Source organism: Pleurodeles waltl, chromosome 4_1 (genome assembly GCF_031143425.1).
Source record: "Pleurodeles waltl isolate 20211129_DDA chromosome 4_1, aPleWal1.hap1.20221129, whole genome shotgun sequence".
Taxonomy (NCBI): domain Eukaryota; kingdom Metazoa; phylum Chordata; class Amphibia; order Caudata; family Salamandridae; genus Pleurodeles; species Pleurodeles waltl.
Genome location: NC_090442.1, coordinates 277,037,458 through 277,530,306, shown reverse-complemented (window position 1 = coordinate 277,530,306; position 492,849 = coordinate 277,037,458). Strand labels below are relative to the sequence as shown.

The window sequence follows — 492,849 nt, the reverse complement described above, 5'->3', positions numbered from 1 at the left end:
TTACTGGCAACACGCTTCGCTCTCTCTCCGATGCTTCCCATAAACTCTCAGCGTCGCTGGGTGTGTCGTGGCTTATTTTTTTCCAATAGGGGCGCGGCTTTGACCTTAAACACGCCCGCTCCTCGTGTCTCTTCAAATTAACCCTTTATTTACTGGTTTCCTTGTTTTTGTTAGTTTCCTTTTGAAAAATGGATTTTTCAAACTTTTTCCAAGGCAATGACAGCGAGGAAGAGTTCAAATCTAACTTAAATGATTTTATTCAGTTCTCTATTGCAAAAGCCGTTTCTCTATCTATGAACAGGGTCACAAAAAATCTGGAAAGCTCTGTTTTATCCCTTATGTCAAAATCTACATCGGCCCTATCTGCGGGGAATGCAGAAAGCGCAAAGCCTCAGTGGCTTCCAAAATTCAACAAACACCTAAAAAATCTTCGCTTTCGGATGATGAGTCTATCTCACACGAGATTGAGGACGAAGTTCCTCTCAGGCCTCCAAACAAGGAGGGGAACATTTTAGGAGAAAAGAGTAAAAGAAAAGTAAAGCACATTAATAATAGTGCACAAAAGACTGTGATTTCCACCATCCATGATATGGATGATGAAATTGACCCCGATTCAGATAACAATAATTATGATGATGACGATGATCTCTTCGACTCTTGGTCTGGCCCTCCTCCAAAGAGACAAAAGCTGGTGGTCGGCAATGATACCCCATCAGCCAAATCATTTTGGACTCAGAGGGTAATCCTATGTTTGACCCAAATCTTATCCACCACCCTAATTCCACGGAATGGTTTCTGTCATCTCATGTTGGGGATTATATATCGGCAAAGTTACGCACACCTTTAGACAAACAAACCAGATCAAAACTCAAGGAGGAATGCCCTAGGCCTGCTCTCCCTCTTCACATCACTGCTACTCCCTCCATAGACCCCTCTATGTTAACTTTCTTTACAAAATTTGGCAAAGATCCACGTAAAGGAGTGGATAGGGCCTGGTCTGTGTGCCAAGATAACATTTTGGATATTGGTGGGTCCTCTAGCGCGAATCTTTGATTTGGCCCAAACTGCCAGATTAGACAATCTGTCCATCAATTCAGAAGAATTGTATTTATGGGTCCAAAGAGCTTTCTGCTTTTTGGATAATACCAATTCAGCTATGACCCAGGAGAGGCGTAAAGGTTTACTCCTTAAGCTAGATCTTAAACTAGCAAACATAGCTTCAATGGACCCTTGCATTAAAGCTGACGGACTGCTATTTGGTGACTCCTTCATCAAGGAATTGAGTAAATACGTGACAACTTTTGCATCACTGGATAAAGCCCAGCAATCTCTAAAGAAAGTCTTTACCAATCTTGTTTTTGCTTGGGCCGGTAGAGGTAGGAGTCGCTTTACCTGCTGCTACTCAAGATCTCAGGGTTTCAGAGGCTCCTACAATTCCTCCTCACAGGAATTCCACCCCCACTTTTACCCCCAGAGAGCCAGAGGTTTCAGGGGAAGGAATCAACACTTCCAAAGATCCTCACAACCAGCAAGTAAGTGTACCTTTTGGCCATCTTTCCGTTGGGGGTCGTCTAAATTTGTTTCTGCACAAATGGAAATTGATAAGTTCAGACCCATGGGTTCTAAGTACAGTTCAGGGTTATTCTATCGTGTTTGACGACACTCCTTTTCAAACATCACTTCCCCTTCCTTTAAAATTCTCAGCAGAAATAACTTCTCTAGTATCCCAAGAGGTTCAGTCTCTCCTTCAAAAACATGCAATTCAACACACTCTATTACACCCCTCTGGTTTTCTAAGCTCCATCTTCTTAGTTCTGAAGAAAAACAAAAAATTAAGACCAGTCATAAATCTCAGAGGTTTCAACCGTTTTGAAGTTTATCGTCATTTCAAAATGGAGACCATCTTACATCTCAGGGATACTTTCCAGCAAAACGATTGGATGGTTCGTTTGGATCTCCAAGATGCTTACCTCATCATCCCTATTCATCCAGACAACAGGAAATTTCTTCAATTCCAATGGCAAGGTTCAATGTACCAGTTTTCCTCCCTCCCATTCGGTCTCTCTTCAGCTCCTTGCTGTTTTACCAAGTTAATGAAACCCATGGTTTCCTATCTCAGGACTCTGGGTATACGTCTCATCATTTACTTAGACGACATTCTGTTAATCGTTCAGAATCTTCAATCCCTACTTTCCCAAATGCATCTGACTTGTTCTTTTCTTATGGATTTGGGTTTTCCTATAAATAGGGAAAAATCAGTCCTCGTCCCATCTAAAAAAATTGCAGTTCCTCTGCTTTCTCATAAATTCCGCAGAAGCTTCTCTCCAGTTACCTGAATCAAAAATCAAAGCCATAAAATCAGAAATAACCAGCTCTTTAATCCTTCCTTCTATCTCCCTCAGGATTTTTGCAAGGATTGTAGGTCTACTCTCCTCCTCAATTCAAGCGATCTTTTTCGGCCCTCTCCATTATCGTGCTCTCCAGAGACTAAAGATTCGACATCTTCGCAAGGGTCTTGCTTATTCAGAATATATCCTCCTACATCACGAATCCCGTATAGAACTTTAAAGTTGGTTGGATCACCTTGATGCTTGGAACGGAAGGACTATCTTTGCATCAGCCCCAGATCTTGTGTTAGAATCAGATGCAAGTCTGACTAGTTGGGGCGCAAGATGTGGTCAAATATCGTCTGGAGGTACATGGTCTCCTCAGGAGTTTTCATTGCACATCAACTTTGCAATCAAAAGTTTCGCAAAGAACAAAGTCCGATGTTCTATTCTCCTCCGCATGGACAATCTGTCTGCCGTTCGCTACATCAACCATTTGGGAGGTACAAAGTCCAAACCTTTGGCGGAACTAGCCAAAAGTTTCTGGGCATTTTGTCTACGCCAAAAACTATTGGTTAAAGCAGAATACTTGCCGGGAAACCTCGATCGAGTGGCAGATTGGAATTCCCGTTTTCTGACCGATTCCAGCGATTGGTAGCTCCACCCTTTAGTGTTCCAAACTCTACTTCACAAATGGGGACCCTTACACATAGATCTATTGGCATCACGTCTAAATGCACAATTACCTCAGTTCTAAAGTTGGAGACCAGACCCCCTTGCCCTGGCAATGGATGCCTTCTAACAAGATTTGTCCCAATCAATCAATTATGCATATCCACCTATCCTAATGATCAACAGAGTTCTCTCCCAGGTCCGACGTCAACAAGCCTAGCTCATATTAGTAGTTCCCCTATGGCCATCTCAGGTATGGTATCCCCCTCTTCTGGAGCTAACCACAGACTTTCCGATAGTTCTCCCCATGTTCCCAGATCTCCTTCTCAATCCCGAAGGCCAATCTCACAATCTAATTCTCAACAATTCTCTCACCCTCTCAGCTTGGAAGATATCAGGCCTTCCCAACCTTGTTCAACAATTTCAGATTATATCTCTAAAGCATGGGCTCCTGGAACCACAAAGGCTTATAAATCAGCTTGGTCTTTACGGCATAGCTGGTGTGTGTGGGAAAATCTTGTGATCCCTTTTCAGCTTATATTTCTCTAATTGTTAACTTTCTTGCAGCCCAAGCAAATTCAGGTAAGTCCTACAGAACCATTAATCTTTATCGTTCTGCAATTTCTTTCAATCATGACCTTGTCAATGGAAAACCAGTCGGAGAACATCTCCTTATTTGCCGACTTTTAAAGGGAGAAAAATTCTCTAATCCTCCTATTCCCAAATATAGTGAATTATGGGACATCAATGTGGTTTTACAACTGTTGCTCTCCTGTCCAGAAAACACATCTTTATCCCTTAAGATGCTTTCTGCCAAATTGACAATGTTGTTATGTTTAGTTTCTATAAAACAATTATCTGATGTTAAAGCGTTAGACATTTCCGGTCATCATTTCACACCCACAGGTATCCTTTTTAAAATTTACAGATGGACCAAAACTAATATTTCTTCAGTTTTTTATCCTTATTTTCCAAACCAACCTAAATTATGTGTAGGAAATTGTTTAAAAGTATATGAACAAAAGACAGCACATCTTGGAACGTCCTGTTCCTCACAACTTCTCATCTGTTTCAAAAAACCTTACAAGCCGGTTTAATCTCCTACTTTAGCCCGTTGGGTCAAGTGGGTCATGTCCCTGGCTGGGATTGATACTTTCAAATTTGGTGCTCATTCTTCCAGGGGTGCTATGGCTTCTAAAGCTTTTTGGGCCAGATCTCACATAGAGGACATTCTAAGATCTGCAGATTGGTCAAATGACAATATTTTTCGAACCTTCTATTGCAAACCTATTGATTCAGTTGCTTCGGTGGTGATTGATATGCTTTCAAGAAGCATAATAAGACCCTCAGGTCTTGACATAAAATGTAGGTTTTCCTAGTAATTTATGAAGGAAAGTCTTAATTTTATCAAAGACACGGAGGCGAGTATTATCCCACCAAAAAAACTCATACTAATCATTTTCTCTTTCCCACCCGCTGCTTCTTCAGCAAACAACGCATGAAGATTGGAGTATTCCTGAAACCATCTCACGGAATTCCAAAGTTACACCTTTCTTTTCAGAGATCCCCACTTCAAGCCAGCTTCGCTTCTCCAATGAAGTTCTTCATTGGATTCACCTCGTTCAAGACTGTTTTTCTTTGGTTTTGGCCATTCTGATTGTTAGTTCCATTTTCCCAATGTTTTCGTCTTATAACTAGATTTCTTGCTCAAGAAAAGAGGACTGCTCGTGGTTTAGATAGGTATATATTGGTTATGTTGGGCTCTGATTGGCCCATTCTAGTGTGTATTTTTTCCCATTGGCCCAGAACTTTCCTCGGGCCTTTATGGGATTGGTGTTCTTTCGTTTCTTGACTGTGCTGCTATTCAAATTAAAAGCAAGAAATACGTATAATACTCGCCTCTGTGTCTTTAATAGAATTAAGACTTTCCTTCATAAATTATTAGGGAAATCTAAATTTTGAGAGGTTCTCTGCTCTCAGAAGCAGTTCTTTATGTGCCAGTGATAAAAGCTATTGGCCAGCATGCTAAGAAAGTCTCTGAAACTCACCATTTATCTGCTACTAGTGTCTGTAGCCAGGGCAGGTAAGGGGTCAAAAAAGATTAACAGCTGCCATAGTTAAATTACGGCTGTGTATGAGGCTGAGGGTAGGTAGTCCCTGCCCTCTGCAGACACAGGTAACTTTAAATTAAATGGCAATATGTTGTCTCATTGCAAGTACATTTGGACAAAAAAGTAGCACTTTAGCTCTTCATGCGTGGGATCATTTGTAATATTTATGTTTACAGGGATTTTTCTGCACAGTTTTAATTGCAATTATGTTTCACTCAGTGTCACACTTAAACCGTGGTAATGTCACACATAAGCAGTATGAAACTTGCAGCTATGGTCACCACGAAGTTGAAGTGGTGTTCAGAGAGCAGAACCCATGACATAGGGACTCGTGGTTGATTCATATGATGTAATGACAAGGTGATAAAGGTGCCTGGGTTTCTGACCTCATGGCTTGTTCTACCATCTACAGCCTGGTGTCACATCTGTGCTTCCCCATGTCCTCACCTCGTCTGACCTACCGATGCTCCATCCATTTCACCCTGAGGGCCGCTGTGTGCCTCACAGCTACCAATGCTCCTGGCCGCCTACCCTGCGAGCTGCCACCTGTCCTGCGGCCCCCGCATACCGGTCTATGGTTTCCGCTGGCGGTATGCCCATACCGTCACCACTGCACTGAGTCAGCTCCCCCACGCAAGGAGAACTCTGTTCCACAGCCAGCACATCCAGCTTATTACTCAGCGGTGGCCTTCTGCTGCCCCCTAGAGGTGCTCTAGCGATACCGCACCTCCTGCCAGCCCAGCAAATGATATATGTGTCTGCCTGCCCTTATCGGCCTCAACTATCTGCCTGTGTCACTCTGCTTTTGACGGGGGGATAATTCCGCTCAAGGATTTGGGAGGGGGCACATATTTCTCTGCCCACTGGTCCATGGGTGAGTGTGTGATGACGCGTATGCTGCTGCTGTGCCTCCTGTCTGATAAACACTGCCTCTTCTCATGTGCATGCTGCCACTGAACATCATCTTATCGTCTCTTGCCTGATTTGTCTCTGCCTGCCTGTCGGAAAATCCATTCTGCAGTTCATGTGGGGCAACGTATTTGTGGCATTCCCGAAATTGGTGGTTGGTGGGGGAGAAGAGCACATACCTGTTTGCTCCCCATCACAGTACAAGCACACATCAAAGTCAACCTCAACCACCATCCTGTAACACAATGCCGGAGTCAAGAGAACAGGTACTATTACCATGACCACCCATAGAGCCATTCGTAGTCGACGGTCCCCCATCTGCTCAAGCCGTGAAATGGAAAGACTGGGTTGAATGCCTAGAAACATACTTTGCAGCCATACCGCTAGACAATGACTGGCAGTGTCCCATGCTTCTGCAATTGGGAGGTGCAGCCATTTATAAACTGGGAAAGTCTGTCACTGAAACAGGTCCACCATTCACACAGGGCTTGCTGAAACTGGCCCTCCCTGCACATTCGGAGCCACTGGCTAACCCGGACTATGAGTGCTTTTTATTGTGCCAAGCTCTACAAATTCCTGACAAATCAGTAGATGCATTCTACACATGTCTGAAAGTTTTGGCCAGCCCTTGCACGCTACCTGATGTGAATGATGCAATCCGGGCTGAGTTCACCCAAGGGTGCCTATCAGTCAAGTTGCATGAAACATCCTCCAATTCTCCACCATGTCCATGGTGGCTATACTGACGATGGGCAGATCTAAAGAACTGTCCAAAGTGCACACTGCACATGTGGAAACAGTGCTGCAATGTCAAGTAAAAACGGAACCAGTCAAAGCAGTTGCAACAGGTCCAGTTGAAAGGAAGAAGATGCAATCCAAGCCCAACCCAGTGCCCAAGATGCTGGGCCATGTCCAGCACATGGAAAGCGATGTTCGGTGTGCAACAAGTTGAACCACTTTGCAAAGGTATGTCCATTCTTAGCATCTCCGTGAAGAACCAAGTCGAAACCCGTCAACGCCATACAAACACCGCTCGCTACAGAAGACGAAGAGGACATGGACAATGACAAAATCGGAGGGGCCATCCACATCATACATGTCATGTGGCCAGGTGGACATCCCATAAAACAAATTCCAACATGCAACATACTCCTTGCTGGTCATCAAGTACAATCGCTGATTGACACTAGGGCTTCCATTAATATGATGATGCAATCTGTGCTAAAAACACTCCCTCCCCAACTGGTTCTGAGCCCCACTTCCACGCAGGTATTCGCATATGGATCAACAACTCCCCTACAACTGGCCCGAGTATTCCTGACTGAAACTGCCCATGAACCTCACTCCATTTGCACCAAAGTGTGTGTCACCTGAGAGGGCTCAGGGGTGCTGCTAAGTTGCCGGACCACGGAATGCCTCCAACTCATTGCGTTCACCTTCAGTGTGCACCAGCAAAGCATAGAGGATCTGGTGACTGAGTTTGCATCTATGTTTGAAGGCATAGGGTGCCTCAAAGATCACCTTGATCATTCTGTCCAACCAGTCGCTTTTTCAAACATCGCAGAGTGGCCTTCCACGTCATGCCCAAAGTGGAAGATAAGCTAAGACATTGGAGCAAGCAGACATCATAGAGAAGGTCGACCGCCCGATACCATGGGTGTCCATGATCATCGTTGCACAAAAACCCAATTAGCCAGGGGAAGTAAGGATATACATTGCCTGCCCAACATCTCCATTCAGCGCAAACGGCACCTGACACCCATTGTGGATGACACAGTGCCTGAAGTAAGCGGATCCAAGTGGTTCTCCAAGATGGCTCTGCGAGCCAGATACCATCAGTTGCTGCTGTTCTCTGATTCTTCAGCCATCACCACTTTTTCTACCCATGTAGGCCTGAGGAGGAATAAAAGGCTCAGTTTCAGAGTATCAAGTGCAGCCGAAGTGTTTCTGGACATGATCAGCGGTGTGCTGGCTGGACTTGAGGGTGTCCTCAACATCACTGATGACTTTGTGGTGCATGCTCCTACCTTGGAAGAACACCTGGACTGCCTGAGAGTGATGTTTCAATAGCTGCAGGAAAATGGCCTCACACTTCATCAAGAAAAGTGTACCTTCCTCCAAAGGGAGGTAGCCTTCCTTGGGTATCGCTTTTCCCACACCAGAGTAATGCCAGACCCAGCGAAAGTGCCTGACATCCAGTTGGCACTGGCTCCCACCACAGTCACCGGGTTGCTAAGTTTTCTAGGCATGGTCACATACTGTGAACGTTTCATTCGAAATCTGACCGACCTCACGGCCGCACTGAGGGAACTAACCAAAACCAACACTGTCTGGAGCTGGAGACCTGAACAGGAAAAGTTGTTTCAAGCAATGAAACAGGCCTGGTTGGCAGGCACCACCTTAGTCTACTTTGATCCCAACCAAAAGTCAGAATTGTCCATTGATGCAAGACCAACTGGATTGGGAGCTATGCTATTCCAAAAACATAACAATGGAGAATAGGCTCCAGTGGCGTACGCAATTCGTGCGTTAAGGGAGACTGAACAGAGCTACTCCCACATTGAAAAGGAGGCCATCACCATGCACTAGGGCTGCTGTCACTTTCACATCTATCTCTATGGTCAGCCGTTTGTCGTCCACATGGACCACAAACCGTTGATCCAATTGTTCATGGGTTCAGTCTCGAAGTCCCCGCTGAGGACTGAAAAGTGGATTTTACAACTGCAAGAGTACCGGTTCACACATACCCCCCTGGAACCTAAAATCCCATGGACTACCTATTGAGGCATACATGGCTGGCTATGGTGAAAGAAGAGTCAGAGGCTGATGAAACAGAAGAGTATGTTCGACTGGTGGTGAAACGATCTAGACAGCTACCCATATCCCTCGCTTAGATCATTGAAGCCATGACTAATGATGACTGCCTCCAAATGACCATCTCTGACATAGTGTCAGGAAACTGGTACACGCTGAAGAGTAGAACACCTCCTTGGACCCAGGATGTGCGATTGACGTTGGATTCCCTGCACAACACCCATTCTGAACGAGCAGTGTTTCCCAAAGGATATTTGATGAGAGGGTCTTGGTTAGTGATCCCCAGAACTTTACAACAGTGAGTAGTTGATCTGGCTCATCTAGCTCACCAAGGAATCATTAAAACTACGGCTTGATTGAGATGCAAGGTGTGGTTCCCTAGTCTCAATGACCTAGTGGAATGGACTGTATGTCAGTGCGTGCTACGTTCTCACGGATGCCATTCCTCCCACCCCCTAGCCAAGATCCAGCTCAGACTTTGGAAGCCTTCCAAATGGCCGACAGATGTTGATTGTCATAGACGTCTTCTCTACATACCCAGGAATTGAAATAATGGATTTCACAACCACCAGCCAGATAATACCCTGGCTGGAGAAGATTATGGCCATTCACGGAGTACTTAAGGAGTTGTGCACTGATAATGGTCCTCCATTCTCAAGCCAGGAGTTTGTAGAATATCTGCATTCCCAGGGTATCTGTGATTTGAAAATCACCTCCCACTGGCGGCAGTCCAGTGGTGACGCAGAAAGATTTCTGTGCATGCTTAACAAAATACTTTGCATCGCAATGGCGATTGGACAGAACATGAAATGTGCTCTCTATGATTTCCTAAGGGAGTACCGTCTAACACCCTACTCAACAAAGCGAGTCACCCCCAGTGCTCTATTTTTAAATTGAACAGTGGAAGATGTCATTCCCCAGAGTGAAGAACCGTCAACGCTCTGGAGTCAAACTGCTGAAGTTCTAGGCCGGTGCAAAATATTAAATGACAAAATGTCCAAAGCCAGACGAGACAAACAAAGTTTGATCAAGGTTGGTAAAGCAAAGACATCCCGCAGCAAGTTCTTGTTGTTGTTTGAAGTTGACCCATGGGGAGTACAGTCAGCGAAAGGGACCATGATAACTGTTAAGAGAGCAGAAGAGGCCATCACAAAGAACGTATCCTTATTCAAGCCTTTACAGGTCGACAGTGAAAGAGTAAGAAGGAAACCACAACACAAGCCAAAAGGAGGAAAAAGGGAGTGAGAAGAAAAACAGATTAGGCGACCAGAGCTGCCTCCTGCAATGGCTTGTTCCCAAGAAGCAGGGTCTGGCACACCTCTGGGTGAACACACTTGTGTGTCATTTGATCCTGATCATTGTTTGCAGTCCACACAAGGCAGGTCGGATACACCAAGGGACAGAGAGATATCTTCGCTGAACTTGTCCAGCAAGATCATTTTGTCTGAAAGGTTTTGTAATAAATTGAACTCTGTTTTTGTTCTTGTGTCTTCCCACTTCTTTTTCCCCTGTGTTCTCTCTCTCTCTCTCTCTTTCTTTCTTTGTTGTGGGTACAGAAAATGGGGAAAATGTTATTTTCATCACATGGACGAGCCCATGTCACCTTGAAGTTGCAGGGGCATTCCAACGGTGGAACCCGTGACATAGAGACTGGTGGTTGATTTGTATGATGTTATGACAAAAAGGTAATAAACGTGCCTGGGTTTTTGATCTTGTGGCTTGATCTACCAACTACAGACTGGTGTCATATCTGTGCTTCTCTATGTCACGCTGTGCACATCTCACACCATACAACACCTGTAATCGTCATTAATATGTGTAGTTCTTCCTCAAAGTCCTAAAAAATGAGGACCCACCCTTGTCACAGACTATCACTGGTAAGAAAGTGCTAAAAATAAACTATTCCTCTTCTAATTAAGCCTATTTATGTCCCTCTCACAGTAAGCTACTCCTCCTGCAATTGACAATAAACAACTCAGCTAGGGGTTGCCACCTGTCTGTTTTTTAGAGGCATGACAAATATTATGTCAGTGTCCCAACAGGTACAAAAAATAGTAAAAAGAGCCAAAAGCTTGTATGTTTTTTACCCTTATCATTCTATAATTTAAACAGACATGTTACATACCTTCAGTAACACTCTTTCTGGTGGAAGCTTTGTCTAAACATAGATTCCTCACCATGTGAATATCCCCAGGCGCCAGACTTGATCCGAAGATTTTCTCAGATTTGCTCCTGCATGCCAGCAGATGGTGTCTTGCAGATCCATATCAACTCTATCCCTCCCCAGAAGTGACGCCAGAATCACATACTGGCACCAACCCTGCACACTTATATTAGTTTCTTTCTTGACTCTGTCAATGCCATTGGATTTGGAGCTTAACAACTGATCAGATCTGACAGCGTGCAGATCTCTAAATTGGGACCTTTATAAAGATGAAGAAAAGAGTCCATTCCACAGGACGAGGAGGAAGGTGAGGGATCTGCTCTTAGAGCATCCACCTGGCAGAGAATTACCAAAAGTAAGTAACTTGTTCTTCTGAATGATACTTCTAACTGCAAATTTCTTACCTTGTGAATAAATACAAAAGCAGCACCTCCTAAGGTGGTGGGTTTGTGGAATGGCTCCAACAAAAAAGTCCTGCAGGACTGAATGGGCAACATGCCCTTCCAAATGGACCTGAATATCAAGGCAGTAGTGCTTTGTGAATGTGTGGATTGATGCCTATGCTATAGCCGGATACCTGTCTAGAACCGGCACTCCACGTGTCACCATAGTGGTGATAGCCTTGCCTTTGGTTGAAAGAGCCTTAGGATTTTCTGGGGGCTGCTTCTTGGCCAAAGTGTCACAGGTCTTAATGCAAAGGACTAGCCATGTCAATATGATCCTTTTCTGCACCACCTTACTATTCTTTGCTCCAGTGAACCCCACAAGGAGCTGAGCGTCCACCCATTGGCCCATGGTAGGATCAATGTAAACGCTCAAGGTTCTTTTGGGTCTAAATGGTAAAGCCTATCTTTCTGTTTTAATGGTGAGGTGTGGCAAAGAATGCCAGAAGGGTGACTGAAAGTCCAACATGAAAAGGCGCCACAGCCTTTGGCAGGAATGCCACCCTAGAAAGCAACTTCAGTTTGTCTGGGAAAAAAGTGGTGTACAGTGGATGAATGGACAGAGCTTGTAGCTCATTCAGGCGAGGAGCTGAATTATTCAGTATGAGAAAGATTGTTGTGAGAGTCGGTAGGCGCAAATGACAGCTGTGCATCAGCTAAAATGGGGCATACATAAGGAATGTGGGGACCAAATTAAATAAAGGTCTCCACTGCTGCACCACAAAAGGCATGGGTGGTAATAAATGAACCAGACATTAAAGAAAACACATCACAACAGATGACTGGACGTTTGGTCCAGTAAATGCACAAAGGCCAACACATACCATTTAACAGTGCCTACAGCAAATCCTTGCTGGGCTAAAGACAGCACAAAAAGCAAAACATCTGACGACTTTGCTTGTCCTGGATCTGTATGACAAGATGTACACCAGACGACAAACCTATTCCATCGTTCAGCAGGAACAGTTTTTGTTGATGGATGCCTGGTTGCTAGAATGACATCAAATACTTTGACAGAAAGTCAACTGTTGCCATTCATTTTCCATGCAATGAGGTGTAGATTGTGCAGGCCTGGGTGCAGGACCTAGCCCTGCTGCTCAAAGGCAGACCCTTCCAAAGCATCAACCTGGTCAGAGGACAGATGGTCATTCCCAGAAGTTCCAGGTACCACACACTCAGACCACTAGGATGACTTGGGCCCAGTCATTCCTGATCTTCTTTAGAACTCGGGGCAGAGGCAGGAAGGCATACAGGCATCCAAAGATTCATCCGTGGCAGAACATATCTGAGAGAGAGAGAGTTTTTTTGAGAACAGCAAAACACAAAAGCTTTGAAATTGTGCATTCTCAGCAGTGGCAAACCATTAGAGCCAGGGCTCTCCCCATTGCTGGCGGATGCCCTGCTCCACCTCCAGGTGTAGCAGCTATTTGTGATCGAGTAGGTGTCCCTCTCTGAGTTTGTCTACCCTGACATTTAAGAATACCCAAGTCAACATGTCTGTCAGTACTATCAGCTCTGGGTGATGTAGGGAGAGGGGTCTGCAGCCAGTCCAATTGCAGTTGGATAGGCACCACTTCAGGTATTTTGGAGTCTCTTTTGAAACCTGGAAGGAATCAGGCAAGTTCCCTAGCTACTGTCCCCACTGAGACTTCAGATCACACTGCAAAACCCACATGTGTCATTTGGCATAATCCACCACCAGGATGCAGGAGGCCAAGAACCTAAGAAGTCTATCACACGGCGGGGGCACGAGGATGGAGAAGAGTTACCTGATGCCTGCTCATGTCAGCATTCTCCACAGTGCATACAGCAAAATAATCCAAGATCGCTTTCTCTTTACAGGACTTCAATCCACACATCGGCATAGAAAAAGGACAAGGTCAGGCAAGTGTAGAGATGGACAGAAGAGGAAGTGACGAGCTCATGAGGATATGGTGGGAAGAGCCAACCTCCATGAAAGCATCACCTCCACGACTGGAGCAGCATGCCTGGAGAAGAACAAACCCCAGAGGTGACCAGGAAAAGACAAGTCCAGGAGCAGAAGAGCCAAGCCTACCCACATCAGGAGTCGGAGGAAGTTGCTAGGTGGAGAGCGGTTGCATTTCCCATGAAGGCCACTGGCAGGACGCTTTGCCCAGCCACACTCCTGGAGGAGCGTGTCTAGCACAGGTGCATAATTGCTTCTGGTTTTGCAAAGGGGGAGTATGGGCAGGAAAGAGTAGGCTGGGGAATACGTTAATGAGGTCAGTCCCATTCAGGCTAAAGTAGCACCAATTACAGCATGTTGGGAGAGAAGGGAACTCCTCAACTTTGGAGTATTCTCTCAACCACTTCTTCTGAGCACCATGCACCCGCATATTTTATTTTGGTGGCTTGACAAAACACGCACAGTCGATAAGGCATTATTTGACCACAGCACTTTTGTTTATGTTTAGTATTTGTCACCTATCCCTGTACAACAGGACGTATCTGGGCACAGATATAAGGAGTACCAGTATTTATTAAACTTGGGTGAAAATGATAGCCATAAAAGGGAGAAGAAAACAAAACACTAATTGTAACCAAATAATAAGGGAAAGAGAGCAAGAATTTGCCTCTGTCTCTCTCCTTCTGTCGTGGGTGCCAGTAAGCCAATTTCCATCAGACAAACCTGCATACGTCAAGGAGAGAAGGAAGGAGTGATGATATAACTGATTCCATTGAACTTTATGAATATAAAGACAACATTACGAAAACAATGATAAGCACCGTGTCTTACTGGCATGCCAAGTTGCAGTCTTAGAGCCACTCTCACTAAGACCCAACACATAGGCTGAAACGTCAAGATTATAGACTGAATGTCTTGGACTCATTGAACCATAGGGAAGGCTCAAAGCTGCACCCTATCTAGAACGACTCTGATAAATGGGAAATTCTGCAGAGTCAGGCATGACTTAGGCACGTTGATTGAGACACCTAAAGATGTTAGGAGGTTGTCTGGGGGTGGCCTAGGACTGACTTTGGCAAGCCTGCCTTCAACAGTCACTACCATCATCACTTTTGTGAACACCCAAAGGGCACTGGTAAGGTCGAAGGGATGCACAGAGAACTGAAAATGCTTCTGGCCCACACTGAACAATAGGTACCGCCTGTAGGACTGCAGGGCAGAAATGTGAAAATAGGCATCCTGCAAGTCCAGCGCTACCAACCAATGTTCTGGATCCAGGACATATAGAACTTGGGCATAAGCATCATGAATTTGTTTTTTTCTGGCAGAAATTAAAAGGGCGTAGATCTAAAATAGGCCTTCTTGGGCTCCAGGAAATAATGGGTATACCATCCAATCCTCTTCCCTGATGCCAGGACTCTCTCTATGACTCCCTTGTCCAAAACAGCCTGTACTTCTTGGCACAAAGTGGACACATGGTCCTCTGACAGCCACTCTGATATAGGTGGACTATGAAGTGATTCGAAGACCAGTGGTAGGGCATATCCTTGTTGGGCTATCTGAAACACTGAAATGTCGGATGTCACCCGTGGAGGTAAAACCTTATCCTGCCTCAAACGATATGGAAAATGGTTTGGTGGCAGTGGGAGTGTGGGTAATTCTGTGCAGTGCATGCTCTCTGAGAGCCTGGATGTTGTTGGTTGCATCCCCGACCTTGGCCTTCAAAAGGGCTAGGGTGTTTGTTGCTGTAGAGGAGGATATTGGCGTTGTCTTTAAGTCTAGCCCCATTTGCAACCTTCAAAGGGGCAAAACAGGGAAGAACACTGTGGCACATGCACAGAAAGGCCAAGAGGGTGAGTTGCAATCATAGTTTATTTTATGTACGCCAGGTCTATATAATTGCCAGAGACAAGTGCCACCAAAGGTATATCCATTAACGACACCTGAATATCACCCGAAAAGCCTGTAAACCTCATCCAAGCATAGAGCCAAAGGTACCAATTGCCAGCCCAAGCTATCATGGTGTTCTGACCATCCTGGGTGGTCTGAACCAGATTAGCCCTGGACTTCTCTGGGACTGTCAGCAATATATCAGTGATAGAGTCCCGTCATTAATAGGATAAGTGTTCTTGCAAGTAGCTGGCCAAATCCCTCCATCCTCTTTGACTCCTTATCTGTCGGGGATGGAGGGAGGAAATTAGGATTGACTCTGTTAGTGGAAACTTGTATCACCAGACTCTCCAAATTAGGGTGATACATAAGGATAGCTGGCTTATGGCAATGTGCCACTTTATTCACTGGTGGGCACGAACATGCTTTTGCCCAAGTGACCATAAGGGTATCAGTAATTACATCATTAAATGGTAATAGTCAGTCTTCACTTCAGTAGAAGGGAGTTGTAGATGGACTCAGAGCTGAACCTGCAGCAGTTTCAGAGTGCATAGCCAGCGCCATGGGTGGGCACGCCAGCGGTAACCCGGCTGGAGATCTCCATGGGAATTGAAAGGAGCATCAGAGGGAACTGGTAATGTGCCCAGATGTGATGCATGGCATCTTTGAATGCCTCAGTTGTCTGTGGCATCACCGACAGACCAAGAAACTTGAGGTGCATCAAAATTAGGTGTGGAATCAATTCCTTGGCAGGGGACTGGGAGCGAGACCACAGGGCCCTTGATGTCCTTGCAACTCCTCAGAAGGAGAGTGGTGAGATTGGGACGAGACCTGCTTGGACTTCTTGTGTTTCATCTTTGATGTAGAATTACCAAGACCTGGAATGTGATGAGGACCAGTTGTGGAAGAGGAATGAGTCTGAGACCTTGACTTCGAGTGGGAGTGACCTTTTCGTGATTTACAAAGATATTTGTCCACCTAGATCCTGACTTCTTGGTCCTGGATCACCCTTAGATTCATCAGGGCACACTCCCTGCACATCTTGGTGTCATGATGCGTCACTAGAACACCTGACGCACACCTCATGAGGATCTACCAAAGACATTTGTTTGCAACAATCAATACAAGGTTTAAAGCCTGTGGATTTTGCAGTGTTAGGTGGTGATGTTTCCCTTGCACACTGGTAGAAAGAATTTTTGGAAGAAAGAACTCATCAACTGATAAGGAAAGTGGTGCTTGCTCTGGATCCATGTTGGAAGGCATGAAAAGACAGGAACTGTGCCTTATATGTGGCTTCAGCGTCACTTCAAAGCCATGATGGAGACGTTGCGGACCCACACAATGTCACATGCTGGTGTGCAGGAGCAGTGCTGAGAAAAGACTATGGATCCAGCCTGAGGGATTGTCCCCTCCGTCTCCCTGAGGCCTTTGTTTTATGTATTAAAACATTCTGCCCTCTAGTGGTGGAATGTTCTAATAGCCTAATAGCCCTTTGTAGGTGAGCCATACCGGCCATTAAAGAACCTGCTCCCTTGTTAAAGTCCCTCTCCTTCAGCTCGGGCCTTTAACCCTGGAGCAGGCGCTTTAAGGCTATATTAACCCACCAATCCTGCCTCTGCTTTAAACTGATACAGGATGTGTTGCTTTAAGTTAATATTTAATTGTGAACAAAATGATGACTTTTGATGGATTTCCCTGTTTTGTTTTAACTGTCTTGGAGTAGAAATACTGAACAAGCCAGTAAAAGACAGGGAAACACTAGTCAGTTGGCAGCCCTATCTCCAAGGAATTCTGTACTTATTTCAAAGTGGAGAATCAATATTTCCTTGGAAGGTCCTCAACCGTTTTTAACATACATAGTGAAGACAGTAAAGGCAATTTAGACTGCATCCAGGCATTTGCAGTCCAAGAGCAGGCTTTTCCTTGATCAGTCAGGTTCTGACAGGGATACGCCATGGTATATCAAGGTGAGTCAACACCCTGTTCAGGCTGACTGAAAATTAACCCAAGACCACTACTTTAAATGGAAATACAGAAGTGCAGGCACTCACTGATTTCTCCGAGAAATGCTAGTACTCTCCTCAAATGTATTGCAGGAGTGGTGAGAGAACAGGCACTCTTACTCTTAAAGATTAAGGCTCATATTTAAGAAAAATGACCCACAACTGCACTACTGCAGTTGTGCTTAAAAAAAATGACAGCAAGCTAACGCCATTACCTAGAACCATTTGTGTGCCATATTTATAAAATGATGCACAATGGCGCTAAGGAATGGTTACTGTGAAAAAAATGACGCTAACCACTGCGACATGTCATAAGCAAAAATGACGCGAATGCTGCAAAAGTGGCGTTAGAACGTTTTGCGGCACGTTTTTTGTGATGCAAAACGGGTTAGCACCATATTTAACAGTATTAGCGTAAAAAAGTAAATGCGTGAGCGGGCGGACAAGATGGAGAATGCAGGCTAGGAGAGACCCCAGGGAGATCTCAATCAGCCAAGTACCAGCCAGGAGGGTCCAGCAAAGTCACAGGGGAAGGAAAAGAGGAAGCAGAAGTGTCACTTTAGTAAGGAGAATGACATCTTGGTCGGAGAGGTGACGGAGCATCAACACAAGCTCTTCGTCACCTCCAAATTGGCAATAGGTAGGAAAAGGCTATATGGCAGGTAATAATAGATAAAGTCAACCGCGTGGCAGAGGTGAAGAGGACTGTCAGTGATTGCAAGAAGTGCTGGCACAATTGCAAGTGTAGTACTAAGGAGTACCAGGAACCGAAAGGCAGCACTGCAGACTGGAGGTGGAAGTCCTGCACCCCAGGAAGACCTGGATGAGCTGGAGGAGATAGTGGCAGCAGTCATCCCGGGGGAGCTAGTCACTGGAATTGCAGGACAGCACAGACTACCAAGAACTACCATAAATGCAGAGTAAGTTGCAGGGGGGACTATCTGGAATCACACAAATGGCAAAAGGGGGAGGCACATAGGACACACTGAGTGCATGCAAAAGAGTCGCATCGGGACATATAGGGCCAGAATCAAAAGGCCCCATCGGCACCCAAGCCTCACTTTTAGTGACACTCTGGTGGTGCTATGCACTCCAACATATACACAACGTGTTCGTAAGCCACTTACTGTGGCTTAACACCACCTTGTAAATATGGCCCCTACATAAGCAGCACTTTTCCTGGAAGGGGCGTGCAATCAGTGTGACTGTAGCTGTGCCACAACAATGTTCATTGTATATTGTTTTTGCCCCGGATCCAAGACAAAATGTTCACCAGAGACTGTGACTAAAGTCAACACCACCCCAGGGGTGGTGTCTGGATGGCACAACAAGGCAAAATGTTTTCCATCCTCCTCGTGTCATTGCCATTCTTATGTGTGCTGCATCCTGCAGCACACATAGAAATGCTACCTTGCCATAATAGATTGTTTATGTGCAGGAAGGCACACCTTCATGCACAAACAATCTATCCCCTCAACGCAGGCACACTTGCACTATGTTGCAGCGGTGTGGAGAAATCAGCAGTTCCTCCCTGCTGCAGTGATGCCTTATGTGATCCCACAAATGGCAGCTGCCGGGACCTTTGATTCCACATCTCTATCCCCTGATGTGTGTGTGGCCCTCTCAATTTCAAGAACAGCACCACCCATGACACAGGAGGTACCACACACATCAGAGGATGAAGATGTGGAAGGAACAACATTCACAAGGAAAACCACCCGGTAGCACCAGTCTGTGCCACATGGACAGTATCTCTTTAGTTCTGTGCTTAAGATCATGCCAGTGTTGTGACAGCTGACAATGTGCCCTCTTCACTCAACCACTGTGGACTCATCTGCTAGTGACTGTCATTATCTCAATTCCTACCTATTTCCAATTTCGACACCTCCTCACTAATGTAGACTTCTCTTACTCATGTCTCCTGACATGTCCCTCACCCTTGGACTCTGAATGTACAAAAATAGCTCAGGATCTCTCATGGGGTCTGTGAACTGGAGATTGTATTGCACTGGAAAATATACTTGCACATGTAAATAAATCTCCACATTCACATGTATCATGTCAACTTTTACTGTGATCCATCAACTCATCTAAATGTATGCATTGTGTGAAGCTATGTCAATGAGAACAGAACATAATTACATTTGTGGCTTACTGTCAGACACAAAGCCACACACTAGGACTCAAACATAAAAAAGTGACCAATGGTGTTGTGGGCTACAACCAACTCACAGAGCCTTAAAAGTATGTATTGAACAGATATCCATGCAAGTTGACGTATGGCATTTATGGGCCAGAACCAAGTGTCTTAAATTTTCCCTGTTGAGAGCACCAGTACAACTAATATGTGCAGAACGGAAGAGACAAATTTGATCAGTGACGGGCAGCTGTCAGTGTGCCAGTACACATACCCCAAATAAGTTTAAGTAATATGTGCCACACTTTACAAGTTTATTTCTGACAGACCTCAGCGATGACAGTTGAAGTTCTATACTTACCTGTCAAAGATTCTGTATACATACACAATATGAATGTCAGGCAGTGGGGATATTGCAGCCAATATGATATTCCCTTGGTCATAGGGGATACACGTAGTCATACATGTAAATCAATACAGAAAGCATACCCTAAGGCATTCCTCTTAGCTTGGCCAGTGCACACATGAGAACACCCAGACACTCACTTGACATGGAGAGCTAAGTATCTAAAACTAACAGGATTTATTGAAACATTATAACAGCACCTTATTAAAACCTAATCTAGACACTATCCTACACTAAACTTACCAATACTAACCTAGCTGAACTTACCCCTACAGCTATCTATCCTAATCTAAACTTATCTTAAACCTTTCACGCCACACACTAAACATTGTCCCCCAAAACCCCCTTAAGAGACAAGATATGAGTAGAGCAACATAAACTAAGGCTACCCATATACTAACTTAACCTATATCCTAAACAAATATCTATTGTTTTGTAAAATTGTTTTATGGATTTTTTTTTTATTTTTGATTTTTTTATAAACATAGAACCCCATACATAACCCCCCACTCAACCTCAGCAAAACAAAACAAAACTACTAAAACTCACCCCCAACTATATTTATCCATCCTACAACTACCCTAATCTATTTAACTAACCTTTCACTACCCACCTAAAACTGATAACAATATACAACGGGTGAAGGGCATGAACTGGGAGGCTGTGCATCAACATGTTTAGAGCTTCTTCAGCTTTTTATTTTTATTTTTACAAAACTTCAGCAACTTTTAATTCCTATCATTGTCCTTCTCAGGTTGGCCCAAACTTGCCATTATGGCTGCCATGTCTGTCCTCATGTCTGCCTCAAAGTTTGAGGATGTGGCTGTTGCAGTGGCTGAGTAGGCATAGGTGTTCATGATGTGGAGGGGGTTGGACCAGCTGAGGCCAACCTGACCCCAGATGTTGTGCCCAATGTACCCTGCACAGTTGCGGCCTGTTTCGGAGATTCCCCATGTCAAAAGGCAACCCAAGCCCGAAGATTTTTCATGGCAATACTTCCTGGCCATCTTTCGGTACCCTGCCTGTACCTCCATGATGTGGCGGTAATGCTCTGCCCTCTTTTCAAAAACACGCTTCCGTGCTGTGGTCATAGTGGCAGCTAAAACATGAGGAGAACATGGCACTGAATACTTCATTGGGTAGAGGAAGAACAAACATGGAATGTACACAGCATCCTCACATGACACATGCTGTCTACCAGACATTCCACAGTAATGTCAATCTCCATTTCAAGACTAACATTCCTACCAGCCATCTACAATATCATGTACATTAACATCTCCTAAGTACCATATATACACTCAGCATCCACATTGTATACACATGTGATGTGACTAAGCTCACTCACAGTTATCATGATGGGTAGATCATGCTGGTAAATCTGCACACATCTAGTTTGCTACAATCCATAGATATGTCCCACATCCATCTGGAGCAGAGGTGTATTCTCATTGAGTACTTAACTGACTGTTGGCCAGCACAATAAGGCTGCTTGTACGGCCACCGCCTCACTTAATTTCTGAAGAGTAGTGAGGCACTGGTGGTGCAAGTGTCTTCTATAGAAGACCCCTAGAGACCTCAACACATGTACATCATCTGTACCACTTCCTGATTAACTTAAAGCAAAGTGTGGCACACAGTGCTGTAAAAAGTGCAGTGACAAATATGTTGGCAACAGGCATGCTAATCAGATAAACAGCACCTCTGACACATATCATGACTGACATCACTCTATATGTGGCCATGTTTTCCTTTTCCTAACACCCACAATTCCATAGGTGCACACAGTAGAAAATGCCATGGATGTTTGCTCATGTGCACGTAGGTGTCACTTCCTGCACATTAACAAAATAATATAACTGATGTCTTGACACTACTACGTGGGCTGCATTCTGCAGCACACATAGAAGTGGCATTTTACATTGTAGACTATTTAGGTCTAGTAAGGCATACCTACCTGCACATAGACACTCTCTTCAAAACAGACACACTTCCACTGTGGTCCAAGTATGCCAGTGTTGGCACAGGCTGCTGAGTTATGTGCTAGTGCATGTGCAGACGCAGGTCTGCCCCATACCCTCGGTAATACGGGGCAGGCCTGTGTTACAAATTCAGCGCAGCACAGTGCTGCTGATGTTGGCATAGCACTGTGCTGCACCTGTTTCACACATATGAGGCTCACAGTAATCACACAAGAACATGCACAGATTTGGATGGCAGACATATGTATATGTTGCACATACATATGTATAATAATATATAGGGACAGGATACTGGCCATTGGCTAAAATGTTGTAGTTGATCTATGTGAAGAAGCAGCCAACTACTCAAATGCTTGCCTGTTTTCATACACATAGCACCAACACATACCTCCATCATGTGCATGCCATATGTAACATATGGCTCACCATGGTTTATGTCAGGACACTCATGTTGGGAACAGTGCCTACCGCCATGGTTTTCGTGGCGGTAAGAATGGCATGAAAACCATGGCGGTAGGCTGGGTCGTAATCCTGAGGGTGGGATTGTGACGGCTGCCGGGCTGGAGACCAAAGTCTCCAGCCCAGTGGCCGTTACCACCCTGGCAGTCGGTGTGTTAAAATGGCGGTCTTAGATGGCGATTACCACCACTTCCCGCTGTTGCTCCAGCTGGGCGCCAGACAGCCCCCTTAGTCAGGTCTGCTGGAATGTAGATGCCTGGACCTTGAGAGACCAAGAGGTATTGGAAACTCTTAGAAAAGACACCAAAGTAAACTTTGGAGGAGAACAAGAGGCCGGTGTCCTCTCTGGTTACCCTGTGGAAGGCATACAAGATGGTACTCAGGGGTATAGCTCAGAACATCATCACTACCAGGAAGAAACAGAGGGAGGAGAAAGTGCTGGAACGCTGCTTCCTACAGTTGAAAACAACCTGGATAACCTGGGTGTCCAAGGGTGAGGAAGCTACTCATTGCCTCTTGGAGGCAACAAGAGATCAATATCAGAACTTGGTAACCAATGAAGCAGGACAGCATTACCTGGGGACCCAGAGATGCCTACACAGTGTGGGCGATAAGGCAGGCCGACTTCAGGCATGGCTGGGGCAACAGGAGGAAAACGAAGGGTGGGTGTCTGAAATGGTCATGATAGACTGCGATATGGCCCATACCAATGTAGAAATCACCCATGCCTTTGCACGGTACTACAGCAGGCTTTATGAACCTAGAGGAGACTGCACAGATCAGAATGTATCTGAGCTCCTTGCAGAGATACTACTCCCGGCTTTGGACGGGGCAATTAGAGATGCACTGAAAGCAGAACTTACATTAGAGGAAGTGGGAAAGGACATGCAAGCCATGCAGCTGGGTAAGGTACCGGATGGCAATGGTTTTCCAACAGAGCTCTATAAACGATTTGCATCGCTTCTCCACCCCAGGCTGTTGTCCCTGTTCACAGCAGTGAGAGGAGGGGTGTCTACCACTAGATTTTAATTATGGTCATTCCCAAGGAGGGGAAGCCACCCAATCAATGCCCCTCCTGCAGGCCCATCTCCTTGCTGAATACTGAAAGCAAAATCTTGGCCAAAATTCTTTTTGGATTAACAGAGTGAGAACAGGCTTAGTGCATGTTAATCAGACAGGTTTCATGCCTCAGCGGGCCATGAGACTGAACATCTGTCGTCTCTATCTGTAGCTGGACTGCCTGGGAATGAATGAGACTCCCAGGGAGGTAATATCAGTCAACAGAGAGAAAGTGTTTGACTCAATTGAATGGTGATATCTTGCGGAGACCTTGAAGTGGTTCGACTATGGGCTCCGGTTTCAGAGCTGGGTGTCCCTTTTATATCTCTGACCCACGGTGACTGTAAGAGTCAACGGAATGGTCTCAGACACCTTTGCCTTGGGGAGAGGAATGAGGCACAGATACCTGCTCTCACACCTCCTTTTTGTCTTATGCATGAAGGGGCTAGCATGTTGAGTGAGGTGTTGGGAAGATGTTGGGGGCTTCCCCCAGATAATGGCGAAGACGGCGATCTCACTTTATGTGGACGCCTTGCTCTACCTTGAGGATCTGATGCTTTCAATCCCTATGTTCCCGTCGATATTTAGAGTCTTTGAGACCTATTCACGGTTCAGTATCAACTGGGATAAGTCAGTGATCCTCTAGCTGGGGTGAAGGGACAGTTTGAGGAGTGAAGTAGAGAGTGACTGCCACCTGACCTGGTCGAGTTTCAAGTATCTGGGTATCCATATCACCAGGGATCGGAACAGGTTCTTGGAACTGAACCTTGCCAGAGTACTCACTGAGTTCTGTGAAGACGCAGACAGGTGGCGGAACCTGCCCTTGATGATTATGGGTAAGACATCCCTGTTTAAAATGATTATGCTGCCTAAGCTGTTGTATGTCCTGTAGAACACCCCCTTCAATATCCTGGGAGCCTACTTAGATAGAATAGATAGCACACTCTGTACTTTGTTTTGGGAGTGGCCCTAAAAACCTTGTATAGGTCAGTGTACAATGGTGGCCTTCACTCCCGGATATTAGAGCATATCACAGGGCTATCCAGTTGCAGGTGATCAATGACTGGGGGTCACAGCCCCTGCTCTGCATCAACCTATAGGAAGCCGTGGCAGGAGGGACCAACATTCACTATATTTACAGAAAGAAGCACAGAGGTCGACTGCTGGGACCGACCAGGACCACCTTGAGGGCCTGAGATGACACTACAGCTGCCATGCCCTAGAAGGGGAAACTTACCTGGGCTACTCCCCTCTCGAAGAAAACCATGTTGCCCGAGATGAGTGGGCTCATGGGCTTCCAAGGCTAGGAGAAAACTGGGATTGAAACTCTCAGAGATATGGTCATGGTGGAGGGCTGAGACAACTGTTGTTGCCAAAGGATATCTGGCCAGCCACTGGGAAGGGAGTGTGGACACATGGAGGGAAGGCATACATTGTTGCATGGAAGTGGAGAGGGTGATGTATGAAAGTAGGGGCTGTCCAAAGAATTTTTTTAAACATCTGGGGGCTGGAATACGTATCACAGTCGATTTGGATGCCATACTGGGTGATGAGGCTCGAACTTGACACTGACCTTAACGATGGATCCTGTACTGATACATTTGATGGGTGCAGATGGCGGGTTGATGGCCATCCAGGGGGTGGAAGAGAGGATAAGGATCGTTATGTGGTGTTGTAGGGGTCTGTTTGAGCATGTTATGCATGTCCCTCTATTTGTTTGCAAAATAAATAAAATATTTTAAAAACAAAAAAACAAAAAAAGATTGCTGTGACTGGCCTAATAATAGTGGCTTCGGACAGGCCATGCAGACACCTTCGATTTAGAGTTGAGGTGATGTGGGGGTAGGCACACTCACAAATGGTGCCTCCTGTTGCACTGGGGGCTGTTTGCAGCAGACCTTGGAGGCCAGGTGTGGCAGATGCCACTAGAGAACCTGAGGCTGCAGCTGCGAGTCTCCAGCGAGTCAGATGCCACACTTCTTGCCCCAGCAGGGAGTACTCCTTCCCCTCGCTCCCCCAGATCACCAGCTCCTGTGCGGCCCATGGCTGCAGTGGCCCAGACTGCACAGCAGAGAAGACATGCGCAATGGCGGTCTAGAGACAAGGCAGGTACCTGCAGCCCTTCCCAAAAACCACTCCATTTTCCTTGATTGGACAATAACATCCTGCCGTGGAACAGGGAGCCAGATATTGCAGCAGTGGAATGTCTCCTTACCTGAAATACCATCCCTTGTGCTACCTGGAGGAGGGGGTTTGCCCCAGTGACTCACTGGGTCATCTCTCCTGAGACCTAGCCTGAAGAGTAAGTTGAGGTAAAACATTGTGGATACTGTGCACCCCCGTGAGTACAGTGTCACTCCCAGCTACGACTTATGCCATTCATGATGGGTAAGGGGGTTACTAAACAGGACAAGTTGCTCTTTGAGCAGAGGAAGCTCTTCTGCAAGACCGCCTTTACCTCAGACATTGAAGAGGGTGCCCCTGAGGCCTTGCACCTCTGGACAGGTGGAGAGACTGACCCCATATTAATAGAGCTTAGATCTGGCCAGCAAGTCATTGATGTTGAGACAGATTCCAAGTCCTCTAGATTTGATAGGCTGCCTAAAGATTAAATAGGCAAAACGCTAAGTTAGATAGGGCAGAGAGGGAAATCTCAGATTTGGAGGATGACAACTCCCCCTCCTCCACCAGACTTGGTGTGCTGGAAAAGTTGCTCGACTCTACAGTTGGCAAGAATGAGCACCTAGAAGCCCGCTCCTGCTCCAACAACTTTAGAATTGTGGGACTGCCGGACATGTTTGTGGAGAACTTACTTGTAGTCCTTTTTGGCAGATCCACCTTTACTGATCTGTCCTTCGTGGAACGAGCCCACATATTACTGCCCCCCCTCCACAGAACACTCTGAGGCCCAACATCTCAAAACTGCTCCACTATCGCAATCAAGACACCGCTTGAAGGCAGGGGATGGAGAAAGATTCTCTGCAGCACCAGGGAGCCATACTATTCATATGTCCAGACTTAATGCCTGCAGTGAAGGATGCAAGATGTAAATTCCAGGCTGTGAAACAGACTATGGGGGTTATTCCAACTTTGGAGGAGGTGTTAATCCGTCCCAAAAGTGACGGAAAAGTGACGGATTTACCACCAGCCGTATTACGAGTCCATTATATCCTATGGAACTCGTAATACGGCTGGTGGTATATCCGTCACTTTACCGTCACTTTTGGGACGGATTAACACCTCCTCCAAAGTTGGAATAACCCCCTATGTGGGACAAGGGTATACAATACAGAATGCTATACCCTACCCAGTTGAGTCTTCACTAATCCTGTGGAAGCTGCTAAGTACTACAAAACTCAGTATGCAAGGATGGACGGCTCCAGCTCACCTGGAGACATGCAGTCATCTGTGATCCTGAATGATGTAAAATAGACTTGAACTCTTCCTACTTGCTTACTTCTCATGGTCCGGTAGTAGTCTAATTTGTAGAGGACAATACTAAAACTCTCAGTGTAATCTCCCTGAAAGTTTCCTGATGCTACTCAATTTTGTCGGAAATTACCCATAACCGAGGACTGCTGTCTGCTGCAGTTGGGCCGACCTCTCTGCAACTTGGCTGTCCAAACACCACTTGTTGTTCCTCTGTATTCTACATTTCATGTAAAATGCAAGATTGGCCCTGTCACGGAGCGATGCCAACCCTACCTCTTTGATTGTTGGGGACACTGTTATGGGAACATCACTGGAAGGTGAGGGACTCAACATGGTTGTGGAGTTGATGGGAGGGGGAAGGAAGGGTTTTCTTTTTGTTCACACACATGGACCACTAGTACATATTCTGAATGACACAGATGAACCACGTAATTCCCCAGACCTCACGGTACATGCCTGGCAGCCTCCAAGACTAACAGTTTTGACATGGAATATCCAGGGTCTCACCCACCTGTGTAAATGCAGACTGGTACTAACTTATTTGGACAGGTATGGCATTGATGTAACCTGTAACACCTACCACCCATAGATATACAATGCTTCAATTCTAAGTGGGGAAGTAATAGGTTTTTCTTTTCATACAGCTCCTACATATGTGAGGTATGGGTCTTGATACATAACCAAGTAAATTTTAAACTACATCACCAACACTGGGGCCCCCAATTACCAGTTTCTCGTGCTGGATGGAGCTACAGAAGATCAGCAAGAAGCGATAGTGAACACGTGTCACAAATATTGATGTGCCGGATTTTTTTTTATGATACCCTGGCAACTTCTAAACTCCTTAGAGCTGAGAAAATAATATTAAATAATGTATTGGACACCACCTTAGACTATTCCAGTCCCAGAAGTACTGTGAAACCACACTCCCAAAGGCACATTTCCTGAAATACTGGCCCAACATTACTTGATTGATGTAGGAGGCTGGACTGGCTTGTAGTGAGTACCAAGGGGTACTTGCACCTTGCACCAGGCCCAGTTATCCCTTATTAGTGTATAGGGTGTCTAGCAGCATAGGCTGATAGATAATGGTAGCTTAGCAGAGCAGCTTAGGCTGAACTAGGAGACGAGTGAAGCTCCTACAGTACCACAGTCATATGCACAATATCATAAGAAAACACAATACACAGTTATACTAAAAATAAAGGTACTTTATTTTTATGACAATATGCCAAAGTATCCCAGAGTGTACCCTCAGTGAGAGGATAGGAAATATACACAAGATATATATACACAATACCAAAAATATGCAGTATAGTCTTAGAAAACAGTGCAAACAATGTATAGTTACAATAGGATGCAATGAGGACACATAGGGATAGGGGCAACACAAACCATATACTCCAAAAGTGGAATGCGAACCACGAATGGACCTCAAACCTATGTGACCTTGTAGAGGGTCGCTGGGACTATTAGAAAATAGTGAGGGTTAGAAAAATAGCCCACCCCAAGACCCTGAAAAGTGAGTGCAAAGTGCACTAAAGTTCCCCAAAGGACAAAGAAGTCGTGATAGGGGAATAAGGCAGGAAAGACACAAACCAGCAATGCAACAACAATGGATTTCCAGTCGAGGGTACCTGTGGAACAAGGGGACCAAGTCCAAAAGTCACAAGCAAGTCGGAGATGGGCAGATGCCCAGGAAATGCCAGCTGTGGGTGCAAAGAAGCTTCTACTGGACAGAAGAAGCTAAGGTTTCTGCAGGAACGACAAGGGCTAGAGACTTCCCCTTTGGAGGACGGATCCCTCACGCCGCGGAGAGTCGTGCAGAAGTGTTTTCCCGCCGAAAGAACGCCAACAGGCCTTGCTGCAAATCGTGCGGTTAGCGTTTTTGGATGCTGCTGTGGCCCAGGAAGGACCAGGATGTCGCAAATTGCGCCAGGAGGTAGAGGGGACGTCGAGCAAGACAAGGAGCCCTCTTAGCAGCAGGTAGCACCCGGAGAAGTGCCAGAAACAGGCACTACAAGGATGCGTGAAACGGTGCTCACCCGAAGTTACACAAAGGAGTCCCACGTTGCCGGAGACCAACTTAGAAAGTCGTGCAATGCAGGTTAGAGTGCCGTGGACCCAGGCTTGGCTGTGCACAAAGGATTTCCGCCGGAAGTGTACAGGGGCCGGAGTAGCTGCAAAAGTCGCGGTTCCCAGCAATGCAGTCTGGCGTGGGGAGGCAAGGACTTACCTCCACCAAACTTGGACTGAAGAGTCATTGGACTGTGGGAGTCACTTGGACAGAGTTGCTGGATTCGAGGGACCTCGCTCGTCGTGCTGAGAGGAGACCCAAGGGACCGGTAATGCAGCTCTTTGGTGCCTGCAGTTGCAGGGGGAAGATTCCGTCGACCCACAGGAGATTTCTTCGGAGCTTCTAGTGCAGAGAGGAGGCAGACTACCCCCACAGCATGCACCACCAGGAAAACAGTCGAGAAGGCGGCAGGATCAGCGTTACAGAGTTGCAGTAGTCGTCTTAGCTACTATGTTGCAGTTTTGCAGGCTTCCAGCGCGGTCAGCAGTCGATTCATTGGCAGAAGGTGAAGAGAGAGATGCAGAGGAACTCGGATGAGCTCTTGCATTCGTTATCTAAAGTTTCCCCAGAGACAGAGACCCTAAATAGCCAGGAAAGAGGGTTTGGCTAACTAGGAGAGAGGATAGGCTAGCAACACCTGAAGGAGCCTATCAGAAGGAGTCTCTGACGTCACCTGGTGGCACTGGCCACTCAGAGCAGTCCAGTGTGCCAGCAGCACCTCTGTTTCCAAGATGGCAGAGGTCTGGAGCACACTGGAGGAGCTCTGGACACCTCCCAGGGGAGGTGCAGGTCAGGGGAGTGGTCACTTCCCTTTCCTTTGTCCAGTTTCGCGCCAGAGCAGGGCTAAGGGGTCCCCTGAACCGGTGTAGACTGGCTTATGCAGAATTGGGCACATCTGTGCCCAAGAAAGCATTTCCAGAGGCTGGGGGAGGCTACTCCTCCCATGCCTTCACACCATTTTCCAAAGGGAGAGGGTGTAACACCCTCTCTCAGAGGAAGTCCTTTGTTCTGCCATCCTGGGACAAGCCTGGTTTGACCCCAGGAGGGCAGAAACCTGTCTGAGGGGTTGGCAGCAGCTGCAGTGAAACCCCAGGAAAGGCAGTTTGGCAGTACCAGGGTCTGTGCTACAGACCACTGGGATCATGGGATTGTGCCAACTATGCCAGGATGGCATAGAGGGGGCAATTCCATGATCATAGACATGTTACATGGCCATATTCGGAGTTACCATTGTGAAGCTACATATAGGTAGTGACCTATATGTAGTGCACGCATGTAATGGTGACCCCGTACTCACAAAGTCCGGGGAATTGGCCCTGAACAATGTGGGGGCACCTTGGCTAGTGCCAGGGTGCCCTCACACTAAGTAACTTTGCACCTAACCTTTACCAAGTAAAGGTTAGACATATAGGTGACTTATAAGTTACTTAAGTGCAGTGTAAAATGGGGACGTTTTTCACTCAGGCTGCAGTGGCAGGCCTGTGTAAGAATTGTCAGAGCTCCCTATGGGTGGCAAAAGAAATGCTGCAGCCCATTGGGATCTCCTGGAACCCCAATACCCTGGGTACCTCAGTACCATATACTAGGGGATTATAAGGGTGTTCCAGTAAGCCAATGTAAATTGGTAAAATTGGTCACTAGCCTGTTAGTGACAATTTGAAAGAAATGAGAGAGCATAACCACTGAGGTTCTGATTAGCAGAGCCTCAGTGAGACAGTTAGTCACTACACAGGTAACACATTCAGGCACACTTATGAGCACTGGGGCCCTGGAGAACAGGGTCCCAGTGACACATACAACTAAAACAACATATATACAGTGAAAAATGGGGGTAACATGCCAGGCAAGATGGTACTTTCCTACAATTGACACATGGCACTACTGCAACAGCGCACAAAGGGAGTCCACCTTCTTTTTGACACTCCAGGGACTCAATCCATTAGAGACTATTGGTTTTCCTCTGGGGAACTGTACAAATATTACCCACTTGCCATGTACAATCTCAAACCACACACTGATCAAGCGTCAATTAACTAACCATGTACCATAGTCTGTTGCCCCACTTAGAGGTTCCCCAGTGAGACCGTTATGGATCCAGTATCTCGAGGGGAGATACAAGATGCCATATTGGAACACTTCAAACTCAATGCAGGATAAGCCACAACACAGGCAACCTTGTGGTGAGGCTTTCAAAGTTTTTATACGGATCATTGCTACAGCCAGGCAAGGCGTGGTCTTGAGCAATATTTGCATTCAAATGTCTCGATTAGAGTAGACTATCATGGAACTGCAGAGTACTCTGATGCAATGGTCGAGTGGTGAATATTTGCATGAGCAGCATAGACTTCTTCAATCCCGCCATGAATAGGGGGACTAGGAAATAGGGAGCTATTGTAGACAATCAGGAGGAAAATAAATATGTATAGCCCTAAGGTAGGAGCTGTACCGGTAAAAGGGCTAAGGGCCAAGGTGCAAGACCACCGCAAAAGTCACTGAGACAAGAGGGAGGGAACACCCAACAAGGGAGGGCTACAGAGAATAAGTAAAGAAGAGGAGCGATGCATACAGGCTGTCTCACAAGAATGCATAGGCAAAACCAGCAACAAATAGAAAACTCAATGCTGGTAGGAAAAATAAGACAAAAAATAGATAGCACTTCTCCAATGGAGGAGCTGACGAGAAGTGTAACAGAACCATAAAGTGTATAAAAAGGCATGAAAGGAGACACAAGGTATACCATGTGCACGACGGATGATGGACAAACAAAGAAGTCAGAATAGAGGCATGCCGCAATACCGACCTGAACACATATAGATTTAAGTAGGTGTTCGTACAATACAAAGGTATTATACAGATAGAGTCCAGGTAGAGACCGACGTAGATACCAATATAAAGTAATAGATTCCAAACCTAATATATATATATATATATATATATATATATATATATATATATATATATAATACGACATAGTATATGGAAAAAGATGGCCTTACAACATTTTGCTACCAGTGGGGGTAATTGAACCCTGGCATTAGAGGGGCACATGACACCATATGCACATGACCTACCTTTGAGCTATAGCTCCTGTTAATAGAGAAAGAAAGGGGCTAAACAACATAGCCAATCGCCAATTAAAAGGGGGGAGAGCGAGAAAAAAAAATCATACCCCTCAAGGAAGGAAAATGGCCACTAAGCAGAAAAAGGAATGCTAACCAACTAAAACCCAAAAGCAATGCCAATATTAGAAGGCCAAAATAATGGCAAAGAGTAGTCCAGCAGACAGAACAGGATCGCTGAAGGCAGAACCAAAGGATAGTGTAAAGTTGATGTTGACTCCCAGAATGGGATTTGAACAGTGGACCTGCAGGGGGTTCGCAAGGTCAAAGCAAATGTATATATAGAGAGTACCACTCTGTGCAACAAAATGAAATGTGGCTAGAAAGGAAAAATGGCCACTAAAAGGAAGAGACATAACTACCGTCATGTAGCCAAAAGGGAAGGATAAAGTAAGTGCTTGGACAGGAATCCTACGCACAAAATGCTGGAACATTGTAGAGAAAAGACAACCAAGGTCACATAAAAAGAAAGGGAAGGGGCAGAAACAACCTGAGAGGGCAGGGCCAGCAGTATTCAATAAAAACAAGAACCCACAGTCAGAGAAATGAAGCCCCTAACCTTCGCAGAACAGGGTAGGGTACGTCAACCTTGTTGTACAACTGGAGCAGCAAGGTAAGAAAATATTTTTTGAATGTATATATACACACATATATATATATATATACGATCAGCTTGAGGACTACTGTGTCCATGAAGAGATCAAATACTGTGGCATATGGTCAAACAAAAACATGTGGGCCAATGCACAAACAGAAAATAGCAGTCCATGAGAAAATCAGAAATGGAATAGAAGCACCATAAGGCCAACATAGTGTACGCTCTGCGTAGCAGAAAACTAAAAGGACGTAATAACAAGGAATAATGAGGGATACTTTGAAAATGTACCATGAATTTGAAAGCAGAACACCTGCTGCTGCTCATTGGGAAAGGAGAGATCCAAAACCAGCTGCCACCCCCTCCCCCTCCCCCAAAAACAAAAATTGGGAGGAGACCGAACGTACCTGTTGAGTCCATTCTTATGCAAGGAACCATAAAGTAACTACTCTCAGAAGAAGTACCTAACAAGGCCCCCATAGGAAACAGCGAACAAAAAAAGATGGCCAAAAGCCTACAGCAATTGTTCTCATGAGCAGGGAATTGAAAACAACTCTCACACGAGGAAGGATCCCATAGACAACAAATCTCTTAGGCAAAATACCCATAAGCAGAGACAACAGAAAACCCCTCTCTAAGAGGAATGAGACCAAAGCATCTCTAAAGCAGCGAAAGCCGTCTTAGCATGAGCACCAAAAAATGAGTGCTATCAAAAGGCATGTCAAGTAAAGATGTCTGCACAGGTTCCCAAAAAATTGGAGGGATGAAACCAAGCCTGCCGGCGCACAGCCACAGTAGAGGCCATAACTCTTCCAACAGAATCGGTGGTATCCATACCACATCTGATACTAAGCTTGGCAGCTTGCTGACCATCTCGAACTAGTGGAACTAGAACATTCCTAGTCTCCTCAGGTACAGAAGGCAAAATGTGCTCCACTGAGTCCCGCAAGAAGTGGGAGAAGCGATCAAGGACATAGCAAGTGTTGATTGAATGCAAGGAATCCTTTGCATGGATCATGAGGAAGAATGGCATTTAGAATATCAATAGGCACTTTAGATAGGGAAGTAGGACAGTGGTATTTCAGTCCCAACTGTCTGAATTACCTTACTGGTGTTGCATCTAGTAATGATTCAATACTTGGCCCCCAAGAGGAACCCCTCTTTGCTTACAGACAGATATAAGATGGGGAGTGTGGGATATCTGCATTATTTTTACAAAGAACGAACTCTGGTGTTCCCTACAGTGTTGGCGACAGATGGGCTGGAAAGAGAAGACATACTGGAGGGTGGTATTATAAGGGAGGTCAGTGGGCTATAGGATTTTGCCACAGGAAATGCTGATTTCTTTTAGATACCTTCAGCTGCGACATGCATTTAGGAAATATGTGGGAAAAGGGGCTGCATTGCCAGATTATTCTCTTCTAGAGATCCAACTCCTTGCAGAAAGGCTGAAGTTGAAGGATGTCTCAGACATCTACAAAGCACTAACCAATAACGCTTGACAACACTTAGACACATTGAAAGCGAAAAGGGAAAACGTGGTCGTGCTGGCAGAGGAGGAGTGGAGGAAGGCATTGATGCATCCTAGAGAGGTGGAAATAAGGGTGCAATTCAAGTTAATCCAACTAAAAATACTCCCTACAATATACTATTGGAGAAGGCAGATGCAGGAGACTGCGTATACTGCCTTATCCCTTAGGTTTGTAAGGATGTTCACTAGTAGGCACGTTTTGTCATACTTTTTGGTTGTTTCAGGCAACACAGAGTATCAGTGGATAGTAATGGAGAAGGTATGCAGGGTGGTAAATACAACAAGAGTAATGCCACCTTGATCAACACAGCTGGGAATATGGAATGATCTTGAAACTGAAATGTAATTAAAAATAGATTGTTGGTATGGAGCTAGTAATGAGCAATGAAATATAGATCAAAAACTGGGTGCCTCCTACGGCAAAGAAGAGCGCTGGGATCTCAACTAGTTTATGGAGGCAGAAATGGTGACCTACGAAAACCGGGGTTGCTTAGGAAAATTAGAAAACGGTACAGGAAGCCTGGCGCAGCCATTTAATCTCCCACTAGATGTACAGGTTGAATCTCTGCAGTCTCCGGTGTATTCATAATAATGGTGCAATTTAGAAAGTAGTAAGCACAGGACCCTCTCAAAATGTCCTAAGCAACAAATCAGCAGGGGAATTTTTACAGCTAGAATCATCAAAAGCAGCCAAGGCACATATAGCACAAAAACTGTTGCAGAAATCCTTAATATACGCAGACTGAACTGTCCAGCAAACAAAGAGATACATCTCGGACTCGAGGCTTGCTTAAACGAATCACAGTGATTGGTCCTCCATCACCCACCCACAGAAAAAGTGTAATCAGGGGTTTGGTGTTAGCAGTGACAGTGGCATTCTGGTCCTCTTGTGCACCAGGGTTACAACACCAGGCAAAGGGAAAGGTGGCCCATGGGGAACAATCTGTCAGCAGATAGTTCATGAGACCACAAAGCAGGCCCCTCCTCAGACCATCTCACCCTGCCTCTCCTCTTAAAGGGCTGTGGCTTTCTCAATGGCGAGTCTGGCACAAGTAGTTCTGCGGCGTCACCGTGAAGCTTCAAGAGAAAGGTCTGCTTAAGAACCTTCTCCGCCATGGGTGGAGGGGTCGTGTGTGGATAGGGTGCTAAAGCAGATAAGGGTCCCAGGCCCAGCTAACAGGTTGAACGTACAGACTACTCATGAGTGCTGCCAAGCTCTCCTTTGCAGATTAATTTCAAACCCACCAGATATTTTGTTACCGAAGGTAAGTAACTTGTACATCTGTTAGAGACTTCTAGTTGCAGATTCCTTACCTTAGAATAGATACCCAAGCAATGCCATCCTCCATGCTGGGCTGCGAACCAAGATCATACTAGAAAGTCCTGCAGGACCGAACGACCAAAGTATTCGACGGACCTGACTATCCAGGCAGTAATGCTTAGCAAACGTGTGTGGAGATGCCCACGTAGCTGCCTGACAGATATTCAGGACAGGAACTCCGCGTGCCAACGCAGTGGATGCAGCAGTTGCCCTTGTAGAATGAGCCCGCAAGCCTTCAGAAGGTTGATTTTTAGCCAAAGCGTAGCACATTTTGATGCAAAAAAGCACCAATCAAGAGATGGTATGCTTTTGCACCGCCTTCCCTTTCTTCGCACCCACATAGCCAACAAAGAGTTGATCGTCCACCCGGAAATCTTTAGTACGATTGAGGTAGAACGTCCATGCTCTTTTTGGGTCCAGACGGTGGAGTCTCTCCTCCTCATGGGAAGGATGTGGGGGTGCGTAGAAGGTAGGCAAAGTGATGGACTGGCCTACATGAAATGGTGTAACCACCTTAGGAAGGAAGGAAGGAAGCTCTAGTGTGTAATATCAGGGTCAGGGTGTACAGACAAGTACGGAGGCTTTGAAAAAAGGGCCTGAAGCTCACTCACCCTGCAAGCAGAGGTGATAGCGATGAGAAAGACAGTTTTGAAGGTGAGGAGCCGCAAGGGACAATTATGCATTGGCTCAAAGGGGGTACACATCAATTAAGTAAGTAAAAGATTAAGATCCCACTGAGGCATGATGAAGGGATTGGGAGGAAATAAGTGGGTGAGCCCTTTTAAGAACCTACTCACAATAGGAGATTTAAAGAGTGAGGGCTGATCAGGAAGCCTAAGAAAGGCGGAAATGGCAGACAAATACCGTTTAAGGGTGCCCAATGCAATGCTGGGCTAAAGAAAGAATGAACAGAAGAACCTTTGAAAGAGGGGCAGAAAGGGGGGTCAACAGATTTGTTGGTACACCATGCCACAAATTTATTCCAACGACAGGCATATACAGTTTTAGTCGATGGACGCCTGGCTGCCAAGATAACATTACAGACTTCGGGTGGAAGGGCAAACGCTGTCAACTGTTGCCGCTCAATCTCCACGCATGAAGGCGGAGGTTGGACAGGTTCGGGTGGAGGACCGTCCCCTGCTGCTGCGACAGAAGATCCGCCCGAAGAGGCTGTCTGAGTGGAGAATCAATGGACATGCTCAATAGCTCTGGATACTACACTCTTCGAGCCCAGTCCGGAGCCACCAAGATAACTTGGGTCCGGTCGTACTTGATTTTCTTGAGAACTCTGGGCAGAAGAGGGATAGGCGGGAAGGCGTAAAGGAGGCTGAAGCTCCACTCGAGACGAAAAGCGTCTCCGAGCGAGTGCCGCCTTGGAAACTCCAATGTGCAAAATAGCTGACATTGCTCGTTCTCTGCGGAGGCAAACAGATCTAACCAAGGCTCTCCCCACTTGAGAAAGAGACCTTGAACCACCCCCGGATGGAGACGCCATTCGTGATCGACAGTGCGTCGGCGGTTGAGTTTGACTGCTCTGGAGTTGAGAGCCCGCCAGATGTTGAACCATCAGGGTATTACCATCAGGGTAATGTCCTGATGTTCCAGCCATGTCCAGAGCCTCCTGACAAAGGGTCCAGGACCCTACCCCACCTAGTTTGTTGGAGTACCACATGGCGGTAGTGTTGTCTGTGAACACCTGCACCACTTTCCCTTTGAGAGGGGGAAGGAATGCTTTCAATGCAAGCCTGATCCCCTGGAGCTCCAGCATATTTATGTGGAGTCCAGACTCCACCGGAGACCAGAGGCCTCTGATCTCGCCTCTCCCATGTGGCCGCCCCACCCCAGAAGTGACGCATCTGTCACTATAGAGAGATCTGGTTGGGGAATGGAGAGGGATCTGCCGTTGACCCAATCGGGATTCGAAAGCCACCACTGCAGGTCTTTCGCAGTCTCCTCCGAGATCTGGACCATGTCGGAGAGATTTCCTCAATGCTGCGTCCACTGGAACTTCAGGTCCCACTGCGGAGCCCGCATATGCTACCTGGTATGTGTTACTAGCAGGATGCAGGAGGCCCTGAGGCCCAGCAGCCTCAGAGTCAGTCTCACCGAAACCCAAGACCAAGGCTGAAAGATTGGAATCATAGCCTGAATGTCTTGGACTCACTTTTTGGGAGGATAAGCCCGAAACTCACTGTGTCCAGAACAGCTCAGATGAAAGGGAGCGCCTGAGAGGGAGTCAGGTGTGACTTCAGCAGGTTTATAGTGAACCCCAGTTGGGGCAGGAGGTTCACCGTAGTCTGAAGGTGGGAGCCAACTGTCAGGGGTGAAGGCGCCTTTTACAGCCTCATCTAGGTAGGGGAAGACTGAGACCCCTAACCTGCGCAGATGAGCTGCAACCACCGCCATCTCTTTCGTGAACAACAGAGGGGTGCTGGTAAGGCCGAAAGGGAGCACGGTAAACTGAAAGTGCTCGTGAACTACCACAAATCATAGGTAACGTCTGTGGGGAGGCAGGATGGGGATGTGGAAATAAGCGTCCTGCAAGTCCAATGCAACCATCCAGTCTCCTGGGTCCAAGGCAGACAGAACCTGAGCCAGGGTGAGCATTTTGAACTTCACCATCTTGAGGAAGTAGTTCAGGTCCCAAAGATCTAGGATAGTACGTAAGCCCTTGTCCTTCTTTGGTATCAGAAAGTAGCGGGAATAACAACCATAACCTACTTCTGACACAGGGACCCTTTCTATAGCTCCCTTGGCCAAGAGAGCCGCAACTTCCTGGCAGAGAAGCACCAAATGATCCTCCGGAAGATGATGGAAGGATGGTGGCATGTGTGGTGGTGCAGATTCGAAAGGGAGGGAGTAGCCCTTCCGAATGATCTGCAAAACCCACCCGTCCGTGGTGATATGTTCCCAGGGGGCAGGTGATGGCGAATCCTGCCACCAACTGGGTGGGAGTGAAGGGACGGACTAGGAGGGTTTGGGGGTGCAGCGGGGGCAGAGGCGGACTGGACAGATCTCAGGTTCCCTGTCCCACGGCTACGTGGGATTCCACGTCCATGGTCACGCATAGGCTGTCCAGCGTGCATGGCATGGTGGCTGGGTTGAGGACGCGACAGGGCGCCCCTTCCGTGTCCACGAAAGGGACTAAAAGCGGACTGTGGTGGGCGTGTGGCGGAGGAAAGACCAAGGGACCGAGCCGAAGCCCGGGAATCGTTGAATCTCTCCAAGGCCGAGTCCGCTTTGTCTCCGAAGAGACGAGTGCCATCAAAGGGCATGTCTATGAGTGACTGTTGGACATCCCCCAAGAAGCCAGAAGTACGTAACCAGTCGTGGCGCTGTAAGGCCATTGTCGTCGCAACCGATCTGCCCAGAGAATCGGTCGTCTCAAGCCCACAACGGATAGTGAACTTTGCTGAGTCTCTCTCATCTTTCACTGCTTGGGAGATTATAGCACGGGCCTCCTCTGGTATCTGCAGCAGGACTTGCGCAACCGTATCCCACAGTGAGTGGGAATAATGGCCCAAAAGACATGCAGTGTTCACAGACCGCAGTGCTAGGCTGGAGGAAGAAAACAACTTCTCACCAAATTGTTCCAGCCTTTTGGATTCTCTATCCGGGGTTGCGGAAGGGAACGCGCCAGAAGAAGAGGAAGCCTGGATTACAAGACTCTCAGGCGTAGGATGTTGGGACAGGAACTATGGGTCGTTCGGCGCGGGCCGATGGCGGCAAGCGATAGTCCTGTTCACAGGAGCCCCTGTGTTGGGGTTGGAACTTGTGCCCAAAAGGACAGCAGTGAGGGCCTCATTGAATGGGAGAAGGGGTTCAGAAGTAGAAGCCCCAGGCTGAAGAACCTCTGTCAGGAGATTAGAACTGACTTCCACAGTAGGTAGCTCAAGGCCAAGGACCTCAGCAGCCCTACTAACCACCATACTATAAGTAGCTCCCTCCGACGTAGCCACGGTAGGAGGAGACAGCATGCCAGCATCAGAAGTATCCAGACCACTGGCTTCGCCCAAGTCCTGTGCCCAGTCCATAGAAGGGTCATCTTGGTATTCAAAAGGATCCAGGACCCCTCCAATACCTCCCCGTATTCGTACCTATAGGAAAATGGGTCTGAATCCGACCTCGGGCAAATAGGGCCCACTGAAGCCGATGGCGGCGTCGGCCGACGCTGTTTCAACTCCGAGTTGTCGGGGATGGGAATTGGGTCGACGTCGATAGTGGGCACTACCGACATCGGGAGCGTCGATAATCGACCCGGTGCCGGGGAAGGTCACAATGGTGTGACTGGCGTTAGTGCGGATCCGCGCACGAATCCGGAGACAACCTCGGTGGCCAGGGCCAAAGCCATCGGCACGGAACCCGAAGGCCCCTCAGCCGAACCCCTTGGGCCTGAAGGCGCCGTATCGCGGTCGGCCCCCCTAAAGATGAGGGGCATGGCCTCATGAAACTCTTTAAATTGGGTGGGTGTCGCTCAGGATCCAAGAAACTTGGGGAAGCGTGGAGTCGACCCAGGCGTAGGCTCCGAGGACGGAGGCCTAGTGCCTGGATGCTCATCCCGCGTCGCGTCGGCCGGGCGACGGGGTGAAGTCGGAGAACGAGGGGACTTCTCAGACTTTTTCTTATCTTGACCCGAGGACTTCGAAGAAGACAAGTGGTGATGACTCCACGACCGATCTTGATACCTTCCACTTGAGCGAGACCGGGACCTACGTGGAGTCGAGTGCCGGGCCGCCATTAGCTTTAGGGACTGCTTCCTCAAAGCTTTCGGGTGCATGGCCCGACACTCTGAGCACGACTTCAGGTCGTGGTCGCGCTTGAGGCACCACAAACGTAATGAGGATCCGTCACCGTCCGATGACAGTCCTCACAAGGCTTGAACCCAGTCTTTGGGGACATTCTCGACACACCAAAGTCGTACCAAAAAAGCTCGAGAAAATGGTAGAATTTAGCGAACAAAATAGCCTAGGGTAGCTCTCTCCGGATCAGCGCGTGGCGCGGAAAGAAAAGAACTGATGTCACTGCGCGATGGCGGCGTCTATGTACTACTCCTGACGTCATCACGGCGACCACGACGCCTGCGGAGTCGACCGAGGCCACTCGGCAAGGGTATTGCTCGAAGAAAAATCTCCGGATCCAGTCTGACGCCTGGGTGAAAATTCTAAGGTAAGGAATCTGCAACTAGAAGTCTCTATCAGGTACACAGGCAAGAAAGAGCAACACAACAGCGGGTGAGGGGGAGAAGTACATGGGCAAGAAAGAGGACAACATGAAGGGGGAGGAAACCACACAAGTGACACAGCTGGAAAACACACGCACCATCATGGAGTTCTTAAAGAACAAGAAAAAAGTAGTTCCAGAAGAGCTAGCAGAGGAAGCAGAGAGCCCATCAAAGAAATTGTAAAGAGGGTATGCTCCACAGAAGGACAAAACACAAGATGGACATGCTGAAACAAAAAAAGTCATCCAATAGAAAGCAAGCAAATAAGAGTCACAGTATAGCCAAAGAGTGGTAAGCAATGGCCATCGCTGCAAGCCCTATATGTTCTTGGCAAGCTTGCACAAAGTATGTATTTAATAAAAAGACATGTTACCCATTTGCTAGGCTTAGCCTCAAAACTGGATTTTGGCCAGACCCTTGCAAGGTGTGTTTGCACAAGAACTAGCCTTTTGCCAGGCCCCCAGTCCACCCTCAATGCACATAACAAATATAATGCTTATGACCTCACAATTTTTATAATAATATGTAAAAGGTCTTCACACCACTTCTTTAAATTACAACACCTACACAGGGATCATAAAGTATCCATAGGTGTGTCCGTCACAATGTCAAAATGTCAAAATGAAAGTAAGATGTACTTGTCGCGTCATGTGATCATTTATTTGTGATGACATCTGTTACATCGAGTGTGGTAATGAGCATTGCATATGGTGTGTGAGTTATGGCTTGCTTGACACATGTGGAAGCTATGGTTTGTGGAGCTAATCATATAACCAATTTGAGGTTTTTTTTGTTTTATTTTGTAACCGTAACTGCACTTTAACTGTGTTTTTCAGTGAACTCTAGAATATATATATATATACACACACATATATATATATATGGAAAATGTCACTTACCCAGTGTACGTCTGTTCGTGGCATGTTTCGCTGCAGATTCACATGCTATGCATATTCTGCCATTTAGTGTTGGGCTCGGAGTGTTACAAGTTGTTCTTCTTCGAAGAAGTGTTTTCGAGTCACGGGACCGAGTGACTCCTCCTCTTCGGCTCCATTGCGCACGAGCTTCAACTCCATGTTAGATTGTTTTCTTTCCGCCATCAGGTTCGGACGGGTTTCTTTTCTTTCTGATTGTTCGAGTCGGAAAAGTTCTACAACTCGCTAATTCTCATCGGTATTGTTTTGATCGCGTACCATCTTCCATCGACACTGCGGTACCGTCGGGTCGAACATCTTTATTCGCCCTTCGGGGAGCCCGAGCCCGACCGCGTGGAAGCCTCATGGACCGGACCCCATTCCGCTTTTGTCCTCGGTGCCACGCAAAATTTTCCTTCACAGACCAACATCTCATTTGTAATCTCTTGTCTCTCCCCAGACCATCAGGAGAAAAATTGTGAGGCCTGCAGATCCTTCCGTTCGAAGAAAACTCTCTGAGACAGAAGAGCATGAAGACTCAAGATGGCGTTGAAAAGCACTGAACGTCTCGACGTCGAGGAAGAGGAGATCATGCACACTGCAGTGGCAGGGTCGTGATACCGCCGGTGGTGTGGTGACGGATGCCAGGCTGGAGACCGAAGTCTCCAGCCCAGCGGTCGTTACCACCCTGGCGGTCGGAGTGGAGAAGTGACAGTTTTGCATGGCGGTCACTGCCAAGCTTGTAATTTCATTTTTTTTTTACCGCCGGCCTGTTTGCGGTATTACCGCCACTTCTCCACCGACCGCCAGGGTTGTAATGAGGGCCATAGCCTTTACGATTCACACTGTACCTGCAGGCCTTGCATTTTGCACATTTATAGAAACCTTGTTGTTTGTCTAACAAGGTCTCCCTCCTTTTCAATAAATAACTATGTACCAACATATCCCGTAAGGAACTGCTTTTTCTATAGGTTATCCTTGGTTGAGGATTGACTAACTGACCAATCACCTTATCTGCCTTTATCAGATGCCAATATTTAATCAGAATTTTTCTCACGTGAGACAAATACGCATTGAAGGTAGTTATAAATCTCAAGGTATTTGAATTAATTACCTTATTTTTTCGAATCAATAAATCATCTCTCTGAACTCCCGCTGTCTTGCGAAATGCATCCTTGATAACTTTATTCGGGTACCCCCTAGATCTGAACCTGTGAATCATTGTTTCTTGACCCTTTTTGAAACTCTGAGGCATACTACAATTCCTTTTCACTCTAAGGAGTTCCCCATAGGGTATACTCCATTTCAGACTTGGCGGATGGTGACTGTGAGCCTGTAAAATGCTGTTTCCTGCCGTACTCTTTCTGAACAGTCTAGTATGAAGGGTGTCTGCTTCAACCCTGACCTCAACATCTAAACATTCCATAACCTGTTTGTGTGTAAATTTGAGATTAAGGTCATTCATTGGTAACCAATTAAAAAAATCGCATAACATTGATTCAGGACCATCCCAAATTGCAAATATATCGTCAATATATCTTTTCCAAAAAATAATGTGGTTGGACCATTTTTCATTCCTGTCCACCATCACATGCTGCGTTTCCCACCACCCCATAAAAAGGCAGGCATAACTTGGGGCAAAGCAACTTCCCATCGCAGTCCCGGTTATTTGTCTATACCATTGATCTTCATAAAGGAAAAAAATATTTTCCAGGCAAAACCTTAACATTTTCAAAAGCAATTCAGAATGATCAAACAATCTGATGGGTTTGTCCCTAAAAAAGTGCTTACAGGCCTGAATGCCCAAGTCGTGTGGGATAAAGGCATACAACTATACTACATCTATGGTTACCATAATGTAATGAGGTTTCCAAGGAATATGTGGTATTTTAGTTATAAAATATGTGGTGACTCTACAATATAAAGCCAAACTAAATACATAGGGTCTAAATACATTGAAGTATTCTCTAAAAGACTGCCTTTTGCTGATACTATTGGTCTTCCTGGGGGGATTAAGGGTGTCCGTGTGTATTTTAGGCAACAAGTAGAAGCAAGGTGCTAGAGGTTATTTAACCAACAAAAACTTAAACTCATCATCTGAAATAAGACCACTGTCTAAGCTCTCAGAGAGCAGATCATGAAACATGGTTATTGATGCTCGATATGCCGTCACCGTCGATGCTTCATAGCAATTAGAATATACTAATTGTCTCCTAGCTTCCTTTTGATATTTCTGTAAATCCTATAACACCATATTACCCCCCTTATCAGCTGGTTTGATCACAAACGAAGTTGCTTTATTCAGAGAAAATATAGCTGCTCTTTGACCTGGTATAAGATTCTGTGCAAACATATCATGAGAATTGTTCCATAGTCTGGCTAAATCAAAAGTCACTGCTTCATGAAAGGCATCAATATTATCATGCTGAGTGGTGGGATTACATATCGATTTTAATTTGAATTTACTTCCACTCATATCTCCTGTTTCCAAACCCAGTTCTTGCAATAACTCGGTTTCCCTGTCCCACGTTCTTTCCCCTACTTCCAATTCTCTCAAAGTGGCTAGACCCTCAATGTCACTTAAACTCAGTTCTGGAGGTTTGTCTGTATCATCTGCATTCAAATTTACATTCTGCAATGAAAATTGATCTTTCTGTTGTGTAAAGATTTCCATTCACTTCAATTTTCTAACAAATTAAAAAAGATCAATACGTGTCTTAGTGTAACTTAAGTTAGCTGTCAGACAGAAAGATAAACCTAATTCGAGGACTGTTCGTTTATCCTGAGATAGGGAGTGAGAGGAGATGTTGACTATAGTAAGTTTGTTTTCATCACTTATCTTTTTCTCCTTTTCTGTTGTATGTTTCTGCCATCCAATTTTTCGCTTTCTTGCTTCAGTTCTGCCTCTCCTAGTCTTTTTACTTCTCCGCCTTCTCCCCTGCCTCTCGGGGGCTTCCTTTGTGATCTCTGATTCAATTGTAAAAAACGATACTCTTCCATGGTTGTAAATGATTGCCCAGCCATCGTGCTGGAACCTGGTAGCTCCTCAACATCAGATATATATCATAGTTAAAGATTAGCTATAGTTCAACAAACATAAAAAACTGAAATTCACCATTATGATAAACAACAAATCATAACTGATGTCCCTGCCATGCTTACTCCACTGCTTAGAAAGAGGGTGGGAGGGAGAAATCTACCAAGAGAACAATATGTTGAGCATCCAATTAGGAGTTATGCTGTACATTATGTGTTCCAGACGTAAAAGCAAATTTTAGTTTTTTCAGTTTTGTTTTAGTCATAACTAATCGTTAACTTCTTTTCTGTGAATCCCTGTTATTTTTTAACACACTGAATCCACCTTTCCCAACTGCACTGCCACCCCCAATCTGGTGCTGGTGGTAAAATTTGCTTCAAATTGCTTTCAGTTGTGCGCAGCAGAGGTTGGCCACAGGTTTTCTGCAACCAACCAATGTAAGCAGCCACCCCCTGCTGCACACGACCTATGGTGTTGGACGGAGAGTCCCCACTCACTCTCTCCTTTCAGTGGTGCCTTAGGAGCATTCACTTCTTTCTACAAACATTTGCAGGCTTGTGGAAAAACTACATCAGTTTCTGGAGATAAAATGTTAGGGGTCTGTTCATGAACTTTTGTGAATACGCACGTTTAGCATGCACCGCTCACTGGGTGTTCCTTTGCTGTAATTTTTTTCTACAGCACGAGCTTGTGAATTTTTGCCAATTTGGAAACTTCATAATGGCAGAAAAAACAGAATAATTGAAACACTTCATCAGCCGAACATATTTCTTAAAAATCCAAATGTGATTGAGAGAACTCATAAGTTTAAATGACTATGGGCCTTACTAAGAGTTTGGTGGATAGTATACTCCATCACAAAGTGGCAGATGTACCATCCTTCGTACTACAAGTTCATTACAGTCTATGACACTTGTAATATAGTAGATGGATAGCTGTCACATTTTGACAGGTTATTCCATGCACCAAACTATAAATAAGGCCCTTGAAGGCACTTCTTCAATGCCCACCTGATGCATTTTTCAAATGCTAATATCTCAAAAACTGCTAAACAGATTTAGACTATCTCAAAAAAGCAAACTTCTACTTACGTACTGAATTTGGCACAAGTATAGGTATGGTATTATTTTTCTGTTACGGTGAGCATATTTCCGAATGGACGCTTGAATGCGGACTGTGAGATCTTTGACATAGTGAACTTCAGCCAGTTTAATTAACAGTGTGCAAAATGTTATGCAGTTGTTAAATAGTACAAAAATTATTCAAAGAAAGCTTCATGTATTGAAGGCATGGCTGAACCATAACTAGCTATAAACTTGCTATTGCAGTCATATGTGTGTGTGTGTGTGTGTGTGTGTATACATACACACATGCACACTGAAATGTTATATTTTGTAATCATAATAAAGAATTACAATTTGTAGTAAATTAAATATTCATTACCAGTGCTCCTAGTAATTCCTCATTCCTCAGTTGGCCGTTGGGGTCCAACAAGTAATGGGCTAGATTTTCTCCAGCTCTGGGATTACCAGTACCCCGGAAATCGGTAACTGAAGTGGTAGGAAAAGCATAGCCCACTTTCAGGACTACTCATAATGAGGCAATTCATGTAAAAACATAGTGTATAGCATCCAAGCTGAAACAGTGTTTGTGAAATGCTGATTTGGATCAACAAATGGTAAAATAAAAAAAGATATGTGCATTTTAGAAACGGAAACAAAACTGTTGGTTGCTGATAATTCATTGGTTTTACATTTATATTCAAAATGATAGCAACAAAAGAAACACAAGACCATAAGTATATTACCGTTATGTTTATTGCTTTTATAAAGTGAGTTAAAGTTTGAAATTCTTGGATAACCGATTAAATACTAAAATATGCAATTTGGTACACTTCTTAAGGAAACCATATATTTGTACACATTTGTACATTTTCACCATTCTCTTAATATCAGTAAAACTGAACACTTCAGAACTTCAAGGAATTCCTACACTTAATCATACTTGATACTAAAAATATGAACTTTATTGTGACACATATCCATTCAACGTTGCTGTGGTGCATGCAGAGTTTTTGATCTTTCACATCTTCGAAGTAAACAACTTGTCCGATGTTTAAAAAGCATAATGCACATTCACAAAACTGAACTTTTTAGTCTGCACTATATTTTTAACTGTATGTTAGTTGAACAAAAAGGTAGTTCAAGACATATGGGTGATATTTGAAATGCAGCATAAAACCCAGCAAATGGAGCAAGGAAATAATTCCAAATTATTTTGAAAATACAATGGTCCCTGTCAAGCAGGAAATGTTGCCAACCCCCACGAACGTCTTTTTTATCTAGTTTACAGGTGCTTCAAAAAAGCACAATTGATTGGGCAGCCCAACATTACATGCAAGAGAATCACTCATAACATGGATACTTTGATGTTTATACCCAACCCATATGACAAAAAGGAGAGGAAATTGCACACCAAAGATCCCAGGGCTCACCATTATAGTAGTACTGGAATGACAATACCCCCCACCCCAATGAGTCAAATACCAGAGATGGAAATGGTGAAGCAAGACAACGCCAAATGGAAAAAAAAGGAGAGGTTCAATCATTTTTCAAAAACAGACGTGATGAAATTAGAGTCTGGGTGCCTGAAATCAAATATTACTTTATATTTACAGAACTATCCATAACACAGCAAAATAAACATTCCTCGGTTAAAAGTGGGGTAGGGTGGGGCTCCGTCGATCATAAGGAGAACAAAAATACCAGTAAAGCTGCGGAAATATGAAACGAGGAGCAGCTCAAATCAATATTTTTTTCTACAAAACTAGTTCAGTTATTCTCATCTTCAGAGGAACGTGAAGTGATTGTGAAATAAATGGCTCAAAACAATAACTTATCTGTGCATCTATATTCGGAGCAATATAAAAATATAATTTATACATGGCGAAAATGCTACTAAAACTGCTGTCGGAAATTGTGTACTATTTATTACACTATCTGGTTAAGCAAGAAGTTTGTGGAGGAACAACTTTCAGTTCACACTTGCAAACTTTTAACCTTCCATCATTTCTATCCTTCACCTAGAGATTCTAAAACCTACTTAGGAAACAATAGGACTACTTGTTAAAATCATTAAAATACATATGCATTGGCGGTTTAAAGCAGACATTAGCTTTGACCTGATGCGTTTCTCAGAGAGTTATCCAAGCCCCGGGGTGGTGTGACTTAGAAACATTTACAATCTAAGGTACAAAAATGTATTTCAAGCAAGGTGGCCTGGAAGAATCAAGAGGGCTGTGCTATAAAAATCCACAAAATGACCACTAGCTTTCCAGGAGTATTCGTATTCTACAATTAAAGAATTTGTCGCACCATCATGCAATGAAAATATTTTCAGTAACCTTAATCACACAATACTTAAGTACAGCAGACTGTTGGTGAAATTAGTATGCATTCTTAAATAGGATTATAACTTAATAGCATTCAAAGGAGAATCTTTGTTCCACAGCAGACAGGCTCTGTCGGTTTTACGCCTGAATATGATCGTCTCTTTCTCAGTATACATACATGCCTTTAGAACAGCCCTTTTCTGGCCACGTGAGGAGTTAAGTACTTAATCCGTTGGTGGCTAGGAGTACCTTCTCAAAGTTGACATATATATGGCACGGCCGGAGGTGGTGTCCTATATTCAGTTCATTTAAATGATTTGGTTGTATCGATCCCATGCTGGAAGGAGACTACGAGCCCCTTGCTGGCCTTAAAACACAGCAACAAGCAAATTATATGGGCCCCGCATTTATATTACGAGGTAAAATGGAGCAGAATGTGATGGGGAAAATGGAGACAAGATGCTTTGGGTGTGGAGAACATACAGTGATCATTTTTTGAACACACATAGCAAAGAACATATGAAAAACAGGCTTTCTATAAATCATGAAGCATGTGAAAATGTATGCGCTATCTTACGGGAAGAAAAAGGGCAGCAGCACAACATGTAGAAGTGTCATTCTCTGTTGTCCATTGATAGAGGCATGACCAGCCTACTACCATCCATCTACAGGATTGAGAAATATTTTTACTTGGGGACATTTTAAACATCCCCATTTCATGTTGTAGGGTGATCAGTCTGTGTGTGCGAGCGCACACACAGAGATTAATGTGTGTGTGCAACACTGAACTGAAAATTGATATAGACAAAGCGGACTAGATTAGCACGGGCCAATTCCAGGTGAAGTTTACATCGAGGTCCGATTCACCCAGTAGTTCGGACACAGTATCCTCTTTGAGGCAAGACAAAGGAGAACACAACCTGTATCTCTCATCTGTTTAGAAGGAAGGCACATAGGCTAAGAGCTTTAAGTTGAGGAAGGGTCAGATCAGAAATATTCAGGGTCTGGAACCCTGAATAGTTTCGTATAGCCACTCCTTGTGTAAATGAGTTCCATTCAGATTCACTGTGTGTGAGTATATCATATGTGGAGATCCTGAAAGCTTTTGTGTCTGGAACCCTGAATATTTTCACAATAGCTTCATTCTCTTTAGCATACGTTTTACAGCAGACACATGCACGTCCTGCTGCCGTTTCACAACATTGGAGGGATGCACGTTCTTACTTGCGTTACGTCAGTAAGAAAATACCAATGGATGAAACAATAGAACTTATGAGGACCATCATTCAGCGTAATAATTGATTCTCTTTTAGTACTCAAGGGTTGTAGCGGTGATTACGTTGTGAACCACTGGGCGGGTTTATTGCGAACAAGAGCATCAAATATTTCCTCATTCAAGTTCCTCCAAAAGCTGTTCTGGTCCCTCTTCTCCGCACCAGCCCCTTGCCTTGTTCCAGGCAAGCGATCACCACGTTGGCTCGAAAACACAATCTGGAGCATACAAATGCTAGCCCCAACTCTCAAACTCAGGAAAAGGATAAACATTTTATCTGTTTTATATCCATACGATCATGTGAATAAATGATATATTAGATAAATAACACGATCACTAGAGAAATCCAAAGTAGTTATGTCAATTTACAGAACATCAAGTCAAGACTAAAAATAATCGGTATTCCTGGTCAGACTGCGAGTACTTCACAGAGAGTTGTATGCCCATTTATAAAGTGTTTTGAATTTGGTACAGGACTCTGCACACACATTCTCCTCTGAGGGTAAAGGAGCTCTCCAAACATTCACAGTACACAACCTGAAAAAAAAACATGCGCACCCCCCCCCTCAAATCAGTAAATCTATTATTGCTCATACTCAATTATCAAGTGTCATTGACTGGCTCATTATGGAAGCATTGAATTAGTGGTGGAAGTGTGCATGGTAAAATTCTTAACTCAATCTGCTTTTTTTATACACAGACAACATATTAACTTGTTTATGTCGGGGTGGGCCCTTCTATAATCTTGGGGTATTTACCATACTCCCTCCATTTGACGTAGTCTCGCATTTAGCTGAGCCACACCCCTTGGGCCTAAGAATACAGTACTCAGAGTCAGTTTAAGGCATACACAATCTTTCGGATGTACATTCAACAGAGTCAATGAGAACACAGACTTGTTTGCAATACATTAAGAACAGACCTAGTAGAATGCAACCACAAAGTATGAATACAATGCAATGTAGAGTACTTATTGTAACAGTCAATGCATGCTTTCAAGTGTGTGTGTGTTTAATACACATAAATCACACTCTAAAAAATCTACAACATATTCAGTATAGTGACCCATGTACTTCTGGTTCAGGTTGCCATCTTTCCACACTAATGTTTTAGGAGAGGGACAGGAGAACTCTTTTTGCAGGACACAAAGTACCCTTTGGAACCACGAGCACATGTGCATATCCACCTCTGCTGTGCCCCAAACGCACCAACTGGCCTAACCTGTGTTTGTCTCCACCCTTATAGATGACGTAGACAAAGACTAGACACTAGTGATGTCTGGTGTGTCGTCCGCAGGGCCATCGCTACAGTGAATAATTAGCCCTTAACTCCTGTGTTTCAGCACTCTTTCAGAGGAATATGGACATTTTAAGGAAGCATTCAGCAACATTTGATTATGCTGGTCTATAAGGAGGCTAGAGGGTCTAACAAAATATATTATGAAGGACGTCTTGACCAAAATGATAATCAGCTCGCTCTTGGAGCAGGTGTGGGGATTAACTTACATATCTGCTTTGTAAATCATATTCCGGCGTGGTGACCCTGAAACTCCACTGGCACTGCCTTAGCCCTGTTATTATGTGCATTAATAGTACCCGTAGGGCTGGGTAGAAGGGCAACCCAAACCTAAATTGTACTACAGAATGCAAACCCAGTGTACCAAAGCTTCTGGAGCGTTTTGCCACGTGTTTGTGCCTCCATGCAAGAGAAAAATCGGATTTCAAGAGCATGACAAGTCTTCTCCAAATCTTAAGTGAATTTAGAAAGAAAGCTTGAAAGAAAGCTTGAAAGAAGGTTTTCTGGTTCGTGTGAAAATTAAAAATAATGTTCTAAAACAAAAGCATGTCTACTTTCTTTGCAAATGCCACTGAGGATCTAGATTTTTGTCACCACGTTCAATAGGGTGTAGAGGGAAGTTGTACAGATCTTCCAAACAGGACGGTGACAAGAACTCCTTTCCTGTAGGTGTAGGCCTAGGCAGTTTAAGCCACTAGGCATCATGGCATGAATGGCAATCTTCAGAGAAGTAGCCCAACCAATCTTCGGTATAGGTCTATGACTGAGCCTAGAGTTGGGGAGGAGCAGCATTAACTGCCACCCTGATACAGATAAGAAAGGACAGGCACAGGGTCTTTGAAAAAGAGCACCTTATGGTCTCGGGGACCAAGGTTCTGGAGCACCAGCTTTCCAAAGATTCACCTGAGAATGGAGTGACTCAAAGAACTCCCATCAATGTAACTTAGTGAATGTAATAAATGTACAAGGACAGTTGATGTGATGGGGACGGTGAAAAAAAGGTGCAGTAAAGGTTTATGTGGGGCGTGTGGAAGTGCCTGAAGGACTGAAATACTCAATAGTACATATGAGTGAAAAGAGTATCCCATTCTATGAGTTAGACTTGGGTTCAAAGAGGTCAACATTTTAGACTGAAGAAGCTGTAGACGAACTGACAGGCACTCGAAAGAGGGCAACTGGGAAGGCATGGGGGACTTACAAAAGTGGGTTAGAGTCTGTGTCTATCGCTCAGGGCATCACAGAATCGTGAATCCTTGCAGGTACTTATCTGCCAATTTGTCCTTAATCTCCGTTTCAATTATGGTGATCGCTCTTGACAGTTCATCATAATCTGGCGTGGGGTTCAGTCTTCCCCAGAGTTGCCAGAGCAATTGCCCCAAAAGGGATCCTATATGCCTGTTTGTTAAATTCTATGTGGAGGATAGAAACTGCGGGTCTAGAATTGTAAGGTCTGATGTCCGGGGCCAAATCCCACTCAAAGCTAACCTGGTTTCCCCTGTTTAGTGGCAGAAAAGGGAGTATGGTTTGGTAACAACCAGTATAAAACACCATGAGTTAAAATTAGGCAGTAGGAAGTAGAAAACTATTAGCTCAATAAAGCCACCAATATGTTGATAGAAAAAAGCCACAAGCAAAATACCATGCCCTCTGTATAGCTGGTGTCCCGTCCCATTGAGTGTGAGGGGAGGCGGGAGAGGAATAAAGTAATCATATAGGAGCTGGGAGGAGTGATCTTTGTGCTAGGCAGAGAAGCAATGCATGTGCCTTTGCTTTGCGTTTTTTCTCTTGTGCTGTGCAAAAACGTACTCATAGTCCTATTTGAGGTGGTGTCAAGACGGAAATTTTACAGCAGCATTTACATCAATGCCAAGACATCCTGTGCGTGTGTAAATAATACAGATCGATTTAAGGCAATAAACATAATTTGGCAGTTTTCAGTCATTCTGGGAGGAGGATATCGCAAGTGATACATTCTGAAGAACTGTATTTAATGTAAAACACATTGGGCAAAAGCAGCATTGACTAGAAAGGCAAGTCAATATATTGTAGGGGTTCTTGTTTGCTTCAAATTATCTTTCGTAACAGACATTCGCAATTAAATAAAACACTATTTATGAACCCTTCTATCAACCATGCTACCTGTATGGAAGAACTTTAACAGTAAAACATTCTAGAAATCCTGATGGTTGCTTTTCAATAAGGAGTCCTAGTAAAACAAAAGAAATAATACATAAAAATAGCCATCCAGAGAAAAATGCATTAAGCATAAATTTTCAAAATTTAGCTTTTAAATGACAGTGGCAAAGAGAACATGTCAAAATTGTTACACATAATAAACACATGCAATAATGGCACTCATAACATTTTAAAGTCCAATATTAACAAATGTTGCGTAAGGATGACATGTAATTAAACAGAGGTCAAAGGAAGGCACAATCCAAGAATGCAACGGTGTGCTAAAAGAACAAATAATGTGAGAAAGTCCTAAAGGAGGTGTAAATTCTACGATGGAAACAGCAAGCAGATTATTCAGAGGTCCTGTACATCATCACCAAATGGGATCTGTGCTGCAGAGAAGCCACAAATTTAAATCCAAATGATCTGGTGCTACCATGTCTTCCACTGAGTCCCGACAGAGCGTCGACAAAAGCCATAATTGCGTTAGCTTAAAAGAAATATGTACACTATACACCCTGCATCTCCCATTCCACTGAACAGTATTAGAACCACAGTATTGTAGCACACATTGAGTCAGTTCTTTCTGGGTCACTGAATTGGTTCCACGTAATTTGCAGGGTACAATCCAACTTGCCCACTGGACAACCGACCTTTGCACCAGCCTTGCTCATCTTCATCCTCAATTTTTAGTAGCTCCTCTCCTGTGGAAAAAAATGCACTTTGTTGGCATGCTCACTTTCGCTACTTTGTGTACAATTTAAAATTATCAGTACCATAAAGAAATCAGCACTGCTCTGTTGGAACTTCAGCAGTTAGTTGCTGGCTGGCACTTTTGGTCAAATTTGGTAACAAATGAGAAAGTGCACAGTAGAACACAAAATGAAGAAGACTGCCCTTGTTTTAGTTTAGAATGAAACTGGAAGAATTCATTTAAAACTATATAGACAGAGGCAATTATGTGGTTCTTTTTAGTCAGTTTAGTGTCATCAACGTAGTCCGTGAGTTGATTGCCATGAGTAAGAAATGGATAGAAGCTGGAAGAGAAGAGCCCCGAAAAGCTCCAGGAATTTAATCGTTCACAACTCTTCTAACATATCCACTCACTGGAGGCGACGTATTAAGGATTTGTTCCAACTGAGGATTGAGGTTTTTTGGTACAGGCTTTATGTTTCAGCAGTGTGGAGTAAAAGGTTGCTATACACGATGTTGCATGTGAGTTTAAAGCAGGTAACTTGACACATTCCGTGGCATGAAACAAGTCACTGAGGACTTTTGGTACCCCAGTGTGAGCAGAAGACTGACTCAAAATGCATTTAAGTGCAGTGGCAGAGTTCAAACTTGATTGAGAATGTTATCTCAGCGCTCACCAGAAATTGAAGTTTGGACACTGTGTGAAAACCTACTGGTAGATCAAATTAAAGTTTGTCTTTTGACAATAGGGGTGACTAATTAATGTTTAAAATGAGTAAAAAGATGTTTTTAAAGAGAGAGATTGATGGGATGTGAGATGTAACTAGGTTTGTACCTCTTGGATGTCATGATGCTAACGAGCTTAAGGATTTCCTTTCTCTTGATGACAGCAAAGTCTGTGAAGGATTTCCTTACAGTTTTTGACAGCAATGTTTGTGATGGAGTGTACTTGGTCTTTTATTTGCATGATTTAAAGTGTGCAGTTCATGGTGCTATCAGGGATAAAATAACTGAGGGATATTTGCCAGACTGTCAATTGTACAGAGTGAGAGCCTCCAGTGATTCGTGGGCTGGAGTGGCCGTGGATTGCATTAGCTATAACTACCATTAGTCCTAGTGTTTCTGCCCAAGGAGCTCTAAATGCAAGCATGTTTGCCGAAAGACAGCATTTTGCAAAGTGCTTACTTTTGTTTATCTAGACGGCTGCTAGGATAAGTAACTGAAGCTGCCTCTCAGAAACAGTTTGCAAAGAAAAAAAGAGCAGGTGTGCGAGAAAACAACTTAGGCCTCCACTTTAAACATCAATAGAAACAGCACGGTGGTGAGACACTGAGTCACATGCAGTGGGAAAGCCCCCCCAGCCCCCTTCAATTCCCTGATCTCGGAGAGGGCACAATGATGGTTAAAGATCTTCTATTAGGCCTATTTTGCTGCCAAAATGTTAGCGAATATACTACATGACATAGTGGTGAATCTTTCTCTTATGCAGTTTTTGCTCGTGAGAGTCCCCCTGTCATGCTAAGTAAGTGTCGACCCCTCCTCAGACAGAGGTGGACGAAGGACTGAGGATCGGACATCCCTATAAATGGATAAGCTACTTATAATAATAGCCAGACCAAGATACCTCCTCTGGAGAGATTCCTGTTAACAGAATGGAGTCTGAAACACTATACTGCCGGATACAAATATTTAGCCTAGGATTTAGGTACACAGGCATATATCACGCGAGATAAACAACTGTTTATGGACCAGTACTTATAAACTATAGTGACAAACTTTAGACAGGATGCAGTCCTCTGGAGAGCGTTGTCACTCTCCTTGATTGGTATAGGGCAGCTATGTTTAAGATTATCTCCTTACCAAATTCCTGTAGGCTCTACAGAATAAGCTATTCTCAGCTGGGGCATTATACAGCCTGTTGTGGGATGGATGGTACCCAGAATATCGATGGCAACACTATGCACGGGTGTCTGTATGATGGGGGCACTGTATTGCCAGATAGTAGGAGATACTACTGGACTTCCTAACTAATAGTAGTGAATGACCGGGCATTTGCAGTGCAGCAGGAACCACCCATAAGAATAAACAGTGAGACTATGGGCAAAAGAGGATATGTGGGCAGACTGTACGATGGAAAAATCCCTTCTTTATGCTCTCCCAAAATAGCACTCTTGGGCATAAGGAGCAAGGAAATACATACCCAAATATGAAAAAGCATTTTATGACATGGACTTAATGGTGGCAAGGAGGGATGTGGAAAGAAGTTGGGGAGGTCAGGTTCCTCCAGACATACAAAAATTGAAAGAAAATATGAAGTAGTTAATGATGGTGTAGAACAATGTGTACAATAAAAGGGGATCCCCACTCAAGTTTGAACAAATATGGGGTAAGGAGGGACAAAAGCATAGAATGTACTGAAAGGAGGGAGGGCGGACATAGGCGTAACGAAAAAGAATATAAAGCCCTAATGCAGAATGATATGCCCTATATAACTAAGGGTACAGCACTACGGAGGAAATTGGAAGGATTTTTGTTAACGAACATTATCCACGCTACCTGGAAATTTAATCCCCTAGTTAGAATGTCACTGTTTTTCTTAAAAAATGCGAAACGTATTATCTTTCTCTGCAAGACCAATAAAATGTTGTCTAATAAAACACCTATATAGGATTATTGGGTGAGGAAGGAATCTAGGGATTTAGACCTTTCAGCTGGAGCAGCAGAATACTTTATCTGTGGTGGAAGAAGTTTAAATTAAAGTTTACAACGATTTATCAACAAAAAAAAAACTAAAGTGGCGAGACACCCTGTAAGCCGACATTGCATAACTGAACCAGAAGTGGCCACACTCCACAGACGTGCATTTTTGTAAGGCGCAAGAAAGCCTGGCTTTTATCCTTCTGACGTAGATTAAATGTGTACAGCTGAGCTGAATATCTGCATAAAGATGAAACTGTGAAACTGCAAACACTGAAACCGCATGGGTTGTTCAGAAAAAGACAAATTATCATTAAACTATATTACACCACAGGTTCTCTAATTTAAAGAGCGCAAAGGCGAAAATGAGAGTTAGAAGTCAACGATGGATCAACCTTGTATAAACTAGTTACTCCTAATGTTCACTTTGTACGTTAGTAATAAACTCTGGTGCCAAGATTTGTAATAAGCATTGTCCTGTACAAATAGTAAATGCAGAGAACTACATGAATTACTTAGTCAATAAACGTGCATTAAGCGAATACGCTGTGTTTTTACTAAATTCCCATTTGTGTTAGGTTAGGAAAGCATTACACCATATGCGTGAAAGAAGGGATGGTATGTTTATAATCTTCCGGGAGCAAAAAAAACACTTAAGAATGTTGCTTCAAAGCAGTCTGGCTCTTAAAAATACATTATTAAAGGCAACTAACATACAAAATGAGATTCAATATCTTGTATGTGAGATAGGAAAAGCTGAAAATTGTCACTACAAACATTTACTCTGCCAGAATACTACCTTGCTCTATGTATTCAGTTTGAAGTAGAGAACAATCCTTGCCTGCTTTGAAGCTTAGTTCATCATGCTCCTGGCCCTCGTAGTCATACAGAGCTCTAACTCGCACCTCAATCCCAGTAGAAGCTTCTTCGTCAAATGGATTACTGTCTCCATTTGCATCGCTGGAAGTGAACGGATTGTTGGATTCATCATCCGACCATTCATTCGGATAGCTTTGGCTTTTTTCATAGCTACTGACACTGAAAATACAAATGTAAATATTAAAAGAACTGTAATCCAACACTCACGTCTAAAACACATGGCACTCTTAACAATGGTATCTATGACAATCATGTATTGCATTTAAGCAATAGCCCTACAAAATGTGAAAACACTCATTTCTTATATCAAAACGTCTACTGCAAGAGAAGCACAAGTTTTTACATGAAAAAGTTACAGACAAAGTAATTAAAGACAGTAGGAAAAATAAGGCGATATAAAATAAAGTGTAATTTTGTTTCCAACGTATTTGTTTATTTTGCAGCAACATATTTAGCCACCGAACAAGTGCAAACGCTCTCCCACCCCAAAAAACGTGCTTGGAAAATTAGTAAGAGAGATCAAGAAAACATGCTTGTCAGGTGCAAGAGCAGTGAGAAACTGAATAAAAACGCTGATTTTGGCAGGACAGCTCCTCCAATTATGGTAACAGTCACAGTACAGGACAAAAAACAAGATTGGACCAGAGTTAACAAGACAACTGAACGTAATAGGAAAGTTCATCAGCAAGTGGGAAACAGAATGCACAATGGATCAAGGAGTTTCCACCTCATTCTGAGGATAAACAGCAATTCTTTAGTAATTCATTAACAAGTAACACCAAGACAGGCACAACCGGTGAATAAAAATGAAATGTTAGAAAAGCATTTGATTTAGGACACGAGTCAAGGTCCAAGGCTTCTCCTGGGTGAGGATCATGCACGGTGGCCAACCCGGCCTGTGAGTACCCTAGAGCCCCGGGACAGGGGAAAGAAGACGAGGAAAACCAAGAAGTCAAAATGTTCGTTCACCAACTTTTTCTGTCTATTGTCGTCCTTGTCACTGATATTGCTCTTCGTCTCTTCCTCCTCCTCGAAGGGGTTGTAACTGGGCTGGACTGACGGCACTGTGAGATTCTGGGCATTAAGATTGCTAGTTGGGAAAGAAAAAGCGTTAACGTGATCCTGTCCCATTGGTACGGACTTCAACACGACGTCAGATTTTCACGACATCAGTTACCTGTGCGGGTCTGCGGGTCACGATTTACCCCGCAAACGTGTTTCTCAAAGTTTGACTAAACCGTACGCTTTCTTTTTAAACGCAACACATTCCTAAGACTTTAAGGAGTTAACACGCTCCAACCAATCGTTTTAGGTTCATCAGATACAACACACTGACAGCGTTAATGCCCTTCATAATTAAACTGGTTTTAATGTTTCAGACAACTGCGCATTCCGGGATTAACGGGAAAGAGGTGGGTTTGTTTGTTTAAGAAGGGTGGGTCCACATACTGAACCGTACAGGTCATCTTCCGTGCGTCTGGATGCGGCTCGGTGTTTATTTAACCCATTGCTCAATCAGTGAAAAAACATAAAGGCTGCCCCCTTATCAAGAGGCCACTGCAGCCTGCAACACCCACTGCCTCTTCCAGCGCGGGCACTGACAGTACAAACACAGCTACTATCCATCGCAGACCTGTAAGTGCGACAATAAGGAGTATTCCAGGCCCCAAAGCAATCAGAAAGGCTTTCGTGGCAAGTATTAGTCATTTATATTGAATTAATAAACGGCTGTAGTGATACTCTCTAAATTAGACAAACAGCGCCACCGTGTGGCAGACTATCAGAAGTGCTGGTGTAAGGAGCTTTCTTAGGTTTATCTAGACGGCTGTTGGATCAGCAATAATATAATATAGTTGCCTTGTAAAAATAATTGGCTTTGCTATGGTTGTCGTGCAGAGCAAACTTAAATAAATCATACATAGAAAAGTGCTGTATTAAAAGTTAAATGAATAAATATCCTGGAGAAAGACTGATCAACCAATCTTCCAAGTACGGGTGCAGTGGGATGCACACATGGCAGGTCTCTCCCACCACTTTGTTGACTATATGGGTGGCCAGCCTCCGGCCATAGCACAGTACCTCGTCATTATAATGAACTCCCCTTTTAACTTGAAAACTGCCTACGTGGTGTTTGATGTGGAGGGTTGAAGAAAGACCCTTCATATCAATGAACCAAAGTACATTACAGAAGTGGCACAGTAACTGTGCTTGGGTCACCATCATAGGGTAACCGCTATGAACCCTTTGAGGAGAAAAGTTTAAGAAGATGAGCTCTAGAATAGTACAAAGCCAGTCAACTTGTTCCCTGAAAAAGCGGGTGCAGCGTGGGATACTTGACTTGATCCCCGTTCTGGGCTCAGCTGGGTGGTACCCAATCCAGAACCTCTGCACTGCAGGGGGAATTGAATGAAAACAATACAGGAGAAAAGGAATGTCAGGAGAAGAGGAAGGCAGCATGCCTAGTGTTGGAGCCAGCTTCATATATTCACCAAACTCTATTTCCTCGGAGGCGTTTTAAGGCATGGACAAAGTGGCCAATAACTAAGAGCCCCCACCTTCTAAGGGGCCATCTTGGAAAGTAATTTTCCTCTCGATCTAGCTCACCTGTCTTTTTCCATATTTCTACCTCTCTACTCTCTGCCCAACTCTACCTCCGAGTCTTTTTGTTTTCCCCAGTGGCATCATAAAGATGTTTTGGGGCCCTGGAAAGACATATTTCGATTGATTTTGTATGAAGACTGTTTCTGAAAGTTTGTTAAGCATTGTCTGGGCTTATGAGAGGGGTCGGGGGAGGGTGAACTATGTATTGCCTGTGGTCCCAAACAGCTTCAAGAAAATAATGTATTCCCTCAAGTCTGGGTAGTCAAACACAACTGCAAATTTATGACAGGGACTGTATTATCATTATAAGAAAAGCGGTGTGTGGCCAAATGCTCTTCCACTGCACTCCCTAAACGAAAGTCATGCAAATGAAGCATGAAGGTCAGCTCGGTCAGACAGTGGTGGTGACAAATAAGAAATAGAAGCCCATGTTTTGATTTTTAACTAGTTTATTGATTTTTTTTTTTTTTTTTTTTTAGAGTATGACAGCAAATAGGCAATTATAATTTGTGTTAGTATGCCTGTTCGACCCATCAATATTCTTGAATAGTTGGCAAATAAAGAGAGACAGAAATAGAGAAGGGGGAAGTGGGCGGAGGAGGGGAGAAGCCTGGCCTATTCATGCAAGAGATTTTGTTTGGTTTTGGTGTAGGGCTGCTTGTAGTACGTTTCCTCTTCCTTCGCTGCTCGTGATGTGATCTAGTGGGTATCAGCTGGGAATTTCTCTGTACAATGTATGCATCGTGGTGCTTTTATATTTTCTAGATAGATCTAATTTGGACCACAGGTGGCGTGAGGGTTTACTTTTAAAAATTTGGTGATCTATATATTATTATCATAATAACTTCTTAAGAAGCACACCCAGGCCCACCATGTGTGATAGGAGATGTTCTAGTTCTTCTATTCGCAGAGGATGGTTTTCATCGCTGTTAATAGTATATCTAGTTGGAGGAGTTTGAGTACAGTGATGGTAGGACGGGAGTGACCATCCAAGGGCGTAGTGCAAGAGTAACCGAGTGGAGTTGTACGTCAGATTGAAATACCTTATTTACCGTGAACTCAGTGTCTGTCCGGAAAGAGTTTATTCATTTGCAGACGTTAATGTGTTCTAAGATCCCTTTGTATTTTTTTTTTTTTTTTTTACAATTTCAGCAAATTTTTGATTTTAAAAGGCCAGTTTTTGAGAGTTTGTCCGGAGTACAAAAGGCCCTGTGGACTATCCAGAATTTGCATTGGGTTAAAAGAGGTGCTATCTTGGATTTGGTTGTATGTTGTCATACATTTGTCGATTGTAAGACAGTTGGCAGTTTTAAAGTGTTGCAGGAGTCTTCCCACTTTTTAGTACACTCCCAGTTGGTATTATTTTTGTTGGCATTAAAGAGTTTATATTTTCTTTAAAAAAATATATTTTTATTAAATTTTGTCATAAAACAATAGAAATCACTATACAAAACAATTGCCAGCAGGCAGGGTATAAAGGAACGAGAGACAATGTAAAAATGAGAAAGGTACAGTGTTCAGTAGCAACTGTAACAACACGTTAGTCAAGGTAGAGGAAGCACAGTGGGGAGAGCATGGAGACCCCAATAACAAGATTCCCGAGTAACAGCAATGATTCTACGCCACCTCCCCATCCAAAAAAAAAGGGGAAACCAACAGAACAAACCGGCTAGGCACTTCCCCAATGACCAGCATGCCCACAGTGGGAGAAAGGATCAGGGCAAGAATACAGATAGACCCGGAAGCTTGTAGAGGGAGTTTCCAGAGGTAGGCTGGCGCCCTAGTCTCGTGGCTGGAGAAGACCCACCCACAGGGGACTCGCCTACAAACACAGGGCTCCCGCGATCCACACAAGCAACAGAGCATCCCGTGCGGGTAAATCAGCAGTCTCCTCACCCCCAGTCCCCTCTTTGTACATCTTCTCCCTTTCACCAGCTCTAACCACAATTGGTATATACGGGACCACAGACGGGTTCCCAACTCGTAGTCAGTTGTCTGCGGCCAAAGATCAAAGCCAAATCAAAAACCGGGCAATAGTTTCCTTGCCACCGTTCGGTAACAGAGGCCCAGCAGGCATAGCTGGGGACTAAGGGTATAGTCTCTATCCGTGCCACCCTCCCTCCGAACCAGCTGGGGGACCGTTGTCCAGTAAGGTAGTAAAAGTGGACAGGACCAGAGCATGTGGAAGCAGTCCTCGGTAGTACACCGAGGTCACAGCCAGAAACATGGCGTGTATGCACTGGGGGGGTCAGACAGGCCTGATGAAGATAAAATAAATAAATTCGTTTGAAGTGGGGATTTTTCGACATTTTGGCGCCAGAATCTGGTATCTTACACCTGAACTAGTCATTTATAGGCGCCCCCAGATCCTCTTCCCAACGTTACTGGAGGGCCGAGAGCCAACCACAACACACCCAGCACTGCCCTATAAGTAACGTGACTACTTTCGTCTGCCAATAAGAAGGAAAGGATGTAGACATTCATGCTCCGGGACTTCCGAAACACCAGAGCCCCACCACTCACGTATTTTGCGGGTCAAGGCAACATGCAGCAGAAAATGACACATGGCAGATCACAGGATTTCCTGAGGTCAGAAAAAAAAACACTCCAGCAAAAAAACCTGCAAAAAGTTCACCCAGGACAGAAATACCCCCCCCCCCCATCTCACCACCCAGGCACCTCTAACGGCGAATCACCAAAAGAGGGAGTTCTCAGGTGTATGGGGGTCTGTGTCCAGGTCTGCCGCGAGGCTTGGGATATAGCACGCTGTTCTAATCAGTATATTTGAGGTACGTACCCTGGAGACAGACGTCGGCTTCAGCAAGATACCAGTATGTAATTCTTCGGATGGAGAGCCGCACTCACTAGTTCCTACACCATCCCACAGATAAAACTGCCAGCGAGCCACTCACTGGTCTGTGCTGCCAAATAATATAGGTGGAGATGGGGAGCCGCCAGTCCCCTCCTCTCTGCCACCAGCAGGCACAGTTTTCATACGGCCACACAGCAACGTGAAGTGCCCCAGTATAGCGGCAGCAACAAGCCGTCCAATTCCCAAAATAATTTTTGGGGCAGCTCCAGTGGGAGGGCTGCAAGCAAATAAAGGAGATGAGGTAGAATAATCATCTTTGAAACAGCCACCCAGCCACTCACGATAATGGTAATGCAGTCCAGGAGGCAATCGAGCCCAAAGTTTCCCCTGTACAACAATTCCGGGGAAGATGTAAATGGCCACACCTAGGTCTCGAACCATATGGCGCTTCCATCGTAACGTCAGAGCTGTGGGAACAGGGCCGCACTCAGGCATATCACCTCTTAGGGGATGGACACAGGATTCATCCCAATTGACCTACTGTCCTGAGTGAATACCAAATTCCAACAAAGCCACCATTGACTCCCTTAGGTGAGTATCCTTCTCCATCAAGTACAGCAACATATCATCTGCGTACATAGAAAAAAACATGCAGTCAGAAATAAGGCATCAACCGCAAAGGCCTCGGAGATCAGGGTACCAGTGCAGAGCCTAGTGAGCAGGTTAGTGTATAGAAGCTTTGTTCACTTAACAATGGGTAAGCCCATGCCAAACAGGGTAGCATAGAGAAACTCCCAGCAAAGCGAGTCAAATACCTTCCTAAAATCCACGGAGATGACCAGAGCCTCTACTGGCAACTGTTCCCGGCGGTCTCAGGCCAGGAACGACAGCCTAATATTAGGCCTGGTTCTATGCATGGGAATGAAGCCAGTCTGATCAGGATGAACTTAAGAGCACATATGCGGAAGCAAACCAGTCGCCAATTTCTTACTCAAGATCTTGTCGTTGGAACTGAGCATGGAAAGGGGACAGTAAGAACTGAGAAAGAGAGGGTCCTTATCCTTCTTCAGGAGCCAATACAGTAGCAACCTCCCGCAGCGAGGACGGTAGCTGACCATGTTGCAGAGCACCTTTGAAAATACCACAAGTCCAGGGACGCGGTCTGAAGCGAAAGCTGCATAAAATCGGTAAGCTATCAAGGCCAGGGACCTTACCCCTCGCCATTTCCTTAATCGCCCCCAACACCTCCTATTTAGTAATATCTGCGACTAGTTGATCCGCCAGCACCGGGTGAAGGGTCAGTGGGGAAGCAACCCTCAATATAATTCAGCATTTCCTCCTCACTGTTCACCCCAATCTGAGGAGTACAGATTACGACTGTGCTGTAGGAAAACCTCATTGATGTCCTCCTGTGTAAAAACATCTCGCCAGTAAGGATCGCGCAGCTGAAGAACACTGTGACCACCCCTGATGTCCCACAGAAGCCACACAAGCATCCCACCTGATATATCTCTATCCGCGTGGAACATGGCTACATAAGCCTTATAATCAAAGCGGTGAAGGCGCTCAACCAACTCCAACAGCTTTTCCAGCTCCTCCATCAGGCGCCGCCTTCTATCTGGAGTCCCTTCCAGCCCAGACCATTCAAAACCGCCTCCTGCCGCTGGACCTAACGAAGGCAGCTCGGTTTGTACCCCCACTCTACTGGAAATGCAATATCCCCGGATCACCACCATCATTGCCTCCCATTCCACCTCCATCGACAAAGCTGAGCCAGCATTATCACACCAGTATTGTGAGATGTGCTCCCCCCATAAGGCCCGGAAGGCCTGGTCATTCAGTAGTGCCAGATCGAAGCACCAGGTATGCACAATAAGCCTAGGTGAGGACCATTGGAACATACCCAACAATGGAGAATGATCAGAGTACATTTTCGCTAAATACTCCATCCCCACTACCCTACAGTAGAGTGCCCTGCATGTATAAAGTCTATCAAGACAAACCTCGAGATCATGCATAACAGAGCAATATGAGTATACACGAGCCTCCGAGTATCTCACCCATCAACAGTCTACCGAATCCTACTGTCCAGCCCACGAGCGGGTGGCCACTGTCAGCCTGCCCACAGGCACGTCACATAAGGGCAAGTGAGACCTACCCAGGCTCAAATCCACAACACATTTAAACTTGCCCCCCAAGACTTTCCAATAGGAGACCATTAGTGATAGCAGGGGTTGTAAGCTGGTAAGAACAATGGTTGGTCCACATTTGGAGCATATATGTTGAGGAGGGCTATATCCCTGCGATTCAGCCACTATAAAACCAGGACATAACGTTCTTCAGGGTCTGTAATAGCCCTGTGTAATTGGAAGAGGACTTACTGATCCTAATAATAGCGCCCGCAAAAATTCAGAGTAAGTTGTAGCTAGAGCTGGCCCCTCTAGTGCCTCCAAAGAGCACAGCCCCTACCTCTTTACGATGGGTTTCTCGGAGGAACATAATATGCACTCCTCCATGTTTCTAATAAGACAGTACGTCTAGAGGGGGAAGAAAGCCCCCGCACAATCCACCTAAGTAACACCAGGAGACCCCATCATCCATTCCTCCTGAAACGAGGTGTACCCCACGTACCAAACACTCAGCGCCTCCACCTGATGCTCTACGTCACCAACAGACAAAAAAGGGCACAACAAAATAGTGCAATAAACAAATAAATCCCTCAACACCTCCCAAGGACTGAGACATACAACCATCCTGCCAAAACAGCACACCACACAGGGGCCAGCTAGGAGCCAACTATCGGCCATTAGTCCAACTGGGAACATAACAGAAGAGTATGCATGGGGAAGGAGCTGCCAGCAAGAGGTGGAAGACCAACACTCAAGAAATATAACAGTACAATAGGATACCAACTAAATAGAAGTGAAGAAATCACACATGGACAATTAGCCATATAACCAACCTGCCCTCATAATGCAGTAGAGGAACAATATAGAACATCCATTTAGTGCCTGGGTGGGCACCTCAGTCATCCACTGACCCTGGACGGCCCCCATTCCCTGGCAGAGTGTTTGTGACCTGGAGTAACAGAGTCCTCTCAGTCTGGAGCAGAGGAGCACACTCAACGGATGGGTGCCGAAAGGTGTCCTTGCCAGCCCCCAGAGAGGCAGCAGTTTCAACCACCCTCGACTGCTCCGGTGCCACTTGCATCTTAGTAGGGCAAGTTGCCCCCCCACCCCCCAATTGTTGTCACCTGGGACGTAAAGGATGTTTTATCTCAGGCATCTCAGGACACACAGTGCAGTTGTCCCATGCTGCAGACAGATCTGTGAAGAAATGCACCTTATCTGCAGTCTGAACATGCAGCTGAGTGGGGAAAAGCAAAGAGTAAAGCAGACCCAAGTCGAGTAGCTTCATCTTCACTACCAGAAATGACGCCCTCTGTGTTTAAACCTGAAGGGTAAAGTCAGGGTACAGAGCTAGACTGGCATTGTCTAAGGCCATGTGCATGGGCCTGCTGCAGGAGATGATCGCGGTCCCAGAAGTGTAGGAGACGAGCAACCATGGGATGAAGTGGGGCCCCAGGGCGGGGCATTTGTGCTGGCACCCTGTGCGCACATTCAAACACATAGAATCTGGACAGGCCCTCCAGAGCCACTACCTCCTTTAACCAAGTCTCCAAGTAAGCCAGTCACCCTCAGCATGCTTGGACAGCCCTACAATGCAAACGTTATTGCGATGGGCCTGCTCCTCCTGATCACCAAGCCTGACATCGAGTCTGTATCTCAAGAGACATGATGCAATAGTCCACTGACTGCACAGGCATCAGGGTCTGCACAGTGTCTCGAGGGTAGGGACCCACTCTTAGACCTTACGTGTGTGCCCTTGAATAAGGACCAGCTCTATGGACAGGGAGTCAAATCTTACCCTCCAAGCTTTCCACGGAAGTGTCAATAGCAGCTTAAAGTTTTTCAAACTTGTCATCCATGTACATCATATCTTCACCGCCACCGTCCTGCTTGACCCCCTGCCTGGGGGGCGCTTGTGGTCGCATCATGGTTAGTGCATTGAGTGCGCCCCATGACCACACCAAGAAGGGCCAAGGGAGTGTCAGAATCAGGGATGCCACACTCCACTATCCGTCTGCAAGTTCAATCAGGTGTGCCCCAGGTGATAAAAACCCCCATGGGCTGCCCACCTGATGCTGTGGTAGACCAGGAGGGTGTAATTGATCATGTACAGGACAGTAAGCCTCACAATGCAGCTCACTGAGCGTACAAGTGTGATCAGCCAGCCAAATCCCTGTGGTGTCAAAGTAGGGCAGGAGTTTTGCCTCGGCAGGACCTCCCCAAAACCCCCAACAGCTGCCAAGAGTCCAGGATAGTAGCCTGAGAAATCTCTCATCAATGAGAGGAGCCAGTAACACCCGAAACAATCCTTGAATAGTGAACAAGGAGTTGCATTATTGTGGGGCAGAGGCCTCTGTTCAAGGTGTAGTACATGAGGAGCCAATAGTGATAGGTCACCTCTGGGCCAAAACCAAGGTAATGAGGGAAATCTGCATAGTCCAGACACTAGGACCCACACCGTGCCCCATTGTCCAGGTAGCCCCCTCAAGAACAGGGAGGTAAGGCCTCCAGGCCAAAGACGGGCCGGAGATTACTCCAGTGAATTCTTCCCTATGTCAGTATAGCTGCTTCGTGCCTGCACCCCAATTTCAACTCACCTCCACATCCAGACAGGGAGAGGGAGCCAACAGCATGCCGTCTCATAGTGGCAACAAGGGTGTTCACAGCAGCCTCTTTCCGCATGGGTCCGCCAACACGTATAACGCTAATGACTGGGCGCGGGCAACCTCTGCACGCCGGCACCACCCTCTGTGGGGCTGTGGGGGTCCACAGCCTTGCGAAACACCATTCAGCAAGATCAGGTAGGGGGCACCAGCCCCACGAGGCTCCCTGCCATGGTCAAGATTTAGTGTGACCGCCTCTAACAAAGCTGTGACAGCATCTAGTTCAGCTACGGTGCTGGAGACGAGATTTTGCTGTGGCTGCTCGCTTGGGTCCTTCGCTCTGAGTGACATTCGAGCACTACCCTGGGGTCCCAGATGTCTAAGAAGGGCTCCTCGTTGGAGCGGAGAGGAGACACCTGCTGACCATGGCCAGGGGAACTGTGGGTGCATTCTCAAGGCATGTCAGCTGGCTACGTCCCATCAAGAGTTTATATTTTCTTGAGGCTATATGGCCCAATCCGGAGAGGCATCTGATTAGAGTAATTAAATTGCATAGGGGTGGTTTCTTTATTTTACTGAAAAACACTTTAAGTTTGAGGAATTTGTAGAACTCTATGTTTAGTAGGTTAGGTGTTCTGTAGCAACAATGCAAAGCTTGTGATATTGTCAGGGGGCCCTATGTCTTTGATGTATACTATTTCTTTCCAAATCCAATCTATCTAGACAATTGTTTTCCCATCTATTTATTTAGCAGGCTACCCCAAAGGCAGACATGGGTTGATCCTTTTAGATAATTGGCAGATATTTTATCAAGGTATTTGAGTGTCCATATAAATTCAATATGTTGGAGGAGTGATCAGCTTAAGTGTTTGGGCAGGACTTTTCCCAATTTGGACCCACAGTGGAGCAGTTACTGGGGGAGGGGGGGTGCATTCTGTAGCCAGTGTGAAGCTTGTATTATTAAGAATGCTATTTAGAAATCTGAAAAAGTTTTGAAGGCTACAGAAGCTTTGTGTTTCAATAATGCTTGTTATATGCATTGGGATTATAGCTTTGTTCTTTTGCATTATAACTGTAGCAACATTCTTGTCAAGTGTTTTACACACATTTTGGGATAGTTGCAAGGGGAACATGCTTGTGATTAAACTGACTTGCTAGGCATTCATCATTTTAGCGCTTGCCAATCTACCCCACCATGTAATAAAGTTTGTTGACCATGTATGTACATTTTTTTGGATGGATTTTTGTCAGTAGAATTTTTTCCATGGAGCAGGGAGCAGTAAACAAACCGACTTGTGCCCACTAAATTACATCTTTTCCAGATTTAAATCTTCTTGAAACAATGCTGAAATAGGAGATCATTCTTTGGAAGGATTTTACACTTGTCCATGTGAGGATAGCTAATGAACTGGGACCCATTTGGGGACTAGGAGACCTTAATGTCACAGTTGACAGGCATTTGCAGGAACTGAGGCATTTGACTGAAGCCTGATATAGCCTGTCAGGCTTGAAAATCTTGAGAAACTACCACTATGACAGCTGGATGCTGTGTAGGATACAGCTCCTCTCCATGATCCAGATAGTTCACAGAGTGAACAGGCTGTTTGGAGCTTGGAGCCTGAAGATCTTTTCACATGCACTGGATGTGTTTCAGTCCCTCACAGACCTTGTCTGTCCCACAAAAAGTACCTAAAAGGAGACCAGTAAACATGCTTTGCGGCTCTCTCACCCGTACCCAAATAATGTGCAGATCATAGATAAACGCTTGGTATCTGTAGTGTTTTAACAAGAGTAAAGGATGACTGTCTCCAGCAGAAGTGCCTTGCCGATATTGTAGTTTTAGTCGAGATAACTCAATAGGGATCTTGGTGTTATACCGGCATAAAAATAGACAAGACCTCTCTTAAAATGTTTTGCTGAACACAAGACATAATTGGAAGCAAGTTAAAAAATATATGAACCTCTTTAGGCATACCTGGGAGAAATAGGCAGATCAGTCTCTAGCCAGCACATCACTTGCACTGCCAAAGAACAGATCCAAGGAATATGATGATGGATAAGGTCTACTGGAACCATAGTCTGCCCAATCCCCTTTATGGGTAGCGCAAAAGAGAGACTAGGTCAATCTAGCAGTCCTCATCTACTTCCAACCGCCATGGAATTGACTTTAGAAGGTGAAGTGGTTTGAGCTTAAAAGAGAGCAAATGCTAAAGTGCAGTTTAAGTCAATGGAAATGTATGCTGTAACTTGCTTCAAATTAGCTCAAATGATTTTGTATTCACAATTATTTAATTAGGCGATACTTTGAATACAAAGCATAAATCAGTTTGTGAACGTTACTGTTTTACTGGTGTTTAAAATAGAAATCAAAACAATATGCTTCAATTTGTGTCATTATATAAAAATTATTTTCACAAATATTGGAATTTCATTGATTAGAAAATAGCTCTTGTCCCTCCACCCAGCCTCATTGAGAGGTAAGCATAAGGATAGTAAAGGTAATTTCCTCAACCAAATTACTTACAAAATCAACTTCAGATTTAAAGTGGTACGGCACCTTACCTTTTTCTAAGGAAACTGTTTTTTTTCCATTTTGTAGAACTTAAGAAGAATAAAAAATGTATTACAAATATTCTGTATAGTTTTCATAGTTCACCAAAGAAAAGTTATGAAAATTATTTTCTGACAGATAAACATGCGAGGGCTATTTAAGCTGTTTGTCACATATCAAATTTCATAATAAATTTGTTTATATTCTTGAACTTACACATGAACACTGTTGCGAGGTAAGCTCTTTCATTAATATTTTACAAGGGAAACAAGAAGTTCCTGCATTTTGAACTGACAACTCCCATAATCTTAGTTAAATCACTTCTTATTTACATATACAATAGAATACCTCCCAAACACTAGTATATTTAGCTGTAAATTCAAAAACACAAATGTTTCCCATCAGTCCTTCATAACCATTCCTGAACCTTCAAACTACTATTTATTAAATTTTAAACAAGTTTACAGATCTAGAAAAAACAGCACTTTATGCATTTTTCCAGCAGGGAGAAAGCCTGAGTGGATACATCTTGACTGAACTGCATTGGATCAGTCATCAGTGCAATTTAGTTCATGATACCCATATAAGTACATAGCATTAAAATAAGACTTACTATAAACACTGCTCCTCTTTCTATTATTGGTTCATATTGGCCCCAACATCTTATTACCAAATCTCTACAAAAACTTTGGTTGACAAGAAATTTACTGGAAATTTAATTTCTGGGCAACCACTCCTAGCAGGAGGAAACATCCGGTTATCTCTGCTGTATGCCTCTGCCACAATTCAAACCACGGTGCAATGGGAACAGGGCTCACAGCTGAGCAGAAGATGCATCATGGATTGAAGTGGAAGGAGTTTAAGGTTTGATAAACAAAATAATCTTTGTTTACATTCTCTATTTCGGAATACTACTCAGTAAAACAAGATCACAGACCAGAAAATATATTTGCTAGGTGAACCCATGTAGGATCAATGAAAAAACTGCAAACAGAATGCAACCCTGCCAAAGGAGGCATCAACCCAACTGCTAATATCTGGACAGCAACAGGAGCAGAATCCAAGGAATGTGTACAAATGAGACCTTGGTACTGGCGAATCTGAAAAGAAGTGTCTCACGAGTTGATGTTATTAACAGCATACAAAGTGAATTGTCCACAGGGTGTAAGGTTAGAAGGTGGTATCTTGCACTCAGGTACAGTACTCAAAATTTCAAAGCAGAAAGGAGCCAGAAGTTGCAATACATATATTCACACCTTTAGCTTTGATTAGGAATACTGCCTTTTAAATTTTAACAGATAAATCCTCTAGAACTTCTACAATCTCAGCCAAAACAACACCAGGAATACTATGCAGTACCCAGAGGCATAAATAATTGCCTTTTTAAAGTCTCCTCAGCTGACATGATCTGCTGTCTAACTAAGCACCTGATGTGCGGCATCATAGCTAATAACTAAGCTGAAGAAAAGACAAGTTTGAAACACGACTACAGGCACAATTTTGAGTTGTTCTAAAATAGAAGAGGATCTAGAATGTTTATGAAGGAAATGTTCACTTTTTCTCCTTATATGTTCTTTTATGTTCTACTAACCAGCTGTGAAAATATCAAGCAGCTTATGTTTGATGTAGAAACCTGAAAGCTTCCAACCATTCTCAAACTACATAATATAGTCGAGGTGTTTTTGCCAATGACCCAAACGTCCTTGCCACAAACTCCTTGATTACATTGTACCTAGGGTTAAAAATGCTCTTTGACGATTTACAGTATCTGAGTGAGACCACATTTTGTCAATTTTTAACATTCTGTATGTTTAAATCTTTTAACTAGCAGATTCATCACACAAATAAAGGATACACTTAAAGATCATATTAAGCCGTCACCTCTTTAAATGGTCCTGCCAAGAAAGTTCAGTTGGTACCTACAGTCACAATTAGAATAGTACTGTGTCAAATTCAAAATAGGTCCTTCCTCGGTATATAGATAAAGGTGGTATATCACCCTCCCTGGCTCAACTGAAACATTAGGTTAAGGACAGTGGACAAACCATGAAATCAGAATAGTAAAATACTTAAACAAGAACTGACCCTTCCCCCCCTTCTCACCCTTTTAAAAGAGATATTCCCAATGTCCACAACCATCAGATGTGAACAAATGTCTCACTCGCCTGGTGTGCCATAGACCACTTGCATTGTCACCCGGTGTCATCCTCCAGGCTCCACAGAAAGGCACTTGCAACATCCACTTGGGAGAAAATAAATTTCTTCCCTCCACGCGGCACCTTCAATTTCACTTGGGAAAACCTTCAAGTATTTCCCATCCATCCTCACCGGTTTCTCTGCATCAGTAATTCCAAACTACCCTGCAGATCGCACTTCCACTATTACTGCACTTCCTGATGTAGATCCAGGCTTCTACAATTTCAAAGTGAGTCTGTACGTGCCCAAGATCACACCATGTGCTGATCATTCAAACCACAAAATATGGAAGAAGCACTCAGTACACGTCAATCTAAATATTTTATAACCCGAGCAAAATATACAGTAAAACACATAGGTAAATCTTGTGCAAAAGTCCAATTTGTTGGCTATAAATAGGAATTCAATTTGTTGGTTTCAAGATACCACGGACAACTGTATAAGTATATCTTAAAACTTGCAATTTATTTCCTTCTTGTCAAACATAAAAAGAACATGGACACAGACAATGTATTTCGCCCCATAAACAGCGGACGTCTTCAGGGCACAAAAGTTAATTCGTCATTGTTGAAGTGTAGTTCATTTGCTTTTTCCCCATCAATGTGGTAACACGAGTCTCCTCTTATTTCAAAATCCAGGACCAGAGTAAAGAACATGTGTGTAAAGACAGATAGCACCTCACCAATACGCCCTTTGCAGTCACTAGGTGCGGAGGAGAGTGTAGAAATAAGTGTCCTTCAGAGCAGTCATGAAGTTGAATTGGTGCAGCAATGGAATAACGTCCTTATAGGGTTGTCATATGGAAGTGCTCCAACAGGATGTACCCTTTGAAGGGCATAAGATCAAGGGCTGGCCTGGGAGAGCCATCCTTCTTGGGAATGATGAAGTTCTTAGCTTTATAAAGGCATTTGTTCTATGGCACCTTTGAGGAGAAGCGTCGGAACCTTTTCATAAAGAAAGGAGTTGCTCCGGGGTTAGGGTGTGCATGGGGTGGTATGGTTAGTGAAGTTCAGGCAATAACCTTGTTCTATTATTGTGAGGACCCATTTGTCTAATGTGATGTCCTCCTTTGTGGAGAGAAAACTGTGAGCTTCTCTACACCTCTACCCTTGTTGGAATTATAGCCCCTGAAAGATCTCAGTGTTTATCCTCTAGCCCCTTGATAATAGATCTTTTGCTGGCTCTTATATGACTGAGTATGGTCAGGAATGGTGGTCATGAATCCCCCCTCTTTAGTGAACCTTGAGACGACCCTCCTGGTGGATGAAGTCCATCACTGGAGGTCTTTTAGATTTTTTCGAGCACCTCATCAACCTGCGGTCTGAAGAGATGCTCACCATCAAATGGCAGGTTGATAAGATGTTGCTGGACTGGTGGCTTAAAGCCGGTTATGCAAAGCCCCAAGAGTGATGGCGCATGACCAAGATGCTCACCCTCCTGGTAGCAGTGTCAGCGGCATCAAGGGCACGGTACATTGTGGTGTACGAAATTGTTTTTCCTTGTGTCACAATTTCCTCTCCCTGCTTCCTGAACTGCTCAGGGAGATGCTGGATGAGCTCCTACAACTTATTCCACTGAGCCCTTTCATACCTTGCAAAAAGGCTGATAGAATTGGCAATCCGCCAGTGTGTGGCCACCCTGACTCCTATCCTCTTGCCTACTGCGTCTATGCCCTTGCTCTCTATCAGGTGGCGGGACGTTACTTTTGACTTGCATAGAGGCCCGCTAATTGACAGCATTCACCATCAGAAGATCATGGTCCCTCATGTATAAGGGTAGGATGGATTGGGCTTAAAACTCTTCAACCTCTTCTCTAAATGAGATATAAATACCCTGTCATCCCATCTAGAAAAGGAAGTAAATGTATGAAATGCTATTATTTAGAGAACATTTTGAAGACAAAATCCTCCTCTTCGGGGTGGGAGGGGAAAGGGGGGGGTTAATAGGTAGCCATGTCTATTGTGATATGTGATGGTACCATCTTGGAAAAGCCTTGACAGACACATGCTCTAAATGTGGATCCCCTGGTGAATCAATATCTTCCCATGGATCATCTCTAGGTTGAGGGCGGTGAGGATCCCCATACTCGTGTGAAGGGCTGTTTTGGCTCCCCTGCTCTGAATAGGAATGTGACAAATCTGGTGGAGATGAAGAAGAAGGAGGGGGACGAGGTGGAGGAGAAAGTGGAAGAATTGGTGAAGGAGGCAGAGCTGGTGGAGGAGGTGAAGGGGAGCAAAAGGAGGAGGGCTAGCAGCCATGTCCTTATACTTTGTTGGGGTTGGTAAAGTCTCTGAAAGATGTTCGTCCTCAAAGGTGAGTCTCCTCTTCCTTGGAAAGGTGTCTGTAGTCTCTAGTGGAGAGACTTTGGCAGCGATTTTCCCTGTTTGAGGGTAAATAAACAGCATTTTCTGTTTTTTTTGTTGAGTTGTTCCCGAAGTTTCTTGTGAAATGGCCTCTCTGAATAATCAGAGCCAGTTGTAAAAGGAGGTCTTGACACCAGAACTGTTTTCGCGCAGAAGCAGGCACAGTTGTTAATGGTATCTTTGGACAAAGGGTGGCAGTGTTTGTCAATGCAAGAAGGCCTCTTAGGATACGAAAGCTGATGGGGAATCCTATGGCCTTTGGGGGATCCCGTTTCATCTCTGATGCCTTCCAGGTGTGCTGGCTAGAGCCCATGGCTGGTGGAGGGCCTGAGAGTGGCTGTTTCTTCTGCACAGGGCTGGAGGTCCGTTCTTTCTATTGAGAGTTGTGCTCTGGGTCAGGGTCTTTTATGATACTTGCAGTGTGCTTCAGATTCAACCATTCTCACTAGCCTGGTAGTGGTCTGTGTAATTCAGCTTCAGTGGATGAAGCACCCTTGTTCTTCCTCCTCATCAGTGTCTGATGCACCAGAGGCAATGAACTCTGGGCTGGGATGGTGGGTGGGAACACCCAAAGATTTGAAGTCCTTTTCAGCACTGAGGGAGTCCGCTTACCTGAGGAAATTCAGGCTTCTTCAGCCACTTGTCTCTGCATCCTAATATGGGCCCAAATGTTGATACCAAAGACTCCTTTTACACCTATGACGCACACTTGGCGTCCCTATGCCTGTGGAGAGAGGCAAAAGTTGCACAGGCTGTGGAGGTCACCCCAGGGATACTTAGGCCTGCAATGAGGGCAATTCCTTAAGATGGTCTGTTCCATCACCCACCACACATGGGCATTTTCTGACATCGAAGATGGAAGGCCAATAGCACAGGGCCAAAAAAGGGCACCTGAGTGTCAGGGACCCAACATTATGCTACGGTTTCCCAACAAGAAAATACAGATTGATAATGGGACAGCCTTTCTCGGAGCAGGTCGCTGACAGAAAACAATGAGGACCCAAAGCATGAAAGCAGCACAAATCAAATCTAGGATTCCAGTCAGTCCATGTCCAAACCAGACAGAGGAGAAAAACAATCTAACAACTGAGTCAGTGCCCATGTGCATTTCAGCTAAGGGAAGAGTCATACATGACCCTGTAATACAAAAGAACATCTTCGAACAAAAACAACTTGCAATGTTCGCGCCCGATACTACTAGCAGGAGCATGCAGAGCATGTGTATCTACAGCCACACATTACAAACACAAATTAGGCTGTTTCTAATCTGAGAATATTGCCTGTCATTTCAACTGATGTTACACAGGAGCAACATTGTCATTCCTATGCACTTAAGGATGCTGCAAAGTACAATGTCCTAACCTGTTGACATTAATAACTGCTTCTGTTTATGTGGTATATGAGAGTTTAAAAATAACCCTATGAAGTTAATGTGAAGTTTGCTCACCTCCTTTGACCACAAATTATAAATGCAATGGTCTCCGGAGCAATATCCGAAACAGAACACTGGTAGATTGTTAATACAATTACCTAATAAAGAGGCTTTAAAATCAGGATGGAGCAGGCAGCTGTAGTCAATGTGAGTGGATGGCACTAGTGACAGCTGGGTGAGCAGAAGGCGAGAGACAGCAGAAGGCACTTGTAGGCAGTATAGGGAGATGGTACAAGAGTGCTGCAAGAGGCAGCATTGGTGGGTTGCCTAAGGAGGCAACAATGGCATGCAACACGAAGAGAAAACACTGGCGAGAAATATGACAAGCCTGATATTTTAGCGAGTGCAAGCAGCTCGCTTTCTACTTAAATGTAATGTGAACAATCAACACTTCTCGAAAACATAAGAAGCTGGCACTAGCGGGAGAAAAAGGGCAGGCAGAGGTGGGAGATTCAAGAGCACGCACTAGTGACCAGCCTGAGGAAAGGGAGCTGGAAAACTCTGAGAAGAGCTGACACTGACTGGCAATGTGAGGAGTCAGTGATCAGTCCGAGAATCTAGCACTCATGGGTAGTGCGAGGGAGGTAGCAATGGTTGACAGTAAGGATGGGGATGTTAAGAACGCTTTCCTAGAGATTGTCATTTTTGTTAAAGCCAGTCTGACACACAACCCAGTGAGATCGATTAGGAACCATAATGGATGGGTTGATTCCAACCCTAGGAAAGCTTTAAGATATCTGAAGGAGGCTGAGTAAGTAATGAAGTAGCAGCATGTAGGTGGCATATAACAATGCACTGGCAAATAAGAAGCAGGAAATTAAATCAGAGGCTTTGACAGCAATAATTAATGTCAGCAGATGTTAAGGTAGCGGTGCTTTTTGGCAAATTGTTAATAATCAATATTTTAAAGATTCTGCTGCTCCAACAATCGAAGTTGCCACACCCCAGAAGACTGGGTGGCACACTTTTCTAGTATTTATGCCCAGGACTCCATGGGTGCACACAAGTGGAATAGAAAGCAATTTGGAGATAATGTACATGTTAAGGGGAACCTCCCTCCTCTTTCTTTTTACATTAGAGTAAGTCCTGGGTGGTATTAATGGATCACTCAGTGTGAAGGCCTTGGGCCCAGATGGCATGCCAGTCGATCTCTTAAGAGTACTTTGTAACTGTGGGGGCCATTACTGATTAATGTTTTAAAAGTGTTCTATGGAATAGGCCCCTTTGAATCTTGGTCCACCTCCCTGATTTTTCATATCCAACTTGTTATCCACCCACTTCCTTTTTCAACTAATTATTAAAGGTGGCAGAGGAAAACTGTGTTATGGTAACAAATCAATTTGGCGTCAGAAAGAGGGAGAGTACTGTAGAACAGTCTCGTAATTTGAGTTTATTTATTGGTAAATATGCTACAGCAAGGAGAGGGCCTGTCTAAGTAGCATTTATGGACCTCTACAGTACATTTGATTCCATAAATAATGATAAACTACGGCCTTTGATGATTAAGGTGGGTGTTGATTTATATTTAGTGACTTTTTAGGCACATCTATGTGACTGTTAAGGCCAGATTCAGTTTCGGAATTGTCAGAGAATGCACCTGATATTAAAAGGGGAGGGGTATGGCCTGGCATTGTCATTGCCTCCTTTTTTATTCACTCTTTATATTAATAATCTCAGCAGGGTCTTAGAAAAGAAAGGTTATGATGTTCCACAGATCAGCCAAAAAGCCATATGGCTATTCTATTGTATGTGAATGATGCAGTACTTATGGCATGCACCCCAAATGGATTACAGAACTTGCTTCATCATTTTAGGGAATATAGGGCAGAGATAGATCTAAGAGGTAACTTGTCTAGAACTTTCATTACAAAATGTGGGTTTAAGGCCGATACATGTAAGCTTGCAATATCTCCCACCTTCTCTTACCTAGGTTTACTGTTTGATGGTTATGGAAACAGCTTGTTTACATTCATACCCTTACTGATGAACAAATCTACTGCAGGGCTCAACAGATTTGCAGCCAGTTTGCGGATGGGGTCAGTCAAAGGGTTCTGTACTATCTATAAAGCAAAATGTACCTCACTGACAAGATGGGACTGGTGTATGGGGCTATGCTAACACGGAAGCGGAGCAAAAAGGTTTAGAAGTGTCCATCACTAAAAATAAGATATAAAGGGCCATTTTAAAGCTGAATCTGTCCAAGTCCTAAGGCCCGGATCACTTCTTGCCAGGTTTTTACAGTTACTGCTAATTTGAGTGAAACTATTTTATGAAGTTGCCTTCACCAAATCGACTTCTGCCTCAATGAGACGATCCGCCATTTTGATTATATATAACTAAGCCAAGTCACCCAATTCTGCACTGTATAGCACCTCTCACTTCCAGACCTCCAGTGCGGGGGGGGCATGGGTGCCTTCCATCTCATAGTTAATGCCCTCTTGGCTAATAACTGCAAACTTTGTGGCAAATGTACACATCTTAAATTGTGTGTATATCCATAATAACTTATCTTCTATGTTCCCCATTGCGTCGCAGGTGCTGCGTGGCCGATGTAACACAGGGCTGCTCCACAGTATATTCAGCAAATTTCCTGTTTCATCTCTGCAACTGAGGCAGTCAGGAAGAGGCTCTGGGTATTTTTGACCAATCTTGTATGAGGGGAGGTACACCCTGTACAATATGTTGAGCTGGATTAACTAAGGTGGGCAACACAGGACACTTTCACAGAAATGTGCCTTGTTTTGACAATAGCAAGCCTTGGTGGGGGGCAGGGGGGTGGCGGAAGGTCTAGATTTGCCAACGTAGAAAGGCAAAATAGAATGCTGGGCTGCAGTGTTAGTACCACAGTGCCGTGGATAAGCTGAACATGACCAGCACGGCTGCATGCAAAGAAACGGAAATGCTTTTTGGAACATTAATGATATGTGATGCTCACTAACAATCAATGAGAAAAAATAGTGAAGGCTACTCTGTCCAAAGCAATCTCTTATCATGCCTTTCAGGGACTGCAAGAACCTTAGCACCTTCTGGTTAACAACTTTTCTGGCTCTCTCAAAGGTGGTATAACTATGCTCGGAAAAAAAGTTAGTACTCCTGAATCCAAGAAGAAAAGACTCATACACAAGTACATAGCAGAGCAGCTAAACACAACATGAGGCTTGTGGCAACATGAGGAGTATCTGTTTATATAAAATGAGCTATAAACATTGTTCAACTAGTATGAGTTTAGTTAATTTAAAATATCCCATAGTTGTAATCACATTTCTCTAGTGAAGGCTGAAAACACACATAATTGTATGTGAGGTGTAATAATAAGAAAACGTTGTACTGGATAACTAGAATAAATAGGAGACTGCGGCAAAGGTGACAATGTACAAGATGCAGGCCCAACAACAGCAATAGGGAGGCTATAGAAATTAACACTGTGCACCACAGCCACTCAAACACTATCAGAAACAAAGGTGACCAGGACTGGCTTACCTGTTGTGCTTGTTTTGTGATACTTGCTCCCCTGTCTGGTTGATGCCGGTGAGGGTGACCCCGTCTGCAGGCTTCTTCTTCTCCCGCCTACTGAGAGTACGATTTAGATCAGCGGACCACTCCTATAATCAAACCGGAAAATGTGGTAAAGCACAGTTTTACAAAATGTCATTGTTCCATTAGCAGCTCCACTGTGTGGTCACAACTGATGCAAAAACCTGTTGCTATATGCAAATTCATTTTAATGGCGTATAGAACGTCTTTGCAAATCTCCCTCAACAGTTTACAAAGCAGAAGTAGATGGCGAAACTAGTCTGTCATGCTTAAAGAGAATGTGCACAGTGTTAAGCTTTTTTTAAACACACTTTTCTGGTGAACCAGAAAGTATGCAGAAAACAACAACTAGGCACTGCAGCACTAGACTTATATCCATGGGGACACATGAAATGGAGGCTGGCGATGGGTACACAAAGCAAAAACAGTCAAAAGCCAAGAGGTCTTGGAAACACAAAGCACGGAAGCATAAACGGCAGGTGGGATTCAGAAGTACAACACAGGCATTTCTGAAGTGCAGGCTGGTTTGGCGTAGTGGGGCATACAGACCTGGGAGGGTATTAAAAAGACAGTGTGCGCTTTGTAGTAGCACAATGTCAAGGAGTGCACAATGTAAGATGGGCTCAAACACAACGGTTGGGTCCATAAAAAGCTGGTTGAATCTGGGAACGAAGCATGGTCTTGAGGAAACATTGTGTATTGCGCAGAATGCAGAAATGCAAAAGGATGGAAAACATGGCAATAGCACAAGGACATTTCACATATCTCACTGAAGATGGCTTGTGTGGACAAGTGAGGAACAGATTCTGAATGATCACTACACAGCCACAGTATCATTCTTCCTCACAGTGTTGCGCCGCACCGCGCGGCGCGAGCCGAGCGTTCGGCACAAGCCGCGCGTTCGGCTCGGGCCGCGCTTCGCGTCTTTAAAACGCGGCGCGCCCCGAGCCTTTCCTGCACCCTACGAGGCCCCAAGGCTTACTTGGGGCCTCGCTCTGCTCTCTCCCTCCGTTTTGTTGGGGTCTCCTGACCCCTCTTACCTGTTTGGGCTCCTTTTCTTCTTTCTTCTGTCTTCTTTCTTTTTGGGTCTGTTTCTTGCTCTTTCCTTTATGTCTTTTCCCCTTCCCAGGTTACCCTTGTCTTCCCAGCATTCCTCCTTCCCTATTCTCTATGGTTTCTGCTCCAGTCTATTCTATCTACTTTTCCCTATCTAAGATGGTGTCCTTTTCTTCCTGTGGGTCACTTCCTGTTTTATGATATTTAAGGGTGGTGTTTTCTTCTCCTCTTTGCGCTGCAACACTCTCTGTTCAGTTAGTGTCCTCGCTCCTGATTTCCTAGCCTTTGGTTCTGGATTTCGCCATTTCTGTGTTATTACGTCAGTTCTTTTTGATTCCTGTTCCTCTGTTCTTGTTTCAGGAATCCTCTGCGAATCTTCTTTGGAGGTTTTTTCCTCTTCTTCTGAAGGGGTTTTTTCCCTCTGGCGCTACTTTCTCACGGTCACGGTCTGTCCTTGGCGTTCCTTTGCCTACAGCACCGTGGCTACCAGAAAGAGTCGCCCCTTTTTGGGCCAAAGTTGAACTCTCAAGATCCACGCCTCAAGATCTGCAAACTCCAGGCGCAAGCAGCACGTGAGTCGTGACACACAGAGGAGGCTTGGGTAGAATACCCTTAATCAGGATGCAGCGAAAATGCATAATGGAAACTTGTAAAGACAGGAACCAGTGGCACAGACAGACTGGGCAGAGAAAAAAAAAACTTACAGCTTGACTTCGTTGCAAACAGCATTTATCATGCACAGTGGCCCCAGGGCTGACATTACGGTACAATCAGGAGTGCAGAATGCTGCCATTCTGCATATCTACCAATTGAGCCCACCGAGTACCCCCAACGATCAGGACACTATTCTCAATGACTAGTTCCATCTTGAAGAAGGTAAAATCCTAAGGCAAGCCAACATTCATCACTTGCAATTATTCAATGTCTGCCTTCCTCTCCTGTGAGATCTTCTCTTGAAGTTTCACTTCAGTCCAAAGACTGAACACAGTTGCCGCCCTGCGAATATTCGTGTCCATGTTGCCCTAACTGCTTACTCCCTGCAAGTGCACACAGAATCAATGGCCCGTCATGCCACTGAGGTCCATAATTTTGTTGACAACGGCCTTCATGATTTGGATGTGACTGACTGCTACCTCAGAAACTCCTCTTACCCTCCCACTGATGAAGTTATCCATATAATTTTAAACTTTTTAACTCAGTGGCTGTTGGTAATGGAGGTTTGGCTCTGTTTGGATAGCAACATATTCTGATTAGTTGTATAGTAATTAATTCCTAGCACCAGTACGATTGTATTTATAGTTATTGATCATTCTCACAGTATGGGCTGCTTAGGTCTCAAATACTGTGGCTTGCTAAGTCCTTTCTTTGAATCCAGAGTCTTTCTTTCTAGTGTTCCTAAACAATGGACAGAAAATAATTCTGCAGCCCTCTAGGTGGGTTAGTAGAGCAAACTGAAAGTCCTTGGGTCCAAGAAACATATGTAATGTGCCACACAGCCTGAAACCATATCTTTGAGATTGTATTTTCTCTACCAAGTTTCAAGTGTTACATAGACACTACTTTTAATTGGATCAGACTAATTTGCTATATATATATTTTTTAACATTTCTATCTTGTCTCTCTCACGTATTAAGCCTGCTAAATCAACTCCTGAAGTCAAGAACCTCTACCTTCTTAAGACTATGCTTTTTCACTATTCCACGAATGCTGAACCCACACACGAGCTTCTGAAAATGCAGGGTTAAAATGTTGTTCCACTAAAAAAATAAAACTCCAACTATCAATGGTGGTATTAAGGGACTCGATGAGCAGTCCCCGGTTTAGTGTCGACTTCACCGCGTTAGACATTGACAGCTTCCCTATTCTGGATGTGCACACACGGGAGCAAGGCATTATCAAGAACACTGATATTCCCCTCTGTGGCCCATTTAATACCAGCCTTATGTTTAATATCATCGTCCCTAAAATTCAAAAGTGCTGCACTTTTATCAATCATGACGTAACTCTCCCGACTAGCCTGCAGAAATGTACAATACGTGAGGTTAACTAGGTACTCGATGGGACTGTTTCTGATGATCCAGAAAACAGCAGCTCACCTTCTCTGAGCAGCAACTATATTTTATCAACCTCTTTTCTGCAATCCTTGCATTGACTGTTTCTGATCCACAAGTCCTGCTTCAAAGTGCTTTGGTTCAGTATTTAGAACAGTCCAGCACAGTTTGTTTACGTTTCTACCTTTTCTGTTTTGCTTATACCTTAACCCTCCAGTATAATCTGAAAGTGGTTAATCTTAGCACCAATGGCAGTATGGTGGGGGAGAAAGTGTGTTTGGTTGATTTTAGATTGATGGGAATATGGTGTAAATGACTTGGTAAAACGGGAGATTTGGGGGTTTGGGACCCAGGGTCAAGGGACAGTGTTTGGAATTGAGAAACGTCAGTGTTTATATTTTGGGGGTGGGATTCAGATGTTATAAGTTTCGACCCTTTTCAAGCAGAAAGCCTAACTCGTCTGCAGGGGCTATATACCAAATTCCACCTCCAACCAGGCTTTTGATGAAAGGCATGTGATGTAGTTGTACAGGGAAACAAGCATCTCACTCCTATATCTATCCCCCTGTAGATCCCTCACTCCCTGCGTACATTCAGTTATGGAGCGAGCCCCTTCAATTGTTTTTTCAGTGTCAGTCCTAGTGGCAGGTGACTGGGGGAGGGGTGAGACAAAGTGTATGAATTTGCGGACCTTGTTGCAATGTCATTTTAGTACTCACTCCATCCTGTCTGACTACTTCAAATTAAAAAAAGAATGCAAGCTAGAGCTTTATCAACTTTTTGTAGAAAGTCAGTGAAGCCACAACTGATGACAGAAACGTTACTTTTGACCAGTAGTTTTTAAGCTAATGGTGACAGCTACTGTTACTGGCAAACAGTATTTACAAAAAAGAGTTTTTATACTAACGAGTAGAGATGGGGGTTTGTTATTAAACCAATGTTCCTCTTTCTGAAACACAAGACAGTCGATTCTGCGGGTAGGACTCGGACACCAATTCAATAGTGCTCAATCCAGAAATGTATTCTGACGCCAAGGAGAGTTAGGACATTGCTTGCATTATGATTTTCCCAAGTAATCCTGATCCATTTATAATTGTGCTAATAATAAAGCTGCAACCATTAAATGACTTGGTCCTCAAGCAGTATCCTTCCATGCTTCTCCAAAGAATAATTGTTAGGGAAAAGGTGTATCACATTAAGGGGGTCATTCCAACTTCGGCGGGCGGCGGAGGCCGCCCGCCAAAGTTCCCCCGCCAGAAGACCGCACCGCGGTCAAATGACCGCGGCGGTCATTCTGACTTTCCCGCTGGGCGGGCGACCGCCAAAAGGCCGCCCGCCCGCCCAGCGGGAAAGACCCAGCAACGATGAAGCCGGCTCCGAATGGAGCCGGCGGAGTTGCTGGGGTGCGACGGGTGCAGTGGCACCCGTCGCGATTTTCAGTGTCTGCTAAGCAGACACTGAAAATCATTATGGGGCCCTGTTAGGGGGCCCCTGCACTGCCTATGCCAGTGGCATGGGCAGTGCAGGGGCCCCCAGGGGCCCCACGACACCCGTTCCCGCCATCCTGTTCCTGGCAGTAAGAACCGCCAGGAACAGGATGGCGGGAAGGGGGTCGGAATCCCCATGACGGTGCTGCTTGCAGCGCCGCCATGGAGGATTCCTATGGCCAGGGGAAAACCGGCGGGAAACCGCCGGTTTCCCTTTTCTGACCGCGGCTTTACCGCCGCGGTCAGAATTGGCCAGGAAGCACCGCCAGCCTGTTGGCGGTCCTTCCACGGTCGTTGGCCCTGGCGGTCCATGACCACCAGGGTCAGAATGACCCCCTAAGTGTCACTTATCAACACTTTTCCACTAGGATGAGGATTGAGATCGATCTCTATCAAAGAATTGATCAGAGCAAAATAAAAGTAATCTGATAAAACACTAAGGGTCTGATTTAGATATCGGGGGATGGAATACTCAGCCACAAACGTGACGGATATCCTTTCTGCCATATTAAGATCTTCAAAGGATATAATGGAATCGTAACACAGTGGACGAGATATCTGTCACATTTGTGACAGTGGATTCCCCTCCGCCAAGATCTAAATCAGGCCTTAAATGCCTTGGATGATGGACAAGACACGGTGGCAAGTAGTTTGTTTAAAATCTGTGTCGACACCTGGAACTATCACATTTAGCTTAGCGAAACCAGGAGTTGCTACAGAGCCTCCGCTCATGCCAAACCATCTTTGAGCAATCTGAGGCTAGCCACCTTCCCCTCAGAGGACTGTTTAAGGCTTGTGTGTCCTGTGGCGATTTCTTGTCAACAGTACTATTCAATATTATTCTTCCCCCCTCCCAAAGATTATATGAGACTATGACCTAGTCTACCACGTCTCTGCTGACAAAACTCAGCTATGTATAAGCATCAACAAGAAGCAAACCAACACAAAACATTTGGTTTGGAAAGCTTTCTGGCTATCACTTGCTCCTGCACAGCAAAGAGGTTCATAAAATGTACTGGAAGCAAAGTGAGACCTCTATATGCTAAACCAAACACATACATAATAATAATCTCCCATAAACTCTCATCGGACTCTTGAATGACATCAAGCTCTAAAGTCGAAAGCCTAGGAGTCCTTCTTGAATCAAAAACTACCTTTCCCATAATGTGGCCAGTACGTGATACCAGTATATCAACTCACATAAATGTAGTCTCTCTCTTCTTTTTCAGAACCGTCCGGAAGACCTGGGAACCACCATTAGGAGACGTGGCTACCGTAACCCACACACTTACTCACTAATAGCTTCAGTAAACAACAGATCTCCAAAATACACAAAATCTAAAATACTACAGCAACACTAGCAAAATGGTAGAAACCTTGAAAATCACTATGTGACACTGAACTCACTACAGCGGCTTTACACAGCAGCCTACATCAGGTTAAAGACCCTTGGTCTGACGCCCCTATGGTCATCTCTGCAAATTTGGCAAACTCACTGCTGCTTCATGAGTGTCAGGCAACTGGATTCCAAAATTGTCATGGGCATAGGGCCATGTCCAAAGTCAACTATCTCTTTCCTGTTTCTTCCATTTCACCTTTCCTTAAAGACTATACATCACTGGGACAATGCACACCCTCAGCTAGAGCCTGGGGAGACACGGTTGGCCTCCTACAGTAGGCGAGAGGATGCTCAGTTTCTGGCACCACTGGCTACTGGGCGGAACCAGTAACTAAAAAGGGAATGCTACACCTAACAATAATGCTAAAGAACGTGGAAAGGAAAGTCTCAAAAGGCGACACAGAATCCGCTTGTAGGCAGGTGATGGCTACATCCCCAAAGAGGCATAATACTTGGGGACACACCCCCTGCCAATAGCACCCGGATGCAGCTACAGCAGGAATTCCAGTCCATGCTGTATGCAAGGGGAGGAACAGCAAGAGCCACAAGAACAGTCTTCACAAACTTATAAGACACTTGCTGCCCCACAGAAATGCCTATGAATTTCTAAGGAAACAGTGACTGAGAACAGATATCACGTTTCTAAGCATGTACCGGTGTTTGTGCGTCAAGCTGCCTTTTCTTTTTGATCAGCACTTTCGCTTTCCATTCTTTTCTTGCTACAGAAATCCAGAGCACCCAGATAAACTGTGCAGCAAAACAGAATTGGCAACATCTGCGACAAGTTATTCTAAGAGGGCTAAGCCTAAATCTTAGACCACAACTACTGTCATTCAGTATGCTGCAGGTCCCTTACTTTGTGCTTATAATTTCCTCCCCAAATCCTCCTATGTTGCCATCCCTGCCACTGCGGCTTTATGGAATATACGCTCTAGCTGAGTTCACCAGTTAGCACCAGGATTCCTTCTATGATATAAGAGCAATTCTTTTCTACCCGCTCCAGAGAGTCTGCTGATCTCTCCAAGACTGACAAAAGTCATTGACTAAGGCACATGGTCCCCATGAACATCAACAATAAAGCTCAACAAGTACTGGTACAGCCAATAGGTCTGGCTTCAAATGAATGCTGTACGGTAATGTGAAACATCAGAAGTAAATGGCATAGGAATAGGTGTGTACATGCTTGGAAGACAAGAACTGTAGAGTGATATTTGTGTTGGTTAATATGTCAGGTGAAAATTGCACTGTTTAGCCAGACCTAAAAATCCACATAGGTTTATGACTGCCCCCCACCTATCTGTGCTACAGCCAGAGGGAGAAAAAACAAAGTGTCTACTTATCTAAGCTACTCTAATAGCATTACACTGTCATGTGTGTGCCCCTAAAATGCAAAGCTCAGGCATCTGGATAAATAAACAAAATGATCACAGCTGTGTGGTGTGCTGGCGCTTTTTTGTGGGAGCACACAACTTCTGCCCAATCAAAACATGTACTACTGGACATGTGAACTGCCAAGGCAGACCATCAAAACAAACCTTTAGGAAAACAAGACCACAACCGATGTCTTCTGTCACATTCATCATATCTATCGGAAAGAGTGAACAGAGCAGCATGCACAATGGTATGAACTCATCCACTACCCAGTTAGTTTTGCTATTTGACTTAATGCTGGCAGAACTGAACTCTTGTGCTTTAGAATCTCTTTCCACTTTGCAACTGGGAAACTAGTGAATTTGTAACCCAATTAGCTGATCATCCCTTGTTACTTGAAGTGAGATAGTAGCAGTCCTCCACCTGGGATTGGTCCTAGCCATTGTTACTCACTTACGGCTAAGGTGATATTACGATCCCTATATCTTCCCTTTACATAGCAAGATGTCGGCCTAAGACTGCAACTGTGATAACTAAAGTGAAGACAGAACCAGTGATTTCCACAAACCCATTTTGCACACTGTGCACAGGGCTTAAACTGAACCGCAGCAGATATATTTGTACTTTAAAAAGGAGGTTTAGAACACCTCACATTATTTCCCGTGTCTGTACCTGGCTGTGACAAGAACACACAATTCACTGCCAACTTACAATGAAACAGACAATGTGAAAATTATAGGAGCAGAGCTCCTTGCTAATTCAGTTCCAAAATATGGAGATTAAGGTTTCACTTAGTGAACACATTATTACTTCATTGTAGTCCTATTTCTGCACTGTAATGATACTCATTGTAGTCAAATATTAGAATAATCCCCTGCTGTGTGTCGGGACCCTGGGGCACTTAATCTACATAGCATCTCTAAAGAGGGTGTAAAGAGGGAATAAAGATTACCACGTTCAGTGTACTAAAGTACATCCCAACGCAACAGATCATGCTCAATAACAAAGAAACTAGATGCCAGCTAAAGGTTCGTGTTCACAGTCTCAATGGATTCCTGTTGATGCTGAAGTGGCATCACTATTCAGTCAGAAAGGTCCTTGATGTCGAAGCACTCTTATCAATTAACGCCATGCCACTAGACATCGATGAACCTGTCGATGCCAAGGCATTTGACTTTTCAATACTGTATCGCACAGGTCAATGTTCAGATTTTCAAAGTTGTCTGCTTCATCAGTGGCAGAGGTCTTGGCACCACAGGTTACATCCTAGTGCCGATTCTATGTTGGCTCTCTTATCTTTTAGGACCCAGCAGAGGGTCCAGTACAAGCACCTTCCGCCAACACCAGCACCAAGGTTATGGTTTCTACTCTGACTTCGAGGATGTAAATCAGGAAAAGGCCACCTTCTTATTTGAAGTTGCCCTAAAGGACATTTCCTGTGGAGACATCAAGATTGGCCCCATAGGATACACCTCTGCAGGAGTGCCAACCACCAAATATGCATGGGTGTGAGAGGTCACTCCAAGATCAATTTCAAGATTTTCTGTATTGGACTCGGACATTTTGCCTTACTACCTGTAGCTCTGGGCTAGTGGAAAAGTTCCAACACCAGTTACAACCAAAGCTGCATCTCCTCGTCTTATGCAGAGATACAGGCCTCCAGGAACAGACCTGGTCTTACTTTGATTAGACCTTCAATCTGAGTCTCTGTGGTCAAGAAATGTGGTGCTTCAGCTCTGGAAAATATCTGCTGCCCCAGTCAGGCAAGTTAGCGGATGGTTGCTAAAGAGTACGCACTCAAGTCTGCCAGCCTACAGCCATTTTAAGGAGGTATGACCAGGCACTATAGGGGGAATACAAAAGTTCAAAGAAGAAATACCAAAAGAAATACAAGTTTTCTGCAAAGTAGTACAGGAAGGCCTCTTATCTAATCAGGCGATTAGAGCATCAACTGATTCAGCTGATCCAGTAGTGTGAATGTATTGGGAAATAATTATCTTGAGGTCATCTGGATTGTGCTGCCTGCCCTTGAAGGCAGATATCCAATTAAAAATTCTCAACCTCACTTTCTCCAATTCCTTATTTTTAGGGTCACTTAGGGAAAGAGAAGTGGTCCACAGAAAAACAAAGTGGAGATCTTGAAAGCAGGGGGGCTTGGGGAACTAATAAATACCTCAAATATCAATATCACTACAGATACTACCAAGGGCAAACTGTTCAATTCCCTCAATGGCCCTACCAACCCTATCAGCAACAGCAGCAACCACAACCACAGCAGAAGTACTCAGCGCAAAACAAACAATGCTCCAGAGTGCACTCATCCACCAACCTCAATCAGCCCATTTGTGTGGACGGTCTCCATTCAGTCCTGAAAAAGACTTTGCAATCCTCTAACCTGTCCTTCCTACTCTCATACACAACTTCAGTGGGGGTGGTACTATGCAACATTTAAAAGTGTGGCAAAGACTGCGAGCAACAAATGAGGCTTAACTAACGTTCAAGAGGGATATTCTTTGGTGCACAGCAACATTATGGTCCATTATACTGATGTCACACCAAATCACTGACCTTCACGAGGAGATAGCCATCTTACTAAAGAAGTGAACAGCAAAACCTGTCTTTGTCTTCAAAGGTGGACAGGCAATTACTCAAGATACTTTCTTACAAAATACCCCAAAGACAGACTTTAGACCCATTTTAGGCTGTGGTTAATCAACAAATGGATCAGTAGGGCGAAATTCCACATGCTAGCGCTTCGTTACATTATCTCTCCTTTCAAGACAGAAGGCTGAATGTGTGTAAATGTTCTTCAAATTGCTTACTTTCACATTCCAATCAGAAAGAACTACAGGACATTCTTTTGTTTTGAGGCAGGGAGCACACACACTTTCAGTACGCAGTGCTTCCTATCAAGTTGAAGTCCTCCAAATGCATGGAGGTCACTGCAGCTCATTTACATCACTCAAAGATCTACATCTACCCATACTCCGATTTTTGGATTCTCATCAACACCAACAATCCAGCCACATTACAAATCTTCAAGCCACGGCATTCTTGCTTCATTGACTAGGTCTACAGGTCAACCACCAAAAGTCAACATGAACTCCAGATCACATCCTGATTTATTTGGGAGAGATTATGCATACAATAAAAGGAAAAGTGTTTCCTTTGGAGGACAGAATTACATCTATCTGTGAAAAGTGTCATCTTCTCATAAAGTCTCCAAACCTGACCACGTAAGATTTCATCACTCCTAGGCTTAACTGCTTCATGCATTGCTATTGTTACAAATGCAAAGCTTCATATGAAATCAAAACAATGTCTGGAAGACCAGTGGTGTCACAAGAACAACTGGGGAACAAGCTCAAGCTGCTGCATTCAGCAACAAAATCGCAATATCATAGTGGTACAAGACAAAGACCCATTGCATGGAGTACCGTTCCTCTGTGAACTTCCTACCCAAAGAGATGCCTTTCTATCAAAGTGAGATGCTCACCTAGTACATCTAACTGTTCAAGTTCCATGGACTACAGAGGGGGGCTTCAGTCACAAACTGGATTCAGACACAAGAGTGACTTTATAGTTGGTCAGGCTATTGGTCAAGCTAGCCTCCATAATCTGCTGCTTACTTAATGCTCAGTACAGAGGTCTATGGTGACCTTTTATAATTGGTGATCTTTATCCCTCATAGAGAGCCACAGATTTTAGGGATGTGCTTGCTGCTCTACTCCATCATTTATGACTATCAATGAAGACTGAATGACGCAGAAGAAATGGTTACGTATTTGTAGTCCTGTTTCTACATCATATTGATCTTTAATGAAGTCATAGACAACTTCTCATTCTCCCCGGCTATGGTGCTTAAATATAAGGAAGCTCGATTTTGGTACAACCCTACATGTTTGTCAGAAAGAACTGACTTTCAGAGGTAATTGTAAGTACACTGAAATCTGGGATTGTAATGTAATACACATCAGACCACCTTTTACTCTCATTACACACACATTTTAACAACAGTTTAGCCTTAAAATGCTAAAATGTACTTTTGTCCTGGAACATTCAATGTAATAGTGTACATTTCAGAAAAATGTAGCAAAATTAATAGAACAGACCATGCCAGAGGTTCCACTCCGGTATGGAATGATCCCTTTATTGCCATTAGAGGCCAATCTGTTTGGATGGTGCCATTTTAGTAGACCCAAAAGTGACCACGTTTGGAGTCCCACAAGGCTCTGCCTCGAGCCCTACTCTTTCTTAGCATTTATTTGGCTCTTTTGACCTCTTTAGTTGAGTCCTCTGAGGGCCAGATAGTGTCATATGCAGAAGACATGCGTCTCCTCCTTTCCATGTGGAACATCTCACCTGAAGCACCTGTCTGACGGCTGTCTTTCAGTGGATGCGGGCTATTAATTTACAGTGCAATGCCTTCAAAAATGATATTTTGTTATTTGGTTCGCCTACACCTATTTGGGATAGTGAGTGCTGGCCAGGATGTGTCACTCCACCACCTGCTTCATCCATGGTATCCCAAAATTTAGGGGTAAAGATCGACTGCCAGCAATCATTAAGTCTGCATGTGGCGGCTGTGGTCGGTTCCTGCTTTGGGCTTCTAAAGTCTGTAAAGAAATGTTTATATTTGCTCCCTCTACAGGCGCAAAACGACGACGATACATGCGCTCATAAGCTCGAGATTGGACTATGCCAATACTCTATACCTGGACCTCACATCTTATTTGCTGAAGAGATTACAGATGGTTTAAAATACGGCGGCTAGGGCGCTATTAAAAAACCTTAGGCAGACGTCTATTTCAAACCCTAGGCAGACTTCTATTCCTCCTTATTTAAAGGAGCTACACTGGCTTCATATTAAGAAGAAAATTCAGTTTACAATTTTAGTTCTGGCCCACAGAGCTTTCTAATAGACAGGCCCTAGCTACTTTTCCAAGAGTATTATTCACAATCATCCAGCAAGAATCCTCCGTTCCTCTGAGGCTGGGCTTGCCCTTCGACTGATTCAAGCATTAAAAAATGGGGTGGTTTGTCCTTCTCCTATCTTGCTGTGTGAGCATGGAATGCCCTTCCTCCATGCCTTTGAGCTTTGAGGGAGGAAATCTGTTTTAGGTGAGCTTTTAAAACCTGGTTGTTAAAGACAGACTAATCTACTGTGTGAGGATATGGTTGAAGGGTCCTGTAGGGCAGGGATACTCTTGGAGCAGCTGTGCACTCTGTAAATCCATAATTGATTGATATGTGGTCTTGATAGGCTTTTTAAAAGCTTCCTTATTAAACTGAACATGCTAATCTTTACGCACTCCATACAGATACTATGTAAATTGTATGTTCTGGGGTCTGCACATGCATCAGAGAATTATTATAACATATATGATTAAGAACAAAGATCCTATGATGTAGATCAAAAGGAAATGCAGTGGATATTATGTTGTGGAATTAAGATTCATGTTTATTGAATTTGATCAATGGATAGTGAAGTATTAATGTGAACTTCGTCACAAAATACAATATAGATTGGAGAAACATCCAATGATGGTTTACAGGTGAATGCCACTGACTGGTGTACAGCTTTATAAGACGATAAAGTAGAGTGGCAGTATTATCAGAAACAAAGTAATACAAACATTCAACTTACTTCATCCTAATTAGAAGGAAGGCAGGAAAAAACATTGTATTATTAGCAAATTCTGTCAACAAGCTACACAACTGTAAACAAATAATGTTTTAATGGAAATGTTAATACTATGGACACTTTCAAACTTGAGATCTTTCAGGTATCTACAAATTCACAAAAACATTTGCAATTACAAAGTTACAAATATTGAATTGGAAAATTTACAACTGAGGGATCTTGGATTAGAATGAGTAAATTCAGAATAATGAGCTAACTAGCATTTGACTGCCAGTTTCCTTTGCAGCTAACATTTCAACGAGTAAATGGTACATATTTATCGAAATAAGAAGATTAATCTAGAAAGTACAATTTACTATTAATTTTACCTGATCTATTTCAGGCTCAATAAGTTAAAAAAAATATGTCTACAGCTACCAAAACAATATTGCAGCATGTGTACTTTTAACTCTTTGGACAAAAATAATTGCATAAAGTTTTATTCTGCTATAAAAGCATTTCACTAAGTAACTAAGTAGATCAAGATTTCCTACAGGCAGGATTAGAGCATACTTTTTGGAAGCAAATGTATATCGTCACCTATTCTTGATCACATCCCCTTTGATAGTGTCATCAACAACTTGTACCTCAGTGTAATGTAAGGTACACTATGAATTTCATTGTTGCTGGTTAAAAACGTAATAGCATATTTATATTAGGACCATGAAAAGGATTCACCAGAATTGACAAACAGAGGAATCTAGTCACAAGAGTAACAAATAATAATGTAACACGTTGTTGGTTTCATGTAGTGCTTGCTGTCAAAGACTGATGTTTCATAGTAATGCAAACCCCTGTGTAGACGACTCCAGCTGATATCCTTTCTGGGGGAATATAATTAAGCCTTCATAATAATTTAAGGGTTACGATCTGATCTCTGCGCAAACTATTGCGTCTACAAGAATTGGATTTAAGACAGGTTTACCCTGATTCTGGCATGACAAACCTGCTGAAATTTATCAAGTGAAAAGGCCCAGAAAAAAAGCAAAACATGGTGTGTTAAAAAACTGAGTATGCATGTTATGGCTCTTTTTCCTGCTTAGAGAGGTATTAACACACATGGTAAATACGTAAGTAACACTGTGGTACCGGAGGTTACCAGATGTGGTAAATATCCCACGCTATTCAGCCCGACTTGTAATGAGGGCGTTGGTATTATTCATTTACATAACGGATGTACTATTATTACAGAAGTGAATGATACTAAATGTATTACACTCAGAAAAGATATGTGATACAAACAACAGGGGCTGCCCTGTAAACCAACTGGAACCTAGAGTAGTTGGTAGTTAAAACAGTGAAGCAGTAAGAGCTCACTGTAGTTTATTTATACATGTCATAGTTTTCAAAAATACTGTTGCATAAGAATCACGACTAAACAGTCAATGTGCTATTTCATAGTTCCATGTGAAGACCATTTCACTAAGTTCTGATAATATTTACCTTAATTGTAATATTTTTTGGAAAGCATACCTGAATAGTGCAGTGTTCAAGTGAGCACATGGTGCAAGAGAAAGTACATTACAGAAACTGCACATACAAATCATATACAGGGAGTGCAGAATTATTAGGCAAGTTGTATTTTTGAGGATTAATTTTATTATTGAACAACAACCATGTTCTCAATGAACCCAAAAAACTCATAAATATCAAAGCTGAATATTTTTGGAAGTAGTTTTTAGTTTGTTTTTAGTTTTAGCTATGTTAGGGGGATATGTGTGTGTGCAGGTGACTATTACTGTGCATAATTATTAGGCAACTTAACAAAAAACAAATATATACCCATTTCAATTATTTATTATTACCAGTGAAACCAATATAACATCTCAACATTCACAAATATACATTTCTGACATTCAAAAACAAAACAAAAACAAATCAGTGACCAATATAGCCACCTTTCTTTGCAAGGACACTCAAAAGCCTGCCATCCATGGATTCTGTCAGTGTTTTGATCTGTTCACCATCAACATTGCGTGCAGCAGCAACCACAGCCTCCCAGACACTGTTCAGAGAGGTGTACTGTTTTCCCTCCTTGTAAATCTCACATTTGATGATGGACCACAGGTTCTCAATGGGGTTCAGATCAGGTGAACAAGGAGGCCATGTCATTAGATTTCCTTCTTTTATACCCTTTCTTGCCAGCCACGCTGTGGAGTACTTGGACGCGTGTGATGGAGCATTGTCCTGCATGAAAATCATGTTTTTCTTGAAGGATGCAGACTTCTTCCTGTACCACTGCTTGAAGAAGGTGTCTTGCAGGAACTGGCAGTAGGACTGGGAGTTGAGCTTGACTCCATCCTCAACCCGAAAAGGCCCCACAAGCTCATCTTTGATGATACCAGCCCAAACCAGTACTCCACCTCCACCTTGCTGGCGTCTGAGTCGGACTGGAGCTCTCTGCCCTTTACCAATCCAGCCACGGGCCCATCCATCTGGCCCGTCAAGACTCACTCTCATTTCATCAGTCCATAAAACCTTAGAAAAATCAGTCTTGAGATATTTCTTGGCCCAGTCTTGACGTTTCAGCTTGTGTGTCTTGTTCAGTGGTGGTCGTCTTTCAGCCTTTCTTACCTTGGCCATGTCTCTGAGTATTGCACACCTTGTGCTTTTGGGCACTCCAGTGATGTTGCAGCTCTGAAATATGGCCAAACTGGTGGCAAGTGGCATCGTGGCAGCTGCACGCTTGACTTTTCTCAGTTCATGGGCAGTTATTTTGCGCCTTGGTTTTTCCACACGCTTCTTGCGACCCTGTTGACTATTTTGAATGAAACGCTTGATTGTTCGATGATCACGCTTCTGAAGCTTTGCAATTTTAAGAGTGCTGCATCCCTCTGCAAGATATCTCTCTATTTTTGACTTTTCTGAGCCTGTCAAGTCCTTCTTTTGACCCATTTTGCCAAAGGAAAGGAAGTTGCCTAATAATTATGCACACCTGATATAGGGTGTTGATGTCATTAGACCACACCCCTTCTCATTACAGAGATGCACATCACCTAATATGCTTAATTGGTAGTAGGCTTTCGAGCCTATACAGCTTGGAGTAAGACAACATGCATGAAGAGGATGATGTGGTCAAAATACTCATTTGCCTAATAATTCTGCACTCCCTGTATATTTGTTGGTACAAAGTTATTACTGGATACACAAACAACCTGATCTAGACAGAAAACATTTTGGCAGGTCTAATTGACAACTGAGTTGAAGGTGTTTCAACTCCTAACCATTAGAGGAGCCATAATAAGTAAGAAGGACATATTTTAAGGAATATAGAAAGGGCCAGAATGACCCCCATTTCATGGAATGAAAGGCGCGTACAGTATTAAGTGCAGAAGGCAAACCCTTATATTGGGCCAGGAAAATTATAGAATTACTGCTTCCGCATTAGTGTGCAGGCTGCCTGTAGAAGAGTAAATTCCTGTATCTGCTTTCCAGCACAGACATTGGCAGTAGCAGTGCTGTGCGTACTCATCCAAATACATAACACAACAGATTTTGTCACATAAATCTGCCTGCCACGGAGACCACAAAATGTATCTGAATCTGAACACCTCTGACACAGTAAATGAGAACTGAAACATCGCAATGGAAAACACCTGAATTCTATGGAGGTATGTGAAAACAAACAATAAATCTTCAATTAACACTTTAAAGACAAATTAATCGCCCTGATTTCTCTCGAGTTAAAACTCATCAAGAACTGTCAAGGTTCCATATTGCTGTACATAATTTCTACAGCACAGAAGTATGCAGAAAGCAAATTGGTCCATAGAGAGGATAACAAACGAAGAGCTAGAATGATGTGCCAAGAAAGAATGCTACGTGTATTTAAATTTGTCCATTCTTACCTCAAATTGAGGCCAATTCATGCTCATTCCTGGACCATGGTTGGAGTGAAACCATTTCAAATCCTCTTGGGCATCTGCTGCTTTAATAGACTGTTCCAGTTCTGCGTAGATCATTCTATAGCTAGAAAGCAAAATTTTGCATTGTGAATAATTAAAAAAATCTTTAAAGAAAACATAAGTATTAAAGTACTAAACCAAAAATTGGATACAAATAGCAATGTTTTCAAAGAACAACGGATGAGAAAAATATAATCAATTGTGTGCTATAGAATTCAAAACTCATAGCCGAATCTAGCCTTCTATAGCAGGGGTAAAGAATCTGCACACTGGAATGAAATATGGCTATGTGCTGTTCACCTATGGAAGGTGCTTGCTTGAACCTTTATTGTTTTGTAAAGCAAGCATGTTAGACTGCAGATTGAGGTCCAAAGAGAGTGGATTCCATATTTGAGCACTGGAGGGAGAGGAACAGCAGCATTCACTCTCCTTATTCAGCAAGGCAGAAAAAGGACAGATTAGGATGGGCCACGCCAATTGACCTCTTGCTTTTTCCAGGGGAGGAGACATTCATTCGAATTCACTCAGGTATGTGCCAACCTTCTCAGGTTCAGCCATGCCCACATGTCAAAAGAAACTGCATGTTTTCTCAGCATAAGAGAAGTATAAAAACAATGAATAAAACCTCCATTACTACTATTTCAACCACCTCCCACTGGAACACATTTAGCACCCACCTCAGAGCCAAACTCATTAACATTTCAGTAAACTACTGAAGGGGGGCTGTTGAAACTCTAGTAACTAACCATACCTGAACGGCTAACACTGACACATGTCAAACAGGTCACTTCTTGTCCCAATAGAAAGTAATCATCCTGCAAAGCTTGCTTATTAAAGCCTTGTAGGAAATGGGTTCTGGTTGCAGTACCCCACTGCCCACACACTTTTTGCCTGTTTTTTTTTATGTAACTTTGACTGAAGTGCACTCGGTTCCTGCTAGATCATCTTCCCAAAGGAATCGATCTAGTCAGTAGGATTTGAGACAGAGTAGGTCCTGCAACCATTTAGCCTGCCTCCTTACTCTTTCTCGCCTGACAGACTAGGAAGACTCTCCCAGGTTGTAGTTGAGTCTCCTGGCCTGTTGGCTGGGGGTGGGGTTGTGTAGGAAACTGGGTTCTAACGTTCTGGTTAAACTAACCCCCTCCTTTTCCCCTCACACACTTTTTGCCCATTGTTTGATGCAACTTTGACTGAAGTGCACTGGGTTCCTGCTAACCAGGTCCCCAGTGCCAGTGTTCCTTCCCCAAAACAAGACACCTAGTCACTTGATCTTCAAGTGGCCGGGTTCTTTAGTACTTCTGTGAGTTCTCAGTAAATGGTACACCTGGTACCTAGGACATGAGTACTGAAGATGGCCCCTAAGAGCTGCAGCACAACCTGTGGCACTCTAACGCACCCATCACCAACCTCCTGCAGGCTGGTATTGCAGGCTGCGTGACAAGGTACTCCCAAAAGTGAAAACACAACATGGTACACACTCTGTGTGCCACGCCCCCTAAAACACTGAAAACCATTGTAGCCTGGATGAGAGCGAACTGCCTCAAGCTCAACTCAGACAAGACCGAACTCATCATTTTCGGAAACTCCACTTCAGCCTGGGAGGACTCCTGGTGGCCCACATCGCTCAGCATCCCACCTACTCCGAATGACCACACCTGCAACCTGGGATTCATCCTCGACTCCTCCCTAACAATGACCCGACAGGTAAACGCAGTCACCTTTTCCTGCTGTCACTCCCTACGCCAACTCTGCAAAATCTTCAAATGGATCTGAGACAACTGCCGCAAGATAGTCACCCACGCCCTAGTCACAAGCAAGCTCGACTACGGCAACGCACTCTACGCTGGCACCACGACAAAGAACATTAGGAAACTACAACTCATCCAAAACGCCGCCACTAGACTCGTCCTGAACCTCACCCGACAGGAACACATCTCTAAACACCTGAGACTCCTCCATTGGCTCCTGGTGGAGAAGTGAATCAACTTCAAACTACTCACCCACACCTACAAGGCCCTTCACAACATCGGACCGGCCCTACCTGAATCATCGCATCTCTTTCCACCTTGCAGCCAACAGCTTTAACAACCTATCCACCGACCTCAGACAAAGCCCATCACTCACCATCTTCAGGAAGAACCTCAAGACATGGCTCTTTGAATGAGACCCAGACCCACCACCAGCACCTTGAGACACTCACGGGTGAGTAGTTGCAATTTATAAAAACTGACTGATTGTAATGTTTGTAAGTCACCCTACAGCAGACCTTTCAGCCCTGAGGCAGGGTGCATTATATTTAGGGCTCCCAGTTTTATGGTATTTATTTTTGTAAGCATTTCCGTCTGTATTTATTTTGTGTCTTGAGAATAAATACAGTCATAAAATTGTATATTTCCATAGTTATTTAACTGACAGGCATTCACTCATACTTTGATGCCTGTTGCGTTTCAGCAAATTGAGCAGTCAAATAGAACAAAATACTACACCTACTGATTATTAGCATTATATACATATATGCTAACATATGCCTGTATTTAAGTAAATCTCATCATTGTTTTTTAACTTCTCATATTTGTATCTGCTCAGCTGTAGGCCTCGAATTCATGAAGGACAGCATGGAGAGTTACTCACAAGAATCTAAATTTTCTGTATTTTCCACTTTTATAAATAAATGTGACAGAAAACATTTTTTTCTGTCTGTATTTATTTGTAAAAATCTGTAAAAACGGAAAACTGGGAGCCTTAATTATATTACAAGTGAGGCCATACACTGTATGCATGAGCAAATATGCCCCTTCTATGTCTTTGTCGATTCTTAGACATAGTAGGTGTGCAGGAAAGCTATTTTAAATACATGTGCTCGACACTGGTCAATACGAGTTCCCCAGCTACATGATGGCTTCTCTGAAGATAGGTATGTTTGGTATCAACCATCTCGTATTAATAAACCCTCACTGATTCCAGTGATGGCTTTATTAATACAGGCACCCAGAGGGGACCTTAGAGTTGCCCCCTGAAAACCTACCAACTGCTGGTGAGTTCACTGATCATTTCTGGCCAGTTTGCCACCAACAGATCAGAATCTGTCCGCCTCCCCTCTTCCCCTCTCCCCCCCTCCCAGGGTGAAAGCCTTCACTCTCTGGAGGGCAGAAACAAGAGCCTATTCAGAGAGGGGTGTGGAACATTCCTCTCCATAGGATGACCTGCATTCCAAGACAGGGAGCTTCAAAGTTCGCCCCAAACCGAAGAGAAGAGAACCAAGGGTGCCCCCACATCTCCCAGCCTCATGAGACCCGAGCCCACATGTTGGCTTGAGCAGACTGGGCCCCCAGTCCACGCCTGCACACTGTTTCTGCAGGCCCCCCTTCAACCATGAAGCACTCCAGCACCTAACCCGATGCCAGAAGACATCACTGCACCCGCGCCCCATAGACCGTGGAGAAGAGGACAGACTGTGTCCCCACATGCCCTGAGGACCTCAAGGGTCGGGCCCCCTTTGTGTTCCCCTGGACTGAACTTCCAGTCCACCCAAGCAGCAACTTTGTGACCGGACCGTTCCCCATTGAAGTGAATGGGACACCCGACAACATAACACGCCTCAGCACCCAGACGCACTAGAGCCTCCCACAGTGACCTGTTAGTGTGGACCCAGCCCCAAACCCACCTGAAGTCCTGGAAAACAGTCCTGTAAGTGTCTGTGACGTACCCGAATGCAGTACATGTTATTCCCCCATAGGATATAATTACTGCACCCAAAAATTGCACTGTCAACTTTTAAAAACTGTAAAAATCTATAACTCGAAAAGCACTTACCTGATTCCAGTGAGCTTAGTATCAAAGTTTATATAAAAGTATGTGTTATTTTTTCATAAATTAGTGTCTGATTTTTTTATTGAGTGTGCGTCTCACTTACTGTATGAGTGGGTGCCCTACATGCTTAGCACTTCTCTCTGATATGCCTAACTGCTGGATCACACTACCCAAAAAGGGATTTGGAATGTTACATGTGCCTCTGTGATACATCTGTGGATTAGTAGAACTTAGTATAACAATTGTCTAGGACTAGGAGATGACCACAAGTTGACAACACAGAGCTCTAATTAACTCTGTTAATCTTAAACCTATCAGGAGCCATTACATAAATTGAGCCCAAATACATGAAATCACAATCATTAAGTAGTATGACTGTTCAGGTATCTGTGGCTGCTTCGTCTGAGAAACAAAATTCATACATTGCTACACAAAGTTACATGTTTTCTCACTAAAAATAACTTCTGTTGAAAGGACGTTATGGTAATGATCTAAAATATAAGAAACAATGTAATTAGCCAACAATTATAAGATACAGGAGTTATACAAGTCAACAACTCATGATCTCACATGAAGCCACAATTAAAATGTTCAACAACAAGAGGGGTTCTCAAACTCTCCCAACGTTGCAGATGCTCTGCCCTAAATGCATGGGCTGGCTGTCTCCAGAAAGCACCAGCTGTGTCTCATTCTAGTATTAGTTGTTACAATGTTATACTGTTCATAACAGATCATTGATGTGGATGTGCCTGAGTAGGGGTGGGGATCCCTCTTGGACAATGCCACCCTCTGGTTCCTACTCTCTTGCACTGGGGATTGCGAGCCTCTATCTAGTGTATGCTGTTTTACTGAAGGGAGGGCTGTTGCCCTACTGTCTGGGGGAAGAGATATGGGGGGAATTCGTGAGAAGATCTGAGTGCTGGAGTTAGTGATGCATGTCCTACTTTTCCTTTGTGAGCTATCTTATGTCTATGTGTGAAGGCTTCCACATGTGCAGTGGGTGAATTGCTCCCTAATCCTTCACAATAACATATGCTTACCTAAATAAGTACATGATGATGGCACTGAACATGAGGAGCAGAAGTAGTGCTGTTAAATGCCATAAAATGTATTCAAAATTAACACGGGGAGGGGTTCTTGTGGCTATGCTGCAAGAAACACACCTACCACAGGATCCTAGGTTGAGACAGCAGTGGAGAGGCCAAATATTCCACACAATTTACAGTCTACACTAGGGTCGTTCTATTATCGATGAAACCTGGAGTAACGGTCACATCTCCGATACTAAAGACTGATCAAGAGGGCAGGTATGTGAAGGTCATTAGCACACTTTATCGAATAGATGTACTTCTGTAGAGTAAATATGGGATGAATGTTGACCAGGTTAAATTTTTTGGGTCGCTATCTCATTACTTAGTGGAGCACGCACACCTACTGATGATACTGGAAGGGGGCTTTAATACAGGCAGTAGACTGGGACAGGTCCCATCCACGGCAAGAACAGTATTGAACTAGCAGCTAATTTGGGAGTAGATTGACTCCTCACATTCCTTTAATTGGGCTATCAGAGACACTTCCGTTTTTTCCACACAAGCATGACCTACATGTTAGATGAGACACTGTATATTGCACTAAGTGATAGCAAACATCAGGTTCATATATTGGGTATCTATGCAGGATGTTGGTCAACTATAACTCACTGCTTCTCCAAATACACTGGGGGTAGGTGCAGAACAGCAAATCAGTTCTGGATGTTCCAGCTGACTGCACTGGAATATTGTTTCTACAGGCAATCATGGATGAAATAGGGTACTACTCTAAAGTAAATGACCCTTGATGCTGAAACCTAATGGGATGGCCTAAAAACACTTTAATAGAATACGCAAACACTAGATATGGTTATCCTACTCACCTCAGAACCTAACCCGAGATAGAAATGTCCATACCAAACTACTCAAATATTTACCTTTTTCTTAGATTATACAAACTATGTGGTCAGGATGCAAAAAGTAAATGAAGGGGCATAGGGATTTTTGGGCTGGCTCATTAAGTTCGAATTTAAGGGGATGGCAATTACTGGGGTCAGGGATGACTAAAGACAAGACATGAACATATAGTAAGAGACAAAGTGGGTCTTTTGCCAATAATATTCTGAGATGGGGGGATAGCATATCCCGGTATCCTGAGTAGTCCAGTCTAACTACACTGCTGCCAAATCAGATTGTAGGACTACAAGAACAGATAATGCTACACAAATTATAACACTAATCACTGATTTGGCCATAGGTGAGATGCCTGGGGAAGAAGGATTACTGGCAGGATTTCATAAGACTTCTGCTTATATCCTAGCTTCGAATTTCACCAGCTTACACGAGGCAGCTTTTCGGAAGGAGGTGCTGCCGCACACCATGAAAAAGGTTTTGATATTTTCTCTTCCAAAGCCTAGCTGTGATGCACATGACTAAACAGCGTTAAGACAGCCCTCAATGTCAAACACTGATTATGAAATAGTTACTTAAATAAAAGCGAACCATTTAATTGAGACATTCCCATCAATAACCCACCCATATCGAAGTGGGTTACTACTTGGGAGGAGTACTTTGCGTAATATTAAGCATTTTTACCACATCCTTGAAATTACACAAACATTTCAGTCTCTAATCCAGAAGTTTTCATGGTGGACATATGTAAGGTTTTTGCCACTGTGAGCTGGAGGTGTATTTTTGAAGTGCAGGTTTAAAGAGACCATGTTGAAATGGATCTTGGCATTATGCGATTCTCCGGCAGCAAAGTTACGGACTGGCCAGGTGATCTCTAACTCATACAGTACTGGGAGAGGAACAAGAAGGGGGGGGGGGTCCTCATCTCTTTTAAAAACAAAATTCTTGCAATTTACAGGGGATGGCGCACTAGGCCTAATGCATATACTGTAAGGATCCTGGTTTGTTCTCATTGCAACGGGTTTGATTCCTGCCTTTAATATTTCCAAGGTTGATAAAAAAACAGTACCACTAAATTAAACATCCAATATCAATTTCACCAAAAGACCCCTCGGAATGAAGGCTCAACAAATATGCAGTTGTGTTCATCCCAACAATACTGGGGTCACACCCGATAGGCCAAAAAGAAAATGCACCCTTTTCAAAGAAAAGGAGCACTGGCAAGTGTCTCTTACTCCTCTTCTAGAGAGTTATGCTCTGCTCGACAAGGAGCACACTGAATGGTTGGCTTTTACTACCATATGATTGTTTATTTTGAAGTATTTATCTAAAAATCATGTGCATCAGAATGAATGTAGTTATTATAAATGATTCAGCAGATAATATACAGATCAGAGCAAATAGTAAATAGGCCCGACTACAGGTCACCACACACCCCTAACCTGTTGGTCTATTCCTGACCCAAAGTGCCCTAATATTGTCAGCCATAGAGCTTATGTGGTTGTGGACGTTTACTAAATCTAAAATACATGTTATATCATTAATAGTTTCAAATCATACCTTATGCTATTATCAGGTCAGCAGTCAGAATTCCACCCTTAAGCATCTCCACTGAGCTAGTGGTCCACGTGTCTAACCCATCCCGAATATATCTAACTCCCCTTAAATGATGCTACAGTTGTGCTACTCCTTCCATGCACTCTCAAACATGCCCTATGCTCATCATCTATCACAACCAACATCCAAATGGAACCACTTAAGAGCTGAATGTGGACTGATGCATTGTGGTATGTTTGAGAGTGCATGGAAGGAGTAACTCAATTGTAGAAGCACTCAAGGGGAGTGGATATATTCTGGATACACTATGGTGCCCTGTCCCTTTGTTACGAGTGGTCCTCTCTCTGCTTTTTGTTCAGAACCCTATCCCTGCACCAATACCTTACATCTTTAGCTCTAATGAAGCCTTACGGAGGGAGGGTCACTCGTGCTCAGCCCCTGCTTTGAACAATGTGTACATAATGCCCCTCTGCACAAGTATATGACAGTTTGATGATTCATGACAAATCTTTATAAGGCTCGCATGCATTGCAGCCATGATTAAAACACATGAACAAGAGAAGTGAAACGTTTTCCTTCTCTGTCCTGTTAGGTTGAATGGCACCAGAAAACATGGAGTTTATGAACAGAAAAACACGGTGACTGAGCACACACCTGTTATTACCATTCAGTTAGTCCACTTTATGCCCTGCATTTATCACACACATTCTTTAATATTAAATGTAGTCACATTTGCATAAAATTAGGCCTGTTTTGCATGTAACATGCAGTATTATCTTATGAAAGACCAGCCATACACGACAATGCCCATTATGTTTTTATGCTCACTTTATTTTCATCATATGATGCAATGACAGAGTTAGTGAGTGACATAGGAGGGTGAGTGGGAACGTGACTCACCCTCCTCCAAATCCATTGCACTTTCTGACGCAAACGTGACTGATATAGCGGGTCTAATTCTGAAACAGCCCCATTGAACTTTCAGGTGGCCCTCAAATTACTGACTGTGTCCAGCTCCCCTGATCGGTCGGTGGCAATTGACTGAATCTAAACCAACCCCTGCAGGCCTTTCGGAAGCACATCTACCATGTGCCTGAGCCTTATCCAAGCCTAGTGGGATTTTATAGGTGGACAAAGTGACAGCCCTAATTCTTACAAACGACAGACTTTGCTCTGAGTCTGTTCACCTTTCACAGATGATCCAGACAGTTGACTGTAGTGCTAGCAAGTTGCTCCATGTCGTTTGGCGCAACTGCATACCATCACGCTCTACAAATTCCCCTTACATTTGACATCTTGAGCCATCCCAGGCTTTTTTAAGCCAGCATCACACTGCCTTTTGGGACTTGTTTTCTCTTTTATGGTAGCGGCTGGCATGTCTCAGTATAAGAACAGCTATTTGTTAACAGGCTAGGGGGCTGCAGGTTTAGCAGTTGCATTGAGGCCACTAAGAAGATTTGTGACTCCATAAGGAGAGGTTCCCCCATGCAATAATAAACACATTACAATATTAATCAAACAAACAATTATTGCACACTGTCACAACTGTCTTGCTCCAATCCTGCAGAATTTCTACAAGTTCAAAGAAAACCGATTAGGAAATGAATTTACTCTCCACTTGGATGGAGAAAGTAAAGGTCAAAGCACTTTCCCTCAAAACCTTTCTATCCACTACAATTAGGCAAGGAGATATTTCCAGGCCTAAATACTGCAAATTAGTCGCACTCAAGTGCGACTAAAAGTACAGAACTACTGACACCACATCCGAAATGGTACCAAGTACACCAATTGCAAATGTCCATATCATTTAAAATTATCAGCACCAGCTTGGACTTTTCAGTGTTGACCTTGAACTCAAACACTCCCCATAATCATCCAACTTCTTTATCGATTATGTGATTGAGGTTGTCATCGTCATCAGCCTTGCAGGGGAGGGCACAGAGACAGTAGTAGAAACAATTCAATTGCCGGACTGGTTAAGAGAGGTATTCTGCATGAAAGGGACAAATGTTTCCGTGAGCCCAGTGCTAAGATGGCTTGGCGCCAAATCCTCAGTATGAACACTGTGCTGAGAATGTAACTTAAATATCCCTAGCAAAATTTAATAGATTATTCACCCGCCTTTGTTCAAGTTTATAAGGGATTAGAAGAGGAGATGTGATCTAACAGCCACAGCTGACGACCTTGGAACTGGCGAACCAGGTTCGAGTTCTGGCACCAGCTTAAACATGCTGTGATTCTCGGCAAATCGTGTAATCTCCCCGAAAAAAGCCAAAAAGCACACATGAATCTGACCCTGTGTAATGTAAAATGGTGCACATGTAAAGCACTACAATGGCCTTGGGCTGAGTTGACGCTACATAAAACTGCAAAAATATTGCAAAAATATCGTAACAGCCAACACTTTATAGTGCTACATACAACATGAAGTAGAAACAAGTAAGTCCTTTATCAAAAATAGAACTAACAAGCATTGGCAAAGCCAACAGGCCTCACTTATGGGCAAGCTATTGCCTTTGGAAATTGGGTGGGAGTGGTGAACAGGAGGGTGGGTTGTGAATGGGAGGGCGGGGGTTGTGGTGAACGGGAGGGAGGAAAGGGGTGGGGAAAGTGATGGCGGGTTGTTGGTGAATGGAGGACTGTAATGTCATAAGAGATGATAAAATAAAATAAACGTGTAAATCACAGCAAATGTGTTAAGAATAAATACAAAATGTATGCTTATTTATAGCTCTTTTGTGGCCCACCACAAATCAGTTGGTGACCCACAGATGTGGGTCCCTTACTCGCTGCACCAATGGATTTACTATGAAGGGTGATACCCTGAAACCGATTACAGGATGCATATTTTCTGTCCAGGGAGGACCTGGCGTGGCAGTTTGGGCTGGACTATTCCCATGGGGAATAGGGTCAAGACTGACATGCTTATGGCTGTGTCCAAACTGGCATGACGTGGCGAGCGAAATAACAATAGATTAAACCCAGATCTGTGACTGGGGGTGGGTATTTGAAAAGTCACAACAATCTGTCCATCATTTTATTTTGTTTTGTGATGTTGCCTTGTGCGCCCTAAGTGGCTAGGGTATGCCCAGGGTCCCTTGCTCGCTGCGTAGTGCTGTAGTTTCATATGCTTAGTATGCTCCTGACATTGAGGGCTGGGCTTGGACATGTGCAACTTGTTTTTCTTCAAAGAAGTCTTTCGAGTCACAAGGTAATGTGACTCCTCCCACAGTCTGTTTTGCACACGGTTATTAGCTCCTACGTTAGATTGTTTTTGGCTCATCGGGTGAGCTTAGGGTAGGAGCAGCAGTGTGTCAGAAAGGATGAGCTTGCAGGCAAAGTTAAGACAAGGTTGAATGTTTCAGAAGACATGTGTGTATGTTAGTTATTAGCTTCCAGGGAAAAGGGTGGGTGCATATGAATCTATAGCACTACACACTACGAACAGGTGCTTACAGGGTAAGTAACATTCCATTTGTAGCATGTTTTGGCTGTAGATACATATGCTTAGCATCAAATGTAAAATAGTGCTCCCGAAAAGCGGTGGCGAGCTAGTGGCTGACGTAGATGTTTGAAAAAGTATTCTTAACACCGCCTGATTAGCTTGTTGATTAGCTGAGACATCCACACCATACTGTTTTGTGAATGTATGTGGCTTATTCCAAGTAGCTGTTTTGCACACATTTGTGAATGGAATAGTCCCTACAAAAGCCATAGAGGCTCCTTTTTTGTGTGTGGAGCGAGCCCTTGGAGTTGCGGGTAGCAATCGTTTAGCTTTGTTTTAGCAAGTTTCATAAATCTTATTATCTAACTTGCAATTCCTGCTTTTGAGATAGGAGAGCCCTTTGTGGGTTAGAAAAGGCAACAAAGAGTTTTGTTTTCTCGATGTAGCAGTGTCTAACATGAAGGATGTGTAGGGCTCTTTCTACTACCAAATCTGGTTTAGGAAAGACTACTAGTAGCTTAACTGTTTGGTGAAGGGAATGTGGAAATCATTTTTAGGGAGAAACTTAAGGTTTGTTCTAAGTACTAATTTACCTCTATAGATTTGAAAGAAAGGTTCTTCTAAAGCAAGTGCTTGAAGCTCACCTATTTGCCTAAGAGATGTAATAACTACTAAGACTGCAACTTTCCATATGAGGAACTAGAAGTCACATGAATTAAGTGGTTCAAAAGACAGATGAGTCTGGTGAGAGTTTTTATTAAGGTGCAGACTGGTTCTGTTGGAGGAACCAAGAGGCGAATGGCTTTTTAGTCCTTCCATAAATGCTTTGATTACTGGAATTTCGAACAGGGACATATGTTGTCTTTTTTGCATGTTCGCAGCAAGTGCTGCTAAGTGTAGCCTAATAAAGGCATATGCAAGGCTTGCTTGTTGTAAATGCATTAGATAGCAACCAAGCTCTTGTACTGTAGGAGAAAGTAGCTGGATTTATTTGGCTAGGCAGTAATGGACAAACCTTTTTCATTTGGCTGCGAAGCAGGTTCGTGTGGTTGGACTGCAAGCTGGTTTTAGAATGGTCATAATTTTTTTGTGGTAGGTTGAGGTATCCGAATTCCAAGACTTCAGGAGACAGATGGCTAAATTCAGCTGTTTGGGATTTGGGTGTGTGATCTTATCCTGTTCCTGAGTCAGAGGTCATGGCCAAAGAGGCAGTTTCTCGTGTGGCACAAACGATAGTTGAAGTAGGTTTGTGAATCATGCTTGTTGAGTCATGTCGAGGCTATGAGGATTAGGGTAAAGGATGTTAGTGTGAGCTTTTAGACCATGTAATGGTCAGGGATTGGGAGAAAAGTGTAAGCAAATATCCATGGCCAGCTGATCTATAGGGTATTGCCGCTGGACATTGGGTGAAGAAACATGGAGGCGAAGCTTTGGCATTTTGCGTTCTGTTGTGTTGCGAAGGTCTATGCCCTGGGTTCCCAGCCATTGAAAATATGAGTGGAGCAGTGTTTTGTCGATCTCCCACTTGTGCACTTGCTGTTGCATTCTACTGAGCATATTTGCGAAGTCATTGTCCACCCCTGATAGGTATTCTGCTAGGAGGTGGCTCTTGTGATGCATTGCCAAGTGCCATATGTGTTCTGCTGTGTGGGAGTGCTGTATGAAGTGTGTGCCCTCCTGTTTTTGGATGTAGTACATCGAGGTCCTGTTCTCTGTACAGACTTGAATCACTTTGTGGTGAAGATGTTGCTGAAAAGCTTTGAGAGCTAATTGAATCACAAGAAGCTATAGTTGATTGATGTGTACGTATTTCTCAGTTGGGGACCATTGGCCGTGGACTGTGAGGTCCTGCATGTGACCCCCAACCCTGTAGAGATGCATCTATCGTAATGGTCACTTGTGGGACTAAGCTCCGAATGGCCGACCCTGCAACAGGTTGTTGCTGTTCCACCACTGCAGATAGCCATGGGTCGCTGGCCCTACCAACACTAGGGGCCTCATTATGACCCTGGCGGGCGGCGGAGGCCGCCCTCCAAAATACCGCGCCGCGGTCAAAAGACCGCGGCGGGTATTACGAGTTTTCCCCTGGGCTGGCGGGCGGTTGCTGAAAAACCGCCCGCCAGCCCAGGGGAAAACGACCTTCCCACGAGGATGCCGGCTCGTAATCGAGCCGGCGGAGTGGAAAGGTGCGACGGGTGCAGTGGCACCCGTCGCGTATTTCAGTGTCTGCAAGGCAGACACTGAAATACTTTGCGGGGCCCTCTTACGGGGGCCCCGCGACCCCCCCTACCGCCATCCTGCGGTAGGGGGGGTCAGAATCCTCATGGCTGCGGAGCGCGCTCCGCAGCCATGGAGGATTCAAACGAGCAGCGGAAAGTCAGCGGGAGACCGCTGACTTTCCGCTTCTGACCGCGGCTGAACCGCCGCGGTCAGAATGCTCGTTGGAGCACCGCCAGCCTGTTGGCGGTGCTCCCGTGGTCGGTGGCCAAATCCCCCACTGCTTAAGACTAATGTGATTGGAGGCAGCATTGAAGGGAGAGCACGTGCAGACGTGTGTGCAACACCTCAACACCATCATACCAAGAAAACTCATAACTGCTTTGACTGGAATTTGATGATGTGTCTGAAAAAGAGGCAATCTTAGCTGAAACTTTTGTACTCTTGCAGGATAGGGTTAAAGGTTTGGCTGCGACAGAGTCTAAGGTTGCACCTCAGAAGGGATGCATACGCAAGGGTAGAAGGTGAGATGTTGTTGTATTTAATTAAACCTAATTTGTGTATAAGTTTGATTACCTTTTGAGTGTCCTGCAAACGTTGTTTGGCTGCACTCTTGGTCAGCCAGTCGTCTAGATATGGGAGCACTTGTGAGTCCCCCTCTTCTGAGATGAGCTGCTACTAGAGCAGGGCATTTTGTGAATACTCTTGATGCACTAGTTACTCCAAATGGTACACCTTGAACTGGTAATGTTGAAATCAGAGGTAGCGGCGATGGGCTGCATGTACTGTACTATGGAAGTAGGCGTCTTTGAGGTCTATGGCTGTCATGAAGTCTCCTTGCTGTAGCAATAGTTTTACTTCTTGGAGTGTAGCTGTATGAAAATGCTTGGACAGGATGTACTTGTTGAGTGGCCGGAGGTCTAGTATAGGCCTTAAAGTTCCATCCTTTTTTAAGTATGTGGAAATACAGTGAGTACACCCATTGTTCTTGTGGTTGTTTTGGGAGCTGCTCAATGGGTTCTTTTTGAAGCAGAGCTTGGGTCTCCTCTTGTAGGGACAGGTGTTATGTTGACATAGTTTGTGTACGTGGTGGTATAACGGGTGGGGTAGCTGTGAGTTCTAGACAGGACTCACTAATTGTTTGTAATTTGTGCCCAGTCTTTGAGGTAGTGCTGCAGCCACCCCCCAACTGGTGTTAAGGGTGGAGGCGGGGATCACAGAGAGTCAACGCTTAGTGGGAGTGGTCCCTTTGGAGGTGGATCCATGACCCTGGCCTCAATTGCTCTTGTACTGTGGCTTATAGTATATCCCCTCTGGTGTATTTGGACTGATGGGAATATTGCTGCTTCTGTGTAGTGTCTGTGGAGGTGCTTGTTTTTGATGCCCCTCTACAGTGTCCTCTACAAAAAGAACTCCCTATGTTTGTAGAGCACCCATGGCCTTGGCGGTTCAGTGTCTCTGTTTTTTCCAGCATCTTATCTATTTGTGGTCCGAAGAAATGTTCACCATCGAATGGTAAGTTTAGTAGATGCTGCTGGAAATCAGGGTTAAAACCAGAGACTCTAAGCCATGTATGGCGCCTGAGGACGACACTGGTATTAACTTCACTTGCACTTGTATCTGCTGCATCTAGTGCACAATGGATTGTAGAATTAGGAATAAGTTTGCCTTCCTCCACTAGCTCCTTCCCTCTTTGCCGGTATTGGTATGGGAGATGCTGTAATAGTTCCTTCACCTCATCCCATTGGGCTCTGTCGTATCTTGGGAGGAGGCCTACAGAATTTGCTATTCAGAGATGGTTGCATGCTTTTGCAGCCACATGTTTTCCTGCTGCATACTTTTTGCTCTCCTTATCGGTGGGGAGAGCCAGTCCCTTGAGAATTGGCGAGTTTTCTGGCAGTATGTCCCACCAAAGAATCTGGTGGAACATGGCCTTTGATATATGTTGGGTCGGGCGGGAAGTGCTTGTATTTCTGGTCTACCCTTCGGGTTAGGACTCTGGATTTTACAAGCTGCTTAAAGATCTCTACTGTTGGCTTAAGCATACCTTTTAGCATGGGCAAGAACTGTACTATTCGTTGAGACCTGCTTAATGTTTCCACTAAAAAGTCATCCTCACCCTCTAGTGTGTAGGTATCTACTTTATGGTAGTGTGCAGCTCTACACAGTACCTCATGGTAGATTTTGTCTGTGAAGGTTTGGAGGGGTATAGGTCGGGATCAGTGTCATCGAGGGGGGTTTATGGCGTAATCTTCCCAAGCTTCATCGATATTCTCTGGATCATCCTGCGGAATCAAAAAGTATGGTGCCTTATAGGGTGTCAATGTTATCTTCTGTACTAAGGTCCCCTATAAATGATGGTGTGCCTGCAGATGGTTGTGAGGGGAGTGTTGAGGTGATGGTGGATGAACTGGTGGTGCAGCAGATGCTGGTAGCATGGGAATCGTAGGTGGTGGAGGAGAAGGTAGAGGTAGTGGTGTGGCAGCAGGTAGAGGAAGTGGAGACTGAGTAAACAATATGGGGCTAGTGCCCTCTGTCTTTGATTCTTCCGTTGGGCTCTGGGTGGTTCTGGCCCCATGATCTACTTTTTTTTCCTTTTAGGGAGCTTGCCTGTTGGTGGAAGAGGTGGTTCTGCAACCACCCTTCCCGTGTTCTGATTGATGAATAAAGTTTTTTGTTTGGCATCAAGTTTTTTCTGTAGTTTTTCACGCACTGGTTCAACAGGTCACTATTTCGGCCCTGACTCTATTTTTGCTGTTTTTGGAACCGAGGGTACTTTTGGCATCCCTGGTTTAGGCTTGGAGGGCATTTTCAGTGGCAATGGTGTCTTGGGCTGGCGAGTAGCCTTCATAGCCAAGGGTGTTTTTGATTCCCAAGGTGTTCTTTTTAGGTCTGATGCCTTTTGGTGCTTTTCGAGGTCAAAGCTTGCATTTTCGTTACTGGCATCTAGGCTGGATTTGACTTTGGTCAGTGCCTTTGGCTTTTCAACGCCTTTCGGTGCCTGCTTGGGAGGAGGGACGCGTATCTGCTTGTTTGCCTGATTTCGGATGCCTCCATTGCTCGAGGGCAGTGAGGTTCCGTGAGCCATTTTTGAGGATTTAGTGGGCGTCTGTACAGCCTTTGCAGGAGCTCTTACATGCCCTTTGGATTTTGATGTCTCATAGTCAGAGCCTTCCCCGCGGCTGGCAGTAGTATGGGGATGTTTACAGGCATATGTTGTGCTTCGGTGTTCTCAAAGTCCTTTTCCGGTTAGAGCTCAAGTGACTGCTTCCCTAAGATATCGGACACATCTTCTGCTCCGAGCACGGATGGTGGAATGGGCCCAGCGGGGTTCCCTTCGTTCATGAAGAGAATTTTTGGACCGGAAGACCATGCAAGCTTCATGCAACGTCTCCTAGCTATCTGGGGACAGGCAGAGGTTACAGATCGAGTGTTGATCCTGCCTGGAGTATTTGGCATGGCACTTATGGCAGAAACTGAAGGGAGTCTTTTCCATCACTCTGATTAAGTGAAAGAAGATGGTGGTGGTGCTAGAAGCAGAGGTCGAACCAGACCCGAGCCCGGGCGGGCAGATCCAAGTATGTGAAGGAAGTTAGTGGGTGGTGGTTGTTGTTGTCATGTTGTCCGTTGAAGGGTTATGAATTGGGGAGCTGGTAAGACCTTGTGGCAGGAATTAAAGCTTTGATCCCGGAGCTTCAGGGTTGAAATACGAACCCAATGGCAGAAAAAAAAAACAATCTAACAAAGGAGGGATGACCATGCGCAACACAGTCTACAGGAGGGGTCACAATACCATGCGACTTTAAAGTCTTCTTCGAAGGAAAAAAAGTTGCACACATCAGAGCACAACACTAGATGGCAGGAGTATCTAAAACATATGTACGTATGGCCAACACATGCTACAACTATGTGCTTTCTCATTATCATTACTAATAGAAAGTATATCTCACATATCAACCTTAGCCTTTTCCTGGAGGCAGCTAAGAGGGGGATTCTCTCCAATGCTGCTGCACCTGTTTTCTAAAGTTGGAACCCTCTCCTGCACTATTACAGATGATTCCCTACCTATCTTTTCTCTGCCGGAGATAGCTTCAGAAACCTCCCATGTTCGCAAGAAAATACCTCTGAATGCAATTAACAACTCCACAAACCAGAAAGGCACTGCATGGTAACATTTTCAAACTAGTCTCGAGTTGGAACCATAATGTTTTGAAAAAAAAAAATGAGGTTTTTACTATGTACCTTGGGTTGTTGGACAGGTCAAGGTGTTTCTGAACTTCCAGTAGAACCTCTCTGAAGAATTGCAGGCGTTTTTCCTCAGACTGCTGACATTGTTCAAACATCTGGTCCATGTTTTCCATATATTGTGGAGTGCAGCTGTCCAAGTCCTTTAATGCTTTCTCATACTTTTCTTTTGTCTGTAGGGAAGATAGAAATCAGCTACTTTCTCTAGTTCTTCTCTCGACTCAATAATTATATATACTAGGTTCTGAGAAGCAATCCCTTTAACTAATGACAAATATGAAATTGGTGTTAACAGATGATATTGGGTATGCCTTCCATGCGACAAAAATATCGGCATACCTAGCTTGAGGTCCTTGATTAGAAGGTTATACATGGCTTCGAAGTTTAACATTGCAATGGGTGAACTGAGTGTTTTTTAAAATTAACGTTATCTGGTGATGTGCTTTGCTCTGCAATTGACTGACCTCCTGTACAGGCGTTGTTTCTCTAAGGCTTATGCTCAGTGCCAATATATGGGGGGTGATGGGTTGTTGCGTGTGGGTGTGTGAGTGAGTCTTTCTGTGTCCGAGTGTCTGCAAAAAGCACACTTCATTTAAAGTCTTTGCTTTATTGGTTTCCAAGCTGAGCCTCTTATCCACACATTGTTCTTTTACAATCCAGACCCAAAAGATCATTGCCTACTAATAATAAAAGTAAATTACATTGAAAGTAGATGGTTAATCAGGAGTTGACCATAACGGAACAGAAGTCCATCCAGTTACCGATAGACCCACAGTTTAGATTAGAGTAAGGAGCGAATGACAGAAAGGAAAATAAAATGTGTTTAGTATAAGTATATAGTTAATAAGAGAAACCAAGGGAGGAGAAAGTCACCAAGGCTGTTTGTGTACAAGCAGAAAAAGAGGAGGCTAGGACAAAGCCTTTGGAGACGCAGACCAGTTAAATTAGAGGCGAGACAGTGGAGTACCAGGAGTGAGTTTATGGGATTTATTGAATGAAAGAAGATAGCCTGAAGTTTGAGCAGGTAGAGGGAGCAGTTGACACCAAGTGAAACCTGACTTGGACAAATGAGAAGCTGCTGCCTTAACTTAACTTGTCTAATACCAAGATGATATACAGATAATCTGTTCATGGATAAAAAAAAAGACGTGAGGAGGATATGAAGAGAAGACCAAAAGGGAATAGAAGTTAGATTGAGAACTGGTAGACTCTGCTTCCAACCTAACAGTTTCTATCTAAAGTAAGCATGCCAGATGACTTTAACAGTTGGTTCAGAACCCCAACAATGTCAGGAGACTCGCTGTTGTCTGGAGATGGTCTGCTACTGATTGTGGCAGGCCCACCTTCAATAGCCAGTCGGTGAGGCAGGGGGAAGACTGGTACCGTTGACATCTGAAGTTGGGCAGCAACCACTGCCATTTTCTTTGTGATCACCTGTTCGGCACTAGTGAGGTCAGAAGGGAGCACAGCAAACAAAGTTCTCGGGCCCACCTTGAACCACAGGTAGCACCTGTGGGCCTGCATGAAAATAGGTGTCATAATGGTTCAATACCACCATCTACTCTGTGGGGTGCAGGGCTGAAGGAACCTGGGCCAGCATAAGCCTGTAGCATTTGTCCTTTCACGACTGAGAGGGCAAAGATCTAAAATAGAATGAATGCCTCGGTCCAGTGTCAGTTCAAAGAAATAGGGGACATAAAATCCAGTTCCCACATCTTAAGCTGGTACCCCCCTTCTCTGCCTCACTATGGCCAAAACAGCCTACACCTCTTAGCACAAAACAAAAAGATGGGCCTCTGTAAACTGTTATGATGTAGGCGGCAGGTATGGTGGGTCGAGAAGGAATGACAGCATATAGACCCACTGGACAATTTGAAGGATGCTCCAGTCTGATGTGATGCTTTACCAGCCCTGAAGGAAGCCAACACTTCCTCTTACACGATGGGTGTGTGGCCCGAAGGGCGCATTAAAAAGGTTTTGAAGTTGCTGCCGGAGGGACAGGGAATTTGGATATATGCTACCCCTGAAGGCATTGTTGTCTATTGGGGTCATGGTCCCAACCTCGAAATTTCTGGAAAGCCTGTTATGTGGATGACATGGCTCTGCGCTGCCGATACCCAGAGACCCTAACATATCCTCAAAAAGGGATAAACTGGTTGGAGGACTGCCAAACAGATGTGCAAAGGTCCAAAGAGGAGCTCTGCTCTTTAACCTGCTTCAGGGCACAGTTAGCTTTTTTGCAGTAGAGTTAGGATCTATCAAAAGGTATGTTCATTAGGGATGCCTGAACATCCCCGAAGAAACCAGTGTATCTCATGTATGCATGGTGCCAAAACACCACACTTGTCTCAACAGTTTGCCCTAAACAGTTAGTGGTATCTAGGCATGATTGGGGAACAAACTTAGCCGCATCCTGACCATCCTTAATGGATTGGGACAAGGAAGCCAGTTAGCCTTCTGGAGCCGCCAGTAAGATCAAATCAACATGTCCCAGAGAGTTTGGGTGCAGGGACCCAAGAAACAGCTAACAGACAGACTTCAGGGCAAGGCTGCCCATGAAAACGGAGGGAAATGTTTTAGGGTCCATGTTGGAAATGGCCCTTTTTGCAGGGCTATCCCCAAACTTTTTGCCTTCTTCCTCCTATTTTTTCAGGTCTGTTTTTGCTGGTTTATTGTCTCTGCGCACTTTACCACTGCTAATCAGTGCTAAAGTGCAAGTGCTCCCTATAGAAATTGTACTGTTGATTGGTTTATCCATGATTGGCATATTTGATTTACTAGTAAAGTGCACTAGAGGTGCACAGGGCCTGTAAATCAAATGCTACTAGTGGGCATGCAGCACTGGTTATGCCACCCACATTAGTAACCCTGTAAACATGGCTCAGACCTGCCACTGCAGTGTCTGTGTGTGCAGTTTTAAACTGCCAATTCGACTTGGCAAGTGTACCCACTTGCCAGGCCTCAACCGTCCCTTTTACTACATGTAATGCACCCCTAAGTTAGGCCCTAGGTAGCCCCATGGGCAGGGTGCATTGTATGTTTAAGGTAGGACATATACTAGTGTGTTTTATATGTCCTAACAGTGAAATACTGCCAAATTCGGTTTTCACTGTGCAAGGCCTATCTCTCTCATAGGTTAACATGGGGGCTGCCTTTAAATATCCTTAAAGCGCAGATTCCCGTTGAGAGCCGATACAAATTTGGAGTTTAGGGTCTCTGAACTCACAATTTAAAAATACATCTTTTAATGAAGTTGGTTTTTAAATTGTCTGTTTGAAAATGCCACTTTTAGAAAGTAGGCATTTTCTTGCTTATACCATTCTGTGACTCTGCCTGTTTGTGGACTGTCTGTCTGGGTCAGTTTGACAGTTGGGCTGTTCACACCTCTCCTCTAGACAGTGACACAAAGGGGGCTGGGGTGTAGCCTGCATATCTTGATTAGCCATCTGTGCTGGAGGGGAGGGGAGGAGTGGTCACTCACACCTGAAAGGACTGTGCCTGCCCTCACACAATGCCGTCTCCGACCCCCTGGTGAGTGTCTGGGGCCTGGCCTGGACAAGGAAGGATCTTGGAAACACTTGAGACTTTGCTCTGAAGTTTGCCAACTTCAAAGGCAGAACTGGGAATAAAAAGAAGACCCAAAACCCCAGACTTTTAGAATCTTTCTGGAATCAAGAGGAACCTCTGCCCAGGAGAAGAGCTGAAGTCCGAGGAGTACTGTCCCTTTGCTGTGTTGCTTTGCTGGACTGGCCTGCAGTTGCTGCTTCTGCCTGAAAAGAGTGCAAAGGGTGAACTTTGCTGTGTGTTCTGCTTGAGAAAATTCTCCAAGGGCTTGGAGTACAGCTTGTCTCCTGTTGGAAGTCTAAGGGACACCAAAGGCTTCAGTTTCCTCGACCTGCAGCAGTGGGAACTGTGTGTTTTGTGCTGGTCAAGAGGAGAACCCACTGCGACGCCGCTAACAACACCGCTGGCCTGCACCGTGACCTGCCGACGCCACATGGACTCGCACTGCCCAGCTTCGCACCGTGAACCTGGTCTCACCAACGCTGTCATCAGACGACTTCACCGGGCCGCTGCTCGCACCGCAACCTGTGGGCCCCGCACTCCGGCATCGCCTGCTCACACCGCAGCCTGGGCATCCCCGCCGCCGCCGCTCCTGCTGACACCGGTGCCGCTGCCTGCACCGTGGCCTGTGGACACCGCTCGTGAGGTACACGAAGAACCGTCCCATCACGCACCTCAGCCCCAGTCCACTAACGCCAGCACCATCGACTCCAGTGTTGTCACCAGGCATCCTGCCTGCACAGTGGCCTGTGGACACCGCTCGTGAGGGTCACGAAGCACTGTCCCGTTATGCACCGCTGGCTTGGGCCTACCGACGACAGCACTTCAGCAATGCCACCGCCGCTGCCTGCACCATGATATGTGGGCACCACACGTTGCATCGTCCCACTTCGCACCGCAGCCCCGACACCATCCACGCCGGCGCACCTGACTTCATCAGCCTGGAGTTCGATCTGCAATGCGTGTGACCTCAAGGGCCCGACGACTCCGGAACCGACACTGCAACGTCAGTGACGCCGCCCTCCGGAGCTCACCGCGAGCATCATGACGCCCTGCAAATCCAAGGTACTGTTTGCAGGTCTTCCCAACACCGTAGCTGGCCCGCAACGCCACGGCCGGCCTGACCTGTTGGTTTTGTTGATCACGACGCCGTGATAGCCCCAGGTGGAGCTATCGACTTCAAGGAACTGTAGTTTTGAGTAAATCTTGCAGAATTAATATTTTTCTGCATGTTGGATTATTATTGTATTTGGTCTTGTTTTATATAGATAAATATTGGCTATTTTTCTAAAACTGGTGTGGTGTCCTTTTGTAGTGTTTTCACTTATTACTGTATGTTATGTGCAAATACTTTACACATTGCTTCTGAGATAAGCCGGACTACTTGTGCCAAGCTACCAAGGGCGTGAGCAGGGGTTATCTGAGCGGGTATCTCCCTTATCCTGACTAGAGTGAGGGTCCCTACTTGGACTGGGTGCAAACCAACTGCCAACTAGAAACCCCATTTCTAACAGTCCACTTCACCATCACACTCTTGAAGGTTTCTAAAAGGAGCTATTACACATCGGGGTCACCTGTAGCTGGTTCATGGCGACTGACCAGAGCGCCAGAACAGTTTAGTGCAAGTGCTAAAAAGCAGTTGCCACCTGGCCAGGCTGAAGGACCTCAGTAAGTATTAGGTTTTATCTTGATTTTGGGAGGTGCAAGTCATGGACTTCAGCAGCTCTCCTAATAATGGGCAAGAATGGAATTTTTCTAAATTGATAGTCCATAAGGGGAACAAACCCTGGTAATCAGAATAGGTATCTAATGCATATTCAGAGTGTGTGTGTACCAGTTGTTCTCGTCATAGGGTGGGGCAAACTCGTCCCCATAATTCCAACTTTTGTCACCACATGGCTGACTCTAGTTGGAGTTCGAGCCAAAAGAACAAGTTACTTAGAACAAGCTACCTATCTTCCACAGATTCCTCACGTTTGAATATTCCCCTTACACCAGACTGGATACAGAAACTTTTTAGCAGAACTCTGCACACTAGTAGGTGGCACCGTGCGGCTATGCACCAATGCCATTCCTCTCTGGAAATGACGTGCGATTTAGAGTTTTGTGGATGGGGTCACTCCATAACAAATGTGACGGATATCCAGCCCCCATATTACGATTACGAGCCTATGGAGATTGTAATAAGGCTAACAGAATATCTGTCACATTTGTGACAGAGTAAACCATGCGCCAAACTCTCTAGTCTCTATCAGAAATCGCATCACCGTAGGTAAGTGATTTGTTCTTCTGACAGAGACTTCTAGCTGTAGATTCCTCACCTTCTGAACAGATAGCAAAGCAGTACACCTTACTTCAAAATATGACCCAAGACTCTATATATAAGGGAGACACTAGTACTGACTACACTCCCCAGGCAGTCTGTAGTATCCAGTCCTATACAGATAACATATTTAGACCTATCCTTTCCATCATGAATTGTCTGTGCCAAAGAGGCCCTACGGTCTTGTTGGACTGCCAGCAAGATCTAGCTGGCCATGTCCCACAGATTATGTGTGCAGCAAACCAGTAAACAAGCAACATTTAGTGCCTGCAGTGCTAGCATGGTGGAGGAAAACGTATGTTTGTCAAAAGCCTCAAACCCCCTAGAATCTCTATAAGGAAAAGTGCTTGAGAATGAGCTAAGATTAATTTTACTGGGTTTGGCCAGTACAACAAGGCTCCTTGGAGTAGAACGAACAGTAAGAAATCAGAGTCGCCAGTAGCCAGTCTTTGATGCCTGGCTACCTGCCTACCAGCCTAATCACAGGTGGGAAGGAGAAGGGCTTCAACTAAGCGGCCATCAAGGTATCAGCGAGGGTCTATCTGAAAAGGAGGAAGGCTGCAGATATACCTCGCTCAAGCCTCAACATTTTGGTCAAGATGCTCATTTTGGTCTCAAATTAAGACTGCTGTAAATCCAGTGCATCAGATGCCTTTTTGGGCCACCACTGCAAATGAGGTACTTTCTTCAAGAGCGTGTCAAGTCCTACTTGAGCAGAGGTGTCAAGTCCACTGGCATCTAGTAAATCCATGAGGAAGGCATAAGCCACCCCCCATTATCATCATCATCATCATCATCATCATCATCATCATCATCATCATCCAAACCCTGACTTGTCTGTTGATCTGGAGTTGGGTCAAAGTCAGAGACAAAAAGGCAATAAAGCCTCTGCTGATGCGTACGATGTGGCAGCAGCACTGGGTCAGAATCTGAGTACATGACAACACATTGAGCTTTTATTATTTCATGGCACAATATTGACTGAGTTAGAGTTAAGTTGGTTGAGAGTCCAATATCCACATCCATACCTTATCCTCTTCCAACACCAGTGACATCGGTACAGGGTCAATGTGGAGGGGACAGGTGTGATTCTCAAAACCAGGGGGGAAATCTTTACCAATTTTGGTATGGGTCACATAACATGGTTTCAAGGCGTCAGACAGTGCAGATGAAGGATCCACCAGTGGTAACCTAACTATCCTTGGGACCCTAAGTCACATCAGAGGGAGCTGAAAGCGCAAGTAAAATTTGCAGCATGACCTCCTTGAAGGCTGCAATCTGCTGCAGTGTCACCGATAGTCCAGGAAACTCAGGGCCCACCAGGGTGGAAACTCAGAGCCCACCAGGATTAGTTGAGGAACTGGCTCTGTGACCAAAGACTTCCAAGATGTAGGACTCACCTCCTGATGCCCTTGCACTGTCACGTTACGTTCAGAGTTGCAGGATGGAGATGAGTCCTGCTTAGCATTTTTATGTTTGCACTTGACTTTGATTTTAAGCTACTGGAGGATTTTAAGAATCAAGTACAACACTCTGGGTAACGGCCTTGGAAGCGGGATCAAGACCGTGCCTACAACTTGGAGCAGGACTTACATGAAGGCAGCAACTTCTTCTTATGTCCGGCAACATACACCTTCGCCTCCCAGTCCCAATTGCCTTTGGGTGGAAGAGAGTGCATTTACCACATAAATTTGTGTTGTGGCCAGAGCTCTGACACCATGGACACACCTGAATTTGGGTTTGTGACCAACATCTGTTTTCTGCAGTCTCAGGATGGTTTGAAACCTATTGTTTTACTGGGGACATTGTTCCCTAGCACACTGGAATTTTTTTTATGAGCCTGCAGAAAAGTGACAAGATTGAGAACAGAGTTCCGGATCCACATTTTCAACGTACCTGGTCTGCTGGCGACAATGGCACAGTAATCAAAATGGAATACAAGTACCGAAAATCCTGTATAGCAAATCAGTATATTCTAGGGGGGGGGGGGGGAGTCTTTGGTAGTCATAGATATGGCAAAATCGTTGGAGCGAATTACACCATAATCGTTACATAGCTATGGGTACAGCTGCAAGAATTAGAAAGCAGTAGAAGGATGAAAAGGTGGGACTCGGTTATCCTCTTCCAATCCCTGAACTCTTTGGGAAGTGATTTGCCACTACACCCAAAGTTAAAAATGCAAGCTTGGATGAAGACCCTCGCTGAATGTCCAGAGTGGAGCAGGAGTGAGCATCTGCCTTTTAAAATTATACAATAATAGGCATCTAACCCTTTTTCTTTCTTCAGGGCATACAGCTATGTTGGTAGGCCCTATCATGAACTCTCACCTTCTAATACAAAGTCTTCTTTGCAGGGCTCCCAGCTTTTCAGATCGCAGGCTCCATAGAATGCCTCTGTACAACACATCAAAAGCTCACACAAAAGAAGCCATGTCTTTGCAGTCACAAAATCTCTACACTGGCTGCAAGTGCACAAACAATATTAAATTCTGGCTGCCTAAAGTCTGCAAAAACCTACTTCAGTGTATCTGATTAAATGAATAAAACCTCATCCACCCCCCCCCCAGAAACTGTCTGAAGTTCAAAACACGATAACCAAATGAGCTTTTGCCACCAATTAAACTCAAGGCCAAATATGGCTTACTCCACTGAAACTCCTCCCAGTTCTGAAATCCCCTAACTGTTGACATTTGCCATTCCCAGTCTCTGACAACATGTTTCTTCTTGGGCATCACAAGACCAGTGCCAGGAGGCCTAAAAGAGGGGAGTGTGCATGTGACAAATATACTGATTTAACCAGTAAGTATCAGTCAGACTATTATTGTGTTCTTTTGTGTTTCAGAGTTAAGAGCCAGTCTGTTAACCCAGACCTATTGAAATGTCTGACAAATAGAATTATAAACCTTCTGGATAAACAATGACTTAGCAAGTCAGAAATCTGTTTGAAGGTACTGCTTTACAATTAGAATGGATGTTATGTTTGCATTTTCTATGACCTTCCCATTAAAGCAACTGTTCAGTAAACCGTTACACAATAGACTATAACAATAAGGTAGTAGATTATTAACTTTAGTCTTCTACTATAAATGACTGCTAGACCACAAAGGCCTGCAAGAGCCTTCTACCACAGATTGCTACTGACAGCGGATGTGTATCTTAAGGAATGATCGTAACAGCATAAATTAACCATAAAACCTAAAAACTGGGGGGAAAGGGTAAGGAGGGCTGTACATGACACAAAGAGTGGCAAACCACAGGTACGGAGAAAAACACTTGTACACCAACAAGATTCTAGTCCATAATGTCTGTGGGGAAACAGGGAGCATGCATTGGTGTGTAATTGAAGGCAGAAAGGCTTGATTTGAACAGTCCCTCTGCGTAGGATCAAGTACATATGTGGAGTATTTCACAGTTCAGAAACTAAGGACAGATTAAGGAAACAGCACCATACTTACGGGGTACAGTGTGAGCTTGTAAAGCAAATGCCGTATTGAAAAAAAAAGTGGAAAGCCTCAATTTTAAGTGAAGGGGAAGAAAAGCTATGGGGGACTGGGGGACGCAGAGGTAAACCAGTTGCACAGCTAATTCGTAACACCAAACCTTTTGGTAACTGAAGATCAGAAAAGCCTTCTAGTTTCAATATAAAAGTGATTCCAGCAGCAAACTACTAATAGTTGATTCATCACACAGTGAAAACGCTTTTGGCCTTTAATGTCGATAAAACTTAAGACTTGCTTGAGAAGAGGTGCAATGTATGTGAAGCCAAATGTGGTGGGGTGTGTAAGAAGTTGCATAGAAACATCCTGACCTTTAGGACATCTTGTTTGCTTCGCTCCACTTTATCCTGCAGTTTCTTCAGCTGTTCCGGATTCAGAGCTGGGTCTACTTTGCTGTTATTTTCTCTGGATATTGCCAGTTTTTCTTCTTTGCAGGCAGCATGATATGCTTTTTTTGAACTGTCCACCTTCATTAAAATGAAAAGAAATCTTCATGTTAAACTGTGCCTTGGATACTGTCACTGTGAGTGTATATATATATATATATATATATATATATGCGCTACTGGATGCAATATGTGGGGGGAAAGGTGGGAACAGAAAAGAACTAGATCTATATTTCAACAACACTAGCCCAGGGCCCTGCAAAACTTGAATGATCAAACCTTAACAACCCGGTCCTTAGCACCAAAGAACGGACAGCAACACCCTGCCCAACGGTGCACCAACTGCTTTCTATGTTGCACATCTTACTGGATCAAGAACTACACTAGAAAGTGATAAGCTAGTTTGAATGTAGTTGCAAGCTGCATCGCAAATGAATATAGCTCAGCAATGTTGCTTCCTCTTTAAATGAAATACAAATTAGAAAAAGGAGTACATTTTACTACAGCAGAACAGACAATGGTTTGGAAACATGTAGATGATACCTAACCTCTGCTGTACATTGTGCAAAAACGCTTTCTGCACCATTTCAGTGCAGTTCTTCAAATAACTCCAATCAGATAGTATCACCTGCTCCCTTTTGTTTTCCAAAGAAGACATCACTATTTTAAAACTGTATATTGTTTCGTATTAATATTATGGTAATACCTGGGACTAACCACCTTTTGTCATCTCAGCTTTTGTTCTTAAAACATTTGCATTATATGTATTACATTTGTATATGATGAAAAACACAATTTTGTAGTCCTTCGAAAACAAAAATGGAAATAAAACAAATTCATCAATAAGAATATGTCACATATTAAGTCTGGCATCTAGTCAAGAGGCTGCCTCACATTCCAGACCATTAGATCTGCAGATACACTTAGTCTGGACTAAAGATAAACATACTGAGAATAAAGGTAATTCAGTAGTAGACATTAAACCTCCACTTGACCCACCATGACGACCATGCAGACTCCCCTTTCCACCTCTGTACTGGCATACCTGCCGTAAGCCCACCCAAAATCCAGTTTGGGAGCGGACTAAGTGAAGGAGGTTTTAACTAGAAAGCAGACATCAATTACTTCGTTGGTCTCTTCATGAGCCCCTTGCACTTTCCTAAACTATCACCTATCATCTTAACATGATACTACTGAACATCCTGAGGCAGCTTTTTTATGACCTGCCCTGGAATGCCTATTGATCTAACCTTGAGTGACTAGGGAGGATTCAGATTTCCTGATTCCCCGTGATATCTCAAGCACCATAGGGTTCTTTCCCAGACTCAACCCATTTTTGTAACAGGGAATTTAGGGAATATAGAGGGCCCATTTTTGTAACAGGGAATTTAGGGAATACGGAGGGCCCATTTTTGTAACAGGGAATTTAGGGAATACGGAGGGCAGTCTGGGCCCACTGGGAAGTAGTTTTAACCGTATTTGTGGGGATGCAGCAGACTCTTAGCTGACAGTGCTCAAGAGGGAGGTGTCAGAGAAATGTAAAGCCAGAGAGGTGGGTCAGACTCCAATGCTTAGACTGGAATAAATTATGATCAGCAGCGGAGTCGCAGTCTGCTTAGGGCAACGGCCATGTTCCCTTGCGGCGAATGCACATTACCGTACCCTGAACCCACTGTAGGTCCGTCTTATGAAATCCCCATGATTTTCCATCCCAACGAGATGCTTGCATTCATCGGACTCCCCAATACCCCTACTTGCTCACTTTATGCTTCTGTTAACCTAGGACACTACTATTATACATCACTTTCCCAACTGCCTCTGTAAGAGCACGGTTTCCTTCATGTAAAAACCACATACTGCAAAAACCTGTACCGTAATGCTGCATTCTCTTAAAATATTCCATTAATTACTTTACAAAGGAATTTAATTTTAAGTCAAAATTAAAAAATCTATTAAAAATCAAAAGGTGAAAGTGACAAGTGAGCGAGGATTTACACTTACTGAGTACTGGCACATATGCATGCATTAAACGTCACATGAAAGGATAGACTTACCTGTGAAATTAAATGTACACAAATATCAAGGAGACAAGATGTGGCTCTGCTCGGTTTCTTGAGGGCAAAGTTTCCTTTTTGCTTTATATGCAAAAAGTCTAAAAATTACTTTGCCCACTCACCTTTCCTACTTACACTTTGCAGTCATTTCCCTGTACTACTGTGATAATTGGCCATCAGCCACGAGTAGTGCCTTGGCTGCCTTGTCAAGGCATTATGTTTTATCCAGATTTCATGCATAAGCTCCACCTCAAAATGTTATAACCTGCTTTGCCCTCATTAGTTTTAAGCAGCCAAATACAATGTTCTCTTCATTTTGTCATTAAATCGGATGGCACAAGCAAGTGATAGGAAGATGTTGTACAGCAGCTGCTTCAATTTTTTGGTGCCGAGTAAAAAAAAAACAAAGCATCCAAACCACTTAGTTTGTATCGGATCTACTGCTCTGAAACTTATTTTACTTGACCTAAAATATGCTTTTCCGCATGCAAAACAGTACACAAAACCACTGAAGTACAAGTTACTTACTTTTGGTAACAAAATATCTGGTAGACATATTCTAGTTGCAGATTCCTTACCTTAGAATTTTCCCCCAGGCGTGAGACTGGATTCGGAGATTTCTCTTCGAGCAATACCCTCGCGCGTCGGTAGGCGGCATCGGTCGACTCCGCAGGCGTCGTGGTCGCTGTGATGACGGCGGAAGTAGTACATAGGCGCCGCCCTCGCGCAGTGACGTCAGTTTCTTTTAACGACTTTACACGCCAGAGCGCAGAGCCGCTAAGAACACTGAGATTGATGCGCCAGAGCTAAGGACCTGAAAGGGGGAATCCCTGTCCCTAGAAATCAGTTCACAAGCAGGGAGGAAAGGTGAGCAGTAAGGAATCTGCAACTAGAATATGTCTCTCCCAGATATTTCGTTACCGAAGGTAAGTAACTTGTAGATCTGATAGAGACTTCTAGTTGCAGATTCCTTACCTTAGAATAGATACCCAAGCAATGCCATCCTCGGTGGTGGGCTGCGAACCAAGATCATACTAGGAAGTCCTGCAGGACCGAACGACCAGAGTAGCCTTCTCGACGGACCTGACTATCCAGGCAGTAATGCTTAGCAAATGTGTGCAGGGATGCCCACGTAGCTGCCCGACAGGAACTCCGCGTGCTAATGCAGTGGAAGCAGCAGTTGCTCTGGTAGAATGAGCACGCAAACCTTCAGGAGGTTGCTTTTTAGCCAAAGCACAGTTTAATGCAAAGAAGCACCCATCACGAGATGGTACGCTTTTGCACCGCCTTCCCTTTCTTCGCACCCACATAGCCAACAAAGAGTTGATCGTCCACCCAGAAATCTTTAGTACGATTGAGGTAGAACGCCAACGCTCTTTTTGGGTCCAGATGGTGGAGTCTCTCCTCCTCATTGGAAGGATGTGGGGGTGCGTAGAAGGTAGGCAAAGTGATGGACTGGCCTACATGAGATGGTGTAACCACCTTAGGAAGGAAGGAAGCTCTAGTGCGTAACACCACTTTGTCAGGGTGTACAGACAAGTATGGAGGCTTTGAAGAAAGGGCCTGGCGCTCATTCACCCTGCAAGCGGAGGTGATAGCGACCAAAAAGACAGTTTTGAATTTGAGGAGCCGCAAGGGACAATTATGCATTGGCTCAGGGGGGTACACATCAAGTAAGTAAGTACACGGTTAAGATCCCACTGAGGCATGATGAACGGAGTGGGAGGAAATAAGTGGGTGAGCCCTTTTAAGAACCTACTCACAATAGGAGATTTAAAGAGTGAGGGCTGATCAGGAAGCCTATGAAAGGCAGAAACGGCAGACAAATACCCTTTAAGGGTGCCCAAAGCAGAGCCCTGCTGGGTTAAAGAAAGAATGAACAGGAGAACCTCTGACAGAGTGGCAGAAAGGGGGTTAACAGATTTGTTGGTACACCATGCCACAAATTTATTCCAATGACAGGCGTATACAGTTTTAGTCGATGGACGCCTGGCTGCCAAGATAACATTACAGACTTCGGGTGGAAGGGCAAATGCAGTCAACTGTTGCCGCTCGATCTCCATGCATGAAGGCGGAGGTTGGACAGGTTCGGGTGGAGAACCGTCCCCTGCTGCTGCGACAGAAGATCCGCCCGAAGAGGCAGTCTGAGTGGAGGATCGATGGACATGCTCAATAGCTCTGGATACCACACTCTTCGAGCCCAGTCCGGAGCCACCAAGATAACTTGGGCCCGGTCGTACTTGATTTTCTTGAGAACTCTGGGCAGAAGAGGGATAGGCGGGAAGGCGTAAAGGAGGGCGAAGCTCCACTCGAGACGAAAAGCGTCTCCGAGCGAGTGCCGCCTTGGAAACTCCAACGTGCAAAACAGCTGACATTGAGCATTCTCTGCGAAGGCGAACAGATCTAACCAAGGCTCTCCCCACTTGACAAAGAGACCTTGTGCCACCTCCGGATGGAGATGCCATTCGTGATCAACTGTGTGTCGGTGGCTGAGTTCGTCTGGCATTCAGAGCCCGCCAGATGTTGAACCATCAGGGTAATGCCCCGATGTTCCAGCCATGTCCAGAGGCGTAGTGACTCCTGACAAAGGGTCCAGGACCCTACCCCGCCTTGTTTGTTGGAGTACCACATGGCGGTAGTGTTGTCCGTGAACACCTGCACCACTTTCCCTTTGAGAGGGGGAAGGAATGCTTTTAACGCAAGCCTGATCGCCCGGAGCTCCAGCATATTTATGTGGGGTCCCGACTCCGCCGGAGACCAGAGGCCCCTGATCTCCGCCTCTCCCATGTGCCCACCCCAACCTAGAAGTGATGCATCTGTCACTATAGAGAGATCTGGCTGAGGAAGGGAGAGGGATCAGCCGTTGACCCAATGTGGATCCGAAAGCCACCACTGCAGGTCTTTCGCAGTCCCCTTGGAGATCTGGACCATGTCGGAGAGATTCCCCTGATGCTACCCCCACTGGAACTTCAGGTCCCACTGCAGAGCCCACATATGCCATCTGGCATGTGTTACTAGCAGGATGCAGGAGGCCATGAGGCCCAGCAGCCTCAGAGTCAGTCCCACCGAAACCCAAAACTGAGGCTGAAAGATCAGAATCATAGCCCGAATGTCTTGGACTCGCTTGTCGGGAGGATAAGCCCGAAACTGCACTGTGTCCAGAACTGCTCCAATGAATGGGAGCTTCTGAGAGGGAGTCAGGTGTGACTTCTGCAAGTTTATAGTGAACCCCAGCTGGTGCAGGAGGTTCGCTGTAGTCTGAAGGTGGGAGACAACTGTCTCGAGCGAAGGCGCCTTCAACGGCCAGTCGTCGAGGTAGGGGAAGACGGAGACCCCTAACCTGCGCAGATGAGCTGCAACCACCGCCATCCCTTTCGTAAACACCCAAGGGGCGCTGGTAAGGCCGAAAGGGAGCACGGTAAACTGAAAGTGCTCATGACCTACCACGAATCGCAGGTAAGGCCTGTGGTCAGGTAGGATGGGAATGTGGAAATAGGCATCCTGTAAGTCCAGTGCTACCATCCAGTCTCCTGGGTCCAGGCAGAAGGAACCTGATCCAGGGTGAGCATTTTGAATTTCTCCTTCTTGAGGAAGTAGTTCAGGTCCCGAAGGTCTAGGATAGGACATACGCCCTTGTCCTTCTTTGGAATCAAAGTAGCGTGAATAACAACCACAACCTACTTCTGGCACAGGGACCCTTTCTATAGCTCCCTTGGCCAAGAGAGCCGTGACTTCCTGGCGGAGAAGCACCAAATGATCCTCCGGAAGATGATGGAAGGATGGTGGCATGTGTGTTGGTGCAGATTCGAAAGGGAGGGAGTAGCCCTTCCGAATGATCTGCAAAACCCACCCGTCTGTGGTGATATGTTCCCAGAGGGGCAGGTGATGGCAGATCCTGCCACCAACTGGGTGGGAGTGAGGAGACTGACTAGGAGGGTTTGGAGGCTGCAGCGGGGGCAGAGGTGGACTGGACAGACCTCTGGTTCCCTGTCCCACGGCCACGTGGGATTCCACGTCCTTGGCCACGCATAGGCTGTCCAGCGTGCTTGGTACGGTGGCTGGGTAGAGGACGCGACAGGGCGCCCCTTCCGTGTCCACGAAAGGGACGAAAAGCGGACTGTGGTGGGCGTGTGGTGGTGGAAAGACCAAGGGACCGAGCCGTAGCCCGGGAATCCTTGAATTTCTCCAAGGCCGAGTCCGCTTTGTCTCTGAAGAGACGAGTGCCATCAAAGGGCATGTCTATGAGTGACTGTTGAACATCCCCTGAGAAACCAAAAGTGCGTAACCAGGCGTGGCGCCGTAAAGCCACTGTCGTCGCAACCGATCTGCCCAGAGAGTCGGTCGTATCCAACCCACAACGGATCGTGAACTTTGCCGCGTCTCTCCCATTTTTCACTGCTTGGGAGACGATAGCACGCGCCTCCTCCGGTATCTGCGGTAGGACTTGCGCAACTGTATCCCACAGGGAGTGGGTATAACGGCCCAAAAGACATGCGGTATTCACAGACTGCAGTGTGAGGCTGGAGGAAGAAAGCAACTTCTTGCCAAATTGTTCCAGCCTTTTGGATTCCCTATCCGGGGGTGCGGAAGGGAACGCGGCAGAAGAAGAGGAAGCCTGGATTACAAGACTCTCAGGCATAGGGTGTTGGGACAGGAATTTTGGGTCGTTCGGCGCGGGCCGATGGAGGCGAGCGATAGTCCTGTTCACAGGAGCCACTGTGTTGGGTTTGAACCAAGTACCCAAAAGGACATCAGTGAGGGCCTCATTGAATGGGAGATGGGGTTCTGAAGTAGAAGCCCCAGGCTGAAGCACCCCTGTCAGGAGATTAGACGTGACTTCCACAGTAGGTAGCTCAAGGCCAAGGACCTCAGCTACCCTACTAACCACCATACTGTAAGTAGCTCCCTCCGCCGTAGCCACAGTAGGAGGAGACAGCATGCCAACGTCAGGAGAAGTATCCAGACAACTGGCTTCTCCCCAAATCCTGTGCCCAGTCCATAGCAGGGTCATCCTGGTATTCATAAGGGTCCAGGGACCCCTCCACTTCCTCCCCGTATTCGTAACCGTAGGAAAAAGGGTCCGAATCCGACCTCAGGCGAATAGGGCCCACCAAAGCTGATAGCGGCAGTGGCTGACACCGCTCCGACTCGAGTCGTCGGGGATAGGAATTGGGTCGATGTCAATAGTGGGCACTACCAACATTGAGAGCAGCGACAATCGACCCGGCGCCGGGGAAGGTCTCAAAGGTGCGACCGGCGTCGGTGCGGATCCACGCACGGATCCGGAGGTGACCTCGGTGGCCAGGCCCGAAGCCGCCGATGCGGAACCCGAAGGCCCCTCAGCCGCACCCCTTGGGCCCGAAGGCGCCGTATTGGGGTCGGCCTGCCCAAAGATGAGGCTCATGGCCTCGTAAAACTCCTTTAGTTGGGCGGGGGTCACTCCGGCAAACTCGGGGAAGCACGGAGTCGACCCAGACGCAGGTTCTGAGGACAGAGGCCTATTCGTGGACGCTCGTCTCGTGTCGTGTCAGCCGAGCAACGGGGTGAAGTTGGAGAGCGATGGGACTACTTTGACGATTACTTCTTCTTACCTGGACCCGAGGACTTTGAAGAAGACGAGTGGGGATGACTACATGACCGATCTCAAGACCTTCCTCTCGAGCGAGACCGGGACCTATGTGGAGTCGAGTGCTGGGCCGCCATTAGCTTTAGGGACCGCTCCCTCAAAGCTTTCGGGTGCATGGCCCGACACTTGGAGCACCAAAAGACAAGCACGATGAGGATCCGTCACCGACATCGTCCGATTGTAGTCCTCACAAGGCTTGAACCCAGTCTTCAGGGACATCTTGACGCACCAAAGTCGTACACAAAAAACTTCTACAAAACGGTTGAATTTGAGACCAAAAAATAGCCAGGGTAGCTCTCTCCGGATCAGCGCATGGCGCGGAAAGAAAAGAACTGACGTCACTGCGCGAGGGCAGCATCTATGTACTACTCCCGACGTCATCACAACGCCTGCTGAGTCGACCGACGCCACCTACCGATGCGCAAGGGTACTGCTCGAAGAAAAATCTCCGGATCCAGTCTGACGCCTGGGGGAAAATTCTAAGGTAAGGAATCTACAACTAGAAGTCTCTATCAGATACTATATTCAATTCTTTAAATAAAAAACAAACAACACACCCACTTATAAAGGCTTCAACACCAGCCCACTGCTTAACATTTTTAGGTCGTAGCCTACCAGACAGCACAGCTGTCTGGTCTGCTGAAGACATCTTGGGGACTTTAAGTTGACATAGGAATGCATTCCACTTGATGGTTAACAATGGCTTTGTGGTTTGCTACTCGCACTTTCTGGCTTTAAACTTGCTGCCTTTATTTACTTTTGGCTCTCCAGGTTAAGTTTGTCCCTCCCGTTGCCTAAACCATGTTTTCTGTATCCTTCCATGAACGTGCTTTCTATTAACAAGCCTTTAAACCTTATTCTTATTTCGTCACATTTGCTATGCATGATAAGACCGAGGTCAAATGTCAGGTGCTTGCTTACTTTTCTTTCTCTGACTTCAAAGTGATAGGATTTATGTGACAATCTTGCAGAATACTGGGGGTGCAAAGAGTTTTCTTCTATTAACAGGTTGAGATCCGTCAGACAGTCTCTATTAAATGACAAAGTTTAAATGAACTGTGTAAGTATTTCAGAATATATAAAAATTATGACTGTATAAAAGAAGAACATTTTGTGTTATTTCTGAAGTGTGTTGAAAGCAAATACTTTAAAATGATCAAAACGAATCTTTAAACCAGGTTATGCAAATTCCACACATTTTTATCTGTGCACTCTATAGTTGTCTGTGCAAATGATGGTCAGTCCAGGCCACACCAATCTACTCTGTACAAATCCACGCTATGCCACTGTACTCCACGCCACTGTGCAACACTGCACTCTACCCCACTGAACTCTATGCCAATACACTCTACTCTGTAACACTCAACTCTATGCCCCTGCACGATAACGCAAATCAACTGAACACAATTGTAACCTACTCTGCACCACTGCACTCAACACCACTTTACTCTACCCCGTTACACTCTATGCAACTGCACTCTACCCTGCACCACTCCAACCTATACCACTTCACTCTACTCTGAAACAATCTACTCCACGTCACTCCACTCTACTCTTATCCACTACACTCTACGATAGCGTAGTGTACACAACTGCACTCTATGCCATTGCAACATATGCCACTTGGCTCTACTCCGCACCACAGCCCTCTGCATACCCAGGGATGTGGAATTCCTATCGCCCGACGCCCGGGACACCTTGTTTGGGGTCAAGGGCAACAAGTTTTTATGTTTACTTTGTCCTTGGGACAAGTAGGCCCAACCCCCTGCAGCACAAACCCTTTGGCTGTCTGTTTACAGAGAGTGGAACTCTCTGCAGTTGAGGTAATGTGTTTCCAAAAGATAATGCTGTTTGAACTTGTATTTATGGTTCATTATTTGAAAGCCTTCATTATTAGGGTGAGTGCTGTAAATAAATGTTTTAAGGTCACACTTCACTACTGACGTTGGTTCCAGTACAAAAAAAAAAAAGTGTATACACATGTTTGAAAAGTTTAGGCTATGAGGATAAATATAATGCTCCCAGAATGCTCTCTGATTAGATGCAAATGAAGTGTCATTTAGTAAAATGTGTTGATGCATGCTGGTATTTCCCAAAAATATTTCTAATGGAAAATCAGTGTAACCATTTTCAACACGATTATGGGAAGCATGAAAATAAACAAACACTGACAAAGCCAACTGATCTGACATATTTTTAGAAGTCTTTTAGTTTCATCAATGCGTGTCTTGTTTTGACATGGCTTTTGTAACACTTTATTGTTGTGGGAGCTACCAGGCCCTCAACATTGTAACAAACAGTGGCAAAACCCCCTCAAAAAGATTTTGAACTCTAAAAGCACACGTTGCCACCAGCGGCATAACAAAGGCCCCGCAGCCGCCCTCCAGGGGGCCCCTTCAGCACAGCACCTGCCCTGAGTGAGTCTGGAGAGGGTGCTCCTCCATGTTCTTTGCAAAGGGGCACCCTCCAGTTTCGTTACGTCACCGATTGCCACTGTAGTTCCTGACACTGAACAAAACTACTTTGTGTGGCAATATGCTCCTTGTGGAAGAGCAGAATGCGATCACTCACAGTAAAGCCAGCCGAAAGAGAGAGAAATAGAAGTTTAATAAAAACAAAATGTCTTTGTTAACACCAGACCTAATTAGGGACCAAGACCCACATGTAGGTAGCTTTTTGCATGTCGCAAACAGCGACTTTCGCTGTTTGCAACGTGCAAAAAGCACATTGCGATGCACAAACCCAGTTTTGCGATTCGGTAATCTGGTTACCGAAACGCAAAACGGGTTTGCGACTCGCAATTAGTAAAGGGTGTTCCCTTCCTAATTGCGACTCGCAGTGCAATGTAGGATTGTTTTGTGACCGCGGGCGCAAACCAATCGCACTTTGCACCCATTTCAAATGGGTGCTAACACTTTCGCAAAAGGGAAGGGATCCCCATGGGATCCCTTTCCCATTGTGAATGTCACTGTAAACATTTTTTCAGAGCAGGCAGGGGTCCTGTGGCCTGTGGCCTGTGGACCCCTGCCTGCTCTGAAAAAGTGAAACAAAAACGTTTCATTTTTCGTTTTTGTTATGCATCTCGTTTTCCTTTAAGGAAAATGGGCTGCATTACAAAAAAAAAAAAAAAAACTGCTTTATTGAAAAGCAGTCACAGACATGGTGGTCTGCTGTCTCCAGCAGGCCACCATCCCTGTGAGGGCCGCCATTCGCGAGGGGGTCGCAAATTGCGACCCACCTCATGATTATTCATGAGGTGGGCATTTGCGAAGCCCTTGCGAATCACAGATGGTGTCAGGGACACCATCCTACATTCGGATTTGCGACTCGCAATTTGCAGGTCGCAAATCTGAACCTACCTACATGTGGCCCCAAATTCTTAAAGAAAGTCACAAAAGTGCACCCATGGTATATGTCGTACCTCTATAAAATATTTGTGAACTGTATTTTAGCATGGGTAAATACGATGTGTAGATTTGCTCATGTAAAAATCTATTGAGCATTTGCAAGTTCATTTTCCCTCCAGCCACTTTTTTCCCAACCCTGGAAGAAGTTCTAATTCTGCCATTGTCAGGAGTAAATGTCCAACCTTTCTTATTATGGGAAAATATTAGAGAGAAGCTGGTAACAATCTTTAAAACATGCAGGTTAGTAGGTTTGCAGACTCAAAGGCATTCCAGCCCTGGAACTATTGCTTACTGCTTCCTCCAGCCCCAGTATGCAGATCTGCAGAAAGGTGGCAAAATAAGTAAATTTCTACAGTAGGGATTGAAACTGCAAGTATTCAAGCCCTGGCATAATCAGAGAGGCTATTATCAGAGCACTTACATAATGAGATTGCTGCCATAATTTGTCGCCAAACTACATGGCACCAAAGGGACAAGTAGATCTTTTTACAGGACAAGTAGATTTGAGAAGCAACCTGTCCCCTGGACAAGCAGATATTTTAATAAATTCCACACCCCTGATACCTCAAGTCTACTGCACTACTCTCTGCATCACTCTACGCCACTCCACTCTGCGTCACTCTAGGTCACTGTACGCCGCTCCACGCCACTGTATTCCACTCTGCCTCACGCCACTCTGCGCACTACAGTACACTCTGTGACACTCCACTCTGTGCCACCCTAATCTACGCCACTGCATTGTACGCTGCTAAATTCAATGCTATGGCACTCAATGCTACTGCACATTACGCCACCATACTCTGCAACACTCTATACCACTCCACTCTATGCACTCCAGTGTATGGAACTCTACGCGACTCCACAATATGCCACTCCAATACACAACACACACTGCCACTGTAACTCCACAACACTAATCCACTCTTCTCCCTTCTACTGTACGACACTCCATGCCATTCTTTATGCCACTAACTTTTGGCCTTGCTGAACAGCAGCCACATTGGTGAACAACATGTCTAATACACATTGGCAAAGCCAACAGATCTTGCATAGGCAAGACCTGTTAGCTTTGCCAATGCTTGTTACTAAAATGTAGGCTATAAAGAGAGAGCATAGCCAAGAAAGTGAAAGTGTAGGAAGCACTGAAACGCTGCACTGAAAGTGGAGGTTATCCTGTCTCGAAACCCACGTCTCTGACATCTACAATGGGGAGACAGGTGCTGAAGCAGCAAGGGACGAATCATGGTGTCTGGTGCCCATGAGAGGGACAGATTTGCCTATCTGAGACAAGAGCAGAACAATTTGTAGAAGGATAATCAAGAAGATGACCTTTACTACCAGTGCAGACATTAGCTGCCAGGTGGTGAACGACTTTCCCTGCTCCATGAAGGCCAAGTAGCTCGCACCAACCGCGGAGTGTGCACAAGCAGACGACACATCAACAACATAAACTGTGCAATAAACTACTGTGAATAGGAATACTGTGTGCGCACAAGCAAAGGGGCATACTGGGGTCCAGTGGAAATAGGTGGCCTTGTCAACTGGTCACTTACGTTAAGTGGGCAGCAGAACTGAAAACAGACATGAAAGGCTGGTGTGCAATACCGGTCCTGATCTCTGGGAGGTGGCAATGCCCTGGGGAGCATGGTCCACAATTTAAAAAGGAAGGAACACAGGATGTGATCATTGGGCACTCGGGGAGGTGAACTGAGGCTATAAGCCAGGTACCCTTTTGTGAGGGGAACAAATGATAATCATTGCAAACGAGCAGCCATGAGGACTGATGTTGGGCCTATAAATAATACAAAGAGGTGGCCCCAAAATAGACGCCTGTTACTCACAGAGCTAGCTGAATGTAGTTGTGTGATACAGCAGACTACTGTAAATATTTATATGTAGGATTTCAGGGACACAGCACTCACTAAGCAGTGCTCAATTGTATACATGAATGACGACACAAGTGCGTGCATCTCAGTTATAGTCCACCTTCATAATGGTAAAACCCAAAGGAGGTTTGGGGACCCCGACATACAACCTTCACAGACACCAGCGACTGATAGTGCCTTCGAGTTTGTGGAATCAAAGTTGGAAACATGCAGTCCAAAATTTTATGCAATACTCCAGGCAATTCTAGACACCAAAATGATATTAGAAAGTAAGATTGATGCAATAACGATGAAGTAATAGAACTCAGGTCTGACCACAAAAAAACTCCCAGAACGAGTAATTACCGTACTCTCTATGCCCCATGGTGAGTGGTCTACAAGGCCAGCTAAAAGAATGAATTAACTGGGGAGGTGGAAATCTTAAGGAATTAAGTGGAAGACAGTGAGGCAAGACCGAATAAACAATGTACAATTATTATGGACCCTTGAGAACACTGAAGGAACAAAAAATTTAACGTTTTTGGAGTGATGGTTCATACAACACATCTTCAAAGATGGTTCATCTCCACATTTTGTGGTAGAAAGGGTGGACAGGATTCAAAGCAGGAGACTAATAGTAGGAGCATCCCCCAAAATAAAAGGACAATAAAGATCAAAAACTACTGAGAACGAGACCACATTCTGAGAATTTCCAGGGAACATGGCCTGTGGAGTCTGGAGAAATATAGCATCAATACCTTTCCAGATTACACAATGATGGTTCAGCAACAGTGTCAAGTATATGAAGGCGTAACTGCCTGCACAATAATGATATTTGTTTCGCTCTTCTGTACCCAACACTTGTGAACTGAAAAACTGTAAAACTCAGATCTTTGATACTCCAGAAAAAGACAAGATGCTGAGGAAGGACAATTTCCACACAAATCAAACAAGAGAAAAAGGAGAACTCAGGGACCTAGGGTTAGATATGGCAAGAACCATGGTAGGTCTGTGGAGAAAGCAGACACTGCATTCATAACACATAAAACCAAAGTAAGGAAACACCAACATTGCACACAGAGCCAAGTCGGGGCTGAACGATTTGATCAGATAATTACTCCACTTACATATTCTACCCAAGAGTAAAGTATTGCTTTTTTTTAATAATTGTCAGTTTTTATGTGGTAGTTATGCAAATTTCAGCTGGGGGGATGGGGGCAGAAAGGGTTAGACACAATAGACCATCATACACTCACAGGGCCTTACACACTGACCTCCCGTGCCACTACATAAGCACAGTCTTACCCATGCAAAGATGTAACCGTTTTGACCATAAATCACTTCATTGGGAACAGTCTTCCACAATATATTAACAAACATGGACAGGTTAATTATGTGTACCACATAGAATGTGAGGAGGGTAAGTATGCCTACTAAAAGATATAAGGTTCTTACATATCTAAAATGGAGGAGGATCCAAGCTGCATGCCTGCAAGAGACATACATGACTACCACAGAGTTAAGTAAGGTGAACAACAAATGCAGGGGCCACTTGTTCAGCACCACCTATTCAGCTTTCTCCAGTGTGACTTTGATCTGGATATGCCCAGAGGTACCATATGTGGTACCGTAGACATAGGCATTGAAGGCAGTTATGTCATGCTGGAAGGCAGTTTGGAAGGAAGACGCCTAACGCTGATGAGCGCATATGTACAAAACACAAATTAATCTCAGAACTGAACAGATCATAACAATTTGATGCTCTGGATAAGTGACACATTGCATATTAGGAGAAGAGTATAATATGTTTATGGGAGTGACAAGAGATTGATCAATACCACTACTACTGGGTTCCCCATTCAGAACACAAACATCGCTTCTCTGAATTGAGGTCTCAATGGGGATTACTCGAAGCCTGGAGAGAAACATGCCTGACATCACTGACGTCTCTTATCATTAGCTTGCACATGGGTTATACATGAGCCTAGATATATTCCTGATTAGGGTGTGCAGCTTATGGTACATTTGTCACAAGGAGTGCCTGAGCCGCAAGATTTCATATCACACCTGTTGACACTGACAATATTGGTGGACAGGATTAGACCACAGATTCCAATGTTAAGACTTTAATGTGAGGCACTACAAGGCTCCTATTTTGATCCAAAATAGGGACACATTTATAATCATTTAAAAAACAAAACGAAAGTGCAACTGACAATGTCTCCGGAGAATGGGATGCATTTAAAGTACTGATGAGGGGGTTTGACTTAAACTGTACATGGCATAAATATGATCAGCTGTCAAATTCTAAAAAAAAAAAAAAAGGAGAGCAAGATTAGGGACTTGGAAAACAAGGCATTTTCGACACAGTAAACATACAAGCATAAAGTAGTGGCTAAGGAGAGTAAAATAAAAAGAGTACCTAGCCATGGTTGGTATGTGCAGAGACTGTCAGGATGATGATAAGCACCAGTTTCTCTAGCACAGGGAAGCTAGTGTTATACGGTTCAGACAAACTAAGTAGGGCTGTGTATATGGACAACATTAACTTCAGAATATGGAGACTTGGTCCACACATCATCATAAAATGCTGGCCCAATTCCTAGCTAGCTCACAGTGGTCCATCTGAACCCCTATAGATACCAGGGTAGCAGACAGTATCAGCAACCTTGAACATGACCACTCTTATTCCCCAAGGAAACCGTACAAACAGAATCTAGCCTTTTGTTGCTACTCTGCATGCCCAAGATAAACACAAGAAGGAATGAAGGCCATCACTGAATGGGTGAAGAGCAGCTGCCTCAAACTAAATTCCGACAAGACGGAAGTCCTTATATCCACCCCATCCGCATGGGATGACTCCTGGTGGCCTGCCACTCTCGGAGACGCTCAGACTCCCACCAACTAAACATGCAACCTAGGATTAATCTGGGACTCCTCATTATCCATGACCCAGCAGGTCAACGCCATCTCCTCCTCCTGCTTCAACACGCTACGCATGCTCCGAAAGATCTACAAATGGAAACCCACCGAAACCAGAAGAACAGTCACCCAAGCCCTCGTAAGCAGCAGACTGGGCTACAGCATTGCCCTCTATGCAGGAACCATGGCCAAACTCCAGAAGAGGCTGCAACGCATCCAGAACGCCTCCGCACACCTCATCCTGGACATCCCCCGTCACAGCTACATCACAGACCACCTGAGAAACCTGCACTGGCTCCTAGTCAACAAGAGAATCACCTGGAAACTCCTCACCCACGCTTACAAAGTACTGCACAACACTGGACCAGAATACCCCAACAGACGGCTCTCCTTCTACACCCCAACCTGGCATCCCCGCTCTGCCGACCTTGCCCTCGCAACCGTCCTACGCGTTCGCAGAACTATGACCGGCCGTAGATCATTCTTGCTCGCACCTCGCAGCCAGAACGTGGAACACTCTTCCCCTCTTTTCACCCACCTGCGCCAGACCAAAGACCTCCTTACCTTCAGGAAACTTCTCAAGACCTGGCTGTTCGAGCAGTAGCAGCACCTCTCCCCCTACACCTATCTTAAACTACCTGCACTATTAAGAGCATAGTGGAAGTACCCTCTGCCAGTTCCATTGGGATAACCTAAGCCCCCTCACCTGAGTATGATGTGCCTGCACCTAGTGTAGAGCAGGCTATCGTCTTTTGCAAGACAGAGGTCACAGTGAGAAGAGCTGCATCTCAGTCACAGAGTCCCAGGATAATCCCAGCAGAAGTGCTCCTCTGCCAAATGTGGCACAGAGGTTGCTTACACAATATAAGCACTGTTCCAATCGCACTGTGTCAAAGGCGCATAGCTGATGCAGTGGTTTGTCTGGAGCCCTAGAGCCTTCTCCAAAATGACAACGTAAATGCAAGGGCATCATGTTCTGTGTGCCTAGCCTTGGACAGAGTGTACGAACAATACGATAGCATGCTTACTAAAATATTATCTGCAGGTACAATAGTTTCTCAGTATATTATTGTGTGTAAGTGCAAAACATGAAAAAAATCACCATTTAGAAAAAGATGTTAAGCTAAAATGTGAAACTAAAATGGAGACTCTAAACAGGATGTGCCTTACAACACCAGTACATATGCAGCAACAAATAAATTACAGTTTCTTGAATTACTATGAGTAACTGTATGCAGAGCTGATCCACCTCATTGAGCAAAAAGTAGCAACATAGTTGCAAAGGGAAGGATTACCTATTCTGACCGGGAGTAATAGGGCATGCTGAGAAGGCAAATAACCACACAGTAAATAATGGTAGCTATTGATCAGCCAGATAACACTGAAAAACAATGCCATCTAATCAATTTCTACACAACATATAAGACCACAATGGTCCCAAAAGTTGCTAGCAATTTACAATGATATACTCTCGAGGGGTGTAATTCCGGAGTCTATAATTGTTGCCACAATAGTGGCATTACCTAAGACAGGTTGAGATCCGTCAGACAGTCTTACAGACCACTACCTTTACTAAATTCAGAATCTAAAATTTTGGGTAAGATGCTGGTAAACTGATTGGCATCATTGTCCCACAATCTGGTATACGCAGATCAATGTTGTTTCACCCAGGGAGAAACACACATATACAACCTAAGATACTGCTTTGATATTATGGATAGGACTTCAAACCGGTTCACCATTCCCACATCAGCCTCTCTCAACATCGGAAAAGCCTTCAACACTTTGCTATGAATGTTCGTCAGTGGGGTTTTGAGATCAATGGGACGGGGGCATGGATACCTGAAATGGATGAGACTCCTGTATGCTGACCCAAAGACAAGTGTAAAGGCAGACCAAATCTACTTGCGGGAATGGAATGTACATAGTGGTACAAGATGATAGGGGTGCCTTTTCTTACCACTGTTGTTCCCCTTGGCCATGGAGCCACTGGCTTGTATGTTTTGCAGCAGGGCACAAGACTGCGGCATAGTCCTGACACATTAAATGCACATTATTTCATTACACACAGACTATGCTTTATTAAAATCTATATAGTACTAAATCTAGCTTAAGAGAAGAAATTGATATACTATCTGAACATGGGGAGATCTTGGGTAAACTAGAGTAAAGTAAGTCTGTTCCAGATACATAACACTGTACAGCACCACTCGTTGACCCAGGGATCCCTCTTGCATGGATGCAGGATACTCAAAAGCATCCAGGGGTCTGAAGTTATGACACTGACAAACAACTAGGTTTGGGGACTTAGGGAAAACAGTGCAGGGATCCGAACTTCGAGTACCATTTTGGAGCCGGCTTCTCCTGGTCCCGATGGGCAGAGTTGCTCTAGTTAAAATGCTGATATTGCCAAGACTCCTATACCTATTTCAGACATTCACTGTAATTTTAAAGAACTAAATACACTCACATTGGACCTGCTGTAGGCCAGAAATAGAAAAAGAAACAAATAACAGTAGAGAATATTCCCCCACACAAGGGAGGAATGGGAATAGAAACTGGAAGTGTAATTACTACTTAGAGAAGCAACCGGTCTGGTTGATGTGTGGGATCGGACATCTGAATGAAAGGGAAGCCGAGCGCTCATAACAAGTTTGGGCGGAGAATCTCTGACTAGCCTCATACTTTGAGGGAATACTTGTAGTAAGTCTGGCTCAAGGGTGCTCCTAGTAATTAGACACTGCTGGAATAGATATACTCAGACTCTAGGCTGGAGGGTGGCATATGCTTCTGAGATCCCACTGTGGATCTTACCAAAGTTTAAAGGTCTGACTACACATCAAGACAGGAAGGTGTGGATGGATGCTTGGATTCATATGGTGGGAGATCTTTTCTTAGAAGAAGTGTATAGCACCTTCAGCTATCACAGACAGCTTCGGACTGGGGGTGGGACAATTTCTGGCTCACGCAGCTTTACTGAAACAACTAAATGACGACAAACAGCCAGTAAAACCAGCTGCCCTCTCAAATGTTCTTACACTAGATAAATGCAAATGAATTAAATCCATCAAATATACCCATCCCCACACTGAATAGAAAAATTGTTGACCAGAGCGACGGATGCCTGCCCAAGGTGTCAAAAGGAGCAGCTGTATGAGAATACTGGGGGGCGGGTGGACATTGAAACAATAATGAAGGAGGTTTTGAGTTGAGAGATTCCATTAGGCTCTATGCAGTGCATACTGGGGCAAATTCAGGGATTGAGCCAACCAGGCAGCAATATAGATTTTTGGACTTAGCCTTAATATTCGCTCAACACAACATCACAATGAAATGGAAAGCCAAAGAAACACCAGACGCAAGTAAATGGTTGATAAATGTCACTAAGTGGACACAAGCTGAAGATGAACTATTGACACTGATGGTCTGGAACAGGGGAAATATTAAGGGAGCATCAAAGGAAACATGGGATACGATTTCATTGGAGTTAGAAACCAAGCCTGATACAAGTCCCCCTTAACTAAACCCCATTATGTAATTTATGAACATGTAACCGTACCCTAAAGAGAATATCAATTTGCTGGCAAGTGGCAAAGATTGATGGAGGATTGGCTATGAAGGCAGAGAGGTAACAGGCGTTTTGTTTTCTTTCTAGTGTTATGGTACTAAAATAAGACAGCTTACATCCAGTACAATACCATAGGGCATAACTGTAGGGCAGACTGTTCTGATTACCGTTAGCTGTGATCCTGAGGCTGCTAAACCTAGATAACTGTGGCTATATGGGCTAAATAATGAGTACAATATTTTGTAAAACAAAAAAAAAAACACAGTAAATACAACACCATCTCCCCCTTGCCGACTACATAAAAGGTCTGCGGCAAAAATTCTGTTTTATGATTTTAATCTCAACGTGCCACTCAGACCTTTTTTCTGAAGGATACTTGTCAATTAATAAAGATATGTTCACATAAAAAAACAGGCTGTAAATTTGACATGTTATTCAGAAAGATGAAATAAATCACCTTTTATCTCGATTAATTTGGCTTATAGGCAGTATGTGAATACAGCACCAAATCACAATATGCTGTAAAGCAGTGTTTCCCAAACTGTTGGTCACAAGACGATTTTTGGTGGGTTGTGAAAGTCCAAGCAATAAATAAATATGCCTTTAAATTTTGTATTTATCTTGTCACATTTGCTGCGCTTCAGTGATAAAGGTCAAATGTCAGGCTATGTCTTCAGACAAATTGCTGCCTATTATTTTTTTAACATGCAGACTGGCGTTTACAAACTCCTCCCACTATGCAGCGAGGGAAAGAAAAGTAAAGTGAATTGTAAAATAGTCTTGCTGGGGTACAGAGTATGAGAAAGAAAAGGCTGTAATTTGTCAGTTTTGTAACATACAACAAAATGTAAATACTTGTAAATTAACTGTATATGCTCAGCAGTTGGGAAAACCAAAATGAACTTTTTTGTATTTCAGAAGTTCGATGGAAGCAAAGATTTTAATAGGATCAAAAGAAATCAGGACACTTTCTTGGTTATGTACAAATGATTAATATTCACTGAAACCCGATTTCCACAAATTATAATTTGAGGGCAATAAAATGTTATCAGTTTTATCAATAAAACTGTATGTGAGTGCAAGTGTTGTGGCCATTTTAATGGAAAACTTGCTGTTTCTAAATGACAGTGCGCTGCAACCCAATGTTTTAGTTCCAATAAAAGAAAATAGACCACATCATGTCCATTAAAGCCAAGTGGGTTGTGAAGGTTTGTCATGCTAAAAAGTGGGCCGTGGTTCTAAAAAGTTTGGGAAGCACAGCTGTAATTAAAGCAGTTCAGCTAACAGGACTGCGTTAGCTTTCAGCGCAAAAAAGTGAGGAAAAGAAACATGTTAGGATGAAAAATCTCGTTTTTATAGTATCCGGTGCACAAGATCAGTCTGCTGATGTTTATATTTCAATGTGGTGTCCTGGTGACAAAACTCAGAGATTTAGCTAACACAAATCTATCCGCAACCTACAATTTGTTTTATCCTTCAGCAGTTGACAAAAGGAGTATCCCTCATTTGGGATAACTAGCCACACTGGGTTTAGCACACAAAGCATTCTATGCAACAAAACTATTGTATGCATGCACTGCCAGTCAGTCACTTATAGTGACAAGTCAAATGACTACAGTGTGCAAGAAGCGGCCTCCGGTCCCACACACACCAATGCAGCTGAGGCGTCCAGAACTGGACACAACTAACACCTGGCCACCTTACCCTCTCCCTAACAACCATTTGTTTTCAGGATAGCCAATAAAAACAAAATCATGCCCGGTGATGGTAGGAAACAATCTTCCAACAAAAACATAAGCAGGCCAGGAAAGTGTGACACGAACCAGCTGTGTATGTTTAACATTTTATTTGTAAATTCCAGCAGATTTGGTTGGGACATGTATAGGAGTCTGGTGCAGAGGTGATGCCTGTGCGATTAACAGCAGCATGTCTGAGTTCAAAGGTGCACGTGCCGATTCAGTGGCTGTGAAGAATGGAGCATTTAGAGGTTAAAAACAGAAAAACGGCCTATGTGGTTAACAGCTCCTTACAACAGGACAAGCTGGAAGGCTTAGTTACCTGAAGCACAATTCAATGCCTTAAAACCGAAAGACGGCCAGTCGGAGTCGATTATCCTCCTTAAATTGGAGGGGAAGAACACCTCACCAGGCTAAAATGCATTTAACAAAGTGATCTAATGCTTAAAAGATAGTTTATTTACTTTTAATTGTGATTCAATAGATATATGCTCCGCACCAAAAACTGGCCGCCATAGCAGAAAATTAAACGAAAGAGTAACAAAGGCGGGTAAAAATGTGTACGTCAGTCAATAATGTAAAAGCTGGGGCATACTTTAAGCTTAAAAAACAGACCCAGGGGACACTTATTAAACGACAGAGTGAACCAGAAAAAAATAGCAGTAAAAAAGAATGTAACAATTACTACTATCACCAGGAACATGATTACCCTTTGGAGCTGCAGTTTGCCAAATGACAAAAATATTGCAACTTGCATCAAAACCAAACGGTGGTGTACCTGCCATATAACGATAGGACCAACAACAAAGTCGTTGAAAGAAAACGTAAAATGGAATGCAAGTTCAATACTACCTATTTTATGGCTACAAATTGTAATTAAAATTGATCTTGGAGGATTCTTGAATTTAAAATCAAGGCGCTGAAAAAAAGTCTAACACTGGAAAAATGAAAGAGTAATGCGTGCAAGCAAGGCAGCCTAATTTTAGCTGCATCTTGTAGAATACTTGTTAAGAAAAAAATGTAATTTTCTCCCTCCACCTGTCTGCTTACACTTCTTGTAACCCACCCTGCCTGTGCCCCACAGTACCACAGCCTACGTACAGTACGTCCTGCCATGATCTGTGCTGAACTGCTTAGCACACAAACCTTTCCTAATGTGTCACTCACTGCCTTCGCCTTCCATGTGCATCACAACAATCAATCAGGATTGGTAAAGCGCGGATAATCACGCGACAAAGTACCCAGGTAGGCCCCGGAGGCTCATTGGAACAGTCGGGTCTTGAGGCCCCTTCGGATTTCCAGAAGTGAGGTGATGGTCTGCAGGTGCATGGGGAGGCTGCGCAAAAAACGTGGGAAAAAGTAAGGAGAAAGCATTGAGAACAAGGGAAAAGCAAGGAGAAGGCACTCAAAAAAATGGGTGAATTAGTGAAGCAGGGAGAAAGCAGGGAGAAAGAGTGAAAAGCAAGGAGAAGGCATTAAAAAAACAAAGAGAAAGCAAGGAGAAGACAGGAGCAACAGCGATGCTGAAGCACTGGGAGAGCTGGGCCTGGAACCTCATGGGCCACGTGTGCTCCTCTTTCCTACACTGTGCTACGTGTGCCTCCTTACACGCACTCCGCGGCGCTGTGCGATCATGCCCATAATCCCCTTTTGCTTTCAAGGCCCCAGTCACTGGCTTGTGCTTCCCAGCCACTGTACCACCCTAGCATGTCTACTGTGTCTGCATGTCTCCCTGTCGTGCCCTCGCAACACTCCTCCCCACCACCTTATCTCCCTCCCCCTTCACTCCTTGAGCCTCTTGCTTCATAGAACAAGCTGAGACCTCCACCCCAACGCTCTTTCAGTCCTGTGGTTCTAAAACATGACCCCTGCTCGCCTAAACGTGCCCTCCCCCCCTGCTTAATGAAGATTCCCTTACCGACTGTTTTGAAATCCACTGATAAATGTCTGATTTTTTTTTTTTACTTTTAATGTTTCAAATTCAATTTTTTCTTAAGAGAATTCCGCTCGATAAAACTAAGTAATCTCTTCTTGCAAAATAACGCTGCATTTTACAAAAAAAAAAAAAAAGAGGAATTATGCTTCTGTGTCAAAATATGTCAGTATCTTGCAACACCTTTTTTTTTTCAATTGGAGGATGTTTCTTGTGTTAAAAAAAACAAAAAAAACGAAAGACAATCTTGAGAGATACTGATTGGCAGTGTCCGCTAGTATAGCGCAAGAGTTTTTAATGTGAGATGTGCGCTAGGTAAAGGAAATGATGCGAAATCATGTGATGCGTTATTTCAAGAAACTTCACATAAACCCACAAATCGAGAATTTCAGAGGTTTAGTAAAAATTTCACCCAAGCCTAATTACAGAACATATATTCAATACGTGCGAGGGTTCAGTATTTGGCATTATTTTACAATCTCCAGCCAAAGCAGGCTTAAGCAATTGCAAATTTTGTCATATTTTAATTAGCTTGTTTATGTGTAGCTATTATTTACATCTACTGATTTAGCGCTTAGAGACTGTTTACTGGTGGAGTGTTTCTTTCTTTTCCATCAATGGAGAAAAGATGGTACAAAACAAGACTTTTATTAGTCTGGGCACCCAGGTCATTGACATGAACGTTGGCTAGAGTCCGACTGTGAATTGCAGTTGTGTAGGACTACTTACTTCCAGAGTACAACACATCCCCAGCGCCTTCACACTCACATTTTCATGCCACCAGCCACCGATGTTTCTATGGCTCTCCCTTTCCACAGGAACTCTTTTTGGACTGCAGCTCTTGCTCCGATGGTCACCACGTGTAACTCCACAACAGGACATGCGCACGTCCGAAAGGAAGAGCCCTCAAAGCTTGTCAGTGAACACTGCAAGGGCAGGGAGGGTTCTGCAAACTATGACCGAGATCACATAACACAAACGAGGCACACCGCCTTCCTTCTGATTAATGTGCTACTTAGGATTCATGCCTGGAAGGATTCTTGACTAGTAACAGGCCTTGCAGGGCCATAGAGGGCTGGAACATTAGTAAACTTATTTCTTTTTTTTACCGGCTGCCTTGCCAAACCGGACACTATAAGCCGTGCGTAAGTCAGCGCAGTTCAGTCTCAGAGCGCTTCGTTCATGACGCGGGAGGGCGCCCTTGCTAGCTGGACCGCTGCGATGCCTACTGCCCGCTTCTCTCTCTGTGGACAAACATTCCAGCAAGAAGTGGAACCGCAGCCAAGGTATGAAAACGAGACAGTGCAAAGCTGTCTGCTTGGATGCATGATTTACCTGCAAGCGTTGCTTCTCCGTGAGTCACAGCCAGGCCCACTGGAGAAAATTTATTGCGCGTGATCTCACCTGTGTAGGCTGCTTAACTAAATACTCAATCTACGCATGCAAATTCTATGTCAGGACTGGAGGCGAGGGTTCTGCTTAAAGTCTTTAATTCGGCGACATTAAAATTGAAACAGCAGTCATAATCAAACATGTATCAGAAAGACTAACATCCCCCTAAGTCCATGGGAGGTTACAGAAACAACATTAACCAATTAGTGCCCATAGTCCATTACAAAGTCCATCAACTGTCTACGCGGCCTCTTTTCTTTGCTGCTCAGCAGCCTCAGATAAGTGCTATTTCACTTCTCTCCATTTATAAAGTTTTGTGTTTTTTTGTATCGTAGGAGTTTTATTGAACTGTGTTTGCACTAACTGAGTGACTTCTTAGGATCACTTCTCTTGCATTGCACCGTGGGAGCGCTGCAATGCGCTCCTTATGTGGTTTTGAAACGATATCAGGGGAGCCGGAGGCCCGCGTCTGCGGTGCAGCCCTCCGACTGCCAGGTGGCGCTGGGATTGCGCGCCCGAATGGCGTGGATTCTCCCAATGTACACGCTCCTCTCCCCCTCATACGAGGCGAGACGTGCCCCGCGGAAGCCTTGCCCTTTGCCCCGGCAGCCTGGAGAACGATGCTCCAGCCTCGGGAGTCTGTATCCGCGTTTCTCCCAACGCCTCTGTCAAATCTCAAAAGCGCTTCATGCGACGCCCCACTGAGGTTTGTATTGTGTAATGAAATAGTAATAGTAATAGGATTGTAATAGTATTCATATAGCGCTTACTACCTCTGACGAGAATAGGATTTATTAATCTCACGGCTACTCCCTGGAGTGTCCCACCGCTGCAGTTTCAGTGAGAACTGCGAAGAGCCATCATTGGTAGACCTGCTTGAAAAGCCATGTCTTCAACTTTTTTTTAAACAGAGAAGGTGAAGCTATCAAGTGGAGCTCTAGTGGATGTTTATTCCAGGTCACCGTTCCCAGGAATGAGGTCCTGCCACCCTTTCTACTGCGATGGATCTTGGGGATCCTTGCCAGAAAGCCATGAGCAGGTCGCACATTTTTTGCAGGGACATAAAATGTGACCATATCCCTAAAATAACCAGCACTCGAAAGGTGTAATGCTCTATGCGTGAGAACCAGCGTTTTGAAAAGGACTCTCCTCTTTATCGGGGGCCAGTGTAAGGCCTGCAGATGCGAAGACACATTAGCTCTAGGAGGAAAGTTCAAGAGCATACTGGCTGCCACGTATTGGACTTCTTGAAGCTTGTTAAGCAAATAGTGAGGCAATCCTAAGTACAGGGAATTTCAGTAATCCAGCCTTGATATGATGAGCGCCTGGACTGCCTGCCTCGCCAACAAGGAAAAGAAGTGTAGAAATGTTCTTGGTGTTTGCAGAAGCCCCACAACACATGCCTATCAGTGAGATAAGCTGTGGCTGAAAGGAGAGATTATGTCAATTGTGATGCCCAGATTCCTAACTATTTCCCTTAGGGGTCCTAGGCCGGGGCATCAGGCCACAGGGTCTTCAATTCCAGTGGATTGGGCCCGAAAAATAAGATTTCAGTCTTATCTGCATTAAACTTTAACTGGTGTACCGTCATCCATTAAAAGATTGACGAAAAACAAGTTTTAATAGACTCTCCTGCAATCTCCTCATCCTTCCCACATGTGAACAGCAGCTTATTGTCATCTGCATATGTGATTACCTTGGCTAGTAAGGCTTCGGCCAACTGTGCTAGCGGGCTGAGAGAGGCATTAAATAGGGTAGGGCTGAGGGCTGATCCCTGCAGTACACCCACTGTCGACTCAAGTGTTTCTGAGGAATATGGAGGTACCCACACTTCCTGCTTTCTGTCCTTCAAAAAGGAGACTAACCACTCCAGACAGTGCCCCTAATTTCAATTGCTTGGCAGCGAGCAAGGAGCATAGAGTGCAGCACCATATCAAAGGCTGCTGACAGATCTAACAAAATCAGAATGGCCATCCTCCACTGCGTCTAGCCTAGTTCTAATATTTTTGGTGACTTCAATCAAGGCCGACTCAGTACAAAAATTTGGCCTGAAGCCCGACTGGCTGGGATGGAACAATTTATTAGTCTCAAGGTACTGAGACAGCTGTTGATTGACCAGTTTTTCTAATACCTTAAACACTGCTGGCAGAAAGGAGTTAGGCCTGTAGTTGGATTGCTCCATGGGGTCAACTGTGGACTTATTTAAGAGGGGTAGATCTTAGCCTTCTTCCATGGCATAAAAACTAATGCTGATCTCAGTAAGGCATTAATCACCCTATTAACCAGTGGATTAATGGTGTCTGCACATATCCCAAGTAGCTTCGGGGGGCAGGGATCTGCAGGAGAGCCCTATCTGAGGGTAGGAATTTAGAAGTGCAGCCTTAGTAAAGGAATGCCCCCTGAAGCCACCTATCTCTAACTGACTCACCTCTGGCTGGCTCCTTAGCAGCAGGCTTGCTTGGATGGTTGTAATCTTACTGTGAAAAAAGGAAGCTAGCTGATTAAACCATTCTGCCGAAGGCGGATGCCATCGGGTGCAGGCCTCAGGAGACAAAGTTGTTAACTACTCTGAAAATGTCAGTGGATTTATTACCTGCCTTCTCTATCCTCTCCTCAAAGTGTACTTTTTAGCCAACTTTCCTTCTACATACTATTTCTTTAGAGCAGCTTTGTAGATAACTTTATTTTCGGCTCTATAATTTTTTTCTCCATTGTTTCTCCAAAGTCTTGCAGTACTTCTTTAAGGCTCTGAGGTTATCTTTAAACCAAGGATCGGAAGGTTTATTTCTGCCTAAAATGCGAGAAGATGAGGAGGAGAGGAGATGTGTGCCCTTCGTGCCCTCTGTTGTTCAATGACCCATCCACCAACCCCCGGCCTCGGGGCTCCTTCTGACATGTTGTACCCAGACAAAACAGTAAATTTGCAGTCAGCGGAGTGGACCCCGGCTTCTAAGGAGGTCGAATAAATTGTGGGTCGCTTGCGTAAGCCTCTGGAGAAGGAGGCCCACAGCTGCCTGCGCGCAGAATGTCCCACACCATCTTTGGATGGTAAGGTAGCTCTTACACCAGACAGATACAAAGACGATCTCTTTCCTGGCTACGTTTGAGAAGGACCCCAAAAAGAGGATGGACCGATCTTGGTGTTCTTGCCAAGATAAACTCTTGGATATTGCTGGCCCTCTTACTAAGATACTGGATATGGTGGAGGAAGGCAAGGTTCTGGTACGCTCATCCTCCCCGAGGTGCTGTACAGAGAGCTATTATCTTTTGGGGAAATGCCAAATGTGCCCTCTCTACGGAGCACTTTTGCTCACTTTTTATGAAGGCAGACCAAAAGACTGTGAACTTGGCCTCTTTGGAAGCTGGGTGGGTACCCCAAGGCATTTTGGTTGGGGACCCTTTTATCAAGGAACTGGGGAAAATCGTTTTCACCTTGTCCTTGTTGGACCAGGCCCAATCCTCTAATAAACACATTTTCTACCCACAGGTTTTCAAAGGGGTCGATCGTGGCAGGGGTCACTCAACCAGCCGTGCTCTATTGCAGTCCTTCTCCAGAGGGCGAGGCTCTGGACGTGGTCAATTCCAAGAGAAGACAAGATTTGCCAGCTTCTACCCAACCAGAGCCCAGAATTCCATGTCAGAGGCAGTTCCAGAGGCCAGAGCTCAGGCGCTTCCATAAACAGTGAGTGCTCTCCCTTCTTCTCAACTAAAAGTGGGAAGGCACTTGGCAAGGTTTCTACCCAATTGGACCTCAATCACAGCAGATGCGTGGGTTCTTCAGACAGTGCAGGGTTTCAGATAGAGTTCTTTGGCTCCCCTTGACAGGCTTTTCCTCCCAAAACCTATCCAATTTTCAAATTCAGAGGTTCACCTAATAGACAAAGAGGTCAACGTACTCTTCAACAAAAGTGCCATACACCACACTTCTATGCAGCCTGGCGGCTTCATCAGCAACCTATTCTTGGTGGACAAGCACAATAGAGGACTACGTCCGGTCATCAACCTCAGAAAACGTCACTTCAAGATGGAGGGTATTCATCTACTTAGGGACATTCTTTAACCATTAGACTAGATGGTGCGGCTGGATCTGAAAGACTCTTCCCGGGCGGTCCAAATTTTTCTGCCCCACCAACGTTTCCTTCAATTTCAATTGAATCATATAACATTTGAATTTTTGACCCTTCCTTTCGGCCTCTGTTCGACGCCATGGTGCTTTGCGAAGCTCCAGAAGCTGGTAGTGGAACATTTACAGGCACAAGGAATGAGACTTATAATTTACCCTGACAATCTCTTCATCCTGAATCAATGCCCTCAACTTTTATCGATGCAGTTGCAAACCGCGGTCAACTTCCATCAAGGCTTGGGCTTCATGGTCAACAAGACCAAATCCCTCTTGCAACTTTCACAAACTACGGAATTCCTTGGCTTCATCATAGATTCTGTGACGGCATCCTTACGTCTTCCACTGCAAAACATGGCGAAGATTCACAATGAGTTGAGTCAGACCCCTGCCAGACTTTTCCAGTCCCTGTACAAGATCACAAGGTTGGTGGGCCTTCTCTCCTCCTCGATCCAAGCTATCTTTCCTGGACCCCTACATTATTGAGCATTGCAACGCCTCAAAACTCACCATTTTTGTTGTGAACTCACATATTCTCAGTCTGTGCTACTGACAGAAGAAGCTCAGGAGGAAATCAATTGGTGGCTCGCGCACATGGAGGCTTGGAATGGCCACACAATCTTAGGCTCTCAGCCCAATCTGATCATTGAGTCAGATGTCAGCAGACTGGGCAGGGGCGCTCAGTGTGGGGAACTTTCCACAGGCAGAAGCTGGTCTCAAGAAGAACAAAGATTACATATCAATTGCCTGGAAATCCAGGCGGTTAGTTAGTAGTGATTTGCTGGACCAGGGACAGCGTTCAATCGTGTGTCCTCCTCAATATGAACATCATCTCTGCAGTGCAGTACACCAATCATTTGGGGTGGGGCAAAATCCAAGATCTTGTCAGACCTACCGAAATAGTTTTAGCAGTTATGCCTGGGCCACCTGGTGTCGATCACATCTGCGTATCTGCCTGATCAGTTGAATCAAGTTACAGATTGGCAACACCACCATTTTAATGACTCCAGTCTTTCAAAACTGGATCCAGGGGTCTTTTCCAGGCTTTCAAACAGATGGGGACCCTTCACAATGGATCTCTTTGCCTCTCGCCTGGATCATCAGCTCCCCAGATTATTCAGTTGGAGGCCAGATCCTCTAGTGGTGGAGACAGATGCATTCTTCCGAGATTGGTATCAGGTGCAGGTTATGCTTTTCCTCCATTTTCAATGATATTGAGAACGGTGGCCTAAGTCTGCAGACAACGGGCAGACCATGTGCTAGTTACACCTTATTGGATATCTCAAGTCTGAATCCCAGTTCTGATGGAACTCTAATGGGATTCTCCAATACTACTCCTCCACTTTCTTGAGTGACCCTCTTCTCCTGGATCCTAACCTTCTTCACTACAGCTTGATCATCAAGGGTTCCCTCCACCTTCTGTGGCGGATTACCGGCATAGATAGAAAATCCAAGGACTTTGAAGCAAGCTGATGTCCTCCTGTGTAAGGCGCAGTCAGACCGTACCGTCAAGAGCTACATCTGCTTGGTCCAGATGGCTGGACTGGTGCCTTCGACGGGGTCTGGATCCGACTGACAAAGATGTAGTGAATATACTTTTTTTTGTCCAACCTCTCAGAAAACGGCTTGGCTTATTGTACTATCAACACCTTTTGTTCGGATATTTCAGCAGGGCACGTGCCAGTGGAGGGTGCTCCGGTGGGAGAGTACCTCTTTGTGGGAAAACTGTTATAAGGCATTCAGCTGTCTCTGCCTCTGGAGCCTAGATAATCTAGGCTTTGGGATGACAACAAAGTTTTTAACCTTTTTTCTTTCTTGGCAACTCAATCACTTTTTATCCAGAAATGAACTTTCTGCTAAGCTTGCTATGTTGCTCTGCTTGATTTCCTGCCATAGGGTCTCAGATATTAGAGCACTCGACATTACAGGTATAGTATTCTCCCCTCAAGAGGTTTCATTTAATGCAAGCCAGCAAACCAAATCCAAAACAAGAATGCTCTCTTAACCTGCTTTAGTGCATTCCCTTAAATTGTGTGTGGTTCAATGCTTGAAGGCGTATGAGGAAATAACAAAAGAGTTCCGACCACCTGGGAGAGAACCTCTGATCGCCTTACAGAAACATCATAAGGCAGTATCCTCCCCTACAATTGCCTGTTGGGTCAGATGGGTCATGAGTTAAGCAGGTATCAATGTGACTATGTTTGGGGCCCATTCTGCCAGAGGAGCGATGGAGTCTAAATCTTTTCAGCTTGGGGCCCACCTAGAGGATATTATAAATGCGACTGGTTGGTCTTCTGACTACACCTTCAATCGTTTTTTTAAGCCAGTTGTGGATATAGCCCAATCGTTGGAGGACAAGCTTTGAAATAGCTTAATCCTCGCCTCAGGTCCAGATATAGAAGGAAAAAATTCCGAGTGATCGTAACAGAAAGTTTAAATTCTATTAACGACTCAGCGGCAAAGATTATCCCAGCCAGCGAGAAGACGTTCTTGGATGACTACCTCCCTGTAACCAGTAAGTAGTTGTTAAAAATTTTATGACTTGCTCATTTTGCTTCATTGCCATTAACCCCTTCACTGCCAGGCCTTTTCTCCCTCAGATGACAGGCCTTTTTTTTTGGCTATTTGGGGCAGTTGGCGCTTAGGCCCTCCTAACTTTTTGTCCACATAAGCTACCCATGCCTGATTTGCGTCCTTTTTTCCCCAACATCCTAGGGATTCTAGAGGTACCCAGAGTTTGTGGGTTCCCCTGAAGGAGACCAAGAAATGAGCCGAAATACAGCAAAAAGTTCGTTTTTTTTTTAAATAATGGGAAAAAGGGCTGTAGAAGAAGGCTTGCGTTTTTTTCCCCTGAAAATTACATTAACAAAGGGTTTGCAGTGCTAAAATTACCAGCTTTCAACATTTTTCAACACAATTTTGGCATTTTACTGGGGCATACCCCATTTTTACTATTTTTTGTGCTTTTAGCCTCCTTCCAGTTAATGACAGACATGGGTGTGAAACCAATGCTGGATCCCGGAAAGCTAAACATTTCTGAAACGTAGACAAAATTCTGAATTCAGCATGGGGTCATTTGTGAATATCCTACAAGGTTTTCCTATAGAAAGTAACAGCTGAAATAAAAAAATATTGAAATTGAGATAAAATAACCAGCCATTTTTCTCCACGTTTTACTCTGTAACTTTTTACTGCGATATCAGATTTTTTAAAGCAATATACCGTTACGTCTGCTGGACTCTTCTGGTTGTGGGGATATATAGGGCTTGTAGGTTCATCAAGAACCCTAGGTACCCGGAGCCAATAAATGAGCTGCACCTTGCAATGGGTTTTCATTCTATACTGGGCACACAGCAATTCATTTGGTGAAATGTAAAGAGTGAAAAATAGGTAACAAGAAAACCTTTGTATTTCCAAAATAGACACAAGATAAGGTGTTGAGAAGCAGTGGTTATCTGCAGATTTGTACGTCCCCATACTAGCATGTGAATTACAGGGCATTTCTCAAATAGAAGTCTTTTTTACACACTGTCTTACATTTGGAAGGAAAAAATGCAGAGAAAGACAAGGGGCAATAACACTTGTTCTGCTATTCTGCGTTTCCCCCAAGTCTCCCGATATAAATGGTACCTCACATGCGTGAGTAGGCCTAATGCCCGTGACAGGAAACGCAACATGGACACATCACATTTTCCCAAAGAAAACTGATGTGTTTTTTGGAAAGCGCCTAGCTGTGGATTTTGGCCTCTAGCTCCGCCGGCACCTAGGAAAACCTACCATACGTGTACATTTTTGAAAACTAGAAACCTAGGAGAATCCAAGATGGGGTGACTTGTGGGGCTCTCACCAGGTTCTGTTACCCAGAAACATTTGCAAACCTCAAACTTTGGCCCAAAAAAACATTTTTCCTCCCATTTCAGTGACAGAATGTTCTGGAATCTGAGAGGAGCCACAAATTTCCTTTTACCCAGCATTCCCACAAGTCTCCCGATAAAAATGGTACTTCACTTGTGTCGGTAGGCCTATTGCCCGTGAAAGGAAATGCCGCAATACACTATGTGGACACATCAAAATTATCAAATACTAAACCACCTGTTTTTGGTGGGGGGGCTGCGTTTTTTGGTCCTGGGCTCAGCAGCCATATAGAGAAACCTACCAAACCCAAACATTTCTGAAAACTTGACACCCGAGGGAATCCAGGGAGGTGTGACTTGCGCGGATCCCTCAATGTTTTCTTACCCAGAATCCTCATCAAACCTCAAATATAGCTAAAATATCAAATTTCCCCCCCACTTCTGTGTGGGATCACCGCACCGGGACAAATTTCCTACCACCCAAAGTTCCCCTCATTCTCCCGTTAAAAATGATACCACACTTGTGTAGGTGGGCCAAGTGCCTGTGACGGGGCAGAGCCAAAAACATGTTGAAATTGAGGTGGAACCAAAGCAGGTCCAAAAGGGCAGTTTGAAAAAAAAAAAAAAAAACATTTTTAGGCTGACAAGTGGGGTAGAAATGTTATCGGTATAGATGAGACAGTGCTGGGAGGTAGGAATTTTGTGGATTCCTCGTTATTCTGGAAGGTTCCATCATAAAAATGTGGGAAAAATGTGTGATTTCCAGCAAAGTTGGGGGTTTGCAGGGCATTGTGGGTAAGAAAATTGTGTGGGGTGCATGTGAAGCACACCACCCTGGAATCATCCTGATTTTTTGGATTTTTCTACACGGCAGCGTCCCAGAGTCCAAAAAGTGCAGCCCTCAACATTTCAAGAGGGACGATTTTGAGAGTTGGCCAAGCTCTCATGACCCAAATGTAAAACCAAAACCCAAAATATTCAAATGTCCTCTTGCTTGCACTGGGCTAAGATGTTTTAGTGTGCAGGGGAGAGATGAAAGACTGTTACCCCCTTCAGTTGGGGTGGGGGCATAACAAGGCCCATGGTTGGTAGCCACCACCACACTATTTCTTTTTTTTTTTTTTTAATTCCCTGGCATCTAGTAGACTTTCTGCCCCCCCCCGGCGTGTGGATTGGGGGTATTTGCCCCATCTGCCCACTGGTGGGCAGAACAACTTTGGCCCCATTAATTTGGGGTGGGGGTATGGCCATACCTCTACCTTCTATTTTGAAATAAAAATCTTCCCTGGAGGGCTTTCTCCTCCCTTGGGGGCAGATGGGTCTTCCAAAAATAAGAAGATCTGCCCCCATGGGGAGCAGATATGGCCAACAATAATGTGCCCCCATGGGGAGTGACCCTTGCCCAAGGGGCTGCCCCTCCAAACAAAACTCTCACATACACACACACCAATCCCTAGTGCCTAAGTGGTTTCTGTCCCACTACCCCTGTGGGCAGATTGGCCTAATAGAAATAGGCCGATCTACCTCGAAGGGGAGCAGAAATGGCCTAAAATAAATTTGCCCCCCAGGGGAGCGACCCTTGCCTAAGGGGTTGCTCCCCTTGTGTGAAATTGACGCAAAAAAATAAAAATACCTGGTGGTTTCTGCCCCACTTGGGAGCAGATTGGCCTAATAAAAATAGGCCAATCTGCCCCCAAGGGAGGCAGAAATGGCCAAAATACAATTTGTCGCCCCAGGAGAGAGACCCTTGCCTAAGGGGTCGCTCCCCACGTATAAAAAAATAAAGTAAACAAAAAAAAATATATATATATATATATCCCTGGTGTCTAGGGGTTTCTGCCCCCGCTGGGGGCAGATTGGCCTAACTATAATAGGCCCAGGAAAGGGGGGGTGAGGCCAACACCATACTAGCAACAAGGGGGCCAGGGTGACAACCTAATGGCTGCTCTTTCCGGCAAATGAGCCACACAGGCTGCCCAGCAGCTCTGAAGCCACCAGTGTTCTCTTCATGTCCCTATAACAGAATCCCTGCACTGGGCCTTCAAGGCAGGGCCACACCACACCACTGTTGTCAGTCCTCAGCCGAGCTCTCCCCCATCAGCACCACTGTCCTGTACATATAATCAGTGAGCTGCATTTGTGTGCCTGCATAAAAAGCTCTCCATATTGTTCACACAAATACTGCTCGGTCTGCTCTTTGGCTAGGACACCAGCATCTCCCACAGGGAGAATCAGGTGGATCAATGAGACCCCGGCAGCACGTGCCTGCCTGTTAGGTACTGAAAGACTGACAAGTATGATACACACTTCTGCAGTTTGCAGTGTCTAATAAGGAGGGCTTGTGATTTCCCTGGCACCAGCAACACCTGCAACACCTCAGACGAGATCTCTCACCGCCCTGCACAGCATGTGGGCAGCACCACCAACCCACTCCTTTCGTTAGCCTCAACAACTATTTCACATCCACGACGGAGAGGGATATTGAAGCTAAGAGATCATTACTTTTGTACTATGTAAAGAAAGAGCTTTTTAACTCTTTCAGAACCTTCCCAAAACCGGTTGTGAATACACCAATGACAGAGCAGTGGCTTTCCTTGACACACATTTAAAATCCCGGCTCAATCCTGACTTTGGCTGTTTCAAGAAAAGAAAAGCACAGCATAAAGCAATTAGTCAATAACCAGCTTCTATGCAGGCTCAGAGGACTGGTGAGCACCTGCACTGAAGATGACCTCCAATAAAAGTAGGTGAACCGAACAAATGGATGTGTTGGTCTGCCATACTATGCAGACAGGTAAGTCAACCTGGCATGAGGCTTGAACACGGCCTTAAGTGGGACAAAAAAAGTGTGTGTGGGGGAGTGGGTCCCTAAAAGGCCTGTGGTCTGTGTAATTAAGGGCGTGGCTTTAGCACGTAACAAATTCATGGGGTTCCCATAGCAACCGACCGCTATTTCGGTGCACCTCTGAGCTTTCGGTTATTGCATCCAGATATGTAACATAACAACTGACATACACTTTACAATCAGCCAGGTTTATATGCTTCCGCAATAGTTGTTAGCAGTTTAAGATAACTCTTCTTACCCATTTATTTTGCTGTAAATAATAATGAAAATGTAATTCTGACACTGAGACTGAATTAAACATTGAGGCCAGTGGAAGACGTAGTAGCCGTCAGTCTCTCAGTCACTCCAGCTCTGTTCACTATTAGACATGAACACCCTTTTTCGGTACACATCTCCATCTAAAAATATTACCCTTCATCTCTTTCCTCTTCGGCACCCTCTTTTTACACTCTCCTGAATGCACTTCCTCGCATCTTCTTCGATTTTCCACACCCCTAAACACTCAATGCACCTATTCACCTGTAGGCACTTGATCTTTTGTTTTACTTTTGCTTTATCAGTATTTTGACAACTGTGTACCTTCTTCACACGCACAATTACATCTGGAATAGGTGACCACTGTTCTATGCGCTCTGCACAGAGGCAGAGGATTGGAGGGCTCTGTATTCCGAACACCTTTTTTGTCCTACTGACGGGCACTGTGAGATAAACACCGACTGCCTTTAGGCACAACTCCAGACCAATCATGGCCAGTTATAAACGGATGTATGACTCAACAACGAAAGCCAGAATCTCAACGGCGTTTACAAGGAAAGCGTTAGTACGCAACTGGCACTATCACGCCAGTTTCTACAACGACCTCCTGAAACAGGACATCTAATAGAGTGCTATTTAAAAAACCGGAACAACTAACGCCATGACAACGTGTTCAATAATAATGCTTACTTGTACAGCGCTAAAAATATATAGGCACCACAAACGGTTTAAAAAAGAATGCGTAGGCAAACAAACATTGCACTTATTCTATCACACTGGAGAGTGTTTCAAATGAGTCAAGTAATGCAATCGCTTTTGGGAAGTGGATTGATTAGTGTTCCCCCTCTAGTGGTTCGCTTCTGCTGAACGCGCATGTGCTGTAAGGTAATGGACATCTAGTGCCACCTTACTGTTTACTAATAATCTCCCACGTTTCCCAACCCTCCTCCGGGCCCTTAAGCAGCTCTCTGCACCTCTGCCCGTCTTCGTGTGAGTATGTTCTATTATTAATCTTACAGGCTTGTGCTGAAGGATACAAGATATTTTTTTTAAAAGTATGCTTTTCTGGAGCTCCTACGTTGATACCTCCGCTTGCAATACTAAATAGACATGCAACATGGTGCAGTGGAGCGTGGGTTCATGTCTTTTTATAATCAGCCTCAAAAGTTGATTGTTACTAAAGTACATGACCGCAATAATGGGTGGGTGAGAAAGAGAACGTGCATCTTTCTAGGTGACAGCTCCTGCATTTCCAAGCTTACTTGGCTGCGTTGACAACTGCATGTCACCCGGTTCTCGTTGTACCACAAACTTGTGCCTGCTAGTTCTCCTGCGGTGCTGGACTTTCAGTAGGTCGGAGACATTGCGATCAAGTGTTCACAAGTAATAACGAAACTGCTTGCAATGCAGGATTCATGTCACAAGTTTATTTTTAATTACTTTTGTATGAGTGACACCTTGGCTGCACCCCTGGTGCCTTTCTAAAAATGCCCCTTCCCCAGCCCTGAGCCCTAAGTACCACAACCATATGAAACCCTCCCACACCCTCAGCCCTAAAACTGACCCTTCCCCAGCCCTGAGCCCTGAGCCCTAAGTACCACAACCATATGCAACCCTCCCACACCCTCAGCCCTAAAACTGACCCTTACCCAGCCCGGAGCCCTAAGTTTGACATTTGTTGGGTCATAATGGTTGTGGTAAAGACTGGCGCTGTAATGACATTCGTGCAAGAAAACATTTCAGTGTAATGACCCCCCAGTTTTTTTGTCTAACAATGGTAAGCCTCTCATACCATGAGAGAGATGGAAACATGTATTTGATTCTTACCTTGTAGCAATTGGAGGAGAAAAGTTATCAGCAGTGAGAAAACAAGGTGTTTTATTACATATCTTAATAGTAGAAACATGTAGTATTTAGGACAATTTAGAAAACATTTTCATACGAAATGCTGATCGAGATGCAAGGAATATCTACAAAATGTCTGTACTAATGTTGGGAAAACATTACAAAGCAAAGATTAATGTAGTATTAGAATGCCATAAATATATTTCAAGAACTCAAGGGAAGAACGAGGATGTGGGAGATTATGAACATTGGCACGCAACTCTGAATTTGATCCTTGAATTCTTTTATAAGGGATCAATTGGTGTGATGTACCAATAATATCAAAGTGCAGGAAAAGTTATTAGCAAAAAATCCCAATCTCAGGGAAGCTATTGCTATCATCAAGGGTGTAGGAGAGTACCAACACATCTGCGCATGAAGCTTCACTGTGAATGAAAAAGTAGGAGAGGTGATAGATTAAGTTAAACAGGAAGTAAAATAAAATAGCCAGAACAAATAAAACAAAAGCAATAGGTTGAAGTGTTACTGTTTTGGTAATCCTGGCCACGCAGCCAACGGTGTTTAATATTATGCCAGGAATTCCATCTGCAGAAAATTTGGAAAACAGGGTCATTATGCTTGTGTGTGCAAGGGTGACAATGGTCAGGATGTTGAAATGGTGAGTGAAGATTAGACTAAAATGGTTTTGACGATTAAACCCAATCAGGAAGAAATGAATGTAGGTCCTCTAGATATGTCTGAATGCCATGTCAAAATGGATCAGAAGGAAGTAGTGCTTTCAGCTGACTCAGGTTATCCTATATGATGGTAGGAGAGGAGAACCGGGAGAAGGAGTTTGGTAATGAACAAGTCACCAAGTTTCCTCCTGCTATAAACCCTGAGAGTTATGGAGGATCCAAAATTTAAGTTTTGGGCTATGCTGTCATGAGAAACACATTGAAAGGAAAGGAGAAAGTAGGGAAGGTGTATGTAGCACAGAGTGGGGATAATTTGTTAGGTTGGAGTCACTAACGTATTAAGAGAATCATGTTAAATCCCAATGCTGCGCAACCCGTTATTTCTGTATCTTTAGAACAAGACCATGGTGTGCAGTGTCAAATAAGTTCTTCTTTTGGAAATTTGAACATCCAATTATTTTGAAGAATAATGATGTTCCCTGTGTTTACAAAGTGAAAAGAGTTCCCAATATCATGTTAGAGCTGTTGAAAAAAGAAATTAACGAACTGGTTGAAAATGGTGTGATAGAGGAAAGTGAATCCTCAAAATGGATTGCTCAGATTCTACTGGCACCAAAAGATGGGGGTAAGCAAATCGGGATTTGTGTGTTGGTTCAGTGGGCACTAAGATAGTAATCAATTTCATAAAAAAAAAAAAAGAATTGTTCATGAAGGAGTTATACAGGACATTTTCGCAGACAGTGGAGTTTAGCTGGCGTCATAGGAGATGCAAGACTTTTTGAAGAAATTGTCCATAGTTCATCTAAAGACAGCGTTATATACAACAACAGCTAATGTTCTTGCTGAGCGTGTGTATAGAGTGTTGAAAACGTGTGTAAAAGGCAGTGGAGGTTAGATGACATTTGGGTAAAATTTTGAATGAAGTATGTTGGACTCATCGTAACATTCAAAGTATAGTGACAGACAAGTCTCCTTTTTTTGGGATGAGAGGTAGTATTGGCAACACAAAATTGAATCCAGCATGGTTGAGTGAAAAAGTACGTGAATCGGAATGGGTGGAAAGGAAGTCAACTAAGGAAAAACGTATGAGAAGAAGAAAACGGTTGAGGAGTAAATATCAGATTGACTATAAGACTAGGTGTGATCAGAAGAACTGCACCAAATTACGTAAATAGATGGTGGGTGAGATGGTGTTTGTGAAGAAACCTGCTTTTGTGAAGAAAAGTGATTCTGATTACATGAGTTCTTTCAAAGTTAAGGCTGTCATGAGGAATGTGGTTACGCTGGACAATGGTGATATGTGGCGTATGGCCAGATTGGCAAATTTGAATGAGCTGAATCCTGATGACACCAAGGTGAGGGCCAAGGTGGATGCTAATCTCTGCAAGGGACATGTTCTCAGTCCTGATGTATATATGCAGGGATGTGGTGACCCATAGGGTAAGGCTCTTTCCTGAGTCTTCTGCCAGGGATAGGAAGTGGAATGATTATATTGTCTTGATTATTTCTAGTATCTGGAATATGAAAATTTGCCAAGTGATATAATGGCAATGTTTTTAGTGATATCATGGCAATGTTTTTATATAGTTCTTTATTTCGTTTTTTGTTATGTTAATCTTGGAATAGTATTCTTCACATTCTTGTTATATCTAAAATGATGATTAATGAAAATGTCACTTACCCAGTGTACATCTGTTCGTGGCATCAGTCGCTGAGATTCACATGGTATGCATGAGCTCGCCATCTGGTGTTGGGTCGGAGTGTTACAAGTTGTTTTTCTTCGAAGAAGTGTTTTCGAGTCACGGGACCGAGTGACTCCACCTTCTGTGCTCATTGCGCATGGGCGTCGACTCCATCTTCGATTGTTTTCCCCGCAGAGGGTGAGGTAGGAGTTGTACTATAGTAATAGTGCCCGCGCAATGAAAAATGTAAGTATGTACCTATTAAAGGATTAAGTAATATATATACAAATGTACAAAATTGAAGGTAACTTCTGAACTGCTACAGGCTTCCGGGGAGGTGGGTGGGTCCATGTGAATCTCAGCGACTGATGCCACGAACAGATGTACACTGGGTAAGTGACATTTTCAGTTCGATGGCATCTGTCGCTGTAGATACACATGGTATGCATAGACTAGTAAGCAGTTAGTTCCCCATAAGCGGTGGTTTAGCCTGTAGGAGTAGAAGTTGTCTGAAATAGAGTTCTTAATACAGCTTGACCTACTGTAGCTTGTTGTGCGGATAGCACATCTATACAGTAGTGTTTGGTGAATGTGTGAGGCGTAGACCAAGTGGCTGCCTTACATATTTCTTGCATTGGGATGTTTCCTAAAAAGGCCATTGAAGCACCTTTTTTCCTTGTTGAATGTGCCCTGGGAGTAATGGGCAGTTGTCTTTTTGCTTTAAGGTAGCAGATTTGGATGCATTTAACTATCCATCTGGCTATACCTTGTTTTGATATTGGGTTACCTGCATGAGGTTTTTGGAATGCAATAAATAGCTGTTTAGTTTTTCTGATGTTCTTCGTTCTGTCAATGTAGTACATTAATGCTCTTTTGACATCTAATGTATGTAGTGCTCTTTCAGCCACAGAATCTGGCTGTGGGAAGAATACTGGTAGTTCTACCGTTTGATTTAGATGGAATGGAGAAATAACTTTTGGTAAAAATTTTGGATTAGGTCGTAGGACGACCTTATTTTTATGTATTTGTATAAAAGGCTCTTGTGTTGTGAACGCTTGAATTTCACTTACTCTTCTTAGAGATGTAATGGCGATGAGAAAGGCAACTTTCCAGGTGAGGAATTGTATTCCGCAAGAGTGCATGGGTTCGAAGGGTGGGCCCATGAGTCTTGTTAGAACCACGTTTAGGTTCCATGAAGGAACAGGTGGTGTTCTTGGTGGTATAATTCTTTTAAGCCCTTCTATGAATGCTTTGATAACTGGTATCCTATACAAGGAAGTTGAATATGTAGTTTGCAGGTATGCAGATATTGCTGCAAGGTGTATTTTAATAGAAGAGAAGGCTAGCTTTGCTTTTTGTAAATGGAGCAAGTAATTTACTATATGTTTTGGAGTTGCCTCTAGTGGTTGTATCTGATTATGATGGCAGTACCAAACAAATCTTTTCCACTTACTTGCGTAGCAGTGTCTAGTGGATGGCCTTCTGGCCTGCTTTATGACTTCCATACACTCTTGGCTAAGTTGTAAGTGTCCGAATTCTAGGATTTCAGGAGCCAGATTGCTAGATTCAGCGATGCTGGGTCCGGGTGTCTGATCTGTTGGTTGTGTTGCGTTAACAGATCTGGTTTGTTGGGCAGTTTGATGTGTGGTACTACAGACAGATCTAGCAGTGTTGTGTACCAGGGTTGTCTTGCCCACGTTGGTGCTATTAAAATGAGTTTGAGTTTGTTTTGACTCAATTTGTTTACTAGGTAAGGAAGGAGAGGGAGAGGAGGAAAAGCGTAAGCAAATATTCCTGACCAGTTCATCCATAGGGCATTGCCTTGGGATTGCTTGTGTGGGTATCTGGACGCGAAGTTTTGGCATTTTGCGTTCTCTTTTGTTGCAAATAAGTCTATTTGTGGTGTTCCCCAGAGTGTGAAGTAGGTGTTCAGAATTTGTGGGTGGATTTCCCATTCGTGGACTTGCTGGTGATCTCGAGAGAGATTGTCTGCCAGCTGATTCTGGATCCCCGGAATAAACTGTGCTATTAGACCAATTTGATGGTGGATTGCCCACTTCCATATTTTTTGAGCTAACAAGCTTAACTGCGTTGAATGTGTTCCTCCTTGTTTGTTTAGATAATACATCGTTGTCATGTTGTCTGTTTTGACAAGGATGTATTTGTGGGTTATGATTGGTTGGAAAGCTTTTAGTGCTTGAAAAACTGCTAATAATTCTAGATGATTTATATGCAGTTTTGTTTGATGTATGTTCCATTGTCCTCTTATGTTGTGTTGATTGAGATGTGCTCCCCACCCTGTCATGGAAGCATCTGTTGTTATTACGTACTGTGGCACTGGGTCTTGGAAAGGCCGCCCTATGTTTAAATTTATACTGTTCCACCATAGAAGCGATAGGTAAGTTTGGCGGTCTAGCAACACCAGATCTAGAAGGTGACCCTGTGCTTGAGACCACTGTGAGGCTAGGCACTGTTGTAAGGGCCTCATGTGCAGTCTTGCGTTTGGGACAATGGCTATGCATGAGGACATCATGCCTAGGAGCTGTAGTATTGTTCTTGCTTGTATTGTTTGGTTTGGAGACATGTGTTGAATGACCCTGTTGAAATTGTGGATCCTTTGTGGAGTTGGCGTTGCTACTCCTTTTGTCGTGTCTATTATGGCTCCTAGATATTGCTGTACTTTGCTTGGCAGAATGTTTGATTTTGCAAAGTTGACGGTGAACCCTAGATTGTAGAGGGTTTGTATGACTTGATTTGTGTGGTTTGAGCATTGTGTGAGCGAACTGGTTTTGATTAGCCAGTCGTCTAGATACGGGAACACATGTATTTGCTGCCTTCTGATGTGTGCAGCGACTACTGCTAGGCACTTTGTGAATACTCTTGGAGCGGTTGTTAAACCAAAAGGCAATACTTTGAATTGGTAATGTATTCCTTTGAATACAAACCTTAGATATTTCCTGTGTGATTGATGGATTGGTATATGGAAATATGCGTCCTTGAGGTCTAGGGTTGTCATGTAGTCGTGTTTTCTGAGCAATGGTAACACTTCTTGTAGTGTGACCATGTGAAAGTGGTCTGATTTGATGAATGTGTTTACTACCCTGAGGTCTAGAATTGGTCTCAGTGTTTCGTCCTTTTTTGGTATCAAGAAGTACAGTGAATAAACTCCTGTGTTTATTTGTGTGCTTGGTACTAATTCTATTGCATTTTTTTGCAGTAGTGCTTGAACTTCTATCTCTAGAAGCTGTGAATGGTATTTTGATAAATTTTGTGATTTTGGTGGTATGTCTGGAGGGAATTGCATGAATTCTATGCAATAACCATGTTGGATAATTGCTAGGACCCATGTGTCTGTAGTTATTTTGTCCCATGCTTCGTAATATTGATGTATCCTCCCCCCCACTGGTGTTGTGTGGGAGGGGTGAGTGACGTGTGAGTCACTGCTTGTTGGTAGTGGTTTTGGGGCTTTGAAATCTTCCTCTATTCCTAGGAAATTGCCCCCCTCTATACTGGCCCCGAAAACCTCCCCTGTACTGTCCCTGGTAGGTGGGCGGTGCGGACTGTGAGGTGCTAGCTTGTGTGGCCTGACCCCGAAACCCTCCTCTAAAAGGTGTTTTGCGGAAGGTGTTATAAGATCCTCTGCTCTGCGGGGAGTAGAGTGCGCCCATGGCCTTGGCAGTGTCAGTGTCCTTCTTGAGCTTTTCTATGGCTGTGTCGACCTCCGGACCGAACAGAAGTTTCTCGTTTACTGGCATGTTAAGCACTGCCTGCTGAATTTCTGGCTTGAATCCAGACGTTCTGAGCCATGCGTGCCTACGGATGGTAACCGACGTATTAATGGTTCTTGCGGCCGTGTCTGCTGCATCCATGGAGGAGCGTATTTGATTGTTGGAAATGTTTTGACCCTCCTCAACAACCTGTTTTGCTCTTTTTTGCAGATCTTTTGGGAGATGTTCAATGAGATGCTGCATCTCATCCCAGTGGGCTCTGTCGTATCGCGCTAGCAGCGCTTGTGAATTTGCGATGCGCCACTGGTTTGCTGCTTGGACAGCAACCCTCTTCCCGGCTGCATCGAACTTCCTACTTTCTTTATCTGGGGGAGGTGCATCCCCAGAAGTGTGTGAGTTTGCCCGTTTTCTGGCAGCCCCTACCACCACAGAGTCTGGTGGCAGCTGAGAGGTGATGAAGACAGGGTCCGTAGGAGGCGCCTTATACTTTTTGTCCACCCTAGGCGTCACTGCCCTACTTTTAACTGGCTCCTTGAAAATGTCCTTTGCATGGCGTAGCATGCCTGGGAGCATCGGCAGGCTTTGGTAGGAGCTGTGGGTTGAGGAGAGGGTGTTAAATAAAAAATCATCCTCTACTTGTTCCGAGTGTAGTTCCACATTATGGAATAGAGCTGCTCTAGCCACCACTTGTGAGTAGGCTGTGCTGTCTTCCGGTGGTGATGGCCTAGTTGGGTATGTGTCTGGGCTGTTATCAGACACTGGTGCGTCGTACAAGTCCCACGCATCCTGATCTTGGTCGTCGTGGCTCATGGCGGTGTGAGCTGGCGAATGTGACGGGGTGTAAGTTGGCGAAGCCGGAGTTACAGGTGGAGGCGAGGGAGGAGGTGTTACCTTTTGTGTTGTTTGTTGCTGAGGAGTAAACTGAAGCGTTCTCTTTCGTTTGACAGGTGGAAGGGTACTGATCTTCCCAGTCCCCTGCTGAATAAAGATACGCTTTTGCGTGTGATCCACGTCAGTGGATTGCAGTTCTTGTTCAAATCTATGTTTCTTCATTTGAGAAGACATAGAATGCTCTTCGGTATAGGAGCCAGAAACAGGGTCTGATGTCGCTTTTTTCGGCTCCGAAAGCCCTGTCGATTGTTTTTTCGGCTCCGAGGTAACCTTCCTCTTTTTCTGTGCCGAAAATTCTTGGCCTCTATGGTCTTCGGCGCCACTGTCTCGGCGTCGATCGGTGTCGACACCGAACTCTCGGTGTCGATGCTTCTGTTTAGCACTCTCTCGGTCCCGAGGAGGCTGCGTGCCGGTGTCTCGACCGAAGTCGGACGATCTCGACACTGAATGGGCCTTTTTCGGTGCCGATTGTTGGTCACCGAGAATTTGGGTGGAGCCATGGCCGGTTGGCAGTGGCGTCCCCTGGGCCTTCTTTCCTTTTTTAAGGTTTGATCTCGACGTCTTACTCACAGTTCTTGTAGAGTGTAGCTCGTCGGAGTCTGAATCCTGGATGGAAAAGGATTCCTCCTGTTCTTCTTCTGTCTCGAACTGTCGACGCTCTTTTGGCGTGGACGCCATCTGCAGTCTTCTCGCTCGACGGTCGCGCAGAGTTTTTCGGGACCGGAACGCCCGACAGGCCTCGCAGGATTCTTCACTGTGCTCGGGTGACAGGCACAGATTACAGACCGAGTGTAGGTCCGTATAAGGATATTTGTTGTGGCATTCGGGGCAGAATCGAAACGGGGTCCGTTCCATCGGCGTTGTCCTCCACGCGGTCGGGCCGACTAGGCCCCGACGGGGTGCCGAAATCTACCCCGAAGGGCACCGAAGCGCTTCGATGTTCAACGCGTCGTCGTATGTGTCTATCTCTAACCGGATCGCAACGATACCGTCGAAAATCTTCCGTCTTCAGCTATCTTTCCGTTCCGAAACTCGGAGCGACAGGAACACGTCCGAACCCGATGGCGGAAAGAAAACAATCGAAGATGGAGTCGACGCCCATGCGCAATGAGCACAGAAGGTGGAGTCACTCGGTCCCGTGACTCGAAAACACTTCTTCGAAGAAAAACAACTTGTAACACTCCGACCCAACACCAGATGGCGAGCTCATGCATACCATGTGTATCTACAGCGACAGATGCCATCGAACCTTAGTTTTTCTCTTTCATGTTGTTCATTTTTGTGGGGAATATATTTTGAATGTTCTTTGAGTAGGGATGTGTGCTGTATTGCACTACAATGTACCCATGTAATTCTCATTATAGGGTACCTGTCATCCTGTAATGCATGGAATCTAAGGTTCCAAGATGACAGTTGGGGCTGGGGACTGAAGGAGGGTGGCTGCGATCCTCGGTTGATGTAAGCTTATCTTAATAATAGTCTTTGTAACACTCCTCATATGTGGCCCTTCATGAACTTCACAACAATGTTGCATTCTCAGAGTGTTAAACAGGTAAAATTTCGTTCCATCAGCCTAACATTCTTTGACTACAATTTATTGAAGTAGGCCCAGAAGGGCGAGGACGCCCCTAAGGGCATTAAATCGACCCGACAATAGAAATAGGATCAACATTTTAAAGTATATAATACTATACCGACGTAATTAGAAAGGTAGAATAAAGTTCAGAAGATACCAAAATCTAACAAAGGACTCGATCCCATGCGCAGTATCACCGAAAGGAGGAGACATTCAATCTCACGACTCGAAAATATTCTTAGAAGAAAAACAACTTGTAACACCCCGAGCCCAACACTAGAATGGCGGACTTATGTAAAGCAAGTGTATTTACAACTACACATGCCATCGAACATCAGGATATCTGTGCACAGTATGCCAGCAATGTACTGGAACACTAACCCCTCACATCAACCTTACAAAGGTTGTCAGACTGAGGCCTCACCTTTCACTGGAGAAAATGAGAATCCATGAAGAACGAGATCCATCTCTCAGGGTAGGTTTTCTCTGATGCAGGATAATTGTGGTTCTACATAAGGCGGCCAATATTAAGAAAGTCACAACTCCACAGCACACATCATACGTGCAGAGCGTGTAAGGGAATGTCAATCTACTTTTGCAGATTCTTCCCCAACCTAGTCACCATATCCGAACCACTGAGAGCGTTGACCAAATCAAAGGTCTGCATATGGAGAGATGAGAACAATAAGCATTCCAAATCGTCTAAGACTCTCTCCTCAATGATTTGACTATGAAATACTTTAACCCAAAAACAGACACAGAACTCACCATGAATGTCAGTCCTGGGGGTCTTAGGGTAGTTCTCAGGCAGGAAAGAAAGCACTGGTGAATGGTAACCGATAACTTATGCTAACAGTGACTTGTCAGAAACAGAACAGAGGTAGTCACAAATTGAAATGGAGATCCTAGTCATAAAAAAGGTCTGTACCTATTTTCTGTCCTCATATATCCAATTCTTCAAGGTCATCGTGGGCAACAAAATATTGCTACGCCTCTTTGGAGGCACGGCTTTCATCCACCTTCTTGAACTGCAAAGTGGACACTCCAGCTACAAAAGTACTTCTTCCTAAACTACAAACCTGTCTGTGACAACCCATCAGACAACCTAACTGAGACACCTAATACACTGCATGTTGTCTTGCTCTTCATGGACACCCAGTGCTGAGGATCACATCAATTCGTTCTGCAAGTGGCATATGCAAAGCACTATTGCATACAGAAATCGAACAAAAAACCCTGAAGTGGGTTAGTTCCAGTTCTTCTGCTGTAACTCAGTTTATTAGAAGCAAAAGAGGCAGGTATGAGAATTTTGTGGAAGACATTTGTCTTGGATACCCACAACAAGGATAATGACTGCTGAGAATTTCTTCAAGAACTATGGAGGATGCATACCAAAATGAGCACATCAGAAGGCAGCAATGTTCCATCCGGATGAAAGATCATTCTACCATGATCCCCACAACTCGGTCATCTGCCTCACGCACCAAGGTTATTATCAGGGCATGATCAAAAGAAGTGCAGATTTAGAGAAAAGGCCTGGATACGTGCTATGGGCTCCATGGTGTAACAGATTTATCATGCTCAGCATTAGAAGGCACAGAACGGCCCCAAATATGATCAAATAGGAGATGTACACTGAACACGAAAGGAGTTTAGTACAGACCTTTGTCTATTGCCAGATGAGTTACCTTCTTGAGCTCAAGGATTCATGCAGTGTTCCAGATGTTAAAATAGTGCAGTCACTCGCCTTTAATCACATACGTCCAAAACTAGAAAATATTATAGTGATCCTTGGGCTGCCAACCACTCTCAAAAGCAACAACAGGTCATCCTCCCAAGGGGCTCACTTTGAAGAATAATTCAAATCACTAGGTATTCTGCACCAAAGACTCACCCCATCACACCCATGCTGGTCAAAAGAGGGTTGTCTAAAACGTCCTTCAATGGTACTGCAACATCCCACACTGTACGACTCAGTATGGTTACTGGAGCTTGCGGTTTGGGTGACATCCCACACCTTCCTGAGGACAGCCACTCCACCCAGCATTCCCAACACAGAAAACAGAGAAACAAAGAGGCAGCCAGCAAGGCAAGGAGAGTGAGGCTCAGCAACAGTCAGAGGAGCGATGAGGTACTAGTCTGAAACAGACACCTAGTGTAGAGATCAAAATCTTGGAATCCTTTGAAAGTGAATCCTGGTGAGAGGTAGAGAGAAAAGACCCAATTATTACTGAGAGGAGAGGGAGCGTAGTGGTAACCCAGAATATATCATGTTTCAAGAAATGGCACAGCACACCTGCCCTGGCAAATGAACCACAAGGAGACATTGACAATCCAATGTCATTAAAGTGGGATTTAGGGACAGTCCAGGGACCAATGACAGTCATACCCAGGCTCAACGTCTTAAGAGTGTGTGGCTTTAAGGAAGACCAAGCCTTTTCCAGGCACCAAAGAAATGTTGCCTTGCAGTTATGGAGGGTGCGACAACCTGGGACCTCATCTTGTACCATCCCAACAATGAAGAGGCTATGTGCGCCACTTTCCATGCACTTGTTTGTGTTTGAATGACATGCATTCCCAAACCATGGTGCCAGGCGCAGTGTCAGGTCATATATAAAGGTGGACCGAGCGCACAGGCTCAAATCCGTACCAGTATTTTTGGCATCACAAGCCAACACCACAGTGTAGGTGAAATATTCCTTGTGGAGAAACATTTATATATTTATACACATATGGAAATGGAAATTCCAAAGGAGTCGGATTTTCATTCCAGATGTAGGTGTAAGTCAAAAGGAGATATTTTTTTTTGTTGGTCAAATGGACTTTCTGAGATATACTATTATCTTGATTCACTTCTAAAAATGGCATCTGTCACTGGGCCGTGAAAGGTTTCTGAAAATAAACAACATGCTTCCAATCCATGATTTATTAATGCCCACTTCACGTGCTAATTTCAAGCAACTTTAGTTCCTTTCCATAGGTGTTATCCCAGAGTGGATTAAATATACTACTCATACAGTAGTCCGTGTAAGTCAACAACCCAGAATGGTTTGAGAGACAGATGAAAAAGCCAAGGATCCTTTAGTGACCTCCGTGAACCTAAGACAGAGCTTTCTGATGAGCCATATCCTGAGTTTCTACCTGTCACAGCAGCGTACACTAAGGTGTTTACGTACCAGCCTGCTCCTGCTGAACTAGCAAGGAATGGACGGGCAACCATTGTGGCCCATGGTAGCTGGCAGATAATACAGTATTTAGTAGTCACCAATGGTTGTAACTGTTTCTCCACATCCAAGACTTAGGTAACAGAATTATCCTACAGATAAAAGGTAACGCACCAGGGTGTCTGTAACATCAGCTACAATCTCATAATGCTACTTGATTACTACAGATGTGTATTTTATATAGCTTCTCTGAACTGCTGGTCTACTCACTAATACCACCGAGTTTGTAGGCTTATGTGATATAGTCCACTTGGAGCCCTGGCCATCAGGAGCAAGATTGGGAAGTGCTAGGTCTCTGTGTTCCAGGAAACTATGGATAAATGGTTGCATTGTTGCTGTTAAAAACAGTTATCGGAAGGCGGCTTAGGCTTTGGGAGTACCTCATCAAGAGGCATGCAGTACGCCATCTGGGGATGGAGCCTAGATTTAACTTGCACTGGTACCATGGAACTTCCAGGCGGCGCGAGCTCCAGGCGCACGCTTGTACTGGTGTTTTAATTTTTTTTAATTTAAATTGTTGATTTTGGACCCCAATCATGGTGGGAGCTAGATGAGAGCACCCTTTGGCCGCGTTCATTAAAGACGCCAGCAGACTTTTGTGCCCTCCCCAATGGTGCTTCCTAGTCACTGTGATTTATTCCCACTGCGCCCTTTGAACCAGGATGTCCTCCACGTGAAAGTTATTTATGGAGTCCAGAAGATTACTATGCTTTGAGCCCTGATGAAGACCTCCTTTCCTTCATTGTTCTCACTTTGGCAGAGGTCGAAACACGTTGGCAACCTTTTGTTGTGAGAGAGGTGGAGCCCCCCTTTTCATCCAATAATTTGGGGCCCAAAAACAAGGGTCTTGTATATATTTTTTTTTAAGGGGGACAATGCACTGACTGCCTTCCTCACAGTGTGTATTTGGGGCACTGATAATAGCTAACCCTAATATTATCACAATTTTTCCTTTTTGGTCTAGTGTCCTGGACTTTAAAGTGTTTCTATGTTGTTGTTAAACAATTTCTGAGAGTTTTTCGTGAGTATTTGTCTGTAATATCTATACGATTGGTTATCCAAGAAGTCTAAATCATGTTTGTGTACATTGAGGTTATTTGTGTATATTAATATTAGTAATTGAAGAAAAAGTGTTCAATACATACAGTTACACACAGGATTCATGTTCTGCTTTGTGTATGTGAATATAAAATTAGTAAGCTATAGAGAGTGGGGGGATTGTTTTTGTAATGCTTGTTTTCAGTTGATCCCCTCCTCTCCCTCTTGCTCTAGTGGATCTAGTCCCTTAACGTATGCATGTTTCTATGGCCAAAAGAGCATGGACTTCCTGACGGAGCAAGAACAGGTAATCTTCTGTCTGTCGTTCTTGGGATGCTGACAGAGGAGTTTCCACGAATGGGAGAACATATATCCCTTCTGAACAATCTGAAGCACCCACTTGTCAGAAGTAATTGCAGACTTTTGAGCAGATGGTACCTAATCCTGCCTCCAAAGGTATGGCTGTGCTGGATGGAGGGTGTGGTAAAGAGGCTTAGAGCTGCGCCTGCCGGAGAAGTAGGGGACTGGACAGTAAACTGGGCCTGGCTCTGCATCCTTTATGGTATCTGCCACCCCAACCGCAAAAGAACTGGGCAGGCTGTTGTACTGGTGGGTATAGCTGGTGTAGTGGACACCCATATGTGCACCAACTGCATCCACAGTGGGAGAGAAAGGACTGCTGCTGAGACCGAGAAGACAGAAAAAGCCAAGAGATCCAGTGATGACCTGTGGTGGTGACCCGGCTCTCTCAAAAGGGCTTGAGCACTGTGTCAGCCTTATCTCCAAATAGGTGCAGGGCATGTCAATCAAGGATGCCTGGACATCCCCAGAGAACCCAGTGGACCACAATCAGGCACAATGACGCAGAACCATCTCAGAAGCCATGGCTCTGCCTAGAAAGTGTGTTGTGTTCAGTTGGCACCTGATGGCAAACTTTAGTGCATCCTGGCCATCCACGAGGGCTGGGCTGAGGTTGGTGCGGCCCTCCTCTGGAAGGCTTTGAAGCAGCTGTACAACCAAGTACCACAATGCATGGGAGTAACGTCCCAAGACACATGCATTGTTTATTGACTATATGGTGATACGAAGTATACTCCAAGATGGCGATCACAGTGTGTCTCTTTCATACGGCATTTAGAATCACGGAACACGCATTTGACCTATGCTGACTGGATAAACGGGGGTTTTAAATAGGTACTGTAAGGGGTAGAACTGAATGTCCACACTTCGTTTGTGACAAGACAATAATATATAAACATTATATAACGAGGTTTGGAAGTTACTCATCTTAAAAAGTATTGTTAACGGTGTAAAATGGTTATACGAAGTATACTCCAAGATGGCGACCACAGGGTTCTCTCTTTCATTCGGCGTTTAGTACTACGCAATACGTATCTGATGTATGCTGATTGGATAAATGGGAGTTTTAAAAGGTACTTACTATAAAGGGTTAGAACAATGTTTATATCTTATTTGTGACAATGACAATAATATAGAATACATTATATAACCCGGTTTGATATTCACTCCTGCTGAATTGTATTATTAATGATGCAAATTGGTCATACGAAATATATCTCAAGATGGCGACCACAGGGCTCTCTCCCTCATACGGCGTATAAAATCACGTGATACGCATTTGACGTATGCTGATTGGATTAACAGGAGTTTTAAAAGCTACTGAAAGGGGTAGAACTGAATGTTTGCCAGACATTCGCGGCAACGCCGTTACTAGGGATTGATTCCTGTTTGATATAGGACTGTTTGTAACTCTTATATAGGTAAGATGGTTGTGTCACAAAGGTTAGATATATACATGGGCAGATGTGACTTTCAGAGCGGTATACTTAAGAATTGAGTTCATACAGGATAAATTTGTCGTGTAGAGGCGTCGTTGGCTGTTTGTTAAGACAAATGGGACTCACAGATATTGAGTGATTATTGGGTGTATAAACTGTTGTACATGCATCCATTATATGGTGTATTTTTCAATTTACATAACTGGAGAGTTTGGCCACTGAACAAACATAATTAGATAGATGTTTTAGTAGATCTTTTTTATTTTTACGCGACCTCACAACATGTTCACATATTTTTATGCACATTTGTAGACAAGACAGTATGAATTATATGGGAAGACACAGTGAAGGTTATTTGATTGGGTCATTGTATGAAATGTACTATTAGTATATATGTTGTCAATTGATCGTAACAACATATTCATTTGACTTAAGACGAACTGGGATGAGAACATCCATAATGATATGTTTTGGACTTTGGCCAGATATATATGCTTTTTATGTACAGTTTACAGTTAAGTTGTGATAAACCTCTGTTCTTCTTCAGTGATTGTTCTCCTTGTTACTGTGGAATTCATTGCTTGATTGACATAAGGTAACTGTGTTTTTGTGTGTGGTGTCTTTTGTCGGATTCCTTTGGATAAGTAAATACTAATATTGGGCTGTTTGGTACAATATCAATTTAAAGTGGCTCTTTTCCATTCTTTACACTCTTGTTGTTCCTTATTCATCCATTCTTTAGTTTTCATTTTTTTACGTTTTGCAATAAAAAATTATTACACATAGTGTATATAGAAAATGTCGTAACACAATTACTTGGTATTTTTTGAATTTATGTTATATATTTTTTAGTACGTTGTTTCTTTTTTTCCTCTTGCAAAAGTATAGTTTCTAAATATCTTGGATATTAACTCACCTGCATGACTTGTGCATGGCTCAATTTTGCACTAATTGCACTAACTGAGATCTTTTTCTTCTTAAATGGTCTTACTTTTAGTTCTACTGTACAATACTATTATTACTTTTTAGTAGCCCTGAAGAAGTCCTATGAGAGGATGAAACATGTGTTTGAATATTTTAATTATATGTTTGAATGGTCAAACATTTCTAGATGTGCTTGTGACTGTGAATCTAACACCCATCCGATATGGGCAAAATATTTTTCTTTCAACAGTGAACTACATGAGTGTTTGGACTGTTAAGAAGTTTTCAATTCCTCCTTTAACGAGAGCATGCAGTTCCTTTTATGAAAAGTTGTATGTTTTGGACTAATACTTGCAATGATTTAATCTAATATACGATTTAATGCAATGATTTATGCTGTGGATTATATTAAGGAGTTGTATGAATTGAATTTACATACGATTTAACAAATATCTTTGTAATCAACAAATGCTTACATGTGTGTGCCTCACTTTCTTCTATTTATTGACTATAAGACTAGAATTGGTGGAAAAAGTACAATTCCCAAAGGTGTCCAAGCCTCTTGAATTTTTCTGTTCGTTGGGGATGGAAGGAAACATATTTGGGTTAACCTTAGAGGTTTAGGCCTGCATAACCAGGCTCTCAGGGGAGGCAAGGTCAGAGAGGGTTTCCTGCGCAAGACTATGGGCAACCATGCAGTGCACAGGCGTTGCTGTGCAAGGACTAGCCCAGGCCTCCAGGAGAACGTGTGTGAGGCCTTCACTGAAGGGCAGTAAAGGCTCAGCCGAACCCGCTTCTAGGCAAAGCACCTGGTGTCAGGTCAGATCAAGGAGCTGATCCAGAGGGCCTAGCTGGCATCGGGGCAGACCTGCCAGTGATAACTCAGCCGGGCCACCTTGCAGCACTATGGGACCTGGAGTCATATCAGAGGGAGGTGGTGGCCAAAAAAATAGTGTGCATGGCATTGTAAACCACTTAACTAAGCGGTTGTCGCACTAGGGAACTCAGTCGAGCACGAAGCAGGCCCGCCGCCTGCTCCGCAGGTGGAGTGGAGCATATAAACATGGCGTTTGGACAGAGAAGCCAAAGAACACTTCCGCGACGCCAGGAGCTCATTCGCCCACTCAAAAATTGCTTCGGGGTGTATTCATTTGCCAACGGCGCAAGGCCTTTGAGTCAAAACTCAACCCCAGGCATCAGAGACAAACAAGTGGGGATCAAACAGACATCTGCCAGTGATATTCACCGCAAGGTTTACACCCTTTAGTTTTAGTAGGAGACATGTCATTAGCACACTGGGAGCAACAGTTCAAAAATAGTCAACAAAATGGTTAAAAAAAAAAAAAAAGGTAAAAAAAATGATCGAGGCAGCTCGCTAGATCTGTGCCAGAGAAAGGAACTGACTGCCATTAAAGGCACCCGCGACATCACTTCTGACACAGATGACGCAGAGTTAATCAACACCATCTACAGAAGAGCAAAGGTAGTGCGCTCAAGATTGTCTGGAGCCAGTCTGACGCCTGAGAAATACTCTAAGGTGTTTAATCTACAGTTAGAAGTCTAATCAGAAAAGTAGAGTATCATTACCCATTACATCCTTGGCCTCTCCTTGGATGACAGGCAAAAATAATTATTGGGTAGGGTTACCCCTACAGTGTGTCGCTTGCCTTGCCTAGGTTGGTTCTTACTAACTAGGGATTCTGTTTCATGCTTAGATTTCACCAAGTGCATTGTATATAAGCGGGGTTCTTAACCTGGGTATAATGTTCCCCTGGAAGTCTGTGATGCCTACTAAGGGGGTCCACAACTGTTTGCAACATTAAATAATATTAGGAGATTAATTAAGTATGGAAAATATCACTTACCCAGTGTACATCTGTTCGTGGTATGTAGTGCTGCAGATTCACATGCTCTGCACAAGTTCACCATCTAGTGTTGGGCACGGAGTGTTACAAGTTGTTTTTCTTCAAATAAGCTTTTGTTTGAGTCACAAGACTGAGTGACTCCTCCTCTCACTGATAGTGCGCATGGGCATTGAGCCCCTTGTTAACTTGTTTTTCCGCAGGAGGGTGAAGTAAGAAGTGAAGAAATGTATATGTTCACACATATATAGTAAAAAAAGGTGTCCATGCAATGTATATACATATTTACGTAAAGAAATTACTACAACGGCTACAGGCGGGAGGGCGCATGTGAATCTGCAGCACTACATGCAACAAACAGAAGTACACTGGGTAAGTGACATTTTCCGTTCGATGGCATGTGTAGCTGCAGATACACATGCTTTGCATAGGCTGAAAAGCAGTTCCCTCCTAAAATAAGCGGTGGCTGGCCTGTAGGAGTTGAAGTAGTTTGAAATAATGTTTTAAGCACTGCTTAACCAACATTTACTCATTAGCAAGATAGCACATCCACACAGTAGTGTTTAGTAAATGTGTGTGGTGTGGACCATGGGGCTGCTTTGCATATATCTGCCATTGGTATATTTTCTAGTGGAATGTGCTTTAGGAGTTACTACTAGTTGCCTTTTGGCTTTAAGATAACAGGTTTTACTACACTTTACTATCCATCTGGCCAATCCTTGTTTAGAATGAAAATGTCACTTACCCAGTGTACATCTGTTCGTGGCATCAGTCGCAGTAGATTCGCATGTTCTGCAATAGCTCGCCATCTGGTGTTGGGCCGGAGTGTTACAAGTTGTTTTTCTTCGAAGAAGTCTTTCGAGTCACGGGACCGAGTGACTCCTCCTTTTGTCTCCATTGCGCATGGGCGTCGACTCCATCTTCGATTGTTTTTCCCCGCAGAGGGTGAGGAAGGAGTTGAATTGTAGTAATAGTGCCCATGCAATGGAGTGACTAAGTATACACCTATTTAAGGTTGAGATGATACATATATAAATAATTGAAGGTAACTTCCAAACTGCTACAGGCTCCCGGGGAGGCGGGTGGGCACATGCGAATCTACTGCGACTGATGCCACGAACAGATGTACACTGGGTAAGTGACATTTTCAGTTCGATGGCATCTGTCGCTGTAGATACGCATGTTCTGCATAGACTAGTAAGCAGTTATTTCCCCAAAAGCGGTGGATCAGCCTGTAGGAGTGGAAGTAGTGTGAAATAACGTCCTTAATACAGCTTGACCTACTGTGGCTTGTTGTGCGGATAACACGTCTACACAGTAGTGCTTGGTGAATGTGTGAGGCGTAGACCATGTGGCTGCCTTACATATTTCTTGCATTGGGATGTTTCCTAGAAAGGCCATGGTAGCACCTTTCTTTCTGGTTGAGTGTGCCCTTGGTGTAATGGGCAGCTGTCGTTTAGCTTTAAGGTAGCAGATTTGGATGCATTTAACTATCCATCTGGCTATACCTTGTTTTGAAATTGGGTTTCCTGCATGAGGTTTTTGAAATGCAATAAAGAGTTGTTTAGTCTTTCTAATGTTCTTTGTTCTGTCAATGTAATACATCAATGCTCTTTTGACATCTAATGTATGTAGTGCCCTTTCAGCTACGGTATCTGGCTGTGGAAAGAACACTGGAAGTTCCACTGTTTGATTTAGATGGAACGGTGAAATAACCTTTGGCAAAAATTTAGGATTGGTCCTTAGGACGACTTTATTTTTGTGTAGTTGTATAAAAGGTTCCTGTATAGTAAACGCCTGAATCTCGCTTACTCTTCTCAGGGAAGTAATGGCGATGAGAAATGCCACCTTCCAGGTTAGGAACTGTATGTCGCAGGAGTGCATGGGTTCAAAAGGTGGACCCATAAGTCTAGTTAGGACAACATTTAGGTTCCATGAAGGAACAGGTGGTGTTCTTGGTGGTATAATTCTCCTAAGGCCCTCCATGAATGCTTTAATGACTGGTATTTTATATAGGGAAGTTGAATAGGTAGTCTGCAGGTATGCAGATATTGCTGCAAGGTGAATCTTAATGGAAGAGAAAGCTAGGTTAGATTTTTGTAAGTGAAGCAAGTAACCCACTACGTGTTCTGGAGTTGTGTGTAATGGTTGTATTTGATTAATATGGCAGTAGCAAACAAACCTCTTCCATTTACTTGCATAGCAGTGCCTGGTGGATGGCCTTCTTGCTTGTTTTATGACCTCCATACATTCTTGGGTAAGTTGTAAGTGCCCGAATTCTAGGATTTCAGGAGCCAGATTGCTAGATTCAGCGATGCTGGATCTGGGTGTCTGATCTTTTGGTTGTGCTGTGTCAACAGATCTGGCCTGTTGGGCAATTTGATGCAGGGTACCACTGATAGGTCTAGCAGCGTTGTGTACCAGGGTTGCCTTGCCCAAGTTGGTGCTATCAATATGAGTTTGAGTTTGCTTTGACTGAGTTTGTTTACCAGGTAAGGAAGGAGAGGGAGAGGAGGAAAAGCGTAAGCAAATATCCCTGACCAGTTCATCCATAGGGCATTGCCTTGGGATTGTTTGTGTGAGTACCTGGATGCGAAGTTTTGGCATTTTGCGTTCTCCCTTGTCGCAAACAAGTCTATCTGAGGTGTTCCCCAGAGTTTGAAATAAGTGTTCAGAATTTGGGGGTGAATTTCCCATTCGTGGACCTGTTGGTGATCTCGAGAGAGATTGTCTGCGAGTTGATTTTGTATCCCTGGTATAAACTGTGCAATTAGGCGAATTTGGTTGTGAATTGCCCAATGCCAAATTTTTTGTGCTAGCAGGCTTAACTGCGTGGAGTGCGTCCCTCCCTGCTTGTTTAGATAATACATTGTTGTCATGTTGTCTGTTTTGACGAGAATGTATTTGTGAACTATTATTGGTTGGAAAGCTTTTAGTGCTTGAAAAACTGCTAGAAGTTCTAGGTGATTGATATGCAGTTTTGTTTGATGTACATTCCATTGTCCTTGTATGCTGTGTTGATCGAGGTGTGCTCCCCACCCTGTCATGGAAGCATCTGTTGTTATTACGTATTGTGGCACTGGGTCTTGGAAAGGCCGCCCCTTGTTTAAATTTATGTTGTTCCACCACAGAAGCGAGAGGTAAGTTTGGCGGTCTATTAACACCAGATCTAGAAGGTGACCCTGTGCTTGAGACCACTGTGATGCTAGGCACTGTTGTAAGGGCCTCATGTGCAGTCTTGCGTTTGGGACAATGGCTATGCATGATGACATCATGCCTAGGAGTTGTAATACCATCTTTGCTTGTATTTTTTGTGTTGGATACATGCGTTGTATGATGGTGTTGAAATTTTGAATTCTTTGTAGACTTGGAGTGGCTACTCCCTTTGATGTGTCTATTATGGCTCCCAGGTATTGTTGTACCTTGCGTGGCAGAATTTTGGATTTTGTGAAATTGACGGTGAACCCGAGTTTGAAGAGGGTTTGTATGATCTGATTTGTGTGATTTGAGCACTGTATGAACGAATGGGCCTTGATTAGCCAGTCGTCCAAATATGGGAACACATGTATTTGCTGCCTTCTTAAGTGTGCAGCGACTACCGCTAGACATTTGGTAAAGACTCTTGGTGCGGTTGTTAATCCGAAAGGCAGTACCTTGAATTGGTAATGTATTCCTTTGAATACAAACCTTAGGTATTTCCTGTGCGATGGGTGTATTGGTATATGGAAATAAGCATCCTTGAGGTCTAAAGTTGCCATGTAGTCGTGTAGTTTTAGCAATGGCAATACTTCTTGTAGTGTGACCATGTGGAAGTGGTCTGATTTGATGAAAGTGTTTACTACTCTGAGGTCTAGGATTGGTCTCAGCGTTTTGTCCTTCTTTGGTATCAGAAAGTACAGTGAGTAAACTCCTGTGTTTATTTGTGTGTTTGGCACTAATTCGATTGCATTCTTTTGCAATAGTGCCTGCACTTCTATCTCCAGGAGATTGGAATGGTGTGTTGTTAAATTTTGTGCTTTTGGTGGTATGTTTGGAGGGAATTGTAGAAATTCTATGCAATAACCATGTTGGATAATTGCTAGAACCCAAGTGTCTGTAGTGATTTCCTCCCATGCTTTGTAATAATGACCTATTCTTCCCCCCACTGGTGTTGTGTGGAGAGGGTGAGTGACATGTGAGTCATTGTTTAGTAGTAGGGGTTTTGGGGCTTTGAAATCTCCCTCTATTTCTAGGGAATTGCCCTCCTCTATATTGTCCCCGAAAACCTCCTCTATACTGTCCCTGGTAAGTGGACGGTGTTGCTTGTGAGGTGCTGGCTTGTGTGCTTTGACCCCGAAACCCCCCTCGAAAGGGCGTTTTACGGAATGTGCTGTAATTCCCTCTGCTCTGCGGGGAGTAGAGTGCGCCCATGGCTTTGGCAGTGTCCGTAACTTTTTTGAGTTTCTCAATCGCTGTGTCCACTTCTGGACCGAACAGTTCTTTTTCATTAAAGGGCATATTGAGAACTGCTTGTTGAATCTCTGGTTTAAATCCAGACGTTCGGAGCCATGCATGCCGTCTGATAGTTACAGATGTATTAATTGTCCGTGCAGCTGTATCTGCAGCGTCCATGGAGGAACGTATCTGGTTGTTGGAGATGGTCTGTCCCTCCTGAACCACTTGTTTCGCCCTATTTTGGAAGTCCTTGGGCAGATGTTCAATGAGATGTTGCATCTCGTCCCAGTGGGCTCTGTCATAGCGCGCAAGTAGTGCCTGGGAGTTCGCGATGCGCCACTGGTTTGCAGCTTGTGCTGCGACTCTTTTACCAGCTGCATCGAACTTGCGGCTTTCTTTATCTGGGGGTGGTGCATCTCCAGATGTGTGAGAGTTGGCCCTTTTCCTAGCTGCTCCTACAACAACAGAGTCTGGTGGCAGCTGTGTAGTGATGAAAGCCGGGTCCGTAGGAGGCGGCTTATACTTCTTTTCCACCCTTGGTGTGATTGCCCTACTTTTGACCGGCTCCTTAAATATGTCTTTTGCGTGCCGGAGCATACCAGGGAGCATAGGCAGGCTTTGGTAGGAGCTGTGGGTGGAGGAGAGTGTGTTGAACAAGAAATCATCCTCGACTTGTTCTGAGTGGAGGCTTACGTTATGAAATTGTGCTGCTCTAGCCACCACCTGAGAGTACGCGGTGCTGTCTTCTGGTGGAGATGGCTTTGTAGGGTAGGCCTCCGGGCTGTTATCTGACACTGGGGCGTCGTATAGGTCCCATGCGTCCTGATTTTGGTCACCCTGGCTCATGGTGGTGTGAGCTGGGGAGTGAGATGGAGTTTGTGCTGGTGAAACGTTAATCACGGGCGGAGGAGAGGGTGGTGGTGTAATTCTTTTAACCACTTTTGGTTGTGGTGCTTGTTCCGTCTGGAACTCCAACCTCCTCTTTCTCCTAATGGGGGGAAGGGTGCTTATTTTTCCTGTCCCCTGCTGAATGAAGATACGCTTTTGCGTATGGTCCACATCAGTTGCTTGTAGCTCTTCCTCAAACCTATGCTTTTGCATTTGGGAGGTCAGCGAGTGCTCTTCTGTATAAGAGCCTGAAGCTGGGTCGCTTGCAGTTTGTTTCGGCGTCGAAACTTTGTCTGCGTGTTTTTTCGGCTCCGAGGTGACTTTTTTCCTTTTCGGGGCCGAAACCTCTCGGCGTCGATCTGTTTCGGTGCCGCTGTCTCGGCGTCGAGCCGTGTCCACACCGGCATCTCGGTGTCGAGGCTTGTGTCCAGCACTTTCTCGGTCCCGAGAAGGCTGCGTGCCGGTGTCTCGACCGGAGTCGGACGATCTCGGCACTGTTTTGGCCTTTTTCGGTGCCGACGGTCGGTCACCGAATTTATGGGTGGAGCCATGGCCTGGTGGCAGTGGCGTCCCCTGGGCCTTGTAAATGTTTCTTTGTGTGGTTTTCGACGTCTTACTCACGGTTTGTGTGTCGTCGAATCCTTCGGAGTCTGAGTCTTGGATCGAGAAGGTACCTTCTTCTTCCTGTTCCTCGAACTCCCGTTGGGCTGTCGGTGCGGACGCCATTTGAAGTCTTCTGGCTCGACGGTCTCGGAGTGTTTTTCGGGACCGGAACGCACGACAGGCCTCGCAGGTGTCTTCGCTGTGCTCAGGTGACAGGCACAGGTTGCAGACCAAGTGTTGGTCTGTGTAGGGGTATTTATTGTGGCATTTGGGGCAGAAACGGAACGGGGTCCGTTCCATCGGCGTTCTTCAGCACGCGGTCGGGCCGACCAGGCCCCGACGGAGGATCGAAAAACTACCCCGAAGGGCACCGGAGCTCTTCGATCTTCGATGCGGTGTGGAATCTAAGTACGCCGATCCCGAACGCAACAATACCGACGAAAATCTTCCGAAATTAGCTAATTTTCCGTTCCCAAACTCGGAGCGACAGGAACACGTCCGAACCCGATGGCGGAAAAAAAACAATCGAAGATGGAGTCGACGCCCATGCGCAATGGAGACAAAAGGAGGAGTCACTCGGTCCCGTGACTCGAAAGACTTCTTCGAAGAAAAACAACTTGTAACACTCCGGCCCAACACCAGATGGCGAGCTATTGCAGAACATGCGTATCTACAGCGACAGATGCCATCGAACATAGGATTTCCTTTATGGGGCTGTTGAAAAGCCACAAAACGTTTTTCTAAAATCTTTTATTCTGTCTATATAATACACAAGAGCCCTTTTAAGATCAAGAGTGCGGAGAGCTCTTTCAGCAACTGAACCTGGTTGTGGGAAGAAGACTGTCAATTCTACTAACTGATTGATGTGAAATGGTGAAACCACTTTGGGTGGGAATTTTGGATTTGTTCTAAGTTCTATTTTGTGTTTGTGTATTTGGAAGAAAGGTTCTTCTAAAGTTAATGCTTGAATTTCACTAACTCTTCTTAAGGAAGTATTTGCTACCAACAAAGCAACTTTCCATGAGAGAAACTGAAGAGCGCAAGAATTCATGGGTTCAAATGGTGGACCCATAAGCCTTGTGAGTACATTGTTAAGATTCCAGGCAGGAGCAGGTGGAGCTCTAGGTGGAATAACTATTTTAAGAGCTTCCATAAAAACATTTATGACAGGAATTCTAAACAGAGAAGTATGTTGTCTGATTTGGAGGTAGGCTGATATTGCAGTTAAATGAATTTTAATAGATGAATATGCAAGATTTGCTTTCTGAAAAATGAAACAAATAACATACAATATCCTGTACTGATGCTTTAAGTGGATCAATGTTTTTGGGTTGACAGTAATATACAAAATGTTTCCATTTATGTACATAGCATTGCCTGGTTGTAGGTTTACGTGCTTTCTTTAGACTGTCCATACACTCTGATGGAAGCTGTAGATATCCAAACTATATGACCTCAGGAGCCGAATCGCCAGGTTGAGCATATCGGATTGGAATGCCTGATTTGACCTTTGTTTTGAGTCAATAAATACGGTCTGCTTGGGAGTTTGTGATGTGGTACTACATATAGATCCAATAGTGTTGTGTACCAGTGTTGACGTGCCCAAGTGGGAACTATGAGTATCATAGTGAGAGAAGTGTGTCGGATCTTGTTGACCAGAAACTGAATTAGTGGGAGAGGGGGAAAAGCAAATATCCCTGACCAATTGATCTATAGAGCAGTGGCTCCCAACCAGGGGGTCCGCAAAGCCTTCACAGGGGGTCCGCGACTGCTTGGAAAATCAAACGATATTAACAAATATTGACAAATTAGGTCCTCTGCTTACAGTAATGACTCAGGCGGGGGTCCCCGGATTCCAATGATGATTCAGTGGGGGTCCCTGGGTTCCATTAATGTTAAAGTGGGGGTCCACAGAAATCAAAAGGTTGGGAACCACTGCTATAGAGCATTGCCCTTGGATCGATGGTGTGGGGACCTGGATGCAAAGTTTGGGCATTTTGTGTTTTGGCTTGTTGCGAAAAGGTCTATGTTTGGTGTTCCCGCACATGGGAAGGTATTTTTGAGTTACTTGTGGGTGAATCTCCCATTTGTGTATTTGCTGCAGCGTCCTGCTTAAGAGTTCAGCTAGTTGGTTGTGTATCCCTGGGATATACTCCGCTAATAGATGAATGTGATTGTGAATTGCCCACTTCCAAACTGTCTGTGCTAGAAGGGATAACTGAGATGTGTCCCCCCGTTTCTGTAGATAATACATTGCTGTCATGTTGTCTGTCCTTATTAGCACTATCTTGTGTGTGATCTGTGGGTGGAATGCTCTGAGTGCTAAGAACACTGCCAGCAATTCCGAGTGGTTTATGTGGTAAGTCTGCTGGATTGAGTCCCATTCTCCCTGTACAGTAATATTGTTAAGATGGGCTCCCCAACCTGTCATTGATGCATCTGTGGTGATTATGGTCTGTGGCACAGGGTCCTGAAATGGCCGCCCTTTTGTTAAGTTGGTGTGATTCCACCATTGCAGAGAGTTTTAAGTCTGGCGGTCCAACAACACTAGATTGTGAAGTTGACTCTGCCCTGCAGGTTTCTTCCTTGAGGTCCGAAGAGAGGCAGAGGTTGCACACAGAGTGCTGGTCGGTGTAGGGGGAACTTAGTGTGGCACCGAGGGCAGAATCGAAACTGAGTCCGATCCACGAGCCTGTGATGCAGTAGGCCCAAGAAGGGCACAGGCGCCCAAAAGGCTGTTTAATCGATCTCTACGCTACGATCGGATAGTATGGAAAACTTGTTTGAAAAATGATACAGACGTTTAAAGGAAAGATAGAGAAGTTGAGATAGTACTGAATCGCGATCTACCAGAGCGAGAGAGAAAGCGCCCGAACCAGACGGCAGAAAGAAAACAGTCTAACAATGGACTCGATGTCCACGCGCACCATCACCAAGAGGAGGAGTCACTCGATCTTGTGACTCAAAAAATCTTCTTTGAAGAAAAACAACTCGTAACACTCCGAGCCCAACACTAGATGGCGAACTTATGCAAAGCATGTGTATCTGCAGCTACACATGCCATCGAACATATAAATAAAAAGCAAAACAGAAAATAGAAAAACTTGAAACGCCTTGTAAAATGCGAATGATTTTGAAATTGAAAGAGCTAAAAATTAAGTTCGTTTCATCAGTGTGATTTGTGGGAGCTGCACAAGTATAGTAAACATAATCTATTATGGACAAGTAATGTCCTCAACTGAAGCACTGTATGGACCAACAAAAAGCAAGAACACACCAGGAGCAAAAAAGACAAAGTGATATGATAGAGTCTACTATATAGTTTCATCATTTTGAAAAGCTCCAACCTTTCAATTAAAATTAACATTTCTGTAAATTATTTTGTTTGTGAATTATATAAATTATTTCATGTGTAATTTGCTTGATTTATACTATATTGTTTTTTTAGTTAAATGTAGGGTTTTGAGACTCAAATCATAAAAACTGATTTGCTGGGTCCCCAGCTTTCAGTAGTGATTCAGTGGAGGTTCACAGAAGTCAAAATGTTAAGAAGCGCTGGAGCAGACAATCTGACCATACCACAAAGATTTTTTGTGATATTAAGGATTTCAGAGTGATGGAACACACACTGGGCTTATATTGATGCTTATTTCTGAGCAACTCGTACAATACGGGAGGTTGTATTGTTAATAAAAGTCCACTCCTGGAGCCAGATGAAACAACAATGAACAACAGAGAGGAAGCTCAGGTATACCACAGTAACTTGTCATCATGGAAAAGGGGGTAATTTATGTTTCAGACGTGTATCTGGACAGGCAGGAAAAAACAGTACTTATTTAAAAAGCAGACAAGCTGGAGAATGCAAGGGTAAGTATGAGACCATGTAAGGCATGCAAATTAAGAATAGACAAGAAATGTGCAAATTAACCAATTACATTTGTGGTCTTAATCTGAGGCTACATCATCTAATTTTTATAAATAACCCCTCACTTTTATATTGTCCTAGCACAGCAGAAATTTACTGACTGATGGTCACAAAGGGAATAACCCTTTAGGTGGGGCACTTGAAGGTGAAGTCAACACCCATGGGGCCTCGGTATATATCCCCCTGCCTCAACATCGGACGTTACTATATTTCTCAATATAAAAAAAAAAAAGATGAGTTATTCCAGTGGTGAGAAGGGAAGAAGCTGGGCATAAAAGCTTTTTCGCCAAACATCTGCAGTCTGCTTGTTTAACACTGGTAGTATTACAATAGTTTGTGAGGTAGAAGAGTAGACAATGATGCACTTGTTTTTGCTACAAAGTGATTGTATTTGTTGCTAGCTTCAAGGACATTGTTGTGACAGGAATGTCCATAGCACGGTATTACAGGCTTTCTACTGTGCCTTGAGTGATCCCAGCTGTAGGTCTTCTCTATAGTCGACATAAACAACTATCCATGTCCTGTGTCATTCATTGAGGGGTGGTGGCAACATAATATTACTGACCAAATCTTTTTTTCTGTTCAGGGTTAACAAGTAAGGTGTCTGCAGGCTCCATACATTTCAATTTCGACTTGAAAGTAATGCGCACACCCTACGCTGTCACTCCTGTGTGCGTTTCTCGTGTGTGTTGACAACTGGCAGCAGGACTCCATATTATTTGTGATTGTGTGCGTGCAAAGACCAGTGGAATCCATTTTGGATACCCCTGACAAAATCTGGTAAAATACAGCACAAAACAGAGGATGGGGTACATCTTCCACAGTCAGAGAAGCATTCCTGACTTAGAGGATGTAGTCTCTGACAATGACGTGCAGGAGGATGAATAGTTATTCAAGTGTAATCGGTTAGCAAGGGTTTGATGATTATTTCTTCAGGAGAACTGTCATCTGAGGAAGAAATAGTGAGTCAGCAGATTCTTTTATTAAGCAGAGAGAATCTTCTCGGTAGGGCCTGCCTCCTTTGTCTCTACTGTGAGTGCTACTCCAGAGAGCGGACTGCAGGCTGACGCAGTCACCACACTTCATTGTGTTAATAGATTAGATGCTTCAGATGGAGGTAGCGCTGTCACTACCTGCTGTGGAAGCAACCATCTCTGACAAAGAATGTGTGCCTGCTATGCAGGAGAATAATGAAAAGGATCTGCTTCAATCCTGCTAACAAGGACAATACCCTCTATGCCCACCCAAATGGGATAATCATAAGAACCAATACATTGGACCCGAATGACTAATTTGGAAATTTGTTGTCTGCACTTAAGTCAGATTCTACTTCACCTGTTTGGATATTCGTATACAGATAAATGCAATCCGCAGAGTCCTTGAGTGTTTATTTGAATTGTTGTTTGTATAATTGAAAGATTACTGACACTAAGTGATTTCCCGCATTGATGCCTCCTACCAGTAATCTTTGGCACATGATATGGCTTCAAATGAGTCCTATGGGACAAATGTAGTCCAAACTGGTTTCTCAACATTGACTAGCACAGGGATCAACATCCCGGGTCTGGAAAACGTGCGTGAAAGTAGGACCCAGACCATCCCACTTGGTTCCAAATCCAAGTTCTTCCCTGACAATTTCAGGTAGTGTCCCACAGCATACTTAGAAGACTGTCGCGATTGAAGGGTGGTATTGTTTGCCATCTAATTTCATGAGAGTGAGGGGACATCACCTGAAGTCTGCACGTCCTGTTAGAGAGCTGTGGGTCAGCTTGTGGCCTGGCCAGGTAAGAGAGGGTGAAGGAGCGACTGATTCTGTAGAAAAGGCTGACCAAGTAGTAGAACAGCTGCTGTGCTCAGTTTGGGGAAGCCCAGAAGAAGTGGACTAAACTGGGGAGTATAAGCTGGTGCCAACCAAACTCTAGAGGGGGTCTCCTGGCCTCCCAATGAGTTTCAACTATAAGTCAACTGAGTGGAAACATCTTATGCCCCCTCCTGCATGAGTCAGCCAGCATGACTGACGTGCCTCCCATCTGCCTGAGGCTGTCAAACTAGTGCTGAGTGCCACAAATTCAAGCTTTACGGTCGAACATCAGAAACTGCCCTGGTGGGAGGATTCATGTCAGCAAGGGACTTCAGGGGGCTGCCGGACCGGTGCCATCTCCCACAGCCACTGTACACAAGCACCAACACTGAAAAGTCAGAGGAGCCAGGGCCACCACTCTGCACTGTTGGGAGCTCTGAGCAGAACTACTACCCTGTGCTCTGGTTAGCAACAGCTGCTCTTGTGTGTTCAAGCGCCCGATTCACCTGGTAAATGGAGCCTCATGAACTTGAACATACTATGACACACTGTGTTGCCCCAGGCTAAAACTACAGCAGGATATTTAGCCCAAAGAGACTGAATTGTCATAAAGAACCTTAGTATTGAGACATTCGGACTGGCCTAAAGATCATATAACAAAGGAGGCTGCTTACACCTGTGCCAGATTACTCACATGTGAATATTTCTGTGTGTTTAGAACCCCATGGCATCATCTACGAACCATGCAGCTGATTAACATTTCATATGGAAATGTTTTGTTTTGGTGTACGATTCAAAAAGTTAATGACAAGTACTGGCCTGGGCGGTACTTATTGCTTCTGTTTGACTTCTGAGTATCTACCCCTACACTAACTCCCGGAGACGTTTGGCTATTCGCACCCTGTACCATGAGAGTATATGTAATGCCCAGTAAGCAGGGCTATATTAGGCCATGTTCCAGGACATTATTGGTTAACGACCCCAACCCTCAGGGTTGTGGTCCAGTGAGACCCAAAACTGTTCGGACATACATAAATACAGAAAGGTTTGTTCTTTACTTTCCCAGTATATGTTTAACAGTTGGCTAGATTCTTCTTCAAACACTAATTGCGAAACATTACAAAATTGAGTGATTCAGAAACTAATAGAAGTACACGTGAACAATCAAAATTTGTAAATTAAAAAAAAAGAAAAAAGGGTAAATGACCGTTTACTTCCACCTATCAAAGGCATTTGTTCACAATAATCTGCCCTATGGGTCGGATGGAATACTGCTTCCACAAAAATCTAGAATGCCTAAAACAAGGGCACAGCCAGTTCTCAATTGTGATCCTAGAAAACAAATACCAGGATTACAATCTACCATTCCCTAGTCATATAACCAGTTGCACAAGCACCTGTGACCAACAGGTTTGATACACAGCCACAGCTCCTCTCCAATGGCAAGGAGTGTCGCCCCACTGGCTCAGAGCCTGCAGATGAAAAATAAAACAATATTTTATTATCATTTTGTTTTCCAACTGCTGGCTAGGGCAGTGTGTGTAGGGAGTGGGGGGCTGGACCATAGGAGGGGTGGGGGGGGCGGGTATGGGTAGGAGGAAGAATGGAGAGCACTTCAGCGTGCAAGTGAGTTTGGCCGGCTGTCTTAGGCAGCCAAACAGATATGCACATTTAGGTTTCACCAACCCATCTGTATTCGACAGCCAGGTTGGAGAAACAGCACAGACTCCCTGTGCCTGAGCAAACAGTAAACCAGCCCACTCAGGCCAATCTCTGTGCTGATCTCATGCTTGTTAACAGCACGAGAGCATCGCAGGGATTGCACAGGGAGTTTCTGAAGCTGCTGGGAACAGGAACAGGAGCACAAGGCAGCCGGCAGCACCAGTTATGGTTTGTTTGTTTTTAATTATTCTTGAACCCCCACCTGCCCCGTGGCCCCCCCTCCCCCACGCACTTCCCTGCGCACCTCCCACACATCTACTTTTAAATTTCTCTGGTCGTCACTGTTGATGCAATTTGTAAGCAAGCAATCACAGGTGATAGGAGAGCGACATGCCTAGCTCTTAAGGCTCCGTACCTCTTTAAGCTTTTTAGCCCAGGGTTTCTGTGCTTTCCTAAAGCCATCGTCAGCTTCCTTGGTTTCCTTGAATCCTCCAATCATTTGCTTGTGAAAGGTCTCCTTTTGCCAGTTCTTTATCTTCTCAAAATCTTCACTCATCAACGAGTGTTTTATGTTAAGATGTAGGTCGCTCACTTTTTCTGCTTCCGTCATTAATGCATGCCAGGCCTTTTCTACTGTCCCATACTGTGGACCTAGCAACAAGAAATATATTACATTATTAATATAAAACAGCAGGAAAAGAGTCAAATGGGAATAATTCTATCATGTTTCTTTAACCAGTTAATACTACAGTAAAAACTGTTCAGTTCAACTTCTCAGATACTATGGATCCAACAGGTTTATGGGATTGTTCGCACATGTGAATTGTCAAATAGATTTTAGTTTGTCTCATTATCTTTCTGTAATGCATTCTATGATAAGAGTCATGCAATTAGGTTCCATTTAAAACAGTTGTATGTAAAGGTATCTTGCATTGATACTCTGGAAATCTGGCCTAGATGAAGGCTTCTTACAGTAGGGGTAAAAGGGGCAAAAACTACAGGAGACAATAGGTAGAAGTTTAACAGCAACAAAACAGAGACCTAGCGGGTTAAGAGATCAGACAGCCATGTTAGGGAGGGAAAAAGAATAAGATTTTAGAGTCATATCGATAGATATGCGCCTTAAATTGAAAACAATTAAAAGGGAAAGTGAAGTTAAGAAAAGCAAATCTTCTGCATTAGTCTCCAGAAGACCAAAATCACAAGACCCAAAAAGTACCAAAAATATCCATGAAGAAAAAAGTGGAAGTAAATTGTGCAAGATCCACCATGTGGAACGTTGTAGATAAGAGATGGGATATAAGAATAGAAATTGGCACTGTTTGCAATGAAGTACAAATCTGAAACAGCTGAATGACTAGAGGGGAAGCAAGGCTGCTGAAAATGGGGAGAGGATGTGGTGTAACAGCCAGAGGTGCCGATTTTGGAGCTGGGAAACCAGGTTCGAGCCTTGGCATCAGCTCAACATTCTGGGCAAATCACTTAATCTCCCTGTGCCTACCAAAAATTCATGTGTCCTTGTGTAATGTAACTGGTGGTCATGTAAAGCGCTCCAATACCTTCGGGTCGAGTTCGCGCTATTTAAAAAATAAAAATAAAATAAAATAATGCAAACAAAAAACAAATAATAATAATAAAGATGGAGGTGGGACTGGAGGAGAAAACATCTTCCCAAGTTGATTGAGTCGCTTGGATTCCCTATCTGGGGGAGTGGAGGGGAATGTGCCGGGAGAAGACGAAGACTGAATCACAACACTTTCAAGCGTGGGGTGTTGGGACAGGAATTTAGGGTCACTTGGGACTGGCTGATGGTAGTGGGCGACAGTCCTGTTCACAGGTGCCCCTGTGCCGGGTCTAGGTACCCACAAAGACATCAGTGAAGGCTTCACTGAATGGGAGTACAGGCTCCAAAGTGGAATCCCCAGGCTGAAGCACCTCAGTCAGGAGATTAGTCCTGACCACTACAGTGGGCAGTTCGAGGCCAAGGACCTCAGCCGCCCTACTGACCACCACTGAATAGGAGGCTCCCTCCACCGTAGCTATGGTAGGAGGAGAAAGTATGCCAACGTCTGGGGATGTATCCAGACCACTGGCCTTACACAATTCCTGTGCACAGTCTATGAGAGGGTCAGCCAGCTGATATCCATAAGGGTCCAGTGACCCCTCCAATCCCTCCTCATATTCGTACCCATACGAAACAGGGTTTGAATCCATCCTGGGGTGAGTAGGCCCCATCAAAGTCGAAAGCTGCGTCGGCCGATGCCGTTCTAGCTCCGGGGTGTTGGGAATTAGTACTGGGTCAACATCGAACATGAGCTTAACCGACATCGAGAGGGTCAACGACTTAGCCAGTGACGGGTAAGGTCGCAATGGCACGACTGATGTCAGCACGGATCCCATAGCGGATCTGGAGAGGCCCTCAGAGACCAAAGCCGCCTGCACTGAACCCGAACGGCTCCTAGCCAATGCCGCGGAGGGGGGGGGTTCTGACTACCCATATATGAGACGTATGGCCTTTAGTTGGGCAGAGGTCGCTCCAACTCCCAGAAACTCGGACTGAGGCCTGGAACGTTGATGCTCCACCTGCGTCGCAAAAGCAGAGCCACGGTGTGAAGTTGAAGAATGCCTAGCCTTATTAGACGACTTCTTACCCAAGTAACCCAAAGACTTGGAAGAAGGCGAGTGGTGGTAACTCCACGAGCTGTGTCAAGACCATCCTCTCGAGCGAGACCGGGAGCGATGCGGAGTTGAGCGCCGGGCCGCCATGAGCTTTAGGGCCCGCTCACTCAAAGCCTTTTGGTGCATGGCCCAGCACTCAGAGCACAACTTAGGGTCGTGGTCACGCTCCAAACACCATAAACAGATTTGGTGTGGATCCATCACCGACATCATGCAGTGACATTCCTCACATGGTTTGAACCCAGTCTTCGGGGACATCCTCGACGCACCAAAAAACATGACAAAAGTGATGAAATTGGCCCAAAAAAATCGACCAGGGTAACTCTCTCTGTATCAGCGCGTGGCGTGGAGAAAAAAGAACTGACGTCACTGCGTCGAGGGGCCGCCTATGTACGACCCCAATGTCATCACAACAACCATGGCGCCAACAACGAACATGGAGTCGACCGATGCCACCTGACTGCTTGAAGAAGAATCTGTGGATCCAGTCTGACGCCTGGGGAAAATTCTAAGGAAAGGAATCTGTAACTAGAAGTTTCTATCAGATTGAAGTATATTTGCAGAACAGTGATTTTTACTATAATAAGTGTGCTTGGTGTGTAGGAAAGTTATAACAGGTGAAAATTGTAATGGATTTTTAATGTTATAATAAAAAGAAAGAAAGGAGGTCCTTATATGGATTATAATACCACTAATATTGTTGGTTTGGTTATGTGAGAGTACAAATCAGTGCTGGGAATTAGGGGGATCCGCTGAATCACGGTTCCAGCAGCTATTTCTGGGCCCAGGGAAACATGCTGAATTTGTCCTGGTGCCATTTTCCAGCACAGTGACATAATTCAGCAGCATCCGGAATTTGTTCTGCATTTTGTTTGGAGCAACAAAGTGCAGGTGATGGGGAGGATTTTTTTGCCACTCCCAACTGGACTCGAAAGAAAGGCCTGAATTAAGGGTATATCATTCCTTCTTTTGTTACAGCATCACCAAGCTGGGTTCTATCTACAGCCTGACACCTAGATGTCAATGTGATGGAAGGAAACAACTGAACACAGCTTATCACTTCACAAGTATTTCTGAGACACTGACATGTTTTTTACTTTGTTTGATCTCTTATGTAAGAGATGTGAATGCACTGTAAGAATCCATGGTTTATCTGTGTGTATGAGTAATGGCACCTAATTTATTTTTAATTAATTCTTTTACAGGGCTACTCATCCTATTGTCACAGTGTGTTACATCTCTCACAGAGTCCCAATAAATCATACAAGTGTATAAATAAATGTACAGGAAATGTCACATAAGACAATGAGGGTTATAACATGAAGGAATCTTATGTGTACATGCTTGTAGACATTATAATCCACTCAAATTTGCTGGGCACGGAAAGTAATCCTGTAAGATATTTTAAAATGCAAACTGTGTGACCAATTAAGTAAGCTAGAGCAGATTTACTGACATTTGTTATTGTGGCCAATTCTTTGCATCTGTTGTTTTTTTCATAAATAAATGCAAACGTTGATTGTCAGACTCTGCTTCTCAAGTTCAGCTCCTCACTCCACACCTTTCTGTTGCTACACCTTGACCCCCCAATTTATGGGTTCCAGGAGGTTTTTATTTTTTCATTTCCAATACGGGTACAAATGTTTGGGTGTTGCAAAAATATGGAACAATAACAAAATTCAGCGCTTGTACATTTCCAGGAAGCGTTACTGACAAGCGTGGCCTTTATGGAATGCTTCAGAAAGCCTTATCTGCAAGGATTATTCCAAAGGAGAAGATTAACAGAAACTGTGCCTCATGTCATCTGATATACTGTACTACTAATGTGTATTCGGTTTCTAGACCCACGGCTCATATTATGCTTAACTAAGTTACTGCAAAACTCAGCAGAGAGAACACATGGAGGTATAGTCCGCAGAAAAGAAAAACACGTGATCGGCTCAATCAATGACACTCTCTTCACAGTGCGAAATGTCATATTTTGTCACACCTCCTCATCTTCCTTGCTTTTGAGTTACCGGAGATGTTTTAGATTATTTGTGCCCTCCATACAATGGGAGCTCTGCTTCTGGTTAAGGAAGCAAAAAGAAGAGATGATGGATGGAATGCTGAACAATGCAAACATTCACCCTCAGTCACAGATCGGCGTTTAATCCATTGTTTTTTGTTCATCATGTCACCCCAGTTTGGACCCAGCCATATGCAAATCAGTCTCAACCTCGCTTCCCATGGGAACAGTCCAACCGAACTGCCAGGCCAGGTCCTCACTGGACCGGAAACAAGCACCCTGGGACCGGTTTTGGGGGTATCATCCCTCATCAGGCAGGCTAGCTTAAATCAAGTGGCACAATGACCACGGGACCCATGTCTAGGCATGCCCTTCCCACTTAGGGTGACAAGCAAAAAGAACAGATGATGGACGGAATGCTGAACAATGCAAATATTCACCCCCAGTCACAGACCTGGGAGTTAAGTGAAGCTGCAGCCAGGGGGTAATTCAGAATTTTATCATGTCTCTAGGTTAGGGAGTTGATGTTTCACTCCACACAGCAATGCCTGAACCTGTCATACGAGTCAGACGCTGAATCCTTGGAGAGGATACAGATGTCCTTGTGGTATCGAGGAAAAACGTTAAGAACTAAACGGCCTTTCTTACACACAGCAAGGTGAAGGGTGTGTTGAAATGAAATTCAAACCATAAAAGTCGAGGGTTGCTACATAAGGGATTAACATCCTACCCCTTTCACAGAAGAAAGAAAACAATCAGGGACCCACTCCACTAACATCAAAAACAGAAGAAAAACCATCCTCTAAGCCATGCAAACCTGGCATTGTGGGTGGGCCTTTAAAAGGCACATTAGGAGGTTAAGAGGATATTTAAGGCTAGGAAGTGAAATGGGTAGAAAGACTGGTGATGGGAATCCACGAGGATAAGGAGGAAATCCATCAAAAGCTTTATCAGGGGATTTCCAGTAGAAATACACTCACAGAGGACTGACATTCGTAGAACAGTCACCAAGCTGAAAAAACAAACTACAGTGTGAAAGATGGTGCAGTTGCCCTTCACAGAGGAGAAACTTATAATGGACATCAGAGGGCATACAATAGAACAGCATGAACAGGAATGATCCCATGAACGGGATGATCAAAATGGAGACATTTCATTATACTTATTTTTGGCGTCCCAGAAGAGAAATTAGAAATGGGAGACACCATAAAAAGGAGGGTACTAACCTGAGCAACAGAGGATAGATTTAATTACTGTTCAGATAACGACTGAGTAAAGTTAGGTGCCAAAGGTTCATATCATACAAAGTAGTACAAATAAAACATTTCCAATTACAGGCTCATCTAGGAGTAGAAAAGGAGGTGGGGATTCACTTATGTACAAGAGATAAAGTCGGCCTCCACTACTCCCTTCAAAACTTCCTTTACACCATCATGCACACAATGGATGGATTTTGTTTTGTGAAATCTGCTGCTGAGCGACATGGGTCATGGCTACAGAAAAGGGATGGGCTACTCCTAAAGATCTAACAAAAGTATTGGGAGGCAGCGACAAAATAATACAAATTTAGTGGCTTGATTATTTCTTTAATCTGACCTCCTCAGATCTGTCTGCCTTTGTTTTTTCCCCCCACAAATTTTATTAGTTCTTCTGAGCATGAAACATGGTTCTACAGTTAGGTTTGTATAGCCAAAACAGTAAGAACATTGTCTAGAACTTACAATAGTTTCCATCAAGTATTAGATAACAGTTTGCAAAGTTGTGGTACATTACATATTTCAGCAATATTCCTTATCAAAACCCGTAACCTTCCCTTCCCATTTAACTTTAATAAACTCATCACCAAAAGGACCACAGTGCTTTAGGTACACTAGTGTTCTGAGATGTAAGGGGAAGACTGCAGTGTTATCCATATGCGGATATAAACAACATTAGGGCTATGGGACCAGGGTAGGGCTCCAGTGCCGCCCTGCAATAGCACAGGGGGCGCTCACCTCTCAGTGTCAGGGTCTGAGTCACATGCCTTAGAGGCTTCCAAAAGAGAATCCTATGCCATGGAGATAGGGTGCCTGCGGAGGCCCCGGTTTTCCTCCCTAAACAGAACCATGCTTTCAGCTAGACCCCAGCGCTTCACCCCCTCCAGCCATGTCGATAATTGGGGAGCCCCAGGGATTTCCAGTTCCTTGTCAACTATCGTTTGCCAGCAACAGGGCCATATTGGCAAATCTAAGCACCACCTTAGGGCCTCTGGGTCTGGGGTGCAACCTTAAGAGGCATTGTTCTGGAGCAGTGGTTCCCAACCTGTGGTCCAGGGACCCCTGGGGGTCCGCAAAGCCTCCTCAGGGGGTCCGAGACTGCTTAGAAAATTAAATAATATTAACAGATTAGGTCCCCAGCTTTCAGTAATGACTCAGCAAGAGGTCCGCAGATTCCAATAATGATTCAGTGGGGGTCCCCGGGTTCCAGTAGTGATAAAGTGGGGGTCCACAGAAGTCAAAAGGTTGGGAACCACTGTTCTGGAGCATGCCATTGTGGGATTTCTGTGACTTCGGACAGTGCAACAGGCACGTCCCTCCAGTACTGGGTGAGTTTGGGACAGGACAATAAAATGTGTATTAAATCAGCATTCTGTCTTTTACAGCAGGGACATAGCAGTGCGGTAGTGGCAAATATTGTATTGAGCCTATGCGGTATCATGTACGCTCTGTGCAACATATGTAACTGTATAAGTTTAAAGTGTGTGTTCCGTGAGACTTCTCTAGGGTATTGTAGCAGTCGAGTACAGTCTCGATCTGAAAACTGAAGGTTTAAATCTTGTTCCCATCTAGCTTTTACAGATTGAATGGATGTGTCTGTGTGTCCAAATCCCCGATAAAGCCAGCAAACTTAGTGTGTACCATTCCCCATAATGTGCAGTGCCTGCAATAGTTCATGAGTAGGGGGTTCCTTACCATCTGGAGCAAAAACCTTACGTGCATAGTGAATGCTTGCCTGCAATAGGAAGAGGGAGGAAGATCATGAGCACTCACAAAGTCTGCATGGGTATGAGGTTCCCATCCTGAAACAAGCCCCCTAGTGCTAATTCATCAGCCCGACCCCACAGAGCAAGTCGTTGCTTTGTTACCATTCCGAACAGCTCTGTTGGCAGGCCTCGTAAGGGGGGCACTAGGGGCATAGAGGAGCACAGGGGCAGTGTATTTTAGAGACATTCTCCAATCAGTTATCGCTACTTACAATAGCATAGGCAGATTGTTGGGCCATTCCCTTCTTGAGTATGACAGACCGTGCAGTTGCCCCGCGGACAGCTGCTACAACGTGCAGTCCATTTCGGAGAGGTTGTGCCCAGCCAGCCAATAAGATAGCCACTGCAGGTGTCCCGCCAGGGAATATGCTTTAAAATCAGGAGTGCTCAACCCTCCACCATCTGACGGTAGTTGTAACCTAGGGAGGCCAATTCTACGGCCCCCTGGCCCCCAGATCAGCTCCCCCAGCATGCTCTTTAACACTCGGAATACTACCGTTGGCACTATCACTGGGAGGTTTGTAAAGAAGTGCCGGAGCCATGGTAGCATAACCATCTTAGCTATGGACAGATGTCCTGCCATTGACAGTGGCAAGGTGGTCCAGATAGCTATTTGCACTTTAAGAGAACCGTTCAAACTCATTAGGTTCCCCTCCAGCAAATCCGCGGCTTCTCTGTATATCTGTAACCCAAATATTTGAACGTATTTGGCACAACCTGGAGAGTCGCCTGGCTGAACCGCAACGTGGATTGATTTATTCCTGGGGGAAAAAAGGCTTTATCCACATTAATATGTAGACCAGACAAGCTACTAAAAGCACACAGGATTTGAGTGATCTCATCTAGCCCCATGCGGAGGTCCCTAATATACAGTATGATGTCATCTGCACATAGGGATATTGCATCTGCCCTGCAGCCCTTAGATATGCCCCACGTTGATGAGCTTAGATGGAGACGAAGTGCTAAGGGTTCAATCGTTAGAACAAATAATAGGGGATAAAGCAGGCAGCCCTGCCTGGTTCCCCGGTATATGTCAAAGGAGTGTGAAATAAGGGCTCCAGTTTTGGCCCTTGCAATAGGTTGCTTGTAAAGAAGGCGTATCCATTGAATGTAAGACTGGGGTACACCATATTGAGTCAGCGCTGCTAACATGAAGTCCCACCCAACGGTATCAAAGGCTTGACGTGTATCTAGGAAGATGCAGCCTGCATGCGAATAGGTTTCACATGCGGCCTCCATCACGCTAAAAAGCCGGTGTATATTCAATGAAGTACTGCGTCAAGGGACAAAGCCACATTGAGCAGCATGCAGAAGGTGTGGGAGCACTGTACAGGCCAGGATTTTGTTTAGGATTTTCTATTCAATATTAAGAATGGATAGGGGTCTATATGAAGAGCGCTCCGCTGGGGGTTTGCCAGAATTTAGTAAAGAAGTAAATATTACTTCTCTGGTAGTCTGGGGTAGCACGCCAGTGTCTGATGATGCGCCACAAAGTTTCTCCAACTTAGGGGCCAATCTTGACATAAATTCTGAGTAAAACTCGGGAGGTAGCCTATCTGATCCAAGAGTACTATTTTTAGCTAAGTCTTTTATGGCGTGCTGGAGCTCATTAGTTGTGACAGGAGCTTCCAGAGCCAATCTGTCCGCTGCAGTTATCCTGGGCAGTGGGACGTTGTTCAAAAAATGTTTTAATTCTACAGGGTCCGGAGGATCAGGGCAGTATATAATGTAGTATAACAGTCTTTAAAGGCTCTGTTTATTTCATTTTGAGAATGGAGCACCGGGATAGGCTAATGATGGACAGGATTCGGATAGGTGTGGGAGGTGGACGGCTAATGCACACCAAGAGCGCCACTGATTTGTCTGCTTCTGAATGCATGGTCTGCGTGTAGGCATGATACTCTATGATGCAGTCATTCTAAAGGTTCTGCATGTGTGATGCAGGCCTCTTGTAATGTATACAATGGCACTGCGGACTCAGAAGTTACAGCCTCCAGGATACCCAGCCTACCCTCCAATTGAGTAAGTTTCTAATTGATATCTCATCTTGCCCACACCACCGACGCGATTGAGGCACCTCTAATGACTACTCTGAAAGCCTCACACTCTATCAGAAGGTATGAAGCTGTGCCTTTATCATTACTTAAGTATGACTCAATCGTTGCAGCTAACTGTCCTCTAAGAACAGTATCCTCCAGTTGAGACGGTTGTAGTCACCAGGGTGGGATATGTCCCATGTAAGTGTAAGCTCGAGGGGATTGTAATTGGAGAGTGTTTTCCCCAAATATGTGGTGTCACGTATAGAGGATAGGAGATGTGTGATGCATATATACCTATCTAGCTGGGAGTGCAGGGCATGGGGAGGGGAATAGAAGGAGTATGCTCTGTGCCAGATGTGCCTTTCTCGCCACACATCCCGTAGTTCCCACCCATTTAGCACTGTCGGGCTCCCGGCAAGGGGGGGTGGGAACAGTCTAAAGCAATATCAATGACAGCACAAAAGTTGTTGCCCAGCAACCAAGGGTAACTCACCCAATCCATCAGTGTCGAAGAGAGTTGTGCCCAATAAATATCCTGCTCTGTATTTGGTGCATAAATACATCCTAACACAATAGGCTCCCCCATCTAATCAACCACTCAGCAATACATATCGGCCCTGATTATCTATCTTGGACTCCAGCAGCTCAAAGGGAACGGGGACGCAAAGCCATATTGCTGTGCCACGAGCAAATGCAAAATAGGACGTGTGAAAAGTTGCCCTCGCTATTTCTTGCTCATTTTTTGTGCTTCGTGTGTGGTGAGGTGCGTTTCTTGAAGAAAGACTATGTGTGTTTATTTGGGCCTATGCCTTTTCTAAACTGAGCCCAGACCCCTCACATTCCAAGTCACAATAACAATCACTCAATGAACGCTGCATTGAAAAGTAAGATCATCCGAGCACCTTCCCACTTCCCACACCAGCCCGCAAGGTCGATCGTCCATGCACTTCCGATCTCAGTAATCAGTGACTGTAGCAGACTATGTTGGGTCTTCCTCTGAACATACAAAACAACCAACAGAGCTAATACAGGATCCATCTATAACTACTTGGTGGACCAAACTTGAATATTAACTAAGACATAATCAATTAGTACCCTAACAGTGCCTCTGCCTAATTGGGGATTAGTCAACGTTGGCGCAGTAATACCAATAAGTAAACTGCTAGAAACACTCTGATATTGTTCCCAGTGCCCCCAGACCTGGTACCTCTACATTGTGTGCATAAGTAGAACATTGCAATAAAACCTGCACCGCATCAAGTTTAGGCAGATCACATATCAGATGCCCAGCAAGTTCAACCCTCTTTCCCAGTCCCCTTCATGTACTATTTGATTTTCATCAAGAAGAAGGGGAGTCAGCATCAGTGATACACTTAGGGGGTCATTCTGACCCTGGCGGTCACCGACCGCCAGGGCCAACGACCACGGAAGCACCGCCAACAGGCTGGCGGTGCTTCCTGGGCCATTCTGACCGCGGCAGTAAAGCCGCGGTCAGAATAGGGGAACCGGCGGTTTCCCGCCGGTTTACCCCTGGCCCAGGGAATCCTCCATGGCGGCGCTGCAAGCAGCCATGGGGATTCCGACCCCCTTCCCGCCATCCCGTTCCTGGCGGTATTTACCGCCAGGAACAGGATGGCGGGAACGGGTGTCGTGGGGCCCCTGGGGGCCCCTGCACTGCCCATGCCACTGGCATGGGCAGTGCAGGGGCCCCCTAACAGGGCCCCATAATGATTTTCAGTGTCTGCAAAGCAGACACATCGAAAATCGCGACGGGTGCCACTGCACCCGTCGCTCCCCAGCAACTCCGCCGGCTCCATTCGGAGCCGGCTTCATCGTTGCTGGTTCTTTCCCGCTGGTCGGGCGGGCGGCCTTTTGGCGGTCGCCCGCCCGCCCAGCGGGAAAGTCAGAATGACCGTCGCGGTCATTTGACCGCGGTGCGGTCCTTTGGCGGTCTCTGCCCGGCGGGCGGCGCCCTCCGGGGTCGGAATGACCCCCTTAGTCTCCTTCAGCTAGCTACTCATGTGATAGCTGCAGAGTAATGGCTGGAAACAAAGCCAAGCTACCACCAAAGTCAGAGTCCGAACCTCCGTCATGTGAGGAGTTCCAACTGCTGGGTTTCTGGGAAAGCCTCATGAAATTTGCTGAGATGATTGCCTCTTGTCCGCCCTCTAGGGCTTGCAGCGGAGTACGAGAAGTCCTATTCTAAATCACACACAAGTTTGTCGCAGTCTGCGCTGCCTGGGGGTTTTGCACGACCTGGATGAAGAGTATTTTTGTGAAGCAACTCCAGCACTCTCTGGAAACTCTCAGTCCAATCATTCACAAGCTTCTTCTGTTTTATCAAAAAACAAAGACTTCTGGTCATAGATGATTATCAGTCTGGCGGTGAACAGTAAGGTGTACTTCAGACCGCAAGAGCGAAGTTGTTTCTTGATACCTTGATAACCAAAGCACTTACGCAGTACCGCCAGGGTGTAGTCTAGAAATAGGGATTCCCGAGAGTTTGCCAGCTGGAGGAGTGCTCTTTCCCAGGGCAGGTGTATCAGTGTGTCTGATCTCTATAAATCAGGATCCAAGGGACGCGTGGTAGCCCCCAGAAACGGTCTGCTCGAAGGTACCCTGTGAGCTCTCTCCACAACAAACAGAGGTGAATGTTTCAACAGCACTGATAATTTCAGCCAGTCCTCAGACTGTGTGGAGTTCAGGCCCTCTGTACCCTCCGCCACTCCCGTAATACGAATAATGTTCCTGAGGGACCGTCCTTCAGTGTCATCCACCCGATCCTGGAGGTATTCCACTTGATGCTGCAGGTGGACAATCTGCTCCACAAGGTTGGGCTGTACCGGGGCGACAGCTGACAACTGGTGTTTGGTTGACTTGACCCTCTCTGAGCGCTCGCATTGGTCATCGTTCAGTAAAGTAAAGTAACGTATGCTGTGACTGCCGTTGTTCAAGTGAGGTGTCGTGTGAGGGACCCCCTGGTGATGTACCCGCCAAGGGTTGTGGCCAGTCTATCGAAAAAAGAGGAAGGGGGTATGTCAGGCGTACACCATCAATCCCCCCAGTCCAATTGCACCAGTACCAATGGACTCCAGAGATAGGAATGGGGGACGGGAACGGTCAGCCCTTCACTAGTCCCCCTGCGTGGATTAGTTTAGTGATGGGGCAGAGGAGGGCTCATTGTCTCAGGTAGTACCCGGACTGATGTCTCTCTCACCCCGGGGTCCTTGGCAGTGGGCTGCTCTGGCCCGTGGTCCTCCCACCGCGAGCAATGCTGTTGAGGCGCCTGGGTCAACGGCGCTCCTCAGAGGACTAATTCTCCTAAAAATCGGCCAGCTTCTTTTAACAAATTGCAGATTTAGGTTATTATGAAGCCACTTTAAAATAAAGAACACAATCTCCATATCCAACACCTCAGAGTTGGGGTCACAACCTTTAGGAGAAGCACCAAACCATACTTTCCAGACTTCAAGTCAAATATATTGATAGCCTCTGTGGTCGGTAAGGTGGCTCCCACTGGGTGGCCAGGAGGTCGCCGTCTACACAATAGGAACAAGTTGCACTGCACCAAGCAATTCCATTGTAAACACTAATCCCGGTATTCTAACATTTTACAGGAAAGCCAAGAGCAATTTTGTCTCACTCCCAGACCCCTCTTACTGCTGAGATCTGCTGAAGAAACCTAAGATGCCTGAAAAGAGATTACATCTGCTCCCTGGTAAGGCTTTTTGTAGTGGGAAGCCATGGCTTCTTTAATGCAAGGAAAAATAACAGGATAAATCTGATTAAAGGGGGCAGAGCCCAAGGAGACCAATAACCAATCCTCCAAGGGAGAACAGAAATGGGGATGTGGCAAAACGTCTACCAATCCGAATACTAGGAGACAAAGGTAGGTTAGTAGGGGACTTACTTATAGCTCTATCACGGGCATGCTCTTCAGCCATGGGCACAAGCTGAATTCTGGGAGTGTTATCCTGACCTCCTCCATTAGTCCTCCAATACAAATTACCAATCAAGATAACAGGAAGGGAGGAGAGCGTGTAGGACGTTTATAGGTGAGGAAAGATAGGCACACACTGGACCCCAGGACTCTTGCTCTGACCTCCTAAATCTTTTACTGTAAGGTCTATGGACAAAGCAACTACACTGAGCCCTATAAATCCCAGGATTCAGGGAGATAGGGAATCGATACATCCTTCTTGATTTTAAGAAACAAAAGAGTGAGAGAACTAAACATTTAATACCATTATCTAAAAACAGACAATAAAGCCAGATGTCAAGATAATAGCCTCACCTTATACTCGACATGGTGGAATAGTAGACTATAGGTATAATGAACTATGTGTAATCCTTGGTAGTAAAAAAAAAAAGTTTAACTGAAAAATCCTTTCCCTCCACTTATTAGTTGAAATCATTATTAGAAAATACTTATACAGTCAAGAATCCAGCAACTTCAGTAGTGCAATCATAAATTTAATTTCACCTGTAAACTACTTTATGGAGGTCTTGTGCGACTACTGTCTTATTGTAGTTAAGCATATTTTATACAAAGTGGTTATTATGGGCTACCAGCCTCTTCAATAGTGTTACAATCTCCCCTCATAACTTATAAGTAAATATAAGCCATTGTGCTCTGCATTTATGTATTATGGTTCAAGTAAGGCAGTGATCAATAGGTCGGACTAATAATCTGTGCCTCTTCTCCTAGAGGAAGAGTGTGTTTCGGATTCAAGTTGTGTGTTGAATCTATTAAAAATGTTCAGCACATCTGCAGACTTCGGAGAATTGGCTTGACAGAATCATGGCTTCCATTGGAGTTTTCAAACTACCAAAAGAATTAACAGAGCAACGTGTATCTATAATGGACTAAGGTCTGAGATTAACAAAGCAATAGACAGTTCTTCAAAAAATACTGATTTATTAATGAAGATGTCAGTTTTCTGATACACATTGCTTTGTGGTAGAGTTTCATTATTTTGGAACACTGCACTTGTGAGACTGAGAATAATAGTCTTGATCTGAATCCTAGCTGAATTGCATTATGACTGATCATCTTACTTAATGTTTATGGCAAGGTATTTCCTAAGAGTATATTAACACACTTAAAAATTGGATTCAAGAATCCAGATTATGACACTTGCCTTTAGAGCAGGATGGGCAAAAATTATAATATTGGTGCTTTAACTATCCTAGCCTCGAACGTCCTCCAAAAAAAAAAAAAAGGAAATCTCAATTATTGTTACACCGACTACAGTAATACCTTTGATTGAGCACACTGGTGCACATTATGGCCAAATCTGTCTAACTTATCCATGCCTTCCAGTTACCTTTATGTGTTGGGGCCATTCATAGAAACACCTAGATAAGAGTCCAGCTAAATAGTGTGGGGAATTATACTGGGAAAACTTCAACAACCAATAATCTACAGCATGAGAACATTTTGGACCTAGGACTGATAAAGGAGTTCAAAAAAATTAGTCCTGGCACATGCTCACTGCTTCCAATCAACCCGGGGTTGAGTTTTTAGGTCTCAGCTAGACAGAGCTTGCGCTGTCTCTTCGAGACATGTTGTACATACTTTGTGTGCTCAGCCCGCCCATAGACGTCCAATTTGCTGGAGCCATTGTCTCTCTTGTATTCCTTTTCCTCATTTGTCTATGGCCTTCTTTTTTCATGCCTCTTCGTGGGGTTAGCCGTCCCTAAGAGCACAGACCAAGTACTGTATAAATACACTGGTTACCATTTTAACATCTGTATTACGGACTACTTTTTTACTTCTCTAACTGCAGTTAAATCAAGCTCTTCTGTTTCGCGGTGCCAAAGACTGATGCATGCCAACACTTTGTCATTGATTATCATCGTTGATCGTCAACTGCATCAACTGCTTGCCGAACAACTGCGCACTGAGTGTAACACAACATCCAAACATAAACAAGCATGCATTCAAAATAGCACTGCAACTCCTCTCATCTATTTAATCAACAGCGTTTCCCCATGCTTTTCTGTAGCCTCCTACCTGCTGTCCCCGGCACTCACTCTCCAGTACAGTAGAGTATAAACACATCCGCAAGCTTGTTTTGAAGTAGTCGACAGCTGCGCAACAGATGTCCATTTGCGTGAGGCATGCAGTGCAGTGCAGTGAGACACTAAAAAGGGACAACAGCTGGGTGGGTCCAGCAGCATCACTTTTCTATACATCAAGATCACTTAGCAGCTTTTTCCTCCGAAACTACTGTTGTGTAGCCAATTTAGGTATAGTTTTAGGCACGTTATTTTAGCAAACTAGGCCTGCCACTGTGCACTTTAACCTAGGTATGTTTTATTCTAGCTCCATTATATTATTTTAACAATAGCCACAATTGCGGTTTTAATTTATTTTCTCTATCTAGCTGTTCTTCGCCTAGGTCAGCACTGCGTTCTTAAACAAGATATTTCTTTCACTCTGTGCTTTTCTCAAGGCTGCAGTAAGATAGGTTGCCGGCAAAAGTGGTACGCTTTGTCTCCAATGTTCACAGAAACATACAAACTCTTACGTGGAAATCCTTTCTTGGAACATCAGCTGTTTTATTATAAAAACACTACTTTGACCCATGTACTTTAGAGGGAGATTACAGCCAGATGACCATGACTGTATGCTGATCGCTTCGCTGCAGCTGTTATGTAGACTACAGGCCTCTTGCTCAGGTATGAGGGATGTCGTCTTCCCAGGGGGAACCTGAATGGCAGAATTAGAGCTTAACATGATGTGCTCTAGCACAGCCTAGGTAGGAACTATCCTTCACAATCTTAGTGACACAATGGTAGCGTTATTTTTGTGTTTTAATCTCCTTATCACAATTTTAATCTTGTTGTGCTTCATCGTCCTCGTTATTGCAATACATTCTTTAATCTAAGATGCAGTCGCTTCAATAAAACCGTATTGAACTATACTCTGCCTCTGATTGTCCTTGCATATGTGAGACTAATGTAACTGAGAGAAACGGATCCGAGTGACCACGATTCCCCTGAGGAATCATTTATGTCATGTGCCTGGTTGCCCAATCATCCCTGCTCTTGGGTGGAGAGTTTGGCTGAGGGCACCAATCTTCAGTGGGGCGCCTGGAGCTGTATACATTAATGTTATGCAAACTGCAGCATCCCTCTCACCTTTCTCCAACCTTGGTGCCCCTACGCGTTTGTTTTGTTCAGTTTATACTGCTTTAATTCATACCGTAGAGGATATCCTTAACAGCCCATTAGCCCTCTTCCTTGTCCTCCCTTCACCCTCTCACCCCTGCTAACACACAACACCACCAGTTTTATGCAGGTAAACTATGGATGATTTAGCTGAGCTGTGGGAGGTCCAAAGATATTTGTGTTCAGAGGCCATTCACTGCTCAGACAGGGACTGACCGCTGAAGATAAAAGGGGCCCCCTCCTGCCTCATTGTATTCACTACCATCAGCAAGGGTGCCAAATTTGTCTCCGACCAGACAACAATCATACCAAAGGCTGCCTCTGAAGCTCCGTTCCCTACTCAGGCTCCCGGTGCTCAAAGGATGTGCAGCTCCGATCCCTACGCTCCAGCTTCTCCATCAGGGACAAAACCTTTACAAAGCACAAAACCTTCACTCAGATCACGCTTGTATATTGCCTAAATTAATTTACAGTATAAATTACAAATAAACAGGAGCCACAGCCCAAAGTGGTCCCCCAGTCTTTTTGTTCAATCCAAAGCTCACTCTGACTACCCGTATAGCAGTGTTTTTACTGTCGCAAGTCAGGCTGGTGGGCCTGCGTGTTTTAAGCATGACTTGTATTCTCTTTCTAAACATATGACATCAGAAAAATAATGAAGTTGTCAGGGGTGCATTAACCACATTCTCCCAAAGCGCTGGTCTGTTGTTGGCCTTTGTAGCTCTGATGAGGAAATAATTGTAGTAAACTGATCCATTTTCATTACAGTCAATTGTTTTTTAAAGCCAGCCAATTATTGCACCAGAAGTCCCTGTAATGTAAGGAAAAAATATGGGACTTCTGGTAACAGGAAACCCTAATTTGTATGTTTTTATTGCCTCTGTTACATAGTGAGCACAGAAATCCTTAGAATTTGGAGAATTATTATTTATTTATTCACAGGTAAGTAACCGAGGTGCCAGAAGCAACTCTACTTTGCACTCCTTCCCTTTGTGTTTTGTTCCTTTTTTCCAGTCACTTTGAAAAGATTCTTATTTACTGATTGGCCAGTCTGCTAAAGCCCAGTGAGGTTTCTTTAAGCAAAAGATGATCATATTGCACGCGCACAGAACAAAAAAAAAAAAAAAAACAGGCAACATCAGATGGGAGGAGCCAATTAAGTACAAGATGGGATGGGGTGGATGGTACGGGACAAACTCTGGGAGGGATGTGGGGGAAAAGACACATGGACAGTGTGTTGAAACTGACCGAGGCAGTGGGGGGGCTGGGGGTCAGACAGGTGTTGAGCCTTGCCCGATTCTTCCATCCACAGATGCCCAGAGTGATTTACAATAGGCATTTTCATCCGGGAGACAGACTTTAGTTGGCCTGTCACCAGCATGGAATATTCAAATTTAGGCATGGTGCACGTATGTGTCTAGACATGGACTTCAGCGTGAGGGGAAGTGTCCATGTCTTGCATTATTTAGACGCTCATGTAGCAGTCCATTTATGTGTGTCTTGGGTAGGACGGTGTCTGCTTGCTCCACAAGCTGTTCTCACTATTCTCGCAAGTTTGCTGCACACTAAATGTCTGCTTGGCCCCCAGGAGCTGCATTTTGGTTCAGGATCTTATTAACCTGTAGATTACAAACAAGTGACGGTGATCATCTACAGAATCAGTACAGCAACCTGGAATCACTACAGCAGCAGTATATTTGCCATTTATTCTTCCCCTTTCCCATTCACCCTGCCTGCATCTCCGCCCATAGCACTTGAATACCACTCCACAACACAATACCACTCCACATAATTACACTCCGACACACAATCCCACTTTATGTAAATTCACTACACTCAATACCACCTAATACCTACCCACATAATTCCAATGCACATCGTGCCACATTATTCGCCTACACAACTCCACTCAACACCACACAATTCCATAACAAACAATTCCACTACAACCCACATAATTCCATTCCACTCCACATACATCCACTTCACAACAAATGGCTAAAAGACATTGACAATAGCTCTCTGATTGCCACAAAGGCGAGACCTATTGGCTTTGCCAATGCTTGTTTCGTAGTATACTTGCTTATTGAGATGACTTTGTCCTAATGGTCTAAAGATATTCTTGGCCAAATTGGAGATGTCCAATGAAGACCATTCTATGAATATAAAAAAAGACCAAGGTTATGGTAATAAAGCTTATAAAATTCTGAACTGGCATATTACCAGAGGGAAGGTAGACTGGATTACACATTATGTTTATTTGGGAATAGTTACAGATAATATATTGAAATAGAAGGCCCAAATTGACAACTTGAAAGAGAAAGGTCAGAGAGGAGGTTAGGAACCAAGAAGTTTTATTACACACAGAATATTTTTTAAAGTTTCCATATTATAAAAGAGTTCTGAGCAAAATGCAATTAATTCTGTGTTGTGCTGTGGTGCGATATTGTATACTGGAAAGAGTAAATTTTAAAGAAGCTAGAAATTAATTTTCTGAGAAGGTTCGAATTGAGAACCTGCACACCTCATCCATTCATCATCAAATTACTTTATTCAAATAAATAAAAAATACAATATACACAAATATGAAAAGGCAGAATAAAATATAAACACCTCTAATAATTACAATTTCCAGGTCTAAAATACTGCTAACAGTTCTTCATAACAATTTAATAGGATACAAAATATAGATCACTAAAAAGATTTCTCAATAATTACTGCGGATTTGCAGTGCACTTAGGATAAAATTCAACATAGCATGGATAATAACTACGCTTCCCAGGCATTGTAAGTAAACAAAAGCCGACTCATAGGACCTAATCTTCGAGGCTATTAAAACTGGGTGTAGTAACTATCTGCTGTGTGTGGTTCAAAGGGAGCAAAATAGGGTAAAGTGCTTTCTGCTTTGGTATGTGGCGCAGTCGCTGCCGCAGGGGCAGAGGAGAAGTGAGGAAAACCATGTGCCTTGGGTAAAGAAGGCCACCAAAAAAATGCACGGACTTTAGGCTAAATCTGGTCAATAAAAATGCATGCTGCTCTTATAATATTGCCTTTAAAGATAGTGCAGGATGTGGGATTACAGGAGAGGTTGGTTGGGGAGGCTCAACTGCCCCAGCACACCTATTCACTATACGAAGGGAATGGGAATGTCTGTGGAAAAAGCTCTTTCACCTTTTGTGGCAACCGGCTGGCGGACTCACCCAGGCTTGAAAAATATTCTGGGATGCCCAGCTTTGTAAATCTTTGTTTTATATATTTGAGCCATGTGATCTCTGGGAGTTATCTAGGGGTAGACAGCCAGGACTGTTCTACAAAAGTGAGCCTCTGGATTCTTCCAAACTCTGAGCCAGAATAAAAGGAGCTGTAATTTGACATAGTCTTCTATAAAGCCAAACCCAATGTCTTTGTGGCAAAAATTAGCAGGGGTAGATTGTGGGCCCGCGAACAGCCTTATCAGAGATTTTCAATTATTTGTAGACTGTTATTGTTAACATAACCCCATTCACCAGTACCAAAGGAAGCAGTGGATAAGCATTTACTCTTAAAAAGACATAATAATTCTCCCACTGGTTTGTGTCCTAACCTTTCAGCAAATCTAAACACAGCATAAGTGGATTTTTGGAATTGCAGGGAGCTAGTATTCAGTAAAAATGTCCAGTTAAAAATCAACATCAACAGGAACACCTAAATACGTAAAATGAGTGATTTCTATAATTTCTTAGCTGCCAAGTGTAAATGTTCTAGCCTTGGATGAGTCTGGTCCGCACTTCATTATGGATGGTTTTGTTAGGTTTGTCCTTAATCCTAAACTATTCATAAAGCTATTAAAGTATCCAGTAAGGATTGCAAGCCATTTGCTGTTCTTGCTATTAGCACTGCATCATCTGCGTACAGTAATACAGGGACAAGGCGTTTAGTAATCTTCAGAATATCTTTTCCTAGACTGCATAAATAGTACTCAAGGGCATTCATGTATGATAAAAAAAGGAAAGTTAGCCTTGTGCTACCCCAGCTACAGAGGGACATTCTGCTGATAAGTACCCTTCCAGACTAGGGCGAAATGCACTTTGGCCATCCAAGAGCTCCCGGGTCTCCTCTGCCCATTCTTCTAGTTTAGCCAGAATTATGCTGTCCAGGATCTTAACCATGCTATCTAACAATGAGATTGGTCGGTAGCAATGGGGCACATTCTTGTCTCCCACTTTTTAAAAATGGAGTCGATTATGGCCTCCTGTCATGTCTTAACTAGAGGTCCTACAATTGCAGATATGATAACATTTGTCATCAATGGGCCCCAAAATTGCAGCAGAAATTTGATATAGGTCAGATGGGATTCTCCCTGGGCCTGGTGCTTTATCTAGGGGGCTGCTTTCTGTAGCAAACATGACCTCTGACACCTCAATTGATCTGCTGAGGGCTATGGCAGCGTCTTGCTCATAACATGCTGCTTCGCCCATTATCGTATTGACAATTAGATCACCAGTGCCAACAAATTTAGAAAAGTGATCAATCCGTCCTTTGGCCAATATAACCATCTCCACCTTTGGTATTTCATCTCCAGATGGATATGGGGAATTAACAACCTTCCAGTAAACTCGGGAGCCCTTCCGGGCACTTGCTGCCTTGAGATCTTCAAAGGGTCTCTCCTTCCAAATGGCGATTGCTTCTTTATATGCTTTCCTAGCCAAAACCATCTATACCTGGTCTCACAGTTGCTTGCCAAGAGCTGACTTGGGGGATTTATGAGCCTGGGTGCAGGCGTGGTTAAATCATCTAGGGCTATTACTGATATTTGTGGCACTTTTGGTTACTTTCGCTGCCTGTATGATGTCTGTGGGACTAGCATCATCCTGCAGAACAGTAGCGATTTGGGCCTGGTTATCTACTAAAAGATATTTGCTAAAACCATCTTCATTAACTTTTGCCCACTTGATATTCAGGCCCTTATTTTTGCTATATTCAGCTCTGTACTGCAGGGCACGATTGGTGTTTTTGCCCAGGTCAAGTTTTAGTTCCATAGTTAGAGGGCTATGGGCACACAAGCAGCTAATCAATAGCTTTTGATTATTAAAAAGTGGGATCAGTTCCTTTGAGATTAATATATAATCAATTATTAAACTTGAATGTGGCCCTATACACGCTGGTACTTGCCTCTGATCTGTGCTAGTAAGGTCTTGTACAAATATCAGATTACAGCTACTCTGTTCAACGTTTCCCTGTACAGGGAGTGCCTAAAGTGTGAGGGGTTTGCCATTTTGTCACAAATGCCACGTGACATCACAATTTTGGGATTACAGATATTAACGCCTCCTGCCCAGATTATTAAAAGTTCCCTCTTGTGATCATTCTGGACGTTATGCAATTATTCTTCCAAGCCTTCCACCATCTTGGTCACTATTGAATCAAATATGTTTTATCGATAGGTCGGAAGATTTATGCAATTTCAGTAAAAGCATATAATAATGGCAAGCTAAAGACTTCTGCACCATCATGCCCACAAGAGCCACGGAAATAAAGTTATGCAGACCCCCTTTTGCCCTTCCTGACTTGGATGGAGTGGCTGAAACATAGTTGGTTAAATATCCATTTATGTGAGGAGGGGTTTAATGACCAAGTCCCTCGACAGAAGATGATTTGATACTGTACCACTGTCTTTGCTCAGTCTGGATTTTTTAGTTTGAAGCACAATCTTGCCATGTTCCATGAGATTAAATCCCCAGGTTTTTTTCTGGTTAACATTGTCATTAGTCATTGGAGACTTGGCCATAAGAAGGCGAGTAGGCTCTTTGTCCCCCTCTATATGTTAAGCGATTTGTGGTTGTCAGTTTATTTGTTCTATGGATGACAAAGCCTCACACCTGTTCGAGAGAGTAAACTGCCAAGCTTGGGACAAACTGCTGCCCTGTCTTTTGTAGGGCCCTATTGATGATGCCACATGAATGATTGATTCTTGGACCATAGAAGAAGCCCAGGGGTTGTGCTCTAGTACCCTCCAAGTGGGTGGGTGATTGGGAGAGGCAGTGTGACAAGGCTAGCACTAGGTCCGGTCTTCTAAAGTTTATTATGACACAATTGCCATGTGAAGATTTTACCACAGGGCCAACCCAGGAGACTCCTCTCACAGAGATAATGTCTTTCAACAGCTCAATGGTCCAGTCCAAATGTTTTCTTGGCCAGTAAGACACTTTATTCATAAGGGACGTATCTGATTCGAAGTGTGATGGGTCTACTCTTGGTACATTTTAAAGAACAATCATATTGTATACTCGGGGAGGGGCATTTTGGAGGGTGTGTGGTCGAACATCGTGAGCATCATTCAAACTTTTACAATAATTATATGAGAAAACATGAGTGTTTTGGACGCCCCTTTTTTTGTTGGCTGCTCATCTCAGGGGCCACCAGCTTCTTTTGGGGTTGTAAACTTGGTGGCACAAGGCTGTCATGTGGGGGCTCGCGCAAACTCATGGCTTCCTCTCTTAATTTTTCAGGGTGGGTTATATGTAAACAACTGGTGGATTGCACCTGACTCCACTGTTTATTCAGCCACCCTAGGATCTATTCATGTCTGTCCAATACAGTCATTCTATCTGCTAGTTTCCCTTGGGCTAGCTGGCTTATCTAGCTTCCCTTCCAGGGCATTTAGCTTTGTCATTACCAAAGAGAAATGTCCCTAAATTGGCTATCCAGGTGACATAGTTCAGTGGTTTCCAACCTGTGGTCCTGAAAACATCTTGGGGGTCCACAAAGCTTCCTCAAGGGGTCCGTGATAGCATAGAAAATTAAGATTTATAAAGTGGCAAAATGTACAAATGGACATTTTAAAACTTACTGTATATTAGTATCCTCAGATTGGTTCCTGGGAGCAGTGTAAGTGCATAAAACTGAATATAGTATGGACGATGTGTGGCTTCAACTGAATTTAGAAAAGCTCCAACCTTCCTATTAATTGTTTTTTATTTGTTTGCAAATTAAATAAAATATGTTATTTTTGTGCATGTGTTTGATGGAATGCTCGTTTCTGTATTTGTGTATTGTTTTGTGGTTCATATTGACAATATATAGGCCTGGGCCCCCGCTTCTAGTAATGACTCAGTTGGGAGGGGGAGGGGGGTTAGGGTTGGGTCCCTGGATTCCCATAAAGATTCAGTGGGGATCCCCAGGTTCAAGTAATGATAAGGTGGGGGTCTACAGAAGTCAATAGGTTGGGAACCACTAATCTAGTTTATAGAAGCAATTAGAGGCAAAGTTTTTAGAATCAATTTCTCCAACATCTACCTTCTTCATTGGCTTTTTCTCTGTGGGCTTCTTGCCACTAGGTCTATGTTTTACTAGAAGAACAGGTTTGGGCAATAGGGGGGTAGGGCTGGCACTGCTTATATTGGTAGTCTCTCACCTGCTTTTCTTAGGGCTTTCAGAACAGGCTATTTACTCAAGCAAAGTCAGTATTGGTGAGCCTTCAGCAACACATGGGTTGGGCTGGACGGGTCTGGCTAGGGTTCTCTTGCAAGTAGGAAATGGTTCCTCTACAATTAGATTGTCTAGAGTGATCTGACGAGAAAACTTTATGTGTAGAGTGAGTAGATTCCTTGCTGTCTGCTGGGCTACCCCCCGAAAGCCCAAAATTCTTTAAAGCTAAATCAATGCTTGCTTCTACATAGACAATTTCCGTTTCAGTGGCCCAAATAGCTGATGACAGATAACTGGTGATAATTTTGAGGCCACGCCCCTTTTTTCATACAGGATGTCAGATGACTTCTAAGAGTTTTTGGTTCAGGACAGTTAAAAAAGTAGAAGTAAAAAAAAAAATGGAAATGGAACTAAGTACCTTTCATTCTCTTAGTAATGCTCGCCTCCTTGTTGCAGTGTATACCACCAGGGGTTAATATCCCAAGCCAAAAGAAGGGGTGCAGCCTCTTCCATGCTCTGACAGCCGCAGACGAGCCCACTCTTGGCCCAGTCTTTGCCTGGGCACAAGCCTAAGCGCGTCCAGCACTGTGGGAGCCCAGCGGCACTTTTAAAGCATTAGACAGTCGTGGTTGGAGGTCCCTCCTTAGCACAGGGAGAATGCTGGGGTACAAAGCCCCTCACCAGCGAGGGGCTTCTCAGGTGAGCAGAAATGCAGGCTGCGATTATGCCGGCAAAGAAACTGCTGAAACTTGTGTCCTGCACTGCGGGATCCCAGCAGTGCTTTTGAAGCATCAGACGGTCGTAGTTGGAGGTCCCTCCTTAGCTAAGGGGGGTTGCTGGGGGGACGAAGTCCCACATCAGTGAGGGCCTTCTTAGGTGAGCAGAAATACAGATTTGAATTATGTGGGCAGAGAAACCGCTTGGTTTCACTAATAAAAGCATTGAACTTTCATAGTTCATTATGATAGATGTAGTAAACATATATGAGCATGAAGTTAATTTGAAAAAATGGATCTGTGGTGACAAAACATTTAAACTCATACTTAACTACAGTCCAAAAAATCAATTTGAATCCATTTTCAAAGAGATGTCCATGCTTATGGAATCGGTGTGCCAGAAGAAGAGGGACAAAATGATACAAATTGATACTGGTCACAGTGTCATACAGCATATGCAGTCTTTAGAAGAAGGTGTTGGAAGAGGCACACAGATTGCTACCAAAGAACCTGTAGAGAAGCCCAGACAACTGCATGGAAGATCTGAAGCTTGTACGCTCCGTGTTTTCAACTCACAATCCCAACAACATTAGGGTAATGTTAATAGTGCAGAAAATAAGCAACTATTTTGAGGTCTGGAGGCATCAATGCTGAAGGTACAAAGCCTGCAAACTGCATGCCTGTGGCGAATGTTTTTGAAGCTTTACAAATATGCCAGGTAATTATTGCTTCTTCCTTGTGCAGTACAGAACCCACTGACGAACGTCTTATCATAATTATAGTTTATTATCTCAGGCTTTAGGTTGGACTGGTATGATGTTTACTGTCAGACCTGTTCTCTCCCAAAGGTTTGTCTTCACTCCTCCTATTTAACTGCATTGTTTTTTTTGCAATTAGGACCCTGTGCGTTTTACTAGTGCTAAAGTGCTTGTGTTCTCTCCTTCACACATACTAAAACTGACCTACACTGGGCCATCTAATTCACTTGTAAGTCCCTGGAAAATGGTACCAAGTGTACCCAGGGCTTGTTAAATGCTACTAATGGGCCTGCAGCACAAATTGGGCCACCAAATAAAGTAACCATTTAAAGCATGTCTCAGGCCTGCCACTGCAGTTTTAAACTGTCATTTTGGCCTGCCAAAATAAACCTTTTTGCCAGCCTAAACCTAACCTTTCAATTATAAATCAGCCTTAAGGTAGGCCATAAAGGCTCACAAGACAGAGTGCATGGTATTCAAAAAATAGTATATGTATACTTATGTTTTGCATGGCCATTGCAGTAGAAAACTCCTAACAGATTTGTTCATTATGGTAAGGTCCATCATTCCAATTGACTAACACTGTTACTTTTTACATTTAGTAAGTGATAATGTAGATTGGAAACAGCTAGGAATGTACTGTTTACACACAAATTAATGGTAATTTGAACTCTTTAATGGTAAAGTCTGATTTTAAGTCACAATTTTGGAAATGAAAGTTGGCATTTTCTTGTCCTCGCCTTTTGACCCTTCTGCCAGTGTCCTGGGTCACATAACTGTGAATGGCTCTGCTGTTGCGGTTTGTGTTTTCCTCCCAGCCAGGGACACGAAGGGGACAAGATGTGGGCAGGATGGGTCATCCTGCCAGGAAGGCTGCGAGAGGCGCTGTGCCCTGCCCCACTTGCGCTTCAAAGGGCCTGCCACCAGCACACACAAAGGAACCAGGCACTAGCATTTTGTCACCTCAGACTTCTCGAAGCCTTGACAGGGGAAGGGAAGAACTTTCTAGAGCCAAATGGGGAGAGGAGGGGTTGGACAAGTTACCTCCTACCCCCATACACAAAGGTTGGCACCAGTTGTAAATGTTGGATGGATATTCCTCGAAATTAGATAAGGTAATGTAAAAGACAGACAGAGAATGAGAGAGAAATTAGGTCTTAGAAGCTCTGGGGGAAGAAATAAGATCTGGAAGTCCTACTGTGAGAAGCGGGAGGAGATGAACAGCAGATTGGCAGCCAGAACAAAGGTCTAAAATTAGGAACGCAGGATGGTGTGGCCGACTGGGTCTCAAAATAGCCATGCACTGCTTGGTCTCCTGTCCAAGCCTTCTTTGGTGGCCATTTGGTACCACCATTGGCACCATGAATCTTGAGGAAGTGATTCGATCAAGGAGGACAAACTAGAGTCTCACACAGAACAGTAGAGGTGAGACCTCTAACCTGACTAGCAATCAGAGTGTGCATTGTGCACCTGTTTATATGGAGCCAGTGGTGGCAAAACACCCTGCACTGTCCCCGCAGACTTAGAGACCTACTGGAGGGGAGCATCAGCCTAATCTGAGGGGCAGGACACCAAGGCATGTGGCCTGATGACTTGTGTGCCATGGCTTAATTGGGGTGCAGCCATTAAGTGGTCCCTCAGCTGCACCATCAAGAGTGAGCTGGAGAAAGCAACTCTGAGAACGCAGAACATCAGCCCGAATCACCAACCTGGCTCCTTTGTGCTAAGGTCCTCGTGCCACATGAAAGGCTCGTGAAATCAAACTTTATTACTTTTTTCCGTACCATACAAGAATGCAATCAGGATTTCACTGCCCCTCGAGAGGGGTTTGAACAGTGAAGTAAACATTATTTGACATAGAGGAAAAGAAACAAGTCAAGCACATTGTTGTAATTTGCAGTAATAATTAGGAAGGCAAACATAGTTACAATGGTTCTGCTGGTTGTACATAACTATGTTATGGGTAACAGTGCGGGGCAGGTCATACCAGGTAGATACGTGGTGTTACAATGCTAGATGTGTGTTATATAGAGTGCGTAGGTAATCCCTCAACAGTCGCCAAATATCCTTAGGTCTAGATGAGGGTGGTTGTGGGGATGCATGGAGTTTGCTAGTGTTGTCGCAGTAGATGAGACTTCTCAGCCACTGCTGTGTTGTGGGTGGGTGTCTGGTACCCCATTGCAGTGCTATTTCCCTTTTAGCCAGGAAGAGAGCTGTGGCAGCACAGCGTCTCAAACACTTCGTAATATCCCCACATATCCCAAAAGGGCCAACTGCGGGTCAAAGCAAATGCACTTTTTCAAAATAGCACTTACTCCTTAAAGATTATAACTTTCTGAAGCAAGTTAAGATGTTGTTGAGCCAGTACATGAAAAATGCAACCTCCAGGTTCAGTAAAGCCTACACTTTCTTATAATATCTACATACCTCAAAGAAACCCAAAGCCAGTGCTCTCCATATGGCTTTTTTTAAGGAATGAATTCCGAAGCCCTGGTGTACTACTAGTGTGCCTGATACTCTACAAAGGCTAACCTAGTTTTTGTTGATTTTATCAAGCTGACTCACTCTCCTACTCTCACTGGTAAATGGTTCATCAATTTACAGCAGTCGTGTGGTATTAGCAAAATAAAAAGCAACAAAACCATTTCTCTTTTATTGGGGGCATCGACCTGGCAAAAATGTTCTTAAACAAATGTTGCATAAGAAGTGTACAATATTTTACATTTCTTTAGCCGTACAATAGTGGTTTACACATATGGTAGTGTGTGAATCAAGAATTGATTTTATCTCAAAGAGCAGCCACCTTCAAGCTCCAGAAATCCCATGCCGAGAAAGCATTTGCAAAGCCAACAGGTCTAGTCATGGTAAGCCTGAGATATTTCTATCTATTTAGCAAACATATGCAATGTGGATTTAAAGTGTAAAGATAATAAGTATAAATACCGGAAGGTGGTCTGCATAGGTTTGCAAAACAAATAAGTAGAAAATGACCTAAAATTAATTAAACATGCCTTTACAAATTCAGTAGTTCTCGCCTTTGAATGCCGTTACCTGAACTTTTAGCTTTGCAGTGCTTAATGTCCAATGGCACAATGGCTCCAGTGGCAAAAAGAAACAAAAAAGCTTGTTTACCAAAGTGGAACAGCATTGGAAAAAACAACAAAAAAGCTGCTACAAAAAGAAGACATACATGCGGGCATATGTTACCACCCCGGCATATATATATGTGTCCTACAGCAGTCATTTTCTTTTTTAACATAACATCATTTTTCAAGACGACAGACAGCAATTTTAGAGTGTTACATTTACAAAAATGTGTGTAAAGCGTAGCAAATGTAAGGAGGTCCCGGGAGCAAAGTGTACCTGACAGGTCCAACAAGGTAAAAATAGCATGGACAACAGGGTGGTGGGAGGGGGTAAAACCAACACGAACAATGGGAGGTGGGAGAGGTAAAACTAACGCAAACAATGGGGGCATGGGAGAGGGGTAAAAGCAACCTCGACAATGAGGGTGTGGGGTAAAAGCAACATGGACAATAGGGGTGTGTGAATGGGTAATAGCAACAGACAACGGGGGAGGTAAAAGCATTAGACAATCGAGGTGCAAAGGTGTAAAAGCACCACAGACATTGGAGGTGGGATTGAGTAAAAGAAAGACAACGGGGGCAGGAATAGGGGAAAAAAACAATACAGACAATGGGGGCAGTCAGCAATGGGAAAACAACAACAGGGGGAGTAAGAAAAAATGTCCTTCAATCCCAGTGCGAGTGGCAGCGGAAGGACACTAATCAAAGACAATCAGTCTGTACTTGGTCCATGTTCCAGAGGAAAGAACAGGAATGAATCCAGCACAATCTGCCCAATTAGGAGGCAGAAAGTAATAATGTCAATGAAGCCAATGAATGGCGAGCAATGGGCAGGCCGCTAGCCCCTTGCTATAATCAATACCTCTTGCACGCAAGAGCACGTGCAGGACATGCACTGTTACTGGTGAAACCTAAAAAGTGGTTCTCTGAACGTAAGCAGTGCTATCGTTCAAGTCATCACAATTAAAAGAACAATATGAAAACCTATGCTCAGGTGGTGGGGCAAGCACACAAAGCTGATTAGCCACTGAACAAAAAGCAAGCAAGGCCAACTAATACTAATCTATGGGCTGACACAAAGCTCACTGTAGTACTGGTATTGATCACAACAGGCCTTCCACAACAGACAACTAAAAGTGGTCTGTAGGTGAGTCCTAAAAACATAACATGAAATGAAAGCAGAAATGAAAGCAGAAAAAAAAGCAGATATTGGACTCCAAGCACTGGCATTGTAATGGATTGCTATTTGAAGTGGATGTGCACTTGTGGCAAGAGCCAATGGCTGAAGTGGGCTGGTCCATTTCTCTATACTGTAAGATGTGATGAGATGGGACGAAGCAAAGTGGGAATGCCACTTTAAGAGGCCAAAATGGTTGACCAAAAACCCTCCAACGGTCTAAGGGGGAATAAGGTCACTGCACTGAGGATGGCGGAGCTTTTTATTTCCAAAGACTGGCATTTGGAAGTACCTGCAAGCTTTTAGAAAAGGTGGAATACAAACAATAGGAAACTCTATTCACTTCTTATGGTATGTGATTCATTTTTGGTTGATAGTTGCGAAAACGAAACGAGAGCTTACGATTCTATTCAAGGCTGGATAAAAAAAATGTAACTTTTTATGAAGTAAATGTCCCCAATGCCAATAAATTGTAAATATGAAATTAAACTAAGTATTTTATCAAACTCCTTTATTCAAAATAAATGTTCTTTGATTTCTATAAGTGTATTCAATTTAGCCGCCTCCTCCATACCTTTTTCCACCATCTGTTTCCATCTCTTGGACCATTCTGTTAGCTGTAGTGCATAGGCCTTCTCAATCCGGGCGCGCTCATGAATACAATTCATAAGGTCCGTGCAAAGCCGGTTCCCATCATCAATGCGCCTTACTGTGCGCTTGTAGTTCCCAACCTAGAAAATTACAGGGAAAATACCACGTTAACTTTTAAATTAGCAAAAACAACATTTTAAAACAGCAAAGAGAAAGTAGACAAAACGGCACTAACGTTTGCTATATTAAGAGATATTCCTTTGAATTGTCACCAATTTGATGAATTTCTCATATCAATAGCAGATACAAAACTGAGATGAAGAGACGCTCAGATTGCTAAACTTCCTCCTTTACCAGTGAGAAGAAATATTACCATCATGCAGTCATTACAGGGACACGGACAAAGCTAAACATATGAAGGACTAGAAGATCAGGTGTCATAAGGCTCGGAAACCAAGTACATTCCTCCTACGCACTCCTATCAGACCATTCCTTTATTCTGAATATTCATAGCATGACTATTGTCTGAAAGTAACAGAGTACTGTGGACGCACAACAAATACAAAACGAAGTTACATTCGTTTTAACCCCTTCGCTGCCAGGCCTTTTCCCCCTCCTGTGCCAGGCCTTTTTTTGCCTATTTGGAATAGATCTTGCTTAGGCCCTCATAAAGTTTTGTCCACATAAGCTACCCACACCAAATTTGCGTCCTTTTTTTCCAACATCCTAGGGATTCTAGAGGTACCCAGACTTTGTGGGTTCCCCTGAAGGAGGCCAAGAAATTAGCCAAAATACAGTAAAAGTTTCGTTTTTTTCAAAAAAATTGTAAAAAGGGGCTACAGAAAAAGGCTTGTGGTTTCTTTCCTGAAAATGGCATCAACAAAGGGTTTGCGGTGCTAAAACCACCAGCTTGTCAGCTTTCAGGAACAGACAGACTTGAATCAGAAAATCCAATTTTTCAAAACAATTTTGGTATTTTACTGGGACATACCCCATTTTTACGATTTTTTGTGCTTTTAACCTCCTTCCAGTCAGTGACAGAAATGGGTGTGAAACCAATGCTGGATCCCAGATAACTAAACATTTCTGAAAAGTAGGCAAAATTCTGAATTCAGCAATGGGTAATTTGTGTAGATCCTACAAGGGTTTCCTGCAGAAAATAACAACTGAAATAAAAAAATATTGAAATTGAGGTAAAAAAACAGCCATTTTTCTCTATGTTTTACTCTGTAACTTTTTCCTGCAATATCAGATGTTTGAAAGCAATATACTGTTACGTCCGCTGGACTCTTCTGGTTGCGGGGATATATAGGGCTTGTAGGTTCATCAAGAACCCCAGGTACCCAGAGCCAATAAATGAGCTGCACCTTGCAGTGGGTTTTCATTCTATACCGGGTATATAGCAATTGATTCGCTGAAATATAAAGAGTCAAAAATAGATATCAAGAAAATCTTTGTATTTCCAAAATGGTCACAAGATAAGGTGTTGAGAAGCAGTGGTTATTTGCACATCTCTGAATTCTGGGTTGCCCATACTAGCATGTGAATTACAGGGCATTTCTCAAATAGATGTCTTTTTTTACACACTGTCTTATATTTGGAAGGAAAAAATGTAGAGAAAGACAAGGGGCAATAACACTTGTTTTGCTATTCTATGTTCCCCTAAGTCTCCCGATAAAAATGGTACCTCACTTGTGTGGGTAGGCATAGTGCCCAGGACAGGAAATGCTCCAAAACACAACATGGACACATCACATTTTTCTACAGAAAACAGAGGTGGTTTTTTTGCAAAGTGCCTACCTGTGGATTTTGGCCTCTAGCTCAGCCGGCACCTAGGAAAACCTACCAAACCTGTGCATTTTTGAAAACTAGAGACCTAGGGGAATCCAGGACGGGGTGACTTATGGGGCTCTCACCAGGTTCTGTTACCCAGAATCTTTTGCAAACCTCAAAATTTGGCTAAAAAAACACTTTTTCCTCACATTTTGGTGACAGAGAGTTCTGGAATCTGAGAGGAGCCACAAATTTTCTTCCATCCAGCATTCCCCCAAGTCTCCCGATAAAAATGGTACCTCACTTGTGTAGGTGGGCCAAGTGTTTGTGACAGGGAAGAGCCAAAAACATGTCGAAATTGAGGGGGTACCAAAGTGGGTCCAAAAGGGTAGTTTGAAAAAAAAACATTTTTAGGCTAACAAGTGCAGCAGAAATATTATCGGTATACATGAGACAATGCTGGGTGGTAGGAATTTTGTGGATTACTGCAGATTCCGGAAGGTTCCATCACAAAAATGTGTGCTTTCCAGCAAAGTTGCAGGTTTACAGGGCATTGTGGGTAAGGAAATGGTGTGGGGTGCATGTGAAGCAAACCACCATGGAATCAACTAGATGTTTAGTTTTCAGATGTGTCTAGGTCTTGTGGATTTTTCTAAATGGCAGCGCCCCAAAGTAAAAAAAAGTGCAGCCCTCACCATTTCAAGTGGGACGATTTTGGGAGTTACCAAGCTCTCATGGCCCAAATGTAAAACAAAAACCAAAAATAATGAAATGTCCTCTTGCTTGCCATGGGATAAGATGTTTTAGTGTGCGGGGAGGGCTGAAAGACTGTTAGCCCCTTCAGTTCGGGTGGGGGCCAAACCAGGCCCATACTGGTTGGTAGCCACCACCCCACTATTTTCTTTTATTTTGTTTATTCCCTGGCATCTAGTAGACTTTCTGTCCCCCCGGGGTGTAGATTGGGGGTAACTGCCCAATCTGCCCACTGGTGGGCAGAACAACTTTGGCCCCATTTATTTGGGGTGGGGGTATGGCCATACCCCCAACCTCTTATTTTGAAAAATAGTCTGTCTCTGGTGGGCTTTCTGCCCCCCTTGGAGGCAGATGGGCCTTCCAAAATAGGCCAATCTGCCCCCAAGGGGGGCAGTTATGGCCCACAGTAATGTGCCCCCATGGGGAGAGACCCTTGCCCAAGGGCTGCCCCCTCCAAACAAAATACACACATACACACACACACACACACCAATCTATGGTGTCTAGAGGTTTCTGCCCCCTTTGGGGGCAGATTGGCCAAACAAAAATAGGCTGATCTGCCCCCAAGGGGGGGCAGAAATGGCCTAAATACAATTTGGCCCCCAGGGGAGCGACCCTGGTCTAAGGGGTCGCTCCCCACACATAAAAATAAAGTAAATAAAAAAAAAATATATATCCCTGGTAGTATAAAAAAAATAAAAATTCCCTGGTGTCTTGTGTCAGAAATGGCCTAGAAATAATTTGCCCCCCCAGGAGCAGCCCTTGCTCAAGGGGCAGCCCCCCTTATTTGAAATAACCCACAAAAAAAATATATATTCCCTGGTGTCTAGTGGTTTCTGCCCCTCCCAGGGGTAGATCGCAAGGCTGATTTGCCCCCAGGGGGGGCAGAAATGGCCTAATAATAATTAGGGGAACCAGTGCCTTGGACGAGATCACCTCGTCCGCGGCACGGTAGGGTTAAAAAGTGAAAACACAAAAAAAATATATAAAAAATTATGTGTAACACATAAAAACTATGGGTCTCAGTTATGTGCGGGTGGCTGGCCCACAAAGATGCTGGTGTGGTGGAAACCCGCCCCTCTGCCTGCTCGACAAGGGCTCCACGCCATCTTTAAAGAACCCCCTTGGCAGAGATCAGTTTCTAAAATGAGCATTCTCTGATGACTCCGCAGCACTATCAGCAAAACTGAATGCATGGCAGGTTCCAAGGCAGTTGCGGCTATCTTCAGCATTTTTTTCTTTTCCATAAACAAACACTCAAAGCAGGAATTTGCTTCTGAAAAAAACAAAAGAAAAGTCTGCCATGCCTCACATGGCAATCTAACAGGAGAAACCTGGCTAAACAACATGACCAAGTCCAATACTAACACCTGGGCAGGACATTTCGGAGAGGGACAAATACTTGAAATATCATTAGCTCAAGTTACCCTGTGAGAACTAATGATAAGAATTGCTTGGAATTTAAGAAATTTGATTTTTTTTTTATGTGGCAATTGTCCAACGTGTAAGTTTGTGCTTGATTAAGGTAAAATATTTTAGAACAATCCAAACACACATTATTGTACAAAACATATTAAGTGCCCGACGAAATATGTTGTTAACATATTCATACGTAGATTAGGAAAGATTTACATTGGAAGTAGGATCAGATCATATAGACATAGCACTGCCGAACACGTAAGCAATGTCTTACACGGGAGGGCCTTTTGCAGGACATTATAAGGAATGCCAAAAAACAACCCAGATATTGATATCAAGTTCCCTGGTTTACAGCACACAGCTGCTAATCCTCGAAGGATGACAGAACTGAGGGATTGTGAATACTGGAACTGAACGCGGTGAAGAGAGTGATTTGGGTTGAAAAGGTGCGTCCTGTTTATGAAGGTGTCCACGGCTTTATATGCAACTTAGTGTTAAGCCTTAGATTTTTCACTAACCCATGACATTGCATTATTCATAATTTCTATACAGAGGAACCCTGGTTACATATTTACATTGCTCCACAACACATTTACGGTCCCCAATTGCTACATAGGTTGGCTCCTAGCCGAGCAACACATCCACAGTGATATGGTTTTACGTACATTTTTCTCCTACAAAACTAACTTTTTCTATGTGTGCTTCCACTCCCTTATGGGGCTTCATGCCGGACACATACTGTGACATCACAGACACCATCACAACGAACAATACACACAGTGAACGCAATTTAATTAAATGATATTTACCTAGTGTTAAATCACAGCCTTTAGATATCAACCATTTAGACACTGTGTATCACTTGTGATCTTATGTCGTGTGCTTTTACTTCATCATGGGGCAACCTGCCTAACACCTACTGCAACTCCTTCTTTGAAATAGTAATAGTGACAACTCCAAGATGGTGCGCTTCCACGTGGCGCTCATTTAGATAACTTTTCACCTTTTTGGCCCTTTTCATTTCCTCTTGGGCATTTAAGGTTTTGACGCCTCCTTTTACTGGTCAAAGACAAAAACCCAAATACCACCGTAACTGCTTCAGATACTCCCTTTTATGGACAAAAAACTTCCACCACTATCATCCTATTAAGGATCCATCCATGGTTTTTTTAAAGTGTTTTATTCGTTTTTCAGTCATACTCCACGTAACTTTTACATGCCTGGTTATGTTGTATTAATGAATACATTTAATAATACAACACAACCTCACAAGCTAAGCAGAATGAGTCAGTGTGTTAAATGGCTATTTCTTGTTCATCGTTTCATCGGCAAGCTGCTGAAATGACGATCTGTGTTATAGGTGATCAACAACGGACCAGTAAGTGTCTCATTTCAATTCAGAAGTTCATTGTACCTTTAACATTTTAAATATAGGTGCTCTAGGTTTGGAACTATAATGGAATAAATCCAACTAAATAAGAAGTCTACTATCCTGGCCTGGTGACTATCCAAAAGAGTTCTAACATATTTCTCAGCCATCCATTAACCATCTCATCTAATGAGATGAGATGGGACACTTTGGTCACACACACACTTTACCTCCTATCTCATCATTCACGTCCAAACCATCCTTTTCTGACCAGAGAGATACAGTGCACCTGAGGGTGCCACTGCTTTTCCCTTATCACAGAAAATGTAAGTTCTCCTAGTGTAATATGTCATCGTACAGCGCCCTCTTAACATTCACTGGGTAAATTATCTCACTAAAACATGAACCCCTATAAAGCAGGTCCTGCATTGACCTACTGATCTATGTCATTATATCTAGGATTCAGAAACGTGACCTGCACATTGCACAGAGACCTCTGCAGGAGGCACAACTCATGTGGTATCTCGCTCTCACTTTAACATGTAAAATAATCTCTTCCCAGAAGATTTTTTTCAGAAATACAGCCCCCACCTCTGTGCCTACTGTCTACTCCATGAAACGTAGCGAGGGTAACTCCAACTAAAACTACTCACTCACCACCATCTATGCAGCCATCACCTATTTTACAACTTAAAGTGCCCACAAGCTCAGTTGATCACAACCTGGAGGTCGTTCCTTCCTGTGCCAAGTTTTCATATTAGGGAACTCTTTACCCTTCCAAGTGATTAAATTACAAATTCATCTGGCTCACATAAGGCCCGAAATCATGGCTCGTAAGCTTTCAATGATAGCCAGAGACAACAGATACATATACGAGCTGCCTGCTCATGCAACTATGCAGTGGTTCTATGCTGCCATACGTGGAAAAATACAGGGCATGAGGCCTTCTCTTTCCCTTCTTCAAACACCTCCATAAACAAAGGCGTGCACACGCCGCAACAAAACCAGACCATGTGTCAAGACCTCGTGCTCCACACCCAACTCTTCCCAGAAAGGACATGGCCCAACCAGACATTCTCCAACCAAACATCCACACCCGCTTGTAGCATACAGGGGCCGTTTTAGTGCTATGAAGACACACATGGGGTAAAGGTGCCCTATTCAAATGCTGCAAGATGTAGTTTATTGCGCCCGAGTCTTCCAGTGCCCTCTGAATTAAAACAAAAAGAAAAAAGCTGTCCACTGCACACAATGCAATACTCCTAGCTTTGCTCACGCTCCTCTACAATGCTTGCCATGGGATTTCACGCGGACATTTGTATGACGTTAGTAAGGCGCGCAGAGCTGTGGGCTGCACAGAAAGCTCGTTTGTACACGGTTCATGGAAGCAAACGGCATGAATTTTGTAAATACAATCAAGTAGTTGTTGCAGGAGCATCAGCTGCACATGTAGACGAGCCAGACAACATGCTTATGACGTGCTCGAGGAAAAACAGGATTCCGAAAGTCGTGGAAAATTCCTCCCAACTGTTGAGCGCCTCGGCAAAGCAGGCAGTCATGAGCGGTCACCTGCCCTGGCAGGGCTCACACACGAACAGAATAAACAAATGAGCTCACACAGGAATGTGCACAAAAGGACGTGTCGCCCTATGGATTAGGGAAGCTAAACACACCAGAAGGTTAGCACTAAAAAAAAAACTAAGAATCATGCACCTTTTATGAACGATGCAAAGCAAGCGACACACATGACGGCGCTTTGTAAAACAACCCATCACTTTGCAGATTGATTATTATTTACAAGACACACTTAATGTGTTGTTGCATGTGGCAGGTACGGGATTACCACAAACTAATTTCTAAATGTGGAATAATTTGAATTTCGTGCCTCTCTGATTTTTCTAGGTGAGGAGTTTGCATTAGATTTTTGCTGGTGCTGATGGGCACGGTTTTCCGTGCTGCAATGAGATAACACCATTGGTTAGTGATGTGGTAAAACCATGATACTTTAAATCCGTGCTAAATATGCAGAAAACTCTCCGCGTGCATGTAAAATTACTTTTCTGCACTTTTGGCCAGTTTTAAATGAGGGTCTGTGGGTTTTGTGTAATGGTCTCACTCTACAAGTAATGTTGATTGAAGAGAATTAAAAAACTCATAACGTAATTCCTTTTTTGGGGGTCTAGTTTAACAGTGCAGCTGTAGGCAAGACTTTAAGATAAAAACAAATCTTCAAAAACTACCACTGAGAAGGGGTTTGGCCACGCCCAGATGTTGGTAAGCTTCAGTACAGATTTTGACTGGGCAGAAGTTGTGAGGTTAAAGTGTGAAGCCATTACACTTTTTGCAATGGGGGAAAGCTCATGCACAATACAGCAGGGCAGAGTTTATTTTTAATTTTTGATAAGCAATCGATGAAGGTTACAAGGCCGACAGGTTTATTACACAATACAACAAAGGCAGTAGGCATGATTTATTTATTGTGAAAAGCATATGTAAAAGCCAATAGCACTTTAGTGGATTATTTTAACACTGTGTTAAAGCCTGTAGACAAGCATTTTGTTACAGAGAATCGCACAGATTATTAGAGCAGCCAAGGGTTTGGTGTTGCTTATCCCCATGACAAACCCAAGAAAGTCTTGTGATGCTGTTTTTGGAAGGGTTGACCAGTGTTTTGTCAACTGGATTTTGTAACTGTATGACTATATACTGATAGTTATCTTGAGGGTAAGTCTACACGGAATACAGTTGTCCCTATCTGTAATTTTATGACTGTTTGCAAGTTTATGTGTAATACAGGAGTCTTCGGTTGTTATGGCAACAAGCCAATGATGAAGGCTATAGGCTTGACTGGTTCACTGGAAAAAGTTATGCCACGTGCAAAAAGGTCCAAACAGTGCCTTATGAAAAGATACAACATATACAATTACAGATAGGCAACAGTAAATAACATGGATGTTTTTCACTAAGAGGTTCTATGTGCCATCAAATAGACATGAGCTGGAACCCTTCCACCAACACTGCGTGAGGCAGTCATAGTCACATTATTTAAGTCTTGTAAACAACCTTTGATCGACTCGTCCCACAGGCCACTGTTACTGATAAATGCAGAACACTAGCAAACATTATAGGTGCCAGGCTTTACCTATGTATATATATATAAGGGACTGTGGTCCCCGGCCAGGCGGGATTCACACCTAGCCAATCTACGCCACATAACGTCAGAGCCCTATGCACTCAAACACCAAATCAACCAAGAGCTCCCTGCAGTGGGACTGTTTTTCGATGTAGCTAAGGCCTTTAAATCACTGGAGTGGCCTTTCATATTTGCAATGCTTACAAGAATGGGACTGGGTGAAGACATTATAAGCTGGATAGCTTTGCTGGGTTAAGCTCCTGGAGATTGAGTGAATGGATACATATCGCCATTTATTGACCTAGTCATTGGCACTATAGACCGGGGTACACAGCCAAAAAATGCTGTTAGGGAGCACCACTCCGACGGAGGGATAACACTCAGTGGCCCATAATCTCATCTTGCAGTACTGAGAAAACTGAGAGGACTGATTGCTCTATTTGAGAGAACTTGAGAGCTATGTTGCATCTGTGGCCAGAGAAATTATAGAATTTGGTGGAATATCTGGTTTACAGCTAAAGGGGAAGAAGTCTGTGAAATAACCTTTAACAATGGGCACCACTCGACCTAAACTAGAGTATCCCTCATAACAGAGTGAGGGCTTGATGGTCTAACTGGGAATTAATATATACCACGTTAGATGTGATGCTTCGAGATCACTATGGACCAGTGATTGACTTGATTTCAAAACAGTTCGCTCACTGGGCCACATTCATCTCTAAGCACCACATCTATTCCTAGGTGTATATTAATTCCCAGGTATCACATTAAGCCTGGGTTGTCATAGGCGAATAGATTTGTCACTGTCCTTGGTGGGAAGATTTGCACTAATACAAATAAGCACTGGCAATCCAACACCCTTCTAAATAACTTCAACATTTTTTTTGTAAGTCTACGTGAACATTCGTACCTCAATTAAAATACACACATGCGAGCCAAACCCATCCACCCTCTTGTCCTCTTAAAGATCTTTCTGAAAAACAATCCATCCACAGACAGAAAAGAAAATGAAACTAAAACAATTTCAGATGACCTCATGATGCTGAAGTTCTTGCAAACAATATGCAAACAACTCATCATATCAGCTAAAGCAAAGTACTATATAAAGACCATCAATGAAGCCACATCAGATGCAAAGCACTTTTCAAGGCAAACAAGCAGTGCATAAAACCCTTGCCGGGTCCACTCATTCTACGCTCCACAAAAATGTGCAAAGGCATCAACTTCTTTAATGAAAAATATATAGACAATTTGAAAGCACATCGACAATACCAAGCCTGCTGCATCTCTTACGCGTACTCCTTTCCTTAGAATCCCACAATGGCCATCCTAACATACTCAACTCCCTCAAAGCCACTTCTTACAAGGTTGATGTCTTACCCTTGTCCTTCATCAAAGTTCTCTCAGGGGACACTCCTCATCACGGTCACTAACTCCCTTACTAAAGGCATCTTCCCAGAAGCCCTTAAGACAAGCTAGATCCTTCAATCCTAAAAAACCTACACTAGAGACAGAAGACCTTGCCAACTAGCAGCTTTGCACCAACCAACAAGAATCGGTACAAACTTTACATGAACCCCAACATTCAATAAATGTTAAGTCACTTGGATTCCCTTTGTATACTTCTGACTCATGGGCACCAGAGAGCCCAAAGCAAGATGGACGAGATCTACAATCGGGCAGCAAACAAAGAATCCAGCACAAAACATAATTTGACCACCCAAAGAACGTCTAATTTGCCTTGTGGCAGCGAAGACTAGATAACAACCCGCACCTGTTCAGCTGTGCGAGGGGCTGCCGCATTCTAAATGGCGGCCGCGCAAATTTCTGCAACTGCCTGGGAGCCAAACAAGTGAAGTAGGTCTGCCATGTCACAGCCATGCCTCACAAGCAGCGTTGCTGAGCATAACATGCTGTATGGGAGCGGCCTGTGGCCCGATGGGCCAGCTGCAGCTGGGTTGCCCTGACGTGAGAAGAGTGACTGCTGCGGGGGCGCATGGGAGCTTGCGTTTTACCAGTAAAGGAGAGCGCCACTACTGACTGGCTGCATTTGGGGACCTCCTGATCACAACTGTGCAGCGCTAAGCAGCCTGACTGACCAGACACTGAAGGTAGGCCTAGCTACTCCTGCTGCCCACATCCAACATGTATGGCATCCCTAGAAACCATACCGAGGTGCAAGATTGTGAGGACAATTATTGAATAGAGTGCCCGAGACCACTGCAACGTCACAAGCCCCTCTTCCTGGGCACGCAGATGGCCACATACCTCAACATTGCGTGAAAACGAACCAAAGATGGTGAGAGCACCCAACACCCTTGCAAGCTGCCATCCTGCCAGCACTGGATGAGGGGATGTTACATGCTTCAAAAGTCCACAAACACCTCTTGCAGAGGATGCCCTGCCTTACAGCGCCCCTACCACTGCTGTGCAGGCCCTCCGTGCCACTGGATGTGAATAACTGCCTCAGAAGGGCCCCAAACGTGCCAGCAACACATAGCCCTGCACCACGAGAAGATCATATGAAACTGGCACTACATTAGCAGGATGCAATAACATCCAGACACTAAGAATGTTCTCCTGTCTGCACTGGAGGTGGGTGACACTTTGTGGTCGCAATCCAGAGGCAGAGGGGGTGTCAAAAGAGATTCCATGTGGATACTGCACAACCCCCTCTACTCCCAAAGAAGAGAGTAGACAGCACTCAGTCACGCCTCACGTTTGAAGCACACCAAACAACCAGAACCCTAGAAGAGGGATCAGCAGGCCCTGAAATGGCTGCGTAAAGTCAAAACCCTTCGGCCTTTGAGGCCACACCCCTTGCCATGCAGTTTACAATATTGATGATAAAATAGATACCCTGCACCAGCGTATGGACAGCTTGACCACCAAGTGGACAAACCAACAGCGCGCAGAACAGCAGCAATGCAGCGCATCTCAGCAACAGAAGATGACATGCAATCAATGAGTGCAAAATGCTTTAACATGGAAAAGGTGTTGGCTATAATACAAGGCAAGAATGAAGAGCTGGAGGTGCGCTCCCGCTGTAACAACTTGCATATCACAGGAATCCCAGAATCAACAAACACCAGCAAGATCGAACTGTATGTCGAAACCCTGCTAAAGGGCATTTTCGGTTCAGACATCCTATCGCATTTACTGGTGCTGCAGCGGGCACACAGATCCATGGCAGCAAGACCGCTTCACGGGGCCCCTCAATGCCCCATCATCGCCAAGCTACTAAACTATGAAGACCACGATACAGTGATCTGACTGTCACGTGAAAGGAGAGACATCAACTATGAGGGGAGCAGTATGGCCTTCTACCCAGACTTTACGGCATTGGTGCAGGCAACCTGTAAATAATTCCTCTTTATCAAAAAGAAACTCCAAAAAGAACAAATTCCTTACGCAATGCTCTACCCATCCCGTCTAAGCACTGAGAACCGCAAGACCAAGAAAATCTTCTCAACGTCCAAGGAAGTGATGGACTTCATTGAAAAAAACTCTCCAAACACCACCAAGATAAACCAGACTATGAAGCAGACATTGAGAGTAACTGAACAGCCGGGACCACGGTAGCGCCGATGTCAGTTGTTTGTCATAATTTCCACACATTGAGTTTCTGGCTGTCCAGTGGGAGTTTGTGGCATGGGGTCCAAATATGACATGTAGATCCAGATAACATGGGTGAACGGGAAGGCAGCAATCTGCGATCCTCACTTGCCCCGGAGCCAAATTTTACATCACCTCTTGCCCATTCTGACACCTATTTGCCCCAGGCAAAGAATCCGACAAATATCCTTACCTCACCCTGGCTTAATGCTCCAACAGCATTGACCTAAGTAGCCGGTACCTAACTTGTCTCCCGGCCACCCCCATCCACCGGGAGTGTCACAAGGTCTATGGCTGCCCCTACGAAGTTACATCCCATATTATTGTTTACTCTGTTAAACCAGCACCTGCTGGTGATTGTCATTACCTGTTTACGATTACATGCTTTTCATTTCTAGAGTCCGAGGATGTCTTTGGTATGATTGGGATGCAGATGTGGGAGGCGGGAGATGTTACTGTTTATTGTATTAGTTACCAAAGATATACCACGGACATCCGTCCACGTTAAGACAGCCATATACTGTTCAGCAGAGCATCGCTCACATATTCCCTATGCTATCATGCCCCACACACCTAGCCCAATATCCCTCCTAACCTGGAACGTACGGGGGCTTAACAACCCCAGTAAGACAAGCAAGGTACTAGCTTACCTGGATAAACACCACATACAAATTGCCTTTCTACAAGAAACCCACCCGATGGGACAGATGGCACAAACAATGGGTGCCGCTGGGTGGCAACACAACTTGCCTCCTCCTACTCCTCATACTCTAGGGGCGTGATGATCTTAATCAAACTTGGAGTGCCCTTCGATGCCATTCACACCAAGATAGACGACCAGGGCAGGTATGCCATAATGCAGCACATTGGTAACCCCAATAAATACATATGGATCCAACAATGACGACACCAAGGTTTACACCCAGTTATGGAACAGACTGCACTCCAAGATGTCCCCTGCTATCCTCTGGGACGGAGACCTTAATACATATTTAGACCTGCTCCGAGATCGATCAGAACAAGTGAATGGTCATGGCAGGAATTCCACTAAGGTCCACTAAGGAAGAGTACAGACTGTTAGACATACAGTGATTGAGAAACTCTGACAAACAGGAAAGGACATTCTCCTCATCGGTCCATAGCTTGTAGTCCTGTCTGGATTAGCGTCTGACAACCCAGGAGGTGAACGCCTGGGTGGTAGGCATCAGGCATATTGCCAGTGCCCCAACCAATGCTGTGCCAATCAAGCTGATGGTGTCTATCCCCACACATATTCCCACACAATTTACATGGAGATTTCAGGCAACAGCGCCTCTGGACCAAGTGTTTTGAGAGAACTTGCACTCGGCTATGGTAGAACACCTGGAAAAAGCATCTGGTTTGTAGACAGTGCAGATACCCTTTGGGAAGCCTTTAAAGTTATCATCAGGTGAGTTTGCATTGGTATGCAGGCTTGTATTTTAAGTGACATATGCACACAAGATAAGATAGAAAACACTCCAAACACTAGAGCATGACCCAGCACCCTCGCTACTATTAAGGAACTAATGACTAACTATAATGACACAGTGCAGAGTGAACTGCAACGTTTATCTCGCCAAGATGTGGTAAGGGCTTATGGGGAAGGGGGGAGAGGGAGGTTGCTCAGGCCGCAGACTGGTGAACAGTTAACATCTACATGGGCATGCAACCACATTGTTACGATTATTGATCCCGAAGGGGGAAGATGTATGTAACATACCAGCAATTCTGTCCTCTTACTTGGACTTTTTTTATGCAGGTATATGCTGCCAGGGGTTTGGCTCCGATAGCAGAAATCGCTGAATACCTGGATGATGTAGGCCTGGCATAGCTCTCCCAAGGTCAGCAGGAGTACCTACTGCAACAATAACACTGGAGGAACTGGAAGAGGCCATACGCTCGCTTCCTAATGGCAAAGCGCCCAGACCCAAATTTTACAAAGAATACTCAGATTCACTGGTGTTGCATCCCCATGCAATGTATGAGGAGGTGCTCCCCCACTCCATCTGAGAGGCCCTAATTATCACACACCTAAAAAGCCGGCAAAACACCTCAAAATTGTGAGTCCTGTCAGCCACTGTCACAGATAAACACAGACACAAAAATGCTAGCCAAAATACTTGCCACCAGGCTACACCCACTGAAGCCCAATTTGGTCCCGTCGGACCAATCAGGCTTTATACAGACTAGCTCCTCAGCATACAACCTGCAAACATTATTTGCACTACTATACCAATTAGACCCCTCCATGGTGGTGGTGGCGGTACTGTTGGATGCCGCCAATGCCTTTGATTCTATTGAGTAGGTCGAATGGGCATGCCTACAGTCTTTCTCAAATGGGTGCACTTGCTGTATACCGCCCCAGTGACGACGATGAAAGTCCATGGACATAGATCTGAGACACTGCTTCTGTGCGGTGCACAGACAGGATTGCCCGTGCCAAATTTTATTTACACTAGCCCTCAAGCCCCAGCATATGTGCTTCATCAGAGATATAGCTGCATTTTAGATTGAGACCCGTTAGTGTTTCCCTGTATGCGGACGACATTGTGTTGTATGTACAAGACCATCATTTACACCTGGTACCCATACTGTGGGAATATACTTGTTTTGAATGCTGCTCTGGCCTCAGTATAAATGGGGAGAAATCAATCATATTTCCCCGGAGACCAAACACAAAACCTCACTTGCTAGACTTTCCTCTAGGATGGAGTACAGACTAGGTCAAACATTCGGGAGTCTGGGTTCAGAGAGATCTTGATTTAGTCATCTGAGAACATTATGGGACAGCAGAGTCAAAACTGGGAGAGCAGGTGGCCTAGAATGCAGTTATCACTGGCAGAGTGGCAGTTATGAAAATGACAGTGCTCCCCGGATTCCTTCACCTCTTCCTTAAAATACCCATTGTGCTTCCACTGCACTTCTTTAAAACTCTCAGACCACATATGATAACATTATCCTGGGCAAGGAAACAACCTAGGATCAGCTGGGACACAATGACGCTTCCATATGCATGGGGCAGGTTCAACGCACCTGACTTATACTTATGTGCCCACGCGTAATTTGCACATTACTGGTATACCCACAGGCATATATACTATACTTACCAGTGGAGGTAGATGACACACATCCTATGCCATTCAATCCTATCTTACCACAAACGCCCGAAGATGAGTGCATATATATATGCACTCGCCAGGTTGGATAGAGCCAAGCTCAAATCCCTAGCAGATGTGTAACCAGCAGGACAGTTCATCAATATGGTGCATCTCCCACGCACACAACACCAAAACACCACTACCGACCTTCACATATCGCCTCAGAGCGGCTCTGGAGGAACTGTACCACTCTTTCCCGATAGAACCCCCAACATCAAGAGCCCTCCAAATTTTACTGACCAGCCCTACCCGTCGTACCTCATAACGAGACTATATGAGATAGCTCAACAGACAGACGACCTACCCAGACCCTAGCTTTAGACAGGTGGCATGCTGCTCTTGACAAGCCCCTGACGGGGGAGGAATGGTGATTTTGTTGTGCACTAACAAGGATGCTCAAACTGAATAATCCATCTTAAATAATTACAGCAAATGTATTATACCTCTGTCAGACTGCTCAGATATGGGTTACGAGGGATGCAAACTGAACACGATGGGGAGTGACAGAAGAGGACTTTCTACATCTGACCTGGATGTGTGGCCCGATTAGGCAGTTCTGGCAAAAAGCGGTGACTGGTTTTATCAGCTATGATTATAGAGCAAATGAGCTGCAGCTCCCAAATGTGCTTACTTGGCCTTGTCAAGCAACTGCAACCCACACATCGTGAATTTGTGGTAGTGGTGCTACTAGTGCCAAAACAGAGGGTGGCTATGTACTTGGGCAAAAGTTCAGAGCGTAAGCTCAAACAGTGGCCCCTTGACATGGCATACTGCAAAGAACAATTGGATAAGCTGAAGAACTGCCACCAACATCGCGACCCAGGGACATCTGGACCCCATTCACAACGTATTTATTGACATCTCTAGACGCTCCATAATGTACTGCATGAAAGGGGAACAGGTCTCAGGTGGAGATGGGATGCGATTGTACATATGTACAAGCACTGCTGCTGCAGAATCACAAATGTACTATGATTGCTGTTAGAAATGGGGTTTTTGGTTGGCAGTCAGGTTACCCTCTGTCCAAGCAAGAACCCTCACTCTAGTCAGGGTAAGTCACACACAATCCAAAATTAGCCTGTGCCCACCCTCTGGTAGCTTGGCAAGAGCAGTCAGGCTTAACTTAGAAGGCAATGTGTAAAGTATTTGTGCAATAAATCATACAATACCACCATATAGCACCACAAAAATACACCACACAGTGTTTACAAAAATATATAATATTTATCAGGATATTTGTAGGTCAAAACGAATAAAGTTGCAATGTGAATTTGTAAAGATATCACTGAAAAGTGATATAAAGTGTCTTAAGTCTTTAAAAAATAAACAAAGTCTCTTTCAAGCACAAAGTACCTGGTTTGGAGTGGAAAATCTCCGCAAAGGGCCGCAGAAGAAGAGGTACGTGGAAAAATAGTGTGTGCGTCGATTTCTCCCCAGCACACACGGACTTGCGTCGTTATTTTTCACGCAGGGAAGTCGTGCGTCGTTTTCCAGCGTACGGACAGTCTCTTTCTATGGGTCGCAGGGATTACCAGATGTCCTGGGTCTGTGCGTGGATTCTCCTGCTTGTTTTCTGACTGCGTGTCGTTCTGCGGGGCTGTGCGTCGAAGTTTCGCTCTCACGGCAGGCATCGTGTCGATTTCTCCTTTGGAAGTCAGGCGGCGTTGTCCTTGCGAGGCCGTGCGTCGAAGTTCCGGTCGTCCTGAAGGCGTTGCATCGTTACTTTTAAATGCCAAGTCGAAGTGGCAGTGAAACTGCACACACAGGCCTTGCAATGGCAGGTCTGAGACAAGGTTAAGGAGCTACTGAAGTGGGTGGCACAACCAGTGCTGCAGGCCCACTAGCAGCATTTAATCTACATGCCCTAGGCACACATAGTGCACTCTACTAGGGACTTACATGTAAATTAAATAGCCAATCATGGATAAACCAATCAATAGTACAATTTACACAGAGAGCATATGCACTTTAGCACTGGTTAGCAGTGGCAAAGTGCCCAGAGGTCAAAAGCCAACAACAACAGGTCAGAAAAAATAGGAGGAAGGAGGCAAAAAGTTTGGGGATGTCCCAGTCAAAAAGCCAGGTCCAACAATTGCTACATGTGGTAACTGATGGTAAATTGTTTGAATCTGATTTATACACAAAAAACCTCAATAAAAAAAATACAAATACTTCAGACTCTTGCAAGCTGTTTGAAGCCTCTGCTATCCTACATTTTTACAGAACAGCCAGAGACACAGGCAAGACTTTCACAGCTTTCTGTGATATAGATAGTCTGCCAGGCAATATACTAAATACATAATGTAATAGGTTTTTCAAGGATAAAAAGAAAGAAACATCCAGGCATCACCAAGATGCAGACTTGGAGATCCAGTTATCAGATGAACATTCAAATTATTGTTGCTCAAAGACAAAGGAGATTTTTCCGGTCAGTTAACAGAAGTTGCTTCATTACACAGTGTTACACATATTGTATCATGCCCCCAATAGGATGAACATCCTTAACATGGATTCAGACTAGGTTATAGTGCCATCACCCAAGGATGGTTTTATTCATTTAGCATTGCCAAGTCCCAGACTTGTACACTACTGGTGTCAGATATGTATTGTACCTTCAAAAACAACAGATATGTCAGAGATCCCATCTTCTCTAGCTGTCCTCCAAGGATATGTGAAAGACTTTCCATCCTCCACATAGGAGGCGGTTATTAACAAAGAAAAGGGTGATGACGGCAGATGAGGTCCAGTTTCCACCATTAAAGACGGTCTGTGAGATTAAGTGTATTGAAAAGATACACTGGACATTTATGTGACACCTAAACATTACACGAATGTTAGACCTGTAGGATAATTGAAAATTGGCAGGTCTTTGGAGTACAACTATTATATAACTAAAGGAAAAGATATGCAAGAAAAAAATTGAATGACCACTGCAGAAATAGAATAACATGACTATGGGTGGAGTGGGTTCATGCCTTCAAAGCCTTGTAGTGGTTAAAAAGCAAGATGCTGAGAGAATGCTTCATGAAATGTGTGCTCTACTTTGCAGCTATATAACTGAGACCTCGTTATGTTGAGTGAAGTTTATTTGATATGGCACGCAAATTACTTGGGAGGGGTATCTCAGTGCTCCTAGGACTGCGGCAAGGTGTTGCAAAGTTAAAACAATGCTGTTTTAAGCTGTTTACAGAAGTAATGATGATCTGTGCATGTTCGGGTTTTATACGGCAATTTATTCCAGTAATGAGTGGCCAGATATGAAAAGGCTCTGCCTCCTGCTTTGATTTTTATTTTATTTTTTTTAAACACAGGGATCGCCAAATGCTTGTCCGCTGGACCTCAAAGGTCTCACCGGACAATAAGGCGTAAGCTTCTGGGCAAGGTACAGAGGGCCTGTTCCCACAAGAGCTTTATGGGTGAGACAACAAATTTTTAAGATTTCTCTTTTTCTAATCAGCAGTCAGTTTAACGGGGTGCTGAGGCTCAGCTGGGTGGACAGTTGTAGATAAGATGGGCAGCTGTATTTTGAATTACTTGGAGTTTTGCAAATAGGCTCATTTGCAGAGGCAAGCAGGGCATTACAGTAGTCCAACCTACTGCTTATAAGCCGCTGGACCAATGTTTGCCTGCTGACAGCGGTAAAAAAAAAAAAAAAAAAAAGGATGGTTTTCCTTAACACATGCACTATGTGGAAACAGGTGTTAGTCGTTGATGTTACCTGCTCTTTCGTCGTTAACATATAGTCCTGTCGGACTCCCAGATTTTTCACTACCTGTTTAGGAATGGGTGCAGGGGCCAATCCGACTGGCCACCAGTCAACTACCCAGTTCAGTTGGGCTTTTCCGAACAGCGTTATCTATGTTTCAGCTGCGTTCAGGTGGAGGTAGTTAGAAAACATTCCAGCAGCAATTGTTTTCACTCTTGGAGAAGTGTGGCACAGTGGTTAGAGCGGCAGACCAGGGTTCAGTTCCCGCCTCGGTTGGTCTTGGCTCAATTCCCTTGGACCTGATCATTCTCATCTCGGTGCCTAATCTAATTAATGGGTCCCACTCTGTAACTCTGGGCAATAGCTTGCTTAATCTCCACAACGGCCCTGACAGCGTTTGGATGCCAGTCTTCATCCTGGGTCTGTCCAGGAGTGGGCGCCTCACAGGGAAAAGCCAGGAGGGGTTCCACAGCGGTGTGCGTACAGCGCCTTGAGACCTTAACAGGTGAGTAGTGCGCTATACAAGTGCAAAGTTTACGTTTTTACGTTTTTCCTGCAGAAACTCTGCTTTGTTAATACTAGGTCTTTAAAGAGATAACCAACTGCGTGTCACCTGCATATGACTGGATTTCAAAGCCATGCATTCTGGCAAGGTTTGCTAAAGGGGCAACAGAGGTGTTAAAAAGCATAAGGTTTAAAAATAATCTCTATGGCACTCCCTTATCAATCCGCTTAATGAGGGATTTGAAGGGACCTAAGGAGATAGTTTGTGTTCTATTACTTAAGTCATTCTTCAGCCAGTTTAGGCCATCCCTTGTATACCACAATCGTGTAGTCTCTGTAACAACGTCGGATGAGACACTGTGTCGAAGGCCACAGATACATCTAATAATACCAGCATCAGTGGCATGTCAGAATCAAGGGCTAACCGGATGTGATGGGTTACAGCCACTAAGGCGGTTTCGATGCTATGTGCAGAGCAAAAACCAAATTGTGAAGGGTCTAGGATACCATTTTTCTCAAGGTAAATAATAAGCTGATTGTTAATTAATCGCCCCAGAGCTTCAGTTAGCAGAGGAAGAAGAACGATGGGCCTGTAATTAGATAAATCGGACATTGCAAGGTGAGCCTTTTTTTTTTTTTTTTTTTTTTTTAAATGGGCCTTACTAAAGCATCTTTCCACATCTGTGGACATTTTCCAGTGGCTATTGACTGGTTAAATAGGGAACATATGATGGATGCCAGAGGCTCCAATAGTAGTGCCACTATCCTGGTGGAGGAGGGCAAAAATCAAGGGGTGAGTCCGACTTACATTTCTTAAGTAACTTCGTGATTTCCTCAGGAGTGAACAAAGAAAAATCAGATAGGTCCTCTAGAATGGTCCGAGGAAAGGAAGTTGAAAGTGGGTTAAAGCTCTTGAGGTCAGTGAACTTTGGAAAATTGGTATATATTTGGTTTAATTTCTGATCAAAGATTCTGCTAAGGAGTCAAATAAATGTTATGACTCGGATACGTCTGAATTACAAGCCTGTGGATTGATAAATTCATTCAGGACTTTATATAGTGCTTTGGATGAGTTTCCATCGGAGTTGATTTGCTGAGTGACATAAGTTTTGCAGGCTAGATTAATATTTCTGTGATAATCATTAAGAGCTGGCCTCGCAAACAGCAATCTTTTAACCGCTGTAACTTCCATATTGAGTAGGTGAACTGACAGCTTATCCATGAGACAAAAGTTGTGGCATTAGTTGTGTAAAATGTGGTTGAGACCTTTACACAGGGTGAATCGGTTGCATTCTGTATACTATTTATAGACACAAAACATATCAATACTTGATGCAAGGACTACACATCTAAATACATGTGCACAGGGCAGAAATAACATTCACTGTTGTTTCTGTGACAATGCTTTTCCAGGAGTCCCGCCCTCTACCCACCTACGGTTAAAGCAGCCAGATCAGGGTGAAAAACCCATTATGAGGCCAAACGACTAGAGGAGTACAATTTCGGTTTCGTTCACTTCAGGCAGTGCTACTACATTAAAAAATATTCACAGTCTATTTGCCTTTGGCTTTTCTACTGCAGTTGCCCCATTGTCTGTATCTTTTCATCCCCCAGTTCTAGCTGCGTAGTGAACCTTGACAGTCTGGTGCATGGGTACCTCACGTGATGCTTCATGAGCTGAGACCGTGCTCCTTACAATGCCTTTTTTTCAGGGGAGCAACAGTGCCGGCCCGACCATTTTCTATAAGGTCCTCTCGCGGTGCAGGTCTGCGCAGATGTATGCCTCCGTGTCAGTTGAGGTGGGTAACGCGGACAGAGTTAACAAAGGCAACACTTACTTGCACTGGTTGGAAGGAAGGAAATCTTCCACGGGGGGGCTTCCTTGGGCCTAGATCTCAAGCCGACCACCCAAATAAGTGAGGAGACCATCCCAAGTCAGTGTTGCTGTTATTAACAGCCAGATGTGACTTTAGCCCCAAGACGTCAAAGCAGCTTCTTCTTAGGGAAAACAAATCATTGACTGCAGTTAGTAGATGGGTGGTGGCTAATTCTGCTGAGGTTTTAAGGCTTTGGACTAAACGATTTGTGGTTGCTTCTCTAGAGGTGTGTCTTGAATTTTGCAGTCGAAATGTTCTGTCAACAGTGGCTGTCACCTTCTATTCCACAGCCATCACTGGTGGTGTATACCTTCACTACATGTTTACACAACAGAAGTCTCACGCTTTTGTACAGTTGTTTTCACGGTTACCAGAGTCTAGGGTGTAGTATTTAGAGAAACATCTGTAACCTTCACATGTAATCCGAGAGCGCCTAGACATTGTGAATTTTGCTAAGCATAAAGTGCTAACGCACTGAAGTTCAACAATTCTCTCCCAGCATCCTCTCCATTTGTTCTTTAACCTCCAGATATATTTTCTTGGAGTTCTCAGAGGATAGATATGCAACTCTACATTAAGATCTCTTGTAACAATAAATGTGTGTCTCAAAACTTGACAGAGTGCGCAGACTTAAAATCAAACTGGCCAAAAATGTAATTCCTTCTCTTTTCGAATACCAACAGGGAAACACTGAAGCAAGAATGGCCATCTGACACCCACTTATACTCAAATACAAAGTCACTCTGATTCACTTCAGACACCAACTCGTTTCAAGACACACAGACAGAGAGGCAGCTTTGTATCCGCTTCCTCCAAGGCAGAAGTTCAGATCCTATGTTTCCAAAGTGCACTACAATACCACCTTATAAGCCCTTCTCTCTTCTCTCCAAGGAGCAGTTCATCAACCACTGATAATGACCCTTCTTGCTATTAACTATTCTGCACAGCAGCGCAATCACGTCTACTCCTTATAGGCACAAATAAGCAAGGATGCAAGACTGTGGATTACCCTGCATAAAACCTATTGAACTACATCACATGCATTTAATAAATTATTAAAAATGTAAATCTAATGGTTGACAGTGAGTTTTTCAAAGTGGTGGGTATACATTGTTACTCTGACTTGCACTAAATGAACAAGGGAAGCAAGCCCAAATACATCAAGTGGGGCTGGGTAAGTATCCTCTAACACCATTTCGACAAAATGGGGCCACATGATGCATCTTAAAGCATAATTTTCACATAAATTGCTTAAACATGACAAGCTCTAAAGAGACACAAAAAAATTACAAAATTTCCGTTCGCCAAGCAAAGCTTGATATTCATATGTGCTATTGGCGCATCGCCCTTTCCGAAAACTTTAAGAAATGGTTTAATTTACTGCAGCCTCTTAGCAGAACTTCCCAAAAAAATATCATTACACAATTTACCACAATATAGCTTTTCAGGACTCACAGAATAACACCTATCCCACTGGGTGCCCAAAACCGTCAACAGGTTTCCTAAACACAACATGAATTATTAATAATATTAGCTCTAAATATGGTTTCGAAATTCAATATACTGACCAAATAGCAATGTTCCAGTTTCTAAAAAACAACATGAGAAACACATGGGCAACCTAATACGCCTAAAGGAATCTTAGGGAGTAATATATTACGGGAACAGCAGCTCACACAGAACTTATTCCATCATAAATATTTCCTTGTAAATAAATATTGCTCAAGAACGAAAACAAAAAAGTAACAATTGGTTTATTCACCAATTCTCCGTAAAACAAGAAACACAGGTAAACGAACACGGTGCTCAGTGCCAGTGCTGTTCACACAGCGACAAATGAGATATAATAAACGTGTGATAAAAGGTAAGTCCTCATCAGAACTGTAATGTGTATGTAGAAAAGTGCCCCTTTTGTCATGGTTAACCCCCACTTTTTGATGCTATCTTGACTGAGTGTGTGCTGGGATCCTGCTAACCAGGCCCCAGCACCAGTGTTCTTTCCCTAAACGGCACCATTGCTTCCACAACTGGCACACCTCTGGCACACAGCTAAGCCCCTTGTAAAAGGTTCCAGTGGTACCAAGGGCCCTGTGGCCAGAGAGGGTCTGTGGGTGCCATGCCCACAAACCACTGCCTGTGGCATAGGTAAGTCACTCCTTTTGCAGGCCTTACAGCTCTGAGGCAGGGTGCACTATACCATAGGTGAGGTAATAGCTGCATGAGCAATATGCCCCTACAGTGTAAGTCAACTGGTAGACCCTGTAAGTGCAGTGTAGCCATATTGGGTACATGGGCTGGGAGTTTTTCATTACAAATTCCACAGCTCCATGATGGTTTCACTGAATGCTGGTATCAAACGTCTCAGCTCAATAACCCCACACTGATGCCAGTGTCGGATTTAATGTAAAATGCACACAGAGGGCATCTTAGAGATGCCCCCTGAAAGTCACTTAACTCTCTAGTGTATGGCTGACCGTTCTATGCCAACCTGACAGTCCCAGATGAGTTTCTGATTCCATGAAGTCACAGCATTTGAGCTCTCAGGAGTCAGAGACAAAAACTGCCCTGGGTGGAGGTACTTCACACCTCCCCAGTGCAGGAACAGCAACACTTGGTGTGAGCCTCAAAGGTTCCTGCTGTTTTGCTGCCTCAGAGCACTCCAGCTAGTGAAGATGCCCCCACAGGGACCAGGCCCTACTTTTGGCTGCAGGTCAGGCGGGAAAATTAGTAAACACAAGGAGGCGTGTCCATCCCAGCTAGGACCACCCCTAGGGTGCCAAAAGCTGAGGTGAACCCCTCCTGGCAGAATCCTCTATCTTGCTTTGGAGGGTGATTGCAAATAGGGTTAGGAACGTGCACCCATCCCCAAAGTGAGTGGGCACAGGAAGGGTGAAGCCACCCTTCGGGTCAGTAGCCATTAGCTGACCATTAGCTACTGCCCGCTGTAACACCCCTAAATCTAGTATTTAGGGGAACCTCTGAACCCTGCTTTTCAGATTCCTGGTGACCTGAAAGAAGAATAAGGACTGAAGAGCCGCATCAGCAGTGAAGCCTCTAGATGACAAATGATTTGGCCCCAGCCCGACCAGTTTGTCTGCAGCTTCAAGACTCCAGCTACAAAAAGCCCCCAAAAGGGACCAGCAACCTCTACAAACCCTCAGAGGACTGCCTGCTTATCCAATGACCAAGATCTCTTGAAGACAGTAGCCCTGTTAACAAAGAAACCTCCAAGGTCTCCTGACCCTCTCAGATCCGCAAGTCCTGCCCACTCTGCACCCGATGCCCACTGCCCGAGTCCAGGTAGCCCACCAGCCCAGAGAAGGTCCTCAGGCAATTGCAACCTAGAGTCCATCCTGGGTTGATCCCTCCTGACCAACATGACGATGCCTCCAGCCTAAATCCAGAGGCTGACTGCAACCAGCTCCAGTGAAGATATTCAAACACCTAAAGGTACCCCTAACAACTACAGCCCCCCGGCCTTGGGGAACCTAACCAACGGTCCAGCAAGGTCCAGTGGCCTCTCTAGTTACCTGTTGGTCTTCTTCAGCAGACTCCCTGGATCAAGCCTGCAGTATCTTTCTGCCTGCCAGGGTTCCTCCACTGAAAAGCATGTGGTGCCTGACACTGTTTGCACCCTGCACCCGCTTCCCCGTTCCGGCGAGAGTGTGTTTCGGGCTGACCTGTGGCACCCCTCTGTGGTGGTCTAAACACCCCCCGTCTGTGCCCTGAAGTCTTGTGTACTTACCTGCAAGCTGTTTCTTTCCAAGTGCCCCTAGTCTCCATAGGATTCCAATGGGCACCCGACACTAACTTTGACCACTGCACCCGGTCAGCCCGTGTTGCTGGTGGTGCACCCTTGGTGTCTTTCTAAACTTTGGCTGTGGACACCTTAACCCCCAAAGGCTGGGAGAGTAAGTCGAGTACATAGCTGCAAATTATGTTGTTACTGTTCCTCCCTTAGGACTTCACTGCTTTCTATGGGAAATTACACGGTGTCTATTTTTGATATAGAAAAAGTATTACTTATCTGAAAACTGTTTTATCCGTAAATTCCAAACAAAGTGCAGTTGATACTTGAAAGTGATACATTCTTAAGACTGTACTTACCTAAAACAAAGATCCTTTTGGTTCTAGAAGTAAAGTAACAAAGTACATATATTTGATAATTAAACATTAGCCTGGAGTTAGTCATTGAGTGTGGGCCTCATTTCTTGACTGCGTGTGTACAACAAATGCTTAACACTACCCTCTGATAAGCCTAACTGGTCAACTACACTACCACAAAAAGAGAAGATTAGTATTATCTATTTTAGCCTCTGTAAAACCTCAGGGGATCCACTGGACTCTATGTACAATATACCTTAGTTTGGTATAGTGTATACAGAGCCAGCTTCCTACCTGTAAGGAACAAATTTGGCCAGCAGAGTAAAACAAATCAGCAAATTCAAGGAATAGGTGTAGGTGCCAGGCAGAAGCAAGTGGAGAATCAGGCCTAGTGGTGCTATAGTGACTCCCTTTATTCAGCAACGGATTGAAAGACTTGTTTATAGGCCACAAATTGAGAAGGACTACTAGTGAATACATTAAAACTAATATTCCAGGACTGACCCTTATATCTGAGAAACTAAAAAATAAACTAATAAAGTAGTTCTTAGGGATTCATTCAAACACATCACATCTATGCAGGAGGTATATATAAAAATCAATACAACTTGGATCCAATCAATGTATCAACCATTAGTCAACAGAAGAAATAAGCAAGGGGACCCAATGTTAATAAAAAGGCATGTATTCTAACAATATGAAATCCATTTTAAGACAAGTAACAACAAAATCGGAAAAAAATGTGCCGCAAGTGCTTGACAAGCGCAATTAATGAGCAAATGTATGGCTGAGCCTTTCTTAGTTTCATTTCTTCAAGATCAACAACTTGAAAGAATCGAGACATGCTCTTATTTGTGAATTAGCTATACAGTCTCATTATTCTAGTTATAATGTTGATGTTTCAGACCTAAAAAAAAGAAAATCAGTCAGTGGGGGCTCATCAGGACAGCAAATAGTCATTTGACTAGGTCCGATATTGGTGCCATTAAAGCTCAGAAATAGATAAGGCATCCAAAGTAGAAAGAAATAAGAAATGCTCCATGCGTCTATACCAATTGTGTGCTTCTCCCACCACACCAAATAGCCGCACCTCGCAGTGCCCGCTGTCGTTTCCCCGATGTTGCGAGCTTACTTGTGTGCTTTTCCCCCCTGCCAAACTCTCCCTCCCCGCACTCAGTCTTGCTTTCTTGCTCGTAAGTTTTCCCACACCATCCCTATGTTGCACTCTCCTATGTTGCTCTCCCACATGTTCACTCCCCTTTGCTTCTCCCTAGCCTGCTCCTCCTCCATTGCCCTTTAGGTGTGGAAGGGTGGGAGAGAAAGAAGCAGTAAATTGCTGCCAGCCCTCCAACCTTAAAAAAAAATGTAAAAATAAAAAAGCAATCCACCTAAGATTGGTAAATTTCACATGCATAAAGGCATATGCTTATGCACAACAACACCCTTACGCATCTACAAAATGACATGGCTGTTGTGACCGTGTCAGACTTTTTTTTTTTTTTAGCCATATACTGCACAGCAACTTGCTGATGCTGTACAGCACTGCCAAAACACCTAAAGTATCAAAAGTGAGACTTATTGGCTATGCCATTTCTTGTTCTTTTTTTATTAAATGCATGTTTGAATCATTAGCTTTCTCTCATGCTCACTATGCTACTGGAACCAAGAGCACTTAAATACACCCAACTAGACCAAAACTGATCTTTGTTTGCTGTTGTTCCAGTTCAGAGAGGCCCTGGCTGGACTGTTCCCAATTGACAAGACTAAGGCTGATTTGCAGATGCCTGGGTCTAATCTGAAGTGGTACTTGGGGCTGAGATTAATTCAAGCATTGCATTCATAATTTTTTTGTACTCTTCACTGTGATGTCCTAAGTGAAAATGTTATGCCCAGACGTGGATCCAGTGATATCTACGCTACTGAAACAAAGCTGTGCCAGTCCGAAGAGGACCAAATAGGCCATTTCAGTCTTATGTGGCTTGTTTTTCTAGTTGGAGAATTTGGCTTGGCACTTTGGGCTGAACTGTTCCCAATGAAGCAATAACCAAGACTTAATGCATGTAGCTGTGTCTAATCTGAAGTGGCACAGGGAGCAAAAACAACTGACCGGAATGTGACCCGAGTAATTACCAGTTGCCTACACTAATTCAAGCATTTCATCCACCACTTTTCTGTATTCCCAATTATGAACTCAAACTTTTGCAGCAGAGGTGGTCCGATTATAACAGAAATGTCCACTATCTACCAAAACTTGACACCTTTGCAGCTAGGGTTGGCTCCATCATGCCAGAAATGCCTACCAACCCGCAAAAACATTGTATATTTAATCATTTCAGTAATAACTAAAATCTGCCAAGAACTGCCACCTTTGTTCCAGGAGAAGGTCCTGTTAAGCAGAAAGGACCACAGTTTGATACAAATTACCACCTTTGGACCACCAGCGCCTGAATATACTGTAGATGAACTGTGTATGATTTTCTCCAATCCTTGAAGTCTCACGGAACGTGTATTGATACATGTATAGTAAAAAAGTAGGCTTAAACAACAGAAGCCACAAAGTTCAATAAAGTAAATACATACAATGAATAAATTACAGTTAGCAGCAATTACAAGCTAAACACAAAACAACATTAAACTAGAAACCCATGGTACAGCCAAAGTACATTGCTTGTGAACAATAGTTGATCGCAATCGCTTTGCTGCACATAATACTAAGTAAGAACCTTGAAGACTGCAATCCTCCAACCAAGATCAGCAGCCCCATTACATGGTTAATAATCAGTGGGTGATCAGTTTGCATTGTCTTAGTCGGATATAATAAGGGTTACTAAAAATGCTTATCCGTATCACCCAAAACAATCTGTAAAAAAGGCAGGTGGGAGGTCTTTTCGTCCTTGCAGGCTCTTTGGGAATTCTCTATCTGAAGAAATTAGATGCATTCAGCATCTAATTCTGTCACTGAAAGCTTTAAAATCTTGCTGGGTTCGTTAGAAAAATGTTGGCTTGACCTGACCTCTCGCGTAGTTGCTCCTTTTGAAGTTTTTAGCAGTATATAAATTGGGAATTCAATTCAATCACCATTTTGAGCAAACTGTAAACACCACACAGTATGAAGCAGGCGACATGTGGGATAAGAGAACAATATTCTAACACAAAATCAAACTGCTCAATGTCCAGATAAAGGCAGGCGGCCCAGCAAAACTGCCCATCTGATAGCAGTTAGGGTTGGACAGTACCTTTAATTCCTCATCACCCAAACATAATCAAAAACAAACAACTCATGTCTACAGCTGAACTGTAATCAATCATCATGACGAGCATGCTAACACCTGCATCTGCCGAAAGCTGATGAAAAATTAAGACCCCATCTTCCCCAAAAACAATATAGGCAGGAACAACTCGTGGAAAGTAGAAGGGGCAGGTGGCGAGCGGGAGGAGTTTAGGAATTAAAAAATATTTTAAAATATAAATAAAAAAATTAAAAAAACACTTACCTTAACGACGCTCCGCTTCTGCTTCTCATTGCTACAGGCACAGGCTCCCAGCCTGCCCTGCTGCTAATCCTGATGCTGCTTAAATCAACATCAGGATTGGCTGGGAGTGCCCAGCTAGTGCGTTCCCAAGCAGACTGGGAGCCTGTGCAGGCTCTCTCCAGCCCAGCAACACAGCCCAGCCAACAACACACATGCGCTCTGCGGAGGAGTGTCACCCACGTGACCCCGCCCTTTTACCAAACAACCTCTTAATGTTAACTGGATGTGCAGTGGAACTATGTGACATACATGACACTTGCTCAATCAAGTACAAATGGCCAAGATTCCCAGAACCAATGATCCAGTATGATTTAATAACGTAATATAAACGCCAAATAAAAAGCATTCATCTCCAGCTCCGATAAGCACGTGTGAATTCAAAGTATCAAGATCAATCTAAAACTTTATCACAAGGGAATCAGCAGGAAAGGAGCACCGAGGGGAACCTGGGATGGCACTAAAGTAGGCATAAACCGTACCTACCTCCCAGAAGCTGTCACTGGATACTTCTATCCCAACCGAGTCATCATAGGAGCTCGACATCATGGTATGCAGTCACTTGTCAATGCTGGATGTTTAATATCTGCGAGAGAAAAACAAATATTCATAAGGGAAAAATCTCTGAAACGTGACTCCATTCAGTTATATATTACAAATGCTTTCGTAGATTGTGAAATTCAAGAAGCTATCAAGTAAAGCACGAAAACATAAGTTCAAGGGTTGGCTCAATCTGCACTACAGGCTTCCCCCTTTTGCTTCACTAGTTCTACTTTCGCACCAGTGAATGGTGGTCACATCTGCCAATTTGTGAAGTTAGAGTACAATCCAAGTACATTCCACCCAAAGCACCACCACAATTCGCACAAGTCGTCAACCAGCTCGACAGTCTGTGAGATGAGGCTAAGCACAGCGCACCAGTTTGTGAACCCGCTGCTCACCGATCCAGGCACTGCTTGCTCACTGTGGATTCAAAGAGCACCAAAATACTTTTTTTTTTTAATAAGGAATCAGTCTGTAATGGTTGGGATACAAAAGAAAAAACACATTATGGTAAGCATGATATTAAGTGTGTGAAGGGGGCACAGCTCTTTACATATAGAAACATGTGGTGCTATGGGTCCTTCGTGGGATTATGTTCTACTGCTCAGTGATACAACCAGCGGTTAATTTATGCTGATGTTTGCCGGTACTCTGCACCGCCACTTATTTTTAACAGTGCCACATATTTATTAAAGTCCACCACATGGAGGCACTGCCAGTCTATTAAAAACTGAGTAAAGTGTTTAACAAGTCAATACACCATTAAAAAACAAAAATATCAGGGTGCTTCCCAGGCTGTTTTTGCTGCTTAGTGTCATCTACAATAGTCTAAATTGTCACGTCTGCAGGACTATAAAGGTAAAAAGGTATGTTGGTAGAGGTATTTGGCAGCACTGGCAGGGACTGTCGATAGTGCAAGCTAAGATCACCTCCTGAGAAATATCTTGGGCCTTGGTGTTTATTATTTTATAAATTAGGCACTAGCTATAACTACATGCAGCTAACCATTTAGAATTGATTTGCAAACACACAGTAGTTTTGCTTAGTTCATTCAACGTAGTTGTTTCAAAACGTTTTTTTTAATTAGCCGACAGACCACAAATCACAAAAAGGAGCACACCACCTCAACAACCAGCATCTTGAATTTAGAAAGGCACTGGGTGAATATCATAGACCGAATATTGAGGACTCCAACATTTTTTCTACAAATGACCACAGGACCTCTGCCACAGCAAATGCTCCCAGCCCACTGCTAACACCTGCATTTTTGGTGGGTCGCCAAAACTAAATGGTCCAGCACCGCCAGGCTGCAACCATGGAACTGAGACCTTCTACATGAAGCTTCCACTCGATGGGTGAGTGATGACTCCTGCTGGGAGACAGCTGGAACCTGCCCTGCGTAATGTTCCATTCCCACATTTGTCTTGTCAGCTGGAAGAGTACTGGGGAGTGAGTAGACACCTCCACTTCGCTTCCCTTTCTCCAACTCTCACACCCGCATCCGACGCAGCAGATGCAGAGGTCACACCTTCTCCTACCTAGTAGTGAAGACATGGAACGAGATACCCTTTCATCTCCTGCACTCCCCATCTCTTCCAGAATTCTGAAAGTCCCTGAAGACCTGGCTATTAGGCTAATCAACTAGACTTTGTCAGCGCCTGGATACTCTCATGGGTGACCCGAAGCACCCTATGAATCTACTGATTGACTGAGTACCTTTTTGCTTCCTTGTGGGAAAGGGGACTGATGTGTAGGTCTGTGTTGACTGTCATCACTGTACATAACAGGAGAAACTTTTTTATGGTCAAAAGACCTTTTACACCTACTGTATTTTTATGTAAATTATCGATTCTGATCTGTTCTACAAGTCATTACTGAGAGGGACCACACTGTGATGAATATTTCCTTCACTTCACTTACCTCACCCCAAAGTATGTACTCTAAAGAATCAGTCAGGCTCATAATTTAAGGCTGGTTTAGGCAGAAAGGACACACACAGGACAGTTGTGAGAAAGGAAACTGTCACTAGAGAACAGCTAAGTGAACAGCAACAGGCTGACTCTCTAGTGAACCCAATGCTCTGTTAGGGGCAGCTCAGCAGGCACATGTGGAACTCTGCACCCAAATTCAAAATGTCTATTGTCCCAGAAGTCCCTAGAATCTCCTAGATGTTATGGCACTCTGGTCTGTTCGTCCTATTCTAGGAATTCTGAGTCAGTGGTTATTGTGCAATATCCTTTGTGTATTACATTGTGTATCAATAGTGCCTTAAGGCCATTATAATAATGCACTCTATTTGGATAGCCAAGTTACTCTTTTTGAGCACCTGACCCATTCAGGGAAGTAAGGGTCAGCAGTTAATGCTTAGCCTGGGAGCTGGAGATGGTTAAAAACTAAGATTCAGTATGACAGAGCAAACTGCACTCAATACCATGAATTCAGGGAGGGTGACCTCCACACGGGACGGAGAGGTATCCTGGATTGATCATACACCCCGAGGGCATCAGCCACATTAAGGGTTCTTGACACTGCATCATAAACCTGTTCTCAATTACTGACAATGGTTCATAATGATGAAATCCAACATGCATTGCTGGAGAGGTTCACACTTGCTCTGCATGCACACTAGGTAGATCAAGAGCAAACTGGTACCAATGACAACACACAGAGCACACATAGCCTAAAACAGGAGTTTGGCAGTATGTGTTTCGGAAGAGCAGAATAAAGAGTGAGAAATAGTATAAAAATCTGTCACCTAAAGCAAGAACGGGTTATCATTTAGGAATACCTTGAGCAGGAGAGAAGCAAATTCCTATGGGCATATAAAAGCAAACTGATGTAAGTGGCCACTGCTGTAGGAGAGCGTGATTGTGCAAACTGCAAACCCACGTGCTTAACACTGGGTGTTTAGGGCAGCGCTGGACAACTATATTGGCCATGCTGTATTGGATAAATGAAATCTCTAGGCTGTAGCAAGCATGGCACAAAGTACAAGGGTAGAATTGCAGGTACAAACATGATTCAAAATGGGAGCGCTTCAGGTCGTAAGATTACGTTTACAGATCTGCTGAAGCAGATAATGTAAACATAATAGTACTGATCTTCCAGGAAGCACATTCCCAGTCTTCCTTATGGGTAGGTGGAAGCTGATGTGTCTGTGTCTCATCACAACCATACCCGAGCATGGCTGTTGGTCCAGCAGCAAGTGGTATTTTAGCCTCTCTGCACAGAAGGTCTTGTGTGGAAAGAGTCCGTCCTTCAAAGATACTGTGTGCGCTTACTGACCTGATACACAGGCATCTAGATTTATCAGTGGTTAATCATGCATTACCGTCATTAACTGGAAAAGAAATTACTTTTCAGTGATGGACTCTTATCTACTAAGAACAGTCTAGCTTTGGTAGAGAAACACCTGCATTTTAGCAAGATCTTAAAGAGCTACCTATTCAAAATATAGGAGGCTTTGGGAGACAGTTCTGCAATTTCGACTACCAAAACCTCAGAAATCTTTGAAATATTCTGGAACTATTTCAGACTGTAAAAGTTTTAGACCTGCAGTTGTAAATACAAATTAATGGTACATAACAAATCTGTAATAAATATATTAGTAAATGGATCTAATTTTTTTTTTTTTTATGGATTTTGATGCAGGTTTTCTGCTCTATTTAAATAGTATGGACTACAACAAAAGTAATGGCGGAAGAGAACAAACTCTATACATACAGAACCAATCCTGATCTAGGAAGAATTCCATAGGACAAAAATAGCTAATCCTGTGAGAATGAGGGCGGAGATGCGAGTGGACACGTGACAGAACGGAGAGCATCTCCTCTAAGGGCCGAGTCTATATGGAAAGCTTCCTGCACCGGAGGTCAAGACAAAAGTTATCTTACCTTGGTCCAAGAATTATTGAAGAAATTAAAGATGTCTGATCTAATATATCTAATGCTCAAGTATATAGTGAATGTATTCCGGCACTTGATATGTGGTTCGCAGAACACACATTGATAAAGCGACACAGAACAAAGGAGCACAGAAGCTTTTTACAATGATGAAACTCAAAGGATATAGTGCCATTTAATAAAGCTCCGTTAAAACAAAAATGTTAGTTCAGGTTCCTTATAATTTCTGAAAATTACTAAGGATGTAGTATGAAAATACATTACCAGATATGCTTAATCAGGCTGAGGTCAAATATTCACATAGCAGTACTTACTACGCGTGTGATGCTAGGATTTCCACTGATAAAAGTAAAAAAGTGATTGGTGGAACGTTAAAAAACATCTCCCTTGGCAGGCTTGTTCCTGCCCCCTGAGTAACAAAACCGCCTGAACTGTGAGGCCACCTCCCCTCTGATTGGGAACAAATCCAGACCAATTTTGGACTTGTGAGCCTCATCAGTGAAGTGTGCTTGAGTCGTTTTGCATAACAAATGCAGAACCCACACATAGGTGTACTGATCGTAATTAGGGCGGCTAACTAAAAAAACAAAACATAATGGGTGTAAAGTTTGAAGTAATCACACGTATTGGTAATTGGTATTAGCCGTATTCCATTCCGCTTTTATGTGCCTCACAAATTAGGTGTAGCTGGATTCCCGAGGCATTAAGCATGGGACCGTGTCTGGACATAGTCATATTTTTGTATTTCCTAACATTGGCATTCCACCTGCACGTTATGAAACACGGTATAATTACCAAACAATCTGTTTTTCGTTTACATTGCTTTATTACACTGGTGCTGCATTTATACCAAGCACAATGATTTAAAGGCAAATACTATATCCTTAAACAGCTAAAACAACCTTTCACGTCACAAAAAAAACATACCGACAGGGGATACATTAATTCTTATCAAATAACAATATAAATTCCAGTACAGGTTGCATAGTTCTTAGAGGGATTTTCCCTTGCATTTGACTGCAAACAAAACAATGTTCACAAATAGTAAGAAGGAGACCATAAGTTTTTTTTTTTTTTTTAACTAGCAGACAGACAACAAATCACAAAAGGAGCAGACCACCTCAATAACCAGCTTCTTGAGTTTAGAAAGGCACTAGATGAATATCATAGACCGAATATTGAGGACTCCAACATTTTTTCTACAAATGACCATGGGACCTCTGCCACAGCAAATGCTCCCAGTCCGCTGTTAACACCTGCAATTTTGGTGGGTCGCCAAAAAGTCAATGGTCTAGCACCTACAGGCTGCAACCATGGAACTGAGGCCTTCTGCATGAAGCTGTGATTGATTTGTTTGCTGTGATTGGCGCCTTAAGCTTATCTGGTTTAATTTCACACATAGGACGTACCTCACCCCCAACAAACTTTAAGCCATTTATGGAGTTGATCCCCAGAGCTGCCCTAGATGTTTGACTTTAGAGGCTTATTTTGGTCACATGACTTGGAGATGCCCCATTTTAATTGTCTACAGGGATCTTGGATAGGATTACTATGGAGGTCTGCCTTTTGGGCCTGATGGTTACAACAGCCTCCAAACATGTGGGGAACAGATTTGTGGATTTGTCCTGGAGGGCCTCAGGGGGACCCCCGACTGCCCATATGGATGCGTGATATTACACGCTGGGCCCGAGCTGAAGAGAGGGTGCGAATGAAGGAGGAGACAAGGGGACTTAGACGCCACCCCATAGCTCACCTCTGGTTTGAAGTAGTGGATGAGCAGGAGTCCCTGGAAACAGTAGATGACGCTTCTTCAGTGACCAGTACAATTATAGTGAATGATGAGCTAAGCCCCAGGGATAGGAATGGGGGGCACACTGAATGGAGGTTAATCGTGACAACAGGGCTGGCAGCCATGACTGGAGACCATGGGGAGCCTCGTCTGTTGCTGTTCCCGGGCAGCCCAACATGCAAGACGACTGAGAGCCAACACCAGTGTTAGACTCTCCCCTCCACTTCCTGGCTCTCCCAGATACCTACAACCTGTTGAAACGTTCATATAGACATCAAAACTAGCTGCCTGAGCACTATCATACTACACACTTTTTTCACCGCATGTGCATACATACCTTCGAGACCACATGTTATTAGGACGTAGTTAATTAGTTATGTAGTGTATTCCCATGAATGTTTGGTTGTATATTATTAAGATATGGCATGAATGTATTCTGAATAGTTGACAGACCCACTAGCAACGACAGCGCAATTTAGTGGCTCTGTCCATGTCACAGATCCAGACACTATAATCTGATCACGGAGGCCACGCGCTACCCAGTGCTGTATTCACAATTTGAGTTGATATATTTGATAAATACAAAAGTATACATTGGTAACAATACCATCTGCTACGTGAACACAGCTATGGGTTGTTAAAAATGCCAATAAACATAGCTTAAAAAAAAAAAAAAATGAATTGAACTGCAACGTGACCTTGAGCTTTACACTGATGTTATTTTATTTTAAATGAACATTCATTATAGCAATATTAAACCACAAGGCTTAATGATTTGTAAATGGCAGCATAATTCCAATATATATTTATTCACTTAAAAAAATCAAAAGGTTTCAGGGACGTTATAGTTAGGCTCTGTAACTATTAACTATAACTCGCACCCTCACCAACAGTGCTAATTAACCCAGATATTACAGCAATCATGACATGTTTTATAACGTCATACATCACTGCAACATTTGCAGTACAATTACTGATGAGACAACTATGCATGGAAGGGGTGTGAGTTATAGTTACTTGAAATAACTAAGAGGAGAATGTTTATGGTTTGGTACGTTTAAAATGTGAGCTTAACTATAAAGTCCTTGTAAGCTTTGTTTTTTTTAAGTGAAATATATAGACATATATATATATATAAGCATTTCAAAGACTGTCCCTGTTTAGCATGTACTAGCGCGCTTGACGGCAGGACACTCCGTAATTTATCAACAACATTCATGAAATACTTGCAGAACGACCGCACTCCGGACTCTCTTATTTCACAAAATTCATTTATTCAGGCTCCGTTAACTTCGTTTACAGCTCAACAATCACCCGCCCGGTAGGGGGTTTCTGTTTCCACATTTATATCTACAGATAACAATTCATTAAGACTCAACATATTTCTAAATGCACTTAGAAACTACTTCTCTCTGCTTGTTAAGTTTAATACCTGACTTTTTATGCGATTGACCATGTCCCCATAAGTGAACGAGGAGGGGACAGAGAAAAGAGACTACGACAATTGGAGTTTAAATATATCTTGGAGATTCAGACCTTGACCCCTCTGGGGATGAATCAGGATTAGGAGTTATTTGTACATTTGTAATTTTACATGGCAGCCATTGCAATTAGTCATAAAACACAATTTTTTCTATTTTCTATTCTGTAGCACTTGCAGCTAATATTCAGTTTGGTTAATATTTTAGTTTTTTTATTATGGGGGAGACACGGACAGTATGTCACGTACGCACATTTATGAGGTCTATCAACATATTGGTTAAATTGGTTTTGTTTTACGGTAACTACAACTCCCAGAATGCAGCATTATAAGTTTATAGTGCACTAGTTAATAATTGAATTTATTTGGAAATTATGGGTGAGTTTTAGTTGTGCAGACTGCAGGTATTAAACTTAACAAGCAGAGAGAAGTAGTTTCGAAGTGCATTTAGAAATATGTTGAGTCTTAATGAATTGTTATCTGTAGATATAAATGTGGAAACGGAAACCCCCTACCGGGCGGGTGATTGTTGAGCTGTAAACGAAGTTAACGGAGCCTGAATAAATTTATTTTGTGAAATAAGAGATCCCGGAGAGCAGTCGTTCGTGAAGTATTTCATGAATGTTGTTGATATATATATATATATATATATATATATATACATACTAGAGTTGTAGTTACCTTAGGGCACGAGTTATAGTTACTTGAGATAACTAATTATAACAGGAGAATTTCTATGATTAGGTACAATTAAAATAATTATGATTTACTTTAAAAAAAAAAAAATGTTTACAGGGACTTCATAGTTAGGCTCACAATTTAAACTTACCAGACTATAGAAATTCACCTGTTAGAGTTATTGCAAGTAACTATAACTTGCACACCCACCATGCACAGTTTTTTTGCAGAAACTTTTACTGCAAATATTACATTGATATTATCAGTGATGTTACCAAAGTTGTCACGAGTGCCGTAATTTGTGGGGTAATTAGCAGTGCATGGTGAGGGCGCAACTTATGGTTACCTTAGGGCACGAGTTACAGTTTCTTGAGGTAACTAACTATAAGTGGTGAATTTCTACGGTATTGTACATTTAAAATGTGATACTAACTATAATGTCCCTGTAGCCTTTGGTTTTGTAAGTTAATTTCATTTTTTTTTTAAAACAAATTCTATTTCCTAACTGTAACGTGGCTGTAACCTCCTAACAAAGTAATTTTCATTACTGCACGTTAATTCAACCACTGCCGTGCATGACCTTCGGTCATGTGCGGCAGCGGTTGGCTGCAGGGCCTATCCTGCAGCAAACCACCCCCCACAGCCCGCCAGCCCCACACGGCACATGGCCCTTTGGCCGTGCGCTGCAGGAGTTGCCCGTGGCTTGTCTCTCTGGGTGTGAGAATACTTGTGAAAGGGTGTATATGTGAGTGAGAGTGGCTTTGAGGTAGTGTCTTATTCGGTGAGTGAGTGTCTGAATGGGTCTATGAGTGCATGAGGGTGTGAGTGGGGCTGTGAGTGGGTGCACAAGGGCCGATGTGAGTGAGTGTCTGGGTGTGTGAGTGGGTGCTTGAGGGTTTCAGTGAGTCAGTGACTGGGTGTGAGTCTGAGTGGGTGTGTGAGTGTGCAAGTGAGGCTATGAGTGGGTGCACGAGGGTCTGAGTGGGCCTGCGTGATTGGACTGAGTGGGTGCGTGAGGGTCTGACTGGGTACGTGAGTGTGTGAGTGGGTCTAAGAAAGTAAGAGAGAAAGAAAATAAGAGGGAGAGAGATAGTGAGTTTGTTTTAGGCTTTGGTGAATGATATACTCAGAATGAGATACTTCTGGACCAATAGAAAGAAAAATGAATTTGTCAATTAAAAAAGAGTGAGATCACCTTTCAGCATGAACTTGAAACTTTGAAAGTTTAAAATAAATTAAAATAGGGAAATAACCACAGGCACACCTGGTCTAGAGCCCTTAACTTTCCTTGTGAGTCTGTGACCTCAACCATTTTGCCACATGAATGCTTACTGTTCACTCTGGGATGGAAGAGAGGGACAGAGAGAGAGGGAGAGAGAGCGAGAGAGACAGAGAGAGAGAGAGAGAAACAGAGAAAGAGAGAGAAAGAGAGAAAGAGAACAAACAAACCACGGAGGGAGCCTCAAGGCCCCTACGGTCCTAGCTGTCTCCCCACGTCCTGTGGGAGCCTGCACTGCTCCCCAAGCAAGGAGCTGCTTTTCATAGCTGCTTGTGGTAGCAATGTTTTCATCGGTCTTCCCTGCATGCATATTTGCGTACAGGGAAGACAGATGAAAAACTCCCCTTTCTGCAAGGGAGAGCTGTTTGACAGCTCTCCCTTGCAGAAACCAGGTTTGGGGGTGGCGTCCTCGGGGCTGCACATACCCCTCCCACACTGTAAAATCTGATAGTCCTGGGAGGTGGTGGCCCCCAGATCTGTAGAGGGAGGTTGAGCGCACCATGCTGTATCATACGAGTATAAAGCCCCGGGGAGGTGCAGTTCCTGGGGTCACATTAAAATGAGAATGTCTCCGGGGCTCGCCCCAACCAGGGGCTTAATAAGGTTTTTTTTGTTTGTTTTTTATTTTTGTTGGATGTGCCACCAATCATGCGAAAATGTTTTTAAAAAAATAATAAAAAAAAAATGCTTTGAAGCCCTGGGGTGGTCCTGCTCGGACACCAGCACCAGAGCTAAGGGGTCAGGGCCACTACTCTGGCCCCTTTTGTTTTTATTTGCACTTCTTTCTGGGACTTGGCTGAAACCGAGACCAAACATGGCTTCCAACACTTCCTTGCTGAAGTGTTGGCAGCCAATCAGATCTCAGCATGAGATCAGGAGGGTTTGTGATGCCTTCACGTCTCTATGTATACACATTTTGATTTTTCTTTAATTTCTTAAAAACTACTGAACAGATTTACACCAAATAACAAAAAGGACATTTTTTGGACAAAGTGCTACCTTTCTGCCAAATTTGGTGTAATTCCGTCCAGTGGTACGGGCACTATCGCTGTTCAAAATCCCTATTGGAATTAACATGGGAACGGCTCCTTTTTTTTTTTACCCCCCCCCCTTTTTTTCGCTCTGCCCCCACTTGACATATCACCCCGAAACTTTTCAGACTGATGTGACTGTTTAATTTTTTGGGAAAATTTAGTGAAGATTCGTCAAGCGGCGCACAACATAGGCAAGTAAAAAAGTTGCCTTTTCTATGGAAACTATGTGTGTGTGTGTGTATATATATATATATATGTATTTTTTCCTTTTACAGGTTATGTGTATTTTTATAACGTTCAACTTGATTAAGGTAGTATAACAAAGATACACAGTTTACAAACCATAAATTGTTTTTTAAAGACAGCAAATTAGAAATCATGTATTAGTCAAAACCAAGGGTTTTAGAGAAAACACTGCCAACAAAAAAAAAATCAACTTTAGCATGTAGAAGTGCGGCGTTTGTCACTGACCTCAGCAGCGTTTGTGTAATAGTGGACCCGGATGCCATGAAAGAGGTTTTGCTTACGTTTCGCGAAAAGAAAGCTGAGCATTGTTAAGTTTAAACACTAACTATCTGGAGATAGATAAATCAGATTAACTACTGTTCTAGACCTCGCACAGGATGAAATCCATCATTTAGAGGAGTGGCGTAATCTGCTAAATTATGGAAAATTATTTGCAAGTCAACTTTTTTTCAATAAAGTACTGATTAATTAAGCTTTTTACCCCAGGATAAGTGAGACCTGGTTTGAATTCGAAATCATTTTTCTAAAGAAAAATAGCGAACATTTGGGAAATGAACAGCAAAATGCTCTGGAGGTTAATCTGTTCCTAAACCATGCACGGGTGATTTATTAATGGAAACGGCTGAACAACGTCGGTATTTATGTCCTAACTCAGCAGATGCGCCTTTTTTTCATTGAAGTGTTTTTTTTTTTATTTTACTCAGCTAGTTATCATTACATTTTACGAAAGATACGGAAGGGTACTACAGACCATTTCCCCTCTCCACCTGAGAGGTGACTCTACGAGGACATTGTCATATATATGGAGATAAACCAGCGAGCACAGTTGAAAACATTTGAAACGTCTACTTTTTTCTCGCAAAATTAAAAACAATACATAGCTGAAACAATCCTTCTAAAGCTTGAAACTGTACTTCTGTAGAGCGTAGAGCAGCGTGGTCATATTGTATGAATTTAGAAAGTGCATCGGTGTAACTCTACTAACCTGCTTACAACTGCAGTTATTTGGGCCACAAGCAAAGGAATTTAAATAAAATAAACAGTTAATATTTTAGTTATCTTAAAGTTGGTACAGCATATTGCATCGCATTACGAGTGTGAAATTACTGAACAATCAGATGTTTTTTGCGTAATGAAGTAAAGTTGCCCTGTATTCATCCAGTGATTAATGCAGGCCTGCCTGCCTGTAACATCAAAGCATGTTCTAGTATAAGAGTTAACAACCAAATCTGATAGCCTTCTGGGAAAACTGGATGCGAGTCAGTATGTTGACCTCTTGATCTCCCACTGAAAAGAGAACTTGTGATAGTGTTTACCTTGAGCTATATGTCAGCAAATGCTGCGTGAGTTCAAATGGAAATGGGTGGTGATGCTTCAGGGCGTGTGCTGGTCGTGCCCGTCGTACACCACAGGCAGACACAGGAACTTTCCAATATGTGGCCCATGGAGAACCCACTCAGAGGTGATTGTCCCCTGTGGCTGGTCCAATGGGGTGGTGATGCGAGAGTCGGTGCAGGGCTATGAGTGGAGTGCACCTTAGATCCTTGAGTACAGCAGATTGTAGGGTGATTCTCCCTTCCAAAGGGCCCTTTCCTTCTCAGGAGAAGAACCTGGGTGCAGTGGATTGGACAGTAGGGCTGGACTGTGTGTCGAGGTAGCTCTTAGTGGAGGATGCCGCCTAAAATTGTTCAGTAAAATAAGGGGCCAGAGAGCACCAAGCATTTGCAAGGCAATCGGTCTCGCATTCGCTACAGTTAGAGCTATTGGCGCTGTAAATGACAATGTTTTTTACCCATGTGTTTTGGTTTGGAATGAAGTGGATGTATGTGGGGTGGCATGGCATTATGTGGGTTATGATGTATTATGTTTTGCTATGCTAGGTTGTGTTATGTTATGCTATGCTATGTTGTGTTATACTGTTATGCGGTGTTATGTTATGCTATACAGTATTATGTTGTGCTATGGTATGTTATGCTATGTTGTGTTGTTATGTTGTTATGCTATGTTGTTGTTATGCTAAGCTATGCTGTGTTATGTATGTTATGCTACGTTGTGTTATGCTACGTTATGGTATGCTATACTGTGTTATGTTATGCTATGTTGTGTTAAAGTGTGTTATGATATGCTATGGTGTGATGTTATGTTGTGCTATATTGTGTTATGTTCTGCTCCTTGTGTTATATTATGTTACGCTATGGTGTGTTATGTTATGCTATTCAATGTACTGTTATGTTATGCTATGCTTTGTGTCAGCCGAGGCATAGGAAACGCAATCCGCCAAGCTAGGACGAAATAAACACCAGGCAGCAGGAACTTTTTTTTTTGTTTATTTTGTGAACCTCTAAGACGCTTGAGGCCCCCCATGGGCGGTATACAAAGGGGCGCGACAGCATAAAAAATATGCTGAATAAAGAGTTTTATCTTATTTTCATGAGGGTGGAAGAAAAGTTAAAAGTGAATTGTATCTGTACAAAATATTCTGAATAAACAGGTAGGATTTATACAACGACTTCACGTTCACCTTGTAAGCGCCATGACCGCCATGCAAAACAAAAAAATTGTTTGCACACAGTGAAGTACATCGGCAATCGTGCAATTATCCATGTAACAGGCAGTCTACAAGGAGTGACAAAAACAGCTTCAAGGTGGGACATACGTGATGTCACTGGTAAATGATATCAAGTGAGTGTGCAAGGCAGGCCCACGAACAAGTAAAAGTGATAGGCGGCGTGAGATGAGCGTGCTTAGAAGTCCACAACACTAACAACAGATAAAAGCGCTTGCGCGCTCGACCTAAAAATAGACTTTAAAGTCAGAAAGCCTTTTCCCCATAAAAGACTTGGGAAAGGTAGTGATGCGGGGATCCCCGCGCTGCCAACATTACCCGAGGTAATCACTGTTCCGGGATCTACATACCAAGCTACAAGCCTCCACCAAAAGCAATGATAAAAAGATGCCTTCTATAGAGAAGGGCATGGAAGAGGTAAAAGGGAAGGTGGCAAGGGTGGAGATGAAAGTGGGATATCTTGTTAAACGAACACGAAGGTGGAGTCCTTGGTGGGGAAACAAGGTGCAACACATTTAGAGACTGGGGATTCCAGGGCCCTGCTTCTGCACTTTTTGCAGACCAAGGTACTGGGCCCAGAAACGAAGGTGGCATTGGCGATCCATATGACAAGCTGCTTAACAACTAGAGGAGCAGGGGAAACACCCGAACCCAGAATTGTGCTGGTGGAATAGTAGGAGACGCTCCAGCTCACTAAGAAGGACTTGTTTGTTGTAGGACATGAGGCCTCAATCTGGTATCTTGCTTAACTCCATGTTCAGCATGAAGGGAGTACATGTGTGGACCATTTCACAAAGGACACTATAAGCACAATTTATTTTAGGCTTGTGAACGGGGAACACAACAAATCAAATGTAAATACAAATGGCTGCATAGCTAGTATCTTATAGGACGTAATTTTCACTAAACACTGGCCCACAAATCTCTTCACGTTTGGTTCCATTTTCTAGTATTAAAAAATCCTTTTTATGCTCTACAGCATAAAAACATAAAAACAATTTTATATGTCAAGACCGGAGGCGAGTATTATGCATTCTTTTCATGCTTTAATAAAATAGCAGCAGTCAAGAACTACACATCCCAAGAGGCTTAGCAACAGGCTAGCCAATGGAAACAAAACATAGGAACAGCCAGCACCAATGGGATAACATTTAGGGCCAGATGTAGCAAGCAGTTTTGCCCATTATGTGTCTATGGGAAAATGTGTTTGTACATATGGCCCTTAGTACCATAAAGTAGACACTTGACTGCAAGCAGCCCTCTTTTCTTGCTGCTCGCAGTCAAGATAAGTACTCTACTTATTGTCTCTTCAACTTTATATATTGTTCTGTTATATATGGTATTTCACTGTTTCTACTTGGCGATTTCGGAAAGTACTCTTTCCATTCTGAGTTCGCGCTGGGCTACTTCCGCTTATCCCGTTTTCTGTCCCCCTGTCCCTCCCTCCCACCTTTTCTACATCGTCCTTCTCAGACGCCCGCGAGTTCCATAACGTTTTTTTTCAACCATCGTGCAAATTCTTCATCGCAGTGCTTCTGTCACAGCTCACGTTCTGCCACGCAATGCTTGTTCCTGGGGGCCGCGGCATAATTCCTCTCTTCGGGCCATTTGCTGCACCTCACAAGCGCTCGCTCTGCTCCACTGGGACTTTCTCCCTTCAGGGGGACACTGCCTCAGTCTCCGCCCCCGCTTTGGTTGGACATCTTTCCCGGCTCATTCACGCCTCAGGGGAGTGTTTCCTACTCCATGTTACCAACCCCCTTTTCTTTGCTAGTTTTAACTGTTCACCTGCTGTTTTAAAAAAATATAAATCTTATCATTAACTTCTTGGTGGCTGAAGCCAGTTCAGGTAAGTCTTACAGAACTATAAATCTCTATAGATCAGCTATTTCCATGCATCATCAACATATCAACGGCAAACCTGTTGAAGAACATCCCCTAGTCTGCCGACTATTGAAGGGAGTAAAAACTTTCCAAGCAGCCTTCTTCAAAATTCACATATCTGTGAGACGTTCACTAGTATTACATTTGTTCCTCTCATGGCCCGAGACCACAGATCTTTCCTTAAAAATGCTCTCAGCAAAGTTGACTATGTGTTTGTGTCTTATATCCATTAAACGTGTGTCTGATGTCAAATCCTTAGAGGTTTCTTCTCGTCGATTCATGCCTACAGCAGTGGTATTCCATATTTCTAAGCGCACAAAAACCAATCTACATACTGTATTTTATCCTTTCTTTCCTAACAAACCTAAGCTCTGTGTAGGTCTGTTTTTAAAGGAATACGAGAAACGTACTCGCAACCTCAGAACATCCTCCCTCCACCAGCTCCGGATTTCTTTCCGTAAACCCTACAAACCAGTTTCCCCTGCTACTTTAGCTCATTGGGTTAAATTGGTCATCTCTTTAGCTGGGATTAACAACTCCACCTTTGAGGCCCATTCTTCCAGGGGTGCCATGGCCTCTAAAGCCTTTTCAGTAGGCTGTAGCCTGGAGGACATTCTGAGGTCGTCCGATTGGTCCAATGTAAATGTTTTCAGAACTTCCTATTGTAAACCTGTTAAAACTGAAAGTTCTTTGGTGGTTCATATGCTTTAAACTAGCATAATAGGAGCCTCCGGTCTTGACATAAAGTGTTGATTTTTCTAGTAAACTATGAAGGAAACATTTAATTTTATTAAAGACACAGAGGCAAGTATTATCAAACCGCTTTTACTATTAACATGTTTTATTTCTTTCCCTCCCGGAGAATCCAGCATTACCTCCTTCCTCTCGATGATGCCAGATGTTCTTCTCTCACTTCTGGACAGCGGACTTCCTGGATCGCTTTCCTTCAAGAGTCTCAGATTTTTCCAAGTTACGCCTGGATTGTCTCCTGTTGCCAAGAACTTTTATCCTTCATTCTGGCGAATGCTATTATTGGTTCATTATTACCTTTGTTTCATGACTCTATTTGACCTACTCATACAATAAAAGAGGGCTGCTTGCAGTCAAGTGTGTACTCTATGGTACTAGGTGTTATCCCATTGGTGCTGGCTATTCCTACATTTTTTGTTCCCTTTGACTGGACTTTTGCTAAGCCTCTTGGGATGTGTAGTTCTTGACTGATGATATTTTTTTAAAGCATGAAAAGAATGCATAATACTCGCCTCTATGTCTTTAATAAAATTAAGACTTTCCTTCATAGTTTACTAGGAAAATCTACATTATCCAATATCTTTACATCTGCATTATAAAAAATTGTTGGAGAGATTCCAACCAACATGTCTATTTCTTTGGGCAAATTTAGCCAACCATAAGTCTTCTTTGGGCTTTCTGAAATTGTTCCGCTGCAGTCTAGCGGGTCTATTCATAGATCAAAAAGCACTGCACAGCTACACCAAACCTGGAAAAGACACCAAATGTGGCTTGGCCATACAGTTCACCTAAATTTTATGGAAGACCACGTCCCATCTGAAAAGCAATGTGGCCTTTATTTTTGTTCTCTCAAAGTATTAAGTCTTCCATGTGAAGGTTAGAGGCATACACAGGTAAGCTAGCTCACATTAAAGATGAGATCCAACAAGGAGGAAACTGGTATGGGGTTGCTCATGTTCACATTTAGATGAGATAAGACCTAATAGCTTGACTGTTCCTACTGGAGCAGGATCAAGGCAGTTTTTCATTTGACTGTTTCCTGTCTGGAGTGGCACAATGAGAACAATAATAGATTATGATGCTGTCCTGAGTAAGTACCAGTGGCTGTGAGTATTTCAAGCATGTCACCCATCACTTTGTTTTTTAGCTTTTTTTTCAGCATTCATCTAGAATGTATTCTGCTGCCACGTGTGTTTTTAGGGTCGAGCCTGCGTTGCATGCGCTCGCGCATGCGTTCGCAGGGACTCTTTTGTATTTATAAAATGGCTCGAAGCCCTGTCAACTTCACATCAGTGTTTTTTTATTGGTTGGTGGGCTTCCCTGATAAAATCTGCTTGCATTCATTAGTCGAAGGCACGCATATGGCATGCCTTTTCCGGTGGCTAGCCCTCCTCTAGCGCAGCGACCAAGTACAGAAAACATGCGAGGCTCGCTGTTTTCCATCGGGCTCGTGGACTTCTTTTTCTCTAATTTACGAGCCCGATCTCGCTTGGCAGAAGCCGAGCGCTTTACGTACTTGATTTCACTTTTTCGGGTTATGTGCATAAATGCACTTTTTTCCCGATAGGTGAAAAGTCGGGTTAGGAGTTTACAACGCGATCAGCTCTAACATGACCAAACGCGAGACCCGATGCATTGTAAATGCTTGTTTTACAAGTATCAGCAAGTTCCAGACACTGATCTGGTTGCTGCCTTTGACATTTTACTGAAATTACTTTCCCATCACAAATGAAGGATCCTTATCCAGTGTCACCCTCCTCCCCACCTTTGTGAAACTTCTCAGAACAGTGAAGAAGTAAAAAGGGCCACAATTGGACAGAAATGGGCAGTGAAAGAGCTAGGGGGCCCACACACTAAGTTACAACTGTTAATCGAACAAGCTGGCTTGTAAACCACAAAAAATTATTTGAAACTATACTACAGAATGTTCCAAAAATAATGCCTTGCTTTTCATAGACCACTGACAAAATGAACCGGTTTTCTCCATCCTAGAAAATAACACAGAACTCTAACTGCTGACATGGCTTTTTTGCCCCACATCTACTAGCAGCTTTACTGGACAAAGCCCCACAAGCCCCTACTCTTTCCCATGTCATGTATAATTGCCTTTACGTTGTTCTGGGAATATTTTATGATGTCACAGGTGCTCGCAATCACCTCAACCAATGGCTTCTCTAAGAGTGAAAGTACCACTGGACATATTCATCTCAGACCATGAAGTATCACAGGGTTGTCCCTTCTCATCTCGTGCATACACCCTTTCAAAATTCCTCTTTGTGGTCTTAATCCCGGTTTTCCACCATTATGACAGTGATACACAAATCTGTCTTCAGGTTAGCAGTCATGCTCTGAAAGTGGGAGTTTCCTAATAGACACAGAGGGGAAGTGTGGATGCAAAACAGAAATCTGTCAGCCAACTACCTCCTAACTTGTCATTCTACTCTTTCTCCCCCTACCCTTTCTTTAGGTAGGAAATCTGAGGGTTTCCTCAGGATTTCAACACTCGAGCTATGGCAATGTTAACCTTCTTTAAACCTATCAACTCTGGTTCTATTCATGTCAGATCATTCAGCACATAACTACTGTGTGTACTCTTAAACAGTATTAATGTAGTCCTACTTGAAAGTTATATTGTCCTTCCAAATTTGCGCCTCAAAAACGCTCCAAATGCCTTCAATATTGAAAGCAGAAACTGCTGGCCTTTGGAAAATGGTGCTGTCACCCATGATAAGAAACAACCATTGTTTTCCGAAATGAACCGCAATCCACCTATATTTTTCTGTGTCACACCTACAAATTAATTTCCTAATGTTTTTCTTAAATCCTAGTGAAAGCAAAATCTTAACAGTTGCCATCCCCAACTCTAAAATTCACAAAAGTGGTTGGTGCTGGTAAACGTCATGTTTTCATAGCTTCCAGGCAATGAACCAACTCTCTCTCCAGCTTTATGACTTTCGTGAAGGCCTTCGCCCCCAGGCCAGACATCTCATCTGCCACTTGTTGACCTGCATCTAGATGTGATTTTTGTTCACAGTGTGTACATTACAGGCCCCATGAATGCCAAGTGTTAGCAAAGCCAATAGGCTTTACAAGAGTTATTGGCTTTAGCAAGGTGCTTGCCATGTTGTACACCAGTGTAGCTACTGTTTAGCATGGCTAAAGGTAGGTGGCGTGGAGTGTGGAAGTACAGTATCCTAGAGTGGATCTGCTAAAATGCTGTGGAGTGCAGTGGGAGGTTGTTTTGGACTGGAGTGGGGCAAATTGGAATGGGGTAGATGGAAGTGTGGCATATTGTTTGGTTTCGAGTGGGGCACATTGTTTTGAATTGGAGTGGTGCAGATTGCTATGAATAGGAGTGGGGCAGTGTTTTGGAGTGGTGCAGATTGTTTTGGATTAGAGTGGGGTGAATTGGAGTTTGGCAGTGAGTTGGGAGGATTGGCGCATGGTGAGTTGGATTGGATTAGGATGAGCTACTTGGATTGGAGTGGGGTTGTCTGGTGTGGAGTAAGGTGGGGTGGATTGTAGTAGGGGCATTGGAGTACTGCATGATTATGTGTTAAAGCATCATTTCATAAATTACACATAATAAAGAAACAATGTCACTTTGCAATATTTCGAAAAGATAATAGTCATCTTTTGAGAAGAGCATCCACAAGCAAAACCAAAAAGAAAACATGAGTGGGAAGTGAGAACAGACAACTTTGCAAAATAAACGAAAGTTAGCAAATTTTTTTTTTTTTAAAGTTGCAATTTTGTTTGTCCTGCTGGGCGTGGTTTTGCCAGTCAGAAAGAAGCCTTCTGTTTGCCGGCACTAGAAGTTAAAAAGAACAAAATAGTACCTCAATCCATTTGGGAGCAGTGGACGGGCACTGATTATGTTGAATCAATCAGTGATTGGGCCCTGCTCCACACAAGGGAACCTAAATGACGCCAGGCCTGGTTACACGGTGATAAGCTAGCCAAGAAATGGTGAGTGACAGGCTGGTTCAAAGCCCTTTACTGTACACAACAGAGTCTTTCAAGCGACACACACATACGCTAGCGCATGCACTCCCGAGCTCAACCCTAAAAAGCAGTGGCAAAGCGCTCAGATCTAGCTTGTATTGTGAGTCAAGAAGAAAACAATAAAAAGTCTGTAGCAGTGTTAAACCAAACCACAAAATGGCTTGATTGATTTCCACATATAAAATGTATCTATAAATTCAATGCGTGATGAATCCGAATACTTTAGTGAATAAAGGGAGAGTGCTGGGTGAGTGGTGGGCCAGGATGAAACTGCAGAGGTAAAACCAGAGTGCTGCCATGAACACTGTCTTGTGTTGTAATGAAAATGTTCATAAATTTTAAAATAATTTTTAAAAACAAAGTACTTTAGGATGTAAAACAGTCCCTAATGTATTGCAATGTAAGCACTTTATATGAGGCAGAATGATATACACATTAGCCAATAGAAGAAAGTTAGAGGGAAATACTTCCTGGACGGAGCCAAAGCCCCCAGTGAGCAAATTAAAAACAAGCATAGGAAAATTCTAATTATATCATTTTTAAGGCTTTCCCAATGCTTTTGGCAATGCTGTAGAACATCAGTGTTAGAACTGTCAGCTCTTGGTGTGGTTTCCCCTGTCTTTTGACTTCTGACCTCCTGTTTTTGATCCTTTGCCGAATTTCACTTTTGTTGTCTTTAGGACTCTGGGCACTTTGCCACTACTAACCAGAGCTAAAGTGCAAGTGCTCTCCGTTTAAAATGTATTGGTAAATCCATGATTGGCACATTTGATTTACTAGCAAATCCCTAGTATAGTGCACCAGGTGTGCCCAGGGCCCATTATCAGTGCTGCAGTGGGCCTGCAGCACCGATTATGCCACCCACATGAGTAGCCTTGCAAACATATCTCAGGTCTGCTACTGTAGTGCCTGTGTGTGCAGTTTTAAACTGCCACTTCAACCTGGCAAGTGCACCCACTTGCCAGGCGCAAAGCTTCCCTTTAACTACATGTAAGTCACCCCTAAAATAGGTTCAAGGCAGCCACATGGGAAGGGTGAAGTATATTTAAAAGATATAACATGTACTTGTGTGTTTTACATGTCCTGGTAGTGAAATACAGCTATGTTCGGTTTTCACTATTGCAAGGTCTATCTCTCAAATAGGGTAACCTGGAGATTGCCTTGACATATCTTTTAAGTGTAATTTCCCAATGGGAGCAGATAGAGAGATGGAGTCCAGGGTCTCTGAACTCACAATTTAAAAAAACATCTTTTGGTGAAGTTGGTTTTTGAACTGCAAGTTCGAAAATGCCACTTTTAGAAAGTGGGCATTTTCTTGCTTAACCATTCTGTGCCTCTGCCTGTTTGTGGAATACACATCTGGGTCAGGATGATAGTTGGGCTGTTTGTGAATTCACTCTAGACAGTCACACAAAGGGAGCTGGGGTGTGCCCTGCATATCCTGATAAGTCTTCCTGGGCTACAGTGGTGGGAGGAGCGGACACTTGCACCTGGGGTGTGTCTGGGGCCAAGGCAGGAAAGGCAGAGTCTTGTGCACTACAAAGACTTCTTTGCCTACTTGAAAGACAGAAAAGGATAGAAGTACTGGACTTTTGACCCCACAAAGTTAGAATCCTTCTGGACTGAGGACATTCTGCCAGGAAGAAGAGTTGGATGATGAAGAAGGGACTGCGACTCTGCCCATTGCTTTACTGTGCTGGCCGGCTGCTTCTGCCCTAGGAGTGAAAGGACTGGACTTTGCTTTCTCCATCCTGCTTCTAAGGGTTCTCCAAAGGCTTGGGCTGAGTTTGCCTCTTGTTAAAGAGACTCAAGGACATCAAAGACTTCATATGCCAGCACCCAAGCTCTCTTGCTGACAGTCCTTAATTGCCAAGCAGTGCCAAATCCTGTTCCTGGGCCCTTGGGAGTGAGTTCTGGTGCAACCAAGAAGGAACCAAGCACATCGACTCCAGAGCAACTTCAGGACAGGCACCGCAGTTTTACTCCGCGCTGCTGCCTGCGCTGGAACCGTGGTCCCCGTTGAGTGCAACAACCGTGACCAACGCAGCCGCATCACCTCCCAAGTCCACAGCACGAGTTCAAAGTGATGTGTCAGCACATCCGTGACACCCGACTGACTCTGCTGCAGCACCTGTGGCCCGTGATGTGATCACGACACCGCAAAGTTGTTGCCTCGTGTCTTGACTTGCCGGATTCATCGATTACGCCTTAACGTAAAGAACCAATGCCTCGCCACCCACGCCGCATCACCTTCTCTGTAACCATAAGGAACCGGTGCCACACCTCCCCTGACTAGCAGTAAGAAACCCACGCTTCACCTCCCTGGTAGTATTAAGGAACCGATGCCGCACCGGCTCCAGCAACACCTCACCTTCCTGACTCTGTGCAAAGTCTTTGTTTTCTCATCGTTTTCCAAGTTCCTGTACCTGGACGTCGTGCGACTCTGTGACCAGCCCACAATCCATCGCAAGTGCCATCAAAGTGCTGGGAACAACTCCGTCAAGATGCTGTGATAGTCCCAGTTGGAGCTATTGTGTTTGTAAGTTCTATACTAAGATAATTTAATCTTTGAAATTTTTTATCTTTACTTGAGTAGGTTGTATTTTTGGTGTTTTGGTCTTGTTTTATTCAGATAAATATTGATGATTTTTCTAAACTGGTGTGGAGTCATTGTGTAGTGTTTTCACTGTGTGTGTGTGTGTGGGGGGGGAGGGTGTGTGGTGGGGGGGAGGGTGTGTGTGTGGGGGGGGGTGTGTGTGTGTGTGTGTGTGTGTGTGGTGGGAGTGTGTGTGTACAAATACTTTACACATTGCCTACGAGATAAGCCTAACTGCTTGTGCCAAGCTACCAAGAGGTGCATCTGTGACTTTAACAAAAAAAAAAAAAATTAGAACGAAAGTACTTTTTCTTTTCATTTTATGGCGAGGCTGACAGCCAAATTACATAAAAAAGAAAAATAAGACATCGTGGGTGAGGTGAAGCAACAGAGGAGCAGGTTTGGGTAAAGGATAGAAGGGTTAAAGTAAAAATAAAGGCATGTTGGTGGAGGGGGAAGCATCACACGAAGAAGACAGCGAAAGAGCAACAGAGCGCAGGAAGGAGAGGAAGCTGAAAACATATGCACTCCTATGTCTGACCAAAACGAAAAGAATAGAAGGCGGCATGTCAAAGCAATGGTAAAAAAAACTATGCTCCACAGAAAGGATAAGCTGAGGTAAGGAAACACGTCGAATAAGCAGTAAGCAAATGAGAGTGATAAAGCCAACAATCAGTAGGGAATGGGTGGGCTCTAAGCCCATGTACGTTCTTGGTAAGCCCACAATAGGTCTTTTGCAACCAGAAAGCTTGCCCAATCTTGTAGGCGAGACTTCAAAATTGGTAACAAGAGGTAAAGAGTCAGCTGTGCTGTCAGGACAAACGTAAAAACTGTTAGAAAGCAACTGACTTAACGTTTAAATGACAGAGAATTATGACGAAGCGGTCACGTCGGCCACCGGGGTAGCTGGAGAGCATACATACACACAACTGAAAACCTAGTCTAAGGAGATGGAATACACTGGCATGCATTGTCACCAGAGCACACCAAGCTACAGCTGAGAAATATGTACACAGGACTCTGGTCTATCGAGTTCAGACTCGAAGAAAAGGCGCGGGGCAGTCCTTGGCAAGAGTTAAAGTCGCTGTTTTATGTTAACAGATTCTGCACGGCCTCGGAGCGGAACTATCAGCAGCTTCATTCAAAGCATGTAGGGAAGTGGACTTCCCACATCCTCCTTTCACGCGCACCAATAGAAACAAGGACACGTCTATTTCATTACGAGGATAAATAAGTGCGTGGGGGTGTAATGCCGGTTTTCATAAAGTGAGGAAGTGTTTAATCTCCGAGGTCCCCTCCGTGCAATGGCCTCTAACCAGCTGCCAAGGAAACCTGGCTATCAACAATGACCCAAGCAGAATCACATCTCCAGCTGCTAAGAACAATAACCACATTCCAGCCACCATCCACAGCATGCACTGCTTTCATCGTGAAACGCTAAGACGTACACAGGACGTCAACATGGAAATTGTGTACTTTACTACAGCAAGATCTATTCATGTCAAAATCAAATATCCAGCAGTTGCGTGCCGTTTACAAAACACTTCCTGCAAAGCAGACCCAAGTGCCTCTGCCCTAAGGCTGCTGTCCTACATGGTGGCTCCGTCAGGTGACTTGCTCGACGGTAGAGGTGTTCAGCTATTGTTAAAGAAGACCACTTTCCCTTCAAGAGATCCAATAAACACAAGGATTCCTTCTGATGCTCATCAGGATCACAGACGTCCACACTAGCTACAGATTTGCCAATGAACCCCATAGACTCTGTAGGCCTTGTACTATGTGGGTATGGAATAGTGACGCCTTTTTTGTCTTAGTGTGATCATCTCGGACCCTCGTTAGCCCACTGCACACAATAGTTATCAATCCTTATGTGACAGAAGGAAACTGCTCACAGATCTATCAAAAGAACTGGGCGTGTTCAGGTAAATTAGGCATAACCACTCTCTAACTAATATTCTGCCACACTGACGCCCCTGTGTGGAGTTGTGGTGAGGCATCGTGGATATCCAGCTATGGAACAGATGCTGAGTCAGAGATGCCTTCTCACCTTACTAGCTGTAGTTGTAAGTCATCAGGCTGCATAGATTGTAGATGTAGGGGGGAGAAGGGGCAGGACCAGAGATCTCCCTTGATAAAATGTATTTCAAGGTCTCAGAGAACAATTAAAACAAAAACAAAAATTCAGATAAGAGCCCATCAAGCTCCACCCTCACTATTTTGGGGTGGCCAAGATGGCCAGAGAAAAGCTCGTCCACCCCCTTCTCTCACAAAAAAGGGGCATACGGTAAAAGAGAAAGTCCAAGAAGGATGAACGCTAGAAGCAGAGGGTACAAAAGCCGTGGACCAATGGGAGTGCCCCTGCAACATTTGTGCTAGCCTACGGGTGTGGCATCAGAATCAGTTTAGAGCACCCTCAAGATGCATACTAGGCATTTTCTGAGCCACAGAGAGTGAAAACCACAAGCGGGAATTATGTTGTACGCAACGCAGTGGGGGAATCGAGCAATGGTAGCAGTAACAATAGTAGTCTGAATCCCAGAGACCAATGGCAACAGCTACACCCTGGCTGGGGGCCTGGGGATCCCAACCAGCACGGCCAATGAGGGCTGACCAGGACGTTAAAGGAAAGGTGGTGGTGGTCGGGGTGGTGGCGGGGGGGTGCAATGTCGCAAGTTCAATGCTGCTTGAACAAAGACAAGAGAGCAAGTTAGGGCGAACCACCACAAGCAGTCAAACCCCACCTCCACTACTTCAGGATTACAAACAAAGGGCTAACATATAAAGCTTGCTTTGATTTTATTGACATGCATGAATAATGTTCTTGTCCCACCTGCGGATGGTGTTTTGAGACACGTTAATAACACCTTATAATCCCAAACAGCATTAGGAAGGAGTGCTCAAATGTGGGGCTAAGGGCAAGCGATATTTAATACAGCTTTATAATATAAGGAATCCTGCAATCCTGCTACAAATACCTGTATCTAATTCCCTTATTACAGCCCAGCAGTGACATACCTGGTAACCTGTTATTAAGAAAATTATGTATCTGCTCAACTGTAACAGCTTGTTACAGTTGAGTTGTGATGTGATGTCATGCCACCTACCAGAGCCAGCAGTTACGGTGGAAGGGAGGCGACAGAGTATTACTGCACTTGAAGTTTAAACAAAGAAAACCAAAAGTGGCTTTTCTTTTTTATGACCTGTTTTTTTTTTAAATTAAAACTGATCAGCACAGGAGAGATTTTTATGGCAACTTTTTTAATGTAGTTCTTTATAGGAAAAGAAGACTCACTCTGTATTTTACTACTCAATCTGAGGCACAAACATTTTTAATCTGATAAACATTCCACTGACTACAAAGCTGGCAGTAATTGTCTTCCAAAACGATAGAGCATTTCGTACTACAGACTCCACTTTTGTTCTTCATGCCTGCCACAATATTATCACTTTCATATGACGAGCAAGGCACCAAGGATTTAAGCGGTTCGTTGTATGGGTGGGTGACGGTGCTATTATGTATTATGAGGAATGAAATATACTTTGCCACACGTTACAAGGGGTTTGCAAGTTGCCTTGCGGTCCCATGGCTTTAAAAATGAAATTGGTTTTTGGTCTCATTCTTTTATATATTAATGGAACTCAACGGCGACTTGCAATAGCCTTATAATGTGTGGAAAGTATAAATTCTTCTATATATTACCCATACTGAAGCAGACAAGTATTACCTGAAACCCCTGTACGGTTGTATGGCTGTAACTCTTGCAGTTACAATACTTCACCTGCATGTTACTACACAAGGTCCAGGGAGGTCTTAGAAGAAGGAAACAAGGACCAGACTGCTCAAGAGAGTTTGAAAGAGTCATTTCTAACAACAGAGCTGTGCCCTCTCGTTGCTGTTCGATGACATCAGTATTGGTGGGGTCCTGAGCACAAGTACGTAAGAAGCATTTGTAGCCTCTTTATAAACATTTTAAAAAAAATAGAAAGAAACCTTTTAGTAAAATTCTTGTGAACACAGAGATTGTGGATTAATATTGCTTCTTTAAACAGCCCTGATGAGTAAACCTTATTGATTATTTAAACTCACCAAATTTGCTTTGCCATTCAGATAGCGGACTTCAGGGCAGCTGATATGCTTCCCAATATGTGCAAGAGCTCATGTCTACTCTAGGTGATCAGGCATTCGGACTGGTTACTGGGCTTTGAATCAGCTTAAAGTAATACTGATGTCACAGTAATTCATGGAAGGAACCTACATTCACCTGCAAGCTCCATCAATCCGAATTCAGGTGTAGTGCACGTCGGCATAACCTATTCACTAGCACTGGATACAGTCGGGCAAGATAATCTACCTCTTGAGCACTTCAGCAATAAAAGAGCCCACCGTATTGAGCTTCCTAAGCATCTACATTGGTATTTTTCAGTGCTAGGAGGACATCAGGTGAAATAATACAAGGAAGATATTTCTGCTGTTTTTGGGAGCCATGCACCACGAAAAGGCACACCAGTCACCCTGAACAGGTTTCTAGTTGGAAAAGAAGCTTCACAGAACTATAGCATGCAGTGGAGCAGTGCGAAATATCACATTAGAAATTGTAATGCAACCCTCTGGCATTACAACATAACACAATTAAATAACAGCATTACAAAATCCATATATGTTTCAACAAGAAAGGAAGAAAGAGAACAAAAGGCCACCAAGCAAAGAGTAAAAAACTGTTAGCAAAAAGTAAATAAAGAAGTGTCTGCATCTAAGAAATAATTGGAACCCAGTTTTTCATCAAAGAAAGATACTCAGGAATGTTTTGAATTATGGTCATCTCTAGCAGATGTCTAGAGACTGAAGCCACCATTTGCAAAAAGTCTGAGGATTATTATCTACCCAAACTCTAGCTATACACATGTCTTGCTAGCAATATTATGAGAAATATGTTATTGTCATATACATTTATCAGAATTTCTGATTAAGAAACTAAGCAATATTAATTTAGTCGATGAATGGATAGAGCTGGACAGAACCTTGCATAATTTGTGAAAAATATTAGATTAATAGCCCTGGATTTTAACATAGTGTATAATAATTTTGAACTATCAACATCTAGAGCGGAACTCCGGAAACAGATAATTTAGTCACCTGCACCACACAAATAATCATTTTGGTGTATAATAGAGTCATTGGATAAATGTAAAGTGATGGGCCTTAAGGTGTGAGACAGTAACCATATTGCAAGCCATATTTATGATATTCATAATATAATCTACAAGGATTACCTCTGACACGCTAGCTGTTCCTCAAGAATAATGTGATAAATACGGCTGATAATGCCTTTATGGGGTATTGTGAGAAGTTGATCTAGAAGGAAAATGGACGTGAGTTTGAAATTTGAGTGTAAAATAGTCATCAAAAACACACACACCCATAGATACCAAAAAAAATTGAAATCCAGTTTTTGGAATTCGATATGTAGTAGAAATTGCATAAAAATAAATAACAGTCATTGTACAGTTGAACTATAGGTTCTCTTGAAGATCATTAAGATACGCATGTACTGTGCAAAAAGCCAGGAAGAGATGGGTTATGCGAAAGAGAAGTATATTTTATTAATCTTATGATCTGAACCTTCTGAGTAATTAAAGACCATTTATTGGCATATAAGTCTAGAGTCTTGAAGTGTGTTATTTTAAAAAATGAACTGTCAAATAAAGCCAGGATTGGAATATGGCTCATCACATAATGCTGGAGGTGAGTGTGTAGTGTGTTAATCTAGTAGAAAAAGCCCCCGGTAATAAAAAAAGAATAGGGAAGTGTCCATCCACCTTTATGTAGAGAAAGTTGTAAAAATCGTAGTAGAGCTCTATGAGGTTTTTGTTGTGTTGCCTAAGAGCTAGAACAAATGGAGTAGAGTCTGTTGAAAACAAATGCTGGGGCAAGAAATGGAAGGGCATGATAAAGAAACAAAAACGTGTAGTATGGACATCTTAAGAGCATTACATTGACCAATAATAACTAAGGGAAGTCAGTTCCATTTCTGAAGGGATGAAATTGTTGAGACTAACAAGGCACCATAACTCAAACATCTCAATGCGGGTGGCTTTTGCAACATCTAAATTAACAGTTAGAGACATACTGAGAATCTATGTTCGAAGTATTGCAACCGTACAAAATCTGGATTATATTTCGATTTAAATGATACCCTAAAATGTCTCTAGCCAAAAGGGCTGGGGAAGGGTCGAAAACTGTGGCATCATCAAATGTGGAAATAGAGGTGAGCTCTGAGAAGTCCCTCTAGATCAGTAGTTCCCAACCTTTTGACTTCTGTGGATCCCCACTTTTTCATTACTGGAACCCAGAGACCCCCACTGAATCATTATTGGAATACGGGGACCCCTCCACTGAGTCATTACTGAAAGATGCTGGCCTAATATGTTAATATTATCTAATTTTCTAAGCAATCGCGGACCCCCTGAGGAGGCTTCACGAAACCCCAGTGGTCCCCAGACCACAGGTTGGGAACCACTGCTCTAGGTAGTGGAAATTTGAAAGGCACCATTCCTGTACAGACACGTTGGGTGTTAATCCCATTCAGAGAGATTAAATCCTATTTAAAAATTAAGGATCGAAGCCAAATTTGGTTACAGCCTGCCAGAGGATGGTCAAGGAGACCCTATTGAATAAGAGTGGTCGAGTTACAACTGAAACGGAGCTCCAAATAGTCAGTGATAGTTTTTGACATAAATGTTTGATTATCTCACACAATGAGTAGATTTTAGTCAAATGTCTATGTTTTAGACCAGGATATTAAAGAATCTATCAGATATACTCAGTACGAAGAGGTTATGATCAGAGACAATTATTGGATATAGTTCACTAGCGACTAAAGAGAAGATTTTGTGTGATTAAGAAAACATCAGTGTATGAATACATATTATGGGGCATCGAATAATACAACTACAATATGGAGAAGGATTGCACGTGAATGCTGCATACATGAAATACCACTGGGATTACTAGATACCGAGTCAGGTTGGATTGCAGGCTAACATCACCACAAATCATAAGCCTTCAGAGATTTGTGGACTGAGTCATCTGTAAGTATCTGTTTTGATGCTGTGACATTGCCAAGTCTGACCTTCAGCTAGCAACGCCACAACCCCGATTGGTAGGTTTTGCTGGATCACCCCTATAACTGCAGAGTCCATTTGTTATAGCTTGTTCCAATCAAAGTTTGTCTGATGTGTTTCTTGCAGGCAAAGGATGTCGGGGACAAGATACGGAAGATCTTTATGTACATTTCTTCAGATTCAGCCCACTATAATTATGGGATAACAGTCTTATCCACTTTGACTATGTATTACAAAATTGCAACAACAAAGTTACAATGAAGTATGTATGAAAACCAAGACTTGAAGATTATGCTGATACTATAGAGTATCCATTCCATTTTATTTAGAGGCAACTTGCTACTCGCTCTTCCATACAACCTCCACCCCCAAAACCACTGGAACCAGCATCTGGGGGGAGGGGGGAGTTTGGGTGCAGGGGAGAATCTCTTATCCTTTTAGCCCCACTAAATATAACCTCGAGGCCACTGGCCCAAAACAGATTAGGCAAGAATTTCTGAAAAAAATACGAGTTGGGTATAATTTTAAGACAAACCATTTCCTGAAGAAAAACCTTTACTACAGCAGCTTGAAAGGAGCAGATCATCTGTTGCAGTCTCCACAGTGTTTTATATATATATATATATATATATATATATATATATATATATATATATATATATATATATATAGGTTAGCGTGCGGGCAGGAACTTCTTCCAGTAGTTTGGGGCCTGAGGAAGGGGAAGCAGACCTATGTGCCCTCTCAACTTGACAAGTAATGCATTTGAGTCCCCGAGTTCCAAAAAAGCTCTCTGAAAAAGTAGAAATCTGCATGTATCATCCCTTCGGTGCCTTGTTATCCTCAGTACACAAAGATTGTTGCACCACTTGTGATTCTCAACATCCATAATCTTGTCAGCCAAATCTTTGGATTTCTTCTACTGCTCCAGCAATCATTGTTGCGTCTGATGGAGTGGCGTCTTCTAATCTGCAGATGCACTCTTTGACTTCCCCCATGTGAGTGCTGAGAGTTGTCACCTGGCAGGGCAGCTGGAGTTTTGAGATGAGCTGTGTGCGTTTTAGCTCTTTCGCTACTCTTCTGGATGAGAACTTAGTAAGTAAATCATAGATTGAAGCCAACGTAGGTTGTGTTCAGCTGAGTGGGCCAAGTTCAGAGCTAGGCCTCTTCTGCTAAGCAATGGATTTTGCTAACCAGTTTTGGCAGCAGCTGGGCAGAGGGCAAAGCCCTCACCTTCTGGGACTAATTAATCTGCAGTGTCATCCCAGAGTATGGGGTTTGTCCACTTTGCCACTTAAGCTGTGATCCAATGAGGATGGGCAAATGTCAGGGGCCGTCTTTGCCATAAGGGACCCCAAGAGACACCCTGCAGGTTTTGCTTTGTAATTGTTTTGTCTGTTTCCGTGCATTCACCTGGAGTTCTCAAAAAAAGAACCTGCATCTATCTCAGAGACAGACGTAAAAACATCTGATAATTCAAAAATATATTTCAAGGTCTTTTTTTTTACAGTCTCATGGAAGTGTAGGTGGCGAATACAAAAAACTGGCCTTATAGAGGGTGGATGCTCATTTATAGACTCTGAGGAATTTATCATGAAAGAGTTTTGCAAAGTGCTTATTGTAGAGACCAAACCAACAGAAGCCTAACTCAGTGCAAGGTGGGGGGGGGGGGGGGGGGGCAGTGATGTTTGTGGCAGATTACCCAAGCCTGCCCCTAAAACATCTCTTTGTTCCATGCCTGAAGTGGAGGAAGCAATCACTGTATTAATTGGACAGTTAAACGTAGATGATATCCCATTAACAGAGTTCAAATTACCAGCCTTCAAAACAGCCTTTGAGGCCTGGACGATTTTCCCTGCCTACTCCCGGGACAATACATGAACTGGAGACAGGAAGCTTGCAGGAAGTCTTGCCAATCTAGGTCTCTTTCAGAGGCCAGTTGGAAGCCAAAGTCAGTTCACAGGCCCTTTTGTAGTGTGAGTTCTGGGTCAGGCGTACAGGAATGAGCCAGGAAGAAATCCAGCGACTGCCTCTTGAATTCCGAGACTGTTAAGACTTTACAGACTGCAGTTGTCTGTAGGCCTGCTGACCTAGTGGATGCCAGTTGGTGCATAAATAGAAACACCACACACAGAGACTTTGTCTTCCTCACCAGTATGGGGAGTGGAATTCTTTAGATTGAGGGCAGCCTGCCACCAGGTGCTACTGTGGCTTGCCATGAAGAGCTGTGGTCTCCAATGGCAGGCAGAAGCTGCACCAAAGACGCAGAGCAAAGACCATACAGTTGACAAGGTGAACCTAAATGGAGCCGCCAGTTGTTTCCGGCAATAGACTGTAAGGGTAAGTTCTAGCTAAAAGATTTGGGAGCACACATTAAAGAAAGTTGTTGGCTGGAATCATTACAGCAAGGTCCCAACACAAGGCACAGTAATCATTCATCACACAGAAAACTTAAGATGCCACCATTGCCCTCACCTCCTTATGTCTCTGGGAGGAATGCAGAGTGTGCAGCTAGCAATGCCAGTGTTTCCAGACAACCCATGTGACTGTGCAGATGCACCCAGCTGCAAGTAAAATGGAGATTAAGGTATACATCTAAGTTCTCTGTCACTCACCATACTACAAATCTAGCTACTCCTCACATACAATACCGGACAGGCAGAAACCATCACAGATGTCTGGCTGCACTACTTGCAAATGCTCTGAAGGTGACAGGCCAGTGAGACAGAAAGGTTGGAGGAGGGAGGATTAAAAGGCTGATGTACTAAAGAGCCCAGAGGCACAGCATGCAGGTAAAGTATGTGTTAAACAAGTTGGACTGCGAATCCTCCCCCAAAAGTAATTTACAGCATACAATAGAAGATTTAAGGATGCTGGCTGCTTAAGTAGATCAAAGCCATAATAAAGCAAGCTTAGATCCAAGAAAAGTACATCGAACCATGCCCAAAATTATTTCTTCTACGCCTACCAGCAATCAATCCAAATCTATCATTCCAGCCCTACACCTCGTACTTTAAGTGCCCTGAAACTATCTTGATAGCACAAGTGTACAGTGGAATATAAATCCTTCACAAAAGTAATGAACATGCACACTCTTCTCTGCAAGCTTCCTTCCCACCCTGACTCACTCGAACCAAAGTCAGCAGTCACAGACTTTAGTGCAGATCTAGCACCACGGGATACATGAGTCAATTTTAAAGTCTGGCAGAAACAAAGAGAACTCAGTCAGGCCTGGGAGGAACGTTTATCACAGAACTCACACAGAACTGAAAAGAGCATGGACCTCACACCCACCCAAATTAAGTAGACACGTGCTCTTTGTTACATGTAATACAACAGAACATCATTCATATGAAAAAGGATGAAGGATTAACTCCTCAAGGATGAAAGATGCCAATGCAAGTCTTAGCTTCCAGCAACAACAAGAAAGCCACAACAACAGACTATGTATGTACACAAATGGTATTTGTATAGTATCAACCTAGCCAATGTGTAGGAAGCCAATGCAGATTAGTGGTTCCCTGAAGTACATACATCAATACGTCTTGAGTGCTGTAGTTAGTGCCATGGGCTCCCTTACCTGAAGTCTGGGTATGCAACTGGTGCTCATGTCTCTGTAATCAAAGGTCATGGCGCCAGATCAAAGCAGTTCTCCGATAAGCAGGCGCCGTATTCTTGTGTGAAGGACATCCAGAAGTGAAGGTCTACCCACTTTTCTGCAGCAACACAGCTTTCGTAACCCATGGAACCATCAAAGTATACATACAAAAAAAGAGACAGCTCTCGTGTCCACTTTACCCATGTACAATAATTTCAATGAGATACTGTAGACCATTGACACAGCAATAAACGAAATGAAAAACGCACATTGCTGGATCACGTGGCAGGCAGCATAATTGGGACCAATGTAACGCACTTCCATAACCATCTAACGACCTAAAAACGGAATGAAAATGGGGGGCTATTCATAGTATATAACTTTAAGAACACCGTACAAAATGTAATCACCAAAAATAAATATTTATCCCAAACATATTTCTAATTTGGAATATATATTAAACATAAATCAGCCAAATATTATGAAGTGAAATATATAAAATAACATCTCGCAGATATGATATGCCCCCTGGCAACAGAGGCGGTGCTTGGTATGAATTCAGACAGCTGCCATTTATTAGTGGAAGTACCCAGGGCAATGCTCCAAATCTGAACTTTGGTAGGATGATTTGCATAATTGCGGTTCTACCCAGTACAGATAAATTTCATAAAAAGCAAAATGCTGATGATCAAAAATGTTTCAGTTGGTTAATCACTGTTAGGAATAATAAGTATCACACAGACTTTTTTTAATGAAATTAAATGTATTAACGACAGATACCACTAAACTCGTTTCTTTCAGGGATACAGAGACTGGCTTTGAGGGAGGGGGTCCTTGGGATAAAAATACACTTATTGCGCTAAGTCACAGGGATGTTAAGATTCAATGTCTTCAGCAATTTATCAGAAGTCCTTTTCTATACATTATAGCACCAAGTGATGATGAGCACATTCTTAGAGATGGGTTAGGACAGTTTGCGCTCATGGAGGACTAATGGCTACAAGAAATTTAAAACATTTGCTTTGTCCTTCTGTCAAGAATAATAAACTCTGGCAGCGTAAAAGAATGGAAATAACAGATGTTTTTATTACCCTTGCCCAACTCAACGGTACACCTTAGGAATGAAAGGCGGGGTCTGATCCATCAGGATTGAAACCTATAAACAGTATTCATAGAGATCTACGCAGTGACTACGTAACTCACAGGAACAAGGATATGAAACCAAACCTCGAAGAACTCATTTCACTAGCCCAGCAGGAAGAATGCCTGCAGGAGCACCACAGCTCAGATGGTTGAACCGTAAGGTGAAACAGTGAAGTGTCATATACTGTGCCTGACTCAGTCTACAGCTCACGCTCCACATACCTGGAGTATCATCGCCGGACCCAAATAACTAGACCGTGCCTGCAGGAGCACCACAGCTCAGACGGTTGGCCAACAAGGTGAAATAGCCAAGTGTCAAATTCTAAGCCTAACTCGGTCAACAGCCTACAAGCCACAGATGTGGAGTGTATCACCCAACGGATGCTACTGCCCTGGGAACGTCTGGAAAGAGAAAACAATGAACTTATCATCAAGTTCCTGTCCAGTGCCCCCAAAATATCTCAACGCTAATGCCCACAAGCTAAAACACGTTCCACAGTGGAATGCTATGACTAAACTATCTAGTAATCAACTGTTGCCCGCTTAGTTCCTACAAATGTCAGTTTTCGAAAAAGATGCAGCATTTTACCATTTAAAAAAAAAAAAAAAAAAAAAAGCGTACTTTGTTTTTTACAGACCCCCCAAAAAATTAAAGTCATTGGTGAAGAGAGGGTGAGGATGGGTGAAAGAGCCTGCAGCTGACAGAACCATTTCCAACTTGCAGGCTTCAAAGCAACGTTATTCAGTTCCGCTGAGCAAAACACTGCAGCGTGAGCTCTAAATGCATTTACAGAGCCCAGGTACTGACTGCTTAGCATCCACTGTGCACCATACGCACACCTACTGTAGTTCAATCTACGCCAGGGCCCACCTTCCCAGCAGCAAAACAACTATTTCAGCAGAAACATATTTACTTCATCCATCATCTCGTGTTTTCACGACTGATAAAGTCCAGTGTATGCTCCACCTCACACTGCCAGTCTACTCCTGGAACCTGGCCCTGGCCACCTTTGTTCCTTGTGGTCAGCCCAGACTGCGCTCCTCCTCCAGCCAGGGGTTCACACCCGCACCACAGGAGAAGAGGCTCAGCCATGACCCGTTTCAAATTAGCAGAGACCGCCGGGTCACCCAAGGCCGATTCACCACGATAGCACAGAAAGGTAAATAAACCACCAGCATACAATAGATTCATGGATATGCACCTTTAGAATAGCCGAAAACCCACCTTACCAAACCGCATTTACACTACCAACAATTTACAAATGGTCTGTCATTAAGGATTTACATTCGGGATTCCTAATGCAAACGGGGTAGTGACCTACAGTGCTATACTGTTGCGTTTTTGGCAGTCACTCCCGACTAACATCAGTGGCATTCCACCACTGAGACCACCCATAAAGGCTACAGAAGGCCGAGCAATGTTGGGCATGTACAGCCCTGTGCACAATCACGGTGGATTTCATGAACAAAACCCACAAGCAAGGAGGTTCACAATGTTATATACTGAAACCAGCTTAGCAGTATATGGAACTGGATCAACATTAGCAGCAAGAAGTTTACAAATAAAAGAGAAGGTAAGGTTTCAAAACAGTTCAACAGCACAAGATTCAAGGCAGGTACTTGCAAATACTGAGGGTTTTCAAACCCTGGAGCACTTTCAACGTAAATGTTAGGGAGTCATAGCAACAACACAGCAAGACATTTTCGTTGCACAGTACATTTAAAAATAAACTCTGAGAAAGTAAAAAGCCAAAATTAAACTAGAATGAGTCACTGTGTCCTTGTGAAACACAAGCAGTAGAACATGTACTCTTTTATTTTAGCGGATATTTCTATTTTGATCTGTTCTCACCATGATAACAATTACCAAAATTCAAACAAGGAAAAATAAAAAAATAATTGGTGATCAGCAATGTGCAACTAAGTAAAATGTTTACATATTTATCAACAAACGATAGTCGCCTTAACACATTACAGAAAACCAAACAAGCACTGGTGATGCCAATAGGTCTGGCTTTAAAGGAATGCTGTATAGTAATAAAAAACATTACAAGTATATAGCATTGGAATAGATTTGTATTTGGATGGAAGCAAAGAACTGCAGAAGAATACTGATCTAGGTTAAAAGGTAAAGTGACAGTTGCAGTGTCAAGCCAGACTTAGAAATCCATGTAAGTTAAATACTATCATCCTCCCCTCTGTGCTGCTGCCTGGAAAAACACCATAAATTATCTAGTTATCTAAGACACTTTAATAGCATTCCAAAGGTGTGTGTGCCCCTGAAGGTTCAAGCTTAGGCAGCAGGATACATAAACAAAATTATCCCAGCTGCGTGGAGCACTTTTTATGGAAGCACACAACTTCTGCCCAATCAAAACCTGTGCTCCTGGCTTTCAACATGGGGAATAAGTCAAAGCCTCTCTCTAGGGATTCTAGTGATGTTAAGCCAGAACATAATCATGCGTTTGATGGAAAGGAGTCCATTGTTTAATGAAGATTGGCTTTAGAATCTTTTTTCCATCACTAGAGTGTGAGAAGACTATTGGAATTTCAAATACAGGAACTATTCATTGATCAGTCCCAAAATTACCTGTTTTTCTGAATTAGAGACTTCTCCAAATAACAAGGAAAGTTTCCTAGGCGATTTTTTTTTTATTTTGCAACAAAACAGTCAATCAATAACGTTCAACATAAGCTTTTCAGGAAACTAGTGTTTGTCTCCATTCCTTACGTTGGGGAATTTTTGATTAGCTGGTTGAGTGTGTAGTCAAAAAACAAGTATTAACATATGTTAAGGAGAAGATTTATTGGGTGTTAAGACTGGTTTATTACACTAACTTAAAGCCAAGATAATTTCACAAGTTGTGCTACAGCCTCAATCCCCACCCCACCAAACATTTAAAATATCCAATACAATTTCCCAAATACAATACCGCATTACACGATCTACAGATCATTAAATTAATCAATAATAATTACATATGGATGGCGGCTTCCTTTTAAGTGACAAAAACAGGCACTACCATACAATGCACTAACATATAAGGGGAATTAAATAACGGAAAATATTATCTGGTGACCCTAAGAACACATCTATCAATCGAACCTTCAATGTCCAATGTTTTCAAGAAATATGGTCCAACACAATATACTACACAATTACTACTGAAATCCAACCTACTTAGTGACACATCCATAAAAAAGTACACACTTTTTGGAAATAGCCCATTTTTGCAGGTTTATCCCCAAGCTTTTTGATTCTTCCTCCTATTTTTTTCCTGACCTTTTTTTGTGGGCTTTAAGACTCTGGGCACTTTACCACTGCTGACAACTGCTAAAGTGCAAGTGCTCTCTATTCAAATGTTATTGGTGATTGCTTTATCCATGATTGACATATCTGATTTGCTAGTAAGTCCCTAGTATAGTGCATCATGTGTGCCTGGGGCCTGTAAATCAAATGCTACTAGTGGGCCTGCAGGACCAAAAGGACCAATATACAAAAATACCTCTTTAATAATAGCTCCGCTTAATTTATGTCTTAAAAAACTCAAGTGATATGAACCAATGTATCTCCAATTTAGAGCGACGCTGCTGCCGTTAGAACGCGAGTATGGGTGACAGTGTCACTGTACTCACGTACTCGGGTACTAACGGCAGCAGCGTCGCTCTAAATTGGAGATACATTGGTTCATATCACTTGAGTTTTTTAAGACATAAATTAAGCGGAGCTATTATTAAAGAGGTATTTTTGTATATTGGTCCTTTAAGAACTGATTGGATGATAGGATTCTGGATAGTTCCCATAGCAGCCATAAGAAGCCCTGAGGAATTCAATGGGGAAAAAAACCCAGATGAAACACGTGTTGGCTTGGTTGTAGCTGTTGGTGAAGAAGCAATAAAGAAGAATTCATTGGATATTCACGCTGGAACTTTATATTTAATATGATGTAGTGTGATAACACATTACTATGAACGAGAGTGCTTTCTTTTCTTATTAAGGGACTAATCTGAGGATTGTCCACTTACAAGGCTTTGTAGGGGAAGTACCTTGTTTAAGCACCGTTCAAATACTGAAGAAGGATTTTTGTGGTGAGCACTATTTTCACCTTTACCACCCCTAGAAGTGGTCTGCAGCACTGATTGTGCCACCCACAGAGTAGCCCTGTAAACATGTCTCAGGCCTGCCACTGCAGTGTCTTTATGTGCAGTTTTAACCTGCCATTTCGACCCAAACATTCCCTTTAACTACATTTAAGTCGCCCCTAAGGTAGGCCCAAGGCAGCTCCATGGGGAGTGTGCATTGTATTTAAAAAGTGAAACATGTACTGCTGTGTTTTACATGTCCTGATAGTGAAATACTGATAAAATCATTTTTGCACTATTGTGAGGCCTATCTCTCCCATAAGTTAACATGGGGCTTGCCTTGAAATATCTTTTAACTGTAATTTTCCATTGGGAGCCGATAGAGATGTGAAGTTTGGGGTCTCGGAACTCACAATTTAAAAATACATCTTTTGGTGAAATTATAAGTTTGAAAATGGCACTTTTAGAAAGTGGGCATTTTCTTGCTTAACCATTCTGTGCTGCTGCACGGCTGTGGAATACACGATTGGGTCAGACCGACAGTTGGGCTGTTTGTGAATTCACTCTAGACAGTCACACAAAGGGAGCAGAGGTGTGCCCTGCATATCCTGGTAGGTGTTCCTGGGCTAAAGTGGTGGGTGGAACTGACACTAACACCTGAATAGGGCTGTGCCTGTCCTTCTATAAAGCAGTTTCCAACCCCCTGAAGAGTGTCTGGGGCCAGGGAAGGGAAGACAGGGTCTTGTGCACTACTAAGACTTTCCTTTGAAGTTTGCCTACTTCAAAGGTAGAAATGAGTCTAAGCATTGGACCTCTGAGATCCCAAGTTCAGAACACTTCTGGACTGAGGGCATTCTGCCAGGAAAAAGAGCTGGATGCCATAGGCGGGACTGCCACTCTGCCTGTTGCTTTGTTGTTCTGGCCTGCTGCTTATGTCCTGGGACTGAAAGGATTGGACTTTGCTTTCTACATCCTGCTTTCCAAGGGCTTCGACTGAGCTTGCCTCCTGTTAGAAGTCTCAGAGACATCAAAGATTTAATCTGGCAGTGCCTGGACTCTTCTGCTGAGAGTCCTGATTTGCCAAGTGGTGCCAAATCCAGTCCCTGGGCCCTTGGAAGTAGAAAATGGTGTCCTGAAGAAGGAAATCCACGCATGGATGCGCCGCAGCTGAAAATGACCGCAATGCCTGGCTTGCGGCAGAAGAATCAACACAGTGCCTGTAGGACTGACGCAGTGTCTGTCCCACTGCAGCTCCGTTAAAATAGCTTGTCTAGATTTTCCCATGCATCAGCCGTGGGCGTCACTTTCTCATTCACCCCACATTGTAGCAAGGAACCAAGGCTGTGTGACTGGAAACGGTCACATCACTTCCCCTGCCAGCAAGGAACAGACATGACATATCTCCCCCTGCTAGTAAGGAACAGATGCATCGTCTCTCCTGCAAGGAGAAAATCGATGCATCACTTCCCCTGCCAGTAAGGAACCAACATATCCCCTGCCCTGTGTAGTAAGGAACCAACGCATCGCCTTGTTTTTCCGGCACCTCACCTCCTATGCGGCCCAAATCATCTTTGTTTTTGATGCATCCCAGGTACTGTGCGTTAAAAAGATACAACCATCGATTCCTCTGGATTAAGACTCATTTAAACTTTTAAAAAGTGTATGTTGGATTTTTGTCATTTTGGTCTGGGGGGGGGAAGAGAGGGGAGAGAGAGAGATGAGCAAGAGGGAGAAGAGCGAGAGAGCGAGAGAGAGAGAGAGAGAGAGAGAGAGAGAGAGAGAGAGAGAGAGAGAGGGAAAAAAACACACTTTACACATTGCCTCTGAGATAAGCCGGTCTGCCTGAGCCAAGCTAACAAGGGGTGAGCAGGGGTTATATTAGCTGTGTGACTCCCTTACCCCGACTAGAGTGAGGGTCCCAACTTGGACAGGGTGCAAACCACTGCCAACTAGAGACCCCATTTCTAACAACACTCAACAGTATTTTCAGTCAGTCGCCTACCCACATCTTATTTTCACATTTCACATACAGTGGTGCTGGTGGGAGTCAAGGTCAAGAAAGTACTGCCCTTTATACCATTAAGATCAACCATAGCATTCGACATTGTAAAAGGTTAGATTATTATAAGTAGAAGGAGACTATGAACCTCAAGGAATAATAACAACCATTGTAAGGGAAAACCCTCAAAGTCACTAATTTAACCCCCGGTGGCTTTGGCACTGAGCAGACATTCTTATCTTAGGTCAATGTGTAAAGTATTTATGCAGTGTCAAAACAGTAATAAAGTCAAAAGGCAAAACAATAAAAATCCCACAATGACTTAGACAATGAGTACAATCGAATAAACAAAATTATTAATAAAATAAAATACAAAAATCCAGTACGAGGAACCCGAGATATACTTTAAAAAATATTTTAAGTAGAAATTGTGGGAAACCACAAGTGCCAATGATAGTCAATGGTTGCGGTCAACCAGGATCTAGGTCCATTTGAAGCTTGAAACTGTTGTTTTCTATTTTAGCACGTGTGCAACAAGAAGTGTACTCATGGTGCACTCTTGCAAGAGGAAACACTTCATGTGATCTGCAGTACTTAAGGTACAAACTAACAGCTTCAATCAAAGCACAAGCAGTAACCGTTTTTCTCCCACATGCAGCAAGAAAGTGGAAACGATTACACAAGACAACCAAAGATGTGTGTGTGGGAAAAGGGCTCGGCAGAGAGACATTAAGGAGGTGTGACCAGGAAAAGCATTCCAGGATGGAAGAAGAAAAGCTAAAAATAAAATTTGGTCCCGTCCTGTTTCAGACGGCAATGACTGACGCATCCTCTCCACCCATTTATTAAGCATTACCCACTACTTCCGCCGAGAAGAGCTGCAGATGAACCTGCAGCACTGGGTTCTTTCAGAATATTCTAATTAAGTGAATGAAAGTTTGTTAGTGCAACAAACCCTGTAATTTCATGCTCCAAGTTTTCAGCTGCACACTTGGAAAAGTCTTAAAATGCAGGAGTGCTTCGATGTTGGTCATCAGCCGGTCCACATCCAGTCTAATTGCAAAGCTCTGTAACCAACTAATATTACACTGACCCTGCCTCACAATTGGGTGATTTTCTCATTTCATGTGTGTGGTGTGTGTATGTACAAATATCTAGATTACTAATGAGGCCCATAGCTTGATATTAAAATTGGGGGGGGGGGGGGCGGGGGGGGGGGGATTCACACATGCATATAATGTTAAAATAAATTAAACAAGCAGGACACATGATAGGAGCTAAAGGGGCAGCACAATGGTAGAGGAATGTGGAATGGCAAGGGTACTAAGTGAGTGAAAACACACTATTTTGGGAGCTAACCAACATTTTTGAAGTCTTTCCAAACAGAGAAAGAGTGTACGTTTTTGTCTGTGTGTTTAAAAATTCCAGGTGGAATCCGACAGACACCTCACCATACCCGACTGAAAGCCCCTGCACCCAACTATTTATCACAAAGTACATTTATCAAGGGGGCGTAACACCCCAAACGCCCCCAGGAAGCTATGCCCATGGATGTGGCACTATTGTATTAAGGCTTAAAGGTAAGAGTTTTGCAGTTAAAAGGTGTTGGTTTTCTTAATAACTTTGGTGTTGTTCAATGATTTTGTACAAAATATTCCAGGGGAAAAAAAAAAAGTACATCCATCGGAACTCAGCATGGCATGCTTCGTGCAGATCCGTTAATGGTATAAAAAGGAACTATTCATATTTTAATTCCCATAGGAATCCTTTTTCCCTGCTACAGAAAATATCCAAAAGGAATAACACCATCGTCGCACAAAAGTAGAATTTGATTCAAGGAAATGCCTTATCTTGGACATGTGTAAATCCATTCAGTAGTTTAAGAAATTAACATTTAAAAATCATAACACTGAAGGAGTCACAAAGGCGAAGAGAGCATCTCCTGGCCACCTGACTCAGCTTTCTCTCAGCTTTTGCCTCTGGTCCTATTTCAGGAGGACCAGAGGCTCTGATTATGCTCCTCTTTCTATGTTTTATTTTTTTCAGCAGCCGATTAAAAAGAAGATATTTAAAACACTACATTTTCCAGTAAAAAATCATAATCACATGACCAACCATAGAGTATCCTCCCCTATAAAACCTAGTGACATCAAAACACTTTCTCTTTTTTTGCTGCTCCGCAGCCAGTTAAGTACATCTTTATTCTGTATTTTTGTAACGGCATACCATGTGCGATTGTTATTTGCATTGTCGATTGGTTCCTGGACTCTGGGTGGTTGTGTCTGGCTTAGCACAGGGCAGGCGCTGCATGTAGTTCTTACGTCTTGCGCTGTGGTAACCTTTTTTCAAGGCCCTTGGCCCCCTGATCTCACACCTCAAGGGCTTCGCTTGCCAGCAAGGCTGGCTCTCGCCTCTACCAGCCTCTGCAGAGCCAACGTCTCAGCCTAATAAACAGACTAAAGGTAAAGCCAAAGAAAAATCAAAAGGTAAACAATGGCATTCCGAGGTCTTTGAGCAATTGCCGACAATTTTGGAAGAGCATGGGTACAGTCACTCCCAACCCAAAGCATCAAACTCTGACGAGTCTTTCAAACTCTCTGAACCTATAGGTTCGGACTCTTCCGATGATTCCTCTGACAGCGATCAGGATGACGCCCCTGGGCCCAGCAAAAAAAAATGCGTCCTGATTGCGGAACGGATGCCAGTCCAAGTCCACCTAAAGTTCTTACCTTTGACCCAACAGAGATCCTACATCATCGATCTACCAGTTGGACTCCTCTTCCCCATGTCACCAATTTTGTCCTATCCCACCTTAGACAAGGTTTTGATAACGAGGTCAGGACGAGGCTTAGATCCAAATGCTCCAGACCAGATCTGGCTAGTAAGGTCGCAAATACGCCCGAGGTGGAACCCACCATGGTAAACTTTATGAAAAAATGGGCCAGAGACCCCACGAAAGGACTGGATAGGGCTTGGTGTTCCTGCCAGGATAAATTACTTGACATCTCAGGACCCCTCATAAAAATCTTGGAGCTTGGCTTCCAATCCCAGGAGTCTGGTATAACAGTTGATCAGGAGATTTTGATTGGTTGGGCGCAACGCGCAGTCTGCCAGTTAGGTAATGCCAATATGGCGATGGCTACTGGAAGGCATAGATCCATTCTGATGCGCATCGATCCTAAACTAAATGATCTCGCATCTTCTGAATCTGTTCAGGAAAGAAAGGGTGAGGTCCCACTTTTTTTTAAAGTAATTATATATTTCTTGATATCCAAATATCTGAAGGCATATCGCAATTATCTACAAAACTAAAGGAATTTTCATGATTGTTCCAAGTTTATTTTAGGAAAATATTTGAATTCTCAATGGAAATGTAAGCACACGCAGAGATCCAAAAGTATATGAATTTAGGCCAGCCAACACGTGTTTCGCCCCATGGGCACGTAAGCCATGGCTTTCTCAAGGCTGGGGGAGAAAAAAAGAGATGTCATACGACTGAAGAAAAATTTAAGACAAGTGAAGTTTTGTTAGCATCGGTGAGAGGAAGCCAAAGTGACGTGCCAGGAAAAATCCGAGATAATTCCTAAGGAAAAAGCCCAATTGGCCCATGTGAATAGTCATGCTATCTGAAATTGTGTTTCTCCAAGTCCAGAAGTTTATCAAAGGCAAGAGAGCAAAAGCCAAATAAGTGGCAAAACAGTACCAGGTAAGGAAAAGGTTTGGTGCATAGGGAAGGCCTGAGCAAATACATATATATTGTTAATAGTGACAAAAAGATTTTTTATATATATCTAGAGTGACTAGAGTCTAGAAAAAGTGTGCTTTCGAGGAGTAACCTTGTTATTTTAAGAGAAAATTGTAAGTAAGGACGGAAGATGTTACTATACATGCAGGAAAAAGAAAAAAGATAGAAAAAGGGAGAGAGAGTAGAAGAAAACTAAGGAAAGGCTAAAAAGAGAGAAGAAAAAAAAGAGAAGAAAAAGGAGTGAGAACAGACATACCAATTCAATTCATAATTGGTTCAGATGGCCAAATCATTAGTCGACAATATGAGTCGTAATACAGCAAAATATCCTGAAATATAAATATGTCTATATAACATCAAGTAACTGATAACAAAAAGTTATACACTGATTAGCAGTCAAGAAAAATCTTTCCAACTAAAGATATCAAAGGAGAAGGTATTATTAGTAAACAAAGTACTGTCTGTATTGAATAGAGAATGTGCACAAATGTAGTTTGAAACTAGACTAAAAGAATAAATAAGAGAGGAAGAAAAAGCAGCAGCAGCCATGTCAATAGAAGATCTCAAGAAAAACAATAGTAGAGAAACAAGCTGAGTTCCCTTGGTTATGCCTTATAAAGGATTAAAAACTATAAACTCTAAAGAAAACTATAAAGAAAACACCCGTTTTATATAGTTAGGCACATAATATTGGTAACATAATCCGCATACTTGTGCCATTAAGTCATGACTATGAATAGAGGGCCAAATATTGAAAGGGGAAAAAAACTCCCCTGCAATAAAACTCACCCGTTTTCTGTAGGTATAATGTCAGTCTCAATCGTCGCCTGTAGAAAACAATAAAAAATACAGGCGGCGCGTCGGATAATCGGCTCGTGTCTTTAAACGCGCCCGGTCAAGGAAAGATCTCCTGTCCTGCCAGGCGGCACGCCGAGAGACGGCTCGCGTTTTTAAACGCGGCCGGTAAACAGTAATTTTTTGTCCTGCCTCGATGTAAACTATCGGGCATGGACGGAGAAGAAAGACCAAGAGTGCTACCAGTATACTGGTGGCACTCAAGCTTCGAGGGCGTCATCTTGGTAAAAATCAAAAGCGGCGCCATCTTACAATGGAGCAATACAAATGATGATATCCTTAATGGTGGCTACAGGGTGCATTCAGATTATTACAACCCTATGTGTCAATAATTTCTTGAAAAGAGGAATAATTAGTTGAACAGTGGAGTATCCAAAGTGGATTGAAAGGGATAGGAATGTTTGTTTCTGTACATATTTAATGTAGCCCTAACACCTAAGGAAAAGAAAAGTATTGAGAACAAAAGGCAAAATTGCACTGTTTGGAAGAAATGTCAAATAACCATTTTGAGAAGAGACAAAGGTGTATAAATAGTGAACTAAAAAAGAAAGGAAAAGAGAAAGAGAGAAATAGCCAGATATTTTTAGTCAAAGGAATAAAGTACATTTTTACAGTAACGTTATTGCAAGAACCATATTGCAGAAAACACTTTAGTGACGTTATAGTTGGATATCGCGATTTTACAATAACCAATAGTGCCACTCGAAGTCTTTGTTCAGTCTGTGATTCACTGTATCATATTGAATAATGAGTCTGCTTTCCTCCTTGCGCAGACGTAGTGCAACGTTCCCACCTCGAGGAGTTGGTTTTATACGTCGAAGGCCACAAAATGTAAATTTGCGTTCATGAGAGTGATATTCTGTAAAATGTTCAACTAGTGGTGCTTTCATGTCCAATTTTTGTACATTTCAATAGTGTTCTTGAATTCTTATTTTAAGCGGACGAATGGTACTGCCTATGTAGGCTTGGTGACATGGGCACCATATTATGTATACCACATTAGGGCTTTCGCAGTTTATAAAGTCATTAATATAAAATCTTTGCTCATTGATTGTAGTTGTTGTAGTTTTTGAGAGGCCCCACTTTCAAATAGAACATTTGCTGCATGTAAAGAAACCCTTTGGTTTTGGAGGTAGAAAAGATATTGGAGACTGATTTTGAAAAAAGGAAGTGCAAAGTTTGTCTCTAAGGTTGGGGGCCCGTCTGAAGCCTATTTGTGGAAAATTGGTTATGTGTTGGTTAATTGACGAGTTATTTTGTAGAAGGTACCAGTGTTTGCGAAGAAGTTTCCGAATCAGATGATGACCATTATGAAATTCAGTGATGAACCGAATAACAGGCTTCGTATTTGGTGTATGAGATTTGTTGAGTAACTTAGTGCGGTCCATATCCCGTAGACTTTCCTTAGTTGCGTTGAGTGATTGACTGATGTAACACCTAGCCGTTAGTCTCTCAGTCATTTGAGTGGAAACTGTATCATAGTCTGATGTGGTAGAACAATTCAATCTAGCTCTTTTGTATTCACCCTGGGGAATGTTTCGGATGGTACTCGAAGGGTGGCAACTGGTGGCATGGAGGATTGAATTTGCTGCTGTTGTTTTGCGAAAGTATTTTTAGGAAGACGCCATATGTCTTTCCTCCCCTCACCCCAGGGGATTAGTCAGCACCATCTTCTTGGTCAGCAAAAGGGGCAGAGTCTCTTGACTGGTACTCAATCTAAAGAACTTCAATTCATGGATAGTGTATAGGCATTTCACCTCCTTGGAGATCGACTGCAAGAGGGTGCTTGGATGCTCCGGTTGGATCTAAAGGACGTGTACATTTCAGTTCCTATCTTTGCCCCTCACGGGTGCTTTCTTCAATTCTTCTGCCAATGTCAATGATACGAATACAAGGTTCTTCCATTCGGCCTTTTGACATCCCCATGGTGGTTCACCAAGCTGTTGAGACCAGTGGTAGAAGCCCTTCGCATCAGGTTAATCATTTATCTCCACAATTTAATTTGATGGCTCGAGATCCCCAGACAGTTACTCTCCATCTCTTGTGGACAATCCAGCTATTACAGGACCTGGGATTTGTCATCAATCAGGCAAAATCTTGTCTGATTCCCTCCCAGCGGATGGAACTGTGGGGATTCCAGATCGATTCGGTGTTATCCCAATTGATCCTCCCCTCTCAAAAAATTCAGAACATCAAGAGGGAGTTGAGGTCTGCCTTGCAAGACCAGACAATATCGGTGAGGTCAGTAGCTCGGATAGTGGGCCTTTTAGCTTTGTCCATTCAGGCGATATTCTCCAGTCCCCTCCATTATAGGGCCCTTTAATGCTTCAAGATACAACACCTACAGAAGGGGTTGTCATATTCAGATCAGATTCAGCTCTCGCAAGAGAGCATGATGGAAATAAATTGGTGTTTTAATCACATGGAGGCCCGGAATGACAGGGCGATTTTTGGCAGTGCCCCAGATGTCATACTGGAATCAGTTGCCAGCAGGTGTGGATGGGGCGTCAGATGCGGTCCCCTCTCCACAGGAGGTCATTGGTCGGAGACCCAACTTCAACTTCATATAAACTGCCTGGAGTTGTTAGTGGGTTTCTTTGCGATCAGGAGCCAGGTTGGACTGTTGTATTCTGCTGAGAATGGAAGATATTTCATCAGTTCGCTATGTCAACAGACTAGGCGGTATGAAATCTCGGATGTTGGCAGAGATTGCCAAGGATTTTTAGCAATACTGTCTGCAACATCGGATTTCGGTCATTGCGAGTATTTGCCGGGGGCAAGAAATACTGTGGCAAACTAATACTCACGTCACCTCCAAGGTTTTAGCGATTCGAGGATGCACCAAAGGTCTTCGTTCACCTCAATCGCACTTGGGGACCTTCAAATCCTTGTTTTCTTCAGTTGGCATCCTGAGGCTCTAGCGATGGATGCGTTCTTGCAGGACTGGTCCTCCCACAATGAGTATGCATTTCCTCCATTCAGTATGATTCCCAGGGTTCTTGCCCAGGTATGTCGTCAGAAAGCCAAACTTGTCTTGGTGACGCTGCTGTGGAGGGCACAGCCCTGGTCTCCAATGGTTCTGGAGATGTCTTGCAACACTCCCCTTCTGATTCCTCATCGTCAGAATCTGTTGCTGGACCCAGCATGCCTTCCACATTTGCTAGTTATGTCGGATCAGCTGAGCTTGGTGGCCTGGAGGGTTCCAGGAGTAGATGCAAATTGCTAGGTATTTCGTCACAGGCTTCCAGTCCTGGTCCAGTAGTACACACAAGCGATATGCTTTGGCATGGCAGCGATGGGTTAGTTGGAGTAACAAAAGGGGTTTGGAGCCCTCTCAGGTGGATGTTTGTTTCGTAATCAATTTCTTATCCTCTTTGGTGGAATCAGGACTCGCTTATAGGTCTGTGAACAATTACAGATCCACTATTTCGGCAGGCCACGTTCTGGTTAATGGTAAACCGGTTGGTGAGGATTGTTTGGTATGCAAACTGCTGAGGGGTATTCGTTTCTCTTCTCCCCTTCAACCTTAATACACTTCCTTGTGGGACGTGAACACAGTACTACGGTTTTTGAAATCCTGGCCCAATAATAAATATTTGTCATGTAAGCAGTTATCAGCTAAATTAACTATGTTGTTGTGCCTGATTTCTTACAAAAGGGTTTAAGACTTTAAGGTAATCAGTTTTCCCCAGAATGAGTACATTTTTCCATTTCCAGGAGGACCAAGACTAATATTAGAATAATATCTTATCCTTATTTTACCAATGATTATAATGTCTGTGTGGTTCAGTGTCTTAAGGCTTATGAGGCCGCTGCCAGTGAGTTTTGCATGGACCCTAATGGGCAATTGCTCATTGCATTACAGAAGCCTTTCAAACCAGTTTCATCTGCCACTTTGGCTAGATGGATGCGTTGGCTACTCTCTGAAGCAGGCGTTGACGTCTCAGTTTTTGGGGCTCATTTTGCTAGAGCCATGGCATCAAAATCTTTTGCTTTAGGCTCTTGTCTAGAGGATATCATGAAAGCAGCGGACTGGTCATTTGAATCCACTTTTAAATCATTTTATTATAAACCAATTGTAGATGTAGCGTCAGTGGTGGTGGCACAGCTGTGAACAAGCATAATCGGAGCCTCTGGTTCTGACATAGAATGTAGAAGATTCTAACTATTGCGTCAAGAATTTTCAATTCTATTAAGGACACAGAGATGAGGATTAACCCACCCTGATGGTAGGTTTATTGGACTTGGTAAGGTATAAGTATGTTTATGCTATTTCAAAGGTCTTTTGATTGCACAAATTGTCATTTTTCCCACCTGTTTCTGACATATTGACTAAGGGTCAGGGAATAGTTTTACGGCTCTTTTTTATCTTTAGGCAACAAGCAGAAGCAAATTTGAAGAGGCGTTTATTTCGCCTATGTTATTTTGCCATTGGAGATATTCAATCTGTCAACTTCTTCTTGGTTGCCAAGTTTGGACAGCTTCCTGATGGGATCCTGTATTTTTTTGTCATGGTTGGACCAATTCCGGTCAGATGACATTTAAGGATGTCTTATTTCATTTTGGTTACATTCATGGTGTTCGGAGGACTACCTGACGCTGTTCCTGTGGAGCTGAGGTTCTTGTTCTGGTTATAGACTCACGTTACAGATGTGTGTAGTTTTGCAAAGAAAGATTAGTGTTTGATGTCACCACGTTTTATAGGGGAGGGATAACTATGGTTGGTCATGTGCTTATGATATTTTACTGGGAAATCTAGTGTTTTAAATATCTTTTCATTGGCTGCTGAGAAAAATAAAGCAAAGAAAGAAAGCATAATCCTCGCCTCCGTGTCCTTAATATAACTGAAAGATCTTGACGCGACAGCAAGAAACCTTTACATCCCTCCATGAAGTCAAAATGTAAAAAATATGACATTTTGGCACAGGATTATGGACTGGTGGCATGGTTTGAGGACCGCAGCATTTGGGGTTAAAGATATGGTTTGCAAGGCTGCTAGGTTAGTTATAGATTGCTGTGCAAACCTTAACTTGCACATTTCAGTGTTTTTTTCGGATAACATTCGTAACCATAGCTATACTTTCGCAATGTTGTCCAACTACGTATGTTATTTGGAATACGTATGCTAATAAAACTACATTCACACATATATTACTACCTGCAAAGGTCAAATTCCAACCTATCACCACAGTACAACAAAACTGACATGAAAGAAACACTGCCTCACAGGTTGCCTGCTACAATGGCTTTGCAACGGAAAAAACAATCTGCTAATAGTCACAAAGCGTCTTCAATATGATTTTGCCTCAGTGCACAAAAATAACCAATTGTATCCTGATTTTAAACACATCTTTTATCCATACTTTTTTAAACAAATACATATGACAAACATGATGAGAAAGCACATATCCAGATGTGTAGTATATAATATCATATTTATCAACAATGGGAAGGAAGGGGAGAGCTTCATGACCCACTGTGTACATCCTTAGGCCATGAGCAAGCGGTGGACTGGCACAGGGCCTTGCTTACCCACCATGAACGACCATCTTCTAGGCAAGGCCTTGTTTTCTTAGCAAATTATTTATAAACTTTGCAGACCAACTAGTTGGGTTCGAGAACACCCAGTAAGCTTTGTGGCCATAGAATGTGATCCCACAGCAATTGTCATGTGCCTGTGGTGGGCTTTTCGTGGCCCATTAACTTGATTCTCCATCTGGAAACGGGGAAAGCCCCAACACAGATGTATGAAACATGCCATAGGTTTGCAGGCCGCAGTGATGAAGCTTGCCATGGATTTGCTATTTCATGGCCAGGGCTGGTAGACCTTGGGGATGGGAAGGGCCTGCGGGGGAAGAGGGAGAGGGGCAGAAGAGGTCGCACTCGGGTCTGCTAATTTTATGCCAAAGACTTTCGTCCAAAAATGTAATAAGACTGCAATGTTTCTGGCACATCATGGACAGCACTGTTCTAATCATTTAATCCTATGTTTAAAACCTATGCTAGAAAAAAAAAACTTTACGTTGAGCAGATTTAGTTTGTCGGTGGTGTTGTAGAATGCAACATACAAAAGGTGCTACCCTCTACCTAAAGCATCATTTATGTGTCCCTCTAAGCCCGAAAGGGCATTGTTTGGACTTAAACTTAGTGGCCGCTTGTGTCTGGACAAAGCCAGGTTTCTCTGACAAACTTTGATAAGAGTAAAAGATATGTGTCAGGAGCTACATTTAGATTGGCTTGGATGGTATTTTACTGATCAAAAACTGTAACAGTGTGCCTGTAGAGGTGGGCGAGCTAACAAATGAACAGCAAGAGCTGAGACAAAGTCTGGTGTGGCTTTAAGAGCCCTTGCTGAGGCATGAAAATGTTTGCCATGTAACTCCTCCAACAAACCATGCAAAGCTCGATAAAGTATTTTCAAAATTTAAAATAAGCATATTTCTTTAACATGCAGCAGCTTATAGGTTCACTGAGTAATGAAGAAAAAGGGGGATTGGTGAAACAAAATATTTGCCTAAGATTACTAAATGCTGATAAAAGGGGAAAGCCAGGGTTAATCTCCTGTTTCCGAGTTCCACTTTGCACAAAACAGCCACTAAATTGGTATCTATTTGTCTCTCCTTTTTCATCTCAAATGTCAATACTTTGTTTTCAACTTTGAGCACAAGTGTCGATCGAATGTGGCAGGCAGAAGCCACATGAAAGCTTGGCTCCCTATGGGCTGGAGGTTCCAAAAGGACCTCGAGCTAAGCCAGAATCCAGCATCTAGCTCCTAGCTCAAGCCTGGCTCAAGCTCTAGGTGGCTCGGCCGTCTATTTGTGCCTGTAATCGTAGAACGCTTTTGTAATTTTTCAGCTTGATGTAGATAGCGCTAGCTAATCCAAAACTTAAGGACTCTGCTACACAACATGGCAAAAGACTTTGGCGCTTTTCTCGTGCGACATGGATGTCACTATGCTAATCCTATGATTTGATACCCTGATAGAAGAGCAGACATTTTAGGCCAGAAGATTTCGAGTTTTGGTGGTTTTGTAGAGTGCTCCATTTAACGTAGCTACCCTCCACCTAAAACTTGGTAACTACCTAGGGTTCGCATTATACTTGTATGTCTTTCACCTAAAAAATATGACTAAATAATATCAGTTGACAGAGTATCATTTTGCAAGCAAAACCTAAAATCCAATTAACACTGCCATTTAGGAAAAGTTCAATATTGAGTTTATAGCCTTCAGTTGCGCACTCTGGGAGCAGAGGTTTCTGTAGATGCTAGGAAGGCAAATATACTATTTTTAACTCCAGTCCTTTAATATTTGGGGTAAAGTGCCAATTTCCCCAAAATAATCCAGGCCCCTTACTTACTATTCAAGCTTCAGTCCTGTAGTATTTTTGGGAAAGTTGAAAACTTTCCAAGGATTTTAAGAAAGGCTTTGAAATGTGTAATTTTGTATTGACAAGGAAGTGCTGCCCTAAGGGCACTTTTAAGGGGAAAACACTAGGAATATCATCCATAACTCAACCTCTCCAAATCCAGGACCTCGCACGTTGCCACAGATTTCACAAATTATATAACTGATAAATCATGAGGCATCATGTCACCAAAGGCATAATTTTTTAGATGAGTGGAGGGGGTTCAATGCTGCTATTCCCAGAACCCACAGGGCTCAAGTTAGCTCTCTAATTTAAAGGCGCTTGGAGTACGGACCATTGTGTTTTTTTCTTTAATGATAAACTATGGTAAAACCGATAACATATTGCATTCAATCAATCAATCAGGATTTATAAAGTGCGACTAATCACCCAATAGGGTATTCAGGCGCTACAGTCATTTATTTATTTATTGGCTATTAATCGCACGACCATCCAACTGGTATCCTAACACTTAAGATCAAGAAATAAAACGTGCATGCCAAAAAGAAAGAAAAATTAAAAACCACACTTAAACAGATGAGATTTCAATGCTTTATGTAATATTTGCAATTTTGGCTCAAGACTAAGAGCCAAAGGCAGGATGTCCCAGACATGGGCAATAATCACAGAAAAGGCCCTGCCCCCAAGGCGTACTTTGTGAAGCTTTGGAATATTGATCAGACCAGCAGAAGATGACAAACAGTGTGGCGGGGCAGTATCTTTTCAACATATCTGAAAAGTAGGAGCCCCAAATTGCAGGAAAAGCGCTTTGTGGGCCATCCAGAGGACTTTAAAGTGGCATCTCCTCTTTATAGACATCCAATCAAGCTGCCTAAAAAGGGGAGGAAGCAGTATTATATTTTCTATTACCAAAGATCAACCTGGCTGATGCATTCTGTATAAGTTGTGACCTCCTGGTAAGGTAATGAGGGAGCATTATATATAAGGAATCACAGTAATCCGGTCTACTAAGTACCAAGGTTGGCACCAGGAATTGCACGGAGTACTGAGGAATAAGCTTGGTAATCTTTCTAAGTTGTCTGAGTAAGAAACAAATTTACATCATTTTATTAATATGCAACTCAGAAGCCTGTTGTCAAATAAAACTAAGTTGCTGGCCAAAGTTGCAGGTGCTGGGCATTTACCCAAAGAATGAGGCAGCCACTTATGCAACCAGATGGAGTGGGTTCCCAAAAATTAAAACGTCTGTCTTATCACAATGAAGGCAAAGAGTTGTCGTTCATACACCAAGGCAATTTAAAAATGAAGCCCCTGAATTGCTCCTGAATTAACAAAATGTCACATTCCATATGGATAATAATTTGAGTATCATTCGCATACTGGTAGAATTGAAATTTAAAGGAAGTAATCAGGTCTGCCAGGAAGACAGACATTTTGAAGATCGGAGGAGTAAGGGCAGATCCCGGAGTTACACCGCAGACACAAGGAAAAAATGCCATCTGCACAGCCTTTGTTCTGCTCAGTAAAAAGGATTCAAACTATGCAAGAGGCTTATCCCTCAGGCCAAAACTAGTGAGCCTCGTCAATAACGTAGCATGAGACTGTGTCAAACTCTGCCGACAGGACAAGAAGTCAAACAGCAGCAGAATTACCAGCATCTAGAGTCATCCTAACAGCCGTTAGCACAGTTTCTGTGCTTGAAAGATCAAAAACCAGATTGATGCTTATTATACACAGCATTCTTGTAGCAAGATGCTTATTAACCCAATATTCCAAACTTTTGGCAAAGAATGGGAGTAGACAAATAGGAGGATAGCTGGAAACAATATTGAAATCCAGAGTTTCCTTTTTCGAGAGTGGCGTAATAAGTGTTGTTTTACTCTCGCTACTTAGAGAGTTGTTGCACATCATGGTAATCCAGGCAGCGAAGAACAAAGTCATCTCTTTAAAGGCTCTAGTAGTATAAGGGTCTAGAGGAAACCCAGATTTAATAAATGCAATTTTAGATATTACTTCTTTATGTGCAATAGGACAAAACTCCGACCACTCCTTTTTTATAGCCAATTTTGATTCTAAATCTTCTAGTGTGGTCTCAGTAGGTGTGAAAGTAGCTAAGATAGATTCAATATTGGACTGAAAATATCAGCCAGATCCAATCAAAGCCTTTGAGGGGGTGGGGCTTTAGGTAGACGATGAGTAGCTTTAACTAGGAATGCATACAATGAAAGGAGTTCCCTAGTACAATTGTGATAGTTTTCCCTACAAGTTTTCAGTAGCCTTTTATACGTTTTAAGATCTGCTTTATAGGCTTTTCTGCCATCTTCAGATTAGTATTTTCTCCAGAGTCCCTCCAAACGTTTGCAATTTCTTTTAGCCTGTAATACTTTCTGGATGTACCAGGGAGCAGACTGTGTTTTACGTTATACGCGACAACACTAGGTCAAGAGTTCCCCCAATCCAAGAGTTAAACTGTTCCAAAGCAACATCCATATTAGCATCGGGCTGGATATTGGTTCCTAATTTATCTACGCATTTCTTTAACCTGGCAAAATCACATTTAGACAAGGCCAGATAGCATTTAGTAATGGGTAATTGTCGAGGGGGAGAAGCATCATCTTTGTATAAGCGAAAGGAAACCAGTTTGTGATCAGAACATAGAGTCTTTTCCACAGCCTCCACATTGATTAGTCCCTCTCTGGCACAAATGTGGTCCAATATAAGGCCAGCCCTGTAAGTAGATTGATGAACCAGATGCGTAATCTCCAAGACCGAACAAAGGTTGGTAATATGCAAGATACTGGCATTGGTAACAGTTTTGAAGTGAACATTCAAATCCTCCAGTGCACCTAAATATTCCATCTCTAACGAAATAATAGAAACTATTACTAGAAAAGTACTGACAAAGTTTATTACTGGCCCCAGAAGTCGGCATAACAATAAGAATTTGTAGTTTAAAGATAGAGACATGGCAAGTAATTCCATATTCCTTACCAGCAGTACCTGTAAGAAGGAACAAACATAAGGTTCTTTAAGAATAAAGCGACCCCCCCTTTCAGTTTTGTGTGGCCTACTAGCGGTATAGATGACATATCCTGGTGGTATGTCGAGAGCTACCACGGGATCAGAATCCTCCTTTATCCATGTTTTGGTAACAAATTAACAGTTCAAATTAATTTCTTCAAGTAATATACAAATCTCTACAACATACCTAGTAATGATCTTACATTAACAAGGCCACATTTAATCTCGCATACAGGCTTATGCATATCTTTTGACCCAGCCTGTTAAAAAAAAAAAAAGAAAGAAAAGAAAAGAAAAAGAAAAATCAGAGATTGGAATCAGACAATTTTGCAAAGCCAGTTATCCTCACACATGGCGGCACAGCAGCAGGGACCTAACAACTACATGTACTACTATGGCTCAGCAAGCAGACCCCAAACATCAAAATAGTTGACAACTTCATTCAGTGTGTCTACACACACAATGAACAAGTTCACTTTTAACACTGTAGAGAAATTTAGAGCGCACACTGGTTAGAAAGGGCGCAAAAAGCCCATGGCAAAATGGCGGCACCTTAGTGTAGCTCTGCCAGCCTAGCAACAAAATCTATAATTTATTTTGTTCATCTGCCATTTTACACTACATAAAATCGCCTGCTACGACAAGTAGGACTCTAAGTCTAGAAGCTTGCATCTGTTTGTAGCCCCTGTGAGGTGCTAGAGGCTGTGAATAGAGCAGTGAGCACGCAACCGGGGTCGACTAGACTGGTGGGGGGGCCATGTCTTGTGATCTCCTGTGCTGGGGAGAGCTCACTGGGGATTGCAGACTGCAGGCATGGCTGGACCTCTGGCTACGTGAGCACCGAACAGCCGCCACCAGGAAAAAAACTGTGGGCCCCTCAGTGAGGCGAGGAGTACGATTGCTGTGGCCCATGCTGACTGTGTCCCTCACAACCTAGTGTAGTACAGCACCCCGCTGCGCGAGGGCCGGCAGCGACTGGCTGTCAGGTGTCTGCTTACGGTCCTGTGCGTTTCTGGAGGGCCTGCCTGCGGCCGACCTGCTTGACTGTAATACTTCCACCAAGAATACAGTGACATCGGGGCCCAGGGCTTGGGTCCGGGACTGTAGGTGTACAGTGGATCGCATTATAACGCAAGAAGTCAACATGGGAAAGACAGATAGAAGTCAATTGCACTGTAACTTTGATGCCAGGAGCACTACTGGACTGGGGAAAGGGGCCCCTTCTTCTCAGGAAAAGGAATCGGGATAGCAAGAGCCATCTACACTGGAATCTACCTTGCTGGCGATGCAAAGCAATCTCCAGTCTATGCATGGGGAAAATAGACACTTTGAATACTCAAATAGACCACATGTCTGCAAATCTAGACAAACAGTCCGCCCACCTCACTGAGGCAGAGCAGGGTATATTTAAAGTGGAGGATGATTTATAATCTGTTGGTTGCAAATGCCTAAACTTTGAAAAAAATACTAGCTGTGATCCAAACGAAAAATGAGGACTTAGAAGCATGCTCACGTCTCAATTATCTGCATATTCTTGGGGTGCCGGAATCAACAAACACGGGCAGGAGGGAGACATATTGAAACAATGCTGACCTCCATCTTTTTGCACTGATAACCTATCCCAGCTTCTGGTCGTGGAAGGAGCAGATCGTTCCCTCATGACGCGGCCGCTGCCTGGAGTGCCTCGGCGCCCAATCCTAGTGAAACTATTAAACTATTGTGACAGAAATGCAGTGCTCCGGATGGGACAGGACAGAAAATCCAGACTAGCAAGGCAATAAGATTGCATTTCCCCCCAATTTTACAATGGCAGTACAGCCAGACCGTTGAGAATTGCTACCAATAAAGAAACTTTTGTAAAAGGCAGACACCCAATATGCCATACTATACTTGGAGCGACTGTGGATTTGGCTACAGCGGTAAACAAAGCATGTTTACGAAACCATAGTTTGCCAGAGACTTTATTAAATCTCTCTCACAGAGGAAGCCAGATCGACCAACAGATGAATCAGATGTGGATGAACTGTAACACCCTATATGGCAGAGTGTCTTTTTGTCGCTGGCAAGACGGATTCCTGTCTACCTAAGGACTAGTGTAATGCGGGACGTACACCTCGTTGTTCTGAGAGCATTTACCTGTACGCTATGGGGGGGATGGCGAGGCATGTTATCCTTTTCGCCAAGCCACCTCAGTTCATCTGGAGGGATATTGGGAGCCTGGCGACCCACAACAAGGGAGCACCCCTGATGGACTCGATAAGTAGCAATAATGTCTTTAAATTTGGTTTGATTTCTTCCATATTTTGTTTGTTGTTGTACGAGGGAAAGTGTTTAGCATTTTTGCGTGCTGAAGTGGGTGGAGAGGGAGTTGGAGACTGTTAGTTTTTTGGCAATATATGTGTAGCTCATATGTCCCCCACCAATTAATGTGTCATGATCTGTTTTATATTCACCATCCAACATCCACCGTACTTTCCCCAACATGATGACCCGCCCCAGAGGTAGAGTGACTTTGCTCACATTGAATGTACGTGGGCTTAATGATCCCCGGAAAATCTGACTTTTCCTACACTACCTGGACCGGCATGGCGTACAGATTTCTCTCCTACAAGAGGCACATCTAATGCATCGTGCGGACAGGACGGTAGGCTTCCCATCAATTAGCATCATCTTACTCATCATATGCCAGGGGTATTAGTATTAGTGAAATGCGGTGTTTTTTTTAGGATTTCACACTCCTTTGTGGATGACCAAGAACGACTAGCGTTAGACCAAGGTACCCTCTACAATTGCCACATCATACTGGTCAATACATATACTCCAAATATAGACAATACTCTGTTTTTTTCCCTTGACAGCGTGGCGTCACATGCACGATATGGCACCCGTTAATGTTATCTGGGTTGGAGACCTAAACACGTACTTAGACTCTGTGATGGATCAGTCTGGTGTGACCGATTGGCAGGGGAAGCAGGCTGCATGTGTAGTATGGAAGGGGATGAGCGACTATAATCTGGTGGATGTGTGGCGACTACAGAACCCAACATTGCGAGAGAACACTTTCACTCCATCAGTGCGTGCAAAGTGGTCAAGATTGGACTACTGGTTGAATTTTAAAGAACTGTGCCCGTGGGTAGAGGAGGTGAAACATGGCTAGAACATTAGCAAACAACGCACCAGTGTTACTGCGCTTGGAGCTCTCCTCAATATGATTTCTGTCCCATTCACTTGGCGCTTTCAAGCAACAGCATTGCTAGATTCAATATTCCGGGAAGAAGTCCATAGGGCAATCATTGCATACTTTAAAAAGAATAATGTAACTGTTTAAAAAAAAGCAACCCTCTGGGAGGCGATCAAGGTTACAATTTGTGGGGTTTGCATCAGTACTCAAGCAGGAGTGTTAGAATCGATAGGCACTCAGCTACACAAAACAGAATATATACTCCGCTACCTGGAGTGAGACTAAGAATGCCATCCTAATTCGGTTACTGTATCGGCCATTTGAGAGCATCTGACCGACTTTAATGAGTTGGCTGCTCGAGGAGCACAGTTGCTGTCTAAATAGCATGTGGCTTGGGCTTCAGGGGAGAGTGGAAGGCCTGGTCATAGTTTGGCTGAAAAGCTTAGGGTCCCAAAAAGTATGGAACATACTGCAAAAATAGTAGACGCAGATGCAAAAGCCCATTTTGATACGGCCTCTGTGATATCGGTCTTTAAAATCTACTACACTGATCTATATAGCTCCAGTGAGACTGCCTCGCCCGCCGAAATAGCTGCCTACCTTGAGGATGTGGCATTGGTATCCCCAGGCCAGAGGGAATATCTTATGCAACCCATTACAGCTGAGGAGGTTAGGGAAGCGATGCACGCTATCCCTAATGGCAAGGCCCGGGCTGCATGTCTTACTGGGGAATTCTGTAAGGAATACGCTGAACTCCTGGCACCACACCTGCATGCTGTATATGAGGAGACCTAGCAGGAGCAAGTGCTGCCTGCTTTACTTCCTGATGCTCTGCTGGTGACCTTACTGAAACCGGACAAGGCACTGGAACGATGAGACTCCTATAGGCCACTGTCTCTATTAAATATTGACACAAAAATATGTGCAAAAATTCTGGCTGTACGACTCCAACCCATACTATTTAAATTGGTCCTACAGGACCAATCTGATTTTATCCCTTCATGGTCCACAACGCATAACTTGCATACTTTCTTCACTTTATTGCTCCAAGTGGATCCCTCCTTGCAGCCGGCAGCTGTTCTATTAGATGCCGCCAAAGCTTTTGATTCTATAGCCTGGGAGTGCAAGTTTGCCATTATGTCCTGTATGGGCATTCCTGAGGGATTCCTCCGATGGATACACCTTTTGTATATTGACCAGACGGCCCTGTGCTTTCCCGTTTGCAGAGGGACACAGTAGGGCTGCCCCCTGTCAGCTTCATTATTTGCTGCTGCACCTGAGCCCCTAGCGTGTACTGTTCACCAGTGGCATGCCCCTCGGCATTGGGGTTCCAGCTGATTGGTATTTCTCTGTATGCGGACGATATGGCCCTTTAAGTCTGTGGCCCAACCCGCCAGTACATATTTCCCAGTGATACAGGAACATACCAGGTTCGAATACTATTCGGGCCTCTCTATAAATCGGTTAAAATTTGTCATAGTTCCACTCACGCCCAATACTTAACAGTGCCTGATCGAACTCTCCTTACTGTGGGACACTGAACCGGTTAAATATCTGGGAGTGTGGGTACAAAGGGACCCTGACTTGGTGGTTAGGGCAAACTAAGGCAGGGCTATGTCCAAGCTGGAGGGCCAAGTCACCAGATGGTCCACATTACCACTATTGTTGGCGGACAGGATAGCGATCTTCAGAATGGTGGTCTTGCCGAACTTTCTATATCTGTTTGTGAATATACCCATTACCCTACCTGTGTACTTTTTCCAGAAACCTCTGACACTCCTGCTCAAGTTGGTGTGGGCAGGCAAGCAGCCAAGAGTTAGTTGGGATATCCCAACACTGCTGTATGCCAGTGGAGGATTCAATGCACTTGACATATTTGCTATCTATGTGCGCAGACACACTTTGCACACTACTGGTATGTGGCCCATGACTTTATTCCCCAAGTCACAGTCGAGCATGATGATGCTTATCCAATTCCACCATCTGCTATTCTGCCCTTAAAAGGAGAGGGGATCCTGTGCACAGAAATCTACACACTACGTACCATGACTGCAGCATGACAGGGCTTGGCTAAGAGAGCAGGGAAACTCCTGGTATATGCACCAGCGCTTCCTTTGAAGTGTCACCCTGCAATTTCTGTATCACAAGTGGGCAGGGCACACGGCATGCTCTACAAGGCTAATCTCAACACTATGGGAGACCAGTATCCCAGTGGCAAATTTGTGACTTTAGACGATCTCATGGCCTCTCAAGAAGCTACCTTCTTATGACATTTACTTACTACAGCCTCCGTGCCGCCATTCGAGAATTATATCCGCAATTTCCGAATTAGCCACCTACCCTTGCAGCGTTACAAGTACTGCTCACCAGCGCCACGCACAGACATCCAATCACTCGCTTACACAATATAGCACAGGAAGATTACCCACTGGCTACAACTAGACCATTGGATACCTGGAATGCGGTGCTTCCACACTCCATTGAACAGGCAGAATGGGCATATTGTTGCGTGCAGCTCCAAACACTTACATCCAACTGCAATCTGAGAATCATTCATTTCAAATTTCTGCACCAAGTATTTTATACCCCTCTAACACTTTCTAAATTTGGGTAGCGGTATGACCCACGTGGTGTGCGTTGTTGGGTTTTGGATGCGGATTTCCTGGACTTAGCTTTGTCATGCCCTCATACTATACAGTACTGGCCTCAAATCAGAGGCTCTCACGAATATGGTATCACAGCAAGTTGAATGTAACCCTACTGTTTGTTTACTGGGCTTGATAATGGATTTCCAACCTTCTTATCAGCAGTTTATCTCAGTGGCATTATTGCTTGCAAGAAGGAGGGTGTCGCTCCACTGGGGTGGCAGGGTTTGGCCCACTAGGAAGGCCTGGTTGGCAGACCTCGTATATAGCGCAACTGAACTGGAACTGTATGCAGAACTGCCAAACGCTTCCAGGCCCAAGGATATAGGGGACCCTTTAAGTGCATTTCTGCTGTCCATGCCAGACGAACCCAGTGGAACTGACGTCACGGGGAGGGACCGCGAGACCATTCGGAGAACCAATACATTGGGTGGTTATTGTCAATGCATCATTTATACATGTTTCATATCTTGTAGTCATGACTTGGGGATATGGGTGCTGCTAATATATTTGTTTGTACATGTGTTTTTTAGACTCGGCATTTGGATCTTGTTGTATTACACAAGACGGAATTAAAGAAAAAATAAAGGTGGGACAGTGAGCTCTCAGAATGGTAAGATGCTTTTGAACTTTATAACAGATTCTATCGGTGTAGTTTTAAAGTCACTCCTCTAGTCCCCAGTTAAGTAAAGAATCGTGTTTAAATCCCTCTCTTGTCTACAAGGCCTTATTCGGGCAGAGTTCTAATCCATTATCTCAGAAAATCTGTGCACTTTATGCCTAGATAAAAGGTTCGATATGAGAATGGATTACTGCTGCAGGTGAGCAGCTGCTGAGCAGTGGAATGCATCCCGTTATCAATTCACTCGGAAGACTCCTTGGCGATATTCAGTAAATACTTGAAAGCTGCCCACCCGCCCCAAAATGCATTTGGAAAAGCTTCTGTGGCTGGAGATCGAATAAAAGGCACACCTCGCCAATCATAGATTGCTAAAATCAGGTAAGCAATATGCCAATTTCTAATTCTGCACTGTCTTTACTCGCTTTCATCACTTCGTTCACAGCACCTAATCAAGCCATTCAATGAAACGTGACTGGTGGGAACTATAGTTTAAGCAAGTTAAGGACTTACTGACGTCTAGTGTAATTTGCAAATCACAAGTTGAATCTTGTCATGGGCAACTCAATTTTTCATCGTTCCGAGGTTGATAAATGGAGATCTTCAAATTGTATAAGAGTAAAAAAGGTTTACAATGCCTGGAAGGAACAAATTATTACTATTGTGCAAACGTATAAAACATTTATTAACCCATGCACACACGATAGTAGTTTACAGAGGTGAATTTTCTATTTTGTTTCCCCCATGCACCAAAATCCATTAGGTTTAAAAAAAAGCATAAGGCAATGAACCACAGAACATTTCAGTATAGTTTTTGAGAACAGTAGCTCTAATATAAAGTTTTAGTTCACCTGGAAAAAGTGCACAGTTTCATTACAGAGGATTTGAAGGAGAACGCAAGAAAAACAAACACTAGCAGAGCCAACAGGTCGGGCTTGGCAAGCTGGTGTCATGGTCATTTTGTTTCAGACTTGTTGCAAGCACATACCACAAGATTAAAAAGCAATGCCACCTCCTAAATATGCCAATCGTATGTTTCCAATAAAATGTTACATTTAAGGAAAAAATAAAATACTGAAATATCGCACAGAATTTTAACTGAGCAGTGCTGGAGATTGGTAACAGGCAGGTGTACTTAGAAGACGTACAGCTCCCCTTTTAAGTGTTAACGCGCTTCACAGAAAAATATGATTTTTTAGTGCAAAGAAAGTACTATTGACATTGAATTACTGTGACCTTAAACACACTTGACACACACAGGGATTGCTACGTTTCTTAAACAGTGATAAAGAATTGAAAAAAACATTGTCAACGAAAACTATTAGCCAGCCAGTGACAAGTGCAGTTCTTTCTAGATGGATGTGCTGACCCAGTGACTCATGCTCTGTGCTGTTGTGGATGTAGGCAAAGGATGAACAGGCCAACGGAAGAAGAAGACTGACCAAAACCCTCTTCAGATGTATATATGCATACACTTTTCATGGATGAATTGTTTTGATTTCAGGTGGCTGGCCCGATAGGGAAATTCTTTACTTGAGATTTGGAACTTTATCGAGGTCAACATGAGCATATAGCAGCACATCATAACTAAAATACAATGAATACAGATTTAAATGGTATTAAAAAAACAAAAACTTTTTGGCACATTAGCTCAATCACAGGAAAAAGTGGCAAATGGTGGGATTTTGCTTCCATTCAGACATTATATTTTAAGAACAGTCTCAATATGCGACGATGAAGTGCAGGGCAAACAAATAACACATGATGAAAAGTCCTGTATATCAGCTGTAACAAAAATGACAGAATTTATCATTAGACCGATTTCCAGTGAAAACATTTAAAAGAATTAAGTTGGTAGGTAACAATGTCCAAAAGTGGCAAATTCGATGCTCGAGATTCCATGTCAAATACTGCTGGGGTTCTCATAACCAGCAAGAGGCAGTTCTTGCAGCTAATTTACTCTTGGATTCACGATATTTTAAAGCTAACCCCTGACTTACGGTTCTTAAAGAATGCTTTAAAAAAAAATTACAAACTTTTAAGCAGAGAATAGAAAAGAAAATCAAAGGTTTCCAGCTTGAATTCAAACTTACTGCTTAGTTAAAATTCCTAAGGAAAAAATAGGCGTTTCCTTTTTTGAATTTCGAAAATGTCAATGTGAATCAAACCCTCAAAAAATCCTCCCTGGCCCTTCATAGACGGAATCCTCACTGGACCACACATTCCATACCTTGCACATAATTGCTCATTAATTCAAACTCTAATCTTACCAGCATGTGCAGCTACCAGGGAATTAAAATTGCACAACTTTCGCAAAATTTGGCCTATCAAATTTCTGTTAAAAAAAATATATATATCCCACTTTCCAATCTCAATCGTTTCAATGTGGTAGAATTGTGGGAATTTTTGCCCAGTAAACAGATAATACATATACAATGTGTACGACTTACTTCATTATAGAATGCTCTTAATCCATTAGCGCATGCGGCACAGCCTTAGCAGATCTGTGGCATATGTGATCCTTCTCACTCTGGCTACTGGACATAATTTTCCCCAGGTACGTACAAGACTTCAGAACCTCCAACTTCTCCTTACCAAGCAACCAGCAATAACTGCACAACTTCCTAGATTTATTTCGCTTATCTTTCAAAAAGTGAGGGGTCCGGAAACTACTGTCAAGAAGTTAAACGATTACTCGGACCCTTGGGAATTGTATCAAAAATAATAATGTCATCTGCATATAAGAGACAAGGGAAGAAACGCTCCCCAGTTTTTGGAGGGTCACCATTCCTGTTGCCCACATACTGAGGTAAGTCCGAAATGTAAAGGAAGAACAGTACAGATGCCTACAAACCACCTTGTTTTAAACCATTTTCCAAAAGAATTATAGAAGACGGGCCCTCACCACAATCAGCCACCAAAATCACCTGACACCAAGTAGAGGAATGTAAAGCAATAATTGGTTAGAGTAAATTACCAGCCATACCCAACTATGCAATTTTTCCAAAGAGTTGGACAATCCACTCTATAAAACGCTGTGGAAAAGTCTATGAAGGCAACATAGACCTAGAAGGGTGATACCCTGAAACTAGTCCCAGGGTGACCGTTTTCGCTCCAGAAAGGACCAGACTTGGCAGTTCGAGCTGGACTGTTCCCATGGGGGGCAGGGTCTAGACTGATTTGCATATTGCTGGGTCCAAACTGGGGTGGCATGGTGGGCAAAAAAACAATGGGTTAGGATGCAGCCTAAGCGACTGTCAGTGGCTGACATTAATTGAAGCACTTCATCCATCACCTTGTTTTTGCATTTGCCGCCCTAACTGCACCAGATATGCCCAGACGTGGGTCCCGTGCTCAGTGTGAACCTGGTTTCAAGCTAGCCTGGCTGATGAGTGATGATACGCTGAAACTGGTCCCAGGATGCTTGTTTCCAGTTCAGGAAGGAACTTGCCCGGCAGTTCTGGCTGGACTGTTCCCATTGGGGATGGGTGGCAGGGTCAGAACTGATTTGCATATGGCTGGGTTCAAACTAGGGTAGCACGGTGGGCAAAAAATAAAAAATAAACACATGGCTTGGGATGCAGCCACAAGGGATTGCCAGTGGTTTAGATTAATTCAAGTATTCCATCCATCACCTTGTTGTTTTAACATAGACAGAGGCCACAAATAGAAACATTTTTCCACAATTAATTGCAGCATACAGATGCTATCTAATGTGCACTGGTTTTTCCTAATGCTCACTTGTTCAATTGGTAGTACGTTTTCCTCTTCCACCCAAAAAAGTAAGTGTTCAAGAATGCTTCTGGTGAAAATGTTCCCTACCACGTCTAAGAGGGCAATTTGACAGTAACGAGAAGGCCGACTACGATGGCCCTTATTGTGTGAAGGCACTACGATGCTCCCAGACCAGGATGGGGGAATGACACTGTGTTGGTATCAATATTCATACACAGGGGTAACAAAAGTCACAATAATGTAGCCTGTTCCTTTACTGAAAGAAATGGGGATCTCATCAGGACCCACCTCCCCAGGAGATCTCGTTACCCTAATTTACCCATCAATCTGCTTCATGGGGGGGGGAATCAAATAAGAGTATAGATTGTGAGGTAAAGACAAAATGAGCAACAGGCAGCTATGCTGCATAGGGTGTTGCATATAGCTCATTATTACTCCATTCCTCTTTCTTAATTAGAATTGGGAGAGACTTAACTCTATTCCCAGAACAGTCAGATATAATATCACAGAATGTCTTTGTATCATTATGGGAGGCAACTTCTTTAAAAATTAAAGTATTTACGGTTATACTACTTTTTAGGACTGTTTTAATCTTTGCCTTCTCCTTTTCAGAGGATCGATTAATGTGCCTCTTAAGGATATAAATCGCCTTTGCACTGGTCTATTTAGCTCTCTATTTAATTTTGCAATAGGTTAAAAAGCTAGTCTACTTAATGGCATTTTGATGTTTGTGTTATTTTTAACTACAAAGTGCTTTGCATATCTTCCATATTTAGTAAGTGTCTGGATGCATGAATTATCTTCCAAGCAAACTTTCAGTTTAAAAATCAACTTAGTGGGTTCTGCCGTTTGACTTTTCAATCCTCACTGTAGATTGTTTAACGTTCTACGACCCTATGCCTTTCGGAAAAAAAGTCAATCAAAAAACACAGGAATTTATGGTAACTAAAGGAATTATTGATAACATTCATTTCAGAAATCAAACCAAATGTAGTATAGGGGACAATCAGATAGGCAATGACGGAACGTTCGTAGTTAGATTTAGGAGTAAAGTTTGCTGGAGTGTCATTCTCATTTCTACCATTGACTATTTGGGTAGTCCTTATTTCTTAATGCTTATCCACCCTTAAAAAGGTAATATGCTAAAACGTGTTATTCCCAATAAATAAGCCTGGCCTGCTCCCCATGTTATAAATTAAAATATATATATTTTTTAATAGGAAGGTTGGAGCTTTCCTGAAGTCAACAGAAGCCACACATCATCCATACTACATTTGTTTGATGCACCTGCACGGCTCCCACAAACCAATCTGAGGATGCCAATTTCAATTTTAGCCTTCAATTTCAAATTCCTTGACATTTACAGTACGTTTTAACATTTTCAATTGTACATTTAGCCCCTTTATTTATATACACTTTATTACTGTGTTAATATTATTTAATTTTCTAAGCAGTCACCCCCAAGGGTCCCCGGACCACAGAAAGGAACCCCTGCTTTAGGGGGATGTGCAATATCATGTCAAAGGTGACACTGATTCCCCTCAGACAGGAGACTCAAAGTCAAAAGAGTTCAAAAGGTTTATGTACATCAAAATACAAGCGGCCTATCAAAGTAGTGGCCAATTATAAATATTACTGTACAAGAAGAAGCAAGGGCAGGGGTCTTCTGCTAGGGTGGAGAGTTTCGACAGTTTCAAAGCAAAGTCCTTCTGAAAGTAACACCAACACTCATGTGCAAGTGCAAAGAGCACCAAGACAGTGGGGGATCTGCCCACAAATGCATCAAGCGAAGAGCCTAGAAAAACCTCTGCATATGCCCAATGACACACTGAGTTTAGAAAACAATCTACATTGTGCCCACAAAACTGTTGCAGCTTAAAAGGACAATGCTTCTGTACAGTACAGGAACACAGAGAATGAAATACAACCTCCAGCGGCATCTGGAAAGACAACACTCGGACATTAGAAACAAACTTAAGCCATCTTTGTATCATCGTTCCCACAAGAGCCACCTAGAGACAATGTCATTTTTGTGCTACAAACATATTCTCACTTATTTAGCCACAGTCTTACAAACCTGTGAGTCGCTGGTTTCCATGACTGAATGGACAGCAGGGGGCAGATGTAATTTCCCTAGTTTACCTAGTGATGCATCATACACTTAAATAGAAGAACCTGGATCCAAACAGAGAGCAGTATAGAGATGCGATCCAATTCAAAGCTGTTTACTACTTTGCCTCCTCATGGGGTGGATTAACAAAAGGCCGTAATGAGGCTGAATTAAGACACTGAATACATACCAGATGCATACACTGGTCAAATGGCAAGGGGGTGGAACATAAACCCTGGCTTGCAGGACAATCCCTAGGACAAAAACAGAAGCAAACCATAACAATGGCCCTTTCCACCATCCAGGGATGCTCTTCTGGTAGATTTTTCACACCCTCAGCCCTTGCGGCACCAGCAGTGCGAGGAAGGATGCTATTTTGCTTGCTGGGTGATGTCTTCTCACTCACCCAGCAGGAAACCCCTCCCAACCTCCGTCCTTCCCTCCACCAACTCTGAAGAGAAGTGACTGCTCATTCCTTTATGTTAATTGGTGGATAATTTGAAGCAGGTAGTATGAAATTGTATGGCAACAGATCTCACATAGGTAATAAGTAAATGCAAAAACTACCCGAAGGTCTAAACTTAAAATTCACTGTGTATTTAACGTCGAAACCAAACTGCAGCTGAATAAAGTGGAACACAACAGGGTAGAAAGAACAAATAGGAAAGGACCACTTAATCCAAACTCTCTTCACTCTGAAGATTTGAAATCATGGCCGGAGCAGGCAATGTGTGCATGTCCTCATTAAACAGCCACTTCATTTTATCTGTTCTTCGAAACGTGTTCAGTGATTTGGCAACTCAATCAATCAGTATTTGTAGAGCGCAGCTACTCACATAGGAGGGTGTCAAGGCGCGGGGGGGCGGGGGGGGTTGAGCTCAACCAAAGAGCCAGTGCAACTGCACTGCTCCGTAAAAACACAAGCCTTTGTTAAAGAACATTACATTTTACCAAAAAGCTGCAAATCCAAAAAATATCCACTGAATCTTTGCTTACTGGGTAGCAAACTGCCGCCACCCCCCGCGACCTCTAACCTCTCCCTGCCTGCTAACCAATTCCGCACACGCCTGGGGTTTCTGCTAATTACAGGAAAGCAGGATTCAAAACTGCACAACACACTGTACTCAGCACTTTCCGTAAACGTGAGTGGCAGGAGAATTTCGATATCGCCCGAGAGCTGTGAAAGGACAGCAGTGCGGTGTGGGGCAAGCGGTGGATTACTGCAGCATCCACTCCGACCACCTGCACGGTGTCCACCACGGTGTCCACGGCTGCTGCCTTTATAAGCGATCTTTGCCTGGGATTGTGGGGCTGGAACAAGCACTGGAAAAGCATCGGTCTGGCGTTGGCTGGCAGCCTTTTAGGGTTTGTCAATGCTTGATTTGTTTTGCCGTGAGTTTTTACAAAACACTGTTGTGTGAGCTGCGGTCCCTTGCAAATATTTTTAAAAAACTAACACTACCAAAGCCAATGGGTCTGGAGTTAGCTGCCAGGCTTGCGTCTTTAATAATGTGTGTTTTGTTTTGTCATTGTTTTTGTAAAGATGTATTGGTGGAGCAATGCTGCGTACTCACTAACATAAAAAATATAAACACTGGCTAAAAGTAAAAGTATTTGGGGGCTGCAGGCCCTTGCTAACAGTCCCTGATCAACCAACGGGAAGAGTCGATGCATCCTCCTAATCTGACCAGCTCCTTAAGGGGAGACCTAAAAATACTAGAGCGTTGAGAGACCTCCCTTTAATGAGCCATGGGTGAACCTGATGTTTATAGTAGTGTTGAAATGTACGGATCGGCTTCGAGCAGCGATGTAGCTTACCTTCAAAGCACTGATCAAATGAAAGAAAAAAAAATACTATATGCGTGATTTATGGCTGCCCTAGCCATTCAAACAGTCACATTCAGAGCTCTGTTTTTTTAGCCTAAGGACCTAGACCTTACAGAAGATTTCAGCAGAGCCACTAGACAACACCCTTCCAGTCACATCTGTAACTGTCCCAAACAGAATACATTCGAGAGAACTCTGAAATCATCTTGTGTATTACAAGGCATCAACGTCACAGAGCAGCAAACTCAACACCACTTCCCTCTCAACACACATCTTACAGTCATCCACACAGCCTAAACGTAACACTCCTTGACATGCACATGCAACACTTCCTATCTATACACCGGTCTAGCGGCTTGCAGTAAAGAAACAATCTGCACAGGCCAAGAAATGGGCAACCAAGCACTCGACTCAAGGAATAAAAGGCCAGTTCCTTCACACACCTATTCAACTAATTTTATTTTCACGTTAACCAGCATGAATTCATAAATAATTAAATTAATAATAATTAAAGTAGACATTAAACAAATCGCTACAAACCGAACACAACCAAATAACCATATTCGACTCAGTGATGTAAATCCCAGCGCTGCATGAATAGGGTACACGGATGAACAACGCAGCATCCTTCCACAGTAACGGTAGGGGGCACTTTCAAATGCTGAGAACTTAACTAAATATAATAACATCGGCAGTATTATTAGTCTAAGGCCAAACTGAATTTTTGAAAAACTTCGGTTAGTTTGGAGGGAGGCATGGGAAGAGAAGAAGGTTTTTCGGGATTGGTAAACATAAATACAGCTGAATCCCAGCACTAGAGGAGTTAGAAACGCAGCTGTCATGAAACATAATTCCAGCAGCAATTGTTGAACCAGAGAACTGTGCCTTTTTCCAAAGGATCCAGGGACCACCTCTGAGAAGCTGTGCTACTCCTACCTTGCATAGCTGTTCTATGTAGGGAAGGGGCGCGGACTGCACTACAGCAGGCAATTCAAGCTGCGAATCAGATTGCAAACATGCCACAACCAATGAAATACCCTATTAAAAGACAGTTAGGCCAAGTAAAGCAACCAAAATATTCAAGAACGGGACTCAAGAATTATTTCAACAATTGTTCAAGTATATTGAAATCTTCTACACATTGCGAGTCCTGGCTCTCAAAAATACAGTAAATGGCATTTTAAGGATTAAAGTTGTGCTACAGTGCAGACTGCCCTTTACAGAAAGCCAAACATTCATCTAGGAGGCAAGTCTTGTGGCCAACTCTGCTCCAGCCCTACGGGACTTTAAGGCAAAACAGCTTGTTGTGATAGCTCCCACGGATCTCATACCACAGCATCTCCTACTTTCAATCCTAGGTTAACCTGCATGCACGTGTCTCTGTGGGTGGCAATCCTGCGATTACCTAAAGCTTAGTCAGCTTCCAGAGAATGGACTACAGGACTGAAAACTACACTCCCATTTTTGGATCTCATCATACATATCAACTATGTCAGGAGGGCAGTTGTCAGCCAGTCTTGGTTTTTTCTGGTAACTCTTCTGGACACGCTCGGACTTTCAGACCCGTATCCATGCCATGCTTTGTCATCTAACATTTGTATAGTGCACGAGTGCCACTAGTGTGGCACTGCAGCTCCCAGACTATCAGGAGTGAGTGCAGGTAAATCCGTCTCTGGCTGGAGGGGAGTGTGTGACAAGCAGGTCCTGCGCGGGACTAGGAGCCCGCAGGAAGCGAGGCCCAGACCGTGGCCTTGTTGTGACATGGTGAACTTGTCACGACTGGTATGCAAGGTCGATATTACAGAGGAGCGTGAGAAGGGATGAAGTGCACTCCAAAACGGTATTTATTTACATACCTGGTTGATGAATCACAACATGGCGGCTGTGCTGAATCTGTGGTTTCGGTCAGAGCTCTTGGTGCGGAGCAGAGATAAGCTGCGTCGACTCTGGGGAGATAAGCCTGTAATTCTTACTTGTCTCAGGCTATAATTTTTTGAAGTACCTTACTGTGTACTAGGTTACTGTGGGAGAGTGGTCAAAGTGGTGCTGTCAAGTAGAGACATAGGGGTCACTCAGAGGGTCATAAACTTTAACAACCATGTATTTATGATCTTTCAGAAACAAAATGGGTAGTGCAATTTCCCAGGTTTGCTGTCTTGGACTTTGTCGGGCAACTTCCAAGTTCAGATTTGCTGAAGAGTGTATGTGTAAAGTGATGCTACAACTCCCAGAATACTGAGCATTAGCTGAAAAGCAGGGTAAACTCTTGACTTGGGGGGGGGGGGGGGGATCATTTGAGAGCTGAATATCCAATGTACAATTTTACTCACTAAACATTTGTGGGATAATGGCTCCTTGTTGCAGTTACACCCCTCCCCCCCCAATACACACACACACACACTTTTTGCCTGATATTGACGCTGACCTGACTGAGAAGTGTGCTGGGACCCTGCTAACCAGGCCACAGGACCAGTGTTCTTTCACTAAAAATGTACCAAAAATGTTCCACAATTGGCACACATCTGGTACACAGATAAGTCCCTTGTAAAAGGTACCAGTGGTACCAAGGGCCCTGTGACCAGGGAAGGTCCATTTGGGCTGCAGCATGTGTTGTGCCACCCTAAGGGACCCCTCACCTAATACATGCACACTGCCACTGCAGATTGTATGTGTTGGTGGGGAGAAAAAGGCAAAGTCGACACAGCATCCCCCTCAGGATGCCATGCACACAAAATACTGCCTGTGGCATAGGTAAGTCACCCCTCTAGCAGGCCTTAAAGCCCTAAGGCAGGGTGCACTATACCACAGGTGAGGGCATAGCTGCATGAGCAATATGCCCCTACAGTGTCCAAGTCCATTAGACATTGTTAAGTACAGTGTGGCCATATTAAGCATATGGTCTGGGAGTTTGTCAAAACGAACTCCACAGTTCCATAATGGCTACACTGAATACTGGGAAGTTTGGTACCAAACTTCTCAGAATAATAAACCCACACTGATGCCAGTGTTGGATTTATTAAAAAATGCACACAGAGGGCATCTTAGAGATGTCCCCTGTATTTTACGCAATCCTTCAGTGCAGGACTGACTCATCTGTGCCAGCATGCCACTGAGAGACAAGTTTCTGACCCCCTGGGGTGAGGGCCTCTGTGCTCTCTGAGGCCAGAAACAAAGCCTGCACTGCGTAGAGGAGCTTCACACCTCCCCCCTGCAGGAACTGCAACACCTAGCAGTAAGCCTCAAAGGCTCAGGCTTCAGGTTACAATGTCCCAGGGCACTCCAGCTAGTGGGGATGCCCGCGCCCCATGGACACAGCCCCCACTTTTGGTGGCAAGTCCAGGGAGTTAATGAGAAAAACAAGGAGGAGTCACCCCCTCGGCCAGGTCCACCCCTAAGGTGACCAGAGCTGAAGTGATCCCCTCCTTTGAAAATCCTCCACCTTGTTTGGAGGATTTAGCCCAATAGGGATAGGGATGTGTTCTCCTCCCCACAGGGAGGGAACGCAAGGAGGGTGTAGACCCCCTCAAGGACAGAAGCCATTGGCTACTGCCCTGTGACCCTAACACACCCGTAAATACAGTATTTAGGGGAAACCCTGAACCCAGGATTTCAGATTCCTGATGACCTCACAAGAAGAAGGACTGCTTAGCGGAAACCCGAGCAGAGAAGGAAAGGAGACAACAAGTGACTTGGCCCCAGTCCTACCGGCCTGTCTCCTGCTTCGAAGAACCTGCAGAAGAAAAGCTACGCGCTCTGCAGGTCTAGCGACCTAAGAAAAACCTCCAGAGGACTGCCTGCATCCCAGAGGATCAAGAACTCCTGTGGACAGCGGCCCTGTCCAAAGAAGAACAGAAGAAGAAACCTCTTCTGAAGGACTCCCTCCTAACTCCAGAGGCCACCTGATCCGACTGTCCGTAACAAAGAAACCCGATGCCTGGAAGAAGCACTGCACCCACAGCCCCCAGGCCCGTGAAGAACCAACCACTGGTGAGGTAGTGACCAGCAGGCGGCCCTCACCCTTGCCCAGTCGGTGGCTGGCCCGAGAAGCCCCCCTGTGCCCCGCCTGCATCGCCTGAGTGACCCCCTGCGTTCCCCCATTGATTTCTATACAAAACCCGACCCCTTGTTTACACACTGCACCCAACCGCCCCTGTGCCACTGAGGGTGTATTTTGTGTGCCTGCTTGGGATTCACACCACCTAGTACTGTACAACCCCCCCCCCTTGGTCTACTCCCTAAGGATGCAGGTATTTACCTGCTAACAGACTGGCACCGGAGCACCCCTAGTCTCCATAAGGGCCTATGTTATTTGGGCCCCTCTTTACCTCTGCACCTGACTGGCCCTGTGTTGCTGGTGCTGGGAGTTTGGGGTTGACTTGAACCCCCAACAGTGGGCTGCCTATGCCCAGGAGACTGAACCTGTGAGTGCTTTACTTACCTCAAAAACTAAAATGTACTTACCTTACCCAGGAACTGTTGAATTTTGCACAGTGTCCACTTTTAAAATTGCTTATTGCCATTTTATGCCAAATTGTGTACATTACTGTTTTAATTCAAAGTCCTAGCTTTACCTATGCAAAGTATCTTACCTTTAAGGTACTTACCAGCAATTTGAATCTTGTTATTCTAAAATATATTAAGAAAAGAATATTTGTATATATAAAAACCTAATGGCCTGGAGTTAAGTCATGGAGTGTGTGTTCTCATTTATTGCCTGTGTGTGTACAACAAATGCTTAACACTACCCTCTGATAACCCTAACTGCTCGACCACACTACCACAAATAGAGCATTAGTATTATCTACTATTGCCTCTGCCAAGCCTCTTGGGGAACCCCTGGACTCTGTGCACACTACCTCTCACTTTGAGATAGTATATACAGAGCCAGCTTCCTACATTTATCTCCAAACCCATTTTTTGACCGACCTTACTTCTTGCCAATTTATTTCAGCAAAATCTCCCCAAAAAATACAAACACAAAAACATAAAATACAAATGAATCATGATAAATTAACCAGTCGCATTTACATAAGCATGTGTCCACATCAGATCTGTGCATTAGCTAGTCTCTGTAACATGTATTGATTATTCTCCATCCCCTTCGTGCTCTCATATAAGAGGGCGGCGAATCACACACATCCACGCTCCGTAAATGGTATTTATTCACTGGATTGAAGGACATAAATTAGAGCAGTCGACAACCACAGAAGCATAAATGCCATAAGCAGGCCAAACACCAAATTATTTTAAAGAACCATAGCCTTCCCAGAGCTCATGCATCTGAGGGTCCCACTAAGCTACCGCGAGCAAAATAAACTACATAAGGCACAAAAAAAAAAGTGATCCCAAAACTGTTGGCATAAAGTAGGGGTTCAGATACAGAAACAGCAGCTGCTGGCAAATAAATGGCAAGGATACGCCTTCTACATTTACTTCATTACTCAGCGCTCAAAATTAAATCAATAATAAATAGGCACTGTTATTTTCTTAGACGACCAGATGTCGGTTCAGACAGAAATGAGCTCTGGGAGTTTTGTAACATTTGCTTGACTCTGCAGGAAGGACTACATCCGAGTAGCAGTGTGCAGGCCATCTGCGAGGGCCAGCGGCGCTCTTTCATCCACTGATGAAGAAACTAGAGGTGTACAGGGAGTGCAGAATTATTAGGCAAGTTGTATTTTTGAGGATTAATTTTATTATTGAACAACAACCATGTTCTCAATGAACCCAAAAAACTCATTAATATCAAAGCTGAATATTTTTGGAAGTAGTTTTTAGTTTGTTTTTAGTTTTAGCTATGTTAGGGGGATATCTGTGTGTGCAGGTGACTATTACTGTGCATAATTATTAGGCAACTTAACAAAAAACAAATATATACCCATTTCAATTATTTATTATTACCAGTGAAACCAATATAACATCTCAACATTCACAAATATACATTTCTGACATTCAAAAACAAAACAAAAACAAATCAGTGACCAATATAGCCACCTTTCTTTGAAAGGACACTCAAAAGCCTGCCATCCATGGATTCTGTCAGTGTTTTGATCTGTTCACCATCAACATTGCGTGCAGCAGCAACCACAGCCTCCCAGACACTGTTCAGAGAGGTGTACTGTTTTCCCTCCTTGTAAATCTCACATTTGAGGATGGACCACAGGTTCTCAATGGGGTTCAGATCAGGTGAACAAGGAGGCCATGTCATTAGATTTCCTTCTTTTATACCCTTTCTTGCCAGCCACGCTGTGGAGTACTTGGACGCGTGTGATGGAGCATTGTCCTGCATGAAAATCATGTTTTTCTTGAAGGATGCAGACTTCTTCCTGTACCACTGCTTGAAGAAGGTGTCTTCCAGGAACTGGCAGTAGGACTGGGAGTTGAGCTTGACTCCATCCTCAACCCGAAAAGGCCCCACAAGCTCATCTTTGATGATACCAGCCCAAACCAGTACTCCACCTCCACCTTGCTGGCGTCTGAGTCGGACTGGAGCTCTCTGCCCTTTACCAATCCAGCCACAGGCCCATCCATCTGGCCCATCAAGACTCACTCTCATTTCATCAGTCCATAAAACCTTAGAAAATCAGTCTTGAGATATTTCTTGGCCCAGTCTTGACGTTTCAGCTTGTGTGTCTTGTTCAGTGGTGGTCGTCTTTCAGCCTTTCTTACCTTGGCCATGTCTCCGAGTATTGCACACCTTGTGCTTTTGGGCACTCCAGTGATGTTGCAGCTCTGAAATATGGCCAAACTGGTGGCAAGTGGCATCGTGGCAGCTGCACGCTTGACTTTTCTCAGTTCATGGGCAGTTATTTTGCGCCTTGGTTTTTCCACACGCTTCTTGCGACCCTGTTGACTATTTTGAATGAAACGCTTGATTGTTCGATGATCACGCTTCAGAAGCTTTGCAATTTTAAGAGTGCTGCATCCCTCTGCAAGATATCTCACTATTTTTGACTTTTCTGAGCCTGTCAAGTCCTTCTTTTGACCCATTTTGCCAAAGGAAAGGAAGTTGCCTAATAATTATGCACACCTGATATAGGGTGTTGATGTCATTAGACCACACCCCTTCTCATTACAGAGATGCACATCACCTAATATGCTTAATTGGTAGTAGGCTTTCGAGCCTATACAGCTTGGAGTAAGACAACATGCATAAAGAGGATGATGTGGTCAAAATACTCATTTGCCTAATAATTCTGCACTCCCTGTATTTCAATGGTAAAACTTCCACTTTTCAAATAAACTATTCTCCACAAGCAAAGTAATTTCTCTGTGGACAAAAACCTTTAAAAATGAGAGAGGAGAAATGTTTACAACCCATTAACACAATTACTTAACCCTTATTTTGGAGTAGAAATAAATGCAAACAATTTAACAATGTGCATCGGAAATCTTCCTTAGTGTCGACTATGTTATGATTTCGGAGACGTATACGTTATTTCCACTGGTGACAGTGTCGCTGCTGCGGGAACACCAATGTTCCCACACTTTATCCTAAATTTACGATGGAGAAACGCCTACCGTGATGCTGGATGTTAACCCTTCGGAAACCAATCTTCAGTCATTAAGTTCCACTGATCATTCTTGATGTGGCCTAAAGAAAGATTTTCACGTCGTTTTATTGATTTAAACAATAATGCAGCATAAATACCAATAGACGTGCCTAAGGTCTTCGTTACAGTTATTCTGCACAAGTAGAGTGAGTGAATGCACTAGGAACTACACAAAAAAAGTCAGCAGGAGAGCTAAACAATGATTCCCTCGTGTGCACAATCAAACATCAGCACAGGAATTCAGGAGGTGGAGAGGTCTTCACAAACGTCACTACATTTTTTTACCCATATAAGTGAATCAAGGAGCATAAAATTAGTTTGTAAAATGAGCGCTTTGCCCTTAACTCATTAACGATTGTCACCCTATACCTAAACTGTATTGACACCCACAGCTTCTGGGTACTACTGCACTGCCACGCCCAACAACATGCACTAAATGCCACTCAGAGGTAACGAAGAGGACATTTACGTGCCAGCTGCTGGTCTAGCATTCAATAAGCAGCCAGACCGCAGGCTACAGGCAGGCTCCGAGTAACAGAAAATTGCAAATCACAGACCTTAAAAACGTAAAAAAACAAGAGTTGACAATTGTAGGAAATTTCCCATCTCTTTTGAGGCAATACAGAGCACAAAAACAATCATTCAACGAGAAATGAAGGCAGAGGTACAAGTGATAACATTTCTTCCTAAGCAGTCACTTCCATGAACACTGTTTGGGACACTGAAAGGCGCGCTGTATTTTGCATTAAAGCCTGAAATACATACGCACGGACAGCAGCCCCAGAGGCAGCAGTCGCTATCTACGGGTGACGGAGAAGAATGGTTTACCTATCCCCCTCGCACAGCTGCTGGAGTGCGCGTCCCAGGTCCAGCCGCTCGGCGCTCGCCGGGCACATTTCATCACTTCCTGCTCCGCGCTGCGATCCTTGCAGCTTTCTGTAAGGTCATCCCTGCGTGCGCGGTGCGGCGGGCGAGACACGGGGCAGCTCCACGCCCCACCCCGTGGCGGGCGGAGGCGATGCAGGGGCTGCGCACACCTCAGGACGCCCCAGAGACCCGCAAAAATAGAACAGGTTTCCAGAAAAGAGAGGGAACCGGTCTAGCCGAGAGGAATGGGGGCCTGGCGCCAAGAATCCTCAATACCGAGCACATGACTTCATGAATGGACACGCTTGTGCCGAGCCCGCGGCGCGCTTTCGGAAGGGGCAGCTCGTTGGGAATATTTAACGAGAATATTACTTCAGAAACAGGGCGGCCAGGAACAAGGAGCCAGGGATTAATGAATGAAAACTTTTATACAACACAGAGTGAGGCAGTGACCTACCGGACCGACTGCTGAGGGCAAGGTTAACTGAATTTCCAAGGTGAATGAATGTCTCACATCCCTTTGTCCGCTAGTGTTGAACCTCAGGGCCCATCTTAAATCCAGCTTGGGGAGGGGCCGCACCTCAGCCTTACTGGACTATGAAATAATAGGAGGAAAAGTCTGATGGCTCAAATACAAATTTACTAATATTTAAAGAATAAATAAAAGTAATATCATTGTCTACAAGCCTGTGCTTTTATAGTTATTAAATGTCTTCGCAGGCATCTCCATCAGAAATGCTGCGCGTGGCTTAAAATGATAACAGGTCTGAAGTTCACTTCACTGGAATGTGAAGGTCGAGCGTTTCTCCCGCAGCTGTACGTCCAGACTGAGCATTCACAAGCAAGCCGCACATCTCTACATCCCCATGCGAACTGCTACCGAGTAGAGGAAACCGCCTAAACTGGTTAATTAGCGGCAATTCCACATTATTTTTATAGACCCCAGTGAGAACTAAATTAAAACGATTAAACTGGATTACACGTTAACATCAACCGCGCATGTGTTTCCCAAAACTCATAAAGATGTCACCAGGCCACTAGGTAGCCATCCAGGGTGCCTCTTTAGGTTTGTTTTTAAACCATTTTACAATAAATACTCGTAAACTCAGTTTTACACAGGGCTGCAGTTTTTAAACACTTTAGTTTTATGTAAATTCCAAAACTCCTCCACGTACCTGTAGCTTTACGATACTTTGCAGATTTGTGTACTACAATCGTGTACAACATTTTCAAAATTCTATTCGTATTTGGATTCACCAGTTGCATTAATAAGTGCTTTTACAACAGTTTCGAGTTGCCAAAAGAGTCGTAAATGTTAGACACCCATACATAACGTGTCATTATTTTGATTAACAGTGTCGCATGTAGTAACAAACAGCTACTCCATTACATTTTGCACATAATCCAGTGTTTTGTTGTCTCAAGTACTAAAACATTAAGTTGTGTGATGTACTGTTATAAAAATATAGTTAAAAAAAAACGATATTAGTAAAAACAAAAACAAAATAAGTATATATATATATATATATATAAAATAAAATATTACCCACTGTGTAAAATCTGCCACGGTTACAAAACTACAATACAATTAAAAGTATAATAGGATATATTGGTAAAAACAGTATGACTGGTGAGGAAAAAAGTTAATCTCTAAACCACTGCAATGCTTTGGAACTCAAGCAAACCTAAATCAGACCCATAGTGAGTTCAAAAGTCTCTGCTCCATTTCTTTTTAATCTATTTATTCACCACTTCCAGTTTCCTGTGTTCAAAACACTACAGAAGTCTTCAAAAAATAGATTACTGAGTATGCAGGCTCATCACTATCAATGTATATTTACTATTCATTTCAAACAAATAACAAGTATGAATGTCTGCACAACTGAACGTATACAAACGGACGTCCCTTGGATCACGTGCACACATGACCTCATCAGTAACTAGGTTTTAGAGTCTGCATTATTTTCTTGACATTAACCTTTTTGCTGCTAAGGATTTTCCTCCTCCTGTGGCAAGCCTGTTTGGAAAAAACGTTCTGCAGAGGAAAGCACCAGTTTTTTCCCCCGCAAATAGTATCAATTAAGGGTTTGCGGTGCTAAAATCACCATCTTCCCAGCTTTCAGGAACAGGCATACTTGAATCACAAAACCATATTTTATTTTTAAACACAGTTTTGGTATTTTACTGGGACAAAACCAATTTTTCCTATTTTTTTTGTGGTTTCAACCTACTTCCAGTTAGTGGTAGAAATGGGTGTGAAACCAATGATGGATTCTGGAAAGCTATAGATTTATGAAAAATAGCCAAAATAAAAAATCTTGCCAAGGGGTCATTTGTGTAGATCCTTCAAGGTTTTTCCTACCGAAAGTAACAGTTGAAATAAAAAAAAAAATTGAAATTTAGTGAAAAAAAAAGCAGCTATTTGTATCTATTTTTTCATCTGTAACTTTTAACTATTGCAGATTTGCAAAAGCAATATATTGTTGTGTCCGCTGGACCCTTATGGTTGCAGAGATGTATAGGGCTTGTAGGTTCAACAAGAACCCTATGTTCCCAGAGCCAATAACTTAACTGCACCTTACAATGCTTTTTCATCGTGTACCGGGCATACAGCAATTCACTTGCAAAAACAGCAAGAGTGAAAAATGGGTAACAAGAAAACCTATGTATTCCAAAATGGGCACAAGATATGGAGTTTAGAAGCAGTGGTTAATTGCACATCTCTGACTTTGAGAGTACCTATACTAGCATGTGAATTACAGGGCATTTCTCAAAATGAGTTATTTCTTACACACTGTCTTACATTTGGAAGGAGCAAATGCAGACAATTGGTAATAACGCTTGCTCTGCTATTCTGTGTTCCTCCAAGTATCCTGATAGAAATGGTACCTCACTTGTGTGCGTAGGCCTAGCGCCCGCAACAGGAAACACCCCAAAACGCAATGTGGACACATCACATTTTACCACTGAAAACAGACTTGTTTTTTTGCAATAGCCCTAGCCGGGGATTTTGGGCTCTGGCTCAGCCGGCACCAAGGTAAAGCTAGCAAACTTGTACATTTTTGAAAGCTAAACACCTATGGGAATCCAGGATGGGATGACTTGTGAGGTTCTCACCAGGTTTTGTCGCCCAGAATCCTTTTCAAACCTCAAAATACGTCTAAAAACAAATTTCCCTCACATTTCTGTGATGCAAGGTTCTGGAAACTGGGGGGAGCCACAAACTTCCTTCACCTAGTATTCTCCAAAGATTCCCGATAAAAATGGTACCTCACTTGTATGAGTAGGCCTAGTGCCCGCAACAGGTAACTCCCCAAAACGCAATATGGACACATCGCATTTTTCCACTGAAAGAGGACTTGTTTTTTGCAAAGTGCCTAGCTGTGGATTTTGGGCTACGGCTCAGCCTGCACCTAGGGAAACCAAGCAAACCTGTACATTTTTTAAAACTAGACACCGAGTGGAATCCAGGATGGGGTGACTTGTGGGGCTTTCACCAGGTTCAGTCACCCAGAATCCTTTGCAAACCTCAAAATGTGTCTAAAAAAATATTTTCCTCACATTTCTGTGATGCAAAGTTATGAAAATTGTAGGGAGCCAGAAAATTCCTTTCAGAAATTTCCATCACAGAAATGTAGGGATAATGCATGACTTTAGTCAAAGTTGGGAGTTTTGCAGGGCATTGAGGGTAAGAAAATGATGTGGGATGCATTTGAAGCACACCACTTTGGACTTCTCCAAATGTCTAATTTTCAGAAGTGACTGGGTCTGGTAGGTTTTTCAAGGTAGCAGCCTACCCAGGCTCAAAAAGTGTGACCTTTCACAATTACAAGAGGGACGATACTGGGAGTTAGCCAAGCTCTGCTGGCCCATATGTGAAATCAACACCCAAAAAAAGTCAAATCTCCTTTTCCTTGCCATTGGGATGCTTTAGTCAGCAGGATGGGCAGAAACACTGTGCCCATTTTTTTTGAGGGTGTGGGCATCGCCATGCCCATACTAGGCAGCCGCCATCCCTACACCAATTAAAAAAAAAAAAAAAAACCTTGTGCCTAGTGGGCTTTCTCCTTCCCCCTGGGGGGAGTTGGGGCAGAAAGACTGCCCACTTTTTGGGGGGCGGTGGGGGCACTGACACCCCTACACAAATTAAATTTAAAAAAACCAGGTGTCCCAGTGGGAGCATTGCTTTAGCTCTTAAGCTCCAGCTGCTCACAGGGTATGCTGCGGACCATATGATTCATTGTTGGCGCCATCCTGGTTGAGATAATAATGTTGTTTGTAAGGCCAGGAGGGAAGCATGCCAGCAAATAAAAGTTGCTCAATATGTAAGTTAGTAAGGGCTGGCGGGTGCAGTGAGGAGCTGCAAGACTCATGTATCGCCAGTAAGAATTCTCTTCAGTACTTTCATTTAGTTTATGCCTTTTCCCTATCTTGAAGGAGCACAGCTGAAGAGGATTTATAGTTGTAGCTCTACTTATTTTCCAAGTGTGGTCTTCTGCCCTTTGCATAAAGAATTGTCTAGTATGATTTATGTGGGCTTAAGTGACTTAGGGTCTGATTCACTGTTTGGCCTACGGGTTACTCTTTCACAAACGTGGCAAATATCCCGTCCGCTGTTTTACGATCTCCATAGCCTATAATGAGATCGTAATACAGAGGATGGGATATCAGTCAAGTTTGTGATGGAGTAACCCCTTCCACCAAACTCTAAATCAGGCCCTTAATCTTGCCTTTTCAAACAGCAGTTCACTAGTGTCCGATCACTCGTTCTCAGAGTACTAAGAACCACCTAGCAAAAAAATCTTTGGTCATGGTCAGTCTATTCTCTGTGTGACCTGGCATCAACATTTACATTCTTATTAAAGGTAGGAGCCCCTCACAAAATAGATACAAATACAGGAAGCTCCTCATAACGTCAAAATGAAGTAGTCAAGAGGCGGAATTCCAAGAGACAGCAGTTGAATGGCAGATTGAGTACTAGCATTAACACAAGCACAGACCAAGCATACTCAGTCTATCCAGCCAATCGCGGAAAGGAGTCACAGCAAAGTTGAAACCTGGTGTGAATGACACCGGTTCAGTCTGAGACCTAAAAGTGGGTCAGTTCATGATTACTGAACACTCTTGAGTCTGTAAATCTCGGCAGGCATTACTTTTTACAGTGAAGGCTGTCTGCATCATTGCGCCAAGGAGAATTAGGAAACTTCAAGCACTTTGAGCGGATATACCAAATACTTATTTTCAGCCCAACAACTTATAATGTTTTTACATAAAGTTGTGTTGGAATACCTTTTGAACAAGAATGTGTTTCTCAATTATCTTTGTTGATCTAATTAAAATGTGTCACAGTGAACAGTTCAGCAAAGCATGTAATATCTAACTCTATTCAACCTTAAATAATGCCAGGCCTCTTGGTAGACTTCACAATCATTTCTTCTTTCGCGGTAAGGGTCCACCTCCAGCTTGTCAGGTATACAGGAATACATTCAAATTATAAACTAATTCCAGAACCACTGACAACATCCAGGGATAAAAATATGCCAATTAGACTAAAAAATGTATGATTTCTATACAAAATTCAGTACACACAAGTGAAAAGTCTCTTAAGCATACACAAACATTTCAGGGGATAAACATTTACATTAAGGTGCAGACAGAATAAAGTGGCATAGCACATCTTGAACAATATAGCAATTGGAACACCACAGAATGGAAAGGAAAATAGAAAAACATTACCAACTAAGATAAAACAATGTCCATGCAACTTTAAAAGAGGACTTCTGAAAAGAGTGTTCCTGTAACAGCAGACAGCATAGTTAAGTGTCAGGGCAGACTGGTGAAGGGGAGATGACAAGCACTCACAATCTTGAATGGTAAGTGGCGAACCTTGGTTGATGCCTGCAAGTGGGGGGCAGTTATTCATCAATTCATCAAGCTACTGAAAAGATATTGGTGTTCCATTAAATACAAACAAGAAAAAAGAATCTGCTGACAGACCATATACCTGAGTGCGTATGAACGAGAATTTAGGAATTGTGTTTTTTCTGGGCAAGGCCTTAGATTCGACTCCAGAAGACAAGGTAGGTGGAGCAGACTATTCAAGTGAAGCTTAATCTGTACTTAAAACATACTCTATTTCTGAAACATTAGCAAGCATGCATGTGCTTGCAAAATTAGAGCTAAAGGAGTAAAGACGTGAGTGGCCTTTGGCAAGCAGGTGAACTGAGAGTGCCTCAGCACTGGCCATGAAGATTTTGAGATGTGCAATTCAATAAGGTACACACCAACAAGAAGATGCAGACCCCATTAGTGCCTTTGTAGCAGAGCAGTATCCGCCACTCAATGGAGCCAAGAGCTGGTGGACAGAGTGAAGCTGCTGTTTCACTGTTCCATGGACCCATGGCTTGCAGAGAAAGCTTCAGAACTGAGCTTCTGTGGAAGGGTCTGTGCCTGTTCCGGAGGAGGCTTACACCGTCAGCAAGAAAATGCAGCAATGCTATAGTGTCTCTGGTCTACTGGGGGACTTGCTCTGAGGATACATTTCCTTCCACATGCTGCTACAGCCCCAGCCTCAAATTTGTGAGTAGGTATGAGCCATCTGCACCCGGTCTGGAATAGCAGTGAAATAGGAGAAACTAGTGGGAAAAGTGAAATGGGAGAAACTAGTGGGAAGTAATCTGGCTCTGTGCGTGACCAGGCAAATATAAAGTACCCAGAGAAAAATAATTAATTTGCCCCGCATGATCTGTGGAGGTTTTTCCAAGTATGGACAGTCATGGTACGTTTTTGTTGGTTAGAACATGCCACTGATGGTCTGAAGTTATGTGTTTATTTGTCAGCAGAGTACTGTACAGTGTTTTCAGGCCAGTCTCCATGGCCTTCAGATGATTAGTTCCACATGGCTGGCACGCAGCAGTTGTGAGTTTAAAGTTATTATGCATGTTCCACATTGTGCGTTTGAGGTGCGCAAATTAACGTTTAATTATCGTGTCTCTTGCACATAGGTAAAGGGAAGTGTCTCTGCAATTTTTCCTCTGCTTACAAGGCTTATATGCTGCTCTTTGGAGTGGAGCGAGAAGGATGCTTACGCATGTCCCATCTACTGATCAGGCATGCTTGCGTTTTTTATGCCTGCCACCAGGGAGCTTGCAAATTGTCATTGATTGTCAATGTACATGTTTCACACTGTGCCTGACAGCTCCGAGCCAGATCGGTGATATGCTGTTATAGCACAGGTTCCCTTAGAGTCGATTTCACGTTTGCGTAGGCCTCGTGCCCCGCTGTACACCATTCCTGGGGGTCTATTATCAAGGATGCGATTCACTGGTGGATGCACAGTGCGACTTTGTTGCAGGCAGTCAAAACTGGGGAAGCAGGGCAAATCACCAGTGGTAGCACCATTAAGATAGAAAACGAGTTACTGTATTTCAAGAAAAAAAGTATTCAGTGGTGTGCTTTAATACAAGGTATTAATATTGTATGTACTCAATGGATTAAATACTGCATAGCTTTTAAGACGTACTGACTGAACTGAAGAAAGACTAATTAATTGCATTGAGGATAATAAGTAAAGTGGTCTACAAATGTTTTTGAATTGTTTTTAACTTTAGATAGTACTCCACTTTTGTAGTTCTGATCTACCTTCAAAGTTTCTGTGGCATGGCAAAACTACTACAAAGTCGTTTGGGCTTTCACATTACGCTTATTATTGACTTTATATTTAATCAGATTGCCATTTGTTATCGTGACGCCTGTGGGGTTCCTGCGGTTGCACTTATCCTAAGCATCCCAGTTTTATGATAATTTTCACTTACCTTCGATAACGCCTTATCTGGTAAGGACATAGACTAGCTGCTGATTCCTTACCTTAGAATTCTCCCCAGGTGCCAGACTGGATCTGGAAAAACTTTTCCGCAGTACCTCTGTACATCGGTAGGAGCCGTGCGACTCCGTATCAATGTCGTCCACAAGATAGGACGTCAACAGTGTCCATATAATCCCTTTGACGCGCTGACGTCAGTTTCTTCTGTGAATCCGAGCAACAACGTAGAGACACCATAGAAAATGGAAATGGAACAGTGTGCCAAAAAGAGAAAAATATGTAATTTTGAATTACCACCACTGAATGGAAATGCTTGGTATGATGGGACCTAGTAAGCGATATTGAGGCAAAATAAAATAGTTTGCCGAACCGGGAGAATGGGTGGGTTGGTAAGGAATCTGCAGCTAGTCTATGTCTCTACCAGATAAGGCGTTACCGAAGGAAAGTAACTTGTTAATCTGATAGAGACAACTAGCCGTAGATATCTTACCTTAGAATAGATACCAAAGCAGGAGGTGGGTCTGCAAACAAAGTCCACCCAAGTCTGACAAGAAGTAACCAGTCCAACTGAAGGCGGAGTAGACCAGCACAATAGAGACAAGGGTGAGAAAAAAAAAACATTCACTCCACTAGAAGAATAGTGGAAAACCACAAAACAGTGCAAGATGACATGAAATGCAATAGGGAGCACAGCATATGGCCATGAAAAGGAGACCATTTTAGACAGCAATTAATAGGAAAATAAACAGGTATAGCTCTAAGAAAGGAGCAGGACCGGTAAAAGGGCTAAGGACCTACTTTTGCTCATAAATTATTAATAGAATATACAGAGATCCCAAGCTTCATATTTGTAGTTTTATATACATAGCGTGATCTCGACCCAAAGGTACTGCAGAGCTTACCTAGGCACCAGTTATATTACACAAGGACACATTCATTTGTGGCTGGCACAGGAGGTATAAGTGATTTGCTCAAAACCACAGGATGTCGAGAAAATGTTGAGATTGGAACCTGGTTATTCAGCTCCACAGTCGGCAGCTCTTGCCATTACTTCCATCCTTTTCTTTATGTGCAAGATGATTGCAAAAAGCACTGAGACAATTGGAAGGGAAGGTCATAGAGAAAAACTAAAGAAGAGGAGCAATGCCAGCAAGCATCCTCATCAGGATACAGAGGCAAAACTATCACCAAATAAGAAGGTGAATACTAGTAGGGAAAAAATGATGAAAAACAAATAGCACTTCTCTGGGAACACCAACAGAGGAGCTGTCAAGAAGTATAACAGAATCTAAATGGATAGATTTTATTTATTATTTTTATTGTTATTATTATTATTTTTTAACACAAGGTGAAACGTGCACGACAGATGGTGGAAAAAAAATGAAGAGGGTAGAAGAGAAAGTCCAGGTGGATATAGACAAAGATACCCATATAAAGACATGTCTAAAACCTATTATTTATGTAGACATACATATGTGGAGACAGAGAAAATGGAAAGAATGATATAACAAATGCCGATACTGGTGGACATACATATAAGTACATATATACATGTTACGAAGGAGGTACATACACTATCAGAATGAAGGACTACTATGGAAGTGAGGCAAGTAAATGACAGCCGACACATCTCAACCAGAACCCCCAACCGTCAGGATAAGAGTCTAAGGCCTTCAATGGAAAGACCAGCCATGAATAGGTCCACTAAAAGGGCGATATAGTGTACCCCTTGATAGTGGAAATCTCAAAGTTAAAGACCATTTGAGTCCTTTACTCATGTAAGGATCTAAGATTAACTACTCCCAAAAGAAGCATCGGAGAAGATCCCCATAGGGAACAGTCAACACTAAGAGATGGCTAAAAGCCTACAGCAATTGCTCTCAAGAGCAGGGAACTGAAAACGACCAAACCCAGTTGATAGCAAATCTCTTAGGCAACACACCAATAAGCAGAGACAACAGAAAACCCTCTGCAAAAGGAATGAGACCAAAACACGGACATTAGGAATAACAGAATATGTCCCCAATAAGTGGGCAAATAAACATACACCTGCAGATGCAGGAACACCAACTAAGGCGCTATGAAGTTGGAATATAATAATAAGAAAAAGCACCTGCGAGTAGAAGGAACAACACACCGGGTGGGACACTAAGCAAGAAGCACAGGGGGGGGGAGGGGAAGAATAACTGCCCCTGAAAAAAGGAAGGAAAGCAACACGTTAAGATTGAGTGCCTTCATGAGCAGCTCTAAAGCGGCGTAAAGCAGAGTCGGCATCAGCATAAAAAATGGAGGTGCCATCAATAGGCATGTCGAGTGAAGATGCCTGCACAGTGTCCGAAAAATTGGAGGGATGCAACTATGCCTGTCGACGCAGAGCCACTGAAGAGGCCATTGCCCTCCCAACAGAATCGGTGGTATCTTACCACACCCGATACTAAGCTTGGCAGCTTGCTGACCATCCCGTACTAAGGGAATCAGAACATTCCTAGCTTCCACAGGTAGAGAAAGCAAAATGCGCTCTTACTGAGTCCCAAAAAACATGGGAGAAGTAAGCAATGACACAGGAAGTGTTGGCTGACTGCAAGGCAGGGCTAGATGAAGCAAAAATCAGCCTACCAAAAGCATCCAGTTGTCTGGCATTTCGCTCTGGCAGAACAGGAGGAACATGCGTCAGATTCTCAGCAGCTAAAGCAGTTTGCACCACAAAGGTTAGAGTAGTTGGATGCCGACGGAGGCAAAATGGATCCTTTAAGGCTGGTCTGGTGTCTATGTGAAATAGAGTGCTCCACAGGGAGGGCAGATACTGGCTGGGCCCAAACCTTTAAGAGGATATCATAAAGAGCCTCACAATAAGGAAGGTCCGGCTCCACAGAAGACTGGTCAGGATGTAATACATCAAGTAAAGGGTCAGTGGACAATTGAACAGTAGGAAGGTCCAAGTGTAACACTTCTGAAACACGCTTTAACATGTCTGCTACAGCAGAACTTGTCTCTGAAGCCAACCCAGGGATGACAAGAGGCTGGAAGCCAGGGAGGAGTCCAGGCCACTAGCAATGTCCAAGTCAAACAACCAATCTGAGTTGGTAAGCGGAATGGTGACAGAAACAGGAGGCTGACAAGCCAAACCGGGCCCCTCTGACTGAAAAAGCATAGGGTGAGCCTCTGAAGACATAAGGCAAGCACTGGAGATAGCCGCTTCCATCGGTGCTTCTCCCGGCGTTGGGATAGACGTCGGGATGGTGAAACCTCGGAAAGGTCATCGTTCGTCTCCGGAGAGACGACAATCGGGGTGTCAAGGGAAGTCGAAGCCACCACCATCGAAGTCGGCAAGTCAGAAGAATCAGGCGCGGAAGGTGGAAGCTGTAGGAGGCCGTGCACCAGTGCAAAGACGACTCTGGAGATGGAGCCAGGGGGCACAACATGCACCAAGGATGAAGCCGCTGGTGAAGATCCTATTAAGACACCCTCCACCTCCTTAGGGCCCGAAGGTGCTCCAGAGGGAGGGGTGGGCCCAAACATGGTATGCAGGGATGAGTAATAGTCCTGCATTTGGGTCAGAGTCTCCCCGGCTCCAGGAAAAACTGGGAGACGGGGTGACTCCTGTGCAGACTCATCCCCCAAATAACGGGAGGAGCTGCGTTGGGGCGGTGAAGCCGGAGGAGGCGACTTCGATCGTGGACGACACCTACCTGGAGACATTGATGAAGCCACCTTCGAACGACCTCTAGAGCGTTTGCACTAACACATCCTGGAGACAACACCATACGGGTCATAGAAGAACTCAGACGCCTATGGGAGTCCTGGGGAGACTGCGACAACCGCACCAACATGGGTTTTATCCGCCGCTCCCTAAGCGCTTTAGGCCTTAACTGGTGACAGGCGTCACAATCTTTGGTGTTGTGATGGGCGACTAGGCACCACATACAAACAGAATAGGGATCTGTGACTGAAATGTGTTGAGCATAAGACCCACAAGGCTTAAAGCCGGAAGGCATACACACTGTTCCAAATGCCGAAAATCAGTGAAAAGAGGCCAAAAAACGCCCAGAGGAACCGCTTCTTCGGATCTGTGTTCCAACGCGGTAAAGATGAAAACTGACGTAAGGGTGTCAGAGGTGGGATTATATGAACTCCATCGACGGTTTACCCAGTGGACGATGTCAATACAGAGACAAATGGCTCCCTCAACTGACCCATAGAGGTACTGCTGAAAATTTTGTCCAGATCCAGAACAGCATGCGTGGTGCTCTCATGCAAACCCCTGCAGCCGGAGGCCCAAATCTACAACCACCCCTAATACCCTAATACCGAAACAACCCCGACCCGCCCTGAGCCCTAAAAAAAAAAAAAAAAAAAAAAAAAAAAAAAAACTACCCCACCCCCCCACTTCTGCCCCATAGAACTACACTACCAGACATCCCCACCTACCCTGAGCCCTAAAAATATAAACATTTAAAAAATAAACGATCCCGACTTCCCCACCCCTGCCCCTAAATCCTAAAATACCCCGACTCCTCCCACCCGCCCTCAATCAATCAATCAGGAATTTGTAAAGCGCACTACTCACCTGTGAGGGTCTCAAGGTGCTGAAGGCCTGAGCCCTAAAAAAAACTACCCGACCCAGGATCCCCTACCCCAAAAAACTAAACTACATGACACCCCCTACCCGCCCTGACTCCTAAATCCTTCCCCCAAAAAGTAAACTACCCTGACCCCCCACCCACAGCCCTAAAATAAAACTCTAACCCTCACCTCAAAAAAAAAAAAAAGCCTGCCCCCCCAGCCTAAACCCCCAAATAAAAATGCCCAAACCCCCACCCCACCCTTTAAACAAAAAAATGCCCTCCCCCAACCTCCCACCCATCCCAATCCCTTAATCAACCTCCCACCCCTGTGCCTCAGCCCCACTTACCTCACTGCTTCCTATACTGAACAACGCTTGGCTTTTTCTGGGCCTTAACCATGCATATGTGTAGTTTAATGCATGCGTGGTTAAGGCACAGAAAAGGTCATGCGTTGTTCTGGCAAGTGTGGTTAAATTGTGTGGGAAACATCTGCATCCTTAAGGACGTTTCCCCCATCAGATACATCTGAGCCCCTCATACGCTTGTCCTTATTCAATGGCTTTCCTTCCTCTTCTTGTGTTTCTTCCAGCCCAGAAGCATAGTTTCAGTAGCATCTTTTGTCACTGGTGGGTGTTTATTCTTCCACTGCTCACATTCAGGGAACTACTTTTTTCTGTTGTTAGTACTCCATGAGAGTGTGTGATTTCTTGCTCTCTCCCTTGTGTGCTCCTTCCCCTCTCAAATCCCCCCCTTCTTAAACACTGTGTTGCTCACTCCTACTCCCCAGCTCGTCCATTGCTTCCCCCACCACTACCAGTCAGCCATTTTAATCTATTGTTGCTGCTCGGACTCACCTGCTTCCTGTTCCCACCACCAAAACCCCCTCGCTGCAACTCTGGCAACAACTTTCATTTCAATGCCCACTGAGATACAGAAACTGCTATGTGCAACCTGTAAGGAAACTCGTTTTTTTACATGAGAACTGGTGATACTGATCAGCGTCAATGATTTTGAGAAACCTTTGACAGTATCCACCGTGACAGGCTCTAGTGTACACTGAGAGCATCCAGCATACCGCAGCTGATAGTTCTCCTCTACAAGAGCTGCTAGGATCATTTTACCTGCAAGGCGTGAGACAGTGACTATAGCTTCAAAGTCAAGACCGGTGTGAGACAAGGATACGTGATGTCAGGGTTGCTCTTCAACCTAGTCATCGACTAGGTGAGGAGATGAACAACAGAAGAACAAGCCAAAGGAATCAGATGAACCTTATGATCTACACTGGAGGATCGTGACTATGACAATGACCCAAGCCTTGATCTCACACACACCATTGCTCACTCTCACACACTAGCAGATGCAGGGAAAGACATCTCACCTCAACATTTATGCACAGCAGGTGGTCCTGAAGATCAACACGAAGAAATAGGAAGTCATACCATTCCACACTCCAAATCATTCACCAATCAAGGAAGATGGAGAGGACCTAGCTATGACTGAATATTTCACCTAACTAGGGAGTGCCATCAGATATGACGTTGACATCAATAGCAGACTAAACAAGACTAAGAATTCCTTCACGATGCTGAACAATGTGTGGAGGTCATGTCAGTACAACACCAACACCAATCTGAGACTTTATGAGAGCTGAGTTCTGTCCACACTCCGGTATAGATCAGAATGTTGGTGAATGACAAAAAGTGAGATTACCAAACTGTTATCCTTCCACACTAGTAACGTGAGAAGAACCATGCACATTTTCTGGCCATGAAATATCTCCAGCCAGGAACTGCTCATGAGATGCAAGCAAGAGAGCATGGATACCATCATAGTGAGAAAAGATGGCGATGGATAGAACACACCATCAGAAGAGAACACGTTATCACAAGGACAGCTCGCCACTGGACCCTAGAAGGTAAACACATGAGAGGTAAGCCAAAGAACACCTGATGGCAAACTGTGGAAACAGAATTGAAAACCCTTAACTACAGCTAGGGTACTGTACAGAAACTTGCCCAAGACAGACAGACGTGGAGATCCTCAATTGCTGCCATATTTTCAAGTCAGCATAACGAGCAGAACGTAAGATACTGAACAGAGGGTACCAACGATCTGCCTAGAACTGTCAAATAGGCTGGAATGCCCAGACCTAGGGTCTACCTTTTAAAGCACACTTCATAAATTATGATCTGTTTGCTCTTTAAAAGTATTGTTAGCCAACAAAAGGTAGGCCCAATGTTTTCAACAATTTTCCTCTTTAGGATCTGACACAAGACATACTGCTACTAAAAAGGTTTATGCTAACCAAACAGGAACACGTAAAACAACATTATTTTTTTCAGCAACTAGCAAAATGCTGAAGGAATGGAGGAGAAATGGCTGCCTTTTGGTTCAAGACCTATACTATGATTCTACTATCAATCTTTACACATACAAGAATCATGGAATACCACATGAGCAGAACACCAAAAACAAGGTAAATCACAAAAGGTGATGAAAATATACTGGGTTGGCCTGCATTACACCCTCCATGCAACCAAACTCCTGCTGCAAGGTATAACTGACCATGAAGGGGCCCTAAAAATTGATTATAATGCACAATACAATTTTTAAGGTCTTTAAAAGAGAACCACTATTTTACAAAGATCAAAAGAAAAGGTAGTTGCTACCTCCTTTTGGAGAAGAAGAACAAGCTGTGAATTGGTATCCTCATCTTCATTCATGTCAGGCAAACTAATCTTGTATATGTTTTACACCAAAAATACAGAACACCCTCTAAATAACATATAATGACCGAATAACAAATTGTGTGAAATGCTGACAAAACGGACCCCGATAACCAAAAATGGGATCTATGGACAGGTGCTCAGTGTGGTCTATCTATAATTTTGGAAGCCAAGTTAAATATCAGTTATTATTTAGGTTTCTTATTGTTAAGTGGGTAAAAACATTGCACAGCGTATGCTGCCAATACCACAATGCCATGTCTGACTGCAAATTCTATGTTGCGGAACAAAATGTAGAAGACATGCTGCCACAGCTTGATAGGTTGGATATCAATATTTGGAGTGAGTAGAAGTCTAGGTTCCATCGAGGAATTGCAAGTTTAAAGCTTACTAAGTAAAAACATCATTATGACGAAATAAGGGAAAAAGAGAAAGGGCAGAAAGCCTTAATGTATTATTAATACTATACCGCATCTCATTATGGTGTGAAGTAAGTTCTAAAAAAAATAATATTTCATGTTTGCAAGCAATATTTACCTGTAATCTTCAGATAATATCCTCTTGGTGCAAAATATCTAGATCAGTGGTTCCCAACCTGTGGTCCGGGGACCACTGGGGGGACCGCGACTGCTTAGAAAATTAAATAATATTAACACGTTCGGTCCCAAGCTTTAAGTAATGACTACGTGGGGGGTCCCTGGATTCCAATAATGATTTAGTGGGGGTCCCTGGGTTCCAATAATGATAAAATGGGGGTCCACAGAAGTCAAAAGGTTGGGAACCACTGGTCTAGATAGAGTGGATCAGTGATTGAAGCGGTTAAACTATCCAAATGGGAAGTTCCAGGCAGAGGATTAAGCTAAACCCATGAACTAACGTGAAGAGAATGGCAATAGATTATGGGCCCGATTTAGATTTCGGTGGACGGTTTACTCCGTCACAATGGTTACAGATATCCCGCCCACCAAAATATAAATCCCATGAGAAATAATGGGATTTATATTTCGACGGACAGGATATCAGTCACTGTTTTGACAGAGTAACCCGTCCGCCGAAATCTAAATCAGCCCCTTAATTCCTAAAAACTGCAGCCACATTTCTAGTAACCAGAGGACACCCACCTAATCCCATCGCTAATTAAACACTGCGCCTTTGACGTATTTATTATTCACTCAGCACTGTATGACGCAGCCAACAAGATAGATCCACCCCTCCAACAAAAAAATGTAAAGGGGAGACGTGCCTATATATATAGTAAATAAATTAAAAGACATTTCTAGGTTTGCGAAATATTCCTTAAAGTTGCCATTCTTACAGAGGCCTCACGGAATGAAAAAAAAACAATGTTTCTCCCCAGAATTTAAGCGAAAATAAATAGTTTTAATCCACTTGCACCATGTGTGACAGGAATGAGAATTCGCATCTTAATCCCTGAAATTGATTATTGCCTCAGCAAGGTTCTTCGTCCGTGAAGCTGTATGGAAGTCATGCTGTTCCACCACGAATGACATTCCAGGCTGAAGAGAAATGTTCATAAGAGGAATGGCAAGAGGCCACACATTCATCTGAGAGATTTCAGGCGTGCAGGATGCTGGTTGAGTACTTTCCATACAATCTTGCCACAAATCCCCAAGCCTGGCAGGGAGCCAAATAGAGAAAAATAAAAGTCAACCGTTATCACAACCTTCCAGCTGTTCCAGGAATTTAAGTGCTCAGTGCTTCATTGGACGTCTGGTTTTGAAATTGTGTGTAGTACTGCAGAGAAGGTGACGGGATAAAATGATGACAACAAGCACTGGCAAAGCCAATAGCTCTGGTGCTCACTGCCAGTCTTCTGGCGATTCCTATTTTGTTATATTTCTGCAAAACTTATCTTTTGGGGGATATGCCGGGCCCTCGTCAATAATAAAAATAAAAAATAAAAAAAAAGAAGATCTTTTGCCACTGCCAAAATTGTTTTGCCTTTAAAAAAAAACCTACACATTACCATAGCACTCCCTGACACTGAAGGGAACAACTTTGTGAAAGGGAGGCATGTCGTAACTCGTAGTGAAGTCTGCCAGTGGCTGCGGTGGACTGATCCATTGCCCCACAAAGCATTGTGGAGCTGAGGCTCGAAGGAAAATGTGAATGACACCAACCACAGACTACTAGGTGAAGTCTGGCTGAAACCCCTGTAAGCAATCATGTTATGCACATATCTTAGTAAAATCAAAGTCTTGACAAACATAGACCTAAAAATGTCAATCAGTCTTGCATTGGTACAAAACAAAAGAGAGAAAGAAAGAAGGCAAAAAAAAAGAAAACGAAAAAGAAGGCAACAGAAAGAAAACAAAAGAAAGGAAGGAGGAGGAAGAAAGAAAGCAAAAGAAAGAAAGGACGAAAGAAAGGAAGAAAGGGGGAAAAAGAAAAAAGGAGGCGAAACAAAGGAGCCAAAAGAAATAAAAGTGAGGGATCACATTGAGGGATCGGCTGAAGAGGTGCCCCATATGTCATGACAGATAAAATTTCCTAATACTATTATCTCCAGCTGTATTGGCTTTGAAAAGCTGTAAATGGGCGAGACGAATCTTGTGCTTTCAAGACAGAAGGATGTGGGTTGTCAGCTTTGGGTGGTCAGCTTTACGAGTATACAAGAGGACACATGCGCAGAAGGTCTGCCATCCTCATTCACTTAAATTGACACCAGCATGCAGGAGTGTGCTATTATACTGCTGATTGAACTGTGGCAACAAAATATCTGCTACGGATGGTGTTAATCAATGGTGCCATGTTTGTGCAGATTTATAACATAGAGATGTGCTAAGATGTCTGTAAAAGGAGTTTCTGCTGACTGTGTTGGGCTGATGAGTGTTATCCATGAGACATGTTTGTCAGATGTGGTTAGCTGATCAGTCAGAATGCTGAGGCACAGTGAATGCCTAGAACATACGTGCAGTTGTGAGAAGGAGTAAAATTAGGGAGGCAATAGTTGACACCCCAGAATAGGCCTCAAGAACGAGTTTAGTCTAGTGTCTTATGCAAGGTTTTTGCAGACGACAGTATGTTATAATATGATGTGGTTAACCTACAACATTCATGATTGTAGTGGTCTGAGAACCCAATTTCTTCCTAACTGAGCTCATAGGATAATTTGGATTTGATATGTTTTACATTTGTTTAGTGCACTATTATACATAAAAGCACACTAGAACTATAATATAGTTGAATCTCTGCAGCTTAAATCCGGGTGGTGGCATAGATGTCTGAGAATGTTTTGTGCAGTGTGCTGAGATTTCTTGTTTGTCTTTGAAGCAAAGAAGGGAAGGCATTAGAAACTTAACTTTTAATACACAGTGTTTTCCTAGATGTCTTCTGATCTGTCCATGAGATAACGTATATAGTAATCAAAGTAATTTTCAAGAGGTCTAAAACCTCAAGCAAAGGGAGGACCAATCCCCCAACTTCCTTACTGGCTACCTGCCTAGAGATTTGGATCACCATTTAATTTCAAAGCTAAGAGTTATGGTAACACCTTTATTTAAAATAATTGACTCCTAACCCAGTCGACAGATGCTCTGCAGATCAAACCCCCCAATGCAGCACATGTAACACTGCATTGGGCTTCTCTTGATAAAGAGCAACACCTTAAAGTTCTTTGCTTCAGCCTTGTGTTAATATAATGTAGAACACAACAAGGGTAATTAAAATGAAGTGATGAAATTGATTCTACATTCTTCTGAAAAGAAGGCTGTAATGTTAATAAAGTCTTATTACCATCAATCAAAAACAAAGTTCCATTGTACAGGCCATCAGAGTTTCTCTACGCTTCCAAGGTGAAGAACAACAGACTGCACGCTCCCCAGAACATGGTGAATACTGTACGTGTACATAAAGCAGCACAAGCAATAGCACTAATGTTGTGCCAACTCTTGCCTGTTATCAAAATAATATATTAGTAATATACTACCTAGCAATTAAACTGTACTTACCAATGTTGTATGTACATAAATCTGGTAGCTCAGAGATGAGCTCTAAAACACTAACATACGTCATAAGGCCAGGCTCATGCTGCTGACAGAACTGCTAAAAACCCTATAAAAACTGGCAAATCTCAATTAACAGCTATGTGTCCAACGATTACAGTAGTACACAAGTTTAACATTAGGATTATTTTTAAATGGGCAAATAAAACATTTCTAAAATAAAGTGTATAGCATATAGGTTTATCTTGATAGAATTTACCACAAGTGCATTATGAGCAACTGGGTTCTGGTACATTTTGCCTAAATAACAGACTGGATACGTGAGTGGGGAGATGACGATCACAGTAAGACTGACCTCCGATCGTCCAGAATTATTGACAGACAAGGACGGGGAGAGAGCATGCATACAGATAAAAAGAATATGGAGCGATGCCAGTTTGAAGCTGGTCTAGTTTAAATATCTCCACAGAACGAGGGGGAGGCGGGTTAGGGTAAAACCTAGAAATCCCACTTCACCTGTGTCTACTAGGATTAGGCCCAGAGATAAAGAAAGAAATGAAACATACATTTGCTGCTTTAGGGACAATCTTCGCTATGCAACGAGTTACTGCGCACACAGTTTTTTTTTGGGGGGGGGAATACATTTACAAAAAAACACCTATCTACAAGGATTCAAACTATTCCTTCCTGATGAAGGAAATGAATGAATGAGCAGTCAGCTCGCTTGTCCTATATAGATTAGACTTCAGATTCACCTACTGATGGCAATCCTGAAGCCACATATTGCTCACCTCCCCTATACAAAGCTTGAAGGCTGGTCACCGGCTTAACAAAGTCTGACCACATTACTCAAAAGCTGATCCCTCCAAATTGGCTCTGGATTGATGCCCGTAATATACCCAAGCTGGCACGTATTACCCCAAAACACTCTTTATTAGGCAACAATAAATTAATTAGTCCAAAAACTGACAGCTCGGATGGTTAGCAGCAGCAGCAACTGAGTTCAGACATCCTCCTGCTTGAACTCAAGTAATCAACCAATATGTAATCTTTCTTGGGGGTGGGAGGGCTGCACCAAAGATATGAAACGTGGTGGCTGGAGGATTACAAAAAAAGTCTGTGGGGAAAGTGAGGGAGTAATGAAAAAACCGCAGAAAGGGCAGAGTTTTGAAAGTTAATACTGTGCTGTTAAAAAGAACTTCATGTTTGTGTTATATGGGTTTAAAAGTCACTTTGCATTGCATAGCAATGAAAGCATGGGGTGGCAGAATATAAAACAAAGCATGCACTCAAGTGACAGAAGAAAAAAAACACATGCGCTCCCATGGAGTGCTGAAAGACAAAGAACTATTTAGTTCCCTGATTGCGGGCACCCTAGAGGATCCAAATCTCCCAATAAGAAGTACTATAATGTAACTATGCTCATGAAGGGGGACAAACACATGAAAGAAAAAAAAGAAAAAATAAATGAGAAGCCAGGAAATAAAACTGACACAAAATCCAACTAATGAGAAGCCACAGGCTGACCCAAAGCCTGAATACTGGTATTATACACAACAGCTATTTGACAGCAAACAATTAAAGCTGGTTGTAGGCGAGACCTAAAAATAGATATTTCTGCTTTGCTGGCGGACCAATGAAGGTGGCTTTGTGACTGGTACCTGGTAAACAACTTTTATGCAAGAACAAACAGGGGAGATACTACAAATGTGACTGAAAGGATCCGATGGGACACAATTCACTTATATATCCTTAAACCTTAAAGGAAACGCTTTGCTATTGAATGAGAAGCTACTAATAAAATCTGTGATCACAGCCACGTAGCAAAAACCCAATTTTTACACATGGTCAAAATCTAATAAAGGAAACTGTGTTTTTGAATAACTATGTTGGAGCATGTTACACTGAAATAATTCTAATTTAGTGGTGCAATGTTATTTAGCTTTTTTTTTTTTTTTTTAATGTATTTTTCAAAATATTGTAAGGGAAACTTTTTCTTAAATATTAATTATACCTGTTGCTAAAATAATTTACCAGGAGGTGTGTGAACCTGCTGTTGACGGGCCATGCAACACAGTCGTGGCACATAACCTTGTTAAATAGTGCTTAAAAATGCTAAGAAAATCAAATTACTTGTTATCTGTGAAGTTATTATGAACACAAATGCTTTTCTAATCAAGTAAACCACTTCTCCTTTCACCCACGACTACAGTTTAATTTCACAGTGTACTGAGCACAGATAGGAACCAAAAAGGTGTCCAGCATTACTGCAATGAAGCTAAGCTACACAATGGTCATCGTCCTCTGCCACTTCAAATGATGCCCTGCCACACTCTGATCAGTTGTTTTAAGGGCATTAGTTCACAGCCCTTTCCCTTATAATGGACTGAGCTTGTCACCGCTACTACCGCGAAATGGACCTTGTTGTTAATCAGGGGGCGGCCCTGGCACACTGCAGTGCTTGCTGTGCCTGCAGGGCAAACAATGCTCGTGTTGGCCTATCTTCTGCAGTGATGTATGCAACTCCAGAGCTGGCTGCGAGAATTCTTGGGCGCGCCTCGATTAGGGCACCAATACAGGTAAGGAAAAAACAGGTCTACAGAGAGTGTAGGCAAATTAAAACACTAATACATCTTTGTAATCCTGGTATGCCAGTAACACTTGATATAAACTTTTGCCCCGTTACTATTACAACAAACAAAACACCAGTGAGGAGATGGTGGTGGGTGGTGGTGGTGCAGTAGACCCAAATACTACACATTTCAAACACATAGATTGCTAGAACACCAAGATACACACCACCTTATTAGCACATAATGTAAATGTTAACTACAAACAACAGTTCTATGCAACTGTCATTGTTTATAATTTGGAAGTAATAACAAATTGTCGTAATTAAGAATGGATAACCAACAAACATATGTATTGATTTCTAGTTCTTATGGTAGGTGTAAATTACTGTAATTGGTTCACTGCCTGCAAATGAGGTGTAAATTATCTTAATGTGCTATACATCAGCGCCAGGATACACACACGGCCGTTTTACAAATACACAAAAACAAACATCTACTTTGCCAGTTACTAAAATTACAGCTTTGGTTACCAAACTCGAAAATAGTAACTGCTACATAGCTATTCTAACTATTAAATACATTTTAGTCACCAGTTTCAGAAATGTACTGGATAGACAAATTAATTCGACTAATCCTGCCTCAGGTAACCTTCCCGCTGTAGAATAAACATGCTTTTATTCAGATTTATAGGATGCAAAACCCAGCTATGGTAGAACGGTAGTTGGCATTTTGAAAAGACTTTGCTTTGTCATTAGTTAATGACAAATGCAAGGAAAAGACTTGGATCAATGTCAGTCAGTCCATGATCCACAAGCTTATCTTATTACAGGCTATGAGGCTGGAATACATCCTATAGTGACCTACTGAGAATTGGAGTAAGATGGGAGCCAGGAGATGGAGAATAAGGGGTTGGAGAGATGGAATGGATTTTGACAGGATTTTAGTCATCTCAGTAATGTTGCAAATTTGGGCAGAAGGGATCATAACAGTGTGACAGAAGAAAAAAGTTGTCAATGAACTGGTTAAAATAAAAGGCAGTGAGAAACCATCGCTCAGCAACAAAGTGGGCACATTGTTGGCTTGAATGCGCTATTAAGGACACCAGAAGGATCGTTATCTGCTAGATTAAGGAGCAAGTACGGGACAGCATTTCACATAGATAAGCCAAGAAAAGTTAATGTGCAAGAGATAATAGCATCTTCACAGCCCTTAGGACAGCATTTAAAGCAAAAACTCTTCTCTGGTTTCCGAGATGCAATCATCCACCTACAACAATTATAAAACCCAAAACAAAGCTATGTGGGCACTAGGGGCAAAACAGCCACAACAGCAGCTATAAATGACTTCACAGCTGTAATCACGGCAGCATAAAAACTGTGACATTGGATTGAACGTGTACTTTTATTTCAGGACTACAAATAGCAGTATGACGATCACAACTGAAATCACAAATGGCACATTACATAAAATGTTGCAAAATAACTAAATGTGCAAGAAGAACTCCATGCAAACTAAGTGGTTGAAGACTTTCAACATGCAAAAACTAAACACATAACAGTCATACAAAGGAGATCTGAGAGAAACGAATAAGGAACTCCTTTTCAAGATCTCGTAGGCCTACCACATACATTACCATTGGGCAGCGTGGGCTGAGCTAGACATTATTTTGTAGCACTCAATGAGTTCAAGACGTTTCAGAGAGGGACAGCAGCGCACACACCATCTCTCCCCCACTGCCCCCCCCCTCCAGCCGAGAATGGCTGAAATCTACAGCCGGGAGTAGCCAGAGTTCATGGTCATAGTCTTTTGCTACAGATCTTTCACCAACAAGTACATGGGACCAGCACAGGCCAACAAATTACACTCTAGGATCTCTAGGATGGACAGTCAAAAGCCTCAAGTTAGTCCAGTTTTGCAAAGCTTAAAACCTGCAAGCACCATTTTGCAGAATCTGAAATTCAGAAAGCCGTTCAACATCTCAAGGGTGGTGCCTATGTCCAAAACTAATTGTACAGCCAACAGCGAAAGCAGGCTCTTATCTTTTAAAAGTCAAATGTCGGAATTAATCATAAAGAGACTGGTGATTGTTACATGTAGCATTCAGTTGTTTATTTTTTCCTCACTGTACTATTTTTTTGCAGAAGCCAACAAATATGCAAATCAGACTGGATCCTTCAGATAAAGTGAACGTCTTGCCAAAATCTTACTTTGCCTCTCCACCTTGTTGGCCTCGTCAATGAGCTGTAATTGAGTCAAAATGATGCGTTCATCAAGAAAACCCAAGTCTTTGCATCTGTGACACAATAGCAACATCTGGGCTCTTGACACATGCGGCTTCAAAAGGACACTCGGCATCAGAAGAATGGTCCGGTGATAGACAAACTCAGTGCAGAATGGATAGAAAGAATAGTTCATTTTTTTGGATTCAGGAAGTCGGAATTAGTTCACTTTATCTAAATCTTCCAATTGGACTGTGAGTCAGTCTGATCATTTTTGTAAGGGAAAGGCGTAACTGCAGCTGCCCCTTTATTCCAAAATGCCATAATTGCTTTTTTGTGGGAAGAATGCTCTTTCGTTTTCTTTCATTTCTTGTTATTTCAAGAAGAAGATCCACTTTGAATTATAGCAGAGTCGAACTCCTCAACCCAAATGCCTTTGATTAAGCTGACTGCTCTTGTGACTGGGAGAACCACAGCCCTACGAAATGAGCTAGTGGCCAAAGTGAAAGGTGTTCTGGCCTTCGAATATTGTGACATTCTCAGTAGATATTTCCAGTTGGGCCGTTTACATTTAGATGCCAATATTGGACTGGCTCAATTACTGCACCACTTGGTGACCTACAAAGGATTTTGCCATAAACAATAAAACAAACAATTTGATCCTTTGACAAAAGAAACATTTAGAAGCAAGAGCAACAAACTAAAATGAAATCTGTTTGCGCAATACAAAATTCACAAAAGCTCGGTATTTACAGTGTTTGTTGTAAAGCAGACTGAGTTGGAAAATGGGAGCTCTCCAATGAAAGACCAAAATTCTCTGTTACCCCTTCTTAAAGGTGATAGGAAACTGTCAAAGGCAAAAGATAAAGCATTTCTGATCACCGAACACCCCTGTAGCTAACAGTGAAAATCGGATCCTACCTAAGGAAAATTATCCCTCTGGCATTTAAGAAAAGCTTGCAGCCAAGGTTGTATACCTGGATTTCCATTAGAAGTGATGTACTACCACTGACAAACAAAAAGCCGACAAGAAAAAGATGTTTGCCAAGGTAGATTGTTGGGCGTGGGTGACAGAAGGCAAGCATTGCCAGCACCTGTGATTTAAGGGTAGAGGAGATTGGTCGATTCTGCGAGGGGGCAAAAACAAACCCACTCTTGAACAATAAATATGAGTGCCTTAAAGATTGAACACTGCACAACAGGAAGCCAACGGAAACTGGACAGATGATGGGAAATAGAGTGGGGATGAGGATTCAAAAGTAATCTGGCGCCTGCATTCTGCACAGTATGACACCGACAGATCAGGTAACAAGAAAGGCTCCGGTATAAAGAATTACCATAATACAGTCTGCAAAGAATGCAACTATGAACAACATTTTCTGCGTAGGTATGTTGCCAATAATAAAGCTAAGATTTTTAACAAAAGGAGAAGGAGGAGTACACTACACAGTAGTGGAGCCACCCACAATCATGATCTTCATTTTGTTAGAACTGACATTAAGCATGTTTGATTTCATCCAAAAGGCTACTTTAAAGAGGCTTGCATGAAAATTAGATTGACCTTCTCCAATGGTGCCATTGAGCCTCAGCAGAATCAAATGCATAAGACGTAAGTGTAAATTTAAGTGAGTGGCATGGATATTAAACAAGATAAGACTTAATGAGGACCCTTGTGAACACCAGAGTGAAGGGACTTAAATTCAGAACACAACAGGGGAAGATGGACGGTTTGGGAATGGTGAGTGAGAACCCTAGATTTGATCAAAACTGTGATCAAGCAGTGTCCTATTTGTAAACACACACAGCAGAGATCTGTCCCGCAAACAGTCAAACGTCAGTTGGGGAGAGGGAAGTTGCCGGGACAGATATGGCAAATTGATTACGCTGGGCCACTACAGACTGGTTGCAGGTGTCAATACACATGCACAGTAGTGGACACTTATTCTGGTTATCCGATTGCTGTCCCTTGCAAACGTGCCACTCATTTAATACTATCAAAACTCTGGACTTGTTGTATTACAGAGACCCACTCTAAGTCCAGAGTAACAACAGGTCACATTTCAAAGGAAAATTGGTACATGATTATTGCTCACAACATAAAATTGGGTGGATTTATCACATTTATATTATCCACAAGCTGCAGGGCTGATTGAGAGAATGAACGGCTTGCTGAAAGCCCAATTACGAAAACTATCAATTGAACTTCGAGAAATTGGAGACAGCATTTAAATGAAGCCCTCCAAATGTTGAATAACAGACCATTGACAAATGCAGAGACCCCTTTGACGTGAATGTTGACCCCAGCGTTACAGATACAACCCCATGTAGCGACTAACACCATCATGTATTGGGAAATAAAAACAGGAGCCTTAGCTCCCTACCGAGCCACACCAGAATCTACAGGTCTTGATCTACATGCCATAAAAACCCACATATTGCAACCTAGAGACATGGCACTTCTTGAAACAGGTGTTGGAATATGGATTCTCCCAGACCATTTCGGATTTATTGCTCCCAGATCTGGGTTGGCACTCAAAGGTGTTCAGGTCTTGGGCGGAGTGATCGATGCAGACTACCAAGGAGAAATAAAAACAATCCTCCTGAATAGTGGAGACACTGACTTGATAATACAACCTGGAGAAAGAACTGCACAAATCATAATTATCCCAGTGTATGGAGGAATAGTGACAAATGGGACTGCCCCATCCCTTGTTACAGTGTGTGGGGAGAGAGGTTTTGGCTCAACTGACAAAAACTCTGGTGCTAAAGTGTGGGTAGAATCCCCAAATCGTCCTCCTGACCCAACAGAAATCATAGCAAAGGGCATGACAACGTCCTGCTAGTAATGAATCCAGGAAATGAGAGATTGGAATATGAACCAGCGGATAAATGTTATTTGCCAGTATGATCATGCTTGTCTCTATTACAGATCATACTACGAGGTGTCTTTGTGCTAGCTGTTCTACGTGGTCTCTCTTTGGGCATGTGCGTGTGGGGTCAGGAGGGACCGAAAGCCCCCAGCTCTGAAACAATTGACCGGCCAAGCCGATCGCCACCTTTACTGCACTTTACAGAAAATATTTGGACTCATCTGGCACGAGTCGTGCTCAACAGGTCAGACTTTTGCATGACCGATATGCAAAGCACGTGGATGTTATCTCCACCTCCTTGGTTGCTATCCGAACTCTTGCCAGTGTTTTTCTGCAGATCTTTAATGCCACCAAAGATGGAGCCTTTCAAAGGAGTGATGTGTTGTCACATTTTTCTTTATATGAGTACTGCAGGTTTTGCCAAGAGGTACCAGATGAGAAATGGGATAATCTAACCCACATGATTACTTACGATAATCTTACTACCGGTGATGTCTGCTATAACTTAACTTGTGATTCTCACAAAATCTGAAAATGTATCAAGTGTGTCTAGAGGCAACAATGGACTGAACCTCAAGAGATCCAGTAGGAACAACGAGCACTGTGTCAGCACAAAAGCGATAAACTTTGTGAGAATATAGACAACAGCATGTTTTGTCTATCCATTGTGATTGCTACTAGCCACATCAAGCATGTCAAACTACCAGTAGGGTGGTTGTTCTCTTGTTGAAATACCACTTGTACATACATTCCTGCCAATATAACTGGTGGACCATGTGCTTTTACATGATTAGGACTCATGATGTTTCCATTTCACTCTGTGCATACTCGCTATCCAAGGGAAACAGTTCAATTAAGCAAAGACTGTGAATCTGAAATTTAATTATCTAAATCAGGATATGTGAGTTTAAGCATTTCTATAGTAAGAGTTCCAGGATTAGCTGTTTATAATACTCTAGTTAGTAACAGGTTTATGGTTAAGAAGATCACACATACCTCCATTACTTTAATCGAGTTATTGATAGATAAGCGAGGTACTAGAAAAGCTGCATTGCAAAACAGGGCCGCCACTGACTATTTACAGCTAAAGGACGATCATGGCTGCTCAGAATTTTAGGGCATGTGCGGCTTTAACCTATCAGAGCACTCTAAATCTATCCAGTCTCATATTGATGCTTTACATGAATTGGTGAAAGGAGTAGCAAGATGTTGGCAAAGGGTGTGGGACTGGCTTTTTAACTGGTACCTGATTTTCGGCAATTACGCAATATTTTAGGCAGAATATTCATAGTGATTTGTATTATAAACATGCTATGTTGCTGTGTACAATGCATACGTAATCTATTTACAGTGTTTACACCAAAAAGGGTTACTTTTAAACCAGTATGTTATGGAAGTCACTGGTCAAAGGATGGAGTGTAATGCTATCTGCATTTAACCACCGATTCCATCTCAACCACTGACTCCATTTTGTGCTTAGCTTCAAATGCTGTCACATTGGCAGCCAGGTATTTTTCTACGCACAGCTTGTTAACATGTTTTTGCTTTTCTCGCCAGGGAAGGGAACACAACATGGAGGATGCAACATTGATAAGAGTGTAGAAGGATGAGAATATTTATGGCAGAGAAGGGTACAGATCGGTCTTGGAAATACACCTTGGGATCTGGCCAATCTCCGAGTGTTTTTTCAACATTGACCCAGTGGAGCCAGCGCTTGAGTTTTACAACTTACCCGAAGGGAGGGGGAGGGGGGGAGGTTACTAGAACATTCCTATTAAGTTTGTTTGAAGTATATAAGTTGGGAAAGCTTGACGATGGGGCAGAAGGAACTCATTTCTGAGGGTGGACGCATTGCTCAGAACAAGCCCATTGGGGAAATTCCTCCAGTCTCAGCTGTTGCGGGTTCCACAGCTTGACGTTTGCAGACAAGGATGATGTTGGATTCGATCCCAATGATGATGCATTTTTAACTTTTAATATCTAGCTTTATTGTGTGCATGCATAAATATACATATTCACTACATATATATTCATTGTTGATATATTTCATTTTCTAAGATTATAATCCAACTGTTGCAATTATTTTAGTAGCTGCACATTTAATTAAGTCCTCATGTTACTATTATCGTATATTTGTGTTTGAGACTTGGGACGTGCCTCCATTAATTCATTGCTCAGACTAAGAGCGCTGCATTTTTTAGCTTTGTTCCCTCTGAGTCTGAAGCAAAGCAGAACAGGGAGTGGGGTTGGAGGGCCGGGGTAGCACAGCGTATCCTTGGAAGGAGGAACAATTAATTGTTTTTATTAGTTCATGAAAACAAAAAGGCAGCAAAACATTTACCCAGCATAGCATCCAATGTCACAGAGTGACGAACAGTACTTTGTTAAGCCCTGGATGGCAAAGTAAGAGAGCTGAAATGTGCAAGTTATTTCACAATCACCATTTGGGCTGGTCCTTCCGCCACAGCTCCTTCCTCAGTGAGGAAATACCCTGGAAGTGATCAGTCTTCGTCACAAACATCACCTAAGGGACATCGGAGACACTCAGAATGGCTAGACACCTGTGAACTATAACCACTGAGGGCACGTCTACCCAATGTGATGAAGAGGAGAAACATCTAGTTCTGCCCACTCACCCACCTCACTGCTGGTAGAGCAGCCCTTGCCAATACCCGCCCACATACGAATCGCAAACTTTAGGGCCACCCCACACACTGCCATAACCTTTATAAACACTGAAACTCTCCTTGTGAGGCACCCCAACCACAAAGCATCATTTCAAGTAGAACACACAATGATGCAAAACAAGAAGCATGCCCAGTTACTCAGTAAGGGTAATCAGTGCCACAAACGTCATCAAATCATGCTTTCTAAACTCTTTTGCAGCCCCTGAATTTTCACTCTGCCTGCCAGAATTCCTCGTTCGCCTTTATGCAACAAGGTTAACTGGGTGCAGCAAGGGTGAGAGTTTGTGTATAAACTAAGATAACAGGCCTATGATGCAACCAGCTGGAAGGGCGAGTACTTCTGCCTGATACAGGAACCACATGCTATTGGGACAGAAAATCTCAGGAATGTACTTAATGCACCATCCATCAAACTGTGGCCTGCGTTCTTTTGCTTCTTCTTCATATTCAGCTTTGAAGGAAACGCATTTGACACTCACGGTGCATGCAGACCCGAGTGCCACTAGTTACAAATGAGCAACAATTGGCATTAGTAAAGTATTGATGAACTGAGTCACAGTATGTTGTGTACCTCAAAGCAGTTGCTATATAGATACCACTTCTCAGGCATGCCAGATCTATCCTACAACGCGCACAAGCATCACTTACCCTCGTTTGTTCCTCCCACAGAAAACGCAAAGGTCAGTAGTGCCCAACAACCTCAGCAGCAGCAGAGTTAAGCTTCTGTGTTACAGTAAGAGGGGGCACAGGGGGACAAGGGCAATGCCAGAGAAGAGGACACGAGTTCCAACGACGGTAGGACACAGAGCCATTTCTGGCCACGTGTCACTGTGCAAAATTATTTGACTATTCAAATTGTACTTTACAATGTTGCCCAATACCAGAGTGTAGACAAAAGAGTATGCATGACCTACTAGTGTACCTTGTACCCTCCACTGCACCATTACCTAAATCTGCTGAACTGTTCCTGTGAAAAGGGTGCAACGGGATTTCCAAGTTAGAGGGTGCTGCACAGGGCACCGGTTGATGCTGGTGAATGGGAGTGCAGCTGAAGCCCCAACGCGCACCGCACACACGTCAAAGGCAGGTAGGGACACAGGAGCGGCGAAAGCATTTATTTCATGATGACCTCAACAGCGTTTCTGTCAAAAAGACCTTCGAACTAAACAGGCGCGCAGGCTGTGTGCCATTTTTACGTCTGAGTATTTTTCCTCAGTTCCTTCCGGAAGGGAGGCTTGAAGGGACAGATTCATGCTGCAGCAACCGTGCCTGGAAATAAAGCTCGGATAAACACGGCTTCACTGCTCAATAGGAGACAAACATTAACTTAACTGTCGATGGTAAATACACCTTTAAGGCAAGTTGAGAAGTTGCAGTCAGCATAACGTCTTTGAGAAAGGTAAACATTCAAAGCAAACGCTACAAGGCTCCGTTGCCTCGGGCTTCTTTCAGCGGCAGCAACAGACGAGCAGCCCAGGCCGCGAGATAAGCAGAAGACTCAGGGGCTCTGGGCCAGACCAGCATCCGTGTGAATAAAAGCACCCGCTTACTTACAAGGCCAGCATTTCCAGCCAAGTTCACATACACTCCTGGTCTTCCAGGAGGGCTGCCCGACAAAAATGGGGTCATGTAGGGCTTAGGTTGGCCGAGTCCGTCCGGGTCACAGACCTAGCAGTAATTATAAATGGACACTGAAACGGGCATCTTGCCTTCTCTAAGAGCGTTAGCGATTTCCAGGATGTTCGGTTTCTGTATTTTTGTTTCGTGTGTCATATTACTGTTGCACAGTTCATACTTTGAACCGAGTGGCCTCCCAGTGTTTATACCGGGCCACGATTGAGGGCACTGGGATGGAGACCGCACGCAGTGCGAGTTCCTCACAGTCTCCCAGCGCGGCAAAACAGGTGTTAGAATACAAGGTCAACCATTTCTCGGCCTCTGCAGGGCGCACGGAGGCTTGCATTCCAGGAGAGGGAGAGAGAGAGACTCCACTGGTACGGGGGGTGTTTACGGGGGATGGTTAAGAGAAGATGTGAGGAAGTGAGAGCACGAGAGAGTGTGAAAAGAGCGCTGAAGAGGAAAGCGATGAGGTGTAAGATATGCAGCATTACCTATTTACAACAAAATCGTTGATTGTCGTTTCTCTTAAACGGCTATCACTGACAAAGCCAGTAGTCATGGCTGGTTTACGCGTATGCCAGTTGTTGTGTTATCTGGACTCAATAACAAAAAACTCAGAGAGAAACCAAAATACCGGTTGGGTGGCACACTATGGGAATCAGAGAAATGGTTTACTTGCTTAAGCCACTCCCTTCATTACACAAGCAACGAGTCCTTTAGAACCCATGTTAGTGGTTTGCTTCTAGGCACAAAATGATTATGCTCAAGTAGACGGAGAGGTACGCAAAGTTGGTCATAAGCTAACAGCACTACAGAAAACATGAGGTTTCAAACAGATGGAGATAACAGCTAGCAACACATACAATGCTGAATACATAACATTGAAGTCCAGTACTAAGAAGAAGGTCGATGCATATTTCACACTGTTTTTACCAAAAGTAACTTGCACTGCTCTCGCGCATGAAGGGCATGCGGACTTGGTGCACCAAGGCCTGGCCACGGGTGTGCACCCACACCACTGTCAAATGGCCACGGGAGTAGTCGGGTACATGTCTGACTTATCAAAAGGGATGCCCATGCACCCGCAGGCACTCCAGTGTGCCCGGGGGAGCCCGCACTGGAGAAGGTGCTATGCACAAAGGGGAAGATGATGTCCCTGTGTGCTCTAACAGAGCGCTGTGCAGGAAGGTTCATGCACTGCCCGGGCCCTGGCCTACCTACTTTTATTTTCACCACTTTATAAATGGGCAGAAACTAAACTGCCAGATTTCAAACAAATGGTCTTTTAAGTACGTCCTCTAAAATCAGCTGTAGTAATCAGGAGTGGAGGGATGGACAGCGGAAGTACGGGGGCACAGTAATGGCAGCCATGGTGGAAGAGAGAGCGGATCCTCTGAAAAGGCAATCTGGAAGGAGACAGATGCTGGGACCCCAGCGGGCGCGGCTGTTTCTGGATTTCAATCCTACTGTATCGTGAGGAAGACACCTTTGGCTAGACCTCAAGCAGGCCATGGTGGCAAACGGGCCGTCAGTCCCTGTGGACTGTCCCGTGAATACGAAAGCAGAACATGAGGGGAATGGTTTGTTTTTTCACCACAGGCGGACTCCGCAAGGGCCATTGTGCACAGAACGAGTCATAATTAGGGAAGTCTTTGGTGAAGCAGTGTCTAGACTAAGATGGAGGCTTTGGGTTGTGGGCTGTGCTTGGGCCCTGAAGCAGTGTGGGCCTGAGGAACGCTCATACTGAAGAGAGGGTATGAGAAGATTTTGTTGTTAATAACACAGTTCTTTTGTTTCTTTGCAATCTCTTATCCCTACTGGGCTCTTAAAAACCACGCAGATATGTGTGTTGATTCATCTTTAGAGGACTGTTAACGTTAAACATGGTTCTTTATAATTTGAAGCATGTCCGTGCCCCCGACTTGATTGGGTTGTAGGTGGAATCCAGTAAGTTAAAACTAAAACATCTTATGCAATACAAAAACAGCGTGAGCCCATATCGATTTCCCTCTGACTGAAGACAGAGAAAATCCCCTACAGAAAATGCAGCAACTGGGGACAGACAAGTCACACATGACGAATCCCTGTAAAAACTGTGACCATCTGAGAAATCGTGAGGGTGCCCTAATATGAGCTTTCATAAACCATGAGGTGTGCAAAATCCTAGGAATTCACCCAGAAGACAATCTTTCAGTATAAACCGTTATAACCCTAGGTTAGCCTAACAGCACAGCCTACATTACCAACAGCACCAAATTCATGTGGTATAAGTTTGAAAGAAAATGCTTCTAAACAGAATAAGCGAGAGGATGCCTGGAGCTAGGAAGGTGAGGGCCTGGGAATTGGCTTGTACAAACCAAACCTGCAGGTACAACCTCAATACCAACCGCATCGGACGATGGACGTCAGAGTTGCCAACTACCTCCAGATCTTCATAGACCCCTTCACCCAATCCCAACTTTTCAGACAATACTACTGTGGATGCTGGAGCTGGTAGGGCAATATTTACAACGGAAAAACTGACAGCTTAATTTCCCAGCAATTCAAGAAGAGGTTTTATTATTTTAGGTTTGTTAAGGGCATGGTCACTAGCGGTTTATTGGGCTCAAGAGGGAAGCTCGTAACCAAATAAAAAAGTTCAAAAATGAGAATAGGTCATTCTTTGCTTACAAAAATGCAGATTAGCAGTCAGATGCAGGGAAAGTGAGGAGAATTACAAAGAGTACGTGCAATTTCCAAAAAAATCACAACAGACAGCAATCATCTATGGTAACAATCTATGCATACATTTGGAGTCAGTATGCAATGAACATCAGCAAAGGAGAAGGGGGCTTAAAGTTCCATACACTGGAATAATTGGCGGTCTGCAATGTTCTGGTCAAACTGAATTGTATAGACATGTCTGGCAACTGTAGTCCAGACTGATCCAATGATGGCACTGAACGCATCATGAAGGTGTGGTGCGCCAGATAATGAATAGACAGAATCTTTTACAGCTCGCAGAGGCGGAAAAAAACTTGATGAAGACACACTTATCACCTGGGTCTTCAGGACAGATTAGATTCCTACTTGAAACCCAAGTTCTATAACGCTTTAATTGGCAAGCTCCTGCCATTATGTTGGGGCCCAGAGTTGCCCATACTTCATCCAATTTCACTGCCTGAATCAAACTTGAGCCAATAGCTAGCCATCCGCCATTCACTACTGTAAACCATTTCTGCCAACAAAAGACTCCCATGAAGCTTCAAAATGGCCAGAGTATCTCAGTACCTCTAAAAATGGGGACTGTGGGACAGAGTGAAGCAAGCCAACAACCTAGCACACATGTTGAACAGGTTATATGAAAGGAGTGGGTCCCTGTTGATAGCACAGTAGACTGACCTGAAAGCAGGAACTGGAAGGAAGAGAAGAAACCAGTTCAGCAGGAACAAGAGAAACCACACCAATGAAGTTCAGCCAATCTTATTTCCAGAAGGACCAAGGCAGCAACCGAGTCACCTGCTATTTGGTTATCACACAGAAAAGTCATCTGAACAGCTTCCTAGGGCATGTAAGAAACTGTATTATCTGATCTTCATGGGGTGGGTGAGTATCCACCTCAAGGAATAATCACAACCCTTGTCAGGGTGAACCTCAAAGTCACCAGATTAGCCTGAGCTCAATCCCCAGTGGATATGGCACATACCTGACAGGTTTAATTTAGAGCAATGTGTAAAGTATGTATGCATCACCAAAACAGTAATAAAGTCAAAATGCGAAACAAAATCCCCATAAGAATTTTAAAAAAAAGTAAAACGTAAGCAAAAAAATGACACTAAAATGTCAAATCTCTAATAAGGGGAACCAGAGATAGTGTTTAAAGATTTAAGGGAAAATAGCAACAACATACACAAAGTGCCAATGATGGACTATGGTCGGTGTAGACTGGATTCAAAGCTCAGTTTGCGCCTGACTTCGATGGAGTCATATACACCAATCAGGTTGAACCTGGTCAAAGTTTTTACCTTCTGATTTTGTCTTTTAAGTCCTAATCAACCACAGAAACAGAATTATAAGCGCCCCAGGACATCAGGGGAGGCACTTAAGAGATACAGATGGTGTGAGGCAAAGGCTAACAGCAAGTCCAATCCAGGCCCAGTTGCCACTGGTCAGCTGGGTACTTCCAAGAAAAGGCCTCTTTCAGCTTGTGGTCTCCCTACAACCGCACAGGGTACAAGAAGAAGCAGGTCTAGTCCTTCAGGGCTCCTCCCAGGTCATAGACAGCAGGGCCAGTACTCTAATGATCTTCCACAGGTCCAGAAAGCGTTCTGAAGCTAGTGCCTGGGCATGCCATATTTATGCCTCATTCTAGCTAGTGGGTGGGGGTGACTCCTGGGCCGTGTCCACCCAATGGGTGGAAAATTCCCAGGCCCTGACCTACCTACTTTCTCAGCAGTTCCTGTTTAATTTACTGCAAACTAGCCCAAACGCCACGTGTTAGGGCATTTTCAAGACGAGGAAAGTGTTCTACCACACTAAACGTGGACTCTGACAGCTGTGTGTATGTGGGGGGGAAAGGAGGAGGGAGCATTCTACAGTAATCCTAGTGCCCTCTCACATCTAACACCAATTTCCAGTCTAAAGCAGGCACTGCACCCACAACAAATGCAGCAACAGAAGTCTGATAGGACAAAAGCAGGGTCCTTCAGCAGCCAGACAGTGGATCGGAGAGAATTTTCTTAGTGTCCTCTTCTATCCCTTTCAAGTGCTCCCCAAGAGATACATGAGGCCCAAAAGAAGTGTGAAGCAGGTTTTGATACTGTGCTTTCAAAAGGACGCCCACAGCCCCGCTGCTCAATTATCTATTGAGATCAGAGGAGGAGTCATCTCTGCCCATTCAGGGAGGCACATCACACCTATTCAAGGCTGAGCACAGACAGAGCTCGCAGTGGCTTATGCTAATTAGCCCTCTGACAATTCAAGCGGGTAAAGGCTAACTTTCTAAAAAAGTTACATTTTCTTAATATGTATTAAACAAATTAGACTTTAATAACTATTAAATAGATTCGTTTACTAGCAGGTCCCATTTCTGAGATACAGTGCCAGCATCTTAATCAGTGCTCTGGTTTCCTACATAGGACTGCTAGGCCTGACAGTGAAAATTGCTTTTGAGACCATGTCACTTTTGAGGCATAGTAATATTAATTTTCTACAAGTTACACTATTAAATACCATGCACCCTATTGTGTAGGCTGCAAAGGGGTCATAGAGGAAACTTGCAAATATTTAAAAGGGATGTTTTACCTGTCAAAAATGGTTATTTTAACAAGGCAAACGTTAGGCCACACAACGTAGGCTGGACGTCATGTTTTCTTTGGCACTGTAGTGGATGGCACAATAGGTGTTGTAGTCCACTAGAAGCACTTCCCTTCCAGGCCGTGGGTACACTTCATGAACCATATACTGGGACTTATAGGCACGTTCAATATTTCTATTAGGAATAGGCCAACTCAACCATGAATAGGGTGTGCACAGGCTCTTTACTGTTGGTTAGGGTGAAGTGCACAAGGTGAAAAATAAGACGTAACCACACAGAAAAGGCATATTTCCTACAGGGAAGTAGACAACTGGTTACCTCAATGCACGCCTGGATAAAGGCCATGGAAATTTTGATGATAGGATATTGGTTGGCAACTCTACTTCAGCTTGATGAATGATGCCGAAATGTATCTTTAAAACCAGCATTTTACCCTAAACTGATCTCAGAAGAAAGCCAATTGCAGAGACCGTCATCTAGCTGACAGTTCTATACTGCACAGTATCTGTTAAACTGACTTCATGCTAAACAAGTGATACTGTGTCTCAAGAGGACATCAATTCTGCAAGGAAAAGCAGGTCATCTTTACGGTAGTTTGAATAGTTGGTGAGAAATCTCGGTGGGATTATGAATCATTTGAAAGGTGCAGCATGGAATCTGCAGGTTAGAGTCCTGATGCAGAAGACTCATATTGTGATTCTCTGGCCTAACAGGTCCCTCCCTCACCAACACATGCAGTGGCCGGCCAGGGTGAGCAGCACGGTTTGTGCCTGCTAGAGGCAGACTATCCTCCGATCAGTCACAAAAAGGCTCAGGTTTGAGGGGCTCCAGGGCCCAAAGACCTCGCAACCTAGTTATTCAAATAGGACCCCAGCCTATGTTTTCCATAATTAACCCCCCATTCAACTTTAATATGGCAACTAACTCCAACCAGGAATCCTGGCGAGGCAGCATATCCAGACAATATTTAAATCAGGCAAGCACTCAAACCCTGCCAACTACAGACTAATCACCCTAACAGATGTAAAAGCCAAAGTCTATGCCTCAAACCTACTCATTGATTTAGAGGTTAAGGCCAATCACGCTAACATAGTTCCTATAACCCAGTCAGTCTTCGGAGCAGGAATGAGCACTCTAACCGACCTGTTGGCAGTTACCCTTATAGCTGAGCTAACAAACGCCAAGTCTAGCAAGCTCTAGGCTTGTTTCATCAACCTAAAGGCTGCCTTTGATAAATTCCTAAGGGTTCAGCTGTGGGAAAAAATGGTAAGGTGAGGGGTTCCGGCGAAACTGCTGGAGGCAATCATCAACCATTATTCTGACACATGGGTTCAAAAGCAAGGTAGGGGATGGCAAAGAACTACCAAAAAATCCACACCAACATTGGCCTAAATAACATATGTCTGACTATATGTCCATATATACGTCTATACAACATATAGACATATGTATGTGTATATGTAGTCCACATATATGTCTACACAACATACGTATGGCCGACCTCGACAGCCATCTGACCCAAGTGCAGAGCTATCCAGGCAAGGAAAGAATTAGAAGCCTGAAATGCGCCAATGACATCATCCTTCTCAACAAAAGTACAATCAGGCTGCAGCGGTTGATAGAACAATTGCTGGGGTTCACCAACAATTTGTGACTGGACCTAAACCATAGCAAAACCAACGTTCTTTGCTTTACGAGTCCAGGTAACAGACAGCCTACATTTTCCTGGTAGGCCAATGGTAATGTTCTACAATTAGGTAAAACCTAGAAATACTTCCAGTCCATCTAGACTCCCACTTAACCTACAATCGAGACAAGCCATAGCCGACAACCTGCTGTTTGCATTTAAAACATTAAAAACACAAGACTCAAAACACTTTGACTCCTCCTCTCCTCCAAGCAGTGGGAGCCAAACTCATCCCTTCAATATCTTAAGGTTCTGAACTGCTCAAAGCAAAAGATGCTGCATTCTTAAACATCTTACAATCAAGCCTCTTTAAATAAAAAAAATTGCAATGCCACAGTACATCTTTCGAAAGCCCAAATCAGGCTCGTTTGGCCTGCATCATTACGGTCCATCCAGGCAGGGAGGCCTAGTAAAACTTAGCTGGAGGACAAGAGCAGCTGAAGAGGACTCAATCACACATCAGTGCCGGAGTGAAAATAGAAAGGCAGGACCACGATAAGAGCTCTGTGCTCCCAGCATTACAGCACTCCATCGCAGCACTGCAACTAGAAGAAGCCTGGCATACCCCATGGAATAAACTGCCTTCAAACGACTTGCCAACAAAGCAGCCAAACTCATCATTCAACATTGATAAGGCCATGTTAGCAACCAAACGCCATGCATGGGGGTCATGCCATGATATGCTGCTTAGGGGTACCTAGCCATATCTATCCTTATATTTCTCCAAGGCCATGCAACATGACCTAATGCTAATACTCCTGGGCATGCTTCATTCTAAAGACTTTGTGCACTCCCGAACGCAGCCCTGGTCCACCACAGAGTGTTGGCTTTGTGGAGACACCAACAAAACGCTGCTGCATCTATTGTGCACTTCTCCGGCCTTGTTAACCCACAGGCAAAAACATTTACAGCCACCTTTAAGAGCCTTGGAAATTAGATCATGCAGACCAGCTGTAATCGCCTTACTGGCAGGGGACTCTGCAATTAGCATGCAGGGTCGTGAGATTCTTGAACCTTCCCTCCAAGGAGTTGGGAAAATGCTAGCTCCTGACTGATCTCTTCACCAATCCGTGCAAGGGGTCGAGGGCTGAACAATGGTGACATTTAGAAAGCAGCAGGCAAATAACACTCTATACTCTGGGAATTACAATCTTTTTTTGTAATCACCACTATCTGATCAGGCCAGCAACTGCATAACAAACTATAAAAATAATGTTTATTAGGCCCCTAGACCAATTTCTCAAGTAAACAGCACTTTACTTCGCATACCACACAATTGCAAAGCAAAAGTACCTACTTGCAAGAAGTTTGCACAGAACGATTAGCCTCTTTAATTGATGAAACCTACACGTCATTTAGGAGACAGGGCTTTAGGGGATCTCCTCTGAAGCAGGCTTTTGGTCTATTGTCAATTTTTTTAGCATAATATTTTAACTGATTTTATTAAGCTAATATTTCATTTGAGTTGATGGCCCAGTTTAGTAGATGCCGAAACCAAATTACCTTTCTTTCCAGTGAGGCACACCCCTATTCGATCATATCCACTGTTTTTGTTTACTTTTTAGGTGTCTTGATGGACATACTGTACTGTTACGGTTAGTCTTTAAAAGTATTTTAAATGTACATGTAATGGATTAAATTTACCGTGCATGTTAAATAAAATTAAAATTTGAAACTTGATTGTTCTGATATAAACAAAAGCACTTGAAATGTCTGGGTACCAAAATAGACTCTCAGCAGGATCTACAAAAATATTACAATAATTTGCAGTTAAGTTTTTAACATGGATATAAAAGGAAGTTGCTCAGTGCAGAAGTGAAACATGAAGGCGTTTCGTGCATTAAGTGTCATCTGCACTAGTTAAAAAACAATATTCCGAATGTCATTATCAATTCTTTGGAAAGTCACAATAGAACACTTCCTGTATAAATATAAGGACTCGAACACAAGGTAAATCCAGGAGCAAGGCACTTCCAGTACCTGAAATACTCAGAACAAATGTCCCCATCGTCGCAGGTGGTTACAGCCAGTAAGTACAGATACAGGCTAAACACACACCTAAAGAGCCAAGATCTATGTGGTACAGGGGCGCAGGGCCCAGATTTTCAACTATCACTAACGAGTCGCAGACATTTATCGGTCAGAATGGATGTTTTTTTTTTTTTTTTAAGAGCAGAGAAGTGTTCGAGGAATCAGACTGAACGTGTTATTGCAGTACTGTCCATCTTACACTTCTTTTTTATCTTTAATTTATCTCCTAGAATGTATAAAAACACAACATTACCCATCGAGCAGGTAGTGTTTATGATTTATTACAGCAAAAGCAACTAAAAGACTACATATGGTATTACATACATTTATGTTGAAGAGTTTAGTGAAGCAAATTCGACATTTTGGTGAACTTGGGAGTACAAGGACATAAGCAAAATTATATTTTATTTATTTGAGATGCACTGGCTAGTCACCCCACTGCACTTCTGTTGAGAGGGGCATAGTACATTACAATCACTGTATGTTCACCGGAGTAAAAACATCTAAACTTCTGGATCTGTTTAGCTTACTTACTTTGCGAATCCAGAGAATTATCACAGTTGCTTCTCAATGGAGGAAAATTATGCAAAACACAGCAAATGGTGCTTAGACCACTTTGCGTCACTAAACTACAAACTGAAGCCGGGTTCATTAGGACATAGGTCAGGCCTGGATCCAAAATTCTTCAATGGTTCCCACGTACAGTATGTATTTAAGGGAAAACAAGCCTGAAGTATCTGGTTTTCAAGCACTTCCCAAATCGAATGTAGCAAGACTGTGCTCTACTCTAAAGACTGTGAATATTCCAGTGTCTCTCGTCCTGGACCCCTGCAGACCTTCATCCACACTTTAGCAACGTTCATAAGGACAGCGGGTTCCAGGACGGTATATAATGGGGAGCTAATTCTTGTAGACAATAAAGAACTTTGCGTAAGTGTGCATTCTGCATAATGAAGAGTATTTTGCAATCGATTTCGAATTCCACCAGAAGCCATTGGAGTTATCAGAGCTCGCTTCACATAGTAAATCATGTTGTATATACAAGAACATTTTGGGGAGATAAAAACAAGGAGACTTAATCGAGGTCCAATGTTCAAACATCTGCATTCTAACAGTGGCCTTTTCATTGTGTGTCCTCCCTACAGCTACTGCTTAAAGTACGCTATCTAAAATGAATTTTTAAACCGGAGATCCGTAAGGAGGTGCAAGTTTTCCCCAACTAGGTAATACGGCCTCCTTTCACTCACGGGAGGCTTCTGTGCTCATTGATAAAAAGATTACTAGGGATGGACAGAATAATGAAGTCTCCGAACAGTCTATCATGATTACCTTGAGTAAGATGTGGTAATTATTCAAGAAGCATCACTCTAAATGCAGAGGTTAATGGAGAAGAACATGCTAGAAACAAATTCCAGGCAACCGTTAATATAGCAGCTTTTTGCAAGGGTTGTTAGTAGATGACCCCCAAATTGTTAATCGTCAGATGCTGCAGATTTTCCCTGAAATTCCATACATAGCCACTGCCAAACAATCCGACAAGAACGGAAGAATGTAAACAGTTTTATGGAACTTCCTCAACACCTACAAGATTTATCTCATTTGTCTTAATGGGCAAGCCTTATCATGCATAACCCATAAAAACCGTATTCAGTAAACGGCTGCTTTAAAAAATATAATTCAATACAGGAATACCATGTATGAAGCAATAGGAATGGAATGGAATGCAGTGGTTACAAATTCTCGTACCCAATTTGTATGGCCTCATCACCATAAATACACAGATTGCTCTTGTGCCACAGGCCTAAAAATCATTGCTGAAGAACAGGTCAAAAACATTACTTATGAAAAGAGAAACCCTCATCAGTGAAGAAAAGTCAGATAGGAAATACAGTTAAAACATTAGTAAAGCAAGTGTGGGATTGAAGGAACGAATCCTTTTGGACTCAATTTTCGCACTGTCTTCTACACGGTCCCTTGTTTTCCACAGGGAAGACCTAGATGGAGTCTTTAACCTTCAATCACTATTGCTACAGGGAAGATGGACCCACATGTTTGCAATACCCGCCACCCTCTAGGCTAATAACAAGGAGTCATCACATCAACGTTATGAGCTCTAAACTCTTTATCCCATCTGGTACTCCTTCCTGTGCCGTCCAATGCATGGACATTTACTACTCCAACCACAAAAAGTGGAAGGTCCCCTTTCACCACCTTTTCTACTTCAGCAGTAGAAACATGACATTCTTGGTATAGCATTAAGCAAGTGGGGAGCACATGAGGAATATTAGTGGCAGAGTATTCCCATAACAATGCGATGCCATCATTGTGAGGCAGTACTGGTGTGCCTACATATTGTAACAGTGTTATGCCTGCTGGCAGTGTTGTCAATCACCATTCTTCGATCAAGCTATAACTGGGTGACGTGGAAGTAAAGATTAGTTGAAATGGGGCTAACCAGAGGCTAACAAACAAAGTCACCTGCTGTTCCCCAACAGAATGCAGAACTGGTGAGTCGGGCCCAAAGTACAGTTGGCAATGTGAAAATGTAGAGGTTAAGGGTCAGAGAAAAGCAGTCAAGGGGCACCTCTAAGCTGGCTGCAATCAAAGACTGGTGAAGGAGAGTTAAGATGGTGGGGTGGCTCCATTTTCAACCAAAAGTGGCCCAAACTGCCACCAGTCAGCGATCTTAGTAACTGGGTAGATCACTGAATATATCAAGCTCATTCCAACAGGAGAGTTGTTCCCAGTCTATTTTTCATCATTAGGTCACATTAATCACAGGGACCGACAGAAACCTTGCCAATATGCGTTGTGCCTTTTGACTGTGTGATTTGTACTGTCTCTCCACTCATATTTCAGGTGTGCATTGCGTTTAGGAATGTCACACTGATTGTCGAGCAAAGGCCTGCTTTCCCCAGAGATCAGTCGATACTCCCCACTCCCCCATCTGTTACTGAACTAGACACAACCTTACAGATTACCACAGCTGCCTGCCATCGTCTATCATCCCCACAACACACGCTGCAGTTTTGTGTTTTGTAGCTTATGTGTGGCTGGTAGAGCACAAAAATTCTCCAGCCCTGAAGAGGCTGTGAAATATTGTAGGACATAGAGTAATATTAAAAGAATAAGCCATTTAAGGCTTCGAGAGGAGACACAGGTTCCATTCACAAGCAAGCGCCTGTTCCGAGACCTGGGGAAGGAGTTGCATACTTTCAGTGCTGCCACTAAAGCATGTATATAGCAGACTGGAAAAACCAACCTGCTCAACGTCTGACCCCAAAGCGCACTCTCAGCCTTTCCTCAAAAGTATCTACGCACAGCTCAACAATTCTGCAAACGTCTTGCCACAGCCCAGAAGGGGTGGTTTCTAAACTGAGATGGGTTTTGAGTATGCATTAAAAGAAGAGTAAGAAGCTCAATTAATCAAGGCACTCACTCCACTGTAATATTCTGCAGAACAAAGGTAAAACATGCCCTACCTACAGAGCACCTTTGGAACAGCAGGTTCAAACATGTTTCAGTTCCACAACCTCCGCAAAAAAACTACAGTTTGCGCTCTGAAAATTGGCCCATGGTTACGATCAGAGGTAATAGGAGAGTAACTTCCAAAATTCAAATAGAGAGAGGTATCAAACAAGTCTTGGCTCCGACGTTATTTAATCTATACCTGGCAAACATCTTGCATGCAATTGGACTCCACTAGCTCCCATTCTCCCAAACTGGGCCAACAACTAAAAACTTCATTGCTACATGCAGATTACATCATCTTACTGAATCTTTCAGGCACTGGCTTGCAAAACCAGTTACAATACTGATGGAAGAAATGTAAGGCAAAAGAACCATCTGTGAACCTGGAGAAAATCAAGGCAGTCTTCTTTGGAAAGTGAGAAGTTAAGAAAAGGCAATGCCTTTACAGGGAATGTCCGGTGGGCAGAAGTGGCAATTATAAACATCTAGGCGTTTTGGCTGCAGGGTTGCTGGTCTCACCGTCTACACTTAAACATGGCGTCTCAAATTGCGCCCTTACAGACCCGGTCAACCAAACTGCAAAGCTGTTTAAGTGATTCAGGCAAAATCTCTTCCAATGCTGCTATATTGCTTGGAAAGTTTACCCAGCAAGTTTGCTGACTTCTTGAACGCTGCACATAGCAAAGCTGTTTGCCTCATTTGTGTATTACCCCCACAGTACTTCTCTAGCACAGAGGCTGAAATTTGGACTCCTGGACCAAACTCTGGCACAAGAGGACACCTTTCTCAAATATGCCTCACTGTTGAGGCAAGCAAAGCCAAATTCAATGAGAGCCCTGATATGGCAAGAAATTGGACTTATCACGCACCCAAATTCAAACACGTGATCGGAGAGAATTGAGGCGACAGAAACATTTGCATGCTGGGCAACTCTGGCAAAAAAGCCTACCAGACAAGCATTGGCAAAGCCAATAGGTTTCGCCTTTGTTTTTTCTTTTGAATTCTATCCTACTATCTAACTGGATTAGAAATATTAGAAAAAGGTTATAATGCTTGTTTTTAATTTGATAAACCGTTAATAGTTGTTTATGTTGAATTAATATCCCTGGGCTCCAAACTCTTAATTTGTACCTGACTTAATATGGCATTGTTTTAGAGTATAGTAATGTGTAGTTAGTAGAGTGCCACTGCTGCACTATTCAAATGTTGCCCTTTTAAATGCAAGGTAACCACAATTGTGAGTGCCTGTTTAGTATTAAAATACAGCAATATTTGGTGTTTAAAGCAGCTATGGCAACTTTTGGCCCCGGTGCCACCACACCTGCTGCACCATTCAAATCATGATCCTACAGTCTGCAAGATAACTGCACTCGTGACAGCTTATTTAAAAGTAAAATAAGGGTACTGATCAGTGTTTCACTATTTGTCTATTAAACTTTTTTTTTATCTTTTCCGTGGATGCCGTCAAATTCCTCCTAATGCATCTCTATACCAACCATGCATCAAGAGCGTTTGCAACAGCAGTTATTATTGAACAGGTTTTTGTACACATGATTTGAAGCCCTATGGCCTTTAGTGATGGAAACAAACAAAAGACAAATGATTAAGCGACTATTACCAATAACGTACATAAAGTTGCAGTTCAAGTCAAGAGTTATTTTAAACTGCCAACGTTAATGCTGTATATGTAATATAACATCATCTTTCTTAAGCAATATATACAAATATTATAGTGAGTTTACAATAGAAAGCATTCAATATTTTCCAGTAAAGATTTGCTGCAAAGTTACTTGAGAACATAGTTAAGTTGCTTAATTTCTAACGTTTTATGTATTTATCCTTAATGCCTTTTCATTTCAATATGGTTGTTTTGTCTAGACGTTCTGTAAATCTTCTTGTATCCAGAATGGTAGCATCAGCTTTATACCAAGGCACTTTACAATTCTTCTTGATTGCCCTTTAAAGAAGTGCGGAAATGTTTGATATGTGCCCCATACATTGTGAAATTGAAAACAAAGTACCTTGGGAAGCAATGTGGTTAGTGGAAGGAGACTGGTGGTCAGTAACCAATGGCAGTGACCGCAAGGAGTACATGGTCCTGAGGAAATATGACAGCATGGAAGAGAGCAGGAAGTGATAGCTGACGACGTGCTGGCCAATCAGAAGTACGTATATTAGAGCGGCATTCGACCAAGCCAATGGTAAATTCAGGTAAGTAAGAGGCAGTTTTTAAGCCCCTTTTAAGTTTTTATTTTTATTTTAAATCAACAAAAGATTTTGCAAGTGCGCTTGTGAAGGCAAAACCTAAAAAGCACCTAAAAATAAAAGTGGTCCATGCCAGGCTTGGTCTGCTCCCTTCACTTGATGCAGCCCCAAAATAGGTTCAACCCTCAAACTTCAATGGATGCAGGCTTTGTTCATAACCTCCAGAAGTACTTCCTGCACATACTTTTCACATGCCCAGGCCTGCTTCCTTGGCATAAAATATACTTAGAAACATCTTAAAAGCCAAGAGCATCAGAACCTGCCGCCATGCAACTCTGTTCTGTCTAAAGGGGCTGACACCACAACACATGCCATGTTTTATAAAAATGCATTTTAAAAGCGGACCTCCTGATCAAGCAGGCCATAAACAATCAAGAATGAAGTATGAGTGCGGTAGATAAACAACTCTTGCTACGTCTGACCTTTTCAGTCTGTTTGACTATCTGCACTGCACTTTAACTTCCCATCGAGTCCCTAATTCCCTCTGCTGACAGGCTTTTGAGATAACGTGATAAAACAGTGGAATTCCCTTACTATGAAGAACTATTGGACCTGGAAGGGTTTTCCGGTTGTCTATATCCCTTGCGATAACCACGGCCGGACTGGGAACCCCAAAGCAGCCCAGGCAACTTTTTCTGACCAGCCCCGGAGTGGGGGGGGGGGGTACCTTTGCACGCACAGCGAGGTCGTAAAACGGTGTCCGGAAACACGCACAGTTTAAGGACCTCTTAGGGGGTGTGCAAGCGCGAGCTTGCTGCTGTTTTGGGGGCTGAGTTTGCCACACTGCTGCAAAACCGGCCCCCAGTCACAAAACCAGCCCCCACCACTCCAAAACCAACCCCTACCCTTCCATCCTACCGGGAAAACGCCTGACGCCTGCTACGGCCAGTCCGGCCCTGGCGATAACAAGTTTTGTAAAACTGGCTTGGACAGTCCTCCTGCCTTTTAGTCTCTTTTTAATCTTGCACTTTAGTATTTAATGAATTGCCTGTGTTTTTTCTTTTAACTTTATGATTTGTAGCTGATGGCAATGGTTTTTATTAAACGTGCAAATAAAAATAATCAACCTGCAGTCGGTGATGTGTGGCCACAAGTGAGGTACTGAGGCAGTCGGGGTTCATTCAGACTTGAACCCCTAGATGTTACTGAGAGGAGCAGGTACATGGCGAGGCAGCTTTTAGAAGATGGGGACTTCAGAAACCACAAGACTAACAAGTTGTAAAATGGAAAACACGAAACCTACGTAGACAAAAAAAGGGAAATACAGTCGTCTTTTTAGAGAAGTGTAGCCAAGCAACAAAAAAACAAAAACAAGGCTATGATCAGAGATCATGGGACAACAAAAAATAAACTACTTACGCCTGAACACATAGAAGGAGCAGCCAAGAAGGGCATTACATTTTCACGCCAAATCCTCTGCCCTCCCCACGCCCTAAACCATTGCCAGTCACGTGAAAACCTCTGAGCCAGCAACTTCAGGATGGTTTCATATTCTTCAACTACTGGGCACACAGCTACAATACAAGCATGTATAGGCAAAGCAGGAAGGTCTGGATTGAAAGTGGGGACACACTCAGTGTAAACTCATTAATGCCTTTCTGGTTTCTATATGAAATAAAGCACGAGGGAATATTTTACAAGTAAAGTAATATCAGTCTTCTCCCAGTGGCTCCTTCCCTCTCACGTGTGTAGCTCTCCAAGGAGTCACAAGGGTGCCCACAGTGGGGCCGGATGGACTGCTTCCCCTTCTTTATTTTTAAAGAGGCGACTCTGTTTCCCTTAGAGGCTGAGGTGTCACCTTGTGCCCCGGCACTACAAATGTTGTATTTACAAATACTGCATGCATGTAACCTGGCCTTAGGGTGTATTTAAACCTCCCCCTTCCCACCGGCAGCACCGATTGTAAGAGAGGCACAATGAAGATCATTGAATCTCTTTTCCAAGATACACAGTGAACTTCACACCATTACCCTCTTCTATGGCCTAATGACCTGCTAATGTGCAGTCTTTTAATCTGGAACAGCAGCAGAAAGCAAACATGCATCAACACCAAGTTTTATTGTTAAAAAATACACCATGTACATCTTGTTTACTCTCTAAATGCAGGTTAAAGAGGCAATTGGAAGTCCACATAACTATTTTAAAAAGACTGTGCTTTTCATCTATTTACGAGCTCAATTACAAATTGATATGTGGAAATTTACATGGGACTCATAAAAAGTAAAAACCCAAAATGGTCTTTTCACAGTTCTGAATAATTCGGTTAACTTGTTTTCTAAATAAAGTCCGTTCAAATTAAAGTGAAGAATATTATAATTTATGACATTACTTAATGTGACATCAGTGGTTATCCTCCAGGATGATTAGTGCACTATATCTATCAACATAACATAACACTTCCTGTGAGGCCTTTACGAATTATATATGCTAATTAGTCCAACTACTATTTTTCTTATAACTTGTGCCCTCCGTGGCCCCAATGCCAACCCAAAGAGCACGGTCATCATAAAGTCAGTCGGACAACTGCGTGGTTAACCCAGACCGAAAAAACACCGCTGCCTGAGACCGGGTCCCTCCTATGCCTCGCCCGTTACAGCAGATTTAGTATCGGAGGATTTTCTCACGTTGGTCTGTCCCTGCTTTAGCTCAGGGACCCAGACTAATGTGCTGCTGTCTTACGAAAATATACAAATAACTAAATAAAAACCGTAACACAGTTCTATGGTTCTCCAGTTTACTAGTAAAACATGTGGGGTAAAGCGCTTTACTATTTTAGTGTTAGTAAACTAAACGATCACCCGAGTCCTCCTATCCTAGCTGCCACTGTAAAACAAACATACGTTTTTCCTAAGTTAGAAAGTAAAACAATGGAAGTACTCCTTGCAGAGCTATCATCTACACGCCCTTGCCAGGCAGTTATGTGTGTAGCGAATGCAAGTTGGACACGCGCCCTCCTGCGATTGGCTGTAATGGAGAGTTCCTGTCACGGCAGGATCATGTGGCATCAGACCATGACGGAAATCACACCAAGCCAGAGGTCACTGAGTAATGGCCAGCGTATTGTGTGGTTCCTTCACTTGAAAATCATCCACTGCGTCTGCACGCCTGAAGACTACACTGCTAAAAGGCAGATTTTTTTTTTGTTTTTTTTTACAAAACTAGTGTGTATGATCATATACCACTGATGTCAGACCCACAATGGATCTTTGGGTCCTGCTCGAACAGGCTGTGAAAACTGAACTTTGAAGCCCTTTCATGACTTCTTAATAGAACAGACACAGCTCAGCAAGCACAGTGGTCTTTCTCACAGCCTTAACCCCTTAGCTGCTGGCCGCAACATCACCCCCCTTCCCCCCCCCCCCCCAAAGTTCTGAGCCCTTCTTTGGCTATTTGGGGTACTTTGCGCTTAGGCCTTCATAATGTTTTGTCCACATAAGCTATCCACACCAAATTTGCGTTCCCCCAACATCCTAGGGATTCTAAAGGTATGCAGAGCTTGTGGCTTCCTCTAGAGGAGACCAAGAAATTAGCCAAAATACAGCTAAAAATTTGTTTTTTTCAGAAAAATTTGAAAAAGGGCTGCATAAGAAATAATGTGTTTTTCCCCCCAAAAATGGCATAAACAAAGGGTTTGCGGTGCTAAAATCACCAACTTTCAGGAAAAGGTGGACTTGAATCAGAAAACCACAGTTTTCAACACAATTTTGGCATTTTACTGGGACATGCCCCATTTTTACTATTTTTGGGGCTTTTAGCCTCCTTCCAGACAGTGACAGAAATGGGTTTGAAACCAATGCTGGATCCCGGACAGCTAAACATTTCTGAAAAGTAGACACAATTTTGAATTCAACAAGGGTTCATTTGTGTAGATCCTATAAGGTTTTCCTACAGAAAATAACAGCTGAAATAAAAAAATATTGAAATTGAGGTGAAAAAAAAAACAGCTATTTGTCTTCACGTTTTACTCTGTAACTTTTTCCTGCAATGTTATATTTTCAAAACTAATATGCCGTTACGTCTGCTGGACTCTTCTGGTGGCTTGTAGGTTCATCTGGAACCCTAGGTACCATGAGCCAATAAATGAGCTGCACCTTGCAATGGGTTTTCATTGTATAACAGGTGTACAGCAAATCATTCGGTGAAATATAAAGAGTGAAAAATAGGTATCAAGAAAACCTTTGTATTTCCAAAATGGCCACAAGATAAAGTGTTTTAGAAGCAGTGGTTATTTGCACATCTCTGAATTCTGGGTTGCCCACACTAGCATGTGAATTACAGGGAGTTTCTCAAATAGATGTCTTTTTTACACACTATCTTACATTTGGAAGGAAAAAAATGTAGAGAAAGACAAGGGGTAGTAACACATTTTTCCAATGAAAACGGACTTGTTTTTTGCAAAGTGCCTAGCTGTGAATTTTGGCCTCTAGCTCAGCCAGCACCTAGGGAAACCTAGCAAACCTATATTTTTTGGGAAACTAGACACCTAAGGGAATTCAGAATGGGGTGACTTATGGGGCTCTCACCAGGTTCTGTTAACCAGAGTCCCTTGCAAACCTCAAATTTTGACAAAAAAAAAAAGTTTGCCCCACATTTTGGTGATGGAAAGTTCTGGAATCTGGGAGGAGCCGCAAATTCGGCTTAGTGCCCGCGACAGGAAACGCCCTAAAAGCACAACATGGATACATCAAATTTTTACATTGAAAACTGACGTGTTTTTTGGAAACTGCCTATTTGTGGATTTTGGTCTCTAGCTCAGCCAATACCCAGGAAAACCCACAAACCTGTGTTTTTTTAAAAACTAAACACCTAGGGGAACCCAGGATGGGGTAACTTGTGGCACTCTCACCAGATCGTGTTACCCAGAATCCTTTGTAAACCTCAATATTTGGCAAATCCCTGCATTCCCCGAAGTCTTCAGATAGAAATTGTACCTCACTTGTGTGGGTAGGCCAAGTGCCCGCAACAGGAATAGATCACACAACAGTCAATGTTGGTCCTTACATGAGGGCAACTGTTGACCCTGAGGTGATCCATTCCTGATGCAGGCACTAGGTACAGGCACTCAAGAGGGGTAGTGTTTTTATCAGGACAGGTGGGGAAACACTGGGTGGTAGGAAGTTTGTGGATCCCAGCATATTCCTGTAGTTTGTGTGATATAAATGCAAGAAAAAATTGAGTTTTTATTCAATATTTCATCTTTGCAGGGTATTCTGGGTAAGAAAACTTTGGGGAATCCACACAAGTCACACCTCTGTGGACTCCCCCGGATGTCTACTTTCCAGAAATGTCTGGGTTTGGTAGGTTCCTCTATATGGCAGCTGAGCCCAGGACCAAAAACGCAGGTGCCTGCCTTACAAAACCAGGTTATTTTGTGATAGATAATTTTGATGTCGCCACAAAACTATTGGGACGGTGGAATTTGGGACTGAACTAAACTGGGGAGGTCCCAAGAGAGCACTCTCTTTGTGTTTGCCGCCGCATGCACCTGTTCTCTGGGTTGGGCTAACCCTCTATTGTCCAACTGCACAGACTGTGCTTGCGAAGGGACAGCAGGACTGTCCTCATCACCTCCCTCATAATCAATGAAAGAGGAGTTATCAAATAGGACTCCTCTGACTGAAAAATCACTCCCAGAGTCTGTGCCATTATTCTATCCCTCAGTTGCTGTCTCAGTCTCTGATCCAACGTCAGAGCTGCCCTCTAGAACCAGAGTGAGGGCTTGAGCAGCAGTCATCCAACAAGATGCCATCTCTGCTACTGGCTAAACTGTCGCTCTAAAACACTAGCCTACCTACACAGTCACAAAATTGCTTGGGGGGGTGGGTGTGTGTGTGTGTGTGAGATACGTGCAACAGTAGAGGTCACCTTACCTTCGCTTCTTCCCTCAATCAGCACGTTCTTTCAAGACACTCAAAAAAAGACACACTATTACTTCACCTTGTCACATACCAATCGTCACAATCTTTAGCACTTCTAGCGGCCAGCCCAACAATCATCAGTGGTGCTCCCACTCCCATGACCTCCTCCTCGGATTCCCTCACTACCATCCAGCAAAAGTGCACTTCATCTCTCCATAGCCCCCCGCACATACATTTCATTTATATTATAGCACATGTAATGGCTTAATTTACTAATCCCACTCAGCTATTTACATAAAATACAGATTTGATCTTTGAAATAGGCATATACACCTTCTGCACTACTTTATGGCATCTAAACTGCCACTAGACAAAAGTCAGATCATTTTGTAGCAGAAACATAAATCACAAGACTTACTTGACTTTTTTATTGCTGCCTAAAAGCTACAGTTGAAACGTGTCAGTTGAACTGCAAGAGAACTGGTGGCGAAGAGATATATATACACACACACACACACACACACACGAGAGAGAGAGAGAGAGTGTGAGAGAGAGAGATCACTTTTATATGTGGGTGTGGTTTTCCTGGGGGCCGACGTCCGCACTAAAGAGGTTAAAGTAGTTGTTTGTCCCGAAGGTGATCCAATCTGGCCTCGATTTTCCAAACTGACTGCTGTGTGTCGCATTCATACAGAAAAATAAAGTATATTTTCCTTCCCTGCGGAGAGCATTGACCTGGGTCATTCCTCACCCACTTGGCTGTCAATAGATATATTGTATTATAGCAACCCTGTTGTCGTGGCACTATAAGGGTGCTTAGGTCGTCAGTAGTTGTACTTATATATTACCCTTTACTTTTACTCCAACACTTTAGTGGTTCTATCAAAGTAGTAGGGTAGAGCACACTTTCTACAAGTAGGCAGAGACATTGTAAATAAGCAAACTCTGGGTTGGCTTTGGACATTTATATACAGTATTACTAAAGAGTTAAAGTTGTCTTTCGTTTTCCTTGCTTTTGGGTGCAGGGGAGGTAAATAAGTAGAAACCTGATTCAAATCAATTCCTCCCACTGGCTGGTGTCGTACCACAGCTAATACATCAAATGGTCACCTTAGTAATATGATCTGCACTGGACGTAGACATTTGTTTACAGTTAAACATCAATATGTCTAGCTAGTCAATGAAGTTTACCAGATTATTGTAATTCTATGAGAAACTGTCATGTACCATTTCATTTTTACTTGCTCTTCCAGCGAATCACACCTAACTTTACCAAAATGCAGTTTAGTTGAATTGCCATGTGCTCGCCAATCATCCTTGATGTTGCTTGCCTACCTCACACTCACAGCTCTGAACCATCAAACCCCCAGAACATCTCATCAAAAACATTAGTTCCCATTATCTTAGGTGCAGAGACAGAAGTTCTCTCTACTGGGGACATGGTTGGACAGAGGAGCGCATGGCTGCCTAGCACCATTTCTCCTCTCGATGGGGAACAAAATGCAGTGATTTGGTCACCATTCAGACATGTTCTCATCAATCACGAAGAAGTTTTAGGCATCGGAAAGGAGACGAATAAAGAAATATGCTTTCAAGTGTGTTGAAAGCCTCATTAAAGACGGTAAAGCAGAGGTTTCATATTACATCTCGCGGCCACAGTCAGAAAATGGCGGCTGATGCACAGACTAACACGTTTAACTTTTGACAAGAAGCAATATAAAGAATTACCTCCTGTGCACCCAGCACCAAAGAAGCTAAAGGTATTGTCCGTCACACCTAAAGTAAAAGCCTAAATGAACCACGTTTCACCTTGATCCAATCGGTTGTTGGCACTGCCTGACCCTAAGATGGTAGCCACAAGACCTGGGCCGCAAAATGAGCCATGTTTTACCTTGATCCGATTGGTTGACGGCACTGCCTGACCCTGCCTGATCCTAACATGATGGCCACAAGACCCGTCCTGCAAAATATCTTTTGAGACCCCTGAAGCATCGCGCACCAAGATACAACATTCCCGGCATCTGAAAACATTGCAATGCTGTGATGAGACCCGGCCCAACAAAACAGCTCAGGAAGCACACCCAGAAGGCTCCCTCCGAGTCTTTCAACAAAATGGCGACCGCACCTAATGGCATCGACCGCACCGATGGTGCAGCTTGGAGTGAACCTCTGCGAGTGGTGAAAATGTTTGTGTGAGCCGTGTACTTCATATTACTCAATCCTGTAGGACTTGTACATCTAAATCTCCTATCACTTTCAGGCACCTACAAGCAGGGCCCGACCCTAAATCTCATCTGAAAGTCTCCACCTCCAGATTGGGGGTTGATACCTGACCCAAATATACCAATGGAATTGGATAGAACTGTCCACCAAACCAAGTGAGTAACTCTTATTAATTTTAATAGGTGACCAGAGGTCACCCTGACCTGACTGGAAGTCGGGCTGCCTGATCTGCCTGACCCTAAGATGGTGGCCAAAGGACCCAGATCACAACGTAACTTTTGAGACCCCTGAAACACTGGTCTCACTGCGTGCTAAACACAAGCAAGCACTGCAGTACCATAACAAAGCAATGATGTCGCCTTGACTCAACAGGAGCATTCGGAAAGCACTCTCAGAAGCCCCTCTCTGAACCTTTTCCGTCCGTTCTGAGCCAACACACACACAAAAACAAAAAAATAACAAACTGGCACCTGCATCTGATAGCACCGAGGACGTGCAAGGATTTGAAAATACGATAGCTGGATGAATACTTAAGCGAGCTGTGTGTCTTCTGTGGTTCAATATCACAAACCTAAATTGCTAATCATCTTTAATCACCTACAGTATTGCCGGTGCCCAAAAATAGATCCAAAGACAGAAAGACATCAAGTGAGTAGCCAAGAGACTATAGCAAGCTACAGCAAACCACAGTGAATTTAAGCAACCCACAATTTTGCATTTTATACCTTACATACTCATCACTAAGGATTACCAGAGCTACCAGGGCTTAAAGGTTAGGCTTACAGATCACATCTACAACATCCATATCTACCCAACGAAGCGGTCCAACGAACAAGGAAAATGGTAAACAAACAAAGTAAACCTCACTTCAAAATTATCAAAAGCTGATCTGCCTCCCCGCGTCTCCTGGTTAGAACAAGATAGACATCAATACAACAATAGAATCAATACTCAAAATACTGGCTGAAGTACACAACCTGGCGAAATCTACAAAACAAAATACTGACTCTAAGCAACTAGAATTGACAGCGATAAGGGCAGATATCAACAGCAAGATAGCAGATGCAGAACAAATGATCCGAACTGTAGAAGACTCTACACATCAAACAACTAAGGGTCTACAATCACTCCACATTTCTACAAGACACATAAAAAGGGATATTGCTGAACTCAAAGATCGAAACAGAAGAGGGTGCATGAGAATCTTCGGTATCCGAGAGAGGTCCGAGGAGGCCTCCAAGTCCTGCATATCCTACCTTGAAAGCTGGCTCCTATAAACCACTGGTATCAAGTTCACCAAAGAGTTTGAACTCAAAAGAGCTCACAGAGCCACAACCTTAAAACCAGCAAAAAACACACTAAGACCGATAGTCTGCAACCCTCTACAATTTCAGCATACTGAATCTATGCTATCCTATATGTGCAAAAACAATCACATCATCTGGAATGGACACAAAATCCACGTCTCACTAAACTAATCCAAAACAACGGTGGAAACCAGGGAAGGATTCCTGGCCTTATGAGACAGACTGAGAAAAATTAACCTTCAATTTTCCTTTGCAGGACCGGCAAGATTCAAAATCCTGATAAAAGGCAAATTTCACACTTTTGAAGATCCTAAAGATCTGTTTTGCTTCCTGGACAAACTCACGGAACAAGAAATGGAAACCTTCAGATTGTAATTCAATAAAAGAGAATCATGAGTGACTCAACTTCACTTTATTATTGACTATGTTCCTGTTCTCTACTCACAACTCTACAAAACTACATAACTTAGATAAGTATATGTTCCATCCCTTGTTTCAAAATGATTAATGATTCTACATGAGGGATCCAGTCACGAACTTGACCTGGGGGCGGCAGTTGAAGTCAACACCTTAACAGATTAAGGGATTTGATATTGTGCACACCACCCCAGTCTCCATGACCCCAGACACAACATTTAACCTTGTTTAATCGCCACTGTGCTGGCACCCCAACAGATGAATCTGATGCCTTCCACATTACAACCCTGGCTTGTTCATCTCTTGATACTCTTAGAGAGCATGCATTGTGACTTGACCACATCCACGATTCAGTAAGAAACCACCTCCGATAGACAACAAGGTAAAAAACCTAACAGTTACAGCTTCTACCCGGGCACAATCATTAACCTTACTAGTGCCTTAGAACTGTTAGGTTCACAGAGTTCATGTTTCCTTCAAAATAGTGTAATGTTGTACAAGTTCTGATACAATCCAATGTTTCCCAGTGGAGGCTGGATGCTCTTCGTCGTCACTTCCTTGGAGTTTGATTGTTGAGGAGGGTGGAGGATAGGGACAGGGGGATGGGAGTTGATTTTTTTCTTCCTTTCACTCTTTTGTTCTTTCCTTCTTTGTTTCCTATGTGAAATTCTTACACAGATGATTTTTCATATCACACACACAAAGAATGGACACAATAGCAATTACTTCTTGCATTATACCGAACCAAAGCCTTACTGGGACGGTTTTTATAAATTCACTGATAACAACATCTATGATAACCATACACTATGTGATACACATGCAAGGACTAAACCCACTGGGTGGAATTACAATCTGTTTTATTTTTCAACAAATCTAAGGTCCTTGCTACATGAAATTACCCTTTCTGTAAGCTTATATTTGACACCTCATAGACAACTACCCAGGTCTCAGATTCAGTACTACATAACTCAATGGAATGCCTGATCTGTTCACAACAAATAACCTCAACATTGTTTCAATGAATGTAAGAGGGTTATATCACCCTGTCAAAAGATGTAAAATAATGGACTACCTCTACAAAACCAACAAATACATCATTCTCTTCCAATAAGCAAAAATTACAAAGAAGTTGGTTTTCTCAAAAATAATTGTGTCACTGAGGCTTACTGCTCCCCTGAAGTCCACAAAAAACTGAGTTATCATTCTAATTTTCCAACACTCCAACATCACACTTAAATCAAGCTTTACAGACGAGGAAGGCAAATGGATCATCACCAAGCTATGCAAAGGTGACTCAATAGTCCACGTAATTAATGTATATGTCCCAAATAAAGAGGACACCTCCATTTGGACAAAACTATCAGATAAGATAAGCCACTTATCCTCCAACAAACTTATCATTGTAGGTGGGGATTTCAATGTCCTCCTTGATACAACTCTACATCAACAATCCACATACAAATACCACCCATCTAAATCTCTTAGAATAAAAAAAAAAAAAATCACATGTGCTCCAAATATGATCCTGTCACCTACAGTACCCTGATTCAAGAGAATATACCTTCTACTCTATTCCATACAACTCATATACAAGAATTGATTACCAACTCATTTCCAGCGCCTACACACATTTGATGGACCAGAAAAAATATCTCACCAAGGCTACTCTCTGACCACTCTCTTATAAATACAGTGATTGCAGGTACAGACACTAAAACCCCCCACAAAAATCTTCTGTTTCAATAATATTCCTTAAGTAATCCAGACAACATAACCAATATCAATAAAACTATATCAAACTACATTACTGATAACTCTTCACCTGACATAAATATACAAACATTCTGGGATGCACTTAAAGTAACTCTAAGAGGGACCCTCATAGAAATGAAGGCTAAAATTAACAAATAATAAGTTATTACTACAACTTGAAGAAGAAACTAAAAAACTTGGGACTTCACATATTAAAACCTTCTATCCAGACTCTCACATAAAAAATACGAATACAACAAGATTGTAAGTGAAAAAGCGGGCGTGTAGATTAACAGATTTAAAGGCCTTAAACTATGCAAAAATAACAAAGCCCGCAAAATGCTAGCCTCATACCTTAAACATAAACAAAACCAAAAAATGGATAACGCAATTCAAGACGATAAAACCGTAACCCACACTAACCCCCAAAGGATTCTGGAGACTTGCAGACAATTTTATGAATCATTGTATACTGATGACCAAAAATGCACTCCTGACCAGTGTTCCGATTACTTACAAATTACAGCTACACTGTTTACCCGAAGAAAACAAGAAGTCCCTGCCCAAAGCATTCACTCTAACAGAAATCACCATCGCAATTGATTCTCTTAAAGAAAAGAAAGCCCCCTGCCCAGACTGCTATACAGCCAAATTTTACAAAACATTTGCACAATCACTCAAAACTACCTTGTTAAATCTTTTTAAACCTTATGCAACATCTGGCTCCATTAGTGGTACCACTGTGGAGACCAACATAGTAATGATTTCCAAAGAAGGGAAAGATCTATTACTCCCCAAAATTTACAGACCCATTTCACTAATAAATTATACGCCAAAATCGTAGCCAAACATCTTAACCCCTTCTTACCAAAACTAATAAGCAACACACAAGTAGGGTTCTTAAAAGACTGCATGTCCAACATCTGATACAGACGCCTAGTTGCAGATTCCTTACCTTAGAATTTCCCCCCCGACAACAGACTGAATGTGGAGATTTTTCTTCGAGCAGTAGCCCTGCGCACTGTCAGGTGAAGTAGGTCGACTCCGCCTGCGTTGTTGGCGTCGTGACGACATTGCAGTCGTATACAGGCGCCACCCTGGCTCGCTGATGTCAGTTCTTTTCTTTCCGCGTCAGTCTATGTGCAGATCTGGAGAAAGAGTTACCCCTAGTCATTGTTTGACAAATTGCGACACTTTTGTGGAATTCTTTTTAAAGGAGTTTTGGATGCGGCAAGGGATGTCCCTGAAGACCGGTTTTAAACCCTGCGACTTCGAATTAGGTCAGTGACGGATCCCCATTTCGTCTGTCTTTGGTGTCTGGAGCACGACCATTACCCGAAGTCGTGCTCCGAGGATCAGTCCATGAACCCAAAAGCTTTGAGGGAGTGGTCCCTAAAGCTCATGGCGGCCTGGCGGTCAACTCAGAGTCGCTCTCAGTCTCATTCAAGAGAAAGGTCACAAGACCACTCGCGGAATCATCATCATTTCTTCTTGTCCCATTCCAAACCCTCAGGATACCCGGATCACAAGAAGTCGTCGTCTAAGAGGGTCAAAAAGTAGACTTTGCCCCATTGCTCGGATGATGAGACGCGAGAAGAGCGTCGACTCTCTAGGCCTCTGTCTTCAGAGCCTGGGTCAGTTCCGCACCTCCCCAACTGTCCGGGAGCCGGAGCCACCCCAGCCCAGTTGAAAGAGTTCTATGAGGCCATGTGCCTCATCTTCGGACAGACAGACCTGCCCCCGGGCCCAGGAGGGTCGGTGAGGGCCCCCTCGGGTTCCGCTCTGGCAGCTTTTGCCTCGGTTCCAGGGGGCACCTCTGGATCCGCTCCTGGATCCGTACCGACGCCGGTCACGCCAACACGACCTTCCCCGGCATCTGCACTGATGTCGACGCTCCCGACATAGGTTGGCCCACAATTGATGTTGATTCTATACTTATCCTGGACAACCCAGAGCAGGAACGGCATCGCTCGATACAGATTCCATTTTCCATGCGCTCTACTAGGCCTTGGGCAGATCCGGACCCTTATTCCTATGGGTATGGATATGGGGATAGTGTAGAGGGGTCGAAGGACACTTTAGAATACCAGCTTGACCCAGACGTGGACTGGGTTCAGGATATGTGCGACGCTAGCGGACTGGATACCTCTCCTGATGCCTGCATGCTTTCTCCCCCTACAGTGGCTACTAAGCAGGGAACTTTATCCTCAACGGTGGTCTCAAGGACAGCTGATGTCCTAGACCTTCAATTTCCTTCTGTGGATGGGAGGACTAATCTCTTGACCAAGGTGCTTCAACCTAGGGCTTCCACTTCGGAACCCCTGCTGCCCTTTAATGAAGCCCTTACAGATGTCCGACTGGGTACCTGGTCCAGACCCAGCACAGGGGCTCCTGTGAATAGGACGGTTGCCTGCCGCCAACAATCTCTAATGGACATGCCGTTTGATGGCACCCATCTCTTCAGAGACAAAGTGGCCTCAGCACTCTAGCGTTTTAAGGACTCCTTGGCTACCGCTCCAACCCTTGGCCTAGTAACTACTCCTCACCCCCCCATCCACTTTTTGCCCCTTTCGTGGCTATGGAAGGGGCACACAGCTGCATCCATTTCCACCCGGCCACTGATCCGCGCATGCTTCACAGTCTGCATAGCCGAGGACACGGGATCGAATGTGCTCGTGGATCAGGGAGCCATCGCTCCACCCAGTCCACCCCACTCCTTCCACTGCCTCCAAGCCTTCCTAGTCCGTTAGAACATCCTGGACAAGTTGGCAGCAAGGTCCGCCATCACCTGCCCCACTGGGAATCCATCACCACGGACAGGTGGGTGTTGCAAATTGCCCGAAGGAGCTACTCCCTCCCCTTTGAGACTACCCCTCCGGCCATGCCACCATCATACAGTCATCTGTCAGAGGATCATTTGGCACTTCTCTGCGAAGAAGTGACAGCTCTCTTGGCCAAGGGAGCCATAGAGAGGGTCCCTGTACCATAAGTAGGTTGTGGTTGTTATTTCGGCTACTTTTGGTGCCCAAAAAGGACAAGGGCCTTCGCCCCATCTTAGATCACCGGTCCGTCAATCTCTTCGTCAAGAAGGAGAATTCGAAATGCTCACTCTAGCTCAGGTCCTGTCTGCCCAGGACTGCTTAGTTCCACATTCCTGTCCTTCCAGCCCACAGATGTTACTTGCGATTCGTGGTAGGTCACGAGCACTTTCAGTTCACTGTGTACCCCTTTGGTCTTACCAGCGCCCCTCAGGTGTTCACGAAGGTGATGTTAGTGGTTGCAGCACATCTGCACAGGTTAGGGGTTTCAGTCTTTCCCTAGCTCGACGATTGGCTGATTAAGGCGAACTCGCCCAAGGCTGTCGCCTCCCACCTCCAGACTACGGCGAACCTCCTGCATTTGCTGGGCTTACTATAAACGTGCTGAAGTCACAGCTGACTCCCTAACAGACACTCCCTTTCATCAGAGATGTTCTGGAAACAGTGCAGTTTCGGGCTTATCCTCCCAAAAAGCGAGTCCAGGATATTCGGGCTATGATTCCGATGTTTCAGCCTCTATTCTGGATTTCGGTGAGAATAACTCTGAGGCTGCTGGGCCTCATGACCTCCTGCTTGTCAAACATGCCAGATCGCATATGCAGGCTCTGCAGTGGGACCTGAAGTTTCACTGGGTGCAGCATCAGGGGAACCGCTCCAACGTGGTCCAGATCTTGGAGGGGACTGTACTAGATCTGAAGTGGTGGCTGTCGAATCCAGAGTGGCTCAGCAGCAGATATCTCTCCCTTCCCCAACCAGATCTCACAGTAGTGACAGATGCGTCACTCCTGGGATTTGGCGGCCACATGGGAGAGGCGGAGATAACAGGCATCTGGTCTCCGGTGGAGAACGGGCTCCACATCAACCTTTTGGAGTTCTGGGCGTTCCAAATACTATTGAAAGCATTCCCTCCCTCTCTCAAAGGAAAAGTGGTGCAGGTGTTAACCGACAATACAACCGCCATGTGGTACTGCAACAAGTAGGGCAGAGTGGCGTCGTAGACCCTCTATCAAGAGGCTCTTTGCTTCTGGACATGGCTGGAACGCCAGGGTATTTCTCTGGTGGTTCAATATCTGGCAGGCTCTCTGAACACCAGAGCAGATGAACTCAGCCGTCGATGAATAGTTGATCACGAATGGCGTCTCCATCTGGAGGTGGCGCAAGGTCTCTTTCAGCAGTGGGGAGAACCGTGGTTGGATCTGTTCCCCTCTGCAGAGAACGCACAATGTCAGATGTTTTGCACACTGGAGTTTCCAAGGCAGCACTCGCTTGGCGATGCTTTTCATCTCGAGTGGAGCTCAGGCCTCCTGTACTCCTTCCTGCCAATACCACTTCTGCCCAGAGTTCTGAAGATCAGGCACGACCTAGCCTAAATAATCTTGGTGGCTCTGGACTGGGCACAAAGAGTCTGGTATCCTGAGCTATTGGGCATGGCCATCGATCCTCCGATCAGACTGCCCATTCGGGAGGTTCTTCTGTCGCAGAAGCAGGAGACAGTTCTTCACCTGACCCTGTCCAGCCTTCGCCTCCTTGCGTGGAGATTGAGTGGCGGGAGTTGACAGTTTTCGACCTTCTGCCCGAAATCTGACATTATCTTGGCAGCCAGGAATCCCTCCACCAAAACGGTATGCACCCGTCGTTGGAACAAATTTGTGGCATAGTATTTCAACAAATCTGTTGATCCCCTTTCTGCACCTCTCTCAGAAGTTCTCCTCTTTATTCTCTCTCTTGCCCAGTAGAGCTCTGCTCTAGGCACCCTCAAGGGTTATTTGTCTGCCATCTCTGCCTTTTTAAGACTACCAGACCAACCTTCTCTGTTCAAATCTCCCATTGTTGGGAGGTTTCTTAACGGACTCACCCACATGTTCCCTTGTACCCCATTCATAATACCCCAGTGGTATTTGAACTTGGTCCTCCCATATCTCATGTGTGCCCCTTTTGAGCTGCTCCATAACTGTCCCCTGTGGCTCTTGACTTTTAAAATTGCCTTCGTGATTGCCATCACCTCTGCTCGCGTGAGTGAGCTCCGGGATCTCTCTTCAAAGCCACCATTGCTATCTGTCAATACTGACAAAGTGGTGCTTCGTACCTGGGCTTCCTTCATTCCCAAAATGGTGACACCGTTTCAATCTATCACCTTGCCTACTTTTTATGCACCCTCGCTTCGCTCTCATGAGGAGGAGAGGCTCCATCACCTAGATCCAAAAAGAGTATTGCCGTTCTAGGTTTGCGTGCTCATTCCACCAGAGCAACTGTTGCTACCACGGCGTTAGCATGCGGAGTCCCAGTCCTGGATATCTGCCAGGCAGTGACCTGGGTATCCCTGCACATGTTCACTAAACATCACTGCCTGCATAGTTAGGTCCACAGAGACGACTACTTTGGCCGTTCGGTCCTGCTGCACTTTTTGGTGTGATCTTAGTTCGCAGCCCACCACAGGGGATGGGATTACTCGTATATCTATTCTAGGGTAAGGAATCTGTAACTAAGTCTAGCAGATGAACAAGTTACTTTCCTTCAGTAACAACATATCTGCTAGAGACATATTCTAGTTGCAGATTCCTTACTAACCTGCCCATTCTCCTCGCTCTGTGTACTGATCTCTAGGGACTTGGGCTTCCCTTTAAGGGCCCTAGTTATGGTGCACCATTCTCAGTGTTCTTCATGTCTCGGCGCTACTGGCGTGGCGCCTATATATGACTGCGGCGTCATCGCAGCAACCACAACGCCAATGACACACGTGGAGTCGACTGACACCACCTGATGGCGCGCAGGGGTACTGCTCAAGAAAAAATCTCCAGATCCAGTCTGATGCCTGGGGGAAATTCTAAAGTAAGGAATCTGCAACTAGAAAATATCTCTCCCAGATATATCATTTCTGAAGGTAAATAACTTGTTCAACAATACCTGGCTATTGTGCCATGCCCTGGATAAAGCGAAAACACTCTCCTGGGCGTATGTCGCAATAGCACTAGACATCGAGAAAGCGCTCAACAGAGTATCATGGATCTTTCTCAAATAATCCCTTGAAACATTTAACTTGGGAATTATATTCATAAAAATGAATATGGCCCCATATGCGCCCGAATATCTAACAACAGATCCCATTTCCAACCTTTCAAGCTCAAGAAAGGTACCAGACAGGGGTGTCCACGCTCCCCATCCCTCTTTTTTGCTAGTCCTGGAACCGCTTCTCACAGGCATAAAAAATAACCCAAATATAGCAGGGATCAACTTTCAAGGAAAAGTGGTGAAATTGTCCGCAAATGCAGATGATATACCAATCCTTAGCGTAAAACCTAAGTCCTCTATCCTTGCTCTCGTGCAAACCATCAAGCAATATTCGGACGTCTCTGGCTACAACTTGAACAGAGGCAGAAGTCAAATCCCTCAATCTCTACGGATCCAAGGACATACTGGGAGACTCTGGTATGTCTTGGCAACCCAACAATATAAAATACCTAGGCACTGAATTTGGATCTGACCTGATAGACAGAATCAAGCACAATGAAAAGCTTACACTTCAAAAATAAATATCAACTCTACTGGAAAACCGGTCGTCGAAATTCATCACCTGGTGGGGTCGAATTGAAACAATAAAAATGATGGTCATCCCAATAATAAATTACCTAATCAACATGCTACCACTACTACTCTGACGATTTTCAAAGCAGACTAGATAAACTACTCATAAATTTTATCTGGCAGGGTAAAAAGTCAAGAATATCAATAAAAACGTTATCTCCCCAATACATTAGGGTAAGTCAATCTTGCCAATTTCAGAGATTACGAGACAGTGTTTCTTGCCAAAAAAAGATCATATTGGTTACGTACACCCCACCAATATAGCCCCCCTTGGCTAGAAGCAGAAAGAGCCTTATTGAGCAATTTAGACACAATAACTCTGCTTACCATCAACAACAAAATATCTCACCACCTCCAAGTACATATTTAACAATTCCAGAAACACACAGTTAACTATTGAGAAAAAGTTACCTAACCGAATTAAACTTTCTAACTTAGCCTCTATCTGGCACAAACTTAACATCACATATGAAGGGTGTACCCTCTACTGGAGTCATGGATCTCCAAAGGTATCGTTTTCCCTACAACAACTCAGCTCCAAATCTTCTTCCTTGACATCCTTGAATCTACAATCAAAATACCATCTTGAAGATCAAGAATTTTAGAACTTTAACATGAACACGGCCATCACCAAATTTAACCACCACCACAAAGAACCTCCCTACAATCACTCATCTACAAGTTTGACTCGCTAGATCACCAAGTATCCAAATACTAACGCTTCCTACAACCTAAATCAACAAAACTAAGCATCAATATGTTGGGACATCCACTCCTTTAAACCCACATCTGAGACAGACAGGAATGAAATATGGAAATCAACCACCACACACAAAATAACACCAGTACTCTCCCAAACCAAAGTTTGGATATAACACAAAGCCTACTGGACACCGACACGACTACATACTCTGAAGATACTTAGATACTTTTTTTTTTTTTACTTTTTTTTTTATTGATTTTATATATCAGATAAACATTACAAGTCGTATCATCTTCCACCACCGGATTACAATATATCTGCTTAAAAGAAAACATATGATACCCCTACACCCCTCCCTCTCCACACGGCTCGGACCACTTGTAAACCTTCAACCTCATTTCTAACTGCGTTTAGCGAAGGCTTAAACGTATGCTGATTAGCTGATGGATAAACCCCATTTATGACTAGTGTGAACTTTTTGTTGTTGCTGGGGCTGTTTCGACAGGCGTGTGGTAGTAGCCCGGGATGGAGCCTGTCGCTTCCAAAGAGTGCAGAGAGTGGGCGCCATTTCATTATGCTGTATTTATTCGCGTGTTTGCGGGCCAATGAGCAACTAGTGTGACAGGAGGAGAGGCATGCAGGCCGTCACAACTCTGTATATGCCACGCGTGGATTATGTCGTTAGTGGAAAGTGCGTAAGTGTAGACACGTTGTCTAACCTATCATTACATTCCCGGCTTATGGGGGTTTATCGTCGTTCTTTGCCTCAAGTTTAGCTACCAGTGTCTCCCATACTGCACTTCCTGTATGTTGTTGTCCTTCTCGCGCCAACTTTTCAATACTTGATGTTCCGTGCGAGCCCAAAGTAGTGTTAATAAGTACCAAGTTTTCCGAACAGGTGCCGTGGGAGCCTTCCAGTGCATAGCTATTAATCTTTTGTACATTAAGCAAGCTAAATCTATAAATTTATGCAAGTGTCTTTGTTTTTTGGATCTCGTCCTGAGCCCCAGTAGACAGGATTTGGGTTCTGTTGACAGAGTTAGCCCTGTCAATTCGGAGATCTCCTGGACTACCTCCGACCATGCTTTTTGTATGTTAGGGCACTCCCAGACCATGTGATAAAAGTGAGCTAGCGGCGCTTTGCATCTGGGGCAGGATGGGTCCGAGTCCGGAAACATGCGCTTTATCCTGGCTGGAGACAGATATGTTTGGTGTGTGTAATTAAACTGGGTGTATCTAAATCTGGGATTCCTTGACACTCCACGGGCGTGGTGTAAAGCGTTCCGCCACTCAGCCTGTGAGATCTGATCGGGGAGGACAGAATTCCATCTCTCCCTTGCTTTCTCTGCATGTGGCTCTGGAGGTTTATTCAGGATTTTGTATAGGCTAGATATTACTTTTGGTTGGGCGTCATGTTGTAGAATATGGTGGATTATAGGCGAGGATTCTGGTTCACTATTGCCTACTCTGAAGATACTTGATAGCCCCTCTTGCTGGAATTGCAGTGAAGGAAACAGAGACCTGGCCCACTTAATTCTCCACTGCAAATCAGTAAACACTTTGTGGGATGACGTTTTTGAACTCATCTCAAAGCTTTTTAACATACACCCCATGCATGGCTAAATTGGGTATCTCACATTAGGGGTGCCAATAATATTGCCCTCCAACATACCCCCTGAAAGTCACAATATAGGCCCATTTAGAAAACATTAGATAACTACTTGGCTTCCAACAAACCATCATAAACCGTAATTCTGGCCTTAGACACCAAAGCTCATATGGATAACCCGCACTCACCTTATTATGTATGACAAAATATAACCATCAGTAGGGCTGACTACCTCAACTGTCTCCATTCCTTATCTTCTCCTTCCTTTTTTCCTTTAATCAACCAAACTATTCACTCTCTTTATTACCAAACTTAGATCAGTATCTATACTGTTCATATCAACACAATTTTACCCTACGTGATATGTGAAACTTATACGCTATCTGTATTGATAACTTTTTCTTGTGGTATGAACCCTACCTGTTATGTAATAAATTAAATAAATGTATTTTGAAATAAAAAAAGAAGTTCTCTCCCATGTTCACATTTCGGGAAGAAATCCATACTTCACAGACTCTTCAAACTATGGAATGCCTTTCATCTTCACATTACAAAATGTCCCATCCCTTCTTACTTTCAAATCCCTTCCAATGAAACTTCTGCACCCAACAGTTTAATCCGCTATTCATGTTGTACCTTCCTTACTGACGCCAGCTGTTTTTGCTCAATAATTTAATAACTCCTGGCTTCCTTGTCATATCAGTACCTGTCTCTTACCATAATGAAGAAATATAGTGTGTGCAGGAGGAAGGCAGGTTGACTGGTGATGACAGAGGAACAATGTGGAATTGGTGCACAGTCAACAGACCACATGAAGCAGCTCAGAGGTTCCCTACAGCAGATTCTACTGATTCTGCCTCGGGATTAATCGACATAATGAGCATATCAAATTTAAGAACCACTAGAAAAAGACACAAATTTTATATCGCTGCTAAAGTTTGAGCAACAGTGAATGCAAACAATCTTAAGAACATCTTTTGCTCTCTCCAACCTCGCCTGCAAACACAGGTTTATGAATAACAACATGAAGAACGTTGCAGTTAAGTGGAAGAAGAGACATCTGGGTAAAAACAAAAGGAGAATGTTAAAGGGGGAGTTGTGATTTTTTTTTAATTATTTTACTAATCAGGGTTTCTCATTTTAGCGCACTACACCAGTAGATCATACAAACAACTAACAGAAAAGTGCTAACGATGAGTACTTTTTAGATCCCTCTAAAACAGGACAGAAAAGACCATTAAGTTAAGTGCTGCACAATCCATCCCCCAACGGGTGTTCTTCCTTCTCTTGAGTCGTTTACATTTTGGAATGGTCAGTAATTCACACCCTGTAGAGCTTGTGACAATGTCAAGCACTTCTGGGGTTTTTTCAGCTTGCAACATACTCTAGTTCACAGATGACATAAAGGACTATTTTATGAGCCTTAAGCTCCATCTCTAATTTAATAAACAGCCTTCGGGCCTGAAGCTCCTAATAGGTGACTACACTGGTGAGTAGTCGTAAAAAATGCGATAGCACCTCAGTGGAGGCGTTAGTCTCCTGTACATTTTGTTGATGGCTCAGCAATATTGGTCAAATAAATATTTAAAAGGTCACAGAAGCTACTGGGTACAGCGCACAGCACATAAGATGGCAGAAAGAACCTGGTGTTATGCAGTGTAAGGAGCAGAGCTTCACTCAAGGCATGGTCCAATTCACAAATGAACTTCATTCAAGACATGGTATACATGCACCAACCTACTTAAGATGTTGACACAAATACCCCTGGACACACAAGTACACTATCTTGAGAAGATTTTATTCCTTACAGATTTCCCCACGCAACCCGATAATTAAAACTATTTTATTACACCTTCTCAAATTCAACTCTCACCCAGTTACAATAAGCAAGCTACATCAAAGCAAAGATAAAAAGAAATAAGTGCGTTTGTTTTACAAAAAGTGTTCTCACTGGATAACATAAAACAATGTTGATTAGCAGTTTGTTCGATGGAAATTGCTTCTTTGTGTTCATTATACTTATATAATATCAGGTATTTTACAAAGTATTTGAGTATTTTACATTTAAATATTGCACCAGAAAGCATTGTCAGAACCGGAAGGGCACACAGCTTGTGGACAATAAATATCATACTTCTTTCCAAACTCACTCTCGCATAAACATCACCAAAACAGATGTCCACATAGACTTAAATGTGGACATCTGCCCAGTAAGCCTTTTTCACCTTCCAAAAAATCTTTGAACTTCATTGATTTCAATGAGCTCACTGTTCAAAAACTTCTCACTTGCCTAAAAGACTTGATAACTTGAAACGGTGGCAACAATTACAACTATCTATACAATTTGAACTTTTTGTGTGAAGCAATTAAACATATAAGGAATCCCAGACATAAGAGAACGAGTACAGTTCACTGCCTGATATCGCCTGACTTCAGTAAACACAAAGGGCTCACTGTCCCTATCTTCCAGCTACAATAGCATCTTTGAGAGGGAATCAAAACTGTGTTTTACACAAAACAAAGGATAGGTTATGAAAGACGAACATGCCCGTTTATCTGGAACTCTTGGGATACACACCCTTAGTTACTGGCGAGATAGGTAATGAATGAAAACTGTGAAACCGGCAAGTGACTCTCGGGGATTACTGGAGGCAGGGCGGCGCACGGGGTGGGGGTGGGTTGGGGAGGGGGGGGTGGGGGAAAGGGTGGTCGCAAAATAATTAAAAATTAAATAAAAAAAAAACCTTACCTCGGCTCCCGCGCCACTCCTCGCTCCTCTGAAGGCTGCAGACACAGGCTCCCAGCCTGCCCTGCGGCCAATCCTGATGCAGGAGATTGGCTGGTGGCTGGGGGAGGCTCCAGGCAGACTGGGAGCCTGTGAAGGCTCTCTTGCTGGGCTGAAGACAGCCTACTGCGCATGTATGTTTGGCCGTCGGAGACGGCCAAACATACATGCGCAGTGAGGGGAGCCCCGAGGCCCCTTGTGAAAGGATTAAAGAGAGAGAGGGGGGGAGTACGGACAGCTCTACTAAGTGCTTTTTGTGGTAAAATATTAACGCCTTATAAATTGGAACTTGATTAATTCAAATCCCTAAATGCAAAGCTAACCATTGCCCTTACTTTTGTAATTACATCTGATCACAAAGCAACGGTAAAAAGATCCAATTGCAAAACAAACGTAAAGTAAATATAATAAAAGCAGATACGTTTGGGAGGTTTATAGTTTGCTGTATGTAACTTTTCGATGACTTCACATCCCAAAAAAGGGAAAAGGTTTGAATTCGAAAAACAAGCAAGAAAAGCAAAACATTACTAACAAAAATCACAGTGACTAAAGAACACATGTCTGCTTCAGGAAATGAGAAGGACAGAACGTGTTCGGCTGAACTTTGTTTCTTTGCTTGGAGGGGCGGTGTCCCTATTAATGAACACGCTTACTGCTTCGAATGGACACAGCACTGCGGAGCAGAATGGAAATCCAGTGAAACAGCTGCAGGGGTATGCGTCATAGAAGCAGAGGGCGATCCCGACCGCTCCCTCCCCAGACATGAATCCAGTTTCACTTGGACCGCTTCCTAGTGCGCCCAGCGGCCCTTCCCACTCCGCTCAATGCTGGGTCCACGTTTGCAGACTGAGAGCGCATTCCTGTCAAGTACAACCGAGTCTCTCGAGTTCATGGACCTGCAAACTCACCTCACCCACTACCCTAGTGCGGAGCGTGTCCAGCGCCTAGACCATGCAGCGCGTTGCCAAACCACCGTCGCATCTGCCTGCACGAAATAGGATGGCACAGACACCGCTTAGAGGAACGCACATTCACCGTGGCGCACTCCTGCTGTTTTAGAAACGTGAGAGGAATAATGGTTGGAGTAGAGAGCACGCACAATATGTGAACACATTCGGGTTGGGCAGCGCGAATTCTAATCAAAAGAGCAACGTCCTCAAACCGGGACGAAGGCAAGTTTTGTTGAGAAGTAGGGACTGGTTTACCAGAGGAGAATGTTTTGGGGGGGTGAAATTATTTGCGAAGAAATACATTTCTTTTAGAGGTCAGCATGGGCAAACAATGTGAAATTAGGACAGAAGGCACGTGAAGCCAACGAGATATTTTCAAGAAGGTGAAGATTTTGTTTTTACTATACAAGGAAAATATATTGAAAAATTGCTGTTTGGGGGAGGGGCGGGAGCGTATAACAGTATGGTACGAGAAGAAAGTGTCACACATTAACCTTTTAAGGCACTCTTGAAGGGAGGAAAGGGATGCGGTAATGTGGGTATGTGCTTTTTCCCCTGGCGGAACAAAACTCAAGATGCATTATATTTTTGACAACCATAGCACCAATCCGGGCCTGTGTATATAATGACCGACACTTTCCGTTCTACAGCCATATTCCAGAAAAAGAGCATACCAAGGAAATATTACGAAAGTCCAATACTGTGCAATATGCCCCGCAAAAGTACACCATTTCGTCGTACCACCTGCACGCCTCTTCCAACGTACCGGTTACTGGACCAGTGTGCCTTGCCAACGTGACCACTAAGACTATACAAGTCCGACTTGCCCCACAGTCAGAACTCTGTGCACTACCACCCCTTAAAAAAATGACTAACCATTTCCCTAAAATCCCATATGTTCTCCACTTCTGAAGTGCCCTTCCATCTTCCCGCCCAAAAAGCACTCTCAAAAGTACACCCCTTCCGTTCTATGAGGACAAATTGGCACCTCTTCCACAGAGTTCTTCCGTGAGCCCAGCAGTGCCCTCCCATCTGCCCCAGCAAAGTGCCCTGCCCGCTCTAGCCCCAAGCGTTGCGAAAGTGCGCTGCTACCCTCCTCAAGCGGCAGCCCATGCCAAGGTGTCCTACACGTGCAACGACCCTTCCGACTGGAGATGTAAACTTCCAAACGTTAACACTTACCTCCTTTCGTCTCCCGAAAGAAATCTTTAAACATCCGATTACTTCTTCTTTGGTATCGACGCTAAAAGCACTTCAAACCCGAAGAGTAAGAAAACCAATTGGAAAGCTAGTCCGCGCAGACTGACACGCTTGGGGTGGAGCCAGGAGAGGCTGCCGGCCCCGCCCCATCAAGCCTGCAATTGGCTGGAGCTATAATGACAGCCCGGAAAAAGACGACACAGACACATAGGAAGGGATCGTCGAGCCACCGCCCAGACACGGCACAGCCTTCAGCCGCCCCGGATGTGAACGCCCCAGCTTCGCGCGGGCTGCTGTTAAGTGGTTGTTTACTTAGACAAACGTGTACCGCTCGGTGCGGTTGCCTTGGTGATGGAGCCGTCTTACAGACCGGCTGCATCCCGAGACTAGCAGAAGGAGTATCTAACTGAACAGGGGTAGGCGATGGCGTCTGGTCTGTGTTAGCTCCCCGCACAGCCTCTGGTGGACCCGCGAGAGACCGTTATCCCCCGGCCAGTCGTTATACTCAGCCCTCGCAGCCTGGGTCCTGTTCTTCTCCCTCACCGTCCCCGACTACCCGTCTCCCACTACAACTTTACCCCCTCCTTCTCGTTGACATTCTGGTGACTTTTGTGTCTACGACCCTTCTGTATGTATCTCCTCTGCTTGCATCTTGAGATTGTATATTAACCCCGAGTTTGTTTCCGCTCTCTGTTAAGTGCACTGTCACCTTCCCCTGGTTTGAGCTGAGCTATATAGGTAATACAAATGAATTGCCCCAACCCAATCTTCTACCGTGAGCTCATGAAGGACACCATAAGGTAGGTGCAAAGGGAGGGTTGGGTGGAGAGTATAGTGGCTTTGAAAACAAAAAGGGCTATTTTGGGCCTTTCGTGTGTTCAAAGTGTTGTGGATAGTGCGCGGGAGAGTAAATTGGTGTATTTTGGTAGTGTGGTACCTTTTATGAGGGGTAGTCACACGGTATTTGGATGTCCCAGTAATATATTTTCTGGAGCTTTTTAGGATATATGCCGGTTCTCCAGAGCTTCTGGGAGCGCAGACATGGTCAGCATACCAATATGAGACAGATAACCTGTTAGACTGTAGCTCCAGCATCCCGCTATATATGTGCAATAGGCAGTGGTCTCTCGTGTGAGACAATGCTAGTTGTTATTGAGCTTCAAACCTCTCACCGTGAATTGATTTACTCCTGTAACCCACTATCTATTACATGAGGAGGTGTGCATTAGGCAATGATCTGTCCTGCTAGATATGCAGGAATAATAGTTATTGAGCTCCAAAACTTTCACCAGTAATTGATACACCCAAGAATACACATTAAGAACATACTTTGAAGATTTTATTGAAATCAAATTCCTACCCTATTGTATACAATTTGCATAGTTGCTACTAGTAAAACAAACATAATAGTGTCTGAACATTGTTGATCAGTTTGAAAGTCAGCAGTTAGTAGTAAAGTACTCCTAAACTTGCACTTACGTTCTGTGAAAACCTGCTTACTGTATAAAAACAATAAGTAAGAAATCAAGATATTTATTTCTCTGAACCCTTGTTCATTATTTAAAAACAATATTGGGAAAGACAATGCAAGCCCTCCAGAAAAACGTGAATATATTCGAGCAGACTGAATTATCATGTCGTTGCAATGAACAGAATAATGAAACTATTAAATGTGCATTTATATTTGAAACACACACCTAAATAAACAAATATACATGGTTCTAAACTGGAACGTCTAGAATAGAAAATGTATGATGATTAGAACAGCAGTGCAAGGATTTTAATCTGAATAAACACCATGATTCTTGTGTGATGTCTTATTTTTGCACACATTTTGGCTATAAGCATCTGGGTGACCACCTATTGTCTCCAGAGTGTCAGGGTACCTCTGGTGGTGGTGTGGCTTGAACAGGCGCTCCAGTGACTAGAAATTGTTGCAGGAGATGAACTGCATGCAGCACTCGATCCTTTACGCACCTACCTACCCCAACCAAGGCTTTCACCGGTATATTCCTGCTGGGTCTCGCATTCAGCACTAATTAAAAATTGACTGTGAGACGGGTCCCTATCAGGCTTATATATCCGTGTCCTTAACTTCACCGGCAAAAAGCACTGATCAGTTTCTTAACGATGATTGTAAAATCCCTATAGGTAGTCCTTGTCAGCTGTGCAGTCTGTTTATATTTAATGTATTATTATAATTACATATTGCATCCACAAAGAGTATTTTCCCTTTTCAATATTTTTAAAAAAACATATTTTATTGAAAGTTTTTCATCCGCGTTAGTTTGCCGCTACAAGTAAGATCTCAGTCTTCTCATGTTAACAGTTATATAATTAACATTGTTGATCGAAGGAAGTAAATCAATTCAATATCTGTCACAGCAGAACCAACAGTTCTCAACTGCGCTTTCCCACCTTCCCATGAGTCGCTTTCCTGGGTTCTTTAATAATTTCAGATGCTACTGGTGTAGTAGTCAAATCTCTGTGCATTTTCCCAGGGCCTTCTGAAAGTCGGGGCTCTTCACATCCATTCAGTAGTGAGCAGGCTGAGAATGAATGGGTGACATTGCCCACGGCCATCCCTATTATTTTAATGTTGTGTTGAAGGAGGTGCTGGCGAACCGTCCAGTGATGGTGTGTGGGACTGCAACTGTGGCTCTATCAGGTTGTCTATAAAGGTCTCCCAAGCTCGTGCCATTTCTATTAAATGCAAACCCCTCCGGGCTTCACAAAATAGGACTTCTCCCTCGTATCTTTCCTACTTCTCTATTTCTCTGCACCGTATAGCAGTATTGCTTCCAATATCTAGTAATTTCCCTCTTTGCTAAAATGAAGGCCAGGTTTTGGAGCCTGCTGGTGACTTTGTTTTGAAGGTGTACGGGAACCAGTGCAGGATGCAGTGACCTAACAAACAGGGACATTATTTGGAGATAGTATCTGCTAGTGCTGTCATAACCTCCTCCCAGTAGTCCGGCAGTTTTTTTTGGGGTGTGGGGGGGCACCACTGTCGTCGGGTGGAAATATTTGTTAAGGTGCTCTGGGGTAAGGTATGCCCTATCTAGAATGTAAGAATGGAATAATTTGTATCTGCCATTCCTGAAAACTTTTGGTGCCCATTCCAGTAGCTCTGTCCAATCTTTTTCGGGTATGGGGATTCACCCACTGTCTTCAGATTGTCCAGGGGTTGACGCATGTCCCCACGCATGCGACTGCTTTAATAGTGCCCACTGACGTAGCAATGCATCGGCAGGTTTTGGGGGGAGGGTGTGTGGTTCTGTCATTCCAGCTTTCCAATGGGCATGGTAGGCTGTTGTTATAGCTCTGTGTAACAAGAAAGCCCTTGTAGAAGATCAAACTCCTTTCGGAATTCCTCAAAGGGGAGGAGTTCATCAGTTTGGAATAGGTCCCCCACTTGGTTGCCCCTGCAGCTGACCATTCTGTAATATTTTCCCAATTCCTGCCATGAGGTAGGACCTTGAGCAGTCTGATGGGCAGATCGGGGAGTATGGGATTCATGTACGTGTCTTATGTAAACAGCGAATCCAGCATTGTCGCAAAATTCTCAGCTCCTGTGTATCGTTCTCTGAAGGGCGATCTGTTCTCAGTACCATCTGTTTTAAGCTGGGGAGCTCAGGTACGAATGGTCCCACTTCACAATCTGGTTTCTGTCTACTCACCAACCATTGTGTGAACCATTTGAGTTGAGCTACTAAGCAATAGGACTCAAATTCCGGTACTGCTAATTCACTGTCGCTCAGTGGGCACTGTAGTGTAGGAAGGGACACTCACCTCCGACCAGAACCCCACAAGAAATCGGTCACCAGGGTTTCCAGGTCCCAAAACACTGCCCTAGGGACTCACATACTAAATACTGTGAAAAAATCCAACAGGCGGGGAAGAGCAATCATTTTAAGTAAGGCAACCCTTCCCACCACTGATAATGGACGCATACGCCAGAACTCTGTGTTTGCCCTCCAGGATCTAATAGGCAAGCCTACAATTCCGTCTAGTATGTCCTGTCTGTTATGATCAATTTTTATCCCCAAATAAGTAAGGTGATACGTTTCCCATTTCAATCCCCCCTCAACCTCCACCCCCCTACCCTCCAATTCTCCAGCGGGTGGCCATTCGCTTCTGTGGGGAACAGACTGGATTTCTTTCAATTCACCTGCAGGCCCGAGTATGAGCCAAAGTTCTCCACCATAGTTCTAGTACCTGCCAAGTCTGTATTCTCTTCCCTGAGAAATATTACAACGTCATCCGCATATAGAGCAGGGCGATAAGGGGCATCCCTGTCTGGTCCTCCCGGCCCAATTTATACTTCTCCAAGATGGTGTGCCCCGTGCGGACTCTGACCGTGGGGTCGGTATACAGAAAACAGGTCCACGGTAAGAACCCAGCCCCCAACCCCATCCGGCTCATGACCCCATATAAATAATCCCATTCAAGGCTAGCAAAAACCTTTTCAATGTTGATCCTACTGAGAATCTTGTAGTCAAGATTTAGCAGCGACAGTGGTCTGGAGGATTTGCAGTCGTCTGCCAGTTTCTCTGGTTTGAATAGGGGTATTACTAGTGACTCCCGAGTGAAAGCTGGCATGCGACCCGCAGTCCTAGCCGATTTATGGAGTTCCCCCAGTTTGGTGGCTAGTTCAGTGCAAAAGTTGCATACAGCTCTACCGGAAGCCCGTCCGTTCCTGGTGTCTTCCCACGGGCCAACCCCTTTATCACCACTTCATAGATATCAATATCACCCCCTTAGTTCCTTAGCTTCCTTCCGTGTAAGGACTCGGCGGGTCATAGGTGCGAGGAAGTCATGTAATGTCTCTGCATCATGGTGTGTGACGCTCATGTAAGGTTTAGAGCAGTGCATTAAGAAGTGGCTGTTCATATCTGCCTGTTAGTATACACGAGCGCCTTCATCAGTAGGGATTTCTACTGTAGCCAAGCCCCCTCCTGGCCGTATTTGGAAAACAGGCCAATAGGGAACCAGTTCTGTCTCACTCTGCATGTGCCCTTATCATATACTGTTTATAATCGAAACAGCTGAGCCTCTCTATGTGGCCTGCCACTTTCTCTTTGGCTTCCAGTAATGTTTGTTGTAATTCAGGGCAACCCAGCCTGTGCACCTCGAGCCCTCTCAACTCTTGTTCTGCTTCCTCTATTTCTTGCAAAATTGTTCTCCTGATGCTCACTGATTCCATGATGCGTCTTCCCCTGGTCACTGCCTTGAAGGTGTCCCAATCCACTTAAGTTGAGGAGGTTGTCCCTCTACTATCTGCAAAATATCGTCTGATGACGTCTCTCAGAACAGTGGGGCTTCTAATGATTATGGCTTTAATCACCAAGTGAGATTACTTGGGTTAGGGCATTCCCACCCCAGCTGCATTAACACTGAATTGTGATCTGAGATTGTGCAGGTCAAATATTCCACCCCAAGGACAAGGCCATGGATGTCTGGGGTGTAGAAGAATGTATCCAGGTGTATGTGTAGATCGTGCAAGTGAGAAAAGAAGTAGTAGTCCCTTGTTCGTAGGTGCATTCTGTACCAAGTGCCCAGCAGCCTCCATTGGGGTTGCCAATCCTTGAAAGTCTTGGCTGTCCTAAATACAGGGGAGCCCCTCGACAGGGGATGGGAACAGTCAATCCCCGGGTTAGCTATGCCAATGATGACAGACTGGATCAAGTATTGGGATATTGTGCTGGGCAATATTGCCAAAAAGGCCTCTTGATCCACATTCAGAGAATATGTATTGACCAGTCATATGACCCGTCCCTCCCCGTGACCTTTCACCACCCCATATCTGTCCTCCGGGTCAATTAGGTCTCTTGAGTGTTGGAACGGGACCACTGATCTGATCCAAAGGACTGGAATACTCTGAATATGTGGTGTAATAAGCCTGGCCTCAACGCCTCCAATGTAGTGCAGCCCCCTCCGCAGCCGTAAGATGTGTCTCCTGTAATAAGGCCACATGAATTCCCCTTATGTTCAAATGGGAAAACCCCTTATATCATTTTGTCATGGTGTGCACCCCGTGATGTTTCACATGTGCAGTTTATAGGTCATAGGTGTGGCCATAGTTCTTGGTGGTAATTACGTGTGTTATGGCCCTTTTGTGGTGTAGCCCGGGTGCGTGACTATCTTAACCCAGTGTACTGTAGGGATGTTGAAGAGATCCAAAAGTGACTAATTTTCCCCAGTTAAGCAAGAAACAAGAACAATCATTCCAACTCCCACTCCCCAGGGCAAACAGGCAACAACCCTGCTTCCCCCCACCTCCCTCACCACCCCAATCTAAACAGTCAAGCATTAAAACAATCATTTGGGGGGAAAACCCATGTGTAACTTTAATACAGGTGTTGTGGTGATATCTCACTCCCCGCCAAGGATCTCTCCATCAAGCAGTATACAGCAGTGTAATTTGTCCACCACAAGGAGAAAGTTTGCATGTGTAATGCTCCCACCCGGCATCTTCCATCACAATCAACCATCCGCAACAACAGTATTGTTCAGACACAATACTTGGGTCATATGTTTTCATCAGATGTCCTAGGGGGTCACCGCAGGGAGATCAATGCTCGACCCCTCAGAAGAGCTGGATCTGCAGCCCAAGTCCGAAGTTCGCTCCGTCCCATCTTCCAGTGGTGACTGAGGGCTAGTTTCGTTCTTGCTAATCGACGTCCACACTCTCTGGCATTCCTTGTCTCTAATAAGGCAGCCCTGTTATGGCGTTTAGTCAGTCGTCGCGATCCAACCCTGAGAGGGTAGGCTTCGTGGGATTGCTGATCTGGTGCATGTCTAGAGTGGTGATCAATCCCACTCCAGACCTTCTCTGGGGTCTGGAAAAACTGCATACCCTCTTGTGTTGCCACTCTTAGCCTGGCCGGAAATAGCATTGCATAGGGTACATACCTCTGTCAGAGTTTCTTCTTAGCTTCCTGAAAAGTAGAATGCTGTTTCTGCACTTGTTAGACCTGGTATCCTTTGCGTGGTTTCCCTTGTCTTTTTTTGCCTCTGCTTCTTTAACTGTGTGCTGGACTTTGTTTTTGCTGAATTTGGTACTCTGGGCACTTAACCACTGCTGAACTGTGCTAAAGTGCAAGTGCTCTCTGTGTAACCTGTATGTGTGATTGGCTTTTTCATGACTGGCATATTTGAGTAACTAGTAATTCCCTAGTAAAGTGCACTAGAGGTGCCCAGAGCATGTAAATCAAATGTTACTAGTGGTCCTGCAGCACTGATTGTGCCACCCACATGAGTAGCCCTGTAAACATGGCTCAGCCTGCCACTGCAGTGTTTGTGTTCTTAGGTTTGAACTGCCAATTCAACCTGGCAAGTGTACCCACTTGCCAGGTCCAAACCTTCCCTTTTTTCTTTATGTAAGGCACTCAGAAGGTAGGCCCTAGGTAGCACCATGGGCAGGGTGCAGTGTATTTTAAAGATAGGACATGTACTGGTGGGTTTTACATGCCCTGGCAGTGACATACTGCTAAATTCGGTTTTCACTGTGGCAAGGACTATCTCCCTCATAGGTTAACATGGGACTGCCTTTAAATAACTTTTAAGCAGTTTCCCATAATAAACAGATAGAGATGTGGAGTTTGGGGTCTCTGAACTCGCAATTTCAAAAATACATCCTTTGATAAAGTTGTTTTTTAAAATGTCAGTTTGAAAATGCCACTTTTAGAAAGTGGACATTTTCTTGCGTAACCATTCCGTGCCTCTGCCTGCTTGAGTATTCCATGTCTGGGTCAGACTGACAATTGGGCTGTTTGTGGATTTCCACTAGACAGTGACACAAAGAGAGTTGGGGCGTAGCCTGCATATGCTGATGACTCTCCTGGGCTAGAGTGGGGAGGGAGGAGCTGACACTTACACCTGAAAGGGATGTGCCTGCCCTCACACAATGCAGTCTCCAACCATCTGGTGTCTGTCTGGGCCCAGATCTGGGCAAAGCAGGATCTTGCAAACAACAGAGACTTTCCTGTTAAGTTTGCCTATTTCAAAGGCAAAAAGGGGTATAAGTAGTGGACTCAAAGCCCCACATTGTCAGATTACTTCTGGACTCAAGAGGAACCTCTGTCAAGGTGAAGAGCTGGAGGAGGAGTACTGCCCCTTTGCCTATGACTGTGCTTTGCTGGGTTGGCCTGTAGTTGCTGCTTCTGCCTGAAGGAGGACGAAGACTGGGCTTTGTGGTATATTCCTACTAGTGAAGGTGAAACTGGTGGAACCAAGGCAGAAATCCTCGCACAGGAGTCATGCGAGGAACAATTCCACGGATCACCTGCAACTTGGCTGTAAAAAGGACGCACTACCTGCACCGCAGCTTAGAAATCGATGCACCACCAACATTGTGAGTGGGAAAATCAATGCAGGGAGGGAAACATCCTGAACAACTAGGTCCCAAACAACTACTTGCCTAAACCACTACTGCTAAAAAACTAAAAAGTCTCTACAACGAAGTACTGAACAACTATGGTCTAAACACCGATTTTGCCTGAATAATGATTGCCAGAACAATGAATTTTAAGGTAAGTTTTTTTTTTAATTTATTTTTTTATTTTATGGTTTAGTAGTTGTTTAAAATGGATATATTCTAAACAATTAATAAACCCTAAAAAAAAAAAAGAAAAACGTACCTTAAAATTCGTTGTTCAGACAGTTGTTATTCAGGCAAAATCGGTGTTTAGACAGTAGTTGTTCAGTACTTTGTTGTAGAGAATTTTTAGTTGTTTAGCAGTAGTGGTTTAGACAAGTAGTTGTTTAGGACCTAGTTGTTCCATCACATATTCCCCCTAGGATGCCCTGTGGTGCTTATGAATGTAGTGTGGGTGTTGGGGTTGGGGTCAGTGCTGGTATTTGAAGACCCCGGACCCAGGGGTTGGGGGAAGCATGGCACTGGATAGGTGTTCAGCAGCGGGAGCTCTGAGAGATGCTTCTTATGCCATTGATGTCCGACCAAGCCTCCTTTCCCTTTTCAAGATGATGTGTTTTCATGCAAAATACGACTGTTGTATAATTCATTGTGTCAACAGAGTCACTTGTTGGTACCTACAGGGCACACTTGAGTGATAATCACATATGTGCCAATTGCAATTGTGAAAAAGCATCTGAAGGGGGTACACATCCATCAAAATATGGACAGCACCAAAGGAAAAGAAAATGTAGTCTTTACAGATGAGTGAGTGGGTTATGTACTTGGGGAGGTGAAGTGTAGGACATGAAAGGAAGAACATGCATAAGCAGAGAGTTAAAAACAAGTGGTGAAGAGGACTGAGATGATGTGTGAGACACCCTGAGGGAGCATATCAGAAAGATATATGAAGAAAAAGAGTGTGTCTAATAGAGAAAAGGTAAGCAGAGGAAAATAACGTGGAAGACCAGCACCCCTTCCACAGACCTGATTAATGACACATTTTCAATTCTAATTATTAACAACAAAATAATTGTTACCTATTTATCTCATAATGTTAACACACGTTGGCAAATCCAGTAGGACTGGTTTGTTTTAAGCATATTCTAATTGTTGTATGATTTGTCAGGGTGAACTAAATGAAAACTTATAAATAGGTGCCCGAAGGCTGATCAGGCACTCTGTGTGAAGCAGGAGATTTTAGTTAATATGTTTTAAGCCACACCCATGCTTGAATTAGTCTCAGCCTCTTGGAGTGGCAAGCATTCCATCCGTCATTTTTGGTGTGTACTTTAGTGTGTCACCCTATGTGGGGCTGGTATGCCCAGACGTGGGTCCTGTGCACGCTGTGCTACTGGAGCCAAGCGATACCTGGCTGATGAGCCCTAACTGGCGCAAAACCGGTCCTTGGTTGCTTGTATTTCAGTTCAGGAAGGACCTGGTCTAGCTGTTCGGGCCTGGACTTTTCCCACTGGCGCAGGATTAAGACTGATTTGCATATGGCTGGGTCCAGACTGAGGTGGCACGGTGTGCAAAATAATGATAAACTAGGATGTGGGCCTGAGTAATTACCAGTGGCTGAAATTAATTCACTCATTCCATCCATCCTTTTTTTTCTGTACCCTTAGAAAGCGTTGTAATTACTCTTCTTTGGCTGCGCCCCTATTAGAAGCTCCCTACCCCCACCTTTTTTATTCCACTTAAAGCAGTGACCCTACTCACTCTTATTGGAGTGGACTTTTGTAACAGCACTGATATCCTTATTTTTTAATGTAAATATTTAACTTAAAGGATTATGGGAAGTACAGAAAAGCAACAGTACGGTGATATTACTTCCTCTAGAGAATGGATGCTTGTAAGTTGCACTCTGCCCCTTACTGGTTTGGAGGTCAGTTATGTATCAGGATCAGAGATAGCACTGATAGACCATTACTACTATTGCAGTCTCCATCTCCCCCATTAATTATCTTTACTTTAGTTCCAGGCTTACCAGAGAATGTAACAGATTGCAAAATGAACGTAGGAACACTTATACGGCTGTGTCGTCGGTCCTCACTTCTACTAAACGTTTCCCCCACCATGGGTTTCAGCACTGGCATATTCTACAAATACTGCCATTATACCTGTGCTTCCGCTTTTCAATAATGACACCATCAAAAGCAGTATGTATTTCCTTCCTGTTTTGTAAACGCGTAATATTCATTTTCAAAACAATTAGAAGATAGTCAGTCACTGTGACCTCTGCATTCCAATACCCTCAAGTAATCGTGGCATCACAGGAAAAGTGTTACATAATATAGTAATTCCGGCTGAAAAAGACATTTCAAAGAGACGGTTGTGCTCAGATCTGTTCGCAGTAAGATTCAAATGCATATTTAAAAAATAAATGAAATAGTGTTCTCTTTTCATTCTAGTGTTAATTGCACCCTCACTCTATTTTGGATTAATAAATTGGTAAGTTGATCCATAGACATATCCAAAGAAGTTTTAATAAAGAGTGCAACCCCCTCCCCCCTCTCTCTCGCTCTCTAGAGCACAGCACCCCCTGCTGCAAAGTTATTAACATTACAGAGCTGCCGCCATCAAACAAAGTTGTGCCCGTATCTCAAAGCTTATTGCCCCAAAATAACCCACCCACCTAATATAGGAATAACCTGCAAAATTGAAACTAGAGGTTTTCCTCGCTGTAAAATAGTTATTTTGCAATTACTACAAAACTACCGGGATCACTTGAGATCACAAGTTTTAGGCTACATCCTCTGCAACACCTGGAAGTACAGATTTATTTTGGAAAAGGGTCAGCCTTATGGGAATGTAATGTCAAAGCAATTTGACGAGGAAACATTCCTTCCTTTTTTTGAAGAATTTCATTCCTTTGTTAATTACTTGTTCAAAAGTACTGCCACAACTAAACTCAAGTTTTAATTTAAAGGATCTCATTTAACACTAGATTAAAAACTGTTATTTTCTCAAAATCGTATTTGTAAACTTATGCAGGATTCAATGCCTTAGAAAAACACTGCAGCTAAACTGGGCTTAGCTAGAAGACCTTTAATATTGCACTTCGATTTAAATTGGCAGAACCAAATTACCTCATGACCCTTTCAAATGGGAATAACCACACTTGTGCCTCATTCAAATTTGATATATTACAACATAGGCCTCAAGTGCTAGGTTTCACCTAACAAGGTGCGTTAAAAGTGGGATCCAGAGAATTTGGTTCTTCTCTGATACAGTTTGGGTAGGTTGCCTGCATCTGTCTTCTTGGTGTGGTTTGGCAGTTGGGGCTGTTCTATAGCTCTGAGTTGCAATTCTACTAACAAAAGGGGTTGTTTATAAGGGTTATATCTCATTGTCACTGGTTGATGTTATTATCTCAGAAACAACCAGGTTTTCCACTCTCTTTTGAACTTTAAATGTTCCTGAATACTTTGAATCTTGGCTGACAATGATTTCCAGGGTTTGGCAGCTTGTACTGGGAAAGCAGAGCCTCCTATCGATTCCTTATTGCCACACTGTATGACGATTCATTGTGCTGCCTGGAATGCAGTATAATGGTTCCTTCTCTTGGAGGCTCTACAGATGATGCAAAATGCCTCAAACAGTAGTCAACAAGCCATAAATAGCCAATGTTCTTTGTGGTGAAGGTGAAGGGGGAGTCTTGTCACAACGTTTTTGGATTTGTTGCATTCTTCTTATGATGAAACAGTGACCAGATGTAGGCTGCTGGCATAGACAGACTTGGATATAGTGATTCTCTAATTGTTATGCCAAGGGAATCTGAATTTCATTAAAGACCCAGATGCTAACATTATGCATTATTGTTTTAGTGCCATTCAACGCAGAACTGTAATAACTTATATTAGAACATTGGAATGTTGGGAGCTTCACTGGAGACAGTGGAGTGCTCCGGGCTTTTAATCGCTTGGAAAAGCCCAGAGCCTCAACATTCCAATGTACTTTGTTCACAGCATCAGCTGTGAACAAAGGCCTCACGGAGCCTGAGGGGATTTCAGTTCCCTCGGCTCAGAGAGGCCTTTGTTTTATTTATAAGGACATTCTGCCATCTAGTGGCGTAATGTTCAGAAAGCCTTATAGCCCTTTGTAGCTGGGCTATACTGGCAATTAAAGTCCTGCTCCCTTGTTTAAGGCCCTCGCATTTGGCTCAGGCCCTTAATGCTGGAGCAGGCCTTTAATGACCGGTATAGCCCACTACGGTGGGCTCTAAAGCTAAAATAAGTCCATGCACATATCTGCCTCTCTGAAATGCAAAACTCTCTTCTCCATGGATGAATGAAGATATAGATTTCCTTGGGAATGCAGAACCTTAGAGGACCGAAGCTCCTTATAGAAATCAAACTACTGGATATCATCTGAAAGAAAGGGAAAACATTCTTACTCCTCCTTAAGAAAGCCTGAGCAGCAAGAAAATGCAAGAACGTCTATCATTAAATGTTCACCTAAAAGAGTAAAATTTACTTAACTCTTTATTTACACTTTTATTTAATATTACTTCTTATCTTTTTTTTTTTTTTTCACTATCATCTGACAGAAGTTAAATCTCCACGACTGGGATGGGATGGTGGGATAGTGTTAGCCTTCGTGTATTTAATGAAATTCAGATTCTCTTGGCATAACATTTGAAGAATTGCTATTTCATTACAAGACCAGAGACTACCACTATGCATATTGGTAGCCCTTCAGTACCACATCAGACATGTGTTCAGTTGGTTTACAGTAATGTTTTGCAAAGGTAGGTGAATTAGACTAGTCAGTGGCCCTCAAGATACCCTCCTCATAGGAGCTTGGAACTTCTGTAAGTCAATACCAGCCAGTTTCATAGTCAGTTTTACCCATCTTGCAATAGTTGCACAGGTAACCACTTTAAAGGGTTTCACAAACGAAATCAGAAGTTGGTCAGTGCCATCAGGACGGAACTCACTCACTGTGGAATCATATTCCTTTATGCAACTCACAACACACAGTTTTTTGCAAGATTGAAACTTTGGGTAAAAGATAGTGTTGGATATGTTTTTTTTTTCCTAATGATCTTGAAAGTTACCCCAGAGGCATTGTATGCTCTGTTACTTATGTCCAATAAAGCTTTGACATCTGAGACTTAGCAGCAATATATTAAACAAAGTAAGGAGGCCAACGTCATCAAGTTTTTTTCGGGTCCAAATCTCTACTACTAGGCCAAGAAGAAAACATACTGAGAGCTAAATACACCCCATAGAGTTTTGTACGTAGATCTAGGGGATCTCCTCAATCTGATGCTTTTAAAAACTCTAAAGATCAGAATTTTTTTTCCGATGATCCTTCCATTGACTAGGTTGTGTCCTGCAGAAATTGCAACATAGCTATAGCATTTTAGTGTTCTATGGCTAAAACCTCTATCATACTGCTCTACTACAAAACTTACCACTTCAACTATAGGAGCCTCCCAGGCTCCAAATCACTTTCTAAGCACCAACTTACCCATGTTTTCCATACTCTCTTTTTTTTTATTTATTTTTTTACATCTAGCGGGTTCTTGGAGCCCAGGGCTAAAAGGCCTGGCATTTCTCTAGATCTCCTAATAATCTCCAAGCAAGAAGACTCAAAGTCCCTGTCAGAACCAGAGGATGTTCCTCTTCATCTGTGCCCTTCAATAGACCTTTGTTGGCATCTGCCCCAGCATCATGAGGGAGAGGAGGTTACCTGGGAGCTGGTATCTAGCTTGGATGAATCTTTGAATCCCCAAATATTAGTGAGAAAATCATGAAGTGTATGAACATACATTAGGGACAGTGTTCTCTACTGCATTTAGCGCCATCCTTTGTTGGCACTGAGGTCCCACGCACCGTCAACATTTAGCTTGTTCACTTTTGTGCAAAAATATTGTTAGTCCCTGTACCCAACAAGATGGTTAGTGCGGCATTTTCTGTATGAGCAACTAAGATAATCATGTGGAACCCAGCCCAATGTCTGTTTTTATTTTTGCTATTTATGTACCTGGACCAAAGGACTTATAGAAGTTACATGTATATCCTTAACATAGAGTCACAGGAGCAACTCTGAGGAGGCCTCTCATTTACGTATTCATCTAGTTTCATTATTAAACTCTGTCCCCAGACTTATAAAGTCCACAGCTGCACCTGATGAGACAGTGGGTGACATTTAGTCAGAGGAAACCAAAGCCACAGAATGGAAGGTAATGCAACGCAACATACCAACACTTCAGGGTTAGTTTCCCTTTCATATGTGCTTCAAATAATGTATCGCGTTCAAGAGTGACACATCCCCATTTTAAGCCTTAGGCCTGTCCTGTGCAGCGACAGTTGGTACGTGTTACTGGCTACATCTTTTTTGGAGTAGGGCCAAGCTTCATTTGCATATACCACAGATACATGTATAACCAATGAAAAGTTTAGGATATTTTGTTGCCACTTTGAACATTATCATGGAGACCAATCACACAAAAGTTGATGGAAACAGTTTAACCCCTGGCCATTGCTTGGGGTACCATTGCAACCCATTATTCTTTCACCCACTGTGTAGACAAATACAATACCTTTATGCAAATAATGGCCCTGCTGCTCATTGGAACAGTCCATCCCAAACTCTGTGTTCAGAATAGAACACAAGCAACGGCAGACAGGTTACAGCCTTGTTAATCCTCATTAGTGAGGCCTATGGCACAGAGAGCAAACCCATGTCTCGGCTTGCCCATGGCCACTCAGGGCTTTATATCAATCACAAAAGTTGATGGAAGAAATGCTTGCAAATAGTCTAACCGCCCACTGCGGGGGCCTTGCCTGGCAGTTCGGGGTGACTGTTCCCATGAGGAGCAGGGTCAGTACTGATTTGCATAAGGTCTAGGTTGGCACAATGGGCAAAAAAGGAGGCCTGACCATGCGTGGACCTGACAAGAAGTCTCTCTCTTTTTGTTTCTGGACTCAAAGCCTCATTTGGCAGAGCATGACTGGTACTTTGTATCTGGTAATAATGTCCACCAAGCACTATTTCAATTTTTCCAATTACAGCTAGGGAATTAGCATATGCAGTCAGCAGCCCAATTTGTCTTGGACCATGGCATTACAATTTCTTCACAAATAAGAACTGCTCCAAAGAGGGAACAAGGCGGCCACTCTCCTGCTCTAAGAAATAAGCTTGAAGCCTTATCGTGGACTCGAGGATGGTTAAGGGCCCAGCAGTGGCAGGACCATGCATCACTGACAATTTGGGACATTATCAAAAGGTCGGGGCATGTCTGCTTTCGATCCAGACTTAGTGAATAGAACTGCTGTCTGGATGTCCTATAATGCTTCCTTTGAAGGCCGCTGTGGGGGGACACTAGAGACGATATATACATAAAATAAGACAATATGAAATGGAATAAAAATACATACAACTGTGCATAACCATAAACAGCCTCACAAAACAGTCTAGTAAGCATAACGTCCTATCTAATTAACAGATAATGGGCTTTTTAGTTTGTTTTTAAAAACAGATTGAAGAACCACGTTGAATAAATGCTGGCATAGCATTACATAGAGCCACTACTTCCATATCGAAGATCTTGTCTCCATAGTTTATAGTATGGTTCTCATTTCAGTTTGTGTAAGCTCAGAAGTTTTGAGCAACATTCTTACATATTCTTCGAGCTGAAAACATTTTCTTGACTACACAGGGCCCAGATCATGTCTGGCTTTCTGGATTTAAACAAATTCCGCGCTAGATTTCTTCTATCCTAGTCAAACAGCTTAACTTTTGACAATGTTGCAGAAAATGTTCTTGATTCTTCAAGCCCCAGACACTATCAGAGCGCTATTCTGGACTGCCTTTAGTTTTGCAAGCTTACATGTGGTGACATTTAAATTAGTGCTAATACCACAAAGAAGATGTAGAATATGTTACTTGCCTTCAGTGCCAATCTTTCTTGCGGCTATTGTACCTGCAGATTTCTCATCGTTTGAATATCCCGAATGCCAGACAGTATCCAAAAACGTCTCTGGTAGGGGGCATTGGCTCCACCTTGGTGCTGAATACAACATCAGGGTGACCACTTGCGCCATATATCGCTCATCCCAGCTCCTTGACATCAGTCCCCCACCAGTTTTTCTGTGCCCTTCGAGACTGAGATGAGTGAATGACCTCAATTGAAGCAGTGCACTGCAGGAGTTTTAATTGGAATCCTATTGATTAAGCCTATGACCACTCCTCAGAATGGGTGGGTGGGATCTGTGAGTGATAGCCAGGTACATAAAGTAGCTACCAGAAAGATTAAGTAACGTTTTTTTTCTGATGGAAATGTATTTGTTAGCATATTTCTCACCTTTTGAATAGATTTCCAAGCAGTACCCGTCTAATGTAGTAGGCCTCAAGGATGGTCAGAAGAGGATTCCTGGAGGACCAAGCCCATCCCTTCTAACTTCTGAATCTACGTAATAATGGTTAGTGAAAATTGGAAGGGAAGCCCATGTCACTGCCCTGCAAATCTGAGCCACAGGAATAACTCTGGCCAAAGCTGAGGTGGAAGATTTTGCCCAGATGAAATTCACAATGTTATCCAGCTGGACAAAGTAGTGTTTTGGCCCGCCTTGCATTTTTGCTTCCTGTGTATACAATAAAGAGCTGTTTATCAGACCTGATCTTTTCGGTGCAGTCTATCTCTAAACTGACCGCCTTCCTGGGGTCCAGCTGGTGCAAGTACTCCTCTTCTTCAGTTGGTGGTGGAGGATAAAAGGTGAGAAACAATTTGTCCAGGAATAAGCATGGGAACGGCAGGCAAACAATCAGTGCTGTCCTTGCGACTTGCTTACACTCCTCTCTGAGAAAACTGCAACCAGAAATACCATCTTAAGAGTCATCAGAGTAACTGCCATCTATGAAGTGGTGCAAAAGGAGGACCCATCGAAAAGGTCGAAAACAGGTTTGGGACATGAGAAAGGAATTTGGAAGGAACCTGTTTGTCAGCCCCTTCAGAATCTCATCACAACAGATGACGCAAAGAGGGAGTGCTGGTCTGGTAGGCAGAAAAGAAACAACAAGGCTGCTATGTAGCCCTTGATACTCCCCACCGCACAGCCCTGCTGGGCCAGCAAGAACATGAATTGGAGAACCCAAGACATGCAGGCCTTCAAGATATCCATGTTATTCACCACCCCATGCACAAATGTATTTTACCTACCAGAATAGACAGTCTTAGGGAAGAAATGACGAGTAGATTTGATCACATCAACCACATCTGGTGACAAGTAGAAGGAGTTCAGATGTACCTGCTCAATCTCAAGGCATGAAGGTGCAGAACAGCGGTGGCTCCTCAGCAATGGCGGAGGAGCATAGCCCTGCTGGCTAAGAGCCAGCAGCTGAAAAATAAAACAATATTTTATTATCGTTTTACTTTTCAGCTGCTGGCTGAACCAGTGGGTGCAGGGAGGGGTGGGGAAGGGCCATGGGGGTGGTGGTCTGGGGGGGTGGAGTGCACTTAAAAGTGCGCATGTCAGTTTGGCCGGCCATCTTAGGCCGGCCAAACTGACATGCACTTAGTTTTCTCCCACCCTGCTCTGTTGCACAGCCGGGTTGGAGAAACAGCACAGAGTCCCATGCACTATCTGAGTGGCAGGCCAAGCGGCTCAGACCAATCCTGGCGCTGCTCTCATGCTAGGCTGGGACACCATCAGGAGCCAGAGAGAAGAGGAGTGTGGCGGCCAGCAGCAGGACAGGTCGCGTAGGCTCTCATTATTCTAATAATACTGCTGGATTTTGAGCGGCAGAATTGCCCACAGCGTGGGAGACTAAGTCTGTTGCTCCAATCCGGGTTTTGCTCTGGCTAACTAGCAGTGCCTCATCTCTACCCGAGGGTAGGGATGACTGAGCAGCCGAGCGCATGACATAATTGGTTTCTTAGGGAAGCGTGGTCACTCAGGTCTCATCCGTTTCTCTCAGTTACCTTAGTCTCATAAATAAATGACAAACAGAGGCAGTATAGGTTTTAATAATGATTTTAATAAAACAACTGTATCTTAGATAGCTAAGCGTGAGCTGCAATAACCAGGACGACACAGCATAACAGTATTAAAATTGTGACGAGGAGAGTGAAGCATAGAAAAAATGCTATCATATTGTCACTATGGTCAATAGACTAACTCCTGCCTAGGCTATGATAGAGCACAGCATGGTAAGCTCTAATTCTGCCCTTCAGGTTCCCCTGGGAAGACATCATCCCCCATACCTGAGCAAAGGCCTGCGGTCTGCGTTAGCATTGGTAGCAAAGCATTCAGCAATCAGCATACAGTCGTGGTTCTCTGGCTGGAATCTCCCTCTCTTTTTTAGGAGTTTGTTGTTTTTTATCCCAGTGTTTCTTATTACCCACAGGCGCTTGCTTGGAAAAATCTTTATTAGATTTGCCCTGAAATTGTGGTTTAGGTGGTCTGGTCCCTAAACTATCTCGACCAATGCTTGAATAGGTCTCTGCGATAATCTTGGACAGCTCGAGTTCCTGATCCTGTTGAGGAACATCATGGAGCCGCATGCGCACACTGCTAGTGCGACCACTTCCTCTTTAAGATTACTTAAAATAATTGAGAATACTGTGGCAAAATTGTCCATTAGTTGCATCCCCAAGTCCAGAGCTGGGTCAGCCCCGTATTCATCTTGGATTTGCTTCAACACTTCCGGCAAATTGGCAAGTGTCGGTGTACTGTGTGCAGTTGTATAGATGCGCATTCAAAGATAAGGGGTAGATCCTGAACTGAAAGAAACGCGGTTTCTCATCAATTGTCACTTGTCTTACTTCTTGTAGCTTGATCACCTTTTTACATTTTAGAGGACTACCTGAGCTTGTTGGAGCTGTAACTGTATTGTTTGGTCCAGTTGCTGGTGCCCCATCTAGGTTCTGTAATAACCTTTCCGTTTTGGTGCTAGTCCAGTTTGACCCTACTTCTGACACCAACATTTATAATACGCTGGATCAAATAAAGATTTTGATGACACTTCATATGGGTTTGACAGGTATTTGTTTTGGTTGTTCAGTAACTGTGTTATTCCAACTCCTATCCAACAAATTACAGTCTATGTCACTTATCAGCTTAAGAAGGCAATGCTCGGTCCCAGTCCAATGCAGTTACTTATGTGCTAATAATGCTTCAATTCAGCTGAGAATCTGGGAAACAGGAGAGGAAAAGAGACAGAGAGAATGAGAGAGCAAGAGAGAGAGAGACCGCTTCCATCAGGATCTAGCATCTCTTACCAGTCCCACCCCATCCTCTACCTCTCATGTTTGCTAACTGGCTGTTGTACTGTTGGAACCACCCTGATTCCGCCTTTCCTCTGTGATTGGTGGATTCCATTTTAGTAGCTGAAGAGCCAACTTGACCATTGAAAAGATGCCCCACCTCTTCTTCCTTGCCACTCTCCGACACTGCAGTCTCAGTGTTCCCTGCCTCTATGAGGTTGGCTACCTTTTCAATGAAAATTCACTTCTGTGAGAATTCTGTGACTTGCGAGTTTGCAAGGCTGTTAAAGCACTGGCAAGCTTTCAAAATTTCCCCTGTGACTTAATTTTACATTAATCATTCATCTCTTATAGAAAGCCTGCTAATGGCCATTCAGACACCAACTATCACCGCTACTCCAGGAAGAGTTTCCACACTTTGCGGGATGCCTCAGTTTTTTACAGCTGTGACCATGGGAAATATAAGCAAGTTGAAGTGCTTTGCTCTTGGAAATGGCCACAGCTATAACCAAAGGTGGACTTTTATATGTGAATGAATGGTGTTGTGATTTTTCCTGATCGGACCTCACTACTAACTGATCTCTTATTAATGGTGAAGTGAATCTGTTAAATTCACAGTTCATCCTCCAACACTTATGCAAACTGATTCAGTAGCTGTTTCATGTGGACCCCATACTCTGGTGAAACGATTGTGTCAGTGCAGTACAACATCCCATTTCCCCTCAACTTTTCCACAGCAATCTGGAATTCATCAAGGGCTTCCTAGTACTGGGATTCTAATTGGGTAAATGTTACAAAAATTATCCCCATCTCCAGCCTTAAAAAGATTCTTCTTGTAATCAGTTCTTACCTCAGATTATCACTTGCATCCAAACACTCATGAATGATCTGACCCAAAATTGCCATCTCATGGGAGATTCTTCTAAATCTTGCAAAACAGGTGGGCCATTTCCCAACATGTTGTTAGTGGAAGAGAAAAAAACATAAAGCACAAATCAGATAAATCAAGAGCAACAAGAATAGGATAACAATCATTGGTTAGACAAGTAAGCAATCAGCAGACTCCCGAATTGGTAATGTACTGAGAAGAATGGTGTACACAGCCAAACATCTTAATAATAGTAGGCATGTGGATAGTTGTATCCTGATCTGCGTCTTAATCTGTCTCAAGTGAAATAGGTCTTAATTAAATTACTGCATGCAGATTGTTAAACAATGACCTGATTCTGAGCATGCGACTTCCTCCAGCACTATGTTGATGGAAATGTCAAAGTCTTTGTAGGATCCCCACTAGAACTAGATCCACTTCAGAATTTCACTTACCTTAGATAATAAAACACGTTTTGCCTCCAAAATTACAATAATGGTATGCCAGTCACCATCTTTCTGTTGTGTCTAGCATATCCCACATGCTGCCTTGAGTGCCTCTACTGAACTACTTGGAGTTCTCACATAAGCCCCCCACATCTCCGTTGCCCAGTGCTGCTATGCAGACAAGCGTACAAAAGAACACTCTGCTGTTCTCCTGATGCAGCACATTCCTCTGATTGCTATACCCAATGCAGTCACACAAACAGCTAGCGAAAATGAAGAACACAAGCCCCAGGAAAGAATGCAGTACATAGATTACAGGATGAAATTGTATGTAAAAACTCTTTTACAGAATCTCTAACAAGTTAAGTTCCTCCTTGACAATGTTCTTTAAGCCTCCAAATAGTGTATGGCACCCAGATAATTCCAATGCACAGACACATGTCGGATCACCGTAAGCCTCTTACCTGTGAATCGGGTAGGTCAAGCTTGTCACCAGTTGGTAGAATGGAAGAATAAGCAAGGCGGGATGTCTTGAGTTAGCACTTTATTCAGTGGGAACGGTGAGAAGATGCCAGTGCCAGCAGCCATGCAGAGGCTCAGCATTACTGGAATCAGGAATTTGAAATCCTCTCTTCATATGGTACATGACAGAACAGTGTTGGGACACACAGGCGACACAGTAATGTTGAAATACATTTATGCAGGTTTAAGTCAAGGTATCACGTTCTTGCTTTTATTTTACTTTTTTACTTATTAACCTACCGTTTTTGGAACAGGTTTGTGCTCTAAAATCTCCCCTCTCACATGACTCCTGGTATCTCAGGGTTTCTAACCTCTTGTCTAGACTCTCACCTGTTAATCAGGCGTAAGGCATTCAGAGTTGTATAACTCCCGACAATAGGCATTATGGCATGTTCTTTCATGTATTTACTAATGTCCACCGATGCCGCTGTGTTCTGGACCATATGCACAGCAGTGTTACTTGGAATTTAATCAACATATTCCAGCATAACTTTATGTCTTCAAGAAAGCGACTTCAGAACTACTGTGCAAGCCCTCATACTAATGCAGCTGGATGGTAATAATGATCTACTTTATGGCCTTCCAGACTCCACAGTGGCACTCCCCTTAGGGGTATTGTACACATGACAGTACATCTCATTCAGGAACTAAAGAAATGAGATCACATCATCCCCCATCTTTATAGAACTCCTTTAGCTTCCCTTGCCAGCCCATGTTATCTTCAAAGAACCTGAATAATTTACAAAGCCATCATGGCCAGCGCCCCAGCTTATCTTGCAGACAAGCTCACCAGAAATGTGGTGGTTTTCCGCACACCAGCAGCCAGGACGCCATCAGACTGCAATCTGAAGTGTAAAATAGAAAAAATAAGACAACAAACCTTTTCCATCTATGCACCCATGATCTGGAACAACATCCCCGTATGCCTCAGTACCTCCCCAACACTGCTCCAATTCAGGAAAGAGTTGAAGACTCACCTTTTTAAAGAACAATACATTAACCGTCTACAATTCAGCTTCCTCTCTTTCTACTTGTCGACTTTAAGCTTGTCTTTGACCATGTACAGCACTCTTTTGGTTATGTTCGCGCAATAAAAATACCATATATATACATGTATACATATTTGTAAACATTGTTATAGAACAAGTTACTTACCTTTGGTAACAAATTATCTGGTAGAGACATATTCTAGTTGCAGATACCTTACCTTAGAATTTCCCGCAGCCATCAGTCTGGATCCGTAGAATTTTCTCGAGCAGTACCCATGTGTGCCGTTAGGTGGCAGCTGTCGACTTCGCGTTCATCGTCGGTTTCTGTTTTGCCAGATATAACATCACGGGTCCTATAGAGGTGCCACCACGGGGCGCTGACTACTTTCCATTCCAGAAGCACAGAGCTTTGAAGAACACTGACCCTGGTGTGTTGAAATAGGGCTCTGAAAGGGAAGTCCCTGTCCATAGAAATCAGTTCAGAGAGCGGAGATAAGGGGTTGGTCGGTAAGGAATCTGCAACTAGAATATGCCTCTGCCAGATAATTTGTTTCCGAAGGTAATAACTAGTTAATCTGAGAGAGACTTCTAGTTTCATATTCCTTGCCTTAGAATAGATACCCAAGCAATAGCATCCCCGGAGGTGAATCTGCGAACCAAGATCATACTAGGAAGTCCTGCACGACTGAACAAGAAAATTACCTGTCCCTCTGGACCTGACTGTCCAGGCAGTAGTGTTTGGTGAATATGTGCAATGACTCCCATGTTGCTGCCTGGCAGATATCCAGGACTGGAACTCCGTGTGCTATTGCAGTGCTTGCAGCTCTTGCTTTGGTGGAGTGAGCACGCAAACCCTCCAGGGATTGCTTCTTAGCCAATGTGTTGCATATTTTAATGCAGACAACAACCCATCTGAAGATGGTTCTGTTCTGCCCGACTTTTCTTCGCACCCACATAACGGACAAAGAGTTGATCATCTACTGTAACCTTTTGGTACGATCAAGATAGAACGCCAATGCTCTTTTTGGGTCCAGGCGGTGGAGTCTCTCCTCTTCCTTAGAAGAATGTGGGGGCATGTAAAAAATAAGCAAAATGATAGACTGGCCTACATGATAGGGCATGACCACTTTGGTAAATAGGAAGCCCTGGTATGAAGCACCACTTTGTCAGGATGGATGGAAATGAAGGGGGGGCTTTGAGGAAAGAGCCTGCAGCTCACTGACCCTGTGTGCAGAAGTGATGGCCACAAGGAAGGCTGGCTTCAGCGTAAGAAGCCTAAGGGGACAGTTATTAAGTGGCTCAAAAGGAGCACGCATCAGAAAAGTAAGAACCAGGTTCAAATCCCATTAGGACATTATGAACAGTGAAGGAGGAAACATATGAGTAAGACCCTTGATAGGAGATTCAAACACGGAAGGTTGGTGATGTAATCTCGGGAAAGCAGAGATAGCCGATAAGTAAACCTTTAGGGTGCCCTCAGCAGAGCCCTGCTGGGCTAGAGATAGAACAAGATAACATCTGATAGAGGGGCAGAGAGGGGGTCAACAGACTTGCCTGTGCACCATGCCACAAATTTGTTCCAACGACAGGCGTATACAGTTTTGGTGGAGGGATGCCTGGTTGCCAAGATAATGTTACAGACTCTGGGTCAAAAGCTATCAACTGCTGCTGCTCAATCTCCACGCAAGAAGGCAGAGACTGGGCTGACAGAAGATCCACCCATAGTGGTAGACTGATTGGAGGATCGATGGCCAGGCTCAGGAACTCGGGATACCAGACACTTCGTGCCTAGTCCAGACACACAAGAATTACTTGTGCCTGGTTGTCCTTGATCTTCTTGAGAACTCTGAGTAGAAGTGGTACTGACGAAAAGGAGGTCTGAGTTCCACTTGAGATGAAATGCATCGCCAAGCAAGTGCCGCCTTAGAAACTCTAATGCCCAGAACAGCTGACATTGCGTGTTCTCTGCAGAGGTGAACAGATCTATCCAAGGCTCTCCCCAATGCTGAAAGAGACCTTGTGCTGCCTCTTGATGGAGACGCCATTCGTGATCGACCAGGCATTGACGGCTGAGTTCATCAACTCTGGCGTTCAGAGAGTCTGCTAGATGTTGAACCACCAGAGATTTGCCATGATGTTCCAGCCATGTTCAGAGCCTCCTGACAAAGGGTCGTCCATGACCACAACCTACTGCTTGTTGCAGTATCACATGGCAGTGATGTTGTCCGTGAACACCTGCACCACTTTCCCTTTGAAAGAAGGAAGGAATGCTTTCAATAATGGCCTGATCGCCCTGAGCTCCAAAAGACTGCTATGGAGCCTAGACTCCGCCTGAGATCACATGCCTCTTATCTCTTCCTCTCCATGTGGCTGCCCCATCCAAGGAATGGCACATCTGTCACTGCTGTCAGATCTGGTTGGGGAAGGAAGAGGGATCTGCCTCTGACTCAATTGTGGTTCAAAAGCCACCACTGCAGATCTTGTGCCGTTCCCTCCGAGAACTGGACCACGCCTGAGAGATTTCCCTGATGCTGCACCCACTGGAACCTCAGATCCCACTGCAGTGCCCACATATGCCATCTGGCATGATTTACTAGCAGGATGCAGAAGGCCATGAGGCCCAGCAGCCTCAGATTCATTCTCACGAAATCCAGGATAGAGGATGAAACATCGGTATCATAGCCTGAAAACCCTGACTCACCCGTCGGGAGGATAAGCCTAAAACTGCACTGTGTCCGGAACAGTTCAGATGAAAGGAAGCATTGGAGAGGGAGTCAGATGTGACTTCGGCATGTTTATAGTGAACCCCAGCAAATGCAGGAGGTCCACCGCAGTCTGGAGGTGGGAGATGACAACCTGAGGCGAGCTCGCCTTCAACAGCCAGTTGTCGAGGTAGGGGAAGACTGGAATCCCTGATGTGCGCAGATGGGCTGCGACCACCGCGGTCACTTTGATTAACAGCAGTGGGGTGCTGGTAAGGCCAGAGGGAGGCACAGTGAACTGGAAATGCTCATGGCCTACTGTAAAATGCAAAAAACGTCTGTGGGCAGGCAGGACGGTATTATGAAAATATGCATCCTGCAAGTCCAACACTACCATCCAGTCGCCTGGGTCCAGGGCAGATAGGACTTGAGCCAGAGTGAGCATTTTGAACCTCTCCTTCCTGAGGAAGATATTGAGGGCCAGAGGACTAGGATAGGACAGAGGCCCTTGTCCTTTTTGGGCAACAGAAAGTAGCTGGAATAACAACCAAAACTACTTCTCTCTATGGCTCCCTTGGCCAAGAGAGCCATAACCTCTTTGCGGAGAAGTGCTAGGTGATCCTCCGTCATCCGATTGTAGGACGGTGGCATGGATGGAGGGGTAGTCTTGAAGGGGAGGGAGTAGCCCCTTCGGACTATTTGCTGAACACACCTGTCTGATGTGATAGATTTCCAGTGGGGCAGGTGATGGCGAATCCTGCCTCCAACTGGTCCCTGATGGGGAAGAGTCAGACTAGGAAGGTTTGGATGCTGCAGCGGGAGTGTGGTGATCTGGGCAGGCCGCAGCCTGCCTGATACATGAGGACTTTGGATCTAACATCCCCAGCCATGCAGAGGCCACAAAAGGGGTGAAAAGCAGACTGAAGAGGGTGAGGAGCAGCTGCAAGGCCCAAGGACCGGGCTGTAGCCCAGGACTCCTTAAAGAGCTCGAGCTCCAAGTCTGCTTTGTCTCCGAAGAGACGGGTCCATCGAAGGGCATGTCCACAAACACGGCTTAGACACCCCCCAAAAAGCCAGATATCCTCAACCAAGAGTGGTGCCTCAAAGCCCCTGATCTACCTAGTGAGTCAGTTGTATCCAGCCCACATCTTATTGTGAACTTCGCTGCATCTCTTCCGACAGCAACAGCTTGGGAGAGAAAGGCCGGGCCTCCTCCGAGACCCGTGTCCCATAAAGAATGGGCGTAACGGCCCAAAAGGCATGCAGTTTTTGCGGACCTCAATGCTAGACTGGAGAAAGAAAACATCCTCTTCCCAAGCTGATCCTGCCTTTTGGATTCCCTATCCGGAGGTGCGGAAGGGAATGCACCTGGGGAGGCAGAGGCCTGGATAACCAAGCTCCCAGGGGTGGGGTGTTGTCAGGAACCCTGGGTCATTAGACGCTAGCCCTTGGGGGTGGGCTATTGTTCTGTTAACAGGAGCCCCTGTGCTTTGTTTGGACCATGTCCACAGCTGAACATCAGTGAGGGCCTCATTAAAGGGCAAAAGAGGTTCTGAAGAGGAATACCAGTCTGAAGCACCTCAGTCAGGAGGTTGGTCCTGACGGCCACTGAGGGCAGCTCGAGGCCCAGGACCTTGGCCGCTTTCCTCACCACTATAGAATAAGAAGCTCCCTCCCCCGTAACCACAGTAGGGGGAGAAAGCAGAAAGCATGCCAGTGTCAGGAGAAGTGCCCAGACCACTGGATTCACCCAGGTCCTGAGCCCAGTCCATGGGGTCATCAAGCTGGTATTCTAAAGGATCCATCGACCCCTCCATACTCTCACTGTACCTGCACTCATAAGAATAGGGGTCGGTATCCGACCTAGGGAGCAAGGTACTTGTTAAAGTTTGAATCAGCATCGAACAGCACCGGTCTGACTCCGTCTCGGTGTCAGCAATGAGTATGGGATCGACGCCGACCGCAGGCCCCGGCGGCATTGGGAGTGTCGATGTCAGAACCGCTGTCGGAGTAGATGGTGATAGCACGACCGATGCCAGTCTGGATCTGGAAACGGATCCATGGGTGCCCCTCCGAATCCAAGGCCAAGGCTGCTGGCCCGGAACCTGAGGAGGGGGCCGTGCCGACCCGGTGGGGCTCAAAGGTGCTCCAGCAGGGTTGGACTGCCCAAAGATGAGGCGCATGGCCTCATAGAACTGACAGAGGCGGGCAGGGGTGGCTTCTGGAAACTCCGGGAGACGCAGAGCTGACTCAGAAGTAGGCTTCAAAGACAGAGGCATAAAGCGATGATGCCCCTTTTCCTGTATCACGTCATCCGACCGGCGGGGTGAAGTCAAAGAACGCTTGCTATTATTAGACTTCTTCTTGTGCTTACCCAAACGTCTTGAGGACTTAGAGTGGGACGATGAAGAGTGTGGGCGCCGCAAGTGGTCTCTGGACCTTCCTCACGATCCAGAACGGGAGCAACGTGGAGCTGAGCACCGGGCCACAATTAGCTTTAGGGACCACTCCCTCAAAACCTTCGGATTCATGGCCCGGCACTCGGAGCACAACTTTGGGTTGCGGTCGCGCTCAAAAACACCAGAGAAACACGAGGCTTGGATGCGTCACAGACATCATCCGGTGACCGGAGTCACAAGGCTTGAAGCTGGTCTTCTGTGACAACATCTCGATGCACCAGAAAGCCAAAAAAGCTTCAACAAAAGTCGAAAAGTCCAGTAAAAAAGTGATGGGGGGGCTCTTCGCATCTGTGCGTAGGCTGGGGCGTAAACAAAATAACTCATGTCAGCACACTGGAGCGGTGCCTGTATAGGTTCCACAACATCCTATCCGGTGAACCCGACGAACGGATAAGAAGTCAACAGACGCCACCTGACGGCACGCAGGAGTACTGCTTGAGAAAAATATCCGGCTACAAACTGATGCCTTGGGAAAATTCCAAGGCAAGGAATCTGCAACTAGAAGTCTCTATCAGATAATGTATGTTTTGGAGGACATAAGAGCCACTACGGGCCCACTTGTGTTAAAGTGCTAAAGAGCACCCTGAAGAATTCTTCTAGTGATAAAAAGTGCTGCCCTGACTGACTGCAACAGCCTATGTTGCTGGTAGGCAAAAAATAATGTATGTGCCTTGCAAACCTGGTACTAAAATACATCATATTCTTGTAACCCCCACATGCTCCTTCCACCCCTTACCCTCACCCACATCGCCTTACACAAACCCTATTTTCACTTCCAAAGAGTCATCGCGTTATACTTCCTTGAATATTTATCAACGATTGCTCTGCATTCAAGCCCTTACCAGACAGAGCAGATATCACGACCAGGGCCACTGGAATTCTACTGCAGTGAAGGACCATGTTGTGTGGCAAGGTAGACTCATTTTTTTAGCAAATTATGCAGAATATAATGCGATTAAACACTATTTATAAAGAACATCCTGCGGTATTATTTATTTCGATATTTTAACACACATTGATACAAAAGGCTGCCCAAAACTATGGGAAACACTTGTATTTTATATGCAATACATCTGTGCACATGCAGCTTATGTTTTTTGCTATTCTCGCTACAATTCATGAATTTGTATTCTACGGACTACTAACACCATTTTAGTACACCTTTTCTGACGTCCAGTGTAAAACGGCATGTGTAAAACATATACAGCATTCCACCGAGTTTACCTATGCACACGTAAGCTGGTCCTGTTTCATTTGCGCATCCCAGCTAGGTTTTTAATTCTGGCTTCGGTTTTGGGCTTAAGGTGTGCCCACTCCATAAGGATCATACAAACTTATCTTTACAAAAAGAAACAACCCTTCAGAAACGTATTGAGCATTACGTGCTAATATATGTCTCGCATAGAATGCACTGTATGATTGTTTTGTGACCGTGAATGCGGTCGCAAAACAATCACAGTTAGCACCTATTTCAAATTGGTGCTAACCCATTCGCAAAGGGGTGAATGCATGCAAAAACGTTTTTTTAAGAGCAGGCTTGCCTACTCTTAAAAAATGAAACTGAAACGTTTCATTTTTTTCTTTTTAAGTGCTGCTTATTTTCCTTTAAGGAAAACGGGCTGCGTTAAAAAAAAAAAAAAACATTGCTTTATTTAAAAGCAATTACAGACATGGTGGTCTGCTGACATTTGCAATTCCTGGTGGGTCGAAAATTGCGACCTACCTCAGTAATATTAATGAGGCAGGTCTATTTGCGACCCACCTGGGATCGCAAAAGAAACTCAGCGGAGTTTCTTACATTTGGAATTGGGATTCCCTAATTGTGATTTGCATGGAATCGCAATTAGGGAATCGCAATTCCACATATTCGTACATTTGGCCCTACATCTTAAAACATTTGCAAAATGTTCATGATTCTTCTAAGCTGAATGCCCCCTTGAAATAACTGCTTCCGCCATTCTTTCTGCTGTGTACATTATGTGGGGTATATCGCTTCTGTGTGGCGCCACGGGGCACATTTAGACAGCTAGCTTTAAACAAGGTGAGGGACTGCATGGTCGGCATAGTGTTTTAGTAAGTCAACATTCCATAGGTTGAAGCGTTATGGTATGGTGTGAGTAACAAGCAAGGTGCTGTTATCTTTCCTTGGGGTGTAGTGCCTAGCCGTGTGATGGAGGAGATGTGAGATAAGCAGACAGAATCTAATTGGAATTGGCTCAGAATTATAATATGATCTGCAGACCCTGTGTTATATTTTATGGTTTCTGTTATGCTAGAAGCTTGGGAGAAATACAAGACTTTCTCAGCTATAGCTGGCCTAGGGGAGAGGGACTAAAGGCTATTACACAGCACCAACCTAGCTAGAGGGCCGCGGCTGTTGTGTGCCTGAACACCAAACAAGCATTGGCATAGCCAATAGGTCTCCCTTATGCAATAGCTGTTGGCTTTACCAATGTGTGTTAACCCTACAGCTGTTCAGCATGGCTAAAAGTTAGTGCAGTAGAGGAGAGTAGCATGGACTGTCGTAGAGTGGAATGGCTAAGAGTCGAGTAGAATGCCGGAGAGTGCAGTAGCACAGAGTGTTGTGTTTTAGAGTGGCATAGAGTGGAGTTCCAGTTCCACAGAGCAGCCTACAGTGTAGTGGCGTAGGGCAGAGTGGACTGGTGTAGAATGCATTGACATAAAGTGTTGCAGAGTATAGTGGCGTAGAGTGTAGTGGCGTAGAGTGCAGCGGCACAGAATTCACCAGTGTAAAATACAGTGTTGTATAATGCAGTGGCATAGATTAGAGTGTAGTAAAGTAGAGTGCAGTGTAGCATAGTATAGTGCAGTGGTGTGGAGTGGCATAGAGTGCACTGGTTCAGAGGAGAGTAGCATGGTATTGAGTGCAGTATTGTAGAGTGGTGCAGAGCAGAATGGCATAGAGTGATGTAGAGTATAGTGCTGTAGAGTGCAGTGGCATAGAGTGGAGTGCTTCAGAGTGCAGTGGTGTAGAGTGGAGTGATGCAGAGTAAAGTGGGTAGAGTGTTGTGGCACAGAGTGCATTGGCATAGAATGCAGTAGAGTAGAGTGGCGTAGAGTGCAGTGTTGCAGAGTAGAGTGACGTAGATTACACTAGTGTAAAGTGGCATAGAGTGCATTGACGTAGAATGCAGTAGCATACAGTGGCATGATGTAGAGTGCAGTAGTGCAGAGAGGAGTGCAGTGAAGTAGGGTGCAGTGGTGCAGAGTGGCATTACAATGGCATGGTATAGAGTAAAGTGGACTGGTTTACAGTGCATAGGACTAGAGTGTTGCAGAGCATAGTGGCATAGAATTCGGCATCCTAGTATGCAGTGATGTAGGTTAGAGTGGTGCATAGTAGAGGGCAGCGGCATAAAGTGCAGTGGTGCAGAGTAGAGTGGCAGAGTGCAGTGGCATAGAGTCTTTGGTGCAGAATACAGTAGAGTGACAGAGTGCATTGCCGTAGAGGGTTGTAGAGTAGAGTGGTGCAGAGTGGAGTATAGTGCTGTAGAGTGCAGTTGCGTAGAGTGCATTGGCATACGAATGCAGTAATGCTGAGTTCAAGTGGCGTAGAGTGCAGTGTTGTAGAGTGTTATAGGGTGCAGTAGCGTAGTGCATTGGCATAGAGTGCATTGATGTACAGTAGAGTGGTGTTCAATGGATGGATGCAGAGTGCAGTAGTGCAGAGAGGAGTGCATAGCAGTGGTATAGAGTAGAGTACAGCGACGTTGAGTGCAGTGATTTGGAGTAGAGCAACAGAGTGAAGTGGCACAAAGTGGAATAGAGTGCAGTGCCATGGCAGAGAGTGTAATGGTGTAAAGTGGTGTGGAGTGCAGTGGTGCAGAGTAGATTAGAGTGGCATACAGTGGATTGGTGCAGAGTGCAGGGACATAGAACTGAGTGCATTGGCTTTGAGTGTATTAGCATAGAGTGTCATGTTGCACAGTGGTGTACAGTATAGTTGTGCAGAGTAGAGCCGAGTGGCCTAGACTGGAGTGGGGCACTGGAATAGAGTGGAGTCATGCAAAGTGTAGTAGAGTGCAGTGATGCAAAATGCAGTGGCATGGAGTGGGGCACTGTATAGTGGGGTGGGGTAGAGTATGCATAGTGTGGTAGCACACTGCCATTATAGACAACACATTTTCAATTGAAATGACCACAACATTTCCACAGACATACAGTTTTATTAACAAAACTATACAGTTTACAAATACTTGCAAAGTTCATCTAAATGTTGTGTGCTAGAAAAAACCACCCTTACCTACCCAGCACGATTGTCACATAACTTCTCTCACTTTGAAATCAGAGAAAGAAAAGTAAATACCAAGTTCCCTCCAAAGACAGCCTGACATTTGGCCTTTGTCTTAGAAAGCACAACAAATCTGACAAGATAAGAACAAGATTTACAGGCCTGCTTACAGAAAGGAGCATGTGTGGAAGAATACAAAAAGAGGTAGCGTGGCAAGACTTTGCTTCTTGGGAGACCTCACTCTGGACAGCCTCAAACAAATAAAGCCTGCAAACAGAAAGCCAGAAAATGTGAGTAACAAACCAAACATCCAATGGTATGCAACTGGCGGACTTCATTCCCAAGAAGACTTTCTGCATGTCTCCAAGATGTCTTTAGCAAACTAGACAGATGTGCTGTTTTGTAGGTTTTGACCTAAAAAAGAGGGCTGATCAGAGAAGGTCTATTGTTGCATAAAGCAACACGTGCAAGATAGATTTGCTGTCAAAATATTAAAAGGATGGCAAATGGGCATGGAATGATGTAGGTGGCATGAAAAGTATCTATATCTTTTAAAGGTAGGGGCTACTCCGTGCTGCAGGACACATACACCAATAAGCGAGAAAAGAAAAGGAAAGTGCACCCAAGTAGAAATAAATCTATCTTTAAAAAGCTCAGATTCCGCCAACAAGCACACCATTTATTGCTTAATATAGCAACACGATATATCAAACCACACTCACATGGTAAGTTATGTAATAGGCTGACTGTATTATAAAAAAAAGTTTTATATTCTTTGTGATGTGAGCAGGGCATGGTCTCAAGTGTTTAATTTATTTCTAACCCTGACATGTTTTTAGAGCATCTGGCTTTCCCAGGGAATCTGTTAAATAAGGGCTCCTTAATAGCACAGACCATTCACAGGGGCATATCTAATTTAATAGTATCTCTTGGAAATTATCCACCACTGTATTCGGCCAAGTATTGTAATGTATTCTATCGTAGTTGCATGTATGTAGCCACTTCATACCCCTACTGATGCACATCGGCACACAGTTAGTATGCTACAACATGGAGGATTGAGAGGTTGAAAGACTGCTTAACTGCACTATGGCCTAGATGGGAAGAGCTTCTGTGATAGGTGTAATTGACCAGTGGCTGAGGCCACAGCGCATAAGCGTGCATGGGAGACGAGTGAGGCATAGAATGCGTGAACTTTACATTAGGTTTGAGCTGTGTCTGGTGGAAAGGGTGTGGGTTGTTAGTTAGCCATACGTGGGAAGTGTTTTGTAAGTAGTGGCTAGGTGAGTAGCGGCATGTACTACTCACCTTGCCCCGATCATGTAGCTGAATTCATGCGTGAAGCAGAACAAAGTAGCGTGAAAGATAGCTGTGCAGGCAGGCGTACTTATCATCTTAGATGGGGCAAAGTTTAACGTTCTTGGTTGAGTTTGATTAGTAGAGGATCAATCCACGGACATGCACTGAAATACAGGCAGCCGTGGTAAATGCCCCTTTGTGCTCACTCAGAAGCAACTATGAACCAATTACAGTCATGCAGTGCCAGAGGTAGCTATGGCAAATGATCTTAAAAATCCACTAAGAAGCGAAAGGAGCAGCCCACAGACATGTCAACAGTCATCAATAGCATTACCACAGTTCTTACAATTAACTTTACATTAACCATTTCCCCAACTTTTATTCAAACCATAAACCACACACTCCACCTTGTACCCTAATTAAAAGTAAGCATGATTACTTATTTCCAAATGTTTCCCATGTGTTAATTCCACACACCATCCTATCCTTAAACTGCACCCGTAACTACTCTAAATATATTGCATGTCGAGTCCCATTTTTTAACTTTCTGAATTTCAAACTAGTGTTTTTTTAAAACCTTACATTTTGGACTTTTGATATGAACTGTTGTCTAATTAAACGTTTTGCTGTCACTGAGCTCTGCTACCACAGTAGAGAAGAGGACTTAACACAGTCGGATTTCAGTGGGTGTTGTGCATCTACTGTTTTCTGTTACGTGGGGCAGGACTGAAGGGGGAGGAGGACATCATGCCTGATTCACCTGGAAGAGCCATGTCTTGAGGTTCCTTTAGGTTCCTTTGGAAGTCCATCAGGGAGGGGAGGTTCTGAAGTGTTCCAGGAGGTCATTCCAGGTCTTCTAGAGTGAATGTTTGAAGGCGAGGAGCAGTGTTTCATCATTGGTGTTGGAGGCAGCTGCCTAGTATGTCAGGTTGTCATAGAGTTCATAGGCATGAAAGTTCCTGAATAACCTCTTCAGTTGCTTTGGTTGTCCTTGAGGGGAGCATGATAAGCAGAGTCGGTCAAAGATAATTGCTTCTTAGTTGATTCAGTCAGGTGTGGCGGGTGTAGTTGGTCATGGTCCATTTAGTGCCTTTTTACGACCTTGATGGAGGGGTTTCCTCCATCACAAATGTGACGGATATCCCGTCAGCCCTATTACGATCTCCATTGAATATAATGGGATCATAATACGGTGGACAGGGTATCCGCCACGTTTGTGATGGAGGAAACCCCCTCTGTCAATGTCGTAATAAGGCCCTTAGTCTTAAGCATCAGCTGGACAAATCAAAATGGAAACAAGGATCGGCTTTCCTATTAAATCAGCTGTGAAGTTGGTCATCCAAGTAGGGATATTTTATATGAACTCACAAATGTGCTTCTATTGCTGGTATGATCTTGGTCAATGTCCTTTCTAACCATGTCCAGTCAAGTGATAAAGCAGATACAGAGTAGTGACAAAGCTCAGTGAAAAACTAGCAGGGTATTCTCTGAGAGATGGCTCGGTACATAGAATGAGACAACTTTTAGATACTTGGAAATCAACCACTGGGCCTGATTCGAGATATTCAATGCTTAAAAAATGGTAGCTGAGGGATTCAGAAACAACGTCCAATAAGAGATTACTGATTAACTTAGGATTTCTACTGGCAAAAAGGGAAATTGTCCAGAAATGGGGTTGCCAGACATGCCCAAGACTTCAAGAATGGGCAATGGGTATGGACGTATGTAGAATACAAGAAACAATTGTGTACAAGGGAAGGGGCTGGCCATAGAAATATGAAAAGGTGTGGGGGGATGGCCCACAGGGGACTAAAGCTGTAAGAACCTGGAACCAATGCACTGCGAATGCAAGAAGAGATACACCCAGTCGGTCTGCAAGATTTAAGGACACACGAGGATGCCCAGGCTTGGGAATGGGGAGGAAATGGGGAAGACCATCACAATGTAAAGTATCTTATGTATTTTGTGGACCTTAGGAGGGTGGGGGGTGGAGGAGACAGAAAATGTGACTGAATGTCGCTGTAATCACTTTGGTTTGCTATTGTGTACATTTTGGTTGAAATGATTATCTGACAATACTATGTCAATTTAAAACTCAAATAAAATATATTCCAAAAATTGTAATGCTAATCTTGTACTCATTTGTTTTATTTTCTAAAATTCACTCTTTTTAAAATATGTTTTCACTACAAGTTTCTTGGATAAATACATCTGTAAACCTCAATGACACAGCAGTGTCTATTTTACCAGTGAACATCAGGCTCCAAACCTCTTAGTAGAAATGGTACAGATGCTCAGATGTGGCTGGGTCAGGAAGAAGGATGAGTCCTACCATCTGATGGCTTAGATCTTCTTTAGTCAATAAACCAAACCAACACTGATTCGGTTCCAGAGTGCACCGCTTGCGGTGAAAATTCACATAATTTTAACAAAATCTGTCATACATTTATTTTGCACAATTTGTTAACATGAAATCATAAATGTCAGATGAAAAGTAGATAAAATTTTCTCACAGCTTGCATAACACGGTGGCGTATGAATAATACAATAAACAGAAAAACTTTCAATGTCCTCGTTCTCCAGAATAAGCTGAAAACCCAGTGCATTTCATGACTACAGCGTTCATTCTTCAGGGGTAAAATAGAAAATTAGGCAGAAAATAATATACTAATAACCCAGGAGGAAGAAAGAATCTATACTCTGTACTCTAGGCTAATGTTATACTATCATGATTTAACATTTTCATCTCCAGCACCAGGTGTGAATGATGTGTGAGGCTCACCTCTGGTTAACATGCTCACAAACAAGCATGCATATTTATTTGTGAATCAAACGAAAATACATACCATGCGCTTATGATTAGTCGCTGGACACTCCATGCAGAAACTCATGCGCTGCCGTGTGGCATACTGTGCTCTCTTCTATCTAACAGTGGAAACTCCCAATAATATCACAGATGGACAAACTCACCACGCCTGTGTGTAGGTGTGAGATTGTTCTATACAGATTAAGAGGACATTACTACTTTGCTATTTCTTTGATAATACAGTACCATTGTGTGACAGGAGATGAGCCTCAATATCAAGAATTCAAGCAAAAAAGTAAGTTTATGGCTCCCATATCCCACAAGTCACTCGACATGTTTGAAGCAGGGTGAAGAAGGATTTGCGTCATTTGAATTTCAATTCCCTTACAAAGAATACGCAATGTTGAGGTCCTTATCTACAAATGAGCAAGTCACTTTTCAGATGGCAAATAAAGGAGGAGCCTTAGTACTCTTGGATCACGATTACTAGATGCGAAAACTCACTGAACTTGTGTCAGATGCAGCAACTTAAATGCTACTTGACCAAGATCCTACAACAGCGTTCATGATGACTGTCTAATATTATTGATAAAGCATTGTCTCTAGAATGAATTAGTACAACCACAAAGCAGTTTCTGACTACCGAATTTCCTCGACAACTGCGTCTGTATATGTTACCTAAGATACACAAGCATCCCACTGATCCACCATTTTAGACCCGTTGTCTCTGGTTGTAGATCAATCCATGAACCCTTGGGGAGGTACCTTGACACCTTTCTACAACCGTTTGTACAACAATGGAGGTCTTATATCAAAGACACAAAGGATTTCCTCAAACAACTACAGATGATTCAGTTTGATAGCATCTTGCTGTCTGTGTACTATTGACGTGACATCTTTACATACATCTATCCGACATCAAGAAGGCATTGCGGCAGTGGAGTGGGCGCTGTTAAAGCAGTCAGACATACGAGCTAACAAAGGTTTTCTTCTAGATATTCTACACTTTTGTGTCTACCATAGCTACTTCACCGGGGATGGAAAGTTTTACTTGCAAAAAACAGGTACATCCATGAGTTTTTCAGGGGCTTCTGCATGTGCTAATATCTTCATGGCAAATTTTGAGGATGATTACATTTTTTCAGAGCCTTCTGGTACCAATGGAGTACCGTCGTTACATAGATGACATCTACCTGGTTTGGAGGCATACCAAGGAAAGTTTGGAAGAAAACATTATTTCCTTGAACTCAAAGAATCCCAGCATACAGTTCACTTACAACAACAGTAACACACAGATAGCATTCCTGGATGTTTGTGTTGATTTTGATTGATCGGGTTGGTGCACAAGCATATTTGAAAAACCCACGGATAAGAATAATGATTTATTATTGCAAAGCTTTTATCCTCTCCCTTTAAAATGCCATCTGCCTCACAGTTTTTAAGGATTAAGAGAATCACTGATATTGACGCTAAATAGGAGGCCATTATTGAGGAGCACTAAAAGTTATACCTGGCACAAAGGTACCCCAAAGATTTACAGTAAGAAACGGCCAAAAGAATGAAACAGCTAGATCGCAATGCTCTCCTCCAAAAGAACATCATCTCCAAGCCAGAAAGAAGCATTTATTCTCTAAATAATCTACTAAGTAGAAGCCCATCAAAAGTGTTATCAACAAAAGATTGGAAGTGTTACAAACAGAACCTGACATCAATGGCATGTTTAGACATAGACCCTTATTTGCTCATACTCGTTCTCAGAACTTGAAGGAGAGTCTTGCAAATACCAGGACAGTATCATTTGAAAAATGGGCAGGACTCAAGAAATGTTTTAACTGCATTCACTGTAACAACATGATTATGGGCAACTTAGTTTTTCACTCAATCACGGGTGAACAAATCAAATTCAAGCGTTCAGCGAACTGTAATACCTCTGGGGTAATTTACAGCATAAAGTGTCCATGCGGATTGTTGTACGTTGACACAACAGAGACATAAGTGAAAATCCGGTTGATGGAACATAAAAGCATGATCTGTAAGAAGAATACTGATTCTAATTTGGCAGTGCATTGGATGGAGCAGAAGCACAACTTTGCTCAACTCCGTTTTCAGGTCCTGGCGGTCATGAGAGCTAATCCCGAAACTAATTTCTCAAGACTCTTGCCACAATGTGAAACACACTGGATCAGAGGTTTGATACCCTTGCTCCTTGAGGTCTAAATAACAAGATGGATTTGGCATGTTTTCTTAAAAGATGTTTCAGAGCACAAGGTGTCTCTAACTAGATAACTACTTGGGTCACGCCAGCATCTTACAGTTGTTGGCACTCATAGTATTGGTTTGCTGTGATATGAGGTTTGATACAGTGGAGCTAGGTTGGGGTGCTCACATTTACGCGCTAAGCCCACAAACACCAGGGCCCTCTTTACGAGTTTGGCGGTCTTTTGGCAAGACCGCCGAGCCGGCGTCGCTAAAAGACCGCCAGTGATGGCGGTAAAGTGACCGCCGTATTACAAGTAACAAACTGAAGACCACTCAAATACAGCCACAAATCCCAATCCGCCAGGCCGACTGAGGACGAGAGAGAGATCGTCCCACACCAGCACTACCACACTGACAACACCCCGGCCTCCATATTAGGACCTACAAATCATCACAGCGGTCATTGCACGGCAGCAAACAATTGGCAGTGCGAATGGCCGCGGTCTAAAAATCACCTCAACGAGAACCCAACACCACATTGGACAGTCTGACTACCCCCACCTAACACACACACCACACATACCTGCTCACTGCATTATGTAAGACACCCACACACCACCCACAATCCTTTTCAACCACAACTACTAACAGAGACATTGAGGAGCACACCAATGTAGGACACTGCATGTTGATACCATAGGCAACAACACACTTCCCACACATCACACACCACACAACCGCACCAGCAACACAATATACACATTGCCACTGCACACATATGCCAGATACCACCAGCACACACAACCAAACACCCCCACCCCTTCAAGCACCCTACACTGCACCCTACACACACAACACACATCCCCACCCACAACACAACCACTATGTCCCGTCAGAAGCACCCATGTTTCACAGATGGTGAGTTGAGGGTCATGGTAGATGAAATTGTCAGGGAAGAGCCACAACTGTTTGGAGCTCAGGTCCGCAAACCTCAATAGCTAGGAAAATGGAATTATGGCGGAGGATCGTTGGCAGGGTCAACTCAGTGGGCAACCATTTACGCACAAGGTAAGACATCAGGAAGAGGTGGCATGACCTACGGGGGAAGGTGCATTCCATGGCATCAAGACACCAGATTGCCATCAACAAGTCTGGCAGTGGGCCCCCGCCTCTTCCCCCTAAGTTCACATCATGGGAGGAGAAGGTCGCGGACATCATGCATCCTGAGGGCCTGACTAGAATCATCAGAGGACTCGACTCTGGTACGTCAAAAACACTCCCCAGGCACCCACCAGTCCTGTCCAGCATGGATCCCCACCACCCATCACTCCCTAGACCACCCCATACCACATTTCTGCCCCCAAATACCCCACACCCCTCACCTGCATGCCACACCAACCCACTGCCACTATCCCCACACAGTCCCTCCCTAATGCACAGATACCAATCACAATGCCAAGCCCCACAACTACCACAATGCATCACAACCTACACATCTAAAGTTCACAGTGGAACACCTGCACAGAAAACCATAGCACATGCCACACCGACTGGATGCTACGACTGCATTCCAACCATGGCAATGACAGCAATGCTATCCAAAATCCTCAACCCTCAATGATAAATTGAAACAATGCCACAATATGTTACCCGCAAGCAAGGTCTGCAGTGCTGCAGCTGTCATTGCCATCAGTAGGCAGCAAGTCAAGCTACACGAGGCATTAGACGATGATACGAACAAGTACATCTCCACAATGTAACACCGTCCCTTTCCATCCACAGGTCTTGCTGCCACTGCCACCTGGCAGCCAATGCCAGAGGCAAATATCCTTCCCCAGGATGAAGGCACTGGATACTGATGACTTGCCTGGGCCATCTGAGACAACTGGTCAGTCTTCCATCACCAGCCCCACCCTGGACGTATTGTAGTCCTCCACCCATGTGGCTACTACAGCACAGCCAACCCTTCATCCCCACACCTGTGTCCCAAGGACAGGTCAATCAGCAGTGTGCCCCACAGTACACAGACGAGAGTCAAGGCCACACTCCCAAGAAGTTGAAGGTCCTGGGGCAACTGGGGGTGGGCACACTGTGCCTTTAACTCAGTGAAAGCGGTCCCGAAAAAGATGGGAACAAAACATTAATGGCTTAGACGAAAAAACGGCTATTGAAGGAGTGATACATGAGATGTACTTTTTGGAATTATTACTCAACGAGTGAAAAGATTGGTTTCGATTTGAAAAATGTTTTGGGAGAAAATTGTGATGACACAATTCAGTTTGGAATATTGGGAGAAAACGACTATTGGAGGAGTGACACATGAGATGTACATTTTGGAATTATTACTCAACAAATGAAAAGATTGGTTTCGATTTGAAAAAAAAATTGGGGAGAAAATTGTCATGACACAATTCAAATTGGAATATTGGGGGTTCCTATCGGGTAGTCCTGAAGATGACCTGTGAAGGAGCTTTTGAACTGGCCCAAAAGCAGAAAGAGGGTCGAAACAACGTTGACGATGATGCTCTAGCCTGAATTTGGTTACTGTATATGGTGTGTATGAAGGACTAAAATGGCAATTTAATGTCTTTTTGAATTGAAGATTGGTTCAATGCAGAAGAGAATTAACCACCAGGCTGCTTTTTAGTATATGGTATATAGATGGTTATGAGCTTTACTATCTCTTGCTTCCTTTTCTGATCACAAACACTTGATCTTTGCACTTTTTTCTGTCCTTCTACTTTAGGGTGTTAAGATAGGGATTTCCTTTGACGTGATTGTTATGTAAGATTGGATTTTATTCTTTGGATATATAATAATAAAGTAATTTCTTTAGTTGAATATATACCCATTCTGTTTGTTTATATGGAGAATTGTGTTTGTTATTAATGTGGTCTCCTATGGGGGCATTGTAGTTTTTGTAACGGAGGGGCACAGGGGACCAGGGCAGTGGGAGGGCACCTATGGTCCAAAGGATGGGGCACCCACCAAACAACTGGCCAGGAGGCCATCTCCCAAGCCCTGGGAGCATACCACCAGTCCCAGGACACTATGGGCAAGATCCTCGCAAACATCCAAGAGAACCAGAAGCTGCAGAGGGAATACCACCAGGAGGCCATGCAGCAGTGGCAGACCCTCAATGCCACATTGGCCTCCATTGCAGGGGTACTGAAGGAACTGACCACCATTCTAAGTGCATCCTCCACCCACCAGCTGGCCCCTTCCACTAGCCACATTTCAACAGAGCCCTCCACTTCTGCTGCAGCTAATGGAATGGAGGCCCTGCCAGAGGACCTGCAGACCACCAGCACTCCTCCCCCTTAGCTGAGGAACAACCACACAAGTGAGGACGTCCATCCAGACATCCTGCAGGACCTAATGCCAAGACCAAGACCACTGCCAGTAAGTGGCCCTCTCCTGAACATTCTCCCTTGTCTGCCACCGACACATCCTGTTGACTATCCACTGTCATGTTTCCATTTTCCCATGGCCCCATGGTTACTGGTAGTGGACTACCTACAGCTGGGACAACATCTCTGATGATTTCCCCCACCATGACCCCACTCATCACCCATTGCACTTGTGAATAACATTAAACACCTTTGAGCACAGCTACTGCCTAAATGTCATTATTGTAATAATTAAGATTTACTGTTGTATAACATGTCATTACAGTCAAACCATTGTCCTGCAAAAGTATGTGAGATAGACAGAAGGGGGAGCAAAATGCAGCAAGGTTGATAGTAGAGCAGCCATTTTCTGGATACATGTATCAAGGGAGCCACCAGGTAAGGCAGAAACCAGAGTTGCAACACACGAATGCCCTGCAAATAGACCAAGACAGGGACAACTATCACAATAGGAGTCAATGTTGGCCACTCGACACACATGCAGTACAATGTCTCAATCCCTAGTGTGATTTGGCAGGTGGAATCTCAAACCATATGCCCATGTCAGATCTACGTTTCCAAGACATCCATACCTAATGGTCCTTCCCTCACAGCTGACAAAACACAACTGAGGACATGTTCCACAGTCAATAACAGTTGGGTTACACATTCTCCCACTACGGACTGTGAGGATAATAGCAATACTGATGACACCACTATGTTTGGCACTACAATTGCAGTTGACAAAGCAGTACAAAGAACATAGCACATGGCAGAATAAATTGCAAGAGTGATGCAGCACAACAGCAGATATATATAGCACTGACATTTGAACAGTAACACCTCCTCTGATGGGCAAAATGTTCCCTCCAATTCACCCAGAGGGAGAGCTGCACTCAACACCTCCACTGATGACAGATGCCAGGAGGAGCTATGTCACAAGGCAGACATGAGTACAGGTCACATAAGAAACAGTTGACACATACCTTTTTCTCATGGGAAGTATTGTTGAATTATCTCTCTCTAGAGTGAGCTGCATCCTCATCATTTTCCTCCTCATCACTCACTATGTCCCCTTCATCAGCCACTGGTCCAGCTGCCAACTCCTCTACATCCAGCAATGGGATGTAAGGCCTCAGGGCCAGATTGTGTAGCATGCAGCAGGCAACAACGATTTGGCAGACTTTAAGTGGTTTGTGGAGTAGGGCACCTCCTGAGACATGTAGACAGCAGAATCTGGCCTTCAGTAGCCCAAAGTTCCTCTCAATGAAATGCCTCGTCCTGCTATGGGCCTCACTAAAATGGTTTTCACCATCTGTGGTCAGATATTTCACAGGTGTCAGCAGCCAGTGAAGGTTAGGGTAGCCAGAGTCACCTGTGTGCACAAAGATAGGACCCATACCGGTGGGGACACAGGCCAGATTGTGAAGAGAGGTGAGATTACAGGGGCACACATACTATTGGATACATACCAATGAGCCAGGCCCGGTCCCTCTGTAGTTGTGCCATCATGTGTGGGATGTTGCTGTTCCACAGAATGTATGAGTCATGCACAGAACCAGGGAACTTGGCTGTGACCTGGAAGATATATTGGTCAGCGAGACACTACGTGGACATTTATGGAGTTTTTCCAGTTTCTGAACACTTGTTCATTGAACCTGGGTGGTACTAAGGCAATTTGGGTGCCATCTATGGCCCCTATCACATGTGGGACATGTGCCAAATCATAGAAGGCAGCTTTAACATTGGCCAAATCCACATGTTGGGGGGAACCTGATGTAGCAGGGCAGATGTTTGAGCAAAGCACACAGTACATCCTTCAAAACGTTGCTGAACATCGGCTGTGACATCCCTGCTCCCAAGCCCACGGTCATCTGAAACGACCCTGAGGCATGGAAGTGGAGAACTAACAACAACTATACTAAGGGAGGGACAGCATAGGGATGACGTATAGCAGGCAACAGATCAGGCTCCAACTGTGTACACAGCTCCATGACGGTCTAACGGTTCAGAGGATAAGTCTGTATGACGTGTCTCTCTTCCAGGGTAGCAAGGTAGACTAGGGGCTGGTACACAGGGGCATGTCTCATCATCACCATTGCACCGTATCTGGGAATAGGAGAGGGGAGAAAGCAAAAGTTGAGGTGAACATTGTCAATCTATGCAGTAATCACTATATTTCATGCATGATGTACCAAAAATGCATCTGCTAATCACTTATTGCATGTAAAATGGCAGCCGCCTGTCCTACATGCACAGGACAGATGGAAGTGACCTCATTCCGCCGGCGTTAGGACATCATGGCAGTAGGTGGTTTCAACCGCCGTGCAAATCCTCACTGGATAACATTGTTGCCTGTGGGGGACTGGGGCCAATGGTGATCACCACCAGCAGTGACTGTCATATACGCGGCAGACGTGACCACCATTTACTGTGGCATAGCTCACTTGACTCCTGACACTTGTGCAAGCAAGACCTCCACTGCATGTGCTGCTGTGTTCTGACTCTGGAAGACAATATGCCACGTCCTGCAGGGGATAGGGCCCCAGCCTTCACCCAGGAGCTAGACAAGCTTGTGGATGGGGTCCTATCCCTGTATGGACAGTTGTATAGGGCACCAGAGCAGCAGGTGAGTCTTATGTCACTGTCCTGTTTGATAGTGATGTGTGTGAGGTTGAAAGGTGTTGGGACGAGGCAGACGGAGTGGATGCAAGGAGATGGGTGAGGAGTCTGAGCGTTAGTGGCATGATGACACGTGAGTGTGGTCATGAAATGTTCCTGATGTGTGATGTCCACTGCTGACCCTGTAATGCCACTCTACATGACTTTGTCCTTCTGTCTGTGTCACCCATGCAGATCAGTGCCCATCAGAAGAAGAGGATTTGATGTGCCATCGGCAAGCAAGTGCAGACCCTGGGGGTCCTTAGCTGGCGGAGTACCCACTGCAGAAAGCAGTGGGAGGACCTGAGACGCTGGGCACGTAAGACCGCAGAGGCCCAGCTGGGGATGTCCTCCCAACAAGGGAGGGCTACCCTTCGGACCCTGACCCCCCTAATGGCCTGCATCTTGGCGGTGGCCTACACTGAGGTGGATTGGCCCTTGAGGGCAGCACAGTAGCCAGAAGGGGGTAAGTACACACTCACATCTCGACAATGTTATGCTTGTATGGCTTTGGGTTGACTGCTAGTGGGAAGATGTAGCATAGGTCATTGGTAGCTGCATGCCGACTCTGGGTATCATCCACTCTGGCAGGATTGGATTCGTAGATGTGTGCCCATACCATGCAGACAGTGACTTATGTGGGGATATACTTCCAATTTGTGATTTGTGTGGTCACCCTCAATAAGGTTTAACAGCCCAGCTCCTACCGTTAGCATCAGTACACCTGAGGTATCAGGGCATTGCCATCAGTATCAGCCTACTACTGTGACAGAGGTCATTAGTGATTCCTCAATCAGCTGCCATGTACTGCATGTGTAGATAGGCACAGTGAGCCCAGATGTCACTGTGCTATTTGTCAATGGATTAGTGGGCATGCTACCTACACATGCAGGATTCTGTTGAGTAAGGAGTACAGGAAATGTCTCCATACACAACCATGAGAATGTGCCAGGCACTGGGCAAGTTTGACTAGTACGACCCTCATCAAGTACACGAGTGCTACTGTACCACCATCAGCAGTTTACTTCAGCATTGCTGTAGTTTCCCCCATGGTGTCCGACTCTTGTAGCATGTATAGGTGAGGGCATGGCCTGCCATGGCATATCAGCAGATAATTATGTTTTTACTCTGTGTGAAGGTAGGGTTCGTATTGACACATTGCACGCTGTCTTTCTCTGCCACCCTCCGTCCCTCTCCTCCTCTGTCTTTGTGTGCATCAGCATCATCAGGCGAAGGAGAAGGGGCACCAGCAAGTGGAGAAGCTGCAGCCCACGGGACCCAGGAGGCTGATACCTGCAGAGTCGAGGGGACCAGTAGGACAGAGGGCGAGGGGAGTTCCATGGGGGAGACAGGATCGACAAAAACATCTTTGGATTCCTCCTCCAATGGGTGCTCACTGGTGGTGGTGGACCTATCTGGGACCTTCCCAGCACCACCCTTGTCCGCCACCTCCCTTACCAGCACCGCCCTCCCTGCAGCTCCCCACCTAGTTGCCTGTGCCCGCTCACCCAGGAGGGTGGGCATCTACTTCGCCACAGGCACCTTTGCCCCAGTCAGCCCTGCAGCCCTCACTGAGGAGGCTATTGACCTCCTGAGTTCCATCTCTGTGAGGCAGTCAACCATCGTGAATGCCATCCAGGGAATGGCATCACAGATGCAGCAGTCCAATGCCTACCTGGAATGCATTCACAGTACCCTGGCTGCCCTGCAGAGATCCTTTCAGGCTCTGGCCTCCTCCTTGACAGCAACCAGTGTCCCTTCTTCTTCTGTCCCCCCTCCAACTACCTGTTCCCAATCCCACAATGCTCTCCCCTCACCCATCCAAGGCACACTGTCAACATCAGGGCAGTGCGCGCTCTACAGGCGACAGGAATGCAAAAACTCAGCCCTTATGAGAAAACTTAATTCATGCATTATGTTGATATGCTGTTGTTTAACATTTTGCATTGCAGAGTTTAATCCTGAAGACTTATATTCAAGGTGCTTGTAAATCCTGTTCATTTGCAAGGTATTGCTACAGGCTTTCAGAGTGTGTCAGGGTGTGGTCCCTTTCCAGGGCCTTCTAGAAGCTTTCTCTGCAGCATGACTGGGTGTGGTTTGTGGGCTGGGCCAGACTCTAAATAAGGGAGCCAGCCCAGCTCCACGTGCTCACTATTCAGAGGTCCCGGTGCAGAGCAGCAGCAACTTCCTGCGCTCCTGTTCCAGAGGCCTAGCTTGACCTTCCAGGCCTTTGCCCTTCATTGTATTGGTGATCCTTGATCAGGGCGGTAAGACGGAGGTCGGGCTGGGCCCCCAATCCCGTTTTCGAAGGCATTTGAGTTTTTGGGCATAGTTTTTCATGTTGAAAGATTTTTCCTTGTGCGTGTGAATGTGCTCGTGGTTTCTGGCATTTACATGTTGATATTTGAATCAGCAAGACGTGCGATTCATTCCTTGCATTTAACTCTTGATACTCATTGTGCGCTACCATTTCTTGGCATTTACATGGTGGCATTCGACTCAGCAAGACGCGCGATTCATTCCTTGCATTTAACTCTTGATACTCATTGTGCGCTACCATTTCTTGGCATTTACATGGTGGCATTCGAATTAGCAAGACGCGTGATTCATTCCTTGAATTTAACTCTTGATACTTATTGTGCGCTACCATTTCTTGGCATTTGCATGGTGGCATTCGAATCGGCAAGACGTGCAATTCATTCCTTGCATTTAAACCTTGATAATCATTGTGCGCGACCATTTCTTGGCAATTGCATGGTGGTATTCGAATCAGCAAGACGCGCAATTCATTCCCGCATTTAAATCTTGATGTTTCAGATTGTTTGCAGAGTGCGCTAACATTCTGATGGATAAACCTACCTGTGGATTCCTCACCTAAAGAATTCTCCCCTTGCGCCAGCCTCAACGGAAATTTCTTCTAGCTCTGCACGCCGACGATGACGTCAAAATCGCCCGACTCCATGCGACGCCGTATGACGTCATCCAGGCAATAAGAAGCCCTTGTTGACGTGCAGACGTCAGTTCCCTTTTTTCCGTGCCTCCGAGTAACGTTTTTTCTTCGAGGCTAACAGGGAGCTACAGTTGCGTATCTGTGGTTACAATGTCGCAGCCAAGATAATCTGATTTTAAGCCTTGTAACCAGTGCAGGGGTCGAATGTCGGTTACTGATCCCCATGAGAATTGCCTCTGGTGCCTTAGTTCTGACCATGAGGTCGAGTCATGCGGCTCCTGCCAGCGCATGAACCCTAAGGCGCTTAAGGAAAGGGTGGCTAAATTAGTCTTGGCCCGTTCCAAGAAGAAGAAGGAAAGGCGTCATCGGAGAGAGTCCTCTTCGAAATCTTCGAGGGCTCATCATCGCCATGGAGACTCTCGGCGCCGTCATGACTCCCGGCGCCGATCGAGTAGAGGACGGTCCAGGTCCAGATCGGCATCTCCGTCAGCTCGGCGTCGTCCGACGTGGGATATTAGCCCGACCGTCACTCCTTCGCCTCCTACAACTCCGACTTCACCTGGGTCGGTTTTTGAGGTAGAGCCTCTTCAGAGGCCAGAAGGTTCTCCTGAGCAGGAGTTGCCTGGCCCATCATCGGCTTCTATGCCGGGGCCAGCACAGCAGCAATATCCGGCTTTCCCGGCACCGGGTACGGATCCTGCAGCATTTTTGAATGCCATGTTTAACATTTTTTCCACCATGGCGCCGGGACATGCAGGTCCGTCGGGCCCTTTGGCCTTTAATTTGGGTGTTCCGGCGTCTTACAAGCCGACACCTTTCATGTCATTTTTGTCTTCTGCAGCCGAAGCGGCGCCGATGCCCTTGACGTCGCCCAGGAGGCCTGCAACACCTACGGCGCCGGTGGATTCCCCTCGGATCCAGTCCACAGTCAAGGATCCTGTGGAGCCGGAGGGCCCGGCGTCGGATGGATCTGAGCCTCGGCGCCGGCCGACGCCATATCGACGCCGAGTCTCAAGTCTAGACTCCGGTCCAGACGTCTGGCTTTGCGCCTTCTGGAGGAGGAAGAGTACAACAGACAACACCTGGAAGAAGGTGAAATCTTGGAGCCTTCAGGTGATTTTCAAGGGCTGTGGTATCGATACTGCCCCTGAGTGGGATCTGGCTTCCCCTGGGGAGTATACTGAGGAAGCTGCATCTTTTCATGCAGTGATAAGGAAGGCTGCGGAAGTCTTAGATCTTCCTCTTCCGGCTGTGGAGGTGAAGAGGAACCTTTTGACAGAGGTGCTACATCCAACATCTGTGGCGGTAGAGCCTCTCTTGCCTTTTAATGAGGCTCTCCTGGACCCCATCAAAGACATTTGGAAGAAACCTGTGTCTTCTTCAGCTGTCAACAGGGCGGTAGCACGACGCTATCGGGTGGCTCCAGGTGACCCTGTCTTCCTCTCCAAGCACCCGACACCGGAGAGCTTAGTAGTTCAGGCTTCCTGTTCTTCCCGTTCCTCTCCTGGCTCGTTCCCCGGGACCCCTGCGGACAGGGCGTCAAAGAAAATGGACCATTCTGCAAAGAAGGCCTTTTCTTCATGTAGTATGGCCTTGAAGTCTACCACACAACCTGAATTTTGGGACGTTATATTCATGCCCTTATGGAGGAAGCAAAAGGCCATCCGAACTTGTCGCAGGAAGGGTTGCAATTGCTGACGGACGCTCAGGCGGCGGCGACCCAGGTGATCCAGTCTGGGTTAGACACTTCGGACTCTGTGGCAAGGGCTATGGGCACATCCCTAGTTTTGAGACGACAGGCTTGGCTGCGCTCGTCAGGCTTTTCAACGGATGTGCAGGCGACTCTCCTGGATCTGCCATTTGATGGTGAAAAACTCTTTGGGACAAAGGCAGATTCTGCTCTTGAATGGTTCAAAGAGAGCAGGTCCACAGCGAGGTTGTTAGAACTTCAGTCGGCTGCCTCCTCCTCCTCCTTTAGGTCTTATAGGAGGTTTAGGGGTTTTGGACGTGGCTCCTCCTTTCGTGGCAGATTCCAGGCACCACAACAATCTGCAAGCTCCCTGCCATACAGATCCTTCAGGGGCAGGGGCAGAGTACGTACAAGAGGAGCCACCCAGCAGCACTCTGCCTCTTCCTCTTCCTCGGAAGGGGTGCAGCAGGGAAAGCAGCCTTGGTCCTCCACCACTCCCTGTTCACTTGTCTCCGGTAGGGGGGAGACTTGCCCAATTTCTTCCAATGTGGGAGTTTATAACAACAGACTCTTGGGTCATCGACATTGTGAAGAGAGGGTATGCTCTTCCCTTTCGGGAGTTCCCTCCTCCCTTCCCTCCCCGCCCATCCTTCTGTTCGGAAGCCCATCTTCTGTTACTGCAACAGGAGGTGTTATCCCTATTGGCAAACGGCGCAGTAGAGTTGGTTCCCGAGCAGGAGAGGGGTCAGGACTGTTATTCAAGATACTTCCTGATCCCCAAAAAGGATGGTCGGTTAAGACCAATTCTGGACTTGAGGATTTTGAATTGGTTCCTCAGGCAGGAAAAGTTCAAAATGCTGACCCTTTCACAGGTTCTTTTGGCATTGAACGGAGGAGATTGGATGGTGTCTGTCGATTTGCAGGATGCCTACTTCCATATTCCGATCCTCAAATCGCACAGGAAGTATCTCCGGTTTGTGGTGGGATCGCAGCATTATCAGTTTGCGGTCCTCCCGTTTGGTCTTACTTCAGTACCTCGAGTCTTCACAAAGGTGATGGCGGTGGTAGCGGCAGAGCTCAGAAGAAGAGGGATAGCGGTGTTTCCCTATCTGGACGATTGGTTGATCAAAGCCAAGACTCAGGAGCTCGTGCGGTGTCATCTCCAGTCGACAACTCAGTTGTTGTACGACCTGGGTTTTTCAATCAATGTGCCCAAATCTCACCTGGAGCCCTCTCAACGCCTCCTGTTCATAGGGGCAATACTGGACACGACATTGAATCGGGCCTTTCCTCCGCCCCAGCGGGTTCAGGACATTCAGGCGTTGATTCCGATGTTTCAAAATGGAGCGGTAGTTCCAGTCCTCAAGGTCCTTCGTCTGCTCGGTCTGTTTGCTTCTTGCATACTGCTGGTCACTCATGCACGCTGGCACATGAGGGCTCTTCAGTGGTGCGTCCGCAGGCAGTGGTTTCAGCACAAAGGGGATCTCGAAGAATCGGTTACGATCACCAGAGACAGTGCGGTGGATCTTCAGTGGTGGGCAGCGGTCGACAACCTGTCGCAAGGAAGGCCGTTCTCGCTGCCACCACCAGTGGCCACAGTGGTAACGGATGCTTCCACTCTAGGGTGGGGAGCTCATCTGGGGGGCCTGGAGGTCAAAGGCCTTTGGACTCCAGTGGAACAGAGATTTCACATCAATCTGTTGGAATTGCGGGCAGTACGTCTGGCTCTCAAGGCCTTCCTCCCTTCCATTCGCGGTCAGTCAGTCCAGATCCTGACGGACAACACTACCGCGATGTGGTATATAAACAAGCAGGGAGGAGTGGGATCGTATCTTCTCTGCAGAGAAGCTCTTCGACTCTGGTCCTGGCTTCAGGACCACAAGATTTGCTTGGTAGCACATCATTTGGCCAGAGCTCTGAACCTGCGTGCGGATGTCCTCAGTCGACGCAGCTCGGTCGACCACGAGTGGCGTCTTCAACCAGATCTGGTTCTGTACATCTTCCAGATTTGGGGATATCCGCAGATAGATCTGTTTGCAACTCAGGACAATGCGCAGTGCCCGTTATTTTGCAGCCTCCAGTATCCGGTGCAAGGAGCTTTGGGGGACGCATTTCAGATGTCCTGGAAGGGTCAGTTGCTTTACGCGTTTCCTCCCATACCACTGATTCCTCGAGTTCTGAGGAAGATCCGCCAAGACCGAGCCCAGGTCATCTTGATAGCTCCGGATTGGCCAAGAAGGGTGTGGTACTCAGACCTTCTCTAACTCTCTCTGTGCCCTCCGCTCCGTCTCCCTTACAGGGTGGACCTCCTCTTGCAGTCGCAGGGGCAGATTCTACACCCCCACCTCCAGAGTCTGCACCTTCATGCCTGGAGTTTGAACGGGGCAATCTGAGTGCTTTTTCTCTCCCACCGGAAGTGGTGGATGTTATTTTATCGGCCAGGCGACACTCCACCAAATCGACCTATGCAAGTCGTTAGGCTAAATTTGTATGTTGGTGTGGAGAGAACAGAATTGATCCCTTAAAGGCTCGTTTGTCTGATATATTGTCATTTGCTTTGTTCCTGGCGCAGAAAGGTTGTGCAGTTGCCACAGTTAAGGGTTATTTATCTGCACTGTCGGTTTTTCTGTGCCTCCCTGATCAGCCTTCCTTGTGTAACTCTCCTATTGTTTTGAGGTTTGTTAAGGGGCTCACTAATAAGTTTCCACCATCACCATTTGTTATGCCTCAGTGGGACCTTAATTTAGTATTAACATTTTTAATGGGATCTCCATTTGAACCAATGCATTCTTGTGCTTTGCGTTTGCTAGTTCTCAAGAGTGTTTTCCTGGTAGCCATAACATCGGCCAGAAGGGTCAGTGAGCTTCAGGCTCTTAGTGTAGAGCCTCCATACCTTTCCTTCTTTAGAGACAAAGTGGTGTTAAGGACCAAGGCGGCTTTCCTCCCAAAGGTTGTTACACCCTTTCACTTGAGGCAGTCTATTAATCTCTCTTCCTTTTACCCTCCGCCTCATCCATCCAAGGAGAAAGAGAGGCTCCACCGACTGGATCAACGAAGAGCGCTGAGCTTCTATGTCGATAGGATGAAGGAGTTCAGGCAAGATGATCAGCTCTTCGTTGGATACGTGGGGAAGAGGAAAGGTAGAGCAGTCCACAAGAGAACGCTATCCAGGTGGGTCATTCTCTGTATCAAAATATGTTGTTCCTTGGCGAAGAAAGAACCACCTGTGGGGCTTCGTGCCCATTCCACCAGAGCTAAGGCTGCTTCTTCGGCTTTAGCTAGGGGTGTTCCTGTGGTTGACATCTGCAGGGCGGCGACTTGGGCGTCCCTCCATACTTTTGTCAAACATTATTGTTTGGATTCTGAGGTTAGGAGGGATGGCCATTTTGCTCGCTCAGTGCTGCAGGATTTCTTGGTTTGACCATTCGGGCACCCACCTCCGGAGGTAGTACTGCTTTGGGACTCTATTCTTTAGGTGAGGAATCCACAGGTAGGTGTATCCATCAGAAGAATAAGTTACTTACCTTCGGTAAAGCTTTTTCTGGTGGATACAATAACTACCTGGGGATTCCTCACGGTCCCACCCGCCTCCCCGTTGCCTGACTGGTCGTACCATGAAATCCATGCGTGAGCACCCTTTGTCTTGTATATATGTATATACCTGAATCATGTATATAGTTGTGGCATGTATATATGCATTTCTTTCTCTGATTTAGATAGTTCAAGGAAAACATGTTTGGACTTGACTGACATATTTTGCTTTCATATAGAGCAGTTATTGATGTTACCTTATTTTATTTTTATTGTAATACATGTTGTGTTTTCATTTCATTTGATGTGATTATGTTCTCTTTAAGGTCAATGTTCACCTGTTCGCCTCTATGGCACGTAAAAAATGGTGATAACTGACGTCTGCACGTCGACGAGGGCTTCTTATTGCCTGGATGGCGTCATACGGCGTCGCGTGGAGTCGGGCGATTGTGATGTCATCGTCGACGTGCAGAGCTAGAAGAAATTTCCGCCGAGGCTGGCACGAGGGGAGAATTCTTTAGGTGAGGAATCCACAGGTAGTTACTGTATCCACCAGAAAAAGCGTTACCGAAGGTAAGTAACTTATTCTTTCATGGCATTTGCATATACCTGTTGGAATCGGCAGTGTGCGCGATTCATTCCTGCATTAAAAACCTTGATGTTCAGATCGCTTACAGAGTGCGCAATCATTTCATGGTATTTGCATATTCTTGTTGGAATCAGCAAGACGTGCGATTCATTTCCCACATTTAAATCTTGATGCTCAGGTCGCTTACAGAGTGAACGATCATTCAGTGGCATTTGCATATACTTGTTGGAATCAGCAGTGTGCGCGATTAATTTCCCGCATTTAAACCTAGGTGTTCCGATCGCTTACAGTGTGTGTGATCATTTCATGGCAATTAAAAACTTTTCATGTGTTTTCCTGAGGTGCACACAACTATCCAGGGCTTTTGAATTTTCTGAAAAGGTGTTAAAATTCAAGGTGATACATTATATGTGCATATTAAGTCCTTAGTACAATTCCTATTGTTTTCCAGGGAATGTTCGGATTACTTTTTGTCCTCATGTAAAAAGACAATGTTAGTTCTGAAAACATAATTCTAGAAGGTTCTTATATTCCTGGACAATATGTAACATTCATGAAAAGTTTCATATGAAAAGTTGTATTAATCAATCTTGATTCCTTCCCAGGTACCCAGACGTCTTGAGGCCTAGTTATAGTCCTTTTTTAAGTTATGCATGGTTACAGTATGACAATGTCTAGAATCATAGTTTAGTGAAAATCAATGTAAAATAATCTTGATATTGTGTGTTTTAACCTTTTGCTTCCTACAGGTCTCCTTCCCAGCTGTTCCCATCCTAATGGTGCAACTGCCTCCTACACCACAGCAGTCCTCGGACAGCCAAACTCGTAATGAGGGCCCAAGTCCTTGGATAACCCACAAGTAGTTTATTACATCATATTGATGCTGTTAAGTTGGCATATATGCAGATCAAGCATAATAGGTTGGTCAACACACTCTTCTATAAAATATGTTTAATCTGTAAGTAGTCTCTGTTTTTACATATTCCATCAGTGTTCAAAACAGTTTGGTCTTGCAAATTGTGTCTTTTGATTACAATGGGTTCTATTATGTCAATGGTATAATTGTGATAGACAGGAAATGGGTTTAAAAACGCTGGATGTCACTGTTCAACAAAATGTATCAATCATTCTTTACTTACAACTCTCACCCCGTCATGCACAGTTTTCTCATCAATAATTTGATTGTGCATGTTGCAATTTGTTGGGTAAAAAAAGCAAAAAGATCCACAGGGGGTCGGGGGTGACGACTAGGTCCTGGTGGGACTCTGGCAGGGGGGCCAACAGCATTTAACAGCATTTTCTTTATAATTTTGCCGCGGAGCCACTGCAAAACTTAAAGGAAAAAAAAAAACAGGTCCTGGGGAGAATTCCTAAAATTACTATAATGGGGAGGGGGTGCATGTGGCTCCCTCCCGAGTCCTATTTCGGCCCGGAGGACCCCATCCCCGGGGCCAATCTGCTTTTGAAAATGGGGAGGAGCCCACTCAGCACCCGCTCTCAGTCTGATTTCGGCCTCAGTAACCTCAACCCCAAGGGCCCAGCCTCATAAGAAAAACAGGATGTTCCCCTACCCAGGCTGCATTTGGCCCCCTCCACGATCCAAGTTAACCCTGTTATTGTTAACTTGGATCATAATATCTTAATGTATATTTCTAACCTGTGAAATTGACTTAAAAATAGAGTTCGGGTCCTGAAGGTAATGAAATTACCCAAAAATCTCACATTCACCAGTTATGGTTCATTTCACTATCCAAAACTTGCACAATAGCCCTGTTACACACCAGTGCATGTGATTAACGTACCTGATGATGTTCACAAGTTTGACCTCAGGTGGAAAACAGTTCAAAGGGAATGCTCCTTCATACCGGCAGTGAAAAGGCTAAGCGAGGAGGGCACTCGTTAACTTGAACCTAGTAACAAGTGAGTTCCTTGTGTGAATATTGTGGACAATGTATATAAAGTGAGATAAATAGACAGCACACCACAACAAATCAAATACAAGTAAGTTGTCTGGCCGTGGTACCATCTCCACCTATGCACATACAGGGAGTGCAGAATTATTAGGCAAGTTGTATTTTTGAGGATTAATTTTATTATTGAACAATAACCATGTTCTCAATGAACCCAAAAAACTCATTAATATCAAAGCTGAATATTTTTGGAAGTAGTTTTTAGTTTGTTTTTAGTTTTAGCTATGTTAGGGGGATATCTGTGTGTGCAGGTGACTATTAATGTGCATAATTATTAGGCAACTTAACAAAAAAAAATATATACCCATTTCAATTATTTATTATTACCAGTGAAACCAATATAACATCTCAACATTCACAAATATACATTTCTGACATTCAAAAACAAAACAAAAACAAATCAGTGACCAATATAGCCCCCTTTCTTTGCAAGGACACTCAAAAGCCTGCCATCCATGGATTCTGTCAGTGTTTTGATCTGTTCACCATCAACATTGCGTGCAGCAGCAACCACAGCCTCCCAGACACTGTTCAGAGAGGTGTACTGTTTTCCCTCCTTGTAAATCTCACATTTGATGATGGACCACAGGTTCTCAATGGGGTTCAGATCAGGTGAACAAGGAGGCCATGTCATTAGATTTCCTTCTTTTATACCCTTTCTTGCCAGCCACGCTGAGGAGTACTTGGACGCGTGTGATGGAGCATTGTCCTGCATGAGAATCATGTTTTTCTTGAAGGATGCAGACTTCTTCCTGTACCACTGCTTGAAGAAGGTGTCTTCCAGGAACTGGCAGTAGGACTGGGAGTTGAGCTTGACTCCATCCTCAACCCGAAAAGGCCCCACAAGCTCATCTTTGATGATACCAGCCCAAACCAGTACTCCACCTCCACCTTGCTGGCGTCTGAGTCGGACTGGAGCTCTCTGCCCTTTACCAATCCAGCCACGGGCCCATCCATCTGGCCCATCAAGACTCACTCTCATTTCATCAGTCCATAAAACCTTAGAAAAATCAGTCTTGAGATATTTCTTGGCCCAGTCTTGACGTTTCAGCTTGTGTGTCTTGTTCAGTGGTGGTCGTCTTTCAGCCTTTCTTACCTTGGCCATGTCTCTGAGTATTGCACACCTTGTGCTTTTGGGCACTCCAGTGATGTTGCAGCTCTGAAATATGGCCAAACTGGTGGCAAGTGGCATCGTGGCAGCTGCACGCTTGACTTTTCTCAGTTCATGGGCAGTTATTTAGCGCCTTGGTTTTTCCACACGCTTCTTGCGACCCTGTTGACTATTTTGAATGAAACGCTTGATTGCTCGATGATCACGCTTCAGAAGCTTTGCAATTTTAAGAGTGCTGCATCCCTCTGCAAGATATCTCACTATTTTTGACTTTTCTGAGCCTGTCAAGTCCTTCTTTTGACCCATTTTGCCAAAGGAAAGGAAGTTGCCTAATAATTATGCACACCTGATATAGGGTGTTGATGTCATTAGACCACACCCCTTCTCATTACAGAGATGCACATCACCTAATATGCTTAATTGGTAGTAGGCTTTCGAGCCTATACAGCTTGGAGTAAGACAACATGCATAAAGAGGATGATGTGGTCAAAATACTCATTTGCCTAATAATTCTGCACTCCCTGTATATGGGACGGTACATCAATATCTAAGGTTGCTTTCTATCATCTGTTCCCATGGCAAAGAAAAGCTAGCGGAAAGTAGTTACCCTTTTCCTGTCAGCCGCTGAAGGTGCGCTCCAATGACACCACCCACCTTAACTCTTTGAACCAGTTGTGTGAATGGATACACCTGTGCTGCGCTATTTTCCTGGCACTTGTATCTCTAGGATATCAAGGCTCAGCACCCAATCCCTGCTTTGCTTTTCATTTCTTGATAGGAGAATGCTGCCTTAGTACTGACACCTTGCAGCTCCTGAAAATCGAAACTTGTGACAGTGTCGAGGGGCTGCGCTCTACTTATTTTTCTTTCCACTTTGAGCTTTTAATCTGCATCCTCCTGTTAGCAATGGCTTGGACTTGACTCACGTCAACATTAAAAAGTTACTAACTGATTAATATTAAAATCTTAAAAGGCCATTTATCATGTGTAAACATCATAAGATTCCTTGAACGAGTAGTTTCAATGGAATGAGTCAACAGAGGCACGTAGTGCGTCAGTACTGCTACACAATGAAAGTGTTCACTAATGCATTGTTTGCAGCCATTTGAAGTAGATGTGTAAATGTAAACTAAAGTTAAATAAGGGGCTTCTAGGCGGTTACAAAGCATCTTATGTCTAAACAAAACATTAATATTTCTATCTAGTGTTCCACAATACTTTTCACCCTGGGCCTAAGATAACTTGCTAAATACCAAGCATGTTGGCATCCAGTGGTGGTGCTGAATTAGCAACCGTTCAATTGCTTTTCTTGCAAGTATAGCACTTGACACCTTAATTCCTTGGAGAAATAAAGGAGTAGCAGGCCACTCTGAGCAATGATGGCATTTTAGCACAAACAACAGTCACCGTCCATAGCACAATAACCGAGATGTTCCCAATTGGAATTCCAACAACACTTTATTTGCAATTGTATTGCTCGCTAGTGAGATCTTCTCTTTGAAGACCATGAAGATTTTTTTGCCAACAATTTGTGATTTATTGGCCAACTGGTAGCCATAAGCAAACCACAGAGGTGGACCATCATGTCAAGCTGCAACCATGAAAAGACCTCATTAGGTGAATCTAAACTGGGGACTTCCTTACTGGATTGATGTAAACATTAGATTGGCACAAAAGTACTCTAAGGAGCTGTAACTCATTCAGTATCATAAAGACTGCATGATACACTATGACAACAGGAAGCTACACAGGAACCCTTAATAAATGACATGCTTGAAACTGCTCATTGGTTCTTCTGGAGCTAGACACTGATAAAGCCAAAAAATCTAGGTGTTTGTTTATTGCTAATTGTGTCTGTGCACAGGTTTACTTGTGTGTGGTTGATGAAGTATTTGAATGGTAAGTTTGGACTTGAATTGTTAGAAGAATATGTTAGTGAATGTCCACATTTTAAAACATAGTGGGCCAGTAACAGAAGGTGAAACGTAATAGGACTTAAAGTACAAGTTACTTACCTTTGGTAACAATATATCTGGTAGAGACCTATTCTAGTTGCAGATTCCTTACCTTTGAATTTCCCCAGGCGCCAGACTGGATCCGGAGATTTTTCTTCAAGCAGTACCACTGGGTGCCGTTAGATGGCGTCGGTCGACTCCGCGGGTGTCGTTGGTGTCATGTTTGCCGTGATTACGTCAAGGTCATATATAGGCACCACCCCCGCGTGCTGATGTCAGTTTCTTTTCATGACTTTCCACGCCAATAGCGCGGAGCCATAAAGAACACTGAGAGTGGTGCCCCAAAACTAGGGCCCTTAAGGGGAAGTTCCTGTCCCTAGAAATCAATTCGCAGTGTGGGGCAGATGGGCAGGTCGGTAGGGAATCTGCAACTAGAATATGTCTCTACCAGATATATCGTTACTGAAGGTAAGTAACTTGTATATCTGATAGAGACTTCTAGTTGCAGATTCCATACCTTTGAATAGATAACCAAGCAATACCATCCCCGGTGGTGGGCTGCGAACCAAGATCACACCAATAGGTCCTGCAGGACCGAACGACCAAAGTAGCTGTCACTTCAGACCTGACTGTCCAGGCAGTAGTGTATGGTAAAAGTGTGCAGAGATGCCCACATCGCTGCCTGACAGATGTCTAGGATTGGAACGTCCCATGCTAGCGCTGTGGTAGCAGCAGTAGCTCTGGTGGAGTGAGCACGCAACCCTCCAGGAAGTTGCTTCTTAGCCGGAGCGTAGCACATTTTGATGCATAAGAGCACCCATCGTGAAATGGGATCTTCTGCACCGCCTTCCCCTTCTTTGCACCCACATATCCCACAAAGAGTTGATTGTCCACCCTGAAGTCTTTAGTACGATCAAGTTAGAACACCAATGCTCTTTTGGGTCCAGATGGTGGAGTCTCCTCTTCATGAGAGGGATGTGGGGGTGCATACAAGGTAGGCAAGGTGATGGACTGTCCGACATGGAGTGGTGTCACTACTTCAGGTAGGAAAGAAACCCTTGTGCGAAGTACCACTTTATTAGGATAAATGGCCAGGAAAGGTGGCTTAGATGACAGAGCCGGGAGCTCACTTACTCTGCCAGCAGAGGTAATGGCAACTAAAAAGACAGTCTTGATGGTTAAGAGCCGTAAAGGGCAGTTGTGAAGCGGCTCAAACGGGGCACACATGAGGTATGTTAATACCAGGTTTAGATCCCATTGGGGCATGATGAATGGGATAGGAGGAAAGAGATGTGTGAGGCCTTTAAGAAACCTCCCAACTATAGGGGATTTAAATAAGGAAGGCTGATCTGGTAACCTCAAGAAAGCAGAGATAGCAGAAAGATATCCTTTAAGAGTGCCCAGGGTGGAACCCTGCTCGGCAAGCGAAAGAATAAAGAGGAGGATTTGAGAAAGAGGAGCAGATAGAGGAACGATCGATTTGTCGATGCACCATGCCACACATTTCTTCCAACGACAGGCGTATACGGTTTTGGTTGAGGGAGGTCTGGCTGCCAAGATAACATTCCAGACTTCAGGTGGCAGGTCAAAAGACGTCAACTGTTGCTGCTCTATCTCCACGCAAGGAGGTGGAGGGTGGACAGGTTCGGATGGAGGACCCTCCCCTGTTGCTGCGACAGAAGATCCTTCCGGAGAGGCAGTATGATCGGAGGAACTATGGCTATGCTCAACAGTTTGGGCTACCAGACTCTTCGTACCCAGTCCGGAGCCACCAGTATAACTTGGGCCCGGCCTGATCTTCTTCAGAACTCTGGGCAGAAGTGGTATGGGCGGAAAGGCATACAGGAGGCCTGAATTCCACTCATGACGAAAGGCGTCGCTGAGCGAGTGCCGCCTTGGAAACTCCAACGTGCAAAACAGCTAACATTGCGTGTTCTCTACAGAGGCGAACAAGTCTAACCAAGGTTCTCCCCACTGAAGGAAAAGACCTTGCGCCACCTCCGGATGGAGACGGCATTTGTGATCTACCATGCATCGTCTGCTGAGTTAGTCTGGTCTGGCATTTAAGGAGCCCACCAGGCATTGAACCATCAGGGAAATGCCATGATGTTCCAGCCAAGTCCAGAGGCGAAGAGCCTCTTTACAAAGGGTCCACGACCCTACTCCGCCTTGTTTGTTGCAGTACCACATGGCGGTGGTGTTGTCTGTGAACACTTGCACTGCTTTCCCCTTGAGAGAGGGAAGGAATGCTTTCAATGCTAGTCAATCGCTCGGAGCTCCAAATGATTGATTTGGAGCCTCGGAGCTCCAAATGAGTGATATGGAGCCCGGTTTCTGCCGGAGACCAGAGGCCTCTGATCTCCGCCTCTCCCAGGTGGCCGCCCCATCCCAGGAGTGACGCATCTGTCACAACTGTAAGATCTGGTTGGGGAAAGGAGAGGGATCTGCCCTTGACCCAATCCTGATTCGTTAACCACCACTGCAGGTCTCTCGCAGTTCCTTCCGAGATCTAGACCTTGTCGGAGAGATTCCCCTGATGCTGCACCCACTGGAACTTCAGGTCCCACTGCAGAGCCCGCATATGCCATCTGGCGTTTTGAACTAGCAGGATGCAGGAGGCCATGAGGCCCAGCAGCCTCTGAGTCATTCTCACCGAAATCCAGGACAAAGGCTGAAACATTGGTATCATAGCCCCGAATATCCTGGACTTGCTTTTCCGGAGGAAATGCCCAAAACTGCAATGTATCCAGAACAGCTCAGAAGAAAGGGAGCATCTGAGAAGGAGTCAGGTGTGACTTCGGCACATTGATAGTGAACCCCAGCGAATGCAAAAGGTTCGCCATAGTTTGGAGGTGGGAGACGACTGCCTGAGGCAAGTTAGCCTTCCACAGCCAATCATCGAGGTAGGGAAAGACTGGGACCCCTAACCTGTGCAGATGAGCTGCCACCACTACCATCACTTTCGTGTAAACCAGAGGGGCACTGGTAAGGCCAAAGGGGAGCACGGTAAACTGAAAGTGCTTGTGATCTACCACGAATCGTAGGTAATGTCTGTGGGTCGGCAAGACAGGAATGTTGAAGTATGCGTCTTACAAGTCTAATGCTATCATCCAGTCTCCATGATCCAGGGCAGATAGGACCTGAGCCAAAGTCAACATTTTGAACTTCTCCTTTTTAAGGAAGAGGTTGAGGGACTGAAAGATCCAATATAGGACGAAGACCCTTATCCTTTTTCAGCATGACCTACTTCTGGCAACGGAACCCTCTCTATAGCTCCTTTGGCCAAAAGGGCTTAGACTTCCTCGCAGAGAAGTGCCATATGATCCTCCGATATTCGATTGTATGAAGGTGGCATGGCTGGAGGAGGTGTCTAGAAGGCGAGGGAGTAGCCCCTTCAGACAATCTGGAGGACCCACCTGTCCGAGGTAATGAATTGCGATTGGGGCAGGTGATGGCAAATCCTGCCACCAACGGTTTCTGATGTACCCATGGACTAGGAAGGTTTGGAGGCTAAAGCGGGGGCTGAGGTGGACCGGGCGACCCGCTGGCTGCCTGATCCCTGGGGGCGTTGGATCCAGCGTCCACGGCCGTGCAGGATCTGTACAGCATGCGCAGGTCGATGGCCAGGGGGAAAGGACACAGTTGGGTGCTCCTTCCATAGCCACAAAAAGGGTGAAAGGCAGACTGCTGGGGTCTAGGAGCGGGTGCGAGGCCAAGGGACCGGTCGGTGGCTCGGGAATCCTTAAAGCACTCGAGGGCCGAGTCCACCTTGTCTCCGAAGAGACATGTGCCATCAAAGGGCATGTCCATCAAGGACTGCAGTACATCCCCTGAAAAGCCAGATGTTCTCAGCCAGGCGTGGCGTCTCAATGCCACTGTTGATGCAACCGATCTGCCCAGAGAGTCGGTCTTATCCAATCCACAACGAATCATGAACTTTGCTGTATCCCTCCCATCTGTTACGCCTTGGGAAAGAATAGTCCGGGCCTCCTCTGGCACTCTAGGCTGCACTTGCGCGACCGTATCTCAGAGAGTATGGGAATAGCGGCCCAAAAAGCATGCGGTGTTCACGGACCACAGCGCTAGACTGTTGGAAGAAAACAACTTCTTCCCCAAATTGTCCAGTTTTTTTTATTCCCTATCCGGGGGTGCGGCAGGGAATGTGCCAGATGAAGAGGAAGCCTGGATGACAAGGCCCTCAGGGGTGGGGTGTTGGGTGAGGAATTTTGTGTCTGTCGGTACAGGCAGATGGCGGCGGGCAATCGTCCTATTCACAGGTGCCCCTGTGCTGGGTCTGGACCAAGTACCCAAAAGGATGTCCGTCAGTGCCTCAATAAGGGGAAGAAGGGGCTCGGAAGAGGAAGACCCCAGCTGAAGCACGTCGGTTAGGATATTAGGCCTAACCCCCACAGAAGGTAGCTCGAGATTCAAGACCTCAGCCGCCCTTCTCAAACCCTCCTCCGTAGCCATGGTAGGAGAAGAGAGCATACCAGTGTCAGGGGATGTGTCTAGACCAATGGCATTACCCAAATCCTGCACCCAGTCCATTTGGGGGTCAAGCTGGTATTCTAAAGGGTCCAGCGTCCCCGCCAAACTCTCCCCGTATCCATAAGCATAAGGGTTTGGATCAACCCTGGGCCCAAAGGAGCCCATAGAGAACAGAATCGGCATCGAGCGACGTCGTTCCGGCTCCGACGTATGAGGATGGGATCGACATCAATTGTGGGCCCAACCGACATCGGGAACGTCAATGTCTGACCTGACGCCGGGCACGACTGGAGTCGGGACGGATCCACGATTGGATCCGGAAGAGCCCTCCAGAGCCATGGCCAAAGCCGACAGCTTCAAACCCGAGGGAGCCTCCACACATTCACCTGTGTCCAAGGTCGCCAAAGGTGGGTCGGTCTGCCCAAAAATGAGGCGCATTGCCTCATAAAATTCTTTGAGCTGGGCGGGGATGGCTCCGGCTCCCGGGAAGTCGGGGAAGCGCAGAACTGACCCAGATGAAGGCTCCGAGGACGGAGGCCTAGAGCTTCTACGTTCTTTTCGTGCAGCATTGTCCGAGCGACTGGGTGAAGTCCTTCTTTGATGACTTCTTCTTCTTGTGACCTGAATGTCCCGATGACTTCGAGGACGAAGAGTGGTGGTGACTCCGCGGCCGGTCTTGAGACCTTCCTCTCCAACGAGACCGTGAGCGCTGCGGAGTCGAGTGTCGGGCCACCATGAGCTTTAGGGACCGCTCCTTCAAAGCTTTCGGGTTCATGGCCTGACACTCGGAGCACAACTTCGGGTCATGATCGCGTTCGAGGCACCAAATACACACGGGCATCCTTCGGTGACAGGAGTCGCAGGGCTTGAAACCGGTCTTGCAGGACATCCCTAAACGCATCCATGACCTCGTCAGAAGAATTTGACAAAAGTGTTGATGTAGTCAAAAAATGACTGAGGTAGCGCTCTCCGGAGCTGTGCGTAGGCTGGCGCGGAATGAAAAGAACTGATGTCAGCGTGCCGGGGTAGTGCCTATATATGACCGCAACGTCATCACGGCGAACACAATGCCAACGACGCCCGCGGAGTCGACCGATTCCACCTGACGGCACGCAGAGGTACTGCTCGAAGAAAAATCTTTGGATCCAGTCTGATGCCTGGGGAAATTCAAAAGTAAGGAATCTGCAACTAGAAGTCTCTATCAGATATTCACATCACAAATGAGTGAGACCTGAGATGAGATAATCATGCAAATGTTAGATCACTTTTGACTCTACCTGTTTTAAAAATCCTGAAGAATTATATGAGGGAAGCTCCTTACTTGATACCTTTAATTGTGCTTTTGATAACGAGACAGAACAGAATCCGCTCTGTTAGACAGAAGAAAAGCTGTTATGGAAAGGAACTTCGGACCCAATATTACTGCACCTGCTAGCCACCCTCAATATCATAGCTTATAAATCCTATTTGAAAGACTTGAATATAGCCCCTCATCTTCATATGGTGTACGTGGCCTCTACCGTGGGTGCTCACAGCATCAGTTTGGATTATCAGTGGTAGGCTGATGACCTGTAGCTGATGGTTGAAAATAGAAGAGGGTAGAGGAGATATATAGCGCATTTCTGTCTACTTGAGGTCTATCAATGGATGAAAGAGAGTATACTAGCTGTCATAGCAGGTAAAAAAAAAGAAATGCTATTGCCGGCTCACAAACCTGTGTCTCATTAACTTGCCCAATGTGTGCCAACTGCTTGGACGGGGAGCGGTGTAGTCCCTAACGGACTTTGGTGCTCCCCAATGGATCCGTCTCTAATTATTAAATTGAATACCTCAGAATAAAACTGTAAACAAACTCCATAAGAATGACAGACAAGGGGTAAAGTTTAAAATGTTAGTCAAAGAATTTAATACATAGGTTGGACCATTAATCAGTTAAGCATTTAGGCATAGAAATTATAGAGTACAACAAGAACTCAGTAAAGTTCTACGGAAAATCCAGCAAGGACTCGATTTCTAAGAAAGGGGAAAGGTGAGAGCTCACAAATAGAAAATGCAGGTCCTTCTATAGGACTGTAGACAAAGGATTTTATACATTCACTACACCAGCACATGGTTCTCAAGGCATGCACCAATGGGCAACAAGTAAGAAAAAACCTTTTACTACAGAATACATTTGAAAATTCCTCACAATTATACTCCATTAGGTGCAGATCTTCCCGGAGCCAATTCAGGTGATATTACTTAAAACATAGTATGTTACTCTGCTGGGACAGATAGGTTGCCCTTGATTAGTCACTTTGCGTTCAATGTGACTTGGAAAGTTTCATTCTTTCAGTGTAAGGCCCACAACTCCTTCTTACAACAAAGAAAACAGCAACAACACTGATCACGTGGTACATTACGATGTCACATCCAAAATGGATGTGCAACACAATTTGACTTAGTTAGCGTGAGCTTGATTTCTTGAGCATTAAACACAAAAATCAAAAACCAGATCCCACAGTATTAGCTGTCACAACTCCGTCATCTGTTCGATCCCCATAACCAGAAGTACTGGGGACCACGTTTTTGCTCAATGCAAAAGTAATGATCTTTAGAGTATATTTTGATCAGTAGTTGTCAATAGCAGCACTTTCCAAGTTAAGTTGACCGGAATTGTTCTAAATTTTCTGTATATTCGTAATAGGGTCACATAAGACAGAGCTGTGACCCTGTCCTGTCTAGATTATACTCTTGTGCGTCATACTGGTCTTCCTGCTGCTCAATTTGTAGATGGCAAAAAGTGCAAACTCGGGTGGTATCAGCTAACTACAGGTTGAAGAAGAACTCTCATGTCACTTCAGCACAGAGGGTTCTTCAGTGGCTGCCAGCGAAAGGTGGGTTGAGTTTAAGGTAGTCTGTCTCGCTTACAGAACCGTATGGAGCTAGGCCCACAATACTTGAAAAATGTCTCTGGGAGGTACCAACACCTGTGGAATACCAAGGTGCAATATTTTAGAATACGTTGCCCCAGAGCGTTCATTCCATCAAGGGACATTGTCAATTTATAAAATCGTAAATTATCTGCACAGACATGAAACTAAATTAGAAGAAAAGTGGAGTTGAGTAAAGGTCATAAAAATACAGAGCTTTGAAGTCCTTCATAATTTTTGAACGCCTAAGGGCATGGGGGGTGCGGGCGTTGGTAGTTAAGCATTTCACATTTGGAAGTCGGCTAGATGTGAAAGATTATCAACAGCCTCAATGTTCAAAACAAAAGATATAAACCGCTAATAATGTTGGTAGCTGGGGCAAGTGCAGGTTGTTCTGGAGTGACTGGTTTCCTTTTCTGAAGCATTCTAAGGGACAGCAATTGTCTTCCACCGCACTCGTCTCTCTTCATCAGCAGCTCCAGAAGTAAAAGGGTAGAACAGCTAGGTGTCAGGAGCACAGGGAACTCATCAGGGTGGGACTTACAGCTGTTGCATGAGGAAGGCTGCATGGCAGCATGTGGGGCAAAGAGTGCTTGTGTAAGGACACAAGCTCAAAGTTATTTGCACCAGATGTGCAATCCTAGTGCTATTTTCAAATTATCTGTGGTGTATCTGCGAGTTCCCTAATCTCACCGACCATCAAGACATTTACCCCAATGCAGCCACGCAGATTTAAGGGTGCTGCTGAGACAAGGAGTACCCAAAGCGGGCTCCTTGTTCCCGAGGGGGAATCCCACTTTACCGGCTGTCAGTATGTGTAGTGGATACTGACAAAAGATTCGTTCGTTTTGTGGCTCAATGTGTCTACCGACCCTCCAAGGAAAGTCGTCACTCACTACAATTCAATCGACGTTATTCGGTTTTAAAACCAAAAAAAATGCAAGCATTACACGATGAACAACATCAACAATCATCCAGAAACATGTTCCTCAACATCATAATAACATATACCAACCACAACGTCATGAATAAGTAAAGTGCATAAATATGTCGTCCAGGGACCCTAAAAAGGTCACTCAAAGTAATGGCGGCCCTTTCGCTCTCTCTACAAGCACGTGGGGTTATCGGGGGCGTACCGAGGTGAGAATAGCTGAGAACAGCCCAAGGGACAGAGTAACACCTGGCCCCCAGGCTGGCTCAGGTGGGAGGGGGCATGGCCAAGCCTGGGCCTGCCAGACTTTAAGGCTCTCTGGGCGGCTAAGGAAGATAAAAACTTGATCACATGTGACCCCAAGGCACCAGCCCATTGTCCAGTTCCCGACTGCCCGCCTTCCCAGTCCGACCAGTACCTCTGATTTATACTTGGTAGCGGGGTTATGGCTCGCCACAATGTACTATTACACCTCTTGCCTTGGTGGTACAATGGAAATGCCAGAGTGTTCATTGGTGGTTATGGGGACACAAATACTCGCACATCTTCACTGCATTTTTGCTGTAAATATTTTAAAAGAATGTGTTTATATAGGTATGTGCAAATAATGATTTCTCCTTGCATGCATACGTAAATGACCCCAGTATATGGTCGATAAACAAAGACAGACACTTCCGCAGACCTGCCAACTTCACCAAAAATCTCAGTGTGAGGAGGGGGCGGGGCCTTAGAGGAGCCTTGAGCTGAGAAGCACCCCACCTAGCTCCAAACCTTCTCATCTTAAAAAAAAAAAAAACTTGCTGAGGCTGCTGCCGATGTCCTGTTTAGGAACATCGGCAGCTAAAAGCCTCCAAAAACGAGCTGAGTGGTTTTCAGCTCGTTTTCCCTGCCACTGTGTGATATTGGCTCGTCGCCAGGTGACCGTGGGAGCGGAGCCAATATCGTGTGTCACACTGTGGCACCGTGTGAGTCGGCAGGTCTGCTTCCAGTAACTAAAGCAGCATGCACCATGATTCTGATGAAGGGGTCAGTATTTTCTTACTGGAGCTGGATGGTCAAAGCAATGCTTACTTTATCAAGATGTGTTGTCCTGCCGTCCCCTCTTCCATACCTTCCATCTGCCGAACTGATTATTAATTGTAGGACGCGCCCGGTGTTAAATACGCTCCTTTTGATGTCACTCCACCTGTGTAGCACATAGTGTCACATGCATGACATCTGGTGCTACCCTTCATGGGAAATGTAGGCTACGGAAGGCCGCAACAACCCATGTCAAGGCTGGGGTCGGGGTTGCTTCTTTGTGGGCATTTTATCCAATGTAGATGCTTAGCAATTTAAATTAGAGACATGCCTATGTAGTATACAATATGATCAGCTGAAAGTGATGATTCAATTACTTCTCATAAAGCCTCTGATACAACCAGGTTATGTGTTGTTTGTGAAGTATCAGTAAAAATGCCAATTTGAGTTATTATTATTATTCCTATTTGTGCGGACAAAAAGGTCCAGTTGCATACCCTAAGATGTGGTAACCATGTTACCATAGGGATATGGATACAAGTGGTGGAATTACCATGTTACGTATGCTTGAAATATTAACAAATAAGGTGGGCACATGATAATAAAGTACCACCACTGACACGTATTTGCGATATTAAAAAAATATATATGTATCAGATGATCATTAGGGTCATATCCAGCCCTGCAGCGTAAAGCAATGGCAGATCATAATCAAATATTGATCATCTCATTTGTGACCGCAGCATATCATCATCAAGGCCCCTAATGTCTGTCCTTAAACGGTAGATCCAGGGCTGCTCGAAGAATTGTGGGGATGTGAGTCTCTCAATGGCATATGGCATACCGCTCTAGGCCATTCTCTGTGTGTCTTCTGCACAAATACTGTCTCTAATAATTCTGGCATATATTTATGTATAATTTGATTTTGATATGAGGCCTGTATTTCAGCACATTATCGAAAAGCATCTTTGGTTACTATGTGGGGTCCTAATATCTTTACTACTCGCAATGTGTTTGGGTTTTTATTCTAATGTGGAATGTAGTCATTTTGGTTAGTGAAAAGCGATAACATTGCCGCAAAGCTGTACTCTTATCAGTGATTTTATTATTCTAGGAAACTACGACTAATTAGAATAGCATTCCTGTCACCCAGATGAGTTATAGTCTGATGTTTTAGCATCATGAGGTGTGTAACACGAGAGCCTATTAGGATCTAATCACAACATTTGCTACAGCTACTGAAAATCGGCTGCCCGTAGTCACATTTTAGTATGACATCTACTCTACTATTGATGAAGCAATACTAAACTTATGATTGTACTAGAAATAACTTCAAAAACAGCCCTGGAGAGATAGTGTATTTACTGCAAAACCTCATATGAAATAGCACCGTGGAGAACTTTAACATGTAACTTAGGCCACCAAACATCCAGATACCAAGTGTTACCGTTCTAGCCACCGGAGCCAGTGACAGACCATTGACTGAACCATGCAGTGCAACATGACTTTTCAAAAATAGCACTTGTGCAGGACGACGCTCTAGTTGACTGACTGACATGCTGCAACATGACCACCATGGCACCCAGCTGTACAGATTACAAAAACATTGAGCCATTCTGCAGGCTACATAGTACACAGAATGCAAACAGTACACCCTTCTTTTGTAAAACGAGTGTACATAGTTATATGAGTTTATTACCCTCATCTATGCATTTAACTTATTTTTCATCCAAAAAGACCTATTGTGACAAGCATTTATTTATTTGATCAATTCAACAGGTCAGGTACCATTTCATGTAACACCCCATGTGCGTCACAGAATGTAAGGCTAAAAGCACACACTTAGTTTGAAATTCTGACAATGTTAAAACTACCTGCTGTTTGAGATGTTTCATTTTCTTAGACGATAGATATGTGCCACACAATACTTGGTCAAAACGTCGTATCGTTTATTACTTTCGAAAATTTCTCTTCACCAGTTTGCAAATAGAAGCACTTCTCACTATGAGCACTGTGTGTAGCTTAAATAAAGTTCAGACCTATCAGCCATGCGTGCGAAATTATGTGTCAGCAAATAAAAAGTACGTAACAACTAATCGATTTATGTAAACCGAGCTAAAATGTAGTGTTGATTTGTGAAGCTAGGAAGGGAACCAGAATTAGTAGGTGTTCACCAAAAAACACAAATGGTAAAAAAATACTAGATCTAAGTACTCTGAACTAAAACGGTTTGTTGATTTGTTAAATTATAAAACGGCAGAAAATGAAATAGACCACCAAAAAGACTGCAGGCCTCATGTAGCAAAGATATTTTACCATTGTATGTCTATGGGACAAAGCTTTAATACATATGGGAGTGAGATATTTTGATATTTTTTTCTCTCTTCTTAATGTCTTGAAGATGACATTGTTTCTTTTAACTGAGGTGCAAACTGCTGAAACAAAAGTATCCGAGTTCTGTCTGAATAAAAAAATCAACCCCACGTTGACAATACATGATCACTATCAGACAATACACTCAAGAGAAATGGTGCTATAACAAGTTCATCTCTCCCCAGAGACCCTGGATACAGGTATTGGCTAAAAGATAGCAAAGGCAGCATAATGTTTCCTGACAATCAATACTATAATGAAGTAATTTTGCCAGCTAAAGATGGGCTACAGTAAATTCTATGGGCAAGTGCAATGCTTATACATAGTTGTCAGTAGCTGCAATAATTGAGAGAAAAGTTCAGAGCTGTGAAGAACTTCAGGCTATGTAATAATAGGGGATAATCTCAGGAACGAGTCTTGTTACACTATTTAGGCTGTTAGAGTAGTATAGTAGGACGTCTTGTTCAAGTAATCATTACCTTATTTCATAGGCTCTTGAAGCAACTCAGAACTTAACCCCTTCGCTGCCAGGCCTTTCCCCCCCTCAGGTGCCAAGCTTTTTTTGGGCTGCTTGGGGCAGTTTGAGCTTAGGCCCTCATAACATTTTGTCCACATAAGCTACCTATGCCAAATTTGCATCCTTTTTTTCCAACATCCTAGGGATTCTAGAGGTACCCATACTTTGTGGGTTCCCCTGAAGAAGACCAAGAAATTAGCCAAAGTACAGCGAAAATTTCGTTTTTTATTTAAAAAAATGGGAAAAAATGGCTGCAGAAGAAGGCTTGTGTTTTTTCCCCTGAAAATGGCATCAACAAAGGGTTTATGGTGCTAAAATTACCATCTTCCCAGTTTTCAGGAACAGGCAGACTTGAATCAGAAAACCACATTTTCAACACAATTTTGGCATCTTACTGGGACATACCCCATTTTTACAATTGTTTGTGCTTTCAGCCTCCTTCCAGTTATAAATGGGTGTGAAACCAGTGCTGGATCCCAGACAGCTAAACATCTCTGAAAAGTAGACAACATTCTGAATTCAGCAAGGGGTAATTTGTGTAGATCCTACAAGGGTTTCCTACAAAAAATAACAGCTGAAATTAAAAGATATTGAAATTGAGGTAAAAAAACTGCAATTTTCCTCCACGTTTTACTCTGTACCTTTTTTCTGCCATGTCAGATTTTTTAAAGCAATATACCGTTACGTCTGCTGGACTCTTCTGGTTGCAGGGATATATAGGGCTTGTAGGTCCATCAAAAGTCCTAGGTACCCAGAGCCAATAAAGGAGCTGCACCTTGCAATGGGGTTTCATTCTATACCAGGTTTGCAGCAATTCATTTGCTGAATTATAAAGAGTGAAAAATAGGTATTAAGAAAACCTTTGTATTTCCAAAATGGCCACAAGATAAGGTGTTGAGAAGCAGTGGTTATTTGCACATCTCTGGATTCCGATGTGCCTATACAAGCATGTGAATTACAGGGCATTTCTCAAATGGAAGTCTTTTTTACACACTGTCTTACATTTGGAAGGAAACAATGTAGAGAAAGACAAGGGGCAATAACACTTGTTTTGCTATTCTGTGTTCCCCCAAGCCTCCCAATAAAAATGGTACCTCACTTGCGTGGGTAGGCCTAATGCTCGCGATAGGAAACTCAACATGGGCACATCACATTTTTACATTGAAAGCTGACATGTATTTTACAAAGTGCCAAGCTGTGGATTTTGGCCTCCAGCTCAGCCGGCACTTAGGGAAACCTACCAAATCTGCACATTTTTGAAAACTAGACACCTAGGGGAATCCAAGATGGGGTGATTTGTGGGGCTCTGACCAGGTTCTGTTACCCAGAATCCTTTGCAAACCTCAAAATTTGGACAAAAAAACACTTTTTCCTCACATTTCGGTGACAGAAAGTTCTGGAATCTGAGTTCTGCAACCCATTGTTCCCCCAAGTCTCCAGATAAAAATGGTACCTCACTTGTGTGGGTAGGCCTAGCGCCTGTGACAGGACATGCCCCAAAACACAACGTGGAGACATCACATTTTCCCAAAAAAAACAGAGCTGTTTTTTGCAAGGTGCCTTGCTGTGGATTTTGGCCTCTAGCTCAGCCGGCACTTAGGGAAACCTACTAAACCTGCGCATTTTTGAAAACTAGGCACCAAGGGGAATCCAAAATGGGGTGACTTGTTGAGCTCTCACCAGGTTCTGTTACCCAGAATCCTTTCCAAACCTCAAAATTTGGCCAAAAAAACATTTTTTCCTCACATTTCGGTGACAGAAAGTTCTGGAATCTAAGAGGTGACACAAATTTCCTTCCACCCGGCGTTCCCCCAAGTCTCTGATAAAAATGGTACCTCACTTGTGTGGGTAGGCCTAGCGCCCGCGACAGGAAATACCCCAAAACACAACGTGGACACATCACATTTTCCCAAAGAAAACAGAGCTGTTTTTTGCAAAGTGCCTTGCTGTGGATTTAGGGCCTCTAGCTCAGCCGGCACCTTGGGAAACCTACCAAACCTGTGCATTTTAAAAAAATAGACACCTAAGGGAATCCAAGATGGGTGACTTGTTGAGCTCTCACCAGGCTCTGTTACCCAGAATCCTTTGCAAACCTCAAAATTTGGCCAAAAAAAACACGTTTTCCCTCACATTTCGGTGACAGAAAGTTCTGGAATCTGAGAGGAGCCACAAATGTCCTTCCACCCAGCGTTCCTCCAAGTCTCCTGATAAAAGTGGTACCTCACTTGTGTGGGTACGTCTAGTGCTCGCGACAGGAAAAGCCGCAAAGCACAATCTGGACACATCAAAATGATCAAATACAAAACTACCTGTTTTTGAGGGGGGGACCTGTGTTTTTGGTCCTGGGCTCAGCAGCCATCTAGGGAAACTTACCAAACCCAGACATTTCTATAAACTAGACAACCGAGAGAGTCTAGGGAGGTGTGACTTGGCGGGATCCCCCAATGTTTTCTTACCCAGAATCATCAGCAAACCTCAAATTTAGCTAAAAAATCAAATTTTTCCCACATTCCTGTGTGGGATCACCGCCCTGGGACAAATTTCCTACCACCCAACGTTCCCCTCAGTCTCCCGGTAAAAATTATACTTCACTTGTGTAGGTGGGCCAAGTGCCTTTGACAGGGAAGAGCCAAAAACATGTCGAAATTGAGGGGGAACCAAAGCGGGTCCAAAAGGGCAGTTTGAAAAAAAAAATGTTTAGGCTGACAAGTGCAGCAGAATTTTTATCGGTATAGATGTGGCAATGTTGGGTGGTAGGGATTTTGTGGATTCCTGCAGATTCCGAAGGGGGGCACAAATGGCCTAAATACAATTTGCCCCCCAGGGGAGCGATCCTTGCCTAAGGGGTCGCTCCCCAAACATGAAAACATAAAGTAAATAAAAAAAATATATATATATCCCTGGTATCTAGAGGTTTCTGCCCCCCTGGGGGCAGACTGGCCTAATTATATTAGGCCGATCTGTCCCCAGGGAGACCAGAAATTGGCTGAAAATAATTTGCCCCCCTGGGGAGCGACCCTTGCCTAAGGGGACGCTCCCCACATATACAAAAGAAAAAGAAAAAAAAAAATGATCCCTGGTGTCTAGGGGTTTTCCGCCCCCCTCCTCCTCCCCCGGGGGCAGAAATGGCCTAAAAATACTTTGGCCCCTCGGGGAGCGGCCCTTGCCCATGGGACCGCTCCCCTTATGGGTAAGTGTAAAAGAAATTAAAATTCCCTGGTGTCTAGAGGTTTCTGCCCCCCTGGGGGCAGACTGGCCTAATTATATTAGGCCGATCTGTCCCCAGGGAGACCAGAAATTGGCTGAAAATAATTTCCCCCCCCCTGGGGAGCGACCCTTGCCTAAGGGGACGCTCCCCACATATACAAAAAAAAAATGATCCCTGGTGTCTAGGGGTTTTTCGCCCCCCTCCTCCTCCCCCGGGGGCAGAAATGGGCTAAAAATAATTTGGCCCCCGAGGAGCGAACCTTGCCTAAGGGGTCGTTCCCCATATATAAAAAAAAAAGAAAAAAATAAATAAATTAGCCCTGGTGTCTAAGGATTTTCTGCCAACCCAACACCCCCCCCCCCCCCGGGGGGGGAAAAAAAAACCATGGTGTCTAGTGGCCATTTCTGATGCCCAATCGCATCCTGATCGAGCAGCAAAAATGCTTGCAGAGACATGAAAGGAAAGGAAAGGCCTTTCCTTTCATGCCTCTGCCAGCCCCCTCCTCCTAAGCATTTCTCTTCCCGCATCGCTGAGGAGACCTCTGATGAGGTCAGCACGCGATCACGTGCTAACGTCATCAGACGTGACTGGAGGGGTCGGGTGGAAGGGGAAGCGATTCCCCTTCCAGCCCTGACCTGGGGTACACAGATGTAATGGTTACGTCCATGCGCCTGAGAAGCGCAGCAACGGACGTAACCATTACGTCCGTGGTGTACAAGGGGTTAAATATACCTCCTTAAAGAAGCTTCAGAAGTGAATAACCATGGAGCAGGTCCATGAGCCATGTGGGTCCTTACCCCCTCAGACCATAATATTAAAGTGACCTTTTTTGGAGATGGTTGATGTCACTCAAATTCACAATTATATACTGTGAGGATGTCACCCTCTTAGCATATTCACCCCAATATTTCTGACTGATACTGATGGTAACTGACCCTGACTGTGCCCTGGGCTCTGCTGAACAGGCCTAAGGCCAGTGCTCTGAATAAAAGGTATATGGTCAAATGATAATGTTATAATTCCAACTGGCAATGACAGACCCTGTAAGTCCCTTGTAAATATAGGGCAGGGGGGATTCAAACTACCTATAAGTCCCTAGTATATAACACAGCCTAGAAGATTAGAGGCCCAATAAATTTCCTGCACCGGACTGCACACTGCTGTGTGCCTGATGTCTTTTTTAAAGGAAGCCCTGCTTTGCAGATTGTCTCTAAAAAGTACAATGTATGCAAATTCGACTTTGGAATTAAAGGTACTTCCAAAGTATTAATCTACCTTATTTTTACATATGTCACCTCGATTGTCTGCCCCAGGGGTGGGGTGCCATATAACTATAAGCAGGGCCATAATAAAACATGTTATCTATGCCCTGGTGAGCAAAAACCTGCACCTTTTGAAAGTCAGCTCCAGGGGCTATAATGGAAATATGTTTTAAAAGCCTAAGTAAGGCTAGAAAAAACATAACAATATCAAACGTGGACTCAAATGAATGGTAATGACAAATGCAACAATTTGCCATTGTTCAGTTTATCATAACTTATACATAAAAGTAGTTATTAAACTTTCTTCTCTGTAAGCCAAATTACAGCCTGGTAGGGGGCTCTCCTGATTGGTCAGCACCAACAGGAAAAGCCAGGCTGCTTTGATTAGGTGATAAGAGGTTATCTGATGGGGGCTGGTAAGCATATGGTGAACCAGATAAGGAAGTGGACTGGATAAAGCAAGCTGAGGCTTCAAAAGGATACCAGTCAGAAGGTAATGTAACCAGGCCTGCCCTCTCACCCCTATACTCCACAGATAGATGGTAGGCTTAAGAAAGGAATTTGCAGATCTCCAGAGGAGGAGTCGATGGAAATGAGCTACACCTCGGGGTTGGTTTAGCCAGGTCTTGCTCCTCTAGGGAGAAATCCACCATCTTGGAATGTTAAAGTGCAGTGTTTTATGGGACAAAAAAATGCCACACTTTGGAGGAAGTTGTCATAAACCTGGGTGGCGCTCTGCAGCTCATTGAACAGGAGTGCCCACTGAGTGTCCTCCAAGATGATGAAATAAAGGTGGCTGATCTGCATTGGAATTCAGATCTGCTGCCTGAAACCACAAGAACAAGAAGGACTGCCCCGCTGAAACCCTGGTTTGCAACCCAGAGGCCGGCACACTTAAGGATTGCCTGTTGCACACTGGAACCACAGCCCAAAGTACTTTGCCTTGCTTCAAAAAGGACTCAAGAGTGGACTCCCTGAAACAACAGGCTAAAAGAGCTCCCCTGCACCAGCTTCCACAACAGTCCCCAACCTGGAGTGTGTCCAGTTGACTTGGAAGGATTTGACCAGGTGCATTGTGGGAATTGTAGTCCCAAGGAGCAACTCCGAGATTCTGGAGCCTTGGATTGGGGCCATGGATCACTTTCCTCCATCAAACGTCCACAAAAGTCCCCAGCCTGGAGTGTGTCTAGTGGACTTGCAAGGCTTTGGCCAGGTGCATTGTGGGAATTTTAGTCCCAAAGAGCAACTCAGGGATTCTGGAACCTTGGATTGGGATTGTGGATCACTTTCCTGCATTAAGAAACACTTCTGGAAGTAAGTGTAAAGTGTTACATTGCAGGCTGCTGGCACTCTTGACTGTGTCCCAGTCCAATGCAACCTTCCCTCTAAGCGCTATTTGCTTCTAAGCGCTAGTTACTTTTAATCCTTAAAAATTCATATCTCTGGTTTCCTTTATTGGATTTTTGTTGTATTGGTGTCATTTTAAATATAAAAAAGATTGACTATTTTATAATTTGGTGTGGAATTTTTATTGTGTGTTGTGTCTTACCTATTTACTGTATTGGTGTATTTAAATGCTTTACATACCTGTCACCTGAGTTAAGCCTGACTGCTCGTTGCCAAGCTACCAGAGGTTGAGCCAGGGGCTACTTTGTGAGTCCCTGACTGGGCACAACCCTGTGTTTAGGGGTGTATTGCTAGTGGAAGGTGTGTCCGTGTCTGTGTCCTTGCCCCTACCAATACCCAGTCTCTAACACATACACAAATTATCAGTTTGCAATAAGGAATGCCTATTGCAAAACAATGCTTAATAGTATGGATCCCTCAAAAGACATCTTAAGTGAATTTGTTTGACTCCGCCCTCAAAATGGTCTCCAGGGTGGGAGTTCTTCACTACAAAATGGTAGCTTCAGGATTGCAGTGTACAGTTGGATCTGGTTTGAAATGGGTGTAGCCAATACGCTGAGTGTAGCCAGACATAGGAGAGTCCAAGTGCCAGACGTAGACAGTAAATGGGCATGGCACAGTTCACTTTTGAGTTTGATATAAGATGAATGTCCTCCATACTTTTTTAAATAAATGTGGATGCCCTTCTTAGTGGCAGTGCCTCTAAAGCTGCAAATGCTACCTGGACTATATATCCACTAATTCCACTTTTTTCTCGACGAATAACCAAATATGCTATACATTTGTGTAATGAGCTATTACTATAAAGTACAAAAGCTGCAGATGTAGCAAGCATTGTGTTTGCATACTTTATGTGAGGCATTCATTAGGTAAAGCTTACATAAAGAGGTAAGGCTCACAGAAACTAGCAAATATTGAGCACTTGTGAAGAACGAAACTATACCCACTACAAGGTTTTTTCTTCTTCAGTTGTTTTCCTAGCATTCCTTTTTTCTAGTGTGTTTTTCTTGTTTGTCCTGGACTACATACCACAATGCCAGCAACGCCGTGTTTATCTCTTATAAAGCAGATTGTTTTGAAACACATCTTCCATCCATAAACTTTCAATGTTACAGTCATCGCTATGCAGAAAGTGTAGGTCGAGCCTGTTCTACCAGTGCACGAACCAAGTGAAAGAACATTTACTTTGGCTTCATTCATCTTTAATGACTGGATGTTTGTACTTACTGCACTTTCACAAGAATAGGAACCTCGTGCCAAATCCACGTTAAGGATGTGCATTCGTTTCAAACCATAGTATGCAACTTGATACATTTGCTACTATTGATTGAACAGTATTTATATAAAATACATTCAATGTTTGTTTAAAATGATTTGAGATAAGGAAGCTACTTACCTGAAGTTAACAATTTTTGCATTTATGTGCTCATATTCTATTGTAAGATCAGAGGCGAGGATTTTGCTTGATCTTTTTTTGTTCTTTAAGATAACAGTCAAAACAAAATCCAAGATATGAATCTCTTATTCTACTCCGGCTGGAGAACATGACTTCAGCAGGACTCTTTGTGGGTTTGCAGGCATTTCCTTACTGCTGGTCTCAACATTATTCTGGGCGGGGTCGCGTGCCATTCCATGGCCCTCGATGGCCAATCAATGATGGTCAATCATAGCAACCAGCTCCATGAGAAGCAACGCGTGTGTAACAAGTCCCGGTCTGCCCCGCTCCAGCACACTGTGGTGCAGTATCTGTATCTAGTCAAAATGCGTTGTCTGAGGAAGACTCCCCTAGAGTTGGAGGCCCTGTATTCTTAGGCACCACTGAAGTTCTCTCATCCGCCCATTGTTGTGTGGCACCAACAGGATGCATGAAGCCATTGGACTCTGCAGAAGTGGGTTCATATGGGAGCTGGAAACTACAGAATCATTTTGCAAATATCCACACAATTCTATGAGGGGAAGGAAAGGGCTTCATGATGGTCGTGTCCAGCATTGCCCGATGAAGATCAGGATCTGCACTGTAGATAAGATAACAGGACATTCATCCTAAAGCCCAAGCTGTGGAGGAGGGCCACAGTGCACTGCATATGTTCCGTGACCAGCACTGCAAACCTCGCTTTCACAAGGCAGCTGTCCACGTGGCAAAATACATGAACTTCTGACCTATCTAGTGACGACACCTCAACTGGGAATGGGATTGTCTAGATACATAAAAATATCAATTGCCTCAAAAAATGGAGAGAAACATGGGAAAGGGAATTAGATTCGCTAGAGGGCATAGATTGGAAAGATGCACTAAAGGAAGGTTGCTACCAAAGCAAGACTGTGACTGACCCAACACAAAGTATTTTAACAGAGCATACCATACCAGGCACGTGTTATATAAAAGAAGCGTGTTAATCAAAGTCCAAGGTCCAAACACATACAAATATGAAACACAGCAGAGATGGCACATTCCTGTCTACTATTTGGCTCATAGCGGGATCGAAACGTGCTGGAGAGAGATAATAATCACATTATCTGCTATACTAGACACCAAAGTCACAAGAACTCCTCAATTTGTACTGCTAGGAATCCCCAATTATACAGATATGCCTGGGGGCAAACCCCTGTTCCGTGCATTGCATTTTATTGTATTATAAAAGGATATAGTCAGGAATTAGGGCAGCAAGAACTTCTGACAAAATGAGGACAGCAAACGGCAACAGAAATGTACATGGAAGTTAAAAAAGTGGTATATGAGAGTAGAAGTTGTCGGCAAAGTTCACGAAAGTGTGAGGCAGAAGAAGAACCCATCATGCAAAGGAAGAAGAGGACCAAACTCAGAAGGGTACGAAAAACATGTAAAGAAAAGGAGCTGGCACATTTGAATCCTGATGAAGCACTACAAGAACGTAGAATACGCTAATTGTATTGTTGCCTTGATTGAATGATTGAGTGTTTTACCTAAAGACCTGTGAGAGAGAAGCTTTTGGGGATAATTCTACTCAATGCAGAAAAAAAAACATTTAATAGGCTTTCCTGGCTGTACCACTGGACTGTATTGAGTATTAGGGGCCTTGTGTTTGTTTTATCAGTTTCGTTATGATAATCCAGTGGCCAATATTTTAATGGTGGGACTTTTGTTGTCTCCCCTGCAGATTTCTAGAAACACGTACCAGATATGCCTGTGCTCACTCACTAATATTTGTTCTTTCTTTAGAGCTTTATCTCCAATGGTTGATAACATATAGTGATCTATCTGTAACATTAAAAGGTATTTCAATTAAGTGATCTCTTACATAGATGACATGACAATTGCTACATTTGAAGTTGAGTCTACCATAGAAGCTGTGGAAGATGAAGATTTTCAATTTTGAAAGCTTTCAGGGTGTGATTTAAGATAACATACAGATTATATGGAATACGTATTGTCATATGAAGGAGCACTATCAGCAATGTGTTTTCAGGTAACTATAATGTCAGATTTGAATAATGTACTTCAGCAAAATTAAGAACCGTAAGTTCAGAAAACAACGACAAACCTTCTAAATTGGCAGTGCATACTAGTAGGTCATATTTGGAGCTACTGTACTGCTAACTGAATTTATATCTTTTTATATCTTTTACAAGCAAACACTTTGTCTTGGACCTCTCTGCAGGGTCATCCCAAAACATTTTGCATTCCACACCCCTATTTTGCTGAATTTGTTTTTATTGGCTTTAGGACTAGGCTAACCAGTGCTAAAGTGCTTGTCCTCCCCCCCAAAACATGGTAAAAGTGGCTTACAACTGATTGTCATATTTAATTGACTTACAGGTCCCTAGTAAATTGGTATACCATATGTTCAGGGCTGGTGAATTAAATGGTTCAAGTGGGCCTGCAGCACTTATTGTGCCACCCACTTAAGTACCCCTTAAAATACGCCTATGGCCAGCCATTGCAGCTTGTATGCAGTTTTAAACTGACAGTTCGATATGGCAAAATAAACCTTTTGCCAAGCCTAAATCTCCTTTTTAATACATACAAGTCACCCCTAGGGTAGGCCCTGAATAGCCCATAGGAGAGATTGCAATGTATTTAAAAAGTTGGACATGTACTTTTAGGTTTTACATGTCATGGTAGGGAAAGACTCACAAATTTGTTTGTAACTGCCGTGAGGCCGATCTCTCTGATAGCATAACGTTGGGATACCTTATTACATTAAATAAGTGATAACGTCTGTTTGGGAGCAGGTGGAAAGGTCATCTTTGGTGTTTTAGGAATTGTAATTTTAAAACCTTTTTAATGGTAGAGGCGATTTTAAGTCAAAATTCTGAAAATGGCACTCTTAGAAAGATTTCATTTTCTTGTCCTAACCATTTGGTGTCTGCAGTCTATTTTATTGGTCACATGACTAGGTGTAGTTGGCAGACGGCCTCTGTGTATTCCTCCCAGACAGCCACACAATAGAGGGTCAGTGTTGGCGGGATGGTACATCTAAGCAGGATGTGGAGGGAGGAGATGTGCACAGCCCCACTTGCACTTCAAAGACACTGCCTCAGCATACACACAAAGAACCTCAGACTAGCCTATCATGCTCCAAGACTTCCTGGGAACAGGGCATGCAGGCAGGAAATTCCAGTCACTTCGGTGAGGCAACTGGGGAGGGGCGGCTCTGGAAGTTTCTCCATTCAAAACCTGCACCAGATATGAAACTAGGAAGGACTCTCAGACCCACTCTTTAGTATATTCCTGGACCTGTGGGCACTACAGAAGAAGACTGCCCTGCTGCCAGAGGACTACTCTTCTGCCTGAGGGTTGCTCAGCTGTCTGAGAAGGAAGACTGGACTTGCTCCCTTCATCCCATCTGAGTGACTTCAAGGGCTGGTTAACTGGCCGGCCTTCTGTTCTGAGATACAGGACACAACACACTCCAGAGGCTTTTCTGCAACGGCCCAGTTGACCTGCTGCACTAGACCTACAATTGGCCCTGCTGGCTTCTGCTGGCAGGAGTTCCTGATCCCCAAGAGGTGCCTCTTAGATTCTGAACCCTTGGTGTTGCATCCGTTGATCTCCTCCTGGAACAGAAAGAGAAATCCTGCAGTTTTGGGCTCTTTGTGACCGGAAACAGGCCATGCCAAGACCTTGCAGCGCAAGTAGTCCTCCGTGACCCCAGACTCTTGATGCTACAGCGACTGTCAGCAACCCAAGATATGCACTTCGTACTACAGCATCAACAGCCCACGGTGACCACCAAAGTGAAGCTCCAGAACGATTGTCCAAGACACCTGACCAGATCTTTGCAGATGACCGTGTGCAACGTCCAGCCTGCTAATCATGCTACAGTGACAACCATCCACAATGCTCTACTTGCTCCTTGTGGCATCCACCACCCCAAACAGGACTGCGCAGACTTTGGGAAGGTAACTGTCAGACCCCCTGGAGACGCGCGGCCTCAAACATGCCCCTTCGAACCCTATCCCAGTTACTCTGCGCACTTGCCACACCTTAAAAGTGTCCTCATCGAGTCCCCTCCGCTGCTGCAGACCACGCTCCCCCTGCTCCCCCTCTGGGAAAACCCATCTGCCTGAAAGGAGCGGTCCCTGGTGGCTGCGGTCCCTTCACCAACAACCAACGCTTGAAACTACAATTCCCAGCTTCCCTGGATGGCGGCCACCTTGGGGTGTGGCCGGTTCATAAATACCAGCCACACCCTGCTCCCAGCGCTTCCTATTCTGAGACTTCTCAGAGGGCTGTTGGCTCCGCGTGACTCCTCGTGCCTTCCCTCCAGATCTTGGCAGTAAGCCTTCCTAGTGAGTGGCCGGACTCGCGCACGGTAAGATCTTTCCGACTGGACTTCCCCCCGCCGGCTCCTGAACTCCGCAATCGGAGTTGGTACTTTGTTTCCGCTCTGTCTCCGAGCATTCCTAGGCAACAGCTGCAGTTAGTGTTACTGCCGGAATCTCCCAGTGCGACCCTTTCATCTTTAAGACATGTGATTGCTCTATTGTTATTACAACGTTTTTGGTTTTCCGGTGTGCAAGAGCCGCCACGGAAGACTTGTGTTAGTTCTTTCCTGAGCTTCTGGCGTTTGCTCATTTGAGGACATGTAGTGCTGGTGAAACTTGGCGGCTTTGATTTGAGCATATTCAATTGAGGTTAAAGTTGTTTAGAGACTTTCGCTGCTGCCGCAATTTCATGAATCATATATTACGATTTCTTTTTCTTGGCATAACGTGAGTTGACATATCATCATTGTTGCTGTTGTTTTGCACTTAACTTTTTCCTTTACAGATCTCCTTCCTTGCCGTTCCCTTCCTGCTTTCCCTCCCCCCCGCCTGGCCCTTCCAATCCTTAGCGCCATAACGGTATCTGAGTTGGTGTTGCCTGGAGGTGGGCCCCTTGATTAGCAACGTGCAAGATCCTGAGGAATTGGGCCCTGACAGTAACTTTTTCAGGGAGACAAACCTGGTCCCTGTATCAGCCCCACACTCCATCACAGTCGGCCTGGACTTGTGACTTTCATCCAGTCTCATGCAACTAGACAACCGCGAGTGCGTCTTTGTGCTTTTTGGCACTATACTCACCTCAAATCTTTGAAATTGCATAGCTCCAGTTCTACTGACTTAATGTTTATAGTTTTGGTGTAAAAAATTTTATTAAATTTTACTCTGTTTTCTAAATTAGTGTTGGACTTTTATTGTGTGGTGTTTTCACTTTATTACTGTTTAAGAGCTGCATAAATACTTTACACGTTACCTCTAAGTTAAGCTTGACTGCTTTTGTGCCAAACTACCAGAAGGTTACGTGCAGGTTAATTTAGTAACTTTTTAGGGATCACCCTGACAAGGATTGTGCCTGTTGCTTTAGAAGGGCTCATAATCCCTTCAACCAACAACCCAATTTCTCATTTTTTGTATCGTCCAAAGTAATAACCAAATTACATTCATGAATTAGTAGTTACAAATCATGCTATAAATGATGTAGAAGAACTTTAAAATACCGCAAGCTACCACCGAAAGGGAGGTGCCAGTCTTTACCAGATTTTAAATTATGTTACTAGGCAACAATGGTGAAATGCGTGTAAGGACTGATATAGAATACTCCAGGGCTAGACTCAGAAACTTCTTTGATGCCATCTACTTAAAAATGAATGCCCTCAGACCTCCGCATTACAAGTTGTGGGGTTTGGCAGAAGCACCTCCAGCCGGCAGAGTCTTGCTGGCGGTGCAAAACCACCAGGACCCATCCCCTCCCGGATGGCCTCTGTAGGAAATTACCATCTTGCCTGGCATGTTACCCCCATTTTTACTGTATGTATGTTTGGGCTGGGGGGATCCCTGAACCGGTGTAGACTGGCTTATGCAGATAGGGCACCATCTGTGCCCATCAAAGCATTTCCAGAGGCGGGGGAGGCTACTCCTTGCCAGCCCTTCACACCTATTTCCAAGGGGAGAGGGTGTAACACCCTCTCTCAGAGGAAATCCTTTGTTCTGCCTTCCTGGGACGAGGCTACCCAGGCCCCAGGGGGGCAGAAACCTGTCTGAGGGGTTGGCAGCAGCAGCAGTAGCTGCAGTGGAGACCCCGGAAAGTTAGTTTGGCAGTACCCAGGCTTTGTGCTGGAGACCCGGGGATGCATGGAATTGTCACCCCCCATTCTGGTATTGTGGGGAAAATTCCATGATCCTACACATGTTACATGGCCATGTTCGGAGTTACCATGGTGACGCTACATATAGGTATTGACCTATATGTAGTGCACACGCGTAATGGTGTCCCCGCACTCACAAAGTCCGGGGAATTTGCCCTGAACAATGTGGAGGCACCTTGGCTAGTGCCAGGGTGCCCACACACTAACTTCACACCTAACCTTCACCAAGTGAGGGTTAGACATATAGGTGACTTATAAGTTACTTAAGTGCAGTGTAAAATGGCTGTGAAATAATGTGGACGTTATTTCACTCAGGCTGCAGTGGCAGTCCTGTGTAAGAATTGTCTGAGCTCCCTATGGGTGGCAAAAGAAATGCTGCAGCCCATAGGAATCTCCTGGAACCCCAATACCCTGGGTACCTAGGTACCATATACAAGGGAATTATAAGGGTGTTCCAGTGTGCCAATGAGAATTGGTAAAATTAGTCACTAGCCTGCAGTGACAATTTTAAAAGCAGAGAGAGCATAAACACTGAGGTTCTGGTTAGCAGAGCCTCAGTGATACAGTTAGGCACCACCCAGGGAACACATATCGGCCACAAACATATGAGCACTGGGGTCCTGACTAGCAGGATCCCAGTGACACATATCAAACACACTGACAACATAGGGTTTTCACTATGAGCACTGGGCCCTGGCTAGCAGGATCCCAGTGAGACAGTAAAAACACCCTGACATATACTCACAAACAGGCCAAAAGTGGGGGTAACAAGGATAGAAAGAGGCTACCTTCCTACAGCAGCTTTCTTTCATCCAGGTGGCAACAGCTTCCATTCCTGAGTGGAAGTTCCTTTTGGCCGTGTCCAGGTCTTCGGTGAGGGAAATGATGAGTTGTGTGTCATCGACATATGACAGGATGTTCATGCCGTCTTTGTGCGGATGGTACAAGATGTCTTTTGTGCTTCAATGAGATAAATTAGTGAAGTTTGTTGTAACACAGAGGTGACTGCATTTAGTTTTTGGCAAGCATAGCAAAGACATTTCAAAATCACAAGCTAAACAGATGAACATGCTATTTGCCTTGCATAACGCATTATCTGATAGAGACAGGATCAAGCTGCAGATTCCTTATATGGACTTCGTTGACATCACATCTGGTGGACGAAGTCTGTACGGAGTCACGTGATGCCCTCTTCTGACACGCAGATGGGGGGGATGGGTGCATGGGGGGGGGGAGTTTCTGAGTCCCGGCCATGCCTGGGGAATATTCTAAAGTAAGGAATCTGCAGCTAGATGTTTCTATCAGATATACTACTGTTTGGTGATCTCAGGTTGTACTTGATGTTTTTTGGGATAAAAACTGACATAAGCGGGAGAGCTAGGTTCATTTCGCTTGGACAACGTCTTCAAGATAACTCAATATTGTCTTTCTTGCAACTAAGTAAGAACTTTAATCTGCCCAAATCTATTTTTTTCGAATACCTGCAGTTTCAGGATTACTTTGCGAATGCTGGGTGGCTAAATATTAACCTGGGCAAGATCCCTTCACTAGACTTTATTGCAGACCACAAGAGTAACTTAAAGATCCACACAGGGTATAATATATTTAGTGAGCAGAGGCTAACTGACTTGGCAACACAACCTTTTTGCTGGAGTCAGTAACTCGAAATGAGAGTGGAGGAAAACATTATGTGGAAATCTTTGGATTGGTACAATTGTTAATATTTGCAAACTTTAAGGTACACCATGATAAGCTTTAATTTCGTTTCTATTAGACGCCAGCTAGGTTACACAAATGAGGATGTCAGAGAGATTCCCAATATCCTGGATGCCAAAGCAATGAAGCAGATCAGATACATAAATTTGCTTTAACAGACTTTTGGGGAAAAGTGCTCTAAAAACTCTGTCATATTTAAGTCCAGTTTTGTAACCAGATTATAGTGCTAGGTTTAGAATAGTCTTGCCTCTACTAACGATGCTCAATTTGTTTTGTTCTGGTAATGAGTGCAAGATTATGTATGCATTGCCACTGTGTTGATCAGCCCTCATCCTCCTGACCTATGGCACTGGTGGGCTAAATCTGTGAAATGTTATCAGCTTAATGCCACTTTGTACAAAGGTGAAGAGTAGATACAAACGAAATAAGGTTTTTATAAAGTTTGGGGACCACTGAATAGTTTATAGGCTATCATCCTGAAAAATATTCAATTGGATATTTATAAAGATAAGGTTATGTTTGTTATTGTTGGCAACAATCGCAACAAATGTGGGTCTTTTTAATGGCCAACGTATTTTATTAAGAACGCACTTTGGCGCCTCTTGTGTGAACGGATGTTGTTGTTTTTTTTCACTTTCATAACAATAAAAAAAACATTCACCTGAAGAATCTACTAGGCAGCGCAATTGAACCGACATTTAGAAAGGAATATAGGGCCTGATTACAACTTTGGAGGACGGTGTTAATCCGTCCCAAATGTGACGGATATACCACCTACAGTATTACGAGTCCATTATATCCTATGGAACTTGTAATACGGTAGGTGGTATATCCGTCACATTTGGGACGGACTAACACCGTCCTCCAAAGTTGTAATCAGGCCCATAGTTTCTTGTTTATCACACACTGTAAACTTCATCGCATCAAGGTGCATTTGGGCACAGCAGCACTAATATAGGTTTTTGTTCCTAGGCAAACATACAAGGCATTAGCTGAAACATTTCAATGTCAGAGTATGCAGAGGGGTCGGTTGATTTACTATGCACTTTGACACTCGTGATGATAATCAAGTGCTCTTCTGTCTGATGTATGTAATCTTCTATTTACATTATGTTGCCCCCACTCCTCTTTCGCGTCTATGGTTCTTCTACCTGTCTTGCTCTAGATAAATGAAGGACGCTCCCCAGTGTCCTTGTGGATAGATCTGCTCTATAAAAATACCATAAAAATGTTGTCTCTAACCTCAGCAGTAATCTGCTGTCCCACTATTAATTCACCTTCTCTTATATCTAAAATTGACTTTCTTGTCATTACGTAAACTACAACATCATGGCATCACTTCATCCAAAGCATCAAGAAGATGATTTTTAAGTTAAAATAATCTAAAACAGCTATGCAAATATCACTACTATATTTTTAATTTGTTTAATGAATGTACTTTTGTTAATTTAAGGGTACTTTTGGTATTAAGTAACTAACGGGAAATTAAGTTATGTAAATAATTAGAGGCTAGGTTTAGTGTATATTATTGTTATTTATTATTTTATTGACAATGAATTTAGTTTCATTAAATATCTAGCGCTGATATCCAGTGAAGTTAAAACATTAAATTAAAAATACGATTTCACAGTTCTGGCCGTCAATAAGAATTCCCAGAAAAAACCTAGAGCATATCAAGTGTCCTCAAATGTGATAATTCTCCGTACAAGTGGGTCCGTCAACCACAATTACTAGAAGGATAGTGTATGGGCCCATGTGTACTCATTGCTGATCTTCAAAGGTTTACAAATTTCAGTCTTCCAAACAGATCGTTTACTCCCTGTAGTGGTTTAGATTTCAGATGGTATTGCATGGCGATTAATAAACGTTTTATTTTACACCTAACTTACCTAACCCGTGTATTGTTCTTCTGTGGCCTTCTCAAGGTTGGTAAATCAAAATACACTCTTATCAGCTATGTACAAATGTTATAAACATCTGTCCGCTATTCTTCCACTGAAATTCTGGGGCCCGTATGACTATGATTTTGCAACCGTTCCTGCACTTGTCTCTCAGGGTAGCGAGGGTGAGCAGTCCAGTGGTCTCAGAGAGGTAGTGTGGTGGGCAAGAGCTCAGAACTCAACAATTAACCCACAGACACAATAATGTAACATCCAGACCAGTGTTTATCTTTTGTGCAAAAAATAAAATACTTTTAATCTCAAAACAGAACACAGATCAATGAGAATGTAATACAAGGTTGTAATCTAAGTTTTGGTTAACAGTAAGGCACTACACCCCACTTCGGCCAGTGTTGTCTCTAACTCCTACAGTCGGGATTCTCTTTCACTGGCCAACACACCTCGACTTAGGAATGGATCAGGCAAAGTTACAGATAGCAACAATTTCTCCCATAGGTCAAATGAAACTCAGTTTAATACCTTCAAGCATGTGTGGTATGTTTTTCCGTATGAGTGTTAGTCTCAAGTCCACGGTGCAGGCCAAGGCCCAAGTTTAACTGCTGGTTATAGATGCAGTTGTAACAGTGAGTTATGCTCCAACCCTCCCGGAGGCACCTCCTCTTCTGTGGAGGCGCGAAGGAGCTTTGCCTCTGGACAATGTTTGCTGGATGAGATTGGTGAGGCAGTTCTGCGCTGCAACATGTGACTTCAGCAGAGGTTACCTTCCTTGCTGGCTGCAGACTGAAGTTTACAGATTCTGCAGTTGTGGACTCAGGCTGAGTCATCTTCAGAGGCAGACTTTTGGACAGTGCGGCCTCCAGGCTGAACATGGTTTCCCACTTCGACTCAGACATGGCAGCACCAGTCTTTCGAAAACTTGTAGAACTGCTGAGCATCACAATGATACTCTATTTATTACAATCTTAGTGTGGCTATTTAGGAAACCATGCACAAGTACAGGAAGGCCCAGTCACAGCACAAGTCACTCTTGACTTCACTTTCTGGGATAGTCGGCTTTCTCTAGGTGCTCTGCAAACCAGGAACATGCTGGGATTCTCCTCCTGCAGGGTCAGGAACACTACTTCCCTCTCTCAGCAGGCGGGCTTCTAGGCACTTCAGGTAGACAATTAGCTTCTCCAAGTGAAAACTTCAGGTGATGTCCCCGCAGCTCTGGTAAACTGGCTGCGAAAAAGACACCAACCCTCGTTGGATAGTAGTTGTTAGAGAACTATGTGAAGCATTATCTTTCTTGATTAAGAAGAACGCGGGCCTGGAAAAGGAGAAGGGATTTGGATTCTACTTTTATACATATTTTCCAGACTGGGTATGTGGAACCACTCTCTACAGCAGCTTCAGAACCAGTTTATGTATTTTCTCTTTCAAAAGTTGCTTACAGGATGCTCTGCAGGCAAAGCTTTTGGGTAAAGTGATGGCTTGCGTATCAGGTCACAATGGACACCATGAAGAGTGAGATCCCTGCAACTAGCTATCGTTAACCTTCCTGAAGCAGTAATCAGGCACAGACAACTGGGCAGACCTTTGCTAGTCCTCGCCTTGAACAACAGAAACTGCAGTCCCACCTCTCACCTCTACCATCCACCAAATTGAGGTGCTTCAGAAGGATGAACCAGTAGCCCTTTGCTAAGAAGACCCTCATTACATTTCTAATGGTAGCTCTGTCTCCATACTGAATAACTTCAATGTCTGTGTCTCCACCCTCCAGCCACAGAAATGCAGGCAATACACTTCCATTGTCTGGGAAAGTTGTCCTCATCCTCCATCTTGTGCCGTGATAAACCAGGGGCATACAAAATGTATCCTGGTGCTCTACTATGCAAATGCATACAACCTACAGTTACACCTTCATTGCACATATACACACTCACAATACACCAAATACACACACAATGTCACCTCAAGGATCTGGGTTTCATATAACAGCTGCACTTTACATGAGAGGAGTCAGTAGGCTTGACTCTCTCCCTGACAAAATGAAATATGACTGGTCACAATATTGAGTCACAAAACAAGCAAAACTTCCACCACCACTTTATGTAATGCACCCAGGACATGGACAGGAGTCTGATGCCCACCAGGAGGGCACATGCTGTGGGCACCTCCAGGTCAATGAATGGCTCTGGGACCTTTCACTACTATGGTCATGCCTAAGCCTCTGCACAGAAGCTAAATTAGCCTGACCCAAGGGCCGAAATAAAAGTTAGGATACCAGTTCCACTAGTAGTCAGGCATTCAGCACAGGTGTACTCACCAATGTACTACACAGAAAACACTTCTGTTCTAAAAGTAAGCAACCGCCCTCTCCAATATATCAGGCCTCTGAGCAGCAGATACTGTGTAAGAGTCTAATGGGAGTGGATGGAGCTGCAGCGGTCACCATGACTGTGCCTAGAAAGCATGTTAAACCCACCAGCAGCTAGAGGGGGTAAAGCCAGCAGACATGGCACCTGGTTCGAATGGTGCTTCAGTAATGCACTTTGCTTTGCATCTGTGATTAATAAATACAAACCATGGAAGCATCACCTCAATCATGAGCTGCTTTTCTTTCCTCCAAAGTGGCATTTCATGCCTGGCGGTTTAAGACTTTCCCATAGAAGCGCCACTTCGTTCCTGGAGAATTATTTGCCCTGTTCCTAATCCTCTCACCTGTATCTCCGGAGAAGGCTGTGCACGCCTCTAGCAGAACAGAAAATGGCTTTAATTACTGCAATAACCACTAAGAGACCAACCAAAGGCAAACCTCAGGCTCGGAGCCACTTTGCAAAGTGGCACATAAATGCTATAAATAAACGATCTCCAGATGTCATGCAGCATAAGTAAGCAACTGAGAACGCTTATTCATAAGAGATTAATATGGTGACCAAGAGGCAAAAACATACCCTTACATATCCTGTCTACAAGTCGGCTTTCCTCAGTGGCTCTGGATAACTTCTCTGGAGTCATAGCCAGACTCTCATGGGCACCCAAACATGATTCCATCATCATAACAACTCGGAGGCCACATGGCAACAGCCATGCAACTCTATTGTCTCTACTATCAGACAGCTCTCCAGTTCTATACATACTGAACAAAGAATGGGATTCCGGAAGCAAGCTCCAAATTGGTTATTTGACTTCAACTCCAACCATTAACAGATCGTGAAGAATGGCTAGTAGATTTTAATCTTTCTCGCATGACATAAGAGTTCCCCACTGAGCTATACTCTTTCTAGGTAATTTTTTCCAATGTAGTCTCCCTCATGTTGCGGATACTCATTTATCTATGGAACATTTTTTTGGGATGTACCATTTTTTTCTAATGAATATATTTGGAATAAAATTCTTGGACTCCAAGCCAAAACATACTCATCAGGTGTCAATTCCTGGGCCAATTAACTCATAAGGAAGAATGAGAGTCACAAGGCTGCCTTCTCTCTTCCTATCAGTAATGAACCACAGGGAAACTGCAGATCATGCCTCATCAAGGGTTTAAAGTCCACTCTTCTCATAATACAGTGTTCATTGGGTATTTTAGTAAAGGCAGCAACCCATACTATATTGAAAGATGTGATTTGTCCCACACTGTAATGAACAGTAAAAGAAGAAGGAAGGAAATAAACCTGTCCTGGATAAAACACCCGCTATTCAACTTTCATATAAATTGCAACTCCATTTAGTAGCTGGACACATATTGGGATAGGTATGCCCAGACATGGGTCCAGTGCACACTGTGCCACTGGAACCAAGCTATACCCAAATGATGAGCCATAATAAGAGCAAAATGGCCCTAGGTTACATGTGTTCCAGTTCAGGGAGGAGCGGGTCTGGCAGTTTGGGCTGCACTGTTCTGGAGCAGAGTCAAGACTGATTTGTATATGGCTGGGTCCAAACTGAGCTGGCACAGTGTGCAAAATAACGATGGACTTGGATGCAGCCCGAGTAATTACCAATGTCTGAGATTAAATTAGACATCACTTTTTATATGCTTCAATTTAGCCACCAGGTTCCCAGCTTTGAAAGTGCTTTACCTTATGGCCTAAGACTACAAGACCATCTATGCATGGCCCTAATTAGGCATGATGAAGTGAGAATCTATGTGGGCAGTAATCACACAAAGTGCTCCTCTTTATAAATATCCTAGGGGACACCTCTCCTGCCAAGTAATGGTTGGTGGGGCTACCAATTTGAATACTTGGGCCAAGGCTTTTTTCTTTATCATTTTAGAAGAGGTCTCTTAATTTTTTCACCACCCCACTCTGCAAATCCTGTGAGATCAACCCAGTACTCAGCTATTTCCCAAACACTCTGTGTGCACTTGTATGAGAGCTTGCGTAACCCTCGAACTTGCAGGATAGCCCATCCTCCCTGTTTCATTGTAATGAATGTCTGGTATGGCTCCGGGGTCAAGAGGAGCCCATTATTCTTAGTTTGTAGCAATCTGAGATGACGTTCTTTTTCACACACTGGCTTTTGCTCTCTTGCCTGCTGAAAAAGTTGACTGAGGAAAAGGGAGCACCTAGCATGCAAACTAATAAAGGATTTTTGTATCATGTGCTCACCAAGGGACCATGGATGCTGTATGCTGTCTGAGGAACAAGAGCAAATGACAGTGAAGGAGTGAAACCAGTGGTATCAGACACCAGACACCTGAAGTGATGATCAAGTATACTTGAGCTAGAAAACACACTGTGCGGCAGCCTTGCACTTCCTTGTACCGCTGGAGAGGCTGTTGTGGGTCACCATTACCACCTAGTTTGGGTACCCTTATTGTAGCATTAGACACATAGACTGTGCCTTTTACATTCAGACATGTTTTATTAATTTCATATTTTTTTAGCACAGCCAGCTTTCAAGCTTGTTGTTTTTATAGTTTAATCAGCTCCTTCTTTCCAAGAAGACATAGTTGTTTATGCTGCACATTTTATCTGCTATTTGTACAACATGCATTAGGTGCCTTGCTCAAGGCTGTCATGTACGGTACATGATATACTGACTCGTATTGCCACTTCAGGAGCTTAGAAGTCAGTCCCCATTTTATAGACACGTCAGGCCTATTCTTAGAACTCTGTAGGATTTATTTTATAAACAACGCATAGGCCTAAGGGGGGCAGAGGGCATTCCAGTCATGGCTG

General features: G+C 44.1%; 1 protein-coding gene across 7 annotated transcripts; it reads right to left on the bottom strand.

The window, feature by feature from the left end:
- Nucleotides 1–46,349: 46,349 nt before the first annotated feature.
- Nucleotides 46,350–400,447, bottom strand: PACSIN2 (protein kinase C and casein kinase substrate in neurons 2). Of its 7 annotated transcripts, none has more exons than XM_069228309.1 (13): nt 400,297–400,443; nt 328,192–328,264; nt 251,354–251,453; nt 221,889–222,045; nt 191,662–191,897; nt 123,036–123,191; nt 113,339–113,514; nt 96,071–96,191; nt 79,122–79,243; nt 69,662–69,700; nt 57,928–58,044; nt 56,917–57,113; nt 46,350–53,389 (listed from the first exon to the last, which is right to left on the bottom strand). In XM_069228309.1, the coding sequence occupies exons 3-13, from the start codon at nt 251,414–251,416 to the stop codon at nt 53,277–53,279; spliced, it is 1,497 nt and encodes a 498-aa protein (XP_069084410.1). In that variant the 5' UTR covers nt 251,417–251,453; nt 328,192–328,264; nt 400,297–400,443; the 3' UTR covers nt 46,350–53,276. The 7 variants fall into 7 exon arrangements, with proteins under 7 accessions (XP_069084410.1, XP_069084411.1, XP_069084409.1 ...); XM_069228310.1 differs by lacking the exon at nt 400,297–400,443 and adding an exon at nt 329,052–329,194; XM_069228308.1 differs by lacking the exon at nt 328,192–328,264 and having other exon boundaries at nt 400,297–400,447.
- Between the last annotated feature and the right edge of the window lie 92,402 nt (nt 400,448–492,849).

Excerpts from the sequence above, each read along its gene's own strand:
- PACSIN2 (XM_069228308.1), bottom strand. The coding sequence starts at position 251,416 with ATGATGTCGAGCTCCTATGATGACTCGGTTGGGATAGAAGTATCCAGT. Across the intron at positions 123,192-191,661 it reads GGGCTAAAAAGCTTAAAGAG|GTGGACAGTTCAAAAAAAGC; the intron begins GTACGGAGCCTT and ends ATTTTAATGAAG. Across the intron at positions 53,390-56,916 it reads TGAACTAAGCTTCAAAGCAG|GAGAGGAGCTACTAAAAATT; the intron begins GCAAGGATTGTT and ends TTTTTTCCACAG.